Source organism: Mobula birostris, chromosome 2 (genome assembly GCF_030028105.1).
Source record: "Mobula birostris isolate sMobBir1 chromosome 2, sMobBir1.hap1, whole genome shotgun sequence".
NCBI lineage: Eukaryota > Metazoa > Chordata > Chondrichthyes > Myliobatiformes > Myliobatidae > Mobula > Mobula birostris.
This window is the reverse complement of record NC_092371.1, coordinates 3,555,707-4,078,076: the sequence shown is the minus strand read 5'-3', so window position 1 is coordinate 4,078,076 and position 522,370 is coordinate 3,555,707. Positions and strand designations below refer to the sequence as shown.

Below are 522,370 nucleotides of genomic sequence, written 5' to 3'. Positions count from 1 at the left end.
GGGGGTGGGGGAAGGTGTCACTGCCCCACTGTAGCTGTTGTGACTGCACCTTCTTCACCCACTGATCAGTGCTGCCACCTGCAGGGATCCTTTGGGATGTGCACTGAGGTCTCTCTTCTGCATCACTCCCTTGGCCTATGCCAGTCATTCGTCGTCTGTCCTATCCATGTTAGTTAACACAAATCTGTCCTAATAATCCCACTGCCCCACAGCCCTGTATCTGTCACCAAACTAATCCCACTGTCCCCACTCTATCCCCTCAGTTCTCAAACTAATCCCATTACCCCACTCTGTCCTCCAGTCTTCTGCAGTCCGGTATCATTTCATAATCTAACTGCCCCCACAGTCCTGTATCAGTCCCCACACCAATCCACTGCCCTGTATCAGTCCGCACACTAATCCCACTGCTCGGCTCTCTCCCCACACAAATCTCACTGCCCCACTCTCTCCCCACAGCTCTGTGTCAGATCCCATAACAATCCCATGGCCATATTCTCTCCCCACAGCCCTGTATCAATCCCCAAAATTATCCCACTGTCTTATTCCTCCCCACAGCCCTGAGGCAGTGGCCACACTAATCCCACTATTGTAGTGAGGTCATAGTCAGCACAGAAATAGGCCCTTCAACCCAACATGTCCTGCTGACCCACCAGTGCCTATGCTCTCTAATTCCACCCCCCAACACTTAGTCCTTTCACCATCAAACCCGCAGATAAGGGAGGTGGTGGACTGACCTCTGTCTTGTGTCTATCTTGCTGAGGCCCAGCGCCAACCCTCAGACACTTTCTTTGATTTACCCTTCAAACAGGACACTGCTAAAGAACACCAGGCCATTGCCTCCCACACCATCATCAACCTTATTGATTCTGGGGATCTCCCATCCACTGCCACCAACCTCGTAGTTCCCACACCCCGCACCTCCCGTTTCTACCTCCTACCCAAAATCCACAACCCCGCTTGTCCAGGTAGACCCATTGTCTCAGCTTGCTCCTGCCCCACTGAACTCATATCTGCATACCTCGACTCTTCATCCCCCCTGGTTCAGTCCCTTCCTACCTACATCCGTGACACTTCACACACTCTGGATCTTTTCAATGATTTCGGGTTCCTTGGCCCCAATCATCTTATGTTCAGTCCCTATACACCTCCATCCCCCACCAGGAAGGCCTGAAATCTCTCCATTTTTTTCTGGACACCAGACCCAACCAGTTTCCCCTCCATCACCACTTTCCTCCACCTAGTGGAACTTGTTCTCACTCTAAGCACTTTCTCCTTTGGTTCCTCACACTTCCTTTAAACAAAACGTGTAGCTGTGGGCACTCACATTGGCCCAGCTATGCCAGCCTGTTCATCATCTACATGGAACAGTCTATGCCCCAAGCCTACACTGGTGTCTGTCCCACACGTTTCATGAGCTACATCAATGACTGCATTGGTGCTGCTTCCTGCACCCGTGCTGAACTCGTCAACCTCATCCACTTTGCCTCCAATTTCCGCCCTGCCCTCAAATTCAACACCCCCCTCCCCTTTCTCGATCTCTCTGTCTCCGTCCCTGGAGGCAGCTTATCTATTTGGATGTCTATTCCAAACCCACAGTCCTCTTCCCACCCTGTCACTTGTAAAAATGCCATCCCCTTCTCTCAATTCCTCCGTCTCCACTGCATTTACTCTCAGCGTGGGGCTTTTCATTCCAGAATGAAGATGTCCTCCTCCTCCAAAGAAAGGAGCCTCCCTTCCTCCGCCATCAACACTGCCCTCAAACACATCTCTTCCATTTCACACACGTCTGCTCTCACCCCATCCTCCCACCACCCTACCAGGGATAGGGTTCCTCTTGTCCTCGCCTACCACCACATCTAGCACATAGTTCTCCACAACTTCCTCCTCCTCCAACAAAATCCCATCACCTAGCAATCCTTTCCTCCCAAACACGAGGAAACCTGCAGATGCTGGGAGTTCAAGCAACACATAAAAAATACTGGTGAACGCAGCAGGCCAGGCAGCATCTATAGGAAGAGGTACAGTCAACATTTCAGGCCAAGACCCTTCAACAGGATGAAGGTCTCTCTCTCTGCCTACCTTCCTGTCCTTCCAATAGATGCTGCCTGGCCTGTTGCGTTCACCAGTATTTTTTGTGTGTGTTGAACATCTTTCCCTCCCCCCACTTTCTGCTTTCCTATGCGACTCCCTTGACCATTCGTCCCTCCCTATCATCTCCCTCCTGGCACTTATCCTTGCAAGCAGAACAAGTGCTGCACCCACACCTACACCTCCTCCCTCACTACCATTCTGGGCTCCAAACAGTCCTTCCAGGTGAAGCGACACTTTTGTGGGTCTGTAGGGGTTATATACCGTGTTTGGTACTCCTGGTGCGTATATCGGTGAGACCCAACGTAGATTGGGAGACCACTTTGCCAAGCACCTGAGCCAAGCTGTTTCTCTGTCCACCAGAAAAAGCAGGATCTCCCAGTGGCCACCCATTTTAATTCAATTTCTCATTCTCATTCCGATATGTCTATCCGTGGCCTCCTCCACTGTCGTGATGAGGCCACACTCAGGTTGGAGGAACAACACCTTGTATTCCGTCTGGGTAGCCTCCAACCTGATGGCATGAACATCAATTTCTCAAACTTCTAGTATTGCCCCCCCCCTTCACCATTCCCATCCTCTTTTCTCTCCCTCAGCTTATCTTGTGGCCCACCCATCACCTCCTCTGGTGCTCCTCCCTCCTCTTCGCTCTCCCATGGCCTTCTGTCCTCTTCTGCCAGCCTCCCCACTTCTCCAGATCTGTATCTCTCACCAATCGACTTCCCAGCTCTTTCCTTCACCTCTTCCCCTCCTGGTTTCACCTATCACCTTGTTTTTCTCTCCCCTCCCCCACCTTTTAAATCTACTCCTCATCATTTTTCCCTCCAGTCCTGACGAAGGGTCTCGGCCCGAAAAGTCGACTGTACTTTTTTTCCTTAGATGCTGCCTGGCCTGCTGAGTTCCTCCTCTAACATCTTCCCATCCAATGTCATATCTTTCTACTGATTTGATGCCATCCTTTACCAGCAGAGCCACACCACCCCCTCTGCCTACCCTCCTATTCTTCCAAGACAACTTGCAACTGTGGACATTCAGCTCCCAACTACAACCATCCTTCAGCCATGATTCAGTGATGGTCACATCAAACCTGGTGATCTGTAATAGTGCAATAAGATCATCACCTTATTTCTTATATTCCGTGCATTGAGATGTAACACTTTGATCCTGCATTTGCTACCCTTTTTGATTCTGCATCCCTAATGCACAGATACTCACCCTGTTGGCTGCAGTTATGCCGTCATCTGCCTGCCCTTCCTGACAATCTGACTGCACGCTATCTTTGCTTTTTTTAAACCATCCTGAGTCCCTTCACTCCAGTTCGCATCCCCCTGCCAAATTAGTTTAGACTGTCCCCAACAGCTCTACAACCCTGCCCATGAGAACATTGGATCCCCTCTGGTTCAGGTGCAACCTGTCACTTTTGTATAGGTCACACCATCTCAATGATCCAAGAACCTGAAGCCCTGCCCCCAGCACCAGCTTCTCAGACATGCATTCACCTGCCAAATCATCCTGTTTCTACCCTCATTGGCACATGGCACAGGTAATAATACAGAAATTACTACCCTGGAGGTCCTGCTTCTCAGCTTTCTGCCCAGCTTTCTAAATTCTCTCTTCAGGACCTCTTTGCTTTTCCTTCCTATGTCACTGGTCCCAAAATGTAGTAAGACTTCTGGTTGCTCTCCCACCCCCACCCCCATCAAAATAGTGTGGACGCGATCTGAGATGTCCCTGACCCTGGCACCTGGGAGACAACATACCATCTAGGTGTCCCGTTTGTGTCCACAGAATCTCCGTCTGTCCAGCCATTGCTGCTCTGCCATCATCCCTGCCAGCGTTCTTTTCCAATCAATTCTGGCCAATTCTCTCTCATGCCTCTGTAATTCCCTTTACTCCACAGTAATGATTTAGGCTTCTCCTTCTCAGATTTGTTGGTCAGAGAAGACGACAGTCTACATATCAGTGAATTTGAATGAATCAAGGACAGTGGCTGCTGACAGACCAGCTGCCTTTGTTCTTGCCGTGAGGGAGGACATGGAGGCTGCCATTTTGTGAAGACACTATTCTCCATTTTGTGAGCTTGACATGCTGGGCTTGATCAATGTTTTAAAGACACATCTAGATACATCTTTTAAAGGTAATCTGCTGGACTGGAACAAGTTATTTGTGAGATGTTCTTTGGTTGGCTATAACATGCAGGTTTGTGAATACTGGGGTTGATGCCTGCCTGGAGTGATTCGAGCTCGTTGCTGATTGAAAACAAAGAGCCATAAATTATCGACTGTCACTTGCTGGGAAGAGGGCAATAAATGGATGCTGGCGTGGCGCAGAGCCAATAACAAGGTGTTAAAGGACAGGCACATGGCCTGTGGCCAATGACGCTGGAATGCGATGTTTGAATTGATAATAGATTTAAAAGTGGATGTTTCATGTATGCTGGTGGCAGTAACTTTGAAGAATAACCATCGCAGAGAAAGTGTGAGTCATTTGCGCGCAGGCAAAAAAACGAAGGGAACATTGTCATTTGGGAAGAGGCGGAACAAGACACATTCTTTGCCAACGGTGTGGGGCTAAAGCATTTCAGCTGCAGAAATCTACCTGCGGTAAATGTGCCTGTCCTGCCAAGAGGAAGAGGAAGTATAACTGGGGTGTGAAAGCCAAGAGGAGAAACACAACTGGCGCAGGTCACCTGAAGGTGGTGTTTCGGAGATTCGGGAATAGATTCCGTGAAGGCGCCACTCCGAAGCTGCAATGGCTTCTTCCTGCATAAACTGGTGGTGTATCAGTATTAACAAATAAAGCTATGCTTTGTGAAGTTCTTTAAAAAATGTGTGAGCAACCTTGCAAGAAACACATGGCGGGAGGATTAGCTACGCCTGGCCAGCGTAGACCCCCTTTGCTCGGGTAATAGCTTTGCTATTCTTTGACTATCCCGGAGACTCAGGGATACTTAGTGGGTTTAAAAACGCAAACATGAGGAATTCTGCAGATGCTGGAAGTTCAAGCAACACACATCAAAGTTGCTGGTGAACGCAGCAGGCCAGGCAGCATCTCTAGGAAGAGGTACAGTCGACGTTTCAGGCCGAGACCCTTCGTCAGGACCAGCTGAAGGAAGAGCTAGTAAGAGATTTGAAAGTTTGGGGTGGGGGGGGGGGAGAAAGAGATCCGAAATGATAGCAGAAGACAGGAGGGGGAGGGATGGAGCCAAGAGCTGGACAGGTGATTGGCAAGAGGGGTACGAGAGGATGAAAAGGGGTATAAAAGGGTCCTCTCGTACCCCCTTTTGCCAATCACCTGTCCAGCTCTTGGCTCCATCCCTCCCCCTCCTGTCTTCTCCCATCATTTTGGATCTCCCCCTCCCACTTTCAAATCTCTTACTAGCTCTTCCTTCAGTTAGTCCTGACGAAGGGTCTCGGCCTGAAACGTCGACTGTACCTCTTCCTAGAGATGCTGCCTGGCCTGCTGCGTTCACCAGCAACTTTGACGTGTGTTGCTTGGTGGGTGATCACACAAAGTATTTAGTGTATGAATTCACATACTTATTAGTTTGAGCAATAAAGGTACTTGTCAGCAAATACAGATCTCTCTGTGCCTCACTGATCATTGTGGGAGGGGTAATTCTTAGAACAGAATTGGCCTCCTTGGATGGGTTCGAGGTTAAATCTCCTGTTCAGTCAGCTAGAGACTGGAGCCAGACCACGTGGGTGAGAAACAGAGAGATTGGGGGGGGGGGGTGCTGGGTGGTTGGTTAGTACTGACCCAGGATGAAGATTTTAGGGAAACCTGCAAGTCTAAAGGACTCGGATTGCTTTGATAGGAGGGGATTCCTCCAGAGGTACGTATTGGGGAAGTGGCCACAATACGGGAGTATGCTGGACACACCAGCGGTGAAGGGGGCGAAGCTTTTTATAAAATTGCCAAAGGGAAATTGTCAGATAAGGAATTTAAGCGGCTACTGAAGCCAGTAGCGTTGCCTGCCGCATTGAGGAGTTAATAGGAAATCGGCAAAAAGCCGACGCCGAGCGAGCGAGATAAGTTAGAAGACGGGAACAGAATGCTCCGAAAGGAGTTGGAAATCCTCGAGGGGAATGTTACAGATTTACAGGGACAAAGACGTTCGGATTTGATACATTTGAATCAATTTCAGTTGAAATGCGAGAAACTGGTTTAAGAACAAAGTAAACGGGAAGAAGCTCATTTAGCCAAGAGCCAGGCGGAGGAATTAAAGAAACAATGCAGTACACGGATAAGTGCCGGGTGGGAGATCCGTGGGGAGGGACGTGTAGATCAGGGAGTCACGGAGGGACCGATCCCTGCGGAAAGCGGAGAGGGGTGGAGGTGGAAAGATGTGCTTAGTGGTGGGGTCCTGTTGAAGGTGGCAGAAGTTGCGGAGGATAACGTGCTGGATCTGGAGGCTGGTGGGTTGGTAGGTGAAGACAAAGGGAACTCTGTCCCTGTTGTGGTGGCAGGAGGATGGGGTCAGGGCTGAAGTGCGGGAAATGGAGGAGATGCGGGTGAGGGCATCATTGATGACGACAGAAGGGAAACTACGATCCTTAAAGAAAGAGGACATTTGAGATGTCTTGGAACGGAAAACCTCATCCTCGGAGCAGATGGGGTGGAGACGGAGGAACTGGGAAAAGGGAATGGTATTTTTGCATGTGGCGTGGTGGGAAGAGGTATAGTCGAGGTAGTTATGAGAGTCAGTGGGCTTGTAGAAGATGTCCATAAGACAAAGGAGCAGAATAGGCCATTCGGCCCATCGAGTCTGCTCCGCCATTTTATCATGAGCTGATCCATTTTATCCTATTTAGTCCCACTGCCCCGCCTTCTCACCATAACATAGAAACATAGAAAATAGGTGCAGGAGTAGGCCATTCGAGCCTGCACCGCCATTTATTATGATCATGGCTGATCATCCAACTCAGAACCTCGCCCCAGCCTTCCCTCCATACCCCCTGACCCCCGTAGCCACAAGGGCCATATCTAACTCCCTCTTAAATATAGCCAATGAACTGGCCTCAACTGTTTCCTGTGGCAGAGAATTCCACAGATTCACCACTCTCTGTGTGAAGAAGTTTTTCCTAATCTCGGCTTCCCCTCTATCCTCAAACTGTGACCCCTCGTTCTGGACTTCCCCAACATCGGGAACAATCTTCCTGCATCTAGCCTGTCCAATCCCTTTAGGATTTTATACGTTTCAATCAGATCCCCCCTCAATCTTCTAAATTCCAACGAGTACAAGCCCAGTTCATCCAGTCTTTCTTCATATGAAAGTCCTGCCATCCCAGGAATCAATCTGGTGAACCTTCTTTGTACTCCCTCTATGGCAAGGATGTCTTTCCTCAGATTAGGGGACCGAAACTGCACACAATACTCCAGGTGTGGTCTCACCAAGGCCTTGTACAACTGCAGTAGTACCTCCCTGCTCCTGTACTCGAATCCTCTCGCTATAAATGCCAGCATACCATTCGCCTTTTTCACCACCTGCTGTACCTGCATGCCCACTTTCAATGACTGGTGTATAATGACACCCAGGTCTCGTTTCACCTTCTCTTTTCCTAATCGGCCACCATTCAGATAATAATCTGTTTTCCTATTTTTGCCACCAAAGTGGATAACTTCACATTTATCCACATTAAATTGCATCTGCCATGAATTTGCCCACTCACCCAACCTATCCAAGTCACCCTGCATCCTCTTAGCATCCTCCTCACAGCTAACACTGCTGCCCAGCTTCGTGTCATCTGCAAACTTGGAGATGCTGCATTTAATTCCCTCATTCAAGTCATTAATATATATTGTAAACAACTGGGGTCCCAGCACTGAGCCTTGCGATACCCCACTAGTCACCGCCTGCCATTCTGAAAAGATCCCGTTTATTCCCACTCTTTGCTTCCTGTCTGCTAACCAATTCTCTATCCACACCAATACCTTACCCCCAATACCGTGTGCTTTAAGTTTGCACACTAATCTCCTGTGTGGGACCTTGTCAAAAGCCTTTTGAAAATCCAAATATACCACATCCACTGGTTCTCCCCTATCCACTCTACTAGTTACATCCTCAAAAAATTCAATGAGATTCGTCAGACATGATTTTCCTTTCACAAATCCATGCTGACTTTGTCCGATCATTTCACCACTTTCCAAATGTGCTGTTATCACATCTTTGATAACTGACTCCAGCAGTTTCCCCACCACCGACGTTAGGCTAACCGGTCTATAATTCCCCGGTTTCTCTCTCCCTCCTTTTTTAAAAAGTGGGGTTACATTAGCCACCCTCTAATCCTCAGGAACTAGTCCAGAGTCTAACGAGTTTTGAAAAATTATCATTAATGCATTCACTATTTCTTGGGCTACTTCCTTGAGCACTCTAGGATGCAGACCATCTGGCCCTGGGGATTTATCCGCCTTTAATCCCTTCAATTTACCTAACACCACTTCCCTACTAACATGTATTTCGCTCAGTTCCTCCATCTCACTGGACCCTCTGTCCCCTATTTCTGGAAGATTATTTATGTCCTCCTTAGTGAAGACAGAACCAAAGTAATTATTCAATTGGTCTGCCATGTCCTTGCTCCCCATAATCAATTCACCTGTTTCTGTCTGCAGGGGACCTACATTTGTCTTTACCAGTCTTTTCCTTTTTACTTATCTATAAAAGCTTTTACAGTCCGTTTTTATGTTCCCTGCCAGTTTTCTCTCATAATCTTTTTTCCCCTTCCTAATTAAGCCCTTTGTCCTCCTCTGCTGAACTCTGAATTTCTCCCAGTCCTCAGGTGAGCCACTTTCTCTGGCTAATTTGTATGCTTCTTCTTTGGAATTGATACTATCCCTAATTTCTCTTGTCAGCCACGGGTGCACTACCTTCCTTGATTTATTCTTTTGCCAAACTCAGATGAACAATTGTTGTAGTTTATCCATGCAACCTTTAAATGCTTGCCATTGCATATCCACCGTCAATCCTTTAAGTGTCATTTGCCAGTCTATCTTAGCTAATTCATGTCTCATACCTTCAAAGTTACCCCTCTTTAAGTTCAGAACCTTTGTTTCTGAATTATCTATGTCACTCTCCATCTTAATGAAGAATTCCACCATATTATGGTCACTCTTACCCAAGGGGCCTCTCACGACAAGATTGCTAATTAACCCTTCCTCATTGCTCAGAACCCAGTCCAGAATAGCCTGCTCTCTAGTCGGTTCCTCGACGTGTTGGTTCAAAAAACCATCCCGCATACATTCCAAGAAATCCTCTTCCTCAGCACCTTTACCAATTTGGTTCACCCAATCTACATGTAGATTGAAGTCACCCATTATAACTGCTGTTCCTTTATTGCACACATTTCTAATTTCCTGTTTAATACCATCTCCGACCTCACTACTACTGTTAGGTGGCCTGTACACAACTCCCACCAGCGTCTTCTGCCCCTTAGTGTTACGCAGCTCTACCCATATCGATTCCACATCTTCCCGGCTTATGTCCTTCCTTTCTATTGCGTTAATCTCTTCTTTAACCAGCAACGCCACCCCACCTCCCCTTCCTTCATGTCTATCCCTCCTGAATATTGAATATCCCTGAACATTGAGCTCCCATCCCTGGTCACCCTGGAGCCATATCTCTGTGATCCCAACTATATCATAATCATTAATAACAATCTGCACTTTCAATTCATCCACCTTATTACGAATGCTCCTTGCATTGACACACAAAGCCTTCAGGCGCTCTTTTACAACTCTCTTAGCACTTATACAATTATGCTGAAAAGTGGCCCTTTTTAATGCTTGCCCTGGATTTGTTGGCCTGCCACTTTTACTTTTCTCCTTAGTACTTTTTGCTTCTACCCTCACTTTACACCCCTCTGTCTCTCTGCACTGGTTCCCATCCCCCTGTTGTGAACTAACCTCCTCTCGCCTAGCCTCTTTAATTTGATGCCCTGGCTACTCAGATACCTATCAATCTCTGCCTTAAATACACCCAATGACTTGGCCTCCACTGCTGCCCGTGGCAACAAATTCCATAGATTCACCACCCTCTGGCTAAAAAAATTTCTTCACATTTCTGTTCTAAAAGGGCGCCCTTCAATCCTTAAGTCATGCCCTCTCGTACTAGACTCCCCCACTATGGGAAACAACTTTGCCACATCCACTCTGTCCATGCCTTTTAACATTCGAAATGTTTCTATGAGGTCTCCCCTCATTCTTCTAAACTCCAAGGAATACAGTCCAAGAGCAGACAAACGTTCCTCATATGTTAACCCTCTCATTCCCGGAATCATTCTAGTGAATCTTCTCTGTACCCTCTCCAACGTCAGCACATCCTTTCTTAAATAAGGAGACCAAAACTGCCCACAGTACTCCAAGTGAGGTCTCACCAGCACCTTATAGAGCCTCAACATCACATCCCAGCTCCTATACTCTATTCCTCTAGAAATGAATGCCAACATTGCATTCGCCTTCTTCACCACCGCCTCAACCTGGATGTTAACCTTAAGGGAATCCTGTACGAGGACTCCCAAGACCCGTTGCATCGCAGAACTTTGAATTCTTTCCCCATTTAAATAATAGTCTGCCCGTTTATTTTTTCTGCCAAAGTGCATAACCATACACTTTCCAACATTGTACTTCATTTGTGGACAGTCTGTCTCCAGAGATGGAGACCGAGAGATTGAGAAAGGGGAGCGAAGTGTCCGAGATGGACCAATTGAATTTGAGGGCTGGGTGGAAGTTTGAAGTAAAGTCGATGAAATTGACGAGCTCAGCATGGGTGCAGGAAGCAGCACCAATGTAGTCGTCAGTGTAGCGAAGGAAAAGTTGGGGAGCAGTACCAGAATAGGTTTGGAGCACAGACTGTTCCACATAACCAACGAAAAGGCAGGCAAAGCTAAGGCCCATGCGAGTTCCCATAGCTACACCTTGAGTCTGAAGAAAGTGGGAAGAGCCATAGGAGAAGTTATTGAGTGTGAGAACCAGTTCCGCCAACCGGAGGAGGGTAGTGGTGGTGGGGAACTGGTGAGGTCTATTGTCCAGAAAGTAGCAGAGGGCTTTGAGGCCTTCTTGATGGGGAATGGAGGTGTATAAAGATTGGACATCCATAGTGAAAATGAAGCAGTCAAGACCAGGGAACTGTAAGTTATTGAAGATGTGGAGGGCATGGGATGTATCCCGGATGTAGGTGGGGAGACACTGAACTATGGGTGACAAAGTGGAGTCCAGTTCGGTGGGACAGGAGCAGGCAGAAACTATGGGTCTACCGGGACAATCAGGCTTGTGTATCTTGGGGAGGAGGTAAAACCGAGCGGTGCGGGGTGTGGGAATAATGAGTTTAGTGGCTGAGGATACAGAGAAACATAGAAAATAGGTGCAGGAGTAGGCCATTCGGCCCTTCAAGCCTGCACCGCCATTTATTATGATCATGGCTGATCATCCAACTCAGAACACCGCCCCAGCCTTCCCTCCATACCCCCTGACCCCCGTAGCCACAAGGGCCATATCTAACTCCCTCTTAAATATAGCCAATGTACTGGCCTCAACTGCTTCCTGTGGCAGAGAATTCCACAGATTCACCACTCTCTGAGTGAAGAAGTTTTTCCTAAATCTCAGTCCTAAAAGGCTTCCCCTTTATCCTCAAACTGTGACCCCTTGTTCTGGACTTCCCCAACATCGGGAACAATCTTCCTGCATCAAGCCTGTCCAATCCCTTTAGGATTTTATACGTTTCAATCAGATCCCCCCTCAATCTTCTAAATTCCAACGAGTACAAGCCCAGTTCATCCAGTCTTTCATCATATGAAAGTCCTGCCATCCCAGGAATCAATCTGGTGAACCTTCTTTGTACTCCCTCTATGGCAAGGATGTCTTTCCTCAGATTAGGGGACCAAAACTGCACACAATACTCCAGGTGTGGTCTCACCAAGGCCTTGTACAACTGCAGTAGTACCTCCCTGCTCCTGTACTCGAATCCTCTCGCTATAAATGCCAGCATACCATTTGCCTTTTTCACCGCCTGCTGTACCTGCATGCCCACTTTCAATGACTGGTGTATAATGACACCCAGGTCTCGTTGCACCTCCCCTTTTCCTAATCGGCCACCATTCAGATAATAATCTGTTTTCCTATTTTTGCTACCAAAGTGGATAACTTCACATTTATCCACATTAAATTGCATCTGCCATGAATTTGCCCACTCACCCAACCTATCAAGGTCACTCTGCATCCAGAGTCTCCAGAAGGTCTCCAGAGTTGATAAGGGCGGTGATGGTGCGGGAGACAATGGTTTGATTTTTTTTGGTGGGGTCCTGTTCCAGGGGTAAGTAAGAGGAGGTGTCAGAGAGCTGCCATTTGGCCTCAGTGAGGTAGAGGTCCATCCGCCAGACTACTACAGCACCATCTTTGTCAGCGGGTTTGATGGTGAGGTTGGGATTAGTGCGGAGAGAGTGGAGGGCAGTGCGTTCAGAGGGAGTGAGGTTGGAACAGGATATAGTAGTGATGAAGTTGAGACGATTGATGTCTCGGCGAAAGTTGGAGATAAAAAGATTGAGTGCAGGGAGAAGGCCCGGGCGGGGTGTCCAGGAGGAGGAGGAGGGTTGAAGACGGGAGAAGGGGTCATCAGTAGGGGGAGGGGAATCCTTGCCAAAGAAGTAGGCTCGGAGACGTAGGCGACGGAAGAAGAGTTCAGCGTCATGGTGGGCACGGAACTCACTGAGGTGTGGACGGAGGGGGACAAAACTGAGGCCCTTGCTAAGGACAGAACGTTCTGCCTCAGACAGGGGAAGGTCAGAGAGGATGGTGAAGACACGGCAAGGGTTGGGGCTGGGGTCAGAGGAGGGTAAAGAGTGGGAGTTCTCAGGAGGGAGGGGGGGTTTGGATGTTCAGGGAGAACAGGGTTAGGAGAGGATGAGGGATCAGAGGAATGGAGGGGCAATGAGGGTTAGAGGGAAGGTTGGGAGTTGAGGGCAGGAAAGAGGGTAGTGGGGGAATAAGACGAGCAGTAGGACCTGATACGGATTGATATTTATGTGACTATATTGTTACTGAGTTGCCACCCATTCCTCATTTGACTGCAGACTGGACACGAGTTGTGGAGGAGGCAAAGGAGATCATCCATCAATGGATTAAACAGTCAAAAGTTATTAAGACACACACTGATAAAGGAAATGACATACTGAGTGACTCAGACTCTTGGGACAAGTTTTGGAATTGGGGATCAAATGTTCAAATACATCTATGGGTGAGGGTAATCTCCAATGCTGCTGTAACATTAATTTTATGTACACTGATAATTATATCGTTTAATGTGTATCAACTTAGAAGGTGAAAGACATAGGTGTTCAAAAGGTGATGATTTTGCAATACTGAGAAAACGATGGCTAGTATAAAAATAGTATGAATTTAGTAGGTAAATGTTATGATGTAAGTGCAGCACACCTGCTGGTGACCCATGGCAATCCAATGAATAGTCAACAGAAATAGAGGATAGTGATCCTAAGATAAATATCTTTGGATCAAGAGGAGGGAGATGTTTTCCAGAAAGATTAATAGTCTACATATCAGTGAATTTGAATGAATCAAGGACACTGGATGCAGTCGGACCAGCTGCCTTTGTTATTAGTGAGAGGGAGGAGATGGAGGCTGCCATTTTGTGAAGAGATTGTGTTCTCCATTTTCTGGGCTTGAATTGCTTTGCTTTATCAATGTTTTAAAGACACAATGATGCTCCAGGTAATCTGCTGGACTACAGATCATTTCCAAATAAGAAGTTATTTGTGAGATGTTCTTTGGTTGGCTATAACATGCAGGTTTGTGAATGTTGGGGTTGATGCCTGCCTGGAGTGATTCGAGCTCGTTGCTGATTGAGAACAAGGAGCCATAAATTATCGACTGTCACTTGCTGGGAAGAGGGCAATAAATGGATGCTGGCGTGGCGCAGAGCCAATAACAAGGTGTTAAAGGACAGGCACATGGCCTGTGACCAATGACACTGGAATGCCATATTTGAATTGATAAGGAATGGATATAAAAGTGGATGCTTGTGGTAACTTTGAGGAATAACCATTGCAGACACAAGTGTGAGCAACCTTGTGTGAAACACGTGGCAAGTGGCTCGGACAATGAGGAACGCCTGGCCAGTGTAGACTCCTTTGCCCAGGTAATATCTTTGCTGTTCTTTGACTATTCAGGAGAGTCAGGGATACTTAACAGGTGTGTACACAAGGTATTTTGTGTATGAATTCACGTACTTGTTAGCTTAGACAATAAAAATATTTGTCAGTAAGTACAGATTGACTCTGTGTCTCACTGATTATTATAACAAGGGGTATTCTTAAACAAATCGCAGGCTGAATTCTATCACTTTATGATCACTGTACTCCTAAGGGCTCCTTTACCTTAAGCTCTCTAATCAATTCCAGTTGATTGCACAACACCAATGGAACCCTCTCACCAGGGCTTACACATCCCTGGCTTGTTAGTTAACACAGCAGTGAGAAGGTCACCTTTCATAAACAACATACATCTGTAGGGTTTGGGGTTCAATCAGACAGGAAAGTTGAGATGTTCCAATTAAGCAACATTGATTGTGATGAATGCTGTGTAAATACTGTTCACACACAATTATTGTTTGCTAAGAAATGATAGATTGTACACTAGCATTAAATTATAAAGTATTTACCAATTTTCAACTTTACCAAACAGTTAACAGGAAAATAAAAGTAAAAGGGCCCATTACAGTTAAACCAGTCTAAATTACACATAAACGTTGGAGCTCGTTTTTATAGTAGCTGGGCATATCTCTTCACTCACAGCACTGAATGCCCACCACCAACCACAGGTAGAACTTCCCTTCTTGGAATCCTCGTGTTGCAAAGCATTCCTTACCTCAGGATCTTCCCTTTGGATGGGAGCCTCCAGGCTTCCTCTCTCTACACCTCCTGCCAGAAGACCCCAAACCAGATTACTTGTCTTTCAGAAATCTCATCCCACCCAGCTCTCTAGAATCTTCTCTCACATCCCACTGGGAAGAAAGTTACAACGTGTACTCAGACAACCCTGACTGGCTGACACAACATCCCTAAGCTGGGCAACATGGTTGCTTTTCTTAAGCCAAAGCCAAAATATTCTTACCAGCAGCACATACTGCTTTAACGAAAACTGCTAAAATGAAAAAAAACCTCACAGCAGAGAAGTAGAAATCTTACCCAGAGCATTACATTCTACTGCACCCCCCCAAAAAAAAAATTATCACATTCTCATGACTTTGGAACTTATTAAACCATTACTAATAACACAGTATTGAAATGAATTTCATGATTTCAGAACTCCTATATGAGCCAACTCTCAAAATCCCTTCCCTGGTCACTGTGTATTCTCCTTAGCAGGCTATAATAAACAAAACACTTGACCCATAACACTTTGGCAACTGTGGATGCCCTCTGATCCTTTGTGGGGATGGCTCGAGCATACCTGGTGTGATCAGTGATTACCAAGACATTTGCAGACATCCCACCCTGCAAAAACTCATTTCAGGGAAGTAGCACCATCAATTTGTGGGAGACTCCCGGAACTTCCGGGAGAGGTGGGATGTCTGCATTTGCAACATTATTGGAATTAGGCTCTATGGAGAGGAAATCCATACACACTGAATCAAGTGGTTCCGTACTTTGTAATGAGATAATGGCAACGTCTTCCTCTGAAAACTTTGGATGCACGAGTGCTCTTCAACCTCAGTCTTCATCCGGGGCCAATAGAACCGATCTCAGACCAACATGTGCATCGTCAAACCCCAAATGACCTGATTCATCACAAAGTGACTTTGGTAAAATCCTCCAGTACTTCTCAGGCAAAACCAACTGGGAATACTGAGGTCTGTCTGGAGGAGATGTGACCCAGTATAACACTTTGTTCCTCAACTCCACTTTGTCCCATTCCCTCATCAGTAGGGGTATGGTAGGGTGCTTTATCTTCTCAACTTGGGCCATATCCCCTTTGACAACAGATGACCAAATGGCACCTATACAAGGGTTATCTTGTCAATTCTGCAGGTGTCAAGGCCCCGAAATGACCCATAGCTCTATCAGGCCATAGCCTTGGCTCTGGTCTCCCCAGTGTGGAAAACTGGCACATTAATACTGGAGGCAGGAGTGTGCTCCCACTCTCAGTCCATTTCCAGCACCTCATGCAAACATGGTGACAGTGCATGTGCACCAGTGTTCGAACTCCCCGGCCAATATTTAAGGCAGAAATCAAAAGCAGACAATGCTGCAAACCAGGTCAGGATACAAGCCAGTGGATTGTCGTCGGTCATTTTGAATTTGGCATCATATAGACAGTCACTTAACTTATCCACCACGACCCATTCCAACACCAGAAGCTCCAATTTGGGTGCAGGGTAATTTCACTTGGATGGTGACAGACTCCAGCTGATGAAAGCAACAGATCTCAAACCTTAACCTTGGGCTTGGTCCAGAACACCACCTAAGCCCTCGCTGCTGGCGTCTGTATGCAGTACATACGGTGACTGGGGGGTTTGCAAAGTGCATTAGTCAGCAAATCTTCCAGCAGCTGAAATGACACTTCACACTTCTCATCCCATCTTTCCCCAGAAGACTCCGAAGATAAACCTTGCTGCCTTCTCCTTTCATTCTCCCTTTTCCCCCCCGCCAAGGGAGGGTAACAACACAAAAGCTGATTCTAAGGACAGAAATCTTGCTTCGGGTTTGATTCGAAGAAGGAAGTCTGAGAATTGGAGCGGGAGTGCGGAGAAAGACATTTTTGAATTTTCAGGGTTTTTTTCCATTGGCGTTCAGAGAGGCGTGTGACGTTCGGGCAGTGAAGCGCCGAAGATTTAAAAGGAACAGAGCCTCATACAGCGGGCAGCGTAGTCTGCGGGCGGCGGAGTGAGCCAGGAGCAGAGTGAAGGCTTAAGGGCTTCGGCTCACCGGGCTTAGGCGAAAACGGGCGAGGCGAGGAAGGTTTGGTATTCATTTTTTTTTTGTTATTTGAGGAGAGGGGCAGTATGAGTGTGAGGGTAGTTTGTTGTTCTCGGTGCCGAATGTGGGAGGCCCTGGAGTCTCCAAGCCTCCCGGACGTCTACATCTGCGCCAGGAGCACCGAGATGCAGCTCCTAAGGGACCGCGTTAGGGAACTGGAGCTGCAGCTCGATGACCTTCGCCTGGTCAGGGAGAGTGAGGAGTTGATAGAGAGGAGTTACAGGCAGGTGGTCACACCGGGGCCGCGGGAGGCAGACCAGTGGGTCACGGTTAGGAGGGGGAAGGGGAAGAGTCAGGTAATAGAGAGTACCCCGGTGGCTGTGCCCCTTGACAATAGGTACTCCTGTTTGAGTACTGTTGGGGGGGACAGCTTACCCGGGAGAAGCGACAGTGGCCGTGCCTCTGGCACAGAGTCCGGCCCTGTAGCTCAGAAGGGTAGGGAAAGAAAGAGGAGGGCAGTTGTGATAGGGGACTCGATAGTAAGGGGGTCAGATAGGCGATTCTGTGGACGCAGTCCAGAGACCCGGATGGTAGTTTGTCTCCCTGGTGCCAGGGTCCGGGATATTTCTGATCGTGTTCAAGATATCCTGAAGTGGGAGGGTGAGGAGCCAGAGGTCGTGGTACATATAGGTACCAATGACATAGGTAGGAAAAGGGAAGAGGTCCTGAAAGGAGAATATAGGGAGTAGGAAGGGAGTTGAGAAAAAGGACCGCAAAGGTAGTAATCTCGGGATTACTGCCTGTGCCACGCGACAGTGAGAGTAGGAATGCGATGAGGTGGAGGATAAATGCGTGGCTGAGGGATTGGAGCAGGGGGCAGGGATTCAAGTTTTTGGATCATTGGGACCTCTTTTGGCGCAGGCGTGACCTGTACAAAAAGGATGGGTTACACTTGAATCCTAGGGGGACCAATGTCCTGGCGGGGAGATTAGCGAGGGCTACTGAGGTAACTTTAAACTAGAATGGTTGGGGGGTGGGAATCAAATTAAAGAGGCTAGGCGTGAGGAGGTTAGTTCACAACAGGGGGATGGGAACCAGTGCAGAGAGACAGAGGGGTGTAAAGTGAGGGTAGAAGCAAAAAGTAGTAAGGTGAAAAGTAAAAGTGGCAGGCCGACAAATTCAGGGCAAGCATTAAAAAGGGCCACTTTTCAACATAATTGTATAAGTGCTAAAAGAGTTGTAAAAGAGAGCCTGAAGGCTTCGTGTGTCAATGCAAGGAGCATTCGTAACAAGGTGGAAGAATTAAAAGTGCAGATTGTTATTAATAATTATGATATAGTTGGGATCACAGAGACATGGCTCCAGGGTGACCAAGGATGGGAGCTCAACCTTCAGGGATATTCAATATTCAGGAGGGATAGACATGAAGGAAGGGGAGGTGGGGTGGCATTGCTGGTTAAAGAAGAGATTAACGCAATAGAAAGGAAGGACATAAGCCGGGAAGATGTGGAATCGATATGGGTAGAGCTGCATAACACTAAGGGGCAGAAAACGCTGGTGGGAGTTGTGTACAGGCCACCTAACAGCAGTAGTGAGGTTGGGGATGGTATTAAACAGGAAATTAGAAATGTGTGCAATAAAGGAACAGCAGTTATAATGGGTGACTTCAATCTACATGTAGATTGGGTGAACCAAATTGGTAAAGGTGCTGAGGAAGAGGATTTCTTGGAATGTATGCGGGATGGTTTTTAGAACCAACATGTCAAGGAACCAACTAGAAAGCAGGCTATTCTAGGCTGGGTATTGAGCAATGAGGAAGGGTTAATTAGCAATCTTGTCGTGAGAGGCCCCTTGGGTAAGAGTGACCATAATATGGTGGAATTCTTCATTAAGATGGAGAGTGACATAGTTAATTCAGAAACAAAGGTTCTGAACTTAAAGAAGGGTAACTTTGAAGGTATGAGTCGTGAATTAGCTAAGATAGACTGGCAAATGACACTTAAAGGGTTGACGGTGGATATGCAATGGCAAGCATTTAAAGGTTGCATGGATAAACTACAACAATTGTTCATCCGAGTTTGGCAAAAGAATAAATCAAGGAAGGTAGTGCACCCGTGGCTGACAAGAGAAATTAGGGATAGTATCAATTCCAAAGAAGAAGCATACAAATTAGCCAGAAAAAGCGGCTCACCTGAGGACTGGGAGAAATTCAGAGTTCAGCAGAGGAGGACAAAGGGCTTAATTAGGAAGGGGAAAAAAGATTATGAGAGAAAACTGGCAGGGAACATAAAACTGACTGTAAAAGCTTTTATAGATATGTGAAAAGAAAAAGATTGGTTAAGACAAATGTAGGTCCCCTGCAGACAGAAACAGGTGAATTGATTATGGGGAGCAAGGACATGGCAGACCAATTGAATAATTACTTTGGTTCTGTCTTCACTAAGGAGGACATAAACAATCTTATGGAAATAGTAGAGGACAGAGGGTCCAGTGAAATGAGGAACTGAGCAAAATACATGTTAGTAGGGAAGTGGTGTTAGGTAAATTGAAGGGATTAAAGGCGGATAAATCCCCAGGGCCAGATGGTCTGCATCCCAGAGTGTTTAAGGAAGTAGCCCAAGAAATAGTGGATGCATTAGTGATAATTTTTCAAAACTCTTTAGATTCTGGATTAGTTCCTGAGGATTGGAGGGTGGCTAATGTAACCCCACTTTTTAAAAAAGGGAGAGAGAAACCAGGGAATTATAGACTGGTTAGCCTAACATTGGTGGTGGGGAAACTGCTAGAGTCAGTTATCAAAGATGTGATAACAGCACATTTGGAAAGTGGTGAAATCATCGGACAAAGTCAGCATGGATTTGTGAAAGGAAAATCATGTCTGACGAATCTCATAGAATTTTTTGAGGATGTAACTAGTAGAGTGGATAGGGGAGATTCAGTGGATGTGGTATATTTGGATTTCCAAAAGGCTTTTGACAAGGTCCCACACAGGAGATTAGTGTGCAAACTTAAAGCACACGGTATCGGGGGTAAGGTATTGATGTGGATAGAGAATTGGTTGGCAGACAGGAAGCAAAGAGTGGGAATAAACGGGACCTTTTCAGAATGTCAGGCAGTGACTAGTGGGGTACCGCAAGGCTCAGTGCTGGGACCCCAGTTGTTTACAATATATATTAATGACTTGGATGAGGGAATTAAATGCAGCATCTCCAAGTTTGCGGATGACACGAAGCTGGGCGGCAGTGTTAGCTGTGAGGAGGATGCTAAGAGGATGCAGGGTGACTTGGATAGGTTGGGTGAGTGGGCAAATTCATGGCAGATGCAATTTAATGTGGATAAATGTGAAGTTATCCACTTTGGTGGCAAAAACAGGAAAACAGATTATTATCTGAATGGTGGCCGATTAGGAAAAGGGGAGGTGCAACGAGACCTGGGTGTCATTATACACCAGTCTTTGAAAGTGGGCATGCAGGTACAGCAGGCGGTGAAAAAGGCGAATGGTATGCTGGCATTTATAGCAAGAGGATTCAAGTACAGGAGCAGGGAGGTGCTACTGCAGTTGTACAAAGCCTTGGTGAGACCACACCTGGAGTATTGTGTGCAGTTTTGGTCCCCTAATCTGAGGAAAGACATCCTTGCCATAGAGGGAGTACAAAGAAGGTTCACCAGATTGATTCCTGGGATGGCAGGACTTCCATATGATGAAAGACTGGATCGACTAGGCTTATACTCTCTGGAATTTAGAAGATTGAGGGGTGATCTTATTGAAACGTATAAAATCCTAAAGGGATTGGACAGGCTAGATGCAGGAAGATTGTTCCCGATGTTGGGGAAGTCCGGAACGAGGGGTCACAGTTTGAGGATAAAGGGGAAGCCTTTTAGGACCGAGATTAGGAAAAACTTCTTCACACAGAGAGTGGTGAATCTGTGGAATTCTCTGCCACAGGAAACAGTTGAGGCCGGTTCATTGGCTATATTTAAGAGGGAGTTAGATATGGCCCTTGTGGCTAAAGGGATCAGGGGGTATGGATGGAAGGCTGGTGCAGGGTTCTGAGTTGGATGATCAGCCATGATCATACTGAATGGTGGTGCAAGGGCCGAATGGCCTACTCCTGCACCTATTTTCTATGTTTCAAAGGGTGGCTTACTCTGGAGCAGTCCTTCACAAATTTCCAGTAGTACTCACAAAATCCAAGGAATGAACGAAGGGCACTCACATTTCTGGGCTTGGCCATGTGGTCACTGCCTTTATCTTGGTCAGATTGGTAGCCACTTCATCCTGTGAGACTATGTGTCTGACATAGTTGACTGACATCTTACAAAACTGGCACTTGTCCAGTGACCCTTCAGCTTTCTGGTGGTCTGACACCTTCAGCAGCCTCGGCTCACACTCCTGCAGTGTTGACTGGAACACCATGAGATCACTCAGGTGCACCAGCACCTTATGCAGGTCCAGGTACACCAGTACTTCAAACAAGTTCATGTCCCCAGCAGTCTTCTCCATGACACATTGGTGCCCTTTCAAACTGAAAGAATTGAAGTATGATACTGTCTTTGTCAGCTTCTCTGGTGGGTATCTGATAACACCCACTCCTCTGGTCCAGCACACTGAACCACTTCACTCTACTCAGGCAGGCCAGAGCATCCTCAATCCATTCAACAGTATATTGGTCAGGGACCATACGTCTGTTCCTAATCAACACACATTCGTACCTTCCCATTCTTCTTCCTCACCACCACTGTGGGTAACGCACAGGGACTCTCTGACTCAGTGATAATCCCAACTTCCTTCAGTTTCAGCTGATGCTGCCGAACAGCTTCAACTTCCGCTGGTGCTAATGTCGGGACCTCTCTCTGAAAGGGGCATCCTCCATAACTCTAACAGTGTGGCAAGTACTCTTGGAGCAACCCACGTTAAACCTGTCAGTAGAAAAGACATCTTCAAATTTCAGCTTCTTCTCTGTTAGTCTTCTCTTCCATTCCTTGGGCACCCAGCAGTCACCAAAGTTGAACGACTTTGCTGTTCACTTTCCCGATCCAGGAGATTGTCTCCCTCCCACTTTCCTCACAGGAAAACTAGACATTACTAATACTGTCACAGGGAGAAGATCGGCCTCCCACACCTGAGGGTAACGTCTCCCTCCGAGGTGTTCCTGACAATCACTGTCATCCCATTTGCGTGAACAGCTGAAGGTTTCTGCAGTTCCATTCCAATTTCACTGGCACTCCGGCAGGTAAGGCTGCCTCTTCACTGTCCTCCAGAGCATGAACCAGCAGGGCCTTGGCATTGGGCATTCCAGGGAATGTGGGGTTTCACATCACTCTAGCTAGTTCCCCAGGATGTTGTGTGCTGGGGTAGCAGACACCAACAGAATCAACAAACTCATTCCTAAGGCCAGTGATGTTGTGGGGATGGAACTGGACTCTCTGATGGTGGTGTCTGAAAAGAGGATGCTGTCCAAGTTGCACGCCATCTTGGACAATGTCTCCCATCCACTACATAATGTACTGGGTGGGCACAGGAGTACATTCAGCCAGAGACTCATTCCACCGAGATGCAACACAGAGCGTCATAGGAAGTCATTCCTGCCTGTGGCCATCAAACTTTACAACTCCTCCCTTGGAGGGTCAGACATCCTGAGCCAATAGGCTGGTCCTGGACTTATTTCCTGGCATAATTTACATATTACTATTTAACTATTTATGGTTTCATTACTATTTATTATTTATAGTGCAACTGTAACAAAAACCCATTTCCCCCGGGATCAATAAAGTATGACTATGACTTCAGAATCAGGTTTATTATCACCGGCACCTGTCGTGAAATTTGTTAACTTAGCAGCAGCAGTTCAATACATGATAATATAGAAAGAAAATAAATAAATAGCCAAGTAAATCACTTACAGGAAGTATATTTATGCATAGTGAATAGATTAAAATAGTGCAAAAACAGAAAGAAAAGTGAGGTAGTGTTCGTGGGTTCAATGTCGATTTAGGAATCGGATGGCAGAGGGGAAGGAGCTGTTCCTGAATCGCTGAGTGTGTGCCTTCAGGGTCCTGTACCTCCCACCTGACGGTAACAGTGAGAACATTAACACTATCAAGACAAGTTTAGACTGGCTGCCGCACACGGTTCCTCATTTATGCTTATCACCCTGCTTAGAAGGAGCTTGCACCTTCTCAAAAGCAGATCCTCACCCCCCTTTTTGCATTCTCCTTCCAACCTTCTCACAACGAAAGCTTTTGTTCCCGTGAAAATGGAAAGCTTCACCTTTTTTATCCCAATCGGGGCAGACCAACACTAGTGTAACAATAGTCTCAGCAACTCCAACATCCGCTTCTGAAAACTCCAGTTTCAACAAGTAAACATTATCTGGGTAATAATTGGCACTGAGCCCCAGACTCCTAGGGCACTGAGTGGCATTAATGGTAAAAGGATCTGTAAAGAAAGTAACTTCAGGACCTATGTCAACTAAGACCATAGCACAAATATCCTCAATCCGTATGGATACGTCTGAGCTTGGTTCCATTAAACCTTCGGGAATAGGGTTTTACACTTTGATATTTTCCTTGATACACTGATTGGAACGTGTCCTGTCCGAGATACCAATGCTGTTCCCTTCAATACACAAAGTTGCTGGTGAACGCAGCAGGCCAGGCAGCATCTCTAGGAAGAGGTACAGTCGACGTTTCAGGCAGAGACCCTTCGTCAGGACTAACTGAAGGAAGAGTTAGTAAGGGATTTGAAAGTGGGGGGGGAGGGGGAGATCCAAAATGATAGGAGAAGACAGGAGGAGGATGGATGGAGCCAAGAGCTGGACAGATTGGCAAAAGGGATATGTGAGGATCATGGGACAGGAGGCCTAGGGAGAAAGACAAGGGGGGAGGGAACCCAGAGGATGGGCAAGGGGCATAGTCAGAGGGAGAAAAAGGAGAGAGAGAGAGAGAAAGAATGTGTGTATATAAATAAATAATGGATGGGGTACGAGGGGGAGGTGGGGCATTAGCAGAATAGATAGCTAGATAGATAGATAGGTAGATTATTAATCCTGAGGGAAATTTGGTTTCGTTACAGCCGCACCAACCAAGAATAGAGCATAAATATAGCAATACAAAAACCACAAACAATCAAACAACAAAATGCAAACTATGCCAGATGGAAAATAAGTCCAGGACCAGTCTATTGGCTCAGGGTGTCTGACCCTCCACGGGACGAGCTGCAAGTTCGATGGCCACAGGCAGGAACGACCTCCCGTGATGCCCAGTGTTGTATCACGGTGGAATGTGGCCGGAGTCCAACAATAAAAAGTTCAATATCCAGTTAGAGCCAAGTTAGAGAAGTCGATGTTCATCCCATCAGGTTGGAGGCTACCCAGACGGAATATAAGGTGTTGTTCCTCCAACCTGAGTGTGGCTTCATCTTTACAGTAGAGGAGGCCATGGATAGACATATCTTACCGGGGTCGTCCTTCCTTTTCTGTTTAAGCAATGGTTGGTTTACTTTCCGAAGGTTTCACACTCCCGCTTGAAACGTCCATCCTCCGCACAGTTGTAACAGAAAATACCCGTCGCTTCCCCACTCAAAAGACCCCTTTCAGCTGCATGCCTCTGCTTAGTAAGTCCTACAGGTGGATCGAGTTTCCCATCAGACTAGTCACGCTTGCTGGCAGCATGAGCCAAGGTACCCCGGCTTTGCAGGTTTCCACCACACCCTGCTAAAACCCTGACTGGAGTGGTCACTGAGTTGAGTATCAGAGGTCACTGCAGCAACTGAGGACTCTGCCCGGTTGATGGAGCCTCCCACTCCTCCATCACGTTTCCCTCCTCCCTTACTTCCCTGATCAGCTCAACAAACGAGGGAGGGGTCGCGTCTTGTGATTCATTCGCAGGGTTAAGGCAATTACGTCTGGTGACAGCGCGCCCTTCGCAACTTTCTCCACCCTTAATCGATTTATCTCAGCCAGCTGAATGGCCCCTTTTACGGCACAATAATGCGCTGTCTCTCTGGCCTGGAAATGTCTGGAATGTGCGGCTAAACTTCATTGGAGTCAGCTGGGCTGCCTGTCGTCTGAAAAATGTTTTCTAATACTTGCATGGATGTGACCAATGCGTTCTCTGCCTGTAGGGATCTCAGTAGCTCGGCAGTGGCTGTGTTTTTTATATGATCTGAGCAGTGCCCCTCACCCAGTAACTGGGATATCTGCTCCGCCCACACCTGACATACTTCTTCCCCATTAGGGATGGACTTGACCCCAGAAAACACTCCCAGCCTACCATAACATTGGCTCTCCACAGGTACAATTGACATTTATTAACCAGTAATAGCCAAGACCAGCTCAGAATTTAAATCAGCCGCTGAAGGACCCATTAGACCTTTCAGATCAGACAATTCCTTTCCCTCACTTCCCGGAAACAAGAACAACTTGTCTTTAGAGTCTTCACCCTCAGCTACATTCCCCGCTTCTCTAAAAATATGGACTGCCCACAGCCCCACCTCTCCGGGCTCCTCTACCTTACTGGGCAGTGCAACTTCAGTCATGTCATTGGTAGTCTGGACGGATATGATATCCTTACTAGCTAATTAGTCAAATCCTTTCCCCAATACTTTTACAGAACATAAGAAATAGGAGCAGGAGTAGGCCATCCGGCCCATCGAGCCTGCCCCGCCATTCAATAAGACCATGGCTGATCTGTCCGTAAACTCAGCTCCATCTACCTGCCTTTTCCCCATAACCCTTAATTCCCCTATGTAAAAACCTATCTAACTGTATCTTAAATATATTTAGTGAGGAAGCCTCAACTGCCTCCCTGGGCAGAGAATTCCACAGATTCACCACTCTCTGGGAAAAACAGTTTCTCCTCATCTCCGTCCTGAATCTTCTCCCCTGAATCTTGAGGCAATGTCCCCTAGTTCTAGTCTCATCTGCCAATGGAAACAAGTTTCCTACTTCTATCTTATCTATCCCTTTCAAAATTTTGTATGTTTCTATGAGATCCTCTCTCATTCTTCTGAATTCCAGAGAGTATAGTCCCAGGAGACTCAATCTCTCCTCATAGGTTAACCCCTTCATCTCTGGAATCAACCTGGTGAACCTCCTCTGCACTGCCTCCAAAGCCAGTATATCCTTCCTCAAGTAAGGAGACCAGAACTGCACACAGTACTCCAGGTGCAGCCTCACCAGTACCCTGTACAGCTGCAGCATGACCTCCCTGCTCTTGAATTCAATCCCTCTAGCAATGAAGGCCCACATTCCGTTTGCCTTCTTAATAACCTGTTATACCTGCAAGCCAACTTTTTGTGATTCATGCACAAGCGCTCCCAAGTTCCTCTGCACAACAGCATGCTGCAATCTTTCACCATTTAAATAATAATCTGCTCTTCTACTATTCCTTCCAAAGTGGATCATCTTGCATTTATTAAAGGTTGTATTCCATCTGCCAGACCTCGGCCCACTCACTTAACCTATCTATATCCCTCTGCAGACTCTCCACATCCTCTGTACAATTTGCTTTTCCACTCAGCACTCTAAGTAGCAGTTCATTGGGAATTCTAATATCCACCCCTGCACAGAACACAAGTGTTATTTATGGATATCCTCTTTGGATTGCACCAAACTTTAAACCAATATAGCAGCAGAAATATAACCAGGGCATTACACCCAATCCAGAATAGCTGATCCCCTAGTGGGCTCAACCACAAGCTGCTCTTAAAAAAAACATTCTGATTGGCATTCAACAAACCCCCTCTCTTGGCATTCAGGACCAACCTGACTTTCCTAATCTACTTGCATATTGAAATGCCCATGAATATCATAATATTGCCCTATTGACACACATTTTCTATATCCCATTATAACTTGTGGACAACATCTTTACCAATGTTTGATGAGGACTCATTTCTTTAGTCAGAGGATGGCAAATCTGTGGAATTTATTGCTGTTCATTGCCACAGACACTGTGGAGACAAAGTCATTGGGTATATTTAAAACAGAGGTTGATGGGTTCTTGATTAGTTGGGGCATCAAAGGTTACAGGGAGAATGCAGGAGAATGGGGTTGAGGGGGATAGTAAATCAGCCATGATGGGCTTGATGGGCTGAATGGCCTAATTCTGCTCTTTGGTATTAAGATGACGGAAGTTATTGGTAGATGTTATCGGTATGATTTTAGTAAGACTTTTGACGAGGTCATGTGGGGTGGGCTGGTCCTAAAGGTTAGGACACATGGGGGCCAAGGGGAGCTGGTTCGTCAAACGCCAAATCAACTTGGTGATAATGTGGTTGCTGATTAACCGAGCTCTGACCACGTACACTTTTTCCCACTCGCACCTATAGTGTGTGCTTTGTGTCCTTATCTCCCCTTGGTCACTGAACTCTCTATCAAGCTTCAGTAGATGTTTTGTATGATGGTCTGGTAGGACAATGAAATGCACAGAAACACAGAGAGAAGTGAACTCAAGCTGCAGAGAGCAGTGGACTCACCCCAATACATCTCGGGCACAACCCTCCCCGCCATCGGTCGTATCTACAGGAGCCACTGCTTCATAAAGACAACGGCCATCATCACAGATCCCCACCATCGAGGCCAGGCCATCTTCTCACAGCTCCCATCGGGCAGGAGGTACAGAAGCCTGAAGTCCCACACCACCAGGTTCAGGAACAGCGACTTCCCTTCAACCATTCAGTTCTTGAACTATCTGACACAACTCCAATCACCATCTCAGCTACAGAACGCTACAGACCACCTCACTATATGACCACTTTGCACTACAATGCACTTCCCACCCCAGCACAGCACACCCTCTGTCACCACTTTATCATTTCCTGTCAGTCACCTTATGTATGTATATGTATAATTCTATGTACGTAAGTTATCTTACATATTTATACTTACTGTGGTGTTTCATTATTGTGTTCTGTGTCTTGTGTTTTTATGTGTTGCAATGGATCTGCAGTAACGATGAGCAACGGAATCAATGCCGGACGAGCCCCCACAATGAAACCCCCTGATTTCCTTGGCTGCGTAAGTCTACAGAAGACAACCCCCAGCCCCGCCAAACTCATGAGGTTGAGGCGTGATCCCACCTCAAAGCCGGTTTGTGTGGATGCTGTGTAATTTGCTACCCTGTTACAAATTAGTGCCACGAAGAAACAGATGGTACACCATATATGATTAAAAGATTATATTTATGAATCTTAATTTGACTAAAGGGTTAGCAAAGAAAACACCAAAAAAAAGAGAAAAAGGCCCATTTTAATGAAACAGTCAAATGTGCACGAGTTGGAGTTCAAAGTTTCTCCATAGACACCGATCCTCAATCGATCTCGCCCCTGGCTTTATCGAATCACGGTCCCGCTTCGGGTCAAATCCAATGACCTCTTCTCTCCTGCGTCTTCCCTCTTCATCTCCTCTCGAACAAAAGCCTCAAGCCCAACCTTAGTAACCTTCCCCAGAGAAACCTGCCCTCAGCTCTACCATCCTAATTGGATGGCACACATTTTCCCTCATCCCTTATCTTCAACAACCCAAACAGGCTGAAAGCAGAACCGACTGCTCTTACAGAACTGCCAAAATGAAATACATAGAGTATAACAGTAAAATATGAACCAGGGCATTACACTGTGTTCTCCTTTACAGTTGCTGTGCTCTGGAAATGACAATTTTGAATCTTTTTTTTGTTCTGATTATGTCTCTGATGCTGTGTGCCTGAGATGCAGCTGCAGGTAATTTCTTCATTACACCTGGACACACATGCACTTGTGTAGGTGACAATAATAACAATAACTTATTTAATAATAAGTTATATTTAACAATAATAATCACCCTATTGCCTTAACAGTGACAGAGTTTCTCTCCTAACCGACCACCCCATGAACCTCAGCATCCAGCACATTATCCTCCACAACTTCAAAGGGATCTCACCACCAGACACATCTTTACCTCCCCTCTCTGCTTTCCACAGGGATCACTCCCTCTGTGATCCCCTTCTCCATTTGTCCCTTCTCACTAATCTCCCTCCCAGCACTTTTCCCTCCGAGTGGCCATTCACCTCCACTCAGGTGAGGTAACACTTCACCTGTGAATCTGCTGGGGTTGTCTATTGTGTCCGGTGCTCCCGATGGGGCCTCCTCTACGTTGGGGGACTGCTTTGTCGAGCACCTCTGCTGCATCCGCCAAAAGCACAACTTGGTGAGACCACACCTGGAGTATTGTGTGCAGTTTTGGTCCCTTAATCTGAGGAAAGACATCCTTGCCATAGAGGGAGTACAAAGAAGGTTCACCAGATTGATTCCTGGGATGGCAGGACTTTCATATTAAGAAAGACTGGATGAACTGGGCTTGTACTCGTTGGAATTTAGAAGATTGAGGGGGGATCTGATTGAAACGTATAAAATCCTAAAGGAATTGGACAGGCTAGATGCAGGAAGATTGTTCCCGATGTTGGGGAAGTCCAGAATGAGGGGTCACAGTTTGAGGATAAAGGGGAAGCCTTTTAGGACCGAGATTAGGAAAAACTTCTTCACACAGAGAGTGGTGAATCTGTGGAATTCTCTGCCACAGGAAACAGTTGAGGCCAGTTCATTGGCTATATTTAAGAGGGAGTTAGATATGGCCCTTGTGGCTACGGGGATCAGGGGGTATGGAGGGAAGGCTGGGGCAGGGTTCTGAGTTGGATGATCAGCCATGGTGGTGCAGGCTCGAAGGGCCGAATGGCCTACTCCTGCACCTATTTTCTATGTTTCTATGTTTCCTGCTGGCCAACTGTTTGAATTCCTGTTCCCATTCTGACATGTCAGTCCATGGCCTCCTTTTGTGCTAAAATGAGGCCACCCTCAGAATGGAGAAGCAACACCACATATTCCATCTGGGTAGCTTCCGACTTGATTTCTCCTTCCGGTAATTTTTCACTCCACCTTCTCTGTTATATGATTCCCCAGTCTGGCCTCTTACCTCCTCTCCCCAGTCTATCACCTCCCCCGGGCGCCCCTCCTTCTTCCCTCCCCCCCCCATGGTCCACTCTCCTCTCCGATCCGATTTCTTCCTCTCCAGCCCTTTACCTTTCCCACCCACCTTCCAACTGGCCGGCCTCCCTCCCTCCACCTTTTTATTCTGTTGTCTCACCCCTTTCTTTCCAGTCTTGATGAAGGGTCTCGGCCTGAAAAGGCGACTGTACTCTTTTCCATAGATGCTGCCCGACCTGCTGAGTCCCTCCAGCATTTTATGCGAGCGTTGCTCTGGATTTCCGGCATCTGCGGAACTTCTTGTGTTTATAACTTACTCATGGAGCACTTTTCATACAAACAATGTGGTTCAAAGCGCTTTACACGAAAATAAAATAAAAAATATAGATACAGTATAAATAAACATGAAAAAAAGTCAAAAAGATGTTCTGGAGCATGCTGATATTAAGGGAGAGGAGGTGTTGGTGTTGTTAAAATACATTAGGACAGATAAGTCCCCAGGGCCTGACGGAATATTCCCCGGGCTGCTCCACGAGGCGAGAGAAGAGATTGCTGAGCCTCTGGCTAGGATCTTTATGTCCTCGTTGTCCACGGGAATGGTACTGGAGGATTGGAGGGAGGCGAATGTTGTCCCCTTTTTCAAATAAGGTAGTAGGGATAGTCCGGGTACCCATAGACCAGTGAGCCTTACGTCTGTGGTGGGAAAGCTGTTGGAAAAGATTCTTAGAGATAGGATCTATAGGCATTTAGAGAATCATGGTCTGATCAGGGACAGTCAGCATGGCTTTGTGAAGGGCAGATCGTGTCTAACAAACCTGATAGAGTTCTTTGAGGAGGTGACCAGGCATATAGATGAGGGTAGTGCAGTGGATGTGATCTATATGGAATTTAGTAAGGCATTTGACAAGGTTCCACACAGTAGGCTTATTCAGAAAGTTAGAAGGCATGGGATCCAGGGAAGTTTGGGCAGGTGGATTCAGAATTGGCTTGCCTGCAGAAGGCAGAGGGTGGTGGTGGAGGGAGTACATTCAGATTGGAGGATTGTGACTAGTGGTGTCCCACAAGGATCTGTTCTGGGACCTCTACTTTTCGTGATTTTTATTAACGACCTGGATGTGGGGGTAGAAGGGTGGGTTGGCAAGTTTGCAGACGACACAAAGGTTGGTGGTGTTGTAGATAGTGTAGAGGATTGTCAAAGATTGCAGAGAGACATTGGTAGGATGCAGAAGTGGCAGATGGAGTTCAACCCAGAGAAGTGTGAGGTGGTACACTTTGGAAGGACAAACTCCAAGGCAGAGTACAAAGTAAATGGCAGGATACTTGGTAGTGTGGAGGAGCAGAGGGATCTTGGGGTACATGTCCACAGATCCCTGAAAGTTGCCTCACAGGTGGATAGGGTAGTTAAGAAAGCTTATGGGGTATTAGCTTTCATAAGTCGAGGGATAGATTTTAAGAGTCGCGATGTAATGATGCAGCTTTATAAAACTCTGGTTAGGCCATACTTGGAGTACTGTGTCCAGTTCTGGTCACCTCACTATAGGAAGGATGTGGAAGCATTGGAAAGGGTACAGAGGAGATTTACCAGGATGCTGCCTGGTTTAGAGAGTATGCATTATGATCAGAGATTAAGGGAGCTAGGGCTTTACCCTTTGGAGAGGAGGAGGATGAGAGGAGACATGATAGAGGTGTACAAGATAATAAGAGGAATAGATAGAGTGGATAGCTAGCGCCTCTTCCCCAGGGCACCACTGCTCAATACAAGAGGACATGGCTTTAAGGTAAGGGGTGGGAAGTTCAAGGGGGATATTAGAGGAAGGTTTTTTACTCAGAGGGTGGTTGGTGCGTGGAATGCACTGCCTGAGTCAGTGGTGGAGGCAGATACACTAGTGAAGTTTAAGAGACTACTAGACAGGTATATGGAGGAATCTAAGGTGGGGGCTTGTATGGGAGGCAGGGTTTGAGGGTCGGCACAACATTGTGGGCCGAAGGGCCTGTACTGTGCTGTACTATTCTATGTTCTATGCTAGTTAGGGTTAAAGACAGTAAATAGGTTTTGAGCTGCCGTTTAAAAGTGCCAGCTCAGTCTGTATCCCTTCTAGTTTTAGACATTGAATTGTGCAATGAGCTTGTCTTTGATTCGTACACCGGGGTGCAATGAAATCCTGTGCTGGCGTGAAGCTCACCGATTATGCAGCGATGAGTGCAAACTGGTGCAGAAGCTGCAGTGCAGCCTGAAGAAACGGGAACAGGAGCGTTCGAGGACCGGTAAAGGTACAAGTGCAGGAACGTGGTAACACCGCAGGGGAGGGGATATGAGAGAGGTGAAGTGCATTCACTCTACCCATGTCCGTCTTGACTTTATACACCTCTACAACGTCACCCCACCTCCCCACCCCAGTCTCCTACACTCAAATGAATAAAGGTCCAGCCTATCCACCCTCTCTGTATATAGATTATGAAGACACGCAGTCCTCTTTTATTGTCATTTAGTAATGCATGCATTAAGAAATGATACAATATTTCCTCCGGTGTGATATCACAAAACACAGGACAAACCAAGACTGAAAAAACTGACAAAACCACATAATTATAACATATAGTTACAAACAGTGTAACAATACCATAACTTGATGAAGAAGTCCATGAGCACAGTAAAAGAGTTCAAAGTTTCTCAAATGTCCCACATCTCACGCAGACGGGAGAAGGAAGAAAAACTCTCCCTGCCATGCCGACCACAATCCGACTCTGAGTCATCTGAAAACTTCGAGCTCTGACCAGCTCTCCGACACCGAGTACTGAGCGCCATCTCTACTGAACGATTCGACCTCCTTCTCGGTCGCCAAAAGCAGGCAAGGCCGGGGAATTTGAGGCCTACCCTCTGGAAGATTCCCGACCACACAGTAACGACAGCAGCGAACGAGCATTTCAGAAATTTTTCCAGAGGTTCCTCTGTGCTTTCACGTCCGTTCTCCATCAAATCAGAATTGTCCACGATCCCTATTTAACAGATACAACATCATTTTTCACGGGAGGGCTGCGCACGTGCAGCGCGCTGCTCTCTCTCCTCCCGCCAGACTCAACTCCTCACAACATCCTTGTCAGTCTGTATCAAAACATGTAAACTGCTGAAGGAGCTCAGCAAGTCAGGCAGCTTCTGTGGAGTTCCGGGTCCTCATCTGCCAGACCTGTGGTCAATACCGAAGATCAAAGCCCAAAGGTCAATCGTAAGTCAAAGCCAAACTGCGAGTCCACTGGGGAAGTCTAAGGCCCAATATCTGTGAGTCCGCTGGAGGCCGGAGACGGCCTGTTCTGAGCTTAGAGAACAGGCGTGGGTGGGAGGGAGGTAAGGGGCTTGTTTTGCTGTTTGTGTTGTTCTGTATGACAGGGCTGGAAGGTGACCAGGCTGCCCAGGTTGTGTTGGTTGTTGATACAAACAATATATTTCACTGTTTGTATCGATGTACATGTGATAAATAAATTAATCTGAAATGGACAGCCATTTTGTCACTTTAAGCAAGGCGCGCACGGATCACCTGGTGGTGTGATGACGTATGCCATTTACGTAGTTTTATAGCTAACCCGCAATGAATTATGTAAATAGCACAGAATGCTTAAACAAACAATATATTTACATTATTACTGAAATATTTAACGTTTCTCTGCTTAGCTGTAAACCCCAACTCAATATAAAATGAATCTCAACTTATACAATGTACGGACATCCACAGCATAGTAAATTTTAAGTTGTTTACTTCAAGCCTAAAAATTTAATCATCATGGAGGATTTCTTTGGCAGGTGAGACTTGTGACTGTGCAGTGATCTCGGGTGGTGGTACGAGGACAGGCTGTTACATCTGAAGCAGACACGTGAAACTCCTTCCCCTCAGGTAGTCCTCAGAGACGTGGAGCGGCTCTATGGCCTCGTCCATCGGAGGACCCCTCTCCTGCACCCTGGTTCACCTCCCCTCCACCACCCCCCACCACTTTCTGCTGAGGGCTAGATCTGTGGCAACTAAGTCTGGCAACCCAGGTCTGTACAGGAAAACCATGGTGGGCTATTTCAAGAGCCAGGAAATAATTCTGGGAGCAGTTGGAGGTAACATCGAACGTGCGTCATCTCTGGCTGGGTTTGCAGGCCATTGCTTCCTACAAAGCAGAACCCAACATCGTGAATGGCAGCGATGTTTCGCTACCAGACGAGCTCAATGCCTTTTATGCTCGCTTTGAACGGCAGAATAAAACCACAGTTACAGGGATCCCTGCAGCACCCATCACCCCGCGATCTCTGTCTCGGAGGCCGATGTCAAGCCGTCTTTTAAGAGGGGGAGCCCTCGTGAGGTGGCAGGTCTCGATCGAGTACCTGGCAAGGCCGAAAACCTGTGCCAACTAACTGGCGGGACTAATCAAAACATCTTCAATTTCTCGTTGCTACAGACAGAAGTTCCCACCTGCAACAATTACACCAGTGCCCACGAAGAGCTGTGTGAGCTGCCTCAATGATTATCGTCCAGTAGCGCTCACATCTACAGCAGACGCAATCTCAATGGCTCTCCACGCAGATCTGGATCACCTGGACAATGCAAATACCTACAGTATGTTAGGATGCTGTTTACAATAGCGTGCAAAAGTTTGGGCACCCGTGGTCAAAATTTCTGTTACTGTGACTAGCTAAGTGAGTAAACGATGAACTGATTTCCAAAAGGCATAATTTTTAAGCAAGATTACCTTTTTATTTCCATCTTTTACATTTTCAAAATAACAAAAAAGGAAAAGGGCCCGAAGCAAAAGTTTGGGCACCCTGCATGGTCAGTACTTAGTAACACCCCCTTTGGCAAATATCACAGCTTGTAAATGCTTTCTGTAGCCAGCTAAGAGTCTTTCAATTCTTGTTTGGAGGATTTTCACACATTTTTCCCTGCAAAAGGCTTCTAGTTCTGTGAGATTCTTGGGCCATCTTGCATGCACTGCTCTTTTGAGGTCAATCCACAGATTCTCGATGATGTTTAGGTCGGGGGGCTGTGAGGGCCATGACAAAACCTTCAGCTTGCTCCTCTTGAGGTAGTCGATTGTGGATTGTGAGGTGTGTTTAGGTTCATTATCCTGTTGTAGAACCCATCCTCTTTTCATCTTCAGCTTATTTACAGATGGTGTGATGTTTGCTTCCAGAATTTGCTGGTGTTTAATTGAATTCATTCTTCCCTCTACCAGAAAATGTTCCCCGTGCCACTGGCTGCAACACAAGCCCAAAGCATGATCGATCCACCCCCCGTGCTCAACAGTTGGAGAGGTGTTCTTTTCATGAAATTCTGCACCCTTTTTTCTCCAAACATACCTTTGCTCATTGCGGCCAAAAAGTTTTATTTTAACTTCATCAGTACAGAGGACCTGTTTCCAAAATGCATCAGGCTTGTTTAGATGTTCCTTTGTAAACTTCTGATGCTGAATTTTTTGGTGAGGACACAGGAAAGGTTTTCTTCTGATGACTCTTCCATGAAGGTCATATTTGTGCAGGTGTCGCTGTACAGTAGAACAGTGCACCACCACTCCAGAGTCTGCTAAATCTTCCTGAAGGTCTTTTGTAGTCAAATGGGGGTTTTGGTTTGCCTTTCTAGCAATTCTATGAGCAGTTCTCTCGGAAAGTTTTCTTGGTCTTCCAGACCTCAACTTGACCTCCACCGTTCCTGTTAACTGCCATTTCTTAATTTCATTACGAACTGAGGAAACGGCTACCTGAAAACGCTTTGCTATCTTCTTATAGCCTTCTCCTGCTTTGTGGACATCATTTATTTTAATTTTCAGAATGCTAGGCAGCTGCTTAGAGGAGCCCATGGCTGCTGATTGTTGGGACAAGGTTTGAGGAGTCAGGGTATTTATAAAGCTTTGAAATTTGCATCACCTGGCCTTTCCTGATGATGACTGTGAACAAGCCATAGCCCTAACAAGTTAATTAAGGTCTGAGACCTTGGTAAAAATGATCTGAGAACTCAAATCTCTTGGGGTGCCCAAACTTTTGCTTGGTGCTCCTTTCCTTTTTTTCACTCAAAAATTGTACAAAACAAAAATAATACACTAATCTTGCTTAAAATGTTGAAAAGAATGTTTCATCTTTAACTTTATGACTTTTGGAGATCAGTTCATCTTGTACTCACTTAACTATTCACAGTAACAGAAATTTTGACCAGGGATGCCCAAACTTTTGCATGTCACTGTATTTACAATAGCTCAGCATTTAACACAATCATTCCTACAGTTCTGATCAAAAAGCTATTGAACCTGGGCCTCTGTAAATGGATCCCCGACTTCCTAACTGGAAGACCACAACCTGTGCAGGTAGGAAATAACATCTCAGCCTCGCTGACAATCAACACGGTGCGTCATAGGGGTGTGTGTTTAGCCCTCTGTTCTACCCTCTTTACCCCCATAACTGTGTGGCCAGGCATAGCTCAAACAGCATCTATAAATTTGCCAGTGATATTGGCAGAATTTCAGATGGTGATGGACGGGCGCACAGGAGTGAGATGTACCAGCTCATTGAGTGGCCTTGCTGGAAGAACATTGCGCTCAACCTCAGTAAGACCAAAGAGCTGACTGTGGATTTCAAAACAGGTAAGACGAGGAACACACTCCAGTCCTCATCGGGGGATCTGAAGTGGAGAGAGTGAGCAATTTCAAATTCCTGGGTGTCAAACCAGGACACAACACATTGATGTAGCTGTAAAGAAGGCACGACAGCAGCTATATTTCATTAGGAGTTCGAGGGAATTTGGTTTGTCAATTAAAACACTCAAAGACCTCTACAAATGTACCATAGAGAGCATACTGGCTGGCTGCATCACTATCTGATATGGGGGGGGGGGGCACTGCACAAGATCGAAGTAAATTGCAGAAACTTGTAAAATTACGGGTACCAAGACATCTTGAAGGAGTGATTCATTCGGAAGGTGGTGTCCATCACTAAGGATCTTCACCATCTACGCCATGCCTTGTTCTCATCAGGAAGGAGCAAAGTCCCAAAGCACACCCTCAGCGATTCAGGAACAGCTTTTTCCCCTCTGCCGTCCGATTTCTAAATGGACATTGACCGATGAGCGCTTTCTCGCTACATTTTTATCTTTGATTTTTCGCACTACTTATTCCAACTTAAGTATTTAATATATATATATATATGCTGTAATTCAGTTTTATATCTATATCTATTTATCATGTATTTCATTGTACTGCTACCGTAAAGTTAACACATTTCACGACGTGTGCTGGTGATATTCAATATCAAACCTGACCTGATTCTTTACTGCCTACTGCTAATGCTCAGCCACCATTCCAGGAGCGGAGCCCTTTCCAATGCGCTCGGAACCCTGGGTAAGAAATACCACCATTACCATCGATTCTCGCTGCAGCATTCGATCCTCTTCACTATAAAAATAGAAAGGTAATCGATACTGTACTTTAATTAGTTTTGTATGTAAACGAACTCACAGGACCTGTTGACTATTTTCCAGCCTATCTTAATTTCAGCGAGCTGTTGTCTGTATTATCTTCTCTCCTCGACGCTGCCCTGGAATGAGCAATGCTAGCCGTGCCGGATTGGCTGTCAGCAATGATTGATGGGCGATGTGGGCGGGAGGACGAATCCAGTCCGGCCCTGAGTGGAAGGCTCTGCTCGCATTCATTGCTCTTTCCAGATGATTGCAGACAGTTTGGGCGGGTAGTGCACGCACTCGCTCGGGAACTCGAGCCCTGAATGGTTTTTCTGAAAAAGCTTCACAACGTGGGGCGTAGCCCATCTTGCCAGCATTGAATGACTGTGCTGAACTGTTTCATGTTTCAGGATCTAGTGCTTTCCCGGCGTTCATGACGAATAAACTCCTCCCGGGCTTCCTGCCAGCTACAGGGTCAGGCATCGATTATAACCGGCGGTTCGATGACAAAATCTGTCACCCCGCCCGAGAAGAGTTCATTCGTTCCATGTTCTGATTGGTCTGTCCGGCTCCGGATGATTGGCCAAAGATGTGGGCGGGTCGTAGAACAGCTCGCCCATTGGTTGCGTGTGGTAGCGTTGAGTCTTGATTGATGGGGCCGGCTGTCAGTCAGGGGACTTCCGGCGGGGCTTTGCTCAACAACAACGGAGGGAAGAAGCGGCGGCGAATGTTCCCGAGGGCGCGCGGACGTTGACGGGAGTGCGCATGGGATCGCGGGCCCGCGCACGGGGGAGACCTGAGGTCTCCGTCCCGGTTCCGGATTCAGGCCCAATCCCCGGCCTTCTCTGGTTTTCGGCCCCAGGCAGGGAGAACGGAGATTGGCCCCGAAGACCTGAGTCACCGAGGCTGTGTAAATCAGAATTAGGCCATTTCAGCGTGGCCGGTCTATTTCCCTCCCAGCCCCATTCTCCCCGTAACATTTCACACCCTGACCGATCAAAACTGCCTTAAATGCAGCCGGTGTCCTGGCCTTCACAGCTTCGCCACCCTCGTCTCTGTTGTAAATAGACGTCCCTCTATTCTGAGGCTGTGCCCTCTGGTCCTAGACTCCCCCACCATAGGAAACGGCCTCTCCACATTCAGTCTGTCCAGGCCTTTCAACGTTCGATAGTTCACCCCTTATCCTCCTAAATTCCAGCGAGTAAAGGCCCGGAGCCTTCAATCGCTTCTCATAGAGTAAGCCTTTCATTCCCTGAATCATTCTTGTGAACCTCCTCTGTACCCTCTCCAATGTCAGCACATCCTTTCTTAAATGAGGGGCCCAAACCTGTTCACAATACTCGAAATGAGGCCTCATCAGTACTTTATAAAGCCTCAAGATTATATGTTTGCTCTTATAATCTAGTCCTCAAAATGACTGCTAACATTGCACTTGTCTTCCTCACCATTAATTCAGCCTGCAAATCAACCTTAGTGGATCCTGCACAAGGACCCCAAGATCCCTTTGCACCTCAGATTTTTGAATTTTTTCCCCGTTTAGAAAATAATCTGCTTTTATTCCTTCTACCAAAGTGCATGACCATACACCTCCTGACATCTACCACCTCCTTGCCCCATCTCCTAATCTGTCTAAGTCCCTCTGCAGCCTCTCAACTTCCTCAACACTGCCTGCCCTCGTATCGCCTGCAAACTTGGCCACAAAGTTATCAATTTCGTCATCCAAACCATTGACATACAATGTAAAAAGAAGCATTCCCAACACAGACCCCTGTGGAACACCACCACTCGCTGACAGCCAATCTAAAAAGCCTCCTTTATTCCCACTCTCTGCCTCCTGCCAATCAGCCAGTGCTCTATCCATGCCAGAATCTTTCCTGTAATACCTTGGGCTCTTGTCTTCATTAGCAGCCTCATCTTGTCGAAGGCCTTCTAAAAATCCAAGTATACAACAGCCACTGACTCTCCTTTGTCCATCCTGCTTGTTATTTCTCCAAAGAATTCCGACAGATTTGTGAGGCAAGAAAACCATGCTGATTTTGGCCAATTTTACCACGTGCCTCCGAGCACCCAGAGACCACATCCTTAACAATTGACTCCATCACCTTCCCAAGCACTGAGGTCAGACTAACTGGCCCATAATTTCCTTTCTCCTGCCTCCCTCTCTTCTTGAAGAGTGGAGTGACATTTACAATGGCCCATAACTCTGGAACCATTCCAGAATATGTCAATTCTTGAAAGATCATTGCTGACGGTTCCACAATCTCTTTCAGAACCCCAGAATCATCAGGTCCTGGTGATTTATCTGCCTTAAGACCTTTCAGTTTCCCAAGCACCATCTCCCCAGTAATAGCAACTGCACTTACTTCTGCACCTTGACACTCCCGAACTTCTGGCGTACTATTCTACTGATGTAAAATGCTTATTCAGTTCGTCCATCATTTCCTTCTCCCCCATTACTGCAATATCTACTCTCACTTTTTTACTCTCTATATATCTGAAAAGAAAATTTTTTGTTTTTTTTATATTATTGGCTAGCTTACCTTCATATTTCACCACTTCCCTCCCCCCATGGTTTTTTTTTAAATTGCCTTCTGTCGGTTTTTAAAAATTTCCCAATCCTTTAACTCTCCCACTCATTTTTACTCGCCCTTTTCCCCTTTAACACTGCAGCCCATCCCACTGACTGTAATTATGTGCCTGTCCTTCATGATCGTCTCACTATACAGTACCTCTGCTTGTAAACCAGCATCCCTATCACTCCAGTTCCCAAACCCCTGCAGAATTAGCTTAAACACTTAACAAACCAGCCGCAAAGATATTGGCCCACCTGGGTTTCAGGTGTAGCCCAGGTCGTACTGTTCCCCAGAAGAGATCCCGATGGTCCATAAATCTGAAAGCTTGCCTCCTACATCAGTTCCTCACCTGCCAAGTGGTCCTGTTCTTGCCTTCACTGGGGCGTGGCACAGGCAGTGATCCCTGGAGTGCCTGGCTCTGGAAATCCTCTCTTTAGGATCTCTTCTCTTTTCCTTCCTATGTTATTGCTCAGCCTGTAGAACGTCACAGACACAATCTGAGATGTCCTCGACCCTGGCACCTGGGAGGCAACGTACCGCCTGGGTGTCTCTTCGCATCCACAGACTCTCCTATCTACTCCTCTAACCACGGAATCTCCTATCAGCACTGCGTTTCTCCTCTGCCCCCTTCCCTTCAGATATCTGGTTGCTGCAGCTCCTCCAGGTAGGTCCCACCTCCACCCCCCAACTGTATCCCTGAGACTCAGCCACACACGAGGCTGCTCAACAAGTTCAGAGCCCATGGTCACACGGACAGGACAGTGGCTGATTGGCAGGAGGCGAAGACTGGGGGGGAGTAAAGCGAGCCTTTTCTGGTTGGCTGCTTGCAACTAGTGGTGTTCCACAGCAGTTGTGTTGGACCATTTCATGTCAATGATTTCGATGACAGAATTTATGGATTTGTGGCCATGTTTGCAGATGATATGAAGAAAGGTGCAAAGGCAGGTAATGTCGAGGAAGGTGAGAGGCTAGAGAGGGATTTAGACAGAATAGGAGATGAATACAGTGTCAGGAAATGTATGGTTGTGCACTTTGGTAGAACAAATAAAAGTGTAGACTATTTTCTAAATGGGGAGAAAACACAAACATCTGAGGTACAAAGGGATTTGGGAGTCCTCGTGCAGGGTTTCCAAAAAGTTAATTTGGAGGTTGAGTCAGTAGTGAGGAAGGTAAATGTGATGTTAGGATTCATTTCAAGAAGACTAGAATATAAAACATAGAAATCTACAGCATATTACAGGCCCTTCGGCCCACAATGTTGTGCTGACCCTATAACCTAAACTAGAGACTGCCTAGAATTTCTCTACTGCATAGCCCTCTATTTTTCTAAACTCCAAGTACCTATCTGAGAGGCTCTTAAAAGACCCTATTGTATCCGCCTCCACACACCCACCACTCTCCGTGTGAAAATCTTACCTCTGACAGGTTTAAGGTTTAAAGCACTCTAAAACTATGCCCCCTCATGTTAACCATTTCAGCCCTGGGAAAAAGCCTCTGACTATCTCTTTTGGCGCAGGCGTGACCTGTACAAAAAGGACGGGTTACACTTGAATCCTAGGGTGACCAATATCCTGGCAGGGAGATTAGCGAGGGCTACAGAGGTGACTTTAAACTAGAATGGTTGGGGGGTGGGAATCAAATTAAAGAGGCTAGGCGAGAGGAGGTTAGTTCACAACAGGGGGATGGGAACCAGTGCAGAGAGACAGAGGGGTGTAAAGTGAGGGTAGAAGCAAAAAGTACTAAGGAGAAAAGTAAAAGTGGCAGGCCGACAAATCCAGGGCAAGCATCAAAAAGGGCCACTTTTCAACGTAATTGTATAAGGGCTAAGAGAGTTGTAAAAGAGCGCCTGAAGGCTTTGTGTGTCAATGCAAGGAGCATTCGTAATAAGGTGGATGAATTGAAAGTGCAGGTTGTTATTAATGATTATGATATAGTTGGGATCACAGAGACATGGCTCCAGGGTGACCAAGGATGGGAGCTCAACGTTCAGGGATATTCAATATTCAGGAGGGATAGACATGAAGGAAGGGGAGGTGGGGTGGCGTTGCTGGTTAAAGAAGAGATTAACGCAATAGAAAGGAAGGACATAAGCCGGGAAGATGTGGAATCGATATGGGTAGAGCTGCGTAACACTAAGGGGCAGAAGACGCTGGTGGGAGTTGTGTACAGGCCACCTAACAGAAGTAGTGAGGTCGGAGATGGTATTAAACAGGAAATTAGAAATGTGTGCAATAAAGGAACAGCAGTTATAATGGGTGACTTCAATCTACATGTAGATTGGGTGAACCAAATTGGTAAAGGTGCTGAGGAAGAGGATTTCTTGGAATGTATGCGGGATGGTTTTTTGAACCAACATGTCGAGGAACCGACTAGAAAGCAGGCTATTCTGGACTGGGTTTTGAGCAATGAGGAAGGGTTAATTAGCAATCTTGTCGTGAGAGGCCCCTTGGGTAAGAGTGACCATAATATGGTGGAATTCTTCATTAAGATGGAGAGTGACATAGTTAATTCAGAAACAAAAGTTCTGAACTTAAAGAGGGGTAACTTTGAAGGTATGAGACGTGAATTAGCTAAGATAGACTGGCAAATGACACTTAAAGGGTTGACGGTGGATATGCAATGGCAAGCATTTAAAGGTTGCATGGATAAACTACAACAATTGTTCATCCCAGTTTGGCAAAAGAATAAATCAAGGAAGGTAGTGCACCCGTGGCTGACAAGAGAAATTAGGGATAGTATCAATTCCAAAGAAGAAGCATACAAATTAGCCAGAAAAAGTGGCTGACCTGAGGACTGGGAGAAATTCAGAGTTCAGCAGAGGAGGGCAAAGGGCTTAATTAGGAAGGGGAGAAAAGATTATGAGAGAAAACTGGCAGGGAACATAAAAACTGACTGTAAAAGCTTTTATAGATATGTAAAAAGGAAAAGACTGGTAAAGACAAATGTAGGTCCCCTACAGACAGAAACAGGTGAATTGATTATTGGGAGCAAGGACATGGCAGACCAATTGAATAATTACTTTAGTTCTGTCTTCACTAAGGAGGATATAAATAATCTTCTGGAAATAGTAGGGGACAGAGGGTCCAGTGAGATGGAGGAACTGAGCGAAATACATGTTAGTAGGGAAGTGGTGTTAGGTAAATTGAAGGGATTAAAGGCGGATAAATCCCCATGGCCAGATGGTCTGCATCCCAGAGTGCTTAAGGAAGTAGTCCAAGAAATAGTGGATGCATTAGTGATAATTTTTCAAAACTCGTTAGATTCTGGACTAGTTCCTGAGGATTGGAGGGTGGCTAATGTAACCCCACTTTTTAAAAAAGGAGGGAGAGAGAAACCGGGGAATTATAGACCGGTTAGCCTAACGTCAGTGGTGGGGAAACTGCTGGAGTCAGTTATCAAAGATGTGATAACAGCACATTTGGAAAGCGGTGAAATCATCGGACAAAGTCAGCATGGATTTGTGAAAGGAAAATCATGTCTGACGAATCTCATAGAATTTTTTGAGGATGTAACTAGTAGAGTGGATAGGGGAGAACCAGTGGATGTGGTATATTTGGATTTTCAAAAGGCTTTTGACAAGGTCCCACACAGGAGATTAGTGTGCAAACTTAAAGCACACGGTATTGCGGGTAAGGTATTGGTGTGGGTGGAGAGTTGGTTAGCAGACAGGAAGCAAAGAGTGGGAATAAACGGGACCTTTTCAGAATGTCAGGCAGTGACTAGTGGGGTACCGCAAGGCTCAGTGCTGGGACCCCAGTTGTTTACAATATATATTAATGACTTGGATGAGGGAATTAAATGCAGCATCTCCAAGTTTGCAGATGACACGAAGCTGGGCGGCAGTGTTAGCTGTGAGGAGGATGCTAAGAGGATGCAGGGTGACTTGGATAGGTTGGGTGAGTGGGCAAATTCATGGCAGATGCAATTTAATGTGGATAAATGTGAAGTTATCCACTTTGGTGGCAAAAATAGGAAAACAGATTATTATCTGAATGGTGGCCGATTAGGAAAAGGGGAGGTGCAACGAGACCTGGGTGTCATTATACACCAGTCATTGAAAGTGGGCATGCAGGTACAGCAGGCGGTGAAAAAGGCAAATGGTATGCTGGCATTTATAGCGAGAGGATTCGAGTACAGGAGCAGGGAGGTACTACTGCAGTTGTACAAAGCCTTGGTGTGTACAGTTTTGGTCCCCTAATCTGAGGAAAGACATCCTTGCCATAGAGGGAGTACGAAGAAGGTTCACCAGATTGATTCCTGGGATGGCAGGACTTTCATATGAAGAAAGACTGGATGAACTGGGCTCGTACTCGTTGGAATTTAGAAGATTGAGGGGGGATCTGATTGAAACGTATAAAATCCTAAAGGGATTGGACAGGCTAGATGCAGGAAGATTGTTCCCGATGTTGGGGGAGTCCAGAACGAGGGGTCACAGTTTGAGGATAGAGGGGAAGCCTTTTAGGACCGAGATTAGGAAAAACTTCTTCACACAGAGAGTGGTGAATCTGTGGAATTCTCTGCCACAGGAAACAGTTGAGGCCAGTTCATTGGCTATATTTAAGAGGGAGTCAGATATGGCCCTTGTGGCTACGGGGATCAGGGGGTATGGAGGGAAGGCTGGGGCGGGGTTCTGAGTTGGATGATCAGCCATGATCATAATAAATGGCGGTGCAGGCTTGAAGGGCCAAATGGCCTACTCCTGCACCTATTTTCTATGTTTCTATGTTTCTATCCACATGATCAATGCCTCTCATCATCTTGTACACCTCTATCAGGTCACCTCTCATCCTCAGTCGCTGCAAGGAGAAAAGGCCGAGTTCACTCAACCTATTCTCGTAAATTATGCCCTTATAAAAGAAAGGATGTAACACTGAGAGAAGGGAAGATGGCGACGCGACGCAGCTTGCAGCGGCCACTCCGGTGGTGATGTCTGTTATCTGTCAAGTAGGGTGCCGTGCACAATCCTGACTTGATGGAGACAGATGTGAGAGCACGGAGGAACATCTGGTGAAACTTCAGAAATGCCTGTTTTGATGCTGCTGCTACTGTGTGATCCAGAATCTCCGGAGGAGAAGGCCCCGAGTCCTCAGCTTTGCTTGTTGCTCAGCGGTCAGAGCGGGGTCAAAGCGCTCAGCAGAGGATGGCGCTCGGTGCTAGGTGTCAGAGGGTTGGTCGGAGGCTCGAAGTTTTCGGACGGGCTCAGAGTCCACTGTGGTCGGATGCTTCCAATGCATCGGCAAGTTGGCGGCACTTGGAGGTTCATGGCAGGGAGAGTTTCTCCCTTCTACCGTCTGCATGAGATAATCAGTCTATTGGGACTTTGAGACTTTTTTTTACCGTGCCCATGGTCTGCTCTTTATCAAATTATGGTATTGCTTTGCACTGTTGTAACTATATGTGGTTTTGTAAGTTTTGTCTTGGTTTGTCCTGTGTTTTCTTGTGATATCATTCTGGAGGAACGTTGTATTTTTTAATGCATGCATTTCTAAATGACAATAAACGAGGACTGAGTGTCCTCATAATCTAATCTGATCATAAGGCACTAGCGAGGCCCCACTTGGAGTATTGTGAGCAGTTTTGGACTCCTTATCTATGAAAGAATGTGCTAACATTGAAGGGGAGTTCAAAGGCGGTTCATAAAAATGATTCTGGGATTGAAAGGCTTGTCATTAAAGGAGTGTTTGATGGTTTTGGGCCTGTACTCACTGGAATTCAGAAGAATAAGGAGGTTATCTCATTGAAACCTATTGAATATTGAAAGGCCTCCTCAATAGAGTGGATGTGGAGAGGATGTTTCCTATGGGAGGGGAGTCTAGGACCTGAGGACACAGTGTCAGAATAGAGGGCTGTCTATTTAGAATGCAGCTGAGGAGAAAGTTCTTTAGCCGGGGGTGGTGAATCTGTGGAACTTGTTGGAACTGGTGGCTGTGGGGGCCAAGTCACTTAAGAGCAAGGTTGATAGGTTCTTGATTAGTCAGGGCATGAAGGGACATGGATCAGCCGTGATGAAGTAATGGAGCAGACTCGATGGACCAAGTGGCCTAATTCTGCTCCTATATTTAATGGTCTCACTTCTTTTGGTAGCTGTGGGAAGATGGCATGGCCACGATGGTCAGTGATCTCTGATGGTAAAACCTCCCCGTCCTTCCCCCAGCTAATCAATAACAGTTGTCCAGAGGTAGCGTGAACACTAGTGAGTGTCACCAATCCAATCACCCATCTGGAACCACACTCCTAAATTCTCCAATGTGCCTTGTACGCAATAGGGTCTAATTGATAGACCTGGGGTTCAATGCCAGCCTCTGACAATGTCTGTCTGTGTGCATTTGCACGGCGTGAGATTTCTCCCCACCTCCCCACCCCTAGAGCTCCAGTTCCCTCCCACATCCCAACAACTTGTGGAGTCGGGGTGGGTTGGCTAATTGGCCACTGCTAATTGTCCCCCTGGTGTGCGATCAGGAGTAGAAATCGGGGTGGAAGTCAATGAGAAGATGGGGAGAGTGGAATCTGAATAAATGAGTGGCTGCTAGTAGGCACAGAGTTGATGGGCTGAAGAGTCTCTGTGGTGCAAAATTGATTATTTAATAACTAACTGTTACGTGTGCATGGAAGAGTGGTGTCCATCACCAAGGTCCCCCACCACCCAGGACATGCCCTCTTCTCACTGTTACCATCAGGTAGGAGGTACAGAAGCCTGAAGGCACACACTCAGCGATTCAGGAACAGCTTCTTCCCCTCTGCCATCCGATTCCTAAATGGGCATTGAACCCATGAACACTACCTCACTACATTTTTTAAATTACTGTTTTTGCACTACTTTTCTTAATTTAGCTATTTGATATACAAATATACTGGTTAGTCATAGTCATACTTCATTGATCCCGGGGGAAATTGGTCTTCGTTACAGTTGCACAATAAATAATAAATAGTAATAAAACCATAAATAGTTAAATAGTAATATGTAAATTATGCCAGGAAATAAGTCCAGGACCAGCCTATTGGCTCAGGGTGTCTGACCCTCCAAGGGAGGAGTTGTAAAGTTTGATAGCCACAGGCAGGAATGACTTCCTATGACGCTCTGTGCTGCATCTCGGTGGAATGAGTCTCTGGCTGAATGTACTCCTGTGCCCACCCAGTACATTATGTAGTGGATGGCAGACATTGTCCAAGATGGCATGCAACTTGGACAGCATCCTCTTTTCAGACACCACCGTCAGAGAGTCCAGTTCCATCCCCACAACATCATTACTTGCTGTAATTCAATTTTCTCTACATTTACCATGTATTGCATTGCATCGCTGCTGCAGAGTTAACAAACTTTACAACATATGCCAGTGAGATGAAACCTGACTCTAATTCCAAACAGGAACAACGGAGCGGCAGGTTTAAACGTTTTTACTGAGTCGTGCGTCCTCTAGTGTTCATTCGGTGGAAGAACAAGCTAGACCAGGACACGGGGCTTTATGTTGTTTTCTCTTTGTGGCTCGTCGTTTTCCTGAAATTGTAATCCTACGTGCTATTTGTGCAGTGTGCTGTTGTTAATGTGACTGCACCTGGGCCCAGAGGAACAGTGCTTCGTTTGGCTGCATTTGTGTATGGTTGAATGATAATTAAACCTGAACTTGAAGTTGAAACTTGGAACTTGCAGTGTGGGAATGATGACCTGAGCCTGCCAGGAAGAAAAGATGCACACTCAAAGAGGGGAGACAGGAAGGATGTTTCTGGGACTTGAGGACATGAACTCAATGTATAAAAGCCTGCAGACATGGTCAAGAGGTTCAGTTGTTGTTCAGACCAAACATCAGAATGGGGAAGAAATGTGATCTAAGTGACTTCAACAATGGAGTGATTGTTGGTGCCAGACAGGGTTGTTTGAGTATCTCAGAAACTGCTGATCTCCTAGGATTTTCACTCTCAATAGTCTCTAGAGCTTACAGATAATGGTGCAATAATGAAAGACCATCCAGTGAGTGTCAGTTCTGTGGGTGAAATGCCTTGTTAATGAGAGAGGTCAGAGGAGAATGGCCAGACTGGTTCAAGCTGACAGGGAGGTGACAGTAACTCAGATAACCTTGCGTTACAACAGTGGTGTGCAGAAGGGCATCTCTGAATGCACAACATAATAAGACCGTAAGACATAGGATCAGAATGAACTCATTCAGTCCACTGGGTCTGCCTCGCCGTTTCCCTCTCAACCCCACTCTCCTGCCTTGTCCCCATAACCACTCACGCCCTGACTTATCAATAACCTATCAACCTCCACCTTGGCAGCACGCTAGCGTAGTGGTTAGCACAAAGCTTCACAGTACCAGCGACCTGGGTTCAGTTTGTGTCCTGGTCTAGCCGGTTTCCTCCTCCAGTCCAAAAACGTAGGTTAATTGGTCATTGTAAACTGGCCTGTGATTGGGCTTGGATTAAATCAGGGGATTGTGGGTGACACGATTTGAAAGGTTGGAAAGGCCTGTTCTGCACTGTATCTCAATAAATAAATACTCAAGAATCTATTAACATCCGTCGTAAATGTACCCAATGATCTGGCCGACACAACCACCTCCGGCATCGAATTCCACAGATTCACCATCCACTAGCTAAAGAAATTCCACCTCACCTCCTGCTATTCTGAGGCTGTGCCCTCTGGTCTAGACTTCCCCACCATAGGAAACGTCCTCTCCACATCCACTCTCTCTTGGCCTTTCAACGTTAATAGAATTCTTCCGAATTCCAGCGAGTAAAGGCCCAGAGCCACATAACTCTCGTCATATGATAAGTCTTTCATTCCCAGAACCACTCTCATGAACCTCCTCTAAATCCTCTCCATTGCCAGCACATCTTTTCTGAGTTAGGGGGCCCAAAGCTGCTCATGATACTCTAAGCAAGGCCTCACCAGTGCCTTATAAAGCCTCAACACTACATCCTTGCTTTTATATTCTAGTCCTCTTGAAATGAATGCTAACATCGCATTTGTTTTCCTTACCACTGACACAACCTGCAAGTTAACCTTTAGGGGATCTGCCAAAGGACTCCCAAGTCCCTTTGCACCTCAGACTTCTGAATTTTCTTCCTATTTAGGAAATAATCTACGCCCTCCCGAGACTATGGTCAACACGCTCCTCAAAGACAGCGGCGCAGCTAATGTAGATGAACTGAACACACTGATGAGGGAGAGGGAGAAGTGGAGAGTCCATCATCGTGCCGGACGCCGGCCCCCTAGGCCTGAGTCGACGTAGTAGTAGCACCGACTTAAAGCAGTCCCATAAGTGCTCCTCCACCTCCATTGACCATACCTTCGTAGTCTCTCTATTGCTGCGGTCTTCAGTCTCTGCCTAAACGCTGGCAGTCAAGGTGCAGCCAAGTGATTGGACTTCCCAAAGCGCAGGCGTAAGATGGTATGGTAAGCGTTTTTGATGGTGGTATAACAAGTGTTTTGGCTCCTCTGGTTCCACAGGTGATAGGTTGGTAGTGATTGTTCAGAGACATTTTCAAGCTGGCCTGGCTGAAATCTCCTGCAGTGATCAGGAAGACATCAGAATGCCTGCTAATCGGAGTGCTCAGCTTCTCCAGTGCCTGCCTGACGCTGGCCTAAGGTGGAATGTACACCTCTACCAGGATGATGGTCGAAAACAGACAAAATGGACCAAACTTAACGACCAGATGTTCCAAGTCATGTGAACAGGAGTGAGGCAGAACCGTCACATCTGTGCATCATGATCTGTTAATTATGAGGCATACTCCTCCTCTTCTGCCTTTAAAAGACTCACGGGAAATGGTGAAGCCATCAGGCTGCAGCTCTGCATCCAAAATGGTGAGGGCAAGGCTACTGTGGGGTAAAGTACGCAGGAAATGCGGGCAGCTGGGATCCGCTCAGGTGGAAATCTTGGTTGGTCAAAGGAGGCAAAGGCTCTGTTTCCATTCTGTGTGCCTCCGGACACTCACCAGCACCTCCCGGAAATTTCCAGCAGAGTGACACCCCCAGTGACAAGGAATGTCATCGGCGATTAACGGGGTTCTGACAACCCATACTCGTTTGCCAATCACACATTATTTACTTGTGCAGAAGGACAGCAGTCTAGCCCTATCACTGAACTTCTCTGAAGTCACAGCTCAAGGTTGCAGATATTCATTCAATAGGATCCTTTAGAGATACAGACCACGCCACACCATGCCACACAATCGCAACCATGTGACCAACTAGCCCAGTGAACCCATACAGCTTTTGGATGTGGGAGGAAAGCTCAGGGAGCAGCAACAAGGATCTCCACATCTGGACCGTGCTCCCTTCTTGATGGTCATCAGAAGGTACAGGAGCCTTAGATCCCACAGCACCAGATTCAGGAGCAGTTACTACTGGTCAATCATCAGGCTCCTGAGCCAGTGAGGATAACTTCATTCATCCCAACACTGAACTGACCCCACAATCTGCAGGCCCACTTTCAAGGGCTCGACAACTCATATTCTTAGACTGATTGATTTAGTATTCCACAGATGGCCCTTCTTTGCACTCTGGTTGTTTGTCAGTCTGTGTGTGGTTTCTCATTGATTCTATTGTATTTCTTTGTTCTACTGTGAACGTCTGCAACAAAATGGATCTCAGGGTAGCCTATTGTTATTAAAGTGCCAGTAACCTGGGTTCAGTTCATACTCTCAGTAGCCAGTTTATTAGGCGCAGGACATAAACTGACGACTGACTGTAATTCTGTGTATTTGTGGTCTTCTGCTACTGTAGTCTATCCACTTCACTTGATGTGTTGTGTGTTCAGAGATGCTCTTCTGCACACCACTGTTGTAGAACATTGTTATTTGAGTTACTGTCAGCTGGAGCCAGTTTGGGCAGTCTTCTCCGACCTCTCTCATAAACAAAGCATTTTGTCCACACAACTGCCACTCAATGAATTTTTTTTTTGTTTTTCACATCATTCTCTGTAAAGAAATTTAGAGACTGTTGTGCATGAAAATTCCAGGGGATCAGCAGGTTCTGAGTCTCAAACCACCCCAACTGGCTCCAACAATTATTTCATGGTCAAAGTCATTTCTCCCCCATTCTGATATTTGGTCTGAACAACAAATGGACCTCTTGACCATGTCTGCATGTTCGTATGCATTGAGTTGCTGCCACATGATTAGCTGATTAGATGCTTGCATTAGCAAGCAGGCGTACAGGTGTACCCTATTCTCCTGCCTTCTCCCTGTAAATTTAACGCCCTAACTCATCAAGAATCTATCAACCTCCACCTTAAATACACCCAGTAATCTGGCCTCCACAGCCACCTGTGGCAACAAATTCTACAGATCCACCACTCTCTGGCTAAGAAAATTCCTCATCATCTTTTTTAAATGGATGTCCCTCAATTCTGAGGCTGTGCGCTCTGGTCCTAAACTCCCCCACTACAGTATAGGAATCATCCTCTCCACATCCACTTTATCTCAGCCCTTCACCATTCAGTGAGAATCCCCCCTCCCCATTCTTCTAAATTCTAGAGAGAACAGGCCCAGAGCCATCAAATGCTCCTCATTCAATCTCGGAATCATTCTCGTGAACCTCCTCTGCAGCTTCTCCAGTGCCAGCACATCCTTTCTTAGATAAGGCTCTCAGTACTCCAAGTGAGGCCTCACCGGTGCCTTATAAAGCCTCAACATTACATCCTTGTTTTTTATATTCTCCTCTTAAAACGAATGCAAACATTACATTTTGCCTTCCTCACCACTGACTCAACCTGCAAGTTAACCTTTAGGGAATCCTGCATGAGAACTCCCAAGTCCCTTTGCACCTCAGGTTTTTGAATTTTCTTCCTGTTTCGAAAATAGTTTATGCTTTTATTCCTGCTACCAAAGTGCAAGACTATACTGAATACTTCCCAACACCGTATTCCATCTGTCACTTTGTCCAGGCTCCTAATCTGTTTAAGTCCTGCTGTAGGCTCTCCACTTCCTCAACTCTACCTGCCCCTCCACCTGTCTTTGTATCATCCACAAACTTAGCCCCATTCCATCATCCAAATCATTGACATACAACATAAAACCTTACATAAACATTTCATAAAATGAAACTGTTCTTAAAAAAAAGAACGGGAAAAAAGGAGGAAAACAGCGAGAGAGAGAGAGAGGCAGTTCAAATAAAGAGAAAGCCAGAATGTTGGCAGCTATAATGAAAGACAGCTTACATAAAGTTCATAAGTTACTTGCTATGGGTAAGTGAACTGAATCGCCCCCACGTGAGAGTGGCAGAGGATTAATCCATTAACTACCACAAAACTACCAAACTTTCATTAGCACCCTTATCTTGTCTGGGTCTGTCTGCTTGCCTTGGTTCCTAGAAATGAACAGAATTGGTGGGGGGGTGGGGTGGCTCTGTCACGGTATATTCAGGGCAGATTGGCTAGAGATGTCCAGGTATGTTTGGCAGCGGGATGGGAACCAGAGTGATAGTGCTGGATATGTGCCAGTAGGTTTACAACCATGAGCAATGTGTAGCAAGACTCCCGGCAAGGAGAGGATGATGATTGGGCAGTCAGCAGGATGAGTTGCAACGTAAAACGCGGACAGAATCGAAAAGGGTGAACACAGGACTGAAGGTGTTATGTTTGAATGTGCACAATATGCAAAATAAGGTAGATAAACTTGTAGCACAGTTGTGTGTATGTTGTTGAAGGCATCACTGAATCATGGCTTTAAAAAGACGAAAGCTGGGAACTCGATGTCCAAAGGTACACATTGTTTGAAGGTCCAGAGGACACAGCCTCAGAATAAAGGGGCATCCTTTTACAACAGAGGGGAGGAATTTCTTTAACCAGAGAGTGGTGAACCTGTGGAATTTGTTGCCACAGGTCTCCCCCTCCCCCTCCTGCTTTCAAATCTCTTACTATCTCTTTTTTCCATTAGTCCTGACAAAGGGTCTCGGCCTGAAACATCCTCTATACTTCTTCCTATAGATGCTGCCTGGCCTGCTGTGTTCCACCAGCATTTTGTATGTGTTGCTTGAATTTCCAGCATCTGCAGATTTCCTTGTGTTTGCGTAATTTCACAATGGGCTGGGTGACTGTATCGACGGCCCATGAATGTGTTAGGCACAGGATAGATTAGAATAGGGGGTTGTAGATACAAGACGAGATGGGCAGGAGGCTCTTGGCCCAAGATATCAACTGTTTATTTCCCTCCACAGGTGCTGCCTGGCTTGCTGACTTCCTCCAGGATTTTGTGTGTGTTGCTCCAGGTTGTTCTCACTGGGAGATCGGGGGCAGAGGGTTGACCTGATGGATGTTACATGGGGCACTGATAAGATGGATGGTCAGAGCCTTTTCCCTAGGGTCGGAGCTAACACGGGAGTGCACAGGATTAAAGTGAGAATTGTACCTGAGGGGAACCTTCTTCACGCAGTTATGGAAGGAGCTTCCAGAGAAAGTGGTTGAGGCGAGTACAATTACAAGGTTTAAAAGACACATGGGTTTGAAATGGGTCAAACATGGGGCAAGTGGGACCAGTTGGGCTGAAGGTAGGCACCTTGATTAGGCAGGACGAGTTAGGTTGAGGGGCTTACTTCCTGCTATACAATTTTATGCTTCCAGAGCTTCATTAATCGGAACATCAGATCTTTGCTCTGTACTGCTGCCGCAAATTAGCCTGAAGGCCCACACCTCAAGATTCAACAACAGCTTCTTCCCCACTGCCATCAGGTTCCTGAACTGATCTGGAACACCCTAACACTATGTCGGACCAGATTTCGCTGAATTTGCATGAATGTCATTACATTTAATTTTGTTTATATAGTCCTGTAGGTTATGTATACCTGATGTAAATTTATGTTAACATATGTTTGTCCTCATCTTGTAATGTTCTGTGTTGCTGCAAAGCTGATTTTTATGACATTTACGGCCTGGGTATGTGTGTGCCCATGAGAATGAACGTGATCTCAAACCCTCACTCACTCACACACACACACACATCCTGCACACAATGGAGGCACAGAAGAAAATGAAATCTGGAATCTGCCAGATTCTGCTCTAACTGCACTTGCAAATCTGCAGATGATTTGACTGTAGTGAGCTGCATCTGAAATAATTAGTCAGAGAACGGGAAGGAGACAGGGAGCTTAGTGACATGGTGTCATGGCAACAACCTTTCCCTCGATAATGAAAGAGCTGGTCAGAAGTGGGGGGACAGTGCACATCAACAGTGTTTCAGGTACCTAGGAGTGAACATCGCCAGTTCAACCACAGCTAAGAAAGTTCACCAAGCTCTCTACTCGCTCAGGAAGATAAAGAAATTCAGCATGTTCCCGTTGACTTATTTCAATTTTTATCAATGCACCATAGAAAGCATTCTGGTGGGATGCATAATGGGATGGTATGGCAACTGCTCTGCACGTGACAAGAAACTGAAGAGTTGTGAACACAAGAAGTAGGAGCAGGAGTCGGCCATCTGGCCTATCGAGCCTGCTCCATCATTCAAAAAGATCATGGCTAATCTGACCTTGGACCCATCTCCACCTACCTGCCTTTCCCCATAACTGTTAATTCCCCTACTTTGCAAAACCCTATCCAATCTTGTCTTAAATATATCTACTGAGGTAGCCTCCACTGCTTCATTGGGCAGAGAATTCCCCAGATTCACCACTCCCTGGGAAAAGCAGTTCTTCCTCACCTCCATCCTAAATCTACTCCCCCAAATCATGAGGCAATGTCTCCTAGTTCTAGTCTCACCTACCAGTGGAAACAACTTTCCTGCCTCTATCTTATCTATCCCCTTCATAATTTCATGATTCTATAAGATCTCTCATTCTTCTGAATTCCAGTGAGTACAGTCCCAGGAGACTCAATCTCTCCTCATAGTCTAATGCCCTCATCTCTGGAATCAACCTGGTGAACCTCCTCTGCGACGCCTCCAAAGCCTTCAAGTAAGGAGACCAGAACTGCGCGCCGTACTCCAGATGCAGCCTTACCAGTACCCTGTACAGTTGCAGCTTAACATCTCTGCTCTTAATTTCAATCCCTCTAGCACTGAAAGCCAACATTCCATTTACCTTGACAGCCTGCTGAACCTGCAAACCAACCTTTTGTGATTCATGCACAAGCACTCCCAAGTCCCTCTGCACAGCAGCATGCTGCAATCTTTCACCATTTAAATAATAATCTGATTTTCCATTTTCCTTCCATAGTGAATGACTTTGCATTTACATTATTGTACCCTATCTGCCAGACTTTTGCCCACTCACTTAGCCTATCTATATCTCTCTGCAGACTCTCCATATCCTCTGCACAATTTGCTTTTCCACTCTATTTAGTGTCATCAGCAAACACTACACTCAGTCCCCTCCAGATCATTAATATATATCATGAACAGCTGTGGGCCCAGCACCAACCCCTATGGCACACTACTCACCACTGATTGACAACCAGAGAAACACCCATGTATTCCAACTCTCTGCTTTCTATTGGTTAACCAATCCTCTGTCCATGCTAATACATCAGCCCCAACTCTATGCATCCTTATCTTATGGATAAGTCTTTTATGTGGCACCTTATTGAAAGCCTTCTGGAAATCCAAGTAAATAATGTTCATCTGCCTCACTCCATGACACTTGTTATATTCTCAAAGAGCTCCAGTAAGTCTGTTAAACAGGATCTGCCTTTGCTGAATCCATGCTGCGTCTGCCTGATGGATCCATTTCTTTCTGGATGCCTCGCTATTTCTTCTTTAACGACAGCTTCAAGCATTTTCCCCAACTACAGATGTTAAACTAACTGGCCTATAGTTACATGCCTTTTGCCCGCATCCTTTTTTGAACAGTGGTGTGACATTTGACTTCCAATTCACTGGGACCTGCCCAAAGTCTAGAGAATTTTGGTAAATTATCACCAAAGCCTCAACTCTAACCTCTGCCATTTCTTTCAGTACCCTGGGATGCATTCTGTCAGGACCAGGGGACTTGTCTAACTTCAGGCCCACAAGTTTGTTCAGCACTACTTCTTTAGTGATAGCTATTAAATCAAGGTCCTCACCTCCCATCACATCCATAGCATCTCTCTCTGGCATGTTAGGCGTGTCCTCCACTGTGAAGACCGACACAAAATAGTCATTCAAAGCCTCAGCCATTACCTGATTACCCAATATCAATTCCCCCTTCTCATCCTCCAAGGGACCTACGTTAACTTTTGCCACACTTTTCCACTTTATACAATTATAAAAACTTTTATTATCCATTTTTATATTTTATGTTAGTTTATTTTCATAATCTATCTTCCCTTTCTTTATTGCTCGCTTAGTCATTCTTTGTTGCTTTTTAAAGTTTTCCCGATCTTTCAGTTTCCCATTACTCTTGGAGACTTTGTATGCACGAGCTTTTACTTTGATGCCTTCCTTATTTCCTTAGTTATCCATGGATGGCTCTCCCACCCTTACTGCTCCTGCTTTTAACTGGAATATACTTTTGTTGAGCACTGTGAAAAATCTGTCTTCCAATGTTCCTCAACCGTCCCACAATATTGCCTGTGTTCCCAATCTACCCTGTCCAACTTCTCCCTCATCTCATTGTAATCTCCCTTGTTTAGAAATAATACACTGGCTTTACATTGAACTATTACACACCCATTTGCATAAGAAACTCAATCACTCTTTCCAAGAGGATTCCTAACTACAAGATCACTAATTTTACCTGTCTCATTGCACAGGACCAGATCTAAGATAGCACGTTTCCTTGTAGGTTCAGTAACATGCTGTTCAAGAAAACCGTCACAGATGCATTCTATGAAGTCCTCGAGACTGCCTCGGCCAACTTGATTTACCCAATCTATGTGCAAGTTAAAGATCCCCCATGATAACTGCTGTTCCATTCTTACATAGAACCATAGAACATTACAGCACAGAAACAGGCCTTTTGGCCCTTCTTGGCTGTGCCGAACCATTTTTCTGCCTAGTCCCACTGACCTGTACCTGGACCATATACACGCCCCAGATATTTCTCAGTTTATTGCCTGTGCCACTGCGATGTTATTGTTTGGTGGCCTAAAGACAACTCCCACCAGTGATTTTTTTCCCCTTTACTATTCCTAATCTCTACCCACATGGATTCAACATTCTGCTCCTTAGATCTTATTTCTGCTTTATCTTAGATAGGCTCAATCTCTTCCTTAATTAAGAGCACTATCCCACCTCGCTATCCTCTGTATTACCTGATATCCCAATCCTCTCCACCCTCCAACCATAACTCTGTAATGGGCACTAAATCATACCCCTCCATACTGATTTATGCTGCAAGTTCACGGACCTTGTTACGAATACTACGGGCATGCATATAAAGTGCCCTTACACTCATGGTCCCTTTAAAATCTGGTCATCTTTGTATCTTATGCACTTGACTTTTCTGCACTCCACCCTTACTTTCATTTTTAACTTTTGCTTTTTCTTTATCCACTATTTTCTTTTACTTTATCCATACTTCTCCAATCTGTTGATCCCACCCCCCTACTATTTAGTTTAAAGCACTAGTTATATGATTCACTAGGATCCAGGTCCCATCATGGTTCAGGTGAAGCCCGTCCCATTGGTACAACTCCTTCCTTCCCCAATACTGGTGTCAATTTCCCATGAATTCAAACCCACTTCTCCCACACCAATCCCTGAGCCATGCATTTAATGCTCTAACCTTCTTAACCCTCTGCCAATTTGCACATGGTTCAGGTAGTAATCCAGAGATTACCTTTTTGGTTCTGCCTTTTAATTTAGTCCCTAGCTCCTCAAATTCCCTCAGCAGAATCTCTTTTGTCATTCTACCCACATCGTTGATTCCCACATGGACCAGGACAACTGGGTCTCCACACCCACCCCTGCAAACTCCTCTGCTGGTCAGAAAAAATGTCCTGAATGCAGGTGGACATGCCAGGTGTGTGTGGGGGGGGGGTGTAGAGAGAAGGGGTTGTGGAGGAGAGGTAGAATGATAGGGAGAATAGGAGAGGGGTCGAGGGGACAGAGTGGGGTGGAGAGAAGGGGTAGAGCAGTCGGGGAACAAGAGCGGGGGCAGAGGAATAGGGAAACTGAACAGGAACTGAACTGTCCTACCGCACAGAAACAGGCCGGCCCTTCAGCCCACTATAACTATCCTGCCCATTGTACCTACCTGTACTGTAGCCTTTCCCGCCATTATGACTCAAGTGCTCATCCAGTTAACTCCGAACTTTAGTCAGTTTCTGCCTCCACCAGCGCTTCTGGAAGTGTTCCTGATTCTGACCCTCCTTCGCCAGGGAAAGAACTCATTGGATCCCCGCTAAACCAACCGAAGTCCCTGATCATTTTGTGTTTCGATGCCCAAGTACAGGGGTGTATGGGGTGTCAGAGAAGACTAGCACCTCTGGTGGGGGAACATGTCGCATCCTTTTCAAAGCGGTTAGTCCACCCTTGGTCCCCACTTGGCACCCAGCTCTCACCTGTGGCTCCCCGTAGCTGTTTGCATGTGACAGCGGCCACAACCCAGGCAACGGCTTCGACAAGCCGGCTAAACCAGGTGAGGGTAGCTGACGGGTCTCAAACCCTCGGTGAGATAAGGAGTTGTCTATCCCAGCATGTGAAGACAGACTCCGGCAGACTGAGCAGACGAGACCAATGGAAAGTCCAACTCGAGGTCTTCATCGACGATGACGATGGACAAACAACAACTGTCAATAACAGTGTTGGGGGGAGTGGGTAGGGGTCTACCATTGACCTGCACATGCCATGCCCTGCCGTCTCTACTTAACTTAAATCCTACTTGTCAGCATCGTTGCCTAACTTTCCAACTGATCCATATCCCACCTTAGCCCTAGAGAATTGTCCTCGCAATCCAAACTTACTGATTACACCTCCTGCACTGCCATCAAAGGACTCAGCACTGATCCCAGCGGCACATCACTGGTCATAGACCTTGAATCAGAAACATCTCTCCATTACAACCATTCTGCTTGCCCTAGATCCCATGAGTTCTAACCTGGAGCTTGTCCTCGTCAAAATCCATGTGGGCACTGTTTGCGCGGAGCAAGGACACCTGATCGGCAGGATTAAGCATTTCACTCAGTCATGTTAGTAACGGTATATGAAGGATAATTTACCGTGCGCAACCCTGAGAAGTAGCGCACATGAAAGACCAAAGGAAGCACACGCGCATAGGAGGCCCAAATTGATTCACCGCGTGATCGACCCACTGCATACGCATTCGCTGCATTCTCGCAATCGATCGGATAGGCACCATCGACTACACTCCCTTTATTAATGCATTTAGTTACCTGCTCAAACTCAAATAGTATGTTTGAGAGGCAAGAGTTCCGCAAACAATAAGTTTGTGGCAATGGTTCCTAAACCAGCGGCCTTTCAGTAGCACCACGGTCCTGAAAAACGTTGTCTTGTTTTTACTGTGTAGTTTACCAGCAGTCAAATGACAATAAAAAGTGACTTGACTTTGAGAGGCAGAATTCCACCACCAGCATTGCTATCGCTGATCAATCCCTGGCTTTTCAATTGAAAATAAATCCTATCCCTTAGAATTTTTATCCAATTTTCCCTACCAAGAGATTTCAAAAGACTGAGATTGAACGGTTTAAGATACAGAATTTGAAAACATAAAAAAGCTTTTCAGCACCAAAGAAGGCCCTTCGACCCAACTTGTGCATGCTAACTTGCCTAATTGAGCTGGTATCACGACTGCGTTTCCCTCTAAACCGCAGGCGAGAAGGTGACCAGATAGATTGGCTCATTGAGCGGTGTCACAAAAATCTCGTATACAACATCAGCAAGTTGAAGGAACTGATTATGGACCAGAAAGGGGAAGGGGAAGCCGAGAGTCATTGAGTGGTGAGTGGTCAGCGGTGAAAAGTGTGAGCTTCAAGTTCCTGGGCGACAACATCTTGCAGAATCCATACTTGACATCATGCAATCACAGACACACGTCTGTGGTTCTACTTAATTAGGAGTTTGAGATTTGAAATGTCACCAAAGGTTCTTACAAAGGAAAGCATTCTGACTAGTTGCATCACCATCTCTTATGGAAGCTCCAATGCACAGGACCGCGAGAGGGTTGTAGATTCAGCTGGCTATGCAACGTTAATGACATCTTCAAGAGGCCCTGACTGAAGAAGGTGGCACCCATCAATAAAGACTCTCACCATCCCAGACATGCCTTTGCTCAACGATTCAGCAACAGCTTCTTCCCCTTTGCCTTCATGGTGTCCATCCATGAACACCACCTTGTATTCCTGATTTTTGCACCATTTTGTAATTTAAAATAATGTATTTACACTTTACTGCTGCTGCAAAACAACAAATTTGTCAGTGATAAACCTGGTTCAGACCTGCGGAGATCGGATACTGTCTGACACAGTATTTCTCTAGCAATTGTTTTTGCTCCAGGTTCCAGCATCTGTTGTCTCTTGTGTCTCCTCAAAGCTTTTGCACCCATCAACCTGTACAAATGCCTTAATTGCACCCATCTCTACTGCTTCTTTTAGAAGTTTATTCCATATACACACCACCCTGTGCATGCAAAATAAAGTTCCCATTTAAATCTTTCCCTATGTCCTCTAGTTTTGTACCCCTCTATCTGGGGGAAAAGACGTTGGCCATCCACTTTGTCGATGCTCTCATGATTTTCTTTATAAGGTCACCCTCAGCCTTCTCTGTTCTGGGGAGAAAAGTCCCAGTCTCTCCTTATAACCCAAGCCCTCCAGTCCTGGTAACATCCTTGTGAACCTTTTCCGCAGCTAGTCAAGTCTAAACACATCCTTGCTATAGCAGGGTGACTGGAACCATATGCAGTTCACCAAACATTAAAATGGACTTTATTGCATTCTTTCTTCTAAAAATTGTGTATAATTTGTTTTTCTTGTGAATGTTGCGGATATGATCATGTGATATTTATAGAGTGTGTGGACAACGGTTTAGATCGAAACGGTCAGGGTGTCGGGACCAGAGGTGAGGGATGGACAGGTCTTGCCCTCTGCTTCGCTCTGCACTGAACTGTGGACAGGACTGTCTCAGTTCAGGATGCTAACTGCTTGTGTGCATTGTTTTTTCCCTCTCTGCACATTGGGTGTCTGCAGGCGATTTTTGGGTTTCTTTGTTTTGCGGCTGCCCGTTTGGCGATGAATCTCAAGGCTGCACACGTTGGACTTTGGTTCTAGAGGAACGTTGTACAGATGCGTACACTGAAATTGAACTATGTGCCTATGATTTTGATTGCACCTGCGTGTGTAACATAAAACTCGACTTTGCAGTGTGGGCTTGGCAGCAACTTGTCCAGCTGTAACACAACCTCCCAGGATTCCTATTCTCAGTGCCTGGTCGGCGATACCTGAGGGACACAGAGGAGAGGAGCTGGAGATCACTTGGATGAGCGTCTCAGCAATAACAGGCGAGAAGGAGGTGGCTCAGACGTAATGACCTGATAGTTTATTACCACATACACCGTCTCACTGAGGAGGTTCACCTGGTTCCTTATTAAACACAACCTGTAAGTAATAAATATTACAAAGGTTTTTTGAAAAACTTGCTTATTTTGTCAGTCATTGGATGACTAAGTCTTGGCAGTTTCTTTTTTTTCCCCCCATTGGTATATAACATCTGTGATACAGCATCGAGTACACAAATTCAGCACAATACAAAATAATAAACAAGCTGAGCAAACATCAATCTACTGTTTGTTTTTCTTTAAAAAATAGAACAAAAAGAAAAACTAAATTAAAAATTTAAAAATGAGAGAGAGAGTAGAGGAAGGACTGACCCCATTGTTAGGAGAAGGGGAAAGATGGTTAACGCCCAGTTAAACTGTAAACACGCAACACAAACCACTGGGAACGCTGTCCGCTGTGTCCTGGGTATAGACCGTACAGTCAGCGGGTGCACTTCACTTAAACATGGCTTCAGTTGCTGAAATCAAGAGGCAGAAGGGGACTGGAGAGGGGGACAGTTGCCAGGGTGGTCTTGTAGGGCCACACTAGTGTGTGTGGGGCAATCAGGCCTTTGTACCTCACTCCTGCCTTCCTGGGGTGCAGTCAGCACCCAGAGCAGATTCTGCCCCACGCCCTTGAGTGCCGGAAAGCATTAGCTGGGCTGAGGGGGGTGGGAGCTTCACCCACAGGCCACTCTGGCCCTTGGTAGGACAGAACTGCTCAAGTCCGAGCCACAGAAGGGTGCACTGTGTCAGGTGGTGAATGTGGCCCACTGACATCCAGCACACCCCTCCCTGTCCTACCACTAAACCATGCTGCTGCTCTGGGAGAGAGCTACGACCCGAATCCAGCTGGAAATGGAAGGTGGGGGAGTGGGTGTAAGGAAAGCTGCTGCCTACACTGAAGGGTGGCTGGGCAGAGCTCAGAGCTCCCAGACTGAAGACCGGTGCTGAACTATCCTCCCCCAAGGGTCCCTATCAACCCCCACCCCTTCCCTGCTCTCACACCCAATAGTTCTGTGGGATCTTTAACGTCCGCCCGAGAAAGTGGGGGAATCTTTTGGGGGGGGGTGGGGGAGAGGCAGACGGGGCCTTGGTTTAACGTCTGGTCCGGAAGACGGTGCCTCCGACAATGGGGCGGGGTTCTCAATAACTGACCGAGCCCCCCATCCTCCCAGGGGCGAGGGGGAAGGGGGAAGGTGGAGAGACCCAGCGTTCTGGTGTGCCCCAGGACACCACAATCTTGTCGGAGGCTCGCTGGCAGTCTCTTGGAGAGTAACTTGACTTATTGTTTCCCAATATACAATAAACCCCAACCCACCCACCACAACACATAACGTAGGGAGAGCTGCTCGCACACCCACCAAAGCCAGGGAGAACAGTGACACAGCGCCTGAGGTCGAGGGTGTGGGGAGGGGCGATTAGCCCTTTGCCATTATCTGCCCCTCCCCATCAGCGCAGCTTACAAACACAGCCGGGGAGCAGGGGTGAATAGGAGGGAGGGAGGTCAATGGGAAACAGGGAGGGGGAGGGTATTTGGGGAACCCGGCGCTGCTGGCCAGGAGACAAAGTGAACAGCGGCCTCTTATGGAGATGCTGATGTCCACACACAGTGGCAAGGAGCTGCGGTGATGGATGGAATGCAGCGGGGTGGGGAGCACTGATACAAAAGTACGACTGACCAGTATTCTCTCAGGCTTGATCTCACTGCGCCCTCCCTGGAGGCTCTCATTGTGTTTGAGAGAGGGGCACCAGCGTGCAGCCGTCAGAATCTGGAGTGGGGAACAAGCTGCCTCTTTGTCCGGTAGGTATCACCTACCCCTCTCCCCAGGCTGATGAAGGGGGCAAAATGTTTGTTCAGATTTTCAAGGGGGTTTCCAGCGTGATACAGATGCTGGAGGTACTCCACAGATCAAGCAAAGCACGGAGGGAGATGGACAGGCAACATTTCAATTCCTTCCACTCCTCCAGTATCTCTTGTTCAGTGCTAAAAGCATTCCGTGATTCTCCTGTTCCCTAGAGCCGGATGTCCCCTGTGCTCTCTCCACCCCCTCCCCCATGTGCTCACTACCACAATGGATGGGAGGGTGAGGGCGTGCAGACACTGCCTGCAGTTAGAGAGAGCGACAGAGACATGTCTGTTGTAGAGATGCCATCTCTCCCATTTCCAGTGGGTGTACAGGGGCTCCCTGATCTCAGAATGGTCATAGGTCAGACATTCTCCTTTAGCTGCCTCTTCGTCCGGTAGGTACCACCTACCCCTCTCCCCAGGTTGATGAAGGGGGCAAAATGTTTGTTCAGGTTTTCAAGGGGGTTTTCGGCGTGATACAGGCACTATTGCAGAGGCAGCATTGTTGACAAATCTGAGTAGAGAGATTGTTTGGGGGGAGGGAGGTGGAGGAGGTGAAAGCTTTGCAAGAGGTGGCCAGGATCAAGAGGAACTATTAAAGGGGAGCAGAACCAATTAGAAAATTTCAAAGAGCTGGCATGTGTTCAATGGGCTGAACAGCCTCCCACTGCGATGTACAATATAGCAGTTTGTACAGGACAGGACAACCCCTAATCAAAACTGTCCCCTTCTGTTCACCTCACAACCCCACCCCACAGAGTGCAGAGGCCAATCCCACTGACACTGATTGGTGGGTGGAGGGGCTGTTTCCCCACTAACTTTACAGCTGCTCTGGGGTCCAGCCTCACGTGGGAGGGACTCTGGGATCTGAGGTTACAGATGACTCCTGAAAGATTCAGAAGCTCAGGTTTTAGTTGGGTCAGGTGGCCATGGCCAGATGCTGCGAAGTCTGGAGCATCAAAATTGTTTGGGAGTACAATGCCGCATGTTTCCGTTAAACCAGCCAGAGGGCGAGTAAGTAAGAGGAGGGACCACATGGCAGAGTCTATCCTGCGGGGCTGGAATATGGAATCCCAAATGATTCACAGCTCAACACCGCCCTCTCTGGCTGGAGGTGGGGTGGAGCAATCACTGAGTGACTAAGATTCACCCCCAGTGCACGTCCCAGCCACCTGGCCTCAATACTTATCTCCTCGGCAAAACCCTCCCTGCACCCAATGTCCACGTCCTGCAGGCTCGGGGAAGTCTCCCTCGTCAAGGGGGTGAGAAGGTGACAGGAGGCACAAGGGCGCAGCAGGTAGACCAGGGACCCTGATCATTGGTCACTCCTGGGTTTATCAGCTCCCATTCCGATTCCCCCCCTTGCACCCCCCCCACACTGAACGCAGCTCTCTGGATGTCCCCTCATGCCTTGAAGTCAGAGAACTTCCCACTGTGGATATAGGCAAAGCCAGAAGACTTGGATCTAGGATATGGGGGGGGGGGGGGATTTAGAGAGGATCAGCAAGTGGGGGGGGCACTGAGCAGTCGGAGAGAGGGTGGTGGAAGAAGAGTCAATGGAAGTCATTTCTATTGCCTGGGGAAGTCTATGGGCCACACACTGGGACAGGAGTGCACACTGGCAGGTGGCAGTCCAAGTGGTCACTTCCTATGCTATGAGTGTGATTCACAACTGATTCTGCAGATGCTGGAAATCCTCAGCAACACGCACAAAATGCTGGAGGAATTCAGCGGGTCAGGCAGCACCTATGGAGGGGAATAAATAGCCAACATTTCCGGCCGAGACCCCTCACCAGGAATAGGAAGCGGAAGTCGGAATAAGAAAGAAGGGCCAGGCTTTTGCTCCCTTCCTGTCCAGTCCTGATGAAGACTAGAGTCTTAGCCTGAAATCCTCTCCACAGATGCTGCGTTCCCCCAGCATTTTGTGATTCTATGTCTCTGTAAGTCCTCAGATGCTGTTGGAGAGGCCACTGACACCTGGAGGCCTTTACACAATATGCATTAAGTGAGCGTTGAGGCAGGGGTTCGGAAAGATCCCACTCCCCATCAGGGAAGCTGCTCCCAGTGCAGATGGAAGGCGGGCTGGCGAAAGGGGGAGAGGGAAGGCCGGGGCATTACCTGGAAATGAAAGGGCACTGTACACATGGTATGAGGTTGCAGTATCCCTGGACACTGCTGAACTTTTGGCAACACTCATGTCACTGCCCCTGGGTGTGTGTGTAACCGTCTTGCTCACCGCAGGATGGCCCTGCGGATGACAGCTAATACCATTGCTGTTGCTCTCCTTGGACAGCTGCCACACGGATCTCTCCCAACAGGTGGGGGGGGGGGCGGGGAGAGGAGTGATGGGTGAGCAGGGGTCGGGGTGAACTGGTGCTTGTGGGATTAGGTTAAAATCTCTCTTTCTCCACACCCCCCAACCACCACCCACTTCCCTAAGCTCTCATCTCCACATTTGAGCCAGAGATTGGTTGGGGGTGCAGGAGATAGGGTAGGGTGGGAGGGAAGAGAGGGGCACAGGAGGCTGGGGTTGGGAGGAAAATGGGCGCAGGAGGCTGGTGGTGGGGGGAATACAAACACACACTTCTGGAGCGCAGCCCTTGCCTTGTGGCCTGTGCGAGTGGGGGCGTGCGTAGAGGGGCGGCCCCACATCCCTACAACGACGTTAGCATTAGACACATAGTACAATAATATCGGGGAGGAGGTGGGACTGCTCCCGTAAGCGTTGGGTTAAGTACGAGGCACCAGGACAGGCACTGCATGCGGCGGCAGCCCCTCACTTCTGCGTGCTGACGGACTGTGGGATGGGCCTGGGTGGGATCATATCCAGCAGGTACTCGCGCTGACGGTCCGCCAGGGTTGACCCCTTCTGACTCCCGACACCGGCGTTCAGGTACGACATGTTGACCCCTGCAGAGGGAGAACAGGAGACAGAGGGTGAGAGGCGGCTCCCTCTCCTGACTGGACAAGGGCCTGTCTGCCAGCCAAATCCTCCCCCAGTGTGGCAGGTGTTGTGTCCGGTGCTGCCCCCCACTGGCTCACATGCCCAGAGAGACAGTCTTCACTGCCTCAGCCGACCAGGGAGCCAGGTGCCACTGGCTCAGCCGACCCAGAGAGATGGTTGCCACTGGTTCCAGCCAACCAGGGAGACACATTCATTGGCTGAGACTGCCCAGGGGGATGGTGTCCATTGGCTCAAACCTACCAGAGGTGGACGCAATGGTCGAAAATACCCAGGTAGATGGTCCCTGCCCACACACCCACAGAGGCAGAGTCCACTGGTGCACTGCATCCAAGGAAATGGAGCCCAATGGGCTAACCCTTCTGCAATGGCTGATGGTCCCTACTGACCACATGCCCCCAGGAGCCACAGGGAGTGGTTTGGCTTTGCCTGGTTCCATCATCATCCACGGGTGTTAGTGGGAACCCGGCTCCACAGATAAAAGTTCTGGAGTGGGGGGAAGGGCTGGGTGGCAGACTTAGAATCAACAATAATTCTATGAGCCTACGTGATGTAGGTCAGGACAGTGCAGCCCCATATGACAGTACCCCACCAGATCTGTGTGCATGGGGGGGGGGATTTATTCACTTTGGTCACACACAGTTTTTCTGCATTGCCCAGTGGGTGCCGGAGACTGAGAGTGGGAACATAAGGCTCTCAGGGTATCCCTTCCCCACTCAGGAGCCTGCCTGCCACACCTGGTGTCGATACCATGAGAACATGTCTGTCAAGACTTTGACCCTCAGACTCCTGGTATTCCTGGATCCAGAATTCCCTCCTCCTGGCACAGAAAACTCTCACACTAAATATGCCCACTGAGCATATAACACTGCAGTACAGTACAGGTCCATGATGTTGTGCTGACCTTTTAATCTATTCTAACCCTCCCCTTCTACATAACCCTTCATTTTTCTTTCACCCATGTACCAATCCAAGAGATTTTTAAATGGCCCTGTTGTACCTGCCTCCTCAACCACCCTTGGCAGGGGTTTCACTCTCTTGTGTATAAAGCTTACCTTTGACACCCCCTTATACTTTCCAGCAAACACCTTAAAAAGATGCCCCCTTCCACTCTGGGGGAAAAAGGTCTCCTGCTATCCGCTCTTGTCTCGGCACACAGTATCAAGTTTATTCCCCTCCATTGATACTACCTCACCTACTGAGTTCCTCCACCACTTTGTGTGTGCTGACAGGCTGGCTGGAAGCTCCCAACTCCGATGAACTTTGGAAGGGATCCTACAGCATGCAGGTGGGTGGGCTGTTTGTGGCGAGTGCTGTGGACACCCCCCCCCACCCTCGCCTGGTGAGTTAGTTCTCGGAACACGCATGCACCATTTTGTGCCAAGCTCCATTTACGGGCTGCTGGTCACACACCAGCCTCCCTTCCCTTTCCTTTCCTGCCAGGTATACCAGTCACCAGTGAACTGCAGGAGCATTCCATACTACCTGCGTACCCCACCTTCCCCGCACCAGGGCCAAGGGCAGCACCTCCCTCCCTGCCCTTCCCTTCCCTTCACCCCCTACCATGACAGACCAAGACGCAGGGATCAGGAACCAGAAAGCTTGTTGCAACTAAACCTTTACTACTGGTTGCATGAAAACTCAGGAGCAGTGAAACCTGTACAGATGGACGTCTTTATCAGTAAGCAGAGGCACTGATCAAGATACAGTGCACAGGGACGCCTGTGACTGAGGACTGAGAGAAAGAATTATACCCAAACATCGTATATTTACTGGTTTAAAGCAGGCAGTCCCGGGCACACCCACCCATGCCCCCACCTTTCAAACGAAAATTGGATGGTACCACATTGAGAGTTTGGGTCCAAGGAGACCGTCCATCGACAGGTTTCACTGCCCAAGAGCGAGCTGAAGTCACGAGAAAGAAGCCGGAAGGAGATTTGTGCCTTTGGTTTGAACGGCAGTGTTGTGTCTACCTGAGTTTGTGAAGTACGGCCTTCGTCCTCGGCTCTGGGCTCCGCTCCGCACTGCATGCTTACCTGGCATGCCTAAGAGACCACTGGCCACGTGGAGCTGGGGGCCCTGGGCAAAGTTGGAGAGCACGCTACGGGCGGAGGAGTGGAGCCCTCGCTGGAGAGACGACTGCGACTGAGGCGGCTGCTGTAAGAGGAGAGATGTGCTGTTAGTCGATGGTGGGAACAACAGCACAGGGGGAGCAGAGAAAGCCCAGAACTTCAGTGCCAAGTGAGGACAGATACCTGCTCCCCTCCACAGACTAATGTGAGAGTGTATGATGGGATGAGTAGAGGGAGATTCACCTTGTGTCTGACCCCGGGAGTGTGTGATGGGATGAGTAGAGGGAGATTCACCTTGTGTCTGACCCCAGGAGTGTGTGATGGGATGGTGAGGAGGGAGCTTCACTCTGTGTCTGACCCCGGGAATGTGTGATAGGATGGTGCAAAGGGAGCTTCACTCTGTGTCTGACCTTAGGATTGTGTGATGGGACAGTGTACAGGGAGCTTCACTCTGTCTGACCCCAGGAGTGTGTGATGAGATGGCGTGGAGGGATCTTCACCCTGTGTCTGTCTGACCCTGGAGGGTGTATTGGGATGGTGTAGAGACACCTTCAGTCTGTGTCTGACCTTAGGAGTGTGTGATGGGATGGTGAGGAGGGAGCTTCACTCTGTGTCTGTCTGACCCTGGGAGGGTGTGATGGGATAGTGAGGAGGGAGCTTCGCTCTGTGTCTGACCCCGGGAATGTGTGATGGGATGGTGTAGAGGGACCTTCACCCTGTGTCTGTCCGACTCTGGGAGTGTGTGATGGGACGGTGTAGAGGGAGCTTCACTCTGTCTCTGACCCCGGGAGTGTGTGATGGGACGGTGTAGAGGGAGCTTCACTCTGTCTCTGACCCCGTGAGTGTGTGATGAGATAGTGCAGAGGAAGCTTCACTCTGTGTCTGACCCCAGGATTGTGTGATAGGATGGTGCAAAGGGAGCTTCACTCTGTGTCTGACCTTAGGATTGTGTGATGGGACAGTGTACAGGGAGCTTCACTCTGTCTGACCCCAGGAGTGTGTGATGAGATGGCGTGGAGAGATCTTCACCCTGTGTCTGTCTGACCCTGGAGGGTGTGTTGGGATGGTGTACAGACACCTTCAGTCTGTGTCTGACCTTAGGAGTGTGTGATGGGATGGTGAGGAGGGAGCTTCACTCTGTGTCTGTCTGACCCTGGAGGGTGTGTTGGGATGGTGTAGAGACACCTTCAGTCTGTGTCTGACCTTAGGAGTGTGTGATGGGACTGTGTGGAGGGAGCTTCACCCTGTGTCTGTCTGACCCTGGGAGGGTGTGATGGGATGGTGTTGAGGAGGCTTCATGATTCTATGAAATGGCAGAACTGGCTCAAAGGACCCGATGGTGGACTCGTGCTCTTATTCCTTATATTCTTTTAACTGCTTTTAAAGCACCTCTGCTTTCCTGAATGCAACTGTACAATTACACTACAGTCTGGTGGTTTTACTGCTTCACAGGACGGGACTGCGGTGTCAATCTCTGCAGCGAGCAGCTACATCTCCTTAAAGCAGTCGCAGTTCTGCTTTTCATCACAGTTTGAAGTGGTCTTCTAAGAAAGACAACCCACAGCTAGGGTGATAGAAACATAGAAAACCTACAGCACAATACAGGCCCTTCGGCCCACAATGCTGTGCCGAACATACACTTACTTCAGAAATTACCGAGGGTTACCCATAGCCCTCTATTTTCCTAAGCTCCATGTACCTATCCAGGAGTCTCTTAAAAGGCCCTATCGTATCCGCCTCCATCACCATCATCCGCAGCCCATTCCACACACTCACCACCCTCTGCATAAAAAACTTACCCCTGATATCTCCTCTGTACCTACTTCCAAGCACCTTAAAACTGTATCCTCTCATGCTAGTCATTTCAGCCCTGGGAAAAAACCTCTGACTATCCACATGATCAATGCCTCTCATCATCTTATACACCTCTATTAGGTCACCTCTCATCCTCCATCACTTCAAGGCCGAGTTCACTCAATCTATTCTCATAAGGCATGCTCCCCAATCCAGGCAACATACTTGTAAATCTCCTCTGCACCCTTTCTATGGCTTCCACATCCTTCCGATACTGAGGCGACCAGAACTGAGCACAGTACTCTAACTGGGATCTCATCAAGGTCCTATATAGCTATAACATTACCTCTCGGCTCTTAAACTCAATCCCATGGTTGATGAAGGCCAATGCACCATATGCCTTCTTAACCACAGAGTCAACCTGCGCAGCAGCTTTGAGTGTCCTGTGGACTCAGACCCCAAGATCCCTCTGATCCTCCACACTGCCAAGAATCTTACCATTAATGCTATATTCTGCCATCATATTTGACCTATCAAAATGAACCACCTCACACTTATCTGGGTTGAACTCCATCTGCCACTTCTCAGCCCAGTTTTGCATCCTATCAATGTCCCACTGCAACCTCTGACAGCCCTCCACACTATCCACAAACCTCCAACCTTTGTGTCATCAGCAAATTTACTAACCCATCCCTCCACTTCCTCATCCAGGTCATTTATAAAAATCATGAAGAGAAGGGGTCCCAAAACAGATCCCTGAGGCACACCACTGGTCACTGACCTCCATGCAAAATATGACCGGTCTTCAACCATTCTTTGCCTTCTGTGGGCAAGCCAGTTCTGGAACCACAAAGCAATGTCCCCTTGGATCCCATGCCTCCTTACTTTCTCAATAAGCCTTGCATGGGGTACCTTATCACCTTACCTTATGCTTTGTTGAAATCCACATACACTACATCTACTGCTCTACTTTCATCAATGTGCTTAGTCAAAATCTCAGAAAATTCAATCAGGTGATCTCCTGGAATCTGTACACCCTCTTAACAAGGGCCGGTCTTGGAGGGACACAGGTAGAGGTTGTATAAATCCTTGGAGAGGTGACACTTGGAATACTCTTAATATTCTCACCTCACACCCATCTACCCAGCACCCCCCTCACCTGGCTTTACCTATCACCTGCTAGCTTGTACTCTCTGCTCCTTCCCCTCCACCCTTCCTATTCTGGCTTTCTCCCCCCTTCCTTTCCAGTCCTGATGATGGGCCTCTGAGTGAAATGTCGACTGTTTTTCCCTCTCCAGAGATGCTGCTTGACGTGTTGAGTTTCTCCAGCATTTTGTGTGTGTTGCTTGGAATATGCGGTGCAATTCTGGTCACCCAACTGTATGAAGGACGTCAGTGAGCTGGAGATGGGGTAGGAGAGATTCACGATACTTGGACTGCAGGGCTTGAATTATACGTATAATCTAGACAGACTGGCACTGTTTTCCTTGGAATGTAGGAGGCCGAGGAGTGATCTAATAGAGATTTATAAAATAATGAGAGGTGTAGACAGGGAACATAATCAGTCTTTTTGAGGGCAGAGAAGTCTCAAACAAGAGGACAGAGGTTTAAGTTAAGAACAGAATTAAAGGGAATATGAGGGGCAAGTTTATGATGGAGAGGGTGATGGATATGCGGAACGACCTGCTAAGGGAATTGAAATTGGTTTATCATTGTATTGGTTCCCAACGTCAAATGTTTATTCCCCTCCATAGATACTGCCTGACCTGCTGAACTCCTCCAGCGTTTTATGTGTTCTGCTTTGAAATTGGTTTATTATTCCACATATAGTGAGATGCAGATCAATGCATTGAGGTAGTACAAGGTAAAGCAATTATAGAATGCAGAATAAAGTGTGACATCTACAGAGAAGGTACAGTGCCGGTAAACAATAAAGTGCACGATCATACTGAGGTAGATTATGAGGAGGTGGGTACAATTACATTTAAAACATCTGGACAGGGAAAAGCAGGCAAATAGGGCTAGCATAGTTGGGCTGAAGGGCTTATTTCGGTGCTCTATCTCCCCACACAGGTAATGGACTCTGCAGTGTGATGTCCAAGCTTTACTGAGAAAGCTGCAAAGAGCTCAAGGCACCTTGGAACTCAAACTCGAAAAACTGAGGGTGGAACCCACTGCCCCACGGCCCCCAGCGTCTCTGCCCAACCTGCTCAGCCACAGGACAGGAGTCATCGAGGACTTGGGCTGGGTTAACGTGGCTTTACCTGCCGGAGAGGGTGGTGCCTGATGACTGGTTCGGGCTTGTTCATCACTGCACCAGCCGACACAGAGGTGGGGGAAGCTGACACCACGGCTGCCTGCTGCTGTATCCGCTGCTCGATCTCCTGTAGGGTGAAAGAGAAAGCAGCCAGCAGTTAGTTATCCGCATCCTCAGCCTGGGAGGCAAAACCACAACAGCTAAATGGAGAGAACGCATGGGCTAGTAAAGTACAGAAGGATCTTGGTGCTCTTGTGCCAAAACTTAGGAGGCTGGTGTAACAAGTGTTCAGCAAGGTCAAGGGCTCATTGGCCTTTATTATAAAAGGACCAAAGTTTAGACATTGCAACATATTGTTCCAGTTGTACAGAGCGCAGGTGAGGCCATGATCAGAGACAAGTCTGTGGTAATGCACGACAGCGTCCACACTACTCCACTGATGAGGCTGTGCAGGTGGGTTCGAAAACCTGACAGCTGTAGGAAAGTTGCTTTTCCTGAAACCAGTGGGGTGGGACAAAATGCTGAAAGAGGCAGCACTGGGGGAGTATGGTAGAACAGCGGTTAATGTAACAATATTACAGCGCCAGTGACCCACCCAGGTTCAATTCCACCGCTGAAAGTAAAGAGTTTGTACATTCTCTCTGTGACTGTGTGGGTTTCCTCCCACATTCCAAAGATTTACAGGCTAGTCAGTTAATGGTTAAATAGTTGTAATTAGGCACCACGGCCTTGTTAGGCTGGCAGGGCTTGTTACTGTGCTGTATCGCTAAATAAAAATAAAATTTAAAAAAAAATTATGTACATATATGAGTGAAGCACAAGTGGGGATGTTAGGTGGATCCAGGTGTAAGGGAGGTAAAGCAGGTAAAAGGCTGGGGTGCCAATGATGCAAGAAGCTGTGAGGTGAAAGGAGGAAGTGGCAAAGGGCTGAAGAAAATAGAACACTATTGGAGAGGATAAAGGGAAGTGTGGTGCTCAAGATTTCTAGCATCTGCAGTCTTTCCTGTGTCTCCCAGGGTACTGTGCACAGTTTTGGCCCCCTTATTAAAGAAACAATACTGCAACATTGGAGACAGTCCACAGAAAATTCTTGAGGTGACAAGGCTGTGCTAACATGAGAGACTAAAGAAATTTGGTGCATATTCTTTCAACTTTAGAAGAATGAGGGGTGAAGTTATTGAAACACTGTCAGATCCTAAGGGGGTTTGACAGTGTGTATGTTGAATTATTTCCACAGCACTAGTCAGGATCAATTTATAACCTAGGTGTGAAAGAACCTCCTCTCACGGAAAATCCTGAATCTCTGGAATTTTCTGCCATTAAGGAGGGTCTCTGATCAGTGTAATATTTAAAGAGAATCAGAGAATATTGTCACTAATATAAATAGTGAAATCTGTTGTTTAACGACAGCAGTAAAATGTAGGCATAACACAGTGCTATACATTACAATAAAACTGAATGTAATAAATATTGCAGAAGAGGATTAGCGAGGTAGTGTTCATGGGTTGATCGACTGTTCAGAAATCTGACAGCAGAGGGAAAGAAGCAATTTCTAAACTGTTAAGAGTGTGGGTCTTCAGGCTTCATTAACTCCTCCCTAATGGGAGTAATAAGAAGAGGGCATGTCTCGCCAGGCAAGGGTCCTTAGTGATGGATGCCACCCTCTTCAGGCACTGCCTTGGAAGATGTCCTCAGTGAGGATAAGTCACTGAGGCAGCTCACCCTGCTCTTCTGTATGATCGATGCCCTTTTGAAGCGATTATAGCAGTGTGAGAAAGTAGATACAGTCCTCACAGATCTGCGTATTAAGATTATGGGGACCTGGCACAGAAAGGGAGATGAAGCCTGGGGCAGATCAGCCATGATCATATTGAGCGAGGGAGAGAGGGAAGGCTCGAGTGGCTGTATGGCAGACTCCTGTTTTCTAATATACTCAGTGGCCACTTTATTAGATACATCTCTTTAATGCAAGTATCCAACCAGCAAATCCATGCAGAAAAGCATGCAGACTTGGTCAAGAAGATCATTTGTTGCTCAGACCAAACAGAATGGGGAAGAAGTGTGATCTGAGTGACTGACCATCTGTTGGTGCCAGACAGGGTAGTTTCAGTATCTCAGAAACTACTGTTCTCCTGGGATTTTCACACACAACAGTCCCCAGAGTTTACAGAGAATAGTGTGAAAAACAAAAACAAACATCCAGTGAGTAGCAGTTGTGTGGGTGAGAATTCTTGTTACGGAGGGAGTTGAGAATAGAATGGCCAGACTGGTTCTAGTTGACCGGAAGGTTTCAGTCATTCAAATAACCACACATTACAACAGTGGTGTGCAGAAGAACATCCCTCTGGATGTACACATCAAACTTTGAAGTGGATGGGCTACACCAGAAGACCAGGAACATATGCTCAATGGCCACTTTATGAGATACAGCAGGAACGAAGTAAACTGGCCACTGAATGTACAATGCCTTCAGTGCAGAGTGTGACATAACCAGGGTACTTAACAGATGAGGTGTGTTCCCAAGCCAATGACAGGATGAACATCACAACGTCACAGTAGTTATGTTTTAGTGTTGAATTTCTAAATAAGTGAGGTTTTCAAAACTACAGACAGGTAAATAAGACGTGACATTATCCAATTAATGCATAATATGTTACTTGAGATCTGTAACTAAAATCTAGATAACTAAGTTCTTAAATAGCTTTGGTGGTTGTAAACCAGTAACCTCTTGCAGCTCCTTAAGGAGTAAAATACCCCAAGCAGTTCCACAGACATTTCCTGATGTAGTCTGACAGAGCCAGTCAGTGCTCAGGGCAAAACAGTAATGTAGGCAGAAGGATCTCGAGAGGATTCCACAGGTGGGGACACAGGCTGCTGAGCTCCCCAAAGGAGGAACCCCGGCTTTGGCCCCACTCAGAAATGACAGCAGTTCCCCTCCCTAAACTCTGAGTGAGTCACAACAATAACAGGGTTTAGATTACAAGGGCAGTGCCTTGTCCTCTTCCTGTGATTGGGATGAAACCTGATATAACACCCAAAGAGCCTGAGTGTGGGGGGTGGGTGTTAATCTCTGGCAGTGTAACAGGACCACTGCAGCGTCAGTCTAGCCTTTCCTGCTCTAGGCTTAGCATTAGGCTGGAGCTTTCCATCCCGAATAGACCAGTTAGGCTTTGATTCCCAGTTTCACCTTCCCTGGTCTCAGCTTTTTAAACTGATGAGACCGAACTTCAATTCTTACACGCTTGGTAGGATCTGAACTCGGGTTCACTGAATTTATAGCCAGGGCAAGTGCCTCTGACCCAGGCTGGTTGTTCAGCAGTGACTCCTGCTGGTGTGTGTGGGATCACTGGGCTAAAGAAGACTAAGGCTACGTCCACACTACGCCGGATAATTTTGAAAACGCTGGTTTCGAGTAAAAACGACAGGCGTCCACACTAAGCGTTTTTCGAAATATCTCCGTCCACATTAGGCGGATATTCGGGCGAATCTCCTCCTACTGGGCATGCGCAGGACACGCACAGAAAACAAGCGAAGAGGAAACGATATACTTCGTGCGCGTTTGTCCAGTTACAGAGTAGAAAAACTTTAAAGGAATTGCTCTTGGCTCTCGCACAGGAGGACTTAAAACTTAAAAAAAACAAAAACTGGAGCGTATGGAGTTCACGGACAGTATGACCCGGCTGACGACGAACATTGAAAAACTGACTAACTCTGTTGTATTAATAAAGCACCTTGTTAAATGTATAAAACGTCTGCATCAGCATTATCTTGTATTTCTATACAATGTTACATTAGGCTGTTACACATCTATTGTCAGAGAAGTACTTGCATAAAGAGGTAAACCACCTTCATACAAGCAAGGACAGAAAACAGGGTAAAGTGAGAATATTTATTTATTCAGTAAGCTGTGGGTCAACTGGCTTCAGTCTCGTCCGTCTGTTCTGAAATTGTTAGGTGGTGGCGTTCAAGAAAACAACGAACATCCGTTCCGGCACTTCATGTCAGCGTTTTTAAAGTCAAAAAAGCTCACTTTACAATTTAACTCTCACGCCGTTCACACCGACTGAGCGTTATAACAGCTTGCGCTGTACCAAGCAGAAGCAGAAAAAAGCATTGTTGTTGTGGCGTTGTCATGACAACGTTTTTAAATCTCTCGGGTTACCCCGTACACACTACAACAGATATTAAGCGTTTTCAGATTTATTCACTCTGGAGAGTGTTTTCGAAAATCTCCGTTTTCGGGGGCTGAAAACGCCGGCTCAGTGTGGACGGGAGGGCAAAACGAAGAGAAAAAGCTTCGCTTTCAAAATTATCCGGCGTAGTGTTGCAACGTGAAGGTTCTTTAGCCCATGGTCCACAGACTGAGGGAGCAGAGAGGTGGGGGGAGGGGAGGGCAGAGAGGGGGGGAGGGGAGGGGAGAGGGGGGGGAGGGGAGAGAGAGGGGGGAGGGGAGAGAGAGGGGGGAGGGAGGAGGGGAGAGGGGAGAGAGAGAGGGGGGAGGGGAGAGGGGAGAGAGAGAGGGGGAGGGGAGAGAGAGAGGGGGAGGGGAGAGAGAGAGGGGGGAGGGGAGAGAGAGAGGGGGGAGGGGAGAGAGAGAGGGGGGAGGGGGGAGAGGAGGGAGGGGAGAGAGGAGGGAGGGGAGAGAGGAGGAGGGGAGAGAGAGGGGGAGGGGAGAGAGAGGGGGAGGGGAGAGAGGGGGGAGGGGAGAGAGGGGGGAGGGGAGAGAGGGGGGAGGGGAGAGAGGGGGGAGGGGAGAGAGAGAGGGGGAGGGGAGAGAGAGAGGGGGAGGGGAGAGAGAGAGGGGGAGGGGAGAGAGAGAGGGGGAGGGGAGAGAGGGGGGAGGGGAGAGAGGGGGGAGGGGAGAGAGGGGGGAGAGAGAGGGGGGGAGAGAGAGAGGGGGGGAGAGAGAGAGGGGGGAGAGAGAGGGGAGAGAGGGGAGAGAGAGAGGGGGAGAGAGAGAGGGGGGAGAGGAGAGAAAAGGGGAGAGAGGGTGGTGGGGAGAGAGGGTGGTGGGGAGAGGGGAATGAGAGGGGTAGGGAGAGTGGGGAGGGGGAGTGGGGAGGGAGAGGGGAGAGTGGGAGTGGGGAGTGAGATGGATGAAGGGAAGAGTATAAATGTTGACAAGTAATGTTGCAGCTTTACCAAACTTTGGTTAGGCTGCACTTGGAGTATTGTAAATACAAGAGATTCTGCAAATGCTGGAAGTCTTAAGCAACATCCACAAAATGCTGGAGGAACTCAACAGGTCAGGCAGCATCTATAAATGGGACCCTTCATCGGGAATGAAAAGGAAAGAGGAAGAAGCTGAAATAAGAAGGTGGGGAAGGGGGAGGAGTATAGTGTCAGTTCTGGTCGCCACATTACAGGAAGGATGTAGAAGCTTTGGAAAGGGTGCAAAAAAGGTTCAACTGCCATTACTTGGAATGGACAAACTTGGGTTGCTTTCTCTGGACTGCTGGAGGCTGATGGAAGACACGGTGGAAGTTTATAAAATTACGAGAGGCACAAATTGGATAGACCGTGAGTCTCAGCATTTAGGAACAGCCGTTTCCCCTCTGCCATCAGATATGTGAATGGACAATGAACACATGAACACCACTATTTTTCTTCTCCTTTTACACTACTGGATTGCTGCCTCTAAACAACAAATTTCACGTCATACAGTACTGTGCCAAAGTCTTAGCACATAGATGCAGCTAGGGTGCCTAAGTCTCTTGCTACTGTCATAACTTTATGTTGCACTGTACTGCTGCTGCAAACAACAAAACAAGTATCACGACATATGTAAGTGACAATAAACCTGATTCTGATATGGGTCTCCATTGTGGACTGGGGGCAGGGAGAGGGGAATCATGGTTGGGAAAAGGGGAAGGGAGAGGGGAGGAAGCGGGGAGCACCAGAGAGATACTGTGGAATGATCAATAAACCAATCGTTTGGAATCAATTGGCCTTGCCTGGTGTCTCAGGGCTGGGTGAGTCTGCACCCGCGCCACTCCCGCCCTGGCACTCCTTCTCTGCCACATGTTGCACACTCCTGTGGTGCTCCACCCTCACCACTCCCAGTATCTTCCGCTCCCAAAGTTACAAACTTGCTCTCCGCTCTACGTTGACCAATACAACACTGTGCAAAAGTCTTAAGCACTATATCTAAGACTTCTGCATAGTGGTATTAAACCTGATTCTTTCTTCCCCATGGTGGAAATGCCAAATATTAGAAGGCATGCATTTAAGGTGTGGGGGGGGGGGTAAGTTTAAAGGAGATTTTCAAAGCAAGTTTTGTTTTATTACACGGTGAGTGGTGGGTGCCTGGAACATGCTGCAGGGGTAGTGATGGAAGCAGGTATATAATAATGTAACAAGCTGTCATAGACAGGGACGAGGACATGGATCACAGGCAGGTTGCTGAGATCAGGTTAAACTGGCACCAGTGTGCCTGTCCCTGTGCTGTACTGCCTTATGTCTGAGAGGGTATGAGGCACCTGCTCCTGCTGCAACGCTTTCACAAAGGCAGTCTTCAGCCGGTTGGTGTGCTCTGCCTTCAGCGCCTTCTTCTGGTTGGACGTCACGCATTGCTCGCAGAGGATGCAGCCATTCTTCTCCTGCTTCCAGTGAGGGGTGAAGTCCGTCCGGCACTGGGAACACACAAACGGGTCGATGTGGGGTAGCTGCAGGCGCCCCTTTCCTGGAGCAGAACAAGGAAAGAAAGTCAGCTGCCAGAGATTCCTGAGGCAACATGCTGCCCCCTCCTGGCCTGGAGGTGGCTGCAATGGAGTGCAGGACAATGCCAGCCCCCACCCTCCCACATCTCGCAGCTCTAGCTGCCCCTCATCTCTAGTGACTGGGGTAGGAAAACAAACTACCTCGGGAACATACTGCCACAGGGTCACTGACGGAGACTGCGAGACCGAAACCTTTTGATGGAGGAGGCTGAATGAAAGAGTGGAAAATAAATTCCGAAGATATATGGATGAGTAGGTTAACTGATCACATGGGTGTAATTGGGCATGTGGGCTTGCTGGGCTGGAAGGGCCCGTTACCGTGCTCTATCTCAAAATAAAAATTCTAAACAGGGTACAGAAACAGAGATGTGGAAGTTCGATCGCAGAAAGCAGGTCATTAATGTGCATGGCACGGTTGATTTTATAAATAAGGAAAGCTATAAATGCAACACAGTAGCACAGCGGGCAGTGCTGCGGCCTCTCAGGTTCAGATACCCAAGTTCGATCCTGACCTCAAGAAGAGTCTGTGTGTGGTGCTTGCATGATCTTCTCTGGACTGTGTGCATTTCCCAGGGTACTCTGGTTTCCTCCCGCACCCCATGGTAAGTTAGCTGCCCATAGTGAACTGCCCCTGGTTGAAGGAGATGAGTTCATTGGAAAGGGGGTAGAAATGATTCACTGGAACGTTGCCTGGAATGGAGGGTTCCAGTTATGAGGAGAGGCAGGAGAAAGTTTTGTCTGCATCTCCTGTAATGGAGAAGGTTGAAAGTGACCTGACTGAGGAATAAACTGTTAAAAATGGTGTAGAGAACAAAGTAAGAAATTTTCCCCATGGCAGAGGTGTCCAATATGGGATTATGGAATGGGGGTATGTGACTTCAAGGGAATCTGAGGAAGAATATACCCGCCCCCCCCCACCACGCGGGGCTGGATTCTGGAATGCAATGCTTGAGGGAATGATAGAGGCAGAGACTCCTACAACGTTGAATTCATGAGGTTATGGGTACGGACTAAGTGCTGGTAAATTTGATTAGTATGGATTGCTACTTGATGGTCAGTATCAGCATAGTGGGCCGAATGGCCTGTTGTGGGAGTTGATGGGAATGGAGGAAGAAGTGGGCACCAAGCTAGTGTGACGTGTTACAGCTTGAAGTGTTGGAGTTCGGAGTTCAATTCTGGGGTCACCTGTAAGGAGTTTGTACGTTCTCCCTGTGAGTGTGTGGGTCTCCTTCAGGTGCTCTGGTTTCCTCCCACCGTCCGAAGGTGCATTTGGACATTGTAAACTGTCTCGTTATTAGCTAGGGCTAAATAGGTGGGCTGCTGGATGGCGCAGCTCGTTGTCTGTTCTGCGCTGTGTGAATAAAATGGGAGCTCGATGGCTGACGTGGATGGTGGGTCCGTTTCTGCACTGTATGGGACTGGAAAGTCCTCACGCAGGATTCCTCAACCATTAACTTGCAAATTGGGGCAAATTCAATGTAGGCATTCATTTCAAAAGGATTAGAATGTTATAATATTGAGGCTTATATGGCACTGATTGACCGCACTTGGAGTATTGAGTGGTTTTGGGCCCGTATCTAAGAAGGGATGTGCTGGCATTGGAGAGGGTGCAGAGGAGGTTTGCGGGAATGAGGAACGTTTGATGGCTCTGTGCCTGTACTGGCTAGGTGGAGGGGTAGTTTCACTGGAACCTATTAAATATTGACAGGTCTAGAGTGGATGCGGAGAGGAAGCTTCCTATAGTGGGGGATTTTGGGGCCAGAGGGCACAGCCTCAGAACACTAGGAGGTCTCTTTAGAACGCAGATGCGGAGCAATTTCTTTAGCCAGAGGGGAGTGAATCTATGGAGGCCGAATATATTTAAAGCAGAAGTTACATAGGTTCTTGAATAATCAGGGCATCGAAGGTCATGGGGAGAGGGCAGGGGAATTAGGGTTGAAATAAATCAGCCATGATGGAATGGCAGAGCAGACTCAATGGGCCAAATGGTCTAATTCTGCTCCAATGTCTTATGGTGTTATAATCTGCAAAGTATTTCTCTCAATACGAGTGCCTGGTTGGGCCCCAGCTCCAGGAATGTCATCGATTTTGGGAACTTCACACTGAGGATGTGAAAGCTTGGATAGAGTGCAAGAGGTGGGTGGGCAGAACCATTTATCAGATGAAAGCTTTTCTCTCCTCCTATTGAACTTCTCACAGTGGAGAAGGTTAAGGGGAGACTAGATAATGATAGAGAGCAGATGACAAGAATCAGAAAGCAGAGTTTTGCAAAAAGGTGAGGTAACTTGTTTCATTATTGTGATCTGGAACAATGACGATGGCAGAGGCACTCAATCCAGGAGTAGGTTCAACAAGAACTTTCAGAAGGGACGTGGTTTCAATATGCAGGATGAGAGCGGGGGGGGGGGGGGGGGGCTGGGGATGACAGGTCTTTCGAAGAGCCAGTGAAGGTAATTAGTGCTGAAGGGTTTCCTCTGAAGCCATGTCATTTGTCAAATGATCACACCTGAGAGCGACAGGCTAAAGATCTCAACTGAAACATAACCCCTGGCCGGACAGAGAGTTCCCCCGCAGCCATGAAAACACCACATTATGAGAGACAAAGACAGGGTAGGCAGCTATAATCTTTCCCCAGGGTCGAAATGTAAAATGCTGGAGGACATCGCTTTAAGATGAGTGAGAATGTTTAAGTGAGATGTGTGGGGCAATTTCATTTGTCACACAGAGTAGCGATTACCTGGAATGCATTGCCAGGCACCCAGCAACTGGTGGCACAAATGTCAGAGGTGTTTAAGAGGTTTTCAGATGGACGTGCTGGGAAAGAAGGACGTAGATCACGCGCAGGGAGAAGGGATTAATTTAATTTGGTATCATGCTTGGCACAGACGTGATAGGCTGAAGGGCCTATGCCTGTACTGTACTGTTCTATGAGGCCTTGAGCGATGCGGTTTGGAAGGATGGCTCCTGGTCAGTCTGGAACACAATCTCTGGCCAAATTGAAAGAACCCCCCGCCCCCACGGCCTGGGTCAGTCTGAATGGTCAGCAGGAGCAGTGGACTGAACAGCCTACTGCTACAGGAGAAGCAGTAGAGTGAGCCCTCACCTTGACTTTCGATGACGCTCTGCACCACCTCCTCCAAGCCCAGCATGTAGATGAACTCGTTATTGGCCGCACTGGGCAGGAAGTTGAGCAGTGGTGGTGAGGGCTTGGGCGGAGGGATCTCCAGCAGAGTCTTCTCCAGCTGCTTGCGCAAGGCCAGTTTGGCAGCAGCCTGGCTGCTGGTGGGGTCAGTCAAACTGCCAGCGCTGGACATGGCAGGGCTAACTGCTGTCGTCAGGCTGGACTGCACGTGCGAGGAGACATTCATATACATCGTGGATGGAGTGGTCCGGGGCGATGGGATGGAGGAGCCAGCCTGCTGGAGAGAGAAGTGCGTTAGCAACAGCTTTTGGAGTCCCAGCAACCTATAACGCTGTAGCTATGGGCCATTCAGGCCCACAATCCTGCTCTCCCACTTTGCAAACTGGACACACCCTGTGCTTCCACAACCTCTTAGGCAAAAGATCCCTGGGATTCACAGCCCTCTGCACGTGAGGATTCTTCTTTACCTGATGAGCTCTTGACCTCCCAGTGCTTGCATTTTGTCTGCCAGCCCTGCACACTCTGTAGCCACTATACTATAATCTGCATTGTTTTCTTTATACTACCCAAATGTGAAATGGCATACACCTTACTGAAGAACATTATCTCGCATTTCTCCCCATTAAACTCTATTTGTGTCCTCTGCCCCTTATCTACACCCTGTACACTCATGACCGCGTGGCTAGATTCCATTCTAATTCCGTCTACGAGTTTGTAGATGATACGACTGTAGTGAGCTGTATCTGAAGTAATGATGAGCTGGGAGTACAGAAAGGAGACAGAGAGCTTAGTGACACGTTGTCATGGCAACAACCTCTCCCTCAATGTCAACAAAACAAAAGAGCTGGTGATTGCCTTCAAGAAAGTGTTGGGGGGGGGGTGTACGTACTTTTGTCTACATCAATGATGTTGAGGTTAAGAGGGTTGAAAGCTCTGACATCACCAGTAAGCTGTCCTGCTCCAACTATGTTGATGTCATGGCCAAGAAAGCTCATTAATTGCATTGAATTGACTTTATTTCTTACATCCTTCATATACAAGAGGAGTAAAAATCTTTACGTTACGTCTCCATTGAAATGTGCAATCATAGTAATGTATAATAAATAGAACAGTCAATGTAACATAGAAATGCACCCAAGTCAGCATGAGTTAATCAGTCTGATGGCCTGGTGGAAGAAGCTGCCCAGCAGCCTGTTGATCCTGGCCTTTATGCTGCGGTACCGTTTCCCGGATGGTAGCAGCTGGAACAGTTTGTGGTTGGGGTGACTCGAGTCCCCAATGATCCTTTCGGCCCTTTTTACACACCTGTCTTTGTAAATGTCCGGAATAGTGGGAAGTTCACATCTACAGATGCGCCGGGCTGTCCGCACCACTCTCTGCAGAGTCCTGCGACTGAGGGAGGTACAGTTCCCACACCAGGCAGTGATGCAGCCAGTCAGGATGCTCCCAATTGTACCCCTGTAGAAAGCTCTTGGGATTTGGGTGCCCCACACCAAACTTGCTCAACTGTCTGAGGTGAAAGAGGCACTGTTGTGCCTTCTTCACCACACAGCCGGTGTGTACAGACCACATGAACTTTTTGGTGATGTGGATGCCGAGGTACTTAAAGCTGCACGTGAGGATTGAGCCTAGGTCAATTGATGTCAATAGGGGTTAGCCCGTCTCCATTCCTCCTGTAATCCACAACCAGCTCCTTTGTTTTTGCGACATTGAGGGAGAGGTTGTTTTCTTGACACAACTGTGTCAGAGAGACGACTTCTTTCCTGTAGGCCACCTCGTTATTGTTTGAGATTAGGCCAATCAATGTAGTGTCGTCGGCAAATTTAATCAGCAGATTAGAGCTGTGAGTGGCGACACAGTCATGGGTTTTGTTCCCCCCTCCAGTCCTCTGGAACCATGCCAGAGTCCAATGATTCTTCAAAGATCATTACCAATGCCTTCACAATCTCTACTGCTACCTCTTTTACAACCCTAGGTCCATCCAGATTCCCAACATGATCTTCAAGGAGCTGCATCTGGATGCACTTCATGCAGATGTAGTTCCCTGGGATACTCTGGGTATCCCAGGATTCCAACATCTGTGATGAAGAACACACAATGGCCAATTAAACTACACTAAGTACCACTGACACCCCTGACGTCTTGGGTACTAGCCTACAAAGTACCCAGGACATCTTCAAGAAGCGCTGTCTCAGAAAGGCAGCGTCCATTATTAAGGACCCCCAGCACCCAGGGCGTGCCCTTTTCACACTGTTACCATCAGGTAGGAGGTTCAGACACTCAGCGATTCAGGAATAGCTTCTTCCTCTCTGCCATCCGATTCCTAAATCGACATTGAACCCATGAACATTACCTCACTTTTTTAATATATACTATTTCTGTTTTTGCACCATTTTACATTTATTCAATATACATATACTGTAATCTATTTATTTATATTTTTCTTCTATGTTATGTATTGTATTGAACTGCTGCTGCCAAGTTAACACATTTCACGACACATGCCAGTGATAATAATCCTGACTCTGATTGAGCTGCCCGCAAAGCTCTCCTCTTCAATGAGTGGTGCTGCCTTGCGAGAAATCCCCCTGCTGTTTGGTGCTCATGCTGCCGATTGGGCCACTACGAAGCTCTCCTTTTAAACAAGCACCAGTGACCTGTGGAAAACCTCCCCACTGTGTGCTGAAATGACACCCCGATTTCCATTCTCAAAGAGGATGCAGTAGAGACTCATTCAGCTCACTTTGAGGTGACAAGATTGTCTGCGGGGCAGGAGCAGGAGGGACTGGCTAATTCCAGCTGACACTCACTGAAGCAGATTCAATTGACATGGCTGGTGCAGTCCATCTATATAGACCCTTCCCACAAGCTGGGAAGTCCAGAAACATTGGACACCGCTCAGGCTAAAGGGGCAGCCACTCAGAATGGAGATCAGGAAAACTTTCTTCACTTGGAGAACAATGGAGTTTTGGAATCAATCATAAGCATCAGAGTCACATAGCAAAGAAACAGGCCTTTTGGACCAGCATGTTTATTTTGACCATCAAGTATCCATCTATACTAGTCCCATTTCCCAGTACTTGGTCTATAGCCTCTATGCCTTGGCAATTCAAAAACTAAAACCTTCCTGAGTGTTGTGAGAGTCTCTGCCTCTACCACTCCCTCAGGCAGTACATTTCAGATCCCAGTACCCTATGGGGGATAAAGTCCTTCCTCACATCCCTTACACCTCCCCACCCTAAACCTTTTGTATTAAACACCTCTGCCAGGGGGAAAATAACAACTTTTTTATTGCCTACCCTAACTGTGCTCCTCATAACTTTGTAAACCTCAATCTGGTCCCTCTCAACCCTTCTCATAACTGAATGTTCCACCCCAGGCAAGATCCTGGTGAATCTTCTCCACACCCCTTCAGTGGAGTTGCCTCCTTCCATTCCTACACACCAGGGGCAATTCGCTGTGGCTAGGTTGTAGGGAATGGAGTACCTGGGGAAATCCAGGGGAGAACGTACAAACTCCACACACAGACAGCACCTAGGTCAGGATCGAACCCAGGTCACTAGAGCTGTAAGGCAGCTGCTTTACCAGCTGCACTAATGCCTCACAGTTACAGTTTCCTATATTTATAAAACCAACTGTGCTGTACAGATTATTCACCCCATTTCTTTAAAGCTTTCTGCTGGCAAATCTCCACACCTCTGTTTTTGATGTACACCCTCTTTACTTCATTTAACCTCTGATCTTGATCTTACAATCTAACTTGTTATGATCTTGCACCTTGCTGTTTGCCTGCTCTGCACTTTCTCTGTAGCTGTTATACTTCATTCTGCATTCTGTTATTGTTCTACCTCATTGCACTGTGTGATGATCTGAAATGTACGAACAGTATGCAAGACAAGCTTTTCACTGTGTCTTGGTACATCTGACAACAATTATAACCCAAATCAAAACCTAAACCTGTAGCCTCAAGATCTACATGCTTCTACCCCATATATTTGGAATTCAATAATACTAAAAGACTTCAAGGACTTAATTAATATGTATTTCAAATGTAGCATTAAAGTTTGGATAGGTACATCTATGAGTGGGGTACAGAGGGATATAGTCTGGTTGCAGGTAGACTTAGCAGAAGATTGGGTTGGCACTGACTGGATGAGCGGAAGGGCCCGTATCTGCACTGTAGTGCTCTATGACAATGAGCAAGCTCGAAGGGTAAATGTCCCTTTGGAGCTGTCATCCACCTGAGACTTTAGCTGTCAAAGCTACAGACCAAATGCTGGTACATGCGATTAGTATCGATGGTACACAAGGGTCGGCATTGATGCAATGGGTCAAAGGGCCTGTTTCTGTGCTGTACGACCCTATCCAGTGAACACATCGACCAGAAGACATCAGGAGACACAAACCTGACCTTTTGGTAGCTGCCCGTCGGATTCTGGCTTGACACAGGGCTGTGGATGAGACCCGGCTTGGCGATCCTCATGCTCTGCATCTGGGCCGGGCTGGGTGCGATCACACGTTGGGACATGAGCAACTGTGGCAGCGTGCTGTTGGGAACCGACCTGATGACTGGATGACCCTGTGGACCAGACAGAGAGACAAGCGCCATTGGAAGGAGATGACGAGGGGCAAACACCTACCCAAGAGGAACAGGAAGATCAGTTCTTCACCACCCCCACCCCCGGCGGGGATGATCCTCCTAAGGTGCCCTCCACATGCAAAACCTGCCACTTGGAAAGAGGGAAGGCATAAAGGAGGAGTCCAGGCAAGGGGACAGACTGGGGGTCAGTATATCAGAGGTGGGATGGGCAGGGTGAACCAGAGAGGGTGTGGGGTCCAGTCCTGTCTCACATAGATGGCAAAGTGGGCGAGGACAGCCATGAGCTTAAGCTGGTGGAACTTTGGGGCAGGGCAATCCTAAGCTTGCTGGGTGAAGGGATGGGGGGCTGCTGTTGTGAGCAGGTGGTGAATGGAGGTGCAGGATGGTCTTGAGACAATGGGGAACGGGTGGAGAAAGTGGTCTCACACTGGTTAGGAGCCTGTCCTGAGCCAACAGGAGATTGGTGGGGGGGGGGCTCTTGTGGGTGGGAGATGGGGGGCAATTACCAGTAATTAGGGAATGACGGGGGGAGGGTGAATGGGTGGTCTCAAGTCTCTGCTTTCAAGCCAGTGAGGGATGGGATGGTGGTCTCAGATCCACTGGGTGTTGCGGAGGGAGTGGGGGTCTCCAGCTGGTGGAGGGTAGGATGGTGAAGGATGGGGTCTCAATCTGGCAGGTGGGGGTATATGCTACTGGTCTCAAGTGGTTGGGGAATGATAGGCAGGGATGGGAATTTCACGCTTATGAGGGTTGGGAATGGGTTAAGGATTTGATCCAGTAGGGGAGGGGGGCGGCTGGCTAGTGGTCTTGAACAGATGGGGAATGGTGAAATGGATACAGGATTCTTGAGCTGATGGGAGTCTGGGTCTCGATCTGGTAGGGGGGAGGCTGGTAGACTTAAGATGGTGAGGTTGAGGACCGTTTGGGGTCTTGATCCAGTAGTGGAGGAGTTAATTGTTTCAAGCAGGTGGGGTATGGTGAATTGGGGATGGGAGTCCAGTTGGTGGGGATTGAGGATGGATCTATATAGTGGAGTTCTTAAACGGGTGGGAATGGGAGTGGATTTGGGGTCTTGAGTGAGTGGGGAATGGTGGATGGGGTTGGGCATCTCAAATCAGTGGGGAACAGGGGTCCGTCCGGTGAGAGTAAAGTCAGTGTCAGTTCCGCTGTACAGCCTCTTGCTGCTTTGACAATGCAGTCCAGAATGGCGAGAGGGAATGGGATAGACAGTGTGTTGTGCAGACAGGCAGTGACACGTATCTGCTGTAGGAATGACAGAAGGCAGGCAGGACCACAGAAGGAGCATGGGAGATCACAGCACCGCCTCTCCATAGGACCTCACCGTTACGCAGGGCAGGCACTAGCTCGCCGCAACCTTTCAGAGCTCAGTGGGCAGCCGGTCACCTACCTGAGCTCCTCGCAGGTTCTGAGGATCCAATACCTGAGAGATAGGCCGGGACGGTGGCTTGGACATCAGCTGCTGACCACCCGGAGCCAGTGATGACTGGCCGGCAGATGGGGCGTTCTGTACAACGGGCACCTTGAGTGGAAAAGAAGCAAGGAGATGGTGGACTGGTTAATACCAACATGGGTTGAGGCCAGCCGAGCAGATGCTCCTAATCTTCCTGTTCATGCTCTGTATTTTTTTCAGCCTGTCCAGCTCACAACCCAGACTCCCTCCTCACCAGAATACTGCTCTCCACAGCGACCCTTCCAGACTATTCCCCTATCTGTCACAATCATTCTTACACCAGATCCAAAAAGGATCTCCAAACCCACTCGTCACCTCCCCAGACCCCATCCCAGTTCCTGCCCTAACTTTCTCACTGAAATGGGACACTCTGCTGTAAGGGCAGAAATTAGGTCCCTCCATCCCTCTATTTCCAGCAGCTTAAATTTACTTCAGATTTCCAGCATCTGCACGATCTTTGCTTTTGCTCTGGTGACAGGTTAAAGGATCTCAGACTGCACTGTGAATTTGCACGTTTCTATGGATGTGGTTCAGACTTGGAGAGATTCATCAATGACAACAGAGTATCTAAACCTGGAAGGACATGGGTACAGGGACAGGTCAACACCATCACGTCCACATGGCTGACCAAATCACACAGCATCCTGGCTTGGAAACATGATGTTCCTGTGCTGTAACTCTCAAACTCCCTGCACAGCATTGATGAAGAAGGGTCTCGGTCCGGAACATCAGTTCCTTATTTCTGTTCTCCAGCGGTTTGTGTGTGTTGCACTAACATTAATGCCTTTGCCCCACTACTCACTGCCACGCACTTCTCAAAGGGCATCAGGCACTAGACAAGGCCTCCCACGAACAGTCTAGCTTGGAGAGAAGAATCACCTTTATCGCACAGGGTTGTGTGGATTTATGGAGAGACTTGGATAAGGGGGTTAATTCAAGACAAGCTGATATTAGAAAGGAGAAAGGTTGATGCTTAACAAATGGAAGACTAACAAACATTGAAAGGTTCATAGCAAAAATCCAATTCCTTCCACATAAAGTCCACAATAAGAAATAAGAGCAGAATTGAGGAGGAACAAGAGTCATTCCCTCTTATTACTACCATTGGGAAGGAGGCCACACTCAACACTTTAGCAACAGTTTCTTCCCCTCCACCAGATTTCTGAATAATCCTTGAACACTATTCCTCATTTGCACTATTATTTTGAAACGTATGTTAATTTCGCACTGTGCTGCTGCCGAAGAGAGATTCTGCAGATGCATAAATGTTGCACAAAACAATCAAAATGCTGGAGGAACTCAGTAGGTCAGGCAGTGCTTATGGAAGGCAATAAATAGTCAGTGTTTTGGACCGGGACCCTTCATCAAGACTGGAAAGGGAGGAGGCAGAAGCCGGGATAAGAAAGTGGTGGGGGGAGGGGAGAAGGAAAAGGAATATAAGCTGGCAGGTGAAGGTAATGGTGGGTCTGGGAAAGGGGGATGAAGTAAGAAGCTGGGAGGGGATAGATGGAAGAGGTAAAGGGCTGAAGAAGGAATCCAACAGAAGACAGTGGACCATGGAAGAAAGGACAGGAGGAGGGGAACCAGAAGAAGGTGGTGGGCAAGTGAGAAGAGAGGGGGTGAGAGGGTAACCAGAATGGGGAATGGAAAAAGGGAGAAGGAGGGAGGGGGGAAGCGGTTACCAGAAGTTGGAGAAATCGATACTCATACCATCAGACCGGAGGCTACCCAGATGGAATATGAGGTGTTGCTCCTTCATTTGAGTTTGGCCTTATCAGGACAGTGTAGGGAAGGCCATGGCCAAAAATGTCAGATTCGGAATGGGAAATCAAATTTTTCATGACAAAAGGTGGATACAATAGGGTCTTTTAAGAAACTCTTAGATAGGTACATGGAGCTTAGAAAAATAGAGGGCTATGCGGTAGGGAAATTCTAGGCAGTTTCTAGAGTAGGTTACATGGTCGGCACAACATTGTGGGCTGAAGGGCCCGTAATGTGCTGCAGGTTTCTATGTTAGTGATAATAAACCTGTTCAGATTTTTGAAAGGTGAGGGCAGAATCTACACTTCTTTGGAAGAACAAAAGACTTTGGACATCTAGCTCCTAAAGCTCTCCACTTCTGATGAATGGCTTGCTCATTTCAGATAGGACTCTGATCTTTGTGGCTCTGTGACTTACTGCTCTGTGTAGACAGTGACTCCAGAGTCAGGGTCTTGCCACAACCAGGAGGTCATTGCTTCCCTGACAGCCACGGGAATATATATTGTGGGCTGATGTTCTGACTCTTTGTTTCCAGATCTGAACCAGAGAACATAGAATAGAACAGCTCAAGACCCAAAGAATCAATTATCCAGTAGTTTAGTGTATTTATAGATGACACCTGGTCTATCAAATATTGAAAGAACTAGACAGAATGGATGAGGAAAGGATGTTTCCATTAATGGGGGGAGTCTAGCACCAGAGGGCACAGCCTCAGAATACAAGGACATCCGTTTAGAACAGAGATAGAGGAACTTCTTTAGCCAGAGGGTGGTGAATCTATGGAATTTGCTGCTGCAAACAGTTGTGGAATCCAAGTCATTGAGTATACTTAAAGTGACAGGTGACAGGCTCTTGATTAGCAACGGAATCAAAAGTTATGGGAGAGGGCAAGACGATGGGGTTGAGAGGGATAGTAAATCAGCCATGATGGAATGGTGGAACAGACTCAATAGGGCTAGTGGCCCAATTATGCTCCTATGTCTTATGGTCTTATATGATCTCTGAATTAGTTCTGATCACCTGTAGTACTGGTTGTTTGCTGGAGTGGAAGGATTCAGAAGGTGGCAATGTAGAACTACTTCCCACTACTTGTCTTGTCTCTCTTTCCCATATACCCCTGTGGCCGCTGCCCGAGAGATTAAACAGGGAACTGAGCGCCACACGTCATGCAGGCGTGTCAGTGAATCTCATGCGTTCAGAGCTGGAACCGGCTACCCTGACTCACCTTCTGGACCACGTTCTCCTTCTGCACCTGGCTCTGGCGCAGTTTCTTCAGCAGCACCAGCCGGGCCTCCTCTAGCCGCAGCTCATCCCGAAGCTGCTTGATGATCATCTGCCGCTCCTCGGGGCCCTTACCCTGCAAGCAGGTAAAAGGATAAAGTCTCTGAGGGGTGACGGAGGGGGTAGAAGATGTGCCCACACATTCCCGAGTTCTAGAGACAACCAATCGCCACAGCTCATTTAGCAGAATGTCTCTCACTTGGAAGGATCTGGGCCTGGAGCACCAGCACCTCAGAGCTCCCTGTTCTTCACCTGGAGATCAGTGACCTTTAGTCAAGACCCAAGCATTCCTGACACCACACCGTGGCAGCTCACCACCATCTTCAAAGCGTAATTAGGGATGGACAAGAAGTATCTGATCTGCCAGCCGCTCCCACGTCGCCAGGAAAAAGAATTAGAAAATATCCCAGAAATGAGCACATTAAAGCCTTATGTGCAACCATGTAGATGCCACAGCCAAGAAAGCTCCACAACACCTCTACTTCCTCAGAAGGCCAAATAAATTTTGCATGCCTCCTTTAACCATCATTAAATTTTATCAATGTACCACAGAAAGCATCCTATCTGGATATTTTGCAGCTTCGTATGGCAACTGCTTTGCACATGACTGGTAAAAACTGCCAAGTAATGTGGACACAGCTCAACACATCATGGAATTCAGTCTCCCCTTCACGGACTCTCTGCCTCTCGCTCCCTCAGGAAAGCAGTTAATATAATTAAAGAGCTCACTCACCATGGACATCCTCTCCTCTCCCCCCTCCCATCGGGCAGAAGACACAAATGGCTAAAGACATGTACCAGCTGTTATAAAACTATTGGATGGTCTTCTAGTACAATAAGATGAACTCTTAATCTCACAATCTACCTCATCATGGTCTTTCACCTTACTGTCTGCCTGCCTCCTGTTATTGTTTTCCCTCATGCTATGTCAGCGCACTCAAGTAATGAGTGGTATGAAAGACAGATTTTCCACTGTGCGTTGGTAGATGTTAACCAATAAGCCAATCACCAATTTAATTTTACTATTTACCAACGTAGCTGCCTGAACAATGATCAGCATTACAGTGAGAGAAGAGTTGGCTTTTATACAGCATCCTATCACATAATTCAGCTGCAGCAACAAAGCAGAAGTTTGTATTTGGATTCCCATACCAGAGACTAGGTGGTGTGAGTGGTGCAGAGGGTATCTGAGAAAGCATTTTCTCATTTGGAGGGTGGCTGGAATTTAGAATGTACTGCCTCAAACGACATTCAATAAGTATCTAGAAGAGCACATGATCACCAAGGCAGAGAAGAATCTGGAAAAAGTGCTTGGGAACAGGATTGGTGTAGAAGAGTAGCTGATGATTAGTACAGGTAGGGTGGGCCATTTCTATACTGTATTGCTCTATCAATATTTTGTTATAGTTCCTTTCTAATAATGTATTATTTATAATAATAATTTCCCTTTTTAATAATTTTCTCATGGAGGCCACACAGTCAATGCTAGCTCCCAGAGTAATTCTCTTCAAGTCACCCGTTTAGTTCCCTATAACCTATTCTCATTTCCCATCATCTGCTGGTTCCCTTGTTCCCTCGCCAGCTACACACATCGGGGGCGGGGGGGGGCAGTGCAAATTTATGGTGAATCAATGAACCCACTGAGCCGCATATCTTTGGGAAAACTCACAGGGATGATGTGGAAAGTCAGCACAGGCACGGCCTGGATCTCCGGAGTTACGCAAACCGGACACGCTGTCATAAAGTAATGCAGCACTGTTGCAGGCCCTTTGGCCAATTTTGTTCATGCTTACCATGGTGGTTCCTTTTGCCTGCGTTTGACCCACATCCCTCTAAAAAACTTTTTCTATCCACATACTTTTCTAAATGTGAAAGCTGCACAGATACAGGGAGCAGTGAGGCAGCATTTCCCCCAGCTGTCTCTCTGCCATTCCTCAGTTTCTGTTGTGAGTTTCCTGTTTCTAACCCTAACCTATAGGGTGTGGTCCATGTCACAGCAGCCTGTTCTTATTCCATACTGTCACCACATCCCCCTCCCCCCCCCACACCAAAGGCCCAATCCATGACTGCTTTGCACAGAGGCATTAGCCTCCCTTAAAAGGTATTTGGATAATTACATAGATAGGAAAGGTTTAGAGAGATGTGAGACAATGGCAACAGCAGTCTTGGGATCACAAATTAAGACAGGGGAGATTACTGGTGCTGGAATCTGGGGCAACATGCAGAGTGCTGGAGACTCAGCAAATCAGGACAATGGACAGCTGACCTTCGGTTCTGGACCCTTCATCTGTCTCATCATAGAAGCTGTGTTTTTTGTGTGAGATGACATATCTACTGGGTCAGGCTCCTGTTGTGAACTTACATTTGTAGAAACTTAGAACAGGCCAACAAGACATCTTATATTTATATTATATTTCAATATAGGATATGACTGGCAATGAGGCATGTACCATAGTGGTTGGTGCAATGCTTTACAGCGCGAGCAATCAGGGTTCAATTCCTGTCAGGAGTTTGTACGTTCTCCCAGTGACTACATGGGTTTCCTCCACATTCCAAAGGTCAGGGTTGATAAGTTTTGGGCGTACAATGTTGGCGCTGGAAGCGTGACACTCATGGGCTGTCTCCGGCACATCTCTGGATTATGTTGGTCATTGATACAAATATCACATTTCACTGTATGCTTTGAAATTTCGATGTACACGTGACAAATAAAGCTAATCTTTATCTGAAAGTTCCTATGAAGAAAATGACCAGATAACCAGATGCCAGAGATATAAACCCTGGCTGAGAATATTGGGAGAACTGACCTTGCTCTAATGTTGGCCATGGGATTAGTTTGCTGATCCCACATGTAATTGCTGAGAGACCCAGACGGGGAAACCATGAAAATTCCCCCCATACACACACAAACAAATGTACCATCTCAGACAGATATAGAAAATATAGACATTCTCCCTCACACACATATACAGTCCCATAGATACACATATACCATTCCATAGGCACAGACATTCATTCTCTCTCTCACACACACACAGAGTCTCATAGACATAGACAGTCATTAGAGTCATAGAGTTATACAGCGTGGAAACAGGCCATTCAGCCCACCTGGTCCATGCCAACCACAACATTCTCTTGGCTAGTCCCAGTTACCCGTATTCAGCCAATAACCCTCCAAACCATTCCTTCTTTGTGTAGAGATCCACATCTCTTATTATGTCGCAATTGTATTCAGACACTCACTACCATCTGCGTAAAGAAGTTACCTCTCAAATCTCTCTTACATCGCCCCTCACTCTGATCTCATATCTGTGCCCTCTAGTTTTGGACCCTCCAACCCTGGGGAAAAGACTACGACTAGCACCTTATCCATACTCCTCATGACTTTATAAACTTCCATCAGGTCAGCTGTCATTCTCCTACGCTCCGAGGACTAAAGATCCAGCGTGTCCAACCTATCCCTACAACTCAGGCCCTGAAAAGTCAATACAGCATCCTTGTAATCTCCTCTGCACCCTCTCTTAGCTTGGCAATGTCTTTCCTATAAGAGAGTGACCTAAACTGTATGTGTTTGCAAGGTATTAATGCTGAAGCCTTTAATATTACCTTCAGGGAACTTACATGTGGAATCCACCTGGAAATCTGACTGGTGACTCTGACTTTAGATACATTGCACAGTTGTTGTAGTTTAGGTACAAGTAATAAGCTAAAAAAAAAACTGTTGGAGGAACTCAGCAGGGCTGGCATCATCTGTGGAGGCAGGGAAATGGTTGAGGGTTGCATAACCCAGAGTTCCTTCAACAGTTTGTGTTTTGCACCAGATTACAGCATCTGCAGTCTGTTGTGGCTTCACAACTCATGAGTTAACTTATCAATGCATCACTGAATTGTAGACTATTTAGTTACTATTATTTACTAACATTTACTATTTACTAACATTCATTCTCTCTCTCTCACACACACACACATACAGTCCCACAGACACAGGCATTCTCTCTAGCTCTCTCTCTCACACATACTGTCCCATAGACACAGACATTTGCTCTCTCACACAAACACATAGTCTCATAGACAGACATTCTCTCTCTCTCACACACACCTTCCCACAGACAGAAACATTCTCTCTCATACACAGACTCATAGACAGACACGTTTTCTCTCTCTCACACACACACACTGTCTCAGACACTGACTCTCTCTCTCTCTCTCTCACACAATCTCAGACACAGACATTCTTTCTCACACACACACATGTACCATCTTATAGACAGACGTTTTTTTTCTCTCTCTCACACACACAACGTACCATCTCGTAGACACAGACACTCTTTCTTACAGACACACACACCACACATACCGTTTCACACAGATATTCTCTCTCACATACACCATCTTATACAGTCAGACATTTCTCTCATGCAAAACACAGACGAGATCAGGTTCAAACCAGGGCACAGGAGCTGTGTGGAATCAGCACTAACTCCTGCAACACCGTTACGAGGTAGATCCTATCATCTCCCACTGTCCAGTAGTGTGTCCACTCATGCTGGAGTTGAAGCATGCTGATGTACACTCCTTATAGTCACTGTAAATGAACTCTGATCTTCTGGTCATTTGGAAGGAGCTGAGAGGGCAGTGGGAGAAGGAGACATGATTCTTTTTCTACGCTGCGGGTCGTTACGACTGGGTACGATTTGCTTGACACAGTGCTGCGAGCAGACCAATGGCGAAAAAAAATGGAGAAATACTTGAAAAGGGAAAGTTGTGGGGAGAGCTCAGGGCAGGGGTAGGCCCTAAGTGAAGAGTGGGGTGGGGTGGTGTGCTCAAGGAACTGAGAGTGGAACTAAACAGACAGCAATTTCAATTCTAATCGGGAGTCACCCTACAAACATTTAATTATTTCTGTCCTGCAGCTGCTGACTTGCCTGCTGAGTATTTGTGACATTTCCCATCTCTTCAGCTGAGCTTTCACATCCCTGTGTGTCACTCACTGAGATGGGACAGAATGTGGGGTGGGGATTTCTACGAGAAGGCAGCACCCAGGGACAGGGTGGAGCCACATCAGTCACTGAGTCACTAACCTTGAAAATCTCCAGATTTGCCACTTTGATCCTGTCTTCGAACCGGCCATTGGCACGAGGGCTGGAGGCCTCATTGTCCGACAGCACGATGATATCCGGTGATGGTGTGCTGCGTTCTCTGTCCATGTCACTGCAATAGATTGGAACAAATATTCATCATTCCCATGTTCTACTCTTGGCCTCACACAACTTACCCTCTCTCCAACCACACATCAAACAGCACAGAAATAGGCCCTTCAGCTCAACTGGTCCATGTCGACCAAGATTCCCATCTAAGTTAGCCGACTTTCTCGCATTTGGCCCATAGCAAGGCATTCCCAACCTGGGAGCCACGAACCCCTTGCTTAACCATATTGGTCCATGGCATAAAAAAAGCTGGGAACCTTGTATTAAATTTTTCCAATCCATGTCCCTGTCCAAGTCCCTTTTAAATGTTCTTAATATACCTGCCTCAACCACTTCCTCCGGCAGCTCATTCCATGTACTGATCCCTCTGGGTGAAGACCTTGCTCCTCAGATTCCCAGTAAACCTCTCCCATCTTATTTTTACCCTCTAATTCTTGATGTCCCAACCCTGGAAAAAAGACTAGGTACTATGCCCCTCATGCTTTTATACACCTCATTTTCCTACATTCCAATGAAAGAAGTCAAGGTGTCAGTAAGGCCTAATTTGGAGTATTACACGCAGTTTTGATCACCTACCTACAGGATAGATGTAAACAAGGTTGAAAGAGTACAGAAAAAAAATTATATAGATGTTGTGGGTTCTGGCGGCTCTGAGTTATCAGAAAAGACTGAATAGGTTAGGACTGTATTCTTTAGAACATAGAAGAGTGAGCGGAGATTTGATCAAGTATACACAATTATGAGGGGTATAGATAGGGTAAATGCAAGCAGGCTTTTTCCAATGAGGTTCAGTGGAAAAGCAACTAGAGGTCATGGGTTAAGGGTGAAAGGTGAGAAGTTTAAGGGGAACATGAAGGGAAATGTCTTCACTCAGAGGGCCGTGAGAGTGGAGAATGAGCTGCCGACAACAAGTGGTACACGTGAGCTCGATTTCGACGTTTAAAAGAAGTTAGGATAGGTAGATGGATGGTAGTTGTATGGAGGACTATGGTCCTAGTGCAGGTCAATGGGAGTAGGCAGTCTAAATGGGTTTGGCCTGGACTAGATGGGCCGAAGGGCCTGTTTCTGTGCTGTACTTCTCTGATTCTATTACTCTATGGCATCTACTCTGATGAAGTGTTTTGAGAGGCTGGTGATAAAAGTTAGCAACTTGGATCCACTCCAATTTGCCTACTAGAGCATCAGGTCCACAGCAGGTTCCATTGGCTCTTCACTCAACCCTGGAACATCTAGACAGTGATCATGCATACATAAGGACATCTTTCAATGAACATAGCTCAGCATACAATACTGTCATCCCCTCATTACTAATCAATAAGCTTCAATACTTTGGCCTCGATCCTTGATTTCCTCTCTTATAGACCCCAGTCAGTTCAGGTTGGCAAAAGCATTTCCATAATCCCCATCAGCACAAATGCACCACAAGGCTGTGTGCTTGGCTTCCTGCTCTGCTCACTTTAAGTCCCAACCTAGAGTCATTAAACAGTATAGCACAGAAACAGGCTCTTTGGCCCATCTAGTCTGTGCCAAACCACTTTAACTCCCGTTGACCGACACCAGGACCATAACCCTCAATACCCTTATCATCCATTTACCCGTCTAAACTTCTCTTAAACGCTGAAATCGAGCTCACATGCACTATTTGTGTCGGCAGCTCATTCCACACTCTCACAACCCTCTGAGTGAAGATGTTTCCCTTCATGTTACCCTTAAACTTTACACCTTTCACCCTTAACCCATGACCACCCACCCTCAGTGGAAAAAGTCTGCTTGCATTTACCCTCTCTATAACTATAACCCTCATAAATGTGTATATTTCTATCAAATGTCCCCTGAATCTTCTACATTCCAAGGAATAAAACCCTAACCTATTCAAGCTTTCTTAAAACTCAGGTCCTCCAGCCCCGGCAACATTCTTGTAAATTTTCTCTATGCTCTTTCAACCTTATTTATATCTTTTCTACAGGTAGGGGACCAAAATTGCACACAATACTCCAAATCAGGCCTCACCAACATCTTATACAACTTCAACATAACATTCTGTACTCAATACTTTGATTTATGAAGGCCAATGAACCAAAAATTTTCTTTTCGACTCTCTCTACCTGTGACGCCACTTTTAATGAATTATGGACCTGTATTCGCGGATCCCTTAGTTCTGCAGCACTCCTCCGTGCCCAACCGTTCAGTGTGTAAGATTTACCTTGGTGGGTCATCCGCCAATCTGCCAATCCAGTTAACCACATTATCATCTAGATGACAAACAACAAATGACCCGGCACCAATCCCTGCCACACACCACTAGTCACAGGCTACCATCTACTACCACTCTTTGGGTTCTCCCACAACACAAAGCCAATGTCTCATTCAGTATACTACCTTCTAAGACAATAAGACATAGGAGCAGAAGTAGGCCATTCAGCCTATTGAGTCTGCTCTGCCAGTCCATCGTGGCTGACCCCGGATCCAACCCAACCCCATACACCTGCCTTCCCGCCACATCCTTTGGTGCCCAAACTGATCAACTTCCACCTTAAATATACCCACGACTTGGCCTCCACCACAGTCTGTGTAGAGCATTCTGCAGATTCACTACTCTCTGGCTAAAAAAATTCTTCCTTACCTCGGTTCTAAAAGTTCGCCCCTCAATTTTGAGGCTGTGCCCTCTAGTTCTGGATACTGCCAACATATAAAACACCCACTCCATATCACCCTATTTAGTCCTTTCAGCATTGAGTAGCTTTCAACGAAACCGCCCCCCACACACACATTCTGCTAAATTCCAGTGAGTAGAGGCCCAAAGCTGCCAAACACTCTTCAAATGTTAACCTTTTCGTTCCCCGAATCATCCTTGTAAACCTCCTCTGGATCCTCTCCAATGACAACACATCCTTTCTGAGATATGGGACCCAAAACTGCTGGCAATACCCCAACTGCAGCCTGACTAGTGTCTAATAAAGGCTCAACATTATCTCCAAGGTTCTATTCCCCTTGAAATAAATGTCAACATTGCATTTGCCTTCTTTATCACAGACTCAACCTGTAAATTAACCTTCTGGGAGACTTTCACAAAGACCCTCTGCACCTCTGATGCTTGAACCTTCTCCCCATTTAGATAACAGTTCACACTATTGTTCCTTTTACCAAAGTACGTTATCACACATTTCCTAAATGTGTATTTCATCTGACACTTTTTTGCCCATTCTTCCAATTTGTCAAAGTCCTCCTATAATCGCATTGCTTCCTCAGCACTACCTACTCCTCCACCTGTCTTCATATCATCTGCAAGCTTTGCCACAAAATCATCAATTCAATTATCTAAATCATTGACAAATAATGTGAGAAGCAGCAGTCCCAATACTGATCACTGAGGAACACCACTAGTCACCAGCAATCAACCAGAAAAGGCCCCTTTTATCCCCACTCGCTGCCTCCTGCCTGTCAGCCATTCCTCCATCCGTGCCAGTACCTTTCCTGTAGGATTTTATCTTATTAAGCAGCTTCATGTGTGGCACCTTATCAAATGCCTTCTGAAAATCCAAGTAAATGACATCCACTGCCTCTCCTTTGTCCACCCTGCTTGTTACTTCCTCAAAAGACTTAACAGATTTGCCAGGCAAGATTTCCCTTTACAGAAACCATGCTGACTTTGACTTATTTCATCATTAAGTCTCCAAGTACCCCAAAACTTCATCCTTTAGACTCCAACACTTTCCCAACCACTGAGGTTAGACTAACTGCCCTATAATTTCCTTTCTTTTGCCTTAGAGTGGAGTGACATTTGTAATCTTCCAATCCTCCGGGACCATGCCAGAATCAAGTGATTCTTGAGTTGAATTGAATTGACTTACATCCTTCATATACATGAGAAGTAAAAATCTTAACATTACGTCTCTGTCTGAATGTGCAATTTATAGTAATTTATAATAAATAGTACGTACAACAATATAACATAGAAATACAGTTGTGTCAGCATGAATTAATCAGTCTGGTGGTCTGGTGGAAGAAGCTGTCCCGGAGCCTGTTGGTCCTGGCTTTTACGCTGCGGTACTGTTTCCCGGATGGTAGCAGCTGGAACAGTTTGTGGTTGGGGTGACTCAGGTCCCCAATCATTCTTTGGGCCTTTCTTTTTTAAACACACCTGTCTTTGTAAATGTCCTGAATAGTGGGAAGTTCACATCTACAGATGTGCTGGGCTGTCCACACCACTCTCCGCAGAGTCCTGCGATTGAAAGAAGTACAGTTCCCATACCAGGCAGTGATGCAGCCAGTCAGGATGCTCTCAATATCCCCTATAGAAAGTTTCTGATGATTTGGGGGCCCATACCAAACTTCAACTGTCTGAGGCACTATTGTGCCTTTTTCACTACACAGCCGGTATGTATAGACCACGTGAGATCCTCGGGGTTGTTTATGCCAAGCAACTTACAGCTGTTCACCCTCACAGCCCCAGATCCATTGATGTCAATAGGGGTTAGCCCGTCTCCATTTCTCCTGTAATCCACAACCAGCTCCTTTGTTTTTGTGACATTGAGGGAGAGGTTGTTTTCTTGACACCACTGTGTCAGGGTGATGACTTCCTCTCTGTAGGCTGCCTCATTATTATTTGAGATTAGGCCAATCAGTGTAGTATCATCAGCAAATTTAATTAGCAGATTGGAGCTGTGGGTGGCGATAGATCATAACCAATGCATCTGCTTTCTCTTCAGCAACCTCTCTCAGGACTCATCCAGAAAGCGAGTGATTGAACCTTCCTGACTAACCTTCCATGTGGGATCTTGTCAAATGCCTTGCTGAAGTCCATGTAGACAACATCCACCACCTTCCTTCATTAACTTTCTTGGTAACTTCCTTGAAAAACTCCATAAGAGTGGTTAGACATGAACTGTCACACATGCTGACAATCCCTAATCAGTCCATGACTATCCAAATACTGGTGGAGTATGTTGAAGATCACATTTAGGTACTCTGGTGAAAGGCTTGTGCTTCCTTGAGCTTATATATTCGTAGTTGGTGGTCTGAGCCTGTCAGCTCCAGGTTTTGTTTTTGTCGACATCATAGAACTTTCCATTGCTGACTTCTGCAGATATAATCTATCTGGTTGCTGTGTAATCCGTTGGGAGAGGTCCAAGTGTATAGTCTTCACTTGTGTCATTGGAAAAACATGTTTGAGATGAACAAGTTGTTGGTTTTGCAGAAGTTAACTTAACATTGTCCAGCATTATTTTCTGGTACCTAGTCCGTATTCCACAACTTCTTGACTATCCTTTCCACTCTTTACTTTTGCTTTCCAACCTCCCATAACTATCAGTATATCTGGTTTACATGTTCCAGTAAGTTCAGCCTGCACTTGCTCATAGAACTGATCTATTTCATCTTCCTCTGCATCTGTTGTTGGTGCATATATTTGTACAATAATGATGTTGATAGGTTTTCCTTGTAGACGAATTGAGATAGGCAATTGCTGACTGCATTGTATTTCAATACAGCTCCAGTCAGTTCCTTCTTGACTATGAACGTGACACTGTTCTTACAGTACTTGTCATTTCTGGCATTGTTCGGATTGAAAGTATCCCATACCAGTCCACTTCAGCTTGCTGATTCCAAGTGGGTCAGTTTGCAGGCATTCCATTTCATCTTTCACCGTCTCCAGCTTTCCTTGATTCATACTGCGTACATTCCACGTACCTAAAGTCAACATATCTTTGCAGCCTCTGACCCTCATTTCATACCCAGGAATATCAGCAATCGAAAGTCCTGAAGGCTTTACTCCAACTGCATCATACATTTCAGTCTCACTCTGAAGGGCCATCTGCTCTTCACCAGTAGCTTGTTGAGTGTCTTCCAACCTGGGAGTCTCATCCTCCAGTACTATATCACATCTTGTTTTGTTTTACTGCAGTTATCCATAGGGTTTTCACGGCAAGATACAGAAGTAGATTGCCAGGCCTTTCTCCCGTGCAGATACCGCTGCTGTCCCGGTTGGTGGTTTGTCCTAGTCTGACACCTCAGCTGAGACCTGTCCATCATGGGAGACCCTGCCAGTAGATGAACTACTAATGGCTTAGCTCTCAACATCACTGATGCACGCAAGCCCTTGTGGCACAACATATCAATAAACCATGTGACAAACCAAACTGCACTAGTGCTGCAGAAAGAAAACTAGTTTCATGACATATGTGAGTGATGATAAACTGGAATCTGACATCGACTGAGAGGTGGAAGGGTGCAGGGAGAGGGGAATCATGTTGGGAAAAGGGGAAGAGAGAGGGGAGAGCGCAGGAAGCACTAAAAAGACATTCTGTAATGATCAATAAACCAATTATTTGAAGTCAAGTGACCTTGCTTGGTGTCTCAGGGCTGGGTGTGGCACAGGTGACCACCCCTGGAATGCCTTCTCTGCTACCCATCCCATACCCCTCCTGCACAGCTCCACTTCTGCCACTCCCAACATCATTTGCTCTTGTCAGATTTACAAACACACTCTCCACTCCAAGTTGACAAATACTGTGCAAAAGTCTTAGGCATCCTAGCTATATTTACAGTTGCAAGAAAAAGTTTGTGAACCCTTTGCATTAATTACAATAATTGCTGTCCAAATGGTCTACGCCAGTATGCCTGCTCCTCATTCAACACGTTTGCCTGGAGGACTGACTGAGCTGCATTGCCTGTTAGTGTGTGAGTCTTTCAAAGCCCTGACTCTTCACAGTCTCTTTGTCTCTGTCCTAATGTGACACTTAGTTGGCACGCAACAGCTTCTAGAAACAGATATGAGACAAGAGAACAGATTTAAGCCATTCAGCCCATCAAGTCTTCTTTGCCATTCGATCATGCCGGATTTATTTTCCCTCTCAACTCTGTTTAAATGGCAGACATCCCACCCTGCAAAAACTCATTTCAGGGAGGTAGCACCATCAATTTGCAGGAGACTCCCGGAACTTCCGGGAGAGGTGGAATGTGTGCAATAGAGTACTGTAGCTCGTTAGCAGCTAGCCAGCTAGTTTAAATAACGTTAGCTATGCTAATGGACGAGTGACACCTGTTAAACTCACCTCAACATGTCTCTTACAGTCTTAACCCACCATGGGCAATAGAAAAGTCACTGTTGCAAACAGTGCAGCGAGCAACACTGTTATTATTTTTGACCCCTATTAGGCAGGGGTACACTTTAGTGTAGTCTGGGGTGACGTACGTTTTATATTTTCTTTTTTTGGAACACCCTGCCATGGCGCGCTCTCTCTCTTTCTCTCACACTCTCTCTCTCGCATGCGTGCTCGCTTTCTCTCTCTCTCGCGCTCACTCTCTCCCTCGCGCTCTCTCGCTCGCTCTCAAAAACATTGAGTTCCGGGATATTGTATATAATTTGCGGGCATCAGGGAGCCACTATCAATATGCGGGAGACTCCCCGAACTTCCGGGAGACGTGGGACGTCTGAAATGGTATATTCAGTATTGATGAGAAGAATACAATTGTTTGTATGTTATTAGTTTAGGCAGATTGTGTTTGTCAATTTGTGACTAAGGTGAATATTAGACCACAATCAATGCAGAAAACCAGGTAATTGCGAAGTGTTCACAAACCTTTTCTCGCAACTGTATGTCCATTAAGACTTTTTCCACAGTACCGTATGCGCATGGAACTCAGCAAGTCAGGCAGCATCTATGGAAAGACTGAACTATTTCCATCTTTAATATCTTTATTTTTCTCTTCCAGGGTTCTTTTGAAGACCCTGACCTGGAGTTACATGCTGACTTCGGTACTTTGTGGGAATGGGACTCTCACTCAGAGTTTCATAACTGGCCATTGTTTGGCACGCCAAGGGCTCAGCCTAAGAGACCGGCTCAGATTTGGAAGCCTAGGGTCTCAGGCCCTGGAGACGAGCGGATCGAGGGTCGGTGTCACAGCAGATCTGTGTATCATTGGGGGAGTCGGGATATCTGCGGCTGTGTGCCTGGAGACCCAGGATCTTTGAGATCTTCAGGCATAGAACTCGAAAAAAGCGACGTAATGGACTTCTAACATCGTAAACCAGTGAGTTGTTTGTTATGTCTCTCCACGCTGGGAAAACGTTGTTATGTCGTATACTGGGTAAAATGCGAAGTCTTTGGGGTAACTGCAGGTCTGTGTCTTTGTTGTTGCTTCGCTCACACTGAGTGCTCGGTGGCGGGTGCCGGTGCTTTTTTTTGCCGGTGGGAGGGGGGGAATCATTGCTTGCTGCCGATTACACGTGGAAGGGAGGGGAGCTGGGGGTGACTTTGGGGTTCTAACATTTAACTGTTATTTATTCTTTGGGGCACTCCTCTGTTTTCATGGTTGGTTGCGAAGAAAAAGCACACTAAATTGGACCTTTTAACGGTTCTGATGATAGTCTCAACCCAAAACGCTGACTGTTTATTCACCTTCCACGGATACTGCTTGACTTGTAGAGTTGCATTTTATATGTGGTGCTCAAGATTACCAGCATCTGCAGAATCTCTTGTGGCTCTGATTTGCTGCTTCGCTGTGAAGTCACCTCAAGGTATCCCTACTCTTTCTTCCTCTCTTCGCGGAAGTTCAGTGAGATTCTCTCTTACTGCTCCCCCTCTGAGATCTCTGCTGTTCTCTAAGGCCTGACGAAGGGTCTTGGTCCGAAACAACGACTGTTTATTCCCCTCCGCAGACGCTGTCAGAGCTGCTCAGTTCCTCCAGCGTTTTGCATGCGTTACCAAGGAACAGGTTTTGTTCTTGACAGTGTATTTCTGCAGCTGGCCTGCAGGGGGTGCAGAAGAGCAGACCGCCCCTCAGCAGGGAGCTGGTTTCTGCCTGCCTCACAGTCACACCCTCCCTGGGGTTCAATTCTGACCTGGAGTCTGTCTTGTGTGGGAACGTGCCTGAACTCACTGACCCTGTGTGGGAACCACTACTAAAAACATTAAAACTGATGGGACATTGCAACCCTCGACCACTCTGCGAGACAGCAGAGCAACACGTTTTGAATTATTAACTCATTATTATTTGGCATATTGCTGAATTACAGAAGCACTCACCTTGGCTTTGGCTCTCCAAGCTATTATTTACGTGTGTGACACAAAGCTCTCTCTCATAATCAACATTCTGATGTCTCTAATGTGGTTTACAGACACAGGTGATACCCAAGAATAATTCCATCAGACTCATTTCCCCTTCCCTTCTTTTCTGGTATTCTTACTCCTTCTTAGAAGCTAACAAATTTCCCTTTGATTCTTTTGGCATTTATCTTCACAGGAGCTAATTAATCTTCTGATCCGCATGTGGAAGAACGTGTTCGTTAAGAAGGTGGACCTAACAGTTCCACACAGCAACAGGCCCTTCAGCGCATGACATCTGTGCTGAGAATGACGCCAAGCTGAAATAATCCCATTTGCTTGCACATGATCCACATCCCTCTGTTCCTGTATAATGTCTAAATCTCACGGTGGATAAATTCCCATAGCAACAAGCAATCTGCTGGAAGAACTCAGTGGTTCAAGCAGCATCTGAGAGAGGAAAGGAATTTTGAAACACTGTACCAGGACCACAGAGTTCTTCCAGCAGATTGCACCTCGTTCCAGATTCCAGCACCTGCAGTCTCCTGTGGCTCCAATGAAGATAAAGATTACTTAGATTAGCTTTATTTGTCACAGGCATATCGATACAGTGAAATGCTTTTGTGCCAATAACCAATGCAGTCTGCATATGTGGTCAGCCTACAAGTGTCTCCATGCTTCTGGAGCCAATATAGCATGCCCACAACTTACTAACACAGCAGAAACCCACACAATCAAGGGGAGAATGTAGAAACTCCTCACAGACAGGGCAGAATTGAACCTGGGTTGCAAGCAATGTAACAGCGTCGTGGTTAGTGTAACTGCTACGCTACTGTAATGGAAATCCACAGGATCTGATGAAGTGTATCCTCTTGCTCCTTTGTGAGGTAAGGGAGGAGATTACCAGAACCCCTGATAAGAGATTTTTAAATTTTTGCTGGCCACGACATTAGTGGGCTATTCGAAGGTGACACAACAGTAAAACAAACATCTACCTTCTTTCCAACTGGTTAATTACAGCTCAGGAAAAGCGAGCGAGTTCCAGTTAGCACAAGGGGTCTTACTGAAGGCCGTGAGGAGGACATTGTGATTGATTCTGCAACAGAATCTACAGAGTAACATGACAAAAACCAAGCAAATGGAGAAGTGTGAGATCATGCACCTCATAGAACATAGAACAGTGAACAGCATTACACAGGAACAGGCCCTTTGGCCCGCAACACCAACCAGGATGTCAATTTTAAACTGCACCTGATCCATATCTCTCCGGAGAGAGGGAAGGATGACAAGGGGAGAGGGAGAAAGAGAGGAATAGGAAAGGTGTGACAAGAGGGGGAGGGGAGAGGGAGGTTGGGACAAGGGTCAAGAGGGGGAGGGGGAGGAACAAGAGAGAAAGGAAGTGGAGGGAGGAAGATAGAGATAGAGAGAGAGAGAAAGAAAGGGAGGTAAGGAGGAAATGAGTGAGAGAAATGGTGGGTGACAGAAAGAGGGGTGGTGAGATAGAGAGTATGTGAGATAGGGCAATAAGACTGGGGTTTGACAGGGAATGAAAGGTTAAGTTCCCTGGTGTGACTGCCTCCCCATTCCCCACAATGACACAGTACCTCTTGTGTGCGCTCATGTCAACAGGCTCATCTCCCATGTTCTCCTTCCCTGCTTTGCTAACATTGCGAAGTTCAGGCCGAGGCTTCAAGCTGCCATTCATCTTCTCCTCACCCGCCTTCTGATGCTCAGGCTTGGCCCCCAGGTCCTGGGCCACCTCAGGGCCTGCCAGGTCCTTCCTCTTCAGCAGGGCCAGCATCTTCAGCCGCTCCATGGCTTCATGCCCTTCTACCTTCAGCCGCTTGGCCACCAGATCATCGCGCTCCTCGGCCCGGTCCAGCCCCCGTTTCAACAGGTGGAGCCTCAAGGCGTCGTCCGTCATTCGATCCATCCTGCTGTGGGGAGAACAAGGGCACGGGGTTAATTTCAGAGCTGAGGCACCACTGTATTTACATACAAGCGCAAAGATTCCATGGAACTTCCAGAAATGTCAGGTGAGGAAATATTGGACATGGTCAAAACCTTTCTCCAGACATCTCATGATTTGTGAGGCAATCCAGGCAATTGAGAGGCAATAAAGTTCTAGGATGCCAGCGAAGGCTAGAATTGGTAAGTTTGTTGGGCTACGTGGAACAGCACAGCACAGCAACAGGCCCTTCAGCCCAACATGTCTGTGTTGACCATGATGCCAAACTAAACCAAACCCACCTACCTATGCAGGGTCTATATCCCTCCATTTCTTAGACTCCATTATTGTGTCTGCTTTCTCCACCACCAATAGCCAGTGCTGCACATCTCTTCCCCACACCCCACCCCCTAAACCTTAAACCTTTCTTCTCTAGTATTTGACATTTCCATAAGAGGATAAAGACTGACAACCTATCTAGGGCTCTCCAACCTGATGGCATGAACATCGACTTCTCTAACTTCCGCTAGGCCCCACCTCCCTCTCGTATCCCATCTGCTACTTATTTTTATGCACACATTCTTTCTCTCACTCTCCTTTTTCTCCCTCTGAATATACCTCTTGCCCATCCTCTGGGTCCCCCCCCCCCCCCCCGTCCTTGTCTTTCTTCCCGGACCTCCTGTCCCATGATCCTCTCGTATCCCCTTTTGCCTATCACCTGTCCAGCTCTTGGCTCCATCCCTCCCCCTCCTGTCTTCTCCTATCATTTTGGATCTCCCCCTCCCCCTCCAACTTTCAAATCCCTTACTCACTCTTCCTTCAGTTAGTTCTGACGAAGGGTCTCGGCCTGAAATGTCGACTGCACCTCTTCCTAGAGATGCTGCCTGGCCTGCTGCGTTCACCAGCAACTTTGATGTGTGTTGCTTGAATTTCCAGCATCTGCAGAATTCCTGTTGTTTATCTAGGGCTCTTATAGTTTTATAAAGCTATAACAAGTTTCCCCTCAGCCTCTGTTACTCCAGAGGAAACAACTTCAAGTTTGTCCAACATGTCCCTCTAATCCAGGAAGCATCCTGGTGAACGACTTCTGCATCCTCTCCAATGCCCCCGCATCCTTTCAGAGCTCCATACAATACTCCAAATGGGGTCTAACCAAAGTTATATTCACTGCAACATGACTTCCTGCCTCCTACATTCAATTCCCCAACCAATGACAACAGACATGCCATCCACCTTCTTTACCGTCCTATCTACTTTCAGAGAGCTATGGATTTGGACCCCAAGATCCCAGCATACATTAAAGCTGTTAAGTGTCCTACCACTTACTGTACAGTGAACATTCCCTTACATTTCATACCCAAAAGTTTAATACTTCGCACTTGCCCCGATTAAACTCAATCTGCCATTTCTCCTCCCATATCAGTAACTGATCTACATACTTTGATATCCTTCTTCAATGTCCACAATGACAGCAATTTTTGCATCACCTGCAACAATACTCATTAGCCAATCTACACTTTTGTACAAATCACATAAGAATTCAGTGGCCACTTTATTAGGCACACCTGTACACCAGCTCATTTTTGCAAATGTCTTATCAACTAGTTATGTGGTAGCAACTCGATGCACAAAAGCATCCAGGCATGGTCAGGAAGTTCAGTTGTTGTTCATACCGAACTTCAGAATGGGGAAGAAATGTGATCTAACTGACTTTAACCATGGAATGATTGTTGGTGCCAGACGGAGTAGTTTGAGTGTTTCAGAAACTGATCTCCTGAGATTTTCACGCACAATAGTCTCTAAGAGTTTATAAAGAATGGTGTGCAGAACAAAAGAAAACATCCAGTAAGCGGCAGTTCTATGGGTGAAAACACCTTGTAAATGAGAGATCAAAGGAGAATGGCCAGACTGGTTCATGCTGACAGTAAGATGGCACTAATTCAAATAATCACATTATACAACAGTGGTGTGTAGAAGAACATATCTGAATGCACAACACATTGAACCTTGAAGTGGATGGCCTGCAGAAGCAGAAGGCCACGCACATACAGTCAACAGCCACTTTATTTGGTACAGGAGGTACATAATAAAGTGTGTGTGTGTGTGTGTGTGTGTGTGTGTGTTTGTTTAGCCCCACATTGATCCCTGTGGAATACTGCTACCCTCTGTCCTTTACGGCCAAGCCAATTCTAGATCCAATGCTTCTTGATCTTCTAGGTTGAAGGAAGCAGGAAGGGCAGGATTTCAACGACTCAAGGAGGTGACATCCATCATTAAAGACCCTCACCATCTGGCACGTGCCCTATTCACATCATTACCATCAGGGGGGAAGTACAGGAGCATGAAGACCCACTTGGGAATGGCTTTTCCCATCTGCCATTTGAGTTTTGAATGGTTCAGGATACTATTAACACCAGGGGTCTCCAACCTGTTTTGCACTCGTACCGGTTTAACATTGACAATATTCTTGCGGACCGGCCGACCCAGGGGTGGGGGTTCAAGTAGGGTTGCCAACCTTCTCACTCCCAAATAAGGGACAAAAGTAGCAGTCAAACACAGGACACTTGTGTTTACCCCGAGAAAGACTCAGATGACCATGAAGCCTTGCGCGGGCATCTGTGTGCGCATGCGTGACGTGCTCATGCGTGTACGTTCCAATTTTTTCTCTACAAATCGGTTTTGGCTTAATCTTCCCGATTCTGTTAAGCAAAACTACACTGTACATACATTATTTCTACTTTATATAGCTGTGCATTTATCATATAATTCCTGCTTTTACGATATGTTAGTGTTATTTTAGGATTTGTGTGTTATTTGGTATGATTTGGTCGGTCATTTCAAGTTCAACAGTGCGTGACAGGGAATGAGGAAAGGTGCAGCTGGCTCATATCGTTTCGTCGCGGCCCGGTGGTTGGGGACCGCTGATTAACACCACCTCAGAATCTTGCTCTCTTTTATACAACAGTGCTAGAAAGTTTGTGAACCCTGCATTTCCTCTATTTCTGCATAAATATCACCTAAAATGTGATCACATCTTCACACGTCCTAAAACTAGATAGAGAACACAATTAAATAAATAACACAAAAAGCATTATACTTGTTCATTTATTTATTAAGAAAAATGATTCAGTATTACATGTATTTGTTAGAAAAGAATGTGAACCTTTGCTTTCAGTAACTAGTATGACCAGATTGTACAGCAATAACTGCAACCAAACGTTTCCAGTACCTGTTGATCAATCCTGTACATCGTCTTGGAGGGATTTTTAGACCATTCTCCCATTTCTGGGACACCTTTCATGAACAGTCCTCTTCAGGTCACGCCACAGCATCTCATTTGGGTTAAGATCTGGACTCTGACTTGCCCATTTCAAAACATGAATTTTCTTTTTTTTAAAACCACTCTGTTGTTGATTTACTCGTATTTAGGATCACTGTCTTGTTGTATCATCCAACTTCTATTAAGCTTCAGGTGATGGACCACTACCCTGACATTCTCCTGTAAAATGTCTTGATTTTGAATTCATTGTTCCCTGGACGACTGCAAGCTGCCCAGGCCCTGAGGCAGCACAGCAGCATCACACCAGAATGCTCCTTCCACCATGCTTCACAGTCAGGATGAAGTTTTGGTGTTGGTGTGCAGTGCACTTTTCCCTCCAAACACAGCAGCGTGCATTTCAGCCAAGAAGTTAATTTTTTGTCTCACAGAATATAGTCCCAGAAGCGTTGTGGAATACTCGGGTTGTCTTTATAAACTTGAGATGGGCGTCAAATGTTATGGAGAGAAGGTTCAGAGGGAAAATAAACCAGCCATGATCCAATGGTGAAGAAGACTTTACGGGCTGAATGGCCTAATACTGCTCCCTTGTCTTATGGACTCCTCATAACTGTTTCTGGAAGCTCTTGCATGCCAACTAACTGCCTCATTACCACAGAATCTCAGTGGCTTTGAAGAGTCAGAGCGCTGACTCTCACATTAACAGGCAATGCAGCTCTTGCAGGCAAATGATCCCACTCTACTCCCTTGTTGAATGAGGAGCAGACACACTGGCATATACTGTTTGGACTAAGTTGGCACTGGGAATCATCTGTGGCCTGCAGAAAATTGTTCCAAAATTTCTCTTAAATATACCTCTTTTGATTTACTTCTACTGGAATCTGCAGCATGTAACCTCCCTCCAAGCAATGGACTTTTAAAACAACTCAGTGATCTTCATATGACTGAAGAGCCTGGACCAGTCAGGCATGGCACCTGTGAGGTTCATTACTATGGCCGGAAGTGAGACAGGAGAGGGGGAATGTGAACCAGGCTGAAATGCAGGGGATGAGGCTTCCTCTACCCGGCATCTTATTTGCAAATGTGCAGTTGCTGAAGAACAAAACTGAGGGCCTGACGCCAAAAACTGCTGTACTGGAGGCAACTGAGAGTCTGCTCAATTGTATGCTTGATTGAAGCTGGCTTTCTCTGGGCTCCCAGATTCAGCAGTCTAACCAGGAGGATTCTCCATTCACAGAATGGACTGAACTGCTAACTCAGGAAAGGCAAAAGGAGGTGTACGTTTATGGTTGGTGCTCTGACATGGTGGTTCTGTTGAACTAGTGTTTCCCCCGACCTTGAACACCTAATGATTAAATGCTGTCTGTTTTATTTATCAAGGGAGTTCTCATCCGTTTTCCTGACCATAGTTTACCTCCAACTACAATCGAGCGTTCGTGACACCACACAATGTCACTTACAAACAAGAAACAGCCCATTCCGACTCATTTCGAAACATAGTTGGAAATTTCAACCAGGCTTGTTTGAAGAAAGCCCTGCCCAATTGCCGTCAACATATAACCTGTAGCACCAGAGGTCCCAACACACTAGACCACTGTTATAATAAGATAATGAATACCTAGTGTTCCATGCCCAGACAGCATTTTGGTAAATCAAATCGCTTGGCTGTCCTATTCCTACCTGGAGGCTAAAAACTAGAGCTCCAGAGATTAGGACAACAAAGAGAAGTTGCAGAAGGCAGAGAAGTGATTACAGGATTGTTTTGAGTGAATGGATTGGGTAATGTTCAAGCATTCATCTAGAGATTTGAATGACTACACCATTAAAACATTAAATGGACTTCATTAAAGCAGCAGTAGATGAGTGTGTCACCACTAAATCATTCAGAGTCTTCCCCAACAAGAAGCCCTGGCCGAACCATGAGATCCGAAACCTGCTGAGGGCCAGATCAGAGGCATTCAAGTCTGGAGACCAAGAAAGTTACAAGAGGTCCAGGTACGATCTCTGGAAAGCCACTTCAAGGGTGAAGTGGAGATTCCAGACCAAGTGAGTCAACAAGGGATGCCCGACAGCTGTGGCAGGGCTTGAAGGCTATAACCTCTTATAAACTTAATCAAGCAACACGGGAGACAGCACAGCTTCGCTTCCAGGTGAGCTCAATGCCTCTTATGCTCACTCTGACTGCCAAGAATATGAAGGAGCCATAGTGAACTCCCACATCCCTCAGTCCATGCAGGCTGCCTTCAAGAGGGTGAATCTCGACTGGGTGCCTGGCTACGTACCGACCTGCACTGATCAACTGGCCGGTGTGTTCACTGAGATCTTTAATCCCTTGAGTCTGGTACCCACCTGCTTCAAGCAGGCTTCTACTATACTGATGCCCAAGAGGAGCGTGGTGACCCGCCTCAATGACTATCACCCAGTTGCACTTACGTCCACAGTGATGAAGTGTTTTGAGAGGTTGGTGGGAAAACATCAGCTCCTGCCTGAGAGGTGACTTGGATCAACTCCAATTTGCCTACTGGAGCAATAGGTCCACAATAGATGTCATCTCATTGTCTCTTTGCTCAATCCTGGAATATCTAGATGCTCTATGTCAACTACAGCTCAGCACTCCATACCATCATCCCCACAAAACTAGTCAATAATTTCCAAGACATGGACCTCAATACCTCCTTGTGGATTTCCTCACTTGAAGACCTCAGTCAGTTCAGATTGGCAACATCTCCTCCACAATCTCCATCAGGACAGGAGCACCACCTGCTCTACTTGCTTTACATACATGACTGGCTAAGTACAACTCCAATACTAAATTCAAGTCTGCCAATGACACCACTGTTGCTGGTTGAATCAAAGGTGGTGATGAATCAGCATACGAGAGGGAGACTGAAAATCTGGCTGAGTGGTGTCATAACACCAACTGCTCACTCAATGTCAGCTTATAGATTTCAGGAGAGGGAAACCAGAGATCTATGAGCCAGTCCTCATTGGAGGATCAGAAATAGAGAGTGTTAGCACCTTTAAACTCCTGGGTGTTACTATTTCAGAGAACCTATCTTGGGCCCAGTATGCAAGTTCAATGACAAAGAAGACACTGAAGCGACTCAACTTCTTTAGGAGTTTGCACAGATTCAGTGTGACATCTAAAATGTTGACAAACATTTAGAGACGTGCAGAGAAGAGTATATTGACTGGCTGCATCACGGCCTGGTATGGAAAAACCAGTGACAAATCCTACAAAAAGTAATGGATTCAGCCCAGTACATAATGAATAGAGCCCTTCCAACCACTGAACATACCTACATGAAACACTGTCGTAGGAAAGCAGCATCCATCATCAGAGATTCCCAACACCCAGTTCATGCTCTCTTCGCGTTGCTGCTACCAGGTAGAAGGGACAAGTGCCTCACACCACCAGGTTCAAAAACAGTTACCACCCCTCAACCATCAGGTTCTTGAACAAAAAGGGATAACTACAATCAACTTCACTTGACCCCATCATTGAAATGTTCCCACAACATATGAACTCACTTTGAAAGACTCTTTATCTCATGTTCTCATTACCTATTGCTATTTATTTATATTTGCATTTGCACAGCTTGTTGTCTTAGAAACATAGAAAATAGGTGCAGGAGTAGGCCATTCGGCCCTTCGAGCCTGCACCGCCATTCAGTATGATCATGGCTGATCATCCAACTCAGAACCCTGTACCAGCCTTCCCTCCATACCCCCTGACCCCCGTAGCCACAAGGGCCATATCTAACTCCCTCTTAAATATAGCCAATGAACTGGCCTCAACTGTTTCCTGTGGCAGAGAATTCCACAGATTCACTACTCTCTGTGTGAAGAAGCTTTTCCTAATCTCGGTCCTAAAAGGCTTCCCCTTTATCCTCAAACTGTGACCCCTCGTTCTGGACTTCCCCAACATCGGGAACAATCTTCCTGCATCTAGCCTGTCCAATCCCTTTAGGATTTTATACGTTTCAATCAGATCCCCCTCAATCTTCTAAATTCCAAAGAGTACAAGCCCAGTTCATCCAGTCTTTCATCATATGAAAGTCCTGCCATCCCAGGAATCAATCTGGTGAACCTTCTTTGTACTCCCTCTGTGGCAAGGATGTCTTTGCTCAGATTAGGGGACCAAAACTGCACACAATACTCCAGGTGTGGTCTCACCAAGGCCTTGTACAACTGCAGTAGTACCTCCCTGCTCCTGTACTTGAATCCTCTTGCTATGAATGCCAGCATACCATACGTCTTTTTCACCGCCTGCTGTACCTGCATGCCCACTTTCAATGACTGGTGTATAATGACACCCAGGTCTCGTTGCACCTCCCCTTTTCCTAATTGGCCACCATTCAGATAATAATCTGTTTTCCTGTTTTTGCCACCAAAGTGGATAACTTCACATTTATCCACATTAAATTGCATCTGCCATGAATTTGCCCACTCACCTAACCTATCCAAGTCACCCTGTCTTCTGTACTCTGGTTGATATTTCATTCATCCTGTTATAGTCAGTTGAATACACCCACAAGAAAATGAATCTCAGGGTTGTATATGGTGACATATATGTACTCTGATACAGGTGTTCCCTGCTTTTCAAACGTTCGCTTTACGAAACCTCACTGTTACGAAAGACCTACATTAGTACCCTGTTTTCGCTAACAGAAGGTGTTTTCACTGTTACGAAAAAAATCAGCGCGTGCCCCGAGCAGCCGCTCTCCCCTGGATTCGGAACAGCATTGCTTAAACACATGCCTGTGAGCAGCCATTTGCAAGATGAGTTCTAAGGTATTAGAAAAGCCTGAAAGAGTTCGTAAGGGTATTACACAGTGTAAAAATAGACATAATTAAGCGTTTTGATCGTGGTAAACGAAGTAAGGACAATGTGAGTTTGGCTTATGGAAGCTGACGAAGAAGATGTTGAAGAGGTTTTGGCATCCCATGACCAAGAACTGATAGATGAAGAGCTGATGCAATTGGAAGAGGAAAGGATAACAATCGAAACCGAATGCAGTAGCGAAATGAACGTGAAGCAACTGCGTGAGATTTTCGCTGCAATGATAAAGTATGACTTTAATTTTGAAAGGGTATGTAGGTTTAGGGGATATTTGCAGGATGGTTTGAGTCCATACAAAGAACTGTATGATAGAAAAATGCACGAGGCTCAGCAGTCAAGCAAGCCTTCCACATCAGCCACAGCAGACGACGAACCTCGACCTTCGACATCAAGGCGGGCAGTCATAGAAGATGAGCTGCCTGCTCTAATGGAAACAGACGATGAGATGACACCCCAGTGTCCCACTACCCCAACACCCGGGCCACAGACAGATACCGATTCGTGGAGAATACAGCGGTAGCCGGGAAGCACACAGCACATCTTTAAGAAAAAAGCCGAAACAAACATGCTAATTAATTAGGTGCCGCCCGACACGTAAATGTCAGCCCAGATAAATGGTAATTGCTTCTTCGCTTTACGACATTTCGGCTTACAGACCGTTTCATAGGAACGCTCTACCTTCGGATGGCGGGGGAAATCTGTAATAACATTTACTTTGAACTTTGGATCATGTACGTGCAAGACAATTTATGCAATTCTCTGTCTATAAAATTAGCTCCACTTGAGGACTCTCTGTCCCTGATGCTTCCTTCTTCCCTATAAGCAGTTGTTGAAGTCCCAATCCTGACTCTGACTATGCATTCTAGAATGAGAAGCAGGTGGAAATTCAATGTCCCACACTCACACCAAAAGTACAAAAAAGCATTAGACACTTAACTGCAAAAAAACTGCTTCAAGCAAATGAAAAACAGAGTATACTATAGAAGTTAGAATGTTGTGTGTGGTTGTACAACAGATTGGTGAGACGCCATCTGGGAGCACAGGTATGGGTCGCTTAACGTCCACGATACGTTCTGTGAAATCGGACGTTGTGTGAACACCATATTATATACTTAGCAAACCTATATGGAGTACTGTAGTGTACCTGTATTGACTAAATAGTCAAGAACTTACACTAAAACTGTATACTGTACACTATAATATATACATATATACACTATAATTTTTTTATTTCATTTTAACTTTTTAAATTTTTTTTCACTTTTTAAACCTTTATGTAAACACTTTCTTACCCTATATCACACACAATTTATCAAGGATGATCAGAATCGTCCACATCACTGTTCTCAAGTTCCTCACGGTGTTCCACTGGAAGAGTTTCAGGTCCAATAACCTGCGTTTGGAAGCCCTGATGCACTTTACGGTAATATTTTTGAAAGAAAATTAAACAGAGAGATAACGCTACTACACTCAAGAGAAGCGTGATACACGAGATTGGTTACATCCTCTACGTCACATTCTCCGATCGGAAATACGGACGTATATGCGATTGGACGTTGTCCGAGTGGACGTTAAGTGGTGCACACCTGTACTGTGTTCGGTTCTGGTCACCTGCTATAGGAAACATGCCATTAAGCTAGAAAGAGTCCAGAAGATATTTATGAGGCTGTTACTGAGGACTGAGTTATGGAGACTAGGACTTTTTCCTTGAAGTGTAGTAGAATGAGGGGTGATCTTATAGAGATGTATAAATTCCTGAGGGGCGCAGATGGGGTGAGTGCATCCTGTCTTTTTTCCAGCAGAATCAAACATAGGTTTAAGGTGAGAGGGGAAAGATTTAATTGCTATCTAAGGAGCAACTTTTTTTTTTACACTGATAAGTACATGGTATGAGCTGCCAGAGGAGGTAGTTGAGGAAGGTACAGTAATGACTTTTAAAAGACCTTTGAATCATGGATTGCAAAGGTTAAGAGTGATATACGCCAAACACAGGCAAAGGGCTTAGACTGGAATCTTGGTCAACATAGACCAGTTGGGCCAAGAGCATGTTAATATGCTGAATGACTCTTAAATGTAAAACTGATCAGAGACAATAGCCTTCAGAAGAGAACACCTAGAACCCTGTGCAAGGTTCTGACTGCTTTTGGCTACGGAAACAGCAAGAAGAATGATTTACAAGAACTAAGAGATTTGTAACAACGAGGAGAGGATGCAAAGGACTCAGACTCTTCCTCTTGAACAGAAAAGATTCGCTAGGAGAAGATGGAGAGAACAGATTTCTGCTTGTGGGACAATTAAAAACTAAACCAACATGAAATGAGCTGCCATAGAAAGCAATTGAGGCAGGTACAATGACAATATTTACAATACATTTAGACAGGGTTTAGCGGGATACAGGCTAAATACAAGCAGATGGGCACCTGATCAGCGTAGACCTGCTATACCACTCTATGACTCTACGAAATGCAAAATGCTATGGGATGTCATTAAAAAAAGACAAAGTGTGACAACGTAGTCAGGCAGCACCTGTAAAGGGAAAGGCAGAATTAATGACCACAAAACATAGGAGCAGAAGTAGGTCAATCAGCTCATTAAAGTCTGCTCTGCCATTCTGTCATGGCTCATGCAGAGCATCAACATTGGTGGAGATGCTTGGGCTGAATGCGGGCTGTTTCTGTGCTATACACTCTGTTTAACAGTTCACAATAAAACACTCCAACTTCAGTGCAACAGCGACTGTACCATTGCACAGTTGAATATAATTACATCACAGTAGTGTTTAATTATAAGGAGTGGCGCTGCGTCATTTTAATTAAACACAGCTTTTGCAGTCTGTGCACAGACATTGGCGAGCTACTAGGTCGTGAATGAAGCTACAGGACTGGGACTGGGTTGACCATCTATTTCATTTCATGATTGCATCTCGAACTGGGAGTTTCTGAGAACCCCTTGGCCAGACTGCATCCAGAAGGCCTGTAAGCTGGCAGCAACCATACAACAATTACAGCACAGAAACAGGCCATCTCAGCCCTTCCAGTCCGTGCCGAACTTGAACTGCTGATTTGTACTTGTGCGTCAACTCGTCGTCGTAGGTTCAGCATCGCCGCGAACCCTAAGCAGAGCCTACGCGGATCCCTACGCCATAGCCTGATGCGCACCTCTCCCAAAATGTAACTACGCGTCACAGCAACGCAGACCGCAACAACTGTGATTGATCCGCCTGGTATTTATCCATCCTGGTGAATGGATAAATCTCGTAACCCTCCACAAATGTCTCCGGCGGGGGAAGTTGAAGTGTATAGCACACAGATTAAAGGGAAGCCACCAGGGGCGGTAGATGCTGGAATCTGGAACAAAATACAGGCTGCCAGAGAACTCAGCGGGTCAGGCAGAGCGAAACAGAGGGTTACTATCAGGCTGACACACAAGAGGCTGAAGCAGCTGGAGGAACTCAGCGGATTGAACTGCATCTTTAGGGGAAAGGGACAGTTGAGGTGTTGCGTCAAAATCTTTCATTACTAGTCCAGTTCAAGAACTTCAACCTGAAACGTAAATTATCAAAAGATGCAAACTATTACTGGTATTGCTGCAGGTACTGTTTTAAAGAGTGCAACTGTTACAGTCAGTGTGCTGCACTGGTGCCTTTTTCCATGCACTCTCTCAGCTGAGAATTAAAGATTACAGAACCAACCAGTACCCTGTGACACGTGTGTTCTACAGAGCAAGAATATATTACAACCTAATGGCATAGCAGGAATTGTAGAAATTTTACGAAAAAACTAGAAAATAATATTGTCAATTGGCAACTTGCTAAACATAGTCATGTTGTTCAGTTTTACCCACCACTGAGAGTCCATTGGCCCCCACCCATTTCAGCACAGTGCATAAGTCCTATGAGAGCTGATTGCCTCAAATCAATAAACTGCACCTCCTAAGAGTGATAATAAACCTGATTCTGATCCAGTTTGCATTTGATCTCAGGAGGGCACCCCGGGTAGCAAGATGCTCAATAAGTTCAGGGAGCTTTCTGCTGTCCTGAAACTCCGGTAGTGATACCGAGCAAACTTCTGTTGCCCTAGGCTGCCAACACTCCAGCTCCTGATAGGAGCTCATTCTACGGTTCTTAAGAGTGGCTGGTGAGTTAGTTGATGCATCGGTTTTAAATTTTCCAAAATCCCCTGGTTTTGCAGAAAATTCCATTATGCTGGAAAATTGGAAAGAGGGAAAGAGAAAGCATAAACCAAGTGTAGAATGGTACAGCACAGGAACAGACCCTTTGGTCCACGATGCTGTGCTGAACTATTTAATCTAGTAACACCTAATTCCTTTTGTCTCCTCAGGTCTCCCTCAAAGACTTGGATGACTCAGGCCCAGGAATGGCTGCCGAATGTGCCAGGCTTTAGGTGTTTCAAAAAGGACAGGGAGGGACACAAAAGAGGTGAAGCAGTGGCACTGCTGATCAGGGATAGCATCATGGCTGTAGAAAAGGAGGAAATCATGGAGGGATTGTCTACTGAGTTATTGTGGGTGGAAGTCAGAAACATGAAGGGGGCAATAACTCTACTGAATGCTTTTTTTTTTATAGACCCCCAATGGAACAGAGACATCGAGGAACAGATAGGGAGCCAGATTCTGGAATAGTGCAATAATAATAGGGTTGTTGTGATGGCTGATTTTAACTTTCCTAATATTGACTGGCATCTCCTTACAGCAAGGGGTTTAGATGGGGTGGAATTTGTTAGGTGTGTTCAGGAAGGTTTCCTGATGCAATATGTAGATAAACCAACCAGAGGAGAGGGTGTACTTGATCTGGTATTGGGAAATGAACCTGGTCAGATGTCAGATCTCTCAGTGAGAGAGCATTTTGAACGTAGTGATCACAACTCTATCTCCTTTACCAGAGTGCTAGAGAGGGATAGGAGGAGAAAATTTGGGAAAACATTTAATTGGGGTAAGGAGAAATATGGTGCTATTAGGCAGGAACTTGGGAACATAAATTAGGAGCAGATGTTCTCAGATTGGGAGCATATTTCTGCCGGAAATGTACAGCAGAAATGTGGCAAATGTTGAGGGAACATTTGCATGGAGTTTTGCATAGGGGCAGGGAAAGGATAGTAGGGTAAAAGAACCCTGGTGCACAAAGGATGTGGAAAATCTCGTTAAGAAAAGATTACAAAAGGTTCGAGAAACTAGGTAACGTTAGAGCTCTAGAAAATTACAAGGGTGCCAGGAAGGAGCTCAAGAATGAAATTAGGAGAGCTAGAAGGGGCCATGGCGAGCAGGATTAAGGAAAATCCCAAGGCATTCTACAAGAATGTGAAGAGCTAGAGGATGAGCCGTGTGAGAATAGGACCAATCAGGTGCAATAGTGGAAGCGTACGCATGGAGCCAGAGGAAATAGCGGAGGTACTTAATGAATATTTTGCTTCAGTGAAAAAGACTTTGGCAATTGTGGGATTGACTTAAAGCCGACTGGAACACATGAATGTATAGACATACATGCTTGAGTGTATAGACATTAAGAAAGAGGATGTGCTGGAGCTTTTGAAAAGTATTAAATTAGATAAATCGCCAGGACCAGACAAGATATACCCCAGACTACTGTGGGAAGCAAGGGAAGAGATTGCTGAGCCTCTGGTAATAATCTTTGCATCATCAATAGGGATAGGAGAAGTACCAGATGACTGGAAGGTTGCGAACATTGTTCCCTCATTCAAGGAAGGGAGCAGAGATAACCCATGAAATTATAGACCAGTGAGTCTTACTTCAGTGGTGGGAAAGTTGTTGGAGGAGATCCTGAGAGGCAGGATTTATGAGCATCTGGAGAGACATAATCTGATTAGGGATAGTCAGCATGGCTTTGTCAAGGACAGGTCATGCTTTACGAACCTGATTGAATTCTTTGAGGATGTAGCAAAACACACTGATAAAGGTAGAGCAGTGGATGTACTGTACATGGATTTCATTTGAAAAAGTTTCCTATACGAGGCTCATTCAGAAAATAATGAGACATGGGATCCAAGGGGACCTTGCTTTGTGGATCCAGAATTGGCTTGACCACAGAAGGCAAAGTGTAGCTGTGGATGGTTTATATTTTGCATGGAGGACAGTGACCAGTGGTGTTCCACAGGTATCTGTTCTGGGACCCCTACTCTTTGTGATTTTTATAAATGACCTGGATGAGGAAGTAGAAGGTGGGATAGTAAGTTGGGGGTGTTGTAAATCTTCTTCCCCTTTAGTTATGCCCTCTAGCTTCAAAAATCTCTGCGATAAGGAAAAGTTTCCCAGTGTGAATGCCCAGTCTTTTCTCCAGCTTGCGCAATAAATAACTAGAGCTCACAGGTTTAATAGGAACCGGGTGGGCTACTTTTTCACTCAGTATCTGGAGTAAGCTGCCAGAAGAAGTGGTTGAGACAGATACATTGATGACATTTAAAAGACAAGGATAGGAACCTTGGTTTAGAGGGATATGGACCCAATGTAGGCAAATGGGACTTGATTAGATAAGAATCTTGGTCAGCATAGAGGAGTTGGGCTGAAGGGTCTCCTTTTATGCTGTATGACTCTACTCTATCAGTGCCCCTTATAATGTTGTGCACCTCCATCAAGTCCCCCTCAGATCCTTCCGTACCAAAGAAAATAAACCCAGCCTTCCCAGCTATTTGTTGGAACTGAAACAAGAACATAGTCAAGGAACGCAAACACGAGGAATTCTGCAGATGCTGGAAATTCAAGCAACACACGCAGCAGGCCAGGCAGCATCTGTAGGAAGAGGTACAGTCGACGTTTCAGGCCGAGATCCTTCGTCAGGACTAACTGAAGGAAGAGTTAGTAAGAAATTTGAAAGTGGGAGGGGGAAGGGGAGATCCAAAATGATAGGAGAAGACAGGAGGGGGAGGGATGGAGTCAAGAGCTGGACAGGTGATAGGCAAAAGGGGATACGAGAGGATCATGGAACAGGAGGCCCAGGGAGAAGGAAAAGGGGGAACGGGGGAAAAACCCAGAGGATGGTCAGAGGGACAGAGGGAGAAAAAGGAGAGTGAGAGAAAGAATGTGTGTATATAAATAAATAACGATGGGGTACGAGGGGGAGGTGGGGCATTAGCGGAAGTTAGAGAAGTCAATGTTCATGCCATCAGGTTGGAGGCTACCCAGACGGAATATAAGGTGTTGTTCCTCTAACCTGAGTGTGGCTTCATCTTTACAGTAGAGGAGGCCGTGGATAGACATATCAGAATGGGAATGGGATGTGGAATTAAAATGTGTGGCCAGTGGGAGATCCTGCTTTCTCTGGCAGACAGAGCGTAGGTATTCAGCAAAACAATCTCCCAGTCTGCGTCGGATCTCACCAATTTATAGAAGGCCACATCGGGAGCACCAGACGCAGTGTATCACCCCAGCCGACTCACAGGTGAAGTGTCGCCTCACCTGGAAGGACTGTTCTGGGGCCCTGAATGGTGGTAAGGGAGGAAGTGTAAGGGCATGTGTAGCACTTGTTCCGCTTACAAGGATAAGTGCCAGGAGGGAGATCAGTGGGGAGGGATGGGGGGGGACAAATGGACAAGGGAGTCGCGTAGGGAGCGATCCCTGCGGAAAGCAGAGAGAGGGGGGGAGGGAAAGATGTGCTTAGTGGTGGGATTCCGTTGGAGGTGGCGGAAGTTACGGAGAATAATATGTTGGACCCGGAGGCTGGTGGGGTGGCGGGAGGATGGAGTGAGAGCAGATGTACATGAAATGGGGGAGATGCGTTTGAGAGCAGAGTTGATGGTGGAGGAACGGAAGCCCCTGTCTTTAAAAAAGGAGGACATCTCCCTCATCCTGGAATGAAAAGCCTCATCCTGAGAGCAGATGCGGCGAAGACGGAGGAATTGCGAGAAGGGGATGGCATGTTCAAGGAACTTTTGTTAAACCGTCCATGAATAGTCGAACTGATTGATTGATTGATTGATTGATTGATACAGCACAGAGTAAGCCCTTTCGGCCCTTCAAGCTACGCTGCTCTAGCAACCCCACAACACTGATTTTACCCCAGCATAATCATGGGGCAACTTACAATAATGCATTTCATGGGGAGGACGTACAGAAGAGAGTTGAAATTGAACTCTGAACTCAGAATGTCCTGAGCAGTAACAGTGGCATGCTAACTGCTACACTACTGTGGCGCCCGGGAAAATAGAGAAGAAGGAATGAGAAGTTGTGTTCTATTGGATTTCCAGAAGGTTTTCAAAAAGTCCTCCATAGGCAGCTGGTTAACAAGGTGAGAGTACATGAAATCACAGGTAACAAGCTGAGAATGGTTATAGGATAGAGTTGTAATAAACCAATTCCAATTGTGCAGAATATGCAAAAGACTGAAAGCATGGGTTTAAAGGCAGCTCCTATCCCACTGTTACAAGACTATTAACCAGTTTCCCTATACAACACAATGGACTCTTTATCTCACAATTTACCTCATTATGGCTTTGTACCATATCGTCTGACTGTACTGAACTTTCTCTGTAACTGTTACACTTCATTCTGCATTGTTATTGTTTCTCCTTGTACTTACTCAATGTACTAATGTGACAAAATGATTTGCATAGATGGCAAACAAAACAAAGTTTTTCACCGTATTTGGGTACATGGGACAACAATAGACCAATTTACCAATTCTTGGGCTGGCAGGCTGTGACTGTTGAGGACGTAGTCAAAGCAGATATGACAGCAATATTTAAGAGGCACTTAAACAGGCAGAAGAACAGGAATGAAGGGCTACAGACCCTATGCAGTCAGATGGGATTAGGCTGGCATTTAATACAAAGGGCAAAATAAAAATCAATCTGAGAGTCACATTGCAAGGATATTTAAAATGGTTCAAGCTCCCCCCAGTTAATGCTGCAGTAATGAGGAGATATGCCTTGCTTTAAAATATTTGTACACTGTACTTAGCACCTGCCTTTCACTTAGAAGCAAGACCAGTGGTTCTGAGGTTTGGAGGGCTGTTCCTGTACTGCGTTGTACGTAGGGATCAGTGCTTGGGTCCCAGCTATTTACAATTATTTGACTGAGTGCCCCAAATGCTCCAAATTTGCTGATGATACTAAATTATGCGGGACGCTGAATGCAGAGAATGTAAAAAAGGCTTCAAGGGACATACACGTATTGACTGAGTGGGTGAGAGCACAGCGATGAAGTCTAATGTGGAAAAATGTGATCAGCATCTTGCTGCATAAAATGGAAAGGTGGAATGTTTGTTAAACGGCAAAAAATTAGCAGTAGCATGGAGATTAGTGCAATTGCTTTATAGTGTCAGTGATCACCCATTGGGGTGTGATTCCAGTCGCAGTCTGTAAGGAGTTTGTATGTTCTCCCCTTGACCATGTGGGTTTCCTCTTGGTGCTCAACTTTCCTTCCACATTCCAAAGACGTATACTAGGATTCTTGAGTGCGGCCATGCTATATTGACACTAGAAGCATGCAACACTTGCGGCTGCACCCAACACAATTCCTCACTGATTTGAATTGATGCAAAACAGCATATTTCAAAGTATGTCTCGATGTACATGGGACAAATAAAGCTAATCTTTAAAACTTCTTTAGAAATTTAGTAGTGTTGGTGTTCCAAAGGATGCGGGTGTGATTGTCCACAAATTACTGAAGGTCAACATACAGGTGCCACATATGTTAACCTCCATATTCAGAGGGTTTGAATGCAGAGACCAGAGACCACAGCCTGAGAATGCATGGCAGCCCATTTGGAACCTAGGAGATATGTCTTCACCCAGAACGTGGTGAACCTTTGAAGTTTTCTTCACAGAGCTAGGAGGCTCACTTGTAGTGTCCATTCAGAAAAGAGATCCACCGATTTCTAGACACTAAGGCAATCAGGGGTTATAATGATAGTGCTGGAAACGTATGCTAATGTGAGAGTTCAGCCATGAACTTATGAAACCAATAGCCTGTCCTGGCCAAACCACAAAAAAGATGCCATGGCTAAGAAAACTCACCAATACCTCAACATCCTCAGGACATGTCCCTGTTGACCCTTACTGATTTTTATCAATATACCACAGAAAACACTCTATCTGGATGCACCACGGCTTGGCATAACAACTGCTCTGTCTGAGATTGCAAGAAACTAGAGGGTTGTGGACATAGCTCAACACATCACAGAAACAAGTCCCCCCCATCCACCACCCTCCTCCCGCCGACAGAATCTGTCTATACTTCTCACTGCCTCAGTAAAGCAGCCAGCATAATCAAAAACCCCAGCCACCTTCTTCCATTGGGTAGAAGAGACCCTTACCGATTGCTTCCTTACTGATTGATTCCTTACTGAGAGCTTCCATCCAGCTATTATAAAGACTATTGAATGGTTTTCTGGTATGATAAGATGGACTCTTGACCTCATTACTTTATCGTTTACCTGCTCTGCACCTTCTCTGTAGCTGTTATACTTTATTCTACATTGTTAATGTTCTGTCTCAGTGCACTGTGTAATGACTTGATCTGTGTTAAAAGTGTGCAAGGTAAGCTTTTCACTGTATCTTGGTACGTGTCAATAATAAACAAATGCCAGTTCCGAATGTTGGAACGGGAATGAAGGGCCCAGTGTCTAAAACCCTCCTATTTCATGTGGAAAAGCGAGAACTGGCAAACAGTGGCTGAGATTCAGTACTGGAATTTGGAAGTGGGATATCACATAGCAGACGGCATCATCACCTTCTGATCTGGTTACTTACTGGAGTCTCAGTCAAATGCTATGGGGGGGGATATGATGGGCTGAAAGGCCTGTTTCTATGCTACACCCATAACTTCCAAGTTCAATAGTCTTTATGCTGAACTGGAACCACACCAGTCTTACTGCCCCTCCCAACAAATGTAGTGATGATAAAAGGAGACAGCTGATCAAATTCAGTGTCCACTGAACTCCTTCAAAACAAGTCTCCCCAACACACTCACATCCGATACAACTTCACTCACACATCTAAATTATATTGTCACACAGAAACAGCATAGAAACTGGCCCTTTAGCCCAAATTGTTCATGCTGTATAAGCCAATGGTCTGTGCTTAGTCCATATCTTCCAAGTTCAAGCTTACAGAACATTGAACATTACAGTACAGACCCTTTGGCCCACAATGTAGTGCTGACCTTTTAATCTGCTCCAAGACTAATCTAACTTTTTCCTCCAGCATAGCCTTCCATTTTTCTATTATCCATGTGCCGATGAAGAGTTTCTTAAATGTCCCTAATGTATCTGTCTCTAACACCACCCCTGGAAGCATGTTCCACGCAGCCACCACTCTTTGTGTAAAGACCCAGAACATCCCCCTATACTTTCTTCCAATCACCTTAAAATTATGGTCCCATGTATTAGGCATTACTGCACTGGGAAAATGTCTTTGGATGTCTACTCTATCTATGCCTCTTGTCATCTTGTACAGCTCTATCAAGTCACCTTTCATCCTCCTTCACTCCAAAGAGAACAGCCCTAGCTCACTCAACCTATCCTTGACATAACCCAACAACAGGAATTCTGCAGATGCTGGAAATTCAAGCAACACACAACAAAGTTGCTGGTAAACACAGCAGGCCAGGCAGCATCTATTGGAGGAGTTTCAGTTGACGTTTCAGGCCGAGACCCTTCGTCAGGACTAACTGAAGGAAGAGCTAGTAAGAGATTTGAAAGTGACAGGGGGAGGGGGAGATCCAAAATGATAGGAGAGGACAGGAGGGGGAGGGATGGAGCCAAGAGCTGGACAAGTGATTGGCAAAAGGGATATGAGAGGATCATGGGACAGGAGGCCCAGGGGAGGATCATGGGACAGGAGGTCCAGGAGAGGATCATGGGACAAGAGGACCAGGGAGAAAGACGGGGGGGGGGGGGGAACAGAGGATGGACAAGGGGTATAGTCAGAGGGACAGAGGGAGAAAAAGGAGAGAGAGAGGGAGAGAAAGAATGTGTGTATATAAATAAATAATGGATGGGGTACTAGGGGGAGGTGGGGCACTAGCGGAAGTACTTCCCTCTGTCCCTCTGACTATACCCCTTGCCCATCCTCTGTTTCCCCCCGCCCCCCCCCGTCTTTCTCCCTGGGCCTCCTGTCCCATGATCCTCTCGTATCCCCTTTTGCCAATCATCTGTCCAGCTCTTGGCTCCATCCCTCCCCCTCCTGTCTCCTCCTATCATTTTGGATCTCCCTCTCCCCCTCTCACTTTCAAATCTCTTACTAGCTCTTCCTTCAGCTGGTCCTGACGAAGGGTCTCGGCCTGAAACGTCGACTGTACCTCTTCCTAGAGATGCTGCCTGGCCTGCTGCGTTCACCAGCAACTTTGATGTGTGTTGCTTGACATAACCCTCCATTTTTCTATCATCCATGTGCCTATCTAAGAGTTTGGTAAGAACTTCTAATGTATCTGCTTTACCAAAACCCCTGGCAGGGGTGTCTGTGTAAAGAAATATTTACATCTGACATCCCTCCGATACTTTCCTCCAATTACCTTAAAATGCTCCCTTCTATTAGCAATTTTCTCCCTGGGAAAAAGTTTCTGACTATCCACTCTATCTTGTACACCTCCATCAGGTTTTGATTTCTCATTCCTGCTACAATTCTGCACATACACATTCGAGATCCCCTCGTCCTCTAAATAATAATGGTCTGCCCCTTGGTTTAATTGCCCAGTAACCAATATTGCCCATGTTCACTGGATTTTCAGATCATTCACTGCTTCCTTTTGCATAAAATAGACCTAAAGCATCTTCCAAGTAATAAATAAACCCCAATTAAAAAGCAGCTCAGTCGCTGGTCCGATGACAGGTAAGCAGAGGTAAGTGGAAGGAAGCATGTGTACCAAACCAGAGAGCAAATCGTTTTAGTACTTCTTAACAGAGATGGGACACACAGATCTAAATGTGGTGTAAGTGGCTGGATGCTTGCAGTTGCTGTGAAGATCCTCTTGATTCTATGTGACAGGAAAGGACAGGCATGAAGTGGGAGAAGTGCCAGAAGAAAGACCTATAAGGAAAAGGCCAGGCTTTCATTAATTAAGCCCCCTTCACAATCATCAGTCTCCTGGCCGATAAAGAACTTTTGAAGCACTGTCACTGTAAGTGAGGGTCAAGGAAAGACATGATCAAGAGATTTTTTTAACATTAAGAACCATTTACTTGACGAGTCAAGCGTCAGAGTCATTCATTAGACAAGCACTTGAATTGCCTTGGCTGGGAAATGGGATTAGTATGGATGATAATTGATTTAAGAGTTAAGATTGGCCTTATTTGTCACAAGTACATTGAAATATTGAGACATACAGTGAAACACATCGTTTTGCATCAAATCAAATCAGTGAGGATTGCGCTGGGGGAACCCACAAGTGTCACCACCCCTTCCAGAATTTACCGATTCTTTGGAACGTGGGAGGAAACCAGAACACTGAGGGGAAACCCATGTGGTCACAGGGAGAAAGTACAAATTCCTTACAATGCTGAGAATCGAATACCAATCGGTGATTGCTGGAGCTGTAAAGCGATTGTGCTAACTGATTAGCTACCGTGCAGCCCCAATAAGAGATGTTGCTGGGAAAACAATTCATGTGGACTCACTGCAAGCAGGGTCAAACCTACACAGGGAAACTCCTTTGGATTTCCAGTCCAATGCCTTAACTACTCGGACAGCGCAGCTGCATTTGTGACAGGATGGATAAAAGTTGTTGTTTCTGTGCAGTCTGACAATGATTAAGGTCCACAGATACAGTCATGAACAATTTGCTCTGGGTATTCAAGGATTTTTTTTATATCCAGAGGAACTCAGTCCTACGAGGAGCAGTTGAGATAGATTGCCTGGGTGCATACAGGGCACACACAAGAAAAGACAGATGCTGCTGGAGAGACTCAGTGGATCAGGCAGCATCTCTGGAGGTGAACAGACCTCCGCTCCAAGTTCCTCCTGAAGTTCATTTTTTGCATTTAGGGGAAATTGGGTGGGCAATATAAATACAAGTTAGAGATGTGAAGAGACACTGGGATACAGAAACAGGTGTACAAAATCATGAGGGTATAGATACAGAGACAGCATGATGACACACAGGGAAAGGGAACTAAAATCTAGAGAACAAAGTTTTAAGGTGAGAGGTGAAAGATTCAAAAGGGATCTAAGGGGCAGCTTCTCCATGCAAAGGATGGTCAGTGTATTGATCAAACTGCCAGAGAAGGTGGTTGAGGGGGGTACAATAACAACATTTAAAAGACTTTTAGATAAGTACAAGGATAGGATGGTTTAGATTAGAGAGATAAGGGCCAAACATGAGCAAATAGGACTAACTTAGGTAGGCACCATGGTATCAGATTCTCGAAATTTTGAGCAAAACACACAAGATGTTTGAGGAACTCAGCAGAGTCAGACAGCATCTATGGAGGAAAACACATAGTTGATGTTTCAGGTCGAGACCGTTCATCAGGTCTCAGTCCAACCATCAGCTGTTTATTTCTCTCCATTGATGCTGCCTGGCCTGATGAGTTTCTCCTGCATTTTGGGTATGGTGCTTGGCATGGATAAGTTGGGCCAAAAGGCCCATTTCTCTCAATAACACCATGTGTAAACACCCACCAAAACCAGCATCTATCCATTCATAATAACGCTACATTATTCTCATTTTATGTCTGCCACAGCCTATCAACTGTCTCCAGACTGAACACCTCCCAGAGAGAGTAAGCAGAGGTGCACCCTGTGAATTTGTTTATTATTGTCATAGGTACTGAGATCTAGTGAAAAAATTCTCTTATATACTGTTCATGGTCTGGATCTCAACCTGAAGTAGGTCCTGAATTCCTAAGCTGCTGCCTCTGTAGAAGTAGATATAGAGAGATACAGCCTGGGAATGGGACCTTTGTTCCACTGAGCTCCATTAACAATAACCCTACATGAATCTATTTTCTTTTATTCTTCCTATTCCATCCCTCACCCATACTAGAGCGGGGACAATTTACAATGGACAAGTAACGCACTTGGTTGGGACGTGCGTGAAAACCGGGACACCTGGGAGAAACCCACACAGTCACAATCTCCAGATAGGCAGTGCTGGAGGTCAGGGTGTCTGGAGGAGACACAGCAGCTCTATTGGCTGCACCAGTGGGCCACCAGAGAGCAGAATAGTACAGATGGCCCGAATGGCCTTCTGTTCAAGTTCAAGCTCAAGCTCGTACACTATGTTCTGAACAAAGCATACAGCATGATAAATGAACTCAGAAGGTCAGGCAGTGTTTATGGAGAGGAATAAGCAGTAGACCTTTAGGGCCAGGACCCTTCATCAGGCAGTCCAGTCCTGGCCTTAAACATCAACTGTTTATTCATTTCTATACAGGTATATGCTGCCTGATTTCCAGCATCCGCACAATCTCGTACTGAAAAACGCTTAACCATTTAAAACCTGAGGGCTCCAAAGTCAGAAGAGGAGGAGAAGAGGAATGTGCCAGCATCCAGCAAAGGGGAGATGAAGTGCACATCATGTAGAGGCCATCCTTGAGTAAGAAACAACTTCTGTTTTTAAATTGTTCCATAAGGCGACTTTGCCCTTAAGTCACAAAATGCACAAAAATCACTCAACATGATAACCATTCCACAACAGACTGTAATGAACAGCATCAAAAGTGTATAAGACTGATGAGAGAGAACAATTACTAAAGTGGGGGGGAGAGAGAGATGGACAGGGAAAGAAAATGAGAGTGAAAGCGAGAAAGATTGTGAATGAGAAGGAGAGAGAGAGAATGAGAGAGTGAGAGGGAGACAGAATGCGTGTGTGTGTGAGAGAGATAGAGACAGAGTGAGAGTGCGTGAGAGACAGAGGCTGGGGGAGAGTGAGTGTATAAGAAAGTGAGAATGAGAGAGTGTGAGAGAGAATATGAGAAAGAGTGAAAGAGATAGAGGAAAGAAAGGAAAATAGTTCGACCATTTGTAGGAGTGACTGGAGCTTAGACTTTTAAATTTAATAATATGGACACCCCTACATGAGTGAGCTCCCCATTAGTCAGGTATTTGTAACCCTGGAAGGGCCTGTATGCTGCAGAATCTGTGCTTGGCAATTCAGCTCTCTGTGAATACTGATGCCATTGGGCTTTCTTTAGGTATTAATGAAGGGATCCTCTGACTGAGAAGTTAGCCTGGTTCAGTGGACAGTACTCTCACCAAAGCAGTAGGCTATGTGCCAAAATCCCACTTCAGATTCTCACAGGCAAAATGGAGGATCGCACTCCAATGTTAGAACAGCATCTGCACTGTGAGAAGTGTGGCTCTTGGTTAACACACTGGCATGAGGCTCCACCTACTGTAGAGTCACACAGCACAGAAATAAGCCATTCAGCCCAACTAGTACATGCTGACCACAATTCCCACCTAAACTGGCCCCATCTGGCTGCATTTGGGACATATTCTTGTCCAAGCCTTTATTAACCAGGAGATTGAGTACAAGAACCTCTAGGTAGTGTTTCAGCTCTATAAGACTCTGGTTAGACCACACTTATTGTCAATTCTGGTGCGCTCGTTATAGGAAGAAAGTGGAAGCATTAGAAAGGATACAAAGAAGAAAATCAGGATGCTGTCTGGATTATGAGGAAAGTTTAAGTGAGCTAGGGCTTTTTTCTTGAGGCAAAAGGAGTTGAAAGGTGACTTGATTCAGGTATGTAAGGTTATAAGAGGCAGACAGCCAGCACCTTTTTGCAGGGCAGCAATGTCCAATACCAGAGGACCCCCTTTTAAGGTGTGTGGTAGAAGGTTTAGGGGAGATGTCAGAGGTAGATTGTTTACACTGAGATTGGTAAGTCTGGAACTTACTGTTGAGGCGGTGATGAGGCTGATTAGAGACTCTTAAATAGGGACACGCATGTAAGAAAAATTGAGCGTACTGGGAAAAATGGAGTGGTGTAGGAGAGAGGGGTTAGATTAATCATGGATTAGGTTAAAATGCTGGCATAACATCATGGGCTAAAGGGCCCATACTGTGCCATACTATTCTATGTACCTTCTAAATATTGTCAATGTATCTGCCGCAACTACCTCCTCTGGCAGCTCGTTCTATAACCCTACCACCCTCTGTGTAAAATGATTGCCCCTCAGGTTCCTATTACATCTCTCCCCCCCAAACCACCTCTCATCTTAAACCCACGCCCTCCAGTTCTTGATTCCTCAATTCTGGGAGAAGGACTGTGTACATTTAACCTATCTCTGCCCTTTGTGATTTTACTCACCTCTGTAAGATCACTCCTCAGTCTGCTACACTCAAAAGGTATGTGGAAAAGAGTCCACAGTCATGAACAGGAAGAGGAGAGAGAATATCCTCACGCAGTTTATTCCCTGGGCCCGCAGTAACTACAGCATCTCTGCAGGATCTTGTTGAATTCAACGTGTGACCACAGCTATGAACTCTAACCATGAAGAGGTTTGGGATGTGCTGAGGTTGGAGAAGAAATAAAGCATATTGAGGAATGCAAGATGGAGAGAGGGATATGGGAAGAGTAAAACAGAGTGGTATGATTGAATTGATGTGGGTTTGTGGGAACTTGGAGCACGGACAGGATTGAGATAATGTGGTGTGATCTCTCCATATTGCATATCGGGATGTTGCTTAGCAACAACAGCTTTGGTTGGGACAATTTATGCAAATCAGAGGGCTAAACACATTTATCCAATGATCTGCAACCACTCATAACAATTTTGCGCTATTTAAAAAAAAAGAGCAAAATCTATGCTTTAAATAGGTTTCATTCTGTAGAACGTAGCAAAATGATAAAAAAAAAAAGCAGATGGATGAATCATTTGTGACAGGTTCAGGATTAGATTCATACAGAGGAACAACGAAGGTACAAAGGACACAGCCATGTTTCTGCGCGCGTGTGCATGCGCATGAGCGTGTGTTCATCTGCGTTTCTAACTTGCTGCTTATGACTGTAACTTTGGAACAATACAGATAAAGCAGATGATGCTGCTGGTAAGTATGGGTCACTGCATGGAGAAGGCAAAAGGCTGCTTCCTCGTCACTCGAAACTGTGGCTCCAGGAATCTGATCATGACTTCCTCACGGCCCCTGAGGGACAGGCTCCATGAGGTGCCAAATGTAGTTTTCACCTTCCCCCTTTGACTGTGAAGGTTGCCTCTGGGTTTCTGTGGTCTCTAAAGACCTGTTGGTGGTTGAGTTAATTAGCCGTTCCCGTTCTAGGAAGATCAAGCCGGTAGGAAAGAGAATGGGTTGTGGGGTAATGCCATGGTCTGCAGACTGGACCAGTCAGATTTAGGCTAATTCTGATCCAGTCAAACAAAACATAGGATAGTACAACGTAGGAACAGTCCATTTTTACACCAGGAGGAGCCGGGGTGTTGGAGGCAGCAGGGAAAGGGGGCGAACGGCTCGAGTTTTGTGAGCAACTGAAGGGTGAACAAATTTCAAAGTGAGGTTTAATGGAAACCATGCAGTGCTGTGAGATTAAGCCTTTCACCGGTTCCTGAAACTCTCGTTGGGAAGTGACCAGAGTAGGATCTGACACAGTGAAACGTGACGTGCTGTAACACGTGGGAACGGCGTCTAGACATTTGCTGATGTGGTTCAAGGACTGCTAAGACAAACAGCACTAACTGCACTTCCTTCCACAACACTGACATCCCATGCTCTGCACATCTCCAGTCTGCTCTGCATTTCTGCGGATTACTTCACTTACCACCGATTTAAGATGTTGGTAATGAGGTAGTTGGTTGCAAACTCTCACATTAGGCTTTTATGTTTCCCAGCTCAGTCTATGGGAGGCTTTATGCCCACTGGAGAGGTCTATAATCAGATTCACATTCCCACTATCAGTGCAGTACTCCTTCGGTACCGCTGTGGGAAGCTTCCGCCAGGGTACATTCTCAAATGTGTTTTAGTAATATATCCAGGAGATGATTGCAGGCAGAAACTGATTCTTGTTTCAGAGTGAATGCAATCCACAGTCAAAGGTTCTAGGACAATACTCATTCTTCTGACAGTCCCCTGCTTATCAGGTTCCTATTAAATTTCTCCCCTTTCACCTTAAACCTGTGCCTCGCAATTCTTGATTCCCTATCCTTAGGAAAAAGACTATTCATTCACCCTGTCTATATTCCAAATGTCGCTACATCAACACCTTGTACAAATACAACATGACGTCCCAACTTCCATACTCTGAGCCATGACTAAGGAAGTCCAGCAGGCCAAAACCTTCTGTACCAATGATGCCACTTGCATTTCTCAGCTCATTTATGGGAGGTGCAATAATGCCCATCATGTGAGTACCTTTCTCCCAGGATTGACATGTCTAATATTGCATGGTTAAGGTGACAGGGAGTAAGTTAAAGGAGATATGCCAGGCAAGATTTTTTTTTTGAACAAGAGTGGTGAGTAATTAGAATGTGTTGCCAGGGGTGGTGGTGAAGACAGGTACGATAGAGGAGTTTAAGAGGCTCTTAAAAAGGCACAAGAACGTGCAGAGAATGGACCATGTGTAGGCAGATTGGATGAAATTAGTCCAACACACAACATCTTGGAATAAAGGGCCAGTTTCTGTGTACAGCTCTATTTTCTTAATATCAGGGTCCCTCCATCCACTGAAAACACTCATTTACTACTTCAAAACCCGCCATCTATTCAGCCCGTCATCTATTAAGTCTCCCCTTGCTCAAGCATAACAGATTACTGAAATCCCCTACATTTTTCTTCGTTGATCACCTTTACAGAAAGGCATGCTGTTTGGAATGGAGCAAGAAGCTATCTCGCTCTAGGGAAGATGAGAGCAGTGGGTTTTTTGAATAAAAGTTAGGAAATCCAATAGTTAGTGCTGCTAACTGTCAAATACTACCCTCACCCCCTCGACTGACAGAAGGAGGAGGTCACGGACAGTGACTATCATCACCACTACACAGGCTGACAATACTTAGACTGGCAGGAGCAACAAACTCTTCAGCAGGAAGAAGAGCTGAACTGCAATGAACCCTGGTAACAGTGGGAGAGGTGAAGAAAATGGGAGACAGGGAGGCAGTAACTAAAGAAGCAGACTGATGGAAGACAGATTGTAGGAGTTGGAGAAGCTAATGCACATGGAACTGGTACAGGGTCAAATGACTGAATGGAGAGAGGCTGTGCATTGTAAATCGATACGGAGCTGACAGCAAGAAAGCACACAGTTCACTGGCTGGAAAGCCCGCGTGGAGACTACAGGCATCTGCTCAGGGAGAGCTGCTCTGCTTGCACTGGCAGGCGACTAACAAGCAGGGGTGAGGGCGGGGGCACAGCTCGGGTATGCAGCTGTGGAAGTGAATGGCTGGCCCGTTCCTCAGCGAGTGCCGCCTGCTGCCCCGCTGAAAAGAAAGAAGTCGTGTGGAGAGAGCGAGGGGGAGAGAGAGAGAGAGAGAGACCGAGCAAGAGAGCGAGAGAGAGAGAGATGATATGAATGAGCGGCATTCATACCAACAACTTAGCGCAACCAGGATCGTGAAGTGGGGAAGTGCTGAGTGGTGGTGATTCCCAGGAATCAGTATATAATTGTTAAGGAGAAAAATAAATACCGGCAGGAGCAGACAGCTTGGATCCGCACAGATCGGAACGGCTCGAGGGTAAAAGGAGGGGAGATTTCTTCATGCTCCCTTCATCTGTGCCACGCTCTCTCTCGTGAACACAAAATGTTGTGGCTTCCTGCGAAGCCCGTGCACACTTCCTTATTTAATGGCCTGTAATTTCTCCAGACTGCAGACCACCCTTTTGTAGTCTGCGACAGCAGGGCTCTCCTGGCAGGCAGCCAGCACTCACAGTTGCCTGAGAATAAGCTCCTGACTCCCAAGAGCTAGGGCTGGGGAGGAATTTGCAGAGGCCAGCGTGTGTGTGTGTGTGTGTGTGTGTGTGTGTGTGTGTGTGTGTGTGTGTGTGTGTGAGAGAGTGTGTGTGTCTGTGTGAGACTGTGTGTGTGTGTGTGTGTGTGTGTGTGTGTGTGTGTGTATATATATATATATATATATATATATATACACACACACATACACACACACACTCTCACACACACACACATACATATGTGTCTGAGTGAATGTGTGTGTGTGTGTTTGTTTTCAGACAAAGGAATTTCAGACAGGCTGCTTTGACGGGCAAGGAGAGAGGAAATCCCTCACCCCACCCCCATACACATCGCTCCTAATGCCACACAGCATTTTGAAAAATAAAACCCTACACACATACACACATATTTCTTGATACTCACAGCTCAGACTCCTCCCCTCTCCTGTACTGCTGCTCCCCACAGCTGTTTGAAGAATGAAAGAAGTGATTCAATGCAGCCCTCTCTACAGTGGCCGGGCAGCCCCACATTCTGTGCCATCCCTCCAGGGACGGCCAAAACCCTTTCAAGCGGGCACACCTTGCCAGGCGCTTATGTTTACAGAGCGGTGAGGGACCCGTGGACCACAATGCCTTGCGGACTTCCAGTCCGAGGTAAAGAACCGGTTCCAGCCAGTCGTAACCTCAGGCCTATAGTAATCTCCCAAAAAAACTTTCTTCCCCCCCTTCTTTTTTGGCGGTCCCGAGTAAATAGGCTGGGAGAAATGCACGCAATCGCCCGCTCAAGCCTGACTTCGGGTGGGTTAACTCTTTCACTGCCATGCAAGCGGGAGCGCCTGTTTGGCACCAGCACGCTTTCAGTATCGGTTTAAACTCCCCCCCCACCCCACCAAACACCGTTCTTAACCCTTTAAGCTCGTTGTTTCCACATTAGCGGCTATAGACAACAAGGACACGTTGCCCCTGGTGTAGCACTCACTCGACAGCAAGGGTGCTGAGGAAGAGGCAATGCATCCAAACCCTAGTTCAGCCCATGGACTGCTGGACAAAATGATTTCATTCCATGTGGGGACTGAACCCAGAGATGACCCTCACCTGTACTGGGTGAGAGCAAGTGATCTTTTGCAGGCCAAACCCCGCTTTGTAAAACTTGCCCAACTAGTAAATGTCACTGGGCAGTCTGGTAGCACGGTCGGACGGGGATGAGGGGATGGGGGGGGGGGTAGATCCACTGCCTCTCGGCTCCACAGACCCAGGCTCAGTCTCGACCTCTGTTGCTGCCTTTCTGTGCATGGAGTTTGCACATTCTGCCAGCAATTACTGGGTTTCCACTGGGTGCTCCAATTTCCTCCCACAACCTAATGCTGTGCAGGACCAGTGGGTTAAGTGGCCGCTGTCTATCTCCAAGCGTGTGAGTGAAGGGGAAGATCTGAGGCAGTGAGGGAGATGAGGGGAGAATAACAGAAAATGTCTAATGTAGAATTAATGTAAATGGGTCAAGTTAAACAAAGGAGCTGCATCTCTCTATATCTATATCACCTCAGAGGCAGCAGCTTGAGAATTCAAGCCCAACTGAGGTAAAGATCCCCAGCACTGAGACAGTGCTGTACTGTCCAAAGCACAGTCCCTCTGTACAGACAGCCAACCTAACTGCTTCTCATTCCCTCTTTTGGGTGTTAATGACTCTCGCCTCTACCCAGGTCACTTGAGAGGAGTTCTCTGGTTGTTACATTTCATATCCACTCCCCAACAATGTCAAAAGAAAATAACATCACATGTAATCGTACACCGGCTGACTGGACATAATGCCACCCTGCTGGTTGGGCCTGGCTGGCCATTCACTTCCAACATCACACTCCCACCACATGGCAAGGAGGAAAATATTCAGACATTTGAAACAATGCAACATTTTACTGCACTGTCTGAATGTGACTGAGACAGATAGACTCAAATTTTCATATTATTTAGGTGGGCGCCTAAAGCACCATTGCAAAGTGGCTCCAGGCCAAGAGAGGAAAAAAGAATTTGTAATGCAGATAGCCGGAGGATGGCAGACACACAATGGGCTGAAGAGCCTGTTTCTGTGCTGTACCATTCCACTCCTACCGAGTCCATGGAATCTCCAGCCCACAACTGGAACGGGAGTGAGAGCTTCAAGAGCCCACCACTTCACACACTACCAACTCAGCCACCTTCTGCCTCATTTGTGGAAGTCTGTGGATCGATAGCACCCTTCATAGAAATTAAGTGGAAGCAGCCCATCCTCCATCTCAGAAGTCATAATATGGTAAAGTAGGAATGACATCATTGACCATGACATCAACCACGTGATGGCATTCTCAGCTCCAAGTCCCAGCCCCAGGCTGTGTGCTAAGGGCGCTGAGTGGTGAGCAGAATACTTATTTACCTAGCAGCTGTGGGCTGGAAATTCCGTCCATGAGATTAAGAACATTTCTGGCATTTTCAGTATTTAGTGACCATCTCTCAACGTGTCCAAATCGAGGGGTCTGGAATTGCACAAACCAGATTGGGTAAGAATGGAAAATTTCTATCCCTCAAGTATCTTAATGCTCAGATAGGTTACAGCAAATCATTAGCTGGTTACCATCACGAATTTTGTTAAAAATTCCAGATTTATGTTATTACATCAATGTAATTTCCCACAACCCTGTGCTAGTTTCAAACTGGTGTCTCTGGATCAACAGTTCAGAACTACGGCCGGCTTCAATAAATTATCTATTCCACTCACAGCTCCCAGTGGGCAGGAGGTACAGAAGTCTGAAGTTCAAGAACAGCTACTTCCCTTCAACCACTCGGTTCTTGAAGTGACCGGCACAACCCTAATCACTACAGTTTAGCAGCACTATGACCACTTTGATCACTTTGCACTAAAAGGAACTTCATTTTTTTCTTCATTCTTGTCAAAATTAAGTATAATTTACGTTTACATTTTATTTTCCTGATGAATTCTGGTTATCTAATGTTATGTGACTGTGATGCTGCTGCAAGTAAGTTTTTCACTGCACCTATGCAAATATGTACGTGTGCATATGACAATCAACTTGACTTTGACTTTATAGACCAGCAGTGTGGGATTTTTTAAACATAAACTGCACAGAATCCACAGCTCAGAAACAGTAATTCAGCCCAACAAACCTGTGTCAATTCATTGGCCACACACCATCCTCCTGCCATATCAGATTGTGCTTTTAATCTTTCTTCCTCCGTGTTCATCTAGATTCCCATTCACTAAATCAATGCCAATTCTTCTATGAGCAAGTTCCATTGGTACTTTTGTCTCCAAAGACATTAGTGTAACTTCAAAGAATGAAAAGCTTCATCAGTATCTAAAATACATCTTATGGAAATGTTTGTTTGATGATGAACTTCAATAAAAAATAAATTACAAAAGAAAAGAGAAAAGCTTCAGCCAGGGTCAGTAATCTACCACATCATTAAGGACTCTCACCATCTCGGATGTGCCTTCTTCTCATCACTAATACCATGGAGGAGGTACAGAAGTGTGAACACACACACTCAACATTTTAGGAACAGCTTCTTCCCCTCCACCGTCAGATTTCTGAACAGTCCACGAATCCATGATCGCTAACTTACTATTCGTCTTTTGCACTTTTTATTTGTTTGTAATTGATAGTGTATTTTATGTATTTCACTGTACTGCTGTCACAAAACAACAAACTTCACAACATATGTCAGCAAAAATAAACCTGATTCCGGTTCAGCTTCAAGGCTGACAGTTACCCAGGCCCAGGGTCAAGTTGCAGTTTCCCACTTTGTGATGGGGGTCATTCTTTCTGCTCATGTAATTTATGGCAGCGTGGACCCAGACATACAGGATAGAATCAGGCCCTTCAGACCATCAAAACCCAGCATCCCCCCAAATCCTACAATAATCCCAATTTATTCTCTTCACATTCCCACCAACTAACCCTGCAAAATTCTACCCCTCACCTACACACTGAAGGGAGGAGCAATTTACAGCAGCCAATTAATCCACTTACCAAGCACATCAAGATGGGGATAACATATAAACTCCACACACACAGCACCAGAGATCAGAGTATAAGATACAGGAGCAAAATCAGGCCATTTGGTGCATCAACCCTACTTTGCCATTTAATCGTGGCTGAATTTTTTTCTCTATCCCTATTCTCCTGCCTTTTCCCTGTAACCCTTTACCAACCAAGTAGCTATTAATCTCTTCCTTAAATATACATCAATTTGGCCTCCAGAGCCCTCTGTGGAAACGATGTCCACAAATTCACCAGACCTCGGCTGAAGAAATTCCTCCTCATCTCTGTTCTATAAGGACATTCCTTTATTCTGAGGCTGTGCCTTCTGGTCCTGAACACTCATACTGATAGAAACATCCTCTCCATGTTTACTCTATCCGAGTCTTTCAGTATCTGTTAGGCTTCAATGAGATCCTTTGGGACTCCATCGAGTAGAGGCCCCCAGACATAAAACAGGTTAAGCCTTTCATTCCTGGGATCATTCGTGTGGACCTCCTCTGGACCAGCACATCCTTCCTTAGATATGGGACCCAAAATAGATCATAATAGTCTGATCAATGACTTGCAAAGCCTCAGCAGTACATCCTTGCTTTTATGTTTTTATAGTCACTTTAAGTTTTTGCACTTCACTACTTCTGTAAAACAACAAATTTCACATCATACACGCCAGTGATAATAAACCTGATTTCTGAATTCTTTCTGCACTGCTGGGATTGAACCTGGGTCTCTGCAACTGTCAGATGGCTGCTCTGATAGCTGTGCCAATCTTCCCATTTTCCCTCTAGACGCCTTAAGCTCTGTTACATTCCTTGCTTGCATCTGGCTTTTAGATGTTAAACCACATGCTCCCCACCTCCTCCCAGCGCTCGAGGCTGGGCCATTTCTAATAATGTATCTGCTGATCAGTAGGAGGGAAGGAGGTGCTACCCATGTTATGCCAAGTCAGTAAGTGTCAAACCAACACTTGTGCTCTTACGGTTAATCTCAAAGAATGAGAAACATTTACCAGTTTAAGGAAATGCAGCTTCTGCATGCTAGGGAAGCTCAGCAGGTCAAGCAGCATCTCTGAAGGAAAATGAACAGTGACCTCTTGGGCACAGCCCCTTCATCAGAATGGGTGAATAGTACAGCACAGTACAGGCTCTTTGACCCCACTCCAAGATCAGTCTAACCCTTTCCTCTCACTCAGCACTCCATTTCTCTTTCACACAAAATAATCTGCAGATGCTGGGGTCAAAGCAACACTCACAACACGCTGGAGGAACTCAGCAGGTCGGGCAGCATCCATGGAAACAATCAGTCAACGTTTCGGGCCAGAACCCTTCGTTGGTCCTGACGAAGGGTTCCGGCCCGAAACGTCGACTGAGCGTTTCCACGAATGCTGCCCGACCTGCTGAGCTCCTCCAGCATGTTGTGAGTGTTGCCATTTCTCTTTCACCCATGTGCATATCTAAGAGTCTCTTAAATTTCCCTAATATATCTACTTTCACCACCAGCAATCCATGCACCCACCACTCTGTAAAAAAAAACCATCTCTGACATCTCCACTCTACTTTCCTCCAATCACCTTAAAAGTATGCTCTTTCATATTAGCCAATGCTGCCCTGGAAAAACATGCTGACTGCCAACTCTATCTATTTCTCTTATTATCTATACAACTCTAATCTCCCACTCATCCTCCATCACTCCAAAGAGGAAAAACCCTACCTCACTCAACCTTTCCCCTAAGACATGGTCTCTAATATAGGCAACATCCTGGTAAATCTCCTTTGTGCTCTCTCTAAAGCTAGATGTAACTAGAGTTTAACTCGGTGTAACTAGAGTTTTATAGAGCTACAACATTATCTTGCAGAGGATGGTGAACCTATCGAACTTCCACAACAGGAGACTGTGGAGATGATAGGATTTCTAGACAGAAAAGACATCAGACAATGCTGGGATTGTGGACACAGGGACAAAGAGTTTTACAGCACAGAAACCATTCATCCATGCCAACCAAGGTGCCTTCCCAAGTTAGCACCATGTGCCAGCATTTGGTCCATGCTCCTCTAAGTCTCTTTTTTATCCATGTACCTGTACAAATGTCTTTTAAATATTGTAGCAGTACATGTACTTTCTCATTCCATAAACCCACATGAAAAACTTGCCCCACAGTTCCCCTTTAAATCTTCCCTCTCCTACCTTAAACCTCCAGCCTCTGGTTTTAAATTCTCCTACCCTGAGAAAAAGAGTGTGACTACCCATCTTATAAAGCCTGATGCTCCTCCACTCCTTGACAATCAGTCACTGCATGTCCAGTCTCTCCTTACAACTCAAGCCCTCCAGCTCCAGAAACATTCACCAGTCTCTGTGAGGTGATGTTGTGCCCTCGCTAACTATAACTCAGCCATGTTACATACTGAATGGCAAAACAGATTTAAAGGACTTATGAAGGGTCTTCGCTCAAAAAGTACGCTCCATTGATGCAGCCTTACCCAGAATTTTGTGTACTTTGTTCAAAGGACAAGAAGTTATACGGGGTATACACACTCAGTGGCCACTTTACGAGGTACAACTGCTCGATAACACAAATATCTAATCAATCATGTGGCCCCAGCTCAATGCTTAACCAATTTCCCCCGGGATCAATAAAGTATGACTATGACTATGACTAAACGCATGCAGATAATGGTCAAGAGGGTCAGTTGTTGGTCAGACCAAACATCAGGATGGGAAGAAATGTGATCGAAGTGACTTTGACCATGGAATGATTGTTGGTGCCAAGAATGAAGCTGTGGAACAGACTGGGGTCCACTGAAGGCAGGACAAGTAAGCATTATTTAGTAAGTAAGCGAGGATCCAAGAATTTCATATCCCTCATGTTCTCAGCAGGCCGGGCAACATCTCTAGGAAGAGGTACAGTCGACGTTTCAGGCCGAGACCCTTCGTCAGGACTGTGTGTTGCTTGAATTTCCAGCATCTGCAGAATTCCTCGTGTTTCCCTCATGTTCTCCCTATTGTACTGGAGAACAAACCACGAGACACACAGGCATTTCTCTTCAGAGAATCCTGCCTACAACAGCACACCTCAGGCTAAAATAAAAGACAGCGGGGATCTGCAAGTTTGAAATCATGGGGTGGGATGCAAAATCAAATGTTTTTCTTAAATATGGATGCATGATAGAGCTCAGCTTGGGAACCCATTTCTTAAGTGGCAACCATTTCTTAAATGGCAAGGAATTTGGAATCGGAGGGGAACAGAGAGATCAAACCAGTGAGTTTGTACAGTGAGGGCTGATATTCTGTGTTGTTGTATTTTTTTATGATATTTTATATAGTTTTGTTGACTTGTATGTGCAAGGACTATGTCACGGAGGTGGGGGGGGAGAGGGGTGGTGCGTCAGGACTCTTATTCTGTGATTGTGATCTTGTGGTAATTGGCCTTTAGAAATGAATCAAGCACAAAGAAAGACCTGGGACTTCAATGAGTTAAGTTACAAGGACAGATTTCACAGACCTGGTTTGTATTCTGATCTGAAATGACGTGCTTAAGGGAGATAAAGGATCTCACAGGGTTGAGAGAGAAACTATTTCCCCTAACAAGGGAGTGCAGAACAAAGAAACCTTAAAATGAGAGCCAAGCCATTCTTCATAGATATGGTAAAGGAAATGCAAAACCCTTTCCACACAGGATAGTCTGCTGGGAAGGAGGGCTGGAGGTCAACTGGAGCTGTAGACTGAGGTTGATGGTTTCTTTTTGGGTTGGGGGTAACCAGGTAATTTGTTGGAAAGAAGGGAAAATGCTGAGGTGCAGATCATGATAATATTGGTTTGGGGGAAGAACGGCCTCCTCTTGGCCCACCCAATCCAGATATGCGTTCTAAACTTTGTGCAGGTTATCAGCAGGTATAGGTAGCTGTAACAGTGGCCAGGCTCAGCGGTGACACTGTGGGTCAACCAAGGTATAAAAATGGGTCTCAATCCAGAAAATGCAGGCCTCCCAAGTAATCATGCAAGGATGATGGAGGAGGGAACAGGCTCTCTGGCCTATGATATCAGCGCTGAGCACGATCCCAATTTAAAATTAATCTTGGGCAGAATAATCCCCTAAACTTGTTAGGGTTGTTTTTTCCCATCAATAAATATTACTACCTGTCATAATTGTTGGTTACAATTTTGCCATCTTGTCCAATGTGAACTGCTACGAACACATTTTTTTCCACTCAGTTTTGCCACGTGAACTGCCTCAATGCAAGGATGGATGCCAGCCTTGACTGAGCTACCCACTGATTACCCTCCACACTAGCCACAGCACACTTGAACTTCTACTTCTTTCTCTCTTGTATACCAAACCGCTTCCCTTATAATCCATCTCTACTGATCACTGCTCACTTTATTTGTCTCGCTGCAATCCACTTTCTCTGTTACCATTAAGAGTTAGAGAGTTGGTATGGCACCGAAGATTCCGGCAGATTTCTACAGATGTATCTTGGAGAGTATTGCAAATGGCTGCATCACTGCCTGTGTGGAGGCTCCAACGCACAGGCTGAAAAGGGGCTATAGCGGGTTGTAGGCTCAGCCAGCCCCACCACAAGTTCAATCCCTCCACCATTGTGGTGCCTCAAGAAGGTGCCCTCGTCACCTGGGACATGGCCTCTCCTTGTCACTACCGCTGACGTGGTACAGGAGCCTGAAGACCCACATTCAACATCTTAGGACACCTTTGTTCCCTCTGCCATCATATTTCTGAACGGGTCAGTAACCCATGACCACTACCTTATTGTTCCTTCTTAGCACCATTTATTTTTGTAACTCACGGTGATTTTTACATCTTGCCCTGTCATGCTGCTGGAAATGTCAGAGATTATGAACCTGATTCTGATTCTGTAATGCTATATTTTGCATTGTTTTCCTTATTATTTTAATACACTCATATATGGAATAATCTGTCTGGGTATCATGCAGACAAAGCTTTTCACTGTACCTCAGTAATAAACCAATCACTGGCTTCAAGGAGACAGTTCCCTGAAGGAACAAGAGCGTGTCACTGAAACAACCTGTGAGTCATGAGCTTATTAAATGATCTTGCACTGCGAACTTCACTTCGTGGATACAGCACATGGATGCAATCACAAGAAAAGGTGCGCCAACATCTTTGTTCTCAGAAACTTAAGGAGGCTCAGAATGTCACCAAACACTGACAAACTTCTACAGATGTACTGTTGAAAGTATCCTGACTGGTTGTACGATGGTCTGGTACAGCAAATCGAATGAGTGAGAGGATAGTGGACTGTGTCCGATACATCACGGGCACATTCCTCTCCACCATCGGCAGTTTCTACAAAAGGCGGTACCTCAAGACAAGATCCATCGCCAAAGACCCCCACTATCCAGGCTATGTCATCTTCTTGCAGCTGCCATGGGGCAGGAGGTACAGAACCTGAAGTCCCACACCACCAGGTTCATCACCAGGTACTTCCCTTCAACTATTCAGTTCTTGAACCAACCAGCAAAACCATAACCACCAAGAGTTTAGCAACATTGTGACTACTTTGATCACTGTGGACTACATGGACATTGTTTTCTTTTTCAGTTTTAATTTTGCTCTTTCTTGCAAAAATTGTTTTATTTATGTTTATGTTTTTCTTGTGAATGCTGCTTATCTGAAGCTATGTGCCAGTGAAGCTGCTCCAGGCAAGTTTTTCATTGCACATGCACATATGAGAATAAAGTTGACTTTGACTTCACCCAGAAAATGAGTGAGGAAGCCCAATAGCTGAAGAGCAGCGAGTCTGTTTTCGTATTTGGTCAACTCTCTGCTCCCTTGCCCTCCACAGTCTGCTCATCACCAAGTCATTTTGTTCCAGCTTCCTCTGAGGAATGAACTTCAAACGTTGGCCAATTCACTGCAAGCCTGACTCACCAACTGACATTTCCCCTAAATCTCCAAGCCTGCTTGAGTCAGAATCCAATCTGACATTCCAGCACCTCTACCAAGCCACTTCCCAGGAGGGCATTCGGCACATCAAGTGTGCAACAGCTGGCAGAATAGACGCAATAGAGCTCCACAATGGCACAGGTGCTGCCTCGCAGCGTCAGCGACTCAAGTTCAATCCTGACCTTCACTGTCTATGCAGAGTTTGCACATTTTCTCTGTGAGCGTGTGGGGTGCTCTGGTTTACTCTACGTCTCAAAAATATACAGCACGGAATCAGGCTCTGTAAATTGCCCCTAGTATATGTGAGAGGAAGATTCAGGAGAAAGGGCTGGAGAAGATCTTGGGAATATGGAGTGAATAAAATGGGTTAGGGTGGGATTAGTGTAAAAATTGCCTTTTGATGGTTAGTGAGAATTTGGTAAGACAAAGGTCCTGTTTCCATGCTGTATTTTCCAATGATTGTCACTTATTTTTTGGAACCTATATTCCCTACATTCCCATCATCTTCTCCAGATTCTACAATTTGCCTACATCAGGAAATAATTATTTTTTTTCCAGTGACCATTGACCCACACGCCTCTGGGAGGAAACCTACACAATCATTGGGAGAATGGGTGAACCCCACACAGACAGCACCAGAGATCAACGTCAAACCCACATCACTGGAACCCATAGGCAGCAGCACTAACCCCTGCATTGCTTGCTTCTGATGAAATATTAAACAGAGTTCTTGCATACTTTCCCGAGTGGACGCCATTCTTGAAAAAAAAACAGTAGTTTGCTCCAGTGACATGGGGAATGCTCACTGCTTGTGGAAGGATGGCTAGTTTGGCAATTATATGATGTTTGTCATGACCAGAGAATGTTTCACTGTCCAAAGAATTTTACAACCAATCTTTGACATCTAGTCACTGTTGTACTCTGGGAAACATTGCACCCAATTTGAACATGGAAGAATCCAGTCACAGTCTGCTTTACTAACAATTGTTGAAGTCCCTGGATAGTGATAATTGGATCTAAGAGGGCATAAAGTCATTGAACACAGAAACAGTCCCTTCAGTCCAACTGGTCCACGTCAACCAAATACATTGAGCTTCAGCTTAGTGGCTCATCAGAAGGCATATGGGTTAATACACGCAGTTACGTGGGATGTTACTAAAGTAGGAAGTTCTGTTATACACTTAAAAAACTGAGTGGACAGTTACGTCTGGGGTGGGTGGGGGAAGCCCTACTGATAGAACATAATAATGGGATCTCAGGGTCATGGAAGACTGTATCAGTAATAAAGGATGGAAGGCAGGAGTCTGATTGGAGTGACTGGGCTTGTATACTCTGGAATTTAGAAGGCTGAGAGGGGATCTTATTGAAACATATAAGATTATTAAGGGATTGGACACACTGGAGGCAGGAAGCATGTTCCCGCTGATGGGTGAGTCCAGAACCAAAGGCCACAGTTTAAGAATAAGAGGTAGGCCATTTAGAACGGAGTTGAGGAAAAACTTTTTCACCCAGAGAGTGGTGGATATATGGAATGCTCTGCCCCAGAAGGCTGTGGAGGCCAAGTCTCTGGATGCTTTCAAAAAAGAGATGGATAGAGCTCTTAAAGATAGCAGAATCAAAGGTTATGGGGATAAGGCAGGAACTGGATACTGATTGTGGATGATCAGCCATGATCACAGTGAATGGCAGTGCCGGCTCAAAGGGCCGAATGGCCTACTCCTGCATCTATTGTCTATTGATTGAGGGGTATAGATAGATAAACACACATAGTAGTTTTCCCAGCAAAGGGGAATAGAAAACAAGATGGCATAGGTTTAAGGTGAAGGTGAAATATTTAAAAAGGACTAGAGGAACAACTTCTTCACTCAGAGGGTGATGTATATATGTAAAGAGCTGCCAGAGAAAACGGTTGAGGGAGGTACAATAACAAGAGTTAAAAAAACATTTGGATAAGTATGTGCATGGATACGAGGGTTTAGAGGGATATGGGCCAAACATGGACAAATGGGTTGAGCTTGGTGGCCCTATTACCCCTTTTCCCATGAAGTGTTTACACTTTTTAGAATGCTGTTTATGTGCTAGTATTTATGCACATTTTATTCTGTATTCATATTTTAACTTCTAACTTTGTTGTATATAATTCATTATAATCATTGAATGTTTTTTGTTGCATGTCATACCCTGCCCAACACACCCCAGCAGATTTCGTATAGATGTAAATGTATATGGCGAGTGAGATTGATCCTTGTTCCTTGACTGGATGAATTGGGCCTACGTTATATGACACGGCACATAACAAACAATCATAGTTGAGAAGGCATTAATAACAGTGCCAGTGATATCCATACCCACTAACGTATGAACACAAATAATTGTAAAATCTATGGGAGGAAAGGGAGATTTCAACCAATTCTTTGTTGCTCTGAATTCCAGCAACTGCAGTTTTTTGTGTCTTCATCTCCTTGGGATTCTGAGGTGGCGTATTAGGGAAGCAGGTCTGCTGTACATGAAAATCAACTATAGCTGCAGATGCATGAAGTCTGAAATAAAAATGCACAATGCTGGAAAAATTGCAGGCCAGGAAGCATTTGTGGGAAGTGCAATCAACACTTCAGATCCGCAAAACTTTGTTGGAACTGGGAAAGGAAAAGACGGGTTAATTTTCAGTAAGTGAGAAGGTGGGGTAATGTGTAGAACAATAGGAGTGTCTGTGACAGGACAAGTTGAATTGGCTTAATGGGAGCAGTTACCATCGGGGAGCATCTGGGTCTAAATAACATTCTGGGACCGGGCTGGCACACCAGACTTATACCAACAGAATAAGAAAAACTGAACCAACATGATCCAGAAGCAGAAGATGGAAAATGCCAGAAAACCTCAGCAGGACAGGTTCACTCTCAGGTTCTTCAGGACTTGTGAAATCTAACAAAATTATTAATGACAACAAACAAAATGCTGCAGGAACTCAGCAGGCCAGGCAGCATCTATGGAAATAAAATACAGTCAATATTTTGGGCCAAGACTCTTCGGTAGGACTGGAGAAGAAAAAAAGACGAGGAGTAGATTTAAAAGGTGGGGGAGGGAGAGAGAAACACAAGGTGATAGGTGGAACTGGTAGGGGGAGGGAGAGAGAAACACAAGGTGATAGGTGGAACTGGTAGGGGGAGGGAGAGAGAAACACAAGGTGATAGGTGGAACTGGTAGGGGGAGGGATGAAGTAAAGAGCTGATTGGTGAAAGAAAAGGGAGAGTAAAATAGGAGAGAACACAAGGCCATGGAAGAAAAAAGTGGGGCGATGGGAGAGCACCAGAGGGAGGCAATGGGCAGGCAAGGAGATAAGGTGAGAGAGGGAAAAGAGGATGTGGAATGGTGGGGGTGGGGGACATTACCAGAAGTTAGAGAAGTCAATGTTCACGCCATCAGGTTGGAGGCTACCCAGACAGAATACAAGGTGTTGTTCTTCCAACCTGAGTGTGGCCTCATAATGACAGCAGAGGATTTCTCGAACTTCTGGTAATGGCCCTGCCATCCCTTTCACCATTCCCCGTCTCCCTTTCCCTCTTTCACCTCATCTCCTTGCCTGCCCATCGCCTCCCTCTGGTGCTCCTCCCCTCTCTTCTTTCTTCCATGGCCTTCTGTTCTCTCCTATCTTCTCCAGCCTTGTATTCCTTTCACCAATCAACGTCCCAGCCCTTTACTTCATCTCTCCCCCTCCTGGTTTCACCCATCACCTTGTGGTTCTCTCTCCCCTCCCCCATCTTTTAAATCCACTCCTTATTTTTTTTCTCCAGTCCTGCCGTAGGGTTCAGCCCGAAGCATCGACTATGCTTTTTTCCATAGATGCTGCCTGGCCTGCTAAGTTCCTCCAGCATTTTGTATGTTGCTTGGATTTCCAGCACCTGCAGATTTTCTCTAGTTAATAATGACAAACCTCAGAACAGTAACTCCAATTAGCAAATGTTAAGTTTTCCCTAAAAAAAAAGAAATAGTCCAAAATAGTCCAAAAGAAGTAATACTCCAAAATTTGCATCCACCTCAGTTGATTCTCCAAATCAGGCAAGTGACCTCCAGCCAAGCCACGTTATATAGATTCTTCACAGTGACTGCTTGTTAAGGGTGAAAGGGCAGACATGATGTGAGTCAGTACTCATTTTTAGGCCAGAATTGCTTTGTTTAGCTATCACCATCTTATAAACATCTTGGAAAGCAACCGCTCCTGGCTTCTAATGGAAAATGGCTATTGTTTCATCATTAGTCACAGGATGATGAATACAACACAATGGAATGATAGCTAGGCTCATTTATTTGGAATCAAGCTTTCTCTTGCACATTTCTTTAAGATACAGGGGACCATTTGCCCCATTGAGTCTATGCTAGTGCTCAGAGCATCAGTCCCACTAATTTCCCTCTAACCTATTCTCTGTCAGACATCGACCAACTCACCCACCTCCTGCCAATTTCCTGCCACCCACCTAGACCAGCGGCAATATGCAGTAACTAATTAATCTAATTATGAGAGGCATAGATAAGATTAAACAGTGGCATTTCTTTCCCCAGGGTTGAACTGTCTGATTCCAGAAGACACGGATTTAAGGTGAAAGGAGGTCAACTTGAAAGGAGATGTGTGGGGGCAAGTACATTTTAAAAACACAGTAGTGGGTACCTGGAATGTGCTGTCAGTGTGATAGTGGAGGCAGATAGATAGATAGATAGATATACTTCATTAATCCCGAGGGAAATTTGGTTTCGTTACAGCTGCACCAACCAAGAATAGAGCATAAATATAGCAATACAAAAACCACAAACAATCAAACACCAAAATGCAAACTATGCCAGATGGAAAATAAGTCCAGGACCAGTCTATTGGCTCAGGGTGTCTGACCCTCCATGGCCACAGGCAGGAACGACCTCCCGTGCTGCCCAGTGTTGTATCCCGGTGGAAATACAATAGAGACATATAAAAGGCTTTTAGATAGGACTGTAAATGTGCAGGGGACGGAAAGATATGGACATCATGCATGCAGAAGGGATTAGTTTAGGTAGGTGTTTAATTAGTAGCACAACACTATGGACCGAAGGTCGTGTTCCTGTGCAGTACTTTTCTACGTTGTAACTTGCGCCTTTGGGGGTTTTTATAGTTTATTCAGAGATACAGCATGGCCCAATAAGCCCTTGCCACCAATTAACCTACTAACCCGTACATCTTTGGAATGTGGAGGAACCCCGAGCAGCCGGAGGAAACCCATGGGATCATGGCAAGAAAGTATAAACTCCTTACAGACAGCAGCGAGATTGAAACCAGGAGAAACCCATGTGATTGTTGGAACTGTGTGGCAGCAGCAACCGGCTGTCAGTTTTGTTCCATTATTGGGATCATTACGCTGACATCTCTCCTTCAGAGGCAAGTCCATTTAATGGCACCAACAATACTCCCAAGACAGTAGGAAACTGAAGTCTGCACCCATCTGCTTCTTAACAACTCGCATTGTGACCTCCGTTTTCCTACTTCTCACTGGGAGCTAATGAGCGTCAAGTTCCGGTGGTAGATCCAGATTGATCACAGCCATTCCAGCCATGACAGAACCAAGCTTGGTTTACAATTCACCTCCATCTCAACGAGAACCAGAATGAAACACCACCATACCTTTCTTCCCGGAAGGCAATGTTTAGCTCAACTATTACCATGACAGACAAACAGGTGAGAGAGGGAAAAGAGGATGTGGAATGGTGAAGGGTGGAGGCATTCCTGGAAGTTTGAGAAATCCATGTTCGTGCCATCAGGTTGGGGGCTACCCAGATGGAATACAAGGCGTTGTTCCTCTAAACTGAGTGTGGCCTCATCACGACAGTGAAGGAGGCCATGGATAGACATATCGGAATGGGAATGGGGTTGAATTAAAATAAGTGGCCACTGAGTGATCCTGTTTTTCCTGCCAGATGGAACATAGGTGCTCGGCGAAGCAGTCTCCCAAATGACGTCGGGTCTCACCGATATACAGGAGGCCACGTCGGGAGCACCAGACACAGTATATTCCAACAGACTCACAGGTGAAACGTCGCCTCACCTGGAAGGGCTGATTGGGGCCCTGAATGGTAGTGAGGGAGGAGGTGTAGGGGCAGGTGTAGCACTTGTTCCACTTGTAAGGATAAGTGCCAGAAGGCAGATCAGTGGGGAAGGACAAATGGACAAGGGAGTCACATAGGGAGCGATCCCTATGGAGAGCAGACAGTGTGGGGAGGGGGGAGAGGGAAAGATGTGCTAGGTGGTGGGATCCTGTTGGATATGGCAGAAGTTCTGGAGAACTATGTGCTGGACGCGGAGGCTTGTGGGGTAGTAGATGAGTTCAAGAAGTGGGGTGATGTGAAGATGGAGTGAGGGCAGACGAGTGTGAAATGAAAGAGATGCAGTTGAGGGCAGTGTTGATGGTGGAGGAAGGAGGAGGATATCTCCTTCGTTCTGGAATGAAAAGCCTCATCCTCAGAGCAGATGAGTGGAGGCGGAAGAATTGAGAGAAAGGGACAAGGTGGGAGGAGGTATAGTCCAGGTAACTGTGAGAGTCTGTGGGTCTGTAATAGACATCAGTAGATAAGCTGTCGCCAGATATAGAGACACGGAGATCGAGAAAGGGGAGGGAGGTGTTGGAAATGGACCAGGTGAATTTGAGGGCAGGGTGGATGAAGTCGATGAATTCCACATGGGTGCAGGAAGCAGCACCAATGCCATCATCAATGCAGCTAAGGAAAATGCAGGATGGAACAAGAACTACACCTGCCCCCACATCACCTCCCTCACTACCATTCAGGGTCCCAAACAGTCCTTCCAGGTGAGACAATACTTCGCCTGTGAGTCTGTTGGGGTCATATACTGTGCCCAGTGCTCCTGATGTGACCTCCTGTAAACCACTGAGACCCAACAGATGGGAGATCCCTTAGCCGAGCATATACATTCCGTCCATCAGAAAAAGCGGTATCTCCCAGTGGCAACCCATTTTGATTCCACTTCCCATTCCCATTCCGATATGTCTACCAATGGCTACCTCCACTGTCGTGATGAGGCCACACTCAGATAGGAACAACACCTTATATTCTGTCTGGGTAGCCTCCAACCTGATGGCATGAACACTGATTTCTCAAACTTCCGGTAATCTCTCCTCCATCACCATTCCACATCCCCTTTTCCTTTTGTCACCTTATCTCCTTGCCCGTCCCTCGTGCTCCTTCCCCTTTTTCTTTCTTCCATGGTCTTTTCTATCCTCTTCTATCACTCCCTCTTCTCCAGGCTTGTATCTCTTTCACCAATCAACTTCCAAGCTCTTTACTTCATCCCTCCCCCTTTGGATTTCACCTATGACCTTGTGCTTCTCTCCCCTCCCCCCACCTTTTAAATCTTTCTTTTTCAATCTTTTTATTAATTTCAACATCATAAACATTACAAAAAATAAGTACTGAGTAATTGGGATTATATTGATAATAATTGGTTTATACAAGTATAAACTCAAATGGCACATATTTAATAAACCTCTCAAAATCTCGCAAAATTACCAGTAAAATATAGAGAAAATATACACGAAAATACAAAACTATCATAAAAAAAAACAAAAAAAGAAAAAAAAATATATCCCATTAGGAAAAAAAACCTAATCTAACCAAATTAGAAGAAAACTAAAGAGGAAAAAAAGAAAAAGGGCTATTATGATACCTCAGATAAAACCAATAGTGTCGCTACTTCCGCTCCTCTCCCCATATACTGAAGTAACAAAACAGAATTGGAAAGGGCCAAATTACATCTTGTGAAAATATCGAATAAATGGTCTCCAAATCTCATCAAATTTAGTAGATGGGTCATAAATGCCACTTCTAATTTTTTCTAAATTTAAACAAGACATAGTTTGAGAAAACCAATGAATGTGGTAGGAGGATTAATCTCTTTCCAATTCAATAGTATGGATCTTCTAGCCATTAGTGTAACAAAAGCAATCATCCAACAAGCTGAGGGGGTCAGATGATGTTCTATCATTGATAAACCAAAAATGGCAGTAATAGGATGAGGTTGTAGATCAATATTCAAAACAGTTGAAATAATATCAAAGATATCGTCCCAATATTTCTGAGAGTGGTAAGCGTAAAGGAGTTGGGTGCTTACTGTTCTGGTTAACAACAGATGGTGCAATCCGGGTCATATTACGATTGAGGAACGGGTTTGCAGACTGGATATTGAACTTTTTACTGTTGGACTTCGGCCACATTCCACCGAGATACAACACTGGGCGGCACGGGAGGTCATTGCTGCCTGTGGCCATCGAACTTAGTGGAGGGTCAGACACCCTGGGCCAATCCTGACGATTGGGTTCACAGTCCTGACGAAGGGTTCCGGCCCGAAACATTGACCGATCTTTTCCACGGATGCTGCCTGACCTGCTGAGTTCCTCCAGCGTGCTGTGAGTGTTACCCTGAGCCAATAGACTGGTCGTAGACTTATTTTCCATCTGGCATAGTTTGCATTTTGTTTGATTGTTTGTGGTTTTTGTATTGCTATATTCATGCTCTATTCTTGGTTGGTGCGGCTGTAATGGAACCCAATTTCCCTCGGGATCAATAAAGTATACCTAGCTATCTATCTATCAGCAAAGGGGATGCCCAAAGCATATGAGTTACTGGAGCTGTCTCAGAATGACATCGATCACATACAGGGTTTATATGAGAGTAATAACGAGCTAGTTTATCCTTAGACATATGAGCCCTGTGTACAACTTTAAACTGTATCAACGCATGTTTAGCACATATAGAGGAATTAACTAGTTGGAAAATTTTTTGCCATTTCTCAGTAGGTAAAGTAAGCTTAAGTTCCCTTTCCCAATCGTTCTTAATTGTATTTGAAACACCTGGATTTATTTTCATTATCATATTATAAATAATTGCTATTGAACCTTTCTGAAAAGGATTTCAATCTAAATTTTTTTCCATTATGTCAGTAGAATACGAAATCAGAAAGGTAGTAAGCACAGTATTTAAAAAGTTTCTGATCTGTAAATATCTAAAAAAGTAGGATCTAGGTAAATTACATTTATTAGATAATTGTTCAAAAGGCATAAAACAATTATCCAAAAATAAATCAGAAAATCGTATTATACCTTTTGTTTTCCAGACTAGATAGGCTTGGTCCAAAAACGAAGGATGAGAAAGAAAATTGGATACAACAGGGCTTGCTAAAATAAAATGATTCAGTCCAAAAAATTTTCGAAACTGAAACCATATTCGAAGAGTATATTTAACTATTAGGTTATCCATTTGTTTGTCCAATTTAGAAAAATCAAAGGGGAGCGAGGTCCCTAGAATAGAACCCAATGAAAAGCCTGAAATAGAATTACATTCAAGATTAACCCATTGTGCACTTGAAACCGTGTCCCAATTCCATGTCCAAAATTTTAAATAATGAATATTAATTGCCCAGTAATTTTGGAATAAGAATTGGCAGTGCTTGAAATAAATATAGAAACTTAGGTAAAATAATCATCTTAACAGCGTTGATCTGACCAATTAATGACAAAGACATTGGTGATCATTTAGTACACTACCCTTTAATCTGATCAAATAAAGGTAAAAAATCAACCTTTAATAGATCCTTATGCTTCTTGGTGATTTTAACTCCTAAATAGGTAAAGTGATCAGTAACTAATCTAAATGGTAAACGTTTATAATTTGGAACCTGCATATTTAACGGAAAAAGTTCACTCTTATTAATATTCAGTTTGTAACCAGAAAATTTACTAAACTTAGCCAACAAAGATAAAATTGCAGGAATGGATTTCTCTGGGTCAGAAATATACAGTAATAAATCATCTGCATATAATGATAACTTATGTATCTCTTTCCCACGAGTAATACTAAAAATATTTGGTGAATCTCGAATAGCAATAGAGGACAACCTTGTCTAGTACCACGAAATAATCGAAAAAAGGGAGATCTTTGATTATTAGTCAAAACCAAAGCTAGAGGGGTATGATATATCAATTTAATCCAGGATATAAATATCGGACTGAAATTAAACTTCTCAAGCGTACTAAATAAATATGGCCACCTTTTAAATCTACTCATCTTTTTTCTCCAGTCCTGCCGAAGGGCCTCACCCCGAAATGTCGACTGTACTCTTTCCATAGATGCTGCCCGGCCTGCTGAGTTCCTCCAGCGTTTTGTGAGATGGTCAGAGAACTATTTTGCTTTTTACAAGATAAATGTTTATAAAGAAATGGGAGAACTTGTTGATCTTTTATTTCCAGTTTGGGGCTTCAGTGGAATGTCTCAACCACAAGGAGTTTACAGCATTTTTCAGTAAATAATGTTCCTAGAAAGACACTTGTTTTGGTTGACCTTGATCTCCTCATGGCACAGCTGTTCTACATCACTAGGAATGGGTCACAGAGGAAGGCCATTCAACAAGGCTTTGTCTGACAGAAGATACACGGAAGCTACAGCCCGACCTTGATGCAAATTGTGAACATAGGAGAGAATTGGGCTATTCAGCCATTGGAGTCTGCTCTGCCATCCCACCATGGCTGATTATTATCCCTCTCAACCCCATTCTCCTACCTTCTCCCCATAACCTTTGAAGTGCAGATTAATCAAGAAACTATCAACCTCTGCCTTAAATATGGGTGCCCCCCGCTTTACAAACATTCGCTTTACACCACTCTGCTTCCCGATTCTGTTAAGTGAAACTACACTGTACATACGTTATTTCTACGTTATATAGGCTGTGTATTTATCATATCATTCCTGTTTTTACTATATGTTAGTGTTATTTTATGTTTTATGTGCTATTTGGTATGATTTGGTAGGTTATTTTTTGGGTCTGGGAATGCTCAAAAATTTTTCCCATAGCAATTAATGGTAATTGCTTCTTCGCTTTACGCCATTTCGGCTTATGAACAGTTTCATAGGAATGCTCTACCTTCGGAGAGCAGGGGAAACCTGTAGACACAATGACTTGGCTTACACACCTTTCTATGGCACTGAATTCCACAGATTCACAACCCTCTGCCTAAAGAAACATTTCCTCATCTCTCTTCTCTATGGATATCCACCTATTCTGAGGCTGTGCCCTCTCGTCCTAGACTCCCACTATAGGAAACCCTCTCCACACCCACTAGGCCTTTCAATATTTGATAGGCTTCAAAGAGATTCCCCCCACCTTATTGTTCCTTTTCTTTTCATTACTTTTTTATACCCCCTTATTTTTCTAAATTCCAGTGAGTACAGGCCCAGAGCCATCAACTGCTCCTCATATTTAACCCTTTTATTCTTGGGATTATTCTCATGAACCTCCTCTGGACCCTCTCCTTTGCCAGCACATCTTTTTTCTTAGATATGGGGCCCCAAAATGCTCATAATAGTCCAAGTGTGGCCTGGCCAATGCCTTATAAAGCCTCAGCCTTTCTTTTGTATTCTAGTCCTCTAAATTAATGCTAACATTGCATTTGCCTTCCTTACCACTGACTCAAGCTGCAAATTAACCTTTAGGAAATCCTGCACAAGAACTCCCAAGATGCCTCCAAGAAACAAAAAAAAAATTATCATTTCAGTACTAAGTAGCCTAGGACTAATTTTGAGACCATGCTCCCAGTTCTACAACACGGAAAATATTCTCTCTGCATCTAACAAAATGAACGTGGGACTAATGTTCTGAGTTGTGTCTGTATTTAATGCAAGGACTACTGTAGGTAAGGCAGATGAGCTTACAGCACAAGTGAGACTTGGTTGTAGGAGCAGGACTGGCAGCTCAATGTAATGAGATCGTAAGATTTATAATCTAAAAACAAATGTTTAAGAATGTATCTAGGAACCTTTGTACATTTCAATAAGGTGACTTCATCATTTGAAAGCTGAATGAATGTAAAGAATAGGAGTGTAGCCTCTGCAATCTCTCATTATAATGTTAGTCCTAAAATCTTCAATGCATTCTTGCCATAGCAAGTGATGTTTCTTGGGAAGGGGAACCAAAACTGTCCGAAAGGTCATAGGTGTGGAGTTGCCAGGCCACCAGGTGATTGTAGTAAGTTAGCTTTACTGTATTGCTCGTGGAGTTGAGTGCGTAAGGCCAAATGGCAATTTTCTTTACCAATTACCTACATGTTAGCTTTCAGTGACTCTAGTACTCTCTCTCTCCAGCAGTACATACCAATGAAAGAGGGTCTTCTCTAAATCTCTTACCCCTTACCCTATTTTTTTTTCATCTGCCTCTTATATGAGGAAAAGTTTCCTACAGATTATCATTGTCTATATTTCACATCATTTCCATTTCCACCCTGGGGAAAAAGCCTCTAACTATTCACTTGATTCATGCTTCTTATCATCTTGTAGACCTTTATCAAGTCACATCTCATCCTCCTTTGCTTGAAAGACAAAAGCCCTAGCTTATGCAACCTATCCCCATAAGACACCCTCTCTAATCCAGGCAGCATCCTGGTAAATCTCCTCTGCACCCTCTCTAATCCAGGCAGCATCCTGGTAAATCTCCTCTGCACCCTCTCTAAAACTTCCATATGCAAGTACAGCAGGCAGTGAAGAAAGCTAATGGCATGCTGGCCTTCATAACAAGGGGAATTGAGTATAAGAGCAAAGAGGTCCTTCTGCAGCTGTACAGGGCCCTGGTGAGACCACACCTGCAGTACTGTGTGCAGTTTTGGTCTCCAAATTTGAGGAAGAACATTCTTGCTATTGAGGGAGTGCAGCGTAGGTTCACAAGGTTAATTCCCGGGATGGGGGGACTGTCATATGTCAAAAGATTGGAGCGACTGGGCTTGTATACTCTGGAATTTAGAAGGCTGAGAGGGGATCTTATTGAAACATGCAAGATTATTGAGGGATTGGACACGCTGGAGGCAGGAAGCATGTTCCCGCTGATGGGTGAGTCCAGAACCAGACACCACAGTTTAAGAATAAGGGGTAGGCCATTTAGAACGGAGTTGAGGAAAAACTTTTTCACCCAGAGAGTGGTGGATATATGGAATGCTCTGCCCCAGAAGGCTGTGGAGGCCAAGTCTCTGGATGCTTTCAAGAAAGAGATGGATAGAGCTCTTAAAGATAGTGGAATCAGAGGTTATGGGGATAAGGCAGGAACTGGATACTGATTGTGGATGATCAGCCATGATCACAGTGAATGGCGGTGTTGGCTCAAAGGGCTGAATGGCCTACTCCTGCACCTATTGTCTATTGTCTATATCCCTCCTATAATGAGATGACAAAAACTAATCATGTCCCCTCTTAAACTCCTCTGCTCCACGGAAAACAGGCAGCCTCTCCATCTCTCCTCATAACTACCCTTCTCTTCAAATTCTCCTGTATCATGATCTTAAATGATGCAAATTTCTCTGAGCTCCTCTCTCACACCAGACTTGCAGCCCTCCAGTCCTTCTGGGTAAGTTTTCTGCCTTGGAGAAATATCTCTGCTATTTCCCTTTATCCCAAGGTACTTTCTCCTCCCTTGGGCAATATGCAGAATTGCCCACTCCTGTGCAAAAATAATCCATAACCTACAACTCATAACTCACAGCAGGAGTTGTTCTTTCCACATGTGGCAACGCAAAGGTGACATCTCATTATCAGGAAGCCAACAAACCCTCACCCTATACTCCTCTCTAGCACAGAAGATTTAGCTACTGTTGACAGAAAGACAAGGAGATACAACAGTACAGTACAGGAATAGGCTCTTTGTCCCATGCTGTCTGTACCACACACAATTAAAAATTAAATTAAATCTCTTCTGCCTGTACATGATCCACCTCCCTCCAGTCCCTCTACATTCATATAGCTGTCTAGCACCCTCTTAAGTGTCTTCATCGTATCTGCTTCCATCACCAAACCTGTCAGCCCATTCCAGGCATCCATCCCTCCGTCTAGAAAAAAAATTACCCCACACACTTACTCCACTCATCTCTTTTAAACATGCCATCTGATAAAATACATGCCCTCCAGTTCTACCCTGGGGGAAAAAACATTGGCCATCTATTCTAGCATTGCCTCTCATAATCTTATAAACTTTTACAGGTCTTCTCCAGAAGAAACAGCCTAAGTTTGTCCAACCTCTCATTAAGGCTCATGCCCTCTAATCCAGGCAACATCCTGTTGAGCCTCTTCTATACTCTTTGCAAAGCTTCCACATCATTCTTCCTGTAAATAGGGTGACTGCAAATGCACACAATACTGCAGATATGGCTTAAACCAAAGTTTTACAATAGATGCAACGTATCTTCCTTACACTTATACCCGAATACCAGCCCAACAAATGTAAGCATGTCCTATGCCTTCTTCAGCAATTTTAGCACCTTGGAAAGAGGAAGTGAGATTACAACTCAGGTTAACTTTTAACTCAGCCTCACCCATCTGTTGGTGGCAGCGAAATCAGAAGGTAGTGAGTTCAAGCCCTGTTCCAGCCACTTGAAACATGATAATCCCCAGAGGAGGACAAGAGGTGTGCTGAGTCATCTTTCGTAAGATTCCACAGCTCTTATTGCCAGGCCAATATAAGAGTTCTCTGGTGAACCAACACCAGTTCAGTAGGTGATTATCATACTGCTGTTCGCAGCAGTTTGCTTTCCATACACTGACTGATGCCTGATAACATCCAGAGATGAAAGGGGCTCTAGAGAGAGAGATTTCTCTTTGCATTGTTACACGTATCCAGCCTCAGTGCTGCCAAGGGGGTGTGATAGCACCATGAGTGTTTTATGCAGCACAGCTAGTCTTGTGCTTGCAGAAGCCACTGAGCAGCAGAGGCTTCAAAGGAGCGCTGTTCGTCCTAATTAGCCTGCTGCCTCAGTGTCTTACAGACATGGGCTGGAGTGGTGAGGAATCCTTTCTACTTCCAGCAGACTGTTCATGTTTCCAGAGACCTGAACATATCAATCAAATAAACTGCATTGCCTCTCGGAGGTGCTGTGGATGAAATCTGAAGTTTGCAAGGAACTGGAGGGATTTCTGTAGGGACTCTGGCCAACATTCTTCCCCCGGCGGCTATGAACAATGGCCTTTCTTCTGACTACTGCTTAGAATATATAACTGACAGAAAACTGCCCTAAAGGTTTTCCTCTGTAACACCACTCAACATGCTCCATAGGAGACTTCACGTGAAAAAGGAAGTATTTGCATCCATCAACCACTGTGCTCAATGACCAACATCAGTTCTTTGTCCAGCACCATTTAAAATTCACATCCTTGTCAAATCCTTGCACAACCTTGACCCCTCACCACCTCTGCAATACAGCAGCTGTGTAAGACATCGTTAAAGCCACATTTTAATCACGTTCATTGTCATATGCACAGGAAGATGTGTGCACAGATGCAACAAAAACTTGCAGTAACATCAGATACATAGCATCACATGAACAGCATTCACAAGAGATAAAGTAAAAACAAAATATGCATAATTTATACAAGAAAGAACATAAATAAAGTACATTATAGTGCAAAATATTCATTGTGTTTCATAGTGATTAAGATTTTGCTGATTGGCTACATGGATGTAACTATTCTTGAATCTAGTGGTGTGAGGCTTCAGGCTTCTGTATCTCATAGCTGTGGAAGGATGGCAGGGATCTTTGATGTTGAACCTCCTCAAGATACTACCAATAGTGGGGCGGGATGTGCCAGTGATGTACTAGGCAAAAGCTGTTAATTTCTACAATTTATGTTTCTGTGCATTCAAATAGCTGTACCAAACCATGATGCAAAGGGTTAGGATACTTTCAACAGTACATCTATAGAATTTTGTTAGAGTGCTTGGGGTACTATACATAGGAAGGATGTCATTAAACTGGAGTGGGCGCTCCCCTAAACCTGCTGTGATGTTCCATCAAACCTCCTCTCAGCCCTTTCTCTCCACTTTCTCTCTGCAAATTAAAACCACATCTTTCTACTTTACTCATTTTGATGAATGACCCTTGACCAAAAGGGTTGACCTAGACAGAGCAGAGAAGCAGCTATCAATCACCCATTTCCACCAATACTACTTTAATACCATTTGTTAATTATCCCCACATTTCTCATTAGCCCCTGTGCCATTCTCTCATTTACCTATACAGGTGTCCCCCGCTTTTCGAACATTCACTTTATGAAACCTCACTGTTACGAAAGACCTACATTAGTACCCTGTTTTCGCTTTCAGAAGGTGTTTTCACTGTTACGAAGAAAGGCAGCGCGCAATAAAAAATCAGTGCGCAAAAAAATCAGCGCGCACCCCGAGCAGCCGCTCTCCCCTGGATTCGGAACGGCATTGCTTAAACATGAGCCTGTGAGCAGCCATTTGCAAGATGAATTCTAAGGTATCGGAAAAGCCTGAAAGAGCTCGTAAGGGTGTTACACTTAGCATAAAACTAGACATAATTAAGCGTTTCGATTGTGGTGAACGAAGTAAGGACAAAGTGAGTTTGGCTTGTGGAAGCTGACGAAGATGATGTTGAAGAGGTTTTGGCATCCCATGACCAAGAACTGATAGATGAAGGGCTAATGCAACTGGAAAAGGAAACGTTAACAATCGAAACCGAATTCAACCGAATACAGAAAGTGAAGCAACTGTGTGAGATTTTCGCTGCAATGATAAAGTACGACTTTAATTTTGAAAGGGTACGTAGGTTTAGGGGATATTTGCAGGATGTTTTGAGTCCTTACAAAGAACTGTATGATATAAAAATGCTCGAGGCTTAGCAGTCAAGCAAGCCTTCCACATCAGCCACAGCAGATGACGAACCTCAACCTTCGACATCAAGGCAGGCTGTCATAGGAGAAGATGAGCTGCCTGCCCTGATCGACGATGAGATGACACCCTCGTGTCCCACCACCCCAGTCCCCGGGCCCCGGACAAATACTGTACCGATTCGCGGAGAATGCAGGGGTAGCCAGGAGGCACACAGTACATCTTTAAGAGAAAAGCCGAAATAAACATGCTACTTAATTAGGTGCCGCCTAGCACGTAATTGTCGGCCCAGATCAGAGGCGTTGCAATCGGAAATCGCCTCTGATCTGCGCCGACATTTACGTGCCGGCAGCACCTAATTAATTAGCATGTTTATTTCAGCTTTTTTCTTAAAGATGTGCTGCGTGCCTCCCGGCTACCCCTGCATGCTTCGCGGCAATGTATCGGGTCGGCGGCCTGGAGGGTGGGGGCCACTGCACCACCCAACCTGTGACGACTCAGTCTAACACATCATCATCAGTGTGCTCGGCGCTGTCCCGATTCCCGTAAGTGATACTACACTGAACATACATTATTTCTACTTTATATAGGCTGTGTATTTTTACGTGTTATTTGGTAGATTTGGCAGCTTCATAGTTTAAAGGTTACTAGAGAGCGCACTTATGCCAACAGCGCTAACGTGAGATTTTCTGCCGAGAGCGCTTGCGTGAGATTTTCACTACGGAGATCTGTGTAGGCAATCGTTGTAGAGAAGTATTTCTACTTTATATAGGCTGTCTATTTATCATATCATTCCTGCTTTTACTACATGTTACTGTTATTTTAGGTTTTGTGTGTTATTTGGCATGATTTGGTAGGTTATTTTTGGGTCTGTGAACGCTTACAAAATTTTCCCATATAAATAAATAGTAATTGCTTCTTCGCTTTACGACATTTCGGCTTATGAACTGTTTCATAGGAACGCTCTACCTTCGGATGGCGGGGGAAATCTGTATACTAAAGACAGTGTATTGTAATACAGCAGCCCATAAACATACCAAGTAACAAAGAAACTGGAGCATCCCAGGGGAAATGTACGTGGTCTCTGGGAGAACAAGCAACCTCCCGGACACATAAACAGCATCAGAGGTTGGGAATGAATCAGTTCTCTGGTGCTGTGAGGCAGTAGTGAGCAATTCCAGCATCAGCATAGTTTTGCTCCAATTTTCCTCGACCCTCTTAGCTCCAGAGAACAATCCAGCTTCTCCAGTCTGTGCAAGACTGGATTTAAGATGTTCCTTAAATTTTACTTGGACAGCTTTAATCTACCTAACCCAATACATCTCCATGTGTAACTGTATGGTCACAAATCAGATTGGAATATTTAACTACATTAAAGAAAATGCATAAATGTAAACTGCTTGAATATTTCTTTATATCCCAGAAAATCTCAAATTTCCTACCTCCAAGTGCAGACAACTGTCCAAAGTTAACTCCCCCAAAAAGTTGTCCATTTTTTCTCATATGGCATTGTTTAATAGAATGAGGTTTTAACCGTGGCTTAGTGGATATTACTTTTGCCTGAGAGCTTAACTGCTCCCACATAGCAATTGTGGATCTTTTATATCCCTTGGGAGGGTAGAAGGAAGCTTGATTTAACACATTCTCTCAAAGCTGCACTGTGCTCGGCTTCCGAGAACAATTCTCTACTGCTGCTGCCTCCCAGTGCTCAACCCTCAAGACCCTTCAATAAAAACATTATTGAGTCACTGTCACATCATCATTCAATGGAGCTTGCTTCTAATAGGAGGCCACGTTTCCCATATTACACTGTTGAACATTCCAAAAATGCTGGCTTGGTCACATCTGGAGTATGTCTTGCAATATGTCCTGCAATAAAGTCATTTTACCATCCACCATCAGATTTCTGAACAGTCTGGTTCCATGAACACTATCTCAATACCTCACACCAACACAAACGTCGAATCTTGAAGTGGGTGAGCTACAGCAACAGAAGATAACTCCTGTATCTAATAAAGTGGCCACTTACACTCAATCCACTTCAAATTTCAACATACTGCACTGTGTGTTCACAGATGCTCTTCTGCATACCACCGTTGTAACGCGTGTTTTTTGAGTTACTGTTGCCTTCCTGTCAGCTTGAAACCATCTGGCCATTCCCCTCCGACAGTTCTGCCAGTCACCGGATTTTGTTTTGTTTTTTTGCACTATTCTCCATAAACTCTAGAGATTGTTATGTATGAAAATCTCAGGAGTTTTGGAGTTTTTAAAATAGTCAAACCACTTCGTCTGACACCAACAATCATTCAGTCAAAATCACTTAGATCACATTTCTTCCCCATTCTGATGTTTGGTCAAAACAACAAATGGACCCCTTGATCACACCTGCATGCACTGAGCTGCTGCCACATGATTGGCTGAAATATTTGCATTAACGAGATGTACCTAATAAAGTGGCTATTGAGTAGTACATTTTATGTATTGCACTGTACTGCTCTGCAAAATGACAAATTTCTTAACGTATGTCAGTGAAAATAAAATAATCATAAATAAATAAATAGATCTGATTTGCACTCCAAAAGGGATGTGCACTTCAGAGGGGATACAGGAGAGATTGACCAGACCGCCCCACTCTTATCTCTGCAAATAGATCCTGATCCAGATGATACTGACTGATGTAGGAGAGAAAAAAAACTCACACTTCATAGCTCCCTTATCAACTTGGCAGTTCAGTATTCTTGTTAAAATTCTTTTTTGCAGGCAGGTGCCTGAATGCACATAGCACCAGGATTAAGGCTGCTTTTATAAATGGTGCCCTAATACGATAAGACAGACCCTTGACCTCACAATCTACCTCCTCATAGCTGTTGCACTTTATTCTGCACTCTTACTATTTTCCCTTGTTGAGGTGCAGTACAGCACAAAAATGGGCCCTCTGGCCATCTAGTCCATCGACCTGCACCACCAGACCATAGCCCTCTATACTGCTCCCATCCAAATTTTCCACTGGCAGCTCATTCCACACTCCCACCACCCTTTGAGTAAAATAGTTCCCACTTACATTCCCCCTAATATTTCACCTTTCACCCTTAACCCATGACCTCCAGCTCAGTTAAAAAAAAAAAGCCTGTTTGCACTTACCCTATCTGTACCCCTCATAATTTTGTAAACCTCTATCGGATCTCCCCTCAATCATCTATGATCTAGGGAATAAAGCCCTATTCTATTCAATCTTTCACTATGACTCAGGTCCCAAGTCACAGCAATATCCTTCTAAATTTTCTCTGTACTCTTTCAATTATTTACATCTTTCCTATAGGTAGGTGACCAAAACTGGACAAAATACTTCAAAATTGTGCCTCACCAATATCATATACAATTTCAATATAATATACCAACTTTTGTACTGAATACATTGATTTATGAAGGCCAAAGTCCCAGAAGATTTCTTTATGACCTCTATCTACCTGTGACGCCAATTGCAAGGGATGAATTCCCAACTCCCTCTGTTCTACCGCACTCCTCAGCGCCCTACTGCTCACTGTGTAAGACCTACCCAGGTTGGTCCTCCCAAAGTGCAACACCTCACGCTTATCTGTATTAAATTCCATCTGCCATTTTTCCAGCTAGTCCAGATGCCACTGTGAGCTTTGACAGTCTTCCTCACTGTCACTATGCCCCCAGTATTGGTGTCATCCGCAAACTGGTTAATCCACTTTACCACATCATCCAGAGCATTGATACAGATGACAAATAACAGACTCAGCACCAACCCCTGCGGCACATCACTAGTTACAGGCCTCCAGTCAGAGAGGCAACCCTCTACAACCACTCTCTGGTTTCTTCCACGAAGCCAACGTCTAATCCTCAATGCACTATTATAATGAAATAATCTGTATGGCTTTTACTGAGTGAAATCAAATCTCACCAAGTTTACCATTCCCTGCCCAATGCTGCCCAAATCTGCTTCATGCTGCATTTATATATCACCCTTAAAAGTACCAAAAAAATCCCAGTGATGCAAAAGAGCTGGAAATCAGAGATAACAAGAGGAACTGCTGGGAACACTTAGTAGGACAGTTCAGGCGGGAGTAGACTCTGTCTATACTTCTCACTGCCTCTGTAAAGCAGCCAGCAATCAAAACCTCCAGTCACCCCAGACATTCTCTCTTCTCCCCTCTGCCATCAGGCAGAAGATACAAAGCCTGAAAGCATGCATCACCAGACTCAAGGAGATCTTCAATCCCACTGTTATAGGACCATTAATGGCCCCTAGCACCATGGTAGCATAGCAGTTACTGCAATACTATTACAGCTCAGGGCATTCCAGAATTCGGCAATGCTCTGTTCAGAGTTTCTGTACGTCCTTCCCCGTGGAATGTGTGGGTTTTCCCCAGGTGCTTCAATTTCCTCTTACAGTCCAAAGACATACTGGGTAGATCGTAAACTGTCCCATGATTAGGTTAGGGTTAATCTGGTTGTCGGGGGTTACTGGGGTGGCACTGCTTGAAGGGCTGGAAGGGCCTACTTGACGCTGTATCACTAAATAAAATAAGATGCTCTCTTCCCCTCACAATCTACCTAGATATGATCTTGCACCTTATTGTCTACCTGTACTGCACTCTGTAACTGTAACACTTCATTCTGCATTCTGTTACTGTTTTACCTTATACAGCCTCATTGCAATGATGTAATGAATTCTGCATGAACAATATGCAAGAGAACTTTTTCAGTGTGCCTAGGTACATGTGACAATAAAAAAACCATTTCTAATAGCTCAGGTTATGGGTTAAAGCCCTACTCTGTGGACTTTACTGCCCGGAAGCAATGAACTCTGAAAGGTACCACTCTCTCAATGGAGGTAGCTTGCTTGCCTACTTCAGGGTGACATAAATGAAAACTAAGGAAAATTTTTAAAGGCCTGACCAGTACTTAGCACTCAGCCAGTATCACAGAAGCAGATGAAGTGGCCACTGGCACTTGTGGAATCTTGCTGTGCTAAATCAACCTACTGCTCTTCAAGATGACCCCTTAGCAGTGAAGTGCTTTATAAATGCAACTGCGTTTGGCCATTGTGGCTTTCTCTTACAACTTTCCTGGAAAATGGTTCACAATGCAGCCTGGTTTAGAGATAATCAATAGAGGGATTATATCTCTAGCTGAAAGGAAAGCCTGCAGTGGTGATCGAAATAATGCTTTGAATGAAAGGACATACAGTGGCATGCAAAAGTTTGGGCACCCCAGTCAAAATTTCTGTTACTGTGAATAGTTAAGTGAGTAGAGGATGAGAGAGGGAAGGAGGGGAGGGAACGTCGACTCAGACCATGAGAGGCCTGTGTCAGGCATTTTCATGCCTTACAAGGCGCAAAAGATGAACAGATCTCCAAAAATCATAAAGTTAAAGATTAAACATTCTTTTCAACATTTTAAGCAAGATTGGTGTATTATTTTTGTTTTGTACAATTTTTGAGTGAAAAAAAGGAAAGGAGCACCAAGCAAAAGTTTGGGCACTCCAAGAGATTTGAGTTCTCAGATCACTTTTACCAAGGTCTCAGACCTTAATTAGCTTGTTAGGGCTTGTTCACAGTCATCATCAGGAAAGGCCAGGTGATGCAAATTTCAAAGCTTTATAAATACCCTGACTCCTCAGACCTTGTCCCAACAATCAGCAGCCACGGACTCCTCCAAGCAGCTGCCTAGCACTCTGAAAATTAAAATAAATGATGCCCACAAAGCAGGGGAAGTCTATAAGAAGATAGCAAAGTGTCTTCAGGTAGGCATTTCCTCAATTCGTAATATAATTAAAAAATAGCAGTTAACAGGAACGGTGGAAGTCAAGTTGAGGTCTGGAAGACCAAGAAAACTTTCCGAGAGAACTGCTCGTAGGATTGCTAGAAAGGCAAATCAAAAGCCCCGTTTGACTGCAAAAGACCTTCAGGAAGATTTAGCAGACTTTGGAGTGGTGGTGCATTGTTCTACTGTGCAGCGGCACCTGCACAAATATGACCTTCATGGAAGAGTCATCAGAAAAAAACCTTTCCTGTGTCCTCACCACAAAATTCAGCGTCAGAAGTTTGCAAAGGAACATCTAAACAAGCCTGATGCATTTTGGAAACAAGTCCTGTGGACTGATGAAGTTAAAACAGAACTTTTGGTTCAATGAGCAAAGGTATGTTTGGAGAAAAAAGGGTGCAGAATTTTATGGAAAGAACACCTCTCCAACTGTTAAGCACGGGGTTGGATCGATCATGCTTTGGGCTTGTGTTGCAGCCAGTGGCACGGGGAACATTTCACTGGTAGAGGAAAGAATGAATTCAATTAAACACCAGCAAATTCTGAAAGCAAGCATCACACCGTCTGTAAAAAAGCTGAAGATGAACAGAGGATGGCTTCTACAACAGGATAATGATGCTAAACACACCTCAAAATCCACAATGGACTACCTCAAGAGGCGCAAGCTGAAGGTTTTGCCATGGCCCTCACAGTCCCCCACCCTAAACATTAATGAAAATCTGTGGATAGACCTCAAAAGAGAAGTGCGTGCAAGACAACCCAAGAATCTCACAGAACTAGAAGCCTTTTGCAAGGAAGAATGTGCGAAAATCCCCCAAACAAGAATTGAAAGACTCTTAGCTGGCTACAGAAAGCGTTTACAAGCTGTGATACTTGCCAAAGGGGGTGGTACTAAGTACTGACCATGCAGGGTGCCCAAACTTTTGCTTCGGGCCCTTTTCCTTTTTTGTTATTTTGAAACTGTACTGTACTGCCTCAAAATTTCAGGCTACTTACATGATGTAGGAATTTGGAGAAACAAGAAATTAACTTTTATTAAATATAATGCATTTAATTGCATAACAACGTGTCAGCAGCCACAAGGCAGCAGGGCCGTACGGCACCCCACAGCGCGTCCTTAAAGTGTGTGCTGAACAGCTGGCAGGTGTGCTTACAGACATTTTTAATCTCTCCCTCTCCCAGTGTGTAGTGCCCTCCTGTTTCAAATCCTCCATTATTGTCCCTGTACCTAAGAAAACCAAGGTAGCATTACTGAATGATTGGCGCCCTGTCACACTCACCTCAAGTATAAGCAAAGACTACATCTGCAGCATGCTACCACCCACACTGGACCCCCTTACAATTCGCCTACCGATGGAACAGGTCTACTGATGATGCCATAACCACAGCACTGCACAGCGTCCTCACTCACCTGAAGAAAAGGGATGCATTAGAATGCTGTTCCTGGACTACAGTTCAGCATTCCACACCATAATTCCCTCTAGACTTGACAGGAAGCTCAGAGACCTCAGCCCGCACCCCACCTTGTGCAGCTGGATCATAGACTTCCTATCAGATTGCCAATAGTTGGTGAGTTTGGGCTCCCTCACCTCTACCCCTCTGACCCTCAACACAGGTGCCCCCCAGGGTTGTGTTCCGAGTCCTCTTCTCTGCTCCCTTTGCACCCACGACTGTGCTGCCTCACACAACTCCAATCTGCTGATCAAATTTGCAGATGACACGACTATGACTGGCCTTATTTCTAGTGGTAATGAGACAGCCTACTGATGAGAGGTTGACACCCTGACACAGTGGTGCCAGCATAATAACCTCTCCCTCAATGTCCAAAAAGCAAAAGAGCTGATTGTGAATTGTAGGAGGGATGGAGACAGGCTCAGCCCGATCAACATCAATGGGTCTGCAATTGAGAGGGTGAGTAGTTTCAAAGTTCCTTGGTATACACATCACCGATGATCTGACTTGGTCTGTACACAACAGCTCTGTGGCAAAAAAAGCATCTGCCCTGCCTATGCATGCCCAGCGCATGCCTGGACAAGACAGGAAACTTTTCAGTTTACATTGTGTGCAACATTTGAATTGACTTTAATTATGAATTGAAATAACAAATATAGCTGATTTTTAAAAAGAGTATGATAGGAAAATTTCATGGTGATTTTCATGATCAGCAGGCCAAAATCCATAAGATACAACTAAAAGAATTCAGGAAGCAAAATCCTTGTTGTCCAGTGTTACGGCAATCAATCTCCAACAATTATCTTACTAAGGACCAGACAAGATCTAGAGGGTAAAGATTGATCTGAAGTTTCCTGATCCTTCAGCAAACGTTACTCTCACAGTAACTTGAATAGCGTGCCTATGTTGCTCATTTGAAGAAGTCCAGAAGAAGATGAAGCCAGCTAACAGTGCGACCAAAGATGGTTGCAGCTGGTTCACAAAACTACTTCTTTCACTTCATTTACTTCATATTTTTCTTTCAAATGTAGTTCTGCTACTGTTGGAGCCTGTGGTCTACATTTTGGTGGAATGTGATTGAGTGATCTAGCGCTTTGTCTCCGAGGGAGTTTGGCAAGGTTTTGAGTGAACAGTATGGCCTGGAGGCCAAGAAACATCAATGGGTCTTGGACAAGGTTTAGTCGTCACGTTTTATGGATTGGACTCTGTGGTTCACCTGATGTTGTGTTTCTGGTTTCTGCTCCACTTTTTTGTTGCTGTTCTGTGCGATTTTGATCGGGGCGGACTAGAGCTATGGCCTGCAGATAGCGAGAGACATGGCACTGGATTGAACATGCCCAGACTCTTTCAATTTATTTGCAATCTAATGTTTTGTATTCTGTGTTTTCCATTCATTTTTTTTCTTGCTGTTTCTGCGCTTTGGGGGTGGGGTTTGATACTTTTCTTTAAACAGGTTCCATGGTTTTCTTTGTTTTGTGGCTGTCTGTGGGAAGACAAATCTTAGGGTTGTACTTTAGCTTTGAATCTTTGGTACATTCTGACTGAATCTGACTTCCTCACTAACTGTACCCATACAGTGAAACTAGGCAAGTGCACTTCAGCAAACCCCTCCCCCCAACCCTGAACACCAATGCCCCACACTGAGCCCACCCTTATAACTGCACTCCTGCTTGTAATGCACACTCAGTCATCATATTTGCAGACGACACAACTGTGTCAGGCCTAATCACAAACAATAACAAATCTACATATAGAGGGGAGGTGCTGAAACTGTCTGATTAGAGCAAGAATTACAACCTATCACTCAACATCAAGACAACAAAATAAATTGTAAATGACTTCAGGAAAGCAAGAGGAACAAGCTCCACTATTCATAAACGGTGAGGTACTGGAAAGGGCCTCCAGTTCAAGTTTTTGGAGATGAACATCACTGAAGAGTTCTCTTGGTCTAGCAACACAACCTCAATAGTAGGGAAGGCACAGCAGCAGTTATACTACCTGAGGTGCTTAAAGATAGCTAATCTGCCCCAAAAATTGCTGGCCAAATTTTATTGATGTACGATAGAGAGCATACTGACAGTGTGGTACTGTAGCTGCAGCAAGATAGATCACAAAGCCCTCCAAGGGGTGATTAGGATGGCCGAGCACATCATTCAACTACCAGATCTGGAGACAATTTATAACTCTCAATTCCTACAGTGTGCTCCAAACATCATTAAAGACCCATTCCATCCCAGACACTGTTTGTTCAATCTCCTGCCATCTGGTAGGAGGTACAGAAACATCTTAGCCAAGACAGTACGACTGAAGAACAGCTTCTTCCCCAGGTCTGTTGTGCAGCTGAATAACGCTACAACCCAGCTTGCCAATGCCCTTTCAAGTGATATGGAATATTGTTGTCACTTTTTGCATGTAAATATAATTTTAAAAAAAATTTAAGTTACACTACGTGCGTTGTAAATATTGATTTTGCATAGATTGAAGTAGCCCCACAATCTCATTTTGGTGAGCAACAATAATAAAGTTCTGTTCTATTCTATCTGAAGTAACCTCACCACCGAGACATGTTCTCTATGCGTTCCCACCATTCGGAAGGAGGCACTGCAGCATGAAGATCCACACTCAGCTTCTAATCCTCCCCCATCAGACTTCTGAATAGTCCAGGAATCTATGCCTCATTATTCCTTCTGTTTGAACGGTTCATTTTTGTGATTTATGGCTTTGCATTGTACTATTACTACAAAACAACACATTTCACATTATTTAAGTCAGTGATAATAAGTCTGATTCGGATTCATTTAGTATCTTGGAATATTTCATTTGAATGAATTGCTTCAACCCAGTTTTATGTACTCACCACTCACACAGATATTGTTTCTGTAGAGCTATTTTTTTACTGCACTATGAGCTCAGGCAACATCAGCTACTTGCGACCAGATAAAATATCTGGTCAAACTCAGCCGATCACTTTTTGTATCCTAAAGACAGCGATCATTTAATCACTTCTCTATATCACTGAGAACAAGCACGACTTTCACAACTCTTTCACCAAACACAAAACCCAGATGAATCAGTGGTGAATCAGTACAATTCAGTGCCACAGATGGCTGTAGAGGCCAAGTCATTAGGTATATTTAAAGCACAGGTTGATAGGTTCTTGATTAGTAAGGCCATCAAAGGTTATGGAGAGAAGGCAGGAAAATGGGTTCAGAGGGATAATAAATCAGTAATGAAGGAATAGCAGAGCAGACTCAATGGGCCAAATGGCTTAATTCTGCTCCTGTAGCCTTATGCTAGTTGCTTTTAAGGTCCAAAGTTCCTACACTGTGTTAATAAATTATGCTCTGAATCCTGTCATATTACAGATCTTCCAAGGTTAACGGTACTGATTAGTGAAGAGCCTGTACGTATGAATAAGCATTTGGGAGACCGTCAGGGTGGATTTCCTGACTGCCTAAGGGACATACACCCCAACTCTTATTTACAGATATAGCACAGTTACAGGCTCACCAACCCAACAGCCTCGTGCCACACATTACACACACGGCCAATTATCCTACTAACCTGTACAACTACAGCAGCCGGAGAAAACCCACACAGTCATGGGAAGAGTATACAGACAGACCTTATAGACAGCTGCAGGAATTGTACCTGGGTCACTGGTGATGTAATAGCCCCAGTATGCCCTGGTGGGCCTAACTGTCTTTCTATTGAAAAATACTTCCCGGTGCCCCAACATTCACCATGTATATCCTGCCCTGGTTTAACTTCCCAAAATGCATCCTTTTGCACTTGTCCATGCCAAGTTAAATTTCATCTGTCATTCTCTTGCCCACATTCCCAGTTTAACCATGTCCTGCTGTAGCTTTAGGTGACCTTCCATGCTGTTCACAGTGTCACCAATCATTTTAACCCTTACCACTGAGGATCCAGTTTCACATGCCATCCAACTTTCAATGCAGAATGCACGCATTTCTCTAACAGAGCACCAGCTGGGTTGGATTGTCCGGTCTCAGCAGGAGATGAGGCTTGACACATTACCTCCTGATCCAGGTGATCAAGCTGGCACACCAACTTGCCAATTCAAAAACGGTAGGGACAGGACACAAGGGCCTATTTCTGACAATTCATAATGCCCTGGACGGTTTTAACAATAATCTTCCTGAATGTAGATATAGGGGGTGAGACAAGGATACCAATGGAATTTGCTAACCTGACTGTTTACTCTCAAAGGATACCCCTGGAAGTAGTAAAATTCCTTCTGGAGCTGGGAATGTATTACCCAACATCTTCATGTCAGGGAAGTTTGAAGGACATGCACTATTACTGTCAGATGAGCAGAAATTCTGGGAGTAAGGGGGGATAGTTTCGATGAAGAGCTGAAGCAGGCTGCCTCTGTGCAGACAGCAGGAATCCTCTTACCTGCTGCAGTCTCTTGAACAATTCAGAGAGGCAGAAACCAAAGATGTTGACGTCACGCAATGGGCAGAGTCATCCTGGACAAGAAACTGATGACAGAAAGCAAGGTGGAGGGATCTGAAGGACGATCAGACTCCAAACACTACATCCTCTGCAAAGCAAAATAAATCAAGACTGTGTGAAAACCCAGATCATTCACTGTTTGATTACTGCATGTCTGGTCACAAGCTCATGGCTCAAAAGAAAATAGATTTACAATTCCCTTGGGGCACAAAGTTAGAAACTCAAAGAATTGATCAGAATTCTATTGGATCTAAATTTACGATCACGTTAAAGTAATGATGATTATGATGAATGCACTTAATTGTGGAACTGTAAATGCCGCGACGCAGAAAGCCAGACACATAAGAGACATTGCTCGAAACTCAGCTGGCTGCAAGAATGCTTCGTGCTGCAAAATGGAGCACCCAGAGTCTGGGATTGATTAGTCCCATTTAAAGAAGCTTGCACATGATGCCATGGCTCCGAAAACACAGGGTGTTCTTCTAAACACCTTAACTGAAGATGTTTCCACCATTTTGTTTGGTATTGGTTCACTTTTGTCATGTGTACCAAGATACAGTGAAAAGCTTTTGTTTGCATGCCAGCCAGACCAATTATTCCATACACTAGTACATAGAGGTCATACAAAAAGAGGGAAAAAACACAATGGCAGAATGTAACGTTACAATTATGGAAAAGGTGCAGTGCAGGAAGACAAAGTGCAAGACCACAATGAGCTAGATTGAGAAATTAAGAATTTTATAACGGCAAGATACAAGTTTTCACTTCAGCTTCCAGCATCTAGTTTTTGTTTTGATTTTCATCCAACATTTAGCAAGGTCATGGTGAGACTTTTACCTCAAACACTAATAAGTTCTAAGTAAATTTATTATCAAAGTATATACATGCAATCTCAGGTTCATTGTCTTGCAGGCATTCACAGAATGAAGAAATACAATTAATGAAAAGCCACACACAAAAACTGACACATAACCAATGTGCAAAAGAAGACAATCTGTGCAAATAACTAATACTGAGAACATGAGTTGTAGAGCCCCTTGAAAGTGAGTCTTAGGCTGTGGAATCAGCTCAGAGATGAGGTGAGTGAAGGTACCCTCGCTGATTCAGGAGACTGATGGTTGAAGGGTAACATCTTGCCATTTGTCTTGGTTACTTCTTGGTTCTATAGGTTTTCATATTGAATGCAGTGACAATCTGCATAGACCTCTAAGGTAGAGAATTCTGAAGATTCACCATCCTCTAGACTAAGAAATTTCTCCCTAGTTTAGTGGCAAACAGCTGAGATGCTTCAATGAAGGGGGACTTTCTCCTTGCATCCACCCTGAGGTGTTTTTGATGAGTACAGGTCGACCTTCACTAATCCGGCACCATTGGGACCTGAGGAGTGCCCGATTAGTGAAAATGCCGAATTACAGAAGGATCACATTAAGCATAATCAGTGCCGGAGTAGCGAAGGAACTGGATTACAGGTGGTCAGATTAGTGAAGGTCGACCTGTAATTGCAAGTTTCAATGAAATAACCTCTGATTTCTCTGAACTGCAAGAAGAAATGGCCCAGCCTGTCAAACTCTACTCCTATGACTGATCCTGCCATTGTAACAGTGAACTTGAACCGTCACCCTAAATCAAGCTTTTAACAGAAGGAGAAATACCTTCCGAGAAGAAGGCAGTACACTCAGACGCAGCGGCTTGTGTTGTCTTTTTTAAAAAGTATTTTTTTTTTTACGATTGTAAGACCCCACAGGACTGTAACTAAAAAGTACTGCAGGTCTACCCCATCAGCAAGTTGCTTGTTGACTGAGAAACTGAAGGAGCAGGACGTGGAGCGGACAGAGGGGCATTGGAGTGGGTATACAAAGATGATCACTCTAACAGTGAGTGATCATCCTAGTCTCTTTTCTTATGATCGCATTGATGGTGTGGAATGCTGCAAGCCAGGGAAGCTACTTGGCCTCAGTCACCCAGGGGGAAGCATTAGAGTCGGGCACTCCACCAGAGTGACATGGTGATGTGGCGTGAAGCTGGTGCTGCCCCTTGGCTTGGCAGAAGACAAAGTGTATTTTTTTTTTGCGAACACGAGAAAATTTGCAAATGCTTGAAATTCCAGCAAAACACACAAAATGCTGGAGGACAGAGTGTAGGTGCTTGGCGAAGTGGTCTCTGAATCTACGTCAGGTCTCACTGATATATGGGAGGCACCCAACAGACTCACAGATGAAGTGACAGTAGATGATCCCAACAGACTCACAGGTGAAGTGTCGCCTCACCTGGAAGGTTTGCTTGGGGCCCTGAATGGTAGTGAGGGAGGTGGTGTAGGGGCAGGTGTAGCACTTTCCCTGCAAGTCTGCTGGGATCATTTACTGTACCCAGTGCTGCTGGTGAGGCCTCCTGTATATCGGTGAGATCTGATGTAGATTGGGAGACCGCTTCACCAGAAAAAGCGTTATCTCCCAGTGGCCTCCTATTTTAATTCCGTGTCCCTTTCATGATGAAGCCACACTCAAGTTGGTGGAGTAACACTTTATAATCTGTCTGGGTAATATCCAATCTGATAGCATGAACATCGATTTCTCAAACTTCTGGAATTGCTTCCCCCCCCCCTCCATTTCACCATTCCCATTCCTATTTCCCTCCCTCACCCTTATATCCTTACCTGCCCATGACCACCCTCTGGTGCTCCCTGCATCCCGCCTTCTGTCCTTTCCTATCAGATTCCCTCTTTCACCAATCAACTTCCCAGCTCTCTACTTCACCCTTCCCCCTTTCTCGATTTCACCTATCACCTACTACTTTGTATTTCTTCCTCCCCTCCCCAAACCTTCTTACTCTAACTTCTCGTCTTTTTTCCCCAGTCCTGATGAAGGGTCTCGGCCCAAAACGTCAGCTGTTTACTCTTTTCCACAGATGCTGCCTGGCTTGCTGAGTTCCTCCAGCATTTTCTGTGTGTTGCTAAGTATTTCTTTGTGTGACTGTATTTAACTGCCAGCTTATATAGCTATATGTGCCTTTTACTGTGTAGGACTGTTGGTACTGTGTTTTGCATCCTGGCCCTAGAGCTACACTGTTTTGTTTGGCTGTATTAACTTATTGTTGAATGACAATTAAACTTGAAATTGAACTTGAAAATATGATCAGTGTAAATAAGCGGATGATGGCCAGCACAAACTCAGTGGATTGGAGTAAGTGTGTCTGTTGTAAGACATTATTGCTGAAGTCTGGGATCTGGTATGTTATCATCACTGTCTCAACCTACCCTGGCAATTCATGGCAAATGCATAACTACCAGTAGACCTCTCTTCATTCCTACACCTTCCAGAAGTGTACTCTCTGGTTTATTTATGGTTCTATTACTATTTATTATTTATGGGCAACTGTAACGAAAACCAATTTCCCCCGGGATCAATAAAGTATGACTATGACTATAGTCAAACAGGAGCTGGAGCTTTTCCAGCTGAAGCAAACATTAACTCATACAAAAAAAGGCGCATTCAAGACCAAACAACAGGAATTCTGCAGATGCTGGAAATTCAAGCAACACACATCAAAGTTGCTGGTGAACGCAGCAGGCCAGGCAGCATCTTTAGGAAGAGGTACAGTCGACGTTTCAGGCCGAGACCCTTCGTCAGGACTAACTGAAGGAAGAGTGAGTAAGAGATTTGAAAGTGGGAGAGGGAGGGGGAGATCCAAAATGATAGGAGAAGACAGGAGGGGGAGGGATGGAGCCAAGAGCTGGACAGGTGATTGGCAAAAGGGGATATGAGAGGATCATGGGACAGGAGGCCCAGGGAGAAGGAAAAGGGGGAGGGGGGAAACCCAGAGGATGGGCAAGGAGTATATTCAGAGGGACAGAGGGAGAAAAAGGAGAGTGAGAGAAAGAATGTGTGTATAAAAATAAGTAACAGATGGGGTATGAGGGGGAGGTGGGTCATTAGCGGAAGTTAGAGAAGTCGATGTTCATGCCATCAGGTTGGAGGCTACCCAGACGGAATATAAGGTGTTGTTCCTCCAACCTGAGTGTGGATTCATCTTTACAGTAGAGGAGGCCGTGGATAGACATGTCAGAATGGGAATGGGACGTGGAATTAAAATGTGTGGCCACTGGGAGATCCTGCTTTCTCTGGCGGACAGAGCGTAGGTGTTCAGCAAAACGATCTCCCAGTCTGCGTCGGGTCTCGCCAATATATAAAAGGTCACATCAGGAGCACCGGACGCAGTATATCACCCCAGCCGACTCACAGGTGAAGTGTCGCCTCACCTGGAAGGACTGTCTGGGGCCCTGAATGGTGGTAAGGGAGGAAGTGTAAGGGCATGTGTAGCACTTGTTCCGCTTACAAGGATAAGTGCCAGGAGGGAGATCAGTGGGGAGGGATGGGGGGGACGAATGGACAAGGGAGTTGTGTAGGGAGTGATCCCTGCGGAATGCAGAGGGGGGGGGAGGGAAAGATGTGGTGGGATCCCGTTGGAGGTGGCGGAAGTTACGGAGAATAATATGTTGGACCCGGAGGCTGCTGGGGTGGTAGGTGAGGACCAGGGGAACCCTATTCCTAGTGGGGTGGCGGGAGGATGGAGTGAGAGCAGATATACGTGAAATGGGGGAGATGCGTTTAAGAGCAAAGTTGATAGTGGAGCAAGGGAAGCCCCTTTCTTTAAAAAAGGAGAACATCTCCCTCGTCCTAGAATGAAAAGCCTCATCCTGACAGCAGATGCGGCGGAGAGGGAGGAATTGCGAGAAGGGGATGGCGTTTTTGCAAGAGACAGGGTGAGAAGAGGAATAGTCCAGATAGCTGTGAGAGTCAGTAGGCTTATAGTAGACATCAGTGGATAAGCTGTCTCCAAAGACAGAGACAGAAAGATCTAGAAAGGGGAGGGAGGTGTCGGAAATGGACCAGGTAAACTTGAGGGCAGGGTGAAAGTTGGAGGCAAAGTTAATAAAGTCAACGAGCTCAGCATGCGTGCAGGAAGCAGCGCCAATGCAGTCTTCGATGTAGCAAAGGAAAAGTGGGGGACAGATACCAGAATAGGCACGGAACATAGATTGTTCCACAAAGCCAACAAAAAGGCAGGCATAGCTAGGACCCATACGGGTGCCCATAGCTACACCTTTAGTTTGGAGGAAGTGGGAGGAGCCAAAGGAGAAATTATTAAGCGTAAGGACTAATTCCGCTAGACGGAGCAGAGTGGTGGTAGAGGGGAACTGATTAGGTCTGGAATCCAAAAAGAAGCGTAGAGCTTTGAGACCTTCCTGATGGGGGATGAAAGTCTATAGGGACTGGACATCCAAAGACCAATTTGGGACAGAGGGGCTATCCGGACAACTTCAATCACTTGGCAAGTGTCAGATAGATCAGCTAATGGACCTCCTTGTGAAGATGCACAAACCTTATCGCTTGACATTCGTAAAACTCAACATACAGATATTCTTCATTCCCAGAAACTTCATTCGGTATCCTCGTTGCTAGGAGACAGACAGACAGCCAGAATCTTTTCCCCAGGGTCAATATGTCTAATACTAGAAGGGGTGCATTTAAGATGGTGGGGGTGGAGGGGTTTGAATTTCAAAGCAATAGTAGTTTTATTTCAAACAGAGAGTATGGGCTGCCAGGAGTTGTAGTTGAGGCTCTTAGAGAGATACATCAATATGCAAATAATGGAGGGATAGTGACCATGTGCAGACAAAAGGGATCAGTTTAATGAGGCATCATTAGGAAATTTTCCTGTGATATGGGCCGATAGGTTTGTTCCTGTGCTGTAATTGTCCAATGTTACATGAGATCATTTAAAATGCAATATACATATATAAATAGTAGAAAGGGGAGGAGGACATAAATGGATGCTGAAGGCAGCTTTAAAGTACTAAAGCTTCACTTGTCTTCATCATGAAAGGTGGTGCTTCCAAAGTAATAATTAAGGAAAAGATGACTGAGACACATTGGATAAATTAAAAATGATTAGCATGGAGGGATTAGAAAAGTTGGCTGAACTTAAAGTAGGTACTTTTACTTCTCTCACAGTGAGTATAGCAGGGGGCTGAGTACACAGCCTTGTGGGACACCGGTGCTCAGAGTGATTGCAGAGGAGAGCTTGTCCCCTATTTTTACAGCCTGGGTCCTGTCTGTGAGGAAGTTGAAGATCCAGCTGCAGATCTGAGTGCTGAGGCCCAGGTTCCGGAGCTTAGGAATCAGTTTATTTGGAATAAACTGATAAGTCACCAGAACCAGGTATGATTCTGAGCAAAGTATAGGAGGCAATCACAGTCGTACCAAACAGAAACAGGCCCTTTGGCACAACTCATCCACACTAACCAAATCACCTAAAGGAGATAGTCCTGTGTAATCATAAAGCACTGCACCACAGAAAAAGGCCATTGGCCCATCTGGAACATATCACACTTCTCTTAGATGATGAAATCGAACCTGCATCCACTACTTCCGCTGGCAGCTTGCTCCACACTCTCACCACTCACACTCCCACTAATTCTTGAAATATTATATGCTCACTCTTTTGCTTTTCTGCTGTCTTTGACTTTCCTTGTCAGCCATGGCTGCTTCATCCTCCCTTTAGAATACTTTTTTATCTTTGGGATGCATCTTTCTTGCACCTTCCAAACTGCTCCCAGAAACTCTGCCATCATCCCAGCTAGTGACCTCTTCCAATCAACTTTGATCAGCACCTCCCTCATGCCTCTATAATTCCATTTACTCCACTGTAATATTGATACATCTGACCTTATCTTCTTCCTCTCATCCTGCAGGGTGAATTCTACCATATTACAATCTCTGCCTCTTAAGGTTCCCTCTACCTTCATCAAGTCTGGCTCATTACACAACACCCAATCCAGAATTTACCTTTTTCCTAGTGGGCTCAACCACAAGCTACTCTAAAAAGCAATCTCATAGGCATTCTACAAACTCCCTTTCTTGGGATCCAGCACCAACCTGACTTTCCCAATCTAGCTGCAAATTGAAACCCCCCCCATGACTCAGAATACAATACCACTTACTATATGCCTCTCCTATCACCTGTTGTAATGTGTATTCCACATCCTGGCTACCGTTTGGAGACCTGTATATAACTCCCATCAGGGTCTTTTTATGCTTGCAGCTTCTTAACTCTACCCACAAGGATTCTACATCTTCCGATACTATGTCACCTCTTTCTAAGGGTTTGATTTCATTTTTTACTAATAGAGCCATCCCACCCTGCCTACCAGCCCGTCCTTTCAAAACAGTCTACATGCTTGGATGTTAAGCTCCCAACTATGATCTTCTTTCAGCCACAACTCAGTGATGTCCACAACATCAGACCTGCCATTCTCTAACCTCGCTACAAGATAATCTACCCTATTCCTTACACTGCGTGCATTCAAATATAACACCTTCAGTCCTGCATTCATCACCCTTTTGGATTTTGTTCCCATGTTACACTTCAGCTTCTCCCACCGACTGCAATTTTGTCCTATCATCTGCCTGCCCTTTCTCACAGTCTCACTACACAATGCATCGACTTGTGCAGTTCCCATCCTCATGCTAAATTAGCTTAAACCCTCAAGGATATTGGTCTCTCTCGGGTTCAAGTATAACCCATCCTTTTTGTATTAATTCTTTCCCCAGAAGGGATCCCAATGATTCAGAAATCTGAAATCCTGCCTCCTGCACCACTCATTCATCTGTACTATTACCCTATTCCTGCCCTGACTCGTGAGTGGTACTGGGAGAATTCCAGAGGTCACTACCTCGGAGGCCCTCTTCCCCAACTCTCTACACTCTCTCCCCTTTCTACCAATGTCACTGGTGCCAATAAGAACCAAGACCTCTGGCTGCTCATCCTCCCTATGTGTGAAGAACTCAGTGGAAAAAAAACCTGCTTGCATTTACTCTACCTATACCTGGCAGCATCCTTGTGAACTTTCTCCATACTCTTTCATTCTGTTATATTTTTTCCCTGTAGACAGACAATGCCTGTGTTTGCATTCATATCCCCCCAAACCTTTCCTACCCAAGTGTCTCATGCATGTTCCACACCCACTACCCTCTCTGTGGAAGAACTTGTCCCTTGGGGTTGCTTTTAATTCCTTCCCTCTTACAAAACCTATGGTCATTAGCTTTAGACTGCCCTACCATGGGGAAAAGGCAACCTCACCTATATCCCTCGTGATCTTCTAAGCCTCCGTAAAGATCACTCCTCAACCTCCTATGTTGCAGGGAATCCAGCCCCAGCTATCCAATCTCTCCTTATAACTCAAATAATCCAGCTCCAGAAATAACTTTTTGAACCTTTCCATCTCATTGACATCTTTCCTATAGCTGTGTGTCTAGAACTACACACAATACCCCAAGCGCAGTCTCACTAACCTTCCTGACAGCTATAACATGACGTTCAAAATCCTGTACTCAAGTGAAATAGTGGGTATTCAGAGTGAATGGGATCCTGCAAGGGTGAAATGAACATGGATGACAAGGAACAGAGGATTTGATAAAGGGGAAAAAAAGCATGATCCAGATATAGAATACTGGAAACGGCCGAGCATTTTGGGAATATAGTTGGAGGTATTTCAAAAAGAAATTAGGAGAGTTAAGAAAGGCTACAAAATATCACTAGCAGACAAAATTTTTAAAAAATCACAGACATTTTATGTATACAAGGAGTGAGAGGGTAACCAGAGAAAGTATAGGCCCACAAGGGAACAAGTTGGCAAGTTGTGTGGAGCCAGAGAATTTGGGTGAGGTCTCAAATAAAGCACTAGGAGAAAGATAATGTAGTGGCAGATTTCAGGGAGACAATGAAGACATTCTAGAGTGTGTTACCTTTAATAAAAAAGAGGCATTAGAATCAGAGAGTTATAGAACACTACAGCACAGAAACATGCCCTTTGGCCCATCTAATCACAAACAAGAAACAATCTGCAGATGTTGGAAATCCGAGCAACACACACAAAATGCTGGAGGAATTCAGCAGGCCAGGCAGATTCTAGAAAAAGAGTACAGTCGACATTTCGGGCCAAAACCTTTCGACAGAAACATCAACTGTACTCTTTTCCTAGATGCTGCCTGGCCTGCTGAGTTCCTCCAACATTTTGTGTGTGTGTGTTGCTTTGGGCCATCTAGTTCATGACAAATTCTGCTTAGTCCCACTGATGCGCAACTGGACCACAACTCTCCATACCTCTCCCATCCATGTACTTATCCAAACTTCTCTTAAATGTCGAAATCAAACCCGCATCCACCAGTTGTGTTGGCAGCTTGTTCCACACTCTCATCACCCTCTGAGTGAAGTTCCCCCTTAGTTTCTCCTTAAGCATTTCACCTTTCACTCTCAACTAATGATTTCTAGTTCTAGTCTCACCCAATCTCAGTGGAAAAAGCCTGCTATATCCTATATCCTATCTATAACCCTCACAGTTTTATACAACTCTATCAAATCTCCCCTCATTCTCCTATGTTTCAGGGTATAAGGTCCTAACTTATTTGACCTTTACCTTTGATTCAGGTCCTCCAGTGCTGGCAACAACCTTGTAAATTTTCTTTGTGATCTTTCAATCTTGTTGATATCTTTCCTCCAGGTAGATAACCAGAACTGCATGCAATACTCCAAATTTGGCCTCACCACAGCTTGAACAACTTCAACATAACATCCCAATTCTTGTACTCAACACTTCGAGCACAGGAGGTTAAGTCACAGAGTTATTGAGACACGCAGCATACAATAATCCAAATGAGATGTCTTAGAAGGCAGAAAGTGAGGAGTAACAGATCAGATAAGTTTTTTTCACCCGGAAGGTGATTGCAATCTGGAATGCATTACCTGAGAGGGTGTAGGAAGAGACTCTGACAATAGTTAGGTACATTGACAAGCACTTCAAGAGTGTTAGTATAGAATGATATTTAATGTTTTATGTGGATATGGTGGTGCAAAAGGCCAGTTACTCTACCATGTGACCATGTCTCTAAGCCCTCCCCAAAAACACACCTTGATGACAAAATTAATTACATATTTATACTGTGTGGACAAACTTGGGTTGTTTTCTCTGGCGCACTGGAGGCTGAGGGACGACCTGATCAAAATTTGTAAGATTATGAGAGGCTCAGATAGAGCAGACAACCGGTATCTTTTCCCAGGTTTAAAATGTCTAATACTAGATAGCATGCATTCAAGGTGAGAGGGGGTAAGTTCAAAGGACATTCTTTATCTAAAACACAGAGAGTGGTGGGTGCCCACACTACACCACCATTTGTGGATCCGGCACCAGACTCTACAACCACCTGAGGACCCACCAATAGACAACCCCTCTGGAGAACATTGCACACACTTGGAGTATGACTGCAGTACTACTACTACAGCAGGGAAACAGGCTCTTTGGCCCAACTCATCCATGTTGACCTGAACTAGTCCCGTTTACCTCTGTTTGGCTCAAATCCCCGTAGGCCCGGGGTTCCCAAACTATTTAATGCCATGGACCTCTATCATTAACCGAGGGATCCACGGACCCCAGATCTGGACCTTTTCCATCCATATATCTGTTCAAATATCTTTTAAATACTGTAATTGAACTCATCTCTACAGCTCCTTCTTACACTGAATGCCCTCTGTGTGAAAAGGTTTTCCCTCAGGTCTCTTCTAAATCTTTCCTGTCTCACCTCAAACCGTGCCCTCCAGTTTAGACCCCTGTACTGTGAGGAAAGGTTCACTTTATATCTACATCCCTTAACATTATATATACTTCTATAAGGTCACCCCTCAACCTGCTACGCACCAGGGAAAAATATTCCCTAGCCTATTGAGCCTCTCCCTACAGCCCTTCTGTCCGTGCTGTCCTTTTTGCTCAACAACACGAATCCCATTTGCCGGCATTACAGCTGTTTGTTTTTATGCCTTGTCTGTTCTATGCTCTGTCTCAAGGGGACAGCTGAGGAAGAGGGAGTATGGAAATAAAAATGGAATTAACGTAGGCTCACAGTGTGGACTCGATGGACTAAAGGGCCCATTTCTGTGCTCTCTCTCTCCATAATTATCTTTCTCCTGAATAAAGACACATTTTCACTCCCTAATCCTAAGACCTATCAGGCTCCTGAACCAGCATGGATAACTTCAATCACCACTTCAAATGGCTTCAAAAATGAATCTCAAGGTAGTATATGGTAACATATACATACTTTGATAATAAATTTACTTTGAACAATCTTCCCCTTCCGTTATGGCTCCTGGTTCAACTCTGCGCAACGGGGAGCTTCACCTTGATGTCTACCCAGTCAAACAGTGATCAGTTGAAACCATATTTAAAACAATGAGGAACTATCTACCCACAAATAAAAGGAAATAAATCTGCCAACACCACCACTTTAAACAAAATCTGATAATACACAGGGCAGCTATGAAACAAAAGAGAGAGTTCAAATGAGGTGCCTACTGATTGTCAGACTGCTGGTCTAAAATGCAGCTGTGGACGAGCAGAAAGTAAAGGGAAGAGAAAAAATTTCTTCCCTCTCCACTATTTCCTCCCTCTTGCTGGGCAACTGCACGAACTGAATCAGACTATTCGCAGTGCTATATCTGATGCAGATGAACTACACCACATGTATTCATAGCTCCGTATCACCACTTGGTCCTGCTCTTGCATCAACTCTTCTGCTACTGAAATAACATGTTTTTGTCATCTGGTGTTTCAGTACAGACAATGGACTGAAGAGTCTATTTCTTTGATGTATCTTTTCATGATCCATTATCTTATTCCTGGGGAATAAGTGTCTTCAGCTGCCTATCTAAGAGTTTTTTTAAAAAAAGTTATATAGATTAGATTCAACTTTATTGTCATTGTGCTGAGTACAGATACAAAGCCAATGAAATGCAGTTAGCATCTGACCAGAAATGCAAAAGAATAATATTATTTACAAAATAACTGCAAATAAGTAGTAAGTGCTACAGCACACAAATATAGAAGTACTGAGACAGTTCAATATGGGTACAATACTGCTTAGCACTGTGATGTGAGGTTCAGCAGGGTCACAGCCTCAGGGAAGAAGCTCTTCCTGTGCCTGCTGGTGCGGGAGCAGAGGCTCCTGTAGCGCCTACTGGATGAGAGGAGAGTAAAAGGTCCATGGTTAGGGTGAGGTGCATCCTTGATAATGCTTTTCGCCCTGCCCAGGCAGCGTTTATGGTAGATATTCTCAATGGTGGGCAATTGGGTGCCGATAATCTGCTGGGCAGTTTTCACCACACACTGGAGTGCTTTGCGGTCCGATACGGGACAATTGCCATACCACACTGAGATGTAGTTGGTGAGTATGCTCTCAATGGTAGAGCGGTAAAAGTCCGTCAGTATCCTGGGACAGAGGTGAGCTTTCATGATGTTCCGTAGGAAATAAAGGCGCTGTTGCGCCCTGTTGATCAGGATGGAGTTGTTCAGGGACCAGGTGAGCTCATCCGAAATCTGGACACCAAGGAATTTGAAGCTTGATACACGTTCCACTACAGCTCCGTTGATGTAGATGGGGACATGAGTGTGGCTCCTGGCATGCCTGAAGTCCACAATAATCTCCTTGGTCTTTTGGATGTTAAAGGCCAGGTTGTTGTCGGCACACCATGTGGCCAGGTGCCGGACCTCGTCCCTGTAGGCCGTCTCGTCGTCCCCTCTGATCAGGCCAACCACCATGGTGTCGTCTGCGAACTTGATTATGGAGTTAGAACCGTGTACAGGAACACAGTTATAGGTAAAAAGGGAGTACAGAAGAGGGCTCAGCACACAGCCTTGAGGCACGCTGGTGTTCAGGGTGAGAGTGGAGGAGGAGAGGTTGTCTAACTTAACAGATTGGGGCCTGTTAGTCAGAAAGTCCAAGGTCCAATTGCAGAGGGATACGCTGATACCAAGCCGGCGAAGTTTGGCGATCAGGTTGGAGGGGATCACAGTATTGACTGCCGAACTAAAGTCAATGAATAGCATTCTGACGTAATAGTTGGGGCTGTCCAGGTGGGTCAGGGCAGAGTGAAATGCTATGGAGACGGCATCCTCTGTAGACCTGTGCCTCCGCCATCACCCCAGGTACCCACCACTCTCAGGTAAAAACGTCTTGCACATCTCCTTTGTACTTTCCTCCTCTCACCTTAAAGAAATGCCCTATAGTTTTAGGCATTTGAACGCTGGGAAAAAGATACTGGCTGTCTACAGTACCTATGCCTTCCGTATCATGCTCACACAGCTTCCCTTGTTCCACTATCTGCAAATGTACTCACCCAAAACCCTATGGCCTGTGCATTAACTCACAACATCTTCCCTCTGTATATTATCTGTCACTGCACTGCAGACATTTTAAACCACTTCTTATAATGCTATTTACATTGTAAATGCATGCTGTTTTTCTTACATTTATATACAATTCTTTATAATTGTTGAATGTTGTTTCTGTTGCATGTCGTGCCCCGGCCAAGACACCACAACAAATAGCTAATATATGTAAATATATACGGCAAATATAATCCTTAAACATCCCATTCATAGGACATCGAAAAGTACAGCACGTGACAGGCCTTTAGGCCCATAATAATTAAATCAATGACTACTTAATATCATCCCTCACTGACCACATCCCTCCTTTCTCTGCATATTCATGTACCAATCTAAGAGTCTTTTAAATAGTGCACTCTGCCTCCACCACCACCCCTGACAATGCATCCCAGGCAGCTCCAACTCTCTGGTAAAAACAATTGCCTTGCACATCTTTTACTTTCTTCCCCTCACCTTAAAAATATACCCTCGACTACTAGACAATTCAATGTTGGCAAAAAAAAACTGACGAAGGGTCTCGACCTGAAATGTTGACTGTACTTCTTCCTATAGATGTTGCCTGGCCTGCTGCGTTCACCAGCATTTTGTGTGTGTTGCTTGAACTTCCAGCATCTGCAGACTTTCTTGTGCTTGCGAAAAAAAATACTAGTTGTCTACTCTATCTATGGCTCAGATAATTTAAAAAAGCTTCAATCAAATCTCCCCTCGGCCTCCATTATTATAGAGAAAATAACCCTGGCTTGTTCAGCCTTTCCTCAGGGCACATGTCCTTCAGGCAGCATTCTGGTAACCTCCTCTACACTCTCTCCAAAGCCTCCACAATTTTCCTCTGTTGAACCAGTCAGAACTGAATACAATTCTGGAAATGTATACATAACTTCCTGGCTTTTGAATGCAATGCTAGAATTAATGCATGCCATATGCCTTTTGTACTATCAAATCAACCAGTATCACCATTTTTAGGGAGCTATGTACCTGACCCAAAATTCCTCTGTATATCAACACTGTTAACAGTCCTGCCATTAAAAATGTACAGCCCCTTTACGTTTTGTACAGCCCCACTACGCCTGGCACTTCTCTGCTCATATCTGCAACTGATCCATAGCCTGAGGTATCCTCTGTCAACTTTCTATACAATCCACACCACCACTAACCTCTGAACTGTACTGGCTCCTAGCATGATTTTAGCTCCTAGCTCCATAGCCTTGATTTTAAAGAGCTCTTTTTTTTCCAGTTCAAAGTTCAAAGTAAATTGATTATCAAAGTACAGATATGTCACTATATACTACATTGAGATTCACTTTCTTGCAGGCATTCAAAGTAGAAGAAAGAAAAACAATAGAATCGATGAAAAACTACACAAAGACTAAAAACAACCAACGTGCAAAAGACAGCAAACTGTGCAAATAAAAAAGTAAATAAATAATCCTGGCAACGTGAGTTGTAGAGACATTGAAGATGAGTCCACAGGTTGTGGAATCAGTTCAGAGTTTAGGTGAGTGCAGTCATCCATACTAGTTCAGGAGCTAGATGACAGACGGGTAAAAGCTGTTCCTGAACCTGGTGTTGTGGGACCTACAGCTCTTGTGCCTCCTTCCAGATGGTAGCAGTAAGGAGATAGCATGGAAGGTTCTACACCTAAACTTAAGTCGACAATCTTCCTCTGCTTCCAACTTCTTCGTAATTCCCCACTTCCAAAATTCCATCTCCGACAGCCGTACTTTCACCCTTCCAGTCCCCAAGGCTCTGGAATCCCCTCTCAAACTTTTCAATCATTTATTCTAACAACCTATGTCCAGTTCTGAATGAGAACACTACCTCAGGAGGCTTCACCATGTTCAGCTGTTCTGTTGCTGAAACTGAAATGTTAACCAAGAGTGAACAGCTCGGATGTATTAGAGAAATCGTATGCAAGGAAGCTCAAATTAAAATGCAAAGCTGATTCTGACTCATCTTTATCACCGTTAAAGATGATAATTCAGTCTCCTCCCATCTTTAAGTTAGATGGGGCCAACAACAGAAAGACAGCGGGGAGAAAAAAAACCTCTTTATATGTGTGCAGTTTTGGTCCCCTAATCTGAGGAAAGACATCCTTGCCATAGAGGGAGTACAAAGAAGGTTCACCAGATTGATTCCTGGGATGGCAGGACTTTCATATGAAGAAAGACTGGATGAACTGGGCTTGTACTCGTTGGAATTTAGAAGATTGAGGGGGGATCTGATTGAAACGTATAAGATCCTAAAGGGATTGGACAGGCTAGATGCAGGAAGATTGTTCCCGATGTTGGGGAAGTCCAGAACGAGGGGCCACAGTTTGAGGATAGAGGGGAAGCCTTTTAGGACCGAGATTAGGAAAAACTTCTTCACACAGGGAGTGGTGAATCTGTGGAATTCTCTGCCACAGGAAACAGTTGAGGCCAGCTCATTGGCTATATTTAAGAGGGAGTTAGATATGGCCCTTGTGGCTACGGGGGTCAGGGGGTATGGAGGGAAGGCTGGGGCGGTGTTCTGAGTTGGATGATCAGCCATGATCATAATAAATGGCGGTGCAGGCTCGAAGGGCCGAATGGCCTACTCCTGCACCTATTTTCTATGTTTCTATAACTTTTGATCATAGTTTTTCAAAATTAATACTGACAGTGACATTGTCTTGTGAAGTAATCCTTGCGTGCACTTGGTGAACTCTACATTCAGTTGTGTGATTTGTCTTGAGAACTGGGATTCTCAGAGAAGTGACAAATGGAGGACCTCATTCTATTAGCAGAGATCTGTCTGATAGGCAACAAGGGCTCAGGATGCTGTCATTCAGACTCTCCAGCCTGTTCTAACTCCACGTATCTCTCTTTCTCACATCCCTGAAATCCTTACAACTCTCAAAATCTCAAGTTTTAAGTTAACAAATGACCCCAGCAAACTGAAAGTTGCCAAGATGTGGCCCAAATTTCTATCAGTTTCTCGAACCGCATTCCTGAAAGCTTGGCTTTGAAAAGCCTCACTCCTGAGAAACAAGGCAGGGTCAGGCTCCAACCCTTGCACAAATTGCTAGTTAGTGGAAACAGGGCAGAAAGACAAATACTTTGGGAAGAAGTGTGTCCCATGTTTTCAAATCTGCACAGCCCCAGGTGCAGTTGTTTCTGATAGACCCATATGCACCCCCTCCAAGGCCAGTAAGTTCCACGTGGTTAACAAGAAATGGGTGTCAGATTCACACTCAGAAGGTGACCTAATGTGTGGAATGGGCTTCTGGTTATTAAGGGTCACTCCCCACTACCCACGAAAGAACTGGGGGGAGTGGGTGTTGATGCTGAGATATGGGTAGCAGGGGAGTTGTCTGCCACTTCTAGATGATTAGGCTCAGAAGAGTTGAACATCACACCTTTTTCTAGATTCACACACTGACAACTCTCCTCCTATCAAACCCTCCATCCACACCGACCAACCAGTGGGCACTGCTTCCGACCCACTCTGAGAAAGTCAAACCTCTGGATAAGGTTGGTGGGGCAAGCGTGTGTCAAACTGGTATCTACATGGATCATATACCCAGCACGTTATTCACTGTGAATCCACTTCCCAAAAAGTTGGCACAGATGTCTCCATTTAAGAGGTTCTAAAATGCTCAATGAGCTCCCAACGTAAGTGTTGGATTTCCACATATTCATCAAAGGTTGACCAGACATACACCTCATCTAACAGCAGCTGATGCATTATTAGTTTCCATCAATAATCCCAGACTCTGCTTAAGAAGTTAAGCCATAGCTTTACGAGGAAATTTGGCCCTTGTGTCCAATTCAAAAGGATCATGGCTGACCTTTTACCTCTGTGCCATTTTCTGGAATGCAAGGATAACACAAACAAGAGATTCAGTGCACTGCTGGTGGACAGAATGGTTGTTGAGGCAAGCAGTTGAACATATTGATGTCGAGCAGATCAACATTTTGATGCAATTATATAGAGGGCAAGTCAGAAGTTATATTTCATTAGAAGCTTGAGAAGATATAGTATGTCACCAAAAACTCTAGCAATTTTCTACAGATGTACTGTGGAGATTAATCTAAATAGTTGCATCACTCTCTGGTATGGAGGGGCCACGGCACAGGGTCAGAAAAAGCTGCATCATGGGCACTAGCTGCTCCACCACCATGGCTATCTTCAAAAGGCAATGCCTCAAACAGGCAGAATCCATCACTAAGGACCCGCACCATCCAGAACATACTCTCCTCTCATTATTACTATCGGGGAGGAGGTACAATGCACATGAGTTTCACTCTCCATTCAGAAATCTGATGACTTACGGATTTCTGAATGGACAATGAATCAATGAACACAATTTTTGTTGATTTTTATAATTTATTATAATGTATAGTATATTCTATATAATGCACTGTACTGTTGTCACAAAAGATCAAATTTTAAACATACGGCGGGAGGAGAAGATGGTGGAGTGCCGCACGTGCGCAGCCCTCCAGTGAAAATGATATCGTATCCGTTAAATAGGGGCCGTGGACAATTCTGATTTGATGGAGACAGACGTGAAAGCACAGAGGAACATCTGGAGAAATTTCTGAAATGCCAGTTCGCTGCTGTCGTTACTGCGCGATCGTGAATCTTCCGGAGGGAAGGCCTCAAAATCCCCAGCTTTGCCTGCTGTTGGTGACCGAGATTGAGGTCGAATCGCTCGGATAGAGATGGTGCTCGGTATTCGGTGTCGGAGAGCTGATCGGAGGCTCAAAGTTCTTGGACGACTCAGAGTCAAACTGTGGTCGGGCATGGCAGGGAGAGTTTTTCTTCCTTCTCCCATCTGCGTGAGATGTGGGACATTTGAGAGACTTTGAACTCTTTACTGTGCCCATGGTCTGTTCTTCATCAAGTTATGGTATTGTGCATTGTTGTAACTATATGTTATAATTATGTGGTTTTGTTAGTTTTTTCAGTCTTGGTCTGTCCTGTGTTTTGTGATATCACACCGGAGGAAATATTGTATCATTTCTTAATGCATGCATTACTAAACAACAATAAAAGAGGACTGCATGCCTTCATAATCTAATAAACCCGATGCTGAGTCTGAACTGGTAAGCAAGTAGAATACTGTCACCTGGAAGTTGCAGGCTCCAAGTGTTGTTAGCTCACTCAACCAGTGGGGAATATTCCTTCACACCCCTGCCCTGCACTAAACCCATTCGCCATCCTTTCTACCTACCTCTTTCTGCCTCCTTTTATGGTCAAGGAGCCTAACTTTTTGCTTTTGTGAGCAGCTTTGGGCCACATTTCTAAGGAAGGATGTGCTGCTGTGGGAGTAGATACAAGTGATCCTGGGATGAAGGGGTTAACATACACAAAACGTTGGTGGCTCTGGACCTGTACTTGCTGGAGGTTAGAAAGATATGGGGAAGATCTCACTGAAACCTACTAATTGTTGAAAGGTCTGGATAGTATGGACATCGACAGAATGTTTTTGGTAGTGGGAGACTCTAGGACCAGAGGGCACAGCTTCACAATAAAATGGCATCCCTTTAGAACTGACCTCCAAGAGGACAACAATCATGTTGTGGTTTGGAAGTTTGTGTGCCTCAATGACCAGGAGAGCTACACCGGCTGGAGTCAGGCCTTTGTGCTTTGGCTCTTGGTAGGGTCACCCATGCCAAACAGGTCAAAAGGTAGAGGCCAGACTAAGAGTGGTTCACCAGTCGCCTAGGTTCACAGCAATGAAGAATCTTTCAACATTTGTGTGCAAAGGTACTCCTGACTCTCTACCCGGGACTTGCATGACTAACAGTGGTGAAAACCGAAAAGAGACTACTGGTACGATGAAGGAAACCCTGAACACCGCCAAGACCAAGACTAAAATTGATTTATGGCCAAGGTCAGGGAGAGATGGGGGACCTTCATTGCTATCCTAAACAACAGCAGGCGTAATGGGCAGTAAGTACTCCAGTACTCAGATGAAGAGGAATTTTTTTAACAAGAGGGCGAGAATCTGTAGAAGTCAGGTGGAGGCCAAGTCATTGTATATTTAAAGTGCAGGTTGATAAGTTCTTGATTAGTAAAGATGTCAAAGATTATGGGGAGACAAAGGAAAATGGGATTGAGAGCAATAATAAATCAGCCATCATGGAATGGCCTAATTTTGCTCCAACATCTTATGGTCTAACCGGGGGAAAAGCAAGGCCACTTGCCTCAGTGTCACACCCATATTCCTTCCTCTGCTAGTATGATTAGAAAATTAAGACATTCATTAATGAATGTACAACACCCTCATGGGATTGTGGTATATAATTTCAGTCTAATTTCTATCTTTTCCTCCAGCAACTCCCGTCAATATGCTGAAGACGACGTTCAAGATACTCTTAAAAAAATTAACTTTATAATTAGTAAAGCTGCAGCCTGCTGAACAAGAGAATTGTAGGCCACTCAGGTCATCAAGCCTACCCCATCATTCAACACGGTCATTGTTAATCTCCGTAGTGGGCAGCATAGCAGTTGCCTGTCTGTCTCGGTACCATATCTGATGCGGACTTTGGTGACCATGGCTTTCCACATAGATCTAGCATAGCAGTTAGCGTATTATTTTACAGCTCCGTGATTGGAGTTCAATCCCTACTGCTGCCTATAGAGTTTGTATATCCTCTCCGTGACCATGTGGATTTCCTCCGGGTGCTCCAGTTTCCTCACACAATTCAAAGATGTACAGGTTAGGGTTAGAGTTAGTTAGTTGTGGGCATGCTATGTCAGTGCTGGCAGGCTGCCCCAGCACATCCAGGGACAGTGCAGGTTACTGGCACAAACCTATGTTTCAACGTACATGTGACAAATAAAGCTCATCTTTCTTTCTCACACACCTCAGTTTCCAGTGACCAAACCCTAACTTAGTCACAGTTACAACTATGAGGCACGGAAACAATCCCTTCAACCCACTGAACGTCCCTGCCTTCTCCAGCTTGTCGACAGCAAGTCAAGCTGACCAAGCCCATCTACATTAGTCACATCTGCCTATGTTTGATCCGTATCCCTCTAAACCTTTCCTATCCATGTCCCTGTCCGTATCCCTCTAAACCTTTCCTATCCATGTCCCTGTCCATATCTCTCTAAACCTTTCCTATCCGTGTACCTGTCCATATCCTTCTAAACCTTTCCTATCCGTGTACCTGTCCATATCCTTCTAAACCTTTCCTATCCGTGTCCCTGTCCGTATCCGTCTAAACCTTTCCTATCCATGTCCCTGTCCATATCCCTCTAAACCTTTCCTATCCGTGTACCTGTCCGTATCCCTCTAAACCTTTCCTATCCGTGTACCTGTCCATATCCCTCTAAACCTTTCCTGTCCAGGTACCTCTTAAATGTTAATATACCTGCCTCAGCCACTTCCTCTGGCAGTTCATTTTATACAGACCACCCTGTTTGTGAAAAGGTTGCCCCCCGCCCCACAGGTTCCTACTAACTTCCTCCCTTCTCACCTTAAACCTATGACATCTAGTTCTTAATTCCTTAATCCTCGGAAAAACCTGTGTGCATTCACCCTATCCATGCTTCTCATGATTTTATACCCCTTCAATTCTTCTATACTCCAATGAAACAGTCTTAGCCCGTTCAACCTCTCCCTATAATTCAGTCCCTCCAGTCCCGGCAACAACCTTGTAAACCCTTTCTGCTCTGATCCTACTCAGCTCTGCCCCCTCAGGATAAGTAACATCACCCCTCATATTCCTAAACTCCACAAAATATAAATGTCATTTTTTAGCTGTTGTATTTTTTGTTCTCTTTTTGCACTACTTACTTGTTTTCTTTAATACGAAAACTCAGTGGGCACCTTATTATGTACCCCCTGTACCAAGAGTGGACGCTGAGTGTCCCTTCGTGGTCTTCCGCTGCCGAAGCCCATCCACCACAGCGTTCAGCACACCATGCATTCAGAGATGCTCCTCTACACACCGCTGTTGAAACGCGTGGTTATTTGAGTAACTGTTGCCTTCCTGTCAGCTTGAACCAGTCTGGCCATTCACCTCTGACCTCTCTCATTAACAAGGTGTTTTTGCTCACAGAACTGCCACTCACTGGATTGTTTTTTGTTTTTTTACACCATTCTCTAAACTCCAGAGACTGTTGTGTGCAAAAATCTCAGATCAGCAGTTCCTGAAATACTCAAACCACGCCATCTGGCACCAACATTTCTTCCTCATTCTGAAATTTGGTTTAACAAATGAACCTCTTGACCATGTCTGCATGCTTTTATGCATTGAGTTGCTGCCACATGATTAGCTGATTAGATATTTGTATTATCGAGCAGATGTACCTAAGAGTGGCCACTGAGAATATATTTCTTATTGTACCTTATAGTATATTTTATGTACTGCACTGTACTGATAATAAACCCTATACTGATGTCGGAAGTATACCGAGAATTAAATTGGTATAGGAGCTATGGAAGTACAAGTGTTTCCTCAGTCAGGGTTATCTGTTAAGGAAGCAGAGATCAGAGATCAGCATCGAGGGTATTGCAGACACAAGGCTGGGAAGGGAGGGGTAAAAGATACCCCTCCCTTGTGTACAAGATAATAAGAGGAATAGATAGAGTGGATAGCCAGCGTTTCTTCCCCAGGACACCACTGCTCAATACAAGAGGACATGGCTTTAAGGTAAGGGGTGGGAAGTTCAAGGGGGATATTAGAGGAAGGTTTTTTACTCAGAGAGTGGTTGGTGTGTGGAATGCACTGCCTGAGTCAGTGGTGGAGGCAGATACACTAGTGAAGTTTAAGAGACTACTAGACAGGTATATGGAGGAATTTAAGGTGGGGGCTTATATGGGAGGCAGGGTTTGAGGGTTGGCACAACATTGTGGGCCGAAGGGCCTGTACTGTGCTGTACTATTCTAAAAAAAACTTTATCTTGAAAAGCACTTCCCACAATTGCCATCCCTTTTAATTAATATTTTCCAGCATTGTAATTATCAAATTTCCAGCAGGTTCAATGCTTTGCTGATTTATCTAGCCCATAGTAACATGCAATAAGTACAGAAGCTTCCCATTGAGGCTAGAATTTATCAATTACAAGATCTGGAAAAAATGATAAAATTTTGCCTCTTTCTCAACTTCCCCGATACGTTCCCAGACACTATGTGGGTGGAAGCTTTCGAACGTGTGAGGCATCCTGTCCACACCCAAAACAGGTCAGTGGCATCAAGATGACATTTAGTACCTGTCTCCCTCACCAAAGAAAAACCCTCAAGAGTACCAAATCCTGAGTAGCTCTTGCTGCTGGCTCAGGAACACAGCCAATATAAGCAAGCACCCCTCCCACCCCAGACATTCTCTCTCCTCCCCACCTTTCCATCAGGCAGAAGAAACAGCAAGAACAGGCCATAGCAGGGTAATAGAAACAATGGGACAGGTTGAGGTTACTATATTTGAATGCCAGGTGCATTACGAGTAAGGGTTATGAGAGAACATGGATCAATATATGGAACTATGATGTTGTGACTATTACATAAACTTGGTTGAGAGAGGGACTGAAATGGATGAGAAAAGATAGTGAAGGAGGTAAAAAGGGTGGGAAGCTACAGTCAAAGGACACATTAATGCAGGATTCATCCACTATATGGGTGGAACTCAAAGATGAGAAAGGTGCAACCACTCTGATGGGATACCACAGACCTCCACCAGGTCACCGAGGAATAGATATGCAGGCAGATTAGGGAGAGGCGTTAAAACAGGGCTGTTGCAGTGGATGTCTTCAACGTCCCGAACATAGACTGGGATGACCTTTAAGTGCAGGAGGTTTACATAGGTGCATCCAGTTGGGTTTCTTTTATCAATACAAAGGTGGGTCCACTGAGATAGGAGCCATACTGATGTTGAGTAAGGAGCCTGGCCAGGTGATCACCCTTTCAATGGGAAAACAGTCATCACAACTTCTTAAGTTTTGAGGTAGTTATAGATAAGTATGTCCTTACAGGAGAGTATTAAACTGGAGCAGAGCAAATTACAAGAGTATTAAGCAGGAACTAGGGAGAGTTAATTCGTAACAGCTGTTTTTGGGCAAGTCCACATCCGACGTGTCGAGAATATTTAAAGACCAACTTCACGGAGTACAGGACCGATATGTTCCAGTGAAAAGGAAGGACAGGATGGCAAGAAAAGGGAACCTTCGATACTGTGAGTGATGGTAAATTTGGTCATGAAAAAGCTAAATATTTGAAAAACTAAAAACAAACCGTCCTTGAGGATTATAAAGAAGCCAGAAGAAGTAAATTAGGAAAGCCACGAGGTGCCACGAAAAGTCCTTGGCAAGTAGAGGTCCCAGAGGTCTGGTGAACAGCTAAAGTGCTTCCATTATTCAGGTAAAAAATAGGGATAATCCAGTCAACTACAGATTGGTGAATCACATGTCGGTAATAGAAGTTACCAGAGAGGATGCTTAGGGGTAGAATTTATGAGCATTTGGAAAGTGATGGACAGTCAGCATGACTTTGTGGAGAGCAAGTCATATTTTATAACTTGACTGAGTTTTTTAAGGCTGTAGAGGCGGTAGAGGCAGTGTTATGGATGTTGACTACATGGATTTCAGTAAGGCATTTGACAAGGTCCCCCATGGGAGGATCATCCTGAAGATTAAGATGCATAGGATGCACAGTAAATCTGGATTCAGAATTGGCTTCCCCATACAGAACAGTACAGTGGATGTGGATCTGTAACTAGTGGTGTTCTACAGGGATCTGTACTGGGATCTCTGCCGTTAGTGATACATGTTTTGTGTTTGTGATACTGGGATGAAAACAAAGATGGCTGGGTTAGTAAGCTTGCAAACGAAGGTTGTTGGTGTGTGGTTAGCACAGAAGTCTGGCAAAGGGAAGATCAGGATCTATCAATTGTAAATATGGGTGGAGAAATGACAAATGGAGTTTAACCCAGCCAAATGTGAAGTGCTGCACTTTGGGAGACCAAATGTAAAGAGACAGTACACTGTCCCTTAACACTGACCCTTAATGGTGTTCATCTACAGAGACATCTTGAGGACCAAATTCATTGCTCTCTAAAAGTGGCTACACAGGTTGACAGGGAGGTAAAGAAAGCATATGGCATATTTGTCTACATTAGTTGAAGAACTGAGCTTCATAAAACTCTGGTTAGGCCGTACCTGCTCCATTGATTCAGTTCAGGTCGTTTCATTACAGGAAAGAAGTGGAGGCTTTGGAAAGGGTGTAGAAGTGAGTTACAGAGTTACCAAGATGTTCCCTAGATTAGAGAGTGTGTGTTATAAGGAGGAGTCGTTTTCTCTGGAGTAGTGGATGCTGAGGGGAGACCTAATGGAAGTTTATAAAATTAAGAGCAGATACGGGGTTGAAATATCTAACACCATTGGGCACAGGTGAGAATAGGTGGTTTGAAGGAGATGTGTAAAACAATTTTTTTTAACACAGAGAATGGCTGGTGCTTGGAATGCGCTGCCAGAGGTGGTGCAGGCAGTTACGATAGAGGTGTTCAAGAGGCTCTTAGAGAGGCACAAGAACGTGCAGGGAATGGTGGGGTATGGATTTGTGTAAGCAGTTAAGTATTTAATTACTAGATTAATTACTTCAACACAACATTGTGGATCAAAGAGTCTGTTCCTGTGCTGTACCGTTCTGTCCTACGTTTTATGAGAGCACACTCAATATTGACAAACACGCTACTGCAGTCCGTGTAATCCTGAAAGCATAAGCTGGCAGGATGAAACCTCTTCATGTTGTAATATCTAAAGTTGGTATCCCTGCTGTAGCTCTGCTTAACTGCTTCAGCATGTTTCCCGAGTTACCTGATGCATTGAGTAGTTAGTGCAATAAAGAGAAGGCAGACCTTTCCGCCCATCAAATCTATTCTACCATTCAACAACCTCATCCATTGTCTGGACTTGAGATTTCTCGAAGTTCAGGAAAGAGGCTGATAGATTTTTCCACCCGATCCAAATATTCCTAGAGTGCAAAACTTGACATAGAATCACAGAGTTATAGAGCACTATAGCACAAAACAGGCCCTTTGGCCCATCCAGTCCATGCTAACCAGTTTTTCCTGCCTATCCCATTTACCACACCCAGATCATAGACCTCCAGCTGCTGTCGTCCATGTAAATTTCTCTTAAATGTTACAACTAAACCCATATCCTCCACCTCTGCTGGCATTTTGTATCTATTTACTTATTGCAATGTAGAAAGCAATTTGGCCCATCAGATCTAGCCCGCCCTCAGCACAGCAATCCCTATCCTGCAACTGCCTTGCATGCCTGCCTAATCTTTGATTCTTCTGCCTTACTTGGGGATAACTTACAATAATCAACTAGCCTACCAGTACGTCTTTGAGATGTGTGAGGAGACCATGACACTGGGGCAAACCCATGCAGTTACAGGAAAACATGCAAATTCCACACACACATCAGAGGTTGGGATTGAACCTGGGTCTCTGAGTTGTAAAGCAGCAAAATTAATTACATCATCCATATTTACCCCATGGGGGTAGATTATTCCAAAGATCTGCAATTAGCATAGGTTCTCCCTTCACTTCAGTTCTATAAGGCAGATTCCTTATCCTCTGAAACCACGGCAACACACCCTCAGCATCAACCTGTTAATCATTCCCACAATTTGTAATGCTTCTAAGCATCAGTGAATTTGGACCAAACTTACTCTATTCCTTCAAACCAGTCAGTCATGGTTGGCAGCTCATCTCAAAGGAAAACTCTGAGCTCAAACCTCCGCTGCCTTGCGCTACACCCACACATGGGGAAAGCTTCAGGAGTAAACCCCAAGGGAAAAATCTGGAGCGGCAGTCCCTACATTGAGTTCAACGCTGACTGGCAACTCCGGTGACGCTGCTGGTACCAAACTGTATCAGTCTCTGCCGTTCCTTTGGGTTCATCAGATGTGTGGAGAGGGGGAGCTTCCTACATGGGCTACAGCCTGCTCTCCATATCCTACTGCCCCGGCTTGGACATAATATCCATGCTCAACTCTGACCAAAAGAGGCCCTCACCTCACCTTCTAAGGCTAAGACTTCAGGAAGGATAAGGCGAAGGAACGCAAACCAATCCTCATAGAGGGATCAGAAGTGGCAAGAATGAGCAATTTCAAGTTCCTAGGTGTCAATATCTCAGAGGACCTAACCTGGACGCAACATATTGATGCAGCTATAGAAAAGGCAAGACAGAAGCTATATTTCATTAGGAGTTTGAGATTTAGTTTGTGAATAAAACACTCAAAAACTTCTACAAATGTACCCTAGAGACCACTCTGATGGGTTGCATCACTGTCTGATATGGGGGTGGGGGGGGGCTAATGCACAAGATCAAAATAAGTTACAGAAACTTGTAAAATTAGTCAGCTCCATCATGTACCAGGCTCCATAGTATCCAAGACATCTTTAAGGAGCGGTGCCTTAGGAAGGGGGCGTCCATCATTAAGGATCCCCTCCACCCAGGACGTGCCCTCTTCACAATGGAAGGAGATACAGAAGCCTGAAGGCATATACTCAGCGATTCAGGAACAATTTCTTCCCCTCGCCCATCGATTTCTAAATGGACACTGACCCACGTACACTACGTCACTAATTTTTTATTTCTGCTATTTTGCACCACTTAACTTGGGTATTTAATAGACATAATATACTTAATGCACTGTTTTTCTCTATATTTATTTATCATACACTTCATTGTACTGCTGCCGTGAAGTTAACAAATTTTGTGCCCGTGATATTAGAACTGATTCTCTAATACAACACTCTCACTTCAGGGATCATTTCTGTACCTACTGATTCCAACTCCTTCGTAATAATAAAAGCAGCTCACGGCTCAGCTCCACTGTTCCTGCCTGCTCACTGTTTTGCTTTGGTCATTCCAACCCCCAGTTCTCCAGATTATTTGAGCTTTGGTATCCAGTGCCTCCACAGAGCAGAATGGAGATCAGTGTTTCTGCCAATATTGTTACTGAAATATCTACAAGAAAATGGAAACCAACAGCAAGAACTTGCACAAAAGAATTAAGTACTCAAATATTTACAGGAACAAAATAATATGTTCTGTTTGAACCAAAGTTGTTTATAGATTGGTTTAATATTTCAATTTGTAGTTATTTTAAAATATTTACCTCTGTATTATCTTAAAAATCAAATATAAACACGAGACATTAATTATATGCCTGTTGTTATATTTTATATCAGAGTTTATTAATATTCATATTCATGATTGAATTCAAATATTGCATTTTGTAAACATTCAACATGGCTTATTGCATATTTTAGCTTAAATTAAAAATGTTCGTTTTACATTAATGCAAATGTATTGATTATTACATTTAAATAATTTCATAATTTATTGTGCATTTAATAATGTATATTTGGTTAATAAATGTGCAATCGTTGATTATTGTAATTTATGGAATATTTAGATACGATTAACATTAACGTTGATTTATTGATCGCTATCTATTTCTGGGATTTCTAGGACTGCCAAGACCCAGCCGTCACCTCCTCCTACCTGGGTCACATTTCTACTCTAGCCCCAGGCTTCAGGCCTGCGTGGGGTTCAGCTCCCCCACTTAACCGTCCCCAGCTCGGGACCCGTCAAAGCCGAGCCTCCCCACCACCGACAGGGACGCTGGCTCCCCGTCGGCCCGGGCTGAGAAATCGGGGAAGGGGAAGGGGGAAGCGGGGAGCGGGGGCGAGGGTCGGGCTACCGGAGGAAGAGTCGCACTCACCTGCCGCCGGCGGGCCGCCCGTTTCCAACACAACCGGCGCCGCAGACCCCTAGTCCGCCCCCGATACCCAAACAACCGCGTCGATTGGCCCAACCCAAACCGGCTCCTGGCCCTTCCGCTCTCACCATTTGCCACTCAGGGAAGATTGATTGCTCTCTTGCCCACTCAGTTTTGGAAACCGCCCACCGCACGGCGGACAATTGACAGGAATGTCGACAAATGGAACTGAAGCATGGGGACGATCCCACCTCCAAAGTGCATGTGTATAGGACACACTTGATGACCGACATTCAACTTGACAAATCACATTGAAGTAGTGGAAGAGTCCATCCCCCTCTGGAAGGAGAGGCCCACGGTGAAAGATGATTGACAGGTGACTCTGTCTCCTGATTGGTAGAACTTAATAACGGGCTCATTTTTTTCACACTTCATCAGTAAATTGTGGAATGATTGACAGTTCCGAGTTTAATGGGTTCCGACCAGGCCGCAGGCCTCAGGCCCCAGTAGGCCAACGGCCTGAGGAACAAGGCACAGGAGCGGAGAAGTGGGCATTGCATTCACAGTCCAACAGCAATATAGAGCTTGGCCACACAGCAGCCAGCAGTGGGGTGATGACCATCATTATTTCAGAACCATAGACCTGGACAACACTAAAACCTCAGCTCATCATGTGTGAACTGAACTGACCAGGTTGCCTGCCTGAGCTAATCCAGTCTTTGGCTCATAAACCCAGACATCCCAGCTCTCCCGCAAGTTCCGGGAGTCTCCGACATATTGATAGTGGCTCCCTGACGCCCAGAAATTATCTACAATATCCCGGAAATAGATCTGTTTGAGAGGGAGAGCGAGCATCCTGATTGGTCTCTCTTCATGCTAAGAGTGGTCCCCAACCACGAGGAAATGATATGAGTCAGCTGCACCTTTCCTCATTCCCTGTCACGCACTGTTGAATCTTAACGCACACGAGGTCATCAGTGACCCGAGACATGCAAAGGAATGGGTCTGTGACCCATTTGTAATGTCCCCGGTGAATCATCCATGTCAGTGCGGGAAGGAGATCAACTCCTCGAGCTTGCAAATGACGACGGGCTGAAAGGTTTGTTTGACATAACATCTCTGCTGGCATTCTGGATCAAAGTCAAGGCTGAATATCCTGGGATAGCCACGAAAGCACTGAAAACGTTGCTTCCATTTCCAACATATTTCTGCGAAGTGAAGTTTTCTGCAAAGAATGCAACAAAAACTAAATTGCGGAATAGACTGGACATTAGGAACCCCCTTCGAGTATCGCTGTCTCCCATCACCCCTCGATGTACCGTCTTGTTGCAGGGAAACAAGCCCAGGGCTCCCACTGATTCAGCGATATTGGTGTGTTGCAATGATTTTATATGTTCATATAAATTTTTTGAGGATGTAACTAGTAGAGTGGATAGGGGAGAACCAGTGGATATGGTATACTGTATTTGGATTTTCAAAAGGCTTTTGACAAGGTCCCACACAGGAGATTAGTGTGCAAACTTAAAGCACACAGTATTGGGGGTAAGGTATTGATGTGGATAGAGAATTGGTTGGCAGACAGGAAGCAAAGAGTGGGAATAAACGGGACCTTTTCAGAATGTCAGGCAGTGACTAGTGGGGTACCGCAAGGCTCTGTGCTGGGACCCCAGTTGTTTACAATATACATCAATGACTTGGATGAGGGAATTAAATGCAGCATCTCCAAGTTTGCGGATGACACGAAGCTGGGTGGCAGTTTTAGCTGTGAGGAGGATGCTAAGAGGATGCAGGGTGACTTGGATAGGTTAGGTGAGTGGGCAAATTCATGGCAGATGCAATTTAATGTGGAAAAATGTGAGGTTATCCACTTTGGTGGCAAGAACAGGAAAACAGATTATTATCTGAATGGTGGACGATTAGGAAAAGGGGAGGTGCAACGAGACCTGGGTGTCATTATAAACCAGTCATTGAAAGTGGGCATGCAGGTACAGGAGGCGGTGAAAAAGGCGAATGGTATGCTGGCATTCATAGCCAGAGGATTCAAGTACAGGAGCAGGGAGGTACTACTGCAGTTGTACAAGGCCTTGGTGAGACCACACCTGGAGTATTGTGTGCAGTTTTGGTCCCCTAATCTGAGGAAAGACATCCTTGCCATAGAGGGAGTACAAAGAAGGTTCACCAGATTGATTCCTGGGATGGCAGGACTTTCATATGATGAAAGACTGGATTGACTAGGTTTATACCTGTTGGAATTTAGAAGATTGAGGGGGATCTTATTGAAACGTATAAAATCCTAAAGAGATTGGACAGGCTAGATGCAGGAAGATTGTTCCCGATGTTGGGGAAGTCCAGAACGAGGGGTCACAGTTTGAGGATAAAGGGGAAGCCTTTTAGGACCGAGATGAGGAAAAACTTCTTCACACAGAGAGTGGTGAATCTGTGGAATTCTCTGCCACAGGAAACAGTTGAGGCCAGTTCATTGGCTATATTTAAGAGGGAGTTAGATATGGCCCATGTGGCTAAAGGGATCAGGGGGTATAGAGGGAAGGCTGGTACAGGGTTCTGAGTTGGATGATCAGCCATGATCATACTGAATGGCGGTGCAGGCTTGAAGGGCCAAATAGCCTACTGCACCTATTTTCTATGTTTCTATACGAGGAAAATATGCACTGTGTTTAATATCCAAACGTTACTTAAAATGTTATGATGCTATTGACTTATAAGTGACTTATAATTCAGTGGTCCCCAACCTCCAGGCCGCAAAGAACGCAGCGGTACAGCGGTGGCCGGAACGCACCCAGCACATCTTTAAGAAAAAAAAAGCCAAAATAAACAAGCTAATTGATTAGGTGCTGCCTGGCACATAAATGTTGGCCCAGATCAGAGGCGATTGCCGATTGCGTCGTCTCTGATTTGGGCCGACATTTACATGCCGGGGGCACCTAATCAATTAGCTTGTTTATTTCAAGCAACACACATAAAAGTTGCTGGTGTCCTGACGAAGGGTGTCGGCCTGAAACGTCGACTGTACCTCTTCCTAGAGATGCTGCCTGGCCTGCTGCGTTCACCAGCAACTTTGATGTGTGTTGCTTGAAATTCTGGCATCTGCAGATTTCCTCGTGTTTCAGCTTGTTTATTTCAGCTTTTTTCTTAAAGACGTGCTGGGTGCGTTCTGGCTACCGCTGTACTGCTGCATTCTTCGCGGCCCAGAGGTTTGGGACCACTGTTATAATTGATTTATCACTACATGGTCCGCGGTGCAAAAAAGGTTGGGGACCCCTGATCTAAACTAGCTGGCTAGTTGCCAAGGAGCTACGCTATTGATGTCCTGCGTGATGAGGCCAAACTCCCTGTAGACTTGCTTAAAGTTGTAATAGAATAAACATGATAATATAATATAATACAAGAACATATTTTAATGTCACATTTTCTGCATATGCCCAGTTTGGTTTACAGATTAGACAAAATCACTGAACAAAGTACTGTAAACAACAGGAATTCTGCAGATGCTGGAATTTCAAGCAACACACATCAAAGTTGCTGGTGAACGCAGCAGGCCAGGCAGCATCTCTAGGAAGAGGTACAGTGAATGTTTCGGGCCGAGACCCTTCGTCAGGACTAACAAAGTACTGTATTACGTACACCCTTGGAGGTCGACGGGGCCGGGAAGGGAGGGTGATGTGGGGGTGGGGGGGCGGGGGTGCTACCTCCCTGAAATGAGTTTTTGCAGGGTGGGATGTCTGTAAACTTTTCCTATGCATGTGTGTTTCAAATGTTATTGTACCACCCTCTAGGTAAAAAAGTTCCCCTTTTTAAATCTTTCACCCACCTCACTTGAAACCCGCACCCTTGGGTTTAAGACTTCGCTGCCCGAAAGAAGTAAACTGGAACCATTTACCTTATCAAAACTCTGATGACTTTATATGCTTCTATAAGATACTCTAATGCTCCAGAGAGGAATAACATGTTGCAGCCTATTGGACTTCTTCTTAATTGAAGCCCATAGAGTGATACAACACAGAAACAGGCCATTCTGCCCACCATATCCAGGCCAACCTTTTTGCCTATATACACCACTCCCATTTGCCACTGTATCCTTCTGTACCTCGTCTATTCATGTCTCTGCCTAAATGCCATTTAAACACAGTGACTATGTCTAATTCCACTACCTCCTCTTGCAGCTCATTCCAGATATCAACCTTTACTTTAAACTCGTGCCCGCTTGTTTTTGATTCATGGGATGAATATTTTGACTATCTATCCTGTCTATGCCTCTCATAATCTGAGGTCATCCCTCACTCTCCTTCATTCCATCTTTGGGCACAGGGCTCTGAAAAAGCGATGCAACGGACTTCTAACATCATAAACCAGCGTGTTGTTTGTTATGTCTCCCCTCTTGCTGTGAAATGGAGACATCCCTTTCTCCCTTATTAGGGAGAGGGAGAAAGAGAGAGCCTGTGATGTGTTGAATACCGGGTGAATGAGTGGTCTTCGGCGTACTGCCTGCTGCGCTGCTTGGTGGCCAGTGCCGATGCTTTTCTTTCGCTGGTGTGGGAGGGGGTATTGTTGCTCGCTACCGCTTACGTGCGAGGGAGGGGAACTGGAGGGGACTTTGGGGTTCTAACATTTAACCCTCATTCATTCTGTGGGGGCACTCCTCTGTTTTCGTGGATGGTTGCATAGAAAAAGCATTTCAGGATGTATGTTGTCTACATTTCTCTGACATTAATTGTACCTTTGAAATCTTTGATAGCCCTGCCTATCCAATCTGGACCCTCAAATCCAGGCAATATCTGTGTGACCATCAATCCTTCACCTTCATCCTATATTAATCTTACTTTTTCATTCTCCCCCTCAATCTCACCAATTTCCCCCACACACTTGGTAACAAAACACTGATTAACCCTAACCCAACCATGCACCCGGGGGAAACACAGGCAATCGTGGAAATTCCTCCAAACAAACACACCCCCCTATACAGCAGCAGAGGTCGGGATCGAACCTGGGCGTCTGCTGCAGAGAGACAGCAGCTCTGCACACAGTGCCACTGGGCTGCCCAGGTCGTGTCGCTGCCCCACAGCTCCGACAGGCTGAAGTCAGAATTTTTTCCCCAAAGTAAAAACAGGAAGGAATATGTTTTAAATGAGGGGGGTAGATTTAAGGAGGATCTGAGGGGTGACAGGGAGTGAGTGACATCTAGACATTGAACTTGTTACTCCTTTGTTTTGCACTAATTATTTATTTTGTAATTTATAGTGATTTTATGCCTTTGCACTGTAGTGCTGCTGCAAAACAACAAATTTCACTCCAGTGATAATAAACCTGATTCTGACTTCTCTCCATAACTCTGTTCCTCGTTCCAGCAACATCTTTGTAAATCTCCCCTGCACTCTTTCCAGCTTAATGGCACCTTTCCAGCTTACAGCAGGGAGATCAAAAACTGGGCACAGTGTTCCACATGCAGCCTCACCAACATCTTGTACAAATGCAGCGTAACAGCCCAACGTCTGTACTCAGTCCCCAGTCTGTTGAAGGAGACAGCAGGCCGAAAACCTTCTTCACCATCCTGGGAACCTGTGGTGATGCCACCTTCAAGGGAATACGAATTAGTACCCCTAGGACCCTCTGTTCCACAACACTTCCCAGAGCCCATCTGTTCACTATGAAAGTCTTGCCCTCATTAATCTTCGCAAAATGCCAACCACACACCTTGCACTTATCCAAATAGAAATCCATTTGCCATTCCTTGCCCAACCTAGCCAGCTGATCAAGACCCCGGTGTACTTCCTGATGACCATCTTCACTCTCTGCAGCACCACCCAACTTGGTGTCACCTGCAGACGTGCTAACCAAGCCTTGTAGATTCTCTTGTAAATCATTGACGATAGCAATGGGCCTATTTCCTCCAGCAGATGGTTTGATACTCCAGAATCCAACGTCTGCTGTCTCTTGTGTCTCAACCTCCTGACATATTCCTCGATACTTGCAGCCTGCTGTAGTTTAATAAGCACGTTGAATATTTTACGAGATTGGTCCGGCCAGCTGAAGTGGGAATCTGGGCCAGATGTTCAGTAACACACATCAAAGTTGCTGGTGAACACAGCAGGCCAGGCAGCATCTCTAGGAAGAGGTACAGTCGACGTTTCGGGCCGAGACCCTTCGTCAGGACTAACTGAAGGAAGAGTGAGTAAGAGATTTGAAAGTTGGAGGGGGAGGAGGAGATCCAAAATGATAGGAGAAGAACTGAAGGAAGAGCTAGTAAGATGTTCAGTGTGAGCTTACAGCTGGAGGAGGGTAAAGGAACGTAGTTCTATGGAAGCTGGTGTGTGGTGGCTGTGTTAGGGGCAGGGTGTTGGGGAACACAAAACAGATTTCTCTGCACCTGAGTCAGGCCCTGCACCGTTTCTGATCGCCGGCTGGCCCTGTGCCCTAGTGACAAGGGAATGCTGTCAACAAGTCAGGTTGAGTTTATGGTCATGTGCACAAATACAGGTACAATAAAAATATCCTGCTCGCAGCAGTATCATGGGCACACAACACACATTAATTATACTCAAATGATCCAAGACAGTGAAGAGAGGAAAAGATTGTGTATAACAGGACATTATTGCAGAAATAGCCTGTAGTGTTCTATTGCTGAGGGAGGTTTAGGGTTGTGTAGGTCGGTTCAAGAACTGAACGGTTGAAGGGAAGTAGCTGTTTCTGAACTTGGTAGTGCAGGGACCTCAGGCTTTTGCACCTCCTGCCCGATGGGAGCTGGCACGGCAAGGCCCAGATTCCTGATGATAAATGCTGTCTTCTTGGGCAGCGCCCCCCAAAGCTGCTGTCAAAGGTGGGGAGAGATCGATGGACTGGACCCTGCAGCTTCTTGCATTCCTGTAGATTGGAATTGCCACACCAGGCTCTGATCTAATTGGTCCGGATGCTTTCAACAGTTCATCTGTTTTATTTTCTCATTTTTATTTCGAGATACATCATGGTAGCAGGCTGACACCGCACAATTGCACCCACGTGACCCGTCGCCATACTAACCCGTACACGTTTGCAGTGCGGAAGGGAAGGAAGCCCAGGCAGAGCGAACATACAAACTCCTTACACACAGTAGTGCGAATTGAACCCGGATAGCTGCCACTGTCACAGCGTTACACTAACCGCTGCTTCAGCTTCTAATTACGAGTTTGCGTCAACACTGGGCTGAAAGCCTGGCTCCTGTGCTGTACCGGTCTACGTCCTAACTGAGAGTATGGGTAAGGGGCAGGCATGAATGCTGACATCAGATGGACTAAGCGAACTCCCACACATCTCTGCTACATTGCCCTGTTTTCAGATGCTCTGGAAAACCAGCTCTTCCCCCCCCAACTGAGCCTCTCCACACTGCTCTGTTCCCTCCTTCCGTGGTGTGGCACAGCCTGGCATACTGTATACACGCAGGTTGTTTGTTAGCAGAGAGTACAGACAGAGGAAGAAAATATACTGGTCTCAGTAAATCATTTAGTGACAAGGTCCCTGAGAGCACGTGCACACAAATTTAGACCCAAGCCGTGTATGCTGCCGCAGTAGTGATTGAAATAGATAGATAGATAGATATACTTTATTAATCCCGAGGGAAATTTGGTTTCATTACAGCCGCACCAACTAAGAATAGAGCGTAAATATAGCAATACAAAAACCACAAACAATCAAACAACAAAATGCAAACTATGCCAGATGGAAAATAAGTCCAGGACCAGTCTATTGGCTCAGGGTGTCTGACCCTCCACGGGAGGAGCTGCACGTCCGATGGCCGCAGGCAGGAACGACCTCCCGTGACGCCCAGTGTTGTATCTCGGTGGAATGTGGCCGGAGTCCAACAGTAAAAAGTTCAATATCCGGTCTACAAACACGTTCCTCAGTTGCAATATGCCCCAGATTGCACCATCTGTTGTTAACCAGATCAGTAAGCACTCAACTCCTTTACGTTTACCGCTCTCAGTGCACTTCCGGTCAGCGGGAACGGTATTACCTGGAGCTCAGCAGCAGAGGGGCCATATCAGAACAAGTCACCTTCATTTGTTTGTACAAAACAGGGGAGCAGAGACCCTGACAGCCAAACGCTGGGCTACTCATAACATATCACACAATCAGTCCCCCTCACCCTTCTCCCTGTCGGAAGGCAGTCACAGATTGTGAACCAAGTTTGTGCATCCACTCCTAGAGGATATCTTCAGGAAGGTGGCATCTATCACTAAGTGCCCTCACCACCTGGACATGCCCTCTCCTCATTGCTAGTATCAGAGAGGAGGTACTCCCACAAAGCAGTGCCAGTAACACGGGGAGCTGGGGAAGAAGGCCTGCGCGCACCAGTTGAAAAGATATTCAATCTATGGGCATCTCTGCAGGGTCCTGAACCATCACGTAGATTTGGACATATACACCAGTGACCAGTTACACCCCCTATCCCAATACGGAGACTCAGAACCACAGCAGAAACCCAGTGCCTCCTCTTGCCGCAGAAGAAATCCACCAGCTTCTTCCGGATCAGGCGGCAGAAACAGAGGGCAGGACCAAAGTAACCAGCTGGCACCTCAGCCTGAAAGACATTGCTTGGCACTCAGAACAGTCCTGTCTAGCTCCCTAGCCGGGTGATGACCTTGGACTCTAGCTCCTGACAGCTTGCTGGCTAGAATTCATTGGCAGGACTCAGGTAGAATTCCAGACAGACCAGGACATCAGCTGTACTATCATCCAGTCACCTGGTACCTCACCTGTGACCGATGAAAATATGAAGACCTCAGAGGCCTCCTCCCCTCATCTCCCATAGCAGCCAGGGGTTGATTGATGCAATTACAAAGAAGGCAAGACACTGGCTGTATTACATTGAGTTTGAGGAGACGTACTATGTCAGCCAAGACTCTAGCAAGTTTCTACAGATGTGCCATGAAGAGCTTTCTAACTGGTTCCATCGTCATCTTGCACGGGAGGGGCCACTGCCCAGGTTTGGGAGAAGCTATGGGAAGTTGTGAACTCAGGCTGCTCCAGCACGGACACCAGTCTCTCAAGCATCAAGGACATCTTCAAAGGGTAACACCTTAGAAGGGCTGCATCCATCGTTAAGGAGCCCCATCACTGAGAACATGCCTTCTTCTCATCACTACCACCTAGGTAGGAAGAGGTACCTGAAGACACACACTCAACATTTCAGGAAGAGCTTCCTACCCTCCGCCATCAGATTTCGGAATGGACAAGGAACTCATGAACACTACCTCACTCTTTTTGCACTATTTAATTTCAGAAATGCTTCTTATACATAATTTATAAATATAAATTATTATTGCGATGTACTGCTGCCACAAAACAAATGTCACAACATGTGCCAGTGACATTAAACCTGATTCTGATTATCCAACCCTGTTCTCACCTAATGCCTCCTCATTTTCAATTTTAAAAAGCTCTACAATTTCACCACCATCTTCCTGGAATCTGCAGCCCCCACTTATTTCTACATATGGAAAGTAGACAGATTGATAGTATTCATTTAAAACCTGACCCACACCCTCTGACTCCGAAAAACCAAGGAACTGAGTGTGGACTCCAGGAAGGGGGTGACACAGGCCGAATACAGAGAGTTACAGGACAGAAACAGGCACTTGCAGACATCCCACCCTGCAAAAACTCATTTCAGGGAGGTTAGCACCCCCACCACCCGCAGCACCATATTCCCCCCCATCCTCCATCACCATATTCCCCCCATCCCCCATCACCATATTCCCCCCATCCCCATCTTCCCCCATCTCCATCACCATATTCCCCTCCATCCCTCATCACCATATCCCCCATCTTCCATCACCATATACCCCCATCCTCCATCACCATATCCCCCACCATTCCCCATCACCATATCCCCATCCCCATCACCATATCCTCCATCCCCCATCACCATATCCCCCCATCCCCATCACCATATCCCCCCATCCCCAATCTCCCCATCCCCATATTCCCCTCCATCCCCCATCACCATATTCCCCTCTATCCCCCATCACCATATTCCCCTCCATCCCCATCACCATCACCATCACCCCCCATCCCCCATCACATTACCCCCCATCCCCAATCACATTACCCCCCATCCCCATCACCCCCATCCCCATCCCCATCCCCATCACCCCCATCCCCCATCCCCCATCACCCCCCCATCACCATCACCCCCCCATCACCATCACCCCCCATCCTCCATCACCATCACCCCCCATCCCCATCACCCCCCATCCCCATCACCCCCCATCCCCCCCATCCCCATCACCATATTCCCCTCCATCCCCCATCACCATATCTCCCCCATCCCCATCCCCCATCACCATATCTCCCCCATCACCATATCTCCCCCATCCCCATATTCCCCTCCATCCCCATCACCATATCTCCCCCATCCCCATCACCATATTCCCCTCCATCCCCATATTCCCCTCCATCCCCATATTCCCCTCCATCCCCCATCACCATATTCCCCTCCATCCCCATCACCATATTCCCCTCCATCCCCCATCACCATATCTCCCCCATCCCCATCCCCCATCACCATATCTCCCCCATCCCCATATTCCCCTCCATCCCCATCACCATATCTCCCCCATCCCCATCACCATATTCCCCTCCATCCCCATATTCCCCTCCATCCCCATATTCCCCTCCATCCCCCATCACCATATTCCCCTCCATCCCCATCACCATATTCCCCTCCATCCCCCATCACCATATTCCCCTCCATCCCCCATCACCATATTCCCCTCCATCCCCCATCACCATATTCCCTCCGTCCCCCATCACCATATTCCCTCCATCCCCCATCCCCATATTCCCTCCATCCCCATCCCCCATCACCATATTCCCTCCATCCCCATCCCCCATCACCATATTCCCTCCATCCCCATCCCCCATCACCCATCACCCATCCCCCATCACCATATCCCCATCCCCCATCACCATATTCCCCCCCATCCATCACCATACTCCCCCCCATCCCCCACCCATCCGCCCGTCGACCTCCAAGGGTGTATGTAATATTTTGTTCAGTGATTTTGTCTAATCTGTAAACCAAGTTGGGTATATGCAGCAAATGTGACATTAAAGTATGTGCTTATATTATATTATCATGTTTATTCTATTACAACTTTAAGCAAGTCTACAGGGAGTTTGGCCTCATCACACAGGACATCAATAGAGTAGCTCCTTAGCAGCTAGCCAGCTAGTTTAAATAATGTTAGCTATTCTAATGAACGAATGACACCTGTTAAACTCACCTCAACATGTCTTTTACACTTTAACCCACCATGGGCAATAGGAAAGTCACTGTTGCAAACAGTGCAGCGAGCAGCACTGTCATTATTTTTGAGGTCGACTGTAAAGCCCGCCCACAGAGAAAACTGATAGGTCTACTTAGCAGGGGTCCCCAACCATTTTTGCACTGCAGACCGGTTTAATATTGACAATATTCTTGCGGACCGGCCGACTGGGGGGTGGGGGTGTTAATCACGACCGGAATATAGGTGATAAGTCAATAGCATCATAACATTTTAAGCAACATTTCGATATTAAACACACAGCACATATTTTCCCCGTATGAACATATAAAATCATTGCAACACACCAATATCACTGAATCAGTGGGAGCCCTGGGCTTGTTTCCCTGCAACAAGACGGTCCCATCGAGCAGTGATGGGAGACAGCGATACTCAAAGGGGGTTCTTTAGGTCCAGTCTATTCCGCAATTTAGTTTTCGTTGCATTCATTGCAGAAAACTCCGCTTCGCAGCGATATTATGTTGGAAATGGAAGCAACATTTTCAGTGCTTTTGTGGCTATCTCAGGATATTCAGCCTTGACTTTGATCCAGAATGCTGGCAGAGATGTTATGTCAAACATACTTTTCAGCCCGCCGTCATTTGCAAGCTCGAGGAGTTGATCTCCTTCCCGCGCTGAAAAGCGTGACGCGCGCATAATGATCTTGCGTGCGTTCAAGTTCAACAGTGTGTGACCGGGAATGAGGAAAGGTGCAAATGACTCGTATCGTTTCATATTGCCAAATCATATTGTTTCCTTACAGCCCGGTGGTTGGGGACCACTCTTAGCACGAAGAGAGACCAATCAGGATGCTCGCTCTCCCTCTCCCTCTCAAAAAGATCTATTTCTGGGATATTGTATATAATTTCCGGGCATCAGGGAGCCACTATCGATATGCGGGAGACTCCCAGATCTTCCGGGAGAGGTGGGATGTCTGCACTTGCCGAATACAGAGAGTTACAGGATAGAAACAGGCACATGCCAAACTATTAATCTGCCTCGTCCCATCAACCTGCATCTGGACCATAACCCTCTATGCCCCTCCCATCCATGTACCTATTCAAATTTACCTCAAATGTTAAAATCAACCCGCATCCACCACTTCCACGGGCAGCTCGTTCCACTCTCTCTCCACCCTCTGAGTGAAGAAGTTTCCCCTTATGTTCCCTTTAAATGTTTCATCTTTCATTCTTAACCCATGACCTCTAGTTTTAGTCTCACCCAATCTCAGTGGAAAAAGCCTGCTTGCATTGACTCTACCTATACCCCTCATAATTCTGAATTCCTCCAGCAAATTTTTCTCATTCTTCTATGCTCCAGGGAATAATGTCTTAACCTGTTCAACCTTTTCCAATAACTCTGGTCCTGATGTCCTGGCAACATCATTGTAAATTTTCTCTGCACTCTTTCAACCTTATTGATATCTTTCCACTGGTAGGTGACCAAAATTGCACACAATACTCCAAATCAGGCCTCACCAACATCTCTACACCAGTCCTCACTGAGGGGTGAGCAGTGGAAAAGGGGAGCAGCTTCAAGTTCCTGGGCATCAGCATCTCAGAAGACTGGTCCTGGGCCCAACACACTGATGCAATCACAAAGAATTCTGCCAGCAGCTATATTTCATTAGGAGTTTCAGGAGATTTCACATGGCCCTTACAAATTAGTACGCTGTATGGCTGCATCACAGCCTGATAAAGAGGTTCCAGTGCACAGGATCAATTGAATACTTTTTGTTTCTATTTCAGATTCCTAGCATCTAGGTAGGGCACTAGGGAGTGTGATAAAACAGACCTAGAACTACAAGTGCATACAACACACATCAAAGTTGCTGGTGAACGCAGTAGGCCAGGCAGCATCTGTAGGAAGAGGTACAGTCGACGTTTCAGGCCGAGACCCTTTGTCAGAACTAACTGAAGGAAGAGTGAGTAAGAGATTTGAAAGTTGGAGGGGGAGATCCAAAATGATAGGAGAAGACAGGAGGGGGAGGGATAGAGCCAAGAGCTGGACAGGTGATTGGCAAAAGGGGATACGAGAGGATCATGGGACAGGAGGTCTGGGAAGAAAGACAAGGAGGGGGGGGACCCAGAGGATGGGCAAGAGGTATATTCAGAGGGACAGAGGGAGAAAAAGGAGAGTGAGAGAAAGAATGTGTGCATAAAAATAAGTAACAGATGGGGTACGAGGGGGAGGTGAGGCCTTAGCAGAAGTTAGAGAAGTCGATGTTCATGCCATCAGGTTGGAGGCTACCCAGACGGAATATAAGGTGTTGTTCCTCCAACCTGAGTGTGGCTTCATCTTTACAGTAGAGGAGGCCATGGATAGACATGTCAGAATGGGAATGGGATGTGGAATTAAAATGTGTGGCCACTGGGAGATCCTGCTTTCTCTGGCGCACAGAGCGTAGATGTTCAGCAAAGCGGTCTCCCAGTCTGCGTCGGGTCTCGCCAATATATAAAAGGCCACATCGGGAGCACCGGACGCAGTATATCACCCCAGTCAACTCACAGGTGAAGTGTTGCCTCACCTGGAAGGATTGTTTGGGGCCCTGAATGGTGGTAAGGGAGGAAGTGTAAGGGCATGTGTAGCACTTGTTCTGCTTACACGGATAAGTGCCAGAAGGGAGATCAGTGGGGAGGGATGGGGAGGACGAATGGACAAGGGAGTTGCGTAGGGAGCGGTCCCTGCAGAATGCAGAGAAAGGGGGGGAGGGAAAGATGTGCTTAGTGGTGGGATCCCGTTGGAGGTGGCGGAAGTTACGGAGAATAATATGTTGGACCCGGAAGCTGGTGGGGTGGTAGGTGAGGACCAGGGGAACCCTATTCCTAGTGGGGTGGCGGGAGGATGGAGTGAGAGCAGATGTACGTGAAATGGGGAGATGCGTTTAAGAGCAGAGTTGATAGTGGAGGAAGGAAAGCCCCTTTCTTTAAAAAAGGAAGACATCTCCCTCGTCCTAGAATGAAAAGCCTCATCCTGAGAGCAGATGCGGCGGAGACGGAGGAATTGCGAGAAGGGGATGGCGTTTTGCAAGAGACAGGGTGAGAAGCGGAATAGTCCAGATAGCTGTGAGAGTCAGTAGGCTTATAGTAGACATCAGTGGATAAGCTGTCTCCAGAGACAGAAACAGAAAGATCTAGAAAGGGGAGGGAGGTGTCGGAAATGGACCAGGTAAAAGTGCATAGTTCATTGAAAGTGGAGTCACTGATGGCAAAGGTGTTTATTCCACTGCCCTCCATCAGTCAAGGCAATACAACATGCATCCAAGCTCCCCAGCCCAACCTGCCTATGCTGTTGGTGGTGCCCACCCAGTTTGTCCCAATTTCCTACATCCAGCCCATGTCCAAGCCCACTGAGTACTGGACTTCAGGAATTTTGTTGTAATGGCAAGCCCGTACTGGGGGTACTGTGTACAGTTCTGCTCGCCCTGTTATAGGAAAAACGTGGTTGAACAGGATAAAGTTTAGAGAAGACTTACGAGCGTGTTTCCAGGTCTCCAGGGCCCGAGTTATAGCGAGAGGCAAAGCTAGGTCTCTATTTCTTAGAACACAGGAGAATGAGGAGTGAACTTTTAGAGTCTAAAATCATCAGAGGCATAGGGAACGGGAAGATGGATTGTAGGTGTTCAGCGAAATGGTCTCCCAATCTACATTGAATCTCATCGATATACAGGAGGCCACACCAGGAGCACCCCATACTACAGGCTCACAGGTGAAGTGTCACCACACCTGGAAGGACTATTTGGGCCATGAATGGTAGTGAGGGAGGAGGTGTAGGGGCAGGTGTATCATTTGTTCCACTTGCAAGAGGGAGGGATGAATGGACAAGGGAGTTGCGTAGGGAGTGATCCCTGCAAAAGGCAGAAAGTTTGTGGGGGAGAGAGGGAAAGATGTGCTTGGTGGTACAAGTAACAGGGTGGGAAGAGGTATAGTCCAGATAGCTGTGAAAGTCAGAGGGGTTATAATAGACATCAGTAGATAAACTGTCTCCTGAGATAGAGGCATAGATGAAGAAAGGTAAGGGAGGTGTTGGAAGTGGACCAAGTAAATTTAAGGACAGAGTGGCAGTTGGAGGCAAAGTTGATGAGGTTAACAAGTTCCGCGTGGTGAAGCAGCACCAATGCAGTCGTCGATGTAGCGTAGGAAAAGCTGGGGAGTGATACCAGTGTAGGGTTGGAGCATAGATTGTTCCACGTAGCCAACAAACAGGCAGGCATTGCTGGGACCCATAAGTGCCCACGGCTGCACCTTTTGTTTGAAGGAAGTAGGAGGAGCCAAAGGAGAAATTATTAAGGGTGAGGACAAGTTCCGCTAGATGGAGGAGAGTGGTGGTACCAGGAAACCAGGTATGACTTGCAGAGGGCTATTTCAAGGGTGGAGAGACAATTTCAAACGAGGTTGCAGGCAACATCAGATGTATGACAGCTCTGGCAGGGTTTGCGGGATATTACTTCCTACAAAGCAAAACCCAGCGTTGCTTCACTACCACATGAACTCAAAGCCTTCTATGCCTGCTTTGAAAAGGAGACTATAACTGCAGCTGTGAAGATCCCTGTGCACCTGGTGACCCTGTGATTTCTGTCTCAGGGGCCAATGTTAGACTGTCTTTAAAGAGGGTGAACCCTCGCAAGGAGGAAGGCCCCAGAGTACCTGGTAAGGCTCTGAAAACTTCTGCCAACCAATTGGAGGGTGTATTCAAGGACATTTTCAACCTCTCACTGCTAAGGGTGGAAGTTCCCACTTGCTTCAAAAAAGCAACAATTATACCAGCGCCTAAGAAGAATAATGTGAGCTGCCTTAATAACTAACACCCAGTAGCACTCACATCTACAGTGATGAAATGTTTTGAGGTTGGTCATGACTAGACTGAACTCCTGCCTCAGCAAGGACTTGGACCCAGTGCAATTTGCCTATCTCCACAATAGGTCAATGGCAGATGCAATCTCAATTGCTCTCCACACAGCCTTAGACCACCTGGACAATGCAAACACCTATGTCAGGATGCTTTTCATCAACTATAGCACAGCATTTAATACCATCATTCCCACAATTCTGATTGAGAAGTTACAGAACCTGGCCTCTGTACCTCCCTCTGCAATTGGATCCTTGACTTCATAACCGGAAGACCACAATCTGTGCAGATTGGTGATAACATATCCTCCTAGTTGACAATCAACACCGGTGCACATCAAGGGTGTGCGCTTAGCCCACTGCTCTACTCTCTATATACACATGACTGTGTGGCGAGGCATAGCTCAAATACCATCTCCAAATTTGTTGACAATACAGCTATTGTTGGTAGAATTTCAGATGGAGATGACAGGGCGTACATGAGTGAGATATACTAACTAGTGGAGTGTAGATACAGCAACAACCTGGCACTCAACATCAGTAAGACGAAAGAGCTGATTGTGGGCTTCAAGAAGGGTAAGATGAAGGAACACATACCAATCCTCAGAGGGATCAGAAATGGAGAGAGTGAGCAGTTTCAAGTTCCTGGATGTCAAGACCTCTGAGGATCTAACCTGGTCCCAACATATCGATGCAGTTATAAAGAAGGCAAGACAGGGACTATACTTTATTAGGAGTTTGAAGAGATTTGGTGTGTCAACAAAAACACTCAAAAATTTCTATAGATGTACAGTGGAGAACATCCTGACAGGCTGCATCACTGTCTGGTATGGGGGTGGGGGGTGTTGCTACTGCACAGGACCGAAAGAAGCTGCAGAAGATTGTAAATCTAGTCAGCTTCATCTTGGGTACTAGCCTACAAAGTACCCAGGACATCTTTAAGGAGCAGTGTCTCAGAAAGGCAGCGTCCATTACTAAGGACCTCCAGCACCCAGGGCATGCCCTTTTCTCACTGTTACCATCAGGTAGGAGGTACAGAAGCCTGAAGGCACACACTCAGCGATTCAGGAACAGCTTCTTACCCTCTGCCATCCGATTCCTAAATCGACATTGAACCCATGAACACTACCTTACTTTAAAAATATATATTATTTCTGTTTTTGCACAATTATTAATCTATTCTATGTATATGTATATATACACACACACACACACACTGTAATTTATTTATTTTTCTTCTATGTTATGTACTGCATTGAACTGCTGCTGCTAAGTAAACAAATTTCACGACCGACACATGCCGGTGATAATAAATCTGATTCTGGTGGAGGGGAACTGGTTGGTCTGGTATGCAGAAAGGAATGGAGAGCTTTGAAGCCTTCCTGGTGGGAGATGGAGGTGTATAGGGACTTAACGTCCATAGTGAAAATAAGATGATTGGGGCCAGAAAACTTGAAATCAGTTGAAAAGATCAAGAGCATGTGGAGTGTCACTGATGTAGGTAGGAAGGGACATCCTAATGCTATCCTCTTCTCTCAATTCCACCGTCTCCATCGCATCTGCTCCCAGGATTAGGCTTTTCATTCCAGAACTAAGGAGATGTGCTCCTTCTCCAAAGAAAGGGGTTTCCCCTTCCTCCACTATGAATGCTGCCCTCAACTGCATCTCTTCCATTTCGCACACATCTGCCCTCACCCCATCCTCCCGCCACCCCACCAGAGATAGGGTTCCTCTTGTCCTTACCTACCACCCCACTGCAACTTCCACCATCCCCAGCGGGATCCCACCACCAAACACATCTTTCCTTGCCCCTCATTTTCTGCTTTGCGCAGGGATCGTTCCCAAGACCATTCATCTCTCCCTCCTGGAACTTACCCTTGCAAGCAGAATAAATGCTACGCCTGCCCCTACACCTCCTCCCTCACTACCACTCAGGTCTCCAAACAGTCCTTCCAGGTGAGGCAACACTCACCTTTGAGTCTGTAGGGATCATCTACTATATCCAGTGCTCCTGGTGTGGTGTCCTGTATATCGGTGGGTGAGACCCGACACAGATTGGGAGACCGCTTTGCCAAGCACCTACACTCTGTCCATCAGAAAATGCAAGATCTCCCAGTGGCCACCCATTTGAATTCCACTTCCTACTCCCATTCTGACATGTCAGTCCATGGCCTCCTCTACTGTCGCTGGAGAAGCAAACACCTTGTATTCCGTCTGGGTAGCCTCCTACCTGACGGTATGAAGATCGATTTCTTGAACCTCCAGTAATAACCCCCATTTCTCCCTCACCATTCCCATTTCCTTCTTACCTTATCTCCTTACCAGCCTACCACCTTCTCCTGCTGGTGCACCTCCCCCTCTTTTCTTTCTTGTGTGGTCTTCTGTTTTCTCCTGTCAGACTCCCCCTTCTCCAGCCCTGTATCTCTTCCACCAATCAACTTCCCAGCTCTTTACTTCACTCCTCATTCCCCACCTCCCACCCACCGGTTTCACCTATCACCTTGTGGTTCTTCCTCCCCTTCCTTCCTCTGACTCATTTTTTTCCTCCAGCCCTGTTAAAGGGCCTCAGACTGAAATGACAACTGTTTACTCTCTTCTGTAGATGCTGCCTAGTCTGCTGAGATCCTCCAGCATTTTGTGTGTGCTCCCCCTAGTACTGGACTGCCCTATCTAGAGGAAAAGACTGCCACCATTCACCTCGTAATTTTCAACATTACTATAAGGTTGCCCCTCATTCTCCTACGCTCCAAGGAATAAAGTCCTAGCCTTTCCAACCTCTTCCTACAACTCAGGCCCTTGAATCCTGGCAGCTTCCTTGGAAATCTTCTTTCCACTCTTTCGCGTTTAGCCACATCTTTCCTACACCATGGTAACCAAAACTGTACACAGTACTCCATCTGTAACCTCACCAACAACTGGATAAAGTGGTGGGAATGAGATGCAATCACTATGTTCAAAACGCATTTAGGCAGCTGATTAAAACAGGCAAGGCATAGAAGGATACGGTCTTAATATGGCAAATAGGATTAGTGTGGAAAGGCAAAAAGGTCAGTATGAACATGGGTTCCTTTTCTCAGGCCTGAGGAGCAACACCTCATATTCCATCTGGGTAGCCTCCAACCTGACAGTATGAACATCAATTTCTCCTACTTCTGGTAATTTCTCCCTTATCTCTATTTCCATTCCTCTTTCTGCTTCTCTTCTCCTCACCTCTATCTGGTTACCCTCCTCCTTTCATTTCTCCCATGGTTCACTCTCCTCTCCCATCAGATTCCTTCTTCTTCAGCTCTTCACCTTTTCCACCTATCACCTCTCAGCTTCTCACCTCACCTGGCTTCACCTATCATGCACTCATTCCCCTCCCCCATCCTTCATATCTAGCTTCCTTTCCAGTCCTGAAGGTTCTGAACCCAAAATGACAACTATTTATTCCTCTCCATAGATGCTGCCTGACCTGCTGAGTTCCTCTGGCATTTAACGTGCGCATGACTCCATGACTCTAGAATAGGACAGGGAGCGGGAGCAAAGAACGGGCCACCAAAGATCCATTAGCCTGAACTTATGACTGCTGACCGTGTAAGAAACAATTAATATTAAGTCACTGAGAAAATAAGATTGAGCACAGCCAGCTCGGGATACTGAAGGTGAAACCATGTTTGTTTAATCTACTGGGATATCTGAGGATGCTTTTTTTTTATAAAAAACAGCACAGTAACAAGCCTATGCTGCCCAATTACACGCATGTGACCTACCAACACGTACAAGCTCCTTACAGACAGTGAGAGGGATTGATCCCAGGTTGTTAGCACCCTAATAACGTTATACTAAAGCTATGCTGCTATGTCACCCCTCTCCTCCCAAAAGGCTGAGGCCTTGTTTCTATGCTGTTCAATCTGCATTTGAAATGTATTGGTTGTTAATGTAAGCAACACATTTCACTGTATGTGTCGATGTATATGTAATAAATAAACCTGAATCTTAACACTAAAGAACAGCAAAGATACTATTGAACAGGAGAACAGACTTAAGGGACCAAATAGCCTATGCCCCATCCCTCCTCATGTTCTTATAACGTGATAGGGTCAAACAAGAGGTGGGTCTGAGATTAAGCACTTGGAGGAGGTGCTTGACTTGAAGAAGTCGAGGGCCTTGAGCTGTCAAGGGCCCAGGAAGGTCATGACAGCAGACTTGCAGTCTCTTGACTACTGAGGCATGTATGTGAAGTCAAACCCCTATTAACATTTGGATAGCACCTTAACCCTTGTATTTATTATGGAAATGTCACATAGTCTGTTTTCCTTCTAGAAAGTGCTATAGGGCCATTAAAACTAAAACTCCACACTTTAAAAATTTCTTCCCATGGGCAGTTAATCTAATCAACCATTCTAATTACCCCCACCCCCTTCTATGTATTATCTCAGTCACTGCACTGTAGACACTTTAAACCACTTTTTATAATGCTGTTTACATTGCAAATACATGCTGCGATTTATGTATTTGTCCACACTTTATTCCACATCCATGCTTTAACCTAGCTTATTTTTAATATAATTGTTGAATTTTGTTTTACCTTTCATGTCACACCATCACACCACAGCAAATTCCTCATGCATGTAAATGCATATAACGATAAGGTAGATCCTTGATCAGCTCATTGAGCTGCTAAGCCAATGATGGATTCTCCATTACTTTTCACAGAGGAAAAATGCAATTGTACCTGCATTTATTGCAGACCCCCACTTTCTCTGGATTTGCCCACTATGAAGATGCATGGAGTTTTGAGGACCCACTGAAGGTCAACTCAACTCCTTCAGTGACCAGTGCATTCCATCAGGTCTGGAGTACTTCTCACTTAGGCAGCAAAACTGGGTGACTTCTTCTTGACTGGCACATTTGAGGGCTCTTAGTAGGGGGTCTAGTGGGGGTTTAGTATGTTTGCAGCGTAAGGGAAAATCATTGAGACAGCAAAATTTCATAGGAGCCAGGAGAAGTTTATCCACAGAACAGTTTAAATCTTCTGTTCTCATGTCTTTCTTACCCCCTTTTCAAGGTGTCTGGGATCCTGTCAGATTCCGTGATCTACAGCTGCGTTCAAACTACGTTCTTCACAGACAGTGGGTTCTTGCTCTTCAGAACTTATCGAGTGGCTTGCATTTCTGTATCTCCTGGGGCGGCTTGGAATACATGCACCTCCAGGGTGCAGTCCTGTGGACAACCTGATTCCTTGCCGATGTCACCGAATGAAATGTCGTGGGAGATCAAAACATTGAGCCAGCGCGTGCTGCTGTCAAAGGCTTCAGCACTCAAGTGATCGCGATCTCTCTCGATGGTGACCGAGAGTAAGTCAGGGGAGATTGACTAAGCAACGCTGCAGACTGTAATGTCAAAACAGGGAGCTGTTGGCTCCCCTCTTGCTGTGTCAGGAGCAATGTCTGTCTCTCCCTCATGAGATGTCGAGGTTTTTGATGCACTCTAGATTATGGTCTCTGGGGGCATGGTCGGTGGTGGGGGAGGGGGGGTGGCGTGGCTAATGCTTTATTGCTGGAACAATTGGGGGAGGGTTCATGCTTTGCTACTGGTTGTGCATTGGGAGGAAGGCGCTTTGGGGTCCTAATGTTTTTCTGTTGTTCATTCTTCGGGGTTTTTCTTTTGTGGATGCCTGTGAAGAGTATGGATTTCAGGTAGTATGCTGTAAACATCCTCTGACATTAAATTGAACCATTGAAACACAATTTGATTCTTGTTTTTGACATTTAATTTATTTTGAGAAATAAACACACAGAAAAGGGTTTTCAAGGTCAAAAGACAAGGGTTTAGATTCAAGGTGCTTTGATCTGAATTTGAGTCAAATTATTGGCAAAGCAGAATTATTCCATTTTCCACAGCTGATGTCTGCTGGCTTCACACATCAAGACTGATTTTGAAGATGGTGTCAACATATGGACCATTTGAAACCACAAGCTTGCATCTGCCAGTCTGAGACTCAGTGTGAATCTCCCACAGCAGAAGAGAGACTTGCATTCCAAAACCGTATGTTGGATTCAGACTGACGTTGAGCTGTAACACTAACACACTCATCCTTCTTGCTGTCCACTATTGCTGTATCTGGACTGAGCAGTGAAAGCCATTCTGCAGATGCACTAAAGGCACCAAAGCACTGTGTAGCCTGCAGCTATAATGTACAAATTAAAATACACTGCACTGCGAGTAAATGACAAACTCCAAGAACAACACAGAGTTAAAGAACGAGACAGAAGGAGCAACATGTAAAAGCACCAGTTACAAAATGTAGTGATTTTAGCAAATATCTTGATCACAAACATTTCAGTTACACTCAACCGTTTTTGTACCATTTAAAACAAAACATGATTTCTTTATGATAGTGTACAAATTTTAAAAAGTGACCATCAGAAAATTTAACCTCACTGCTAGCACAAAAGTCCATCTTTTGGTTTCTGTCTAACAATCTAGATCATCTAACTCACACTGGAGTCAGACCTGCTGGTCAGACCAACTTCCTTCTCCAGCTGCATCTGGGCCCACCAAGCTGGGGTCCATGGTTGTTTAATTACCTGCTCCAATTCACTGGCTACCTCGACTGGATGCCCCAATGACCACTCTTGCTGATTATTGGTAGGGGAAGAGAGTGGTGGCAGTCTAAGCCCCGAAGTCCCTGCCTTCTCTAACAAACTGAAGGGTAAATAAACAGGGAGAGGTCAGTGAGAGGGATGAGGTTATTTCAAGTCAGTCACTAAATCCCAATCAAGATCCTGGCTATGTGGGAGGTGCTCCAGAACTAAACCGTTAAAAATGTATCCAGGCCACAAATTTCTGCACTCCCTCAATACTGGAATAATTACCACTAACTCATCTCCTTCCACCCACCACCCTGGCAGTGAGAGGCTTCAAGGCACCAGCTAGGTCTTGAGTATCATCAGCCCTGCAGCTATGACAGTCAGTTCGGTTCAGTGTACCATGGCTCCCCTCCTCGTGTCCGGCCCACTGCCATGCCTGACTCACTCTCCCATCAGCAGCCCTCTGTTACCTTCATCTATCCCCTCCACTACCTCCAGCATCTACTTATCACCCTCCCCCTTACCTGGATCCACCTATGCCCTGCACTTCCCCTCTATTCTTTACGTGCAGATGAAGAGTCTCGATCCGAAATGCAGACTATTTATTTTTCTCAACAGATGCTGTCTGACCCAATGAATTCTTTCAGCAACTTGTTCTTTTTGTGTGGAAATCATCCACTATCCTGCCTTTGAAGGCCATGGGGAACTGGGAGCTGAGGCTTGGTCCAATCACAGTGAATGGCTGGACAGCTTGGGGGGAGTTATGTAAAGTATCAGAACTTCTTTACACAGACAGCAACCTTGGGACAATAGATACTGTTACAGGACTGCCCCAATGGTTAATTTGGTTTCAATGATGCTGGTGGAGGGCAGATCCAACAGAATGCCTGCTCTTTCATCCCAATACAGCCATGGATGTTTAACTTACAGTCTGAACAAACTACTTACTCGAGCTGCCAGATCAGTGGGTACAATTGTACACTGCTGCTCAGAGCAGGTCTTCTTAAAAAAAAAGTAAAATTTTACAACCGTTACACACAAAATCCCAACACTTTGATAAAATAGTTTGTACCACGAATTGAAACATTGAATTAGATCTTTCTCATCAACTATCAGCTGACCAATTTAAGATAATGGAGGAAAACAAACAGCAGAATAAATAACAGGAGTCACTGTTTCACTCAGGGTGATGGGGGAGAACCTGGTCCAATGTCACTCTTTCACCCTGTTAGTTTGGGTGAGATTGAAAGGCACACCTTCAGCAGGCTGTTAGCCTGAGCTGACAGTAACTACCAGTTTGATCTTACTGTATGAATGGGGAAATCTACAACCAAGCTGGGGTGAAGTGATAAGCACTCCTTCAGAACATGGGCTGGGCCATCAGACAAAGGGACAAGGGCAGCCCACCTGAGGCTGGCTGGGAGCTGTGGTCTAACAATCCACACTGGTTCATTCCTTCCACTGCCTCGCCCTCAAGTGTGCCCTGGTCACGCGGCACCTGGGACCTCTCCCTCCACAGGGAGCTGCAAAGTATTCCAGCTTACTTGGTCCAAGGGGCGACCAGTTCTTGGTTTAAAATGCTGGACACTTCCTTTAGCTTATGCAACTGAGAGCAGGTAGCAGAAAGCACTGAACTGCTGCAGCCCCTCACAAAAGAGTACTGTGGCTGCTCAGAAATGGGCTTTTGCCTGTTGTGTTCCCTCCTATAACGGGACATACACATAAAAACCCTGAAGGTCCCAGTCTTACCACGTCAATCAACAAAAGCATGGTGCGTATTTCAATGGCTCCGGTAACAGGATACAATAGGCCAGGGGTGGGGGCTGCGTCCCTACTGAAGATATTCAGTGTGAAGACCTCATAACATGCCAAGAATATAGTCAACATTGTTCCTGCCACAGAAGTTTGTCCCTATGGCACAAAGTTCTCCTGAGGGACATAACTCAGGGCCTACAGGGATGGAGGCAACTCCATCCTTAAGTATAAAATTGTGAAGCAAGTATAATTGCAGATGCAGTGGTCCTGATTGACAATCAAGTAGCACCAAGACTTGGTTAGGTTCACCAAGCATTTACCATGGAGCTCAGAGTCAACAGGCAACTTTCCAATCCAATCATAGTGGAGCTGCAGCAGTTACAAACGAGGTTTAGAGTTTTGGACTGGGATAAAACAGAACCTACTTCTCCTCCATTTGGAGCCCTCGAACTGGTTGGGAGCAGAGGATTGCATCTGACTCCTACACCTCCCTCTTCCTGATGGCCCACTGCACACCCACGGTAACTCATAACCTACTTCAGTTTAAAACACGAGTAGCAGGTGACAGGTTGAAAGAGTGGGTTGAAGAGCAGGAATCAAGGTTCTGGACCCCAAGGAAATGGCTGTAGATCCCCATAATCACACAGGGGAGGTTTGGAGGATAATCCCAAGGCACGAGGTGGAGAAAGTAAATCTGTTATTACCAGCAGAGCTACTGGCGATGCTGTTCAGGGGATCTGGCCCCACATGTTCTTGAAGACTTGAGATTCCAGATTCAACAATAAACCTTTTGTAAAGAGCACAGAGGACATGATTCTCAATTCCTTTCTCCAAGCTGTTAGAGTCTGAGGTTACTTTTAAGCAACAATATATTAACTATATATGTGTATTGACACACTGGTGTGCCAAAGGTGATCTACCATGCTATGTTCTAATGCTAGTTGCGTCTGCACAGCAGAAGCACGTGGTTACATCTTGGGCGGCAAAAGCAATAGAGTGAGACAGCAACTCATTTCTTGAAGAACTTCTTGTTGAGCAAGAAGATCAGCAGATTCACGTTAACCTTGGCCTTGTCAAACATCTTCATCACAGCTACTCCCTCGTACTGCATCTGGAGAAGATCCTGGGGAAACAGTAGGGAAAATGAGCACTTGGCTTGGCCAACCCAACAGTGATGCGCTTGTCCAGCCAATGAAACTCAAACAAAACTGCAGATGCTGGAATTCAGAAATATGAAACAAAGTGCTGGAAACACTCAGTAGTTTGAGAAGCTATAGTCAAAGAGACTGCAGATACTGGAACTGGAGCTGGGGAAACTCGGTGGGTGGAGCAGCATCTGTGGAGGGAAATGGACAGCTGACATTTCTCTCCACCTCCCTTATCTAGTTCCATGTTCCGCCTTCTTTCCAAACAGGTTGCACTACCTGCAGCTCTGCACACACCACCCTAAGCCTCTGTCACTATTTCCACTCTTCCCCTCCACCTCACTTGGATTCATCTACTGCCTGCCAGCTCTTGCTTCATCCCAAGCAACACACACAAATCGCTGGAGGAACTCAGCAGGTCAGGCAGCATCGATGGAGGGGAATCAACTGAAGGGTCTTGGCCCGAAAAATCGATTGTTTATTCCCCTCCATAGAAGCTGCCTGGCCTGCTGAGTTCTTCCAGCATTTTGTGTGTTGCTCCAGATTCCCATATCTGTTGATTTTTAGCATCTGCAGAATCTCATGTTCATGATCTTGTTCGTTCTCTTCCTCTCACCTTTTCAGAATGACTAAAGTTCGAGAAGTCAATTCACCAGACCACAATAGTACCACCCTCGCCAGAAACAACGCATAAAAAGCTGGAGTAATTCAACATCTGTGGAGGGGAATGGACAGTCGACCTTTTGGGTTGAGACTCATTACGACCTGAAACATTCACTATTTGTTCCACCCAGAGATGCTGCCTGACCCACTGAGTTCTTCCAGCATTTTGTACATTGTTCCCGATTTCCTCATTTGCAGTCTCTTGTAACCAGCCGAGTCAGAAAGTTTGATGATATCAGGACTGCTTTCTGTGAGTGAAATGCTTCAAGTTCAGACAGGATAGGTCAGAGTGATTACTGATTTCGGCTCATTCAGTTTCTCTCACCACAGATGCTGTTCAACCTGCTGATTATTTGCAGCATTTTGTCTTTATTTCATTTCTTTCACATGAGCGTTATCAAACAAAACTGACAGATTGCAAATGCTGACCAAAACCCTAACCAAAGGGCCAGGTTTTATAGGAGGCAATGGGGTTCAGAGAGGCAATTGCTGAGTTCAGGCATACTTTGCAACACTGGAATGGGGTAGAGTGGAGAAGGACGAGCACAGGAGATACTCTCCTAAGGAGCAGAGGCCGGTGGGAAGTATTTCATTTTGATAAACCCTTTCGCAATCCCAGTGGACCTCACAGCCAGTGAAGCATTTCTGGAAGACTACTGGTTTCATCCCTGACCTGAGATAATGAGGTTGGGAGGGAAATAAATCACCCATGATTGAATGGCAGACCAGCCTTAACAGGCTGGACAGCACAGGACTAATTCTGCTCCTGTCTTATGGTCTCATGGGAAGTCGTGGACTTGCGAGACCCCTGGGTTGGGGGATGAAGACAAACAAAACAGCTCAATCCCTAACTGCTTTCCAGTAACTTCTGCTGGAAAGCAAAAGCCTGTGTAAATGTTGTAAGCCATCAAGAGGCAAATGGTCTACTGCCATTTAACTGAAAAGATGGCTCCTTGAAGGATGATGAACTGGAGAGAGGATAACCCGTCTTTTTCCCATGGTTGGGGAGTCAAGAACTAGAGGGCACAGGTTTAAAGTGAGAGGGGAGAGATTTAACAGGAATCTGAAGAGCAACTTCTTCACCCAGAGGCTGGTGAGTCTATGGAACGAGCTGCCAAAGGAGGTGCTTGAGACTGGTATATTAACAACATTTAAAATGTACTTGGACTAGAGGGATATGGGCCAAATGTAGGCAAATTGGACTAGCTTGTATGGGAACCTTGGGCAGTATGGATCAGTTTGACACAACGGCCGGTTTCCATGCTGTATGAATCTATAAGCAACCCTGATACAGCTCAGTAATACTTCCCAGCAGTCAGTCAGTCAACTCACTGTGAGGATCATTGCAAGTTGAATGACAAAGAGACGGTGTGGGTCACATCAGTATGTCCAATGCATTATTCACTGTTTTATATATGGATCATCATGTACATTTAATGCCCAGCCTCGAATTAGAAAACTACTTTACGAGTGACGCCCCTGGCTGACAACCTCCGATACAAACCATTCCCTTTAGTCAGCTTGAGCTACCTGGGCTCCATCCACCTTCACCACACAGTCCACAGCTGTCGAGTCTGGATAGATGCAACCCTCACATTACCAGCCCTTGCCCGAATCAGCAGGGCTTGTACGTGGGAAACAGCTACAGATCTTACCTGATACTTCAGATGGAACCTCTCCATGTCCACACCCATGAAACGAGCCTTCACCTCGAAGGTCCCCGCCTCCTCGCTCTGCACAATGTCAAAGATAACGTTCCTGAACCTGGAAGCAGATAACAATTATAACTACTCTAGCAGAGGCAAGAGCAGGTCCCAGCAACAGCTTATTACATTCTTGGGAGAGGAGAGGTAGTGCTGAACAAACTTGTGGGTCTGAAGATAGATGTCCTCTGGTCTTGATGGAATGCATCCCAGGGTGCTGAAAGAAATGACAGAAGTTAAAGTAGAGGCTTTGATGATAATTTAAAGAAGAAATAGTAAGGTATCTAGAAAGAAATGGATCCATCAGGCAGACGCAGCGTGGATTCAGCAAAGTCAGGTCCTCTTTGACAAAGTTGCTGGAGTTCTTTGAGGATATAATGAGCGCAGTGGATAGAGGGGAACAGATGGATGCTATTAATTTGGATATACAAAAGGCATTCAATAAGGTGCAGCATAAAAGACTTATCCATAAGATAAGGACGTACAGAGTTGGGGCTGATGTATTAGCATGGATAGAGGATTGGTTAACTAATAGAAAGCAGAGAGTTGGGATACATGGGTGTTACTCTGGTTGGCAATCAGTGGTGAGCCATAGGGGTTGGTGCTGGGCCCACAACTGTTCACAATATACATTAACGATTTAGAAGAGGGGACCGAGTATTGTGTATCTTCATTTGTTGATGATACTAAATTGAGTGGAAAAGCAAATTGTGCGGAAGATACGGAGAGTCTGCAGACAGATATAGATAGGTTAAGTGAGTGGGCAAGGGTCTGGCAGATGGAATACAATGCTGATAAATGCGAGGTCATCCACTTTGGAAAGAAAAATGAAACAGATTATTATTTAAATGGTAAAAAATTGTATCATGCTGTTGTGCAGAGGGACTTGGGAGTGCCTGTACATGAACCACAAAAGGTTGGTTTGCAGGTGCAGCAGACTATCAAGAAGACAAATAGAATGCTGGCTAGAGGGATTGAAATTAAGTGCAGGGAGGTTATGCTGCAACTGAACAGGGTACAGGTGAGGCTGCACCTGGAGTACTGTGTGCAGTTCTGGTCTCCTTACTTGAGGAAGGATATACCAGCTTTAGAGGCAGTGCAGAGGAGGTTCACCAGGTTGATTCCAGAGATGAGGGGATTAGACTATGAGGAGAAGATTGAGTCACCTGGAACTGTACTTGCTGGAATCAGAAGAATGAAAGGAGATCTTATAGAAACATAAAATTATGAAAGGAATAGATAAGATTGACACAGGAAAGTTGTTTCCACTAGTAGGTGAGACTAAATCTAGGGGACATAACCTCAAGATTCGTGGGAGTAGATTTAGTACGGAGATGAGGAGGAACTGCTTTTCCCAGAGTGGTGAATCTGTGGAATTCTCTGCCCAATGAAGCAGTGGAGGCTACCTCAGTAATTATATGTAAGACGTGATTGGATATATTTTTGCATAGTAGGGAATTAAGGGTTATGGGAAAAGGCAGGTAGGTGGAGATGAGTCCATGGTCAGATCAGCCATGATCTTATTGAATGGCAGAGCAGGCTCGACAGGCCAGATGGCCGACTCCTGCTCCTATTCTTTATGTTATTTTATCTTATGAGAGAATCCATTAAAGCTGATTAACGTCTATGGATTCATGAGTCCGCTGCAGGCCCAAGACGACCTGCCCTGGGGTTGAAGCGTATGTTTGTGGGTGGGTGGGTGGGAGGGAGGGAGGGAGGAACTGGGCTTGTTGCGTTCTGTGGTGTTCTGCTGAGCATTGTGGGTATGCTATCTTGGCACCAGAATGCATGGTAACACATGGGCTGCCTACAGCACAATCTCTGGTGTGTTGGTTTAACACAAAGCAACAAATTTCACCGTGTTTAAACAATGAATCTGAATCTAACTTCAGAATCAGGTTTAATTCCACTGATATATGTCGTGAAATTTGTTGTTTGGTGGCAGCGGTATATTGCAATCACTGTTCCCTCTAAGCTGTGTGGGTGCGTGGCCACACAGTAACTGAGAAGCTCTCATGCACATAGCATTTCTTGTCATGCAGCTGGAATTTTGTTTTATATGATGTTAATATAAAGTGCTGCGCAGTTTTCAGGCCATGTAAGAATTTCCTGCTCAGAGCAAAGTTGGTTCAAACAGCTGTGAAAAAAAAATTAGGGGGAAGATTGATTGCAACGCATAATAAAAACTATAAATCACAATATGTATATATAAAAATTAAAATACGTAGTAGTTCAAAAAGAGAGGAAGGACAGTGAGGGTTCATTCATTGTCCATTCAGAAATCTGATGGCGGAGGGGAAGAAGCTGTTCCTGAAATGCTGAGTGAGTGTCTTTGGGCTTCTGTACCCCAAGAGAACATCTCCCTGGGTGATAGGGGTCCTTAATGATGGATACCAGCTTTATGAGGTGTTCTGGATGCTGGGGAGGCTAGTGTCCATGATGGAGCTGGCAGAGCTTACAGCTTTCTGTAGTTGTTTGTTTCTGTCTAATGGCCTTTCCATACCAGATGGTGACACAACCAAATAGAATGCTCTCCACAGTAAATCTGTACTTGGACCTGAACGTGAAACGCTGATTATTCCTTTCTCTACTGATGCTGCCTAACCAACAAAGTGTTTCCATTATTTTCTGTTTTAATTCCAGTGCACGTGACCAGGTGCCATTGTTACCATGCATTGGTGTATTCATTTTGTTCTCATTCTCCGAGTTTGGACCTGTAATAGTCACATCATTCCCTTCCATCTGCCAGGACTGGAACTATTCCATATTCTCCAGCTCATACTCCTCTGAAAACTTATGCAGGACTTGACATCAGAAATAACATGGCAGACTTACTGGCTGGTGGGCAGATCATCGATCTCCAGCAGGACCCCCTTCTCTTGGAGTCGTGCAGCAGTGTAGTTCAGAGACAGGACTTTATTCTTCTTTCCCTTGGCCGCTGCAGACTTCTTCCCAGGACCTCTGCAAAGATCATGAATGAAATGTTAAGATGCAGAACATGGCAAGTGCCAACAGCTGAGCAAAAGCTGCTCCAACTCAGGTACAGAGGCTGAGAAACCGCTTTGGTTTAATATCAAGGCTGGCACCATCCACACCATTCTTTCGTTTTGTTGATTAAACAACATCAAAATTAGGAATGAAAATGGGCCATCCAGACCTTCAGATCTGCCAATATTCATTGACCACAGCTGATCTTCTAGTTCCATGAGATTTTCGAAAACAATCCTTCCCATCCCACCATTCCCCAGATTTCCTCAATAAAGTATGACTTAAATGTTTGGTTTTTTTTTGTTTTTTTTTGGAAAATAGAGAATTAACACAAGTAAAGGGAAAGATTTGGGAAAGGGACAAAAAAATGAAAAAATTAAGTCAATAAGTACATAGGGATTGGATAATTATGTCTGCGGGCAGGAGCAAGCATGAACAAATTAGGATATAAACACCTACAATGGTTGGTATATAGGCTTGTATACAACATTTTGGACCAGTGGAAATGGTCCAGAAGGGTTGTGTGGAAACTATTATTACCATTTTTCTTAACAACTAATTTCATTACTTAGCCTAATAGGTTAGATTTACCACAGTACATAATTATCTATTTAAATGTTTATTTTCCTTTGATATCATCTCAATGTGTACTTAAGAATGTATAAATAATTGTAGTTTTATACATATAAAAAAATGGAAAAGGTTATATGTGTGAAAAAAGTACATGATATTTGTGAATTCCTTATCCAAATAAAAATAAAATTAAAAAAAAAGTATGACTATGACTATTTTGATGAGACTTTATAGAGATGTACAAAATTAAAAGAGGCACAGACAGATTGGACAACCAGCACCTTTATCCTGGGGTGGCAATGGCTAATACAGTACCAGAGAACGTTCTTTTAAGGTGGTTAGAGGAAAGGTTGGGGCAGATTTCAGGGGTAGATTTTTTTGCATTGGCAGTTGCGGTGGTAGAGGCTGATACAATAGGGACAATTAAGAGAAACCTGGACAGGCATGTGGATGAAAGAAAAATGGACAGCTGCGTAGAAGGAAAGGGTGAGATCAATGGTGGAGTGCAGCACAACATTGGGGGCTGAGGGGTCTCCACTAAGCAGCACTCTTCTGTTCTGTGATTGTCCTCCAGGTAAAAAGCTGTGTGCTTGAGGAAGGTAGGCGTGGGCCCCCAAATCCTAGGAAGTTTCTACAGGGGCACAATTGAAAGCATTCTGACTGGCTGCATCACTGCCTGGTATGGGGATTGTACTTCCCTCATCAATCGCAGGACTCTGCAGAGAGTGGTGCGGACAGCCCAGCGCATCTGTAGATGTGAACTTCCCATGATTCAGGACATTTACAAAGACAGGTGTGTAAAAAGGGCCCGTAGGATCACTGGGGACTCAAATCACCCCAACCACAATCTAGTCCATCTGCTACCATCCGGGAAACGGTACCGCAGCATAAAAGCCAGGACCAAGAGGCTCCAGGACAGCTTCTTCCACCAGGCCATCAAAGTGATGAACTCATGCTGATTTGCATGAACTTTATGTTACATTGACAGTTCTATTTATTATAAATTACTATGATTGCACATTACACATTTAGACGGAGACACAACATAAGGATTTTTACTCCTCATGTATGTGAAGGATGTAAGAAATAAAGTCAATTCAATTCAATACCTCTGCTTCCAGAGAATTCCCTCATCCCCATCCTAAACAGCCTACTTCTTGGTCTGAAACTGGAATGGTGGAGGGTGAGGAGGATATAGCCTGATGGGTGGGACCAGATGGGAATGATGGGCAGATGAAACCAGGTCAGGGGAGGATAGAAGCACACAAAAGGGAGAAGGAAACTAGGTGATTGGGTGAGTGACCTACACCCCATGTTGTCCCCTATACACGCTCCTCTGTCCATCTTGATTCTTTCCTTTCTTTGCTCCTCCCTCCCATCTGGTTCCATCTACTCATCATCCCCTCCCCATCTAGTTCCACCCATCACCCAACAGCCTGTCTCACCATTCCTCACATGGTAATGTCATATAATAGCCATCACTCCTCTTCACCCTCAGTTTTGATGCAGGGGTCTCGAGCCAAAATGTTGACTTGCATATTTTGCTTCCATAGATGCTGCTTGTTGACTGTGTTCTGATTTTGTTTCCAGATTCCTGCATCAGCGATTTATTAAATTGGCGCAAGGTGCCACAGTTGGGAGGAACATTTCCAAGCACACTCAAAGGTTACTCCCCCATCTGCAGCCCCAAATCTTTGTAGCTATCTCATCTTAGTAAAAATCCAGATATATTACAAACAAAAACAGGTAAACTATAGATTTATCAAGTATAATTTCATTTTCATAAATTAGGATAGATTTATCCCATGCAGATGATACTAAAATAGAGGCACAGTGGACATTGATAAAGGTTATAAAAGCTATTAGGGGAATCTTGATCAGCTGAGAAGGTGGGCTAAGGAATGGCAAATGGAGTTTAATTCGATGAAGTGCAAGGTTCATTTTGGAAAGTTAAACCCTGGTGAGTGTTGGGGTTTAGGTAAATAGTTCCTGAAAGTGGAGTCCCAGGTAGACAGAGTGGTGAGTGTGGTGAAGGTGGTTTCTGTCACGGTGACCATCATTTGTCAGAGCTCAGAGCACAGAGGTTGGGAGGTCATGGTGAGGCTCACAGACTCGCAACAGGAAACGTGTTGTACAATAACAACTTTTAAAAGATAGGTGGACAGGCACATGGATTGGAAAGGTTTAGAATGTTACGGGAAATGAGACTACCTTGGAGTCAGCATAGACCAGTGGGGCCAAAGGGCCAGTTTCCATGCTCTGCGATTCTGTGATTCTATTTTGCATTTCATAAATAAAAGATTCAGCCATTTCTGTTAAGACATCCTTGGTCCAAAACATATTTCACACTTCCTTTTGGTGTAGAAATCACAGTCCATTGAGTCTGCCAGCTCTCAGACAGCCTGTCACCCATTCTCCTGACATTCCCATCAGTTACCCCACTCGCCTACACACTAGCAGCAAATTAGCTCACCAACCTCATGCCTTTGGGATGTGGGAGGGAACTGGAGCACCAGGAAAAACACATGTTCACAGGGATAACATGCAAACTCCACACAGACAGCGCCAGAGGTCAGGATCAAACACAGATCACTGGAGCTGAGAGGCAGTATCTCTGCAATCTGTGCCTCTAACACATTTTAACTTCTCCCACAAATGCTGCTTGACCCTTTTTGCAGTCAAAGACCATAAAACATAAGAGCGGAGTTGGGTCATTTGGCCTATTGAGTCTGCTCCAGATCTGAGGCATCTTGCTTTTGTTTCCTTGAGTTTCCTCATTTACTGATGCCTGGGCAAATCTCCATTGGTTCCCTGTCTTCCCTCCTCTCCCCAAGTCCTTGAAAGGCATGGTAACACCCACTGCAGAACAATATTCCTTTCAAGTCCCTTTTAGATCTTTCCCCTCTCACCTTACACTGAATTTCGCTAGTTTTTGATTCCCTTTCTCAGGGAATAAGACTGAGTGCAATCAACCTAATTATTCCTCTTACGGTTCTACATATTTCCTCAGTCTCCTACATTCCAAGAATAAAGACCTAGCCTGGCCAGCCTTTCCCCTATAACTCAAAAACATTCCCCAGAGTACAGGAGAATGGGGTGGGGGCGTGGTTCTTAGAGAAATATAGAAAAGGACGAGGGATATAGATAGGGTGAATGCATGCAGGACTTTTCCGCTCAGGTTGGGTGAGATTAGAACTAGAAGTGTAATAAGATTATGTTGAAAGGTGAAATGTTTAAGGGAAGCCTGAAGGGGAGTTTCTTCACTCAAAGGGTAGTACAAGTGAGGAACAATCTGGCAGTGTAAGTGGTAGATGCAAGTTCAACTGCAGCATTCAAGATCAAGTTTTGGATAGATACAGTACATGGATGAGAGATGTATGGAGGGCTATGGTCCAGGTGCAGGTACCTGGGACTAGGAGAAGACAAGGTCGGCACAGACTAGATGGGTCAAAAGGACTGTTCCAATGCTGTCGTGGTCTATGACGATCTGATGCTATTGTACCCGTTTCTGTGCTATAGTACTGTATGATGATATGAATCCTTTGACCCTCTACTTTTTGCTACTATCATGTCATAAGCCCTGAGAGATCCAGCTCCTTTGAAGAACCTGACCTGCTGTGACTGGGGACCAGAGACCGGATATGATACCAGCAGGTGGGTTGTTCTGCTAACACTGCCACTTACGTTCCCTTAGCTGCCAAGTTGTCAAGACAGGTCTTAATGTACTGGTTGTAGTAGTCAATCTGCTCCTCAAAGAATGCCGTCTTGGAGTCCATCCTGCGCAGCGTCTGCTTCAGCTTGTTCAGCTCTGTCTTGCGCTGCTGCCGATAGCGCCGGTGATTTTGGATGTCCTGCAGAGACAAAAGCATGAGAGGAGTGCTGGGGCAATGATTCCACCTCTCTGACAGATACTGATCAGGAAGTAATGTGGCAGCTGTCTAGTTTCAGTTAGGCCACATTGGGAGTATTGTGTACACTTCTCGCCACCTCATCACAAGAAGCACATGGACGTTTTAGATAGGGTGCAGAAATGTTTATCAGGATGAAGGGTCTCAGCCTGAAACGTCAACTAACTATTCCTCTCCACAGATGCTGCCTGAGCTGATGAGTTTCTCCACCATTTTGTGTGTGTTACCAGATCACTGCCTGAATTAGAGATGTTGGACAAAATAGGTTTGTTTTGTCTGGAGCAGTGGAGGCTGAGGGGAGACCTGGTAGAAGTTTAGAAATTGGGGGACATGAATAGAGTAGATGGTCAGAATTTTTTCCCCCTGGGGTAGAGATGTCAAATACCGGAGAACAAACTTTCCCTCTCTCACTTTAAAGTTAGTTAATTACGTAGAGGTACAGCACGTTAACAGGCCCTTCCACCTCAACAAGTCTGTGTTGCCTAATTACCGGTAACCTACCAACTGGAATGGGAATACGTGGCGACACTTGTGGGATGCCCCAGCAAAACCCTAGAATATGTTGGTTGTTAATGCAAACATTGCATTCACTGTATTCTTCAATGCACCTGTACGTCATAAATAAACAAATCTCAATGTAACCGATACGTCTTTGGAATGTGGGAGAAAACTGGAGCATCCAGAGGAAATCCATGTGGTAATGGAGTGAATGCTCAAACTCCTTACAGACAGTGGTGGGAACTGAAATCAGGTTCCTAGTATTGTAATAGCATTATTGTAACCACAAGGCTACTGTATTGTCCCAAATGGAATGTATGAAGGGGATGCGAGGGGTAACTTTATTTTTAATATACACAGAATAGTGAGTGCATGGAACTTGCTGCCAGGGGTAGTCACAGAAGCAGATAAGACTGGCATTCAAGAATCTTTGATAGGCACATGTATATACAAGGAATAGCTAGATGTGGTTTAAGATGGCACTGGTGAATCTCAGCAACTTCTGGCTGGTGGCTAATAAAACAAGGAAAACAACTAAATACCCTTTAATCACACTTTTTCTGGGAAACGATCATTACAAGCACAAGTCTAACTTCCCTTTGACCTTGGAGGCAATTGGATGTGGCAGGCGAAACAGCTGGCCCATTGGCGAGAGTGAGGAAGACCAAAGGCTCAAATAATTGAAGCACAGGGCGAAATTGGAAAGGTTGGGTACAAACTGAATTGGAAAGGTTGGGTACAGATTGGGAAATAATTGAAGCACAGGGCAAAATTGGAAAGATTGGGTACAAATTGGGAAATAATTGAAGCACAGGGCGAAATTGGAAAGGTTGGGTACAAACTGAATTGAGGCAGCAGAGTCCTGGCCGAAGAGTGCATCAAAGTGACGGAACCCAATGTTTAGAAGACAATAGACAATAGGTGCAGGAGTAGGCCATTTGGACCTTCGAGCCAGCACCGCCATTCACTGTGATCATGGCTGATCATCCACCATCAGTATCCAGTTCCTGCCTTATCCCCATAACCTGTGATTCCACTATCTTTAAGAGCTCTATCCATCTCTTTTTTGAAAGCATCCAGAGACTTGGCCTCCACAGCCTTCTGGGGCAGAGCATTCCATACATCTACCACACTCTGGGTGAAAAAGTTTTTCCTCAACTCCGTTCTAAATGGCCTACCCCTAATTCTTAAACTGTGGCCTCTGGTTCTGGACTCACCCATCGACTTAGGCATTGGGCCTGTTTGAAAAGGTCAGGGTGTTGGGCCCGAGGCGAGGGATGGGCCGGTTCAGCTCCCTGTTTCACTCTGACTGAACTAAGAGTCCGTGTAAGGCCGGTTTCCTTGATGTGCCGAGTGTGTCACTCCGAAGCCTAAGACACTCTCCACACTGTCAACAACTCCACCAGTCTTTATGATATCTGCAAACTTACTAAACCCAGTACGTCTCATGGGTATGTACCAGGGCCCGGCCAAGGTGACCACAGGCAATGGGCCTTTAGTGATTATATGGAATAAGATAAGTGAACTTGTAGCACAGTTACAGATTAGCATTTATGACGTTGTAGGCATCACCGAATCGCGGCTGAAAGAGATTCTAGTTGGAACGTTAATATCCAAGGATACATATTGTATTGAAAGGACAGGCAGATGGGCAGAGGGGGTGACTGGCTCTGTTGGTAAAAAATGAAATCAAATCATTAGGAAGAGGTGATATAGGATCAGAAGGTGTAGAAGCATTGTGGGTAGAGCTAAGAAACTGCAAGGGTAAAGACGCTGATGGGAGTTATATACACACTTCCGAACAGTAGCAAGGATGTGGGCTACAAATCACAATGGAAGATACAAAATGCAGGTCAAAAGGGCAATGTTACAATAGTCATAGGGTGTATGAAGATCACTGGATGTGAGTGAGGCATGTTCGTCAGCAGTGATCTGACATTCCTATCTTTTCCAGATAGGAATTCCTATCTTTTCCTGGGGTTCATTGGGAGCAGCAGTGGAGGTTGGCTTGTGGCATTGTCTTGGGTCCTCGTAAGATTGGCAGGGTACAAAATGGAGCCTGCCAGTCAACATCAGCTATTTTTATGTCCTATGTATGAGTATGTCAATTCACCATGTAACACTGGGATAATAAAATAAATACTGCTCAGTATTTCTCTAAAAAAAAACAAAACAAAAAAAAATAGTAATGGGGAACTGCAATATGAAGGTAGGGTGGGAAAATCAGGTTGGTGCTGGATCCCAAACGGAAGAATTTGTAGAATGCCTACGAAATGGCTTTCTAGAGCAGTTTGTGGTTGAGCCCACTAGGGGATCAACTATTCTAGATTGAGTGTTGTGCAATGAACAGAAATTGATTACAGAGCTTAAGGCAAGGAACCCTTAGGGGACAGTGAGCATAATATGACAGAATTCACCTGCAGTTTGAGAAAGATTCTGGAAAGGTGTAATAATAATAGGGTTGTCATGTGGGAGATTTTAATTTCCCAAATATTGATTGACATCTCCCTAGAGCAAGGAGTTTAAATGAGGTGGAGTTTGTTAGGTGTATTCAGGAAGGTTTCCTGACACAATATGTAGATAAGCCTACAAGAGGAGAGGCTGTACTTGATTTGAACCTGGTCAGGTGTCAGGTCTCAGTGGGAGAGCATTTTGGAGATAGTGATCACAATTCTATCTCCTTTACCATAGCAATGGAGAGGGATAGGAACAGACAAGTTAGGAAAGCGTTTACTTGGAGTAAGGGGAAATATGAAGCTATCAGGCAGGAACTTAGAAGAATAAATTGGGAACAGATGTTCTCAGGGAAATGCATGGCAGAAATGTGGCAAATGTTCAGGGGATATTTGTGTGCGGTTTCTGCATAGGTACATTCCAATGAGACAGGGAAAGGATTGTAGGGTACAGGAACCGTGGTTTACAAAGGCTGTTGAAAATCTAGTCAAGAAGGAAAGAAAAGCTTACAAAAGGTTCGAAAAACTAGGTAATGATAGAGATCTAAGCTAGCAGGAAGGAGGTTAAGAATGAAATTAGGAGAGCCAGAAGGGGCCATGAGAAGGCCTTGGCGAGCAGGACTGAGGAAAACCCGAAGGCATTCTACAAGTATGTGAAGAGCAAGAGGGTAAGACGTGAGAGAATAGGACCAATCAAATGTGATAGTAGAAAAGTGTGAATGGAACCGGAGGAGATAGCAGAGATACTTAATGAATACTTTGCTTCAGTATTCACTACGGAAAAGGATCTTGGCGATTTGTAGGGATGACTTACAGAGGATTGAAAAGCTAGAGCATATAGACTTCAAGAAAGAGAATGTGCTGGAGCCTTTGGAAAGCATCAAGTTGGCTAAGTCTCTGGGACAGGATGAGATGTACCCCAGGCCACTGTGGGGGGGGGGCGAGGGAGGAGATTGCTGAGTCTCTAGCAATGATCTTTGAATCATCAATGTGGACAGGAGAGGTTCCGGAGGATTGAAGGGTTGCAGATGTTGTTCCCTTATTCAAGAAAGGGAGTAGAGATAGCCCAGGAAATAATAGACCAGTGAGTCTTACTTCTGTGGTTGGTAAGTTGATGGAAAAGATCCTGAGAGGCAGAATTTATAACCATTTGGAGAGGCATAATATGATTAGGAATAGTCAGCATGGCTTTGTCAGTGGCATGTTGTGCCTTACTAGCCTTATTGAATTTTTTGAGGATGTGACTAAACATATTGATGAAGGAAGAGCAGTAGATGTAGTGTATATGGATTTCAGCAAGGCTTTTGATAAGGTACCCCATGCAAGGTTTATTGAGAAAGTAAGGAGGCATGGGATCCAAGGGGACATTGCTTTGTGGATCCAGAATTGGCTTGCTCACATAAGGCAAAAAGTGGTTGTAGACGTGTCATATTCTGCATGGAGGTCGGTGACCAGTGGTGTGCGTCAGGGATCTGTTCTGGGACCCCTACTCTTCGTGATTTTTATAAATGACCTGGATGAGGAAGTGGAGGGATGGGTTATTAAATTTGCTGATGACACAAAGGTTGGGGGTGTTGTGGATAGTATGGAGGGCTGTCAGAGGTTACAGCAGGACATTGAAAGGATGCAAAACTGGGCTGAGAAGTGGCAGATGGAGTTCAACCCAGATAAGTGTGAGGTGGTTCATTTTGGTAGGTCCAATATGATGGCAGAACATAGTATTAATGGTAAGACTCTTGGCGGTGTGGAGATCTTGGGGTCTGAGTTCATAGGACACTCAAAGCTGCTGCGCAGATTGACTTCGTGGTTAAGAAGGCATACGGTGCATTGGTCTTCATCAACCATGGGATTGAGTTTAAGAGCCGAGAGGTAATGTTGCACCTATATAGGACCCTGGTCAGACCCCACTTGGAGTACTGCGCTCAGTTCTGGTCACCTCACTACAGGAAGGATGTGGAAACTATAGAAAGGGTGCAGAGGAGATTTACAAGGCTGTTGCCTGGATTGGGGAGCATGCCTTAGGAGAATAGGTTGAGTGAACTCGGCCTTTTCTCCTTGGAGTGACGGAGGATGAAAGGTGACCTGATAGAGGTGTATAAGATGATGAGAGGCATTGTTGGTGTGGATAGTCAGAGGCTCTTTCTCAGGGCTGAAATGGCTAACACAAGAGGACACAGTTTTAAGGTGCTTGGAAGTAAGTACAGAGGAGATGTCAGGGATAAGTTTGTTTTTTTTTAAAAACGCAGGGAGTGGTGAGTGCGTGGAATGGGCTACCGGCAACGATGGTGGAGATGGATATGATAGGGTCTTTTAAGAGACTCCTGGATAGGTACATGGAGCTCGGAAAAATAGAGAGCTAAGGGTAACTCAAGGTAATTTATAAAGTAAATACATGTTCGGCACAGCATTGTGGGCCCAAGGGCCTATATTGTGCGGTAGGTTTTCTGTGCTTCTGAAGAGAAGCTGAAGTCAGATGAATCAATATTGCACTGGAGTAAAGAGAATTACAGAAGCATGAGAGAGGAGCTAGCCAAAACTGATTGTTTGGAATCACTAGCAGAGATAATGGCAGAGCAGCAATGGCTGGAGTTTCTTAGAGTAATTGAAAGGGTGCAGGATATATACATACATCTCAAAGAAGTATTCTAAAGGCAGGATGAGCAACTGTGGCTGACAAGAGAAGTCAATGCCAAAGAGAGGCCATATAATACTGTAAAATTTAATGAAAAGTTAAGAGGATTGCGAATCTTTAAAAAACCAACAAAAAGCAACTAAAAAAAGTCATAAAGAAGGAAAAGATGGAATATGAAGGTAAGCTTGCCAATAATAGTAAAGATACCAAAAGTTTCTTCAAATATATAAAAAGTGTAAAAGAGAGGCAAGAGTAGATATCGGTCTGCCGGAAAATTATGCTGGAGAGTCAGTAATGGGGGACGAACTATTTTGCATCAGTCTTCACTGTACAAGATATAGCACTATGCCAGAAGTTAAAGCGCGTCGGAGGACAAAAGTGAGTGAAGATGCCGTTTCTAGGGACGAGGTGCTTGAGAAACTGAAAGGTCTGAAGATAGATAAGACACCTAGACCAGATGGTCTACACTCCAGGGTTCTGAAAGAGGTGGCTGAAGAGATTGTAGAGGCATTAGTAATGACCTTTCAAGAATCAGTGGATTCTGGCATGGTTCCAGAGGAATGGAAATGTTAAATGTAACTCCACTCCTCAAGAAGGGAGAAAGGCAGAAGAAAATAAATTATAGGCCAGTTAGTCTGACTTCAGTGGTTGGGAAGATGTTGAAGTCGATTGTTAAGGCTGTGGATATGGGATACTTGGAGGCACATGTTAAAATAGGCCATAGTCAGCATGTTTTCCTTTAGGGAAAATCTTGCCTGACAAATCTGTTGGAATTCTTTGAAGAAACAACAAGCAGGACAGACAAATGAGAATCTGTTGATGATGTACGGTTAGATTTTCAGAAGGCCATTGACAAGGTGCCTCACGTGAGGCTGTTTAAGAGGTTAAGAGCCCATGGTAGTACAGCAAAGATACTAGCATGGATAGAACATTGGCCGATTGGCAGGAGGCAAAGAGTGAGAGTAAAGGGAGACTTTTCCCACTTTTCTGGTTGGCTGCCAGTGACTAGTGGTGTTCCACAGGGATCTGCATTGGGACCACTTCTTTTAATGTTATATGTCAATGATTTGGATGATGGAATTGATGGCTTTGTGGCCACTTTTGCAGACAATACGAAGATAGGCGGAGGGGCAGGAAGCAGAGAGGCTACAGAAGGACTTAGACAGATTAGAAGAATGGGTAAAGAGGTGGTAGGTGGAATAGTTATGGGCAATGTCAGGTAGACTATTTTATAAATAGAGAAAATTCAAAAATCTGAAGTGCAAAGGGACTTGGGAGTCCTTGTGCAGAATTCCCTAAAGGTTAATTTGCAGGTTGGGTTGGTGGTGAGGAAGGCAAATACAATGTTAGCATTTTGAGAGGACGAGAATATAAAAGCAAGGACGTAATTGTTGTTTCTTTCTACGCCTTGTGGCACATTGGGCAGCAACTTTGCCATTTCTTTGGCATTCTTGTCTGTTTTTTTACAAGGCCGAGTTGCTAGCTCAACACTCAACCCCGCATGGGTGGAAAGCGTGCAAGTTGCTGGCCAGATTTGTAGCTGGGACCCGCCACCTCGAAGTCTAGTGCAGATGCCACTACACCACTGGCTGGCAAGGATGTAATGTTGAGGCTTTATAAGGAAGTCATGAGGCCTCTCTTGGGAGTATTATGAGCAGTTTTGGGCCCTTTAACTAAAATAGGATGTGTTGACATTAGAGAGGGTTCAAAGGAGGATCATGAAAACAATTTTGGGATTGAAAGGCGTATCATATGAGCAGCGTTTGATGGCCCTGGGCCTGTACTCACTGGAATTCAGAAGAACAGGGCGGGGGGAGTCTCACTGAAACCTATTGAATGTTGGAAGGCCTCAAAAGAATGGACGTGCAGAGGATGTTTCCTATGGTGGGAGATTCTTAGTTCAGAGCTCATAGCCTCAGATTAGAGGGGCATCCGTTTAGAACAAATGAGGAGGCATTTCTTTAGCCAGAGAGTGGTAAACCTGTGGAATTTGTTGCCATAGGCAGTTGTGGAGGCCAAGTGGTTGGGTATATTTAAGACAGAGCTTGATAAGATTCTTGATTAGTCAGGGCATGAAGGGATACAGGGAGAAGGCAGGAAAGTGGGGCTGAGAAGGAAGTGGATCATCCATGATGAAATAGCAGAGCAGAATTGATGGGCCAAATTATTTAATTCTGCTCCTATATCTTATGGTCTTATGGAACTCAGAAATCAGGAGGCGTTTATGTAGGGGAATAAACAGTCTACGTTTTGTACCAAGACCCTTCATCAGTAGAAATTAAAAACTTATTTTAACACAATGTAAAATGAAATGGATTAGATAACCATCATGTGACCTGTATGTAATCCCATCAAAAGCCGTCAGGACAGATACAGAATATACTAGGAGCCAACAGTTAGCTCTTGCTAAGACACAGGGATACGGCCATCAGTTACCTCTGGAGTTCAGAAAAATGGAAAGAATGGTTTTATGAAACATTACAGCCAGTGCCAACTACCTGTGTCCTATTTCCATACCCATTTCAAGTTAATTAAATCCAATCTCCCTAAGGCAAATGAGTTACTTCATTCTTGAGAGCATCATGCCTGAGAATGCTGGTTGAGAGCCAAACTGTGGTGAGTTTATTCTCTCAAAGATCATAAGACATAGGAGCAGAACTGGGATATTCAGCCCAGCGTGTGTGCTCCATCATTCAATAATGGCTGATTTATTTCCCCTCACAACCCCATTATCCTGTCTTCTTCCTATAACCTTTGATGCCCTTACTCAACAAAAGTCTGTCAACCTCCAGCCAGGTATAATGTCTGTGAATGCCCATCAAACGGAAGCTGTAACTAGCAATGCTCACACCAGGCTACAATAGCAAGCAAGGTAAACCAAACCCTAGGACAACAGTAGCAATTACCTCCCACCCTCTCCTACCCAATGTTTATGCCCGCAGCTTGAGACAAGGAAAGGAAGGCATCAGACCACACGACCCTAACAGAGGAGAGCAAAAGCTGTCAAGAGGGTCATCGAGATCTCCCTCCCTCTCGCTCCTCCCATGTCATTTGTGACATTTACTAGAAGGCATGTACACAAAGGGCTTGAAACATTCTTGAAGATCCCTACCATCCATCCCACAATCTCTTTGACCCATTGCCATCAGAAACAGGAACATCAAGACTAGCACTGCTAGACCCCAGGCTGTGAGACTAATGAATATCCTGCCACCACTGAGGTCTTGATACAAGTCAGCAAATTGTTTACATTTTCTGCGCATTTCACGTACACCCTTGAATCTTATTTTATTAACTTAATTATGATAATGTCTTGTGCTATGTACTGTGTTTGATAAATGTGTTGTGGGTGCACCATCGTCCGGAGGAAATATGTCAGTCGGATGACAGTAAACTTGAACCTGATTCCCATCTCCTCACCCTGGCTATCTCATTGATCAGCTGTTGATAGTCATTGGCAGTGGACACCACACCAGCAGCTTCTAACTTCCTCAAGCTTCGGATAATCTTCCGCTTTTTCTCCTCGATTGGGAGCTTGTTGTCAAGGAGCAAGGACGGGTGTCGCTTCATCTTCTCCGGAGTGCGCGCATCACGCATTGCTCGCTTCTGAACAATGCGGTGATGGTCTGCCACCTAGACACAGCGAGGATTAGACAAGCAGGTTCAATATATCGATCGGGTAAAAGGGAGCAAAATACAATGCTGATATTGCTTAACCAGACAAAACCCCTGTGGAGGGTGCTGACCCTGCACACAGCTGCCCACATAAAAATTGCTGGTGGACACAGCAGGCCAGGCAGCATCTATAGGAAGAGGTACAGTTGATGTTTCATCTCTGTTCTAAAGGGATGCCTTTCTCTTCTGAAGTTGTGCCCTCTAGTCCTAGATTCACCAACTATTGGAAATATCCTCTCCAAGTCTACTCTATCTAGGTCTTTCAATATTTGGCAAGTACACTAAGATCGATATCCCCTCCCTTCATTTTTCTAAACTCCTGCAGTCCCAGAGCGATCAAACGCTCCTCATATATACATTAACCCTTTCATTGTTGGGATAACTCTCATAAACCTCCTCTGGATCCTCTCCAATGCAAGCTCAACCTTTTTCCACATATGGGGTCCAAAACTGTTCATAATACTCCAAATGTGGTCTGTCCAATGCTTTATAAAGACGTAGCATTATACTGTATCCTTGTATGTGGGTACCATGGGGACGAAGGGCTGAGGGAAGGCTTCACCCTTCACGCACAATGCTGGAGGAATGCAGCGGGTCAGACAGCATTCTGCAGAGGTAAATGGAGAGCTCACTTCTATCAAGATGGAGGATCTTGATTTGAAATGTCGACCATCTATTTCCCTCACAGACGCTGCCTACCCGCTGGGTCCCTCCAGCAGTTTGCTTTTGCATTCCTCTGTACTTGCCTGATCTGTTGAGGCAGATGTTTGCAATATTTCAGTCAACGAATCTCCGGCTTGGGATCTGATCACATCCACAATCAGTTGCTTTGTGCTAAAATGACAGATGCAAGATGCTAAATACAAATCTCTCACAGTTTTAAAAAGTGTAATTAAACTGCTATAGCTTAAATACCAGCAGCCAGGGATACAGGAAACCTAGCAGCCTCCAGAAACTCAGATTCACTCAAATGTCAAGGCTTTGTAGAGGCTGTATTGGAGATTTACCAGGATGTTATCAGAGATGAGTAGTTGTGGGTGTTATTACAAGGCTCAACAGGGTGGATACAAGGGATGATTCTTTGCCCAGAGAGTGGTTAAATGGTAGCAGTTTCTACCACAGAAAGAAATTGGTGTCAAATATATTCAAGGAGGAACTAGCTATTATTCCTAGAATCAGAGGGATCAATGAACACCGGAAAAAAGCTGGAACAGGGGACAGAATTTGGATGATCAACCATACCGTATTGAACAGCAGAACAGACTCAGAGGAACAATTGGCTTCCTCCAGGCCTATTATCTGTATTTTTTTATGTTTCTATATCGTTCTCTTTGGCTGGCATGTCTAGAACCAAAGATCACATCTCAAGATGAGGACCGAGATTATTCCTTCTCAAGTAACTTAAAGTTCAAATTAAATTTTTATCAAAGACTATATATTTCATCATATAATGCTCTGTGATTCGTGGAGGGTCAGACACTCTGAGCCAATAGACTGGTCCTGGACTTATTTCCATCTGGCATAGTTTGCTTTTTGTTGTTTGATTGTTTGTGGTTTTTGTATTGCTATATTTATGCTCTATTCTTGGTTGGTGCGGCTGTAACGAAACCCAATTTCCCTCGGGATCAATAAAGTATATCTACCTATCTATCTATCGATTCATTTTCTTGCAGGCATTTACAGTAGAACAAAAAATACAACAGAATCAATGGAAAGCTACAAAGATTGACAATCAATGTGCAAAAGACAAACTGTGCAAGTTAAAAATAATAATAATTAATTAGTTACTTGATGCTGAGGGCATGAGTTATAGTGTCCTTTAAAGTGAGTCCATAGTTTGTGTTCAGTGAACAATTCAATGTTGAGCTGAGTGAAGTTATCCCCACTGGTTCAGGAGCCTTATGGTTGAAGGGTAATAAATGTTCCTGAACCTGGTGGTGTGGAACCCAAGGCTCCTGTACCTCTTTCCCAATGGCAGCAGAGAGAAGAGAGGACAGTCAACTTTAAGGATTCTACAACTCGTGATCTCAATATTTATTATTCTTCTTTTTTCCTTTTTTGTATTTGTGCAGTTTGCTGTCTTTTGCACATTGTTTGTCTGTATCTACTGTGTACAGTCTTTCATTGATTTCATTGTGTTTCTTTGTACTTACTGTAAATGCCCACAAGCAAATGAATCCCTGAGTAGCATATGGTGACACATATGTACTTTGATAATAAATTTACTTTGAACTTTTGAACTTAGAAGAGACATCAGGTGCAGCTTCTTCAAAGGGTGATGCATATTTGGAATCAGCTGCCAAAAATAGCGGTTGCAGCTGGCACAAAAGCAACACTTAGAGGCATCCAGATAAAAACATGTATACCGAAGACACTGTTGAGCCTTGATATAGGGTTTTGGTCCCAAATATTCACCATTCATTTCCTTCAATAGACGCTATCTGATGTGCTGAGGTACTTGGCGATGGACTTGGCTCACTGGGCAACATAGTCAGCAGTTAGGCCTTGTATGACTGTAGGACTTACGGAGAAATCAGCTTACTACAGTTGTCAGAAATCCAGGTACTGTCTGTAATGTGACCAGGGTGTAGATTTATCAGAGTTCACATCTGAAGCTGATGAAAATAATTCAAAATGTGAGTAAAATAATGAAAAAGAAGTGTTGAAGGCATATTGATAAGTGAAGCCTTGGATAATATTGTTACCATAAAGTCCCTCAAAAGAGCCTTGCTAGATTAAGTAAAGATCAACAAAACCTAAAGGCAAGCTATGGAAGCTATGGAGTAAGTTGGAAAAGTAGCTGAGCGATGGGAGGCAGGGATTAGGGACAGTGGTTGGGTAAAGTGCAAAACAGACTGACAAATAATATTACATTGATACTGCTACTAACCCTATCACTATTCTTATACAGTCAGTGGGCACTTTATTAGCTACACCTGTACACCTACTCATTAACGCAAATATCTAATCAGCCAATCATGTGGCGGTAACTCAATGCATAAAAGCACACAGACATGGTCAAGAGGTTTAGTTGCTCAGACCAAACAACAGAATGGGAAAGAAATGTCATCAAGTGACTTTAAAAGGATGATAGTTGGTGCCAGATGGAGTAGTTTGACTATCTCAGAAACTGTTGATCTGCTGGGATTTTCACACACAACAGTGTCTGGTGTTTACAAAGATTGGCGCAGGAAACAAAAAAACATCTCATGAGTTGCAGTTCTGTGGGCGAAAACACCTTGTTAATGAGAGAGGACAGAGGAAAATGACTGAACTGGTTCAAACTGACAGGAAGGCGACCTGAACGCACAACATGTGGAACCCTGCAGTGGATGGGCACCAGCAGAAGACCATGAACATATACTCAGCGGCCACTAGAAAGTACAGGAGGTACCTAATAAAGTGGCCATGGAATGTAAATGGTACGTATGACGGCAGAAATTAATTTTGTTGAGAATACAAAGGTGGACATGCTGATGGAGAATGAAATTAGAGTGTGCAAATGGACAGCACCCAACACTAATACAGCTTTATCCAATTTGGAGCAAAAAAAGGAAGGCGAAAACCTAGAAGCAATTGAGCTCCAACGAGACTCGGCGACCTTAGTAAGTGGCCCATTGATCAAAAATCTGTGAAACGCTGGCCTCTATCTCTTGACATACAAAATGTTATTGCTCTGGAGAAACAAAGCCCTGGTTAGACACATGGAACAGCTCTGGATATTCTGGCCTTGAAGCAAGACCAGTCTATCTTTACCATGGCTGAATTACAAGCACAGATTACAAAAATCAGACTCCATTCTTTGTAGCCTGGGTGAAGGGAGATTTGATTTCAATTTATCAAGTGCTTAAGCAAGAACGGAGAAATAATTTCAATTGTTTGAGGGCTGTTGGGACAAGAGGACAACAATTAGATCTAAAAAAAAAAGTAGAGTTTGGAACCCAAGACTGATAGAAATTTATCAGTCAAAGATACTAAGAAACTAGGGATGTACATAGCAGACAGGAATATAGGGTTACTTTGCAGCTTAATCATAACCTCACTGTTAGTGAGGGACAAGAGGTTGGATGCTGTGGGTTCCTGTGCATCCAGTCCTTTTTGAAATCCATTTCCACAACCTACGGACTCACTTTCAAGGACTCTACAACTCATGTTCTCAGCATTATTTATTAATTCATTTTATATTAGCAGTTGGTCTTCTTTTGCACATTGGTTGTTTGTCAGTCTATGAATATTTTTCATTGATTCTATTGTATTTCTTTGTTCCACTGTGAATTGCCCACAAGAAAATGAGTCTCAGGGTAGTATATGGTAACATATGCTACTTCGATAATTTTCAAATTTGAATTTTCAAGCAAAGCTAGTCTCTCAACACAGATATCAAGTTCAACACAACCATGGCACTTAAAATCAAATTGAAAGCATGTTTGCTCATCTCTAATTTGCTCGGGTGCGATCTCTATCTCAATCTTTAACTTCTGTTTCAATTATAAACCCCTCTCTGACATCCCAAACTATATCACTCCAAACATTCCTTTGCTTTCATCAGTTCCTCGATTTCCTAGGTCCCAATCTTCGGAAGACAGCATTGTAAATTCTACTTGCCTCACATTCTGGTTCCATGACCTGATGCACACAAGAACCATCCATATGTGAGGCAAGTCCATTCCTCATCCCTGCTTCTCTGAATGGAAGCTGTCCTCTAGAATTCTTTCTCTTGGTAGTTGCCTTCTACTCCTTTGTTGGGGAGTGGGATTTGAGCTTTAGGAATACTCATCAATCCACAACTGACTGCAGACCCTGGATCCATTGTTGAACACCTTCCCCACTTACCTGAGCAACAAACCTTTGGTATTATCTGCTTCTTTTCCGCTTTTACACATATCAAATTTGTTAGTCAGGGTCAGCGAGACCTCCATTTTGTAGAGATGGGCCAAACGGTCTTCATGGGAATCATCTGCACTAACGGCTCCTTCACCTTTGGAAAGCAAAGGTAACACACAATAAAACAGTGAGGCCAACGTACTGCCATGAGGATTGTTACAGCAACAAACGTAGATCAGAGAAAACCCAGCCCAGTTGTCTCTCAGTGCGAAAACACATTGTTTGTGCACTTTAATCCCTGAGGCCACTCCTGGGTACTGAATAGATTCTGTTTTTATAGACATCCACAAGTCAAAAAATGCAAAAAAAAAAATCACTCAATATGGTAATGGTAACTCCACAGTAATGTAGAGAATGGCATCAAAAACACCAGGAGGGGCCAATTACAAAAGGGGAAGCGAGGGGGAAAGTTTATACTGTCATTCATAGGATGAACACATAAATTCATGTTGGATTTTAAAATTTAATAATATTATGGTAACTCTATTGTAGGGGTGTCTGTAGTTGGGTATTCATAACTCAAGGATGGCCTAGATTCTGTATTTGGTTACTTGACCTATTATTTCACAATCATAACTGTTGACAACAGTATTTAATTACAGATTTATTTAATCACTAGAAATTATATGTTACAACTGTTATGGTAGGATTTGAACTGGTCTGGATCATAATCCAGTAACATAAACACAATGTAATCAGACTCCATAAGAAATGGAGTAGTGACGATGGAGCTAAGAAAGTTCAGTCATACAGCTCTGCCCAGGTCCTTCAGTCCATCCGGTCTATAGCAACAAACAAATGAGTCCCGTTTCCCAGCATCTGACCCATAGCCTTCCAAACCCTTCCTACCCATGTATCTGTCCAACTGTCTTTTAGATGTTGTTACTCTACCTGCCTCAACCATTTCTTCTGCCTGGTAGATTTTAGATATATGATTATGAAGACACAAAGTCCTCTTTTATTGTCATTTAGTAATGCATGCATTAAGAAATGATACAATATTTCCTCCGGTGTGATATCACAAAACACAGGACAGACCAAGACTGAAAAACTGACAAAACCACATAATTATAATATATAGTTACCAGCAGTGCAACAATACCACAACTTGATGAAGAAGTCCGTGAGCACAGTAAAGTTCAAAGTTTCTCAAATATCCCACATCTCACGCAGACGGGAGAAGGAAGAAAAACTCTCCCTGCCATGCCCGACCACAATCCAACTCCGAGTCATCCGAAAACTTTGAGCTCTGATCAGCTCTCCGACACCGAGTACTGAGCGCCATCTCTGTCCGAACGATTCGAACAATATATATACACATACACACACGTGTATGTGTGTGTGCGCACGCGCACTTGCTCTGTTGGTGGTGGTTGACCATGGGTACTGCGCCTCCGGTAGTCACTGGTTTGTCGAGAAGTGTTGACTGTGGCTATTGAGGCCGATCCTGGAATGGCAGGCCCTGCCACAGTTGTAGCACATGTAGGGTGTCGTGGAATTGTTGTCCGCTATCCGCTCCGTTTAGCTCTCCGCTCCTCAGACTGACTCAGGATCACTCTTTTGCCTTGCTCTAGGTGTTGCTGAAGAGTACCTCGCCATTTGTTGCGTTCATCTGCTGTATCCTCCCAGCACTCTGTGTTGATTTTTAAGGCTTTCATGTTGCGTTTGCAGAAGCGAAGCTGGGGTCTACCAACGTTCCTCTTGCCTGTTGCTGATTCTCTGTAGAGGATGTCCTTTGGTAGTCTACCATCCTTCATACGACGGACATGGTCCAGCCAGAGAAGTCTGCGTTGTCTTAAAAGCGTGAACATTGTGGGAAGTCCAGCGCAGGAGAGGACCTCAGAGTTTGGGACTTTGTCTCTCCAGGTGATGCCGAGGATGCGGCGAAGGCTGCGCAGGTGAAAACTATTGAGTTTCCTCTCCTGCTTGGAGTAGATGGTCCAAGTCTCACTACCATACAGGAAGGTGCTGATAACGCATGCATTGTACACAGCAGTATTGGTCTTTGTAGCAATTTTTGGATTCTCCCAGACCCGCGAGGAGAGTCGAGCAAGGATCGATGCTGCTTTGCTGATATGACTATTAATTTCAGCATCGAGGGACAGAGTGTCTCTAATGGTCGACCCCAAGTGTGTGAACTCGTGGACCACTTCTAGATCATTATTGTTGATGGTAATGATTGGTGTCTCCACTACGTTCTGGACAACAACATTTGTTTTCTTTAGGCTGATGGTAAGCCCAAAGTCCTTGCATGCCTTAGAGAAGCGGTCCATGAGAGTTTGTAGTTGCTGCTTGGTGTGCGAGGTTATAGCAGCGTCATCGGCAAAGAGCATGTCCCATATTAAGATCTTTTGCACCTTTGTTCTTGCTCTCAGGTGCGCAGGGTTGAACAGCCGCCCATCAGACCTGGTGTGCATGTAAATGCCTTCTGTCAACGTCCCAAACGTGTGCTTCAATAGCAGAGAGAAGAAGATGTTGAATAATGTTGGGGCCAACACGCATCCTTGTTTGACTCCACAACGAACAGCGAAGGGTTCTGATGAGCTGCCATCGTACTCAACAGTAGCATTCATCTCGTCATGGAATGACTTGATGATACTTTGGAGTTTTGGGGGACAGCCGATCTTGAGGAGAATCTGAAAGAGCCCATCCCTGCTGACAAGGTCAAATGACTTGGTCAACTTGATGAAAGCGACATAGAGGGTTTTCTGTTGTTCCCTGCACTTCTCCTGGAGTTGACAGAAGAGAAAATCATGTTGACAGTTGACCTCCTTGCGTGAAAACCACATTGGGACTCGGTAGACCCATCCTGCCTGAGTTTGTAAACGTGCCATAGTTACACGAGCAAAGACTTTGCCGACAGTACTCGGGAGGGAGATACCCCTGTAGTTGTTGCAGTTGCTCCTATCACCCTTCTTCTTGTACAAAGTGACAATTTTGGAGTCGCACATATCCTGTGGTACGGCTCCTTCCTTCCAGCACTGATGGAGGACCTTGTGTAAAGGTTGGAGGAGTGAGCTCTTGCAGTGTTTGATCAGGTCTGGAGGAATCCCATCATTGCCAGGAGCTTTCCCTGGGGCCAGACTGTCAATTGCCTTGCTGAGGCCCTCAATGGTTGGTTCGGAGTCAAGTTCATAGACAATCGATGGCATCAGTGGCTGAGCTAACAACAACATTTTCCTTCGAGTAGAGCTCAGAGTAGTGTTCTACCCAGCGTTCCATCTGCTTGCTTTTATCAGTGAATATTTTACCGTGGATGACTTCAGGGGTGAAGTCCTGGCAGATGGGGCTCGTTAACCACAGATGGTAGCTCATCTAGGAGAGGGAAAACTCCGATTTCAAACCTCCGCTGCCTTGCGGCTATACCCGCTCACGGGAAATGCTTCGGGAGTAAACCCCAAGGAAAAATCCGGAGTCGGAGCCCTGAAGACGACTGAGTGCTGTACCCAGCATCGGCACGACAACTCCTGCGATGCTGCTGGCACCAAACTGCATTGACTTTCGTCGTTCCTTTGGACCTGTCATCAGCATGGAGAGGGGGTCCCACTGCATGGACAATAGACGGATCTCCATATCAACTCTGCCTTGGCCAGACCACTCCAGCTTCACTTTATAGCATTGGACAAACATGGGAAGCAGCAGTTACCAGTTATGTCATAAACACAAAATACTCTGCAGATGCTGGGGTCAAAGCAACAGTCACAACACGCTGGAGGAACTCAGCAGGTCGGGCAGCATCAGTGGAAAAGATCGGTCGACGTTTTGGGCCGGAACCCTCCGTCAGGACTGTAGGGGGAAGGGGCAGAGGCCCTATAACCCAGCTGCCTACCTCCTCCCTCTTGGTTCCGCCTCCTTCTACTACCCATTGTGTTTTCCCCTATTCCTTCTTCACCTTTCCTGCCTATCACCTCCCTGCCTCCCCTCCCCCACCCCTTTATCTTTCCCCTTACTGGTTTTTCACCTGGAACCTACCCTCCCCCCACCTTCTTTATAGGGCCTCTGCCTCCTCCCTCTTCAGTCCTGACGAAGGGTTCCAGCCTGAAATGTTGACTGATCATTTCCACGGATGCTGCCCGACCTGCTGAGTTCCTCCAGCGTGTTGTGAGTACCGGTTATGTCATAATGCTTCATTGGTGTAGAGCATGGCGCCAGGGATTGCATCCAACGGTGGGAGAGACCATTGTGTTTCACTGGACAGCTACTGCCCACCTCAAGCTGGGCAGCACCCAGCCAACAAGGTGGTGTCCCGCCACAGTCAGTCTTCCTCATTGGGTGCATGGGGATAATGGGTTATTCCACGAAGAGCTGACTACAACTGCTGCACCAGACAAGAAAGAAATCAAATCAAATAAGACAACACCCCTCAAGTCGGGATGTTGGAACGTCCGCATAATGATGACTGGACTTGACCAAAACCTCAAGGATATTCAAGATGCACGAAAAACAGCGGTCATTAACAATGAGCTACTAAGGCTCAAGGTAGATATAGCTACCCTACAAGAAACACGTTTGGCGGATTCAGGTACACTGAATGAAAGGGACTACACATTTTTCTGGCAGGGAAAGAACCAAGATGAGCCCCGCGAGCATGGAGTGGGTTTTGCCGTTAGGAACTCCTTGTTTCAAATGGCGCAGCCACCAGAAAATGGATCAGAACGACTTAGGACCCTCCGCCTACACACCAGTCATGGCCCAGTATCTCTCGTCAGTTTGTATGCCCCTACCTTGAACTCCACCTCTGAGGCAAAAGACTTGTTTTACAACAAATTAGCTGTTTTCAGGAATATTCCCAGTGATGAGCACCTCGCTCTCCTTGGTGACTTCAACGCCAGAATGGGAGCCGATAATGGTTCCTGGCCGTCTTGTCTTGGCCACCTTGGAAATGGCAAAATAAATGACAATGGACAACGTCTCCTGGAGTTCTGCTCCTATCGTGGCCTGTGTGTAACTAACTCCTACTTTCAGACGAAGTCGCAGTACAAGGTCTCATGGCGACATCCATAGTCTAAGCACTGGCATCAACTAGACATGATCATCATCAGGCGTCCTTTCATCAAGTCTGTACCAATTACCCACTCATGCCACAGTGCAGACTGCAATACGGATCATGCTTTACTATACTGCAAGATCAAACTACGTCTGAAGAAAATCCACTGCTCCAAGCATACTGGAAAACCTCGCATCAACACAACAGAGAAGAAACAGTCAGAAAAGTTGACCAGTTTGCCAAGTCAGTACAGGGTGCTATGACTACCTCCTCACAAGGAGATACTGCAACAGAACAATGGTCATACCTTCGCGACACCACCCACGAACCAGCACTCTCTATCTTTGGAAGAAAGACCACAAAGAGCAGTGACTGCTTTGAGGCAAAGCCCAACATCATGACTCCTGTCATCAAAGTCATTAAGTGGTCCTTAATGATGGATGCCACCTTCTAAGGCATTGCTCCTTGAAGATGTCCTGGATTCTACAGAGACCAGTGCTCATGATGGAGCTGATTAAGTTTACAACTCTCTCCAGCTTTCTTCAATATAGCCCCCCAATACCAGGTGGTGATGCAGCCAGTTAAAATGGTCTCCACGGTACATCTGTTGAAATTTGAGTGTTTTTGGTGACATACCAAATTTTCTCTAACTCCTCATGAAATATAGCCACTGCCATGCTTTCTTTGTAGTTGCATTGACATGTCAGGTCCAGGTTAGATCCTCAGAGATACTGACACCCAGGAACTTGAAATAGCTTGCTCTTTCCATTTCTGATCTCTCAAACAGGACTGAAGAGTGTTCCTTCTTTTTACCCTTTCTGGAGTCCACAATCAGTTCTTTGGTCTCGCTGACCCCTCTCACCTGTGCCCTCTAGTTCTTGATTTCTCAACCCTGGGGGGAAACCCTACCTATAGGTAGACCCTACCTATGCCCTTCATGATTTTAGATACCTTGAAAGATAACCTCTCAAGTATCCTACATTTCAAAGAATAAAGTTCCAACTCCTCTCTATAACTCAGTCCCTCAAGTCCAGGTAACATCCTTGTAAATATCTTCTCACTTTCCAGTTTAATAACACCTTTCCTATAGCAGGGTGAACAGATCAGAGCACAATAGTCCAAGTACAGCCACACTGACATCTTGTATAATTGTACCACAAGCTTCCAACTTTTATACTCAGGACATTCCCCGAGGAATAGATCAAGTGGACAGCCAGTCTTTTTTCTCCTAGGGCAGAAATAGCTAACATGAGGAGGCATAATTTTAAGATGATTAGAAGAAAGTACAGGGGCAATTTCAGAGGCAAGTTTTTAAAAATTATTAAACAGAGTGATGAGCGAGAACATCTGCCAGGTGTGCAGATACATTAGGGGCATGTAGACAGGCACATGGATGGTAGAAAATTGGAGGGCTGCATAGGGGTGCAGGGTTATATTGAGAGTAGGTTAAGAGGTCAGGACAACATTGTGGGCTTAAGGACCTGTATTGTGCTAAAATGTTCTATGTTTACGAAAGGCCAGCATATTAAATGCTTTCTTCATCATTTTTTGTTTAACACTCTCCCAAGGCCCTGTCGTTCACAGAAAAACTCCTACCAGATTTGACTTTCCAAATTGCAACACTTTGCAGTTCTCTGAATTAAAGTCCATTTGTCACTCCTCATCCTACTTGCTCAGCTGATCAAGCTTTCCCTGCAATTTTTGATTACTTTCATTGTCCACTTATACTACCTATTTTAGTGTTAATCTGCAAACTTGCTAATGGACTGCTGCAAAACACAAACACAGCTTTTGTACAGGACGTTGGTGAGACTGCACTTGATATATTGTGTTCTGTTTCAGTCATCCTGCTAAAGAAAAAATATTGATAAACTGGAAAGAGTGCAGAAAAGATTTACAAGAATGTTGCCAGGACTTGAGCGCCTGGACTATAGGTGCATACCTTTAAAGAAAGAGACTGCATTTCTACACAACATTCAAAGATATTTCAAAGAACTTTATAACCAGTGAAGTACTTTTTGAAATATTCTTAGCAACACAGTAACTATTATAACACAGGAAAGTCCCTCTCCTCAGTTTTAGTCAAACTGTGATACTTGTTAAAGGATAAAGACTGGTCATAATGGAGCACTGAAATTTTAACTTTCCTTTTCTCTCCACTGATGCTGCCTAACCTGCTGTGTGTTTTCAGCATTTTCTATTTTTATTTCAGATTTCCAGCACCTGCAGATTATTTCTAATTTCCGGTAAGGCAGGATTGTCTCTGCTCTTCTTCCAATAGCAGCCATGGGGTGTTCTGCAACCACCTGAGGGAGTCGGAGACTTGGATTGACATCTCTTCAGGAAGGTGGCACCCATCAACAGTACAATGTTCCTTCAGCACTATCAGAAGACTTGACCTGGATTCTGGGCTCGAGTCTCTGTGGTGTGACAACACCCAACCTTCTGACTCAAAGTCCACAAAAGGAAAGCCTTGGTCGTTAATGCCACAGGGCACATGGTTCAGAAAGTTGGCAGCAATGAAGTACTTACCTATGAGCGATTCAACAGTGGGCACGTCTCCAAGGTCCTCCAGCAGTTGGTGAAGAGGGTCGCTGTGCTCCACTGAGAGGGAATCCTGGTGCTGGAGCAGGAGCTGCACAAACACAAACAGAGTAAATGCAAGCAAGCATCCTGTTAGTCTCTTGTACCCATTCTTAGTTTATCCTGTGGATCCAATTTCTTCCATAAACTTTATGAATTGAGAGCTTTTTTTGGTTATAATATTGGCACAGAAATGGCACATTGGGATATTCACATCATCGTATGAACAATTTTGATGTCCATATCACAGGGACTACAGAGTCATGCAGTACTACAGCACGGAAACAGGCTCTTCAGCCAATTTAGTGCATGCCCTGTCTCATCCCATCGACCTGCACCTGGACCACAGAGACATCAAAGGTGGTGGGAAAAGGATACAATGACGTCAGAACTGAAGAGGCCCTTACGCATCGGGAAAGATCACTGACCAGAGTCAAAGTGCAGTAAGAAAATTCTCCCATCAGGGTCAGAGGAAGGCTGAAGTCAGGCAGTCGCAATGGCAGTTGTTACTCTAAGCACGAGGAAGGTGCATTGTCAGGGCAGTTTAGGTAGAGGTTTTTTGTAATTCCAACCTAATTAGTAGAAGGACCGGGGCAAAGGAGGATAGTGCAGAGACGGCTGTGGGGAGGATCAAGCATGCCTCATTATAGGAAGGATGTGGAGGCATTAGAGAGGGAACAGAGGAGATTTACCAGGAAAGCCAAAGTTCAAAGTAAATTTATGATCAAAGTTCACCACATACAACGCTGAGGTTCATTTTCTTGCAGGCATACTCAATAAATCTATAATAGTGTAATAGCTATAATATAATCACCGAAAGACCGCATCAAGTTGGGTGTTCAACCAGTCTGTAAAAGACAACAAACTGTGCAAATTCAAAAAGACAGAAATCATAATTTGAAATAAATAAGCAATAAAGATTGAGAAAATGAGATAAAGAATCCTTAAAATGAAGTTGAGTAAAATTATCCCTTTTGGTTGAAGAACCTGATGACTGTTCGTGAACCCAGTGGTGCAAGTCCTGAGGCTCTTGTGGCTTCTTTCTGATGGCAGCAGCAAAAAGAGCATGCCGTGGATGCTGCTTTCTGGAGACAACACATCGTGTAGATGAGCTCACTGGCGGGAAGGGCTTTACTCATGATGGACTGGCCATATTCACTACTTTTTTAGGATTTTCCATTCAAGGGCATTGGTGTTTCCATATCAGGCTGTGATACAGCCAGTCAATATACTCTCCACCACACATCTACAAAAGTTTGTCAAAGCTCTAGATGTCACGCAGAATCTTCGCAATCTCCTAAGGATGTAGATGCTTTCTTCATAATTGCACTTGCGTGTGGTCTCAAGCCAGGTCCTCAGAAATAATTACACTGAGCAATTTGAAGTTACAGACCTTCTCCACCTCTGAATCTCCGATGAGGACAGGCTCATGGACACCTGGTTTCCTCCTCCTGAAGTCAATAATCAGCCCCTTGGGTCTTGCTGACATTGAGTAAGAGGTTGTTGTTGTGGCACCACTCAGCCAGATTTTTAATCTCCCTCCGATATGCTGATTCATCATCATCTTTGATTCGGCCTACAACAGTGGTGTCATCAGCAAATCTGAATATGGCATTAGAGCAGTGCTTAGCCACACTGTCATACGTACAAAGCAAGCAGAGCAGGAAACTAAGCACACAGCCTTGTGGTGCACCTATGCTGATCGAGATCGTAGAGGAGATGTTGTTACCAATGCGAACTGACTGGAGTCTGCAAGTGAGGAGATCAAAGATCCAAAAGGAGGTATTGAGGTGAAGGTCTTGAAGCTTATTGATTAGTTTAGAGAGTATGATAGTATTGAATGCTGAGCTGCAGTCAATAAATGGCATCCAGATGTATTCACCTTTGCTATCCAGGATGTTCCAGTGTTGAGTGAAAAATCAATAAGAGTGTCTTAACCAGTAAGAGCATCTGCTGCAGACCTGTGCTCCAGTAGGCAAATTAAAGTGTAGAAGATAATAAGAGACATAGATGGAGTGGACAACCAGCACTTCTTTCCCCAGGGTGGCAATGATCAATATCAGAGGACACCATTTTAAGCAGAGTGGCGGGATGTTTAGGGAAGATGTCAAAGCTAGTTTTTTCCTTACATAGGGAGTGGTGGGTGCCTGTAACACATTGCCAGGAGGAATGGTAGAGGCAGATACAATAGGGACCTTTTAGATAGAACATGGATGAAAGAAAAATTGAGGATTATAGGTCATGTAAGAGGAAAGAAAATTGTGGAGTAGGTTATGAGGTTGGATAACATTGTGGGCAGAAAGGCTCTTACTGTGCTACTGTTCTGTGTTCTAAGAGGGCTGTGGTATTAGTGTAGAACCTAAAGCAATTGTTTATGCTTAGAAACGTTCAGAACTTAAGGTAAAGACAAAGGCAGGAAAGCAGCCAAAGGAACATACAAATTGCTGGAGGGACTCAGCAGGTCAGGCAGTGTCTATGGAGAGGAATGAACAGTTGATGTTTTGGGCCCAGACCCTTCATCAGGACATCAAAGAGAGGAAAGCACCCAAAGGAAGAGGATAGCCAGTTTAAGCTATGCCCAACCCCCAGTTCTCTGAAGTGAGGAGTTGCATCAATGTTGATTTTTGTTTTTCTCTTGTTTAATAACTGAACATGCCCCCACTCCGTGTTCCTCAGTCTACCAATGAGGCAAATCCAGGAGTACCTGAAACAACCGAGATTGTGATTTTCATAGCTCAGGTCCAAACTGGGCAGTGCAGGGCCACATTGGAAAGCGAGGTCTTCTCGAAACAAAAGAAAAATATTTGACCCTTCTTCTAGTCAATTCTTACCTCGTGAGTATTAATCAACTCCCCGACGGTTATGTAGATGACTGGTTTGCTCAGGCTGACCATTTCTGAATACTCATCCATATTAAACCTCTCCTCGGGTTCAGGGACGTTGCAGGCTGCACGGAAAAATGCTCTGGAATTCACAAAGAAAGCAAGCCCACATCAGGATAATTCTTCTTGCTCCTACCTCTCTCCTCCAATCTGCTGAAATATGGCTGCACTCGCCCACCCCAGCTTGAAATTGCAGTGGAGTAACTCTTTCCCTCTCCGTACCCTGGGGGCTGCTGCCAAGGATAAGGTTTGGGACCCGACTGGAGATCAAAGAGGAAGGTGGTAGGGGTCCGTGGCACAAGAGGCCAAGGCAGTAAGTGAGGTAAAATGGGGCAGCAAATAGGTGACCAGGCAGAAGTGCAGGCTGCTGTAAAGATTGCCCACCACACTACTCAAACTTGTATCTACATTTTTGAGGTAATGTTACCTTTCATTCACTATCGAGTTACACGATGGATGGTTGAGGGTCTGCCGAATAAAGTGAATGGTTGCTTAACGGTGTAGGGAAAGATAATGATTTTTTTTTGTAAGATCTTTGCTGATATCTGCTGGAAAGGAGCTGAACCTGGAGGGTCCACCATGCTGCTCGCACCACACTTCAGCATCTCACCTTGTGGCTATTGTCCACATACAATCGATGCGACCATGAGTTACTTCAGTTGTATAGTCCAGCTTGATGCTACACCAACATTCCCACATGGGGCAACCTTCCTCCAGTTTCGGATTCATCAAATCCAGATGCATAAGAGTTATGGAGCATGCAACTAAGCCCTCCAGTCCAATTCACCTGTGTTGACCAAGAGACTCATCTATCTTAATCTAATTTGCTTGTTTATGATACATACAGTATCTCACAGCATCTGAGCAGCACTTGAAAACTGTGGCATGGGATACTGCAGGCAGTGTACCTGAAAATGGGATTAGTAATCCAAAAAGCTCTGAAAACCTAAGTTTTTTTCGCCAACAGCTGACGACACTCAGGTGTGACGTGGCAGCACTAGCAGAGGCTGCCAGACGTCAGTTGTGGCTCAGCACTCATACTGGTTACACGTGCATTTGCTGTTTGCTGATATTTTGTGTTCACTGTTGACTTTGTGTTTAATTTCACTATGAAAATGTCAAAAAGAGCTGCAGATACCCCTATGGGTAACAATGAGAAAGAGAGAAGGAAGCATCTATCATTATCAATAACGCAGAAAATGGAGTTATTGCAGAGGCTTGATCGTGGTGTGTCTGTGCAGCGTCTTACTGAAGAATATGGTGTCAGAACTACCACTGTATATGATTTAAAGAAACAAAAAGACAAGTTACTGAAGTTTTATAGTGACAGTGACGTTCTACATTTATTCCAATAAGTCATTTACCGTGCGTTTGATTCGGTTCGTTTGAAGCTGCATATTTTTATGTTTTATTGAACATTTTTGTTGGAAATAAAATTTTTTTTTGTCATTATTCCCTAAACAATACAGTATAACAAGTAGTTACATAGCATTTACATTATATCAGGTATTATAAATAATCTAGAGATGATTTAAAGTACACGGGAGGATGTGCGTAGGTCTGGAGCTCTGCTGGGCCCTAAAGTCCACCCGCACTGAGACCGGTTAAATAAGAGACTTGAGCATACGTGTTTTTTTGGTATCCGCGGGGAGTCCCGGAACCAATCCCCCGCGGATAAGGAGGGATTCTGAAATCCGAAAAATTTTGAATTCTGAAATGCAACTGGCCCCAAGGATTTCGGATAAGGGATTGTGGACCTGTATAGATAGATTTTCAATGGCTAGTAAGGAATCAATGGGCCAAAAGACCTGTTTTGCTGGTAAATAAGAGTTGTTTCCTTATTGTTTCAGACATCATGAAAAAAAAAACAAAACAGGCATCCTGTCACTTCTTAACTGCCTGATCTCTTTGCCCAGCCACTTTTACAGATTTGTTCAATTACAATTATGGGGACAGAATATCTGTCATGTTATCTTTAAAAATATTGCTATGTAAGGGGTGGCATGGTAGTGCAATGGTTAGTATAACACTAAATTCCCACCGCTGACTGTAAGGAGTTTGTATCTTTTCACTGTGACCACATGGATTTCCTCTGGATGCTCCTGTTTCCTCCCACCTTCCAAAGGTATACATGTTAGTAGATTAATTGGGCTCAATGGACCAGAAGGACCTGTAATTGAGCTGCATTTCTAAATAAGACTAAAGAAATAGCAGACAAAGGTGAGATCCGCACTTAGGGAGATCCAACATCAAGTACACAGTATTAACAGAATCCTCAACAGCATGGAATAACAGAAGGAGTTGGGGTCCTGGTACACAGCTCTTTGAAATCTGCTGTACAGGTTGATAGGGTGGTAAGAATGGCGCATGATGTGCTTGCCTTTAATGAGTTTAAGAGTTAGGAAGTTATGCTGCAGCTTTATAAAACTGGTTAGGCTACATTTTAAGTCCTGCGTTTATTTCTGGTCACACATTATAGGAAGTATAAGGAGGCTTTGGAGCATATGCAGAAGAGGTTTATCAGGATGCTGAACAAGCTGAGGTTGTTTTACCTGGAGCAGTGGAGGTTTAAGGGAGATCTGACAGAAGTTTATGTAAAAGATGCCAGGCATAGAGAGTCAGTATCTTTTTCCCTAAATTTAAAATGACCAGTACTAGACAGCAAGAGAAAATCTGTAGATGCTGGAAATCCAAAGCAACACACACACAAAACGCTTGAGGAAGTCAGCGGGCCAGGCAGCATCTATGGAAAAGAGTAAACAGTCAATGTTTCAGGCTAAGACCCTTCATCAGGACTAGATGGCATGTTTTTAAGGTAAGGGGAAAAAGCACAAATGGGATGTGCAATTAAGTTTTTATTTTATATACACACACAGAGTTGCAGTTGGGGACGGTAATACACTGCCAGGGTGGTGGTCTAGGTAGATAGAGTGTTTAAAAGACTCTTAGATGTCAGAATCAGAATTAAGTTTATTATCACTGATATATGCCAGGAAATTTGTTTTTGCAACAGCAGTACAGTTCAATACATAAAATATAAAATTATAATAAAATACATAAAACTATAAATAAGTAGTGCAAGAATAGTGAGGTAGTGTTCATGGGTTCATTGTCCGTTCAGATATCTGATGACACAAGAACATGCAGAGAAGGGAGGGAGATTGTCGACGTGCAGGGAAGAGGGACTAGATTAATTAGAAGTCATTGTTCAGTTAGTTTCCCACAATGTGCCCTGTGCTGTACTATTTTATGTTGTGTGTGTATATATGACATTTCCCTCTGCCCATACACATTCTATCTTTCAATAACATTCAGGGACACAAACCTAGTCGCGTATCTCTCACCCAAACCCAGGAAGCTGAAAATTGGAACCCAGTCAGCCCCGAGCAACACACTCTGATCAAACTGAGACCTTCTGGCTCTGAGTGACTCAGTTAATGCACCTTTGTTTGACAGCCTGGCTGATCTGCAGCATATGAGAGGCTGTGACTGAGAGGTGCTGAGTCTCCTTCCCGACAGTCTGTTCCAGCAGCAGCTCCCTGCTGTGATCCAGCGAGAGGGCAGACTTCCCTCTCCAAACAGCCCAGCCAGCTTCAAAGGATCAGACGTTAATGTGAGTACCAACCCTCCCTTTTTGCTTTGCAGAAGTAACTAGAAAGGTAAAAGAACGTCACTGACACCCATAAGTATTCTGCTTTTAACCATTTCCAAACAGAAGAAATGCTCTTATATAGAATAATATTCATTTTTAATAAGAAGATTTTTGACAAAACATTGCAAGGTTTATTGAGCAAAGACATCATTAACGAGGGTTGGGGGTGGGTGGCATGGGATGGGGGGGCGAGTTGGGGGAAGAGCTGATGGCATTAGACCAGGAATAACAAGGAAGCCCTATTTTTTTTTTAAACAAACCTATTTTGCTAAGTCTCAAGCCACTACATTAACCACTGATTTAAAAAATATAATCTGTAAATAAAAACTGTCCATTATTAACAATTTTTAAAGTTCAGGACAATGTCAGTTTAGTAACAGATTATCAGAAAGTTTGATAAATTATATTGATCAAATCATAAAGCAGTCAATCTAATGATGCTAGTGCCTTTCAACCACTGTCCTCCCCCATTTTCCACCAGGTATGTCAGAGAGAAACACAGTATGGAAACAGGAGCATTGGCCTATTGTACCCATTTACATCAATATTGTTTTACTTTCCCCATTATCCCCCATTCTGCTCCCCAAATTATACCACTCATCTACATGCTAGAGGCTAATTATGTATTTGCCCACCAAACCATCAGAATTTCACCATGAACAACAGGAATTCTGCAGGTGCTGGAAATTCAAGCAACACACATCAAAGTTGCTGGTGAACGCAGCAGGCCAGGCAGCATCTGTAGGAAGAGGTGCAGTCGACGTTTCAGGCCGAGACCCTTCGTCAGGACTAACTGAAGGAAGAGTGAGTAAGGGATTTGAAAGTTGGAGGGTGAGGGGGAGATCCAAAATGATAGGAGAAGACAGGAGGGGGAGAGATAGAGCCAAGAGCTGGACAGGTGATAGGCAAAAGGGGATACGAGAGGATCATGGGACAGGAGGTCCGGGAAGAAAGACAAGGGGGGAGGGGACCTAGAGGATGGGCAAGAGGTATATTCAGAGGGACAGAGGGAGAAAAAGGAGAGTGAGAGAAAGAATGTGTGCATAAAAATAAGTAACAGATGGGGTACGAGGGGGAGGTGGGGCCTTAGCGGAAGTTAGAGAAGTCGATGTTCCTTAGCATCTTTCCCTCCCCCCTCTCTCTGCCTTCCGCAGGGATCGCTCCCTACACAACTCCCTCGTCCATTTGTCCCCCGCATCCCTCCCCACTGATCTCCCTCCTGGTACTTATCCGTGTAAGCGGAACAAGTGCGACACATGCCCTTACACTTCCTCCCTTACCACCATTCAGGGCCCCAAACAGTCCTTCCAGGTGAGGCTACACTTCATCTGTGAGTCGGCTGGGGTGATATACTGCGTCCGGTGCTCCCGATGTGGCCTTCTATATATTGGCGAGACCCGACGCAGACTGGGAGACTGCTTTGCTGAACATCTACGCTCTGTCCGCCAGAGAAAGCAGGATCTCCCAGTGGCCACACATTTTAATTCCACATCCCATTCCCATTCTGACATGTCTATCCACGGCCTCCTCTACCATAAAGATGAAGCCACACTCAGGTTGGAGGAACAACACCTTATATTCTGTCTGGGTAGCCTCCAACCTGATGGCATGAACATCGACTTCTCTAACTTCCGCTAAGGCCCCACCTCCCCCTCGTACCCCATCTGTTACTTATTTTTATGCACACATTCTTTCTCTCACTCTCCTTTTTCTCCCTCTGTCCCTCTGAATATACCTCTTGCTCATCCTCTGGGTCCCCCCCCCATCTTTCTTCCCGGACCTCTTGTCCCATGATCCTCTCATATCCCTTTTGCCAATCACCTGTCCAGCTCTTGGCTCCATCCCTCCCCCTCCTGTCTCCTCCTATCACTTTGGATCTCCCTCTCCCCCTCCAACTTTCAAATCCCTTACTCACTCTTCCTTCAGTTAGTCCTGACGAAGGGTCTCGGCCTGAAACGTTGACTGTCCCTCTTCCTACAGATGCTGCCTGGCCTGCTGCGTTCACCAGCAACTTTGATGTGTGTTGCTAGAATTTCATAGAAACATAGAAAATAGATGCAGAAGTAGGCCATTCGGCCTTTCGAGCCTGCACCGCCATTTATTATGATCATGGCTGATCATCCAACTCAGAACCCCGCCCCAGCCTTCCCTCCATACCCACTGATCCCCGTAGCCACAAGGGCCATATCTAACTCCCTCTTAAATATAGCCAATGTACTGGCCTCAACTGCTTCCTGTGGCAGAGAATTCCACAGATTCACCACTCTCTGAGTGAAGAAGTTTTTCCTAATCTCGGTCCTTAAAGTCTTCCCCTTTATCCTCAAACTGTGACCCCTTGTTCTGGACTTCCCCAACATCGGGAACAATCTTCCTGCATCTAGCCTGTCCAATCCGTTTAGGATTTTATACGTTTCAATCAGATCCCCCCTCAATCTTCTAAATTCCAACAAGTACAAGCCCAGTTCATCCATTCTTTCTTCATATGAAAGTTCTGCCATCCCAGGAATCAATCTGGTGAACCTTCTTTGTACTCCCTCTATGGCGAGGATGTCTTTCCTCAGATTAGGGGACCAAAACTGCACACAATACTCCAGGTGTGGTCTCACCAAAGCCTTGTACAACTGCAGTAGTACCTCCCTGCTCCTGTACTCAAATCCTCTCGCTATAAATGCCAGCATACCATTCGTCTTTTTCACCGCCTGCTGTACCTGCATGCCCACTTTCAATGACTGGTGTATAATGACACCCAGGTCTCGTTGCACCTCCCCTTTTCCTAATCAGCCACCATTCAGATAATAATCTGTTTTCCTATTTTTGCTACCAAAGTGGATAACTTCACATTTATCCACATTAAATTGCATCTGCCATGAATTTGCCCACTCACTCAACCTATCCAAGTCACTCTGCATCCTCTTAGCATTCTCCTCACAGCTAACACTGCCGCCCAGCTTCGTGTCATCCGCAAACTTGGAGATGCTGCATTTAATTCCCTCATCCAAGTCATTAATATATATTGTAAACAACTGGGGTCCCAGCACTGAGCCTTGCGGTACCCCACTAGTCACCGCCTGCCATTCTGAAAAGGTCCCGTTTATTCCCACTCTTTGCTTCCTGTCTGCTAAACAATTCTCCATCCACATCAATACCTTACCCCCAATATCATGTGCTTTAAGTTTGCACACTAATCTCCTGTGTGGGACATTGTCATTTCACCATGTTTTCCTTTACGCACTTTCTTAATAAATAAAAGCCTCTCTTTGAGATTGTTAAAAAAGAGGAGACTCGTGGGCACAAGCAAGATTCAATCACCCTAACCATTCACTTCACTCCCTGCTTGTCGAGCACTGGAAGCCAGTTCACAAGTGGCATATTCTGAGGCTATTGGAGCTCTTCTCGGTTTCCTCTCTGGGTATAGATGGCTGCTAATTGATAGGTACCATTACTAGGGAGAAGGTTCTTGGGAAACTGAAATGTTTGAAGGTAGATAAGTCACCTGGACCAGATGGTCTACATCCCAGGGTTCTGAAAGAGATGGCTCAAGAGATTGTAGAGGCATTAATAATGATCATTCAAGAATCTCTAGATTCTGGAATGGCTCCAGAATACTGGAAAATTGAAAATATCAAACCACTCTTCAAGAAGGGAGAGAGGCTGAAGAAAAGAAACTATAGCAACTCACACAAAATGCTGAAGGAATTCAGCAGGCCAAGCAGCAACTATGGAAAAAAGTACAGTTGCTCAAGGGTCTCAGCCCGAAACGTTGAGTGTGCTCTTTTCCATAGGTGCTGCCTGGCCTGTTGAGTTCCTCCAGCATTTTGTATGCTGCTTGGATTTCCAACATCTGCAGATTTTCTCTTGTTTGTGAAAAGAAACTATAGGCCAGTTAGTCTGACCTCAGTGGCTGGGAAGATGTTGGAGTTGATTATTAAGGATGTGGTTTCAGGGTACTTGCAGGCACATGATAAAATAGACCATAGTCAGCATAGTTTCCTCAAGGGAAAATCTTGCCTGACAAATCTGTTGTACTTCTTTGAAGAAATAATAAGCAGGATAGCCAGAGGAGAATCATTCGATGTTGTGTACTAGGATTTTCAGAAGGCCTTTGACAAAGTGCGGCACTTGAGGCTGCTTAAGCTATGAGACCTTGGTATTACAGTAATGTTTCTGGCATGGAGTTGTAATAAGGGGAGCATTTTCTGGTTGGCTTCTAGTGTGCACCACAAGGGTATGCATTGGGACTGATTCTTTTCATGTTATATGTCAATGATTTGGATGATGGAATAGATGGCTTTTTTGCAAAGTTTGCAGATGATATGGAGATAGTGGAAAGTCAGGTAGTTTTGAGGAAGTAGAGAGGCTACAGAAGGACTTAGATTAGGAGAATGGACAAAGAAGTGGCTGATGGAATACAGTGTCAGGAAGTGCATGGTCATGCACTTTGGTAGAAGAAATTAAAGGATTGACTATTTTCTAAATGGAGAGAAAATACAAAAAAAACTGAGGCACAGAGCGACTTGGGAGTCCTTGTGCAGGATTCCCTAAAGGTTAATTTGCAGTTTGAGCCTGTGGTGAGGAAGGCAAATGCAATGTTAGCATTTATTTCAAGAGGACTAGAATATAAAAGCAAGGATGTAATGTGGAGACTTTATAAAGCACTGGTGAGGCCTCATTTGGAGTATTGACAGCAGTTTTGGGCACCTCATCTTCGAAATGATGTGCTGAAACTGGAGAGGATTCTAAGGAGGTTCACGAAAATGATTTCAGGATTGAAAGGCTTGTCACATGAAGAGTGTTTGATGGCTCTGGGCCTGTATTCACTGGAATTCAGAAAAATGAGGGGTGACCTCATTGAAACCTATTAAATGGTGAAAGGCCTTGACAGAGTGGATGTGGAGAGGACGTTTCCTATGATGGGAGCATCTAAGAGCAGATGACACTGCCTCAGAATAGAGGGGCGTCCTTTTAGAATGGAGATGAGGAGAAATTCCTTTAGCCAGAGAGTGGTGAATCCGTGGAATTCTTTGCCATAGGCAGCTGTGGAAGACAAATCTTTAAGTATATTTAAGGCAAAGGTTGACAGATTCTTGATTGGTCAGGGCATGAAGGGATATGGAGAGAAGTCAAGAGACTGGGGCTGAAAGGAAAATTGGATCAGCCATGATGAAATGGCAGAGCAGATTCGATGGGCCAAGTGGCCTAATTCTCCTCCTATATCTTATAGTCTTATGGACCTTACTCGCACTTTGATGGGTCACAATCCCAGCTCACGCACCCTCCCTGTCTAAGTGGGTGACATACCCGTCTTTGAACCAGACTGTACCAGTTAATCTGCAGTCAGACAATAGACAATAGGTGCAGGAGCAGGGCATTTGGTCCTTCGAGCCAGCACCGTCATTCACTGTGATCATGGCTGATCATCCACTATCAGTATCCAGTTCCTGCCTTATCCCCATAACCTTTGATTCCGCTATCTTTAAGAGCTCTATCCATCTCTTTCTTGAAAGCATCCAGAGACTTGGCCTCCACTGCCTTCTGGGGCAGAGCATTCCACATATCCACCACTCTCTGGGTGAAAAAGTTTTTCCTCAACTCCGTTCTAAATGGCCTACCCCTTATTCTTAAACTGTGGCCTCTGGTTCTGGACTCACCCATCAGTGGGAACATGCTTCCTGCCTGCAGCATGTCCAATCCCTGAATAATCTTATATGTTTCGATAAGATCCCCTCTCATTGTTCTAATTTCCAGTGTATACAAGCCCAGTCGCTCCAATCTTTCAACATATGACAGTCCTGCCATCCTGGGAATTAACCTTGTAAACCTACGCTGCACTCCCTCAATAGTAAGAATGTCCTTCCTCAAATTTGGAGACCAAAACTGCACACAATACTCCAGGTGTGGTCTCACCAGGGCCCTGTACAACTGCAGAAGGACCTCTTTGCTCCTATGCTGAACTCCCCTTGTTATGAAGGCCAACATGCCATTAGCTTTCTTCACAGCCTGCTGTACCTGCATGCTTACTTTCAGTGACTGATGTACAAGAACACCTAGATATCGTTGTACTTTCCCTTTTCCTAACTTGACTCCATTTAGATAATAATCTGCCTTCCTGTTCTTGCCACCAAAGTGGATGACCACACATTTATCCACATTAAACTGCATCTGCCGTGCATCTGCACACTCACCCAACCTGTCAAGTCACCCTGCTTTCTCATAACATCCTCCTCACATTTCACAATGCCACCCAGCTTTGCGTAATCTGCAAATTTGCTAATGTTACTTTTAATCCCTTCAGCTAAATCATTAATGTATATTGTAAACAGCTGCGGTCCCAGCGCTGAACTCTGCGGTACCCCACTGGTCACTGCCCGCCATTCCAAAAGGGGCCCGTTAATCGCTACTCTTTGTTTCCTGTCAGCCAGCCAATTTTCAATCCATGTCAGTACTCTGCTCCCAATACCATGTGCCCTAATTTTGCCCACTAATCTCCTATGTGGGACTTTATCAAAGGCTTTCTGAAAGTCCAGGTACACTACATCCACTGGCTCTCCCTTGTCCATTTTCATAGTTACATCCTCAAAAAATTCCAGAAGATTAGTCAAGTACGACTTCCCCTTCGTAAATCCATGCTGACTTGGACCGATCTTGTTACTGCTATCCAAATGTGTCATAATTTCATCTTTTATAATTGACTCCAGCATCTTTCCCACCACTGACATCAGGCTAACCGGTCTACAATTCCCTGTTTTCTCTCTCCCTCCTTTCTTGGACCGAGATAGTGGACTGAGAGACAGTGTAAGCATCACTAGTACACAATCATCTCATCATCTTCACAATGATGTTTTGCCTTAACTATGGAAAATTGCCAGTTGCATTTCCCACTTTACAGTCAGTGACTGATACTGTAAATTGCCAAGTCTATGTGGCTTGGCTTATAAAGACATTGTTTCAAAATTCCAGTGATCTATATACAATTCCAAACTCCGGGCATTGTGTAGAGTTTGCATGTTCTCCATGACTGCTTGGGTTTGCCCTGTGTGTTCCAGTTTCTTACAGCACAGAGAAAGGCCCTTGAGCCCATCTAGTCTGCCTACTTCCAGTAACCTGCACCTGGACCACAGTTGTCCATACCCCTCCCATCCATGTAGCTATCAAAATTTGTCTTAAATGTTGAAATTGACCATACATCCACCAGTTGCAACTCCCTTATCGTGTGGAAAACTGGTGGGAGCTGATGGGATCGTGGAGGGTTGGATAACATAGTACCAATGGGTGCTCTGTGGTCAGCACAGAATTGGTGGGCTTGAAGGGTCTATTTCTGTGTTGTATGATTTTCAGAAGGCCTTTGACAAGGTGTCACACATGAGGCTACTTAACAAGATAAGAGCCCATGGAATTAAGGGAAAGTTACATATGTGGATAGAGCGTTGGCTGATTGGCAGGAAACAGAGAGTGGGAATAAAGGGATCCTATTCTGGTTGGCTGCCGGTTACCAGTGGTGTTCCACAGGGGTCCGTGTTGGGGCCGCTTCTTTTTACATTGTACATCAATGACTTGGATTACGGAATAGATGGCTTTGTGGCTAAGTTTGCTGACGATACAAAGATAGGTGGAGGGGCCTGTAGTGCTGAGGAAACGGAGAGTCTGCAGAGAGGCTTGGATAGATTGGAAGAATGGGCAAAGTAGTGGCAAATGAAATACAATGTTGGAAAGTGTATGGTTATGCACTTTGGCAGAAGAAATAAACGGGCAGACTATTATTTAAATAGGGAAAGAATTCAAAGTTCTGAGATGTAATGGGACTTGGGAGTCCTCGTACAGGATATCCTTAAGGTTAACCTCCAGGTTGAGTCGGTAGTGAAGAAGACGAATGCAATGTTGGCATTCATTTCTAGAGGAATAGAGTATAGGAGCAGGGATGTTATGTTGAGGCCCTATAAGGCGCTGGTGAGACCTCACTTGGAATATTGTGGGCAGTTTTGGTCTCCTTATTTAAGAAAGGATGTGTTGACGTTGGAGAGGGTACAGAGAAGATTCACTAGAATGATTCCAGGAATGAGAGGGTTAACATATGAGGAACGTTTGTCTGCTCTTGGACTGTATTCCTTGGAGTTTAGAAGAATGAGGGGGGACCTCATAGAAACATTTCGAATGTTGAAAGGCATGGACAGAGTGGATGTGGCAAAGTTGTTTCCCATGATGGGGGAGTCTGGTACGAGAGGGCATGACTTAAGGATTGAAGGGTGCCCACTCAGAACAGAAATGTGAAGAAATTTTTTTAGTCAGAGGGTGGTGAATCTATGGGATTTGTTGCCACGGGCAGCAGTGGAGGCCAAGTCATTGGGTGTATTTAAGGCAGAGATTGATAGGTATCTGAGTAGCCAGGGCATCAAAGGTTATGGTGAGAAGGCGGGGGAGTGGGACTAAATGGGAGAATGGATCAGCTCATGATAAAATGGCGGAGCAGACTCGATGGGCCGAATGGCCGACTTCTGCTCCTTTGTCTTATGGTCTTATTTCCTGACATGTCCAAAGTTGCTACACAAGTGCAAGCTGCGGTTGAGAGGTCAGCTTGTATTATCGATACCAAAAGACCTTTGGCCGCTGGACTTCGAAGCAGGCTCAAATCCAGCTGGCTCCTTGCATGCTTTCCATCCATGCTGGGTTGAGCATCGAGCTAGCAACTCTGCCTTGGAAACAAAACAGACAAAAATACTGAAAAAAGGGCAAGGTTGCTGCCCGATGCGCGGAAAGGAACAAGAAAGGACGTTGTATAGGTGCAGGGTGGTGTTGAAAGAAGTTCAGATTCCACCATTAAACTCCAGGATGAGACTGGCACACAATAAAAGTGGTGATAAAATTCATCTCCTGGCCACAGAGAAAAGGTGGAAATAAAACAGTCCTCTATTGTACCTGGAAAGTTTGGGTGGTGGGGTGGGGGGGGGGGGGAGATGCATACAATAGAAAGGGGTTCCAGTGGAGATCAACTACGGTACAAGTACAGGACACACACACACACACACACACACACGCACAGAGAAGAAAACAGATGCTTTGGGGACAAAGTGTAATACTGAAATACCTCAGTAGGTCAAGCAGCATCTGCAGAGGCAAAAGGAATGTGTTGGTGTTTCAGGTCCAATCTCTGTATTGAGATTGTGTATGTGGGAGGGGGGCAAATAGTCAGTTGATGCAAGTGTGGGCGTAGGTTGGTAGGTGAGAGGTGGAATCAGGCGAGGAGAGTAGTAATGGGCAGATGGAGCCAGGCTGGTCTGAAAAAGGTGAACAGTGGTAAAGAGAACGTGGGAGGACTGGAGAGAGTGAGAAAGGAACACTAGGGGTGTGTGTTACCGGAAATCAGAAGCTGATATTCATTCCATTGGGTTGTAAGCTAACCAAGTGGAATATTAAGTGCGGTGCCTGTGGTTAGCGTTAAGCCTCACAGTGGCAGTGAAGGCGGCCTGAGGATAGACAGGTTGGTGCGGGAAAAGGAAGAGGAACTGGCAACTTGCTCCAAGCTGCTCTCTGCAGATTTAAACACAAGAGATTCTGCAGATGCTGGAAATCCGGAGTATCACACTCAAAGTGCTAGAAGAACTGAGCAGGTCAGGCTGCACCTATGAAGAAAAATAAACAGTCCACGTTTTGGGTTGAGACCCTTCGTCAGGACTCTGTTTATTTACTCTTTACCTCTGTTACAATCGCTCTACTCTTCTAAATCTCAAATCTGCAGAATGATTTGATCGAAACACTGAAGACCACAGGACGGGAAGAATCAACACTCGGACTATACAGTAGAAAGAAATAAGTGAGAAGATGAGACCTGAATCTCTCCTGGGACCGCAACAAGTAGTCGTTCATGGTACACAGCTGAGCACTCTCTCCCTCGAAGATCTTGCTGGAGGCGGCCAGCTGGAGCAGTTTTGCGATGGAGCCCAGGTTGCGGCGGTGGTCTGTGTGGAGCCCCCCTCCCACTGTGACATCGATGATGTCGAACCCATCTGGGGCCACGATGGCAGGGTTCATGTAGCGATAGTACAGGAGGTTCCCAACCACCTGCAACAACAGGAGAGGTGCTTAGCGTCTGGGATGGAATGACATACACTTGCAAAATCACAGGTGATACAAATACTCCACGAGTCATTCAACCCTCTTGTTCACACACGACGTTCCCTGACGTTCACATACAGACACACTTTATAGGGTGGCATAAGACCCCATAACCCAAAGATGAAGCCAACTGGAGCAGTGTTCCCATGGAAATCCAGTTATCTGGTTATTAATTCCCTGAAAGAGGCCACACAAATTGATCAGATAGTCAAGGTTCTGACCTCAAGAGTGAGGAGGTTATGTTGTAGCCTTATAAACTCTAATTATGAACAAAAGAGACTTTGCAGATGCTGTTAATCCAAAGCCACACACACAAAATGCTGGAGGAACTCAGCAGGTCATGCAGCATCTATGGAGAGGAAACAGATAAGTGTTTTGGGTTGAGACCTTTCATCAGGGTCTCAGCCATTTTGGCTTCTTCACTCCTTTCTTTCCTGTCGTGAAGGGTGTCGGCCCAAAATGTCAACAGTTTATTCCTCGCTGTAAATGCTGCCTGACCTGCTGAGTCCCCCAGCACTCTGAGAGTAAAAGTCTGATTAGCTGCATCTAGAGTAGTGCATTCAAATCGCTCCATTATAGGAAGGATGTGGAGGCTTTGGAGAGGGTGCTGTATATGTTTACCAGGAAACTGCCTGAATTAAAAGGTAGGTGCTATAAGGACAGGGTGGACAAACTAGAGCTGCTTCAAGTGGCAGAGGCTGAAAGTTTATAAAATTATGAGAGGTGTAGATAGAGGATACAGCTGGTACCCTTCTCCCAGGATCAAAGTGTCTAATACTATAGGGAAGGCATTTAAAGTGAAAGGGGGTAAGTTCAGGGAAGTGTGAGGCAAGTTTCTTTCTTGTTTTATACAGAGTGCCAGGTGCCTGGAATATGCTGCCAGCAGTGGTGATGGAGACAGATATGATAGAAATGTCTAAGAACCTCTCAAACACAGACCATGTGCAGACAAAGGATGAGATGTGATTAACTTAATTAGTTCAGCACAGCACCGTGTTCCAAAGGGTCTTTTCCTGTGTGGTACTGTTCTATGTTCCATGACTGGCTCAGACAGAACCTTTCTCCCCAAACCAAGGCAATCTATTCACTGGTCTACCACTCAAAGCATAAATAGCTTCAAACCAGCTCTTCCCAAATGGACACTGAGGTTTCCCACTCTGAGCCTTGGCCTCCTGCCTTGGAATCAACCGCTAGCAACTACTGGCTGGTGCTGCAGGGCAAGGTGGAACATGGCAGTGACACTAAGCCTCTTTATTCCCACTGTTGAGATCTTACCTTGAGCAATTCCTCTTCGGTGGCACCAGGGAACTTCTCCCTCAGTGAGCTCTTCAACACTTTTGCAGTGTATCGCATGCCGTACCTCATTCCAAGTGACAGGAAGATAATAAAGATTAGACAAATTCATCATCATACAGCCTGTGTCATCTCTTTCACTTGTTTGGTCAATATCTTCCACCTCCAACTGTTTTTTTTTTGAAGTTTCTATCCAACTCCCTTTCTAAAAGAGTTAGTATTGATCTGCTCTCTCATATCATGTGGAAAAAAGCTCTTCAGCCCAACTCATCCATGCTAATACAGATGCCCATCTAAGCCAGTCTCACATTCCTCTAACGCTTTGTATCTGTGCAAATGTCTCTTAAATGTGGTTATTGTACAAAGTGTAAAGTAAATTTTATTATCAAAGTACATATATGTCACCATGTACAACCCCGAGATTCATTTTCTTGGGGCATACTCAACAAATCCATAGAATAGTAGCTATAACAGAATCAATGAACAACTGCCAACTAGGGCTTTCAGCTAGAGTGCAAAAGACAACAAACTGTGCAAATACAAAAAGAAACAATACAATAAATAAGCAATAAATATTAAAAACATGGGAAGAAGAGTCCTTGAAAGTGAGTGAGAACATTTCAATGATGGGGTGAGTGAAGTTGAGCAAAGTTATCCCCTTTGATCAAGAGCCTGATGGTTGACGGGTAGTAACTGTTCCTAAACTTGGTGGTGTGAGTCCTAAGATTCTTGTACCCTCTTCCTGATGGCAGCAGCAAGAAGGGAGCATGTCCTGGGTGGTGGTGGTCCCAGATGATGGATGCTGCTTTCCAGCGATAGTCTTTCATATAGGTGTGCTCAATGGTTGGGAGGGTTTTAACCTGTGATGGACTGGTCTGTATCCACTCCTTTTTGTAGAATTTTGGTAGCTGCTTCAACCGCTTCCTTTGGTGGCTTGTCCATATACTGACCACCTTCTATGTGAAATTACCTCTTTAAATTACCCTTTAAAATCTTTCCCCTCCCATTGCCATCCAGTTTTAGAACCCCCTCCCCAGGAAGAAGACTGACCATCCACCTTGTCTACTCCCTTTGTGGTTTAAAAAATCTCCACAAGGTCACTGCTCTGTCACCAGCACTTCAAGAAATAAAGTCCTCACTCAACCTCTCCCTTTAACTGGGTCCCTCGAGTCCTGGGAACATTCTCATATGTTGTCTTTTCACTCTTACCTAAAGATTTCTTTCCCATTATAGGACAACCAAACCCGTATACCATATGCCAAGCTGGCCATTTGGCCCCTCAAGCCTACACAGCCACTCAGCATCATCAATGTTCTCGTACATTAAGTCCACCTTCTCATCCTGCGTTTCCCTTAGTTCTCAAAATCTGGCAAGCTCAGCCTTACATTCACCGACCCAGCTGCACAGCTATCTGGTATACATTCCAAAGACTGACAGAGTTCCCCTTATCTATGTCCTAAGTGGCTGATCCCTTTCCCATCTGTGGGATCACTTCAGGTCAGAAACCGCAGGCAGAGCAGAGGAATTTTATTCAGTATTCCAGCAAAAACACATCCCTTATCTAACATTTTTTTTGTCTATAATTGGAATCAGTTTATTATTGTCACATGTACCGAGACACAGTGAAAAATATATCTTCATACTGTTCATAGAGATCAAATCATTACAATGCATTGAGGTAGGACAAGGGAAAACAATAACAATTCAGAATAAAGTAACAGCTACAGAGAAAGTGCAGTGGGGGTAAAATAAAGTGCAAGACCATAACAAGGTAGATTGGGAGGTCAAGAGTCTATCTCATCACACTAGGGAACCAACATTTTGCAGGGTAGAAGCTGTCCTCGAGCTTGGTGGTACATGCTTTCACATATATCTCTTGCCTGATGAGAAGGAGGAGAAGAGGAGAGAGAATGCTCTGGGTGGGTGGGGTCTTTGATTGCGCTGTCTGCTTTACTGAGGCAGTGAGAAGTGTAGATAGAGTCCACTGGGGAGGAGGTTGGTTTAAGTGTCTTGCCTGGGTACTGATCATCTGTTCAATGACATCAGCCATGGTTCAGCTCCGAACTAGCTTTATGGGCTCAATCCTGCTCTAGAAAATAGACTCAAATCTCTGGTGGCAGTACTGAGGCACCTTCTCTTGATGTGTTAAACTGCTCCCTATCAGTCTCTTTCAGGTGAGTACTGAAAAACTCCATTACACTACTGACTGACATTATTCAGATATAATAAACATGAGAAAGTCTGCAGATGCTGGATATCCAAAGCAAGACACACAAAATGCTGTGGGACCTTAGCAGGCCAGGCAGCATCTATGGAAATTAATAAACATTCGACATTTTGGGCCCAGACCATTCTTCAGGACTCAAGATGGTTCAAGAATGATGAATTTCTAGCTATTTTTTTTAGATTGGGGCTCTGTTTCATTACATTACAAAGTAGTACTTTAGAGTAATGTATACACACTTTAATAATAAATGTACTTTGAACTTTGAGTCATAGAGTCAGCAGAGAAACATGTCTTTCAGCCCATCTAGTCCATGCCAAATTATTAATCTGCCTTGTCCCATCAACCTGCAACCAGACCACAGCCTTCATACTCCTCCATTGATCAGGGTCAACCATGGATGTTGTGTCCTAGGTGCCTATGTAAGCCAGAGTTGTATGATATGGAGTGCAAGCTGTTGCCCATGCAGCAGGCTCTCCCACCCTCACCCACAGCTGATGAATCCACAGGAACGGCAGAGACTAATACAGTTTGGCAACAGCGGCATTACAGGAGTTGCCAGTCAGCATTGAACTGCCTTAGGGACTCCAGCTCCAGATTTTTCATCAGGGTTTATTCCTGAAGCCTTCCCCATGAGTGGGTATAGCCATAAGGCAGCAGAGATTTGAATTCAGAGTTTTCCTTTTCCTAGATGGGCTGCCAACCATGGCTGACAAACCCAAACTGCCTGAAGCAACTAGTTTGAAGTCGGCAGTACTCCACTTTTGCCCCTTCTTCTGTCAGCAGAAACATTTCTGCCGGGTTTAGTAGATAAGCCACACTTGAAGACCAGGAGCTGGACTTCGTTCTCAGAGGCTATTTGAGACACACACCACTGGGAGCATTTGAGAGGTAGAGGGCACTTATCCCCAATACTACCCTAGCTATGATAACCTTAAGGAACCATACATATCCAAATTTCTCTTGAAAGTTGAAATTGAACCCAAATCCAGTTCTCAACATCTTCTGAGTGAAGAAATTCCCCCTCATTTTGCCCTTAAACTGGGGAACTCTAAACCTGTGACTTCTCACCCAATCTCAGTGAAAAAAGCCTGCCTTAGTATTAATACTAGTGATGCCCCCCCAATTTTGTATACTCCATCAATTCTCCCCCATTTTAATTGCTGAATGTTCTGAAGTTGCAAAAGGTGTCACATTGATGCACATTTTTAATTTTGCAAAGGTTGGTGCTGGGCTCAGCAGTGGGGAAATAATAAATCCTGCTCTTTAGCAGCCAGGTCACAAGGCAGAACGGGAGTCTGACTGGAGGAAACGTCACTGAGTACTTACGGTATCTTGTCCACAGAGGATATGATGGCATTGAGGAACTTGTCAGTGGCAGTCCGCAGATGGCGGATGGATATATCGAGTCTTCGCTGGACTTCCTGGTGGGTCAGGGCTTGGTCTGCCGTCACCTCATATGGCAAGTTACTGTGGAAAAGAAAAATGCAAGGATGCAATCTGCTGTCACCAGGCACAAAAGTTCTTAGAACTTCTAGTGAAATTGGAGAAAATCGCATGGAAGGCATTCAAGGATGTTGTTGAAAATTTTCTTGGCAACTACAGAGCACCAAACTTTATACAGCTGGTTGACAACATGCTTCAGGTATACAAAATCACGAAGTGCAACTTGTCACTAAAGATTTATTTTCTGCAGTCTCATTTAGATTTCTCCCTTGTTAATGTTGGTGCTGTCAGTGACGAGCATGCTGAAAACTTTCACCAAGACATTGTGGACATGGGGAAAGAGCATCAGGGCAACTGGAATCCATCAATGCTGGCTAATTATTGTTGGACTTTTAAGCGAGAAGCTTCAGACACTGAGTACAAACAAAAATCATTAAAAAAAATATATTTTTAGCTTAGTTGAACTATTGCAAAACATCATCACTGTTATGCAATTAAACACATTATAGTCAATAAAAGTTAATTTCTTGTTTCTCCAAATCCCTACGTGCTACAAGTAGTCTGAAATTGTATGTGTGTTCAGCTTCAAGTAGACTATCATAATCACAGAAATGCCTGAGGAAGCAACACTTCCAAAAAATTTGATGTCCAGCTCTCATATCTGGAGTGAATCGGATGAGATGCAATGGGAAGTTATCTGTACAGATGTCCCAATAGTCTGTTGCTTAATAGCAGGGGCAACCTCCCACCTACGGTTAGTACTCTTCATGGACAAAAGCCAGCTGGTGGGACCCTGTATGTCAGAGGAGGTCATTGAACATAGAACATTGCAGCACAGTACAGGCCCTTCAGCCCACACTGTGCCAACCTTTTAACCTACTTTAAGATTGATCTAACCTATCCTTCCCACATAGCTCTCTATTTTTCTGTCATCCATGTGCCTGACAGTCTCTTAAATGGCTAATATATCTGCCTCTACTACCGCCCTCAGTTCATTCCACACACGCACCAGTCCCTCGGTACAATGAGAAACTGCTGCAGAAAAATACTTCTGGAAGATTTAAAACAAAAAATCGACTGCATTAAAGTCAGGAACTATGAATAACGTGGGCACAGAGTTCAAAACAACAGGGGAGAACTACATTTGCTGGTAAGGTAGGCCAAATTTAAAAGTGGACAGGTCATCAGTCCTACCCATCCCCCATTTCCAGCTCTAGCTTCCACTTAAATCAAATCACTATGCAGCAGCTTATCCTGAAGTTTTGTTATTATAAAAGAGAGTTGGCTCACATTAAAAGACATGGGCACCAACTGGGCCTCCTTCCATCCTCCACCTGATCCCTGTGCCCACCTCATCTCCACCAACGCTTGGACTGAGGAGAACAAGATTGGAACAGCCACACACAAATGCTGTGGGGAATACTTGGCTACTGACACATGATTAAACATTCCACAATGGATGCAATAGCTTTAGTGATTTTCTGTCATGTGTAGTCTCAGTAGGAGCTGTAATTGATAGCAGCGAGCAACTGGGGTGAGGGTCAGAAATACCAGATTGCTACAGCGTCTCCAACAGCACTAACATTATAATCAATAGATCTGATTTTTAAAGTTCACGTGGGTAATTTGACCATCATTCTTTGTTTCCTAATTTGCTCTGCTGAGTCTACTTCACATAACAAATACTCCATCTGCGCAGGGAATCAAGGAAGGAAGCTCTGAACAGGCAACTCATTCAAATCTGAACTGGTCCTTGCTAAATTCCTGCAAAGAACTACTCTGCAGATTTGACAGATTTAATTATGCCATTAAGTCAAGGGAGCAGACATGAACTATACTGGCCCTGCCTGGGCAAGGAAAGGCCCAAATGTGCCCAAGAATGAAGAGACCAACTGTGTGTCACAGTAGAAAAGGCTCAAAGGTGTGCAGTGGTTGCTCATTCTGGACCTCACCTTCTCTGCCCAGTCTGGCTCTCCATCTGGTTCACCCAGCTCTTGTAGATGTCGACAGGGTCGGTTTTGATACTTAGGGTTTTGTCCTGCAGAATCTCTTTGATGACCAGCCCCAGGATCTCTCGTAGGGCGTTCTGCCCGCGGATATTACGGTAAAAGCTCACCACGAGCTTGGTTACCGTGGGGTTTCCAGTTACAATCTCATGGACTTGGTCAACCTTCGACCTGCAAAGTAAGAGAAGGAAGAGCGTTGAAGTACAGAGACACAAGTTGGAAGAGGTTTTTCTATCAAATTTCCCTTCAAATTGATTAGGCATCTCCACAGCAACATTCATACTGTGGTCAGGATACCCTGAAGTACTTCGAGTACACTCTGTGGCCACTTTATTCAGTAACTCCTATTCGTAGTCTTCTGCTGCTGTAACCCATTCACTTTAAGGTTTGACATGTTGTGCACTCAGAGATGCCCTTCTGCACACCACTGTTGTAATGCATGCTGATTTGAATTACTTTTGCCTTCCTGTAAGCTTGAACCAGTCTGGTCATTCTCCTCTGATCTATCTCATTAACAAGGTGTTTGCCCACTGAACTTACAGTGGAGTAAAAAGCTTTAGCATGTAGATATTAAGGAAGAGGATGTACTGGAGCTTTTGGAAAGCATCAAGTTGGATACCAGGACCAGATGATCATATACCCCAGGCTACTGCGGGAGGTGAGGGAGGAGATTGCTGAGCCTCTGGTGATGATCTTTGCATCATCAATGGGGACGGGAGAAGTTCTGGAGGATTGGAGGGTTGCGGATGTTGTTCCCTTGTTCAAGAAAGGGCGTAGAGATAGCCCAGGAAATAATAGACCAGTGAGTCTTACTTCTGTGGTTGGTAAGTTGATGAAAAAGATCCTGAGAGGTAGAATTTATAACCATTATAATATGATTAGGAATAGTCAGCATGGCTTTGTCAATGGCATGTCGTGCCTTACTAGACTGATTGAATTTTCTGAGGATGTGACTAAACACATTGATGAAGGTAGAGCAGTAGATGTAGTGCATATGGATTTCAGCAAGGCATTTGATAAGGTACCCCATGCAAGGCTTATTGAGAAAGTAAGGAGGCATGGAATCCAAGGGGACATTGCTTTGTGGATCCAGAATTGGCTTGCTCACAGAAGGCAAAGAGTGGTTGTAGACGGGTCATATTCTGCATGGAGGTCAGTGACCAGTGGTGTGCCTCAGGGATCTGTTCCGGGACCCCCCTACTCTTCGTGATTTTTTATAAATGACCTGGATGAGGAAATGGAGGGATGGATTAATAAATTTGCTGATTTCAAAAAGGTTGGGGGTGTTGTGGATAGTGTGGAGAGCTGTCAGAGGTTACAGCAGTTCATTAATAGGATGCAAAACTGGGCTGAGAAGTGGCAGATGGAGTTCAACGCAGATAAGTGTGAGAAGGTTCATTTTGGTAGGTCAAATATGATGGCAGAATACAGTATTAATGGTAAGACTCTTGGCAGCGTGGAGGATCAGCGGGATTTTGGGGTCCGAGTCCATAGGACACTTAAAGCTGCTGCACAGGTTGACTCTGTGGTTAAGAAGGCATACGGTGCATTGGCCTTCATTAATCTTGGGATTGAGTTTAAGAGCCGAGGGGTTATGTTGCAGCTCTATAGGACCCTGGTCAGACCTCACTTCGATTACTGTGCTCGGTCCTAGTCGCCTCACTACAGGAAGGATGTGGAAACCGTAGAAAGGATGCAGAGGAGATTTACAAGGATGCTGCCTGGATTGGAGAGCTTTGCTTATGAGAATAGGTTGAGTGAACTCTGCCTTTTCTCCTCCGCGCGACAGAGGATGAGCGGTGACCTGATAGAGGTGTATAAGACGATGGGAGGTATTGATTGTGTGGATAGTCAGAGGCTTTTTCCCAGGGCTGAAATGGCTAGCACGAGGGGTCAAAGTTTAAAGGTGCTTGGACGCAGGTACAGAGGAGATGACAGGGGTAAGTTGTTTTTTCTTTAAATGCACAGAGTGGTGAGTGCGTGGAATGGGCTGCCAGCAACAATGGTGGAGGCGCATACGATAGGGTCTTTTAAGAGACTCCTGGATAGGTACATGGAGCTCAGAAAAATAGAGGGCTATGGGTAATCCTAGGTAATTTCTAAGGTAAGGACATGCTCGGCAAAGCTTTGTGGGCCGAAGGTCCTGTATTGTGCTGTAGGTTTTCTATGTTTCTAATTGCCGCTCACTAGATGTTTTTGTTTTTCACACCATTCTCTAGTCTAGATTGTTGTGTGTGAAAATCTCAGGAGATCACAGTTTCAGAGATACTCAAACCACCCCATCTGGCACCAATGATCATTCCACGGTTAAAGTCACTTAGATCATATCTCATTCCTATTCTGATGTTTGGTCTGAACAACAACTAAACTTCTTGATGTCCATATGCTTTTATGTATTGAGTTGCTGCCATATGATTGTCCGATTAGATATTTGCATTAACAAGCAGGTGTACAGGTATAGCTAATAACGTGGCCACTGAGTGTACAGTTGTCATAAAATAGGAACTGCTATGTGCAGTGAACTCCTACAATCGGCAACATAAATATAGCCTGATGTCAAAAGCAGAACATGCTGGAAGTACTCTGGTCAAAAAATGAGGCAGATGCTGCCCAGCATGCTGAGTATCTCAGCAATTCTCTATTTTGTTTCAGATTTCCACTATCTGAAGTATGTTGCTTTTCTAATGATGACCAGTGGTCATGTAGTCAAAGAGCAATACAGCATGAATACAGGCCCTACTGCCCAACCAATCCATTTCAATCACAGTGCCCAACCAGCTAGTTTCAATTTCCTGTGTTCGGTCCATATCCTACCCCTCCATCTACATATCCAAGTGCTTCTTAAATGATACTATTGTACCTGTCACAACCACTTCCTCTGGCACCTTGTTCAATTTTGTCGTCATCGTGGGTATCTCTCGAGGTTGAGGATGATGGTCTTCGTTCTGTTGATCTACTTATGGGCTCTCAAGTGGCTTATGCGTCCAATCTTGGCTTTGAAAGTTCTTGCGCATTCAGGACAGGTAGTTCCAGATGGCAGATCGGGCTTTGGTTGTTGCTGCCTCTTTTTCCATTTTCTTCTCTTCTCTTCTAATTGTGCAGATCTGTCGGCTTCGAAAGTTGCTGTTCCTTCTCGGATGATGGCTTGCCAGAGTTTCCTGTTCTTGGCATTGGTTTCCCAATTGTTGATGTCGATGTTACATTTCTTCATGTTGGTTTTTAAGACGTCTTTGAATCTCTTCTGTTGTCCGCTTCTTTTACGGTTGCCTTCTTTAAACTGGGAGTAGAAGATTTGTTTCGGCAGACGTTCGTCTTTCATCTGAACAACATGACTGCTCCATCTTAGTTGGTTCTTGATGACATAGGCTTCAATGCTTGTTGTTTTTGCTTCATTTAGCACACTGATGTTGGTTCTTCTCTCTTCCCAGCTGATATTTAAGATGTTTTGAAGACAGCGTTGATGGAACTTTTCAAGTGCCTTCAGATGTCGTCGGTATGTTGTCCAGGTTTCTGATGCATACAGGAGCGTTGGGATTACTGCTGCTTTGTACACTATCATTTTGGTGTCTGTTTGGATGTCACGATCATGAAAGACTCTTGTTCGGAGACGTCCGAAAGCTGCCACTTCCTCTGGCACCTCATTCAATGTACTCACTGTCCTCTGTGTGAAAAAGTTACTCCTCAGATCCCGTTTAAACCTTTTCCCTCTCATCCCCCAAACCCATGCCCCTACTTTTGGGCTCTCCTATCTTGGGGAAAAGACTTCTACCTTATCTACAGTAACCTCTTAATTTTAAACTCCTCCCTAAGGTCGGCCCTTATTCTCCTATGTTCCAAGGAATAAAATTTAGTCTGGCCAATCTTTCCCTATAACCTGGCAATATCCTCAAATCTACTCTGCACTAATTCCAATTTGACCATGTCTTTGCTAATAACAATTCAAGGGATAAATGTCAGCCTAGCGCAGTGCCAATCTTCTTCCATCAGTCTCATGAAATCAAGAGTTCAAAAAACACAGAAGTTCCTGCAGATGCTGTAAGTCTTGAAAAACATAACACAAAATGCTGGAGGAATTCAGCGCGTCAGGCAGCATCTATGTAGGGAAATAAGCATTTTCTGTGTGTTGCTCAGAGTTCAAACAAATACATTTGTAAGTGAAGGAGGGAACTAGAAGAAAGAACCCACCTTCATTTTCCATCAGAAGTAGCACCTCTGACAGTGTAGGGCTCTCTCAGTACTGCACTAGAGGATGTTAGTCTATATTACTTTGCACATCACTGGGATCCCATGACCTCAATCTCAAAGGCAAGGGTTCTTAGAAGTGAACATCATCAATGGCCTGTCCTGGTCCAACCACGTTGATGTCACAGCCAAGAAAGCTCACCAATGCTTTTACTCCCTCAGGAGGTTAAAGAAATTTGGCATGTTCATGTTCATACTTAACAATTTTAAATTGATGCACCATAGAAAACACCCTATTCAGTTGCCTCATGGCTTGGTATAGTAATTGCTCTCCTGTAACCACAAGAAACTGCAGAGCTGTGAACACATAAGTTGTGGAAACCAGCTTTCCCCTATGGACTCTGTCAAGACTTTGCTGCCACAATAAAGCAGCCAACATAATCACCCACCCCCAGACATTCTTTCTTCTCCCCCTCCCATCGCGCAGAAGATATAAAGGCCTGAAAGTGTGTACCACCAGACTCAAGGACAGCTTCTATCCCAGTGTTATTAGAATCTTAAATGGATATTTTTAATGATAAAAATTGACTTTTCACCTCATAATCTATTTCGTTATGATCCTACACCATTTTTCCTGTACTACACTGTAGCTTTTACACTTTATTCTGCATTCTGTTACTATTTTATCTTAATGCACTGTGTAATGACTTGATCTGTATGAACAGTGTGAAGAACCAGCTTTTCACTGTATCTTGGTACATCTGACAATAGTAAATCAATTCCAATATGACAACTGTCACATAAGATAGTTGAACTGAGACATGATTTGCTCAGTAAATGACAGGGCCTTGGGGAGTGCTGTAGTTCAGAGCTACCTGGTGGCCTGAAAGTGGTGACACAGATTGATAGAGTAGTGAAGGTGTTTGGCATTCTTCCCTTCATTATATGGCGCACTGAGTACAGAAGTTCGGTCACCAGGTTACAGCTGTACTGGACCACACCTGGAACAACGTGCGTTTTTCCGAACCAGAATCAAGTTTATTATCACCAGCACATGTTGTGAAATTTGCTGTTTTGCAGCGGCAGTACATTGCAATAGGTAATAAAAACTATAAATTTCAACAAGTACATAACAAAATGAGTAGTGCAAAAACAGTGGAAAAAAAAGACAGGAGGAAATCTGCAGATGCTGGAAATTCAAGCAACATACATGAAAGTTGCTGGTGAACACAGCAGGCCAGGCAGCATCTCTAGGAAGAGGTACAGTCTTAGGTAGTGTTCATGGGTCCATTGTCTATTCAGAAATCTGATGGCAGAGGGGAAGAAGCTGTTCCTGAAACAATGAGTGCCTTCAGGCTCCTGTACCTCTTTCTAGCAACGAGGAGCGAGCATTGTCCTGGGTGACGGAGGTCCTTAATGACGGACACCATCTTTTTGAGGCATCGACATTTGAGGACATCCTCTATACTGGGGAAGTTAGTTCCCATGATGGAGTTGATGGAGCAGCTTTATCTGATCCTGTGCAGTGTCCCCTCCATACCAGACTGCGATACAACCAGTTGGAATGCTCTCTACAGTATATGTGTAGGAATTTGTGAGTGCCTTTGTTGACATACCAGTTCTCTTCAAACTCCTACTGAAATATATCTATTGTCATGCCTTCTTTGTAACTGCATATGTTGGGCCCAGGACAGATCCTCAGACTGCTCATCCTTTCCACCTCTGATCGCTCGATTAGGACTGGTGTGTGTTCCTTTGACCTTTCCTTCCTAAAGTCCACAATCAATTCCTTGGTCTTACTTATGTTGAGTGCAAAGTTGTTACTGCCACACCATTCAACCAGCTGATCTATCTTGCTGCTGCCTGCCTCCTTGTCATCATCTGAAATTCTGCCAATGACAAATATGTCATCAGCAAATTTATAGATGGCATTTGAGCTGTGCCTAACCACACAGAGTAGATCAGTGGGCTAAGCACGCATCCCTGAGGTGTGCCAGTGTTGATCATCAGCGAGATGTTACTTCCGCTTGCTATACCAGAGGCAGGATGTGATCAAGTTAGGAAGGGTACAGTACAGGTCTGCACAGTTGTTATCTGGACTGGAGGGCTTGAGTTATGAGAGAATGGGTATGTTATCCCTGGAGCAAAGATGGCTATGGGGTTGCCTAGGGGTTTAGAAAATCATTAGGGATATAGATAAGGTATAGTCACTGTGTTACAAACCCACACAACCCCAACCAATTAGAGGTGTCTAAAGCTAGAAGACATTATGGCGCCACAATGGTGGTGACACTACAACAGCTCAGGGTGTCGGAATTTGGAGTTCGATTCTGGGTGTCCTCTGCGAGGCGTTTGCACATCCTCCCTGTGATACATGGGTTTCCTCTTGGTATTCCAGTTTTATCCCAGAGTCCAAAGTAGGTTAATTGGTCATTGTAAATTCTCCTCTGATTAATTTAACGCTAAATAGATGGGTTGCTGGGAAGTGTGGCTCATTGGGCCAGAAGAGTCTGTTCCGCACTGTATCTCTAAATGGAAATTAAATAATAACAAATTATTTAATAGAGTGTGCAGAGGTATTAAAAACTCTGTCGTGATGCATCATGGGTAGGGACAGCAAAGTTCTGTTTGACTCTGTGAGAAACTCTAGACAGTCATGGACATAGCACAGCACATTACAGAAACCAGCCTCTCCTCAACGGACCGATTAAGTTAGCTGCTTTACTAAGGCAGCAAGAAGTATAAACAAAGAACCCACCCAGCCTAGACATTCTCTTTTTCCCACCCTTCCAAAGAGCATAAGATACAAAAGCCTGAAAGTACATACCACCAGGCTCAAAGACAGCTGATACAAGACGTTTGAATGGTGCCCTAGTACAATAAGATGGAGCCTTGACCTTGGGATCTACCTCATTACGGCCCTTGCACCTGCATTGCACTTTCTCTGTAATTGTAACACTTTATTCAGCACTCCCTTATTGTTTTTCCCTTGTACTCCCAATGTACTGATGTGGTGAAAACATCTGTGTGGATGGCATACAAAAGGAAATTTTTACCCACTTAATAGATATAATATCTAACAGTCCAGAAATTCCACTAGTCTAACATCAGGAAGTGTTGAGTTTGTTTTACCTAACTCATTTTCTCTTCTTTCCCAGTTCGAACAAGGGCCTTGAACCCAAAACATTAACACTCCCTTCACAGATGCTGCTTGATGTGCTGAGTGATTACAGCATTTCCTGCCATTAGTAAATGAGAACTGTGCATTTGCCAGGCTCATTTTCTCAGCTCCCTGCGTTCAACACTCACCAGCTTGCATTTCACTCAATGCACTAAGCCAGCGAGATATAGAACATAGAACATAGAATAGTACAGCACAGTACAGGCCCTTCGGCCCACAATGTTGTGCCGACCCTCAAACCCTGCCTCCCATATAAGCCCCCACCTTAGATTCCTCCATATACCTGTCTAGTAGTCTCTTAAACTTCACTAGTGTATCTGCCTCCACCACTGACTCAGGCAGTGCATTCCACACACCAACCACTCTCTAAGTAAAAAACCTTCCTCTAATATCCCCCTTGAATTTCCCACCCCTTACCTTAAAGCCATGTCCTCTTGTATTGAGCAGTGGTGCCCTGGGGAAGAGGAGCTGGCTATCCACTCTATCTATTCCTCTTATTATCTTGTACACCTCTATCATGTCTCCTCTCATCCTCCTCTTCTCCAAAGAGTAAAGCCCTAGCTCCCTTAATCTCTGATCCTGGATCTCTTCTGAGGATCTCTCCTGAGGAGTGGAATCACTGAGGTGCACAAGGAGATACGGAGATACTTAGCCAGGTGACAAAGCTTGAGGTGGGTGGAAGCAAGAGGGCTGTCGTTTTGTTTATTGTTGCTCTTGCCAAGCATTGTAGGCATATCATGTTGGCACTGGAATGTGTGGCAACACTTGCCGGCTGTCCCAAGCACACTCTTAGGCGCATTTGTTGTTAACGCAAACGACATATTTCACTGCGTTTCGATGTTCGTGTGATAAATAAACATGAATACCTCACTCAGAGGTGATAAACAGCCTTGTCCTCAACACTGTCCACACTCAGCCATCTCTGGAATCAGTAAGCAATGCAGCCTACAGCTCATGTGCCTAAATTCTACCTTCTCTAATTTAGTTTGGATGCACCACACTGGGCTATTTGGCAGAGGACCCATTTGTATTGCACATCTGACAAAACACACACAGCATGGGGCTCTCATTGCAACACCATATAATATTAAAATCCAAATGCAAGCTAAAGAAAACTGATATGCTAATAAAACAGTGCTCACCACAGCACTAAACCATGCAAGGCCAGAAAGCCCCTCAGTACAATTTAGTAGTCAATGTGGATTACAAAGCTGTTGTGTACAACCCTCACAGACCAATCATAGCCATCATAGAGGCACAGAGCACAGGAAAGTCATGAATAAGGAAGATGAAATATGAAGATAGGCTGGTCAAAAATATAAAAAAGCTTTCTTCAGATTCATAAAGCGTAAAAAGAGAGGCAAGAGTAGAAAATGGACCGCTGGAAAATGATACTGGAGGGGTATTAATGGGGGACAAGGAAATTATGTACAAACTGAATAAATATTTTGCATTAGCCTTCACTGTGGAAGACACTAGGAGGTTCGAGAGTGTCTGAAAGCAGAAGTGTGTGAAGTTGCCATTATTAGGGAGAAGGTTCTTGGGAAACTGACAGGTCTGAAGGTAGATAAGTCACCTGGACCAGATGATTTCAAAACCAGGGTTCTGAAAGAGGTGGCTGAAGAGATTGTGGAAGCATTAATAATGATCTTGCAAGAATCACTAGATACTGGAATAGTTCCAGAGGAATGGAAAATTGCAAATGTCACTCCACTTGTCAAGAAGGGAGAGAGGTACAAGAAAGTAAATTAGAGGGCAGCTAGTCTGACCTCAGTGATTGGGAAGATGTTGGAGTTGATTATTAAGAATATGGTTTTGGGGTACTTGCAGGCACATGATAAAATAGGCCATATTCAGCATGGTTTCCTTAAGGGAAAATTTTGTCTGACAAATCATTCGGAATTATTTTAACAAATAACAAGCCATATTGACATAGGAGAATTGGTTGATGTTTCAGGTCTTTGACAAGGTGTCACACATAAGTTAAGTGCCCCAGATGTTACAGGAAAAATACTAGCATGAATAGAACATTGGATGATTGGCAGGAGGAAAAGACTGGGAAGAAGGGAGCCTTTTCTGGTTGGCTGCCTGTTACTAGTGGAGTTCCACAAGGGTCTGTGTTGGGACTGCTTCTTTTAACATTATCTGTAAATGATTTGGATATCAGAATTTATTGCTTTGTGGCCAAGTTTGAGGATGTTTCTAAGAAAGGTGGGTAGTTTTGAGGAAGTAGAAAGGGTACAGAAGGACTTAAGATATAAGAAAATGGGCAAAGAAGTGGCAGATGGAATACAGTGTCTGGAAGTATATGGTTATGCAATTTGGTAGAAGAAATAAAAGGGTAAATTATTTTCTGAATGGAGAGAAAATTCAAACATCTAAGGTATAAAGGGACTTGGGAGTCCTTGTGTAGGATTCCCAAAAGGTTAATTTGCAGGTTGAGTCAGCGGTGAGGAAGGCAAGTGTGAGGATTCATTTCGAGAGGATTAGATATAAAAGCAAGGATGTAATTCTGAGGCTTTATAAAACGCTGGTGAGGCACTTGGAGTATTGTGCTCAGTTTTGGGCCCCTTATCAAAGAAAGGATGTGCTGACATTGGAGATGGTTCAAGAGATTTACAAAAATAATTCTGGGATTGAATGGCTTGTCATATGAGGAGAGTTTGATGGCTCTGGGCTTCTACTCACTGGAATTCAGAAGAATGAAAGGTGACCTCATTGAGGCCTATTGAATGCTGAAAGGCTTCAATAGAGAGGATGTTTCCTATGGTGGGGGAGTCTAAGACCAGAGAACACAGCCTCAGAATAGAGGGGCATCCTTTTAGAACAGAGATGAGGAGAAATTTCTTTAGCCTGAGAGTGGTGAATCTGCAGAATTTGTTACCACAGGTGGCTTTGGAGGTCAACTAATTGGGTACTCGTAAGGCGGAGGTTAATAGATTATTGATTAGTCAGGGCATGAAGGGATACAGGGAGAAGGCAGGAAATTGGGTCTGAGAGGGAAAATAGATCAGCCATGACGAAATTGCAGAGCAGACTCAGTAGGCCAAGTGGCCTAATTCTGCTCCTGTACCTTATGGTCTAAAATAGGTCCTTTGGCCCATCACCACTGTGCTGACTATCAACAAAATGTCAAAGTAAGGAGGCAGGACAATGGGTTGAGGGGGATAATAAATCAGCCATGATGGAGTGGTGGAGCAGACTTGATGGACTGAAAGGCCTAAGTCTGCTCCTATGTCTTATGGTCTAACCACCCATTTACACCCAGCTTCATTTTATTCTCTCCATCTTCCTATCAATTCCCACCAGATTCTACCCATCATCCACACAAAGGCAACAATTAACTTGTATATCTTTCTGATGTGGGAGAAAACCAGAGGACCTGGAAGAATCTCAGACAGTCATGGGGAGGATGTGAGCAGTCCACATGGACAGCATCTGAGGTCAGGAGAGAATCTCGTGTCACTGAAGCCGTGAAGTGGCGATTCTGCTAAATGTACCGATGTGAGGTCAAATGACGACCTGGGGTAACCTGCAATGCCTTTACAGTGAAATGGTCCGTGGCTGGATACTTCAAATGAGTTAACTCCAGCAAGACATCAGCAAAAATCCACTTAATCATCTTAGTCTGTAACCCTTAAAGTCCCAGAAATTAATCAACATCCTGACCCTGACAACTGCTTAAGGGTAATAATTTCCACTGCCCTTTGTGTCAGGAAGTGCTAAGTGACCTGGTTCTAATCTTACATAACGCATTGGTAAAGGTTTTACTGCTAATGTTGTAGGGTATTTCATGTAAAAGTCTTTCTGCAGAAGAAGTGTTTGGGTTACTGTGGGAGATGAGGGATGCTTAGGAACATGGCAATTCAATCAGGAGAGTGGAACAGGGAGAAGGCAGGGGGAGCGGTTTTGTGACTGACACTGGTGATGGGTCTTGGTCTTTGTTCAGGCAGAGATGGACGTTGGAGAGAACCAGACATAGGATTCAATCCAGTGGGGAAACGCGATTCGATGGGCCCAGGCACAGAAGTCTGTGGAGGATAAACATAGCTTTTGGAAAATTTGAGCTCCAACCTTTGCACATTTGACTGATTAATTATAATGGGCCCTTTTTGATGCTTTTCTTTCTTACTTTTCTCTACTAACTCTTTGGTTAAGTTAACATTCACAAACATACTTTATAATTGTATGCAGTGTGCGGTCTGTTATTTTATGCTGACTGGTTATTGCAGGGCAGTAAATCACACAGGATTCACACAAACGGGGCGAATATTCCGATCTCATGGATTTGGCCATAGACGTATGAAGTCGGAGAAAGGTGGGTTTATCACCCCGGAATCCAGTGGCTGTTCACGAGGGACTAACCAGCTGCATTTCAAGAAACACCCATAAAAAGGTTTCATGTAGGGGTATCGTCTCTGATTGAATTTGTTGAACGTTGTGATTGCCCAAAAATTGATTAAGTGGGTTTGCGGTTAAGCCCGTGTTAAACTATTGCCCAGGAAAGTGGTTATGAACGCCACAAAGGTCAAGCGTTGGTGCAACTCAAAGAGATTACCTCTAGCTAATGCTTGTGTTCTAAGCAGGGTGGTTATCCACAGCCCAGATAAATGGTAACTTAGGGTTTTAAGCACTGTTAAATCATTAGGAAAAGTTACAATCATGAAGCGGAAATTTGACCAAACAGAGGGGAAAGATGTAGTGCTAGTTCAGACCAGCAGTGACGTAATGGGAGTGGATCTGCCTGGTACCATTGGGGTCCCAGGAGAGACAGGGCCGTGGGCCATCCATACTTCCTAAGGAAGGGGAGTATAGGCGAGAGTGCCGAATTAGAAGCAGTTTCCTGTAGCTGCGGGCAGAGGCTTTCTTGTTTCTGCGGAGTGAGGGGATGGAGTGGTCTGATGTGGAAAGTCTAAAGCTTCTTCCGGCGAGAGGTGAAAATTCTGAGTAGGTATCTGCCCTTACGTTCACGGTGGATAAATGTCAAAGTGCACCGGCAGAGAGTCAAACTTATTGTAGGCTGAGGATGTTCTTGGGAGTGAAGCCCACACCCTAGGGTGAGGAGGATTATGAGACTTGGGCGGAGCAGACCTCTCAGATGCTGGATGAGTGGCAGTGCTCTGATAATGTGTAAAGACAGTGACTGGTAGAAAGTCTACCAGTCCAGCTGCTGAATTTGTGAGGTCCTTAAAGACAGAAAACCCCTTAGCTACTTCCACAACCTACATGCAAGCACTAGAAAACAACTTTGGCACAACAGGAAGCCCAATGGAACTTATGATGGGGCTTAGGAGCATGTTTTAGAGGGCTGCTATTGAACGGGGTTACTGGAAAAGGGGAGTGCTGGTATTGCCTGTTACAATTGTGGTGAGGAGGGAGGCTTCAGGTGGGAGTGTGAAGAATGGGAAAACCATCGGAGAGTGAGCCCACAGCTACTTAAGCAGAAAGGGAAGTTGGGAAACTTTGAACAGACCCAGTGAGGGAACAGCCTGGCGTCTCAGGAGGAATACATTCCATTCAATGCATCGAGGAGGACACTACGGTGAGAAACCCTATTCTCGAAGGCTAAGTGGGGCCAAGCTGCAGTGTATCCCCACGGATCGAGGGTATTTATGCTAGAGCCATACTTGACACTGGTTCTTGGGTTACTCTGTTGTACAGATCTTTCTACAACCGGTATTTGACGCATTTACCAATGATGCCACTCAGTGCGCTAGAGCTTTGGGGACCTCAGTATTCTTGACTACCCGTATGATGACTGCTTGTTGTTGAAGCTGGTGTTTTAGGAGGCAGATATGGGAATAGCTGAGGTCCTTGATACCTTAGTGTTGGTTTGCCCAGACCCAGTCGAGAAGGGTGAAGCTTCGATTCTTGTGGGAACAAATACTCCTATTGTGAGGAAGCTAGTGGGAGCTTGCAAGGATAAAGTTGGAGAGAGCCTTCCGAAAACCTTGTCTATTCACTCAGTGTTCAGAGCTGCTTTTGAGGAAGTACATGCCTTTCCTAAGCTGGATGATGAGCACAAATGAGGAACTGTGTGGTACACCAAGTCCAAACCAGTCATGTTATGGCCTGGGGAAGTAGCTAGGGTGACAGGAAGCCCCAAATTTCCCAGAATGCCTGAGGCCGAGGCCCTCTTAGTGGATGCTCCGGAAGACCATTAAGAGGAGTCAGGCTTACCTGTTGAGGTACTGGTGAGGCCTGAACAGCAGAAGCCCTCAGTTGTACAGGTGAACAGGATGACAGTGATTGTCAGGAACACCATCGAGGATTTTTCACCCAAGGTCATGAATGAGCGTGCTAAGTTCAAAACGGTTCTGTCAGAACTTTTTAAACAAAGGTTTCACACCTTCTCTTCGTTATCCTGCTCAGCTCAGAATTATACTGAAGAATGGCTCTAAGGAATGGTTTCATTCGAGTGAAGAAGCTCAGAAATTCTTAAAATCAGAAGATTAACTGTTCAGTACCTTTCTACATGAATAATTGCTGCTTTTACTTTCGGTATACCTTTGTAGCTAACTCCTTTTGAAACTTTAAGTGCTTTTCTTAGAGAACAAGATTTTAACAACTTAATGTTTTGAATTTTGATAGGTTTTTTATTATTTTATATTATACTTACTTTTCCTGAGGTTTTTTTCTGTCAATAAGGCTTAGTTTGGGTATTTTTCATTTTATCATTTTGAAACTGTAATAATTAATCTATATGTGTTCTTGTTATGAGGGTTAAGTTTTTTTCTTTGTCTAGGTTGGGATGCAGTTAACCTTGAAACTAATTAGGAGCTAAACCAGTAGGCTTTTTTGGGAGGGTGACATCATTAGATTTAGCTGTCGGCTTTCTTTTGGCCGGCTTTCCGACTTTGGGAGGAGGGTGGGAGGGATGGGTTTTTTTTTCTGGAAGATGTTTTGGATTTTTAGCTAAATCTGTTGCTTGGTTACCACATTTCAAGGTTTATCGTTTGGTTTTAATATACATTCAAGTGGTTATTACTTTAACCTTTCTATTAAATAGTATTAAAAATGGATCAAACTATTAACTTACTTAGTCTTAACGTGAAAGGATTATATCACCCTGTGGAACGGAATAAGATTTTTGCGTATATTAAAAAACTTAAGGTTCCAATTATTTTTCTACAAGAAACTCATGTATGTAATTGTGACAATATACGCCTTTTCAGTAGATGGAGAGGGCTACATTTTCATTCCGCTTTTCATCCTAAATCTAGGGAAGTTTCGATCTTTATAGATAATACAGTTCCCTTTGTCCAACATAAAGTAGTGTCTGATACTAATGGGCATTTTGTCAGTGTCAGGAAAATTAGATAATAAATTAATGGTATTTGCTAATCTGTACGTCCCGAATACAGATGACCCAGAATTCCTTGAGCGTTTTGTTTTCCCGTTTTTGCCAGATTTGAGCCTTTACTCATTGGTGATGGGAGGAGACTTTAATTGCTGGTTAGATCCAGCTTTAGATCGGTCATCTTTTAAACCAGCGACACTTAATAAATCAGCTTTGTTTTTCTAATGAAATGTGGTATTGTTGATGTATGAAGTTTTTTTACATCCACTAGACAGGGAGTATTCGTTTTTTTCTCATGTCCACCATACGTATTCCAGGATTGATTATTTTTTTATTGATAGCCAAATGATTCCATTAGTTTGATCCTGTGAATATAAAGAGATTGCTGTCTCAGATCATGCCCCTGTGCTTTTATCTTTAAATCTCCTTGATCTTCCTCAAACAAACAGATCTTGGCGCTTTAATCTAACTTTGTTATCTGATAAGGATTTTTTAAAACTGCTGGAGAGACAAATTATTCTTTTTTTTTGAAGAGAATACGCTGGAAGAGACTTCTAGTTTTATTATATGGGATGCTTTTAAGGCCTATCTTAGAGGACAAATTATTTCATATACTGCAAGTGTCAAGAAAAAAGCTAATAAAGAGATAATTGAGTTAGTTAATCAGTTTAAACAACTAGACCAAAAATATGCCACAACTCCAGATCCTGCTTTATATAAAAGGTGTGTTGAAATTCAAACTAAATACAATCTTCTTTTAACTTATCCAATTGAAACTCAACTGCTAAAACATAAAAGTCAATTTTATATTCATGGAGACAAAACAGGTAAATTACTGGCTAACCAATTAAAAACCTTTATAGCTAAACGGCAAATAAAAGAAATTTGTAAAGCTAATTAGGACAACTGATCATTCAGAAATAAATGATATCTTTAAGGAATTCTATTCTAAACTTTATAGTTCTGACCCTCCTAAAGATAATACTATCATGAATAATACTTTAGACCAATTAAACATTCCTACACTTTCCATTGATAACCATGAACAGTTGGATCAACCTAATTCTTATGAGGAAATTGTCGAGGCTATACATTCATTGCACTTGGGGAAGGCTCTGGGTCCTGATGGATTTTCTGCAGAATTTTATAATGCGTTTTCCTTACTGCTTATACCACATTTATGTTTAGTTTTTTCGGATTCCTTTAAGTTGGGTGGTTGCCACAATCTTTCTATGAAGCTTCTATTTCGCTTATCCTTAAAAAGAATAAGAACCCAACTGAATGCTCTTCATACAGACCAATTTCCTTACTTAATATTGATACTAAAATTCTATCCAAAGTTTTGGCCCTTAGGATTGAAAATATTTTACCATCTACCATTTCTGATGATCAGACTGGATTTATTAAAAATCAATATTCCCACTTTAATATTCATCGTTTATTAAATGTTATTTATTCTCCTTCTAAGAGGATATCGGAATGTGTGATATCTTTAGACGCTGAGAAGGGTTTCGATCAGGTTGAATGGAATTATTTATTTAAAACCTTAGAAAAATTAATTTTGGGCCCAATTTTATTCAATGGATTAAATTACTTTATTTATCTCCCTCTGCTCGGGTTCTTACTGATTTTCAGGATTCCAAACCTTTTAAACTTCAACATAGAACTAGACAAGGTTGTCCCTTGAGCCCTTTGCTCTTTGATCTGGCCTTAGAACCCTTAGCCACTGCTTTTCGAGAATCTAATGATATTATTGGTATTTTAAGGAGAGGTACTATCCATAAAGTTTCACTTTATGCTGATGACCTATTGCTTTTTATTTCTAATGTCGAGACTTTGTTACCTGCTGCACTTTCCTTACTCTCTTGCTTTAGCCAGTTTTCAGGATAAAAACTGAACTTACATAAGAGTGAACTTTTTCCTTTGAATAATTTGGTATCAATCAATACTAACCTTCCTTTCAAAATTGTAAGAAATCAATTTATTTATTTGGGTGTAACAATTACTAAGAATTATAAACACCTACTTAAAGAAAATTTTGTTATCCTTCTGAATTATGTAAAAAGGGCACTATCAAACTGGTCACCCCTTTCGTTATTGCTTATTGGCCGAATTAACTCTATTAAAATGAATATTTTACCTAAATTTATATACCTTTTTCAGGCCTTACCCATTTTTATTCCTAAATCCTTTTTTGACTCTCCTGATTCTGTTATATCTTTTCATATACGGAAAAATAAACATTCTCGACTAAATAAAGTTCATCTTCAAAAAGCTAAAAAGAATGGAGGCTTAGCTTTACCAAATTTTAGGGTTTTATTATTGGGCAGTCAATTTACGAAATCTTACGTTTTGGTCATATTATATTAATCGTGAGGACTGTCCGATATGGGTTTCTCTAGAAGCTAACTCTGTTAATAAATTTTCTATCATTTCTCTTCTTGGATTCTCACTTCCTTTATCCTTAAGTAAATTAACTGATAATTTGTCAGTTAAACATACGTTGAAGATCTGGGTACAATTTAGAAAATATTTTGGCTTAATGGGATTTTCTTTTTCAAGTTCCATTTTTTCTAATTATTTTTTTAAACCCTCTATGACCGATACAGTTTTTAAAGAATGGGATAGGTTGGGTGTTGAATGCTTCCAGGATTTGTTTGTTTGAGGAAGTCTCCTTTCATTTGAGCAATTGTCAGCTAAATATAGCTTACCAAAAACCTACTTTTTCCAATATCTACAAATTAGAGACTTTCTGCGTTCTCAATTATATTCATTTCCTAATAGTCCCGACAAGGACTTATTAGATGTAATTTCTAATTTGAAACCCTTTCATAATGGTTCAATATCCAATACTTATGGCATGTTGTTGGGAATGAGAAATTCTCCTTTAGACAAAATTAAAAATCTCTGGGAACAAGATTTACAGACTTCAATTTCTGAGGAAACTTGGAATGAAATTTTTAAATTGGTTAACACTTCTTCGTTATGTGCCCGCCACTCCCTCCTACAATTTAAAGTGGTCCATAGGGCTCATATGACTAAGGATAAGCTATCTCATTTTTATTTGGATATATTTCCCTTTTGTGATAGATGTAACAATGGAGAAACTTCATTAATTCACATGTTTTGGACATGTCTGAGTCTTGAAAGATACTGGAAGGGAGTATTCCAAACTTTCTCGGTACTTTTTAAGGTAAATATTAAGCCTAACCTGTTGACTGCCTTATTCGGTATTGTTGGAAGAAAAGATACTACTTTGGAGACATCTGATTTGCATATTTTGGAGTTTACTTCTCCTATAGCTAGGAGGGCGATCTTGTTTAAATGGAAGGATGTTGTTCTGCCTACTCACGCTCAATGGTTATGTGATGTTATGTCATGCTTAAATTTAGAGAAGATCTGTTGTTCAATTTCTGAATCTAGTCAAGACTTTCAAACATTGTGGGGACCATTTTTGAACTATTTTCAAAACCTTTAACTTGCTGTTAAAGTACAGATGGCAGCTAATAACATATTTCACTTTATGATAAGGATTTTTTTTTCCTTTTTTCTTTCTTTACCAAACAGCTTTGATCTTGGTAGTGGGTTTAGATTTTTTTCCTGTATAATAAAATTATTACATTTCAATATTACGATTTAATTTAATTTACATGAATATAGGGTAATGTGATTGCAAGTGTGTTTTTAATATAATGTATTTGGAATTATTTTATCTTTTTTGATTTATAATATATATCATCTTGTACTCTGTATTCTTTTATGTAGAAACTAATAAAAATATTGAAAGAGACTATTGGACTCTGAACCGACACACATTGTCTGCTGAGTGGAGTGATGTGTTTCAGTGTACTGGACCCAAGGATTTATCAGATACCCATGACTGAGGCTGACAAGGAGAAGACAACATTCAATGTCCACTTGGATTCTTTCAGTTTGAAAGGATGCCCCAGGGCATATCAGGAGCTCTGGCTACTTTCCACTGTGTTATGGAGAAAACTGTTGGGGATATGAACTTGCCTGAGGCGCTGCTGTACCTGGAGAACCCTGGAAGAGCACAAGGCAAGGCTACTGCAGGTGTCAGGCTGCCTGAAAGCTGGAAAAGTGCCAGTTCTGCAAGATGTCTGTCACCTATGTTGGCACATAGTGTCACGGAATGGAGTAGTTATGGATTTGTCAAAGATAGAGACGGTGACCACACGGCCAAGGCCCAAGAACGTGAGCGCTCTACACTCGTTTCATGGATTCTGTGGGTACTATCAGAGGCTTGTGAAGGGCTACTCTACAGTGATTCAGCCTTTGAATCAGCTTCTGTGCGGTTACCATCCCTTGGGAAGAACGGAAGGAGGACGAACGGAGAAGATGGTAAAGATGATTTTAGTCCTTTGGAGCAAAATGGGATGAAAAACATAAGAGGCCTTTCAGTTGCTGAAGGAGTGGCTGACTAAAGCGCCTGTGGTGGTGCTTGATTGGACATGCCAATTGCTGTATGCATTGAGGGCATGTCTAGCAGCACGCTCGGGAGCGTTCCGTATCAGGATCAGGGCACACAGCTGAGATCTGTCACTGTCGTCAGACGGAGACTGTCAAGCTCCAAGAGAAACTACCCCACACACAAATTGGAGTTTCTGACATTGAAATGGGCTGTGGTGGATAAGCTAAGAGTTGAGAACGGACAACAATCCATTGACTGTCCCTGACCTCAGCAAAATTGGATGCCACAGGCCATCGTTGGTTGGCGGCATTGTCTGCCTATGATTTCAGCCTGAAGTACCAGCCGGGGAGCAGGAACATTGATGTGGATGCTTTGTCCTGGCGGGTGCATGAAGGGCTAGGAGTGAGTGGAGAGTGGGAGAGCACCCTACCCCTGAATTTAAAGCAATTTGCCTATTTTCCATCACAGAGAAGTCAGCGGCAAGGCAAGGGCAGGATTGAGCAGTGGATCGTTTGGGAGCTTCTGGTTGTGTCATTCCACAAGCTTACTGGAACCTGGCCGCTCTGAATACAAAGAGTTGGGTCCAGGGGAAGTGGCTGCTGCTCAGTGAGATAACCCTTGTATAGGTACCGTTTACTCATCTGTTATGGAAGGGGATGTGGCCCAAGCTGAAAAGATGGAAGACCCTGCTGTATCTCTACTGCTGAAAGAATGGAACAAACTGGAATTGAGGAACCAGATTCTATACCAGGTCACATCGCCTCCAGACAGACCTCAGCGCTCCCCGTTAGTTCTGCCTGAGAAGTATCAGAGGATTGTGTTGAAGTCACTTTATGGTGATTCAGGTCATTTGGGGTTTGACAAGACCTAATGATTGGTCAGAGATCTGTTCTACTGGCCCTGAATGAAGCCATAGGTCGAAAAGTACAGCAAGTCATGCATTCAATATATTTGGAGGAAGACGCTGCCTACAAGGGCCGGTCCTCTATCCCATTTGCAGAGTGCGGGGCCACTTGATCGGGCATGTATGGATTTCCCCTCCATACAGCCTGATTCTAGCAACTCGGCAAATGCCTTGGTTACTACGGACTACTACTACACCAGATATGCTCAAGCCTTCCCTACAAAGGATCAGAGGGTATCCACCATGGCCAAAGTATTATGGGAGAAGCATTTTGCTCGTTATGGCCTTCCCAGACAGATACATAGTGATCAGGAAAGGCATTTTGAGAGAAGGCTCATTCATGAGTTACTAAGCATGCTTGGAGTCGAGAAGGTGATCCTCAGCCCAAGAGGTTCAACCAGACATTACTAGACATGCTCGGAACCATGGAGATCAGTGAGAAGAACAAACAGGAATCAGCATATTGGGCAGCTGGTCCAGTGCTACAACTGTACACAGAATGAAGCTACGGGATACTCGCCATATTCTTTGATGTTTGGATATGAAGCGAGGTTACGTATTGACCTTTGTCTTCGGACTGGTGGGGAAGATTTACCACAGAAGACCTATCTGAAGTACGTGTCTGACATGAGGAGGATACTGCAAAAGGCTTAAGAACTAACAGAGGTCTCCGCTACCAAACAGAATCAAGGAAATATGATCAAAAGATGAAAAATTCTCCCAACTTAGATACCCAGAGTCAGAGTTCTCATAAAGAATTTGGGGCTACCAGGGAAGCACAAGCTGGTTGAGCGTGCGTGGCTATGTCTTACATAGTGGAGAGTCCAGATATGCGCGTGAAACCAGAGGATGGGAATGGACCTGTCAAGATTCTCCATCTGAACCACCATCTACCTCTGGGACAAGAGATACGTGTTCACCCAGAGCCTGACGTGGACCCTACACCTAGCAAGGAGACCCTGTGGCGATATGGGAGTACGGAAGGACAAGTAGTGGAAAGGACTTAACCACTGAATTTGGTACAGACTCAGAGGAAGAGGAAATGGGAGTATGGTATATGCTACCCTATGCAAACTCCCCAGTAATTGACAAAGAGATTCCCAAACCTCCCCACTCTGATGCAGATGAAATGGAGAGGTGTGTGGGGGGGGGGAACTAGCAGTGGACAGGCAGGCTTGCAGCTGGACAAAGAAGGGAGACTGAGCTCTAAAGTAACTGAAATGAAGCCGAGTCCTGCTAAGTGAAGGGGTCTTGAGTTGCCAGAAGGCACGAGTAATGGACAGGGAGAGGCCTCTTCATGTAGACAGGAAAGATCCCAGAGAATGCCCAAAACTGAAGAAGTAGATTATGGGGATAAGGAGGTCTCAAAGAATCTGGAAACCCTCAGATAGGCGGCCTACGTCACACCGGGAGAACAGAGCGTTGTGCCTATTCCACTAGTGAGATATGTCACTACCATTTACAAATGGATTGGAGGTTTTGACATCATGAAATTTCTTTGAAAACTGTTATCAAGGAGGAAAGGATGATTTATTTCAAGTCATGAGGACATGACTATTTTGGTGGGGGTGGGGTTTGTAGAAGCAGTGTTTGGGTTACTGTGGGAAATAAGGGATGCTTAGGAATGTGGGCCATCTAATCAGGAGAGTGGAATGAAAACAAGGTTCTGGAAAAGGCTGGGGGAACGGTTTTGTGACTGACACCGGTGGTGGGTCTTGTTCTTTGTTCAGTGGGAGACGGAGAAGAAAAGATGCTGAAGAGAACTGGTCGTAGTGGTGGGAAAATACGTTTCGATGGAGCCCAGGCATGGAGGTCTGCCAACCTGTGCACATTTGACTGATTAATTAGAATGGGGCCTTTTGGTTTTTTTTCTCTCTTTTCTTTACTAGCTCTTCGGGCAAGTTAACATTCACAAACACACTTCTTTATAATTGCATGCAGTGTACGATCTCTTATTTTATGCTGAATAGCAGAGCAGTAAATCACACAGCATTCAGACAGACCGGGGCTTAGGTGGGTGAGATATCCCAATCTCGCAGATTTGGTGGGACCAAAGTTGTATACACCTTAGACTTACTAAGACAGGGAAACGCTAGTTTATCACTGCGCAATCCAGTAGCTGTTAGAGAAGGGCTAACCAGCCACATTTCTAGAGAGGCCCAGAAAAGGCCCACCTGGCTTTGCATCTCCCTATCTAGCAGCCCCACCTCAGAGTCTATCTAATTGTTTAATTATCTTAAAATACGTCAAATAGGCCTTATTGGTGGGCGTCGCAAGCACGTACCTAACCTCCTCTTGAAGGGCTGTGGTGAACAGACGCAATAGCAGGTAGCCCTCCCTCTCATTGGATGCGTAGTTGTAGAGTGAAAAGATCACAGACTCCATGAACTTGGTTGATCTGTTCTGAGGCATCTGGAAGATCAGCTTGGCCAGGTAGACCGGTTTCGTCTGACATAGGAGAAATAGAAGCAGACTGGGAGTGAGGAACTCAACAGGTCAGGCAGCCTCTATGGAGAGGAATAAATAGTCAATGGTTCAGGCAGAACCCTTCATCAGGAAAGGAGGGGGAAGAAGCCAGAATATGGAGGTGAGGGGAGGGGAAGGAGTACTAAGCTAGCAGGTGATAGATGAAAAAAGGTGAGGGGGAAGATAGTGGGTGAGGGAAGGGAAATGAAATGAGAAGCTGGAAAGGTAGGTGAGGGAGGGAGGGAGGATGGAATAAGAAGCTGGGAGGTAATAGGTAGAAGAGTCCAAGAGCTGAAGAAGGAATCTGATAGGACAGAATATTGGACCATGGGTGAAAGGGCAGGAGGAGTGGAAGGTAAAAGCGATTAGAATGCAATACATCAGGCAACCTGAGTCATCATATAGCCATCTTCTATTTGTTCCCTCATATTTAACCTTCTGACAACTAAATATTCGTTGAATATTATGTATTGAGGGCACATGGCCAAGTGGTTAAGGCATTCGACTAGCGACCTGAAGGTTGTGAGTTCGAGCCCCAGCTGAGGCAACGTGTTGTGTCCTTGAGCAAGGCACTTAATCACACAGTGCTTTGCGACGACACCGGTGCCAAGCTGTATCGGCCCTTGCCCTTCCCTTGGACAACATCGGTGTCGTGGAGAGGGGAGACTTGCAGCATGGATAACTGCCGGTCTTCCATACAACCTTGCCCAGGCCTGCGCCCTGGAGAGTGAAGACTTTCCAGGCGCAGATCCATGGTCTTGCAAGACTAACGGATGCCTTTAATAATTATGTATTGAAGTCAATGCTTTTATTCTCACCAATTACTTATTGAAATGTTTAGGTACAGCAACATAGTTGAGAGGCATTTGCAGAGAAATCAAGTGGGGGTGGGGAGTGAAACGTCATCAGGAAGGGTAGAGTCATGATGCATATTGAAAGGTTCAACAAACACTTTTCAAAACGAAGGAGGGAACTGACAGGCTGAAAGAGCAGTTGCTTGGGGGGGATTGTGTTGTATGGCTGCGTTGTTGGGGAAAGAGCATTGTTAAAAAATACATACACTTCTCAAAAAGAAATTCATCTTAAACTTCTCAAAATTCAAAATAAATAAAAGCCCATCTTATCATATCAGGGAACTACTTAATAGTGTACTGCTTAACAGCAGGGTGGAAGATACAGGAATGACTGACCAATTAATCCTGTGTTAAGCGACGAAAGTCACAGGACTTACCTAACCTGCTCTCACCCAATATTGGGAGGGATAAGCAAAAGACAGCAGAGGAGGACACCTTGGTCGTTTGAACATTACCTGCAGGAGGTAGAAGAAATGTTGGTAGGCCTCCAGTTTCTCCCGCTTTTCCCTGCTGAGGGCCTTTATCCCCTTTTGTTTGTCGATCACCATCAGGTCTGACAGCTGCCCCTTGTTCTTCTTGGTCAGTTTCTTGCAGTGGGAAACCACTTCCTACAAATCAAGACCAAAGTCCATCATGGTTCTACCTTGGGATATACTACAGGAGCCAATGAAGATTCTCAACTTGCCCAGTGAAATCACTCGCCTCACACACGTCACAGTACAAGTGTAGAAATGCAATAACATTTCTGACCAGGATTTATTGTCAAATTGGCTCCTATATTTCCAGCATCAGAATCAAGTTTATTACCACTGACAGTACGCTGGGAAAGGCAGCATCTGTAGGAAGAGGTGCAATCGACGTTTCAGGCTGAGACCCTTCGTCAGGACTAACTGAAGGAAGAGTGAGTAAGGGATTTGAAAGTTGGAGGGGGAGATCCAAAATGATAGGAGAAGACAGGAGAGGGAGGGATGGAGCCAAGAGCTGGACAGGTGATAGGCAAAAGGGGATACGAGAGGATCATAGGACAGGAGGTCCGGGAAGAAAGACAAGGGGGGGGGACCCAGAGGATGGGCAAGAGGTATATTCAGAGGGACAGAGGGAGAAAAAGGAGAGTGAGAGAAAGAATGTGTGCATAAAAATAAGTAACAGATGGGGTACGAGGGGGAGGTGGGGCCTTAGCGGAAGTTAGAGAAGTCAATGTTCATGCCATGAACATACCATGAATATACCTCTTGCCCGTCCTCTGGGTCCCCCCTCCCCCTTGTCTTGTCTTTCTCCCTGGGCCTCCTGTCCCATGATCCTCTCGTATCTCCTTTTGCCTATCACCTGTCCAGCTCTTGGCTCCATCTCTCCCCCTCCTGTCTTCTCCTATCATTTTGGATCTCCCCCTCCCCCTCCAACTTTCAAATCCCTTACTCACTCTTCCTTCAGTTAGTCCTGACGAAGGGTCTCGGCCTGAAGCGTCAACTGCACCTCTTCCTACAGATGCTGGCTGGCCTGCTGCGTTCACCAGCAACTTTGATGTGTGTTGCTTGAATTTCCAGCATCTGCAGAATTCCTGTTGATTACTCTGGGAAATTTGCTTTTTTGCAGTACAGCGCAATAATTTTTTTAAAAAACTGTAAGTTACAATAAACAATACATTAAAAGAACTAAAGTAATAGCAAAACAGAGGGATAGTGAGGTGTTGTTCATGGGTTCATGGACCGGTTAGAAAACTGATGACAGAGGGATAGTGAGGTGGTGTTCATGGACCATTCAGAAATCTGATGACAGAGGGATAGTGAGGTGTTGTTCATGGGTTTATGGACCGGTCAGAAATCTGATGACAGAGGGATAGTGAGGTGTTGTTCATGGGTTTATGGACCGGTCAGAAATCTGATGACAGAGGGATAGTGAGGTGGTGTTCATGGGTTTATGGACCGGTCAGAAATCTGATGACAGAGGGATAGTGAGGTGGTGTTCATGGGTTTATGGACCGGTTAGGGATCTGACGACAGAGGGATAGTGAGGTGGTGTTCTTAGGTTCATAGACTGTTCAGAAAGCTGATGAGAGAAGAATAGTGAGGTGGTGTTCATGGACTGTTCAGCAATCTGACGGTGAAGGGGAAGACTTCTTTCCTAAAATGTTGAGTGTGTATTTTCAGGCTCTTGCCCTCTTCTCATTACTACCATCGGAGAGGTAGAACATGTCCAGGATGGATTCCTGCCACCTTTCTAGGCATCAGCTTTTGAAGATGTATACTGAGCATCTTTAATGTAGTAAGATATCTCAAGGTGCTTCATTGGAATATTAGTATTTGAAATGCAGCCACAAGATAAAAGTAAAACTGACCGATAGTTAGACCCAGATAGATTTTAAATGAACTGTTCTAGAGAAAGGTAATTTTGGGGTAGGGAATCATTAGGAGCAAACTAGACAGCAATGACAGGGCAGAATTGAGCTGTAAAGTTTATAGAAGCTAGGCTGGAATTATAGATCCGGTTGCCACGTTATAGGAAGGATGTGATTGCACAGAAGATTCACAGGAACGTTGCCTGAACTGGATAGTTTGAATTATGAAGATAGACTGGATAGGCTGGGACTGTTTTCTCTGGAGCATAGGAAGCTGACACACAATCTATTAGAGGTTTATAAAATTATGTGGATCATAGATAAGGTAGGTGGTGTTGGATTGGGGTGCTATTTTTATTGTAGTTTAAATTTCCTATCCTTGTGCATATTTTTATACAATCACCTACATACATGTAACTTCTTACTTCAGTGGCTGGTAAGTTGATGGAAAAGATCCTGAGAGGCAGGATTTATGAACACTTGGAGAGGCATAATATGATTAGGAATAGTCAGCATGCCTTACAAGCCTGATTGAATTTTTTGAGGATGTGACTAAACACATTGATGAAGGAAGAGCAGTAGATGTAGTGTATATGGATTTCAGCAGGGCATTTGATAAGATGCCCCATGCAAGGCTTATTGAGAAAGTAAGGAGGCATGGGATTCAAGGGGACATTGCTTTGTGGATCCAGAACTGGCTTGCTCACAGAAGGCAAAGAGTGGTTGTAGATGGGTCATATTCTGAATGGAGGTCAGTGACCAGTGGTGTGCCTCAGGGTTCTGTTCTGGGACCCTTGCTCTTCGTGATTTTTATAAATGACCTTGATGAGGAAGTGGAGGGATGGGTTAGTAAACCTGCTGATGACACAAAGGTTGGGGGTATTGTGGATAGTGTGGAGTACTATCAGAAGTTACAGCGGGACACTGATAGAATGCAAAACTGGGCTGAGAAGTGGCAGATGGAGTTCAACCCAGATAGGTGTGAGGTGGTTCATTTTGGTAGGTCAATTATGGCAGAATATAGAATCAATGGTAAGACTCTTGGCAGTGTGGAGGATCTGAGAGATCTTGGCGTCCGAGTCCATAGGACACTCAAAACTGCTGCATAGGTTGACTGTGTGGTTAAGAATGCATACGGTGCATTGGCCTTCATCAACCATGGGATTGAGTTTAAGAGCTGAGAGGTAATGTTGCAGCTATATAGGACCCTGGTCAGAGTGGAGTACTGTGTTCAGTTCTGGTCGCCTCACTACAGGAAGGTTGTGGAAACCATAGGAAAGGTGCAGAGGAGATTTACAAGGATGTCTTATGAGAATAGGTTGCGTGAACTCTGCCTTTTTTCCCTGGAGCAATGGAGGATGAGAGGTGACCTGATAGAGGTGTATAAGATGATGAGAGGTATTGATCATGTGGATAATCAGAGGCTTTTTCCCAGGGCTGAAATAGCTAGCACGAGGGGGCACAGTTTTAAAGTGCTTGGAAGTAGGTACAGAGGAGATGTCAGGGGTAAGTTTTTTAAAAAATTGAACGCAGAGAGTGGTGAGTGCGTGGAATGGGCTGCCAGCGACAGTGGTGGAGGCGGATACGATAGGGTCTTTTAAGAGACTCCTGGACAGATACATGGAGCTCAGAAAAATAGAGGGCTATGGGTAACCCTAGGTAATTTCTAAGGTAAGGACATGTTCGGCACAGCTTTGTGGGTCAAAGGGCCTGTATTATGCTGTAGATTTCCTATGTAATTGTTCAGTGAATTTTCCAGTAATTATGGTGCAGTTGCTTCTGTATTTTTCTGGAAGCTTCTTAGCCTTCTGTAGCAGGTGTCATGTCACTAGAATCTGGCTATTTTATAGGTTAATTGCTATCACTTGAATTTTGTTACCTCTAGTCTGAGTATGAAACAACCACAACTGCTTTTTTCCTTTGTCTTTGCTTTTTCTCTTAGTTCCTCTCTCATTTGTTTACTGCTCTTGCAACACTTCACAAAAAGATCACAAGCAATAAGTTTTATGCTTTCTTGACTTCTGAAGAAATTTTGATATTACAAGTATCAGGATCCAACAATGGTCACAGTCTTTTCTCAACATTAGAGAAGCCAGGAACTACAAGGCGCAGGTTTGAAGTAAGAGGGGAAAAATTTTAAAGGGATTGTTGTGGCAAGTTTCCCCACACAGAAAATGATGAGTGAATGAAAGGAGCCCTCGGAGGAAGCGGTAGAGACTGGTGCAATTACACTGCTTAAAGGATATATGGACAGGATCAGAGGGATACGGATCAAATGCAGGAAAATGGGATTAACAGAGATGGACATCTTGGTTGGCACAGACAAGCTGGGCTGAAGGGCCTGTTTCTGAATTGTAACTATGAATCCATGACAGTCAAGAATAAATCCAGTAAATAATTCAAGAGAAGGCAGAATTGTGGCACAGCAGCTGGTCTGCCGAACTCCTGAGATCCTGGTTTGACCCTGGACTCGGGTGCTCCCTGCTATCACGCTACATATATTAGTAGGTAGTTTAATTGACCACTGTAAATCATCTTGCTTTTGGTTAATGGCACTTGAGGGACATAGAGAGGTCACAGACAAAGGAGGAGGGGAATGGCACTGATGAGATTGTTCCCTGAAACCTGAGCAGACATTAACACCCTAATGACTACCTTCTCCATCATCTTGTTACCCCCCCACCCCTCCCCCAAAGCCCAGTCATGGATAGGTAGAGATGAGGATTCAAGGGTTGAAGAAATGTAACATTGCCACTTCGATCTCCAAGGAATCTCTTCAAGAAGCATTAAAATAGGCTGTTGAGAACCATGAGCCTGTGCATCAAAAGTACACAGAGACTCTGTGTGAGCAGCAGCGGGAGAATTGTTCCCCATATACCATGGGGGTTATTCATCATCTGCTCCACTTGCAACTATAGCTCCATAATGCCCTTACCAATCACCTCAGAAACCACAAAATCAGACTGGAAGGTGTCATGCTTAACTCTGAGGGAATTCTCAAGAAATGATGATAAGAAGTTTTAATAGCCAGATGGCAAGACTATGTGTGGAAGTATTTAAGGGAAAGCCAGATAAAGAACTGAGGGGGAGGGGGGTAAAGCACGAATGCTTATGAACCAGGGCACTGGTTGAATTAGAGGGTATAAGCTACAAGGAGGGGGTTAAATAAATATGGCCCATTTTTAATTTTACTTATTTTAGAGATGCAGCACAATAACAGGCTCTTCCAGTCCACAAATCTGCACTGTCCAATTACACCTATGTAACCAATTATCCTACTAATCCCTGTCTTTGGAATGCGGCAGGAAACCAGAGCACCTGGAGCAAACCCAAATGGTTATGAGGAGAATATCCAGCGGTGGGAATTGAACCCAGGTCGCTGGTGCTATAATAGTGTTACACTAACTGCTACACTCAAAAGTGTTCTCTGGAGTGTCAGAGGCCGAGATGACACCTGACACAATTATACAAAACAATGAGAAGCAGACAGAGTTAGCTTCCCAGACTGGAAATGCCAGATACAAGAGGACATATGGGGGGAATTTTAAGTAAGATTTACATGGCAATGTGTTTTTTTTTAAAACAACTAGCGAGTGATGGGTGGCTGGAATCCACTGCTGGGGAGGTGGTGAAAGCAGATACAACACCAATGTTTAAGGGGCATTTAGAATGACACATGAAAACGCAGGGAACGGGGGGATTATAGATCAGAAGCAGGCTGATAGCATTAGTGTAAATTGGCATTGTGGTTAGCATAGACACCGTGGGCCAAAGGACTAGTTCCTGTATTGTACTATTCTACACTGTACTAAAACAGTTTCAAGTTCCTAGATGTCAACATCTTTGACAAGCCATCCAGTGTCCAACATACTGATACAATTACAAAGATGGCACACTAGTGGCTATATTTCATTCGACGCTACAGATATACATGTAAAGCTTTCTGACTGATTACATCACTGCCTGGTATGGAGGGACCACTACACAGGATCAGAAAAAGCTACAGTGTGCTGTAAATTCAACTTGCTCCATCATGGACACTAGCCTCCCCACCATTGAGGACATCTACAAAAGGTGATGGCTCAAGATGGTAGTATCCATCATTAAGAATCTTCATCATCCAGGACATGCCTTCTTTTCATTACTACTGCCAGGGAAGAGGTACAGGAGTATGAAGACACGCACTCAACATTTTAAGAAAATCCATGAATATCTCATTAGTCTTTGTAGTACTATTTATTTTATTGCAACTTACAGCGATCTTTATGTATTGCTCAAAACAACAAATTTCATGACAAACATCACTGAAATATACCTGATTCTGGTAAGTTTCATGAAGAAGTGTGGAGAACAAACACCAGCGCAGACCTGCAGGGATAAATGTCACTATCTACACTGCTAATTCTTAAAATTCAGTGACACTGCTGCCAACCAGGGATACAGCAGGTTAACCAAAACTTCGCAAGAGGCCAAGAGTACCCACTCACCTGCAGGGTGATCCTGTTCTTCACCAACAGTCCAATCTTGATATCCATTACATTGAGGTCTTGCTCCAGGTGGCGACTGGAGCGGATGCACTGCACCACTTCCTCACGAAGCTGGATCAGTTCCCACTCCTCGCGGAAGTCGTGGTCATTTTGATCCAGGAGGTGAGCAAACCTCCGCACTACATACAGCGGAGGGTTCCTGGCATGGACTGGAAAAGCAAGATTTTTCTTTCATTGAGTTGTACAGCAGAGAGACAGGCCCTTTGGCTCCATGGCCATGCCAACCATCAAGTACCCACTAATCCAGGAGTTCCCAAACTTTTTTTATGCCATGGACCAATATCATTAAGCAAGGGGACCGTGGAACCCCTGCACTAATCCTATTTACCAGAAGCTAGTTTGTAGCCTTCTATACCTTGTCAAAGCAAATGGTCATCTAGATACTGATGTAGAAGATTACAATCGATGGGATCCGCACAGACTTGGAGTTTGAATTCAGAATTGACTCACCTGTAGAAAACAGGGCAAGTGGTGAAAGGGTGTAAACTGGCTGAAGGTCTGTGATCTGCACTGGAGCCTTTTGTTTGTAAGTATGTGTCTTGAACGTGTTGGATTAACTTAACTTCCCTGTGCTTTTAAAAAGCAAACACGAGGAAATCTGCAGATGCTGGAATTTCAAGTAACACACATAAAAGTTGCTGGTGAACACAGCAGGCCAGGCATCTCTAGGAAGAGGTACAGTTGACGTTTCAGCTGACGAAAGGGTCTCGGCCTGAAGCGTCGACTGTACCTCTTCCTAGAGATGCTGCCTGGCCTGCTGGATTCACCAGCAACTTTTATGCGTGTTCCCTGTGCTTGCATTTTTATATAACCACCTATATGTGTAATCGTTTAGTGGATTTTCCAATAATTTTTGTACAGTTGTTTCTGCGTTTTACTGAAAGATTCTCAGTTTGTTTTTCTCTTTGCAGTAGATGTCACGCCACTTGAATCTGGCTATTTTATAGGTAATCGCTACCACTGGTATGGTGTTGTTTTATTTTTAGTCGCAGCTAGTTTTTGCAGAGGATGACCCCATGCTTTTGTTTTCTAAACTCTTGTTCTCTTGGATCTTTCCTTTGCTTATTCTTTAAAATCGATAAAACAATCGCAACAAGTTTCATGGCCTGGACTTTCAGAGAACCTCTAGATTACAAAATCACCAGAATCCAACAGATGAAAATACAGATGGGTGACTTAGCAAGTTTGCAGATGACATCGTGATATTGTGGACAGTACAAAGGGCTGTTCAAAAGATACGGGAGACTATATATCAGTGACAGATAAGTGGAGAGATGACAGATTGGATTTTAATCCCTGTAAGTGTGAGGTGTTACACTTGGGGTGTCAAATGTAAAGGAAAAGTATATAGTTAGTTGCAGGGCAGTTTACAGCATTGATGTACAGAGGGGTCTTGGAGTCAAAGTCCATACCTCCCTGAAAGTAAGGGATGGTAAAGAAGGCAGATGGCATACTTGTTTTCATTTGTCAGGGCAATGAATACAAGGATAAGATTAGCAATGTTTATAGCTATATAAACATTGGTCCAGCCACACTTGTCATCATCCCTGATGAAGATGACAGAGTTTATCATTGAAATGTCCCAACTGGAAGCCCAAGAAGAGCTTATTTGTCAAACTCCCATGTTTAGTGTACCCCAATTATCCGAGTTCATCCTACATAAACTGTACCTCAATAAGTATATCACTTTGGAAACTGTTGGGTGGGGGGTGGAGGGGGGTGCTCCTAACAGGGGAAGTCACATTGACCAGGTCTCTGGCACGTAGTCTGTCTCTGTGGTTCAGAAGAATAGTGTAATAGTGATAGGCAATTCCATAGTTAGAGGAGCAGATAGTAGAGTCTCTGGACACGAGACATCCAGATGGTACTTGCCTCTCAGGTGCCAGAGTCAAGGATGTCTCGGATCAGATTCACATCATTCTAAACAGGGATGGTGAGCAGCTAGAAGTCATGGAATATATTGATACCAATGTCGTAGGCAGGAAAAGGGAGGAGGTCCTGAAGAGAAAATATAGGGACTTAGGTTGAAACCTGAAAAGCAGGACCTCCAGGGTAGTAATCTCTGGATTGCTGCCAGTGCCACACACCAGTGAGGGTAAGAATAGGATGATTTGGCAGATGAACATGTGGCTAAGGAATTGGTGCAGGGGACAGGGTTTTAGATTTCTGGACTGTTGGCATCTCTTCTGGGGAAGGCATAACCTGTTCAAAAAGGACAGATTACACCTGAGCCCAAGGGAGGCCAATACCCTTACAGGTAGGTTTGCTAGAGCTGTTGGGGAAGGTTTAAAGTAATTTGGAAGAGGGATGGGGCAGATGGTATGCAAGTAGGTGCAGTGTGTAGTGGGACTGAAGGAGGACAGGCAGATAATAGGGAAAAATTGCAGTCAATTGGATCAGTTGACGTGTTCAATGGGGGCAAAATCAAAAAGGCTGATGATTACAGGACTGTCGGCATTATATTTGAATGCACACAGTAGATGAAATAAGGTAGATGACCTTGACCTGCAATTAGAGATTGTGTAGTTTGATATCATGGGCATCACTGAGCCATGGTTGAAAGTAGATCATAGTTGGGAGTTTAATATTCACAGATACACATTGCAGATAAACAGAGCGGTTGGCATGACTCTGTTGGTAAAAGATGAAATCAAATCCTTAGAAGGAGTTGATGTATGATTGGAAATTGTAGAATCCTGTGGGTAGAGTAAAGATACTGGGAGGGTAAAGAGACACTGATGGGAGTTATACACAGTATATACAGGCCTCCAAACAGTTGCTAAGATGTGAAATTACAACAGAAGATAGAAAAGAGCAATGCTACAATTGTCATGGGGGATTTCAATATGAAGCTAGTTTGGGAAAATCAGGTTGCTGCAGGATCCCAAGAGAGGAAATTTGTAGAATGCCTTCAAGATGGCTTTTTAGGGTAGCTTGTGGTTAAGCCCACTACGGGGAAAAAAAATCAATTCTGGATTGGCTGATGTGTAATGAACCAAATTTGATTAGGGGTCTGAAGGTAAAGGAACCCTGAGGAAACAGTGATCGTAATATGATTGAATTCACCCTGCAGTTTGAGAGGGAGAAGATAAAGTCAGATGTATCAGTATTACAGTGGAGTAAAGGGAATTACAGGAGCATGAGAGAGAAGCTGGCCCAAGTTAATTGGAAAAGGAGACTAGAAGAGATGACAACAGAACTGCAGTGGCTGGAGTTTCTAGGTGCAATTTGGAAGGAACTGGGAAAATACATCCCAAAGAAGTAGTAGTATTCTAAAGGGAGGATGAGGCAACTGTAGCTGCCATGGGAAGTCAAAGACACCAGAAAAGCAAAAGAGAGGGTGTATTATATAGCAAATATTAGTTAGAGGATTGGGAAGCTTTTAAAAATCAAGAGAAGGGAACTAAGAAATGTGTAAGGACAGTAAAGACGAAACATGACAGTTGGCTAGACAACAATATAAAATAGGATAGAAAAGTTTTTCAGATATATAAAGAATATAGCAGAGGTAAGAGTGGATATCAGACCACTAGAAAGTTACACTAGAGTGGTAGTAGTGGGTACATATAAATGGCAGAGGAACCTGAGTATTTTGTGCCAGTCTTCACTGTGGAAAACACCAGCAGCATGCCAGAACTTTGAGTGTCAGGGGGCAGAAATGAGTGTGGTTGACATTACTAAGGAAAATGTGCTTGGGAAGCTGAAAAGTCTGAAGGTAGATAAGCTACCTGCACCAGATGGAGTACATCCAAGGATTCTGAAAGAGGTAGCTATAGAGATCGTGGATGCACTTGTAATGATCTTTCAAGAATCACTAGATTCTGTAATGGTTCTGGAGGACTGGAAAATTGCAAATGTCACTCTACACTTCAAGGAGGGAGGGAAGCAGAAGAAAGGAAATTATATACCAGTTAGTCTGACTTCAGTGGTTGGGAAAATGTTGGGAGTCCATTATTGAGGATGAGGTTTCAGGGTACTTGGAGGTACCTAATGAAATAGGCTGTAGGTAGACAACAGGAATTCTGCAGATGCTGGAAATTCAAGCAACACACATCAAAGTTGCTGGTGAACGCAGCAGGCCATGCAGCATCTCTAGGAAGAGGTGCAGTCGACGTTTCGGGCCGAGACCCTTCGTCAGGACTAACTGAAGGAAGAGTGAGTAAGATTCACTCTTACTCACTCTTCCTTCAGTTAGTCCTGACGAAGGGTCTCGGCCCAAAACGTCGACTGCACCTCTTCCTAGAGATGCTGCCTGGCCTGCTGCGTTCATCAGCAACTTTGATGTGTGTAGGCTGTAGGTAGCATGGCTTCCTTAAGGGGAAATCTTATCTGACAAATTGCTGCAATTCCGTGAGGAAATAACAGGCAGGGTAGACATAGGAGAGTCAGTGGACTTTGTCTACTTGGATTTTCAGAAGGCCTCTGACAAGGTGCTACACACAAGGCTGCTTAACAAGAAAGATACTAAAATGGATAGAAAGATTGGCTGGCTGGCAGGAGGCAAAGAGTGGGAATAAAAAGAGGACCTTTTAAAGTTGGCCGCTGGTGACTAGTGGTGTTCAGCAGGGGTTGGTGTGGGAACTGCTTCGTTTCACGTTATAAGTTTGCAGATGGTATGAAGATAGGTGGAGGAGCGGGTAGTGCTGAGGAAGCAGGGAGTCTGCGAAGGACTGAGATAGATTGGGAGAATGGGTAAAGAAGTGGCAGATGGAATAGAGCATTGGGAAGTGTATGTTAATGCAATTTGGCAGAAGCAATAAAGGCATAGACTATTTTCTAAATGGGGAGAAAATTCAAAAATCAGAGTCACAAAGGGATTTGGGGGTCCTCATGTAGGATTCCCTAAAGGCTAACTTGCAGGTTGAGTCAGTGGTAAGGAAAGCAAATGCAATATCAGCAATCATTTTGAGAGGACTAGAATACAAAACCAAGGATGCTTAAGGAGGCTTTATCAGGCATTGCTCAGACTGCACTTGGAGTACTGCAAGAAGTTTTAGGCCCGTTACCTAAGGGAAGATGCACTGGCATTTGTGAGGGACCCTGGTCCAGAGAACATTTAGAACAGAGATGAGGAGGAATTTCTTTAGCCAGTGGGCAGTGATTCTGTGGAATTCATTGCCACGAATGGCTATGGAGGCCAAGTTATCAGATATAGCTAAAACACGGATTGATAAGCTCTGATTAGTCAGGGTGTCAAAGGTTATGGGGAGAAGGCAGGAGAATGGGGCTGAGAAGGAAAATACATCAGCCATAATTGAATGGCACAGCAGACTTGATGGGCTGAATAGCCTAATTCTGCTTCTATGTCTTATTGTCTTAACCTAGAATTGATCACTGAACACAAGCTATGGGCTCCATTTTCAAGAACTCTACATCTCATGTTCTCAGTATTATGCATTTATTTATCTTTATTTATTTACTCATATTTGTGCAGCTCATCTTCTTTTGCATATTGGTTGCTTGTGAGTCTTTGTATGTAGCTTTTCATTAATTCTATTGTAGTGGTCACCAACCTTTTTAAGCCCAAGATCCCCTACCTCTACCTTAATGAAAGGCAAGATCTACCTACTAAATCGTTTAGAGAAAAAACAGCTCAGATTGTACTTCCAATTTGAGGCCTTTTATTTGGGCTAATTGTATTTGAATTACACAAAATACTTTTTTCAAACTTTCAAATTAATTCAAACAAGAAAACACTGTAACTAGCATATCAAACAGGCCACAGCTGTCTTTCTTTAAGAATATTACAATACCTCACACCTTTAATTCTAAGTTTCATTATTTAATTTTATTTCAACACGAAAAATAAATGAATAAAAATTGACTGTTGCACTCAGTGTGATGACTGGGGCTGAATACTTTCTGCCAGTTCCCTGAAATTTGGCTCATAACTACAGGCAGCTAGTCTAAGACAGTCTGTGAGGAGTCTGTCAGTAAGACAGCTCCTGTATTTAGACTTAATAATTTTCATCCGTGAAAATGCAATTTCACATAGATAAGTTGGCCTGAAGTAGGCACTGACTTTTAGTGCTATAAAACCAACGCGCACACTGCGCATTGCTGGGGCCCCGTCAGTAGTAATTGCCACCAGTTTATGAATGGGGATGTCATTTTCACGGACATTTTTAAAAAACTCATTGTAAACATCCTCACCTCTTGTTCTCTCCTTCAATTACAAAAGAGTGAGGAAGTCCTCCTTTGTTGTAAAATCCTGGAAAGCCATTCTGGCAAATACAACAAGCTGAGCTGTTTGCATTACATCCAGGGATTCATCGAACTGTAGTGAAAAATATTCACAGAGTGACAAGTCCTTTAACACTTGTCGATCCACGTCCTCTGACAGTGACTCTACCCTCCTTGTCACTGCTGCAGGGCCAAGCGGTATATTATGTATTGCGGTTGTGATGTCGTTTTTGTTTTTAAAGTCATTAAAAACAGTCTCTGCGGTAATGGCCATTGCTTCCTTGAATAAATCACCATCTGTAAAAGGCTTCTTGTGTTTAGCCAAAAGGTGACTTACATGAAATGATGCTTCAATAGCAGCCTTATTTTGAGCAGCATGTTTTGTGAAAAACGATTGCTGGGCCTTCAACCCCGATTTCAGCTCCTCAACTTTCCTGGCACGAATTGCACTCTTTCGGGTGTAGGTGTCTTTAAATTCCTGGTGTTTGGTGTTGCTCCAGATTCCCTCTTTTAGTCAGTGCTTGTGTTTGGTGGCACAACATTCATACACACTTGTCTTTCACCAAGGTAAATAGAAACTCCTCTTCCCATTCTGGATGGAATTTCTACGTTTTTGCCTTCTTTTGTGGAGCCTCCGTCATCTTATCAGGGTATCACGAGCGAGTGCCATGGCGTATATTGATGTTTGTGACAGTCTGTACTCTTATCTAATCTAATTGGTCACTTTGATGCAGCACAGGCTACGCTGAAAACGCGGTGCATGGCGGGGAAGCTACACACATGTGCACTGGGCAGAAAGAACAGAACTAAAACCCCGCAACCCGGAAACAATCTCTCTTTACAAACAGCTTTCAGTGGTGAAAATATTGCTATATTACCATTATCCTAATTAGTATTACTTATTTTTATAATGCTCGCATTACAACAGTATTTGTGTTTTTTTTGGGATCTACTGGGAAAGTCTGAAAGATTGACCGGTTGAACGCGATTGACGGGTTGGCGACCATTATTCTATTGTATTTCTTTGTATCTACTGTGAATGCCTGCAAAGAAAATGAATCTCAGGGTAGTATATAGTGACATACATGTACTTTGACAATAAATTTACTTTGAACTTGAACACTTGTATACTTCCTGACTGGGTTTCAGAAACAGCTTCACATAAAAATACTTTGACTTATGTAGGCTAATGTAGCACTGCTTTGCACACAGTGGTGAAGGAGAAACATTAATTAGAAACAGGGTCTCAGGTATCTACCCTTGCAGTTGGGCAGAACCTCATTTGAAGGTTCCAGTTGAAGAGCATCCCGCTAGTCAATTCGACACAATCAATCATTGGGTGCGGGACATGAATCCACTACAAAATAGCTGGAGGCACGAGTCCCCCTAGGCCAGGGGAGTTGACAAGGTACTGCAGACAGTCCAGAGATAAGGCCATTACTGCATCCAGCCGTTGCATCTTCCAGGGAAATTCCAACAAAGTAAGATACCAGGAGTCCTGAAACCCACAAGGCAACATTTGGATTGTGAGTTCTTCATACAAACCTGCTGCAGCTGGTAATGGTTACAGAAAGGAAATCACTGCCAAATTCAAAGAAATGTACGTAATCCACACAACATGGTTTGGTTTAACTCACTTACCCAACATCTTGTAGTCTCCTCTGGCTTTATTTGCTCTGACAAACGCCTGGATCTTAACTACTGAAGCAATCTGTGGGGATTGTAAGAAATTGAGCTGTTAAGATTATCCAGGGAGTCCAATGAATTCTTGCTTATAAATACAAATACAGTAATAATAATAATATAAATACATGCTGGTATTTATGTATTTTTTACTTTTTCATTTTATTCCATATCTTTACCTTAACCTAACTTTATTTTGTCATAAAATTCTTTACTCCTTATAATCATTGAATGCTGTTGCTTATCACACCCTGACTATCACACCACAGCAAATTCCTAATACATGTAAAAGTATATGATGAATAAAGTTAATCCTCGAACAGGAATGGACACACTAGCTAATGGGAACAGTAATGAAGCAAAAATACTCATTGCATTTTGATCTTGCTCAACAGAAACTTCCTGGAAAAGTACAATCTCCTAGATCAATCACTAAATAAACATCATGCCGGTTTATTCATCGAGTCACAGTCATTGAACACTACAGCACAGAAACAGACCATTTGGCCCATCTGGTCTGCACTGACCAGAGCACACATGCAAAACAGAAATGAGGAAGAATTTCTTTAGACAGAGGGTGGTGAAACTGTGGAATTCTTTGCCACAGATGGCTGTGGAAGACAAGCCATTGGTTATATTTAAAGCGATTTTATTAAAGTTATATTTAATTTCTTGATTAATAAGGATATCAAAGATTATGGGGAAAAGAGAGGGTTGATGAATTACCCATGATCGAACGGCAAAGACTCAATAGGCCAAATGGCCTAATTCTGCTCCCATATCTCATGGTCTTATGGACCTCTTTTTCTGCTTAGACCCGTCCGCCTGTTCCTAGACCATAGCTCTCCCATCCATTAACCCACCCAAACCTTCTGTTAAATTTTGCAACTGAATTTGCATCGACAGGAGAAGGGATGAAGGCAGATTACTGATGCCTTAAAACCAGTTGCTTCAAGCTGATGGGGCTCATCAGCCATCGCAGAAGGAAAACTCCATTGCCTGCGGCTACACCCATTCTTGGGGACGGCTTTTGGAGCAAACCCGATGAAAAATTTGGTGATTGTGTCCCTAAGGCGTCCTACATTGAGTTTAATGCTGACTGGCAACTCCTGCGATGCTGCTGGTGCCAAACTATAATTGGTCTCTGGATTCATCAGCTGCGTGCAGAGGGGGAGCCTGCTGCGTGGACAACAGCTTGCTCCCTATATCAAACTGCCTGACACATAGACAGCGAGGACGCAATATCCATGGTTAACCTCGACCAATGGAAGCTTCATGTAGCAATACATATACACACAGACACACACACACACATATATATATATATATGCCCCCTAGCCTAACCAAGCTGCTAGACCCAATTTCCTGCATTCAGCCCATATCCTTCCAAGCACTGCCCTCCATTTACAGTGCCTATAAAAAGTATTCACCCCCTTGGAAGTTTTCATGTTTTATTGTTTTACAGCATTGAATCACAATGGATTTAATTTGGCTTACTTAACACTGATAAACAGAAAAAGATTCTTTAGTGTCAAAGTGAAAACAGCCCTCTACAAAGTGATCTAAATTAATTACAAATATAAAACACAAAATAATTGATTGCATAAGTATTCGCTCTCTTCAAGTCAGTATTTAGTAGATGTAGCACCCCTGGCCACCCTCAGGGTCATTCGGCTCGCTGTCGTCTAGGGAAACAGCCCTCGGCCCCGCCAAACTGGGTAATTCGTTAGTGTGGATGCTGTGTGAGGTACCCCACCCCGCCCAAATAACAGACAATACACCAGATACAATTAAATAATTTACAGTTTATAAATATTACTGGAACTATATAATTAATAGAGAATAAAATATAAAAGGAAAATAAAAGGCGCCACACTTATCAAAGTTCAATCTCTTCGTGCACAAAAAAGTTGGAGCTCAGGACCCTCCTTCTTCACCCTGCAATCCCCTCGGACTGCCTCGACCGGCCGCCTGGGACCAACAACGGTGGTCGACCAGACGCTCCACACGAGTCCGTCTCCGTCTCCCCTCCTCGCCAAACACCCCGCTCGGGGTCCGACCCCGTTAGCGGACTCACAGCTCCTGGTCCATTCTCTGTCTCTCTCTCCTGCCTTCTGCCCCAAAACCCCGCGCATACAAATCTTCCAGATACCCCAAAATCATAACAACTATCCTAATTGGCTAATACCACCCTGCTGTCTGTATTAACCCAAGCAAATGTCTAGCTAGAGACTTTCTCAGCATTTAACATAACAAAGAAGCATTCCCGATTAAAACATAACAAAGAAGCCATTTTAATTAGCCTCCACGGTAACATAAAAGACGAAACCCCCTTACACATCTTTGGCAGCAATTACGACCTTCAGTCTACGTGGATAGGATCAGCTTTGCACATCTGGACACTACAATTTTCCCCCGTTCTTCTTTATAAAACTGCTCAAGCTCTGTCAGATTGCATGGGGATCGTGAGTGAACAGCCCTTTTCAAGTCCTGCCAGAAATTCTCAATTGGATTGAAGTCTACGCACTGACTTAGCCACTCCAGGGATTAACTTTGTACTTTTTAAGGCATTCCTGTGTAGCTTTGGCTTTATGCTTGGGGTCATTGTCTTGCTGGAAAACAAATCTTCTCCAAACGTCACAGTTCTTGTGCAGACTGCACCAGGTTTTCCTCCAGGATTTCCCCATATTTTGCTGCATTCATTTTATCCTCTACCTTCACAAGCTTGTTGTAGTGAAGCATCCTCACAGCATGATGCAGTCACCACCAACTCCACGGTAGGGAAGGTATGTTTTTGATGATAGAACATAGAAATCTGCAGCACATTCCAGGCCCTTCAGCCCACAATGTTGTGCCAACCACGTAACCTACTCTAGAAGCTGCCTAGAATTTTCCTACCGCACAGCCCTCTATTTTTCTGAGTTCCAATGATGAGCAGTGTTCGGCTTACGCCAAACATAGCATTTAGTCTGATGGCCAGAAAGCTCAACTTTGGTTTCATCATTCCATAGAACCTTCTTCCAGACTTCAGAGTCGCCCACGTGCCTTCTGGCAAACTCTAGCTGACATTTTTCCCCCAACAGTGGCTTTATCTTTGCCACTCTCTCATAAAACTGTAACTGGTGAAGCATCTGGGCAACAGTTGTTGTATGCTCAGTCTCTCCCATCTCAGCCACTGAAGCTTGTAACTCCTCCAGAGTAGTCACAGGTCTCTTGGTGGCCTCCCTCACTAGTCCCCTTCTTGCATTGTCACAGTTTTTGAGGATGGCCTGCTTTAGGCAGATTTACAGCTGTGCCATATTCTTTCCATTTCGTAATGATTGACTTAACTGTACTCCAAGGGATATTCAGTGACTTGAAAATTTTCTTTTATCCATCTCCTGAATGGTGCTTTCCAATAACCTTTTTGCTGAGTTGCTTGAAGTGTTCTTTTGTCTTCATGGTGTAGTTTTTGCTGGGATACTGACTCACTAGCAGTTGGACCTATCAGATACAGGTGTATTTTTACTACAAGCAATTCAAACACCTTGACTGCACACAGGTCTCAAAAACAGATCTCCATTTAACTAATTATGTGACTTCTAAAACCAACTGCCTGCTCCAGTGATGATTTCGTGCATCATATTAAGGGGGGGGGGGGTGAATGCTTATGCAATTAATTATTTTGTGTTTTATATTTGTAATTAATTTAGATCACTTTGTAGAGCTCTGTTTTCACTTTAACACAAAAGAGCTTGTTTCTGTTGATCAGTGTCAAAAAAGCCAAATTTTTACAGGCACCGTACCTATCCAGAAGCTTCTTAATGATACTACTGTACCTGTCTGACACTCGTTCCACGTACTCACCCCCTGTGGAAAAAGTTGCCCCTCAGCTCCCTTTTAATTTTTTCCCTTTCACCCTACACTTATACCCCTTAGTTTTGGACCCGCCTAACCTGGGAAGAGGACTGTTAATATCCACCTTATCTATACTTCTCATAATTTTAAACATTTCTATGAGGTCGCCCCTAATTCTCCTACATTCTAAACAAAGACCTAACCTGGTTAACCACTTGCTATAAAACACAAAACGCTGGAGGAACTCAGCGGGTCAGGCAGCCTCTATGAAAAAGAGCAAACAATTGACATTTTGGGCCAAGACCCTTCTTTAGGACTAGGGGTGGTGGGGTTGGGGAGATGACTGAATTAAAAGGTCAGGGAGGGGGAAAAGGTCAACTGAAAGGTAATAGATGACAAGTAATAGGTGACTGGAGAATAAAAAGAATCTGATAAGGGAGGAGAGTGGGCAATAGGAGAAAGGGAAAGAGGAGGTGACCCAGGGGAAATAATAAGCAGGAGAGAAGTAGTAAAAGGTCAGAGTGGGGGAATAGAGGGGATGAGGAAATTTTATTCATCAGGAGAAACCAATATTCATATCATCAAGTTGGAGGCTACCTAGACGGTGTTGTTCCTCCATCCTGAGGGTGGTCTCATCTTGACACAAGAGGAGGACGTGCATCGACACGTCGAAACAGAAACTGGAATCGGAATTAAAATGTTTGGCCACCAGGAAGTCCCACCTGTGGCGGATGGTGTGGAGGTGCTTGACAAAGCAGTCCCCAAATTTAAGAGGGGTCTCACCAACATAGAGATGGCCGCATCAGGAGCACCAGACAATTGACAACCCCAGCAGATTTGCAGGTGAAGTCTTGCTTCAATTGGAAGAACTGTTTGGGGCCCTGAATGGAGGTGAAAGGGGAAGTGAATGGGCAGGTGTAGTGCTTTGGCTGCTTATGGGAATAAGTGCCCGGAAAATTAGTGGCGAGGGACGAATGGACAAGGGAATAGCGGAGGGTGCGATCCCAGCAGAAAGCAAGATGGGGGGAGGGCTGTGGAGGTTTATTGTTTATTTTATGTTTATACTTTAAAGATTAAAGTCTGTCATGAGCCTTGTGGCCCATCAGGCCGATGCTTATGCCGGTTTCCATGGCGTGAAGCGACTGAGAGTACAAGACTTCCCCCCCACCCCCACTCCTACCCCCAGATAGGATGCCATTCTATCGCGAGGTTAACATCAGTATTTTTGCGGGACCCATTCTCAGCTGGGTAGACTGGAGCATTGTGTGGTTAAGTGCCTTGCTCAAGGACATACACGCTGCCTCGGCCGAGGCTCGAACCCTCGACCTTCAGATTGCTAGTCCAACGCCCTAACGACTTGGCCACACGCTACACGTTTATATTTATATTACATTATATTATATGTTTAGTGATAGGGTCCCATTGGAGATGGTGGAAGTTGAGGAGTATAATGTGTTGGATGTGGAGGCTGATGGGGTGGTAGTTAAAGATGAGAAGGACTCTATCACTATTATGACAGCAGGGAGAAGGGGTGAGCACAGATGTACAGGAAATGGATGTGGTGCTATTAAGGGCAGCATCAATAGTAGAGAGAGGGAAACTCCATTCCGGAATTGAAAGCTGTATCCTGAGAATAGATGCGACAGAGGCAAAGAAACTAAGAAAAGGGAATAGCATTTTCACAACAGGGAGAGTGGGAAGAGGTATAGTTGAGATAACTATGTGAATCAGTAAAATAAAAGATATTGGCTGACAGTTTGTCTCCAGAGATGGAGACAGATCAAGAAATGGGAGGGAGGTGTCAGAGATTGTCCAAGTGAATTTAAGCGCAGTGTGAAAGCTAAAGGCAAAATTGATAAAACACACCCATGCTGAGCTCATCATGTAGCAGTGCCAATGCAGTTGTCAATGTAGCAGAGGAAGAGTTGGGGAGCATTACCAGGAAAGGCTTCGAACATAGACTGTTCTACATAGCAGAAAAGGCAGGCATAGCTTAGATCCATGTGAGTGCCCATGGCTACCACTTGGGTTTGGCGAAAGTGGGAGCAGCTGAAGGAAAAATTGTTCAGGGTAAGGACCAGTTCTGCCAGACAGAGGAAAGTGATTGGTTGGTTCTTCAGTCAAGAAAGAAGAAGAGGGCTTTAAGGCCTTCTTGATGGGAGACAAAAGTGTATAGGGGCTGAACTTCCATGGTGAAGATGAGGGAGTCAGGGCTAGGGAACTGAAAGTTACTGAGAAAATAGAGGGCAAAAGAAGTGTCACAGATGTAAGTGGGAAGGGACTGAACCAAGAAGAATAGAATCCCTATAACTCCCTCTGGGTTATGTTTGCTCAAAAGATAAGGGAAGCAAGTGGAGATGGTTTGGAGAATATTCACATTACTTGAGAGGAGGTACTTGCAGCCTTACCGCACATTAAGATGGATAAATCAACAGGGTCAGAACAAGTACGTCTTCAGACTTAGTGGAAGGCTAAAGAGGAAATTGCAGAGGCCCTTGTAAATACATTTGCTTCATCATTAGACACTGCTGAAGTTCTCAAAGATTGGAAGGTGACTAATATTGTTCTGTTGTTTAGAAAGGGTAGCAAGGACAAGCCAGGGAACTAATGGCCAGTCAGGCTGACATCAGCAGTGGGGAAGTTACTAAAGGAGATTCTAATGGACAGGATCTACCAGCATTTGGATAGACCGAGTACAATTAGGAACATTCAGCATAGGTTTGTGTATGGGAAGTTGTGCTTGATGAACCTTTAAATTTTTACAAAGAGGTAACCAAGGAAGGTAGGTGAGTGCAGAAACAGAAAGTTGTCTATTTAAAGTTTAACCAGGCTTTGACAAGGACCCAGATGGTGGGCTGGTCTGGAAGTTTAAGTCCCAAGGAATCCAGGAAGACCTCGCTAGGTGGAGTGGAAATTGGTTTGAAGGTAGGAAGCAGAGGGTGGTGGTTGAAGATTGTTTCTTGCAATGGAGGTGTAACTAGTGGTGTAACAAGGGGTTGGTGTTCGGATTATAGTTATTTGTTATTTTCACAAATGATTTGGATAATTAGTAACTCTGTGGATGACACAACATTAGGAGAGGTTGTTGATAATGATGGGGGAGGGGATCTTGAGCAATGCAATCAAGATGTTGGAGGGACTCAGTCGGTGAGGGAGCATCTTTGGAGAGGAATGAATAGTCAACGGTTCGGGCTTTGTCTGGACTGCAAAGAAAAGGTAAGAAGCCAGAATAAGGCTGGCGTGGGGGTGGGGAAGAAGCAGCTGGCAGGTTATAGGTGAATCCAGGTGAACAGAAGGGCCGGTGGGTGGGGAAGGAGGGGATGAAGTAAGAACTTGGGAGGTGATACTGGAAGAGGTAAAGAGCTGAAGAAGAAATAATCTGATAGGTGAGAACAGTGGACCATGGGAGAAATGGAAGGAAGAGGGGCACCAGGGGGAGGTGATGCACATTCTCCTCTTCTACCTAAAAGAGGGGATGAGAAGGAGTAAAAGGGAAGCCAGACTGGGGAATGCAAGAAGAGGGAAGGAGGAGGGGTAAGAAATTACCAGAAGTTAGAAAAATACATGTTCATGCCATCAGGTTGGAGGCTACGCAGACAGAATATGAGGTGTTGCTCCTCCAACCTGAGAGTGACCTCAGCACGAGTAGAGAAGGCCATGGCCCAACATGTCTAAATGGGAATGGGAAGTTGAATTAAAAAGGATGACCACTGGGAAATCCCACCTTTTGCAGCAGACAGAGCAAAGATGCTTAACAAATTGGTCTCCCAATCTACATTGGGCCTCAACAAAGTGGTCCCAAATCTATGTCAAATAGGGGATCTTGATCAGTTAGGGAGTGGGCTAAGGAGTGGCAAATAAGTTTCAATACTGGTACAGTGGTACTAGAAAGCTTATGAACCCTGTAGAATTTTCTCTATTTCTGCATAAGTAGGACCTAAAATTCGATCAGATCTTACATAAATCCTAAAACTAGTTAAAGAGAACCCAATTAAATAAGTAACACAAAAAAATATACTTGTTCACTTATTTATTAAGAAAAATGATCCATTACATGCATTTGTTGGAAAAAGTATGTGAACCTCTGGGGTAATGCCTTCGTTAAAACCATCCACTGTTGGTCTATGCTACAGGACTGCTTTGATGACATCAAATGGAATATCTTTCATGCTGAAGACGTTTCCGAGTTCACGGAAGGGGTCATAAGTTTCATCCAGAAGTGCATCGAGGATGTTGTCCCCAGAAATCGGTCAGGGTCTACTCAAACCAGAAACCCTGGATCAACAGTTCTGTGCAAGCAGCACTTATGGCACAGCACAGAGTTTACATCGCTGGTAATCAGCAGGAGCTCAAGAACTGCAGCTACAATCTGTGCAAAGTCATCAAGGCAGCAAAACAATAAAGGGACAAGATCCAGACACAACTCTCCACCAACAACACACGCAGCTTATGGCAAGGTCTGCACACCATCACAGACTTCAAAGCTGTGTGCAGTAGTGTTTCCAACATTGCTGCCTCCCTCCCAGATGAGCAAAATCTTTTTTATGCTCGCATCGATATTGCCAACGCTGAGCTCCTGAGAGCCGCCAAAGTGAGCTGTACCCTGGACGGGTACTCAGGATGTGCATGGCACAACTGGCAGGTGTGTTTAGATATTTTTAATCTCTCCCTCTCCCAGTGTAGAGTGCCCTCCTGCTTCAAAACGTCCACCATTGTTTTGTACCTAAAAAGACGAAGGTAACATGTCTGAACAACTGGTGCCCTGTCACGCTCACCTCAATAATAAGCAAATGCTGGTCAAGGACTACATCTGCAGCTTGCTGCCAGCTGCTCTGGACCTCCTACAATTCACCCACCGACACAACCAATCAACAGATGACGCAATACCCACAGCTCTACACACCAGGAGAAGAAGGATGCTTATGTGAGAATGCTGTTCTTGGACTACAGTTCAGCATTTAACACCATAATTCCCTCCAAGTTTGTCAAGAAGCTCAGAGACCTTGGCCTTCACCCTGTCTTGTGCAGCTGGATCCTGGACTTCTTGTCAGATTGCCGGCAGGTAGTAAGAGTGGGCTCCCTCACTTCTTCCCCTCTGACCCTCAACATAAGTGCCCCTCAGGGCTGTGTCCTAAGCCCCGTCTTTTACTCTCTGTAAACCCATGATGGTGTTGCCACCCACAGCTCCAATCTGCTAATTAAATTTGATGATGATACTACATTGATTAGCCTAATCTCAAATAGTAACTACGCAGCCTACAGAGAAGGAGTCATCACCCTGACACAGTGGTGTCAAGAAAACAACTTCTCCTCCAACGTCGCAAAAACAAAGGAGCTGGTTGTGGACTACAGGAGGAATGAAGACAGGCATCAATGGACCTGGGGTTGAGAGGGTGAACATCTTTAAGTTCCTCGGCATCCACATCACTGAGGATCTCATGTGGTCTGTACATACCAGCTGTGCGGTGAAAAAAGCACAACAGTGCCTCTTTCACCTCACACAGTTGAAGAATTTTGGCATAGGTCCCCAATTCCTAAGAACTTTCAACAGGGTCACAACTGAGAGCATCCTGACTAGCTGCATCAGTGCCTGGTGTGGGAACCGTACTTCTTTCAATCACAGGACTCTGCAGAGAGTGGTGCGGACAGCCCAGCGCATCTGTAGATGTGAACTTCCCATGATTCAGGACATTTACAAAGACAGGTGTGTAAAAAGGGCCCGAAGGATCATTGGGGACCCAAGTCACTCCAACCACAAACTGTTTCAGCTGCTACCATCTGGGAAGCGGTACCGCAGCATAAAAGCCAGGACCAACAGGCTCCTGGACAGCTTCTTCCACCAGACCATCAGGCTGATTAATTCACACCGATTGACTGTGCTGCTGTACATGTTTATCACAAATTATTATAAATTGCACATTTAAATGGAGACGTAACAAAGATTTTTACTCATGTATGTGAAGGATGCAAGTAATAAAGTCAATTAAATTCTACAAAAGCTATTTGGAGTCAGGTGTTCCAATCAATGAAATGAGATTGGAGGTGTGGGTTGTAGAGGTGCCCTGTCCTATTAAAAAGACACACAGTTAGGTTACCAACAGAATCTGCTCTTCTCAAAAAAGATCTGTTTACATGAACTATACATCGATCAAAACGACTTTCAGAGGACCCTAGAAGAACTGTAGAGATGCTTCAATCTGGAAAAGGCTACAAAAGCACTTCTGAAGACCCAATTGTTCATCAGTCCACAGTAAAAGAAATAGTCTACAAATGAGGGAAACTTTGTACTGTTGCTACGGTCCAGGAGTGGGCATCCTGCAAGGAACACACTAAGAATATAACATGCAATGCTGAGGGTGGTGAAAAAAAACCCAAGGGTAACATTAAAAGACCTGCAGAAATATCTAGAACTTGCTAAAGTCTCTGTTCATGTGTCCACTATAAGAAAAACACTGAACAAGAACTGTGTTCATAGAACAGCACCACAGAGGAAACCATTGCTCTCCAAAAAAACACATTGCTGCACGTCTCAAGTTTGCAAAAGACCACTTGGATGTTCTACAATGCTTCTGGGAGAATGTTCTGTGGACAGATGAAACAAAATTTGAACTTTTTGGCAGAAATGCACATTGCTATGTCTGAATGAAAAAGAACACTGTACACCAACACCAAAACCTCATCCCAACTGTGCAGTATGGTGGAAGAAGCATCATGGTTTGGGGCTGTTTAATTGCCTCAGGGACTCGACAGCTTGCAATCATTGAGGGAATAATGAATTCAAAATTGTATTAAGACATTTTACAGGAGAAGATCGGGGTAGCAGTCTATCACCTGAAGCTTAAAAGAAGTTGGATATTGCAACAAGACAATGTTCTGAAACACAAGAGTAAATCAACAGAATGGGTTAAAAAGAAGAAAAATTGTGTTTTGGAATTGCCAAGTCAAAGTCCTGACCTTAGTCCTATAGAAATGTTGTGGAAGGAGCTCATGCGAGGAAGCCCACCACCATCCCTCAGTTGAAGCAGTTTTATAAGGAGGAATGGTCTAAACTTCCTCCAAACTGATGTGCAGGACTGATCAACAATTATTGCTGTACAAGGGGTCACACTAGTTATGGAAAGCAAAGATTAACATACTTTTTCCAACAAATACATGTAATAATGGATGATTTTTCTCAATAAGTAAATGAATCCAAGTTTAATGTTTTTTCTGTTATTTAATTGGGTTCTCTATCTAGTTTTAGGACACATGAAGTTCTAATCACACTTTAGGTCATACTTATGCAGAAGTCGAGAAAATTCTAGAGGGTTCACAAATTTTCTAGCACCATTGTAAGTGTGAGATGATGCATTTTGGAAAGTCAAACCAATGTAGGACTTAAACTATGAATAGTACAGCACTGGGAAGCATAATGTATTAGTTCATTGAAACCAGAGTCGCAAGTAGACAGGGTGGTGAAAAAAAAATTGTTTAGCACACTGGCCTTCATCAGTCAGGCTGCCGAGAGCAGAGGAGACAAGTCGCAGAATATAGGAGTTAGAACATTATGTTGCGGCTGCACCAACAACTCATACAACTGCAACCTAATGACCCAGCTTAATAACTTGACTGATGAAAGCCAGCATGCTAAATCCTTTTATCACCACGCTCTCTACCTGTGATGCCACTTTCAGCAAAATAAGCACTTGTTCTCCCAGGTCGCCGTGTTCCACTACACTCTCTGCTGCCCTACAATTCATTGCAGGCTGGTTTTATTTTCCAAAATTCATCACCTGGCATTTGTCCATGTTGAAATCTATTTGCCTCTCCTCGAACCGGTACATCATAAGGACATGTCTCCCCGCCTTTGGTATTATCTTAAGGAGCTACTGCCTCAAGGAGGAAATATTCAAAGATCCTCCCATCTAGGCCACGCCATCTTCTCACAGCTCCCATTGGGAAGGAGATACAGAAGCCCGAAGTCCCACACCAATAGGTTCAGGGACAGCTACTACAGCTACTCCCCTTCAATCATTTGACTCTTGAACCAACTGGCACAACCTTAATCACTACTGCTTAGCAACGCTATAACCACTTTGCACTAAAATGGACTTATTCTACTTGTATTCATTCTTGTTAAAATTGTGTTTAATTTATAATTCTCCTGTGAATGCTACTTAGATGATGCTATGCAGTTGTGATGCTGCTGCAAGCAAATTTCTCACAACACCTGTGCATATATGTACTTGTGTTGCACCTCTGCCTGGTATGCAGGCGCCAGTGCACAGAACCAGAGAAAGCTACACTGAGTTGTAGGCTCAGCCAGCCCCACCATGGGAACAAGCCTCCATGATAGGGACTATCAAGGCCATCTACAAAAGGCAATGCCTCAAGGCAATGAGGACTCTCACAACCCAGGGTGTGCCCTCTTTTCATTAAAACCAGCAGGGAGGAAATACTTGATACTGAAGACATACACAACATTTGAGGAACAGCTTCTTTCCCTCCGCCATCAGATTTCTGAATGTACCATGAACACTCCATTGCTATTTTGCTCTCTTTGTGCACTATTTTTTATTTTTCTCATTGTAGCTTACAGTAATTTCTTTAAAAAGTATTGCATTGTACTGCTGCCACAAAGTAACAAGTCTCATGTCAAGTCAGTGGTAATAAACCCGATTCTGATTCAGGTTATTTCATTTTACTTGAATTTCAACCCCCCCACCCCCCCATTGCCATGGTAGTTCTGGACAATGGGGAATTTAGATTAAAGTACATAACAAAATAACTCGAGTTTTGCTGAACACCTACGCTCTGTCTGCCAGAGAAAGCAGGATCTCCCAGTGGCCATACATTTTAATTCCATGTCCCATTCTCATTCTGATATGTCTATCCACAGCCTCCTCTACTGTCAAGATGAAGCCACACTCAGGTTGGAGGAACAACATCTTATATTCCGTCTGGGTAGCCTCCAACCTGATGGCATGAACATTGACTTCTCTAACTTCCGCTAATGCCCCACCTCCCCCTCGTACCCCATCCGTTATTTATTTATATACACACATTCTTTCTCTCTCCTTTTTCTCCCTCTGTCCTTCTGACTATACCCCTTGCCCATCCTCTGGGTTTCCCCCCCTCCCCCTTTTCCTTCTCCCTGGGCCTCCTGTCCCATGATCCTCTCATATCCCCTTTTGCCAATCACCTGTCCAGCTTTTGGCTCCATCCCTCCCCCTCCTGTCTTCTCCTATCATTTTGGATCTCCCCCTCCCCCTCCCACTTTCAAATCTCTTACTGACTCTTCTTTCAGTTAGTCCTGACGAAGGGTCTCGGCCTGAAACGTCGACTGTACCTCTTCCTAGAGATGCTGCCTGGCCTGCTGCGTTCGCCAGCAACTTTGATGTGTGTCAGCATACGAAACAGCTGCTCCAGCAAGGAATCATCTTCACATCACCAACACACTCTCTCCCTATTCATATCTGTCACTCTAAAAACTCTGGCATTTAATTGCACTCTGCAGCAGTCTAGGAGCTTAGGACACTATCAAGCAAAAAGAATGTTCATCTCCATTAAAGTGGAATCTCCACATTCAGGTTACTGAACAAGACAACCTTCTTGGATTAAATGTGTTTTCCAACCATGACAAATGGAGAACTGATTTTCTTTTTTTTTTGTTTTGAAGAAACAGCAACAACCTCACCTTGTCAATGAGGGAGTGAAACTCCAGTAGCTGTCCCTACCTTCATTCTCTCCACTAGCCACCTCACTCTATCTGCCTTCTCTTTTCCTTCTGTTGGCTAGGGGTGTAAATTATTTTTCTGGTAGTTTAACTTTATGCTTGTTTATGCATTTGTACAATCATGTATGTCTGTAAATGTTCCGTGTATTTTCAGTAATTTGTATATGGATGGTTCTGTACTTTCATTGTCTGAAAGCATGTGTCATGGCAGTATAAATCAAAACAGCCCTTCTTGCCACACGGGCTATTTTAATCAGAGAAGACTCCCTGATCTGTCCAGCTTGAACCAGTTTTCAGTACAACGAAAGACCATGAGGTAGGCTCTTTGTCAGAGTGAGTTGGCTACAGTTAGTTAGTCACTTGCTTGCTGTTTTTTGTTATATCCTCATCATGAACATCTAATAAAATGGGTTTAACTACAAGATTTGTGCCTCATCCTAGACTTCCAAAGAACCTTGCAGACAGCATCATCTCCAGATTCAACACTTGCTTGTCTCCTTACTTCATTCTTCCCCTCCCCCACTTTATAGCATCTGCCATCATGGTTCAGCACACCTCAATCCACCAGTCTCTCCTGGCTCCCATCTCACCACTCCTCCTCAACCCTTTGCACTCTTGGGCCTGATGCAGGATTTTGACCCGCAACATCGACACCTCCTTTACCATTCCCCATCCCTTACAGATGCTGTGTGACCAGCTGAGTTCTTCCAGCGGTTGGTCTGTTCCATGTGTAAACAGCTGGTTCAGTCCACTGTTCAGTGGGCTTTTGTTATGTCAAATGTCTTCTTCTAAACCAATAATGCAAATTGTGCACAGATTGAGGACTGCTTCTACCACACTCAGACTGAACCCTCTGCAACCCACTCCCAGCCCAGCCAGAGCAGGATGCATCATTCCCTTTCACCCTTGATCAACCCACACTATTTTCACCACAACAATGTTGGGTGCGGTTTCAGAAGGTTATTTAGCAATTTCAGCCTAAAACTTCATTTCTTCTTCTCCATAGATGCTGCCTGACCTGCGAGCTCCTCCAGCATTTTGTGTGTGTTACTTTGGATTTCCAGCAGCTGCAGAATCTCTTGTATTAAGGAAATGAACAGTTGATATTTTGGGTAGAACCTTCCATCTTGACTGAATTACTGATTCAGGTCTGCTTCTTCAGTAGAACTAAAGTGATCAAATGTGTAGTGTTTTTTCTTCTTCACCAAATTGGAAGCAACAGTTCACATATTATTCAGTTGGACTTACGTTGTTCTTGAAGTATTGCAGCCTTGCCTTGTATCTCCTCTGGGCCTGCCACATTCTCACCCACGACTGGATCTAGCAAATGAACAACAGTAAGTGGCTGATAGACACCAGAGGCATCATAGCATAACAAGAAACATTTTTTTGTCAAGGCACCAAATGCACCATCCAGCACCTCAGAATAGCTTGCAGAAATTGGAAAATAACACATAAAAATCTCCAGCAGCCACTGTGAGAAACCATTGCTTAAAATAAAGCACACAATTTGTACAATTACCCCTAACCTAACTCTTCTTGTGACACAGCAGCACTGCAAGTAATGCAGTTGCCTTATCTCCAGTAAATAGGGTTCAATCGGGTACTGGCCAAGTGGCATTTCGCCATGACCACATTGGTTTCTGCTGTAACACACACAAAATGCTGGAGGAACCCGGCAGGTCAAGCCGCATATATGTAAATGTTGATGTTTCAGGACGAGACTCTTCTTTGGGACTGGAAGTGGGAGCAAGACGCCAGAATAACAGGGTGGTGGGGAGGGAAAGGAGGACAACTTAGAAGGTGATAGGTGAAGTCATATGGATGGAAAATGTAAAGGGCTGAAAAAGGAGGAATCTGATAGGAGAGAACAGTGGACTATGGGAAACAGGGAAGGAGGACAGGCACCAGGGGGAAATGATAGGCAGGCGAGGAAAAGTAGTAAGAGGCCAGAGTGGGGAATAGAAGAGGGAAGGGGAAGGAGAAAAAAAGTTATTCAACAGAGAAATTGATGTTCATGCCATCAGGTTGGAGGCTGCCTAGACAGAATATGAGGTGTTACTCCTCCACTCTCAGAATGGCCTCAGGATCGCAAAATTTAAAAAAAAGGTGATGGACCAACATGCCTGAACTGGAATGTGGATTGGAATTAAAATGGTTGGCCACTAGGAAATTCTATTTTTGGCAGATGGAGCAAAGATGCACAAAGTGGTCTACCAATTTACATCTGGCCTCTCCAGTGCAGAGGAAGCCACATCAGGAGCACCACGTACAATAGACGACCTCAACAGATTCGCAAGTGAAGTGTTGCCTCAGCTGGAAGGACTGTCTGTGGCTCTGAATGGAGATAAGGGAGGAGGTGAGGCATTTCTGGAGTTTGCAGGAATATGTGCCACGAGGGAGATTAGTGAGGAGGGACAAATGAACAAGGGAATCACGGACGGAGTGATCTGCAGAAAGCGGAGAGATGGGGGGGTGGAGATTGCAGGTGCATTTGGTAATAGGATTTTGTTGAAGATGTGAATGATGTGCTGGATGCAGAGGCTTATGGGGTGGTAGGTGAGAACAAGGGGAAGAGGAACTCCATCCTCGTTTCCCCTGTGCTCTCATTTCCTTCCAGATCCTTAGGACTGGCTGGCCGGCGGTCTATGGATGACTTGCCTAAAGAGGTGGCAGGAGAAAGAACAGACGGAATAAGCTGTGGAGGGAAAACAACACGGAAACAGGATTGCTCCGAGAGCTGGCTAGACTCAACAGGCTGAATAGTCCCCTACATCGGAAGGAATATAATAATTTCAACACTGGAGATTCAGGTGCCAAAGGCTACCATTTAGTCCAAGTCCAAACATAAATTAATGGAATGTGCACACCCTGTTAGATTATATAAGGAAATGTTAGATTGTAAGAAATTACAAGACACAGATACAGATTCAGGCCATTCGGCCATTGAGGCTGATTTATTATCCTTCTCAACCCCATTCTCCTGTCTTCTCCCCACGACCTTTTGACTTCTATCCTACAGAGCTCTCCATTTTTCTTTCATTCATATGCCCATCTAAGAGTTTCTTAAATATCCTTAATGTATCTGCCTCTAAACCACTTCTTGCAGCACAATCCATGCATCTGTCACTATCAGTGTAAAAAAAACCTACCGTTGACATTCGCCTATACTTATCTACCATCAGCTTAAAATATGTTAGCCATTTCCGTCCTAGGAACAAGAGTGCTTTTTGTATATGGAATAAGAAAGTGGCTGAGGCAGATACAATAACGTTTAAAAGATATTTGGTTGAGTTAATGGATAGGAAAGGTTTAGCGTAGCACAAATTGGACTAGCTTGGTGGGCATCATGGTAAGTTGGGCCAAAGAGTCTGTTTCTATGAAGGAGTATCCATGTAATGGATTACTGTATTGCTATCTATGACTTGAAATGTACTTCCTGAGTATGGAGACTGCCTGTTCACAGGGATACCAGCTCTCAAACTTGCTGTGTTCAATTACCTTTTCTGCTTACAAGTAATTTTTTTATATCTTTACAGGCTTTCCCCTTTCCTGCAAAGGCCAGCTGCTCCAAAGGATTGGCCACTTTCCCACGCTTCCAGTGCTGGCAACCCATTTCACCCACAGGGGCCATCACCAGTCCCCTCAGATTACCCAACCTCTGCCTCACCCAGGAGCAACTGCCAACCAGTTCATTTCTGACCCTGCCCAGGATTGTGCTGTTTCCCATTTCAATCTGCTCCGCAGAGCTCATCAAATCAACTAGATCACATTGCATCACACCACTAAAGAATCTTTTAAATATTTATCATGGTCCTTGTACCAGACTCTCATTATAACTGATATTACATGACACAAGGAGGCCACAACCAAGTAGTCTGTACCTTAATTACAGCATCTGCATTGTCTCGAAGGTGATAAAGTCTCTTCTGGTAATCTCTCCTTTGTCTATAACCTCTCCAGTGCGACTGAAAAATTAAAAAAATAGCTGATAGCTTTCTCCCCAACAGATATTGTCATCACAAGAGTACGATTTATAACATTGTGCATGATTTACTTTGGACAAGTAAAACATAGTAAAGGAGGAATAGAAGAATATTTTAAGTAATTCTTCACCAGTGGCAAGGAAGCATTTCTTTCACAGGAACTAAAGGAGTATGCTGGTGCACTAAAGCCATAGCTGCCTGTTCAGTTCAGGTTTTAAGGGACAAGCTACTCTAATCACAATTTCTTTTTCATAAGATCATTAGACGAAGGAGCAGAATTAGGCCATTTGGCCCATCGAGTCTGCTCCACCATTCCTTCATGGCTGATTTATTACCCTCTCAACCTCATTCTCCTGCCATTTTCCTGTAACCTTTGACACCCTTATTAATCAAGAACCTATCAGCCTCTGCTTTAAATATACTCAATTACTTGCCCTCCTCAGCTGTCTGTGGCAATTAATTGAACAGATTTAGCACCCTATGGCTAAATAAATTCCTGCCCATCTCTGTTCTAAAGGGAGGTCCTTATATTCTAAGAATGTGCCCTTTCGTCCTACAATCCCTCATTATTGGAAACATCCTCTCCATGTCCACTCATTCTCAGCCGTTCAATATTTGATAGGTTTTTCCCCCCACCCTCATTCTTTTGAACTGCAACGAGAACAGGCCCAGAGCCATCAAATGCTCTTCATACATTAACCCTTTCATTCCTGTGATCAATCTCATGAACCTCTTCCGGACCCTCGCCATTGCCAGTACACACTTTCTTAAATGTGGGATTCAAAACTGCTCACAATGCTCCAAGTGCAGTCTGACCTGTGCCCTTATAATGCCTCAGAGGAACCACTGGCCACCTCTCAATGTAGTACTGGAAAGTTAATCTAATTTCTCTGTTCAAATTTTCTTATGGTCTACTGACACCCAGACAAAAGACTCACTTTGTATAAAAGAGCTTTGGGGAAATGGGGAAAGACCTTTCCTTGCTGTCATTATGGCACTGGGTTCTAAGACTTGTGTTCATTATTGTTGAATTCTTGACCTGCATGACTACAGTGGGAAGATCCAAATGAAAACTCAGGTAGGCAACCAGCTTGCAGTTACTCACCAGGAACATTTTATGGAAAATAGGGAAAACCCATTCAATAATTTGGGGAGGGAAGAAGAAAGAGATGCTTCCGGTCAAGATGAATCCTGCGTACAAAGCTCCTTCAGTTGACATCTTTTGGATAGATCATGAAACCATATTTCACTTATGTCTTCTACGTTTGTTTTTTGTCTTGGATGTGATTCTGCAAATGTTGGAGCCTGTGATTTACTGTTTGGAGATCGTTTGGGTGTTCCAGCACTCTGGGAAACAAAGGCAGCTTGCGCAAACCTCATGGCAGGCAGGCTGCGGGACGGGCCAGAAGCTGATGTTTGATTCCATTTTGCTGATTAAAGCAAGGGAGATTGAAGCATCGAGGCGAATGTGGAGGGTGAGCACTGGCTGCCTGTCTTTTGATCACTCTTCTACCTGAGAGGGGAGAGCCTGCCACTGTGCCCAGAGAATGTTACCCAGGTTTTCTGTGTTTTGGATGTGAACTTGGACTGTACACTTTTGTTCAATCTTAGTCCTTTGTTTCTGTGTTTCTCACCTGATCTTTCTTGATTTTTTTTTTGATGCAGGGATGGGGATGTGCCCTTTCTGTTTATTTTTTGTGTGGGGAGGGGGGATTTGGGGGCTGATGATCATGCTTCATTTCTTTTCTTTGTTTGGTTTCATGGCTACCCGGAGAAGAAGAATTTCAGAGTTGTATACTTTGATAATGAAAGAAGCTTTGACTTTTGATGCTCCATACCTGAATTGCTACGATAGCAGGCAGTTGCCTTTGGAGGAAGTACTTGCGAGCAGACAGATCCTTTCGGACGAGATAACCTTTCATGTGGGCTTGAAGCCTGGTGATCACGCCTTCATTCGCCTGCCAGAGCTGCTCTCTGTTATAACCAGCTGTCACTGAAGCAACAGTGGACTAAGAGGAGGAAAAGCAGCCATTAATGTTTGGAGACAAGAGACTCACCTACTGGAATCTGGAGCTGAAAACAACATCTGTGGGGGAGGGCGAAGGGAAGAATTTTAGACATTGTGATGCAGGGTCTCGACTGAAACTCTGACAATTACTGTCCCCTCCACAGATGCTGCTCGATGTGCCAAGTTTCTGCAGCAGCTTGTTTTTCTCGAGCCATGAATTTTTAGTGTTCCAGTACGCATCTCAAAGGACTCAACAAGTTGTGTGACAAACAGTATTGCCAGCCCTCATTTCTCCTGGTGTCACTGACTGCATATCCATTTATACATTAAATTAAATTATTCCAGTACTCAAACTCCCTCCACAATTCAATTACGTTGCGGTTCGCTTACTCTCAAGGACATCTTTGAAAGGTAATGCCTCAAAAAGGTGGCATCCATCATTAAGGAGCCCACCATCACCACAGGCATGTGCTCTTCTCCTTGCTGCCTTCAGGGAGGACGATCAGCAGCCTGAAAATGTACATTCAATGATTTTGGAACAGCTTCTTCCCCTTCGCCAATGAACCAACCCACAAATACTACCTCATCATTTTTACTCTCTTTTTGCACTACTTTGTTAATTTAATTCTTTTATATACTGTATACATTTCTTACTGTAATTTATAGTTCTTTTATATATTGCACTGTACTGCTGCTGCAAAAAAAACAACAAATTTCATGAGGTATGTCAGTAATATTAAACCTAATGCTGATTCTGATGTCACAGTTTGCTTACTTTCAATGTGTCAACATAATAAAAGCATTGACAAAAGGTCAGGTGAAATACTAAACAGTCTTCTCTCTGCAAATGCTAACCAAATGCTGAATATTCTCAAAACACTGTTTTTAAATTCAGATTTACTTCTGGGAAAATACACATTCACTCGAGTTTTGAAATGCTCTATTGATCCTGACGCCTCACAGCTCTCTGTTTTTTGGGCAAGATTTCCCACTCCCTTTTACCTCTCATTACTACCATTGGAGGGGAGTTACAGGAGCCTGAAGACCCACACAGAACGTTTTAGGAACAGCTTCTTCCCCTCTGTCAAAAGATTTCTGAATGGACCATGAACCCATCAAATACTACCTCATTATTCCCCTTTTGCACTATCTAATGTAACGTATAATGTCTCACAATACGTTGTGAAACAATGCAGTGCATGTCAGTGATAATATACCTGATCTGATTCGAACATCAGCCCCCGAACATCCTGTTTCTCATTTCAAAGGCAAGAGAGGTCCTGGTTCTGGACTCCAGACAAAATGATTTCTTTACCTGACTGAACTCTTTAAATCATCTTCAATTATTCACCTTTCTTATGTACTGCAACAGAGGAGGTGGCCATTCCACCCACCCAATGCTTCTCTCAATAGAGAAATCCCATCAGTTTTATTCCTTACTTCTCCGAATCCCTGCAGCTCATTCCCTCACATGCCCATCCATTCCACTTTGATTCTTTCGCTAGTTACTTCAGAGCAGGGATAATTTAAAATTGTATACCAGTCAGTCCTCGGAAAGTGGAGCACTGGAGGGCAGGACAGGGTTGGGGACAATTTTTATCAAAACAAAATTAGTCACAGGGAGAGTGCATATGCAATACAGCCTCCACCTAAAGTCGGACTGAACCCAGCTCTCTCAAACTGAGGCTGCAGCACTACCTGTTGCACCGTAGTGGGATTACTCTGCTATGAGCTGGCATGAATGCATTGGGAAAAACTGAATCCTCCTCTGTTACAGCAAATATTCATTCCACATCTTTTGGTATCTGTGCTCTCCACCATTACCAGTCTGACCTTCAACTTCCTCAGCTTTCTTAGTCACACTTTGTCGGGTTGAGTTCACTGTCACTGCTATCCTGTGCATGAGCCTCCTCTTCTGCCTGACCTGCTTATCAATTGTGGTTGTTAGGACCTTGCTGATCTCGGTACTGATGACCATGAAACTTAGCTTCTTCGAATAAAAAAAGAGAAACCTCCTTGTTTCAGTTCTGAGATAGAGCTCACCGGCCGTTTCCTCTCTCCACAGATGCCACTTGGCTGGATGTGACCTCTCTAGCATTTCACTCTCTATATCCAGTATCTGCAACGTTACACACACAAAATGCTGCAGGAACTCAGCAGGTCAGGCAGCATCTGAGATAGAGGGGAATAAAGAGTTAACGTTTTGGGATGAGACCTTCATCAGGCCTTTTCACTAATGCTGCCTGACCTGCTGAGTTCCTCCAGCATTTTGTGTATGCTACTCTGGATTTCCAGCACCTACAGATCTACAATGCTATTTGTTTTCCTTAATTTGATTCCATGCTTCCCGAGTTGGTTTCATTTGGCCTTTCTAATTCAAGCTCATTTTTTGTTTACAAACTGCTCAACGGTGAGTTCCCAGCATGAGTTCAGCTTTCACAGGTCCCCTCAGGGCTCTCACCTAACCATCGAAACACAGAAACAAATACCCTTTTATTGCCCTTCTTTGCCTCTTTCACAAGATGAGTCATGCCTATATTAGTCCTCATGCTCTGGCAACCCCAATCCCCATCCTCATCCCCCCCAGACATCGTTGTGACTGGGTGATCAGGACCAGCAAGTCAGAAGACAAATGTCAGAATGTTAACTTCAGGTTGCATTTTAATGAGGAGCTAGTTTATTCACATATGGGGTGTGTGGCAGGTACATGCAATGAGCTGCCAGAGAAAGTGGTTGAGACAGTTATAATTAGGGCAGCCACAGTAGCGGAGCCATTTGTACATCACTTCCCAGTGCTAGCAATTACCAAATGAGGTTGACCACTGTGTGCAAGGACAGTGTGCTCCACTTGGGTTTCCTTCAGTTTCTCCCACATCCCAAGGATGTATGGCTAGGATTAGGGTCAGTGAGCTGTGGACGTGCTATGCCGCAGGCTGCCCCACCACAATCCTTGGATTGTGTTAGCTGTTGATGCAAAAATGACACATTTCAATGTACATTTTGATGTACATGTTGCAAACAAAACTAACCTAAGATTATGCTTGAAGGGATGGGAAAGGCCAAGAGGGATATGAGCCGAACACAGACAAACAGGACTATCTCAAGCAACGTGGACAGTGTGGACTAGTTGGGCTGAAGAGCTGGTTTCCCTGTTGACCACAAGACATAGGAGCAGAATTAGGCCATTTTGCCCATCAACCTTGCTCCATCAATCATGGCAAATCCTGTTTTTTTCCCCCCCTCCTCAGCCCTACTCCCAGTAACCTTTGATGCTGTGTCCAATCAAGCTCTGCCTTAAATACACCCAACCACCTGGCCTCCACAGCTGCCTGCAGTAATAAATTCCACAAATTCACCACCCTCTGGCTAAAGAAATTTCTCCACATCTACGTTTGTATTTCAAATGGACGCCCCTCTACCCTGAGGCTGTGCTCTCTCGATCTAGAGTCCCCCACCATGGGGAAGAATCTACTCTGTCGAGGCGTTTCTACATTCGAAAGGTTTGCCTTCCTCACCACAGACTCTACCCACAAGTTAACCTTCAGGGTGTTCTGTGCAAGGACTCCCAAGTCCCCTTGCATCAGAGACTTTTGGATTTCCTCCCTGTTTAGAGAATAGTCTTCACATTTATTGATACTACCGAAGTGCATGACCATGCATGTTCTAACATTGCACTTCATTTGCCACTTTCTTACCCATTCTCCTAATCTGTCTAAGTCCTTATGCATCCTACCTGTTTCCTCAACACTACCTGCCCTTCTACCAACCTTCAGATCATCTGCAAGCTTGGCAACAAAGCTATCTATTCCATCATCTAAATCATTGATGTACAGCATAAAAAGGGGTCCCAACACTGATCCCTGCAGAATACCTTTAGTCACTGGTGGCCAACCAGAAAAGGATCCTTTTATTCGCATTTACTGCTAATGCTCTAAACCATGCCAGTAACTTTTCTGTAATACTGTGGGCTGTTAACATATAAGCAGCATCATGTGTGGCACCTTGTCAAAGGCCATCTGAAAACCCAAATATACAATATCCACTGCATCCCCTTTATCTATCCTACTTGTAATCTCCTCAAAGAATTCCAACAGGTTTGTCAAGAAAGATTTTCCCTCAAGGAAATCATACTTGCTTTGTCCTATCTTGTTTTGTGTCACCAAGTACAGGTCGACCTTCACTAATCCGGCACCATCGGGACCTGAGGAGTGCCGGATTAGTGAAAATGCCGAATTTCAGAAGGATCACATTAAGCATAATCAATGCCGGATTATCCAAGGAACCAGATTACAGGTATTTGGATTAGTGAAGGTCAACTGTACTCCATGTTGTTTAACTCTACGACCAAGGACAGTGCACTTAAGTAGAGAGAAGAGTGCCATACCTGAATCTCATCCCGGGTGAGCTGTGTGGAGTTCTGTACAAAACCTTTGGGACGCTCCCAGCTTCCCTCTAGTCTCTGCAGGTTGAAATAGTACTTCGACCCGTCCTTCAGCACATGCTTCACCCATGGGCTTCTATTGTCTCCTAAAGAAAGGGAAGAATTTCAAAAGTTTCTTTTCTCTTGTGTAGTCAGGAATCTTTGTAAGTCTTTTACTTCATCAATTTCCAAAGCAGATCAGCTCAATAAGTTGAATTGGTTTCCACTGCTACGGCAGGCAGTGCGCCCAGGTTACAGCACACCTCCCCCAAAAGTCGTTGCACTAGATGCCTTCTTTCTGTTTCCTTGAATTGCTCCCCGTCCTGCCTAGAAAACAGTCTCCCCTACATTATTCCTATGGAAGTCCTCACAATTTCAAACACATCTATCAAATCTTCACCTGATCTGCATGACTGAAGACTCTCAACCTTCAGATGATTTTGGTAGATCTCATTACTCTTGATAATCTAAACACAAGAGATTCTGCAGATCATAAACACGAAAAACTCTGCAGATGCAGGAAATCCAATAGCAAAACCCATAAGATACTGGAGGAACTCAGCAGGTCAAGCAGCGTTTATGGAAGTGAATAAAGAGTCGACATTTTGGACTGAGACCCTTCTTCAGGATTCTGCAGATACTGGAAACATTGAGAACTACACACAAATGCTATAGCAACTTGGCAGGTCAGGCACCATCCATGGAGGGCAATAAACAGTTGTTTCAGGCTGAGACGCTTCCCATTCCACTCCCTAGTGCCTGCCTGACCTGAATTTTGTGTGTGTTGCTCTTATATTCATTCTGAATTCCGATTTCCAGACCTGGCATGTTTTACTGGACAAAGAAAATGTAAGTAGGCTCGTAAAATTTTGCTTCGATGTGGGTATATAGAACCTTCCTCTTTAACTATACAAGCTTGACCTGCAACATTCATAGACCTGTACAGGTGAAGTCACTGGGCTCAGTTCCTACCTACCCTTTAAAACTGCACTAAGATTAGCCAACTTGAATTTAGGAACAATTTAATTCCTCTTCTCTCCCCAACAACTACCATTTATATGCCATCTTCATTGTCCCAATGCACTTCATAGAAGCATTATACAAAAATAAAAAATGATGCCAAACCAAACAAGGAGGTACTAGAAGCAAAAAGTTTTAAAAAAAAAAAAAAACAGTTGGAGGAAATCAGTGGGTTGAGCAGTATCTGCTTGAGAGCAGGAATTGTCATTTTGGACCGAGACTCTCTGTCAGGACTGAGAGTGAAGGGAGAGGTGGTGAGTATAAAGAGGAGAGGAAGAGATGAGCCAGAGCCTAGTACCTGAGAGGGGTACTAAGGAGATGTGAAAGGTGATGGGCATAAAGAGTAGGGGATAAGAAAGGGATGCATTTGGGTGACAGGTCAAAGCAGACAAAGGAGGCTGAAAGAGCCAGCCAGGTAGGGCAGCAGGCAAGGAATAGAAAAGTCTACAGAAAGTGGCAAATCCAGCCTAGTCCATTACAGGAAAAGCTCTACTCACCATTGAGTACATTTACATGGAAATGCATCTGCATAAGAAGTAGGGTCCATTATCAAACACCCCCACCATCCAGGCCTTGCCCTCTTTTTGTCACTAACATCGGACAGAGGATATAGGAGCCTTAAGCTCCATACCACCAGATTCAGGAACAGTTTTACTCTACAAGCATCAGGCTCCCGAACCTGCATGGATAACTTCATTCACCACTACTATGAACTGATTTTGCAACTTACCAACTCACTTTCAAGGACTCTTTACAATTCATGTTCAAGGTTATTTTTATTTGTACGTCTTCTCTTGCACACTTTTTTAAAAAACATTTGTTTATGTGTTGTTTTTTGTAAATTCTATTGTATTTTTTCCTGCAAGAAAAAGATCTATCCTGGGCCCAACATGTTGAGACAATTACAAAGAAGGCATGATAGCAGCTATATTTCAGTAGAAGTTTTGGTATGTCAGCAAAGACACTCATAAATTTCTAGATGTACCATGGAGAGCATTCTAACTGGCAGAACACCACCAAGTATGGAGGGGCCACTGCACAGGAAAGAAAAATGCTGCAGAAAGTTGCAAACTCAGCCAGCTCCATCATGGACAATAGCCTCCCAAGCATCAAGGGCACCTTCAAAAGGCGATGCCTCAATAAAGGTGGCATCCATCATTAAGGACCCCCATCTCCCCATCTCCCAGGACACGCCCCTAACTCATTGCTACCATCAAGGTGGTGGTACAGGAGCCTGAAAACACACACTCAACATCTTTGGAACGTCTTCCTCTGAGCCACCAAATTTCTGAATGGACAATGAACCCATGTACACCACCTCAGTATTTTGTTTACTTTTGCACCACTTATTTAATTTTAAAAATAATTATTTTTTGTCACATATTGTACTGCACCGCTAGCGCAAAACAACAAATTTCATGACACGCCAGTGATATTAAACCCGATTCTAACTAACATACATACTTCAGTGAATTTACTTTGAACTTTTGAAAGAGAAGATGAAGGTGGAAACAGCCACTGGAAGGTGATAAGCAGAAATAAGAAGGCAATATTAGGAATTATATCCAAAAGTTTGGTCAGAAATAAGCTTAAAGAAAACGTTAAAGAGGACAGAAAGGCTTGAGGGAGACATTTTGTAGCTCGAGTTTGACAGCTGAAGGATAACTGCCAACACTACAGTTTAAAAATACTCAAGAAGCCCAGATATGAACAGTGCAGAGGCCTCAAAGAGTTGCAAGGTTGTTGGAGAAAATTAAGGGTGGAAGAATGGCCTTATATAGTCTTGTATGGAGACACAAAAATTAAGAGAGATTAGAAAACAATTAATTTTTTTCCCCCAGTATAGGGAAAAAAATGGGACCCTGTGTTAGTCAGTGAACATGGTCAATGGGTGAACAGGAACATGTGTGAGTTTGGACTATTGGATCCTGATGTTTTGGCGATCCAAAGGTTCTTCAGAAGTCAAGAATGAGGCGTAAAACTTGATGCTAATGATTGTTTTACAAGAGTGTCACAAGAGCAAAGCGGGAAGCAGCATAGCGAAAGAAACAAAGGAAAGAAAGAGTGAAAAATAGCATGGTCTTCTCATAGCAGACTAGAAACTCCACTGATTAACAGTTAACAAATTAGATAGCCAGATTCAAATAATATGCCACCAACCACTGAAACCAAGGTTTCTGAAAACTAGAGGCAACTGCACCACAATTACTAGAAAATTCACTGAACAATCACACGTATACAAGTGCTAATGCAAAAATACAAATGAACAAAAAAGTTAAACTGCATGAAAAATAACACTTCTGCACTCTAATCCAACAGGACACAGGAAGCAGGGTTTTGGAAGATCAAGTTTACAAGAAGCTTGAAGTTGTTCACACTTCCCCTCGCCAGTCTTCTGATCCACCTCCCATGTTTCTGTCCTACTCAGAAGCAGGTCAGTCAAAATCCTTACCTACAAACCTGAAGAATGCTACCAATGAGCTACTCTGACCTGTGGGGCATTCCAGTCAGACCTCAGTCCTGCCTTCGCCCAATGTCCATGCATAGGACCCTAAACAGTCCAATATGGGCTACAGTTCCAAGAGCAGTCCTAAATGATGAGTTCAGAGGTCTTAGAAAGTTGTAAGCCTGTTAGAGGAAAATTAACGATGGAAAAGGATTATAGGAAATTAGAAAACAACTTCTAAGATTTTTTTTTATCAATTTAAATTATTGACTTCTACTTCTAAACTCTACAAACTCAAGTTTTGCCCCACCAACATCCCTCAGCTTTTCTGAACACCATTGAGCTCTCTAGGGCTCGTTTTCATACCAAGAGTTGGAAGTTACAGTAACCATGAACGTGTATGCTCCCTTGCCTGGCATGCAGCTTACCTGTTTCCACTTTAACTCGCACCTGCACGGCCAGCTCAGACTGATAGGCCGCGGCACACTCTGGAATCACACTGCAGAGGAATACGTCTGGTGAGCGCAGGACCCTCAGTGTTTGAGATGAGTTGGCCTCCTTGACTGCCTGGTTGATAGCTGCCACCCCCAGGGACACTGAAAACAAAGGGGGCAGGTCAGACATGGTTACATGGGTAAAGATGTCACATTGGTCAATGCCATTCTGGACCCGCTACACAAACATCACACATCCCTCCCACTAAGACAACTTGACCAAAAGAGAATTTCCAAATATTTCAATAAGTAGTGAATTTCTCCCCGAAAAATAAAACTGCAGACAAACATTCGATGAAAGGAGAAGAGGATAATGTTCTAACCCCATCAGCCAGCACCCAGACACAACATTCATCTGCCACTTAGGCAAGATGGTTTGTGGTTATTAACCAGGACACTGTGAATGCAGCATCTTGGCGGCTATGGACCAGGCTGGGCTGCACAACTCCACGACAGCAGGAAAAACCAGACTGCCATCTGGGATAATTCTGGAGCAACAAACAATCTGCCAGAGGAACTCAGCAGATTGAGCAGCGTCTATGGGAGGACAGGAATTGTCTATGTTTCTTATCAACCTGAAACATTTGACAGTTTCTTTCCTCCCACAGACACTGCTTGATCTACTAAATTCCAGCAGGTTGTTTGCTGTCCAGATTCCAACATTGTCAATCTCTTCTGGATGCTTCTGGTCTTGGTAACAGGGTAACACCCCTGGAAACCTATGCAGCCACAAAACCACTGGGTACAGTGGCTCATCTGGAATTCTGCAAGAAACATGTCCCAGAGCCCCTTATCCCCAACAAATTACATTTAATGTGTAGTTACCACCATAAGAAAGGCATCAGCAATATCCCCAGGTTGTGGAGAAGGAGGGGAGGGGGCAGAGCCACGGTACCCCCAGAGCCCCCAGTACCCCCAGGCGGGTGTGGACCGAACCACCCGATACAACTTGGGGGGGGGGGGGGGTTTGGGGTGAGGAACGTCATAAAGCCCTGTGTACCCCCAGAACCTGGGGAGGAGGGTGAGAGTCCTGGGTACCCCAGATGCTTTCAACAGATACAGATCTGGTGAGCGTTTTCCAGCTTTTTAAAAAAAAACTTTTATTTCAGATTCCCAGCATCTGCAGTTTTTATTTTCATTCAACATTAACAAATCATTGCCTATGCAATCCACTTTAACAGCAATGGCTGAGCCAAGTAATGATCAGGGAAGCAGACTGAACTTGCTGGTTCTTTTCAAAGTAGTGCCACGAAGCCTTTTACTGAAATGGCTCCTCTAATAATGCAGCTGTCCCTCAGTAGTACTGTTGGGAACATCAGGCTGATTTACAGCTTAAAGTCCCTGAAACCACAACCTGCTGACAGGGAATCAAAAGGTGTCAACCAGCAAAACAAGGAAACGCTGAAATCACTCAGCTGGTCAGGTGGCACCTATGCACAGAGGAACAGTTAACATATCTCCCCTTCTCAGTTCTAAATGAAGGATTTTAACCTGAAGCCTCAGCTCTGTCTTGTTTTCCACTGATAATGCCTCACCTGGTGAGCATTTTCCAGCATATCAGATTGCACCTGCAGTTTTTATATATATATATTTTTTTTTTCTTTCTTTTTTTTTCATCCGACACTAAGAAATCATTGCAATGACGAAAGCCTTTCTACATGCAGCTATTAATTGAACAACTCACATTTTCTAGCCATCTGGCTGTCTTGATTGCCCTTGTGAATTCCATCCTGAATCTCCTCGAACCAGAGCACTGCTGCTGTGTCCTGCAAGACCTAGGATTGGGGGTGGGGGGAGGCAAAAGAACAGCTGTCAACCGATCCTCAGGTACGGGAAAGGGCCTTTTGGACTTCAGTGGAACTGCCCAGTACCTTTGACTTATGGTGCTTTGCCACTGCAAGTACGTCGTGGTAACGCCTGGCTGTTGGAAAGTCCAGGTGGGCCAGTCTGGCGGAAGGCATGAGAAGAGCAGCAATGGTCCTCTCGGGATCATTGTGGTCCAGGGCTTCATTTATTAAACCAATGGCAGCAATTTCTGCGGAAACATGCAAGGGTTACTTGGCTCAACTCGTGCAGTATATGTAATGTTCCCTTGAATTGTGTTTTTTTTATTGTAAAATCAGCTGTGTGGACCAACCTTTGCTCTGAGCAGGAAATTTTTACATGGCTTGAAAACAGGACAATTTTAATGAAACATTATATAAAAGAAAATTCCAGCTGAGCTGGAAAGGCAACGTGCACAGGAGAACTTCAGTTACTGCATGGCCACACACCCGTACAGCTTAGAAGGAATAGAGAATGTGTGGAAAAAGAAAGACAACATCTTTGAATCCAGCTAGAAAGTTCTCTTTTAAATTCCAAATTGGACTTATGGATAACTTGGAGTCCTTTGGAGTCTATCATATCTATTTCTATGACCACCCCTAGCAGCCTATTCCGGGCACCCACCACTGTGTAAAAAACACTGACCTCAGACATCTCTTTTAACATTTCCCCTTCTCATCTTAAATGCATGCCCTCCACACTTCTACCCTGAGAATAAGATACTCATAATGTCTCCTCTACTTAGACATCTTATCAGGTCTCCCTTCAGTCTTCTACACTCCAGGGAAAACAACCCAAGTTTGTCCAGCTTCTAACCCAGGCAGCATCCTGGTAACACTGCCACATCCTTTCTATAATGGAGCAACAAGAATTAAACAAAATACTCTATATGCCCTAACCAAAGTTTTAAGCGACTTCCTGACTCTCATACTCAACGTGGAACCAAGTTGGCCTTCTTGTAATTTTAAGGGATTCTGTGGATCATATTGAGACCCAAATTCAATGGCAATCAGAATGGAACAACAGGGGGAAGCTGAATTAAACACACAGGGGTCTTTAGGGGGACACGACTGGCTAAGTAGACAGGTAAGTATGTGACAGATGGAATGGAATGTGGAAAGATGTGAGATCATCCACTTTAACACACACACACACACACAACAGAAAAGCAGAGTTCTCATAAATGGCGAAAGGCATTCACATTCAACACTACACGACTCAAAGGAAAGTAGCACACAGGTTCAGCAGACAATTGGGAAGGCAAACTGCAAGTCAGCCTCTGATGCAAGTTGATAAACATACAAATGTAGATATATTTTGTTCTAATTATGCAACCCTGGTAACTCATCTTGGATATTATGTAAGGTCCAATGTGCCTACCCGATGAAGCATAAACTTACAATCAAGAGAATATAGTGAGGGTTAAGCCGATTAATTCCTGGGATTGTGGGTTTATCATACTAGGAGTGGTTAAGTAGGTTGGGCTGGGCCTAAACCATCAAATTTAGAATAATGGAGAAGCAGTCCTGAAGTCAAGTTAATTCCTTCCTGACTGGGGAGTCTAGATTTAGGGCTGGTCGAGATGAGAAAATATCTTTAGCTAGCATGGAAGTAGGCCCTTCAGCCCAAATAATCCTTGCCAACCAAGATTCCCATTTAGTTCGTCCCATCTGCAAGTGTTTTTAGTCAAATCCCAAACCTTCACTAACCATGTTACTGTCAAAATGTCATCAGTGTACCTGCCTCAACCAGAGGCAGGTTGTGAATCTTTGGAATTCCCACTTTAAGGGGACCGTAGAGCCTTGATGACTAAGGACATTCAAGACAGATTGATAGATTTTCTTTTCAGAGGGTGGCGAGGCAATAAACGAAAAGCCACGAGCTTACGGCATGGTAGAGCAGGTACAAGGGACCAAATGTTTTTTTTCCTATCACAAGAGAAAATACAAGGTAAGAGGGAGCTTGAGTGTGGCCGTACACCCAAGTGTAGACAAGATAGGCCAGCTGACTTGCTCCTGTATAATAAATTTTAGAAGGATCCAGAGAACCATCCCAAACTAATCAGGATTGAAGTACCTGTTTCATATACTGCTGTGGACAGAAGGGCCAATGCTAGTACTTACGGTCGTGCTCCTCTTGCACGGCAGAGTTCACTTCGTGCACACACATTTGCAGATTGTTCCAGGACAGCATGGCCTCTCCGTTCCGACAGTTCTGCTGCTTCAGTCTCCGTAGTGCGTCAAAGTACCTGCGAATAAGGCAAGAGTCATTGTGCAATACAGCACAGAAACAGGCTCTTCAGCCCAATCATCCATGTCAAGAAGCCTGCATTTGGCCAATAACTCTCTGAGCCTTTCCTATTCATGTGGCGGTACCAATGCCCTTTAAACCCTTCAACTGAATCTTCCTCTACCACTACATCCCATATTTCCACCGCCCTCTGGGTGAAAAAGATCAAATTCCTATTAGATCTTCTCCTTCTCACCTTAAACCTATGCCCTCTGTTTTTATTTTATTGGGAAAACGGTGGAGTGCATTCATCTTCCAAGATCCTTCTTTAATACCCTATGCTCCAAGTCCTCGGCTGCCCAACCTCTCCCTTTAACTCAGGGCCTTGAGTCAAGGCAATATTATAAATGAAAAGTCACTAACAACCCATTGACCAAGCACAGTTGGAAATGAGGCAGGAGACAGCATAAAGTGCAACTTGTTTGGGAACACCCAGAAGCAGGAATCCAATAACGAGGTGTGTGAACAACAGGAGAGGTATGAGGGGCTGCTGCAACAAGTGGAAGAATGGAGGAGATGGAGGAGCAGAAGAACACACTAATGAGGAGACTGGTATTGAAATGTTAATTCTGTTTCTCTCTTCAGACACTGACTGACCTGCTGTTTTTCTGCATTTTCTGTTTTCATTACTGAGTAACACAGAAAACAATATTCGAAGAGAATCTGGGTCAGGCAATGGATTGCTAAGAATGCCTAAAAGTGAAGGACGCGTACACTTATAGGCCACTTTATTAGGTACAGGAGAGGAACATTGATCTCTGCTCTTGTGGCCTATTCACTTGAAGGTTTGATGTGTCGTGCATTCTGAGATGCTCTTCTTATTGCAACATGTGGTGATTTGAATTCCTGCCACCTTCCTGTCAGCTTGAACCACTTTGTATGGTCTCCTCTGCCCTCTCAGTAACGAAGTGTTTTCGCTCACAGAACCTTCACTCACTAGGTTTTTTTTTTGGTTTTTGTAAACTCTAGAGGTTGTGCATGAAAATCCCAGGAGATCAGCAGTTTCTGAGATACTGAAAGCACTCTGCAATCATTCCATGGTCAGAGTCACTTACATCATATGTCTTCTTCATTCTGATGTCTGAACAATAACTGAATCACTTGACCATGTCTGCATGCTTTTATGCATTGAGTTGCTGACAAACGACTGGCTGATTAAATATCTGCAGGTATTCAGTAAAATCCCACACAAAGAGGAGGGTGGTCAGCACTTTCCTGAAGCAGTGGCTCCTTTTGGCAGCATTGACATAAGACACTCCCTCCAGACGGCAGCATCTCTCGTCATGGACCCCCTCCCCGCCACCATCCAGACATGATCACCTTTCATCACATTGAATGGAAGACCAGGCTCAAAGGGCCAAGTGGTCCCCTCCTGCTCCTTTCCTCCCATGTTTCTAAGCAAGTAGCAGGTACAAAAGGCTCTGCTGGTTAATCAACCACGCTAATTCCATTTTCTCAGCCCATTTCCTCGGATACTCTTGACTTTCATACGAACACATGTCCGTCAGTTGGACACCTGTTCTGAGGAGCTTAAAGCAAAAGTAACTTGTCAGGACAGAAGTGCAATAATAGCCCACGCACTTAATGTATATAGTATGGGTAACCCAGCAAAGAACCAAACATCATTACATACAGAACCGTCACAGGCCATGCCTTTCAGCCCACAGTTTTTGTACCATACAGGATGCTGAATTAAATTAAACCTCGTCTGCCTGTGCATGACTAATGTCCCTCCATTCCCTGAACATCCATGTGCCTATCTATCGCCTCTTAAATAAATCTATTACATCTGCTTCCATCACTCCCCCTGGCAGCAGATTCCAGGCACCCACTTTACAGATTTCCCACTGGAGATTGAGATTTATTTATCACATGCATATTGAAACATACTGTGAAATGTGTCATTTGCATTAACCAACAGAATAAAGAATGTGCTGGGGGAAGTCTGTGTCACCACACATTTCAGTGCCAACATGGCACGTGTACAATGCTCAGCACAACACTGGGCAGAACATCACTCCACGGGGCACAACACACAACAGCAAACCCACCCCACCCATCCTCCAACCCCAGGCCTCCAGCATTGGGAGCAATGGTCTCATGATTCTTTGGTGGACACCAATGGTAAAAACCATTAACAAATTTCTTCTTACAAATCACTTCTCCCCCAGCATCATACAATCCCTTAGTTGTTTAATTCCATTTGCACCCCCCCCCTCATTTTTAAGCCCATGGTTTAAATAAGATGTACAAGATTTATCCCAATACACTGTCAAGTTACACACTCTTACCATTCCATAGACATAAAAGCTTTGTGGGATTTATTGGTAACCATGACTCGAGTTCTGTTCTCCCACCTATTTTCCCAGACAAAGGTCTGAAATGAATGGAGTGATCCTATGACCATGAAGTAAGATAGCCATACTGTAGCAGCAAGGATGTGTAGCTTACCGCTCTACACTCTCGTTGTTGACATCAGTCAGGCCAGTTGCCGGGCTGAGCAGGTTGCTCCAGAAGGCCCCGAGATCACCTGCTTCCAGGGCCTGATTGATCAATGCCACTGCCGAGAGCATCTCCACAGCCACGTACAGCTCCTCCTGAGTCAGCTCACCCTGTACAAAAGAAAATCCAGCACCATCAGCCGAACAGACACAGAACCCAAGAGGCTATTCTACACACCAAGAGATTCTACAGATGCTGGAAATACTGAGCAATACACACTCTCTTGCTTTCTATTCCCTATTGCTCTCTCGCCTCTCATCTTTTCATTACTTGCCTATCATCTCCCTCTTCCATGGCCCACTGTCCTTTCCAACCAGATTTCTTCTCCAGTTCTCTACCTCTTCGACCTATCACTAACCAGCTTCTTGCTTCATTCTCCACCCCTCCCCCAACTTCCCACTCGTCTGGTTCATCCATCATCTGCAAGCTTGTACTCTTTCCACTCTTCCCACCTTTTTATCCTGGCTTCACCCACTTCCTTTTCAGTCCTGAAGGGTCTCAGCCTAGAACATCAAATGATTATTCTCCTCCATATATGCTGCCTTACTTGCTGAGTTCCTGCAGAATTGTGTGTGCACCGGCCATTCTGTGTCAACTTTATACTTTCCAAGTGTCTACTGACTTCACTTCTGCGTTACAACCAAATCTCCTCCCTTTTGCACAGTTCATCAAATCTAGTGTACTTGCATCAATAATTTCTACCTTCCCTCAAAACACTTAATGACTGATAAAGCATTTAAGGATTCCCTAAAGGTTAATTTGAAGGTTGAGTCTGTGGTGGGGAAGGCAAATGCAATGTTTGCATTTATTTCAAAAGGACTAGTATATAAAAGCAAGGATGCTATGTTGAGACTTTATAAAGCATTGGTGAGGCCTCACCTGGAGCATTGTGAGCAGTTTTGGGCCCCTTATCTTAGAAAGGATATGCTGAAACTGGAGAGGGTTCAAAAGAGGTTCATGGAAATGATTCCAGGATTAAATGGCTTGTCATAAGAGAAGCGTTTGATGGCTCTATATTTTCTAGAATTCAGAAGAATGAGGGGTGACCTCAATGAAACCTATCGAATGGTGAAAGGCTTTAGAGTGGATGCGGACAGGACACTTCCTATAATGGGAGGGTCTAAGACCAGAGAACACAGCTTCAGAATAGAGGGGTGTCCTTTTAGAACAGAGAGGAGGAAGAACTTCTTTAGCCAGAGAGTGGTGAATCTGTGGAATTCTTTGTTACAGGCACCTGTGGAGGCCAAGTCCTATGTATATTTAAGCCAGGGGCTGACAGATTCTTGATTGGTCAGGGCATAAAGGAATATGGGCAGAAGGCAGGGGATTCTGGCTGAAAGGAAAGTTGGATCAGCCATGATGGAATGATGGAGCCATGATGGAATGATGGAGCAGACTTGATGGGCTAACTGGCCTAATTCTGTTCCTATATCTTATGGTCTTAAAACCTCACAATCAATGCTCTCTGCTCTGTTGTGAACATCCTCAGATCCTCCACATCCCTCACATAATTCAAGTTAAATTTATCTGTGCAGATCCAAGTTCTTTACATCCTTTCTGGAATTGTTCACAATGTTCCATGTGAAGCTCAATTAGCATATATAAAGGGTATCATGACACTCACATTATCTTACACCTTGGAAGCCTCTGACCAGAGGGGTGCTAGATCCTGCAGCTTGATGTATACTATATAATAACAATCTGGATGAGAAAGTTGTACAGTGAAGATTGACTAAGGTTATAACAGGATCTGGATTGACTGGGTCAAGGAATGCCAATGAAATTTAACTTGGACAAGTGCACAGTGATGCACTGGGAAGTCAAACCAGGGCAGTACTTACACAGCAAATGAAAAGTCCCTACTTGCAGAATGGAGAGACATTGTGAGTGATGACAGGGTGGTAAAGGAAACTTGCCTTCATCCGACAGGCATCGAGTACAAGAGGCAAACATCAAACAACAGGACTGTAACATAGTGTGCAAGTTCTGACTGCCATACTGTGGGCAGAAAGGGTGTAGAAAGTCATAAACACAAGAGATTCTGAAGAGGCTTTAAATCCAGAGCAACACACACAAAATGCTGAAGGAACTCAGCAGGTCAGGCAGCAACTACGGAAATGAACAAACACTTAAAGTTTCTGGCCAAAAGCCTTCATCGGGATTACAAGGTTTAAAAGAAATTTGGACAGGTACAGGGATAGGAAAGGTTTCGTGGGACCTGGGCCAAATGGGACTATCTCAGGTAGCCATGGACAAATGGGCTGAAGATCCTAATGAAATGTCAACTGTTTATTCATTTCCATTTACGTTGACTGATCTGCTGAGTTCCTCCAGCATTTTGAGGGTGTAGAAAAGATGCACAAGAGTACTGATGGGACTGAAGAGCTTTAAATACAAGATGAAATTGGATTAGCTGGAACGGTTTTCGCTGGAATATATGAAACAGATGGATGACCTTTAAGAGGTTTATAAAATTATGACTATTTTCAACACTGGTGCCCCACAAGGACATGTCCTCAGCCTTCCAAACTACTCCCTGAACACTTACAACCACGCATCCAGATTCTGTAGAACTCCATCTACAAGTATGCAGGTGATATCATTGTAATGAGCCTCATCGTAAATCATGATGAGTTGGAGTGCCAGAAGGAGACAGCGAGCTTAGTAACATGGTGTCATGACAACTTTTCCTTCGATGTCAGCAAAATGAAAGACCTGGTCATTAACTTTGGGGTGGAGGGGGTGCGTAAAGAAAGAGCACACCGACCTGTTTACATCAAATGGTGCTGAGGTTAAGACCTTCAAGTTACTAAGAGTGAATATCACCAAAAGCATGTCCTGGTCTAATTGTGTAGACACATTGGCAAAGAAAGCTCACCAACACCTCTACTTCCTCAGGAAGTTAAAGAAATTTGGCATGACCTGATCAACCTTTACCAATCTCTATCAATGAATCACTGAAAACATCCTTTGTAGATGCATCACAGGTTAGTCTGACAAATGCTCTACCCATGACTCCAAAGAACTCCAGAGTTGTGGACTCAACTCAGCACATCACGGAAACCAGCCTCCTTTCTATGAGCTGTCTATAATTGCCGCTGCCTCAGTAAAGCGATCAACATATTCAAAGACTCCACTCTCACTGTACATTCTCGTTTCTCTCCCCTCCTCTCCCGTCTGACAGAAGATAAAAAAGCCAGGAAGCACAGTCCACCAGGGTGAAGGTCAGCTTTAACCCCACTGTTAAAAGAGACTTGTATGACAGATGGATTCATGAACTCACAAGTTACCCCATTAGGAGCTTGCACTATAGTCCAGCAACACAGCACTTTCTCTGCAACTGGTACAGTTTATTCTGCATTGTTATCGTTTTGCCTTTTACTAGCTCAGAGCACTATGTGATGATTTGTTCTCTTTGAACAGACTGCAAGGCAGCTTTTCACTGTATGTCGGTACATATGACAATAATAAACTAACTCCAATATCATGATAAAGTGGATGGTCCCTGTCAGGGAGTCTAAAACTGGAGGTTTAAAGGTAAGAGGTAAACATTTAAAAGGGAATCCAAAGGATATGCCTTTCCACACAGCAGATTGCGCGTGCATAGATAGATACTTTATTGATCCCAGAGGAAATTAGTGTCTCAGTAGCATTACAAGTACACAGATATAAATATTAGAAGAGAAGTAGAAGGAATAAAAAAATAAGTTACCACAAACAGTCTAACAGGAGGGGGGTGGGGGGGGCTCATCACTTCCCCATCTACAGGTTGATTCATTATAGAGCCTAATGGCCAAGGGCAAGAATGACCTCTTTGAAGTGGTGCAGTTGTCTTAGTCTATTACTAAAAGTGCTCCTCTGTTCAGCCAAAGTGGATGCAGCGGTTGACAAACATCATCTAGAATTGCCAAGATTTTCCATAGGGTCCTTTGTTCTACCAGAGTCTCCAGTATGTCCAGTTTGACTTCTATAACAGAGCCAACCTTTCTAATCTGTTTATTGAGCCTGTTGGCATCACCCATATTGATGCCATTGCCCCAACACACCACCACATAGAAGCAACACTCACAACACGCTGGAGGAACTCAGCAGGTCGGGCAGCATCCGTGGAAACGATCAGTCAATGTTCCAGGCCGGAACCCTTTATCCTGAAACGTTGACTGATCGTTTCCACGGATGCTGCCCGACCTGCTGAGTTCCTCCAGCGTGTTGTGAGTGTTGCTTTGACCCCAGCATCTGCAAAAAATTTTGTGTTTACCACATAGAAGATTGTACTGGCAAGAACAGACTGGTAGAACATGTAAAGGAGAGAACAAGCCACCATAGGAAGTGGTAGAGGCAGGTACAGTTACAGGTTTAAGACATTTCAACAAGTAAATGGGACTATCATCTTTTTTCAGCAAGGACAGGTTGGGTTGAAGGGCCTGTTTCCATGCTGTATAGTTGACTCCAATGAAGGCATCGAGTTCACCCAGTCACACACACATTTCCATGTAATCTATACTCTCTAACAAACTCCCCACCAATTTTCCTGCCTCCCACCCAGAGGACAAGCCGCAGTGGCAAATAAATCTACCCATATATCCTTGTGATGTGGGAAGAAACCAGAAATTCCACTGAAAACCACACTGGGATCATTCAAACTCTACACAAATAGCACTTGAGACTCGAATCAAACATAGGTCACTGGAGTGTGCAAGGACAGCGTGAACTGTTGTGCCACAGTGCTGACAGGATAAATAGCTAATATAAAAGGGCCTTTATGCTGCATAATGACAAAGACAATAAGCCATTAGCATGATCTTACAGCTCACCAATAACATTAGGACAGACACAGACACAAACACAGTCCTCCAGGCCACCAAGCTTCAGCTATTTGGCTTCAACTTTTGGTATCGAATCCCAACCTAGCCAACGATGGGACCCAAACTCCAGCCTTGCCAAATGACTGCCCCTCATGCCTCCTGCTTGCATGCACAACTGATTCCCAGGCTCATTAACCTGGGACAGTTCTACATCCACAGATGTCCTTCTTCACCTGTCCATGTTGATGGCACTTGAACATGGAGTGGAGGCCTGATCCTCAACTCATCCATGTCCCTGTCTCTCAACCCTAATCCGTGCCCTAATATCTCCCCTCTGCCTCCAAAACATGCCTACGAACTTAAAAAACAACTAAGTCAGAGCCATTATCTCAACAGAGACCACAGCTTGGTGCCATCTTGACCAAAAGTTATTTTGGAAGCTTCTCCAAAGTTGTGAATTAAATATTTATCCCTCCACAGATTTACTAAGAACCAGTCACTGCCTCATTGCTGCATGCAAGCTGACCACTACAACTCCTAAAGCACCATACCGACTACAATTTTAGAAAATAAATATAACTACCAACTTACTCAACTGGTAAAACAATGGCAACATGTCACAGTATTGTCGTGGTTAGCACAATGCTATTACAGCTTGGGCAGAATTCAGAGTTCAATCCCAGCATCCTCTGTAAGGAGTCTGTACGCCCTCCCCATGGAATGCGTGGGTTTCCTCAGGGTGCTCGTTTCCTTCAACAGTCAAAAGGCATCCGGTTAATAGGTTAATTGGACCCGTGATTAAACTGGTGTTAAATCAGTGAGCTGCTGGCAGCAAGGCTCAAAGCACCAAGCACCAGAAGGGGCAATTCTGTGCTCCATCACTAAATAAATAATAAATAAATGTCACCTGAACCAAACTGACAACAGTCGACAGCTGCCCTGCTTGCCTCCCACCCACAGGGCAGAAGCATTGACCACACAATAAGACTGGCAACCTACTTCCTGCCCTCTGAAGGCGACAGCCAGTTCACTTCCATCAGAAAGGTACCACAATGCTAAAGCAGCAAAGGCCCTTGACTGAAATCTGGTTTTAGCACCAAAGTATTAGAGCAGATTTAAATTAGATTAGCTTAGCTTTATTTGTCACATATACAGTACTGTGCTGTATCATTGACACACAAGTGAAATGTGTTGTTTGCATCAATGACCGACACAATCAGAGGTGTGCTGGGGGCAGCCCGCAAGTGAGTTATGCTTCCGTCACCAACATGACATGCCCACAACTGACTAACCTAATCATATGTCTGCAGAATGTGGGAGGAAACCAGGACAGCCTGAAGAACCTGCATGGTCACAAGGAGAACGTATAAACTCCTCACGGGCAGTTGTGGGAATTGGTTTTGTGACTGGTGCTGTAAAGGGTTATGTGAAACGCTAAGTTACCATGCTGCCCTACTGTGAGCACTGCAGCCACATGCTCTGCTTTCTTCAGAAACCCACAACTTTCAGCATACTTCACCTCTGAACCGTGTACCTTACTAAGGTCACCTATTCGCTGTTCCTCCAGCTCGTCTGGATTGTAGTAAACCACAGCTCCATGATCACATTCTGATTCACATATTGTCATATACATAGAAACACAGAAAACCTACAGCACAATACAGGTCCTTTGGCCCATAATGCTGTGCCGAACATGCACTTTCTTTAGAAATTACCCAGCATTACCTATAGCCCTCTATTTTTCTAAGCTCCATGTACCTGTCCAGGAGCCTCTTAAAAGACCATATTGTATCCACCTCCACCACAGTGGCTGGCAACCCATTCCACGCACTCACTACTCTCCGCGTAAAAAACTTACCCCTGACATCTCCCCCGTACCTACTTCCAAGCACCTTAAAATGGTGCCCTCTCATGTTAGCCATTTCAGCCCTTGGAAAAGCCTCTGATTATTCACACCATCGATGCCCCTCATCATCTTATACACCTCTATCAGGTCACCTCTCATCCTCGTCACTCCAAGGAGAAAAGGCCCAGTTCACTCAACCTATTCTCGTAAGGCATGCTCCCCAATCCAGGCAACATCCTTGTAAATCTCCTCTGCACCCTTTCTATGGTCTCCACATCCTTCCTATAGTGAGGCGATCAGAACTGAGCACAGTACTCCAAGAGGGGTCTGACCAAGGTTCTATAAAGCTGTAACATTAGATTAGATTATGAGGACACGCAGTCCTCTTTTATTGTCATCTAGTAATGCATGCATTAAGAAATGATACAATTTGTTCCTCCAGAATGATATCACAGAAGCAGAAGACAAACCAAGACTAAAAAAAAACTGACAAAAACCACATAATTATAACATATAGTTACAAGAGTGCAAAACAATACCGTAATTTGATGAAGAACAGACCATGGGCACAGTAAAAAAAAAGTCTCTAAGTCCCTCGAAAGTCCCATAATCTCACGCAGACTGTTGAAGGGAGAAACTCTCCCTGCCATGAGCTTTCAGTGCCGCAAACTTGCCGATGCAGCATCCTGGAAGCACCCGACCACAGCTCTTGAACTCTATCCCAAGGTTGATGAAGGCCAATGCACCAAGTGCATTCTTAACCACACAGTCAACCTGCGCAGCAGCTTTGAGTGTCCTATGGACCCTGATCCCCCACACTGCCAAGAGTCTTACCATTAATACTATATTCTGCCATCATACTTGACCTACCAAAATGAACCATCTCACACTTACCTGGATTGAACCCCATCTGCCACTTCCTAGCCCAGTTTTGCATTCTATCGATATCCCGCTGTTACCTATGACAGCCCTCCACGCTACCCACAACACCCCCAGCCTTTGTGTCATCAGCAAATTTACTAACCTATCCCTCCACTTCCTCATCCAGATCATTTATAAAAATCTGGAAGAGAAGAGGTCCCAGAACAGATCCCTGAGTCACACCACTGGTCACCAACATCCATGCAGAATACGGTGCAATTACAATCCTCGCATGCAAAGATCACAAAGTAAGGAGGGTACATGATAAATACAATAAAAATGACAAGCAGCAGAATGGTGCAAAATTGTGCACCCTTATCAAACAATAGAGTGTAGTGTAAGGGAATAACAATAAATGACAAACTTGTCAGTGTTACATACATTCCAAAATTAATAAATAAAACTTTTTAAAATATGAAAGATGGCCCATTGTGTCTGCTCCGCCATTCCATCGTGGCCCCAACAACCCCATGCTCCTACCCTTTTCCCCTGTAACCTTTGACACCCTGACTAACCAAGAACCTATCAACCTCTGCTTTGAATATACCCAACGTCTTGGCCTCCACAGCCATCCATGTCAATAAATTCCACAAATTTACCACCCTCACGTTAAAGAAATTCCACCTCACCTCTGTTCCAGACAGACGTCCTTCTGTTCCGAGGCTGTGCCCTCTGGTCCTAGACTCACCCACTACAGGCAACACCCTCTCCATAGACACTCTACCTAGGCCTGTCAATGTTCGATGAGTTTCAAACTTCAGTGAGTACAGGCCCAGAGCTATCAAACACTCCTCGTACGTTGACTCTTTCATTCCCAGAATAATTCTTGTGAACCTCCTCCATTGCCAGCACATCGTTTTTTAAATAAGTGCCAAAACTGTTTACAATGTTTCAAGTGCATTATGACCAGTGCCTTTCAAAGCCTCAGCATCACATCCTTGCTCTTGTATTCTAGTCCTCTCAAAATGAATGCTAACATTGCATTTGCCTTTCTTACTACCAACTCAACCTGCAAGTTAACATTAGGAAATCCTGCAAAAGGACTCCCACATCCCTTTGCACATGGATTTTTGAAGTTCCTCCTCATTTAGAAAATAGTCTATGCCTTCACTCCTCTACCAAAGTGCATGACCATACACTTCCCTACATTATATTTCATCTGCAACTTCTTTGCCCATTCCCCCAATTTGCCTAAGTCCTTCTGCAAACATCCTGCTTTATCAAAACTACCTGCCCCTCCACCTATTTTCATATCATCTGCAAACTTGGCCACAAAGTCATCAATTGCTTCATCCAAATCATTGACATATGAATAATGTGAAAAGAAGTGTTCCCAACACTGACCCCCGTAACACGCACTAGCAGCCTACTAGAATAGGGACCCTTTATTCCCACTCTCTGCTTCCTACCAGTCAGCCAATTTTCATCCATGCTACTATCTTTTCTATCAATGGGCCTTCTGAAAATTCAAGTAAACAATATCCATTGACTCTCCTTTATCTATCCTGCCAGTTATTTCCTCAAAGGATTCCAACAGCTTTTTCAGGCAGGAATTCCCCTTTAGAAAACTATACTGCCTTTTGCCTACTTCATCATGCACCTCCATGTACCCAAATCGTCACCCTGATGGCCGCATTTGCGCCACTGCATCAAGTTGCAGCTTCTTAGAGATTGTGTTAAGGAACTGGAGCTGCAGCTCGATGACCTTCAGCTTGTTAGGGAAAGTGAAGAGGTAACAGACAGGAGCTACAGGGAGGTAGTCACCCCAAGGCTACAGGAGACAGATAAATGGGTGACTGTCAAGAGAAGGAAAGGAGAATGTCAGATAGTGGAGAGCATCCCTGTAGTTATAGTTAGTCGGACAGAATGGTGATTCTGTGGACGCAAAGAAACACAGATGGCAGTTTGCCTCCCATGTGCCAGGGTTCAAGATTTCTGGACCCGCCCACAATATCCTGAAAAATGAGGGTGAGCAGCCAGAAGTTGTGGTACACATTGGTACCAATGACATAGGTAGAAAAAGGGAGGGGTCCTGAAAACAGAATACAGGGAGTTAGGAAGGAAGCAGTGAAGCAGGACGTCAAGGGTAACAATCTTGGGATTGCTGCCTGTGCCGCTTAGCGAGGATAGGAGTAGAATGAGGTGGCAGATCAACTCGTGGCTAAAGAATTGGAGCGGGGGCAGGGATTCAGATTCAGAAACATAGAAAACCCTACAGCACAGTACAGGTCCTTCGGCTTACAATACTGTGTCGAACATGAACTTGTTTTTAAATTACTGAGGGTTACCCATAGCCCTCTATTTTTCTAAGCTCCATATACCTATCCAAGAGTCTCTTAAAAGATCCTATTGTATCCACCTCTACCGCCATTGCCAACAGCCCATTCCACGCACTTACCACTCTGCATAAAAAAAACTTACCCCTGACATCTCCTCTGTACCTACTTCCAAGCACCTTAAAATAGTCCCCTCTCATGTTAGCCATTTCAGCTCTGGGGAAAAGCCTCTGACTATCCACACAATCAATGCTTCTCATCATCTTATACACCTCTATCAGGTCACCTCTCATCCTCTGTCACTCCAAGGAAAAAAGGCCGAGTTCATTCAATCTATTCTCATAAGGCATGCTCCCCAAACCAGGCAACATCCTTGTAAATCTCCTCTGTACCCTTTCTATAATTTCCACATCCTTCGTGTAGTGAGGTGACCAGAACTGAGCGCAGTACTCCGAGTGGAGTCTGACCAGGGTCCTATATAGCTGTAACATTGCTTCTCGGCTTTGAACTCAATCCCAGTTAATGAAGGCCAATCTTAAAATTTCTTAACTTAGCAGCAATACATAAATGCAATGCAATGCAATACATAAAACAGAAAAAAAAAATAATAATAAATTAATTAATTACAGTATATGTATATCGAGTAGATTAAAAATTGTACAAAAAAAACAGAAATAATATTATTAAAAAAGTGAGGTAGTGTCCAAGGGTTCAATGCCCATTTAGAAATCGGATGACAGAGGGGAAGAAGCTGTTCCTGAATCGCTGAGTGTGTGCCTTCAGGCTTCTGTACCTCCTACCTGATGGCAACAGTGAGAAAAGGGCATGCCCTGGGTGCTGGAGGTCCTTAATAATGGATGCTGCCTTTCTGAGACACCGCTCCCTGAAGATATCCTGGGTACTTTGTAGGTTAGTACCCAAGATGGAGCTGACTAAACCTTCAACCCTTCGCAGCAGCTTCTTTCGGTCCTGTGCAGTAGCCCCCTCACCCCCCAGACAGTGATGCAGCCGGTCAGAAAGCTCTCCACGGTACATCTATAGAAGTTTTCGAGTGTATTTGTTGACATACCAAATCTCTTAAAATTCCTAATGAAGTACAGCTGCTGCCTTGCCTTCTTTATGACTGCATCAATATGTTGGGACACACATCAAAGATGCTGGTGAACGCAGCAGGCCAAGCAGCATCTCTAGGAAGAGGTACAGTCGACGTTTCCGGCCGAGACCCTTCATGTTTGCGTCAATATGTTGGGACCTGGTTAGATCTTTAGGTTTCTCAGGTTGAAAGGACCAGATAAGGTGGATGTGGAGAGGATGTTTCCTATGGTGGGGGCATCCAGAACTAGAGGGCTCAGCCTCAAAACTGAGGGGCAAACTTTTAGAACAGAGGTAAGGAGGGATTTTTTTTTTAAGCCAGACAGTAGTGAATCTGTGGATGCCAAGTCCATGGGTATATTTAAAGCAGAAGTTAATAGTTTCCTGGTGAGTCAGGACATCAAAGGATATGGTGAGAAGGTAGGTTGAGTGGGATCTGGAATGGTGGAGCAGATGGCCTCGATGGGCTGAATGGCCTAATTCTGCTCCTATGTCTTATGGTCTTAATATTGGGCACCAACATCTTCCCAAGTCAGGCTAACTGGCCTATAATTTCCTTTCTTCTGCCTCCTTCCCTTCTTAAAGAGTGGAGTTACATTTGAAATTTTCCAGTCCTCTGGAAATATTCCAGAATCTAGTGATTCTTGAAAGATCATTACTAATACCTCCACAATCTCTTCAGCCACCTCTTTCAGAACCCTGTGGTGTAGACCATCTGGTCCAGGTAACTTATCTACCTCCAAACCTTTCACCTTCCCAAGCACCTTCGCCTTAGTGACAACTACACTCACTCCTGCTCCCTGACACTCTCAAGTTTCTGGCACACTGATAGTGTCTTCCACAGTGAAGAGCAAGACAAAATACTCATTTAGTTCATATGCTATTTCTTTGTCCACCCCATTACTACCTCTCCAGTGTCATTTTCCTACAGTTCAATATCCACTCTCATCTCTCTTACCTATACTGCTCATGATTTTATATATCTCTATGAGATCATCCCTCAGTCTCCTCTGTTCTAAGGAGTAAAGGTCCAGCCTGTCTAAAGACTTCTTATAACTCAGTCCCTCAAGTCCTGGCAACATCTTTGTAAATCTTTTCTGCACTCCTTCCAGTTTAATCACATCCTTCCAACAACAAGGTGACCACAACTGAACATAATACTTCAATACTCCTTGCCAATGTCTTGTACAGTCACAGCATTATCACCAACGTCCATTTTCAGTACACTGACTGATGAAGGGTAGCATGCCAATAGCCTTCTTCACTACTCAGTCTATCCCCTTTAAAGGGACTGCATACCTATACTCCAATGTCCCTCTGCTCTACAACAGTACCCAGTATTTGGGCGCACAGTAGAGTAGTGGTTAGCGACCCAGGTTCTATTCCATCGTTGTAAGGAGCTTGTATGTTCTTTGCAAGACTATGTGGGTCTTCTCTGGGTGCTCTGGTTTCCTCATGCATTCCAAAGACGTACAAGTTAGGAGGTTAATTGGTCACGAGTGTAATTAGGTGATGTGGAATTAGTGGACCAGAAGAGTCTGTTACCATGCTGTACCTCTGAATAAATCTAAGTACCCAGGGCCTTTCCAGTCTTACATCAATTTGTCCTTCCAAAATGTAACACTTCACACTTAACTGAATTAAATTCCATTTGACATTCTTCAGACCACCTACACAGCCAGCAAGATCCCACTGCAATTCTTGATAGTCTTCACCATGACACAACCTGTTATAGTGTGATTTACAAACTTACCAACTATTCCGTTTATAATTTCATCCAAATTATTAATTAATATAGACGAAAACAATTGGCCCAGCATCAAACCCTGGGGCACACCACTACTCATAGACCTCCAGTCTGAGAAACACCTTTCCACCATCACCCTTCATAACCTACAATACAGCCAATTTTGCATCCAGTTTTCTAACTCTCCCTGGATGTCATGCAATCTTAGCTTCAGAGATGCGGAACACTGTCAAAAGCCTTACCAAATCCATTTATACATCTACCCTCCGCTCATCTCTTCATCAAAAGAAAACTGAATCATATTCCTAAGACATAATCTCCCACAAAAAAGCCATGCTAGCAAATCCCAATCAACACCAGCCTATCCAACTGTAATACCTCAATGCTTTCAAACAACATACCTACCACAAATAAATAGGGTAAACACAAGCAAGCTTTTTCCACTGAGGCTGAGTGAAACTAGAACTAGAGATCTTAATGTAAGGGGGAAAGGTGAAATACCGAAGGGGAATTGGAGGGAAAATATCTTTACTCAGAGGATGGTGAGAGTGTGAAATGAGCTGGCAGCAAAAAGTGAATGTAGGCTCTATTAAAACATTTAATAAAAGGTAGGAAAAGTACATGGGTGGAAGAGGTATGGAGGGCTATGGTCCAGGTGCAGGTCAATGGTCCATGACAAATGTTAGACTAATTGGTCAATCTCTTAATTTCCTTCTTGAATTAAGGCTCTTCTGCACCTCACGAGAAGATACCAGTGTTACAAATATCTTAGCAAGCACTCTCAAAATTCCTTCTCTAGCTTCCATAGTATTCTTGGATATATCTGGTCTGGAGTGAAGGAAATCCATTTTAGTTGCCTAAGGGACTCTATCAAATATTGATAGGGTGGATGTGGAGAGGTGGAAAGCCAAGAAAATGTGGACGTGGTGAGAATGTTTTCTATAGTGGGGGAACCTAGCACCAGAGGGAACAGCCTCAGATTACAAGGATATCCCTTTAGAACAGAGGTAAAGAGGAATTTAGTACAGAGGGTGGTGAATCAGTGGAGTTTATTGCCACAGGGGGCAGTGGAGGCCAAATCATTGGCCATATTTGAAGCAGAGACTGATAAGTTCTTGATTAGTAAGAGTGTTAGAGGTTACGGGGAGAAAGCAGGAGAATGGGGTTGAGAGGAACAATAAATCAGCCATGATGGAATGGCACAGTAGACTTGATGGGTCAAATGGCCTAATTCTGCTCCTATGTATGATAGTCATATGGATGGTTCTGAGGTAAAGGACAAGGAGCAGTGATTATTGTTGTTAGATCACTCACCTGTGGTTTCTGTCGCTGGAGAGCAGACAGCTCTCTCTGGTACAGTCCTGCTGCAAATGGGTAGACGTCTGACAGTTTGGCACTGGAGTTCATCAGTTCCTTCACCGTCTCATGGGGGATCCCCTTGCGTACAGCTGCATTGATTCTTGCCACGGACTGCATCACTGAGCACAGACGGTTAAGTGGTGAATCAGAGCAGGGCATGGCAAGCATTGAATGATCAAAGCCAAAGGAGTGTGAATTTATACAGAACAAACCATTTGTCTTTAATATAGTACAAATTACTCTGTGGTGACAGGTTAAATTAATAGGATTCACTAAGAGTGTGAAACAATGGATTGGTTAAACATACTGAGAGAAGTATTAAGGGTTTATCATCTTTGAAAGTGGATAAATCATCAAACCCAGGTGAAATACATCTCCAGCTATGATCAGAAGCAGGCAGCAAATTGCAAAGATGTTATTTCTCAACATTCTCCGTCTATGGGAGTACAGCCAGAGGATCAGAGGAGTACTTACCAAGCAATTACTTTTCTGTGAATGTAGGCAAATTATTGCACAGCTAATACACAAATACACCTTACAAAGTAGTGAATAACAGAGCCATCTTGGTACATCTATCCAAGAGCTGCTGAAAGCAGAACGGGTAAATAAGAGACACTTTCTTTTATTAGCCTAATCTTATAATGGGAGGGTATGCGCCAACGGTATTGCAACTCTAGTTAGACTGACAGCTAGAGTACTATGTATAGACCTAGTCACTATGTGACAGGAAGAGTGAATTTGAGAGTGCAGAGGAGATTTACTGAGGAAATTATCTGAGAAATACTTTGTTCCAAAGTAAACAGCCCTAGCCTATTCAATTTTTCTTTAGAACTCAGGTCTAAATTATACACTGTATGTGTTACTCTAAATATAAAGGCATCCGTTAGTCTTGCGAGACCATGGATCTGTGCCTGGAAGGTCTTCACTCTCCAGGGTGCAGGCCTGGGCAAGGTTGTATGGAAGATCAGCAGTTGCCCATGCTGCAAGTCTCCCCTCTCCACGACACCGACATTGTCCAAGGGAAGGGCATTAGGACCTATACAGCTTGGCACCAGTGTCGTCGCAGAGCAATGTGTGTTAAGTGCCTTGCTCAAGGACACAACATGTTGCCTCGGCTAGGGCTTGAACTCACGACCTTCAGGTTGCTCGTCCAATGCCTTAACCATTTGGCCACGTGCCCACTACTCTAAATTATGAGGGGCCTATACAGCAAGGACCTATTGACTTGTTGGGTTATCCTACAACGTCATTTCAGTAATAACAAGCAGATCATTCTCACTTATTTCAATCTACATCATCACTTCATCTACCTGTGCATGTTGCAACCATTTAGATAAAATCTTTAAGTTAACTTTCTTTACCCCATTTTCTGTCTGCCTTGTTTCTGCGTACACTTATTTTGTTTACTACTTTTCTAATTTATCTCATTCCTAGATACGTTTTTTGTATCCCCTATCCCTTTGCCAAGATAGTTTAACCTTTGCTAAAGCAGGGAAACCAATTGCTTAGTTTCCCCATGACACAATTCTTCTGCGGAAAGAGTTACATGTTCTAAGTTCAAAATGAGCTGTCTGTAATGAGCTAGCTGAGGGGCAACTTTAACTCCAGACAATGGGGAGAACATCCTCTGTGGACAGGCTACTACACCTGCTTCCCAAGAGGGAAAACTGGAGCACATTTCTGTCTCATTATTAGGACTCGTCTGTTAATGGAGTACTTTGGCTGTCTGAAGCAGAAGGTGGCGTGCTGCTCGATGAACAACACGTGACACCTTGGTCATCAGAACAGCACAGTAGCACCACTGCTTCACGTCTGCAGAGATCCAGTTTGACTCCAGTGCGGCTGTGTGGAGATTGCATGTTCTCCCTGGAACTCGGTTCCCCCCCCAACATGACTCTACGACTCTGACATCATGTGACAACAAGTTTGGGGAAAGCATGTTGGCTGAACTGTGGCTTTGTAAGTCTTGAAGCTTTCCTACTCACTGTGCAGATGTATACTGGCATTTTCATTGGCTGCATGAACCGCAGCCTGGAGTTCTTCCTTCTCCAGTGGATCCATCAACCCCAGCTCCTGAGGACAGAAGAGCAGTGAAAACCATCTGCACACTCCAGAATCAGAAACAGGTTTAGTATCACTGAAACGTAGTGAAATTTACTGTTTTCTTTTTTACAATGCAATACACCAAATATACATACATTATAATAAATAGGCATAGAAAATTAAATAAGTAGAACAAGAAAACTCAGGTAGTTTGAAATACTGCGGAATATTGGTAGCTCGGAAACATCTAAAGCCTGGCACATTCAGCAGCCATTCCTGCTCCTGAGACATCCAAATCTCTGTAATGGCCACAACGTCACAGTTCCACATATTGATCCATGCTCGAAGTTTATCCGCCTTGTTTATGATACTCCTTGCATTAAAATAGACACATCTCAAATCGTCAGGCTGAGGGCATCTTCGCTCTAACATCTGCCTGTCCTTCTTCACAAATACCTACAAGCTGTCTCTACTTTTGCTCCATCCTCTGCCTCTTCACTTCAGTTCCCACCCACACCGTGATTCTTCCTCCATGAAAAGAGCAGAACCATTCACTGGGTCCAGTTCCTGGCTTCAAGGAGGCAATTTAGCCAAAGCAACACACCAAGGTGCTGGAAGATCTCAATGGGTCAGGCAACATCTATAGAGATGGATGTCCCAATGGACACTTTGGGTCGAGAATCTTCACCTGGACTGGAAAAATGACACACAGCATGGATGAATTATCACACTAGAAACAGAATTGTGCAGAGGTCATTTCAATTGCATTCTAGGGCCCATCAGTGCTTTAATAATGACTTGTGAACTACAAGTGAGCTACAACAGAGCACCATGACGTAGGAAATCCTTCACGAACAACAGCATTATACAATTTAAATAGATTCAGTCTCATTTCGTGTCAATTATTCTTTTCAATTTAACACTGAGTCTGCCAACTTGGAATAATGATTTGGGTTTAATCCATAATCCAAATATCTGATAGAATTACAGTTTTCCCCTGATGAGATTGGCCCACAGGAAGCACATCCTAAGTACTTTAAATGTAAATTAAACCTCAGATCGTGCTCTCCAATTTGTCCCACCCCCCGCTCTTATCCTACAGCCTGAAAACATTTTTCTGCTTCATGTATTAATCCAATTCCCTTTAGAAAATTATTTTGAGTTTTCTTCCCACCTACTCTTTCAGAAATTTTCAGATCATAGCATGCTACAGAAAATTACTGATGCAAGAAAGACTGCTGGACTGAATGTAACACTCCATATGCAGCCTAACTACAATTTTATAAAGCTGCAACATAACTGCCAACTCAAACTTATTTCCTCGACTAATAAGGCAAGCATCCCATGTGCCTTCTTTACCACCCTGTCAATTTGTGTAGTCATTTTCAGGGAGCTATGAACTTGATCTCCAATGTTCCTCTGATACCAGCCCTGTTAAGAGCCCTGCCATTAACACTGTACAGTCCCTTTATATTTGATCTCGCAAAGTGCAACACTTCACATTTGGCTGGGTTAAACTCCATCTGCCATTTCCCAGCCAATAACTGCAATTGATCTATCTCCTGCTGTACCCTTTGGCAGTTTTCTAAGCTATCCACAACACCATCAATCTTATCATCTGCAAATTTATTAACCCACCCAGCCATATTTTCATCCAGGTCATTAATATATAATCACAAACAGCACAAGTCCCAGTACAGCTAGATCACTACAGAATGCCACTAGTTACAAACCTCCAGCCAGAATAAATCCCATTGACCACTACCCTAAAGGTAGTGGGTAGTGGCTCCATATGTCACTACTACAGGGCGTGACGACCCTGCCTTACATGAGTCCCGGCTCATCTGGCTCTGGCTGACAGTACCCGGTATGGGCCCCTGTTCAGGGTTACGGATCCCACTGCCTTGTGGGTATCTTCGGGAGAAGAGAAGGCTGAGGAGTAAACCCTACACAAATCCGGAGTGGAGCCCCTAAGGCGGTTGGATGACGTATCACGTCACCTCCCGGCAGCTCCTGCAGCCAAGCTGATGCCAAATGTACTGCTTTGTATTCCTTTGGACCACATCCGCGAGGTCTAGAGGGGGATCTTGATGTCTGGGCAGCCCAGGATCTCCATATTCATTGCCCAGGTCTGCGTGCTGGAATGGGCGCATCCATTGTCTACTTAAGACAGACAAAGCCATGACCACCCTCTGTCTTCTATGGGCAAGCCAATTCACTGTGGATCTCATGCATCTTTATCTTCTGCATGAGCATCCCGTGGGAGACTTTGTCAAATGGCTAACTAAAATCCATGTAGACAACATCCACAGTTCTACCTTCATGACCTTTGTCACCTCCTTCAGTTAGTAAGACATGACTTGCCCCACATAAAGCCATGCTGACTGTGCATAACTAGGCCATGATTTATGCTCATTAATCCTACTTCTAACTTCCCTACTAATGACATGAGACTCACTGGTTTCCAGGATTATCCCTTTCCCTTTATGAAAAATGGAACAACATTAGCTACTTACCAGTCCTCACATGTAGCTAGAGAGGATGCAAAGATATTGTCAAGGCCCTAATAATCTCATCTGTTACCTCTCTCACTAACAAGGAGTTTTCACCCACAGCACTGTCACACACTGCATGATTTTTGTTTCTTGCTCCATTCTCTGTAAACTGTAGAGACTGCTATGCGTCAAAATCCCAGGAAATCAGCAGTTATGAAGATACTAAACCACTCTGTATGGTACCAACAATCACTTCACAGTCACTTAGATCACATCTCTTCTCCATTCTGATGTTTGGTCTGAACAAGAAATGAATCTCTTGACTATGTCTGCATGCTTTTATGCCACATGATTGGCTGATTAGATAATAGCGTTAATGTGTACAGACGTACTTAATAAAGTGGCCACTGAGTGTATCTACCTTAATGTTCTTTTCAGCACTGAGTCACGTCATTTGCAGAAATTCTCTGATTACTCAGCAATAGTTGGGTGTATAAAGGGAGGATGGGAGGATGAATACAGGTGACCCCTGCTTTTCGAACGTTTGCTTTACGAAACCTCACTGTTATGAAAGACCTACATTAGTTCCCAGTTTTCACTAACAGAAGGTGTTTTCACTGAAGAAAGGCAGTGCGCGAAAAAAACAGCGCGCGTCCCGAGCAGCCACTCTCCCCTGGATTCGGAATGGCATTCCAGCCAGTATTGCTTAAACACTTGCCTGTGAGCAGCCGTTAGCAAAATGAGTTCTAAGGTATCGGAAAAGCCTGAAATAGCTCGTAAGGATGTTACACTTAGCGTAAAACTAGACATAATTAAGCGTTTCGATCATGGTGAACGAAGTAAGGACAAAGTGAGTTTGGCTTGTGGAAGTTGACGAAGATGATGTTGCAGAGGTTTTGGCATCCCATGAGTAAGAGGTTGTTGTTATGGCACCACTCAGTCAAATTTTCAATCTCCCTCCAATCCGATGATCTTGAACAGGATTCGCACTGCTATTGACCCTAAGCTAAGATTCAATCAGAATAGTTTTTGGCAGAAGCGCATAACAGTAATGCAAATACTTGCTCTCCGTAGAATCATCGAGGAAGTCAAGAACAGCCTACCAGCCATGCTTACTTTCATCAATTTTCGCAAAGCTTTTGACTCCATTCACCGAAGTAAAATGCTGATGATCCTGAAAGCTTACAGAGTGCCAGACCGTCTACTGAGAGCGATAGAGTCCAGCTATACCAAAACCATGGCAAAAGTTGTATCACCAGATGGAGAAACAGCAGTGTTCGAGCTCCTAGCTGGTGTGCTGTAAGGAGACCCTCTGGCACCCTACATCTTTATAATCGTCCTTGATTACGCTCTACGACAAGCTACCAAAGATCATGACAAGCTTGGCTTTACCATAAAACCAGGACGAACCAAAAGGGTCAGACCAGTTACGCTCACAGATCTCGATTTTGTAAATGACATAGTCCTGCTCTCTGACCAGATGGAGGAAGCACAGCAGCTACTGACAAAAGTGGAAATTGAGTGCAATAAAGTTGGACTTTTTTTTTCTCTTTATAAAATATCTTTTTCATGGTCAATTACTTGAGATTGGGAGGCTAAACTATATTTGTTACATGGAATCTGTTCTCGTTCATGTTAACTGTTATTATTGTAATCCCCATCTCTATGTATCATAACTATTATTAATTTTGAAACTTAATAAAAATATTGAAAAAGAAAGAATAAAGTTGGACTTCACCTAAACGCTAAAAAGACAGAGTACATGGCGTTTAACTGCGACGAAGGTACTCTCAAGACCGTAAAGGAGGGGAGGAGAAGATGGCGGTGCAACGCAGTGCACGCGGCTGCTCCGGAATGATATTGGTATTTGTTAAGGAAGTACCGTGCACAATCCTGATTTGATGGAGATAGACATGAGAAGCACGGAGGAACATCTGGGAAAACTTCTGAAATGCCTGCTTCGCTGCCGCTGCTACTGTGCGATCGAGAATCTCCAGAGGGGAAGGCCCCAAATCCTCCGCTTTGCCTATTGCTTGGCGGCTGAGCTGGGGTCGAAGCGCTCGGCAGAGATGGTGCTCGATGCTCAGTGTCAGAGGGCTGGTCGGATGCTTGAAGTTTTCGGACGGACTCAAGAGTCGGCTGTGGTTGGGTGTTTCCAGGGTGCTGCATCGGCAAGTTTGCAGCGCTGGAGGTTCACGGCAGAGAGAGTTTTTCTTCGTTCTACCGTCTGCGTGAGATGATGGGACTTTTGAGAGACTTTGAGACTTTTTTTTTTTACCGTGCTCATGGTCTGGTCTTTATCAAGTTACGGTATTGCTTTGCACTGTTGTAACTATATGTTATAATTAAGTGGTTTTTGTCAGTTTTTCAATCTTGGTTTGTCTTGTGTTTCTGTGATATCATACCAGAGGAACATTGTATCATTTCTTAATGCATGCATTACTAAATGACAATAAAAGAGGGCTGCGGGTCCTCATAATCTAATCTAAAGAATGATACCATTAAGAAAGTCTTTGACTTCAAATACCTCGGATCAAGAATTAGATTAGATTATGAGGACACGCAGTCCTCTTTTATTGTCATTTAGTAATGCATGCATTAAGAAATAATACAATGCTCCTCCGGTGTGATAACTTCCCACTCTCTCAGGAGAGCGGCCAATGTAATCAAGGAACCCCCCCACCACGGCCATTCTCCCTCCTGTCAGGCAGAAGACAAGAAAAAACTTCAAGGACAGCTCGATCCCACTATTATAAGTATCTTGAATGGACCTCTCTATGCTGAAATGAACTCGATCCCCCAATCATACTCATCATGACCCTTGAGTTTTATTTGTCTACCTGCACTACACTTTCTCTGCAACTGTAAAGTTCAAAGTAAATTTATTATCAAAGTACATACATGTCACCATATACTAACCAGAGATTCATTTTCTTGCAGGAATTTGCATTGAAACAAAGAAATACACTCAAATCAATGAAAAGTTACACATAAAACTGACCAATGTGCAAAATAAGATGAACTAAATAAAAACAAACAAGTACAAAAAGTAAGTAACGCTAAGAAAACGAGTTGCAGATTGTTTGCGTTCAGCTTTCCTTATCAATGTGTTTAATGAACACTATATTCTGCACTGTTTTCTCACTTTTTTTGCACTACCTTGATGTACATGTGTGGAATAATCTGTCTGAATGGCACATGAAAGTTTGGTACACTTGACAATAACAAACCAAGCACACCCATCCGCAATGGACATGGTCAAGGGGATCATTTTTGATCTATCAGGGCCAGAGAGTTTGAACCAAGTAAACTATCTTGTATACATGCACATCTTAGAGAAAGTGGCACTGAGTGTAAAAATGAGGGAGGATTCTGTCAGCAGACTGATATGTCCCTTTCAATACCCCAAATGTGATTGTCTTACACGAAGAGTAAACACAAATGAACTTTATCTGAATTCTGTATCAGGCCTGGTTAAGGTTAGGGATTGCAGAAAGCATTCAGTTTCACTATTCAAGAACAAAAAAAAAGTAACAAGCACATATACAAATAAAAAGCAACATTTAATACCAATGCTTTCTGCTCACGGTCGATGATTAGCTGATCCATGTACCAATCCATATTCTCCCGATGAACCTCGTGCAGACTCAAAACTGGACTCTGCAGAGCCAAGTACAGAGCCTGTGCATCTCTCCTCTCCAGTGCCTCATCCACATACTCCAAGGCAGCTTGCACTGAGGAGAGAAAAGTCACACATTACAAAGCACAGGGCAGGTTAGTGGTGTAACACAAAACATAAATAGGAGTAAGCATAGCCCCTGGAGCCTGCTCTGCTATTCATTACGCCTACACCACATCCCTTATTTCAACTCCACTTCCACCGATCTTTATATTCCCCAGATTCCCGTAAGGTACAAAATTTAATCAAATGCAGCCTTGACAACTAAAAATCCATAATGAAATAGAACACCAAGTCAATACAACTGGAAGGAAGAATATCACTGCTCTGGAGGTTAATAGGTACTAAGACGACGGATAGAAATCATTTCTTTCAGCGCAAATTATTTTGTTCTGTGTACTAAAATATACAGAACAAAGTCAGTCTTGCAATTCTACAGCAGGTTGAAGATTAGCTTTATTTATTTGTCATATGTACATCAAAGCATACAGGGAAATGCATCATTTTATGTCAACAACCAACCCAGCCTGACAACATGCTGGGATGGCTTGCAAGTGCCGCCACACTTCAGGCACAATACAGTATGTCCAAAACTCACTATCCCGAACCCAAATGTCTGTGGTACATGGGGGGAGACCGGAGCACCTGGAGGAAACTATGCAGTCATGGGCAGAAAGTGCAAATTCCTTACAGACAGCAGTGGGACTCAAACCCTGACTGGTGTTCGTCGACATTGTGAAGCAATTGTGCTAACTGCTACGCCACTGTGTCACCCTGTCAAGCAGCAGTAGTAGAGATGGAAGGATGGTCAACATTTCAGATTGAGACCCTGCAATCAGGGCATGAGGTAAGGTCTCAACACAAACCATTTTTTTCTATTTTTTCCATTTTCCTGTATCTGCAGTGCCTTCTGTCTCCTACAGTACATTTTACTAACAGGGATATTCCAAAGAGCTGCATACACAATTAATGGTAGATACTATTCTCCAGTGTCCGCTGCCGGGAACACAAGCTGGAATGCTTTCATCTGCGGCTGGTCCAACACGAGACAAGCTAATTTGTCTTCGTCTGCAGCTGACCTACTGCAAGATGAGGATCTGCTGTATCTTTGTTCTTGCAGGAATGTGGCTCCAGGACAACATCCCATCCCATTAATATTTAGGCCATGCCACTCACAGTAACGTTTTGTTTTTGTATGTGCTATCATAACTACATGTGCCATGGGTGAATGCTTGTACTGTGTTTTGCACCAAGGCTGCAAAAGAATGATGCTTTGTTTATCCGTATACTGTACATTAGTGTATGGTTAAATGACAATTAAACTTGAACTTGATTTTGGCATAGGATGTATTCAAGACAATTGCACACAGCCATCTAGTACAAACAAGATAACAACCAGTAACTAGTTTTGAGCTGGTATTGGCATGGCTGTCTAAACTCCATCAAGTTAATTTTCTGCAGCACAAGAAGATGGGAATGGTTAAGACCTCCTTCAGCAAATTCCAGGGTTCATACGAATCTCAATCATGACATTCCTGGAGATGATGTATGCACTCTGCAGTGCCACATTTGAAGGGAGCAGCAGCTCCCAAAAAAGCCCAGTCTGCAATGCAGATTTATGAACTTGCCACTTGAGAAAGTAGGAAAATTAAACTCAGTTACTGGCTCAGCCAACACCTGCACCCAGGTCACTCCAACCTGCTAAGATCTTCAATGGCTAGTTTGCTAGACTCTGTGTGAAACTTCACACTGTGCGGTTTTCTTCCATTTCCTTGGTCTGCAACTTTAGTAATTGTGGTCCACTGACCATGCAAAAGGCAAGCTTAACTAAATCGACTTGTTGGGTAATTGGGTCAAATACAGTTTTGCAGTTAGATTTTACTCGCCAGTAAAGCCAACAGATTGGTGAAACCCACCTTATTTTTGTCTCAAATTACTACTTGTTATATCAAATGGATCATGTCTACAAGTCAATACATATTGTGCAACTATGATATCACAGGAGATCAATTCTGCTTTCTGTAAAATAGTCTATTTGGCCCTCTGATAATCCCATTAAACATTTCTCCCTACAACACAGCTCTTCTTTCAGTTAGTCCTGACAAAGAGTCTCGGCCCAAAACGTCGACTGTACCTCTTCCTAGAGATGCTGCTTGGCCTGCTGCGTTCACCAGCAACTTTGATGTGTGCTGCTTGAATTTCCAGCATCTGCAGAATTCCTCGTGTTTGCATTTTTAAACATTTCTCCCTAATGCCTTTACAATTCGCCTTTGATACCCCACGAGTTTTGCAGGTGGTGTCCTGGATCATCACCACTTTCTGCACAAGCGCATTTTTCTCCTTCATATCTGCCCCAACACCAAGTGAGAGAAACACCATCCTTACCATTGACTTTGTTAATGTTGCCTTGAATCTCAGCTTGAGTCAACAGCTCCTCATACACATCCTTCCCTTCGGACAGCTCTGGTTTATACTGAAGAATGAACAAAGAGGAGTGTCAGTAAGAGTGCATGCACCAACCCCACCGGGTCCAGGTTTCATGGCTAATTTGAACAAAATGAATGAATGTATCCAAAGCCCACCTACTGGGGGACCAAAGGAATTGAACGGGTAGAGTAGAAAGGGGAGAAACAACGACAGACATATCACACATCTAGACAGAGATGCAGCAGAAGCTGGAAATCTTGAGCAACACACACACACACACACAAAACATGCTGGAGGAGCTCAGCAGGTCTGGCAGCATCTGTGAAGAGGAATAAACACAACCCATATTGATGAAGGATCTTGACCCAAAATGTCACCCATTTATCCCTTTCCGTAGATGCTGCCTGCCCCACTGAGTTCCTCCAGCATTTTGTATGTATTATGAGGGAAAGGTTTAATAGAGCTGTTAGGGAGGGTTTAATCTTATTTGGCAGGGGGATGAAAACCGGAATGATAGAGCAGAGGAAGGGGAAAACAGAAATAAATCTAAGATAGTGAGCAGTAAAGATGTCAGGAAAGACAGGCAGGTAATGGGGCAAATTTGTAGACATTGGGATGAGTTGCAATGCAATAAAGTTGCAGTGAAATCAAAGCGAAAAGCACCAAATATGGTCTTAAGGTGTTATACTTAAATGGACGCAGCATAAGGAATAAGGTGGATGATCATGTCGTACAGCTACAGATTGGCAGGTATGATATTATGGCCATCATGAGACGCGGCTAAAGGATGCATGTCTCTGGGAGCTGAACGTCCAAGGATACACGGTGTATCGGAAGGATAGGAAGATAGGCAGAGGGGGAGGCGTGGCTTTATTGGTCAGAAATGATTTTAAATCATTAGAAAGAGGTGATATAGGATCAGAAGGTGCAGAATCTTTATGGGTTGAGCTAAGAAATTGCAGGGGTAAAAGGACCCTGATGACAGTTATATACAGGCCTCCAAACAGCTGCAGTGATGTGGACTACAAATTACAGCAGGAAATAGAAAAGGCTTGTCAGAAGGGCAGTGTTATGATAATCGTGGGGGATTTTAACATGCGAGTGGATTGGGAAAATCAGGTCGGCACTGGATCTCAAGAGAGAGATTTTATAGAATGTCTGCAAGATGGCTTTTTAGAACAGCTTGTTGTTGAGCCTACTAGGGGATCGGCTGTACTGGATTGGGTATTGTGTAATGAACCAGAGGTGATTAGAGAGATAGAGGTGAAGGAACCCTTAGGAGACAGTGATCATAACATGATTGAGTTCACTGTGAAATTTGAAAAAGAGAAGCCGAAATTTGATGTGTCGGTATTTCAGTGGAGTAAAGGAAATTATAGCGGCATGAGAGAGGAACTGGCCAAAGTTGACTGGAAAGGGACACTGGTGGGAAGGACGGCACAGCAGCAGTGGCTGGAGTTCATGCAAGAAGTGAGGATGGTGCAAGACAGGTATATTCCAAAAAAGAAGAAATTTTCAAATGTGCGGAAGCAAAAGAAATGGGGCAGATCTTAAATAGGTTTTTTGCGTCTGTGTTTACTAAGGAAACTGGCATGAAATCTATGGAGTTAAGGGAAACAAGTAGTGAGATCATGGAAAATGTACAGATTGAAAAGGAGGAGGTGCTTGCTGTCTTGAGGAAAATTAAAGTGGATAAATCCCCGGGACCTGACAGGGTGTTCCCTCGGACCTTGAAGGAGACTAGTGTTGAAATTGTAGGGGCCCTGGCAGAAATATTTAAAATGTCGCTGTCTACAGGTGAGGTGCCGGAGGATTGGAGAGTGGCTCATGTTGTTCCGTTGTTTAAAAAAGGATCGAAAAGTAATCTGGGAAATTATAGGCCGGTAAGTTTAACATTGGTAGTAGGTAAGTTATTGGAGAGAGTACTAAGAGACAGAATCTACAAGCATTTGGATAGACAGGGACTTATTAGGGAGAGTCAACATGGCTTTGTGCGTGGTAGTTCATGTTTGACCGATCTATTGGAGTTTTACGACGAGGTTACCAGGAAAGTGGATGAAGGGAAGGCAGTGGATATTGCCTACCTGGACTTCAGTAAGGCCTTTGACAAGGTCCCGCATGGGAGGTTAGTTAGGAAAGTTCAGTCGCTAGGTATACATGGAGAGGTGGTAAATTGGATTAGACATTGGCTCGATGGAAGAAGCCAGAGAGTGGTGGTAGAGAATTGCTTCTCTGAGTGGAGACCTGTGACTAGTGGTGTGCCACAGGGATCAGTGCTGGGTCCATTGTTATTTGTCATCTACATCAATGATCTAGATGATAATGTGGTAAATTGGATCAGCAAATTTGCTGATGATACAAAGATTGGAGGTGTAGTAGACAGTGAGGAAGGTTTTCAGAGCCTGCAGAGGGACTTGGACCAGCTGGAAAAATAGGCTGAAAAATGGCAGATGGAGTTTAATACAGACAAGTGTGAGGTATTGCACGTTGGAAGGACAAACCAAGGTAGAACATACAGGGTTAATGGTAAGGCACTGAGGAGTGCAGTAGAACAGAGGGATTTGGGAGTACAGATGCAAAATTCCCTAAAAGTGGTGTCACAGGTAGATAGGGTCGTAAAGAGAGCTTTTGGTACATTGGCCTTTATTAATCAAAGTATTGAATATAAGAGCTGGAATGTTATGATGAGGTTGTATAAGGCATTGGTGAGGCCGAATCTGGAGTATTGTGTTCAGTTTTGGTCACCAAATTACAGGAAGGATATAAATAAGGTTGAAAGAGTGCAGAGAAGGTTTACAAGGATGTTGCTGGGACTTGAGAAACTCAGTTACAGAGAAAGGTTGAATAGGTTAGGTCTTTATTTCCTGGAGCGTAGAAGAATAAGGGGAGATTTGATAGAGGTATATAAAATTATGATGGGTATAGATAGAGTGAATGCAAGCAGGCTTTTTCCACTGAGGCAAGGGGAGAAAAAAAACCAGAGGACATGGGTTAAGGGTGAGGAGGGAAAAGTTTAAAGGGAATATTAGAGGGGGCTTCTTCACACAGAGAGTGGTGAGAGTATGGAATGAGCTGTCAGATGAGGTGGTAAATGCGGGTTCTTTTTTAACATTTAAGAATAAATTGGACAGATACATGGATGGGAGGTGTATGGAGGGATATGGTCCATGTGCAGGTCAGGGGGACTAAGCAGAAAATGGTTTGGCACAGCCAAGAAGGGCCAAAAGGCCTGTTTCTGTGCTATAGTTTTTCTATGGTTTCTATGGAATGGAAAAAGGATGCAACCGTGGCTAACAAGAGAAGTCAAAGCCAAAGTTAAAGCAAAGGAGAGGGCATACAAGGAAGCAAAAATTAGTGGGAAGACAGAGGATTGCGAAGTTTTTAAAAGCTTACAAAAGGAAGCTAAGAAGGTCATTAAGAGGGAAAAGATTAACTATGAAAGGAAGCTAGCAAATAATATCAAAGAGGATACTAAAAGCTTTTTCAAGTATATAAAGAGTAAAAGACAGGTGAGAGTAAATATAGGACCGATAGAAAATGATGCTGGAGAAATTGTACTGGGAGATAAGGAGATGGCAGAGGAACTGAACGAGTATTTTGCATCAGTCTTCACTGAGGAAGACATCAGCAGTATACTGGACATTCAAGGGTGGCAGGGAAGAGAAGTGTGCGGGGTCACAATTACGACAGAGAAAGTACTCAGGAAGCTGAATAGTCTAAAGGTAAATAAATCTCCCGGACCAGATGGAATGCACCCTTGTACTCTGAAGGAAGTAGCTATGGAGATTGCGGAGGCATTAGCGATGACCTTTCAAAAGCTGATAGATTCTGGCATGGTTCCGGAGGACTGGAAGATTGCAAATGTCACTCCGCTATTTAAGAAGGGGGCAAGGAAGCAAGAAAGAAATTATAGACCTGTTAGCTTGACATCGGTGGTTGGGAAGTAGTTGGAGTCGATTGTCAAGGATGAGGTTACAGAGTACCTGGAGGCATATGACAAGATAGGCAGAACTCAGCATGGATTCCTTAAAGGAAAATCCTGCCTGACAAACCTATTACAATTTTTTGAGGAAATTACAAGTAGGCTAGACAAGGGAGATGCAGTGGATGTTGTATATTTGGATTTTCTGAAGGCCTTTGACAAGGTGCCACATGAGGCTAGTTAACAAGATAAGAGCCCTTGGAATTACGGGAAAGTTACATATGTGGATAGAGCGTTGGCTGATTGGCAGGAAACAGAGAGTAGGAATAAAGGGATCCTATTCTGGTTGGCTGCCAGTTACCAGTGGTGTTCCACAGGGGTCTGTGTTGGGGCCGCTTCTTTTTACATTGTACATCAACGATTTGGATTATGGAATAGATGGCTTTGTGGCTAAGTTTGCTGACGATACGAAGATAGGTGGAGGGGCCGGTAGTGCTGAGGAAACAGAGAGTCTGCAGAGAGACTTGGACAGATTGGAAGAATGGGAAATGAAATACAAAGTTGGAAAGGGTATGGTTATGCACTTTGGCAGAAGAAATAAACGGGCAGACTATTATTTAAATGGGGAGAGAAGTCAAAGTTCTGAGATGCAACGGGACTTGGGAGTCCTCGTACAGGATACCCTTAAGGTTAACCTCCAGGTTGAGTCGGTGGTGAAGAAGGTGATTGCAATGTTGGCATTCATTTGTAGAGGAATAGAGTATAGGAGCAGGGATGTGATGTTGAGGCTCTATAAGGCGCTGGTGAGACCTCACTTGGGGTACTGTGGGCAGTTTTGGTCTCCTTATTTAAGAAAGGACGTGCTGACGTTGGAGAGGGTACAGAGAAGATTCACTAGAATGATTCAGGGAATGAAAGGGTTAACATATGAGGAACATTTGTCTGCTCTTGGACTGTATTCCTTGGAGTTTAGAAGAACGAGGGGAGACCTCATAGAAACATTTCAAATGTTGAAAGGCATGGACAGTGGATGTGGCAAAGTTGTTTCCCATGATGGGGGAGTCTAGTACGAGAGGGCATGACTTAAGGATTGAAGGGCGCCCATTCAGAACAGAAATGCAAAGAATTTTTTTTAGCCAGAGCATGTTGAATCTATGGAATTTGCTGCCACGGGTGGTAGTGGAGGACAAGTCATTGGGTGTATTTAAGGCAGAGATTGACAGGTTTTTGAGTAGCCAGGGCATCAAAGGTTATGGTGAGAAGGCGGGGGAGTGGGACTAAATGGGAGAATGGATCAGCTCATGATAAAATGGCAGAGCAGACTCGATGGGCCGAATGGCCGACTTCTGCTCCTTTGTCTTGTGGTCTTATGGTCTAAATAAACCGTCAATGTTTCAGGCTGAAAACATGCATCAGGAAAGGTCTTAGTCTGAAACATCAACTGTTTATTTCCCTCAGTAGATGCTGCCTGACTGCTGTGTTCCTTCAGCATTTTGAGTGTAAATCATACATCTAATTCCTCAAAGACTGGTTTTGTGCACCACCTTATTACATCAAAGGGTCTCTCAGAATAGATCCCTTTAGGAATTAAGAACATAGAACAGGCCCTTCAGCTCACATTGTTTGAGAACTAATTGTTGCCAAACTAATGACATGAACTGCATCACCCAGGGCATGCCCTCTTCTCATTGCTACTATCAGGTAGGTAGTACAGAAGCCTAAAGACTCACTCTCGCCAACTTAGGAACAACTTCTTCCCCTCCACCATCAGATTTCCGAATGTAAAATATATATAAACATAAACCCAAACACACTGCTGTCGCATAATAGCAAATTTCACAACATACAAATGCAAGAAAAAGTTTGTGACCCTTTTGCAATTACCTAGTTTTCCTGCATTAATTACTCATAAAATATGATCTGATCTTCATCCAAGTCGCAATAATAGACAAACACAGTGCGCCTAAGCTAATAGCACACAAACAATTAAACTTTTTGCCTCTAACTTCCACCCTGCCCTCAAATTTATCTGGTCCATTTCAGGCTCCTCCCTTCCTTTTCTCAATTTCTCTGTCTTTATCTCTGGAAACAGCTTATCTACTGATATCTTTTACAAACCCACTGATTCCCACAGCTACCTGGACCATACCTCTTCCCACCCTGTCACTTGTAAAAATGCCACCCCTTTCTCTCAGTTCCTCCGTCTCCGCCGCATCTGCTCGCAAGATGAGGCTTTTTATTCCAGAACTAATGAGATGTCCTCCTCCTACAAAGAACAGGGCTTTCCTTCCTCCACCATCAATGCTGCCCTCACCTGCATCTCTTCCATTTCACGCATGTCTACCCTCACCCCATCCTTTGACCACCCACCAGAGACAGGGTTTCTCTTTCCCTCACCCATCCCAGTAGCTTCCACGTCCAACACAAAATTCTCTATAACTTCTGCTGTCTCCAACATGATCCCACCACCAAGCACATCTTGCACTCCACCCACTTTCCGCAGGGATCGCTCTATTTGCAACTCCCTTGTCCATTCATCCCTGTCCTCTGATTTCTCTGCTGGTACCTATCCTTGAAAGTGGAACAAGTTCCATACCTACCCCTACACTTCCTCCCTCATTACCATTCAGGGCCCCAAACAGTCCTTCCAGGTGAGGTGACACTTCACCTGTGAGTCTGCTGGGACCAACTACTTTATCTGGTGCTCCCAATGATGCCTCCTGTATATCGGTGAGACGTAACATAGATTAGGAAACTGCTTCTCCGAGTACCTACACTGCATCTGCCAGAAAAAGTGGGATCTCCCAGTGGCACCCATTTCCCATTCCCACCTGTCACGATGAGGCCACACTCAGGTTGAAGGAGCAACACCTTATTTTCTGTCAGGGTAGCCTCCACATCACTTTCTCAAACTTCTGGCAATTGCTACACCCACCCACCCACCCCCACCTTTACCATTCCCGTTTCCCTTTCTCATTTCATTTCTTTACTTGCCCATCACTTCTGTCTAGTGCACTTCCCCCTTCCCTTTCTTCCATGGTCTTCAACTCTCTCCGGTCAGATTCTCCCTTCTCTAGCCCTTCATCTCTTTCGCCGATCAACTTCCCAGCTCTTTACTTCATCCCTCCATCTCTCCCGGTTTCACCCATCGCCTACCAAGTTGTACTTCTTCCTCTCCCCCCCAAGCTTCTTGCTCCAACTTCTCATCTTTTTTCCCCAGTCCCGATGAAGGGTCTTGGCCCAAAATGTCAACTGTTTAATAATTTCCATAGATGCTGTCTGGCCTGCTGAGTTCCACCAGCATTTTGTGTGGGTTGCTTAGATTTCCAGCATCTGTAGATTTTCTCGTGTTTGTACTTGTCATGTTTAATCATTCACAATCCAGGATGGAAAAACTATGTGACTCCTTATATTTAATAACTGGACTCTGACTTGGCCATTCATTCCAAGTGTAAGGGGGTTTCGTCTTTTAAGTTACTGCAGAGGCTACTTAAAATGGCTTCTTTGTTATGTTAAATGCTGAAAAAGTCTCCAGCTAGACATTTGCTTGGGTTAATATGGACAGCAGAGTGCTATTAACGAATTGGGATAGTTGTTATGGTTTTGGTGTATCTGGAAGATATTGTACGCGCAGGGTTTTGGGGCAGAAGGCGGGAGAGAGGGACAGAGGATGAACCAGGAGCTGTGATGTCCGCTAACGGGGTGGGACCCCGAGGAGGGCGTTCGGCGAGGAGGAGAGACGGGGAGGACGGCGGACGTGCGGAAAGGCTCTGGTCGATCACTCCGGGTGGTCCGAAGCTGTGAGTCGACAGGATCCAGGTGGTCGTCCGGAACTGATTGAGCTCCAACGGTTGTGCACGAAGAGACTGACCTTTGATAAGTGTGGTGCTTTTTATTTGCCTTTTATATTTTATTCACTATTAATTATATAGTTCCAGTAATATCTATAAACTGTAAATCATTTAATTGTATCTGGTGTATTGTCTGTTATTTGGGCGGGGTGGGGTACATCACACAGCATCCACACAAACTAATTACCCAGTTTGGCGGGGCCGAGGGCTGTTTCCCTGGACAACAGCGAGCCAAGCGACACTGAGGGTGGCCGGGGGGCTACACAAACACAAATTTTCCTCATTTTAAACAATTCTTTTGTTGATTTATTCGTGTTTCGGATCATTGTTTTGCTGCATCATCCAACTTCTACTAAGCTTCAGGTGACAGACCACTGCCTTGACCTACACCTGTAAAATGTCTTGATACAATTTTAAATTCAATGATTGCTAAGCTGACTAGGCCCTGAGGCAGCAAAACAGCCCCAAACCATGATGCTCCTTTCATACAAAAGTTGCTGGTGAACGCAGTAGGCTAGGCAGGATCTCTCGGAAGAGGTACAGTTGATGTTTCGGGCCGAGACCCTTTTTGTGTGTGTTGCTTGAAATTCCAGCATCTGCAGATTTCCTCGTGGATGCTCCTTCCACCACCCTTTACAGCTGGGATGAGTCTCTGGTGTTTGTGTGCAGTGCCCTTTTTCCTCCAACGTAGCAATGTGTATTTACATAAGAACATAAGAAAAAGGAGCAGGAGTCGGCCATCTGGCCCATCGAACCTGCTCCGCCATTCAACAAGATCATGGCCAATTTGGCCATTGACTCATCTCCACCTACCTGCTTCTCCCCATAACCTTTAATTCCCCTATGCAAAAAATCTATCCAGCCTTGTCTTAAATATAATTACTGAGGTAGCCTCCACTACAACATTGGGCAGAGAATTCCACAGACTCACCCTCTCTGAGAAAAGCAGATCCTCCTCATCTCTGTCCTAAATCTACTCTCCTGAATCTTGAGGCTATTTCCCTTAGTTCTAGTCTCACCTACTAGTGGAAACAACTTTCCTGCCTCTATCTTATCTATCCCTTTCATAATTTTATATGTTTCTACAAGATCTCCTCTTGCTCTTCTGAATTCCAGTGAGTACAGTCTCAGGCGACTCAATCTCTCCTCATAATCTAACCTCGTCATCTCTGGAATCAACCTGGTGAACCTCCTCTGCAACGTCTCCAAAGCCAGTATATCCTACAAGTAAGGAGACCAGAACTGCACTCCAGGTGTGACCTCACCAGCACCCTGTACAGTTGCAGCAAAACCTCTCTGCTCTTAAATTCAATCCCTGTAGCAATGAAGGCCAACATTCCATTTGCCTTCTTGATAGCCTCTGAACCTGTAAACCAACCTTTTGTGATTCATGCACAAGCACTCCCAAGACCCTCTGCATAGCAGCATGCTACAATTTTTACCATTTAAATAATAATCTGCTCTTTCATTTTTCCTTCCAAAGTGGATGACCTTGCATTTACCAACATTGAACTCCATCTGCCAGACCCTTGCCCACTCACTTAAGCTATCTATATCTCTCTGCAGACTCTCCGTATCTTCTGCACAATTTGCTTTTCAACTCAATTTAGTGTCATCAGCAAACTAATACACACTACACTCAGTCCCCTCTTCCAAATCATTAATATATATCATGAACAGTTGCAGGCCCAGCACTAACCATTGCAGCACAACGCTCTCCACTGATTGCCAACCAGATTAACAGTCAAGTATCCCAACTCTGTGCTTTCTATTGGTTAACCACTCCTCTATCCATGCTAATACATCAGCCCCAATTCCATGCATCTTTATCTTATGGATAAATCTCTTATGTGGCACCTTATTGAACACCTTCTGGAAATCCAAGTAAATAATGTCCATCTGTTCCCCTCTTTCCACTGCGCTCGTTATATCCTCAAAGAAATCCAGTAAGTTTGTCAAAAAGGCCCTGCCTTTGCTGAATCCATGCTGTGTCTGCCTGACAGATCCATTTCTTTCCAGATGCCTTGCTATTTCTTCTTTAATGATAGCTCCAAGCATTTTCCCAACTACAGATGTTAAACTAACTGGTCTATAGTTACCTGCCTTTTGCCTACATCCTTTTTTGAACTGTGGCGTGACATTCGTCATCTTCCAATCCACCAGGACCTGCCCAGAGTCCAGAGAATTTTGGTAGATCATCAGCAAAGCCTCAACTACAACTTCTGCCATTTCTTTCAGTACCCTAGGATGCTGATTTCTCTTACTGTGGACTGATGAACACCCAGGTCTTATAAATGCTTTTGTAGACTTTTCCAGTGTCATGCATCTCTACCATGCTTCTTCTAAGATCCTCTGAAAGATGTTGTGATTGAGGCATGGTGCACATAAACAGATCTTTCTTGAGAAGAGTAGGTTCTGTCATTAAACTGACTTTGTGTATCTTTTTATAGGGCAGGGCACTTCAGATCTCATTGCATTGATTGGAGCACCTGACTCCAAATAGCTTTTGTAGAAGGCATTATCTCAGAGGTTAACATACTTCTTTGAACCTGGACTGAGGTTATTTAAATGGTGTACTCAGTAATGATGAGAAGTACAATTGTTTGTGTTTTGTTAATTTAGGCAGATTGTGTTCATCTATTATTGTGACTTAGATGAAGATCAAACCACATTTTATGAGTAACTAATGCAGAAAACCAAATAATTGCAAAAGGTTCACAAACTTTTTCTTGCAACTGTATGGCAGTGATATTAAACCCTATTCTGATTTGCTATGGAGATTAATGGAGCAGCAAATCTGCCCAGAGAGATTATCAATGCCTTTAAGTCAAGGCCTTCTCCCTCCAGAGCTGACATCCAGCCAAACCACTGTTCTCCAGTCAGCATCTGAGAAATTAGGTAGCCTAGATGCCAATGGAACTCAGACCAAGCAAGAGAGTGCAAAAAGGATAGAGGAAAAAAGTCTTGAGGGCAGGCAACCTTTCAGAGGCAAGAGAATTCTGATCGAGTTATGCTAAGGCACCATACTACTGGGATGAATGGCTCAATTCATAAGCTGTTTGAGAGAACCACAGCTAATACCATGGGACATGTCTCCAGCCTGCCCTCTGCTGGAGGATATCAGAGGAAAGACCTGGGAGCAAACAGGAACCACAAACACAAGAGATTCAGCGGATGATGGAAATCTACAGCAACACACACAAAGTGATGGAGGAAATCAACAGATTGTGTAACAACTATGGAGCTGAACAAACAGCAGACATTTTGGGTTGAGACCATTCATCAGAGCTGAAAAGGACGGTGGTAGGAGAGGGGAAGGGATACAAACTGGCATGTGATAGGTGAAGCCAGATGATGGGGAGGTGGGTCAGGAGGGCAGGTGGATGAAGAGAGAAGCTGGGAGGTGATAAGTAGAAAAGGTAAAGGGCTGAAGAAAGAGGAATCTGATAGGAGAGTGGACCATGGGAGAAAGCAAAGGTGGAGAACCAGAGGAAAGTAATGGGCAGGTGATGAGAAAAGGAAGGGGTAAGAGGGGAGCCAGAAGGTGGAATGGAAAAACAGCAGAAGTGGGGAGGAACCACATTTATGTTTGTTTATTAAGCATTACTCACATTGATCCGGTTTCTGGCATGGGCTGCCTTTTCGCTCTTAGCTTGGTAGAGCATTTCCTGGTAAACTGGGGCAAGACCATCAGTGAGGTTGACCAGCATGGCATTTGGATTGCGCAGAGCCAGCATAGTTTGCTCTGCGAGCCCTCGCTGGATGGCCTCGTTAATGGCAATCACAGCCGCGTGCACTGTGTGGAGAAAAGGTGGTGTTCAGTTACAACTAGCAGGCACAAGGCCCAGGGAAATCACTTAGTTAGAATTCTAGGTACCTCTCATCCTCTCGAGGTGGTGAACTACTAAATCAGTACAGTCAAGTCTCCGTGTTCTCAAGGGCAATAGAGAGTCAGAGTGATGAAGCTTTAAATTGTATAAAGGTCAGAGTGAGATGGAGGTTTTCACAAGTCTGGTGTGTTTCTTGGTCACCATTACTGATTTCAGCATTTGTTCTGGGTTGGTGTTAAATTTGCTTTCCCCAGTGCTTTCGTGGCACATGGACCATTGTCACAGAGAGAGTCATAGAGGACTACAGTGCAAGAACAGGCCATCCAGTCCTTACTCTATCTAGTCTCAAGCAACCCACAACTGCACCATAGCCCCTCGTACCTCTCCTATTCATGTACTTATCCAAACTTCTCTCAAATGTTGCAATCAAACCCAAGTTCACCACTCCACTCGCACCACCCTCTGAGTGAAGTTTTCTCTCAGGTTCCTCCTAAATACTTCACCTATAACCTATGTCCTCTAGTTCTAGTCTCACATAACCTCAGTGGAAAAAGCCTGCTTCATTTACCCTATCTATACTCTTCAATTTTGTATACCTCCATCAAATCTCCCCTCATTCTCCTATGCTCTGGGAATAAAGTTCAAACCTATTCAACCCTTCCCTATAACGCAGGTTCTCAAACCCTGGCAACATCCTTGTAAATATCTCCGTCCTCTTCCAATTTTATTGATAGCTTTCCTGTAAATATGTGACCAGAACTGCTCACAATACTCCAAATTTGGCCTGATCAACATCTTATGCAACTTCAACATAACACCTCAACTCCAGTAATCAGTGGGTAGGGGTGGGGGTGGTAAGAATGGGATTGGAATTGGTGCAGATGGGTGGTTGATGGTCAATGCAGATTGTCAGCAGTCTGAAATAAACCATTTCCACACATCATGCTTATGACAATAATTGCTACCAAAGTAAATCTAAATACAATCCAGAATAAATGCTAGAATCAGTAACAGTGACTAGGAAACAAACCAGAATTGTGGTGAAGACCTCCATCTCACTATAGCCTTCATATAATCAACTCTCAGTTGCCCTTGGAAATGCAGGGAGATTTGACTGCACTGATTCACAGCGACTCACGGCCTCCTCGAGGGACACTTTGGGATGGTTCTTACAGTCCAACATGGCTGGCAATGCCCAGGTCCTATGAATGGATAAAACAATCTCCAGAGCTGTGTTTGGTTAGCTGATCTCAGCCTCAGGAAACAGATTATACTCGAAATGTATACCGGAAGTAGCATCATTCACTTCAGCTGAATAGGAGAAAAGGATTCCAATAACCATCAACAACTAATAACTTGGGCTTCCATACAGTAAAAGTCCCAGTTGAAATTAGAATATTATTGTCAGATGTACTGAGATACAGTGAAAAGCTTAGTCTTGCATACTGTTCATACATATCAGATCATTACGCAAAGTATTGAAGTAGAACAAGATAAACCAATAACAGAATGCAGAATGAAGTGTAACAGCTCCAGAGAAAGTGCAATGCAGGTAAACAATAAGGTGCAAGATCATATCAAGGTCGGTTATGAGGTTAAGAGTAAGAGTAACTTGTACTAGAGAACTACTTAATAGTTTTATGACTGTGGGGGGGTGCCATATGACACAGGAGCACAATTAGGCCATTGTTCAGACCACATTTTGTGCAGTTCTGGTTTCCTACTTATAAGAAGGATGCCATTAAGATGGAATACGTGCAGAAAAGTCTCACAAGAAAGTTATAAAGACCAGAGGGCTCAAACTACAAGGAAACATTGGGATTATTTTTCCTGGAGCACCGGTGGCTAAAGGATGTCCTTATAGAGGATTATATGATAATGAAATCAGGAGAGAAATTCAGATATTTTCCCAGGGTTGGGCATGGATTGAAAATGACAGGGGTAAGTTTTAAAGGGGGTAATGGGTATATGAAACAAACTACCAGAGAAAGTGGGTCAGGCAAGTACAGTTACTAAATGTAAAAAACAGAAGGACAGGTATATCATCAAGGGCCCCCAACACCCAGGCCATACTCTTTTCTCACTGATGCTATTAGGAAGGTGGTCCAGGAGCCTCAGGACCCACACCACCAGGTTCAGGAACCAATTATTACTCCTCAATCATCAGACTCTTGAACCAGTGGGGATAACTTCACTTACCCCAACACTGAACTGTTCCCACAACCTACGGCAGACAACCCCAACAGATGGACTGCTGGCCATGTCCAGACCGCGAGAACCAAATATCTGGACCACGCCGACCCACTGGCACTTACGTGAATGCACCTGTCATAACATGTAAATAAAGTGTGCGCTGCTCTAATTTATTTTATCCTCATCCCACACCGTATACTTGACCTATGCCCCCATATAGCACGCGACCTACTTCGCACTCTGTACGGTCCTCGACTAGACAGCGGCACGCACCAGCTACCTGCCTGTCAAGCGAACCTGTCGTCTAAAAACGAATTGTTACCAGCAGTAAGTCATGGACCCTAAACCAAGAACAACATGGCCTGCGTGAAAAAGCGCAAAGTCGACCAGGAAAACCGTCAGTTCAAATCTGACTGGACCGATCAGTTTTGTTTTATTTTACCGGACCACACCATTGCTAAACCAACATGCTTAATATGCATGCAGTCCGTAGCTGTCTGCAAATCAGAAAATCTGAAGCGGCACTTCAACACTATGCATGCTGACAGTTTCAATGCCAACCACCCTGCAAAATCAGATCAATGCAAACAAAAACTTGCAAATATGATAACATCATACAAGCGCTCCGTTTCTACTATCTGTAAGCCAACACCTGCATAACAGAGCGCAACAGCTGCATCATTGCATGTGTCATGGAATCTTACCAAAGCTAAGAAGCCATTCGCTGATGCCCAGTTGATTAAAACGTGTGCCATTGATATGGTTGGCAAAGTTTTAAGTCATGATGAGAAAACCAAGAAAATGGTTGTGAAGCTATTAAAGACGGTGCCATTGTCGGCTAACACGGCAATAAGGTGAGTGAATCAATTTATTTTTGTCCATTTGTCAACCTTATTGTGGTATAATAATATTACAACAATAATACTTTATACTTTATTTTCGCCAAACAATGGATACTAGAATGTACAATCATCATAGTGATATTTGATTCTGCGCTTCCTGCTCCCTGGATAACAAATTGATAATAAATATTAAAATTTTAAATTATAAATCATAAATAGAAAATATGAAAATAGAAAGCAAGGTAGTGCAAAAAAAAACCCGAGATGCAGGTCTGGATATTTGGAGGGTACGGCCCAGATCCGGGTCAGGATCCGTTCAGCAGTCTTATCACAGTTGGAAAGAAGCTGTTCCCAAATCTGGCCGTACAAGTCTTCAAGCTCCTGAGCCTTCTCCCCGAGGGAAGAGGAACAAAAAGTGTTTTGGCTGGGTGGGTCGTGTCCTTGATTATCCTGGCAGCACTGCTCCGACAGCGTGCGGTGTGAAGTGAGTCCAAGGGCGGGAGATTGGTTTGCGTGATGTGCTGCACCGTGTTCACGATCTTCTACAGCTTCTTCTGGTCTTGGACAGGACAACTTCCATACCAGGTTGTGACGCACCCCAGAAGAATGTTTTCTACAGTGCATCTATAAAAATTAGTGAGGGTTTTAGGGGACAGGCCAAATTTCTTTAGTTTCCTCAGGAAGTAAAGGCACTGGTGGGCCTTCTTGGCAGTGGACTCTGCTTGGTTGGACCAAGTCAGGTCATTTGTGATATTGACCCCGAGGAAATTAAAGCTTTTGACCTTTTCCACTTGCGCACCACCGATGTAAATTGGGTCGTGCGGTTCACTACTCCTTCTGAAGTCAGCAACCAATTCCTTCGTCTTGCTGACGTTGAGGGATAGGTTATTGTCTTCGCACAATGCCATCAGGTTCTTAATTTCCTCTCTATACTCAAACTCATCATTACCCAAGTTACGGCCTACAATTGTTGTGTCATCAGCAAACTTATATATTGAGTTCGATGGAAACTCGGCTACACAATCATGGGTGTACAGTGAGTACAGCAGGGGGCTGAGTACACAACCTTGTAGGGCACTGGTGCTCAGAGTGATTGTACTGATAATTTCATTTATAGCTACACTTGATATTTCAAATGTTACATAGAAGCTTAATTAGAAAGAACAAATAGATTAAATGAGAGAACAGAAACAGTGGAAAAGGCAGTACTTTGTGTGGAAGAGAAGTGGTGAAGACTACCATACTTTGTGTGTGTCTATGTGTGTTTTTTAAGTCCCAGATGAGTTCTCAATGTGACAGCTGACAGTTGTGATAGCTAGAGTCATAATTAAATGGTTGGTTCTGGACTTATTTTGTTTCAAGAGTGCATTTTTTTTCTTCTGTGACCCACAACACAGGCTTTGAGAATCCTAGGCCTAAATTATTACTACTACCACTACTACTACTAATAATAATAATAGCAGCAACAACAACATCTGCCCATAAGACAACTTACTAGCACAATGAAAAAAAAGACCCCTGGACGTTTTGGCCCTTGACTTGGCATACTTGACATAATTTGACCCTTGTGGAAAACTAATTGGGAAACCCTGACCTATGGACCCGCTTTCAAGGACTGCTCATCTCATGTTCTTGGTATTTATTGCTTATATTTTTTTTATTATCTCTTTCATTTGCGCATTGTTGACTTTTGCACATTGCTGTTTGTCCATCCTGTTCAGGGCAATCTTTCATCAATTCTATTGTTTCTTGGATTTACTGTGTATGCCCACAAGTAAAACAAATCTCAGAGTTGTATATAGTGACATATACTGTACGCACTTTGACAATAAATTTACTTTGTACATGAACAGGAATGACATGGACCAAAAGGGAACTAATGGGACTAGCTCAGGCAGGACACTTGTTTGGCATGATATATATACATTCAGTAAGCACTCCACTAGGTACGCCTGTTCGTTAATGCAAATATCTAATTGGCCAATCGTTTGGCAGCAATTCAATGTTCAGATCAAACATTAGAACAGGTAAGTAACGTGATCTAAGTGACTTTGACCATGGAATGATTGTTGGTACCAAACAGGGTGGTTTGAGTATCGTAGAAACTGCTCATCTGGGAGTTTCACACACAGCCGTCTCTAGAGTTCACAAAGAATGGTGCAAAAACAAAAATTCCAGTGAGTACCAGTTCTGGGGCCTTGTTAATGAGATAGGTCAGAGGAGTATAGCTAAACTGGTTCAAGTTGACAGGAAGGAGACAATGAAATCTAATAAGCACACACTATGCAGAGGAGCATCTCTGAATGTACAAGTCAAACCTACAAGTGGATGGGCTACAGCAGCAGACGACCACAAACATATACCAAGTGGCCACCTAATTAGATACCCGGAGTAAGTTAGTAGAGCAACTGTCACCTAGATAACTGGGATCAATAAGAATCCATCTATTATGCATATGCTTTAGGCTATTAGTGTCATAAAATATGTGAAAGTCGTTTTACCTACTTGCAACGAGCTGCAGTGTAAAATAAATGTCAGAGTGGAAGATAAATGGGTGGCCATGAGCTACAGTCCATTACACACCTCAGCCACCTTCAAGCTCGTGCAAAGTTTAATTTGTAGTAAGTTTTGGTTTGTAACAGTTTAAAACCTTATTACACTCTCAAAAGGCTGGATTTACAGCACAACTGTGGAATCAGCACACAAAGTGTGATCATTCATCTTAAAAGAATAGGTTGAGTAAGCTAGGGGTTTTGCCTCTTTGGAGCAAAGGGGGATGAAAGGTGACTTGATGGAGGTGTACGAGATAAGAGGCATCGATCAAATGGACAACAATCCCCCAAGGTGATTTTGACTAATACGAGGGGGCATTTTAAAGTAACTGGAGGAAATTACGGGGGGGGGGGTGATGTCAAGAGAGGCAAGTTTATTTTTTATCCACAGACAGTAATGGGTGCACAGAATGCCCTGCCAGGGGTGGTGGGAGAGGCAGATGTAGGGACATGTAAGGAACTTAAACAGGTGCATGAATGATAGAAAATGGGGGTGGGGGGTGGTTCTACGCAGGAGGGAAAACTCCACCACAGACACTTCAAAGTCCAGCTGCAAAGTTCTCATCCCCGGGAGAGGAAGGATTTTCACCTAGAAGACAAGATGGACTACATGAGCTTATGACTATAGCTCAGTATTTAATATCATCCCTTTAAAACTAAACAATGAGCCCCAAGACCTTGGCCTCAAAACCTCCTTGTGCAGTTGGATTCTCAATTTCCTCACTTGCAGACCCCCAGTCAGTCTGGATTGGCAACAACATCTCCTCCACAATTTCCATCAGCACAGGTACACCACAAGGCTGTGTGCTTTGCCTCCTGCTCTACTCACTTTATACTTATGACTGAGGGTAAGCACAGCTCCAAAGCCATATTTACATTTGCAAATGAAACCACTGTCAGAGGTCAAATCAAAGGTAGTAATGGATCAGCATACAGGAGGGAGATTGAAAATCTGACTGAGTGGTGCCATAATGACGACCACCTGCTCAGTGTCAGCAAGACGAGGGAGCTGATTGATTCCAGGAGGAGGAAACTGGAGGTCCATCAGCCAGTTCTCATTGGGGGATCAGAAGTGGGAGGGTGAACTCAGCAACTTTAAATTCCTCACTGTTACCATTTCAAAGGATCTGCACTGGATCCAGCATGTGAGTGCCATTACGAAGAAAGCATGGCAGCGCCTCTACTTCCTAAGAAATTTGCGAAGATTCGGCATGTCATCTAAAACTTTGACAAGCTCTATAGATGAGAGATGGAAATCATATTCACTGGTTACATAACATCCTGGCATGGAAACACCAATGCCCTTGTCCTTTGTATGGAAAAACCAACAAAAAGTAGTGGATATGGCCCAGTCCATCACAGGTAGGGCCCTCCCCATACTCCACAACCACCAGGCTCTTGAATCAGAGGGGATAACTTCACTCATCCTCACTCGCCCACAACCTACAGACTCACTTTCAAGAAACTCTTCATATTATCGATATTTATTGCTTTTCATTATTATTATTATATTTTGTATTTGCATAGTTTGTTGTCTTTTGCACATTGTTTGTCCATCTTGGTTCTGTATAGTGCTCCTGGATCAGTGTGGATAACAACGCTCATCTCAAGACTGAGCTGATTCTACAACCTATGGACCTCGGTGGTTGGGAAGATGTTGGAGTCAATTGTCAAGGATGAGGTGGTGGAGAACTTGCTGACACAGGACAAGATAGTGCAAAGTCAGCATGGTTTCCTTTAGGAAAAATCCTGCCTGCCTGTCTGTTAGAATTCTTTGAAGAGATCACAAGATAGATAAAAGGGATGCAGTGGATGTTGTATGATTTGGACTTTCAGAAGGCCTTTGACAAGGTGCCACACATGAGGCTGCTTAGCAAGTTAAGAGCCCATGGTATTACAGGAACATTACAGACATGGTTAGAGCATTGGCTGATTGGTCGGAGGCAGCGAGTGGGAATAAAAGGATCCTTTTCTGGATGGCTGCCAGTGACTAGTGGTGTTCTGCAGGGATCAATGTTGGGACTACTTTTTATGCTATATATAAATGATTTCATGAAATAGACTTAGATTAGATTAGATTCAACTTTATTGTCATTGTGCCAAGTACAGATACAAAGCCAATGAAATGCAGTTAGCATCTGACCAGAAATGCAAAGAATAGTGTTATTTACAAAATAACTGCGAATAAGAAGTGTTATAGCACACAAATATAAAAGTACTGAGACAGTACAATATGGGTGCAATACTGCTTAGGGCTGTGATGTGAGGTTCAGCAAGGTCACAGCCTCAGGGAAGAAGCTCTTCCTGTGCCTGCTGGTGTGGGAGCGGAGGCTCCTGTAGCGCCTACCGGTTGGGAGGAGAGTAAAGAGTCCATGGTTAGGGTGAGATGAATCCTTAATAATGCTTTTTGCCCTGCCCAGGCAGCATTTATGGTAGATGTTCTCAATGGTGGGCAATTGGGTGCCAACAATCCACTGGGCAGTTTTCACCATACACTGGAGTGCTTTGCTGTCCGATACGGGACAATTGCCATACCACACTGAGGTACAGTTGGTGAGTATGCTCTCAACGGTACAGCGGTAAAAGTCCGTCAGTATCCTGGGACAGAGGTGAGCTTTCTTGATGCTCCACAGGAAATAAAGGTGCTGTTGCACCTTTTTGATCAGGATGGAGGAGCTCAGGGACCAGGTGAGATCCTTGGAAATGAGGACACCAAGGAATTTGAAGCTTGATACACGCTCCACTACAGCTCCGTTGATGTAGATGGGGACATGAGTGTGGCTCCTAGCACACAGATAGATGGCTTTGATGCCAGGTTTGCAGATATTACGAAGATTGGTGGAGGGCTAGGTAGTGTTGAGGAAACAGGTAGGATGCAGAAGGACCTAGACAGATTGGGAGAATGTGCAAGAAAGTGGCAAATGAAATCAATGTTGGAAAATGCTTGGTCAGGCACTTCAGTAGTAGAAATAAATGTGCAGACTATTTTCTAAACGGGGAGAAAATTCAGGAACCTGAAATGCAGAGGAACTTGGGAGTCCTTGTGCAGAACACCCTAAAGGTTAACTTGCAGGTTGAGTAGATGATGAGGAAGGCAAATGTCATGTTAGCGTTCATTTCAAGAGGTCTAGAATACAAAAGCAAGGATGTGATGCTGAGGCTTTCCACCATCTGCCATGGATCTCTCCTACATTTCATTCTCCGCCGGATTCACGCCTCCAACCGCCGTTTCTTCTCCTTCCTCGCGTCCAAGAAGGACCACAAGCTCGCCCGCCTGGAGTCCATGACGACGACTGGCTCCAGCCCCTCGGACCTCGACTTCTCAGGCCTTCGGCAGGCCGAAGACCCATCTGCCTCTGGCTGACCCCAACTGGAACCACGGTCTCCCGGACATGGGCACCAGCCCCCAGCGGGCCATGGACTCACTCGTTTCTGACTCGGACCTCAGCTCTGGGGCCCTGCAGGCTACAGGCTCTGCCACCCCCAGCTCCAGATCCAGCTCGGACCGAGGTCCCGACCATCTCCGGACTGGGACCGCTCTTACTGCCGCTGGATCCTACCACCCGTCTTATTCCCCCACTACCCTCTTTCCTCCCCGCGACTCCCAACCTTCCCTCTACCCCTCATCACCCCTCCATTCCTCTGATCCCTCATCCTCTCCTAGCCCCCCTCTCCCTCCTGAGTTCTCCTATTCCTTCTTCACCTTTCCTGCCTATCACCTCCCTGCTTCCCCTCCCCCACCCCTTTATCTTTCCCCTTAATGGTTTTTCATCTGGAACTTCTAGCCTTCTCCTTCCCACCCTCCCCCCACCTTCTTTATAGGGCCTCTGCCCCTTCCCTCTTCAGTCCTGACGAAGGATTCTGGCCCGAAACGTTGACTGATCGTTTCCACGGATGCTGCCCGACCTGCCGAGTTCCTCCAGCGTGCTGTGAGTGAGGCTTCACCTTGAGTATTGTGAACAGTTTTGGGCCTCTCATCTTAGAAAAGCCGTGCTGGCATTGGAAAGGGTACAGAGGAAGTTCACAAGGATGATTCCAGGAATGAGAGGGTTATCATACGAGGAATGTTTGATGGCTCTGGGTCTGTACTCACTGGAATTCAAAAGGACGAAGGGGATCTCATTGAAACCCTTCGAATGTTGAAAGGCCTAGACAGAGTAGATGTGGAAAGGATGTTTCCCATGGTGGGGTGAGTCTAAGACAAGAGGGTACAGACTCAGAACAGAGATGAGGAGAAATTTCTTGAGCCAAAGGGTGGTGAATTTGTGGAATTTGTTGCCACATGCAGCTGTGGAGACCAGGTCATTGGGTGTATTTAAGGAAGAGATTGATAGGTTCTTGATTGGACATTGCATCAAAGGTTAAGGACAGAAGGGTAGGAACTGGGGTTGAGGAGGAGAAAAAAACGATCAGCCATGATTGAATGGCAGAGCAGACTTGATGCGCCACATGGCCTAATTCTGCTCCTTATGTCTTATCGCCTTATGACTCACTTTCAAGGACCCTACAACTCACGTGCTCAATATTATGTATTTATTATTATTACTGCTACAGGTTGACTTTCACTAATCCAGTTCCTTTGATAATCCGCACTGATTTCAAATTTTCCACGCAACTGTAACTTCAAATTTTCCGGGCCACCGTACCAATCTGCTGCGCATTGTTTTGGTTGCACTAGATCTGTTCACGTGTTGGCGCGCTCTTGTAAGCGCACACGGGCAATTCCTGCATTTATTAATGTCATTTGTCTGAGACGCAGCCGCCCGGCACCAACCCTTCTCACCCACCAGCAGCGGGGGAGCTGGCGTGCGCTAGGTCGGTCCACCTTCTCGCCTACCTGCCGGCATTCGCGCACTGCCATCCGGCGCCCCGTTCTCTTCTGCCTATGACCTTAGATCAGACGTGGTGACCCGCTGAATTTAAGCATATTACTAAGCAGAGGAAAAGAAACTAACGAGGATTCCCTCAGTAACTGCGAGTGTAACGTAGTCTTTGGGGTAACCGCAAGTCTGTGTCTTTGGTATTGCTTAGTTCACACTTGAGTGCTGGTAGTGGGTGCGCTTTATCTTTTGCCGGTGGGGATGGGGGTTGTTGCTGGCTGCCGCTTACGTGCGGGAGGGAGAGCAGCGGGGTGGGGGGGTGTCTTAGGGGTTCTAACATTTAACTGTCGTTCATTCTTTGGGGCACTCCTCTGTTTTCACGGATGGTTGCAAAGAAAAAGCATTTCAGGATGTATTTTGTATACATTTCTCTGACATTAAATGAACCTTTGAATCCTTTGATATTTTAAAGGTATGATGAGGCAGTGAGCTATTGCTTAATGTGATCCTTCTGTAATTTGGCATTTTCACTAATCCGGCACTCCTCAGGCCCCAATGGTGCCGGATTAGTGAAGGTCGACCTGTATTTGTTTTCTTGTATTTGTACAATTTGTCTTTTCCACTTTGGTTATTTGTCATATTTGTGTGTAGTTTTTGAATGATTCTTTTGTGTTTCTTTGTATCTACTATGAAGGCCCAGAAGAAAATGAACCTTGGGGTAGTATATGGTGACATGTGTACTTTGATAACAAATTTACTTTGAACTTGAAAGACTGGCCCTGGACAGCGTGCTGCTGGTGGTGGCCTCTGCCCCAGTAGGGGTGTTGGGCTTACTGACTGATGTAGGAGGGAAGAGTTGGATTGATGTTGAGTAGGTTAAAAGGTCAGCACAATATCATGGGCTGAAGGGTCTGTAGTGTTCCGTGTTCTCTTCGATGCTGAAGCTGCAGTTATGGTTTTATGTTGAAGCAACACTGAAATTGTGTTGTCAAAATCGGTAATCAGCGATTGTGGCGTGAGCTTGGGCACTCCAACCCCTGAAGGTTCATCATAGCATTCAGGTGTACAAAACCTGACTCAAGAAATCAAGACCACAGGATTAAATAAGCGTAGGCTGTTCTACAGATTAAGCCAGCAATGCTAGAATGCTAGAATGATCAAAGCTTCAGTATTCGATGAGCTTTGTCACAGACGGATAACAGGCTTCCGAGCCCAGAGAAATCAAATAGAAAATATCATAATACTAGAGGAAAGAGAAACAGATTAATGGGAAACAGGAGTGGAGTAAGTGTGACGCTACAGCCAAAAGAGCACAACAGGAGGCTAAAGAAATATTTCTGAGTCCTGTTCATCCTCACTCATTTTTAGAGATGCACCACAGAAAACATCCTATCTGGATACATCACAGCTGGATATGGCAACTGCTCTGCTCAAGACAGCAAGAAGCTAAGTTGTGTACACATTATGAAAACCAGTTTCCCCTCCACGGACTCCAAGGATGTAACGCTGAGGCTTTATAAGGCATCGGTCAGACCGCACCAGGGTGTTGTGAGCAGTTCTGTGCCTCTTATCCAAGAGAGGATGTGCTGGCATTGGAGAGGGTTCAAAGATGGTTCACAAGAATTAACCTAGGACTGAAAAGGTTAACACATGAGAAGCGTTTGATAGCTCAGGGACTGTACTCGCTGGAGTTCTGAAGAATGGGGGTGGGGTGAGATCTAGTTGAAACCAACAAAATGTTGAAAGGCCTGGATGCAGTGGACATGGAGAGGATGTTTCCTATGGGGGAGGGGGGTCGAGGACCGGAGGACACACATTCAGAATACAAGGATGTGCCTTTACAACAGAGATGAGAAAAAATTTATTTAACCAAAGGGCAGTTAATCAATGGAATTCATTGCCACAAATAGCAGTGGTGGTAAAGTCTTTGGGGGTGTATTTAAAGTGGAGGTTGATAGATTCTTGATTATTAAGGGGGTCGAAAGTTATAGGGAGAAGACAGGAGAATGGAGTTGAGAGGGATAATAAATCAGCCACAGTGAAATGACAGAGCAGAATCAAAGGGACTGAATGGCTTAATTCCGTCGGTAAAGCAGTCAACATGATCAAAGACCCCACTCACCCTGGACATCCTCTCTTCTCCCTCGCTGCATCCCATCGATTGGGAAGCCGGAGAGCACACACCACCAGGCTCAAGGAAAGCTTCCGTACAGCTGTTATAAAGACTATTGCATGGTCTTCCTATATGATAAGATGGACTCTTGCCCTCACAATCTATCTCATCACAGCCCTTGCACTTTATTGTCTGGCTGCACTGCGCTTTCTCTGTAACTGCAACACACACAGAATGCTGGGGGAGCTCAGCAGGCCGGGCAGCATCTATGGAGTGGAATAAACAGTTGATGTTTCAGGCCAAGACCCTTCATCAGGACTGACTTTATTCTGCATTGCTGTTCTGTTTTCCCTTGTACCATCTCAAAGCCCTGCCAAGATTAAATGATCTGTATGGATGGCACTCTGAAAGTTTTGCACTGCAGCTCAGTACATGCGACAAAAATAAACCAATTTACCAACTGCTATTCGAATGCACCAGTGACTGCTCGTAGCAACCTGAACTTTGAGTGGCTGCACTGCACGTTCATTGTCTACAGTCGGCTTAAAGCTTTCAACGTTCAAAGTAAATTTATTATCAAAGTATGTATATTTATTCATGACAGTACTTGGAAGGACCAGAGCAAGAGACGAATGAGAATACCATTATTTCTCAAGTCATACTTGCTAACCACACAGAAAAATACCAACAAACAGTTATTACCCCTTAATCATCAGGCTCTTGAACCAAAGGGGATAAATTCACTCAAACTTTACTCACCCCAGCAGTGAACTGGTTTCACAACCTATGGACACTCTTTTAACTTATGTTCTCAATACTTATTGCTTATTTATCTATTTATTTATTTATTATTACTTTGTCTAAGTCCTTTAAACACCTGTTCAAAAGGTCTATAGACCAGGACTGCAGACAATAGTTTACGTGTTGTCTCATTAGTTCAAGGACAAGCTGTAGATAGCAATAAACACTGAACTTGCTGAATCCAGCTGTATCCATGCTAATGACTATTAAAGCCAATTCTTCTACAAACAAAAGCACAGCTTCATTGCAAATGGTGTAATAAAACTGCCAACCATTTGAAAACATTTGTGAAGGAGACTTAAGTCATAAATGCAAGAGATTCTACAGATGCTGGAAATGTAGAGCAACACATCCAAAACACAAGACCCTTCACCAGGATCTCGGCCCAAAGCGGCAACGGTTTATTTGTTTCCATAGATGCTGCCTAACCTGCTGAGTTCCTCCATCATTTTGGGTCTGGAGACTATTTATTATTCACCTTTAAATGATCAAGCTTTGCTGGCCAAGTCAATTGTCTGTGTGCACATTTCAATATGGCCAACGCAATTAACTACAATTACTCTAGAAATGAAGAGATCCTTCCACAAATCTTTTGTTACAGCACACAAATTTAAAACACTCTATACAAAAAACCTGGAGATATGGCTTCCACTTTAAAATTTAGAGGAATATAGCCTCTCTTGGTACTGTTACAAGGTGTGTTGTTCTTAGAAAATAATCTATATCACAATTTTTCCACATTGCAAAAGCTCATCATTTGTACATGCATCAAGAAATCAGAGTTTTAAAAAAATTGCTCTCTACCCACTACCCACCCACACACACATTTTATTCAGCATTTCAAACTTCTGGAATACGATTTGAGAATTTTTTCAGGGGGAGACAGAATCCTTCAGAAAGTAGTGGATACAGCCCAATCCATCACAAACAAAGCACTCCCTGCTATTAAGCACATTTACAAGGAGCGCTGCCACAAGAAAACAGCATCCATCAAGAACCCTCACCATCAGGCCATACTCTCTTCTTGCTACTACCATCGACCAGGAGATACAAGAGCCTTAAGTCCCACACTACTAGGTTTATGAACAGACTCCTGAGCCAGTGCCAACTTCCCTCACCTCAACTCTGAACTAACTTACAGATGTTCATGTTTTCAATATTATTTATATTTTTATTTGCACAATTTGTCTTCTTTTGCACTTCGGCTATTTGTCAATCTGTTAATGCATAGTTTTTTTTATTAATTCTATTGCATTTCATTGTTTTCCTGTAAATGCCTGGAAGAAAATGTATGGTAACAGACTCAGTGGCTGCTTTATTATGTAAGCCTGCTCATTAATGCAATTATCTAATCAGCCAATCATGTGGCAGTAACTCAATGCATAAAAGCATACATTCATGGGTCAAGAGGTTCAGTTGTTCAGACCAAACATCAAAATGGGGAAGAAATGTGCAACAGTCTCTGGAATTTACAAAGAACGGTGCAAAAATCAGTAAACATCCAGTGAGCTACAGTTCTCAAAGGTCAGAGGAGAACGGCCAGACTGGTTCAAGCTGACAGGAAGGCGACAGAAACTCAAATGGCTGCTCATTACAACAGTGGTGTGCAGAAGACCACACCGGTACCTAATAAAGTGCCCACTGAGTGTATACATACTTAGATAATAAATTTACTTTGACAACCCAAATGGGCAGAACACAGAGGTTGCCCAAATACACAATATAAACACTTCTGGTACTCAAAACTTACCTGCTGCTTCATCAACTGAAAGTTCATTGGCCAAGATTCCGCCAATCTTACTAAACGAGGGCATCTGTATTCCGTACTTGTCCAGCTCCGTTTTCATGTTATTGATCTCCTCCTCTGTAAGGAAAGCGGGAATCAGAACCCACCAAGCCAATTAAAATTCAAATGAGGTTGCAAGAGCACTGAAGTAGAACAAAGCAGTCTGCACAATCAAAGTTGCAACTTTTGCATTAAGTATTCACAACCTCCGTCACTGTGACACGGTGACTGCAAATGACAACTACAAGATGCACTGTAGCAACTCCTGAAGTCTTCTGTCACAACACTTCCCTAATCAACAATATTCACTGCCCTGGAGAACACCATTACCTCCATCATGATTTTGAGATACAGTACTGTGCAAAAAAAAGTCTTAGGCACACATATATATAGCTAAGGTGGACGTACTGGAGTAATTTTATGTATTGCACTGTACTCCCGCAAAAAAAACCCATGACATACGAGTGATAATAAACCTGATTCTGATATGGGCCTCCATTGTGGACTGGGGGCAGAGAGAGGGGAAATCATGATTGGGAAAAGAGGATGGGAGAGGGAGGGGGGACAGAGCAGGAAGCACCAGAGATATTCTGTAATGATCCAATAAACTAATTGTTTGGAATCAAATGACCTTGCCTGGTGATCCAGGGCTGGGTGTGTCTGCACCCACACCATCTCTACCCCCGGCACTCTTTCTCTGCCACCTGTTCCACACCCGTCCACCCTCGCTATTCCCAACATCCTTTACTCCTGTCAGATTTACAAGCTCACCCTATGCTCCGCGTTGATAAGTACAGTACTGTGCAAAAGTCTTAGGCACGCTAGTTATATATACACATGCCTAAGATTTTTGCACAGTGCTGTATTATCTGCTGTTTTTTTTTTATGTAAACCCTGGCCTTAACTCACTGACTAGACACAGATGCAGAGTTTGCTATACGAGATGAGATTGATTAGTCTGGGACTATTTTTCAGAAAAGAACTCATTGAAAATTACTAAGTTGTTAATGTACATGACAGGATACATATTCCCCCTGGTTGAAGAGATTAGATTGAGGGGGCGAAGTTTGAGAATAAGGGCAACAGGTGAATAAATATGTTTTCATACAGATGGTAAGGCTGTGGAAAGCTCAGTCCTGAATGAACATAACTCTGGAGAGCCTGTCATTGCATTAAATCAAAATAGAGATCAATAAATTTATGAACTTTAAGATATCAGCGGATATTGGCACAGACTGGGAAGATTAACCAAGATCTTAATGAATGGCAGAGCAGCTTCAAAGGGCTCAGATGAGATAGTAAAAATTGACCAAATTAAATTAAGAGGAAATAGCATCCATTACAATGCGAAATCTACCAGAGACCAGGTATGTTTCCACTTTAAACAACAGCAACAACTTGGGGTTATACAGTGCAATTAGCGTTATTTTATTTAGAGATACACCACTGTAACAGGCCCTTCTGACACAATGAGCCTGAACACCCAATTACACCCCTTAACCAATTAACCTACTAACAAGTACATCTTTGGACTGTGGGAGGAAACTGGAGCACCCGGAGGAAACCCACACGATCACAGGGAGAAGGTACAAACTCCTTACAGACAGCGGCGGAATTGAATCCAGATCACTGGCCTGTAGTAGCATCATGATAGCCACTATTATTGTAGCGCCCCAACCACAGCAGGAGGGTGTGGTGGGATTATTTTGTGCTCAGTCGAACTAAAGCTGCAGATATACCAGCCAAGCAGGTGAGGAGGCCTTACCTGTGAAATTGACCTTTCCATACAGGTCCTGTATCTGTGGAGCCAGACCCAGCTTGAACAAGTAAAGGCTGCAAAACAATTGAGGAAAACTTATTTCCCAGCAAAGTGCAAAACACCAGTCTACTACTTGTTGTTCATACTGTTGCGAGGGTAAGGAAATGTGATTGAACACAACCAATTTTTGCACAGATGAATCAAAAGCTGGAAGAATATTTGTAAGAGAGCACAATGGAATCAAAGATAGATGGAACAAAGTAGAAAATTACAAATTTGGTAATCAGTTTAATATCTTTACATCTAGCAAGATAAAGTGAAAACCTTTATTTTGTATGCCGTCTCTATGGATCTTTCTAATACAAGTACAAAGAAAAAGCCAGAAAAGAATGCAGAAGTATGTAGATTTACAATACAGAATGTATGCAGTTATGGCTACAGAGAAAGTGCTGTGCAGGTAGATTTTTAAGTTGCAAGGGCTACATCTAGGTAATTAAGAGATAAAGATCAACCCTTAATCAGAATCAGGTTTATTACTACCAACATGTCATGAAATGTGTTGTCATGTGGAGAAGTACAGTGCAACACAAAATATTACAAGCTACGGAAATTAAAATATTATGTACAAGTCCATTCAAGGGTCTTATAGAGCAGGATAGAAGCTGTCCTGATGGTGCATGCTTTCAACCTTTTGTATCTTCTTCCCAATGAAAGGGGTGAGAAGGACAAAATATCTGGGGTGGAGTGTATGTGGCTACTTCCCAAGGCAACGCAGTATAGACAGAACCAATGGAGGGCAGGCTAGTTTTCATGACAGACTGGGCTGTGTTCACAGCAATAGAAAGCAACACCGAGAAAGAAAATAATCCATTGGTGAGGATTTAGGGATCCTGTAGAGACAAGGGATTGAAGCTCTAGTCTTTGGTGCTCTTTTCAGCTCTATCTTGGGTCATGTAATTACACGCACGCACACACGCGTACCCAGGGATCAGAATTGAAGGAGAATAAAGATTAGAGGACTATAGGTGGAAAGGGATTACAAATACAAGATTACAATTTTAATTTCTGGTGAAATTATCCACTTTACACAGATTGTACCTGAAAGCATGAATGCAATAAACAACACGGGGAATATTCTTCTTGTCATAGATGTCCGTTGTTTCTGGGTAAAATATCTGAAAATAAAACCAACAAACTTTATCATGTAGATTTGAAATTCTATAGCATTTTACACAATTCACAGTATTTTGGGTTAATATCACTGACATATGTCTTGAAATTTTTTGTAACAGCAGTACAGTGCAATCCAAAAAGTAGTGCAGAGAGCAAAAATAGTGACTTAGTATTCACGGGATGGTTCATCATCTGTTCAGAAATCTGAACAAGGAGGAAGAAGCTGTTCCTAAAACACTAAGTGTGCGTCTTCAGGCTCTTTCACCTCCTCTCTGCGGGTTGTAATAAGAGAGCATGTCATGAGTAACAGTGGTCCCCAAAGATGGATGCTGTATTTTTTAAGTTTTTTGAAGATGTCCTCGATGCCGGTGAGGCTAGTGCCCACAATGAAGCCGGCTGAGTTTGTAACCCTCTGCAGCTTTTTCCAATCCTGTGCAGTGGCCCGTCACACCAGACATTCCAAATGGTGATGCAGCCAGTTAGAATGCTCTCCACGGCACATCTGTAGAAATATGATAGTCTTTGTGACGTACCAAATCCCCTCAAGCTCCTAATTTAAGCCTGTAAAAAGGAAGGGGAAGATGAGGGCAAATAAATCCCATCACAGGGCATTTTCTCACCCTTAAGTCCTGGTTTTTGGAAGAAAACAGGGTGAAAGAACAAAAATCAATCAATATAAATGATTGAAATACACTCTGAGTCCACTTTGTTAGGTACACCTGCTTGTTGCTGCAAATATCTTATCAGCCAACCACATGGCAGCAACTCAATACATAAAAGCATGCAGACATGGTCAAGAGGTTCAGTTGCTATTCAGGCCAAACATCAGAATGGGGAAGAAGTATGTTCTAAGTTACTTTGACCATGGAATGATTGTTGATGCCAGGCAGGATTGTTTGAATATCTCAAACTGCTGATCTCCTGCTGTATTCCACGCAGAAAATGATGCAAAAAACAAAAACATCCAGTGAACAGCAGTTATGTGAGCTAAAACGCCTTGTTAATGAGTGAGATCAGAGAAGAATGACCAGACTGTTTCAAGCTGACAGGAAGGTGACTAACTCAAATTAACAATGCGTTACAAAAGTGATGTGCAGAAAAACATCTTTGAACACATATGTTGAACCTGGACTCGGATAGACTAAACAGCAGAAGACCACACAGAGTTCCATTCCTGTACCCAAGCGGTCACTGAGCGTACATGCTGATGTTCAGCTATCCTATAACTATCTGTCCAAAACCATTGCAGGAGTACCTTCACCATGTGGAATGTTGCTGTTCAAAATATGACTTTTCAGGAATACTGACCTTGCCAACACCGTCTGTTAAACTATAATCAGTGCAATTTGACCCACTGTATAAAAGGTGGGGTGATATGTATTTGTACAAGTGGCAAGGCAGCACAGCAGTTAGCGCAAACACCTTACAGTGCTAGCAGCAAAATCAGGGTTGTCTGTAAGGAGTTTGTATATTTTCTCCAGGTGGATTTCATCTAAGTGTCTCCGTTTCCACCCACATTCAAATGATGTATGGGTTAGAGTTAGTGAGTTCTAGGCATGCTATGTTGGCACCTGAAATGTGGCGACATTTGTCCTGAATGATGCATTTTACTGAATATTTCAATGTATATGTAACAAATAAAGCAAATCTTTGTCTGCCATTGGTGAGGCCTCACTTGGAGTATTGTGTATAGAGCTGGTCAGCCTACTATAGGAAAGACTTAAACTGGGAAGAGTACAGAGATTTACAAGGAGATTGTCAGGACTAGAGTACCTCAGTTATAGGGAGAGCTTGGCCATACTAGATCTTTATTCCTTGGAACATAAATGAATCAGTGACAACCTTGTAGTAGCATTTAAGATTATGAGAGTTATAGATACTATGTGTGGTAATAATCATTTCCCCAAGGTAGGGGAGTTCAAAACCAGAGGAACATTGGTATAGGGTGAGAGGGGAAAGATTTAAAAGGGACCCAAGGGGCAAGGTTTCCCACACAAAGTGTGAGTATATGGAATGAACTGCCAAAGAAAGTGGTTGAGGCAGGTACAGTAGAATCATTTAAGTACTTAGATAATTACATGAGGCCCAAGCTTTGGAGGAAGCTGGAACTAGCGGGTGTGCACCGTGTGCAGCATGGACTTGTTGAGCAGAAGTATTGCTCTAAGAAATATGGAATATAGATTGTCTGAAAGGATCTTGATGAAAGAGTGGAGCAATGTATTTAGTTCTATTTTCTGCAGATGCCTGTCAGTCTGATTTTCATAGTCATAGTCATACTTTATTAATCCTGGGGGAAATTGGTTTTCATTACAGTTGTTCCATAAATAATAAATAGTAATAGAACCATAAATAGTTAAATAGTAACATGTAAATTATGCCAGTAAGTTATGAAATAAGTCCAGGACCAGCCTATTGGCTCAGGATGTCTGACCCTCCAAGGGAGGAGTTGTAAAGTTTGATGGCCACAGGCAGGAATGACTTCCTATGACGCTCTGTGCTGAATCTCGATGGAATGAGTCTCTGGCTGAATGTACTCCTGTGCCCACCCAGTTCAGCTTATTGTCATTCAACCATATACATGCATACCGGCAATAAAACAATGTTCCTCCACGTTTGTATATACACATACACACACACACACACACAAAAGTTAACAAATAATAAGGGGTGCAATCATGACATGTTGAAAAGTAAACTGTATGCATTAGAACATAGAACATTACAGCTCAGTACAGGCCCTTTAGCTCACAATGTTGGGCTCTAGCAGAATTTTATTTCCATTCCCAATCCTCAAACAGACATTCCAAGCTCCAAGTACAACTCAGACCTACGTCTACCTGTAATCCGCTCTCAGGCATCACCCAGGAAGTAATCAAGGCAACACAGTAGCATAGCAGTTAGCGCAGCATTTTATAATGCCAGCTGCACAATTGGGGTTCAATTCCTGTGTTGTCCATTAGGAGTTTGTACGTTCTCCCATGACTGTGTGGATTTCCTCCGGGTGCTCCGGATTCCTCCCACATTCCAAAAACATATGGGTTAGGGTTAATAATTTGTGGGCTAATAACTTGGGGTCTGCTCCCACCCAGCACGTTGGGCTGTGTTGGTCATTGACACAAACAATTCATTTCACTGTATGCTTCAATGTACGTGTGACAAATAAAGCCACTCTTAAGGATAGGGGTTTTATTATGAATAAACCAGCCCCATCAACCTGCCTTGCTATTGTGATGTCTGCAAATTCAACATTCAGAACTGATCACAAAGCCTCAATAAAAATAAGTATTCCAAGAGAGGAAAGAAGAAAATAAGTCCGATACTGTACCGATGGGAGGGCAATCTTGGCCATTGCGTTCAGCCAGTGGTTGATATTGTCAGTGTGTCTGAAGTGCAGCCCGGTTGCCTGTAGAAACACAAATTTGCACTATTAAACTCAATAGGTACATTTAATGTCAGTGAAATGTATATCGTATACATCCCAAAATTCTTTTTCTTCACAAACATCCATGAAAATAGAGAAGTGCCCCGAAGAATGAATGACAGCTAAATGTTAGATTTGTAAATGTTCCCCACCCGAGTCTAAGCTAAGAGAATAGTGGACAGAGTAAATAAATAATTGCTGGTACCTGCTGCATAGGAACAGAATTAGGCCGTTTGGCCAATCGATTCTGCTCCACCATTCAATCATGAATCATTTCCCCTCCTCAGCCTTCTCCCCTTAACCTTTGATGTCCAATCAAGAACCTGTCAAGCTCTGCCTTAAATACACCCAACGACCTGGCCTCCACACCTGCCTGTGGTAATAAATTCCACAAATTCACCACCCTCTGGCTAAAGAAGTTTCTCTGCATCTTAGTTTTACATGGATGCCTGTCTATCCTGAGGCTGTACCCTCTTGTCCTAGACTCCCCCACCATGGAAAATATCCTTTCTACATCTACTCTGTCTAGGCCTTTCAACAATCAAAAGGTTTCAATGAGATCCCACCCCCATCTTTCTAAATTCCAGCAAGTACAGACCCAAAGCTATCAAACGTTCTTCGTACGATAACATTTTCATTCCTGGAATCATCCCCGTGAACCTCCTCTGAACCCTCTCCAATGTCAGCACATCTTTTTTTTCAGATGAGGAGCCCAAAACTGGTCACAATACTCAAAATAAAGCCCCAGCATCACATCCTTGCACTTGTATTCTAGACCCCTTGAAATGAGTGCTAACATTGCATTTGCCTTCCTCACCACTGACTTGAGCTGCAAGTTAACCTTTAGAATGTTCTGCACAATGACTCCCAAGTCCCTTTGTATCTCACATTTTTGGGATTTTTCTCCTCATTTAGAAAATAGCCTGCACATTTATTTCTACTACCAAAGTGCTGACCATGCATCTTCCAACATTGTATTTCATTTGCCACTTTCTTGCCCATTCCCCCAATCTGTCCAAGTCCTTATGCAGCCTACCTGTTTCTTCCACCAATCTTCATATCATTTGCAAACTTGACAATAAAGCCATCTATTCCATCTAAATCATTGATATACAGTATAAAAAGAAGCGGTCCCAACACCAACCTCTGCGGAACACCACTAGTCACTGGCAGACAAACAGAAAATAACCATTTTATTCCCACTCACTGCCTCCTACCAATCAGCCAATGCTCTAACTGTGCTAGTAACTTTCCTGTAATACCATGGGCTCTTAACTTGGTAAGCACCCTCATGTGTGGCACCTTGTCAAAGGCCTTCTGAAAGTCAACATTTACAACATCCACTACATCCCCTTTATCTCCTCAAAAAACTCCAACAGATTTGTCAGGCAAAATTTTCCCTTAAGGAAACCATGCTGACTTTGTCCTAGCTTGTCTTGTGTCACCAAGTATTCCATAACCTCGTCCTTAACAATTGACTCCAACATCCTCCCAACCACTGAGGTCGGGATAACTGGTCTATAATTTCCTTTCTGCTGCCTTCCTCCTTTCTTAAAGAGTGGAGTGATATTTGCAGTTTTCCAGTCATCCATGCCAGAGTCTAATGATTGTTGAAAAATCATTACTAATGCCTCCAGAATCTCTACCACTACCTTTTTCAGAACCCTCGAGTACAGTTCATCTGGTCTGGGTGACTTATGCATCTTTAGGTCCTTCAGCTTTTTGAGCACCTTCTCCCTAGGCATAGTAACTGCACTCACTTCTCTTCTCTTACACCCTCCAACATCTGACACACTACTAGTGTCTTCCACTGTGAAGACTGATGCAAAATATTTAGTTCATCAGCCATCTCCTTGGCCCCCAATATTATTTCTCTGGCCTCATTTTCTAGTGGTCCAATATCCACTCATTTCTCTTATTTCTTTTTTTATACTTGGAAAAAGCTTTCACTATCCACTTTGATATTGTTTGCTAGCTTGCTTTCATATTTCATCTCCCCCACCCCCCCAGTGATTCTTTTAGTTGCTCTCTGTAGGGTTTCAAAAAGCTTCTCAATCCTCTCTTTCCACTAATTTTGGCTTTGTTGTATATCCTCTCTTTTGCTTTTACATTAGCTTTGCCTTCCCTTGTCAGCCATGGTTGTATTATTTTGCCATTTCTAATTTTGGAATGCATCTATCCTGCATCTTCCTCATTTTGCCCAAAAACTCTCACCATCACTGTCATCCCTGCCAGCATCTCCTTCCAATTTACTTTGGCCAACTCCCTCATACCATTGGAATTTCCTTTACTCCACTGAAATACTGCTATGTCAGACTTTACTTCCTCCCCATCAAATTTCAAGTTGAACTCAGTCATATTGTGATCACTGCCTCTTAAGGGTCCTTTTTACCTTAAGCTCCCTAATCACCTCTGGTTCATTACGTAACACCCAATCCAGTATTGCTAGTAGGCTCAACAACAAACTGCTCTTAAAAGCCATCTGTAGGCATTCAACAAACTCATTCTCTTGAGATCCATTTCCAACCTGATTTTCCCAATCAATCTGCATATTGAAATCTCCCATGGCTACCATAACCTTGCCCTTTTGACACACCTTTTCTATTTCATTTTGTAATCTGAGCTACTGTTGGGAGGCCTGTGTACAACTGCTACCAGGGTCCTTTTACCTTTGCAGTTTCTTAACCTAACCCACAAGGATTCAACATCTTCTGATCTTATGTCATATCTTTCTACTGATTTGATGCCATTCTTTACCAGCAGAGCCACGCCACCCCCTCTTGTCCACCTTCCTATCGCTCTGATACAATGTGTAACCTCAAGATATTCAGCTCCCAACTACAACCATCCTTCAGCCATGATTCAGTGATGGTCACAACATCATACCCAACAATCTGTAATAGTGCAACAAGATCATCACCTTATTTCTTACACTCCATGCATTGAGATAAAACACTTTGAGTGCTGTATTTGCTACCCTTTTTTGATTCTGTATCCCTACTGCACAGATACTCACTCTGCTGGCTGTAACTATGTCCTATCATCTGCCTGCACTTCCCGGCAGTCTGACTGCATGTTTTTTACCACCTGTCCTATTCATTGCCATCTTTATTTGTATGCAACCTACACTGCAAATATCAGGCCTTGATAGCATCTGTCTGGATTTGATGTGGAGACCTGCATTCTGTGAAACTCAGCAGGAACTGTTCAAGGGAAATAAATAAATAGATCAGATGCCAAGTAGTATTACCCCAAATGACACCACATTCATGCCTAACTACATCACTGCGTCCTTCACTGCCCCTTCTCCAGTATTAGAATAAACATTGAACAGTACAGGACTTTCATCCCATGATGTTGTGCCAGCCTTTTAACCTACTCTAAGATCAATTTTAGAAAGGCCTACATAGAGTGGATGTGGAGAGGATGTTTTCTGTAGTGGGGGAGTCCTGGACTAAATGACACAGACTCAGAATAGAAGAAAGTCCCTTTGGAACAGAGATGAGGAATTTCTTTGGCTAGAGGTAGGTGAATTTGTGAACTTCATTTCCACAGATAGCTGCGGAGACCCAGTCATTGGGTAAATTTAAAGCCGAGGTTGATAGGCTCTTGATTAGTAACAGCATCAAAGATTATGGGGAGAAGTCAGGAGAATGGGGATGAGAGGGATAATAAATCACCCGCGATGGAGCAGACTCAATGGGCCAAATGGCCTAATTCTGCTCCTGTGTCTTATATAATCTAACAGTTCCTTCTCACATCCCTTTAAAATTTCATTCATCCATGTGCCTATCTTAAATATCTCTAATGTATCTGCCTCTACTGTGCTCCTACCAATTTTTGTGTAAAATAATCTGTACTTTCCTCCAATCATCTTAAAACTAAGCCCATTCCTTTTAGCTATTTTTGCCCTGGGAAAAGGTCGCTGGGTGCTCATTCTATTTATGCCTCTTATCATCTTGTTCACTTCTATCAGACACCTCTCATTTGCCTTCACTCCAAAGAGTGGGTTAAGGTTCTGATTGGTGGAAGTGGCCACAGAGCTGCCTGACTGATGGAAAAACCCAACTGTGACCTCCATCCAGACAGTAATGGAGACGCAGCCCACAGACAAGTAGTTGAAATGCAGCTGATGCCAAGTGACTATCAAAGTGTTCAATGGTAGCTATGCAGGGTCTCCAGGTTACCCCAGGGTTCTGTTCCTGAGAACTGTTCACAACCCAGACTCTTCGAAAGTCAGAAATGACAGAGCCAGCAGGCGCAGAGAGAGCAGCAGGTAGTCAGCCTCACTGACTCAATGAGTCAGTCTGCTCAGCTCTATCCACCCCTTGTGGTACAGGTGGGGATGGTTGTGGGGAGAGAAAGCACACATAAGTGCCCTGTTTCCACCTGGCAGAAGGTGCCTGTCGCCCCCCCCCCCGCCCCCCCAGCAAATTTACCCCCATCCATCCTGGTGGTCTCTCAAGTGCTCAGTCATATCTGCAAGCAGTCTAACAGTTCAGTGTTTGTAACCTGGAGAGGACCTGCACATCACTCAGACTAGCTGATGATTGGTAATTAGTTCCACCCTGACCTGTTACACCCACAATGTTCAAGCACAGTATATTAAAATCTCTTAGAGATAATAGACACTGTCCTATTACCACACTATGGGATGGCTTTACATCAGTTTCCATGTGAAAGTCTCCTAGGGAAACTTTCAATGGTTGTGGAATCAGTGGCACCAAACTGTACTTGCTATGTAGTGCAATGTCACATTTGATAAGATAGAGAGAAGATTAAGTACAATCACATTACCAGAACCATCCTGTGATCTCCCAACACCAGTAGCAACATATTACCTGCTGCTACCAGAAGCACTCACTGATGTAATGAAAACACCAGCCCTTACTTTGACTCTAAACCACTGAGACACTCAGGTAGGCTGAAGTAGATTCTTAAAGGCTTCACAAAATTATGCGTATATCAGACCACTCTTTCATAATACTAAAAGCAGCACGGTGAGATACTTCATGGACCAGGAGTAGATATTGCTTTCGTCGCAAAGTACAACTTGAGCTATTGCTCCACCTATCCGACCATATTACCTGCTGCTAAGGAAGGAACAACAGCCTCAGCAACCCCATAATTATTGTTCTCTATGAATTAAACCATACACCAATCAACCTGTGTTCTCCATACCTTGTACCTCAGTTGTTCTCGATCATAAATTTTCCGCTGTGGGACAACAGTAGGTGCAAAGCGGTGGCCCAACTTAGCCAGAATTACACCATTCCTCAAACTCTCCTCCAGATCAGTAGTTGGTGGAAGCTCCTCACCCAAGCAGGTCTCAATCCACCTGGATCAAATCCAAGAATATACAAGGACAAGGTTAGTAGCAGAGAAGGATGATGGCAATAGCGATCTCCCACAAGAGCCACTCGTTCAATAAACCAGCCCGTACTGTAAATCAAGTGGCCATGGGAGCAATGCACATATGACTGCTTGCTGATCGGAAGGGTGTTTGCCAACTGAGAGATCAAACGTGTCATCAACTGTTCAACATTTTTCTTAAGATAAGAGGCAATTTCATACTGTGGGTTTCAAATTTACAAAAGCTGCCATGAGGAAAGAGCAGGGAAGCTTCTATTATTCATTTATATTTAAGAAGCTTTCTGGTTTTTTTTTAAAGTTACATAGCACGGAGTTGGCTTTTCCAGCCCTTCGAGCAACACCGCCCCAGCAATCCCACAACCCTGATTAACCTTAACCCAATCACAGGACAATTTACAATGGCTAATTAACGCACCCGGTATGTCTTTGGACTGTGGGAGGAAACTGGAGCACACAGGGGAGAACATACAGACTCCTTACAGAAAGGTGCCAGAATTGGACTCTGAATTCCAGAATGCCCCAGGTTGTACTAGTGTTGTACTAACCGCTACACTACCGTGGCACCCCGCAAGAAGGAATTCAATTAGATTAACGTGCCCATCTCTGCTTTTCCCATCCTTAAAACCGGTCACTTCAAGCAGGTGAGGCTTGTCAGCCATAGCTGGAGCTCATCTAGGAGACGGAAAATATTGACCTTAAACCTCCACTGCCTTGCAGCTATACATACATGGGGAAGGTTTTGGGAGTAAACCCCAAGGGAAAAGTCCAAAGCCAGAGTCCCCAAGGCAGTTTTACATTGAGTTCAATGCTGACTGGCAACTCCTGCCATGCTGCTGTATCAGTTTCTTGTTACTTTGGGTTCATCAAAGCGTGGTGAGGGGAGCTTGCTACCTGGGCAACAGCTTGTTCTCCATATCATATTGCCCGGGCTTGCGTATCTATACAACTCTGACTGACAGAGGCCTCAGACAAAGCAACAATCCACGCTGGAGTTCGGTTCTACCAGTGAGTTCGACCAAGGAACGCCTTATGTACTTGTACAGGATAAATAGGCCTTTTTCCCATCATACCCAGAGGTTCCCATATCTGCAGAGCAGGCTAATTAGTGGGGTAAAGACATGAAGGTGGAGCCGAGTCCACGGCCAGCTCAGCCACAATCTTATCGAATGGCGGTGTAAGCTGAACGTGCCAGTTGTCTGGCTCCCACTCCCATTTTTTATGAGCCTTGACCATTCGTGTACTTGTCCAGACTTTCATTAAATTTAGAAACACATCGCTGTGACAGACCCTTCTAGCTCAAATACACCCATGTGACCAATTAATCTACTAACTCATTGTTCCCGGAGGAAACCCATGTGGTCACAGGGAGAACATTCAAACTCCTCAGAGATAGCAGCAGTATTGAAGTGAAATCACTGGCACTATGATAGTGTTACGCTAACCGCTGTGCCACCGTGCCACCCCAACAATCTTTAAATGTTGCGAGTGTAACTGTTCCCTTTAAGCAGCATGTTCCACATTCTAACCACCCTCTGGATGAAACAAAGCTTCTCTTCAGATTCCTTCTAAATGTCTCACCCTTTATCCTAAAACTCTGCCTTACAGTTTTCCAATCCATCTGCTATGAGGAAGTTTCCTACCATCCACCCTAATTAATTTGTACGTCTCTAGTTAGCTACTCATTTAGTCTCTTCTGCTCCAAAGAAAATAATCCAGCCTCCAATCACAAATAAAACATTCAATCCCAGGCAACGTCCTGTTGAATCACCCCTGCACCATCTCCATTGTAATTTCTACAGCATGGAGACCAGAAATGCAGATGCAGACTGTACTCCAGCTGCAGCTGAACTGTTTTATGAAGTTGCATCAAGCCCTCCTCCTTTTATATTCTGTGCCCTGCCTAATGAAGGCAAGTACCATGTATTCCTTCTTCACCAGCTGCCACTTTTAAGGATTCTTGGACTTGCTCACCAAGAATGTCCTTCATTCATGCACCCAGACAGTAAAATTGAAACAAAGAGGAGGGAAGGGGAAAGCAATCATATTAAAGCAGCAGGGGTGAGCCAGTTATCACCTCCGGTAAGTTCTGCTTGTCATTTAAATCATGGCTGATACACTTGCATAACTTCTGATGCTTCAGAAAACTAATTAGCACTCAGGAGCCAAGGAGGTGGTCAGTGGGGAAATCACCATGTTAACTATCCTGAAAAAGAGCCTGTAAATTTTTCATTAGAGCCAAAGGCCACCCATAAAAACCTATGCATTTTAATAAGTTAGGGCAGCGTGGTAGCATAGCTGTTAGCACATCGCTTTACAGCAGTCAGTTGTAGGATCAGGGTTCAATTTCTACCACTGTCTGTAAAGAGTTTAAGTTTTCCCTGTGACCATGGGTTTCCTCCATGTGCTCCATTTGCTCTCACATTCTAAGACATATGGCTGAGAGGTAGTAAATTGCGCATATGCTAGGTTGGTGTTGGCGACACTTACAGGCTGCCCAACACAATGACGATGACTTGGGGAAAGATAACAAATGAATATTTATTTATTTATAGAGATACAGCATGGAATAGGCTCTTTTCGACCCAATAACCTGCACCACACACCTATTTAACTCTAGCCTAATTACAGGACAATTTACAAAGACCAATTAACCTACTAGCCGGTATGTCTTTGGACTGTGGGAGGAAACTGGAGCACTGGAGTAAACCCATGCATTGTGTGCAGTGTATCAGGAGAATTCGCTATATTGGAGTGAATATGCCTCATGATTACATGCAGGATGAGCATGTAACTGTGATCTATTATGATATTGTACCGCAAGACAGAACACACATTTTATTCCCCATCCTGCCTTGTCAGCTCCTGAGCCTGAATTTGGTCTGACATACCACAATGAGGACAAAAGTCTTTGGAAAGCCACCTCACCGTTTGGCCTCCTCCAAGTGACAGAGATATTCATAGGCAATGTTTTGTCGCCTCTGTTCATCCATCTCTTCAGCAGTGAGTCGTTCACTGTCCAGACCAACTGCCAAAAGACACAAAAAAAACTCACAATTTGACAGAAAGGCAACTTTCAAGAATTATATAGTTATTACATAAGCATCACAAGTCACAGCAGTATCCATAGATGAAAAAAGATATAATCAATCTTAAAAAAATACTCAGGAAATGCAAAATCTGTAAACAATGAAATATTCACATCTACCCCAGTACAGTGATCATGTCTTACTAACTTGACTAAGTTTATCAAGAACCCTTGCAGTGATGTGGTGAGATCTTTACATCCAGAGAAAGGACAAAGTACTATTCCCTTTTACTCAGCTGGAGTATCAGTCAAAAGAGAAAAGATGCTGGAAATCTTGAGCAACACTCACATAATGCAAGTCACGCAGTATCTACACAGTGGAATAAACAAACAATGTTTCCAGCCAGGACCCTTCATCAACACCTGACGAAGGGCCTCGACCCAAAACAAAGACCATTTCCCTTCACAGATGCTTTCAAACAGTTCCTCCAGAAAATTTACGAGGGGTGATTGATAAGTTCGTGGCCTACGGTAGAAGGAGTCGATTTTAGAAAACCTAGCACATCTATTTTTCAACATAGTCCCCTCCTACTTTTACACACCTCGTCCAACTGTCGTGGAGCATACAGATCTTGGACCTCCAGAAAGTGTCCACAGATGGATGATTGATAAATTCGTGGCCTAAGGTAGAAGAAGATGAGTTATACAGCTCTCATTACATGCACATGCAGATCAACTCTTTGAGTGATTATGCAGAAAGTTAATAAGTCATCTCCTTCTACCTTAGGCCACAAACTTATCAACCACCTCTGATGAGTTATCAACTGATGAGTCTACATTTTGAACTCTGGACTGTGATATGAAGCTCAGGTTGTTTAGAAAAAGCTATAACTGGCAGTGCAAGTTAATAGCCCACCTGTGTTGGTAGTGCCAACTAACTGTTTTAATTATGTATTTCACTGATTACATCACACTAGACTAGGGAGAAGTCTTGCTCAGTGTATCAGATAGTTACCAAGCTAAATATACTCTATCGAATTTGCTCCATCACTCATATGTTGAAAGTTATGTTATGGAATAGGTTAAAAAGGTCGAGATATTCATTGCAAAATAATATCTCAATACTGTATTGCAATACCAAAAGTCAAGGTAGTGTGATCAGGAAGGAAATCATCCAAGTGAAAGGAAAGAACGTAACGATGTAGACAGCTTTCTTCAAGTTAGAAGCTTCGCAGATGTTGTTTAGCTGTGTTCTAAAACCAGCAGTCTGTACCACCAGTTTTGAAGCAAGGTCCGGCCACATTACTGTAGTGGAAACAAGATGAGCACACCTTGATAACCAGAATATACCATAGATCAAGAGACCGTGATGCCAGATAGAACACCCAATTCAAGCAGTACCAGAGTGGATTTATGCAAAATAGATTTCTGAACAGGACAAACCATAGCTTCCTAAGTGAAGCCAAAGAGGGAAAACGGGGACATTACGTAACTGGAGGAGGATTTGGTTGAGGTATCTGTTCATTTGTGACATGGTGATGGTCAATATACATTTGTCCAGTCCTTAAAATGAGTATGTTTGTGATACAGAAAAGCACAGCTAATCAAGAACTCTGAGATGAAACTGATACTATAATTTGCTTAGCATCTCAATTAGCTCAGGTAGTTAAAGACCAAGAATGAAAGACGAAAAACAATGCAGCTCAAGACAGTGATTACGTATTACTGGACTGTGAGGCAGCCTTCATAACAGCAAAAGGTCATTTGTTTTACAATTCCTTTATGAAGCAATCACACCCAAATTCATCTCTCTGCGAACTCCATTCCTTAACCCTTTGGGTAGCCTATGAGAAAGTTAAAATCCTAAACCAGTTAGAAAGAGAAATTAAACATAAAGGCAGTGTGTGGGTTTGCACTTTGTTTCTGTAGAAGAGGAAGAGGCAAGAGTTCAGAAATTTGCATCTGAGAAGTTTCTTATTGATCCTATTAATTGATCAACTTTAGTTGTCATATACATACATTAGGAATTTACTGTGGTGTGATGGTCAGGGCACAACATGCAGCAAATAAAAAATTCAACAAATATAAAAGTAAAGAATTATATAATATAAACATCTGTAAATTTAAAAAGCTAATGAAGTTAGAGGTTAAAGGATGGATGTGGAATAAACGTTTATGAATAAACATCAGCATGTATTCACAATGTAACCAGCATTATAATAAGTGGTTTACAATACAGTGCAGTGACTTGGGGGAGGGGTGTAATAAATCAGAGCTAACTAGAATGGTTGGCCAGATTAACTGTCTGGGGAAAGAAACTTTTAAGATGCCTTGATTTCTTTATTGTTTTAATAGTCCTATAGCACTTTCCGGAAAGGAACTTTTGGAAAAGGCAGTTTTCTGGTTGGTTAGTGTCTGCAATAAATTTTTCCTGCCTGCTTCTTAGCCCTGGGAACACACAGCCCTGCAGTGATGGTAGACTGCAGCCAATGGCCTTTCCTGCTGAACCTCACTGTAGTTTTTGTATATAACGAGAGGAAGCTGCAATGAGCCAGACAGTAATGGCTGATGTGAGGATTCTCTCTATGATGACAGCATGGAATTGTTTCCATGTGGCTTACAAGATTCTTGTATCACTTAGCTCTTCTCCAGTGGGGCACTGATGATTAGACAGTCCAATGGCTTGTTAATGTACTTTGTGTTATTTCATTCTTGGCTTTTTTTTTTATGTACATAAAGATGTTTAACAGAGTAGTAGGGTTACACAGCAGTGAAACAGGTAGTCCAGCCGAACTTGCCCATCCTGACCAATGTGCCCAGTCTTATTTGGTCCATATCCTTCCTAACTTCTTATTCATATACCTGCCCAAATGTCTTTTAAGCAATGTAATTTTACTCAGCTTTACCACTTTCTCTGGCAGTTATTTCTATATATGCATGAATCTATGTTGAAAAACTTGCCCCTCAGGTCCCTTTTAAATCTTCATCCTCTGACCTTCAAATTATGCTATCTAGTTTCAGCCCCACTCTGGAGAAAAAAACTGACCATCCAACTTATCTGTGACCCCTATAAAGGTCAAAGTAAATTTATCATCAAAATACATGTTGCCATATACTACCCTGACACTCATTTTCCTGCAGGCATTCACTGCAAAGTGGAAAAACTACATACAAGATGGACAAACAACCAATGTGTAAAAGGCAACAAACTGCAAATCTAAAAAGAAAAAAAAAGCAATAAATATCAAGAACATAAACAGTCCTTGAAAGTGAGTCCATAGGTTGTGAGAACAATTCAGTGATGGACAAGTGAAGTTGAGTGAAGTTATCCCCTTTGGTTCTAGAGCCTGATGGTTGAGGGGTAATAACTCTTCCTGAACCTGGTGGTGTGTGTCCTGAGGCTCCTGTACATTCTTTTTGATAGCAGTAGCAAGAGAGCATGGCCTGCAACAGCGCTCTTTGCAGACATGCTCAATGGTGGGAAGGGTATTACCTCTGATAGACTTGTATCCACTACTTTTTGAGGCTTTTCCATTCTTGGGCATTGGATTTCCAAACCAAGCTGTGATAAGGTAACCTATCAGTCTTCCTCACTCTGGGGAAAGTAGCCCAGACCGTCCAGTCTCTCCTCATCATTGAAGCTGCTCAGTCCCAGCAACATCATCCTTGAGCACTGCTGCACCCTTTCCAGGTTAATCATGTCCTTCTTATAGCATGGTGACCAAAACTCTACACGGTGTTCCCAGTGAAGCTTCATGAATGCCTTGTAAAGTTGTAACATAACCACCTCTTATACTCTATCCCTTGACTGAAGGCAAGCACACCAAACAGCACCATTACTGTCTACCTGTGTCACTGTGATCATTTCAAATGCAATTTACACAAACAGGGTCATGTAGGGCAGGATCAAACAAGAACTGGTACAGAACCTCTCAACAATCAAAAACTGATTACTTACTGAAGAATGAAAAGTAAAAGAATGCTGAAGTCAGTCAAAGGAACTACCAATAGCTGTAGGGAAAAAGTAACGTCTGGTGTGGATTTAAACTTCCTCAACCTGAAAGCCCTCAGGTCAAATTGTTGCTCCATGTGGAAATATTTGATTGTGTACAAGATAGTAAATTACACTGGGAATTTTTTTAACATGGGGAGGGAAATGGGGGGGAGAAAGGGTTGCGGTTGAAGGGGAAAATCATGCCTTCCTGATTATCCAGTGAGACCTTATTACAAGGCCGTGTGCTTTTTATGCTTGGCTGTAAATTGCAATCACATTAAGTGATGTGCTCCATCATCAAATGTCCCATCAACACCACCCAATCCAGGATCACACAGAAAGAATAAATGTTTCAGCAAAGCATCAGAGAACTGACCCAACAAGGGACAGAAACTTCAGCCATAATAAGTACTTGAAAAACATTACAGATTTCATTGATATTAGTGTCTTTAAAGAAAAAGTAAAAACAGATTAGCACTGTTGGTATTGAGGAAACTAGAAATGGAATAAAAATATCAGCAAGAGTGTTGCAGGGAAGAGACAAAAAGTCAAATCAGGAACAGAATATGTGAAGGAGAGATGAAGGAGCACAGCCACAAATTAAAACTTCCTCTTGCAAATTTACTCTTTGGGATGTGGGACAACACTAGTAAAGCTAGTCTCCAACTGCCTGCTAGAGGGTAATCTGCCAGCTGGCTTTCTGGCAAAGGAGCTTCTACAGTGAAGTGGGGAAGGTGTCCAGGCATTCAGATGCACTGGGAATTCAGTAACTGCAAAATTTGTGGATGCTGTACAGTTTGAAAAGGGATGGCATGTCCCATATGTCGCAAGCCCTGGCCCAAGGTGGTAGATATCAGAATATTTTGAGATGCCATCAGAACAGGATCCTCTCTATTTGTGGTCAGTGGTCTGATCAATGAAGATGCACTTGCAAATCCAGAGGTTAGTGCTGCAAAGACTATAATGCAGAGATCCTCTTGTTCCAGACAATCACTGCCCAAGACATGCCAAGCGCTACATATCATTTATCAGGCGCAGTTCAATCAATACCCAGGCCTCACTTTAAATTGCTTAATATCAGAGCGTAAACAAAGAAATTCTGCAGATTCTGGAAATCTTGAGCAACACCCACCAAATGCTGGAGGAACTTAGCAAGTGAGGCAGCATCTACTAAACAAAACAATTTTCCACCAGACCAAGCTGAGGGGGAATAATCCCCCCAGGACAAAGGGTCTTAGTCTGAAATGCTGGCTGTTTATTCCCCTCCATAGATGCTGCCTGATTTGCAGAGAACCTCGAGCATTTTGTGCCTTTCACTTCATATCAGAGCAGTTGCACTTGGGAATTAATAATTTGCATAACACCATTATCTCAAGGGGCTTTGGTATTATCACACAAGTTTGCTCCCTCCGATCATCCAACTATCACTTTGAACCCCTACCATCAGGCAGGAGGTACCAGAGTTAGTTAAGGACTGTTAGGATGGGAAATAGCTTCTTTCCCCAGGTCGTAAGACTACTGAACTCCCAGACCCCACCCAGGACTCACCATGTATGATGTGCCATCAGCATCATACTGCTTACTTTTTAAACTTGTATTGTAAATAACCTTATTATTTGTTCATCTATTTGTGGTAATATTAGTTTATGTACAGCACAGTATAGTGTAGCTTGGTCTGGGGGAACGTTGTTTCGTTTGGTAGTATACATGTGTATGTTTGAATGACAATAAACTGAACTTGTTCAAAGAATGCACATTCTATGGATGCCTTAAGAAAAAATAGGAACCAGAGGGTTTTTTTAGGAAGGCAAAGCCACCATGTTTGGAGCACTGGAACAAATAAAAAGAGAGGATGACAATGCTGTCAGGATTGAAACTGCGGGCTGTTAGCCTGAGAAATGTCAGAGATAGACAGGGGGACAAGACGAGGAAGTGATCAGAAAACTAGGCTGAGAATGATTATGTAGAAACTTAACTGGAAGCAAACATACAATAGGTCACTAAACTAAGGGAAGGGTGATGGTTTAAACAGTCCAGAGATTACAAAGGTATATATAATAGTCATAGTCATACTTTATTGATCCCAGGGGGAAATTGGTTTTCGTTACAGATGCACCATAAATAATAAATAGTAGTAGAACTATAAATAGTTAAATAGTAATATGTAAATTATGCCAGTAAATTATGAAATAAGTCCAGGACCAGCCTATCGGCACAGGGTGTCTGACCTTTCAAGGGAGGAGTTGTAAGGTTTGATGGTCACAGGCAGGAATGACTTCCTATGACTTCATCAGATGAGGTTTAACATAAGAGAGGGGAATGTTTGGAAAAGACCTGCATGCTATGCCTTGGCTAATCAGAATTAGGTTTACTGTCACTGAAGCAAGTCATGGAATTTGTAGTTTAAACAAATTCCACTGTAAAAATAAATAAATATTGCAAAAGAGAAATAGAACAGGGTTCATGGGCCGCTCAGAAATCTGATGGCAGAGGGGAAGAAGCAGTTCCTAAAACATTAAGTGGGTCTTCAGGCTCCTGTAGCTCCTCCCTGATGAAAAGAAAGCATGACCTGGATGGTGAGGTCCTGAATAATGGATGTTGCCTTTTTGGGACACCATCTTTGGAAGATGTTGTTGGCAGTTTAAAACCCATGTTAGTGCCCAGTATAATACAAAGGCTGCTGGAAAAAGTGACAATGTCATTGGCTAGTTAATGAAGACTTTTAAAGTTTCTTCCAGATCTTAGTTTGAAAGAAACTTTCTACTGCTCCTGAAACAAAGACCTGACTAGCATCCTGTCAATTTGGAGGCAAAGCAGAGCTAACTGAGTGGAATGGAGCTCTAGTTTGCCACCACATGACATGCTGCATTTCAGTAAAGAATACAAGATTAGCTTTACTTGTCACATGTACATTGAAACATACAGTGAAATGGGTTGCTTGCATCAATGACGAACACAGTCCGAGGATTATGCTGGGGGTAGCCTGCAAGTATCACCACACTTCCAGTGCCAACATAGTATGCCCACAACTCACTAACTCTACTCATACATCATTGGAATGTGGGAGGAAACCAGAGCACCCAGAGGAAAACCATGCAGTCACAGGGAGAATGTGCAAACTTATTACAGACAGCAATGGAAATTGAACTCCGACCTTCTGATCATCGACACTGTAAAGCGCTATGTTAACTGCTACACCGCCGTGCCGTCCTTGCTTGCATTGAGATTATCATCACATTCCTGCACTAACATCAAATCCTTTGATTCCCTTAATATCCCAGGGTTATTAGGATCCCCTTGCCAATAATGCTTCTGGGAATAGTGATGCAACACAAATTATCTGAGAGGACTGCAAGAACTGTGTTTAGATTACATCAGGGACACCTTAGTTGAAATCAAAACCAAGAGGCCTCCTTCCTGGAGACTGAGATTAGGCAGGTATGCTTGCCAAAAAAAATAACAGATAATGAAGTAACCATTCTATAAATTGATCTATGCATTCTTTATATTAAAAGGAAATTTGAAATATTTGCCCAAGTTAATGGAACTAGCAGAGGAGAATCAAATTTCACTAAATTTGACCAACTTAGCGACCTGCATAAGTTCTCCTACTTAAAACAAATTGACTCTTGGCAACTGCCCAGTATCTGATATTTACCCTCTGGGAAAAGCTGCTAATTAAACACAAGCAAAAGATTTATGAAAATAAAGAGCAATTGATTCACATGGTTTTGCAATGTCCAAAAAAACAATTCACTTTTTGTCTGATAGGGAACTGGAACCAGTCTGGAAAGTAATTTTAATTGTAAAATTCTTCTCAGAAGATCCATCATTTCAAACTTTTCTGCAGGTTATGTTTTCGTCTACAGAATATGACAATTTCAAGCAGAAAATCCATAATATGAAAAATGTAACATCTGTGCAGAGTTAAGAACAAGAATTAAGCCACGACTTCCTGACGCCTATTCCCCATTCAATTAGAAAACAACTTCAGAGAATTGCAAATCTTTGAAATTCACTCCTTGCTCCCCCACCCCGCCTCACCCCAACCCCAGTGACCATATCACTGAATATGGTCAAGTCAGGTCAATTGGACCAAGAGCTGAATGGAACCAATAGGAAAGTAAGAACAAGATTAAGTTCATATCTAATGGTATGGCTGGCTTTAGGGGCATTCTCCTACACCCATTTCTTATGGACAAAGCTGACCTTGGCACGGGTAGCAGTGACAAAATCTTCACTTCGTTGAAAATGCCCTTCACCATATTGTAGACACAAAAAAAGACTACAGATGCTGAAAATCTGAACACACAAAACATCTGGAGGAACCTTTGAGTCTTGAAGAGTCTCAAACCCGAGTGTCGACTGTCTATTTTCCTCAATAGATGCTGAGTTCCTCAACCTGCTGAGTTCCTCCAGTATTTTGTTTTGCCTCATTGTATTGTGACACTTGCAGGCTGCCCCCAGCCTATATTCGAACAGTGTTGGTCATTGACACAAGTGACACATTTCATTATATGTTTCAATGTACATATGACAAATAAAACTAATTATATTTAAATGTAATCTAATCTACCTGCTAAATGGAGCAGACTATGAACTCAGGACTTAACGTCCATAAGTCACTGTGGCCTATTGAAAAAAGCAGAATTGTACTCAAACACAATTAGCAACCTCATTGACAGATCAGCACCAAATCGGGGATTAACCTTGGTTCAACAAGAGCACAGGGGGCCTTTTCAGGAACAGCACCAGGCAGATAGAGGATTAAACAACCTACCTGGCAAAGCTGCAAGACAGAACTACTTAATACCAGACAATTTTTCATACAGAACGTGGGAAATCTATGGAATGAGCTGCCAGAGGAAGTAATTAAGGCAGGTACAATAGCATAGTTTAAGAGGAATGTAGATAGATGATGGGGCAGGGTTCAGAGGGATATGGGCCAAGCACAGGAAAATGGGACTAGCCAGGTGGGCACCATAGTCAGCATGGACTGGTTGGGCTGAACGACCTGTGCCTGTGCTGTATTGCTCTATGACTCCATGACTCTAATATAAACAGCAAGCAACAGACAAAGCTAAGCAAGACCACGACGAGCAGATAGGAATCATACTCCACAGTCCCACCACATTCAGTCGTGAATGGTGGTGGGTCATTAAACAACTCAGCGGAAGAGAATCCACAAATATCTCATTCTTAGTGATGGGGGAGCCTAACATGCCAACGCAGAAGAGGAAGACAAAACACTTACAAAAATCTGCAGCCAGAAGTGCCCAAATGAGTGATTCATCTAGTCTAAGTCTCCACTCAGTGATTGAAAGCCAGCAGCATGGACATGAGGCATCCATGGTTGGATGTGGGGTTGGCAGAAAATGAACAAGTGCCTCCTCACCCCTCTATCAGTGAGATGTCTGCGGGTCTGGAGTCAGAGTTTTGTATGGGAGGAGGAACAAGTTCTGATGACCTCCTGGGTTCACGAATCAGTGAGACCAGAGCTGAAAGCCTAGTGTTCGGTGATTGAAGTGTCCTGGGATCGATGCAGAGGATCATCGACCAAGGGTCAAATCAAAATTCTGGAAGTCAAAACCCATTTGCCAGAGCATTGTCTGTGAACCTCTGCAAGTCCACTGAGGAAGTCGAAGTCCAATGTCTGCAAGCCTGATTCAGAGTCCACTGGTAGTTGAAGATCGAAGAAAATAGTCTGTTCTGAGGTTAAGGGACTGTGTATACATGTGGGTAGGAGGGAGGAATGGGGCTTATCTTGCTCTGTTCTTTTTTCCTTCTTGTGTTCTGCTAAACATTGTGGGCATGTGATGTTGGCATCAGAATGTGTGGCACCACTTGCAGGCTGCCCCAACATACGTTAATGCATTTCATTGTATGTTTTGATATACACATGACAAAAACTCGATTCTTGATCTTGAATTTGATACACATTTAACTTATGTACAACTTAAAACACCTTTTTAAAATCGGTGATGAGATCACTCTGCTATGGAGAGGGAGAGTATTGCCCAGGTTTTCTGCACTTTGGATGTGGACTTAGACTGTGGACTTCTCCCCCCCCCCACCCCACCCCAGTCTTATGGTTTTATTGTATTCAGTGTTTTTCCACCCAATCTTTCTTGTTTTTTTTGTGTGCCGGGGAGGGGGGATATGGGGTTGATATGCCTGCTCGGTTTTTATTTATGCAGGGAGGAGGGATTTGGGGTTGATGATCGTACTGCCTTTGTTTTCTTTCTTGGTTTCATGGCGATCTGGAGAAGAATTTCAGAGTTGTATACTTTGATAATAAACCTTTGAACCCACATTCAATGATTCAGAAAGTTTCCTTCCCTCCAGCCATCAGACTTCTGAACAGCCCATGAACATCAATGTAATTTCTTTTTCTTACATTCTTATGTCTTTGCACTGCAATACTGCATCAAAACAACAAGTTTCACATCATCTAATTCAGTGATAATAAACTGGACTCTAACAGGTTCTTTCAAATTGAAACCAATGGTAGTTGTGAGAAGGTCTGGCCTGAATGGTGGGGGTTCTTTGAGAATTAATGCTTCTTCCTCTGGTGGCACTCCATGTAAGCATACTCAGTGGGGAGGTTTTTCCTGTGATGGACTAGGCTGCATCTCCCACTTTCTGTAGCCTTTTCTCTTCCTGACGTAGATGTTTTTATATCGGAATGCGATGCAACCACCATGCATCTATAGAAGTTTGGCAAAGGTTTTGGTGACATGCCAAATCTACTCAAATTTCTAAGAAAGTAGAGGAACTGTTGTGCCTTCTTTGTGATTGCAACTATGTGCTGGTCCTAGGTCAGATCCATTGATACGTTGACACCAAGGAATATAAAATTCCTGACCCTCTCCACCACCATTCCGCTAATGAAAACTGGCTCATGAACCTCCAGCTTCTTCCTCCTGTAGTCAACAACTCTCGCAGTCAGGTTTTGCTGACATTGGGTGACAATCTCCTTCCTATATATCAATTTGTCACCACTTTTGACTTGGCCAACAACAGCGGTGTCATCAGCAAACTTTAAAAAGGTAGTTCCAATACTATCCTTGGATATACCTGGTCAAGCCCGATATATTTATCTACCTTCATGCTATTTAAATGTTGAAATGCTCCTCTTTCATAATGTTGATATGCTCCAGGATATCACCGTTTCTCCACTGAATTCTCTAGATTCCATGTATTTCTCTGTGGTGGAGACATTTAAAACTTTGTCCACATAATTACCACAATGAATCTTTTTAGGGGACTTTCTCATTTCCTACCTATCCTTTAACTCTTAATATACTTTGAGAACATTTTAAGATTCTCCTTTACCTTATCTGCCAGGATTACCTTATGGCCCCTTTTTGCTCTCCTAATTTACTTGTGTACACTTACATCCCTTGTTCTCCTCAAGGGACTTTATTTGTAATTTTATTCCATTTCCATGGACAAATATGAAAGGGGAAAGAAACTGCAGCTACACAGAACATAGAACAGTACAGCACCGGACAGGCCTTTCAGCCCTTGATATTGTACCAAACTATTAAACTAAAGACTCTTATCTCACTTACCCGCACAGGGCAAAAGAGCAGTACACTAGGACAAAATGAAGTGTGATCAAAGAGCTGGCATCTTGCAAAGGGGACAAATTCCACCCTCCCATCAATGTGTCATATTTGTTCATAATAAACTTGCCCCGCCTTTCAATAAAATCACTGCTAATCTCTTCCTGTAAATACTGTGTCCACATCCCTCAATTATCCAAGAGCCCACCATTTACAGCTCTGCATGCACTCAATGACAGCTATCATAATTCTCCTGGGTAGAGAATTCCAAAGATCCACCACTGAGTGAAGAATTTTAACTTCATCTCTGCCCTGAATGGCAGATCCTGATTTTAGAATGCAACCTTCAGCTAGGCAAACCTCTTCACCTTGTCTACTCTCAAGTCCTTTAAAAATTCCAAGAGCTAATTTTTTTCTTTAATTCTGCTGTCCTTTAAACACAGAACAGTACAGCATAGCTACAGGCCATTCAACCCATCATGACTAAATATGCCAATCTAACTAATCCCATCTACCTGCACGTGGTCTATATGCTACTATGCCCTTCTAAGCGCTTCTTTAATATCACTCTATGTAACCCTCAGGCTCACCCAGCTCACCAAACTGGTTAATCACATTTGTGTGGATGCTATGTAATGTACCCCCAGTTACAAACCCACAATGCAAAATATCAGACAGTACACCATATGCAATTAAATGATAGACTTTATGAATCTTAATCTGAAAACAGGGTTACTAATGAAAATAAACAAAACAAAAAGAGGGCCCAAGTCAAAGTTCCAGTTCGAGCTCACTCAGTAGTCATCCTTTCACCATCGATCTCCGAACGTCACCGACCTTTGGACCCTCAGATCTCAATGCACTCCATCCGCCGTTCTACCAGCTTTCTCCACTCGCGTCTTCCCTCTTCATCTCTCCTCGACAAAAGACCGCAAAAACAATATCTTTCCAGGTACACAAGACAAAACAATCCCTGATTGGCTAACAGTCCTGTAATCTCCAGTAATAACCCAAACATGGCTGTTACAGAGAAACCGTTACCTCAGCAGAGAACATTACAAAGAAGCCATTACACATACATCTGCCTCTACCATCTTCCCGGCAGCATGTTCCAGGTAACTACCACTCCCTATGTAAAATCATTTCCCTCGTAAATTTCCTTTAAACTTATCCCTCTCACCGAAAACCTATACTCTCTAATATCTGACATTTCCACTCTGGGAAAAAGACTCTGACTGCACCTCATCTATGCCCCTCAGTTTTATAAATTTCTATCAGGTCACTCTTCAGCTGCATGGCCCATCATGGCTACTCATAAGAACAGAAGAAATCAGTCACTCACGGCAGCTATGCCCTTCAACAAGATCACAGCTGCTGTCCTACGTCACAGTTTCCTCATCAAAACAAAACAAACTGCGCAGGGAACTTAATGGATTAGCTAGTATCTGTAGTGGCAGAAAAGTAGGTGATAGTTCAGGTTGAGACACTGCATCAAGACTGGACACAGATGTGATGCATGGTCTTTACCTTAATCATCAACTACCCTGCTGTCACCACAGATGCTGCCCAAACCATTGGGTCTTCCGACAGTTTTAATTTTCCTCATTTATACCCAATTGCTGAATTAGACTCAGTCAGCTCCATCACAGGTACAACCCTCCCCACATCTTCAACAGGTGGCATCTCAAGAAGGTAGCACCTATCATTAAAGACCCTCACCAACTGGGTATGACTTCTTCGATCTACTGCTATCGGGGAGGTGGTTTAGGAGCCCAAGTTCCCTTGATTTTTTAAGAACAGTTTCTTCCCCTCCACCATCGGATTTCTGAACTGTCTGTGAACGCTACCTCTGCTGCACAATTTATGTTTGTAACTTACTGCAGCTTCTGTAACTCACACTGTACAGCTGCTGAAAACAACAAACTTCATGACATATCAGTTACAATGAATTGGACTGTGATCCAGATTCCAAAACTTGTCATCTTGGGTCTCCACATTGCTTTTCATCCATGCCCATTACATAGAAACATAAAACATAGAAAATAGGTGCAGGAGTAGGCCATTCGGCCCTTCGAGCCTGCGCCATTTATTATGATCATGGCTGATCATCCAACTCAGAACCCCGCCCCAGCCTTCCCTCCATACCCCCTGACCCCCGTAGCCACAAGGGCCATATCTAACACCCTCTTAAATATAGCCAATGAACTGGCCTCAACTGTTTCCTGTGGCAGAGAATTCCACAGATTCACCACTCTCTGTGTGAAGAAGTTTTTCCTCATCTCGGTCCTAAAAGGCTTCCCCTCTATCCTCAAACTGTGACCCCTCATTCTGGACTTCCCCAACATCGGGAACAATCTTCCTGCATCTAGCCTGTCCAATCCCTTTAGGATCTTATACGTTTCAATCAGATCCCCCCTCAATCTTCTAAATTCCAACGAGTACAAGCCCAGTTCATCCAGTCTTTCTTCATATGAAAAGTCCTGCCATCCCAGGAATCAATCTGGTGAACCTTCTTTGTACTCCCTCTATGGCAAGGATGTCTTTCCTCAGATTAGGGGACCAAAACTGCACACAATACTCCAGGTGTGGTCTCACCAAGGCCTTGTACAACTGCAGTAGTACCTCCCTGCTCCTGTACTCGAATCCTCTCGCTATAAATGCCAGCATACCATTCGTCTTTTTCACCGCCTGCTGTACCTGCATGCCCACTTTCAATGACTGGTGTATAATGACACCCAGGTCTCGTTGCACCTCCCCTTTTCCTAATCGGCCACCATTCAGATAATAATCTGTTTTCCTATTTTTGCCACCAAAGTGGGTAACTTCACATTTATCCACATTAAATTGCATCTGCCATGAATTTGCCCACTCACCCAACCTATCCAAGTCACCCTGCATCCTCTTAGCATCCTCCTCACAGCTAACACTGCCACCCAGCTTCGTGTCATCCGCAAACTTCGAGATGCTGCATTTAATTCCCTCATCCAAGGCATTAATATATATTGTAAACAACTGGGGTCCCAGCACTGAGCCTTGCGGTACCCCACTAGTCACCGCCTGCCATTCTGAAAAGGTCCCGTTTATTCCCACCCTTTGCTTCCTGTCTGCTAACCAACTCTCCACCCACACCAATACCTTACCCCCAATACCGAATGCTTTAAGTTTGCACACTAATCTCCTGTGTGGGACCTTGTCAAAAGCCTTCTGAAAATCCAAATATACCACATCCACTGGTTCTCCCCTATCCACTCTACTAGTTACATCCTCAAAAAATTCTATGAGATTCGTCAGACATGATTTTCCTTTCACAAATCCATGCTGACTTTGTCCGATCATTTCACCGCTTTCCAAATGTGCTGTTATCACATCCTTGATAACTGACTCCAGCAGTTTCCCCACCACCGACGTTAGGCTAACCGGTCTATAATTCCCCGGTTTCTCTCTCCCTCCTTTTTTAAAAAGTGGAGTTACATTAGCCACCCTCCAATCCTCAGGAACTAGTCCAGAATCTAACGAGTTTTGAAAAATTATCACTAATGCATCCACTATTTCTTGGGCTACTTCCTTAAGCACCCTGGGATGCAGACCATCTGGCCCTGGGGATTTATCTGCCTTCAATCCCTTCAATTTACCTAACACCACTTCCCTACTAACATGTATTTCGCTCAGTTCCTCCATCTCACTGGACCCTCTGTCCCCTACTATTTCTGGAAGATTATTTATGTCCTCCTTAGTGAAGACAGAACCAAAGTAATTATTCAATTGGTCTGCCATGTCCTTGCTCCCCATTACGGTGCCCACCAAGCTGACTCCATTTGACACCACACAAAATGCTGGAGCAACTCAGCAGGCCAGGCAGCATTTGTGGAAAAACATACAGTCAACGTTTCGGACTGAGACCCTTCAGCAGGGCCGATGGAAAAAAAACTGAGTAGATTTTAAAGGTGGGGGTAGGGGAGCGAGAAACACGAGGTGAAGGGTGAAACCTGAAGGGGAGGGGATGAATTAAAGAGCTGGGATGTTAATTGCTGAAAGAGATACTAGGCTGGAGAAGGGGGTGTCTGATAGGATAGGACAGAAGGCCTTGGAAGAAAGATAAGGTGGGGGGGTGTGGTGTAGGAGCACCGGAGGGAGGTGATAGGCAAGCCACAAGATAAGGTGAGGAAGGGAAAAAGGATTGGGGAATGGTGGGGGGGGGGGCATTACGGGATGTTTGGAAATCAATGTTCATGCTATCATGTTGGAGGCTATCCAAATGGAATACAAGGTGTTGTTCCTCCAACCTGAGTGTGACCTCATTTCAACAGTGGAAGAGGCCACTGATAGACTTATTGGAATGGGAATTGGAAGTAGAATTAAAATGGGTGGCCACTGGGAGATCCCGCTTGTTCTGTAGGGTGGAATGCTAGGTGCTCGACGAAGTGGTCTCCCAATCTACGTCAGTACGTACTCTGTTAAACCCTTATCCATCAATATATTTGACGCTGCCCTCATCCACATCTTCTCTATTTCCCAGATATCCACACTCACAACATTTTCTCCTCCACCTGAACAGTGAGAGTTCCTGTCTTTACCTACCACTCCACGAGCCTCTTTATCCAACACACCATTCTCCGCCACTTCCGCCATCTCCAAAGGGACCCTGTTATTAAACACATCTTCACCTCACCCCCACCTTTCTGCAGGGATTGCTCATTCCGTATTCCCTCGTCCATTCATCCTCCCCACGTGGCCCTTATCCCTGTAAGCAGCCAAAGTGCTACACCTGCCCATTCACCTCCATTGAAAGCCCCAAACAGTCCTTCCAGGCGAGATAACACTTCACTTGCAAATCTACTGGGGTTGTCGGATTGTATCCAGTGCTGCCGATGATGGTGTCTTCCTTTCCAGTCTGAAGATGCTGCCTGGGTTAGAGGGCACGAGCTGTAAGGAGAGGCTGGACAAACTGGGGTTGTTTTTTCTGGAGTGTCAGAGGCTGAGGGGAAACCTGATAGAGTTCATAAGATTGTGAGAGGCATTGGTAGACAGCCAGTGTCTGTTTCCTACAGTCAAAGCTTCTAATACGAGAGGACGCACATTTAAAGTGAGAGGGGGTAGATTCAATCAATGATTCTTTCCCTCTGTTATCAGATTTCTCAGTTGTCCACAAACCCCACCTCATTGTTCCTTTTGTTTTTCACTATTTATTTATTTTGCAATTTATAGTAATTCTATGACTTTGCACTGTGTTGCTGCCACAAAACAACAAATTTCACATCACATAAGACAGTGATAATAAACCTGATTTTGATTCTGAGATATGTGGAGCAGATTTTAAATGCCGTTAATGTATCTGCCTCAACCATTTCCTCTGCCCATTCACCTCCTCCCGCACCTCCATTCAGAGCCCCAAAGAGTCCTTTGCGGTGAGACAAACTTCACCTGCAAGTCTGTTGGGATTGTGTTCTGCATCCGGTGCTCCCAATGCGATGGCCTCTACACCGGACAGTCCCAACGTAGATTGGGGGACTGTTTTGTTGAGCACCTGCACTCCGTTCTCAACAAGGAGGATTTCCGGATGGATGACCATTTTAGTTCCAATCCCCATTCCCATTCCGACATGCTGGTCCATGGCTTCCTCTGCTGCCATGATGAGGCCACTCTCAGGTGGGAGCAGCAACACCTCATATTTCGTCTCAATTTCTCTAACATCCAGTAATTTTCCCCCTTCCTCTTTCTTTTCATTCCCCACTCTGGCTCCCCTATTACCCCTTCTCTTTGCCTCACCTACCACCTCCACTTGGTGCTCCTTCTCCTTCCCTTCTCCCACGGTCCCTCTCCTCTGTTTCCTTCTTCAGCCCCTTATCTTTTCCACCCATTATCTCTCCGTTTCTCACTTCAATCCCTCCCCAAGCTTCACCCATCAGCTTCCAGCTTATACTCCTTCCCTCTTCCTTTCCTGTCCTGACAAAAGATCTTGGCCGGAAACAGTGACTCTTTACTCCTTTCCAGAGATGCTGCCTAACCTGCCGAGTTCCTCCTGCATTTTGCGTGTGTTGCTTTGGATTTCTAGCATCTGCAGAATCTCCTGTTACTGATCCAAATGTCTCTTAGGTGTTGCTCTTGTTCCCATCTCTATCACTTCCTCTGACAGACATATACCCACCATCCTGACATTTCCCCTCGGGTCCTTAAATCTTTTCCACCTCTCACCTTAAACCTATTCCGCTATAGTTCCCCTTCTCTGGAAAGAAGACTCTGCATTCACTCCATCTACACCGCTCACTATTTTATACAGCTCTATGACACCACTCAGTGTCCCACTCTCCAGGGAATAAAGAACTTGCATGCCCAGCCTCTCCCTATAACTTCATAGTCATACTTTATTGATCCCAGGGGAAATTGGTTTTTGTTACATTTGCACCATAAATAATAAATAGTAACAGAACCATAAATAGTTAAATAGTAATATGTAAATTATGCCAGTAAATTATGAAATAAGTCCAGGACCAGCCTATTGGCTCAGGGTGTCTGACCCTCCAAGGGAGGATTTGTAAAGTTTGATGGCCACAGGCAGGAATGACTTCCTATGACGCTCTGTGTTGCATCTCGGTGGAATGAGTCTCTGGCTGAATGTACTCCTGTGCCCAACCAGTACATTATGTAGTGGATGGCAGACATTGTCCAAGATGGCATGCAACTTGGACAGCATCCTCTTTTCAGACACCACCATCAGAGAGTCCAGTTCCATCCCCCACAACATCACTGGCCTTACGAATGAGTTTGTTGATTCTGTTGGTGTCTGCTACCCTCAGCCTGCTGCCCCAGTACACAACAGCAAACCTGATAGCACTGGCCACCACAGACTCGTAGAACATCCTCAGCATCCTCCGGCAGATGTTAAAGGACCTCAGTCTCCTCAGGAAATAGAGCTGGCTCTGACTCTTCTTGTAGACAGCCTCAGTGTTCTTTGACCAGTCCAGTTTATTGTCAATTCGTATCCCCAGGTATTTGTAATCCTCCACCATGTCCACACTGACCCTCTGGATGGAAACAGGGTCACCGGTACCTTAGCCCTCCTGAGGTCTACCACCAGCTCCTTAGTCACTTGGGCCCTTAAGTCCTAGCAACATTCTAATAAATCTTCCCTGTGCTCTTTCCAGAACACAGTACACCAGGTGTGGCCTCAACAACGTCCTGTATAATTGCATTACTCAGATTTGGATGCATTTGTTTATCACCTGTGCAGTGAAATATTAATTTGCATTAACAACCAGGGATGTGCTGGGGACAGCCCACAGTGCAGGTGCACCCTTACCAACGTCCTGTACAACAGGACCCTCGCCATCTGGGCCATGTCCTCTTCTTCACGCTGTCAGTGGGCAGGAAGCTCAGGAGCCGGATCACTAATGTTCAGTAACAGCTTTTTTCACCCACTGCCATCAGGTTACTGAACCAACCCGAAAAACTCCAAACCTACCTTATACTTTATTTCTAGGAAGAGGCACAGTCGACGTTTCGGGCCGAGACCCTTCGTCCTGACGAAGGGTCTCGGCCCGAAACGTCGACTGTACCTCTTCCTGGAGATGCTGCCTGGCCTGCTGTGTTCACCAGCAACTTTGATGTGTGTTGCTTGAATTTTCAGCATCTGCAGAATTCCTGTTGTTATATTTTATTTCTTTTTTTCTCTCAGCTTGCACTAGTGTCGTTATGCTCAGATTGTCGTGCAAGTTGTGTGTAATTTATTTAAGTTTTTGATCAAACTTGCAATGGACTGTTGCAACAAAAAGCTGACTTTGGTGGCTCTATGACAATAAAATTGAACTTGACCAAAGTTGCTCACAGTTCAGTGCAGTCTCACCACACACCGCAGGGGAGAGGAGGGACTGAAATCTGGAGCAGGCAACGATCTGCTGAAGGAATTCAGCTGGTCTCTTGGGGGGTGGGTGGTGGAGGAACGTTTCCGATGCAGGGTTTCGACCAGAATCGTTGACAATTCTACCCCCACCCCCTCCCAAGGGCTGCTCGACCCGCTGCTTTCCTCCAGCAAGCCATACTCACTGCCCTGACTGATGAAGGGCAACGTGGCAGGCGCCACCCTGTCTACCAGTCCAAGTGGAGTCAGCAGCTATGACAGACCCCCAGATAAAGAAGCCGAGCCCGGACGGGGCAGTTTGAGGCGGAGGGGGCGAGGGGTTGGCGGTGACTATCACTCGCCGTGTTTACACAACGATCTACTCACAGCCACATTTGCGCTTTCCGCCCGAATCCACTTCGTTTGCCATCTTCCCCCTCAGATTTCAATTTGTCTGCCGTTTATCTATATTGATCAAAACTGCTCTCTGCCGACAGACCGGCGCTCCAGCTGCTCGCGCCCCGAATATCCCGCCAAATTCCCAACGTCCATTCAAATCCAAACACAAGCCGGTCGGCGCAGGGCCTGCTGGGGGTTGTCGTTCACTGCCGTGCTCCACGGCGATTGGAAGGGGATATGGGACTACAAGTACCAAAGTGCAAAGACATGCTCGTACAGACCGCTGTTTGATGGGATGATAGTGCCGTCAATCAAGAGGTAGGGGGCGTTGGTTCCGGGTCTTGGTGGGCGGGGTTTGGTTGCCGCGGCAACGAAGGAGCGCAACGGGACACCGTGCAGCCATAGGGAAAACACTGATATCATTTGTACCTTCAGGAGAAAGAAAACCAACTCAGTTCTGCCCCTCTGAGGTAAGTTTATGGTGGGAGATTGGTTTAGAGACCTGAGGGTAGAAAAGACCCAAGTAAGGCGCTTTGCACCTCCTGAAGCTCTTCGCCATCATTGAAGGGCTTTTGAAATACAGTATCCTCACTATTGCAATGATGGGCGCTTTTCACTGCAGGTTTCTCCCAGCAGTTGTGTGGAAATCAGCAGATAATTGGCTGATAGATGGTAAATATCTGGCCTCAGATCGAAAGGCCGTGGGATTTCATTACTGTACTACCTGAGAACCCTCTCTGTATGGCGCTGGGAATGTTCGTCTTGATTTAGTGGCTCAAGTGAGTCCCAAATCGCCTGGCTCAGAGGCAAGTTAGAGTAACCTGCAGCTTTCTCTTTCCAGGACATTGAACCCATGAAAACTACTTTTTAAGTTTCTGTGCTTTCACTATTTATCCTAATTTATCAATTGTATATATATTTACTCTAATGGGGCTTTTTTTTCTACATTTATCACATATTGCATGGTACTGCAGCTGCAGAGTTAACAAATTTCACTGCATATGCCGCTGGTATTAAGCCTGATTCTGGTTATCTCCAGTTCTCATTTTTCTTCTTCCACCAGTGAACATTCCCAATACCATTTTTCATGCAGATAGGATGCTTTCTATGGTACATCAATAAAAAAAATGATGAGGGTCGACAGAGACAAGCCAAATTAGCCTCCTGAGAAAGTAGAGGCATTGGTGAGCTTTCCTGGTGGTGACACCAAGGTGGTTTTACCAGGGCAGGCTATTGGTGATCTTCATCCCTGGAAACTCGAAGCTCTTAACCCTCTGTAACCTCAATACCATTGATGTAAACAGGAGTGTGTGACCCTCCAACTTTCCTGAAGTCAATGACTTCCAGCTCTTTTGTATTGTTGTCATTGAGAGAAGGGCTGTTGTCATGACATCATGTCACTAAGCTTTCTGTCTCCTTCCTGTTTTCCAGCTCATTATTTGACATAGGACCAACTACAGTGGAGTTATTGAAAAAACTTGTAAGAGAGTTAGAGCAGATCTGGCCATGCAGTTCTGAGTGTACAGGGAGTAGGTTGGGAGTCTGAGCGTGAAACATGTATTTCTCATTGACACAGTGACAGTGGACATTCTCGATGACACAGTGACGGTGGACATTCTCATTGACAGTGACAGTGGACACTCTCGATGACACAGTGACGGTGGACATTCTCATTGACACAGTGACAGTGGACATTCTCAGTGACAGTGGACATTCTCATTGACAGTGACAGTGGACGTTCTCATTGACAGTGACAGTGGACGTTCTCATTGACACGGTGACGGTGGACATTCTCGATGACACAGTGACGGTGGACATTCTCATTGACAGTGACAGTGGACATTCTCATTGACGCCATGACGATGGACGTTCTCATTGACACAGTGACGGTGGACATTCTCATTGACAGTGACGGTGGACATTCTCGATGACACAGTGACAGTGGGCATTCTCGTTGACACAGTGACAGTGGACATTCTCATTGACACGGTGACGGTGGACATTCTCGATGACACAGTGACAGTGGACATTCTCATTGACACAGTGACGGTGGACATCTCGATGACACAGTGACGGTGGACATCTCGATGACACAGTGACGGTGGACATTCTCGATGACACAGTGACGGTGGACGTTCTCATTGACACAGTGACGGTGGACGTTCTCATTGACAGTGACGGTGGACATTCTCGATGACACAGTGACGGTGGACATTCTCGATGACAGTGACAGTGGGCATTCTCGTTGACACAGTGACGGTGGACATTCTCGATGACACAGTGACGGTGGACATTCTCGTTGACACAGTGACAGTGGACATTCTCATTGACACAGTGACGGTGGACGTTCTCATTGACACAGTGACGGTGGACATTCTCGATGACACAGTGACAGTGGACATTCTCATTGACACAGTGACAGTGGGCATTCTCGTTGACACAGTGACAGTGGACATTCTCATTGACACAGTGACGGTGGACATTCTCGTTGACAGTGACAGTGGACGTTCTCGATGACACCGTGACAGTGGACATTCTCATTGACACAGTGACAGTGGACATTCTCGTTGACACAGTGACAGTGGACATTCTCAGTGACAGTGGACATTCTCGTTGACACAGTGACGGTGGACATTCTCATTGACGCAGTGACGGTGGACGTTCTCATTGACACAGTGACGGTGGACATTCTCGTTGACACAGTGACAGTGGACGTTCTCGATGACACAGTGGCAGTGGACATTCTCGTTGACACAGTGACGGTGGACATTCTCATTGACACAGTGACGGTGGATGTTCTCATTGCCATTACTGATAACTACCTTTTCATTTCTGAAATCCCCACGATCACCTCGGGCTTTTTCTGTGTCTCATAGTCATAGTCATACTTTATTGATCCCAAGGGAAATTGTTTTTTGTTACAGTTGCACCAACCAAGAACAGAGCATAAAATAGACTATAGAGTCTCTATCCTTTCTGAAGATGTGTAACAGGTACACTTTTCTAAGTTTCATTTTACATGACATTTTTCAAAACCTGGGTTCCTGAGCAGCAATTCTAAAACCAATCCATGGGGATTTTGTTGCGTTTTTATGACCTTTTTAGCATTATTCATCTCAGATTTTAATTTACATGATTTCCTCCATTACCACTGTTTACACTTACCAATAATGTTGTCCTTATGGGCACTTTAACTTCTCAACATCATTCTCTTATTCCCCTGAAGCATGGGAGTTAGACGGGTCTCTCTGCTGGGGTTATAATAACATGACGGGCATAGATATGGTGGATGTCAAATTATCTTTCGCAGGATTGGAGAATCTGAAACGAGATGTCATGGGTTTAAGGTGAAGGGGAAAGAATCAAAAGGCTCTGAGAGGCAGGCTTTCCACAGATAGGCTTCTGGGTATATGGAATCAGCTGTCAGAGGAAGTGGTTAAGGCAATCCCAAAGCGCTTGGCGCTGTGTGTGTGTGTGTGTGTGTGTGTGTGTGTGTGTGTGTGTGCGTGGTTTCCATGTTGTCCCTTGGTGGGTTTCGGTGGTGATTCTAGTTCTGGTCTAGAAATACTTCACTGTCTGTGCCTGCACCACCGCATCAGGCAGTGTGTTCCAGATTCCAAACCCCCTACTGGGAGAAAACTGCTCCTCAGATCCCCCTCTAATCCCCCTCTCCTTTACTTGTGAGGGGTATAGATAGAGAGAATACACAGTCTTTTCTCCCAGGGTTGGGGAATCAAGAACTAGAAATCACAGGTTTAAGAAAAGATTTAATAAAATCCCAAGAGGCAACTTCTTTACCCAGAGGGTATCACTATATAGAGCAAGCTGTCAGAGGAAGCAGTCAGGAGTGGGTATGATTACAACTTTTAAGATACACCCAGACAGGAAAGGTTAGAGGGATTTGGGCCAAACACAGGCAAGTGGGACTAGCTCAGTTAGACATCTTGGTCAGCATGGACAAGTGGGCCAAATTGTCTGTATATGTGCTCCTTGAGTTTATGACTCCAGTTAGTTAGTTAGAGCTTTATTGTCATTGCTGAGGATGACGAGATTGTAGTGCTGCTCCATTCAGTGCAAACAGCATACTAGCGATTCAATCACTAAAAACACCAGGACCAAATTTAAAATCACCCGAGTTATTTAGAATGACATCTAAGTTACAACTGAATTAAAAACAAACAGCTAAGTTAAAAGCAACTGTGGCTGTCCCATTCAAGTATTGCACTTGCCCATGTTATAAAACACAATGATTAAGTATAACATAGCATCAAAAATTAAAGCTGAGATTTTAAAAATGAGCTTTGAAATCAAAGGAAGGTAGCTGCCCTATTTAAACCCAAATATTGCACATGCTCACATAGTGCACTTGGAGATTGTCCGTAGGGTCAATCCATGGTGAAGCGGAGTGGGGGAGAGGGCTTATGTTCAGTTGCATGACAGACCTGTTTTTCAGTCTGGATGTCTGTGCAGAGATGTTCCTGTATTTCCTGCTGGGCAGCAGGAGGTTAAACAGGTGATGAGCCCCCCATGGTCTTGTGAGCCCCCCAGAGACAGCGTGAGTTGTAGGCAGTTTCCCTGTCTGGTGGTCGTGCCCCAGTGATGTTCTGTGCAGTTCTGATCAATTGTTGAAGTGCTTATTGGTTGATTTTGTCGCAGCTAGTGTACCATACTGTCATGCAATGGGTCAGTATGCGCTCAGTTACACATCACTGAAGGTTTACCAGCAGCTTCTGGGCAGATTTGCTCTCTTTAAACTCCTAAGATAGCACAAGCACTGCTGATCCTTCCCTACTATCAAGGATGTGTTGGTGATCCAAGAGAGCTCCTCTGCGATGTTCACTCCCAACAACTTAAAGCTTTCCACTGTCTCAGCGTTTAAGAATAGTGAATCTTGTTCATCCCTCTTGATTTCCTGAAATCGGTAATCATTTCTTTCATTTTGTTTGACTTTGAGTGAAAGGTTACAGTTGTTGCACCATTCGGACAGTTCTTGCTGTTTCATTGTTCTTTGTAATTAATCCAGTCACTGTGGTGTCGACTGCAAATTTGACGATGGAGTTGGTGCCATAGGCAGGAGCACAGTCATGGGTGAAAAGAGTGTAAGAGAGTGGGCTCATTACACATCCCTCGGGTAAAGACTTACACTTTGATGCTGTGGGAATCCTTACAACGTTTGCTAGTGGAAATGCATTTTGCGTAGTGTAGAACAGGGGTCCCCAACCTTTTTTGCAACACGGACTGGTTTATTATTGACAATATTCTTGCGAACCGGCCGACCCGGGCGGTGGGGGGGTGGGGGTGGGGTAGGGTTGCCAACGGACAAGAGTAGCAGTCAAATACGTTGTGTTTACCCAGAGAAAGACTACAATGACCATGAAGCCATGCGCGGGCACCAGTGCGCATGCGTGTACGTGATGATTTTTCCTCTACAAATCGTTTTTGGCGATTCTGTTCATGGGGGTGTGTTAATCACAACCGGAATATAGGTGATAAGTGGCTAATACACTCAGTTTCGTTTCTAAAAGGGTTTATCTAATGAATTTAATATTAAACACACAGCGCATATTTTCCTCACATGAATATAGTGATAAGTCAATTATCAGGGGAGGACAGGGGAGCTTGAATAAGTGTTGAACGAACTTCCAGTAGAAGTGGTAGAGGTAGGTTTGATATTATCATTTAAAGAAAGATTGGATAGGTATATGGACAGGAAAGGAATAGAGGGTTATGGGCTGAGTGCAGGGCGGTGGGACTAGGTGAGAGTAGCGTTCGGCACAGACTAGAAGGGCAGAGATGGCCTATTTCCATGCTGTAATTGTTATATGGTTATATAAGTCAATAGCATCATAACATTTTAAGTAACGTTTGGATATTAAACACACAGCACATATTTCCCCCGTATGAACATATAAAATCATTGCAACACACCAATATCGCTGAATCAGTGGGAGCCCTGGGCTTGTTTCCCTGCAACAAGATGGTACATCGAGGGGTGATGGGAGTCAGCAATACTCGAACGGGGTTCCTTATGTCCAGTCCATTCCACAATTTAGTTTTCGTTGCATTCATTGCAGAGATACATTGGAAATGGAAGCAACATTTTCAGTGCTTTCGTGGCTATCTCAGGATATTCAGCCTTGACTTTGATCCAGAATGCCAGCAGAGATGTTATATCAAACATACTTTTCAACCCGCCCTCATTTGCAAGCTCGAGGAGTTGATCTCCTTCCCGCGCTGACATGGATGACACAGGGGTAATGTCCTCGCATGTGTTCAAGCTCAACAGTGGGTGACAGGGAATGAGGAAAGGTGCAGCTGACTCATAACATTTCTTTGCGGCCCGGTACCGGTCCACGGCCCAATGGTTGGGGACCGCTGGTGTAGAAGTAGAAAGGGAGGACCTCAGCTGTTGAAAAGCCGCACTCTTGCCAACTGAAGTTAAGTGCAGAGGAGAGTGAAACTGACAGGAGAAATATTGACTAAACCAAAATGATAATGGAAGTATGAGAAACAGGGAATGCTGGGGCATGTAGGTCTGCTAAGTTGATAAATCTGTTTATTGGGCTCCCTGGTTTAATATAGAATCATAGTCATAGAGTCATAGAACACTACAACACAGAAACAGGTCCTTCTGCCCATCTAATCTATGCTGAACCTAGTCCCATCAACCTGCACTTGCGCCATAGTCCTCCAAACCCTCCCACCCATGTCATCATCATCATGTGCCGTGCTGTGTGATGTTGGTGGTCATGGTCTCTTGGTAAATTTTTCTACAGAAGTGGTTTGCCATTACCTTCTTCAGGACGGTGTCTTTACAATGCCATTATTAATATTCCTCAGCGATTGCCTGCCTGGCATCAGTGGTTGCATAACCAGGAATTTTCACCATCCGTGCATACAACAACAACCACCTGCTCCTATGGTTTCGCGTGACCCTGATTTTTAGGGGGCGGGGGGAAGCTTGCTAATCAGGTGCTAGACCTTACTCAAGGGTGACCTGCAGTCTATCGGACAGAAGGAGCACCTTACACCTCCTTTGGTAAAGACATATCTCCACCCAGCCATGTACCTATCCAAATTTCTCTTAATTGTTGAAATCAGTCCCGTATCCACCACTTGCACTGGCAGCTAGTTCTACACTCTCACCACCCTCTGAGTGAAGAGTTTTCCCCTCATGGTCCTCGTAAATATTTCATCTTTCACCCTTAACCCATGACCTGTAGTTGTAGCCTTACCCAACCTCAGTGGAAAAAGCTTGTTTTCATTTACCCCAGCTATACCCCTCATAATTTTATATACTTCTATCAAATCTCCCCTCAGTCTTTTATGTTCTAGGGAATAAAGTGCTAACCTATTCAGCCTTTCCCTGTAACTGAAGTCCCAGTAAATTTTCTCCGCACTTTTTCAATCTTATTTATATCTTTCCTGCAGGTAGGTGACCAAAACTGGACACTATAGTCCAAGTTGTACCTCACTGATGTCTCATACAATTTAAACAGAACAGCTCAACTCCTGTAACCAACAGGATTTCTGCAGATGCTGGAAATTCAAGCAACACACATCAAAGTTGCTGGTGAAGGCAGCAGGCCAGGCAGCATCTCTAGGAAGAGGTACAGTCGACATTTCAGGCCAAGACCCTTCGTCAGGACTAACTGAAGGAAGAGTTAGTAAGAGTCTTTCTTCTGAACTGAAGAGTCTTCCTTCAGTTAGTCCTGACGAAGGGTCTCGGCCTGAAACGTCGACTGTACCTCTTCCTAGAGATGCTGCCTGGCCTGCTGCCTTCACCAGCAACTTTGATGTGTGTTGCTTAACATGCACAAAACCATGTTGACTATCTCTAATCAGTCCCTTATATATCCATTCCCTTCCAATACTTTCAATAACTTTCCCACTACTGCTGTCAGGCTCACTGGCCTGTAATTTCCTGGTTTATTCTTTAGAGCCTTTATTCAACAATGCAACAACATTAGCTATCCTCTAATCCTCTGGCACCTCACCCATCATGTTTTAAATATCTCTGCTAGAGCCCCTGCAATTTCTGCACTAAATTTTCTTAAACAACTGATCAACATGAGTTATCCCCCAATCCTCCAGCACTTCACCTGTGACTAAGGAAGCTTTAAGTATCTCTGCTGGGGCCCCTGGAATTTGTGCACGAGCCTCCCACAGGATTCAAGGGAACACATTGTCAGGCTCAGGGGATTTATCCACCCTAATTTGCCTCAAGACACGAAACATTTTCTCCTTTATAATCAGGTCGATGCTACATTGCCTCACAACGATAGACTCTGTATCTGTCTCCAGAGTAAATACAGATGCAAAAATCCATTTGAGACCTCCCCCATCTCTTTCAGCTCCACACATAGCTTGCCACCCTGATCTTCCAGAAGACCAATTTTGTCCCTTGCTGTTCTTTTATTTTTAGTGTATCTGTAGAAGCCTTTAGGATTCAACTTCAGCTTGTCTACTGATGTCTTCTTTTAGCCCTTTTGATTTCCTTTTTAAGTGTTCTCGCACATTTCATATACTCCTCAAGTACCTCATTTGTTCCTACCTGGCTACACCTGCAATGCACCTCCTTCTTTTTCTTAACCAGGGCCTCGATATCTCTTGAAAACCAAGGTAATCCTATACCTTTTATTCTTGCCTGTTAATCTGACAGGTACATACAAACCCAGTACTCTCAAAATTTCACTTTTGAAGGCCTCCCACCTACCAAGTACACCTTTGCCAGAAAACAACCTGTTCCAATCCACACTTGCCAGATTCTTTCTGACAGCATTAAAATTGTCCTTTCTCCAATTTAGAATCTCATTCTGAGGACGAGACCTATACTTTTCCATAATTACCTTGAAGCTAATGGCATTATGATCTGTGGATGCAATGTGTTCCCCTATGTAAACTTTTGTCACCTGCCCTGTCTCATTCCCTAATAGGAGATCTAGTATCGACTCTCTCTAGTTGGGACTTCTATGCACTGATTAAGGAAGCTTTCCTGAACACATTTGACAAACTCTTTCCCATCCAGCCCTTTTGGGTGTCCCAGTCAATCTTCTGGAAGGTTAAAATCACCTACTATCACAACCTTATGATTCTTGCACAGTCTGATCTATCCACAAATCTGCTCCTCTAAATCCCACGGACTGATGGGTAATCTACAATATAGCCCCATTAACGTGGTCATACCCATCATCCCTTACTTCCATTCATAGAGGTTCATTAGACGAGCTCTCTAGTCTGTCCTGACTGAGCACTGCTGTGACATTTTCCCTGACTAGTAATGTCACCCCTCCCAATCCATCACGTCTAGAACAACAGAAAGGGGTTCAGGGGGAATATTCAGCTGCCAGTCCTGCCCCTCTTGCAACCAAGTCTCATTGAAGGCTACAACGTCACAATTCCATGCTCTAAGTCATTTGCTTTTCCTACAATTCTTCTTGGATTGAAATATGTGCAGCTCAGAACATTAGTCCCACCATGCTCGACCTTTTGATGTCTGACTTTGTACATAGGCTTAACAGCGTCTTTCTTCACGACCGCTCCGCTATCTTTCCTGGAACTCTGATTACCATCCCCCAGCAACTCTAGTTTAAACCCCTCTCCCATACAGCACCAGCAAACCTTTCCGCTAGGATATTAGTTCCCCTCCATTTCAGGTCCAACCCTCCCTGGAAGAGAGCCCAGTGATTCCAAAATCTGAAGCCCTTCTTCCAACACCATCTCCTTAGCCACATGTTAAACTATATGATCTTCCATTTTCTAGCCTCACTAGCAAGTGGCACAGGTAGCAATCCTGACATCACCAGGAGGTCCCGTCCCTTATCTTAACACCTTTACGCCCTGAACTTATTTTTCAGGACCTCATTGTCCTTCTTACCCATGTGATTGGTACTGATGCGGACCACGGCCCCTGGCTGCTCACCCTCCCACTTAAGAATATTATGGACTCGACCTGAGATGTACACGACTCTGGCACCCAGAAAGCAATTATCATCCAGGAATCTAGTTCTTGTCCACAGAACCTCCTTTCTGTTCCCCTAACCAACAAATCCCCTATCACTACAGTTTGTCTGTTTTCCCCCATTCACTGATGAGCACAAAGACAGACCCAGTGCCAGAGACCTGACTGCTATGGTTTTCCTTTGCTAGGTCATTTCACCCTTCCCCCCACTCCCAAAGTGGTATACCTGTTGTTGTGGGGAACGGGCACTCAGCACTGGCTGCCTCAGTCACCCATTTACCTGTGTAACTACCCCGCTGTGTGTATCGTCTATCAGCCCCTCAGCCTCCTGTATGATCCGGAGTTCATCTTGTTCCAGCTCCAACTCCTTAACACGGTCTGTGAGAAGCTGCAGCTGGATGCATGTTTGCAGGTGTAGTTGTCAGAGATACTGGAGATCTCCCTGTCTTCCCACATCCCGCAAGAGGAGCATTCCACTATCCTACCTAGCATCCCCACTGCTCTAAGTGTGTGATAAGAAAGAAAGAAAGAGTAGATAACAAAAAAAAATCTACCTATGGCCTATGCCTCTGTGAGCCAAAGCCTCAACACTCCACTCTAACACTGGACAACTCCAACAATGGTTACGCTGCTTAATCCCAAATTCTTTTTATTGGATCTTGCCAAGTGCCTAATTATGCATGAGCCATATCTCCTCAGGAACTGTGACACACAAAATGTGCCAACTACCCCAGCTCTCTTCTTTTAAACTCTCACTCCCTCTACACAATCTGATGTCTCCTCGGGAACTGGCACACAAAAGGTATATATATATAGTCACAAGGCACTATAAGAAGGATATTTATGGCATGTCATTGTAAATCACTGATGTGACATCACCAAAAATACTTCTTCAATTCTGTTTGCTGTAGCACATAGAGACACTGATTAAATAACAACACACAGAAAATGCTGGAGGAATAAATAAATTCCAAATAAACTGATTCCTAAGCTCTGGAACCTGGGCCTTAGCACTCAGATCTGCAGCTGGATCTTCAACTTCCTCACAGACAGGACCTAGGCTGTAAAAATAGGGGACAAGCTCTCCTCTACAATCACTCTGAGCACCGGTGCCCCAGAAGGCTGTGTACTCAACCCCCTGCTGTACTCACTGTACTCCCATGATTGTGTAGCCAAGTTTCCATCAAACTCAATATATAAGTTTGCTGATGACACAACTATTGTAGGCCGTATCTCAGGTAAAGATGAGTTTGAGTACAGAGAGGAAATTAAGAACCTGGTGGCATGGTGCGAAGACAATAACCTATCCCTCAATGTCAGCAAGACGAGGGAGTTGATTATTGACATCAGAAGGAGTAGAGGACCGCACGACCCAATTTACATCAGTGATGCGCAAGTGAAACAGTCAAAAGCTTTAAGTTCCTCGGGGTCAATATCACAAATGACCTGACTTGGTCCAACCAAGCAGAATCCACTGCCAAGAAGGCCCACCAGCACCTTTACTTCCTGAGAAAACTAAAGAAATTTGACCTGTCCCCTAAAACCCTCACTAATTTTTATAGATGCACCGTAGAAAGCATTCTCCTAGGGTGCATCACAACCTGGTATGGAAGTTGTCCTGTCCAAGACCAAAAGAAGCTGCAGAAGATCGTGAACATGGTGCAGCACATCACAGAAACCAATCTCCCGTCCGTGGACTCACTTTACACCGCACGCTGTTGGAGAAGTGCTGCCAAGATAATTAAGGACCCGACCCACCCAGCAAACACACTTTTTGTCCCTCTTCCCTCCGGGAGAAGGCTCAGGAGCTTGAAGACTCGTACAGCTGGATTTGGGAACAGCTTCTTTCCAGCTGTGATAAGACTGCTGACGGATCCTGACCCGGATCTGGGCTGTTCCCTCCAAATATCCGGATCTGCCTCTCGGTTTTTTTGCACTACCTTACTTCCCATTTTTCTATTTTCTATTTATGATTTATAATTTAAATTTTTAATATTTACTAATTTTAACTATTTTAAATATTTTTAATATTTAATATTTATAATCCAGGGAGTGTGAAGCGCAGATTCAAATATCGCTGTGATGATTGTATGTTCTAATACTAATTGTTTGGCGACAATAAAGTATAAAGAACTCGGCAGGTCAGGTTGCATCTATGGAAAAGACTAAACAGTTGACGTTTCGAGCCAAGGCCTTTCTCAGGACTGAGAAAGAAGGGAGGAAGTGTTTGAATAAAAGGTGGGGGAAGGTAACAAGGCTAGTTGGAAAGTGATAGGTAAAGCCAGCCAAGTGGGAAAGCTCAAGGGCTGGAGAGGAAAGGATCATGGACAACAGGAGAAAGGGAAGGAGGAGAGAAGTAATAGGCAGGTGAAAAGAATTATAAGGCCAGAGTGGGGAATTTGTTCACCAGAAGGAGAAAGCAATATTCATACCGTCAGGTTGGGGAGTACCCAAACAGAATAAAAGAGGTTTCTCCTCCACCTTGAGTGTGGCTTCATCTTAGCACAAGAGGAGGCCATGGATTGACATGTCAGAACAGGAGTGGGAATGGGAATTAAAATGTTTGACCACCATGAAGTCCCGCTTGTGGTGGATGGTTGGAGGTGCTTGATGAAGTGGTTTCCCAATTTACGACAGGTCTCACCAGTATAGAGGAGGCCGCGTTGGGAGCACCGGACACAATAAACGACCCCGGCAGATTCACAGGTGAAGTGTTGCCTCACCTGGAAGATCTGTTGGGGCCCTGAATGGAGGTGAGGGAGGGGGTGTGTGGGCAGATGTAGCAGGGATACAGTAAGTACTTGGAGGGAGATTAGTGTGGAGGGATGAAATGTCCAGGGAATCATAGAGGGAGCGATGCCTCCAGAAAGTGGGGGGGTGGAGGGAGAGGTAAAGATATGTTTAGTGTAGGGTCCCTTTGGAGATGGGGAATGTTGCGGAGAATAACATGTTGGATGCGGAAGCTGGTAGGTAAGAACAAGAGGAACTCTATCACTATTTCAGCAGTGGGAAGATGGGCTGAGCACGGATGTGTGAGGAACAGAGGAAATGTGGCTGAGAGCAACATCTTATGTACAGTTTTGGACATTCTGTTGTCGGAACGATGGCATTTAAGCTGGAAAGTATGTGGAAGCAATTTACCAGAAATTTTGCCAGGGCTTGAGGACTACGTTATAGGGAGAGATTTAGGAGGCTAGGATGTTATTCCTTGGATCATAGAAAACTGAGAAAGGACCTTATAAAGCAGGGGTGGCGAACCTATGGCACATGTGCCCAAGCTGGCAAACATAAAAATTTTGTCGGTACACGTTACACAGTGTTACCCCTCAATTCTCTTTATTGCCTCATTTATTTCAATGTGCTTCTGTTATGAACAGTAAATCAATGAATACACATAAATTTGAAACAGGACTCATCCTTTCTTTCCTTAAAAAATCCATAATTACTGTTCCTAATTCATTAATCAATGATAATCTCTGCTCAAAATTACCATGGCATGTGAGAGAATTTTTTGGAAGATTATTGCCATTTTGGCACACACTCTCAAAAAGTTTTGCTACCCATGTGTATAAAATCATAAGGGGCAGGGACAGGGTGAATGCACAGTGTCTCTTCCCCCAGGGTTGGCGAATTAAGAACTAGAGGGCAGAAATGTGAAAAGGATCTGAGAGGCAACTTCTTCATCAAGAGGATGGTTAGTATGTGGAACGATCTGCCAGAAGAAGTGGTCGAGACAGGTACATTAACAACATTTTAAAAGACACCTGGACAGGTATAGGGAGATAATGACAGGTACACAGATAGGAAAGGTTTAGAGAGATATGGACAGGTACACGGATAGGAAAGGTTTAGAGAGATATGGACAGGTACACGGATAGGAATGTTTAGAGAGATATGGACAGGTGCAGGGATAGTAAAGTTTAGAGGGATATGGACAGGTACACGGATAGGAAAGGTTTAGAGAGATATGGAGAGGTACACGGATAGGAATGTTTAGAGGGATATGGACAGGTACACGGATAGGAAAGGTTTAGAGAGATATGGACAGGGACACGGATATGAAAGGTTTAGAGAGATATGGACAGGGACACGGATAGGAATGTTTAGAGAGATATGGACAGGTACAGGGATAGTAAAGTTTAGAGGGATATGAGCCAAACACAAATAAATGAGATGGTGGACACCTTTACTGGCACGGACAAGTTAGGCCGAAGGGCCTGTTTCTGTACTGTACCCCTTTATAACCTGGAGAGAATCATCGAGCTTGGGAAGAGACCCTTCAACCCACCAAATCCGTGCTGTCCATTATCTACCCAGTTACTCAGACAGGAAATGGACAACACAAGAATAGGCCCTACAGTCCACCATTTCTCCTTGGTCAAATATAACTAATGCCATCGGATCCATATCTGTCTGTTCATATATCTGTCTAATTACCTCATAACCATTACTATTGTATACATCCATCATTAATTACAATTTTTTAAAAATTCTCTGCATATTCGTATCACTTCTCCCTTTTTCTACCACTCGTCTGCACACTGGGCAATTTACAGTGGACAATTAACATGCCAACTCACATGGACGGAAGTCTACATGGTCACAGGAAGAAAATGCAGACTCCACAGGGACACTGCACTGCTGGAGGTCGGAATTGAACCTGGGTCACTGGCACTATAGGGCTGAACTAATGTCGGTTTACTATTGTGACATGTACCGTGAAAAACTTGTCTTGCGTACTGTTTTTAAAGATCAATTCATTGCACTGAGGTGGAGCATGGTTAAAAAAAAATAACAATGCTAAATAAAGTATAACAGCTACAGAGAAAGTTCAGTGCAGGTAAAAGCTAAGGTGTAAAACTGTGAAGTCAAGAGTCTCTCTTATAAAGATAAAGATTAGCTTTATTTGTCACATTTTGTAATCGAAATATCAAAGCGTACAGTGAAATGCATCATTTGCATCAAATCAATTCAGTGAGTATTATGCTGAGCAGCCCGCAAGTGTCACTATGCTGCTCATGCCGACATCGCATGCCCACAAATCACTATCCCTAACCACATGTCTTTGGAATGTGGGAAGAAAGTGAAGTACCCAGAGGAAACCTGTGGGGTAACAGGGAAAACAGACAAATTCCTTACAGACAACGGTAGGAATTGGAATCTCTTACTAGCTCTTCCTTCAGTTAGTCCTGACGAAGGGTCTCGGCCCAAAGCGTCGACCATACCCCTTCCTAGAGATGCTGCCTGGCCTGCTGCGTTCACCAGCAAATTTGATGTGTGTTGGTAGGAATTGAATCCCATTCTTATAGCTAGTGTGCTGTAAAGCATTGCGTTAACTACTGTGGTACAGTGCACTCCCCCTCCCCAAGAGGTCCCTCCAACAGTTTGATAACAGCTGTCCTGAGCCTGGTGGTACACAATTTCATGCATTTGTATCTTCTACCCAACGGAAGGGGAAGAAGAAAGAACGTCTGGGGTGTGCGGGGGCTCTTCGATTGTGCTGGCTGCTTCACCGAGCCACTGAGAAATTAAGACAGAGTCCATGGAAAGGAGGCTGGTGTCCCTGAAGGGCTGATGATTGAAATCAAGGGAAATAAATTGGATTGATGCCATACTGTAGAAGGCCATGTGAAAATACCCACCGAGTCTGAACCAGCATCCTGAAAAGTAATTCCATCAACCCTACGTTCATGCTGACCCTTTTCTGCTGATCCCCTCTCTCAGCACTCGGTTCGTTGCATTCTCTGCTTCAGTGATTCAAATACTCGCCTAGATACTTTTTCACTTGTCTCTGCCTCCACTACCACTTCAGGCAGTGCATCCCCTCTGCCTCCGGGTGAGAAGGTTCTTCCAATGTGTGTGTGGGTTAATGTGTGTTCACTCTTGGCAGGTCCAGTTGAGGGCGCTTTGGGTTATGGCCTCCGAAGTGATGGCTGCAAATGTGCCACTGTGTGCTGGCCCGGCCCAGCTCGAAGGCAAGACTAAGAAAAAGAAGAAGCGAAAGAGGCAGCAGGAGGGGAACAAGGGTGAAGAGGATCATCTGGAGGTCCAAGCTGAGATCGAGGGCCTCACCAAAGCCGGGAGCCGGGCCCTGGCCCGGGAGCAGCCAGAGGAGGCTCTGGTCTCATTCAAGAAGGCCTTTCTTATCTCGCTCGACACAGCTGAACAGAGTGTGCAGAGGGCCTGTGCTTTCAACCTGGGTGCTGCCTATGTGGCCTCAGGCAGGCCGGCCAAAGGCCTGGACTTCCTGCTGAGGTCGCAGCCGGCCGAGGGTGGGGAAAGGCAGGGCGACCTGTACTTCAACCTGGGGATAGCTCACGAGGGGCTGGGGGACCTGGAGAGTGCTGCTGAACACTACCAACAGGCCCTGGCTCACTATCGGGCCCAGCAGCCGCAGGGAGAAGCGGACACCTGCATGAAGCTGGCCAGCTGCCGGGTAAGGGCAGGGGCTCTGGCCCAGGCTGGCCAGTGTTTCCGGAGGGCAGGCCAGCTCTACCGGCAGGGGGGCAGCCCAGACCTGGCCGCCATCGCCCTGAACGAGGCCGCCAGACACATGCTGCAGTGCCGGCAGTTCACGGCCACCGAGATCACCCAGGTGTTGAACGAGTGCCGGACCATTTCTGGGAACATTCAGAACAAAGCCCTGCTTGGTGAGTGCTCGATCAATGTGTTTATTAAAGTCAAAGTGGAGTTTACTGTCATATGCTCAGGTACAAAGAAAAACTTACTCGTGGCAGCATCACAGGTACACAACATCAGCAAAGAAAGCAGTCCTGATGAAGGGTCTCAGCCTGAAGCATCAACTGTTTATCCCCCTCCATAGAGTGGCAGGGGAGGGTGGGGAGAAATAATCGGAAGTTCGAGAAATTCATGTTCATTACATCAGGTTGGAGGCTACGCAGACAGAATGTGAGGTGCTGCTCCTCCAGCTCAAGAGTAGCCTCATTTTGGCAGTAGAGGAGACCATGGACCAATGTGCCAGTATGGGCCTGGGCAGTGGACTCAAAATGGTTGGCCACTAGGAGATCCTGCTATTGCACAACAAAGCAGACCCCAAGCTATGTAGAGTCCACCGATGTAGAGGAATGAATTCTGTGTAGAGTGTGTATCAAAACCTGGATGTTAAGAACCTTTATTTTAATGTTCCTATTCTCACTGTTTGAAAGGAAAACTCTACAATGACATCGGACTTGGCTACTCGCAGTTGAAGATCTTCTCACTAGCAGCTGAGTGCTTCGAGCAGGCCCTCCCGTACTGCCAACGGGACAACTCGGAGCGCCGGAAAGAGGCTGTGATCCTGCAGAACCTCGGCGCCGTCCACAACACCACCAGTGACTACGGCAAGGCACTGGACTTCCACCAACGTGCGGCAGCCTTGCACGGTGGGGAACTAGCTTCCACGGACTGAGCAGAAATCTCGATGTACCCTCCCCCCCAACTCCCTTATACCATTCTTAGCCTAGCAGGCAGTCCAGGGTTGTCGGAGGTAGAAGGTCATTCCATTACAGGAAGACACAAGCGATTTCCACAGCCGCTGGAAATCTTGAGCAACACACACACACACACACACACACACAATGCTGGAGGAACTCAGGGAGGAAAGTGTGGATGACAAACAGGCCACAAGAGTGAACATCGATTTCCTTAACTTCCAATAAACACTCCAACTCCCACCTTCACCATTTTTTGTCTTCTTCCATTCCGGTGACCCTCACAACCCTTCTCTTCTCCCCCATCATGAATTTCATCCTCATGAAGAGTCCCATCACCTCCCTCTGGATCCTAAACTCTTTATTCCATGGTCCACTGTACTCACCATACTACAAGACCATAAGACATAGATGCAGAATTAGGCCACTTTGCCCATCACGTCATTACATCATGGCTGATTTATTATCCTACCTACCGCCCGTTACGCAGCTGGCATTTAGGGTAGTGACTTATTATCCTTCTCAACCTTATCCTCCTGTATTCTGCCCGTAACATTTGACCCCCTGACTAACCAGGAACCCGTTCAACCTCTGCTATAAATATACTCAGTAACTTGGCCTCCACAGCCATCCATGGCAATGAATACCACAGATTCACCAACCACTGTCTAAAGAAATCCCTTCTCATCTCTGTTCTAAATCAATGTCCCTCTATTCTGAGGCTGTGCCATTTGGTCCTAGACTCACCCACTCTCTGCATCCTCTCTATCTAGGCCTTTAAATATTTGGTAGGTTTCAGTGAGATCCCCCTTTATTTGTTTAAACTCCAGCGAGTACAGGCCCAGAGTAATCAAATGCTTCTTTCATTCCCAGTATCATTCTCATGAACCTTGTCTAGACCATCTCCAATCCACATCTTTTCTTAGATAAGGGGGCCCAAAACTGCTCATAATACTCCAAATGCAGACTGACCAATACCTTATAAAGTCTCAGAATTACTACATCCTAGTTCTTATATAGTAATCTTCTCGAAATGAAAGCTAACACTGCATTTGCCTCCCTTACCACCAACTCAACCTGCAAGTTAACCTTTAGGAAATCATGCACAAGGACTGCCAAGTCCCCTTGCACCTCAGATTTTTGAACTTTCTCCCTGTTTCGAGAATAGTCTACACCTTTATCCCTTCTACCAAAATGCATTTCCATGCACTGTATTCCATCCGCCACTCACCATAGAAACCATAGAAACTACAGCACAGAAACAGGCCCTTTGGCCCTTCTTGGCTGTGCCGAACCATTTTCTGCCTAGTCCCTTCTTTGCCCATTATCCCAATATGGCTAAGTCTTTCTGCAAACACCTTGATTCCTTAACACTACCTTCCCCTACCTTTGTATCATCTGAAAACTTGGCCAGAAAGCCATCAATTCATCATACAAGTCGTTGACATATAATATGAAAACAGCAGTCCCAATACCATGTGGAACACCACTCGTCACTGGCAGCCAACCAGAATGGGCCCCTCTATTCTTTGGTTCCTGCATCAGTCAATTTCTATCCACGGTAATATCTTTCCATGGGCTCTTGTTAAATAGCCTCATGTATGGCACTTTGTCAAAGGCCTTCTGAAAATCCAAGTAAACAACATCCACTCGCTCCCCTTTGTCTATTCAGCCTGTTATTTCCTCAAATGCAGCAGATTTGTTAGGCAAGATTTTCCCTTAAGGAAACCATGCTGACTTTGGCTTGAGTTTACCATGCGCCTGCAAGTACCCTGAAACCTCATCCTTAATAATGGGCTACAACATCTTCCCGACCACTGAAATCAGGCTAACTGGCCTAAGATATTTACCTCTTCCAACTATCACCTCACACCTTCTCACAGCAATCCCCTCCCCTACCCAACCACCTTCCCCCTCACCTGGTCTCACTTATTAGTTGCCAGCATGTAATCCCCCCCCCCATCCCCCCATCTTATTGTGGTTTCGTAACCTTTCTTTCCCATCTTGATGAAGGGTCTCAGTCCAGAACATCGTCGGTTCATTCCCCTGCATAGCTGCTGCCTGACCTGCTGAGTTCCTCCAGCATTCTGTATGTGTTGCTCATTACAGGAAGGGTGTGGGGGGGGGGAGGATTTTGAAGAGGGTGTAAGAGAGGTTCACCAGGATGCTGCCTGGGTTAGAGGGTATGAGCTGTAAGGAAAGGCTGGACAAACTGGGGTTGCTGGGGTTGTTTTCTCTGGAGCGTCCAAATATTTATAAGATTGTGAGAGGCATAGGTACCAAATATTTATAAGATTGTGAGAGGCATAGGTAGACAGCCAGTGTCTGTTTCCTTGAGCCAAAACTTCTAATAAAGTGAGAGGGGGTAGATTCAATCAGTGATTCTTTCCCTCTGTTATCAGATTTCTCAATTGTCCACAAACCCCACCTCATTGTTCCTCTTGTTTTTCACTATTTATTTTGCAATTTATAGTAATTCTATGACTTTGCACTGTGTTGCTGCCACAAAACAACAAATTTCACATCACATAAGACAGTGATAATAAACCTGATTTTGATTCTGAGATATGTGGAGCAGATTTTAAATGCCGTTAATATATCTGCCTCAACTATTTCCTCTGCCCATTCACCTCCTCCCGCACCTCCATTCAGAGTCCCAAAGAGTCCTTTGCGGTGAGACAAACTTCACCTGCAAGTCTGTTGGGATTGTGTTCTGTATCCGGTGCTCCCAATGCGATGGCCTCTACACCGGAGAGTCCCAACGTAGATTGGGGGACTGTTTTGTTGAGCACCTGCACTACGTTCTCAACAAGGAGGATTTCCGGATGGATGACCATTTTAGTTCTAATCCCCATTCCCATTCCGACATGCTGGTCCATGGCTTCCTCTGCTGCCATGATGAGGCCACTCTCAGGTTGGGGGAGCAACACCTCATATTCCGTCTCAATTTCTCTAGTTTACGATAATTCTCCTCTTCCCCCTTCCCTCTTCTTCCATTCCCCACGCTGGCTCCCCTGGTACTTCCCTTTTCCTCACCTACCACCTCCCTTTGGTGCTCCTTCTTCCCTTTCTCCCACAGTTCCTCTCCTCTCCTCTCTTTCCTTCTTTAGCCCTTTATCTTTTCCATCTATCACCTCCCAGTTTCTCTCTTCAATCTCTCCCCTGGCTTCACCTATCACCTTCTAGCTTGTACTCCTTCCCTTCCTCTTGCCTTCTTATTCTGACGTCTTTCCCCTTCCTTTCCTGTACTGACGAAGGGTCTCAGCCCAAAACTGCGACTCTTTATTTCTTTCCAGGGATGCTGCCTCATCTGCTGAGTTACTCCAGCAGTTTCCTCTCATGTTCCTTTTAAATCCCAACTCCTGTACTCAGTGCACTAATTTATCAAGGCTGAGGTGCCAAAAGTTCACTTTTATCAGCCCATCTACCTACCATGCCACTTTCAAGGAATTACAGACCTGTATTCCCAAATACCTTTGTTCTACTGCACTCCACAGTGCCCTGCCGTTTACTGTGTATGTCCCACCCTGGTTTGTCCTCGTAAAGTGCAACACCTCGCACTTAATGATCTATCTCCTATTAGCGCAGCAGCCTTAGGTCACAGAGTCAGCCTTAGGACAGACAGCAAGTAGTCACAGCCTTAACTCTCCAGTGACCACAGCTTCAGTCCTGTCCTCTGGGGCTGCCTGTGTGGAGCCTTTAACTGTGTGGGGTTCGCACATGTCTGCGTTAAAATCCATCTACCACTTCTCAGCCCATTGTTGTAAACCTACCTTGCACTCTATCTTCCAGCTTAATGACACCTTTTGCTGTGCAATTCTAATGGCATAGCTGTGGCAGTTGGGAGAGAAAGGAACTGCATTAGGGGCCATTAAACAACGAGTAGTACTCTCCTCTAGGGCTGGCTATGACTGCAGGGCAGGAATACAGTGTAGGGAAGTGTATGATAATGCACTTTGGTAGAAGGAATAAAGGCATAGGCTGTTTTCTAATCAGGGAGCAAATTCAGACATCAGAGGTACAAAGGGACTTGAAACCTTCGTGCAGGATTCCCTAAAGGCTAACTTGCAGGTTGAGTAAGCGGTAAGGAAGGCAAATGTAATGTTAGCAATAATTTCAAGAGAACTAGAATAGAAACATAGAAAATAGGTGCAGGAGTAGGCCATTCGGCCCTTCAAGCCTGCACCGCCATTCAGTATGATCATGGCTGATCATCCAACTCAGAACCCTGTACCAGCCTTCCCTCCATACCCCCTGATCCCTTTAGCCACAAGGGCCATATCTAACTCCCTCTTAAATATAGCCAATGAACTGGCCTCAACTGTTTCCTGTGGCAGAGAATTCCACAGATTCACCACTCTGTGTGTGAAGGAGTTTTTCCTCATCTCGGTCCTAAAAGGCTTCCCCTTTATCCTCAAACTGTGACCCCTCGTTCTGGATTATCCTCAAACTGTGACCCCTCATTCTGGATAAGAGCAAGGCTGTGATGCTGAGGCTTTATAAGGCATTGGTCAGACCACACTTGAAGTATTGTGAGCAGTTTTGGGCCCCTTGTTTAAGAAAGGGTGCGTTGGCATTGGAGAGAGTCAGGAGGAGGTTCACAAGAATAATTTTGGGAAAGGGTTACCGTATGAAGAGCCTCTGATGGCTCTGGGTCTGTACTCACTGGAATTTAGGAGATTGACGGGGGGGATCTCATTGAAATTTATTGAATATTGAAAGGCATAGGTAGAGTAGTTTTGGAAAAAATGTTTCCTATAGTGGGGGACTCTGGGACCAGAGGGCACAGCCTCAGAATAGAGAGATCCCTTTACAACAGAAATAAGGCGAAATTTGTTTAGACAGAGTGTGTTGAATCTCCGGAATTCATTGCCATGGATGGCTGTGGAGGCCAAGTCATTGGGTATGTTTAAAGCAGAGGTTGATAATTTCTTGATTAGTAATGGCATCAAAGGTTATGGGGATTGAGAGGGATAACAAATCCGCCATGACTGAATGCTGGAGCAGTCTCAATAAGCCAAATGACCTAATTCTGCTCCCACAGTAAGTTTTACGGTATTATGTAGCTTCTCTTGAGCCACATCGATAGCGTTTCTGAATTAACAAAATTCAAAGGATGCTCCTCATCTCTCCTCAGGTTCCCTCGGAAACAGGAATGCACAGGGTCAGTGTTTCTGCAACATGGCCTTCGCTTACAGTCAGCTGGCAGAGCACGAGGAGACAGCTGAGAGTTACCTGCATGCACTGCAAGCTTTCAAAGACACCGGTGAGGGAGCAGGAATACCACAGCACCGTGGGGGATGGTTCAGTATTGATGTCAGGTGGAACAGAGGAGCTGAGCTTGGTGTCTTGCAGAGAACATGAGAGCAGAGTGCTACGTCTCAGAGACTGGATCTCACACAAAATGCTGGAGGAACCGTGGAGGGGAATAAACAGTCAATGATTCAGGCCAAGATCCTTGATTGGGACTGGAAATAAAGAGGAAAGATGCCTGAATAAGAAGTTGGCAGCGGGGGCGGGGGAGTACAAGCTGGCAGGTGATAGGTGAGGGGAGATGAAAGGCAATCTTGTAGAATGCTGGGTGAAAGAGGTAAAGGGCTCAAGGGGAAGGAATCTGATAGAGAGAGAGGAGAGTGGACTATGGGACAAAGGGAAGGAGGAGGAGCACCAGAGAGATTTGATGGATAGGTGAGAAGAAAAGGGGTAAGAGGGGAGCCTGAATGGAGAATGGAAAAAGAGAGGTGGGGGTACAAATTACAAGAAATTGATGTTCAGGCCATCAGGTTGGAGACAGAATATAAGGAGTTGATCCTCCAGTTTGAGTTAGGCCTCGCTGAGACAGCAGAAGAGGCCGTGGACAGACATGTTTGAATGGAAATGGGAAGACCTGTTGAAATGGGTGGCCACCGGTAAATGCTGCCTTTTGTCGCGGACAGAATGAAGATGGTTGATGAAGCGGTCTCCCAATCTGCATCAGGTCTCCATCAATTTCCTCCCGTATTTTCTGTGTGTTGCTCATGATTTCCAGAATCTTCAGAATCTCTTGTGCGTTGGAGAGAGGATAGTTGGCAGGTTGATTGGTCCAAGTGTGTGAATGAAAGATAGAAGCAGGGTGTTGGTGTGTTAAATCATGAAGGGCACAGATAAGGAGAATGTACAGTCATTTTTCTACCAGGGTTAGGAATCAAAAAGGTCTAAGGTGAGAAGGGAGAAATATATTGAGGACCTGAGATGCAACTTTTTCACCCAGAATATGAACGAGCTGCCAGAAGAGGTAGAGACAGGTACATTTCATTTGAAAGAGAATTAGATAGGTACAAGGACAGGAAAGATTTAGAAGTATATGGGGTAAATGTGGGCAGATGGGACCAGCTTAGATGAACATCTTGGTCAGCATGAACCAGCTGGATCAAAGGACCAAGTGTTGTATATCTCTACGGGAATTTGGGGAGAATAAAACAATGTAGGATTACTGTAAAATGGTCAGCATGGACTTGGAGGGTTTTGTGCTGTATGACCTCATGATTCCATGAACATCATGCAAGGTCAGTGGAAGTACAGGAGCAATGTGCGACATCTGACCAAGACTAGTACAAGGTGTTCTAAATGGGTTATTGCAGAAATGTCCAGAGCCTTAGAGGAATTACAAAAGCAGTATTCAACACACAATCTCTTTGACCTCCTGCCATCAGGGCACAGCATTAGAGCCAGTACTGTCAGGCTAGTTAACAGCTTCATCCCCCAGCTGTTAGACTTCTTAACACCCTGATACCACCCAGCACGTACTCTCCAACTCAGAGACACACCCTCATCCGCACTGGTCACTTCTTGTCTTTTATTGCTGCTGCTTCACATATTTGTACGACTGCTTGTTTTATTATAATAGTGTCAGTATCTTTATACTGTCATACGTAAACATGTTCTCGATATTTATTGCTTATTTATTTATATTTTGTTTTTTCTTTCTTTTTGTTTGTACAGTTTATTGTCTTTTGCACATTGGTTGTTTGTCTGTCTTTGTTCTGTACAGTTTTTCATTGAATTCTATTGCGTTTCTTTGTATTTACTGTGAATGCCTGCAAGAAAGTGAATCTCGGGGTGGTATATAGTGATATGTATGTACTTGATTATAAATTTACTTTGAACTTTAAGCATGCACCTTCTACTTTATGTCACCCAGTTGATCTTCAGGCCATGCCACTCTGGGATTTGTGCTAATATTATTTTGTGATCGTACGTGCTGGATTGTAACTGTATGTGCTGTGTGTGACTCTGTGTACTTTGTTTTACACCCTGGCCCCAGGAGAACGATGTTTTGTTTAGCCGTACACATGTGTATGGTTAAATGACAATAAACTTGAACCTGAACTTGAAAATCTCAGAGACAATCGTGGAGCACACACAATGTCTCAGAGTGAATTAAGTAATGCCTTGGGGGGGTATAATGGAGAAATGTGCAGGGGAATTAGCGGCCAGTATACCTGCAACAGTAGACATGGAAGATTAAGGCAAATGGAAATGGGTGGCAAGGTAGTGTAACGGTTAGCTTAACACTTAACAGTGCCAGTGATCAGAAGATCAGGGTTCAATTCCTGTTGCTATATATAAGGACTTTGTACATTATCCCCGTGGCTGCATGGGTTTCCTCTGGGTGCTCTGGTTTCCTCCCACATTCCAAGATGTGCCAGAAGGGTGGTGACACTTTCAGGCTGCCCCACACAATCGGACCTGGTTGGTCATTGATGCATTTCACTGTATGTATGTTTTGATGCTTCAATGTAGGTGTGACAAATAAAGCTAACCTTTATCTTCACGCCGCTAAGTGCAAGGTGGTGTGCTTTAAGTGTCTAATAAGGATAAGATGTACACAGTGTATGTCAGGACCCGAGGCAGTACTGAGGAATAGTAAGACCTTGGTCCAAGAACCTCTGAAGATGGCAGCACAAGTTGATGCAGTGGTGAAGAGAGCATACGAGATACTTTTCTTCATTAGCCAGGGCACAGAATACAGGAGCAGGGCGGTTATGGTCCAACTTTAGAAACCATTGGTCAGGCCACAGCTGGAGCACTGTGTGCAGTTCTGGTCACCAGACTATAGGAGGTGTGTGTTTCCACTGGAGAGGCTACAGAGGAGATTCTCCAGGACGTTGCCTGGGACAGAGTGATTCAGTTACAAGGACAGATAGGAGAAGTTGTGTCTATTTTCCTCCAAGTTCAAGAGGCTGGATTGGATTTGAAAATATGTACAAAATGATAAGGAGTATAGACTGGGTAGGTGGTGGGAAACTTTTCTCTGTGGCAGAGATGTCTAAGACCAGAGGGCATGGGTTTAAGCAGAAAATAATAGCTTTTGAGGAGATCTGCACAGAAATTTAATATCCCCCAGAGGTGGGGTTGGAATCTGGAACACACTGCCTGAGGGGGTGGTAGAGGCAGAGATTTAAACACTTGAATCACAGAGGTAGGGAGAGCTGGGAACTGGGGACTGATCAAATAAGGGTTCTTGATGATCAATTGGACATAGTGGGCTAAGGAGCCTTTGTTCTGTGTCGTGTGGGTCTACAATGACAATGAGATGCGAATAACAGCTATCTACTCTTTTATACCATGAACCCCTATCGTTAACCAAAGGGTCTGTGGACCCCAGGTTGTAAACCCCTGATTTAGTGGAAAATAATCTTAGAACAGTACAGTACAGAAACAGGCCTTTCAGTCCACAATAATTAAACTAGTAATGAAATAGCTAACTAAGTAATCCCTTCTGCCCACATATACCTCCATTGCCAGTGTATGTTTCTAAGAGCCTCTTAACCATCTCCATTGTATTTCCTGCACCAACAGCCCTGGCCTTGCATTACAGAACCTTCCGTGCTCTGTGTTAAAAAAAAAAAGAGAGAGGTGTATTTCTTTATACAGAGCATCATTTGGATATTACCTGTGCATCCATTAAGAGTGGCATGTGCTTTAAAAAATGACACAGATAAAGGTCAGGCAAAGTAAAAGGTAGTAGAGACACAGACCAAGTGGCTAGCACTTTCAAAGTACCAGCACGGAGAAGTGTTGTAAACTTACCACCACACATCTATCCCACTGATAGAATGATTCCCTAGTACAATGAGATAGACTCTTGAGCTCACAATCTACCTCGTTATAATCTTGCTCCTTATTGTCTGTCTGCACTGCACTTTCTCTGTAGCTGCTACACTTCATTCTGCATTTTCCCTAATACTAACTCAATACACTGTTACAACAAGAACATAAGAAATAGGAGCAGGAGTCGGCCATCTGGCCCATTGAGCCTGCTCCACTATTCAACAAGATCATGGCTGATTTGGCCACAGGCTCATCTCCACCTACCTGCCTTTTCCCCACAACCCTTAATTCCCCTACTATGTAAAAATCTATCCAATAATGAAACGAACTGTATGGGTGACATGCAAGGCAAAAGTTTTCCACTGCACATGTGGCAATAAGAAAACAAATCAAGCCTTCAGGTGTTATGAGCACAGGGCAGATGAGGAGCAAGGGGACCCACAGTCTGATAATGGCTTTGATATAGCTACTTCCATAATTTATTGCTTCCCTTTCCCCTCTTGTTCCAAGTGCAGGTGATTCTCATGGACAGTGGCAGGCTTGTGAAGGCTTGGGAGCTGCTAAGTTCCGCCTGGGAGACCCTGAGAAGGCCACGCACTACTACAAACAGGCTTTATCTGCTCTGGCCAAGTCGCAGGTACCTCCATAGCTTGCTTCAAATCTAGCACTTTCCAAGGTCCGGTGACTCAAGGTAAATCTCAAGTTCAAGTTTATTGCCAAAACCAGGTTTATCGTCCTGGACACACAGCCGCAGGGTATAAATGCCATGAATATTTGCTTTTTGCAGCAGCAGCACAGTACATTACAGACATGACATAGATTACATAAACTTAAATTGACTTAATCTAGCATATATATTCAGAACTTCCACAAAACAACAATAAACTCAGCAACATTATTACGTAGAACGTAGAACTCTACTGCTCAGTACAGGCTTGCACCCATGTTGTTGTGTTGATCCATCTAACTTTTCCCTCCGACATGGCCCTTCATTTTTTTATCATCCATGTATCAATGTATCAATCCAGAGTTTCTTAAAGTGCATACTGAGAGAAATATAGTCATAGTCATAGTCATACTTCATTGATCCCGGGGGAAATTGGTTTTCGTTACAGCTGCACCATAAATAATTAAATAGTAATAAAACCATAATAGTTAAATAGTAATATGTAAATTATGCCAGGAAATAAGTCCAGGACCAGCCTATTGGCTCAGGATGTCTGACCCTCCAAGGGAGGAGTTGTAAAGTTTGACGGCCACAGGCAGGAGTGACTTCCTATGATGCTCTGTGTTCCATCTCGGTGGAATGAGTCTCTGGCTGAATGTACTCCTGTGCCCAACCAGTACATTATGTAGTGGATGGGAGACATTGTCCAAGATGGCATGCAACTTGGGACAGCATCCTCTTTTCAGACACCACCGTGAGAGAGTCCAGTTCCATCCCCACAACATCACTGGCCTTACGAATGAGTTTGTTGATTCTGTTGGTGTCTGCTACCCTCAGCCTGCTGCCCCAGCACGCTGCCCCAGCACACAACAGCAAACATGATCGCACTGGCCACCACAGACTCGTAGAACATCCTCAGCATTGTCCGGCAGATGTTAAAGGACCTCAGTCTCCTCAGGAAATAGAGATGGCTCTGACCCTTCTTGTAGACAGCCTCCGTGTTCTTTAACCGGTCCAGTTTATGGTCCAGGAATTAAGGTTTTTCACATGGGTTCAAGAGCCTGATGGCAGTGGGGAAGAAACTGCCCACTTGGTTGAACCATGGAGTGTGGGTCTTCAGGCTCCTGAACCTCCTGCCTGATGGCTCCATCGAGAAGAGGGCGTGGCTCTGATGATGGATATAATGACGATGAGAGCATGACCGAGATTGGGGGTGGGGGGGGGAATCCCTGAGGATGGATGTAAAGATGATGAGATCACACCCCAGATGGTGAAGGTCCCTAATGATGGAAATGGTGATGAATCTCCCTTGGAATGGTACTGAGGAACAAGGAGCAGGAAGATCCTGGATCTTGTTCATATTCTCATCCTTTAGATCACATATGGGCCTTCAGCAAGCTCAGCAGCATGGTTAGTAGAGCTATCAGCTGCTCAGGTGGCCCAGGTTCAATCGTGACCCTCTGTACTGTCTCTCTGGAGCTTGTGTGTCCCTCCCCCACATTAGTGCGATAATAATTGTAAGTTTCCTCCTCGTATACATTAAAGAACATGGAACGGTACAGCACAGGAGCAGAACCCTTCAGCCCACCATGTCTGTGTTGAACAAATTAAACTAGTCCCTTCTGCCTGTACATGATCAACACCCCTCCATTCCCTGAAAGTTCAGCTGTCTGTGCAATGGCCTCTTGGACATCACTGTCGTGGCGTTGCAGCTAGGTTAATGCTTTACAGCACCAGTGATACAAACCATGCTATGTTTTGTGCTGGAAACACAGTGACATTTGTGGCCTGCCCCCAGCACATATTTGGACTGATGTAAAATTGATGCATTACACTGTATTCAAGTACTAAAATCAAAGTCAAGCTTATAGTCAGATACAAAGTCGATTGTACAGGTACAATTAAAAACTGACTTGCGCAGCATCACAAGCACATAGCATCAGATGCACAACATTCACAAGAAAAACATAGATTTTACACAACTTTAACAAGAAAGAACACAATTAGAATATTGTAGTGCAGTGGTCAGATTTGGATGCAACTGTGAGGATAATTCAGCCTGTAGTAGAAATCTGAAGTGCTGCAGATCAGATTTTTGTGAATCTGACACATGACATTAATGCTGGTTCTCCTCTGTGGATCATCTCTTCCAGGAACCCACTGGCTCAGCCCAGGAAAGGATTGTGAACAAGCTGGCAGATGCCATTCAGTATAAACTTTCTCTGAACAGTGCTTTCCCCCACGCCGGGGGCATCCGTCCTGCTATGCCTTTGGTAAGTGATTCACACAGACTATACTGGTTGTGCATATCCATCCAACACTTCCTCCACCTTTGATAAGTGTTGACACCAGCTGACTGTCTACCCTATCTATGCATCTCATAACTTTATTTACTTGTACCAGCCCTCAGATATGAACCCATGGAAATATAAGCCATCATTGTAGTATCTCCCCTCAGTCCCTGATGCACCAGAGAAAATCAACCAGCCTCTCCTTATAGCTGATGCCCTATAATCCAGGCAGCATCCTGGATGAAAATGTAGGTGGGTTTGTGGATGATACCAAGACTGGTGGAGTTGTGGATAGCATAGAAGACTGGTGAAGAATACAGCATGATATAGATCAGTTGCAGATATGGGCAGAGAAGTGGCAGGTGGAGTTTAACCCAGATAAATATGAGGTGTTGTACTTTAGTGGACCAAATGCAAAGAGACCGTATACTGTTACTTAACAGTGTTGCTGAGCAGAGAGATCTTGGGATCCAAATTCATCACTCCTTGAAAGTGACTACACAGGTCAAAAAGGTGGGTAAGAGGGCTTGTGGAATGCTTGCTTTCATTAGTCAAGGCACTGAGTTCAAAAGTCAAAAGGTTATGTTGCAACTCTATAAAACTTCAGTTAGGCCACATCTGAGATATTGTGTACGGTTCTGGTTGTCCTATTATAGAAGAGAGGTTGAGGCTTTGGAGAGAGTGCAGAAGAAGTTAACTGGGATGCTGCCTGATTTAGAGGGCATGTATTATCATGAGAGGCTGGGTAAACTTGGGTTATTTTCTCTGGAGAGACGGTGGCTGAGGGGAGATCTGATCGAGGTTTATCAGATTATGAGAGGCGTAAGTGGAGTAGACAGGCAATATCTGCTTCCCAGGGTTGATATATCTAATACCAGAGGTGCATTGAAGGTGAGAGGGGGTAGGTTCGAAGGGGGTGGAAGGGGTAAATTTTTTACTCAGAGAGTGGTAGATGTTTAGAATGCACTACCTGGTATGGCGGCAGAGGCAAATACATTAGATGCTTCTAAGAGACGTTTAGTCACATGGATGTAAGGAAGCTGGAAGGATATAGACATTGTGTAGGTCGGAGGGATTAATGGTTGGGGGGTTTTTGATTTGCACTTTAGCTGGTTCGCACAACATTGTGGACCGAAGGGCCTGTTCCTGTTCTTTGTTCTTCTAAACCTCTTGTACACCCTCTGCAAAGCTTCCACATCCTTAGGGTAATGGGGTGACCTGTACTGCACACAATACTCCAAGTACGGCTTAACTCAATTTTCATCAGGGCTTTCATCATCAAGTTTGTCATGATCAGCTGCATAGTGACTTCCTGAATTTTATACTCTGCCTCTACAGATGAAGGCATGTATGCAATACAGCTTCTCCAGGACATATCTTCTAATCTAGACAGCATCATGGTAAACCTACTCTGCACCCTCTCAAAGCCTATATATCCTCCCTACAGCAGAACTGGCGGAACTGCGCAGAATTTTGCAAGTGTGTGAGTGTGAGAGACAGGGAGGTAGATTGATAGATGCCTGCACACAGAGGATAGTAGATATAAGGAACCATCTTCCAGAGAAGGAGATTGTGCAGATGCTGAAAATCCAGAGCAACACACACAAAATGCCACAGGAACTCAGCAGGTCAGAAACGAATAAACAATCAATGTTTCAGGCCAAGGCTCTTGATCAGGGCTTGAAAGAAATCGGGATGAAGCCAGAACAAGAAGGTGCAAGGAGGGAAAGGAGTACAGGACTATATTCCAAGGTAGTGCTTGAGTTTTTCAGGTCAGTTCAAGAACCTCATGGAAGTGGGGAAGAGGCAATCATTGAACCTTGAGGTTAGACCTTCAGGTTCCTGTACTTTCTGCCTGATGGCAGCATCAAGAAAACGGCATGGTGCAGGTGGTGGGGGTCCCTGATGATGGATGTCACCTTTCTAAGACATCACTTCTTGTGGAAGTCCTCAATGGTAGGGAGAGATGTACCCAAGATGGAACTCACTGTGTCCTCTTATGTTCCTGTGCTTTAGAGTTCCTTCAGCAGGCCGTGAAACAACCAGTCAGAATGCTTTCCACTGTACCTCAGCAGAAGTTTTAAACACAAGATATTCTGCAGAGGCTGGAAATCTAGAGCGACGTACTCAAAACACTGGAGGAACTCAGCTGGTGAGGTGGCATCAATGGAGGGGAATGAGCAGTCAACGCTTCATCTCAAGACCCTTCATCAGGACTGTAAAGGAAGGGCGAAGAGGCCAGAGATGTTGAATCTCCTCAAACTTCTAAGAAAGTAGAGATGCTGGCGCCCCTTCTTCAGGATTACATCAATGTGCCAGGCCGAGAATAGATCTATAAGAGGTGACACACAGGAACTTGAAGCTGCTCACCCTCCCCTACAGAAGCCCTTACTATCTTTATGGTTCTTGCCAGATTAATCTCATATATCATCTTACTTAAATTTAATAATTCCTTGCTCCTGCTTCAACAGATTCTGAAATGCTCCTAAACCTCAGGCACTTGCTATTTTTGATAATGTTAAAAGCCTCTTGATTTAATCACTACTTTCTATCTCTCAGCATCACAGTCAGACTACTTTTCCTAATGGGATTTTGTACCTTGGAGAGATTATTTTCAGATTCATGAATTGTGAATTATTTCCATTGCCTATCCATATTGCTCTTTTTTATGTATTTTCCAAATGTCCACAGCCAACTTTTCCCTTAGACCTTGGCTGTTTCACAATTAATTTTTGTGGTACCTGCAACCCGGATTTAATTCCAGCCACTGCATGTAAGGAGTTTGCATGTTCTCCCTGTGACCGTGTGGGTTTCCTCCAGGTGCTCCGGTTTCTTCCCACAGTCCAAAGGTTGGTCATTGTAAACTGTCCTGTGATTAGGCTAGGATTAAATCGGAGGATTGATGGGCAGAAGGGCTGGAAGGGCCTATTCTATGCTGTATTTCAATAAATAGAAAAAAATTAAAAATAAATATATGCAATGTAAAGTTCTATCATAACTCCCTTCTACAATAAAACAAAATCGCAGACAGCCTTTTTATGGTCATAGCATTGTACAACATGGAAACAAGTTCATGCCAACCACCAACCAACCATTTACACCGATCCCCACTTTATATTCCCCACATCTCCATCAACTCCCCCCGATTCTACCCCTTACCCACATACCAGGGGAGAAATTTACAGAGGCCAGTTAACTGATCAACCTCGTATGTGGTTGGGTCATGAGAGGGAATGGGAACCCTGGGAAAACCGATGAGGGCACAGGGAGGATGTGCAAACTCTGTACACAGGTAAGCAATACCAGAGGTTGGGATCGAACATTTGTTCGTTGGTTCCTTAGTACATTGTACGCATTCCATTAATTTGTTGCCCATCTTATTAACAATTCTGACTCATCACTCTGTGTCCTTGCTACGAACGTAGCCACACAGCTCCCATGCCTTCTGCCAATAAACCGTGAATGGGACTTGCAGCATTCCAGATTAATAATGTCCAACAGGGTCTTTCAATCACAAGAAAAATAACTAAGGCGATCACCCGCTGTTAGAGTTCACATCGCCTTCATGCTCCGACTCCTCCGATGCCTCTCTGACACAGGCAGCAGCACGATTCACACAGAGTCCAGATTCTTCAGTTTCTCCACCAACTAGCAACTTGCTGATGGAGTAGACTTGCAGTACTTTAAATTCTGAACGTCCAGCTGGGTTTTGGATCATTAAAAAGAAAGTTTAAAAAAGACAATAGCACCTTTGATTGGCCCTGTAGAAACTGCTGCATCCAAGCACGCCACCATCTTATCAGAATCCTGGAAATCCCTTCCCCCACCACCTCCCTAATGCATGTGCTCAGGGCAGACCTGACGAAATCGAGAGATATTGGGGTGGAGCAGGAAATGGGACTGAATATCAGTAATGCAACATGGCAACAAGACCATTCAGCCCGACATGTCCATGCCAAACATGGTGCCCACCAAGTTAATCCCATTTGCCTGCATTTGGCTCATATCCCTCTAAACCTTTTTTAATGCATCAACTTATACAAATGCCTTTTGAATGTTGCTATTGTTCCTGCCACAACCATCTTCCATCTCATTGGAGATCATTCCATCTACGCACCATCCTCTGAGTGAAGTTGATCCTCGAGTCCCTTTTAAATCTTTCACCTTTCACCTATGCCCTCACAGTTTCTGGGGGAAAGAGTGTGTACAATCACATTATCTAATATAATGTATATTTATATATCATATCTAGATATAATGTATATCTATACATTATCTGTCCACCAGAGTAAGCAGGATCACCCAGTAGCCACACATTTTAATTCCACATCCCATTCCCATTCTGATATGTCTATCCACGGCCTCCTCTACTGTAAAGATGAAGCCACACTCAGGTTGGAGGAACAACACCTTATATTCCGTCTGGGTAGCCTCCAACCTGATGGCATTAAAATTGACTTCTCAAACTTCCGCTAATGCCCCACCTCTCCCTCGTACCCCATTATTTATTTATTTATACACACACATTGTTTTTCTCTCTCTCCTTTTTCTCCCTCTGTCCTCTCACTATACCCCTCGCCCATCCTCTGGACATTTTCCCCCCTTCCCCTTTTCTTTCTCCCTAGGCCTCCTGTCCCATGATCCTCTCATATCCCTTTTGCAAATCACCTGTCCAGCTCTTGGCTCCATCCCTCCCCCTCCTGTATTCTCCTATCATTTCGGATCTCCCCCTCCCCCTCCCACTTTCAAATCTGTTACTAACTCTTCCTTCAGTTAGTCCTGACGAACGGTCTTGGCCCGAAACGTGGACTGTACCTCTTCCTGGAGATGCTGCCCGGCCTGCTGCGTTCGCCAGCAACTTTGATGTGTGTTGCTTGAAATTCCAGCGTCTGCAAATTTCCTCGTGTTTGCATCTATACCCCTCCACAAGGTCACCCATTAATTTCCATGTCCCAGCCTGCCCAACTTCTCCCTGTTTGCATCTATACCCCTCCACAAGGTCACCCATTAATTTCCATGTCCCAGCCTGCCCAACTTCTCCCTGTTTGCATCTATACCCCTCCACAAGGTCACCCATTAATTTCCATGTCCCAGCCTGCCCAACTTCTCCCTGTTTGCATCTATACCCCTCCACAAGGTCACCCATTAATTTCCATGTCCCAGCCTGCCCAACTTTTCCCTGTAATTCAGGCCCTCAAGTCCTGACAGCATCTTCATAAATCTCTGCACCCTCGAACTGCCACAGTCCCTGAGGTGTGAGTGTAGAGAGAGTTCCAGCATTTGGACCCAATGACAGTGAAGGAGCGGTAAAATATTTCGACATTCGGATATTCTCATTATTACATCTGCTCTCTGGGAGCCAGCGAATAACCCCATTCAATCTTTTCTATTCTCACCACTTCTTAGCTCCACCCAAACTGATTCTCATTGCACTGTAGTTCTACCATCTCACATTCCAGCTATCAGTCACCCGCTGTGTGAAACATTTATCCCTCTTTAAAACTCCGTCCTCTCGTCCTCTCATCTTTATCCTCTTATTTTCCATACCCTTACCCTTAAAGATTCTGATTATCTACCCTGTCTGTGGCTGTCATAATTTTATATTTACATAAGAATGTAAGGAATTGGAGCAGGACTTGGCTATCTGACCTATCATGAATGCTAAGGATGCTGCATACACAGCACTCCTGATAAATATCTCTGATGGGTGGAAGGGATACCCCAATGATCCCCTCAGCAGCCCTTGCTTTCAGTCAACTTGCTTTCAGATGCTTTACAATACCTGTACTTGTCAGTAATGCAGATAGTTGGGACACTCCCAAAGGTGCTCCAGTAAAAATTGGTTAAAATGAGGGTGGGGACCCTCACTAGCCCCAGTCTCCTAATAAAGTGGAAATGCCATACAGGATTTCTTGACTAAAAAGATGGTGTTGAGGGATCAGGTGAGATCATCCATTATGTGCACTCCCGGAAATTTCCCGATTATGTTCTCTCAAAGCAGTAATGTTATAACTTTAGTGTTGTACGTTTTTTTTAGTATTTCTGATTTTTCTGATCTGACTTCCTTCTAACGATCTGCTCCTCACAGAAGTATTTACCTGGAAATTTCCTGCGAACCAACCCATTGAGCGGCCCAGTCCCTGTGACGCATGGATGTAGAAAAGGGCAGGAGTGTCATCGAAAACAAGTTCTTCAGTAAGTGGGAGAGGTTTTACCTGTAACTGGGCGAAGCTGCCTTCCACAGGAATGTAGGAAATTGGGATTAGCCGGGCGGGAAGCTTTTAAAAACTAACGGAAGGCAACTAATAAAGCAATAAGGAGAGGTTTAAGGTGAAAAGGGAGAGATTTAATAAGAACCTGGGGGACAACAATTTGAACCAGAGGGTGGTCAGTAAATGGAACGAGCTACCAGAGGAAATGGTTGAGGCAGGTACAATTGAAAGCCTAACAATTAAGAAGCACTTGGATAGGAATGTGGAGGGGCTGGGGCCGGGCTGAGCAGGACATGCATCAAATAGGTGGGCAGCATGGCTGGTGTGGATTGGTTGGGCCGAAGGGCCTGTACTGGTGCTGTCTATGACTCTATATCACACCTCTCCATCTCCATATTGCTCACCTTTGTCTCTATATCTCCAAATCCCTCATACTTAACTCATATTCTTCAGGCACACATCTTCCTCCTGCCTCAGGTATCCCAACATCCCAAGTTTGCACCCAGATCTTTTCTCCATCCCCCTTCCCCACACCAATAAGTAAGAACCCAGCAACATTCCTCTATATTTTAAAAAACATAGAGACCAGGAATCCTATCTAAACAAATTGTCACTGGTCACTCACTGCAGCCTCTAATTCCCTCCTTTTCCCAACACCCTTGATCCTCAGTATTAAGTATATCTCTGTCTTCTCAGAATGCGTTTATTAATCAATTTATTTGTTTAGAAATACTGCAGGTTAACAGGCTCTTCCAGCCCAATGAGCCCGCACCACCCAATTACACCCATGTGACCAATTAACCTACTAACCCATATGCCTTTGGAAACTGGAACACCCGGAGGTTCAAAGTAAATTTGTTATCAAAGTACATATATGTCACCATATAAAACCCTGAGATTCTTTTTCATCCAAGAATCATAATAGAATCAATGAAAGACCGCACCCAACAAGGCAGATAAATGATCGACAAACTGCAAATACAAAAGAAATATAATAATAATAAATACATAAGCAATAAGTATTGAGAAAATGAAATGAAGAGTCCTTAAGAATGAGTCCATAAGTTGTGGGAACAGTTTATGATGGGGGTGAGTGAAGTTATCTCGTCTGGTTCAAGAGCCTGATGCCTGAGGGCTAATAACTGTTCCTGAACCTGGTGACCTCGATGATGAATGCTGCTTTCCTGTGACAGCACTCCACGTAGATGTGCTCAATGGTGGGAAGGACTTTACCAGTGAGGAACTGGGTCATATCCATTACTTTTTTTAGGTCATGGTGAAAACGTACAAACTCCTTACAGGCAGCGGCAGAATTGAACCCAGGTTCCTATGCCTTGTCTCATCTGTTTTCTGTCTGAGAGAATTTCGTGCACTCACCCTCCACGTCTCCAATCCAAATGGCATCTGAGGTCAGGTCAAGTCGAGTTCATTGACATGTGCATGAACACAGTCAGGTGTGGGTACAATGAAACACTTGCCTACAGCAGCATCGCAAGCCAGGTACAGGACATTAATTAAAGAAGACAGTGAATGTGCAAAACAATACAGCACAAAGAAAAACACAGACGAGTGCATGGCAGTGCATGAGGTGGTTCATAGTGCTGAGAGAGGGTTAGAGTTGTGCAGGTCAGTTCAAGAACCTGATGGTTGAAGGGAAGTAGCTGTTCTTGAACCCGGTGATGTGGGACTTGAAGTTTCTGTACCTCCTGCCCGAATGTCATAGCAGGAAGATGGCACAACGTAGATTGTGGGATCCCTTCGTATCCTCGGACAGTGGTTTCAAAGTCTCCAACTCCTCCCCTCTGTTAACTTGGCTTGTGTTCGAATTTGAAGTGATCTCACTGGAGTGTAGGAGAATGATAGACTTATGCAAAATTATGAGGGGTATAGTTAGGGGAAATGCAAGCTGGCTTTTTCCACTGAGGTTCGGTGAAACTAGAACTAGAGGAGATAGGTTAGGAGTGAAAGGTGAAATATTTAAGGGGAGCCTGAGGGGGTACTGAGGGTGGTGCGAGTGTAGAACGAGCTGCCAGCTGATGTGGTAGACACAGCTTCAGATTTCATATCACCGGTATATGTCATGAGATTTGTTGTTCTGCGGCAGCAGTGCATTACAATACATAGTAATAAAAATATGAATTACAATAAGAAGTATATACAAAAAATACATTAAATAAATAGTGGAAAAAAAAGGAAACGATACCGAGGAATTGTTCACAAGTTCATTGCCCATTCAGAAATCTGATGGCAGATGGGAAGAAGCTGTTCCTGAAACGTTGAGTGTGTGCCTTTGTTTACAATATTTAAGAGAAGTTTTGATGAGAGGGATATGGAAGCGGGTCTAATGCAGGTCAATGGGATTGGGTAGAACAGTTCAACATGGACTAGATGGGCTGAAGGGCCTGTTTTTATGCTGTAGCCTCTATGACTCGATGACCTGTCGCTCTGCGGTTGCACCCAGCAGGCCTGAGGAGGATCAAAGAGCTGTGAACCGGGTTGGCTCTCTGGAGAAGGAGGGAGAGATGAAAAATGGTTTCCAAGTACCCACCCTGGCAGATCCCAGTTCTCCCACAGCGGTAATTGCGCAGGCTCTCAGCTACAAACCTACAGGTACTGGGAAGACCAGATGAAGTTATTTCTTTTCTTGCTGGATGAAATAAAGTCACCTATAGATCGGATTTTTGAAACTCCCCTTCTTTTCCATGACACAGTTCTAGGTCAAGATTATTTATACTTTACTGTCGCCAAACAATTGATACTAGAACGTACAATCATCACAGCGATGTTTGATTCTGCGCTTCCTGCTCCCTGGATTACAAATCAATAGTAAATATTAAAAATTTAAATTATAAATCATGAATAGAAAATAGAAAAATGGAAAGTAAGGTCATGCAAAAAAAACGAGAGGCAGGTCCGGATATTTGGAGGGTACGGCCCAGAATCAAATGCAGGTTAATTTTGCTTTATCGCATGTACATCGAAACATACAGTGAAATGCGTAATTTGTATTAATGATCCACACAATTTAAGTGTATTCTGAGGTCAGCCTACAAGTATCGTCACACATTCTGACACCAACATAGCAAGCCATGCCACAGTGCTCAGCAGAACACAACAACACAGAGCACCACTAGCAACAACAGAACAACAAATCACGCCCCTTTCCTCCCCGTACCCCTACCCACCAACGCACTTACACAAGAAGGAATAAATGGATCATTTTTGGGAGCTAAGCATCGAAAGGTGGGGTACTGCAGGATTTAATATTTGCCTCAACTGTTCAATGAACTGGAGGGAAATAACCACAATATTGCCAAGTTTTCTAATGAGTTCTCAGGTCTGACCCGCTCACGTCGGCCCCTTCTCTCGAGCCTTTTACACTTCCCGCCTTCAGTAAAACTTTATAGTGATGAGGAGAGGAAGTGGGACAAAGAGGTGATGTACCATATCTGCCAAAGGGAAAGCACAGTTTAAAACTGCCCAGACAAAATGCTGGAGGAACTCAGCAGGTCATATCTACGGAGAGGAATAAACAGTTGATGTCTCGGCCCAAAATGTCAACAGTTTATTCCTCTCCATAGATGCTGCCTGGCCTGCTGAGTTCCTCCGGCATTTTGTGAGTGTTACTCTGAATCTCTTGTGTTTTAAACTGGCAAGTTCATTGGAGGATTCATCAATAGCAACAGAAACGTGTACCAGCTACAGTGCGTGTTTCTGTTGCTATTCACCTTGTTGCCTGGGCCTTGTTAAGTGAACCGTGCCTCAGTTATTCCAGAGCATCATCTCTCCCACAGGTGTCCAACATGAACTACTCAGCAGATGCTGTCCTCATTTCACAACTCTTCTGTCCGCCTTCTCACTCACTGGGAACTCCCATTCACTTACAGACCAGAGAACCTCGTTTACAGAAAGAGAATCAGATTTATTATTGCTAAAATACGTTAGGATACTTGTTATTTTGTGGCAGCAATATAGTGCAAGCATAAAAATTACTATGTTACAAAAAATAAATAGTGCAAAAGAGGACTATTGTGGTGGTGTTCACGAACCGTTTAGAATTTTGATGGTGCAGTGGAAGAAGTTGATGTTTCAGGTCAAAATGTTCAGTGCGTGTCTTCAAGCTTCTGTATCTCCTAACCAATGAGAAGAGGGCATGTTCTGGGTGGTCAGGGCCTGTGATGATGGATGCTGCTATCTGAAGATGCCCCCGATGGTGGGGAGGGCTGTGCCCATAATGAAACTGGCTGAGTCTGAAACCCTCTGCAACCTCTTGCACATTGGATCCTCTGTACCAGGCTGCAATACAACCAGTCAATGCCCTCCATCAAACATCAGTAAGAATTTTTTCGTGACCTACTAATTCTCCTCAAACTCCTGGTGAACCTTCTTCATGATTGCATCAATGTGTTAGGCCCGTCCACACGCAGGAACTTGAAACTGGTCCCCTCGATGAGGACTGGTGAGTGATCTCCCGACTTCCCCTTCCTGAAGTCCACAGTCAATTCCTTGGTATTGCTCCCCAAGTCTGTGTACTCAGCTCACTGCTGACAAATGACTGTGTCGCAGGATCCAGCTCAAACCGTGTCATCAAGGTTGCAGAATGCACAACACTGGTTGGCCTTATCAAGAATGATGACGAAACAAAGTATAGAGGGGAAGTGGAGCAGTTGGTGGATAGCTGTGAGAGGAACAACCTAAGCCTGAGTGTGGAGAAGACAAAGGAAATCATAGTGGCCTTCAGGAAAGTGCAGACAAACCATCCCCACCTACAAATATGTGGCTCCTCTGTAGAGAGAGTTAAGTGCACCAAATTCCTGATGGATGATCTCACCTGGTCCCTTAATATCACCCCCAGAACAAGAGGGCACAGTAGTGCCTCCACTTCCTAAGAAGATTGAGGCAAGCAAGACTCCCAGCCCCCCATCTTAACTGACAAGACAGCATCCTGACAAGTTGCATCTCCATCTGGTATGGGAGCAGTCGTGCGTGGACTAGAAGTCACTACAAAGGGCCGTGAGACCAGCTGAGAGGATCATATGGGTCTCCCTACCATCCATTGTGGACATCTATCAGGAGCACTGCACAAGCAGGGACCTTAGTATTATTAAGGACCCCACACATCCATCCAGCATCCTCTTTGACTTTCTACCATCAGGCAGGAGACTCTGATGCATAAAAACATGAACAGTCAGGATAAGAAACAATTTCTTCCCCCAGGCTATTCAGCTTCTGAACTCCCGGCTACATTGTATTCGAAGTGTCACGAGATAATCTGTTCTGTACCTTACAATATTTAATATTAAGACACTTCAGTTTGTTATTTAGGTGTGATTCATCTGTAGATTTTATCCTTGCCTGCATAAGTTATTGTACGTTACGTGTACTACTGTGCTTTACACCCTGGTTTAAAGAAACGTCGTCTCATTTCTGTATACGTTATATGGTTATACATGTTATATACATGTATGTAGTTAAATGAGAATAAACTTGACTTGACCTGACTTGAAAATGTGGGGCTATTAAAACAAAAACATAGCGTCTTAAAAGTTTGTTCTCCAAAGCAGTTAATCTTATCAACCATTCTAATTAGACCCCCATCCATTACGTCAGTCACTGTGCTGTAAACACTTTAAACCACCATTTATAATGTTGTTTACATTGTAAGTACATCTTGTTATTTATGCATTTATTCCATATCTGTATTTCTAGTTCTTCATCATTATTAAATGTAGTTTTTAGTTGTATGTCACACTAGCACACCACAGCAAATTCCTAATGCATGTAAATGTATGTGGTGAATAAACCTCATCCTTGACGCTTGAACTCAGTAGGTCAGGCAGCATCTACGGAGGAAAATAAATAGTCAACATTGCGGGCTCATAATGTTGACCGTTTCTTTCCCTCCACAGATGCTACCTGTTCTGCTGAGATCCCCCAGCATCGTGTCTTTCCACATATTGATTTCAAGATGGAGACATACACCTAAACAATGTTTGTTCACCGTGCCCTTGTTGGAACTGGGACCTACTCATCTTTGTCCCAATCTCTTTCCACTCAGAAGCAGTGGGGAGGGAGAACGGAGTGGCGAGCGGAGAGAATGGCAGGAGTTTGCAGGTGAAGGGACCGAGGACAGAGACAGAGACAGAGATGGAAAAGCTTGAGATTGAGACAGAGGCCGAGAGGCTTCATCGAGTGGGTGGTGCTCGTGGGCACACTCCAACTCAGGCCAACAGGTAGAGATCATCTGCAGCAACTTCTGATTCAGTTCAACCGTTATTTCCCAGGTGACACATGCTTCCAGGGATTTTTCTTGATTCTGAGAAGGGAGACAATTGTCATTGGATCATGGAGGTATACAGTATTGAAACAGGGCACTCAATACATGTCCAACACCCAAATACACTGAACCCATTGTCAGGGTCAGACTGGGGCAGCTGAGGTTACGGGCTCAGATAGGGGTCATCATGGAGTAACATGGTATAGAATCAGGCCCCTCAGCCCACCCAGTCCCTGCTGAACATGAACCACCTATTTATACTGATACCCATTTTACTCTCCCCCAATCCTCACCAATTCACCCCAGATTCTAACCCTCACCCACACACCAGGAGGTTATTTACAGCGGCTGACCTCGCACATTGTTGGACTGCAGGAGGGAACTGGAAGTCACATGGAGAGCATGCAGCTCCACAGAGAGAGAGTGAGTTATCTGTATTGACCTTAGATCACTTGAACTGTGAGGCCGTGGGGAGGGCAGTTGCCTGATGGAGGCAGAGACTGGGTTCAGCCTCTAGTGTGTTTGTATCTTCAGCTGAGAGCGTCAGATGCGAGCCTACCGAGAACAGAACAAAGCTCAGGTTAATTATGATGCTCTCCCCCCTCCACTTCTAATCCAGCCTTCCGAGCAGAGCCAACAGAATCTCCCTTGCCCTAGTCCGTTTTTCCTTGCCGTGTCAGACGAGATCTTCATCTGCAGAAACCCCAAACTTCACCTCCTGCACAGGAACGAATGACTGGGGCATCCTGAGGGCAGAATGCTGTAAAGTGTTGTGGTCGCACCACTCGCCTGGTTTTTCTTGGGGTTAGTTCCGTGTCATGGTTCATTTGCTCTGTCCGGCTGTTAGACTGCGGGTGAAACCCAAAGGAAAGACTCGCTGTTGCCCAGTCAGGGTACAGAGTGCCCAACAAAAATATGACACGAATTGAGGACCATGATCCGACACAATGTCCACCAGAAATCCATGGATTCTGAAGACCTGGTCCAGGACAAATTTGGCTATCTCCACCGTAATGGTAGTTTGTCCAAGGTAATGAATTTGCAGGCCTTAGAAAAATGATCTGCAATTACCATGACAGTCTTTCCCTCGGAAGGTGGAAGACCTGTGACAAAGTCCATGGAGATGTACGCCATAGGTAGAGGGTGAAGGAGCTTCTGAGGTTGGGTATGGGGCTCCTTGTTCCGGGCACACACCTCGCATGCCTGCATATATTGTCGAACCTCCAGGCCACCAGTATCTTCTCTTAATGAACTCCAAGGGTCCTGGCAGTCTCTGGGTGAGCAGTCATTCTTGATGCATTCCCACTGAAGTACCCAAGATCTGACAGAACTTGAGACAAACAGAGGACCATCCTTATGAATCTCCCCTTATGCCTGGGGCTTGCGGACATATGCATCATTTCCTTAATGAATTGGCGCTAACATCTTAGCTTGGGGCAAAATGGTGGTAGGCTGCTCCTCTCTTTTGTGTTCTTCGGAATGACGAGACAAGGCATTCTGTTTCTGATTCTTTGACCCCAGTCGATAGGTCAGGACAAAATTGTAGTAGTTAAAGAAAAGAGACCATCTGGCCTGCCTGGAATTCAGTCTTTTGGCCTCCTGAATATGAGCCAGATTCTTCTGGTCTGTCCGTACAATAAAACGGTTCTTGGCACCCTCAAGCCAGTAACACCATTCCTGCAACTTGATCGCGAGTAGCTAATTGTCCAAAGGTGTCTGTTGAGACAACACTGCACCCACTCCAACATCTGAGGCATCCACTTCCATGATGAAGGGAAGGTCCGAGTTAGGTGAAAACAAAATGGGAAGTGACGTAAACCACTGTTTGAGCTCTGCGAAAGCAGCCTCCACTTTGGTAGTCCAAATAAAAGGGTCCCTGGATCTCTTCGTTAGCGCTGTCAGTGGACCTGCCACTGAACTGAAGTTTCTGATGAACTTCCGATAAAAGTTGGCAAATCGCTGGAATTGTTAGACTTATTGGTTGTGTCAATCTCTGACTGCGCCATCTTGAGATTGCCATTAGCGATGATAAAACCCAAAAGTGAAATGGTACTTACGTGAAATTCGGATTTCTTCAGCTTGACATTAAGTCTATGATCTAGAAGCCTCTTTTTAAGATATCTTCGATATGAGTGACAAACTCCTCCATGGACTTTGAGAAGGTTAGGATATGATCCAAGTAGACGATGGAGAGCATCCCAGAGCACGTTGTTTATAAAGGCCTGGAAATCTACTGGCACATTTGTGAGGCTGATGGGCACGACCAGGTACTCAAAGTGCCCTGTCGTTGTGTTGAATGCAATCTTCCACTCGTCACCCTCCTTTATGCCAACCAGATTGTACATATTCCGCAAGTCTAACTTCGAGAATACTCTTGCCCCCTTGGAAAATCTCGAAGGCAGTGTTCACGGATGGAAGGGTGTAATGATTTTTGGCCGTAATGGAATTCAGCAGGAAGAAGGCTTGTGAGGTGGAGGGCCAAATGAATCTCATGGCAAGAGCCTCCAGCCCCGCGAGCACATATAATTGACCCCGTTGAGGACAAGTACCAGGCAGTAGATCTATACCACCAGTGATGCAGTGCTAGCCGGAGCGCGTTCAGCACATCTTTGAGAAAAAAAGCCGAAATAAACAAGCTAATTAATTAGGTGCATCCTAGGGTGATTTGAGTATTTCAGAAACTGCTGATCTCCTGGAATTTTTACACACAACAGACTCTGGAGTTTACAAAGAATGGTGCCGAAAACAAAAAAACATCCAGTGAGTGGATTTAACAAGATGTTTTCGCTCACAGAACAGCCACTTCTTCAAAGAAAGGGGCTTCCCTTCTTCCACCATCAATGCTGCCCTCAACCATATCTCTTCCATTTCAAACTCATCAGCCTTGACCCCATCCTCCTGCCATCCCACCAAAGATTAGGTTCCTCTTGTCCTCGCCTACCATCTCCAATGGGATCCAACCACCAAGCACATCTTTCCCTCCCCCCATGCTTTCCGTAGGGATTGCTCCCTACATGACTCACTTGTCTATTCGTCCCTCCCCATTGATCTCCCTCCTGGCACTTATCCTTACAAGTGGAACAAGTGCTACACCTACTCCTACACCTCCTGCCTCATTACCATTCAGGGCCCAAACTGTACTTCCAGGTGAGGCGACACTTCACCTGTGAGTCTGTTCGGGTCATCTGCTATATCTGGTACTCCTGGTGTGGCCTCCTGTTTATCGGTGAGACCTGATTTAGATTGGGAGACTGCTTCACCGAGCACCTATGCTCCGTCCGCCAGGAAAAGCGGGATTTCCTGGAGGCCACCCGTTTTAATTCCACTTTCCATTCCTATTTTGACATGTCAGTTCATGATGTTACCTATTGTCGTGATGAGGCCACACTCAGGTTGGAGGAGCAACACCTTGTATTCCATCTGGGTAGTCTCCAACCTGATGACATGAACAGAGATTTCTTGAACTTCTGGTAATTGCCCCACCCCCTTCACCATTCCCCATTCCCTTTTCCCCCTCTCACCTCATCTCCTTCCCTGCCCATCACCTCTCTCTGGTGATACTCTCCCTTTTTTTTGTTCCATCAGGTTCCTCTCCTGTCAGATTTTCCGTAGATGCTGCTTGGCCTGCTGAGTTCCTCCAGTATTTTGTGTGTGTTGCTTGGCCAATAATTTCTTTCACTTTGCCCCTCTCCCTTTTTGAAGAGTGGAGTGACATTTGCAATTTTACGTTCCTCCAGAATCCTGCCAGAATCAGTTACTTCCTGAAAGATCATTACAACTGCCTCCACAATCTCTTCAGACACCTCTTTAGGAAAAAGCTGAGAACACAATTATTTATGGAGACGGTGACAAATATGATGGATGATCTGAGAGCAGTGGGTATTGTCTTTGCAAGGATAGGACAATGCATGCTGTCTACCTGAGGATAGAGCAGTGGATATTGTTTATGTGAGGGTAGGGCAGTTGGATGTTCTTTATGTGATGACAGCACAATGCATGTTAGTAATGTGGGGGTAGAGCAGTGGAGGTTGTTTATGTGGGGGTAGAGCAGTGGATGTTGTTTATGTGGGGGTAGAACAGTGGATGTTGTTTATGTGGGGGTGGAACAGTGGAGGTTGTTTATGTGGGGGTAGAACAGTGTCGTCTGAGTGAGGGTAGAGCAGTGGATGTTGTTTATGTGGGGGTAGAGCAGTGGATGTTGTTTATGTGGGGGTGGAACAGTGGAGGTTGTTTATGTGGGGGTAGAACAGTGTCGTCTGAGTGAGGGTAGAGCAGTGGATGTTGTTTATGTGGGGGTAGAGCAGTGGAGGTTGTTTATGTGGGGGTAGAACAGTGGATGTTGTTTATGTGGGGGTAGAGCAGTGTTGTCTGAGTGAGGGTAGAGCAGTGGATGTTGTTTATGTGGGGGTAGAGCAGTGGATGTTGTTTATGTGGGGGTGGAACAGTGGATGTTGTTTATGTGGGGGTAGAGCAGTGGAGGTTGTTTATGTGGGGGTAGAGCAGTGTTGTCTGAGTGAGGGTAGAGCAGTGGATGTTGTTTATGTGGGGGTGGAACAGTGGATGTTGTTTATGTGGGGGTAGAGCAGTGGAGGTTGTTTATGTGGGGGTAGAACAGTGGATGTTGTTTATGTGGGGGTAGAGCAGTGGATGTTGTTTATGTGGGGGTAGAGCAGTGGAGGTTGTTTATGTGGGGGTAGAACAGTGGATGTTGTTTATGTGGGGGTAGAGCAGTGTTGTCTGAGTGAGGGTAGAGCAGTGGATGTTGTTTATGTGGGGGTGGAACAGTGGATGTTGTTTATGTGGGGGTGGAACAGTGGAGGTTGTTTATGTGGGGGTAGAACAGTGGATGTTGTTTATGTGGGGGTAGAACAGTGTCGTCTGAGTGAGGGTAGAGCAGTGGATATTGTTTATGTGGGGGTAGAACAGTGGATGTTGTTTATGTGGGGGTAGAACAGTGGATGTTGTTTATGTGGGGGTAGAGCAGTGTTGTCTGAGTGAGGGTAGAGCAGTGGATGTTGTTTATGTGGGGGTGGAACAGTGGATGTTGTTTATGTGGGGGTAGAGCAGTGGAGGTTGTTTATGTGGGGGTAGAACAGTGGATGTTGTTTATGTGGGGGTAGAACAGTGTCGTCTGAGTGAGGGTAGAGCAGTGGATATTGTTTATGTGGGGGTAGAACAGTGGATGTTGTTTATGTGGGGGTAGAGCAGTGTCGTCTGAGTGAGGGTAGAGCAGTGGATATTGTTTATGTGGGGGTAGAACAGTGGATGTTGTTTATGTGGGGGTAGAACAGTGTCGTCTGAGTGAGGGTAGAGCAGTGGATATTGTCCGCATGGCCTTTGATAAGGCACGTGATTACGTCTCTCATGTCATGTTGATCCAGAAGTTAAGATGCATGGAGATGCACTAACTTCTTAGATAAGTTCAAAACTGGCTTGCCCATAGATGATAGAGGGTGGTGGTGGAGCTGTATTCTTCTACCTGTAGGTCTGTAACCAATGGTGATCCACAGGAATCAGTGTGTACCTCTGCTGTGTGTGATACACCGAAATGACCAGAAAGACGATGTCGATGGGCTGGTGAGCAGGTTTTGTGGATAGTGAGGAAGGTTTTTCAAAAGATTTAGCAGGAATTTGGAGATATGCAGATACAGTTTAATCCTAACCAGTGTGAGGTGTTGCGCTTTGGGAGATTTTGCAGGGCCTGTTTGTATCCCATTCTTTACCAGTCCTGAGGAAAATTCTCATTCTGAATCATCAACTGTTTATGTGCTTCCTGATCTGCTGCGTCCCTCCAACATTTTGTGTGAGCTGCTGCTGCAGTTATCTAGTCTGTTCAGCAGGTGTTGGCCACAGGTGGGGGTGGGGGAGGCAGATCTAAAGATTAAAAGGCTTCTGATATCTGCCTGTGTTATCCTCAGAAACCTAAACAACACGTATCTGCAACCGGACCCCACGTACGTGAACAGCCCAGAGCTCAGGACGCTGGAGGCGGCAGAGAAGAGTGAGTAGCGGATAAACACTGGGCCGTCACTGTTGTGGTGACTGACACAATGAGTGGTGTTGTGGCTGGGCTGTGTCCCCCCGCCCCCCCCAGAGTGCTGGCTGGGCTCCCCGGCTACATGAGAGGAAACATTTCATTCGGGTTGTCACTCTTCAGATGATTCAGGTGAAGTTTTCAATCACAGAATGACTGGTCGGAAGCTGCTTCTGTTGGTCAGGGGAGGATGGAGTCATAGAGCCATGGAGCTTTGCAACACAGAAGCTGGCCCTTCAGGCCATTCAATCCTTGCCACACTAGTATTCTGCCTAGTCTCATCAACCTGTACCTGGGTGATAGCCCTCCATACCCCTCCCAATACATACTTGTTCAAACTTCTCTTAAACGTTGAAATCAAACCCACTTCCACCACTTCTGCTAGCAGTTTGTTCTACCGAGTGAAGAAGCTCCCCCTCATGTTGCCCTTAAACATTTCACCTATCACCCTTAACCCATGACCTCTAGTTCCAGTCTCACCCAACCTCTGGAAAAAGCCTGCTTGCATTCGGCCCATCTATATTTCTATCAAATGTTCCCTCATTCTCCTGCGCTCCAGTGAATAAATTATGAACTTATTCAACATTTCCCAATAACTCAGTTCCTCAAGTCTCAACAAGATCCTTGTCAATTTTCTCTGCATTCTTTAATCTTATTCATATCTTTCTTGTAAGCAGGCGACCAGAAATGCACACAATACTCCAAATTAGGACTTGCTGATGTCTTAACAACTTCATTGTAACATCCCAACTCCAGTACTGAGTACTTTGCATACAGAGGTTTTGAGTCGTACAGTCTTGGAGACAGGTTCATCAGCCCAGAGTCAAGGGAAGCTTTCAGTGACAGAATGGCTGGTATCTGCTTCTGTTAGACAGGGAGTTCAAGGGGAGGGGTGGAGTCAGAGAGTCACAGAGACACACAGCACTGGAACAGTCTGTTCAACCTGTCAAGGCTGTAAGAACCATCAACCACCCATTTACAGCCATCCCCATTTCATTCTCCGCTTATTCCCATCAGAGGCAACCCTCAAATTCCAGTGCTCACCCAGCACTGGAGGCAATTAACCCACTGGCCCTGCAAGTCATTGGGTTGCGGGAAAGAACCAGAGCACTTGGGGAACTGCACACAGTCACAGGGAGAACAGGGAAACCACACTCACACTCACACACACAGACACTCACACTCACACTCACACACACAGACACAGACACACGCACTCACATTCACACACACACACACTCACACACTCACACACACACTCACACACTCTCATAGACACACACACACACACACACACACTCATAGACACACACACACCCGCACACGCACACGCACACAGACACACATACACACACACTCACTCCCTCCCTTACAGAGACAGACACACACACACACACACACACACACACACACACACACACACAGAGCATTGGATAGGAGGTGGAGATCGAATCTGGTTCTCTGGAACAGACCCTTCAGCCCAACTCATTCATGCTAACCAAAGTGACTGCCTGAGCCACTGCCATTTGCCTACTTTTGACCCATATTCCACTGAACTTTTCCTGTCCACGTACTTGGCCAAGATCTCCAAGAGGACCACAACCTTGCCATACGGTTTGGAGGCTTGTGCGCCTCAGTGATCCCGAGAGCTAAGTTGGCTGGAGTCAGGGCCTTGTGCTTTGGCTCTTGGTAGGGTCACCCATGCCAAACAGGTCAAAGGGTAGAGGCCAGACTGAGAGTGTTTCACCGGTCCTCCAGGTTCAGGGGTGCAGCTCAGACTGGTCAAAAAACAATTGTTACAGAAATAGCAATGAAGAATCCCGTACAGAGAGAGATGCTGGGCCTTCATCGCTGTCCTAAACGCCAGCAGCAAAACCTGTCCAAATGCCTCTTTAACATTGTAATTGTGCCCACCTCTACCACTTCCTCTGGCATCATGTTCCATGTACTCACCACCCTCTTCCGGGAAAAACTTTCATCAGATTCCCTTTCAATCTCTCGTTAAACATACGTCTTCTAGTTCTTAAATCCGCAACCCTGGGGAAAAGGCTGTGACCATCCACCTTATCTATGCCCCAGTGGGTATTTTGAACTAGTTCTCAGCCTCTTGCATTACAGGGAAAAAGTCCCCAACCTATCCAGCCTCTGCAGTTCCAGCTACATTCTTCAGGATCTCTCCTGCTCCTTCTGGTCACTGCGCACAGTATTCCAAGTGAAACCAACACCTGAAACAACAATGCCTGCGAGATGTTATGGGCATTGTTGAAGGAGGAATAAAATTGCAGCCACTGTCCATTTCTGACCATCACACTCTACCTGTTGTGTTCTGATGCAGGTGATCATTTCTACGAGACCTTACGGGCGAGGCAGACATTGGCTGCAGAGGAGGGGTAGGTGTGAAATCTGCTTGGTCCCGTGGGACTTGTTACTGCTTTGTTATGGGTCTGGGGCAGATCCATTTCCTGAATGTTACACGGAGCTCACTCTGTGTTTAATCCCTGCCCCGGGAGTGTGTGATGGGACAGTGTAGAGGGAGCTTCACTCTGTGTCTGACCCCGGGAGTGTGTGATGTGACTGTGTGGAGGGAATTTCACTCTGTGTCTGACCCCGGGAGTGTGTGATGTGACTGTGTGGATGGAGCTTCACTCTGTGTCTGACCCCGGGAGTGAGTGATGGGACGGTGTAGAGGGAGCTTCACTCTGTGTCTGACCCCGGGAGTGTGTGATGTGACTGTGTGGAGGGAATTTCACTCTGTGTCTGACCCCGGGAGTGTGTGATGTGACTGTGTGGAGGGAGCTTCACTCTGTGTCTGACCCCGGGAGTGAGTGATGGGACGGTGTAGAGGGAGCTTCACTCTGTGTCTGACCCCGGGAGTGTGTGATGGGACAGTGTAGAGGGAGCTTCACTCTGTATCTGACCCCAGGAGTGTGTGATGGGACGGTGTAGAGGGAGCTTCACTCTGTGTCTGACCCCGGGAGTGTGTGATGGAACAGCGTAGAGGGAGCTTCACTCTGTGTCTGACCCCGGGAGTGTGTGATGGGACAGAGTAGAGGGAGTTTCACTCTGTGTCTGACCCCGGGAGTGTGTGATGGGACAGAGTAGAGGGAGTTTCACTCTGTGTCTGACCCCGGGAGTGTGTGATGGGACAGTGTAGAGGGAGTTTCACTCTGTGTCTGACCCCGGGAGTGTGTGATGGGACAGTGTAGAGGGAGTTTCACTCTGTGTCTGACCCTGGGAGTGTGTGATGGAACAGTGTAGAGGGAGTTTCACTCTGTGTCTGACCCCTGGAGTGTGTGATGGGACCGTGGAAGGAGTTTCACTCTGTGTCTGACCCTGGGAGTGTGTGATGGGACGGTGTAGAGGGAGTTTCACTCTGTGTCTGACCCCGGGAGTGTGTGATGGGACAGTGTAGAGGGAATTTCACTCTGTGTCTGACCCTGGGGGTGTGTGATGGGACTGTGGAGGGAGTTTCACTCTGTGTCTGACCCTGGGAGTGTGTGATGGGACGGTGTAGAGGGAGTTTCACTCTGTGTCTGACCCCGGGAGTGTGTGATGGGACTGTGGAGGGAGTTTCACTCTGTGTCTGACCCCGGGTGTGTGTGATGGGACAGTGGGTGAAAGATCCTTCTTCTGTCCCTTTGCTCCATCTGCTGAGCTTTCTCATCGTACAATAGGGAACTTGGGCCTGGAGTCACACACCCTTCCTTGCATTTCAGTGTGGCATCAATACCTCAGGAGTCTGGGAATTCTGCCGATGGAATGGAGCAGGAACATCTGAAATATAGGAGGAGATGGGAATCAAAGATGTGCAACCTCATGTGAGATGCTGTCCTCCTGGTCAATGGGAGCACTCTCTGTGGACACATTTTCCCAATGTGGAACATTGCTAGCAGACTGGATCCTCTGTTGAAGAGTCTCAACATTCTGTCATGCCGTTGGGTTGAGATACCTGTTCTCCTGCCCTCCCACTGTTCCAGCTCCAGCCACTCACTCAGACCCTGGCTGACCAGTCTGACCCCTACATCGTCTTCTCTGGTCAGTCGGTACTAACCCCTGATCTGTACTGGGGCTAGTCAGTGACCCTTAACCCTGTCCTTTGGCATCAGTCAGTTATTCCTGACCATGCCCTCTGGGGTCAGTCAGTGACCCCTGACCCTGACCTCTGGCTTGAGGGTCAGAGTTAAAAGCTGTGAACTGGCTTCCCTCAGGCCTCTCCCACCAGACTGTGGCAGTGTTTCTCCCCCACTGTGTAGGGGCTAAAACCAGGTCACACCCTTCAGTGACCATGGGTCCTGGGGGAGTGATACTCCCTTCCGGGACATGGTGGGGTGTGGACAGAGAAACAATGGAGGCTGAAAGCAGCCGAGACATCTTTGATGCTGGGCCAGGTTGGTCTCCTGTCCATGTTCTTGGTTCAGACTGAGGAAGGGGTGTGCTGGGAATGCTCACTACACTTTTCCAACCTTATCCTGCATTAATCTTTTATAATTTTTGTAAGTTGTGACTAACTTTGTTGTTTTAAAAAAATCAGAAGAATTTTATTTTTATAAACCTGCTAATCTGCAACCTATTTTACATGACTCTTCAGTTTTTGTTTGTGAATGCTGGTTGTCCTGTCAGCCCCAGTTGTTTGGATTTCTGTTTTGCATTCGAAATGTGTCGTACTTTATTGTGTGCACCCTCCCTGCAGAGGAAGAAGCCATTCAGCCCATTGTGTCTGTGTCAGCCCCTTGAAGAAGTTCCCTGCTCGAGCTCTTGCCACATCCCAATCATTTCCAAGTATCCTAGATTCACCAGTCACTTACTGGCTCCTGCCCCACCCCTCTGTCTCTCCACATTGGCTAACTCCCTTCACTATCAGGTTTTCAACCCAAAACATCGACAATTACTCACCTTCACAGATGTGGCTTCACCTGCTGAGTTCTTCCAGCAATTTGCTTTTATTTTTGCTCTGGGTTCCAACACCTGCAGTCTGCTGTGTTTCCATTTAGAGAGTCACAGAGTCACACAGTATGGAAAGAGACCCTACAGCCCACCCCATCCATGCTGACCAAGATTTCCATCTAAGCTTGTCCCAGTTGCCTGCATTTGACCCATATCCATCCAAACCTCTCCTATCCATGTACCTGTCCAAGTGTCTTTTAAATATTGTTAATGTACTTGCCTCAATCCCTTCCCCTAGCTCCTCGTTCCATATACTGACCACCCCTGGGTGAAAAAGATTACCCTCAGGTTCCTATTAAACCTCCCCTCTCTCACTTCAAATGTCTCCTCTGGTTCATGACTTCCCAATCCTGGAAAAAAAAGACTGTGCATTCTACCTATGCCCTTCATAATTTTACACACCTCAGTCTCCTAGTCTCCAGTGAAAGAAGTCCAAACCTACTCAACCTCTCTCCATACCGCAGTCCTAGCAACAACCTGATAAATCTCCTCTACACCCTTTCCCATTTTCTTAAATATTCCACCCTTTTTAGAAACATAGAAAACCTACAGAAACCAGTCTTCCATCCATGGACTCACTTTACACCGCACGCTGTCAGAGCAGTGCTGCCAGGATAATCAAGGACACGACCCACCCAGCCAACAGACTCCCTCCGGGAGAAGGCTCAGGAGCTTGAAGACTCGTACGGCCAGATTTGGGAACAGCTTCTTTCCAACTGTGATAAGACTGCTGAACGGATCCTGACCCGGATCTGGGCCGTACCCTCCAAATATCCGGACCTGCCTCTCGGTTTTTTAGCACTACCTTACTTTCCCTTTTCTATTTTCTATTTATGATTTATAATTTAAATTTTTAATATTTACTATTGATTTGTACTCCAGGGAGCACAAAGAGCAGAATCAAATATCGTAGATGATTGTACACTCTAGTATCAATTGTTTGGCGACAATAAAGTATATAAAGTAAAGTACAGCACAATACAGGCCCTTCGGCCCACAACGCTGTGCCGAACATGTCCTTACATTAGAAATTGCCCAGGGTTACCCATAGCCCTCTGTTTTTCTAAGCTCCATGTACCTATCCAGGAGTCTCTTAAAAGACCCTATCGTTTCCACCTCCACCACCGTCACCGCCAGCCCATTCCACACACACACACCACTCTCTGCGTAAAAAACCTACTTCCAAGCACCTTAAAACTGTGCCCTCTCATGCTAGCCATTTCAGCCCTGGGAAAAAGCCTCTGACTATCCACACGGTTAATGCCTCTCATCATCTTATATACCTCTATCAGGTCACCTCTCATCCTCTGTCGCTCCAAGGAGAAAAGGCCGAGTTCACCCAATCTTTCCTCATAAGGTTTGCTCTCCAATCCAGGCAACATCCTTGTAAATCTCCTCTACACCCTTTCTATGGTTTTCACATCCTTCCTGTAGTGAGGCGACCAGAACTGAGCACAGTACTCCAAGTGGGGTCTGACCAGGGTCCTATATAGCTGCAACATTACCTCTCGGCTCCTAAACTCAATCCCCCGATTGATGAAGGCTAATGCACCGTATGCCTTCTTAACCACAGAGTCAACCTGCACAGCAGCTTTGAGTGTCCTATGGACTCGGACCCCAAGATCCCTCTGATCCTCTACACTACCAAGAGTCTTACCATTAACACTATATTCTGCCCTCATATTTAACCTACCAAAATGAACCACCTCACATTTATCCGGGTTGAACTCCATCTGCCACTTCTCAATCCAGTTTTGCATCCTATCATTGTCCTGCTGTAACCTCTGACAGCCCTCCACAACACCTCCAACCTTTGTGTCATCAGCAAATTTACTAACCCATCCCTCCACTTCCTCATTCAGGTCATTTATAAAAATCACAAAGACTAGAGGTCCTTGAACAGATCCCTGAGGCACACCACTGGTCACCAACCTCCATGCAGCATATGACCCATCTACAACTGCTTTTTGCCTTCTGTGGGCAAGCCAATTCTGGATCACATTTTTATTCAACTGTTTTGGGATCTGGGCATTGCTGGCCAGCATTCATTACCCATCCCTCAGCGCCAGCATTTATTACCCATCCCTCAGTGCCAGCATTTATTACCCATCCCTAACTGCCAGCATCTATTACCTATCCCTAATTACCCTATGAGAGGGTGAAATTGAACTGCCATCTTGAAGCCTTGCAGTCAGTGTATCAAAGATGATTTTGCAAAGAGAGTTCAAGCATTTAGATCCAATTACAGTGAAGGAATGGCTGATTATATTTGCAGGCCTGGATGGCAGAGGGTGGTGTTCCCCTGTGCCAACTGCCTTTGTCAGGAGAGGTGGTGGGTTTGGCAGGTGCTGTCGCAGCAGCCCGGGCGAGTATCTACAGACTCCGTCTCTCTTCCACATGGCACATGGTAGCTGCTCTGTGCATCATCTACAAAACATACGGCAGTTTCTCACCCAGGGTACTCCAGCCCAGGAAGGAGCTCAGACTGACAGGGGTCATTGCTTTAACTGTGAATGAGTGTCGCAGAGCTGGTGGCTCTGTGATGGAGATCATAAAACTGTAGTAGGACGGAATGAGACCAGCTGTTTCAGGGGCCTAAGGGAAATGGGAGGTCTTCGATTGCTGTCGGTGAGTGTGGCAGTGATAGAAACAAAACATCCTAACTCGCAAGGCAAGTAGTGTGATCACACTGAAGAAGTTTGCAGAATTCAGAGTCCGATTCTTTATCAGTGTCTTATATGACATGACATCCTGATGAGGGTCTTGGCCCGAAACGTCAACTGTTTATTCCCCACTCACAGATGCTGCTTGACTTGCTGAGTTCCTCCAGCACTTTGCTCAAGATTTCCAGCATGTGCAGAATCTCTCATGTTTGTGTTGTGAAATTTGTTGTTCTGCAGGAGCAGAACAGTGCAAAGACAAAATTACTATGTTACTGCATAATAAATGGTGCAAAAAAGAGGAATAGCAAGGTAGTTTTCATGGACTGTTGGAAAATCTGGAGGCAGAGGCATGTCTTCAGGCTCTTGTACCTCCTCCCTGATGGTTGTAATGAGAAGAGGGCACATCCCGAATGATGAGGTCCTTAATGGCTTCTCAGCCATTCTACTCATTCTGGCCACATTGAGGTTCTCCAGAAACTGCGGGAAACACTCAGCAGGTCAGGCAATGTACAGCACAGAGGCAGGCCCTTCGGCCCATCATGTCCATGCTGACCCCCCAGTACTCATCTCGTTCCGTTCCCCTGCACTCGGTCTGTGTCCTCCTCTGCCTTCATGATTTAGGTGCTTGTCCAGATATGTCTTCAATGGAAATCAAAGTAGAGTTTATTGTCACATGCACAGGTACGTATACACACAGGTGCAACGGAAAACTTACTGCAACAGCACCAGGTAAGCAGCAAGAAAAACAAACTACAGGTAAATTATGTAAACTATTTTAGAATTAGAACAAAAAGAAACAGTCTACTGAAATGCAAAGTAGTTGTAGTGTTGCTTTACTGAGACAGTGATTAGGGTTGTGAGGGTCGGTTCAAGAACCGAATGGTTGAAGGGAAGTAGCTGTTCCTCAACCTGGTGGCGTGGGACTTCAGGTTCCTGTACCTTCTGCCTGATGGGTGCTACAGAAGATGGCCTGGTCCAGATAGTGGCAATCATCTGATAATGGATGTAGCCTCCTTGATGCAGAGCCTCCTGTAGATACCACTGATGGTGCGGAGGGACGTGTCCCATCCTCTGTTCTCTGTAGTTCCTTGTGTGTTTACACATTTGCATTGTTTTGAGTCTCTATCCCTTCAGGCAGTGTATTCCAGGCAGCAACCAACCCTCACCCTGCCCATCCAACCAAAAATACTTCTTCCAGTCCCCTCAACATACCTCCCCTTAAACCTACCTCCTGTGCACCCTCTTCACATATCAGAACAATGGCTGTTCATCAGCACAAAAATGGCAAGTAGGCAAACCTGTTTCAACTTGCAGAGAAGGGGTGGGGTGAGGAAGAGGGAATGTGTGTGACAGGGTGGAGATCAGGGTTATCAGTGGGTGAAAACAAACAACAGGCACTGTTAACACGAGGGAATCTGCAGATGCTGGAAATTCAAGCAATGCACACAAAATGCTGGTGGAACGCAGCAGGTCGGGCAGCATCTATAGGAAGAAATACAGTCGACTTTTCGCGCAAACATGACTGTACTTCTTCCTATAGATGCTGCCTGGCCTGCTGCATTCCACCAGCATTTTGTGTGCGTAACAGGCATTGTTAACTGCAAAGGGGAATAGTGAAGTGGAACAGGCAGCATCTGTGGAGAAAATCTCCCCCCATCAGGTCCGCAGCACCAGGGAAACAGGTGCTGACCCAGATACCCCACGAACGTAGTGAGAGGTTCTGGCATGCTCTGCGAATGGCAGGATCATCCAGACTACTGGATGTTATTCAGATGTTAAAACACCAGATACATTTTATAACCACAAGAGATTCCTCCAACATTTTGTGAGTGTTACAGCCCCCAAACATAGTACATTTTAATTCACCTTCCTTAGATGTTTCGGGAATTCATAATAAATTTTCCAAAGGACTGGGTAAAGCTCTTTAGGACATGGGGACTTCATGGAGGGACCAAGCTGTCAGTGGAGGCCAGGTCATTGGGTGTATTTAAGGCAGAGATTGATAGTTGATTGGACATGGCATCAAAAGTTACAGGGAGAAGGCCAGGAACTGGGGTTGAGGAGGAGATAGAAAAAAGGATCAACCATGATTGAATGGCGGAGCAGACTCAATGGGCCAGATGTCTTAATTCTGCTTCTATGACTTATAGTGTTGTGTATTTAATATTTCAATAATATTTGGGTAACCTTGCCTCCAAAAGGCAGCAACCTTGTTTGGAGGCTTGTTAGCCTCAATGACCAGGAAAGCTATACTGGCTAGAATCAGGACTTTATGCTCTAGCTCTTGGTAGGGTCACCCATGCCAAACAAGTCAAAGGGTAGAGGCCAGACTAAGAGAGGTCCACCAGTCCTACAGGTTCAATGTTCAGCTCAGGGCTATCAACTCTGACTAGTCAAAAAAATCGTTACTGTGTGCAACAGTATGGACAGACAGAGATGGAAGACCTTCAGTTCTGGCCTAAATAGCAGCAGCAGATGAGCAGTAGGATTGTGTATATATCAGTTGATTAACCGATATAATCAATTACCAGTTATATGTAAAATCTATTAATTACATATCACTACCACTTGATAAGTGCGCACTTCACTTAAAGTAAACTTGAAGTTAGACCTGCGTTCTTTTGCCAAATGTGTAATTGTTGAATTGTTACATCCACAGGGTGGGATCAGAATTGTGAATTTTTATAATCCAGGTCAGGAACTGCCTGTAGGAGGGTTGTGGAGAATGTTGGGAAATTATTGTGGTAAAATTATTTTTTGTGGTGACTTGAATGCACATATTAGTTTGTGGGGCATATATTATGGTGACTTGAATGCACATATTAGTTTGTGCACAGATGCTAATGGTGCAGTAGTAGAGGAGTTTTTGGAAGAATATGATTTAGTTTGTTTAAATGACGGAAGGAAAAGAAGGCTCGATATTATCAAAGGTAGGCATTATTGTCTGGCCTTGACTCTTATCTCTGCTGCACTTGCTGGACTTAGTAGTTGGGATGTAATGACTGATTGTATGGGGAGTGATCATTCCAGTCTTGTGTATTGTGAGGGTCAAGGCTCACTGTCAGAATTTGGGTTCTGGTGCTAAATGGTGTCTTTAGAGGGAAAACTGGGGAATAATTGCTGTTGTGTGAAAAATCATTTGATCAGTTGTCTCTCGATGGTACCATAGAAGAAGACTATAGGAGTATAATTTCTAGTTTGTGTGGGCCAGCAAGCTATTCCTTTGGTGTCCGGGAGAGCTGGTAAGAAATGCGTTCCTTGGTGGACACAGGAATGTACAGAGGCCATCAGAGACCAGAGACAGGCATTTCACATTTTGAAATATAGATCAATGCAAGAAGCCTTGCTGAACTTTCAGAAGAGGAGAAGGGGAGTTATTAAGAATGCTAAAAGGTCGGCTTGGAGAGGACTTTGCTCATGGAGTGGGAGGGAAACTGACGTGACAGTGGTGTGGAGAATGCTGAAGGAAATGAATGGCGTCAGAGGTTATTGCCAGGTTCCAGTGTTAGTGCAGAATGGAAATTTGGCTGCAACGGGCAAAGAAAAGGAAAATGTCTGGGAAACATATTTGCAAAGATACATAGACTAAACAAGTTAGGGGATGAGTATATTAAAAGACGAGTGTATTTTGATGGACAATGGGAATATTTGTGAGAAACAGGAGATATTTGAGTGTGCCATAACAATGATTTTACGTTTGTACGTTTGTTGAACTGAAATTTGCTGGCAATAGTGCGAGTACTACAGCCCCAGGACAGGATATGGTTAGCTATCATATGCTCCAGCATCTGCCTGGACAGTCCTAAAGAAGTTGCTTGAGTTACATCTCGGTGGAATGAGTCTCTGGCTGAATGTACTCCTGTGCCCAACCAGTACATTATGTAGTGGATGGGAAACATTGACCAAGATGGCATGCAGCTTGGACAGCATCCTCTTTTCAGACACCACCGTCAGAGAGTCCAGTTCCATCCCCACAACATCACTGGCCTTACGAATGAGTTTGTTGATTCTGTTGGTGTCTGCTACTCTCAGCCTGCTGCCCCAGCACACAACAGCAAACATGATCGCAGTAGCCACCACAGACTCGTAAAACATCCTCAGCATTGTCCAACAGATGCTAAAGGACCTCAGTCTCCTCAGGAAATAGAGATGGCTCTGACCCTTCTTGTAGACAGCCTCAGTGTTCTTTAACCAGTCCAGTTTATTGTCCATTCGTATCCCCAGGTATTTTTAATCCTCCAGCATGTCCATACTGACCCCCTGGATGGAAACAGGGGTCACCGGTACCTTAGCCCTCCTCAGGTCTACCACCAGCTCCTTAGTCTTTTTCACATTAAGCTGCGGATAATTCTGCTCACACCATGTGACAAAGTTTTCTACCGTAGCCCTGTACTCAGCGTCATCTCCCTTGCTGATGCATCCAACTATGGCAGAGTCATCAGAAATCTGATTGTTAATGATTTTTTTTGATGGTGTTGGGCCTGGGTGTGGTTTAGCTTTTTATGCTGATGATGGAAAAGGGGTTGTAATACTGTCTATGTGGTAAGATCTGTATAAACAGCAATGGAATAATGGTCTCCGGACCAGGGATTTAAACTTTTAATCAAAATACACAGTTTTTACTCAGAAACAAAGTGTGGTTTATAGTCTCCTTACTTTGTGTGGGTGTTCTCTGTCTAGGGTTCCCGTTTTTATGGCTGGATGTGAGACTGACTTTGAGAACACGTATAAAGCTTTTGGAGGATAAATGTAAGCAGGTCATTAACTTTATGTGCTGTGTGGCTGGGTATGACTGGGGAGCTTCTAGTGGTGTTCTACTGACAATTTATTGCGCTTTCATATAATCTTGTCTGGACTATGGTTGTTTGATTTATGGGGAGGCAGCTCGCTCAGTTTTATAGAGGTTGAATGTCCTACAGGCCAGGCCAGAGTCTGTAGTGGAGCATTCCTGACCACACTGGGGGTTGAGCTAGGTGAGATGCCTCTTGATCTGCAGACAGAACAATAGAGGCTTGCAGACTGGACTTCTGGGGCAGGGTGGGGGCGTCCCAGCTAACACATTTTCTTTTAATGGATTGTTGGGAATCTACTAGCAGAGTTGATAAATGTTTTGCTGGGTAATTAGGGAATATGTGTGGGAGTATGGTCTTGGAAATTTGCGGATTAGCCCAAGAGTGGTGTAGCCAGGAGTTCCACTGAGGAAATTTCCAGATGTGGGAATAGATTCATCGTTACTGGAGGATATACAGGGTTTTGTGGGTAGTGAGAGGATGTCTGGCCATTTACAGCAGGAGTATTTTTCTGTTTTGCCTATCTTTACAAATGGTTCTAAAGACCCAGTTAGTAACTGGGTGGGCTCTGGGATATTTATCCCTTGGTTTAATGTTGAGCTGTGGAAAAGGCTGACAAATGGGTTGTCTGTCTGTCTATACAGCAGAACTTATGGCCATTATTATTACGATTAGTTTGCAAAGGGTCGAATAAGTTAAGCCAAATAGAGTCGTCTTCTGCTTAGATTCTGCCTCGGGACTGCAGAGTTCGGAATCGAGGCGTTCAAGGAGAACTGATCTGCAGATGGAAGTCTATTTTGCCTATATGCTCTGGAGAGTGCGGGAATAGTAGCACAGTTTTGTTGGGTACCTGCTCTGTGGGTGTATCGGCTCATGAACGTGGCTGATTTATAGCAATACAGCCACTTAATAAGTCAGAGGTAGACATTATAGTTAACTGAGAAAGTGTGAAGGTATTAGGTTGGTTGGGATTAGAATTTGTGGGATAGGAATGGGACAGGGAGGTGTTTATATAATTTGGTTCCATTATTTCAGGGGAGGCACCGATCATGACATGCCACCGACTTTCGTTAGAACGCAGGAAGCCGTCTAGGCAGTTATTGGGTATATCTAGGGTGCGGGATATTCTGGCACCTGAACCAGGAATAGTCGGACCCCGGTGATCTTTTTAATTAAAATAAGTTTGGGAGGCAGGGTCTGATCCCCGTCATGGCTCCTGTCATACTCCATGACAGTAGGTGGCAGTAATGCACTTCCTGATAAGAGCGAGTTGCCGTTCGCTCAAAAGAAGACTTGCTCTCCCGGGCTCCCTTTAAGTTAGTTTAATGTTCTGAAGTTAGAAAACATAACAGCAGGGTACAGAGAGATCTGCTTTGCCACCACCGAAATCTCGTCACTAGGACAGCAACCTTACTGTTTACTGTGCTGCGCTTTACTACGTGCATTTTGAATTATATTTTATCAATTTATGGTATGATATATTGGTTTATGTGCTGTGTTGTACGGGTTGCACCGTTGTTTCGTTTGGTTGTATACAGGGACAGTCAGATAGCAACACACTTGAACTTGACCTGAGCCCTGGTGGGCAGAGATCAGAGTCCGTGGGTGCGGCGAGGAACAGACACCAGCCCTGGTGCCAACCATCGGGGTGGTCCCGCAGAGAGGGTGGGGAAGCTGGGCCAGGAACGGGTGCGGAGGGAAATGCCCTCTGTCCAAGGCCACTGAAGGTCTCGGAGTCACTGGGGAAAGGATTGATCCTTTGTGTCCTTCAGGCATTTAAGGGCTTAATCCCGCCTCTTCGGCTCTCCCATTGGATTTACCAGGTAAATTCTGAACATTGATTAGGCGCTCTGCGTGTCAATCTCAAAGAAGCGGGGCAGAACGTTACCGCCGCATCGGCTGGTTTTCTTTAAACCCGACTGCAGATGTTTGATGGCTGATGTGCAAACCAGTCAAGAGTGCGAATATTCTCCCTCTAGTTCAAGTATTATGCTCAACGATGGGCTTATTCGCACTTTCAACCTCGCCTTTTCTTCCGTCCAATTGGGTGTCTGCCTGTTCCATTCCAGATAACTATTGGTTAAATCCACTGTCAATCTACAGTCACACCTTGTTTATGTTAAAATTTGGATAAGGTCCAATCCAATTGGGTAACTGGGGTGGATTATACAGCTTCTAATTGGTCAGTTCTGCTGTCCGTCTGACCGAGCTCTCCTTTCTCCCCTTTTTTATTGAAAGTTCTTCGAGCGACTGCCTTGTGATTGGTGCAGGGGCGACACGGGGGCGGTTCTGTACGGTGGCGAGGAGCGGCCGAGGTGAGAGGCCCCGGGCCTGGAAACCACTCCCCTCAGGTGGTCCGGTACCCGGGGCGCCGGCGGGCCAGCTGAACGCGGGGGCGGGGGTAGTTTGACCGGAGCAGGGGATTAGAGGGCCAGAGGTGGTGGGTGAGGTAGAGTTGGGGACTGGGGCGAGCGTTGAGAGAGCTGAGCCTGGGTATGGGTGTGCGGGGAGTGGGGGGATAGTATGGGGTTGTTGGAGGGGTGATTGGGGCGGGGAAGGTGAGGGGGAGAAGTTGACTAGCAGGAGGAAGAATCAGGGTGATAGGTGAGGTAGGCATGTGGAAAGGCGTCTGTGTTTACTAAGATTTACTAAGGAAGCTGGCATGAAGTCTATGGAATTAAGAGAAACAAGTAGTGAGATCATGGAAACTGTACAGATTGAAAAGGAGGAGGTGCTTGCTGTCTTGAGGAAAATTAAAGTGGATAAATCCCCGGGACCTGACAGGTGTTGAAGGAGACTAGTGTTGAAATTGCGGGGGCCCTGGCAGAAATATTTAAAATGTCGCTGTCTACGGGTGAAGTGCCGGAGGATTGGAGAGTGGCTCATGTTGTTCTGTTGTTTAAAAAAGGATCGAAAAGTAATCCAGGAAATTATAGGCCGGTGAGTTTAATGTCGGTAGTAGGTAAGTTATTGGAGGGAGTACTAAGAGACAGAACCTACAAGCATTTGGATAGACGGGCTTATTAGGGAGAGTCAACATGGCTTTGTGCGTGGTAGGTCATGTTTGACCAATCTATTGGAGTTTTTCGAGGAGGTTACCAGGAAAGTGGATGAAGGGAAGGCAGTGGATATTGTCTACATGGACTTCAGTAAGGCCTTTGACAAGGTCCCGCATGGGAGGTTAGTTAGGAAAATTCAGTCGCTAGGTATACATGGATAGGTGGTAAATTGGATTAGACATTGGCTCGATGGAAGAAGCCAGAGAGTGGTGGTAAAGAATTGCTTCTCTGAGTGGAGGCCTGTGACTAGTGGTGTGCCACAGGGATCAGTGCTGGGTCCATTGTTATTTGTCATCTATATCAATGATCTGGATGATAATGTGGTAAATTGGATCAGCAAGTTTGCTGATGATACAAAGATTGGAGGTGTAGTAGACAGTGAGGAAGGTTTTCAGAGCCTGCAGAGGGACTTGGACCAGCTGAAAAAATGGGCTGAAAAATGGCGGATGGAGTTTAATACTGACAAGTGTGAGGTATTGCACGTTGGAAGGACAAACCAACGTAGAACATACAGGGTTAATGGTAAGGCACTGAGTTATGCAGTGGAACAGAGGGATCTGGGAATACAGATACAAAATTCCCTAAAAGTGGCGTCAGAGGTAGATAGGGTCGTAAAGAGAGCTGTCGGTACATTGGCCTTTATTAATCAAAGTATTGAGTATAAGAGCTGGAATGTTATGATGAGGTTGTATAAGGCATTGGTGAGGCCGAATCTGGAGTATTGTGTTCAGTTTTGGTCACCAAATTACAGGAAGGATATAAATAAGGTTGAAAGAGTGCAGAGAAGGTTTACAAGGATGTTGCCGGGACTTGAGAAACTCAGTTACAGAGAAAGTTTGAATAGGTTGGGACTTTATTCCCTGGAGTGTAGAAGAATGAGGGGAGATTTGATAGAGGTATATAAAATTATGTTGGGTATAGATATAGTGAATGCAAGCAGGCTTTTTCCACTGAGGCAAGGGGAGAAAAAAACCAGAGGACATGGGTTTAGGGTGAGGGGGGAAAAGTTTAAAGGGAACATTGGGGGGGCTTCTTCACACAGAGAGTGGTGGGAGTATGGAATGAGCTGCCAGACGAGGTGGTAAATACGGGTTCTTTTTTAACATTTAAGAATAAATTGGACAGATACATGGATGGGAGGTGTATGGAGGGATATGGTCCATGTGCAGGTCAGTGGGACTAGGCAGGAAATGGTTCAGCACAGCCAAGAAGGGCCAAAAGGCCTGTTTCTGTGCTGTAGTTTCTATGGACCCTGGGGTGTGAGGCGGTGGTGATGATAGGGGGGATAGGCATAGTCATACTCTATGAATCCCGGGGGAAATTGGTTTTTGTTAGAGTTGCTCCATAAATAATAAATAGTAATAGAACCATAAATAGTTAAATAGTAATATGTAAATTATGTCAGGAAATAAGTCCAGTACCAGCTATTGGCTCAGGGTGTCTTACCCTCCAAAGGAAGAGTTGTAAAGTTTGATGGCCACAGGCAGGAATGACTTCCTATGACGCTCTGTGTTGCATCTCGATGCAATGAGTCTCTGGCTGAATGTACTCCTGAGCCCAACCAGTACATTATGTAGTGGATGGGAGACATTGTCCAAGATGGCATGCAACTTAGACAGCATCCTCTTTTCAGACACCACCGTCAGAGAGTCCAGTTCCATCCCCACAACATCACTGGCCTTACGAGTGAGTTTGTTGATTCTGTTGGTGTCTGCTACCCTCAGCCTGCTGCCCCAGCACACAACAGCAAACATGATCGCAGTGGCCACCACAGACTCGTAAAACATCCTCAGCATTGTCCAACAGATGCTAAAGGACCTCAGTCTCCTCAGGAAATAGAGATGGCTCTGACCCTTCTTGTAGACAGCCTCAGTGTTCTTTGACCAGTCTAGTTTATTGTCAATCCGTATCCCCAGGTATCTGTAATCCTCCACCATGTCCACACTGACCCCCTGGATGGAAACAGGGGTCACCAGTACCTTAGCTCTCCTCAGGTCCACCTCCAGCTCCTTAGTCTTTTTCACATTAAGCTGCAGATAATTCTGCTCACACCATGTGACGAAGTTTCCTACCGTAGCCCTGGGTGGGGGTGGTGGGGTATTGGGGTGTGACTGCGTTGGCAGTGGTGGTGATCTGAGAGTGAGGAGCAGGGCTATAAGGAATACAGTGAGCTTGGGGCTGGGGCTGGTTGGGAGGAGGCCAGGCGATGAGCCTGGGGCTGGTGCAGCCACTGAGTTCTGGGGAGGTCCGGGGTTACTGGGAGGCTGTGAGTTTGGACTCCACCACATTCACTCGCCCCTGGCAAAACTCCAGAAGGGAGATGAGATGTGTATCCTAGGGCTGATTCTTCATCCCATCAAACACCCCAGTACAAAATGGGTCAATGGGAGCAGAAGGATGTTCAGGCCCTCAACTGTTCTGCTTCAATAAAACCACCTGTTCTTCCCGACCCCCCCCACCCCCCTTGCCTCCTGCCTGCACTGACCCCATACCCATCAGTACCCTATACCCTTACTTTCAAGCATTCATCCGCTCCCGGGAATCTCCAGAGCAACTCCAGCCTCTAGGGAAGAGAATGTGAAGCATTCATTGCCCCTTGACTATCAGCCTCTTGTTCTGAGTGTAAGCCTTGGTTTTAGACCACTAACCATCCATCCTGTACAACTTCTGTATGTTTTAATGACATCACCTCCCATACTTTGCGTAAAAGAGTATAGAACTTTATCAGGCAGGTAGGGTACATCTGGAGTAATGCACTATACACAGTTATGGTCCCCTAACCTATGAAAAATACAGAAAGCATGGGAAGCTGCCCAAACTATGCTCTCTTATCACTACTACCATTTGGGAAGGAGGTTCAGGAGCCTTCGATCCCACACCACCAGCTTCAGGAACAGTTATTACCCTTCAACCATCAGGCTTCTGAACAGGCATGGATAACTTCACTCACCTCAACACTGAACTGATTCCACAACCTATGGACCCACTTTCAAGGACTCATGTTCTTAGTATTATTTATAATGACTCCATCTGTCTAAGTAGACAATAGATGCACCCGTTCCTGGGTGATGAATATGGAGATCCTGGGCTGCCCAGACATCAAGATCCCCTTCTCGGCCTCGCGGATGTGGTCCAAAGGAATACAAAGCAGTACATTTGGCATCAGCTTGGCTGCAGGAGCTGCCGGGAGGTGACGTGATACGTCATCCAACCGCCTTAGGGGCTCCACTCCGGATTTGTGTAGGGTTTACTCCTCAGCCTTCTCTTCTCCCGAAGATACCCACAAGGCAGTGGGATCCGTAACCCTGAACAGGGGCCCATACCGGGTACTGTCAGCCAGAGCCAGATGAGCCGGGACTCATGTAAAGCAGGGTCATCACGCCCTGTAGTAGTGACATATGGAGCCACTACCCGCTACCTAGAGTATTATTTATTTATTTATCATTATTATTTGTTTTTATTTTGGTTTGCATTTGCAGTTTGTCTTTTGCACATTGGTTGTCTGTCTTTAGTGGGATTTTCATTGATTCTATTTCTCTGTTCGACTGTATACCTGCAACAAAGTGAATCTCAAAGTGATGAATAGTGACACACAAGTACTTTGATAATAAATTTACTTTGAAAAGAGATTTTCCCAGGTCTAATCCCTGGGGTGAGAGGGTAGTCCTGTCAAGAGAGGCTGGATAGTTTAGGTCTGTTTCCCTTGCAGTTTAGAAGAATGAGGGGGGTGATCCAAGGGTACACATTATGCTGGAGGGATAGAAAGGTAGGCAGAGGGAGTGGTGTGGCTTTACTGATAAAGAATGGCATCAAATCAGTAGAAAGGTGTTGAATCCTTGTGGGTTGAGTTAAGGAACTGCAAGGGTAAAAGGACTTTGAGGCAGTTATATACAGGCCTTCCAACAGTGGCTGGGAGGTGGACCACAGGTTACAACAGGAAATAGAAAGGCGAGTCAGAAGGGCAATGTTATGGTAGTCATGGGAGATATTAACATGCAGGTCGATTGGGAAAGTCAGGTTGGTAATGGATCTCAAGAGAGTGAGTTTGTTGAATGCCCAAGAGATGGCTTTTCAGAGCAGTTTGTTGTTGACCCTACTAGGGGATCAGCTATACTGGACTGGGTGTTATATAATGAACTGGAGGCGATTAGGGAGCTTAAGGTAAAAGAACCCTTAGGAACCAGTGATCACAATATGATTGTGTTCAACTTGAAATTTGATAGGGAGAAAGTAAAGTCTGATGTAGCAGTATTTCAATGGAGTAAGGGAAATTACAGTGGTATGAGAGAGGTGTTGGCTAAAGTCAATTGGAAAGAGATGCTGGCAGGGAGCAGCACTGGCGTGCATTTCTGGGGAAGATGAAGAAAGTGCAGGACATGTTTATTCCAAAAATGAAGAAATACTCAAATGGTAAAATAGTACAACCATGGTTGACAAGGAAAGTCAGAGCTATTGTAAAAGAAAAAGAAAGGCATTCAAGAAAGCAAAAGTCACTTTTCAGCATAATTGTATAAGGGCTAAGAGAGTTGTAAAAGAGCGCCTGAAGGCTTTGTGTGTCAATGCAAGGAGCATTCGTAATAAGGTGGATGAATTGAAAGTGCAGATTGTTATTAATGATTATGATATAGTTGGGATCACAGAGACATGGCTCCAGGGTGACCAGGGATGGGAGCTCAACGTTCAGGGATATTCAATATTCAGGAGGGATAGACATGAAGGAAGGGGAGGTGGGGTGGCGTTGCTGGTTAAAGAAGAGATTAACGCAATAGAAAGGAAGGACATAAGCCGGGAAGATGTGGAATCGATATGGGTAGAGCTGCGTAACACTAAGGGGCAGAAGACGCTGGTGGGAGTTGTGTACAGGCCACCTAACAGTAGTAGTGAGGTCGGAGATGGTATTAAACAGGAAATTAGAAATGTGTGCAATAAAGGAACAGCAGTTATAATGGGTGACTTCAATCTACATGTAGATTGGGTGAACCAAATTGGTAAAGGTGCTGAGGAAGAGGATTTCTTGGAATGTATGCGGGATGGTTTTTTGAACCAACATGTCGAGGAACCGACTAGAGAGCAGGCTATTCTGGACTGGGTTTTGAGCAATGAGGAAGGGTTAATTAGCAATCTTGTCGTGAGAGGCCCCTTGGGTAAGAGTGACCATAATATGGTGGAATTCTTCATTAAGATGGAGAGTGACATAGTTAATTCAGAAACAAAGGTTCTGAACTTAAAGAGGGGTAACTTTGAAGGTATGAGACGTGAATTAGCTAAGGTAGACTGGCAAATGACACTTAAAGGATTGACGGTGGATATGCAATGGCAAGCATTTAAAGGTTGCATGGATGAACTGCAACAAATGTTCATCCCTGTTTGGCAAAAGAATAAATCAAGGAAGGTAGTGCACCCGTGGCTGACAAGAGAAATTAGGGATAGTATCAATTCCAAAGAAGCAGCATACAAATTAGCCAGAGAAAGTGGCTCACCTGAGGACTGGGAGAAGTTCAGAGTTCAGCAGAGGAGGACAAAGGGCTTAATTAGGAAGGGGAAAAAAGATTATGAGAGAAAACTGGCAGGCAACATAAAAACGGACTGTAAAAGCTTTTATAGATATGTAAAAAGGAAAAGACTGGTAAAGACAAATGTAGGTCCCCTGCAGGCAGAAACAGGTGAGTTGATTATGGGGAGCAAGGACATGGCAGATCAATTGAATAATTACTTTGGTTCTGTCTTCACTAAGGAGGACATAAATAATCTTCCAGAAATAGTAGGGGACAGAGGGTCCAGTGAGATGGAGGAACTGAGCAAAATACATGTTAGTAGGGAAGTGGTGTTAGGTAAATTGAAGGGATTGAAGGCAGATAAATCCCCAGGGCCAGATGGTCTGCATCCCAGGGTGCTTAAGGAAGTAGCCCAAGAAATAGTGGATGCATTAGTGATAATTTTTCAAAACTCGTTAGATTCTGGACTAGTTCCTGAGGATTGGAGGGTGGCTAATGTAACTCCACTTTTTAAAAAAGGAGGGAGAGAGAAACCGGGGAATTATAGACCGGTTAGCCTAACGTCGGTGGTGGGGAAACTGCTGGAGTCAGTTATCAAGGATGTGATAACAGCACATTTGGAAAGCGGTGAAATGATCGGACAAAGTCAGCATGGATTTGTGAAAGGAAAATCATGTCTGACGAATCTCATAGAATTTTTTGAGGATGTAACTAGTAGAGTGGATAGGGGAGAACCAGTGGATGTGGTATATTTGGATTTTCAGAAGGCTTTTGACAAGGTCCCACACAGGAGATTAGTGTGCAAACTTAAAGCACACGGTATTGGGGATAAGGTATTGGTGTGGGTGGAGAGTTGGTTAGCAGACAGGAAGCAAAGAGTGGGAATAAACGGGACCTTTTCAGAATGGCAGGCGGTGACTGGTGGGGTACCGCAAGGCTCAGTGCTGGGACACCAGTTGTTTACAATATATATTAATGACTTGGATGAGGGAATTAAATGCAGCATCTCGAAGTTTGCGGATGACACGAAGCTGGGTGGCAGTGTTAGCTGTGAGGAGGATTCTAAGAGGATGCAGGGTGACTTGGATAGGTTGGGTGAGTGGACAAATTCATGGCAGATGCAATTTAATGTGGATAAATGTGAAGTTATCCACTTTGGTGGCAAAAATAGGGAAACAGATTATTATCTGAATGGTGGCCGATTAGGAAAAGGGGAGGTGCAACGTGACCTGGGTGTTATTATACACCAGTCATTGAAAGTGGGCATGCAGGTACAGCAGGCGGTGAAAAAGGCGAATGGTATGCTGGCATTTATAGCGAGAGGATTTGAGTACAGGAGCAGGGAGGTACTACTGCAGTTGTACAAGGCCTTGGTGAGACCGCACCTGGAGTATTGTGTGCAGTTTTGGTCCCCTAATCTGAGGAAAGACATCCTTGCCATAGAGGGAGTACAGAGAAGGTTCACCAGATTGATTCCTGGGATGGCAGGACTTTCATATGAAGAAAGAATGGATGAACTGGGCTTGTACTCATTGGAATTTAGAAGATTGAGGGGGGATCTGATTGAAACGTATAAGATCCTAAAGGGATTGGACAGGCTAGATGCAGGAAGATTGTTCCCGATGTTGGGGAAGTCCAGAACGAGGGGTCACAGTTTGAGGATAGAGGGGAAGCCTTTTAGGACTGAGATTAGGAAAATCTTCTTCACACAGAGAGTGGTGAATCTGTGGAATTCTCTGCCACAGGAAACAGTTGAGGCCAGTTCATTGGCTATATTTAAGAGGGAGTTAGATATGGCCCTTGTGGCTACGGGGGTCAGGGGGTATGGAGGGAAGGCTGGGGCGGTGCTCTGAGTTGGATGATCAGCCATGATCATAATAAATGGTGGTGCAGGCTCGAAGGGCCGAATGGCCTACTCCTGCACCTAGTTTCTATGTTTCTAAGATAGTGAAATTTTTTAAAACCTACAGAGAGCAACTAAAAAAATCATTAGAAGGGAAAAGATGAAATACGAAAGCAAGCTAGCAAATAATATCAGAGTGGATAGTAGAAGTTTTTTCAAGGATGTTAAAAATAAAAGAGATGAGAGTAGATATAGGACTGCTAGAAAATTAGGCAGGAGAAATAACGGGGGACGAGGAGATGGCTGATGAACTAAATGAGTATTTTGTGTCACTCTTCACTGTGGAACACCAGCAGTGTGCCTGATGTCGTAGTGTGTGAAGGAAGAGGAGTGAGTCCAGTTACTGTTACAAGAGAGAAGGTGCTCAAAAAGCTGAAAGGCCTAAAGGTACATAAGTCACCTGGACCAGAGGAACTGCACCCTACGGTTCTGAAAGAGGTAGCATTAGAGATCGTGGTGGCATTAGAAACGATCTTTCAAAAATCATTGGACTCTGGCATGGTACCAGAGGACTGGAAAATTGCAAATGTTATACTCTACTCTTTAAGAAAGGAGGAAGGCAGCAGAAGGGAAATTATAGACCAGTTAGCCTGAGCTCAGTGGTTGGGAAGATGATGGAGTCAATTGTTAAGGATGAGGTGGAGTACTTGGTAACCCAGGACAAGATAGTACAAAGTCAGCAGGGTTTCCTTCAGGGAAAATCCTGCCTGATGAACCTGTTGGAATTCTTTGAGGAGATTACAAGTAGGATAGATGAAGGGGATGCAGTGGATGTTGTATATTTGGACTTTCAGAGGGCCTTTGACAAGGTGCCACACATGAGGCTGCTTACCAAGTTAAGAGCCCATGGTATTACAGGAAAGTTACTAACGTGGTTAGAGCATCGGCTGATTGGTCGGAGGCAGCGAGTGGGAATAAACGGCTGGCTGCCAGTGACTCGTGGTGTTCCGCAGGGGTCAGTGTTGGGACCACTTCTTTTTATGCTGTTATAAATGATTTCAATGATGGAATAGATGGCTTTGTTGCTAAGTTTGCAGATGATACGAAGATTAGTGGAGGGGCAGGTAGTGTTGAGGAAACAGGTAGGATGCAGAAGGACTTAGACAGATTGGGAAAATGGGCAAGAAAGTGGCAAATGAAATACAGTGTTGGAAAATGCATGGTCATGCACTTTGGTAGAAGAAATAAATGTGCAGACTATTTTCTAAATGGGGAGAAAGTCCAGGAATCTGAGATGCAGAGGGACTTGGGAGTCCTTGTGCAGAACACCCTGAAGATTAACTTGCAGGTAGAGTCGGTGGTGAGGAAGGCAAATGCCATGTTAGCATTCATTTCAAGAGGTCTAGAATACAAGAGCAGGGATGTGATGCTGAGACTTTATAAGGCACTGGTGAGGCCTCACCTTGAGTATTGTGAACTGTTTTGGGGCTCCTCTTCTTAGAAAAGATGTGCTGGCATTGGAGAGGGTCCAGAGGAAGTTCACAAGGATGATTCCAGGAAGGAAAGGGTTATCATACAAGGAACGTTTGATGGCTCTGGGTCTATACTCACTGGAATTCAGGATGAGGGGGATCTCATTGAAACCTTTCGAATGTTGAAAGGCCTAGACAGAGTAGATGTGGAATGGATGTTTCCCATGGTGGGAGAGTCTAGGACAAGAGGGCACAGCCTCAGGATAGAGGGGCGCCCTTTCAAAACAGAGATGCGGAGAAATTTCTTTAGCCAGAGGGTGGTGAATTTGTGGAATTTGTTGCCACATGCTAGGTTGTTGGGTGTATTTAAGGCAGAGATTGATAGGTTCTTGATTGGACATGGCATCAAAGGTTACAAAGAGAAGGCCAGGAACTGGGGTTGAGGAGGAGATTTTTAAAAAATGATCAGCCATGATTGAATGGCGGATCAGACTCAATGGGCCTGACGGCCTAATTCTGCTCCTATGTCTTATGGTCTTATTCATACATCCAAGGTCCAAAAGCTCCTTGACGAGGTAGGCATTGCAATGTTTCCATCAGTGGGAGAGTAATGAATGAGGGGACACAGCTACAAAATAAAGGGATGGTCATTTACAACCAGAATGCATGGAGGCTCAGGAGATTCTGCAGATGCTGGAAATCTTGAGCGACAGACACAATTGCTGGAGGAACTCAGCCGGTCAGGCAGTATCTATGGAGAGGAATAAACAGTTGGCATTTGCAGCTGAGACCCTTCATCAGAACTGGAAAGGAAGGGAATGGGGGGGGGGGGGGAGTGGATCTCTGAAATTCTCTGCCCACTCTGCTAGTGGGAGCTGGGTTGCTAGATGTACGTAAAGTGGAAATGGAGGTGAAGGAACTGAGGGGTATAGGAACTGTTACAGCAGGCCTATGTAGATCAGTCTTCATCATTTTGAGTGGTGGGGCAAATGAAAGGGCTGAGTGGCCAATCGTTGCTCCTGTTTCCTGCATTCCCTAGTCCCGCCCAGATGGTGGTGGTGAGAGTTGGCTGTGTACGTTACTGAGGGTTTTCACTCCCTGGGAGAAGCTGTGGGATGTCTCACAGAACTGTGACAGTGCGAGGTCTCTCACGGAGTGCCTGTTCTCTCCCCTCCAGGCCAGCTGTCCCGTGGTGGCTCCTGAATGTTTGGGCTCAGGACCCTCCTAAGCCTTGGCGTGTTCGTCTCGACGCGGCTGGCTGCCCGTGGCTTGAGGCAGGGACTCTCTCGGGGACCGGGCTTCCTCTGCCCTAGAACCCAGTGGCCAGAGATGTCGGGCCAGGGGAACCTCAGCTGCCCTGCCCCCAGCGGGAAAGCCCTGAAGTACCTGGGGTAAGTCAGAGCGGGGGAGTTGGGCGAGAAGACCTTGGGGAGGGTGGAGGGAGTAACTGTGGGCTTTGGTAAACCATCACAACATTAACCCTTTGGCCCAGGGGATCTGGGATGCCTTGGCTTGGAGGGACCGTGTTTGGAGAACACACTGAGTCCCCTCACCCAGGGGAGGAGACATTGTCCAAGCTAGAGATGACCAGACACCATTAGACAATGTCTCCTGCCCTGGATGAGGTTCCCTTGAGTGGAAAAGTGAAAGAAAGACTAGCTTTATTTGTCTCATGTATATCAAAATGTGAAATACGCTATTTACATTGCGCCCCTAGCGCAAGCCTCTGACTGTGGGAGGAAACTGGAGGACCCGGGGGAAACCACGAACAATCACAGGAGGAGCATACAAAACTCCTTACAAAGAACCTGGATGAGATGGAGCAATCTGCTCAAGTTCCCCACCACACCTGATCAGTTGTAATTTCTCCAGTAATCTGGTCTTGCCCACACTTCAGGATTCACTGCTCCTGATCTTGTTAAATACCTCTTCCGGCCACTGTCCCTCAGAGGAGGGGGGAGTTGGAGCAGGTGGTGGGTGTGGGGCAAAGTCTTAACGATGGTGCCAGGTCACCTCTGTACAGGGAGATCTGTGACTCTGCCCCCAGGGAGAGCAGCGGAGCATTTGTTGGGGGGGGGCGTACATTGGATGCCATTTTGTGGGGTATAAAGGGGTAAGAAGCCATTCAAGTTGATGGACTGACACAGACTGGAAGGGCTGAATGGCACGTTGCTGTCCCCTGAGCACGTTCGGTGACTGTAGTGCTCTCCAGGTTATGGCCCCTTCCCTGTCCTCGTCTAGTGACAAGGGGTACCACACTGCCCCCTACCCAAACTCCCTCCTGCCACCCTGGGGTGGGGTGTGATTAACGAAGAGTGTCACCTCTCGCCCACAGACAGGAGGAGGCTCAGAATATTGACCAGGAGCTATTCACCGAGTACCGGTTCAGCGTGGACCAATTGATGGAGCTGGCGGGTCTTAGCTGTGCCACTGCCATTGCCAAGGTTGGTGCCTGAACGTCCCTGGGACAGAGGTTGGAGGGAAGGGGAGGACTTTGTCCCTGGGTAAACGAACAGCTCATTTGTCCACAGACTCCAGGCACCCTCTGTTTAGTGGTGATCTGACCAGCCCTGCACACCATAGGCAGCACGGAAGGACAGGGTCCCTTCCCCAACTGGGAGTGACGGGCCATCTGACGCAGGGTTTGAGGGAGCTCCTTGGGATCTCACTTGCTTGGTGCCAGATACTGTTGGGCTAGGACAGCATTCTGCCAGCATGTGTGACCTCACATTGATAGGCAAAACCTTGCTGCCCTCACTCATCTCTCTCTCTCTCTCTACCCATCTTTCAGGCATACCCACTGTCATCGCTACGGAAAGAAAACCCCACTGTGTTGATTGTGTGTGGACCGGGCAACAATGGCGGAGATGGACTTGTGTGCGCGAGGCATCTCAAGCTCTTTGTAAGCACCACACTCCCAGGATCCTGATGAAGGACCTCAATCTGAAACATAGACTCCTTATCCCTTTCCACAGATGCTGCCTGACCTGCTGAAATCCTCCAGCATTCTGTGTGTTGGTCTGGACTTCCTGCACCAGCAGAATCTCTTGTGGTTAGACACTGAGCTGTGAGGCCGCACTTGGACTGTTGTTCTGTATCAGCCACCCTGCTATAGGAATGATGATAGTAAACTTGAAAGAGTGCAGAAAAGATGGACCAGGATGCTGCCAGGGTTCGAGGGACTGAGGGCTGGAGCTCTGAGATTGTTATTGTGTATGGGTTTGGTCATCAGGTTTTATTTGTGTTATTTTGAAAAAACAGCCCAACTACACCTTTGTGACCAGGTAACCCACTCATCGGTACATCTTTGGATGTGGTAGCAAACTGGAAACACACAGTCACAGGGAGAACGTACAAACTCCTTATGGACAGCAGTGGGAATGGAACCCAGTTGCTGGTGCTGGAATAGGATTACACTAATTGCTACACTACTGTGCCACGCTAAATGAGTTCTGCCCGTTGAATGGCAAATGACTGTGACAGGGCTTGAACCTGCAGTCTCCTGCTCATTCTAATACTTATCAGACACCTTTATTAGGCCACATGGCCGTCATTACATTGAAAAGAGTGTAAAGAAGATTTATGAGAATGGTATTGGTTTATTATCACACATACAGTGAAAAGCTTGTCTTGTGTACTGTTCATACAGATCAGATCAGATCATTATATAATGTACTGAGGTAGAATTTGCTGAGACAGTCACCAGGATGTTGTCTGAAATGGAAGACTTTAGTTCTGGGGAGAGTTTGGACAGACTGGGACTAATTTTCCTGGGCAACGGAGGCTGTGAGATGGGCTAATAGAGGTATGCAATTACGTATATGATTTGAGAAGTTACAGAGAATCAATTTCCCAGCAAGAAGACTTGGTAGAAGCTTACACAATGATGAGAGGCAAAGACAAGGGTAGACAGCCAAGATGGAAATGTTTAATAGCAGAGGGCATGCATTTAAGATGAGGGGGAAGGTTGAAAGGAGATGTGTGGGGCAAGTTTTCTTTTACAGAGTGGTGGGTGCCTGGAATGTGCTGCCAGTTGGTGGCTGAGGCAGATATGACAGAGATGTTTATGGTGCTGAATATGCCGAGAATGCAGACAGATGAAAATTGTGTAGGCAGAAGGGATCAGTTTAATTGGGCATCATTAGTTAGTACAACATGGTAGGCTGAAGAGCCTCTTCCTGTGTGTGTGTGTGTATATATATATATATATATATATATATATATATATATATATATATATAAAAAAACATGTTTAAGGTGAGAGGAAGATGGTTTAAAAAGTATCTGAGGGGTGGCTGATATCTCAAATGTGGTGGAATCAAATGCAGTCTCTGCATTTAAGATGGATATGGGCCTGGGAGCAGTGCAGATGGGCAGAGAGCAGCTTGGACAGGTCCAGCCGAAAGGATCGATTTTGTGATTGCCCTTTGGGGTCAGCCTTACTAATGTGTGGAGAAGTGTGTTTGAAAAAGGATCCAGTGCTCTCCCAGCTCGTATAATGAATAAACTCTTCTTGGGCTTCCACCCAGGTACAGGTATTTATTTTAACCAATGTTTCGATGACAAACTCTGCCATCTTCGTCACCCTGACAAGGGTGGCAGAGTTTGTCTTCAAAACATCGGTTAAAATTGACACCTGTGCCCAGCCTGAAGCCTGAGAAGGCTTTATTCAAGAAGTGTGCTACAGGCTATGCATGCTGGTGTTACTGACATTGTGTAAACAAAGAGTGGGGGCCTAGTGGGGCAATACTTATGCAGCTTGGCCATGAACAGTAGAATAGGCTGAATGGGCCTACGTTGCTGTGTACTCTGCCATTGATGTGTTATGCCATGCCAATGACTGTTCTCTCCCTGTGCAGGGCTACAAACCAGCCATCTTCTACCCAAAACAGTCCAGTAAGCCTCTGTTCCAGTCACTCACCACACAATGCCAGAAAATGGACATCCCCTTCCTGGCAGAATTCCCATCTGAGGTGAGTCCTGCGACTCCAGTGTGAGAGTGGGTGTTTGACTCAAACCATGTGTAGTTCCTCCCGTAGATCACTGCCTCCTGAATCCATCTTCATCTCAGCAATCCCCACCCTCCGGCTTCCAAACTTGGGCCATCCTGTTTATTCCGAATTCTGGCCGTCCTGTATCCCAACCAGAATCCTGATCATTGCAGATCCAGGCAATCCTGTGTCTCATTCCGGGACCCTGTTCATCCACACTACCCCCCCCCGCCCCCCCATGCAGTGACTCTGTTCCAATTCTCATTTTCTTTTCTACAACTTTAGACCCCACAGCACCCACTCAGTGCTCTCCAAAACTGGCTCCCTATCATCCCAACTCCCCAAGTCCTGGGCTACGCTTCCCCAACGATTGCAAATCCCAGGCCTTCCACTGTGAAATGATCTTACCTGAATTTCCCTCTTCTCTCCTGTTGCTGTGTGATGCTGCCCTTCTGTGGGCCATTGATCATGTTGCGGGTGTGGCGTGAGCTGTTGTCTGACACACTCCCCCATCGCCCAACAGCCTGCCCTTATTGACGAGGTCTACAACCTAGTGGTGGACGCCATCTTCGGGTTCAGCTTCAAGGGAGAAGCCCGTGAGCCCTTTGCCTCCATTCTGACTATACTGGAGACAGTGACCATCCCCATCGCCAGTGTGGACATCCCATCCGGTGAGTACACCACCAGCCAGCCTCACCTTGCCATGTATATGTGTGTGTGACTATATGGGTGGGAAGAGGTGTTGGTGGACAGAAGCAGGAGCCCTGCTGTTTTACACTATTCAATCCCCAGTGAGGTCCCAGCCAGAAAACTGGGGGCAGCTTCCAGAAGGTCCTTGGGATTTCCAAAACATTCCCAGGACAAGGTCTTCAGTTCAGTAGGTAGGTTGTACTTAAGAACTAGGAGCAGGAGTCATCCATCTGGCCCGTCGAGCCTGCTCTGCCATTCAGAAAGATTGTGGCTGATCTGGCCATGGACTGATCTCCAACTTAACCTGCATTTTCCCCACAAACTTCAATTTCCCTGCTTGCAAAAATCTACTGTCTTATATATATTTAATGTAGTAAACTCTGCTGTTTCCCTGGGTAGAGAATTCCACAGAGTCCCTACTCTTTGGGAATAGCAGTTTTCCTCATCTCCATCCTAAATGTATTCCCACAAATCTTGAACTGTGTCCTCTAGTTCCAGTTGGACTCTACTACTTGTGGACGGGAAAAAAAACTAAAGGGAGGTGTAATTCAAATCCCTGACAGGTTTTAAGGGGTAATAATGTTCAAATTCTTAATAGTTTTGAGGGAGTAATAACTTGTTCAAAATTCTGATGGGTCTTTATAACTAGTTCTGGGGAATTTGGTGACACAGGGATGGGGCAAGGGAACAAGAGGGTGGATGATGTTTCTGTACCATGACATCCCAAATCCTATACTTGGTGCCCTGACCAATGAAGGCCAGTGTGCTAAATGCCACTTTCACAGAACCATGGACTGTAGCTCAGCCCCAACAACACCCCTCCCAGTGCCCTGCCCTTCCTCGGCCCACCTGCCCGGCTGACCTGGATCGTGCTGTAACCTTCACGAACCTTGCCTTGTTGACTTGACGCTGCCTCCTCTGCCTTTCTGACAGGTTGGAATGTGGAGAAAGGCAACCCGAAGGGGATCCAGCCTGACATGCTCATCTCGCTCACTGCCCCCAAGAAGGCAGCCAGCCACTTCACCGGACGCTACCACTTCCTGGGGGGCCGCTTCGTGCCCGCGGCCCTGGAGAAGAAGTACGGTCTCAACCTCCCAGAGTACCCTGGCACCGAGTGCGTCCGCCAGCTGCTGTGACACCTCTGCATGAGGGTGCCGTGTTCCTGTGGGCAGTCAGGACGGGTGGTCTCGCACTCGCTCCATTGCTGCGCTGCTTCTAGCAATCTGAGCAGGTGGAGGTGGGTGGGTTTTTTTAATGGAGAGCCTCAGAGTACACCATGAATCACAGCACAGGAGACCTTTCAGCCTGCTGGACCCCTGCCAGCTCTCTGAAAGGGTTCTTCCGAATGCTTCCCTCTCTCCAGTGTGGTTGGACTCCTCGCTGAATGTGGTCCCACCATCTCCTTGGGCAGAAAATGACTGCATGGAAATGCTCCCCCATCCTCCGCTTCTGTCTCTGCTACCCAGTCCGTGATGAATGTGATCCCAGCGTCTCCCAGCACAGCAACTGGCTGTGTGGAAACGCTCACCCCGTCTTCCCTCTGCTACCCAGTCCCTGACGAATGTGATCCCATCGTCTCCCAGCACAGCAACTGGCTGCACTGAAACGCTTCTCCCTCCACCCCCCCACACCTTTCCTCTGCTAACCAGTCCGTGATGAATGTGGTCCCAGCGTGTCCCAGCACAGCAACTGGCTGTGTGGAAAAGCTCACCCCATCTTCCCTCTGCTACCCAAGTCCCTGCTGCCAAATCACTGTTTTAAATTTTGCTTTCGTCTCGTGGGAGTTTGAGACTTTCACCTCATTGCGGAAGTTTCCAAGTGTATCTCCAGGCTTGCTCAGATCCTGCCGGGAGCCCAACACCCAGAAACACCAGCTAAGATTGTGTCCAATTGGAATGGCGTGACAATCCTACTGGGGAACTGATCAGAGTTCTTCTCGCTGTCAGTACTGTGCAGTTTGTTAACATCTCTCTGAAGAACAGTCCTCAGTACATAATGTCCCTTTTTCACAGGAGCACAGTTACGGTGCCAGGGGTTAATCAGGAATGTTTCTCTAGCACAAACAGGGGTCAGACTTTCAGCTACACAATAAAAGGAATGAATAAAGTTGTTTCAGTTGACTCGAGTTTAATTTCAAACAAGTGGCACTGCCTCTTTGCTATCTGTCCAACCTCCCTGTTTAAGGCAGGGTACTGTAGCTCTGATACAGCAGAAAGGGCTGAGGAGCATCAAAAGTTAAATGCCACACTATAACCCCCAGTGTACTGGAAAGTAGCAGCACATCATGTAACAGAAATGCAAAGGCATTCTGTGAACTCTCAGGGCCGGGTTAGAAAGGAATGAGGGGAGCTTGTTAGAGAGTC

The 522,370-nt window shown here is 44.8% G+C and overlaps 5 protein-coding genes and 1 long non-coding RNA gene across 19 annotated transcripts in view; 3 read left to right on the top strand and 3 right to left on the bottom strand.

Annotated features, from left to right (window-relative positions):
• Positions 1-61,350: 61,350 nt before the first annotated feature.
• Positions 61,351-202,838, bottom strand: gatad2b (GATA zinc finger domain containing 2B). Of its 8 annotated transcripts, none has more exons than XM_072281122.1 (12): positions 202,751-202,838; positions 174,702-174,849; positions 107,128-107,460; positions 96,354-96,483; positions 91,217-91,348; positions 88,168-88,299; positions 86,571-86,738; positions 82,121-82,436; positions 78,778-78,980; positions 72,306-72,425; positions 68,149-68,332; positions 61,351-66,123 (listed from the first exon to the last, which is right to left on the bottom strand). In XM_072281122.1, exons 3-12 carry the CDS (start codon positions 107,454-107,456, stop codon positions 65,990-65,992), a joined length of 1,848 nt encoding a protein of 615 aa, XP_072137223.1. In that variant the 5' UTR covers positions 107,457-107,460; positions 174,702-174,849; positions 202,751-202,838; the 3' UTR covers positions 61,351-65,989. The 8 variants fall into 8 exon arrangements, with proteins under 8 accessions (XP_072137223.1, XP_072137230.1, XP_072137240.1 ...); XM_072281129.1 differs by having other exon boundaries at positions 107,128-107,457; XM_072281139.1 differs by lacking the exon at positions 174,702-174,849 and having other exon boundaries at positions 202,751-202,822.
• A 426-nt stretch (positions 202,839-203,264) lies between these two features.
• LOC140207533 (uncharacterized) lies at positions 203,265-224,407 on the top strand. The gene is made up of 4 exons (XR_011888578.1): positions 203,265-204,118; positions 206,192-206,373; positions 222,352-222,485; positions 223,960-224,407. It is a non-coding gene; the product is annotated as an uncharacterized lncRNA (long non-coding RNA).
• Positions 224,408-224,567: 160 nt separating this feature from the next.
• On the bottom strand, positions 224,568-442,180 carry iqgap3 (IQ motif containing GTPase activating protein 3). The gene is made up of 38 exons (XM_072281088.1): positions 442,084-442,180; positions 422,201-422,300; positions 419,084-419,240; positions 413,807-413,884; positions 410,407-410,483; positions 409,315-409,382; positions 407,514-407,627; positions 392,224-392,408; positions 380,798-380,885; positions 378,304-378,467; positions 372,181-372,268; positions 370,151-370,314; positions 356,099-356,259; positions 353,482-353,606; positions 351,406-351,569; positions 351,219-351,309; positions 349,469-349,636; positions 345,539-345,681; positions 340,985-341,155; positions 339,045-339,128; positions 336,409-336,480; positions 321,567-321,636; positions 313,683-313,891; positions 307,316-307,468; positions 305,825-305,988; positions 283,488-283,712; positions 281,419-281,559; positions 277,848-277,932; positions 276,286-276,518; positions 262,763-262,895; positions 259,881-259,983; positions 252,311-252,455; positions 248,224-248,311; positions 247,223-247,435; positions 237,996-238,162; positions 233,586-233,711; positions 230,703-230,811; positions 224,568-228,362 (listed from the first exon to the last, which is right to left on the bottom strand). The coding sequence occupies exons 1-38, from the start codon at positions 442,124-442,126 to the stop codon at positions 228,249-228,251; spliced, it is 4,983 nt and encodes a 1,660-aa protein (XP_072137189.1). The 5' UTR covers positions 442,127-442,180; the 3' UTR covers positions 224,568-228,248.
• Positions 442,181-442,485: 305 nt separating this feature from the next.
• On the top strand, positions 442,486-494,587 carry LOC140207501 (uncharacterized). 6 transcript variants are annotated; one of them, XM_072276035.1, is made up of 12 exons: positions 442,486-442,565; positions 457,947-458,706; positions 459,223-459,438; positions 464,624-464,752; positions 469,095-469,216; positions 471,400-471,519; positions 477,629-477,732; positions 480,169-480,359; positions 483,808-483,982; positions 489,945-490,027; positions 492,396-492,450; positions 493,777-494,587. In XM_072276035.1, exons 2-12 carry the CDS (start codon positions 457,971-457,973, stop codon positions 493,880-493,882), a joined length of 2,037 nt encoding a protein of 678 aa, XP_072132136.1. In that variant the 5' UTR covers positions 442,486-442,565; positions 457,947-457,970; the 3' UTR covers positions 493,883-494,587. The 6 variants fall into 6 exon arrangements, with proteins under 6 accessions (XP_072132136.1, XP_072132157.1, XP_072132149.1 ...); XM_072276056.1 differs by having other exon boundaries at positions 477,626-477,732; positions 480,214-480,359; XM_072276048.1 differs by having other exon boundaries at positions 477,626-477,732; positions 480,211-480,359.
• A 10,108-nt stretch (positions 494,588-504,695) lies between these two features.
• naxe (NAD(P)HX epimerase) lies at positions 504,696-522,112 on the top strand. Of its 2 annotated transcripts, XM_072281072.1 has the most exons (7): positions 504,696-504,772; positions 515,504-515,717; positions 516,662-516,770; positions 517,118-517,228; positions 519,186-519,299; positions 519,841-519,988; positions 520,941-522,112. In XM_072281072.1, exons 2-7 carry the CDS (start codon positions 515,530-515,532, stop codon positions 521,141-521,143), a joined length of 873 nt encoding a protein of 290 aa, XP_072137173.1. In that variant the 5' UTR covers positions 504,696-504,772; positions 515,504-515,529; the 3' UTR covers positions 521,144-522,112. The 2 variants fall into 2 exon arrangements, with proteins under 2 accessions (XP_072137173.1, XP_072137179.1); XM_072281078.1 differs by lacking the exon at positions 517,118-517,228.
• The window catches only part of gpatch4 (G patch domain containing 4), a 10,788-nt gene continuing 10,061 nt past the window's right edge, over positions 521,644-522,370 (bottom strand). Inside the window, exon 6 of the mRNA XM_072251689.1 lies at positions 521,644-522,370. This exon is cut by the window's right edge and continues 810 nt beyond it. The gene's annotated coding sequence lies outside the window, so the exon portion shown is untranslated.

Coding starts and splice junctions, on each gene's coding strand:
- LOC140207501 (XM_072276029.1), top strand. CDS start 457,971: ATGGCCTCCGAAGTGATGGCTGCAAATGTGCCACTGTGTGCTGGCCCG. Junction 459,439..464,623: donor ACGTGCGGCAGCCTTGCACG/GTGGGGAACTAG, acceptor ATCTCTCCTCAG/GTTCCCTCGGAAACAGGAAT. Junction 469,217..471,399: donor CTGCTCTGGCCAAGTCGCAG/GTACCTCCATAG, acceptor CATCTCTTCCAG/GAACCCACTGGCTCAGCCCA.
- gatad2b (XM_072281148.1), bottom strand. CDS start 136,927: ATGTGGGGCTGCCCGGCCACTGTAGAGAGGGCTGCATTGAATCACTTC. Junction 86,739..88,167: donor AGAACCTGCGAGGAGCTCAG/GTAGGTGACCGG, acceptor TCTGGTCCACAG/GGTCATCCAGTCATCAGGTC. Junction 66,124..68,148: donor GCCGTACTTCACAAACTCAG/GTAGACACAACA, acceptor CTCCCTCTGCAG/GGGTCAACATGTCGTACCTG.
- naxe (XM_072281072.1), top strand. CDS start 515,530: ATGTTTGGGCTCAGGACCCTCCTAAGCCTTGGCGTGTTCGTCTCGACG. Junction 516,771..517,117: donor GTGCCACTGCCATTGCCAAG/GTTGGTGCCTGA, acceptor CCCATCTTTCAG/GCATACCCACTGTCATCGCT. Junction 517,229..519,185: donor CGAGGCATCTCAAGCTCTTT/GTAAGCACCACA, acceptor CTCCCTGTGCAG/GGCTACAAACCAGCCATCTT.
- iqgap3 (XM_072281088.1), bottom strand. CDS start 442,126: ATGGCAAACGAAGTGGATTCGGGCGGAAAGCGCAAATGTGGCT. Junction 305,989..307,315: donor ATTTCTTCTACCTCCTGCAG/GTAATGTTCAAA, acceptor CTCCTATGTCAG/ACGAAACCGGTCTACCTGGC. Junction 276,519..277,847: donor CCGAAGAGGAATTGCTCAAG/GTAAGATCTCAA, acceptor CTGTTGTTGCAG/GTGGTTGGGAACCTCCTGTA.